The 576,716-nt window shown below is 45.0% G+C and overlaps 2 protein-coding genes across 31 annotated transcripts in view; both read right to left on the bottom strand.

Moving 5' to 3' along the window:
• Positions 1–26,562, bottom strand: part of LOC138283616 (RNA-binding protein 44-like) — a 603,066-nt gene extending 576,504 nt beyond the window's left edge. Inside the window, exon 1 of the mRNA XM_069221553.1 lies at positions 26,460–26,562. The gene's annotated coding sequence lies outside the window, so the exon portion shown is untranslated. The remainder of the gene's footprint in view (positions 1–26,459) is intronic.
• Positions 26,563–129,302: 102,740 nt separating this feature from the next.
• LRRFIP1 (LRR binding FLII interacting protein 1) lies at positions 129,303–551,398 on the bottom strand. 30 transcript variants are annotated; one of them, XM_069225601.1, is made up of 24 exons: positions 551,197–551,371; positions 358,367–358,453; positions 325,598–325,615; positions 316,855–316,902; positions 315,981–316,025; positions 312,884–312,934; positions 302,123–302,185; positions 283,975–284,055; positions 280,188–280,232; positions 275,381–275,446; positions 273,997–274,074; positions 259,999–260,034; positions 256,514–256,639; positions 247,927–247,998; positions 247,262–247,432; positions 222,306–222,398; positions 221,964–222,056; positions 201,255–201,347; positions 200,744–200,888; positions 154,460–154,509; positions 153,813–153,930; positions 138,239–138,318; positions 135,862–135,966; positions 129,303–130,281 (listed from the first exon to the last, which is right to left on the bottom strand). In XM_069225601.1, the coding sequence occupies exons 1-24, from the start codon at positions 551,284–551,286 to the stop codon at positions 130,171–130,173; spliced, it is 1,965 nt and encodes a 654-aa protein (XP_069081702.1). In that variant the 5' UTR covers positions 551,287–551,371; the 3' UTR covers positions 129,303–130,170. The 30 variants fall into 30 exon arrangements, with proteins under 30 accessions (XP_069081702.1, XP_069081703.1, XP_069081704.1 ...); XM_069225602.1 differs by having other exon boundaries at positions 153,843–153,930; XM_069225603.1 differs by lacking the exon at positions 247,927–247,998.
• Positions 551,399–576,716: the final 25,318 nt, after the last annotated feature.

Here is a 576,716-nt window from a genome sequence, read left to right as displayed (position 1 = left end):
AACCTTTTTTATTATATGTAAGTCACCCCTAAAGTAGGCCACGGATAGCCCCAGGGTTCAAGTTTAACATGTCCTGGTAGTGAAAACACATCAAATTTGTTTTTCACTGCTGCAAGGCCTAGGTCTCCTATAGGTTAACACTGGGGTTACCATGAGGCACCCTTTAAATGCAACTTAACAAATATAGAAATATGGATTTTAGTAACTCTGGACTCACAATTTAAAATCACAATTTATGGTGAAGTCGGATTTTACATTTCAAGTCTGAAAATGCCACTTTCAGAAAGTCGTCACATTCTTACTTTACCCATTCCATGCCTCTGCCAGTCTCTGAAAACATGTATGTAAATACATGTATGGGGTGGATGACAGCTCAGCTTTGTGAATTCCCTCTAGACAGTCACACACAAAGGGAACGTGGGTGTGACATTTGCATCCTGATCACCCGGCTGATGGGCCTCCCTGATCTTGGAGGGGAAGAGCTGACACACCTGAATAGGGAAGTGCCTCTCTCCAAAAAATGGGCTGCATAATCCCCTGTAGAGTGTCTGGAGCCAGGGAAAGAAGGGCAGGGACCTTGTGCACTTCAAAAGCCTCTCTCTGAAGCATCAACCACTTCGAAGGCTCAACTGGGTATAAGTACTGGACCCCATACCCCACCAAATCAGAACTCTACTGCAACGAAGGACAGACATTTTGCCACGAAAACGGACTGCTGTCCTGCCAGGAGAGACTGCCCCTCTTCAACTACATTGTTGTGTTGACCTACTGCTTGCTGTGTGCTGTAGTGTGGACTGCCATTTTGCACTTGCTTTGTTGTGTTGGCTGCTGCCTCCTGCTTGTGGCCTGGAGTGAAAAGGACTGGGCCTGTTCTTTACAACCTTGAACACAAGATTCTCCAAGAGCTTGCTGGCATGTCCCCTGTTCTCCTGCAGTCTCGGGGACAAAGACTACCTGCAAGTCTTTTGGTGCTGCTAGACTCTGCCATCTGTGATTACTACCATTGCCTGAGGTGCCTCCTCAAGTCCCGGGCCTCATAAGTAGGAGGGTCAGCGTATTGCTTCCACAACTGAGTCACCCTAGTTTATTTGAGGGATGCAATGTGGGGGACACCGGTGCTTTTGCATCAGTTGCAGAGATCTGTTGACCTGCAAGACCAAAATACAAATCAGTAGATATCCAGGTTATATACGCTAGGAGGATTGCTAAGCAAAGATCCTGCTGTGCTCCCAGATCTGTGACTAACTTGGCAACAAGGTGCTCTTAAACATTTAGACATACAGATTACACATAGCAACCAAGAAACTCAGCGTTTCACAATAGGATGGATAATGGCAGGACTGCGTAGCTCAGACATTTGTAAGTACTGTTCTAGTTCATGCCAACAAGTCAGACTGCGCTAGTTAACACGATTTTGTTAACCAGGTGCCATTGTGTTACAGTGAATGATGTCAATGGTTCTGGGTAAAATATTTAAAGAGCTTGACAGTATCATGTCTTAAGTGATTTGGGATGAATTCCATCTTAGGGATGGACTTGTGGAGATGAAACACACCGATAACCAGGGTTGACTGGCTCTTCCAGATACCATGTAGGTACTCTTGACCTGGAGATTTGCTATCCTGGAGGATTAGCTAATGCTGTAGTCTTTACTGGTGGGCACATGATAGGAGTGAGTACAGACATCCCTACTTTATGTGGAAGCATTCACAGTAGAGTGCGCTATATTTCATCACTCCGAAGAAGCGTCTGTGGGAATACATTCTGAAGCACCCTTGTATAGCGCACCCAGCTAGGCAGTGTAGTATAGCCTGTTGTCTGAAGCTGTATCTAGGGAGTCTACGCAGAATTCCTTGGATTCGAGGAGGCACAGATACAATTTGGTAGAGAGGCCAGTTATTGATTTATTGGAGATTGGTCAAGCAGTATGAATGAAGCAGCCTGGATTCTATGCCAGGAATGGAGTTGAGGATCATGCATTATTCTTTCACTTTTATTAAACAGCAGCAGAGAAACAAAACAAATTAGACTACCCATAAGCACTTGGGAGAAGCTATCGTTTGTAAACATCAATCAAATTGCAACAATGACCAAAAACTTACATGCCAACATTTTAAACTTAGAAAGAGGGAGATTTTGGGGGAAGAAATTGGGAGAATTTATTTCCCCACTGACTTACATTGAGGCAAGGGTGTTTTTAAGAAGGAGAAAGCTAAAATTAAGCAGTTTTGAGAGGTAAAATAAGAAGAAAAAAAAAAGGATCGTAAGTCTCCCACCTGAATTAGGTCAGTTGGCATGTATGCAAAATACCATGTGCGAACATCCTGGAATTCGTTTTTCTCTACTGCTCTAGCAGCAGTTAAATCTCATTGGGATTATTGCCTTCTTAGATTATTAAAGGCTTGTGAAGTATTTTACTGTGAAGCACTTTGAGCATTAACCAATATTTTACACTGCCACAAGCACCACATTTAGGACCTTCTACATGGCTAATTTCACGGCTACGTCAAGGTGAGGTGAGGTCCTCCAAACCGGTGACGGCGCTCAACTTTGCAGTTAATACCGGCTCCACAGAGACCCCATGTCTCAAACAAGGAAGCGGGTATCAATGGGACACAACTTTGCGATGCTCCGATACCAAGTGTTTACTCACACAGAGTTTTATTATTTCACAAATGCAGCACTTTTCACACAAAGTCCTGACTGTAGATTGAAGCCTAATTGGGAGATCTATGTCTAGGTCACCATCATGGCACTGTATATGCAAGCAGGGAGCCCCATCATCTCTTACTTGGGGGTGGGCGGAACTCGTGTCCCTACCAGGTCTGCACTAGTCTCACTGTCTCTTCTACTACGGAACCATGCAGACGTGAGGAAGATTCTCTCTGAAGAAAGAATGGAACAGCCCATTACCAGAGAGGTGGTGTTGGTAATTAAGACAGTAAGCAATGCCCTTGCACCTCTTGCAAAGCAGCCTCTAGAACTGGCTTTTTTGCCATTATTATCTACTCCGTTGATGGGGAGGCTTTGGGTTTCCTATCAAGAACAGTCTGACTCCTTACAAGATCCAGGTCCATGTGTTGAATTCTTTTGACAGGCTCAAATAGGCCTTCTTGGATCTATGAAGCCTACCTCCAGTCACCTCTGTGGGCTGATCCAGCAACTCAGTCGCTCCAATCTTTGCAGCACTTCCGGTGGTCTCTAAGCTATTGGATGCAGAGACAGATGATTCACAAGGGGAATCAGATTATTAGACCAACTCAAGACCTGCAAAATACTTCAAGCGTTAAAGACAGATAGCAAACCAGATCCCAAAGCTAAACCACCATGGAACATGCTAGATCAGAATACCACATACAATCCATGGTCAGCAGAATGGTCCCCGGGGGTGACGACAGCTCAACATGTAGCTGGCCGCCTTGGCAAACTCCTGGACAAAGAAGTCCATGGCAGAGTAAGAACGAAGTACCTTGGTCCAACTGTGGGAAGCAAGCTACCCCTGAAGCCCAAGAATGGCAGACAATTTTCTTTTTACATATCAATATATAACATACTGGATATTGGCAACCCTCTAATGAAGATATTTGACACTGGGGAAGAGGCCAAGGAGTCAAGCATATGGATTTCTGCTGAAATCCTTTTTGGTTGTGCCCAGAGGTCAGCCATTTTCCTGGGTAAATCAAACTGTGCAAACTCCATCAAGAGCCATAGATCTTTACTCATTAAAATAGACGAGTGACAAAGTGATCTCACCTACTCGAACGCAGGTTCAGTGTCTCAAAGGGACCACTTTGGAATGTAGTTTTTTTTTTTTTTTTTTTTTTTAAAGAACTGGTAAGCTTGTGTTAACTTTCACCTCTTTAGACAAGGCCCAGCCATTGATAAAGAAAATTCTGGGACCCACTTTCTTTGCAGTGGCCGGAGGAGGGTGCTTGTCTGGCTGTTCTCAATTCCATGGCCTTTAGAGGGATTAAACATAAAGAAGGAGACAATATAAAGGCCATTCTTGATTTGGTGGATTATTTTCTTCAAGAGAACCCCAAAGGTCGCTCTAATAGAGGTTTTGGTAAGAGGTTCTGGCACCTCCACTTCAGGGTTCTCTTCTATACTTTGCCTTGTAAAAGTAGAAGGGAGGTAGGAGGAGTTCACCACAGCAGATACATGAGTCCTGCAGACTATAGAGGGTTTCCACGTTGAGTTCCATGGTTCACAGATGCAATGATAGGAGCTGACTGCGAAGGGTTCTCCCCCCAACCCCCCCAAAAAAAAAACAAAAACAAAAACTCTTGATTAGGAGATAACGGCGGAAGAGGACGGAGCAATCTCACTCCTATCTAGTAATGATAACCATTACCTTCACACAAAAGGACTCCCTTGTAAATTAGCCATGTTTCTAAGCCTAGTATCCTGTAGGAGTTTCAGGCATCAGAGCTTTAAATATTTTATGGTGCACGTTTATTCCAGATGGGGTTACATTTACTAGGAGGGCTGAAACAAATACTAGCATTACATCCTATCCGTTTGTTTCTGTTTGGGGGACTTAGAGCGCAACAGATCCTCAGAGTGTCCTGGCACTTTAGTAGGCACAAATTCTTGAGGTCGTGGAATTTAAGACGCAGAACTAAAAAGCCAGGTTCTAAGCAATCGACTAAAAACAGACCTCCGCATCCCACCGCAGCTGTGGAAGGATGTTCCAATCTTTGGTGGCAAGGTAAGAATAGTTGCCACCTTCCTATCTTTTCCTTCTAAACTTGGGTATTGCCACTAGAAGCGCATTAGCAGAGCCGAAGAATCTAGCTCGGAGATAGGGAGTGGTACTTTTCAATAGGTATCGGGGGTCAGAGTAGCAAAAGGCTTTACGTATCATATTAGGTCCTTTAAACCTCACCCACTCTTTAACGGGAAGCCAAAGAAGTTCCCTCAGCTTTAAAAGACGCAATTTTCTCACAGGTAGGCCAGCAGACAAAGATAAATGGAATTGGCATAGTCCAGCCTTGAGGCGATCAATGCCCAAATTACTGTTTTCTGCTGTGGGGTACAAAGAATATAAAGGATCTTCTTTAGGCTCTTGAGAAGTCCAAAACCGACACCAACAACACTTGCTACCTTGGAGGCAAAGGTGGCTGAACTGTCAAACTTCACTCCCAGATTGCGTGCCACTGTGTCAGGGGCTGACATTGGGCCAGATGTTATTATCCCAGCTGGGTGGGGCGATACCAAAAAGCAGTATTTCAGTCTTGCTGACACTGCATTGTAGGTTACTAGTGTGCATCCAATGAAACACTGCCAAAATACAACATTTAAAATTGTTCAATGTGTTGGGGGCTTTTAGTCAAGTGTGAGAAGCAGTTTGTCGGCGTAAGAAACTATTTCTACGCCAAACAATTCATCAAAGGACGCCAAAGGAGCCACAATAGACAAAAAAAAGTGTGGGACTCAAAGCTAATCTTTGAGGTATCCCACAGCCCAACAGCTTTGGTTTGGAGGTAAATAGACCCTCTTTCTGAGTAAGAAAGGTAGTCAGCCGGGTCAGTGCTGGGCCTCACACCCCACCCCTTCCCCCCAAGTTGCCAAGGCGCTGCAGAAGTAAGGAGTGCGAGACAGTATCAAAAGCTGCAGATAGATCCAGGAGAATAAGTGCTACCTGACTCCAGTGATCCACCACTGTTGTGTAGCCATTTCAGCTAAAGTTTTAAATACACAATATTTTAGCAAACTAGGCTCGTCACTGTGCACTTTAACAGACTTTTTATTCGTCTTTGTTATTATTTTAACAATAGCCACATTTGCAGTCTTGTTTTATTTTCTCTATCTAGCTGTTCTTTGCCTAGCCAGCACTACGTTCTTAAAACAAGACATTTCTTTCACTCTGTGCTTTTATCAGCGCTGCAGTAAGATAGGTTGCCGGCAAAAGTAGTACGCTTTGTCTCTAATTTTCACGGAAACATAGTATACTTTCTTGGAACATCAGCTGTTTTATTATGAAAACACTACTTTGACCCATGTACGTTAGAGGGAGATTCCAGCCCGATGACCACAACTGTATGCTGATTGCTTTGTTGCAGCTGCTTATGTAGACTACAGGCCTCTTGCTCTGGTATGAGGGATGACTTCTTTCCAGGAGAACCTTAAGGGGAAAAATTAGAGCTTAACATGCTGTGCGCTAACAATCTAGGTAGGGACTATTCTAAAAAAAGAAATGCAGTGACAATATGGTAGCGTTATTTTTATGTTTTACTCTGCTTGTCACAACTCTAATTCTGTCATGCTTCATCGTCCTAGTTATTGCAAAACATGCTTTATTATCTAAGCTGTAGTTGCTTCAATAAAACTTTAGTGAACTATACTCTGCCTCTGATATCCTTGCATATGTGAGACTAATGTAACTGAGGAGTCATCTGTGTCATGCGCCCGGTTGCCCAATCATCCCTGCTCTTGGGTGGAGAGGAGGCACTGCTAGTTAGCAGGAACAAAACCCGGATTAGGCTGACAGGTGTCACCTGGTGTGGGTTCAGACTAAGTTCACTGCAGTACAAGTGATTCTGCCGCCCAAATCTAGTAGTCTCACTAGAATAATGAGAACCTACGTGACATGGCGCCGCCAACGTTTGGTCAGGTACTAATTTTCAGGTCCTCCCAAGTATCTCTGTCTCACTACATACAAAGACACCTCAGTACTATATACGGAGACGTCCGTGGTATTGAGGATTTCCCTTCTCAGCTAAGTAGGGAATACCTAACTATCACTGTAGGTTGTTCAAGCTTGAACCCTAAAAGGATAATCCCCATTTGGTGTGCTCTGAACAAAATTACCATTCATCGTGGCGAACCCGCAACCTCCCCTTATTGCACATTTATTGGCACATGGATTAACGGCCCAGGGGGGTCCTGATACATTTATTGTTGAGGCTCATCCAGCCTAGAGAACAGAAATTTTCTATTCTTGAATCACATTTCCAGCAGCCGATGGGAACACAAATACATTTCACCAATACACACCTGCAAATATACCTGCACAATATTGAGCATATGCATATCTAGAAATACATCTATCTTATAAAGAACATAATAAATGGCTTGATGGCGCCTACCACGTACAAGTCTACACGTTAAGATAGGTCCTCTAAGTAATGATGGTCCTACCTAGCCTTTACTGGCCACATATACACCCTGATGCGGCAACCTTGACGGTAGCTGAAGTCCACTGCTTATATACTGAGCCGATTAGTACAGTTTGTAATGCAAACATTAAATACAAACCCAGGACGTGCTGCCCAGGTGCAACCACATGCAGCAACACCAGGTATTAATCCTGCGACTGTACATTCAATCATGGGCAAAGTATATGCCAAACGAGAAGAGATTCCGTTTTGGTTAGCTAAAAAAATAAATGGACTGGAAGCAGTATTTCCCCATAGGGGACCTCAGGATAAGCATAGAATATTAACTATGTGCTTGCCATTTGGGATGGTTCCAACAGTAGATAACTGCAGTACTTGGGGCACGGTATTTGCCATGCTCTATACAACCGCCAAGGTACACCAATACTTGCCAATATAGCGGAAGTGTTAAAACAAATTCAAGATGAATACGGGGCTGCCCCAGCCCAGGACTTGGGGATGCAACTTATGGCCAACTTCGCCACGGTATCTTCAATTATATTTAGGAACCTTCAAGGGGAAGCAGTTGCACTAGCACTGTGCATGCAGCTCCGGGACATTCCTCCACATGATCAAGAACATAAGCTGCTAAAGATTATCATGGAGACCTACTCTAGCATTGGTCAACATAGTCTGGGGCCAGACCCATTAAACCACAATTTCAGGGTAAATCTAATAAAGATTCTACCAAGCAAGCTCCTGAGGGTTCTAAAAAATGCTGGGATAAAAAAAACAACAAACACCTAAAAAAAGAAAAGGGAGAATATCCACGTACGGAGACCCCAAAGAATAGATATAATCTCAGAAATACAGATAATATAAAAATGCCTGACAGATATTAATATACTGATACACGCCAATCTCGTTCCTTTCAGGACTAATCGGAAAAACGCAGTGAGAGAGGTGAGCGGTCAGAGGAAGAACTGAATACGTGAAACAGACAGGAATTACAATGGTCTTCAGAAGTTTGTTAAAAAAAAAATAAGAGAAATGTCCCCAACAAAAACTCCAATTTAAAAAGAAGAAAGTGGCAGCAGCTGCGATTCGGCATGCCACTCAAGAAGCGGGCTCTAATGAAGAACAAGACGTGGGCACTAGGTCTGCTACACAGCGCAGCAGTGGTCACAATAGTTCGCCGGAATCTTCAAGAGCATCTGGAGGTGAAAGCAACTGATAACTTCTTCCCAATTGAAACTGCGGACATGCGTGTCTCCACGCCTGATAGTGTGTACAAAGTAGCGTTACAGTTAGAAGAAGACATTGAACACAATCAACGCAATCTTTTGGGACCGAGTCATAAACATTTATGCTAGTGTACTGGCGAAAAAGGATTGGCCACCTGAATGTCTGTACTTGCGCATATGGGGAAGATGTTATCGAAACGTCTTTCTCGCCCCTTGTTCCTGATAAGCTCGCAGAATCCTAAGCCATTGATTGGGCATTAGCGCAGGCACCCACGTTAAAATTAACCCCAACCTCAACCACAGTATCCAATAAAACATGATGCTAACGCACGCAAAATGCTCACACAACCAGAGTACCAGGGCGTAACTGAACACTGTGTCTCACCAGTGAATAATCCTTTATTCCCAGTAGCTAAACCAGACCATTTGTACTGAATAGTCTTAGACTACAGACACTTAAACAGTCACACATGCACATATGCTATACAAAACTCACAGCACTTATGAACAACATAGTGCGCAAAAAATACAAAACACTGGAAATTTCCAATGTTTTTTTTTTTGCCAAAATATAGCGCCTGAGAGTGGAGACTTAACAAGTTTCAATGCAGTAGGCGCCCAGAAAAAAGTTTATTACCACAGGGGAGTAAGAACAGTCCAGGACTGTTCGCGTTCTTGTAACTTCAATACTGCATGACACTGACCGTGGAACATTGTCCTATGTAGAGGATATCTACCTTACTGACGACGAACTACTATAACATCTAAGACGTGTAAGCCCGCATTGTTATGGGATTTATTGAATTTGGTTATGGATTACATTTAAAAAAAAACAAAGAGTCTTCCTTAGTGTCCTGTTTTTGGTGATACAAGCTATCAAGTGAAGGAAAGAGCCTAGCGCCACAGTTCTTGTAACTGTGCGCATTTTTCCAACCTCCAAATATCATTAAAAGAACTTCATTCCCTAATGGGATTCCTAAATTTTGGCAGAATTTACATTCCAGATTACGCATAAAACCCTTATATGACTTGATACATCCTGACTTTTCAAGTAAATTTTGGACAGTCGAACACACTCATTCTCAGGGCATTGCAACAAGACATGCTTGCAGCACTACACTTACACAAAAGGGACAATACAAACATCTGGTCATCAGAGTAATTGCTGGTGCCATTGGTTTCACCTATGTAACATTTAATGTAGGTGAGACAGTCCAGATTGCATACGAATCACACCTACATTCGACAGCAGAACAACGCTTTGCACCCACTGACAAAATTCTCACTGCTGCGCAGATGGCTGTCATTAAAGAGAGACCACTAGCCCAGGGGAAATACATTATTGTCGTATCTCCAATCCCAGCCCTCAAGGCTATTCCCAAAGCCAGAGTTCCAAACACTAAAGCATTACATCCACGTTGGATCCAATGGGCAACATCTCTGACAGTCACTGATGTTGACTATATCTTTGACCCAAAACTAAAAACACAAGAATTTTTGCAGCATGAACTAGAATACCCAGTTCCAGCAAATACACTGCTTATTAATCAATATCAAAGAGTCACATACACTGATGGCTCAGCACAACCTGCAATAGGCACAAAGTATCAATACTCCACTGCTTGCGCAGTTGTAAGTGGCTACATGGAGGGTACTAATTTTTTATCCACAAGCAAACCCTAGGGGATTGCACTGCACAACTAGCAGAGCTAAAGGCTCTGGTGATGGCACTGGAACATACGGATCCTGCACAGTTAACACTGATAGTCTGTGATTCGTACTACTGTGTCCAGTCCTTCAATGAATATCTGCATTACTGGTGCCAGAATGGGTTAAGAGATTTCAAAGGTAGCACCATCAAACACAGACTTCTGTGGGTGAAAGTAGCAGATCTGAAAGCGCGCTACCTAATGTCCATGTTGTACATATACTTGGACACCAGTGCGTTGGAATACATGTTGCTGGAAATACACTGGCTGATGAAGCAGTCAAATCAGCAGTAGCTACAGCTTCTGTTGCTGCAGTAACTCGTTCTTGAACAAAACGAGACTATGACATATGGGCTGCCGTGAAAGCCACGTCTGAAGGCACGCACTTACCAAAAGCATTTCCTGCTAAATATTCCTACCGAATTGGAGGCTTCCCAGATTCAGAAGTAAAAATACCAGGCATGGGAGTTCAAGTAATTCCCAATAAAGACCCAAGACCAGAGTTGATTAAAGCAGCGCATGAGGGGGTTGCCTCTGCCCATACTGGTGTGGCAGCTACAATAGCATTATTGCAAGCTTGTTATTGGTGACCAGGTCTATACAAACATACCAAGCAGTATGTTCTTTTTTGTGATATCTGCCAACAAATGAAAGGGTCCACCGATAAACTCCCACCACAGACACCCCTCCTGATTTCAAACAAACCACTACAATGTTTGTACTTGGACCATTGCAGTGTCCTAACATAGGACAGTGCATTCAAATGCATCTTAGTCGCTGTTGACTCCTGCTCCAGATTTCTATGGGTGTGGCCACAACGCTCATACTGTTATTAAAGATTTGCAAGTCTTTATCAGCACATATGCAGTTGAGGCTTTCCACTGTGACCAGGGCCCTGCTTTCACCTCAAGGGCATTCAGGGACGCCATGGCTTTGTTAGGGGTCCAACTCCGTTACTCGTCTACATTTCATCGCAAGGGAAATAGTATTGTGGGGCAACAAAACCGAGATTTAAAGCAATCCTTAACAGCCAGAATATTAGGCACGGATCCTAGTTGGCTTAATCACCTGCATGGAGTCCAGAGAGCACTTAATAATCTGACTAGAAGATCCCAGGGGGAGGTTGTACTTCATACGAGTGCCTGTTTGGAAGTCGAATGTATGTTCCAGATCTTGATGGTCCTGGCGTGGAGCCAACAGAAACACCTTTTGACATAAATGAATGTGTCACTGTCTTGCAGGAATTACAACAGTTCTGTGACAACACTTCTGCCAGTGCTTCCTCCGTAGGAATAAAGGATGTACCAATAACACCTACCAGCTGGATTCTAGTATGTGATAAAGTTGCTGTGAAAAAGGAGTTTGGTCTTTCCTATTTTGCACCGGTCCCAGTCCTGGGAATACACGGTACCAGAACGGTCACTACCACTGCTGCCTGGTTCTAAAGAAAACCGCTTTGTCTCCATCAACAATGTCAAGTTACACCATGTGGCCGATCCTGCACAACAGACCAAGAGAAACAACCAGTAGTATCCGAATCCCTCTCACTACTGGTCAAGATGACCCTCTACAAGTTTTGAGCAGCAATGCTGACATCTCTCCGAGCTTGGGGAGGATGGAAAATGATCTTGCATTAGTTCCACTAACATCTATTACAACAAGCAACACGGAAATTGCTAAATTGATTTGACTCGACTTCTACACAAACTGATGGAGTCATTTACAGTGAACCACCGCAAAAGACCCCTACCTGTTCTCCTCCTTCAACTACAGCTCCAGTCTTAAAACAAACTGCTTCTGGATACTTAGCGAACATCAATGACACATTTTCAGACTCATCTGCCTCTTCTACATCTGAACTGCCAAAAACATGTACGATGATAAATTAGCTTAGAACAAATAACTTTATTCTCCCATGGAACTATCTGTGGCTTTCCTTGACTACGTTAGCTTACCTCCTTTGGACTGGCTCTGTTATTACTTTCTATCAATGCATGGTTATTACCTTCCTGAAAAATCAACACTAACTGGTGGAGGAGGTCCTAAAACCCCATGTTTCTTCTCACAAGGTCCGCAGAGACTTGTCTTTTGTGAACATTCCAGCTAAACCAATTCCTGATAGGTCTGTTTGGGATAAAGTCACATTTGATATATATGGCTCAACGGAGGTCGTTCAAATACCATATGTGTTTAAACTTTCTATGAACGATGTAATAATACCCGGAGTTGTTTCTGATGACTGGGATGTGAAAACAGTTGATTTTATGATGACTGCATTGCAGAATTATACTGTATTTGAAAGTGAGGATGTTTATCGATCCAAAGAAAATTATAGTGACATGTTTTGCTCTAATTATTATGGACACCGTTTCATTTACAGAGCACGTACCCCGAAAACTATTTTTACATTACACACAATGGGAACATTGTCCGACTCCACCACAAGGGAGTTCTAAAACTTAATCTGAAAAATGTGCATATTTTTCTGGGCACAATGTTAAAAATGCTTTGATATTATTTCAAATTGCCATTTATGGAAAACTTACTTATCTTATTGACCGATACAAAATTCATTTATTCGGATTCCTTTGTTTCCCGGTTGGCTGTGGAAGTCTGTGAATATTGGTTGAAGTAGACCGACTTAGTGTGTAGGGAACAAAAAACTGGCAAATAAATGTGAAAGGAAGCTTTATTTACAGCATGTCCGATACCTGTTCAAATGATATTTTTAAATTAAACTGTACAACAGACAAGCTGTTTAGGCTTAGTAAAAGTTAAGGATTTGAAAGCGCCCAGTATTCCTGCCCCTGCAAAATTTTACAAATGGCAAAAGTATATAAATGCAACTGAAGGTCAGCTCGATGAGCGGGTCCAGAATGGCACGTTTAATGCTTCACTTTCACGTCCTGGTGGGTGGTTATTGTGGCCAACAGATACCACTGGGTGTCAAACATTTTATAAACTCCATGTTTTTTTTTATTTATTTATTTTTTAAGAACAAATAGGCTGACCCTTGCTGTGTGTCATAACATGCGGGAAAAGTAACAACATACTGTGTAGGGAAACTATGCCAGCAATGGCTACGGAGTTCCTCACAAGATGCTTTTAGAGAACACCTTAGTTTCCCTTCTAATAACACTGACTTACAGGATTTCCTGTTAGGCCCCATTAAACAACGCAGAAAGCGCTTCTTATATTGTATTGTAATAGTATTTATATAGCGCTTACTACCTCTGACGAGGCGTCGAAGCACTTTTCGGCGAGTAGCACGTTACTCCGGAACCCAGCAAGAATTAGTGATGGATTAGTGTCGGGAAATATGAGTACAGTTTTAGTATTATTATTAGTTAAATTGAGCCGCGGATATAAGAGTTTGTTAGTTAGATTGACTGATGTAATGGAGGGGTGGAGCAGGAAAGAAATCCAGAAGTGTTAATTGGGAGTATATCCCTCATTTACTCATCCCAAAGGCTTGGGAAGGAGGAGGGAAAAGTCTGTGGAAGGGTTAGGGCGATCATAGTAGCTGGGTGAGATAAATGAGGGAGAATTTAGTAGGGTTGCCTGGGAGGTCATGGTAGTAGAGTGAGGTTTGGTGAGTTAGATGTGGAAGAGGAGGGAACAGCTTAGGCAGACTTATTTAGGAGATGAAAGTAGTAGAATGGATTTGGGTGAGTCAGAGTGGGAATGGAGGATAGATTGATAGAGGCATGACATATGATGATGGGTAGATAAGTGTGATAAGATGAGAGCAGGAATTCATAGGTTTCTAGTATAACAACCCACCCAGGAGCCACGCAATGACCCACGAACATGCCAAGCACAGAACATACACACACATATATATATATATATATATATACACATACATATACATACATACATACATACACACACACATATACATACATACACACACCCACGAATACACACACACACATATGTACATACAATACATAATTAGAACCATGGGTAAATAAACGTAGTCAAACAGGTTTAACCCCTTGCCGACACCAGGGAGGGGGTTAATAAATCCTCGGGTGCGCCGCACCCGAGAATTTATTTGTTTGTTTGTTTTTTTGTTCCCCGGAAGACACAGAAGCTCTTCCGTGTCTCCCCCCGCCCCTCAGTGACGTCATAGGCCTTCCCCGCGTTCGGGAAGGCCTCGTAAGAAAGGGGAGACTCTCCCCTTTCTTACGAGGCCTTCCTGAAAGTGTTTCCTGGCCCCCGATCGCAGCACCAGGGATTTCACTTGGGGGGGGGGGGGGGGGGGGGGGGGGGGTCGGCCCCCCACCCCCGGGGGCATATATATATATATATATATATATATATATTTTTTTTATTTTTTTTTTAAAGGTAGGTTCCCCCTGGGGGGGCGCGATCGCCCCCCCCCCCCCCCGGGGCTAAATTTTATTTAAAGGAAATGGACTGGGGTGCGCCCGTGGGCAGGGCGACCCCCTGTGGGGGCAATATTTTTTTGTATATATATATATATATATATATAGAGAGAGAGAGAGAGATTTTTGCCACCAGTTGTCTTGCAGTTGCAGCTTGTGTCTTCAAAGCAATGCACATACTTCAACTGACGCTTTTCAACTGTAGCTTTCAGGCAGCAATAAAAAAGTCAAGTAAGTATTGTGATTATGTTTCTGCTACAAAAGGGTCAGACTTGTCTAGTGGCAGTTTTAGTGCCATAAAGAAGTGCACAAGGTTTATATGCCTACTGCAAAGAGCAAATCTGTATTATATGTAAATAGCTGAGCACATTAGTAAAGTCAGCCATTACCTGCGCTATAATACAAATGAAATGTATGTGCAGGGTGGAGGGCGGCTATGGAGAGATGAAGGGCACTTTTGCTGGGTGGTAATGAGGGAATCCGAGGAGGAGGGAGTGGGAGCACCAATAATGATTGTTGGACTGGGCGCAGGAGGTGCTAAAGACTGACGAATGGTATGTGACAAGGTGTTTTTTGAGTGTCTTGAAAGAACGTGCTGATTGAGGGTAGAAGAGCAGGTAAGGTGGCCTCTACTGTGGCACGTCTCACACACACACACCATAGATTTTGTGACTGTCTACGTAGGCTAGTGTTTTAGAGCAACAGTTTAACCAACAGCAGAGATGGCATCTTGATGGATGACTGCTGCCGTCACTCGGGTTATAGAGGACAGCTCTGACATAGGATCAGAGACAGACAGCAGATACTGAGAGATAGGACAATGGCGCAGACTCTGGGAGTGATTTTTCAGTCGGAGGAGTCCCATTCGATAACTCCTCTTCTAGTAAATTATGAGGGAGGTGATGAGGACAGTCCTTTCGGAGGGAGAGGGAGAGAGATATAGATAGATCTATCTATCTATCTATCTATCTATCTATCTATCTCTTGGAAGCTCCCCAATTTAGTTCAGACCCAAATTCCAATGCCCAAATCGTATTGTGGAGACATCAAAATTATCTATCGCAAAACAAACTGGTTTCGTAAGGCAGGCACCTGCGTTTTTGGTCCTGGGTTGGGTGGCACACACTAAACCCAAACATTTCTGGAAACTAGACATTCAGGGGGAGTCCACAGAGGTGTGACTTGTGTGGAATCCCCAAAGTTTTCTTACCCAGAATACCCTGCAAAGCTGAAATGTTGAATAAAAACTATTTTTCTTGCATTTCTGTCACACAAACTACAGGAATATGCTGGGATCCACATAATTCCTACCACCCAGTGATTCCTCACCTGTCCTGATAAAAACACTACCCCACTTGAGTGCCTACACCTAGTGCCTGAGTCAGGAATGGATCACCCCAGGGTCAACAGCTGCCTCATGTAAGGACCAACATTGACCGTTGTGTGATCTATTCCTGTCGCGGGCACCAGGCCTACCCACACAAGTGAGGTACAATTTTTATCGGGAGACTTGGGGGAACGCTGGGTGGAATGAAATTTGTGACTCCTGTCAGATTCCAGAACTTTCTGTCGCTGAAATGTGAGGAAAATTTGTTTTTGTAGCCAGATTGAGGTTTGCAAAGGATTCTGGGTAACAGAACCTGGTCAGAGCCCCACAAGTCACCCCATCTTGGATTCCCCTAGGTCTCTAGTTTTCAAAAATGCGCTGGTTTGCTAGGTTTACCCAGGTGCCGGCTGAGCTAGAGGCCAAAATCTACAGGTAGGCACTTTCCAAAAAACACCTGTTTTCTGGTAAAAAATGCGGTGTCCACATTGTGTTTTGGGCCATTTCCATTTGTGGGCGCTAGGCCTACCCACGCAACTGAGGTACCATTTTTATCGGGAGACTTGGGGGAACGCTGGGTGGAAGGAAATTTGAGACTCCTGTCAGATTCCAGAACTTTCTGTCACCGAAATGTGAGGAAAATGTGTTTTTTTTGCCAAATGTTGAGGTTTGCAAAGGATTCTGGGTAACAGAACCTGGTCAGAGCCCCACAAGTCACCGCATCTTGGATTCCCCTAGGGCTCTAATTTAAAAAAATGTGCTGGTTTGCTAGGTTTCCCCAGGTGCCGGCTGAGCTAGAGGCCAAAATCTACAGCTAGGCACTTTGAAATCTGACGTGTTTTTTGCAATGTAAAAATGTGATGTGTCCATGTTGTGTTTCCTGTCGCGAGCATTAGGCCTACCCACGCAAGTGAGGTACCATTTTTATTGGGAGACTTGGGGGGAACACAGAATAGCAGAACAAGTGTTATTGCCCCTGGTCTTTCTCTACATTTTTTCCTTCCAAATGTAAGACTGTGTAAAAAAGACATCTATTTGAGAAATGGCCTGTAATTCACATGCTAGTATGGGCACCCCGGAATTCAGAGATGTGCAAATAACCACTGCTTCTCAACACCTTATCTTATGACCATTTTGGAAATACAAAGGTTTGCTTGATACCTATTTTTCACTCTTTATATTTCAGCAAATGAATTGCTGTATACCCGGTATAGAATGAAAACCCATTTCAAGGTGCAGCTCATTTATTGGCTCTGGGTACCTAGGGATCTTGATGAACCTACAAGCCCTATATATCCTCGCAACCGGAAGAGTCCAGCACACGTAACGGTATATTGCTTTTAAAAAAATCTGACACTGCAGGAAAAAGTTACATAGTAAAACGTGGAGAAAAATTGCTGTTTTTTTCAGCTCAATTTCAATATTGTTTTATTTCAGCTGTTATTTTCTGTAGGAAAACCTTGTAGGATCTACACAAATGACCCCTTGCTGAATTCAGAATTTTGTCTACTTTTCAGAAATGTTTAGATTTCCGGGATCGAGCATTGGTTTCACACCCATTTCACTAACTGGAAGGAGGCTGAAAGCACCAAAAATAGTAAACATGGGGTATGTCCCAGTAAAATGTCACAATTGTGTTGACAAACGTGGTTTTCTGATTCAAGTCTGCCCGTTCCTGAAAGGTGGGAAGACGGTGATTTTAGCACGAGAAACCCTTTGTTGATGCCATTTTCAGTGAAAAAAACCACAAGCCTTCTTCGGCAGCCCTTTTGCCCCATTTGTTTTAAAAAAACGAAATTTGAACTGTATTTTGGCCAATTTCTTGGTCTCCTTCAAGGGAAACCACAAACTCTGGGTACCATTAGAATCCCTAGGATGTTGGTAAAAAAGGACGTAAATTTGGCATGGATAGCTTATGTGGACAAAATGATATGAAGGCCTAAGAGCAAACTACCCCAAATAGCCAAAAAAGGGCTCAGCAGCTAAGAGGTTAAAGAGTGTGTGTGTATTTTATTGTTATGATATAGTAGCGAGACATATTTTCTAAAGAACTATACATAACTAGAAATAGACACATAATCAGAAAAAATATTTATCAACATAGGCATATGCAGTCCATAGCTGTTTGAATATGGTGGTTATGAAGGAAAGAGCCAACTCTTGAGCAGTTTTCTGAAGACAAGAAAGTTATCTGTGGCTCTCATAGTTGGGGGTAATGAATTCCATAGATTTGGCTGCCTGAACGGAGAAGGATGTACCACCTATAGTCTTTTTCTTGTATGGTGGTGTTCTAAGGTGGGGTTGCCAATCTTGAGCGGAGGTTTCTTTGTTGGATGCATTTGGTTATTTTGTTTCTGATAAAAAGCAGTCCTGTTCCATGTACAGCTTTGTGGGTGATACAAAGCAGCTTGAAAGTGCATCTTCTGGCAACGGGTAACCAGTGTAGTGCTCTCAAGACAGGGGAGATGTGGACTTGCGGCTTTACATGTAATAGTAGCCTGGCTGCGGAGTTCTGAATACATTGTAGTTTTTTCATAATAGATAGAGATGATCCATGGTAGAGGCCACTGGCATAATACAGTTTGGATAGTACAAGTGAGACAGTAGCTTGCACCTTGTGTGGAAATCCGATGTGGGGGGGGAAGATGCGTCGTAGAGTCTTCAAGGTGATGAAGCTTGTTCGTGCTAATTTATCCAATTGGGCATTCATAGTTAACTTGGAATTCATGGAGATTCCAAGGTTTTTAACTTCCTTGGATAATTGAGGAGGTGGTCTGAGATCGTCAGGCCAGACGCACAGAGGGTCATAACTTTTCCAGTTACCACATATGAGTATTTCTGTTTTGGAGGTATTGAGTTTGAGATGGCTCCAGGTCATCCACTGATCAACGGCTCTGAGGCAACTGACGATTTCTGAGTTTTCAATGTTTTTGGGGCATTCTAATTTAAGTAGTATTTGTGTGTCATCTGCATAGTTGTAGCATGTGAGATGGAAATCATTGATCAGTTCTGGTAATGATATCATGTAGATGTTGAAAAGCAAAGGTGAGATGATGGATCCTTGGGGGACCCCTGATTTTGTGAGGTAGGGTTTGGACGAGAAGGGGGGCAAGTAGATGATATCAGATCTTTTTTGAAGGTAGGAAGTAATCCGGTCGAGAGCAGTCCCTTGTATGCCGGCTTCGTGGAGTCTTTGAATTAGGGTGTCATGGTCAACCGGGCAGCCGAGAGGTCCAAGAGAAGTAGTGCAGCAACTCCATTGCGGTCGACTGTTTTTAAGATCATCCCAGATTGCTATGAGTGCCGATTCAGTGCCTCATCTGGGCGGAATCCAGTTTGGAAGTCTATATGCAGTCTATAATTAAATTTGGAAGCTTTCTTAACAAGAAGCTGCTGCCCGGTTACGGCAAATACATCAGGAACATTTACAGAAAGCATTAGCTGTTGTAGGTAATGGGATTATTACCCTGTTCAGTCGAATATACACTTTAAACAACATTGTATTTTATATATTGCAGAAGAAACAAAGTGACATGTCCTCTTTACACCATGGAAAAATCAACTAGGGTCCATTATGCAGTTAGAATGGACACTACAAACACAGAAGGCAGGTCGCGTTCCATGACAACACGTTAGCGCAAGGGACATATTTTCCACATTTAATTTAACACAACAACAACTACTGGCTAAGAAAGAAACAAATTACGTCATGTTAAATATTGAAAAATTAGAAAAGTTGCCTTTTACCGTGGCTGAAATACCATCGCTGAGTGGCTAATATACGGGGTCGTCAATCTGCCCATTTCAACACTTTAATTCACATCCTGCTTAAAACACATTACAGTGGGCAGATATGAAAGGCTAGGAGATAGTTACATCCATGAGGTGTGGGAGCTACCCTTCTCGTACAAATGTCTTAGTGGCATGAAAGTGTTCTTTCTTAGTGGTTGTAAACGCAAGACTTCTGTCACCCATTCTATGGTTTTTAAACTGCTGTCCATGCACAGGGCGTGCAACGCTTCAGCAGCAAACTTGGCTTATTATCTGGAGGGAGTCTGAATCCACTTGATTAGATCTGCGTTCCAGGTGCTCTGGAACGGCAGCTATGTCCTCCTCAATAGTGAGAGCTGTTGTGGGATGCTAGCCACACAGTTTGTTGTTTCTGTCTTTAAGATTGCTACGTGCTGCGGGAACGTACTTTTCCCTCCTATACGACAGAGGGAAGTAGCTGAGATTTGGCCCCATATCACTAATTCAAATGTGAATTTTGACAGGCTGAGCAGACTCAAGGCTTTATTGTTTCAAAAACATGTGGCGCTCACATCCGCACACGAGACCTAAGCGCTTCAGGTTGCGAGGTCATCCGCAAAGATACAGTCCCTTTTAAGTACTAACTTTCCGAGACACTTTGGCAAACTTGTGGGACGAATATTTAATGCATCCAGTACTACTGGAATCGCAACTTTCTTTAAGGCTGTTGGTTCTGGTTTTGTTCACACCTTCTCTATATTCAGCTTAATACCTTGAGCCATCCACTCAATATTCTCCAGTATTTTCAGGGGATTTCCAATAACTTTGGCTATAATAGGTGGGATTTTGCTATTGCAACTTTTTCTGCGCAATGGCTGTCCCGCTGCAACAAGGAAAACTGAAAGCACTTCCACCAGCGTAGCTGTGTCGTGAACGCATGATGCAGTACTTTGGAACATCACTCCTGGAGCAACTGGGGTGTGACTGGTCTCTGTCATTCAGGCTGGTTTTGCATTGTGTGCAGCCTGCGTTTCGGTGCCTCTGGTGCTTGCTTGAATATGCACTGAATGTTTGTCTTTCTACGCAGCGCTTCCTTTCAATGGATGCTGATCTGTTGATGATCTTGTTGAGGGCTCATTAACAGACATACGCGTTGAGGGTGTGGTTGATACGGGAAGTTGTTTATGAGTTGACCTTTGTGGATTATGCAGCTCTGAACTCATTGTTGGGCACACCACGGAATGCTTTGGAACACAAATGCTTCTTCGTTTTCCTTAGCGGTGAACTTCCTAATTTACCACCTGCTGAAGTGGAAGATTTCCTGCCCTTTTAATACATGTGTCATAACTTGTTATTACTGGTGTGTGTGTGTGTTTATATATATATATATATACACACACACACTCACACACACACACACACATTATATATATATATATATACACATACATATACATACATGCCTTAGGTTGAATTTTAGTAGCTTTTATACATAATTAGGCTTTGAACCGGCACTGGGAGGGTGTTGTGTAGCCATTTTAGCTATAGTTTTATACACTATAGCTTAGGATACTAGGCCTGTCTCTGTGCACTTTAACCTAGATATATTTTATTCAAGTTTGTTTTTATTATTTTAACAATAGCCACATTTGCGGTCTTGTTTCATTTTCTCTATCTAGATGTTCTTTACCTAGGCCGGCACTGCGTTCTTAAACAAGACATTTCTTTCACTCTCTGCTTTTCTCAAGGCTGCAGTAAGATAGGTTGGCGACAAAAGTGGTACGCTTTGTCTCTAATGCTCACAGAAACAGACACTCTTACATGGGGATCCTTTCTTGGAACAGCAGCTGTTTTATTATAAAAACACTACTTTGACCCATGTACTTTAGAGGGAGATTTCAGCCAGATGACCACGACTGTATGCTGATTGCTTTGGTGCAGCTGCTTATGTAAACTACAGGCCTCTTACTCAGGTATGAGGGATGTCTTCTTCCCAGGGGAACCTGAAGGGCAAAATTAGAGCTTAACATGATGTGCTCAAACATAATCTAGGTAGGAACTATTCTAAAACACCGTAGTGACAATATGGTAGCGTTATTTTTATGTTTTACTCTGCTTTTCACAATTTTCATCCTATCATGCTTCATCGTCCTAGTTATTGCAATACATGCTTTATTATCTAAGATGCAGTTGCTTCAATAAAACTTTATTGAACTATACTCCGCCTCTGATTGCCCTTGCATACGTGAGACTAATTTAACTGAGAGAAACGGATGAGATTTGAGTGACCACGATTTCCCTGAGGAGTAATTTGTGTCATGCGCCCGCTTGCCCAATCATCCCTGCTCTTGGGTGGAGATGAGGCACTGCAAGTTAGCCGGAACAAAACCCGGATTAGGCCGACAGGTGTCATCTGGTGTGGGTTCAGGCTCAGTCCCCCACAGTACAAGTGAGTGTGCTACCCAAATCCAGTTGTCCTATAAGAATAATGAGAACCTACGCGGCACCACCAGCTTAGTAGTATAGTAAACCATTTCAAGACAGCCTAAAGTTGTGTGTGGCAGGGTAAGTGAAGGCATACAAGAAGATACTGATTGAGGGCCCAAAGTTGCATAAATAAAGGTGACTCAGGATGTTCTCACAGTTTTCTGGTCTATCTTGATGTTTGGTTGTTTGAAGTTACAGATTTTCCTAAGTTGTAACGGTAAATGTAGTTTAAGTACTATTTTTATTTCCACTGCTAGTTAATACATGCAAAGTAAGTATATATAATCCTCACATCCTGAACTTTCTATAATTGAAACTTTATGTCATGTTAGGTAGGAAATGTTCATGTCTATAGTTTCTTAAAATGTTTTGCGGGATCAATTTACAGTTACCTAGCAGAGGTCTTATCCCATTCTTCTTAAATCTGTCTAGATCACTTGTAATTTCTTCTCATCCTTGCTGTGGGTTTGTGATAGCCACCATCACTCTGCCAACATCTACTTCCCCCATTCCCACTGCTTGCACAACATCAATCATAAAATGATAGCCCACCCTTCAAATGCTTTTTCAGCATCCAGGGGGCTAAGGCCATTTTCCAGTTGCCTGTGCTGCCTATATCTGTGAAGTGATATGCTTTTTTTCTTATCACAAACTTATCTCCCCAAAACAAAGCCACCCTGATCAGGATAGATGATTTCTTTCAAGACCCTTTGTAGAGGGAGTGTGACAGTTCTGGTAAAGAAACAATATACATTAGAATTAAGTAATGGTATAGGCTGTCTTATAAAAACTAGCTCAAAATCCATCAGGCACTGGGACTTTGGAGAACTGCAAGCTGCTCCTAGCCTTCCAGCTTTCCTTTTTCATTAATTTACCCCCAACTATTATTTTGCTTTTACTGTTTTTTTTGGTAAAGCCACTAGACTGGGGTAAGCACCCCTGTCTATCCTATGAACCCTTAGATTATTCATCATCCAGTGCTGAATAATAATCAAGCATCCCACTTGCTCCTCTTCTGCCTTACATATATTCCCTTTATCATTTCTGACCTCTTCAGCATAACTGTGATCCTGCTTCGCTCTTGAAAGATTTGCAAGAAGCTTGCCAGGCTTATTATCCATTCCCTAACATTTCTTATACCAATTCACTATTATGTAATTGGCTCTAGCTATGTATATGGTTCTGATGTGACCTCTAATCATAATACTTTTTACCATGTTTTTGTGGTTGCATTTTTTTTTTTTTTTTAATGTATATCCGCTGCGTTAAGTCCTCTCGCAACTGATACAGGGTGCCCTTCCTAAACGCTTTCAGGTGAACCACCTATGCTATAAATTAGCTGTACTCTACCGCCTTCAAGCAGTACCGCTGCAGGGCTGCATTGGTTTCATTATTATTGTTCCCTTTTAAATATCTGGTGCTTCAATCTTGTATGTTAATTATCACAACTGGATCTCTTAATAGAGAATCTGTTAGTTGCAATGCCCAAGCCCATTTTTGTATAATCTGGCCATTTCCATACACACTATAATGGTCCACGATCTGACAGAGTGATGGGTTCCTGGGTTATATCCTAAACCAGACGTTTCCTGTCTAATAGGATGTAGTCTATCCTGGTACCTCTTGTGTACCGTTGAGTTGTGTGTGTATAGTCTTCTACCAATAGGTGTCTAGCTATTCATCCATCTGGCAAGCCCAATGCAATTTAATAGGACTCGTTGTTGATTTAACTGTTGTAGCTGGGGGGGGGGGGGGGGACTGACAAGCAGTGAAGACCAAGACATATCTCGATTAAGTCGGATTACACCTAAAAAAAAATTACCATATTGACCACAATGTTCTAGATATTCCAGACACGGAGACTTAATATTAACAGAGAATATATTGCACACATACAAACCAAGAGAACGGATTTTATCTGGAAGGAGGAAAGAGCCATATTTAGTAAAGACCAATGCCTGTAACACACTAAGCAAGGAGGTTTGGAAGTCCTTAATCTGCTTGGATATTATCAAGTCTCTCATTTGAGATTAACTTGTAGAATGGATGAGAACAGAGAAAGGAGGCCTGGTGTGTGATAGGCCACACCAGGGAAGGCTATTTGCAGGTAACCCCCTGGAAAACTAAACTACATAAAAATCTGCAACTTCATATAATTCTTCAATCAAGTGCTGCCCCGAGGGTGTGGTGCATTGCAGTTGTTAAATTGGGCTAAACGTAATTTTATTCACTCTCACTGTCGGTGAATAAAGACTTCATATCTGGGACGGACAGACAGACAGACAACAGTTTCAGAACTGGGTAAAAAGAGGTGGGACGGATATAAAGCATTAATGGATAGCCTCAGAAACAAAGCGACTAAGCCTGGAACATTATTGGTATAATCAGGTGCAACACTAGGCCCAATATCTCCAAGTTAAAGGAGGAGCAACAAGAAAATTCCTGCTCTTAGAAAAATACAGCTCAAATTAGGATACTGAGAGAGGTTATAGTGTGTATATATACACACAATAGAGTATTACTAGATTCAAAAAAGTAGGTTAACATAAAGTGACCAATAGCAACAGATGGGTGGGGTACTTTTAAAAGTACTCAATAAACCGTCTGAATTACATACTGAGCTGCAATTCAGGGAGCTCGTTACAAGGTACTAGCAAGCTACTAGTAGCTGCAAAGCTACCCTCTGGAGACCCCATTACACTCCTAACTGGGACAAAATGTTTACCAGGAGACTTGGTTTGTTGGAGAGGATGTAGCAAATTTGTGACAATGAAACACAAATTGTAGTCCTGCACAAAAATTAAAGTTTCGGGAACAGGTAATCATTACCATACGGCATGTGGCAAGTTTTCTTTCAGCAAAATGTCTGGAAGTGATATTACTCATAAGGCCTTCTGAAGAAATATATCCAGTTTACTTCAAAAAGGTAAAAGTATATCCAATATATAGTTGATAGCAAAACAATCCATGTCTGGGATATAGGGAACAATGATGGCTAAATGAAAGATATGGCACAAAACTTAAGGGAAAGAGAGAACTTCTAATAGCAGTGGAGAATGTGTTAGGACAAGTTGACATATGAGAACGAGAGTTTTGCAAATTCAAGAAGAGTTGTGATCGGGCAATCATGAGGAAAGAAAGGAAATTGCTTTTGACACGAATTAACAACTTTCCTTGAAACAAATGGACGTATAATCAATATATTATGCAGTAGATGGTCGTGGGTTTAAAAAAAGAAAAAGTGTGATATACAGCAAGGCAAAAACAGGGGTACCGGTGATCAAGAAAAGAAGCAGAGGATTATGTCAAGGGCCACTGGAATTATGCGGCAGGAGAGGGCCGAATCATGCAGCAGGGTAGAGTAAATTATACAGCAAGAAAAGTCAAATTATAAAGCATAATCAAGCTCCTTTTACAATAGTATTACTTAATTATTTTTCTAATTTTTAAACTTGGTAACACTGTCTGGACATTGACTACACCTCATTGGTGTTTTAATACCCAAACATAGCAATAAGCAACAAAAATGTGACACGTCCAGCTTTGCCAAGAGCCTTTCACTGCGGAGCACCACAACACTGCATATTTAGGAACGTTTGAACTGTCCGAGCTAGAATTGTTTTGTTAAAATCTGTATTTTAGCCGGCAGATAATGGATTATGTGCCAAATCTATAATCATGCCAAACAGCCGCAAAATTGCATAATTCCAGTGGCCTTCATTATGTGGAATGCCCATAGTTGTATGCATACACTAAGCTTAACTAAAATACCCTATTTTAAAAAGTTCTCAGCGTACAGGAACCATGTGACAAAGTTACTCCACAGGCTAAAACTTACCGCACTATAGATATACGTTTCACTGTATTTCACGGCACTACCCAGGGCGCAAATCAATAACACACCAAGACGTCTGCCATCATCTCATTAACCAACATAGCTTTCCCATTAGAACAATTAATTCCCCACAGATTACTTTAACTTGTCTATTAAGGTGTGTGCGTTAAGTTAACAAAATAGTTTACAATAGGACATCCGTTCTTTTTGGCTACGAGTCTCACACCATATCTAATATACTCAGGGTCACATTTTCCGTACATTTTTACGCATTGCGACCGCTGCCAGGAACACAACACAGTAACTACGCCAACAAGTGCATAAGCAACCTCAAAGATTCTACAGACAAGTGGCGCGTTGCATATAGGCTTCGCCGTTTCCTAAACCATGTTGGACAGCTCGCAGTTCACATCCTCGACATCATCCTCCATTTAGCGCACAATTTCTGCACACCCTCCCAACTACATCCTAATCGGCGTTTCCATTTTAAAATAGCGACTATCACGAAGGACTCCGACTAACGGTCATTTCGTGTGAAATCAAAAAAAGGGTGGTCACTTTGTCCCAGCACCTATTAAACAGCACAACCCAGCCCAGTAACTGTAAGCGAACTCACCTGCCTATTTTTCTTGAAGTGATCCACAAACCGCTCAAGCAGCAGCGCACCTCAATCCAAACATTGGCTGAAAATAAATTCAAGCATTAGCAAGAGCCCTGCCCACGCCTTCAAAACTGTTACCACGCCAGAGACGACGTAACGCGAGGGCGGGGCGAACCAGAACTCCTTGCGGCCCGGATGACGTGATTGGTTTGTCGAATTGGATTCTTGATAACGTCCACGTTGACAGGTAAATGGAACAAGAAGCCATAAAGAAAGCGCTATCTAAGCACGACCCGATACACATTTTTTTTTAATTAGTTTATGGCTTTCTGTAATGTGCCTTAAAAGAAACACCAACGGACTGATGATTTGCTTATACATATCCATAACTCATACACTGGTTGTAAACGAGGTAGATGTCACAACTTCTTTCCACAAAGATTATTTGTTGTACACTTTTGTTGTAAAAATACGATTGCCATTTGCACCGTTTCTTTTGCTGTTTTCCTGAACTACTTTTGGGAGAATCAGTCAAATATCCGCACACATGCTGTTGTTTAGTATTTAATTTATTGATTGCTAAAACATTTATTTAAAAAAAAAAACAATGAACCCTGAAGAAGGGAGCAATTTACAAGAACGCTGCTTTTACAGTGTCCGGTTTTCAAATATTTTTCATGATTCTCAACGCAAACGTCTATAATTACTATATTTCTCTTTTTTATAAATGGTCTCATAACACTTCCAAATCCCTGGACTACATCAACCTCTAATAATCTGGAATATTTATAGCTTTCACAACAAGAATTTTCAATTCTATTAAGGGCAAGGATTATGCTTCTCTCTCTCTATATACTACAAGGCACAGCAGGTAATGAAAAAAATAAAACTACATTTCCCACAATCACAGAGCCTCACAATGACCCTACAATCAGGCTCTACTCCCCAATATATAGCACAAAGCAAGCAAAGTATTTCCTCTTTCTTTGCACGTCCATGGCAAGAGAACAAAAAATGAACCAATCTCCATGAAAACTGAATCCAAAAAATGTTATCATCTCGAATCAGCAATAAAACAATTTCTAGCATTCGCGCTAAGAATTTTTCAATTCTATTAAGGACACGGAGGCGAGGATTATGCTTCTCTTTCCATGCTTTATTTTTAACAGCAGCCAATGAAAACCATGGAAAGTAAAAAACTACATGACCCAATATCAGCCATAACACGTGATCAACCATAGAGGAGGAAGCCTATAAAGTGTTGAATCACACCAAGCCACTCCTCTTTCTTTGTCCAAATTCAAGGTTCAAAATCAAAATCCAAAAAATTTGCAACAGAAAAAATCAAAGTCTTAACCAAAACTTGCAAACGAAATCCTGAAAGGCAGACGAACTGGCATCCCACTTGACTGGAAGGAGAACGAAATTGCGGCCGGCTGCCTTACTTTTCATCATTTCCTAGAAAAAATGAAAAATCCAGGCCATAAAAACTGAATAACATAAGAAATACTTATATTACTAAGCAATAGGGTGGGATAGCACTGACGTACAGTAATTTGTACATAATATCAACAAAATACCATGACACTCCAACATCATAAATATACAGTGCGGCGGGATAATCCTCGCCTCCGTGTCCTTAATAGAATTGAAAAATTCTTAGCGCGAATGCTAGAATTTGTTTTATTCTATGTCAGGACCGGAGGCTCAGATTATGCTTGTTCAAAGCTGATTCACAACTACAGAGGCTATATCCACAATGGAGCGACCACTGACCCTCGGGTAGGTCGCTCCCCTGCTCACGCAGCGCCTCCAGTCCCTGACTGCCTTCCTCTCCTGTGAGTGTGCTCCCCCCTTCTTGCCCGTGTACCCCGAGTGCTTGAGCTTGTGCTGGTGCTGACTGAAATCCCTTCTCTCCTTGTATCCCATGCGTGTGCCCCCGAGTGACTGAAATTCCCCTTTTCTCTCCTTGTATCCCGTGCGTGTGCCCCCGAGTGCCGTGCGCCGTCCTCCCCTCTCAGCCCCTCCTTTTTAGTAGATTGTAGTAGGCTCTTGTTCCCTTTTCGCCGTCTTGCCGCTTTTCCCGCCGCTCCTACCGCGCTTTTCCCGCCGTTTTTTTTGCCGCTCTTTTTTGCCGCTCTTTTTTGCCGCTTCCAGCTCCCCTGCACGCCCACCTCCCGCCTCCCAGCTGACCCCGCCTCCCCACCTACCCCTTAAATGGCGGCCGCTGCGAGGCAGAGGTAGCGACCACTGACCCTCGGGTAGGTCGCTCCCCTGCTCACGCAGCGCCTCCAGTCCCTGACTGCCTTCCTCTCCTGTGAGTGTGCTCCCCTCTTCTTGCCCGTGTACCCCGAGTGCTTGAGCTTGTGCTGGTGCTGACTGAAATCCCTTTCTCTCCTTGTATCCCATGCGTGTGCCCCCGAGTGACTGAAATTCCCCTTTTCTCTCCTTGTATCCCGTGCGTGTGCCCCCGAGTGCCGTGCGCCGTCCTCCCCTCTCAGCCCCTCCTTTTTAGTAGATTGTAGTAGGCTCTTGTTCCCTTTTCGCCGTCTTGCCGCTTTTCCCGCCGCTCCTACCGCGCTTTTTCCCGCCGTTTTTTTGCCGCTCTTTTTTGCCGCTCTTTTTTGCCGCTTCCAGCTCCCCTGCCCGCCCACCTCCCGCCTCCCAGCTGACCCCGCCTCCCCACCTACCCCTTAAATGGCGGCCGCTGCGAGGCAGAGGTAGCGACCACTGACCCTCGGGTAGGTCGCTCCCCTGCTCACGCAGCGCCTCCAGTCCCTGACTGCCTTCCTCTCCTGTGAGTGTGCTCCCCCCTGCTTGCCCGTGTACCCCGAGTGCTTGAGCTTGTGCTGACTGAAATCCCTTCTCTCCTTGTATCCCATGCGTGTGCCCCCGAGTGACTGAAATTCCCCTTTTCTCTCCTTATATCCCGTGCGTGTGCCCCCGAGTGCCGTGCGCCGTCCTCCCCTCTCAGCCCCTCCTTTTTAGTAGATTGTAGTAGGCTCTTGTTCCCTTTTCGCCGTCTTGCCGCTTTTCCCGCCGCTCCTACCGCGCTTTTCCCGCCGTTTTTTTGCCGCTCTTTTTTGCCGCTCTTTTTTGCCGCTTCCAGCTCCCCTGCCCGCCCACCTCCCGCCTCCCAGCTGACCCCGCCTCCCCACCTACCCCTTAAATGGCGGCCGCTGCGAGGCAGAGGTAGCGACCACTGACCCTCGGGTAGGTCGCTCCCCTGCTCACGCAGCGCCTCCAGTCCCTGACTGCCTTCCTCTCCTGTGAGTGTGCTCCCCCCTTCTTGCCCGTGTACCCCGAGTGCTTGAGCTTGTGCTGGTGCTGACTGAAATCCCTTTCTCTCCTTGTATCCCATGCGTGTGCCCCCGAGTGACTGAAATTCCCCTTTTCTCTCCTTGTATCCCGTGCGTGTGCCCCCGAGTGCCGTGCGCCGTCCTCCCCTCTCAGCCCCTCCTTTTTAGTAGATTGTAGTAGGCTCTTGTTCCCTTTTCGCCGTCTTGCCGCTTTTCCCGCCGCTCCTACCGCGCTTTTCCCGCCGTTTTTTTGCCGCTCTTTTTTGCCGCTTCCAGCTCCCCTGCCCGCCCACCTCCCGCCTCCCAGCTGACCCCGCCTCCCCACCTACCCCTTAAATGGCGGCCGCTGCGAGGCAGAGGTAGCGACCACTGACCCTCGGGTAGGTCGCTCCCCTGCTCACGCAGCGCCTCCAGTCCCTGACTGCCTTCCTCTCCTGTGAGTGTGCTCCCCCCTGCTTGCCCGTGTACCCCGAGTGCTTGAGCTTGTGCTGGTGCTGACTGAAATCCCTTCTCTCCTTGTATCCCATGCGTGTGCCCCCGAGTGACTGAAATTCCCCTTTTCTCTCCTTGTATCCCGTGCGTGTGCCCCTGAGTGCTGTGCGCCGTCCTCCCCTCTCAGCCCCTCCTTTTTAGTAGATTGTAGTAGGCTCTTGTTCCCTTTTCGCCGTCTTGCCGCTTTCCCCGCCGCTCCTACCGCGCTTTTCCCGCCGTTTTTTTGCCGCTCTTTTTTGCCGCTCTTTTTTGCCGCTTCCAGCTCCCCTGCCCGCCCACCTCCCGCCTCCCAGCTGACCCCGCCTCCCCACCTACCCCTTAAATGGCGGCCGCTGCGAGGCAGAGGTAGCGACCACTGACCCTCGGGTAGGTCGCTCCCCTGCTCACGCAGCGCCTCCAGTCCCTGACTGCCTTCCTCTCCTGTGAGTGTGCTCCCCCCTTCTTGCCCGTGTACCCCGAGTGCTTGAGCTTGTGCTGGTGCTGACTGAAATCCCTTTCTCTCCTTGTATCCCATGCGTGTGCCCCCGAGTGACTGAAATTCCCCTTTTCTCTCCTTGTATCCCGTGCGTGTGCCCCCGAGTGCCGTGCGCCGTCCTCCCCTCTCAGCCCCTCCTTTTTAGTAGATTGTAGTAGGCTCTTGTTCCGTTTTCGCCGTCTGCGCCCGTCCGCGCCTGGACCGCGCCCAGCGCCCGAACCCCTGGCCCCCGCGCCCCCCGCTTGACCTATGACTCCGCCACCCTCGCCAACCTCAACCCCGGCCGCGCGCCGGGCTGCTACCGCGCCACCCCCAAACGAACCCACGGACCCTTCACCTGCAGCAACTGCCGCTTCACCTGCCTACGGACTCACACCGCCACCACCAAGAACGACGCCCCCGGAAGCAACCTCGAATGCATCCTGGTCAACACCCGCTCCGTCCACAGGCACGCCATCGAACTGTGGAACATCATCAACTCAACGAACCCAGACATCGCCTTCCTCACCGAGACCTGGATGAGCCCCTCCTCGGCACCCGACATCGCCATAGCCATCCCCGACGGCTACAAAATCATCCGGAGAGACCGCTTCAACCGCACCGGAGGAGGCATCGCCATCGCACACAAAAGCTCCATCAGCATCTCGACCCACACCGACAACTCACTTCCCGACGCCGAACACCTCCACTTCGCGATCCACATCGACCCCAAGACAACCCTAAGAGGCACCCTCATGTACAGACCACCAGGACCCCGCACCAAGTTCAGCGAAGACATCGCAGACTTCGTCAACCCCCACGCACTCTCATCCACCGACTACATCCTCCTAGGAGACCTCAACTTTCACCTGGAGAACCACACCGACAACAACACCACCGCCGTTCTAGACAACCTCGCCAACCTGGGACTGAAACAACTGGTCAACACCCCCACCCACTACGCCGGACACACGCTCGACCCCATCTTCTCCTCAAGCAAACACATCACCTTCAGCCACACCACCGAACTCACATGGTCGGACCACAGCTGCGTCCACTTCAGCTTCAAGAAAACCACCGTGCATCACCACACCCGGCAACCACCAAAAAGATACTGGAACCGAATCACCACAGAACAACTCGCAGCAACGCTCTCCCTGAACCAACCCACCAGCACCAGCAACCCCAACGAGGCCGCCAACAACCTCACCAACTGGATCTCCGACTGCGCCAACCTCCTGGCCCCTCTGAAGACCCAAACCAACACCAACAACCACAAGAAAAACTCCTGGTTCACCACCGAACTCAAAAACTCCAAGAAAGAATGCCGCCTCCGCGAGAAGACATGGCGCCTCAACCCGACAGAGGAAAACCTGACAGCTCTCAAGGACACCACCCGCCAACACCACCAACGCCTCCGCACCGCACGAAAAACAGCCTACCAGAACAGACTTGACAACAACGCCCACAACAGCAAGGAACTATTTGGCATCGTCAAAGAGCTCTCCAACCCGGACGCAGAAACCAACCCCATCCCTCCCTCACAGGACCTCTGCGACTCCCTCGCGACCTTCTTCCACCGTAAGATTGCCGACATCTACAACAGCTTCACGACCACCAACATGAACCCGCCCCCGGAAGCCGCAAACGACATCTCCACCATCCTCGCCTGGAACCCTACCACCACCGAGGAAACCACCCGCGTCATGAACTCGATCCACTCGGGATCACCCTCCGACCCCTGTCCTCACCACATTTACAACAAGGCCGACAACATCATCGCACCCCACCTCCGAGACGTCATCAACGCCTCCCTCACCACTGCTACCTTCCCTGAAAGCTGGAAACACGCAGAACTCAACGCCCTCTTAAAGAAACCTACAGCAGACCCCACCGAACTCAAAAACTTCCGGCCTATCTCCCTCCTACCGTTCCCCGCCAAAGTGATTGAGAAAATCGTCAACGCTCAACTCACCGCCGCCCTGGAAACCTCCGACTCCCTCGACTCCACTCAGTTCGGATTCAGGGCCAACCACAGGACCGAAACCGCCCTCATCGCAGCCACGGACGACATCCGAGCCCTGACCGACAAGGGTGAAACCGTGGCCCTCATTCTCCTGGATCTCTCTGCAGCCTTCGACACGGTCTGCCACCGCACCCTGATAGACCGCCTTTGCAGCGCCGGCATCAGAGGCAAGGCCCTGGAATGGGTCATCTCCTTCCTCTCCGGAAGGACCCAGAGAGTCCGCCTCCCCCCCTTCAGATCCGCAGCCACGGAGATCATCTGCGGCGTACCCCAAGGATCCTCCCTCAGCCCCACCCTTTTCAACGTCTACATGACCCCCCTGGCAAACATCGCACGCAAACACGGACTCGACATCATATCCTACGCCGACGACACCCAGCTCATCTTATCCCTCACCAACAACCCCACATCAGCAAGGACCAGACTGCACGACGGCATGAAGGAAGTAGCGACCTGGATGACAGACAGCCGACTGAAACTGAACACAGATAAAACGGAGGTCCTCATCCTCGGCCCTACCCCCTCCGCATGGGACGACTCCTGGTGGCCCCCCGCCCTAGGCAGCACTCCCCAACCGACCAACCACGCACGCAACCTCGGCTTCATCCTGGACTCCTCCCTCTCGATGACCAGACAGGTCAACTCGGTGACCTCAGCGTGCTTCAACACCCTCCGCATGCTCCGCAAGATCTTCCGCTGGATCCCCATCAACACCAGGAAGACAGTCACCCACGCCCTCGTCACCAGCCGCCTGGACTACGGGAACACTCTGTACGCCGGCATCACCACCAAGCTGCAGAGGAAACTTCAACGGATCCAGAACGCCGCAGCACGACTCATCCTGGACATACCTCGCCACCACCACATCTCCGGACACCTGAGAAAACTCCATTGGCTCCCGGTCAACAAGAGGATCACCTTCAGACTCCTCACCCACGCACACAAAGCCCTCTACAACCTCGGACCCAAACTCATCAACTCCCGCGTCTCCTTCTACACCCCTCCGCGCACTCTGCGCTCCACCGGTCAGGCCTTGGCAGCCGTTCCCCGCATCCGCAAAACCACCGCCGGAGGAAAATCCTTCTCTTTTCTGGCAGCGAAGACCTGGAACTCCCTGCCCAGTCACCTTCGCGCCATACCCGAACACCTCCCCTTCAGAAGGCAGCTCAAGACCTGGCTCTTCGAGCACTGACCCCCTCCCCCCCAGCGCCTTGAGACCCTTATGGGTGAGTAGCGCGCTTTATTAATGTGATTGATTGATTGACAATAGGTTTATAATAAAAAGTCTTAAACGTAGAAGGCAAAGACCAATCTGCCGCTTTTAAAATGTCCTCTAAACGAGAACCCTATCCCAAGGACTTCGATGCCATCGCTCCTCTGGCAGAATGCGCACCAAACTTAGAAACATCAATACCTGCTTCACTCAGCAACCAACGCATCCACCTAGCGAGAGTGGCTGAGGAAACAGGATGATATGGTTTAACTAATGAAATGAGTAATTGACCCCCCATATCAGAACGAAATTCTTCTGTACTTACCTCGTAAGCTTTAAGACATTGTACTACACAAAGCTTAGGGATAAGGATAAGACACAGACTTCAAATTGCATTTAGTTCTACGTGAAATGGAGAAAGAGACTCCTTCGGGAGAAAAAACTCTCACCGCCAAATCTAGTGCTCTAACATCTGACACCCTCTTACATGATATCAAACACAATAACATGGTGAGTTTAGCTGATAACTGCTTCCTAGACAAAAATCTATTATCAGGCCAGGATTCTAAAAATCTAAGAACTACATTAACATCCCAAAGGGACGAATAACGGGGGCGAGGAGGATTAGCTAACCTGATACCCCTCATTAATTTACACACAATAGGAGACTCACCGATGGGTTTACCCTCTTCAGGTAAATGCCCTGCTGAAATAGCGGACCTATAATTATTAATAGAACGGTATGCGAAACCTGACGCTGCTAAGGAGGAAAGGAAATTCAATACCAGACAGCTACCTGCTGAAGAAGGATCTGCACTCCTAGAACTACACCAAGCACTCCATCGCTTCCACGCCGAAGCGTACCTCTTGTGAGTACTGGAGCACCAGAAACCTGCAATGAAGTCGGAAGACTCTTGCAAAAGTCCTGGGATGACCCATCTTTGCCTGAAAGACGCCATGCCATCAAGGATAGCTTGCCTGACAGGATCAATGGATGTTACAAGCCCTGAAGGTCCTGGAGGAGATTCTCCCGGAAGGGAAGAAGGATCGGATGGTCGCAACTCAGTTCCATTGCTATCGGAAACCAAGCTTGCGACCTCCAAAGGGGCGTCACTAGGACTAACTCCGCTTGTTGACGCCTGATCTGGGCCAAAACCCTGGGAATCATCAAGAAGGGAGGAAATGCATAACTCAGCTCCTGAGACCAGTCCTGAAGAAACGCATCCGTCCTTGATGCCTCCGGATCTGGCCTCCAACTGAAAAAACGTTTCATCTGCCGATTGAGGCGAGATGCAAACAGATCGATTGAAAAGGGGCCCCACTTCGCAGAAAGAGTTCGGAAAACTCTGGGATGTAACCTCCAATCGCTGAAGTCTCTCAGGTGACGAGAGTTCCAATCGGCCACTAAGTTGCTGGCACCAGGGAGGTACTCCGCCACCACAGAAATCCTGTGCTGAAGGCAAAAGTGCCAGAATTCCTTGGCTATCTCCGCCAGAATGCGGGAACGAGTTCCCCCCAACTTGTTGACATATCTCACTGCCGAGATATTGTCCATGCGAAGGAGAATACAACAATTCGCTCTGATGGGAGAAAGACTCTTGATTGCAAAAGAGCCTGCTAGGAGTTCCAAGCAATTTATGTGGAGACTCAACTCTGAGCTCGACCATCTGCCTCCCGTGGACACTGATCCGCACCGGGCTCCCCAGCCCCAACGACTGGCGTCGGACTCTATCACTACATCCGGGAGGGAGCTGAATATGGCTCTGCCGTTCCAGGCTTCCATATGATCGAGCCACCAATGCATCTCTGCACGGGCCTCCTCTGACAGGGGAACTTGATCTGCATAACGGAGGCCCTTCTGAAGATGAGAAATCTTCAAACGTTGACGGGTGTAATGCAAGGGACCTGGGAATATCGCCTGAATCGAAGAAGAAAGCAGGCCCACCATGCGAGCAATCGCTCTCAAGGAAACAGTTTGTTTGGATAATAGACACTTCAATTCTCTCTTGATTGAACGGATCTTCCCGGAAGGAAGAATCAGAAGAGACTGTAACAAGTCTATCTGGAACCCCAGAAAGTCTATCCGATGCGAGGGGATCAGAACGGATTTTTGGGCATTGATTATAAAACCCAGACTCTGAAGAAGAGACACAGACCATTCGAGGTGATCTAACAGAAGGTCCCGATCCTGAGCCATGATTAAGATGTCATCTAGGTACACAATTAGCCTGACCCCTTGGGAACGAAGGAATTCTACTACTGGACGCATAACCTTCGTGAAACACCAAGGGGCGGAGGACAGACCAAAGGGAAGAACCTTGTACTCGTAATATTCGGTCTCCCAACAGAACTGAAGGAACCTCCGATGTGGAGGAAATATAGGAATGTTCAAGTAAGGGTCTTTTAGATCTAAGTGGACTAATCAGTCTCCCTCTTGGAGAACATCTCTCAATAAATGGATACCTTCCATTTTGAAATGACGATATAGCAAGAAACCGTTGAAGTCTTTTAAGTTTAGAACTAGGCGCGAGCCGTCCCCTTTCTTGTCTACCAGAAAAACTGGACTGACAAAACCTGAAGGGTGATGGTGAACTCTGATAACAGCACCCTTCTTGAGCAGAGCCGAAATTTCCGCGGAAATAAGACTGTGTTCTTGATGGGAAAAATATCCCTGCCTGGGAAGACAAGCCTGAAAAGGGGTTTCGTAAAATTCTAGCTTGAACTCCTGCACGGTCTCTAAGACCCAAGCATCTGATGAAATTAGATGCCAATTCTCCAAAAACTTCTGAGTCCTGCCCCCCAAAATTACTTTTGAACTCAAGACCAAGCTCACCTGTGGCTCCCGACTCCTGGGAGAAAGATTGTTGTCCTTTGGTTCTCCCTCTGCGGAATCTGCTTCGACCATACCTAGGTCTTGACGGGTAGAAGGTAGACAAGGAGGAGTCGTAACCCTGATAACCCCCTCTTCCTTGTTGGAAGGATCCACGATGGGGGCCTTGCTGATTGAAACGGCCGAAGGCACGCCCTCTGTAGCGTCTGGCCCCTCGAAAAAGTGGACGTAGCACTCTCCGGATGGATCCTTGTGCCTTGTACAGACTGGCGTAGGTGGATACGGACTTAGAAAGTTCTTTCATGAAGGGTGAATCAAATAGCAAACCTTGGGCCACGGGGCCTGATTCTGAGGCAGCGAGGTCCGCTAGCTTGGGATCTAGTTTCATCAAAACCGATCTGCGTCGTTCAGATAAGATAGCGCAGTTAGCATTGCCCAAGAAACACAGAGCTCTCTGAGCCCAGCCTACCAAGATATCCGGGTTAATGGGGTCACCCGATTCCTTGGCTAGAAAGGCCAATTCCAGGATCTTAGTTAGAGGTCCGGAAATGTCTAAGAGTTTATCTTGACATCCACGCCAGGCCCGATCGATACCCTTCTTAGGATCCTTAGCGGATTTCTTGAGGAACGTAACAAGGGTAGGATCTAACTCTGGAGTCTCGGTCACCTTGGATGGAAAATCCGGTCTGGGGCACTCAGACCTTAATCCAGAATGAATGTCCTTATCAAATCCGTTTCTAATATGAGTTTCTACATAATCGGCCACCTCAGGGGGTGGTAACCACAGAGAGGATCTGGGATGCACAATGTCCTCTGGCTCGAAAGTCAACACCTTAGGGGTAGGGGCCTCCTGGTGGTGGGCTTTCTTCTTGCGTTTACGAGGAGGCGCGTCTTCCCGCTCGGAAGAGTGCTCAGATGAAGAAGAAGAAGAGGCAGGATCATCCCCCCGCTTTCTTTTGCGATTACGCATTGTAATCATGCTCCCTCGCCATATTCCTTAAAAGGAATTGGAAATCTGCCGTATGCGGATTGGAAGGTTGTTTCGCAGGCTGCGGGATTGCCGCAAAGGAAGAATCCCCCATGGTAGGGGCGCTCGTGGGAGCTGCCCAAGCCTGTTGATCTACCAAGCCCAAGAGATGATGCTTGATGGGCTGAATGGCCTGAGCAAAGGCCTGAGTAACTGAGTGACGCATCCCCGCGTCTAGAGCATACACCAAGTCCTGGTCAAAAGAACCAGCAGTATCGTCCATATAATATAAATCCTCGGCTTGGTCATCATAGCCAGCCATACTGATGGAGAGCAGTATAATCAGTAAATAACAAATCAGGGCAGTAAGCAAGCAATTGTAATTTAGGATGTGGAGGGAGCAGCCCTGAAGGGGTTAAAACCCTTAAACCAGGCTCAGCCTGAATCAAAATTATTTCAACCCCAGTGTCCAAGCACTGGGGCGTAACTGGGAGCTTAGCCGGTGTAGGAATCTCCAAGGGACTTACATGTGCTGAAAACGCTTAGATTTTATGAGGCAGAGCCTCTGATAATGTCCCCGTGGTGAGGGGGTAATTAGCGCTGAAGCGCTCGCTTTTCACGAGGCAGAGCCTCCAGAAATTGCCCTCGAGGGAAAAAGAAAAGAAAATTATGCAAGGCAAATGGGCATAGCCGCGCCCCGGTACGAGCGCCGTAATTAGCTCTCCGGGGAAACTGCAGAATTTTTTTAAAAAAGGAAGCGCTCCGGACGAGCGCGAGTCGGAACCAGTATGAACGCTCCGAGCCGAGCGTTGAATACAGGGGGTCCCGGAAAGATAAGGGACGACGGGCAGCTACTCAGAACGAGTTCTACGGAAGGCTTCAGACACGCGTCTGTCCACGCGGAGATAAGGGGGAATTTAGAGGGACGTAGAACCATAAAACGCGCTCACGCTGAGCGCGGGTCATAAAATGGAAATGAAGGAAGAAAATAAAAGAAACCTCACCGGCATAAAAGGATTGCGCGAAAGCGCGCAAGTCCTCGCTCCCTTGCTCTCACTCCACAGTTGACAAAGCGCTCCAAAAGGACGCTTATAAGGAGGGGAAAAGCCCGCTCCAACACCTTAAAATATAACAGTAGGAAAAAATTGAAATCACACTTATCTGGCTGCGAAGAGGAGTGGTTTGGTGTGATTCAACACTTTATAGGCTTCCTCCTCTATGGTTGATCACGTGTTATGGCTGATATTGGGTCATGTAGTTTTTTACTTTCCATGGTTTTCATTGGCTGCTGTTAAAAATAAAGCATGGAAAGAGAAGCATAATCTGAGCCTCCGGTCCTGACATAGAATTTGGGAAACATTGCACAATGGTAAAGGAACGAACCATCCTCTTCCAAATTTGTAGAAGACTGCCCAATCATGTCCATCAAGTCGGTTTTTTCATCTACAAAGAATAATAATAGAGCAGTAACCTCCAAACTTATCACTCTATATAATCAATACTGGGTGGGACAACATACATTGCAAATCAATATAAAGATAACATCTGTCACATAATTCAAATACCCCGGGCAGGATAATCCTCGCCTCTGTGTCCTTAATAGAATTGAAAATTCTTGTCTATAGCTAGAAAATTTTAGATTCTATGTCAGGACCGGAGGCTTCGGATTATGCTAGTTTAAAGCTGAGCGATCACACTAGAAGCAAGATCAACAATTGGTTTATGATAGAAAAATTTAAAAGTAGAATCTGATGACCAGTCAGCTGCTGTCATGATATCTTCCAATCTAGAGCCTGAATTGAAAGCTTTAGAAGCCATAGCCCCACGAACCGAATGAGCTCCAAATATGGAGACATCAATGCCTGCTTCTTGCAACAACCATCTGACCCATCTCGCGAGAGTCGCAGAGGAGATTAATAATTGCCCATTTACGTCCCTTCGCAATTCACTAGTAACATCCTCATAAACGTTTAGACAATTTACCACACACAATTTAGAATTATCCCTAAAAGCTGGATAACTAATACGCTTAGAGTTTGACTTTGTACATTTAGAAATGTGAACAGATACTACCTATAATGTCCAGGGCTTTAACATTAGAAACGCTCTTACATTAAATTAGACAAAGTAACAGTCAATTTTGCTGACAACTGCTTCCTTGACAGACCGTCATTGGCTGGCCAAGCCACCAATTTTTTTTATATAATGTTGACATCCAAAAGAGAAGAATACTTTGGAAGTGGAGGACGAAGCATATGAACGGCCCGCAATAACTTACAAATTAACTGGTGTTCACCCACTGGCTTGCCAAACGATGTGAGGATGCTTAGCAGAGATGGAAGATCTAAAATTATTCACCATCCTGTATGCTAGTACTTGAGCTACAGTATGTGACAAAAAGTTTGCTATCATTTGCACTGATGCCCCCAAGGGATCCACACCCCTTTGACTGCACCAATCCTACCGTCTCCTCCAGGCAGAGGCATATCGTTTATGCATACTAGGTGCCAAGGATTGTGAAAGGAAGACTCTAGTGTCTTCTGAAAAGTCAGAACCCTGAGAAGGTCTCCTGATATTCTCCAGGCCATGAGTAGCAATTGATCCTCCAGAACCAGAGGATGTGATCCCCAATGGGTCCAATAACATGTCCTCTGAAGAGAGGATTTGAATTGGAGCAGCACAACAAAGTGTCAGAGCCACGGGAACCACGACTGCGCTTTCCAACACGGGGTTATCAAGACTAATTCCGCTCTCTGACAAATTACCTGCGAGAGAACCCGATGGATAATGGAGAACGGGGGAAATGCATAGTGCAAGCCCCCCCTCCAGTCTTAGAGAAAAGCATCCGAGCCGAGGGCATTCGGATTCAGTCTCCAACTGAAGAAAAGTGGAAGATGTGTATTCAGCCGAGAGACAAACAGATCTATCACGCACAGACCCCAGAGTTGATTCAGGAATTGAAATATTCTGGGGTGAAGACACCAATCGCTGGTATCCCTCAGATATCTGGAGTTCCAGTCTGTGACTACATTCACTTTCCCCGAAATGTATTCTGCCGAAACGGAAATCTGATGGGCTAGACAAAAATGCCATAAGTCTTTGGCAATCACTGCCAACATCCGGGACTGAGTCCCCCCCCAGTTTGTTGATGTATCGACTTGCTCAAATATTGTCCATTTTCAGGAGAATACAACATTTCGATTTGGAAGGGGACAACGTCTTCACTGCAAAATAACCCACCAGAAGTTATAAGCAATTGATGTGCAGTTGCAGCTCCTCTGTGGACCACCGTCCCCCGTGTCTATCTGACCACATCTGGCTCCCCAGCCCCATCTGCTGGCATCTGATTCTATGACCACTTCCGGAACAGAGGCAAAAATCACCTTGCCATTCCAAGACACCATTGAAGCTACGTCCGGGCTTCTTGAGACAGAACAATCAGTCAGGAATAAGTCAGACCCCTACGAAGGTGAAGAATCTTCAACCTCTGAAGAGTACGATAATGTAGCGGCCCCGGAAATATGGCCTGAATAGATGATGCTAGGAGGCCCACTAATCGGGCAAGTACCCAAAATGAAATCTAGTGAGCAGACAAAGCTTCCTTCAATTACTTCTTTATAGCTAGTCTCCTGGTTAAAGGAAGCTTCAACAGAGTTGAAAAGGAGTCTAGCCAAAAGCCCAAGAATTCTATATTCTGGACTGGTTGGAGCTGAGACTTCTCCACATTGATTATAAACCCCAGATCTTGCAGGAGTTGCATTGTCCATGAAAGATGGAGACGAGCAAGACGCTCCTCCTGAGCCATGATGAGGATGTCATCTAAATAAACTATCAGGCGAACCCCTTTTTCCCTTAACTACAGCATCACTGGTCGCATTACCTTGGTGACGCACCAGAGGGCCGAAGGCAAGAGCGGAAAACTCATAACATTGTTTTCTCCACAGAAATTGAAGGAATCTGCGATGTGGGGCAAATATCGGAATGGTCAAATACACATCTTTGAGGTCCAGACGGACCATCCATTCTTTTTCCTGTAAGAGATCGCTGAGAAGATGGATGCACTCCATCTTGAAGTGTCGGTAAACAATCCATGAACTGAAATGTCTGAGGTTGAGAACTAAACGCGACCCCACTCCCTTCTTCTGGACCAGAAATATCGTACTTATGAAACATCTTGGAGGAGGGTGAGAAGCGACAATCGTGCCTTTTCAGAGAAGGGTCTCTATTTCCTGATCTATGAAAACTGTCTCTCGATGGGAAAAACTGAGAGGAGGAGGGATCTCAGTTTGTTGGGGTTCTGACTCTAGATGATAGCTTGAAATTGTGTCTAACACCCAAGCGTCTTGAGTAATCAAAAGCCAATTTTGAACAAATAGACTGACTCTCCCCCCCAGAACAACATCCCTGGAAGATATGAGATTTACATGTCTGAGAGGCATTTTGGCTGTACTATCCTCCTCTGTAAAGTCTTCCAAATTTGTGGCCTCTGTATCCACAACCTTTGGCTGGATAGAAGTTGGAGTTGGGTTGAAAATTGGAATCTGCATGATTTCTCTGGTATGGGCGAGAGGCCTGGGAAGAGAAACGGCCCGACGAACGACTTCTGAATCGCCCGGCCCTGTGAAAAAGGCCACTGTTGAACACTTTTTTAATTGAAGTTTGGGCCTTGTCCAATGCTGAAAAGGTAGCGACGTATTTGACGAACTTGTCACCAAACAAGAGGCCTTTAGCAGGCGGTCCAGCATCCGCTGAAGCCAATTCTGTGAGTTTTGTGTCAATGCACAATAATGACGACTTCCTGCGATCAGTGGACACTGAGCAGTTAACATCACCTAACAAGCAAATGGCCCTTTGAGCCCATTCCATCAAAACGTCCGGGTCAATGGGGTCTTGCGAGTCTTTGGCCTGGACTGATAGATCAAGAATTTTGGTGAGAGGGCCGGAAATATCCAGCATTTTATCTTGGCATCCACGCCAGGCCCTGTCAATACCCTTCTTCGGATCCTTAGAGAATTTCTTAAGGAAGTTCATCATATGCGGGTCTAACTCGGGTGTCTCCTCTACTTCCCCCTCGAGAGCCTTGGCATGGACATTCTGATCGTAGGGTGCTACGAAAGTCCTGCTCAAAACTTTTCCTGAGTCTGGTTTGCACGTAAGCAGCCACTTCAGGGCAAGGAGTCCACTCAGAGGACCTGGGATGTATGAAATTGTCTGGATCGAATAGGAGACTTTTAGCTGGAGGGGGACAAGGATCAGAGTTATCAGAATGGTGCGTTTTGCATTTGCGATTGCCCTTGCGTTTATCAGAAGATGATTTGTCCTCAGAATCAGAAGTTGAGGATGTGTCTGTGGAATTGCGCACTGATTGTGTCATTGGATAGGCTCCCTGACTAAGAAAAGTGCTATATTCGTGGTCGTTTAATACCGCTTTAATGGTGTGCTCAAAGGGGTCAAAATCTGACCGGCCAGGCTCATTTAAATTGACCTGAATTGAGGTGGGGTTCCCCGAGGCTGCGCCAAATCGGCTGAGGCCAAAATTAAATATAGGTTGCGCAAAAAGGCGTAAGGCCTTTACTAACGCCTTATTCACAGAGTCTTGCACATAAAAATCTAGGGCCTCCACTAGGCGTTCCTCCATGTGCTGGCCAGGCTGTTCTTTTTAGTCCCCATAGTAATCATCTTGATGGACCATGAGGGCAGTGTAGATATTAATCAGAGGTCCCAATATACAATGCTGCAAAAGCAAACCTGGGGTGGGGGGGGAACCCTGGTGTCAAAAGGTCCAAAAGGACCCTTGCCGGTGAATTAGTAAGAAATATAGGGGAATAGGGGGCCTGACACCTCTATCCCCTCGAGCACAGCTCTGCCAGTATTTCCACAGCCCCCAACGGGTGTAGGACGGGGAGTGCGGGAGCAACAGGACCTCAATCGATACTGCCGACGATCGCACGCTTGCAAACTCAAAATACACAAGTTATGCGCGATCACAGCAGCAGAAAGCAGACTGCTCTGCGGAGGCTGCACTTCCCCTGACGCCCCCACCAGCTTTTGTCGAACGGTCGAAAGGGCCGTTTCCCAAGCAACGTGGCAAACGCCGCTGAGTATAAAACAAACCGGGCGCCTGAAGGCAACTCGCTGCGCCTCAATAATTACAGAGAATGAATAATTGTCAAGTACAATAAAGGCGAAAAGATTGTGGCACTTATCTCTTGTGCGAAGCAGCAAAGAAAGAGGACGGACTTTGCTTGCTTTGTGATGTATATTGGGGAGTAGAGCCTGATTGGAGGGTCATTGTGAGGCCTTGTGATTGAGGGAAATGTAGTTTTGTTGGTTACTGCATTTTTATTGGCTGTTGTGTGTTGCAGTAAAGAGAGAGAGATAAGCATAATCCAAAGCTTCCGGTCCTGACATAGAATCACAAACGTGGCTTGGATACTGGCGCTGCCATGGCATATGATACGATTTGACAGATATGGCTATACATGTATGAGTTTGAGAGGTGAGTCTAAGGTGGGAATAAAGAATCTGAATCATTGTCGAATTTTGTCTGGATTAAACTTACGGTACATTATAAAACATTGCATTATGATCTATATGTGTGTGTGAATGACTAAGGTGTAATATGACACTAGTTAATTTTGAATAAAGGATGGGATGTTGAATTCATTATTTGTTAATGGCTGTTCTGATTTCCGAGTACATCTGTTTTCCCCGATGATGACACTTATGTCCTGAAACGCATAGGGATTTGTATGTCGAAAAATATATCAATTTAATGAAAATAAACAATATTATGTATGAATGCTAAAAGAAAACACGAATAATCTGAAAATATATTAGCGAGAGGTACCCGTTTATGGAGTGTGCCTTTTGTTAATGTGAAAGATTATACCAATTGGATAATATTGAGTCACAAGGGCAGGTGCAGTGTACCTTTCCACAACCTTTAACTTTCTGTTCCCCATGTTCATACAGAGCACACACAATAAACTGTCAATTTAGCAAGTCACATCCAGCCTTGGGTGACATTACATCTACCCCCGGCCCTCCCAAACAACAAAATGGGGTTGATCTTTTACTGTGATGGGTCTCTCTGGAAGCATTACTATGAAGAGTCCCTATGGATGCAGCATGTGTCAGCAAGCTTGTGAAGATTCCTAACTGGTTCAGGGATGAGGGATAGGACAGACGTGGGTGGAGGGGTTCTGGAGATAAAAAAAAAAAGCCAGGAATGAAGTTGTCCATAGGAGACATTTTCTAGCACTTTCTTGGTGCCCCGAAGTTTCTCTGGTTTGACACGATTCCCACCTCTTTTTTGTGTATCACAGGATAAAACATCTACTATTACAGTGGAATACAGTTGTGGCTTTACTGGTATTTGCTCTGATACTATGGACTACTACACCTCTGTTTACTGTCAGTTCTTCTGCTTTCTGCTCTTACTGAATGCCTCTGTACATACAGACTTTGTTTTATATTATATTTAAATATATTATATCTAAAAAAATGACAAAACAAATAGTGTTACTTTCCTTACCAACCACAGCCCCTGATGAAGTTCGAAAGAAAGGACAAAACACAGATTAGCTGCTTGCCAGCAGCATCAACATCTTCGTGATTTTACCAAGCAGAGATTATTACTTTAACTTCTTGTGCTGGCTACTGTTTGTAATACAAAGAGTAAAAAAATGTCTAGCTATCGCGACAAGAATTTTCAATTCTATTACGGACACGAGGCTTCAGATTATGCTTTCTCTTTCATTACTGAGAAAAGTACAGCAGCCAATCTACGCTAAACATATAAAAAAAGACTTTTCCAACATTCCCAGTAGTCAATATCATGCCTATCCCAGGCCTGCTCTCCATATAAACATCTCTGTCTCCTTAGTCCTCCTCTTTCTTTGCAATAACAGAACAAGGCAACCTGCACTCCAAGAAGTAGATTCTTCCAGCTCCAATGAAGAAAACAAATCGAAGCCACCAACTGAACACTGGTGCACATCTCATGCCGTTAGCGTCCCTCCGGGTACTCATGCGTGTAGGAAAGTAGCCTCTTTCTAGCATGGTTACTCCCACTTTTGGCCTGTTTGTGTGTGTGTGTGTGTGTCAGTGTATTTTTACTGTGTCACTGGGATCCTGCTAGCCAGGACCCCAGTGCTCATAGATAAAAACATATATGTCAGTATGTTTTGCCTCTCTCACTGGGATCCTGCTAGCCAGGACCCCAGTGCTCATAGTTTGTGGCCTAATGTGTATGGTGGGGTAGTGCCTATCTGTCACTGAGGGTCTGCTAATCAGACCTCAGTGCTTATGCACTCTCTGCTTTTACATTTGTCACTGTAGGCCAGTGACTACATTTACCAATTTCAATTGGCATACTGGACGCCCCCCCCTTATAAGTCCCTAGTATATGGTACCTAAGTACCCAGGGCATTGGTGTTCCAGGAGATCCATATGGGCTGCAGCATTTCTTTTGCCACCCATAGGGAGCTCAGACAAACCCTTGCACATGCCTGCCATTGCAGCCAGCATGGAATAACGCACACATTATTTCACAGCCATTTTCACTGCACTTCAGTAACTTATAAGTCAACTATATGTCTAACCTTCACTTGCTGAAGGTTAGTTGCAAAGTTACTAAGTGTGAGGGCACCCTTGCACTAGCAAAGGTTCACCTACATAGTTCAGGGCCATTTCCCTGGACTTTGTGAGTGCGGGACACCATTACACGCGTGCACTACATATAGGCCAATACCTATATGTAGCTTCACAATGGTAACTCTGAATATGGCCATGTAACATGTCTAAGATCATGTTTTTTTTAACCCCCATTTCAAATCTGGTATGAGGAGCCAATTCCATGCATCCGGGTGGCTTAACCATGGACCCCCAGTGCTGCCAAACCAGCTCTCTGAGGCTTGCACTGCCACCTCACAGACAGGGTTCTGCCCTCCTGGGGTCTGGGCAGCCCAGTCCCAGAAAGGCAGAACAAAGCATTTCCTCTGAGAGCAGGGGGTTACACCCTCTCCCTTTGGAAATAGGTGTTACAGGCTGGGGAGGGGTAGCCTTCCCCAGCCTCTGGAAATGCTTTGAAGGGCACAGATGGTACCCTCCTTTCATAAACCAGTCTACACCGGTTCAGGGACCCCTTCTCCCCTGCTCTGGCGGGAAACTAGACATAGCAAAGGGGAGTGACCACTCCCCTGTCCATCACCACCCTAGAGGTGGTGCCTAGAGCTCCTCCAGTGTGTCCCAGATGTCAGCCATCTTGCTTTGCAAGGTGTGGGGGCACTCTGGAGGCCTGTGAGTGGCCAGTGCCAGCAGGTGACGTCAGAGACCCCTCCTGATAGGTCCTTAGCCGATAAGGTAGCCAATCCCCCCTCTCAGGGCTATGTAGGGTCTCTCCTGTGGGTTCTCTTCAGATTCTGCTTGCAAGTTTCCTTCAGGAATCCTCTGCAACAACTTCAGACTCTTCTTACCTCAGATCAACTGCAGCCTGCTCCAAGAAACGCTGTAACTGCAACAAAGTGTCTACAAGAGGCACTTTTCTTCAGCTACCTCAGCTTCAAGTCAGCAACTACAACAGTTTCCACTGTGTGCATGCTCTGGGGACTCCCTGCACCAGAAGGACCGAAGAAATCTCCTGTGGAGTGCCAGAGTCACTCCCATGCTCCAAGCAGGCACCTTCCAAGGCGACGATCGGTACCCTGGAACTCCTCTCATGGCGACGAGCGTGCTCCTAAGGACACAGAGGGTGGACATCATCGACCTAGACTGCCCTGAGGTCCTGCTGACGCAATTTGGAGGAGGTAAGACCTTACCTTCCCCGAGAACGATGGTACCCTGTGTATTGTGTCTTCTTCGCCTCCTGAGGCCTCTGTGCACTCTTTGCAAAATTCCTTTGTGCACAGCCTGGCCCAGGTCCCCAGCACTCCACCCTGCGACGCTCAGCTCGCTGAGTTGTTCTCCGGCGGCGTGGGACCTTCTTTTGTTGTGCTGCATCAACCGTGTTTTGCACCTCCTTTACATCCGTGTCCTGCGACTTCTGGGGGTGCTGGCTGGCATCCTCCTGAGGGCTCTCTAAAGTTCTGAGAGCCCCTTCTTCCTCCTCGTACAGAGTTGGGGCCCCCAGGTCCCTCCTGGGTCCATCCAGCACCATTTTGATGAAAAACGCCCTTTCCCGGAGCCAAGGCTTGTTGGTGCCTTCCGACACAAAATCTCGCCTGCAACGATCTTCACACCGTGGGACATCTTTTACATCATGCAGGAACCCGCTGGCATCTTCCTAGGGTGCATTTCTGCAGCCTTTGACTAACCAGTGACTCTTATTTTGCACCCTCTTCTGGGTTGGCAGGGGTTCCTGTCTTTCCTGGAACTTCTTTCGACTTCTGGACTTGGTCCCCTTCCTTTGCAGATCTTCAGGTCCAATAATCCAGCAGTTGTTCTTTGCAGACTGGTTTGGCTGCTGCAAAATCCCCAAAACGAGGTGTAGTGTGTCCTAAGGAAACTTGAAGTACTTTACAGCTGCTTTTCTGGACTCTGGGGTGGGGTAATTTACTTACCTTTGCTGTATTCTTACTCTCCCAGCGATTCTGCACACACTACACTTGTCTAGGGGGGAATTCGTGATTCACATTCCACTTTTTTAGTATATGGTTTGTGTTGCCCCTAGACCTATTTTTTCCCATTGCATTCTATAGGATTTCCTACTGTTTGCATTGTTCCATGACTATTTACTTGTCTAATTTGGTGTCTAGTGTATCTATTGTGTATAATACTTACCTCCAGAAGGAGTATTGTCTCTAAGATATTTTTGGTACTGTGTTACCCAAATAAATACCTTTATTTTTGGTAACACTGAGTATTGTCTTTGCTTGTGTAAAAGTACTGTGTAACTATAAGTGGTATTGCATGAGCTTTGCATGTCTCTTAGTACAGCCTAAGCTGCTATGCTATAGCTACCTCTATCAGCCTAAGCTGCTAGAACACTACTACATTCACTAACAAGGGATAACCGTACCTGGTGTAAGTACCCAAGGTACCCACTACAAACCAGGCCAGTCTCTTACAATACGTCCTTGTTATCCGATCCTATTAATGAAAAGAAACAGTGCCAATAATCTGCTATTGACTATTAAGAAAAACATGGGTGGGCATAACAATAATACATGTGAAATCATCATATTTGAATTATAACAGTAAAATCTTAATCATAAAAACCTTTAATTACCATTATCTTCAGTAAGGGTGGGATAATCTTTGCCTCCTTATCCTTAATAGAATTGAAAAATCTTGACACGATAGCTAGAAATGTTTTTATTCTATAGCAGGACCGGAGGCTTCGGATTATGCTAGTTCAAAGTTGATCGACTACAGCAGAAGCTACATCAAAAATAGGCTTATGATAAAAAACCTTAAATGTATTATCAGAAGACCAATCTGCAGCAGCCATAATATCCTCTAAACGAGAACCAGTACCAAAAGACTTGGTAACCATGGCGCCACGCACAGAATGTGCCCCAAAAGTGGCAAACGTCTATACCAGCCTCTCCCAACAAACATCTGACCCATCTGGCCAAAGTGTCTGACGACACTGGAGAAAACAGCTTTTGTAATGAAATGAATAATTGTCCTTGAGCATCTCTCATAAGCCTTCAAACATTTTACAACACACAATTGTTTATGATGGGGAAAAGCCGGGTAAAAAATACATTTAGTAGCAGTCTGGAAATAGTGAAGGAAACTCCCGTAGGAGTAAATACTCTACCTGCTAAATCAAGCGCTCTTACATCAGATACCCGTCTACATGAGATAAGCCATAATAATACTGTAAGTTTGGCTGACAACTGTTTGCAAAATAGATCTTCATCACACGGCCAGTTTCTCAGAAACCTTAGAACAATGTCTACATCCCATAACGTTGCATATGTAGGTTGAGGGGGTTTAACCATTCTAATGACTCTCAAAAGCTTACAAACCAGGGGATGTTCACCTACCGGCTTAGCCTCAATATGTGGATGTCCTGCAGAAATAGAAGATCTAAAAGTATTAATGGTCCTATAAGCCAAAGCCTGAGTTGCCAAGTCCGATAGGAAATTGACGATTCTGCTAATATGGGCCCCCAAGGGATCAATACTCTGCTTACTGCACCAACCCATCCATCGTTTCCAAGAAGCTTCGTATCTGTTATGGGTGGAAGGAGCCAAAGATTGGGATAAGAAGAACATAGCGTCTCTCGCAAAATGCCAGGCACCTGCCAACAACTCCTGAAAGTTTTCAAGCCATGAGAGACAAGAGTCCCTGCATTATCAGAGAATGAGGAAGGTCTCCTGGATCCAGGAGTAAGGATGGAAATGATGGAAGGAGGATCGGGATGCTCATGATATAGACATCGCCACTGGGAACCATGAGGGGTCATCAGAATGATCTCTGCCAACTGTCTCTTCACCTGAGAGAGTACTCTCTGAATCATAGAGAATGATGGAAACACATAAAGGAGATTCATGGACTAGTCCTGGAGAAAAGCATCTGATCCCAGGGGTAGCGGGTCCAATCTCCAGATGTGCAATTGTGGGAATTGAGCATTGAGCCGTGACACAAAAAAGTCTATTGATCATTCGTCCCATTGATTCGTCTGAGTGAGAAAAAATAACTGAAGTCTCCAGTCGCTGCCAAAAGTGAGAGTTCCAATCTGCTACCACATTGGAGCTTCCGAGAATGTATTCTGCTGTCACTGAAATCTGGTGTTGAAGGCAAAAGTGCCAAAAGTCCTTGGCAATCTCTGCCAGGATGCAGGATCTGGTCCTGCCCAGGCGATTTATGTATCTCACTGCTGATATGTAGTCCATACGTAATAGCATGCAACAACTGGCCTTGTGAGGAGAGAGGGAGCGAATAGCAAAAGCGCCCGCCGGAAGCTCCAAGCAATTGATGTGAAGAGTAAGCTCTTCCAGAAACCAACGGCCTCCCATTTCCACTGTTCCGCATCGGGCTCCCCATTCCCACTGACTGGCATCTGACTTATTATCTCCGGAAAGGACGCAAAGATCGCTTTGCTGCGCCAGACATCCATGTGATCCAGCAACCAACGAATCTCTGTCCTGGCCTCGTCTATCAGACAAATCTGTTCTGAGCAAAAAAAACCTTTGCGAAGATGAAGGATCTTTAACCGCTGAAGGGCCCGGTTATGTAGAGGTCCTGGAAATATCACTTGGATACAAGAGGCCAGGAGCTCCACAAGGTGTGCAAGGGTTCTCAATGATGTAGTCGGAGAGGCAAGGGCTCTCCACAACTCTCTCTTGATCAGAGTTCATTTTAGAAGAGGTAATCTTAACTGCGCCCTGATGGAATCTACCTGAAAGCCTAAGAATTCTATACATTGTGAGTGAATTGTGATTGACTTGTCTGAGTTTATCAGAAAACCCAGCTTCTGAAGAAGCTGAATGGTCCACTACAGATGCAATAGAACCATTCCTTGGTTTAAGCCATGATCAGAATGTCATATAGATAAATGATGAAGCGAACGCCTCGTTCTCAAACAAATTGTATTACTGGTTGCAGTAATTTGGTTAAACACTGTGGGGCTGAAGGCAGTCCGAACAGAAAGACTGAGAACTCGAACCATAGATTTCGCCAACAAAATTGGAAGAAGCGACGATGTGGTGCGAAGATTGGCACAGTTAAATAGGTGTCTTTGAGATCTAACCGGACAAGCCAATCTCCTTCCTGCAAGAGATCTCTTAATAGATGTATGCCCTCCATTTTGAAATGGCGGTATACTATACAAGAATTGAACGTTATTAAGTTGAGGACTAGGCGGTAACTCCCCTCTTTTTTCTCTACTAAGAAGATTGTGCTGACAAAACCTGTAGGGTGAGGGGGTCGTCTTTATTTTTGCTTGCTTGTGCAGAAGAAAAGCTATTTTGTATATGAAAGAGCTCTCTGCTTGGGAAAAAATGTAGAGTGGGGGAATAATTTCTTGCCTGGGAGGGGAGTAAAACTCCAGCTTGTACCCTTGAACCATTTGAAGGACCCAATGGTCTTGAGATATTCGTTCCCAAGTCTGGAAATGCCATTTTAGTGTCCCCCCCCAGAACAACCTCTGAAAAGGGAATTATTCTCACCTGCTGTTGCCATGTCTTAGGTGTTGACACCACTTCTGCCACCACCCCTGTAGGCACGTTCTCAGCCTCTCCTGTTCCATGAGGCGTAGAATCCTGATGTGGCCTGGTATGAGCCCGAGCTCTTTGGGAGTAGCTTGCAGAGGCCTGATAGAAACCTCTGCCTTGCGCTCGGCCTCAGTATCGTCCGGCCGTGTGAAAAAGACCTCCGCTGAACATCTCCGTTATTGAGGCTTGAGCCTTGTCAAGGGTGGAAAAGGTGGAAACATATTTCCCTAAGTCTTTGACAAATTTGTCACTGAACAAAAGACTATTAGCCAGAGTTCCAGGGTCTGACAGGGCCATTTTGACCAGTTTAGGGTCACTCCTCATTAGAAAGGGTTTACGCTGTTCTGTGAACATGGCACAATTGGCATTACCAAGGAGACAAATTGTTCTTTGTGCCCATTCCAACACCGCTTCAGGGCCTAGTGGCGTGTTGGCATCTTTCGCTTGAACTGACAATTCTAAAATTTTAGTGATTGGTCCCAATATGTCCAGTAATTTGTCCTGGCAACCTCTCCTGGCTCGATCTAGGCCCTTCTTAGGGTCTTTAGCAAATTCTTTGGGAAAAGTGGCCATGCTACAGTCCAGTTCTGGGGTGTCTGCCACCTTGCCTAGGAAAGAAAGACGTGGGCACTCAGATCGCAGGGTATTACGGGCATCTTTGTCAAAACCTTTACGAATTCGCTCCTGCACATAGTATGCCACCTACATAGAAGGTATCCATTCAGTGGACCTTGGGTGGCTAATATTTTCGAGGTAAAAAAAAACATTCTTCTGAACCACCATCTCCTCAGTGGTATAATGGGCCTTGCGCTTTCGCTTAGTCAGTTGTTTGGGTTCATCCAGTGCCCATTAGGAATCCAAAGATTGGGAAGCAGAGGTTTGGGACACATCCGCGCGTGGTGCTGAGGGGGTAGGAAATATTCTCTGCGTTTCCAAGGAGCCCCCATGCCCATATGCGTAGTCTTTTACGACTGAAGTAGCCATCTGTGCTAAAATTTCCGCTCAGGAAACAGGACCCATTGAAGCTCTCTGGGCAAGGCCCATGTCAAAAGGTTGGATATCTAGGACCCATGTTTCAGAGGGTGGTCTCCCCATCAGTTCTCTTTGTCCAAAACTCACCAGAGATTGAGTCCTGCACATGGTGACCCAGGGCCTGTACTAGTCTTTCCTCCATCTGATTTTTGTATGGAATCTCAGGTTCATACTGATAATACTCGTCCTCTTTGGCGTAGTACGCCATTTTTATCACAAGAGGAGATGGAGGAGTTCAAAAGGGGTGGAAAACAGCCCATGCAGGTTAAATGAGGAGAAACTCCTAATCACAAAGAAAGCGAAAACTCTCCAAAACGACCAAATCAGTGTGGAGGGAGCACCTGCTATTTAAATTCCCCTAAGGCAAATTCCTGAATCGTTTTTGCGCCCTCTGGGCATTCAGGGGCTATTTATTGATGTGAGCACATGACACTCTGCACAATAGACGAACTACAAAGTGGAAAGGAATCTCTGAGTTCATCCCGCACACACATGCACATAGAAATAAGAAGAGAACAAGCCTCTCAGTCCAACGCTTGCCTGGCCTCAGCGAGAGGCCAGTCACACTCTCCTGAAAAACAGAGCGCCCCGCAGGTATGCTGTGATCAAATACAAGTAGGGGAGAACACGTGTTCATGATCGCCGATCCAAGGTAAGAAACATCTTAAGAAAAAGTGCATGCGAACCATGGAGCGAGTGAATAATTGGGGAAAAACAGAGTTCCCAGCAAAGCGCCGCTCAAACCCCACTCCATCGTCGTACAATAAAATCAATTATAATGCAAATATCGGACTACAGTGAAAAGTGTTGGGTACTTATTTCTGGCTGTGAGCAGCAAAGAAAGAGGAAGGACTAAGGAGGCAGAGACATTTATATGGAGAGCAGGCCTGGGATTGGGCATGATATGGACTACTGGGAATGTTGGGAAACATAGTTTTTTGTAAGCTTAACGTTGATTGGGTGCTTTAATTTTCTCAGTAAAGAGGGAGAAAGCATAATCTGAAGCATACGGTCCTGCCATAGAATCTCCTACTCCGTCTATTTGAATACATTGATTGTTCCTCAAATGCACACAAAGCATGATTTTTTGACACACATTTACCTGACTGTTGTAACGTAACATTTTCGTCTCTTTATGTTTACGGCCCAAGTATACATGTGATTTGGGATGCAAATGTGATGTAGCAAGAGGATTCCTTCACCTCCAACTGTTATGATATTACTACTTTTATGTCTTGAGAGGCACTCTTATGGCAGGCAGCATGTCACGGCAATGGAAATTATAGCTATTCAACTTTTTTTTGGTAAATATTTGGAGATGTTTTTACATTTCCACAAAATATTCTAGTACTGTAGTTAGAATAGTAAATTTGCCACTTTAACATCTATAAAACTCTCTGCTACCCTGAGGGTGCAACCAGAGTTCTAGCATGGTGAAAAGCTCCATGTCATTCAATGAATGAAGTTCGTAACTCTGTGCCTTGGTGAGCTGCAGTAAAAGACACCCATGTAGGTGAGCAAATGCATCATGAGAGATAACAGGACACATTTGTCCATCAGAAAAGACAAAATCAATTTTCCTTATTTATTAAAATCTCCATTATGAGTGTTGCAAAATGATTGTTCGTATAGATGCACAGGGCAGTTTCACAAACACTGAATCGTTGTTTATTTATAAAAGAGACCACAGTATTAGGGGTTGTGGTCTGACGCAAGGGGCTTCAATGTCAGAAGCAGAAGCCATGATAAAAGGTCAGGACAAAGTTAACAATTGAGATGAGACAAAAGACTCATGGTATATTTGTTACCAAACAAGACATGGTAGGCCAATCAGGGCATTGATATTGGCAAATCATAAAAGGAGAATCAGGCAAAACACAGTAGTCTTAACAACTAAACTATCTAGAAACACAGGAAGGTGCGATTCTCATTAAGGCATCAGAAAAAGCAATCATTGTGGTTCTTTGTAAAATGTTAATTTTTTGTTCAAACCTCTCTTGTGTGAACTGTTGGACTTTCAGATCTTGAAGATGCAACAGCTGATATATAAGTTGCCATCAGTGGTAAAAAGGCAGATTATTTTAGGCACACAGGTGCACACTAAGGCCCTCATTCTGACCCTGGCGGTTCCCTACCGCCAGGGCCAACGGGGGCGGGAGCACCGCCGACAGGCCGGCGGTGCTCCCTTGGTCATTCTGACCGCGGCGCTTTGGCCGCGGTCAGAACGGGAAAACCGGCGGTCTCCCGCCGGTTTTCCACTGACCCTTAGAATCCTCCAAGGCGGCGCAGCTCGCTGCGCCGCCGAGGGGATTCTGACCCCCCCTACCGCCATCCTGTTCATGGCGGGAAAGCCGCCATGAACAGGATGGCGGTAGGGGGGGTCGCGGGGCCCCTGGGGGCCCCTGCCGTGCCCATGCCCATGGCATGGGCACGGCAGGGGCCCCCTAACAGGGCCCAACTAGGCTTTTCAGTGTCTGCGATGCAGACACTGAAAAGCGCGACGGGTGCTGCTGCACCCGTCGCACGCCTTCCACTCCGCCGGCTCGATTCCGAGCCGGCTTCCTTGTGGAAGGCGCTTTCCCGCTGGGCCGGCGGGCGATCTGAATCAGATCGCCCGCCGGCCCAGCGGGAAAGTCAGAATACCCCTCGCGGTCAATTGACCGCGGGGCGGTATTCAGGCGGATTCCGACGGGCGGGCGGCAACCGCCGCCCGCCTAGGTCGGAATGACCACCTAAGTCTGCAGTTTGTCTGTGTCTTAATTCTGCTTAATTGCAGAGTAAGAATTTTGATCAGATTTGTGATCTATATGATTTTGAGTGTCTACATTTGGGCTGAGATATTTTATGTTTAGGATGTTGTATTTTCTTTTACGCAGTAGAATACTGTTTTCCAGAAGAGACAGTGTATCTGTTATGAGGTCTCAGAATGCTGGGCCTGCCTGAATTAAAGCCTTTTTACTGAAGAGTTGGCAGTGAGGTTTCAGCTGGAATTGGATGACTGAAGGGAGCTGTCACCGGATTCTCCTGAATAGTCTTTATGGAGGTGGTCCCATGGTAGTGTTCTCCTACTAGAAAATGACTCAGGAACAGTCTCAAATTATGATTAGGGCTCCAAGATTTACATGTTTACAGATGAATACAGACAGAAAACAATGTGTTTCTTGACTGTATTTATTTTTAAAAACAGAAAATTGTGCTTCTTGTAAGTGACTCTCTTTGCTGTCCTAGGCAAGTATAGTATCTATTTGTTCTGTAGAAGAAAGGGCTAAAACAGTATTCTCTGTAAAATGTAATAAACATTTCTTAACAGGATAGAGGACGGGGTATCAGAGATGGCTGCTTTGTTGGTGCGTCTCACTTGTATAGAATATTCAGGCTATAGAAACCACATAGGAAGTCTCAGGTAATCACTTGAGGAAGGGACAGAAGAGAGAGAACCAGTGGGGAGGTGCTATGCTCAGCCATATGTTTCAGAAACCATGGTGAGGGTAGTGCAGATAAAGGGGTGGTGTCATGATTCAGAAGAGGCCAGAGCACCAAGGAGGGAGCAACAAGTGTGCGAAGGTGTTGGGCTGATGAGATGAACCTGATGATCAAGGGAATGGCCTTAGTTCAGCACTATAAGGTTTAGTACACATCTTATAGGCTCTTTGTGATGACAGTGGTGAGATTTTGGACCAAGGACAATTGTATAGACCCTCGGTGAGATCCTCCTAATCCAGCAAACACTGTTTTGGAGATCTGGTTGAGCAATGCAGTCTGTGTTAATGATAGACAGTCTAGCAATAAAAGAAATGAAGACAAGAGGATTACTTATAGAGATGATGGCAAAGAAAACATAGAGGGAAATGCAAGACATTTCCTAGCTCAGCCGCATCACCAAAGTGGGGATGGGGAAAGATGGTATGGTGATCACAATCTGGCAGGCGTACAAAAAGTTGATGGTATTGCTCAAACTCATCCTTTAGAAAATGATAGTGTGGGAACCTATCTAAATAATACAAAGATATGATTTACAGAGAGAGACTAACTTTGCAGCTAGGCATATTGAGATGGAAGACACCAAGGCCCTCATTACAACATTGGTGGTAAGTGCTGCTTACCGTCATGCTGACTGCCGCCAACATACTGTGACCGCGGCGGTATACCGCTTCCCGTATTATGACCCACACATAGAAATCCACCACTATACAGACACACACACAAGTCTGCCAGCCCAAAGGTCAGTGATAAAATGGCGGTACCAAAACCCACACTGTTATGCCAACAGAAATACACCCACAGCATAATGACCCACGAATCATCGCGGCGGACATTCAACCACAGTAAACCATTGGCGGTACACACCGCTGCGCTCAAAATACATACACACTAACAAAACTACACCACATTGGACAATTCAAACAACACACACCTGACACATATACACACACAACATCCAACCACTATAAAACACACCACACACCCACTCTATTCACAACCCTTTACGACCCAAAGCCTTTGACAACTGAGAGAGAGACAAGCCAGGAGCACCCACTGAATCTGACCAAAAAACACCATCACCCATACACCATCCAGGCACCTCACAGCACACACCCCAACCCATCACCCCACACACCCTCACACATACCACTCACGCTACACCCATGGCACCAAAAAGACACCCCAGGTTCTCAGAGGAGGAGCGAAGTGTCATGGTGGAGGAAATCCTCCAGATAGAGCCACAGCTATCCGGATCACAGTTACAGAAGACATCTATTGCAAGGAAGATGGAGCTATGGCGGAGAGTCGTGGACAGGGTCAGCGCCATGGGGCAGCACCCAAGAACAAGGGATGACATCAGGAAGAGGTTGAACGACCTATGGGGGAAGGTACGTTCCGTGGTTGCAAGACACCAGATAGCTGTACACAGGACTGCCGGTGGACCCCTACAACTAACAACATGGGAGGAGCAAGTCTTTGCGATTATGCATCCTGAGGGCCTGGCAGGAGTAGCAGGAGGACTGTACTCTGGTAATTCAAATCCTTACTACTTTATCCCCCACCCTACCTGCATGCCATCACAAACAACAACCCCTACCCTCACCCCCATCACCCCACAACCTCACATATACCCCACCATCACAACCCACCCACCCCAATACCAAGCCTTGCTTGCAACAACAATGCATGGACCCCCATCACAGACCTGCATGGACACCCATCCCAACAGCATGCACACTAGTGACCATCACTTAGCCAAACCAATCAATCAATCAATCAATCAATCAGTATATTTATAAAGCGCACTACATACCCGTGAGGGTTTCAAGGTGCTGGGAAACAGAAGGGGGGGGTGCTGCTACTGCTCGAAGAGCCAGGTCTTGAGGTGTCTTCTGAAGGTGAGCAGGTCCTGGATCTGTCTTAGGTCAGACGGGAGGGTATTCCAGGTCTTGGCGGCGAGGTAGGAAAAATATCTGCCGCCGGAGGATTTGCGTCGGATGCGGGGGATGGAGGCGAGGGCGAGGCTGGAGGAGCGGACTTGTCGGGTGGGGGTGTAGAAGCTGAGCCTGCTGTTAAGGTAGGCTGGTCCGGTGTTGTGGAGTGCTTTGTGTGCGTGGGTGAGGAGTTTGAAGGTGATCCTCTTGTCGACGGGAAGCCAGTGCAGGTCTCTCAGGTGGGGGGTGATGTGGCTGCGGCAGGGAATGTTGAGGATGAGTCGGGCGGAGATGTTTTGGATGCGTTGGAGGCGTTTGGACGGGATGCCTGCGTAGAGTATGTTGCCGTAGTCGAGCCTGCTGCTGACGAGGGCCTGAGTTACTGTTTTTCTTGTTTCGGTTGGGATCCATTTGTAGATTCTGCGAAGCATGCGAAGGGTGTTGTAGCAGGAGATGGCATTGACCTGCTTTGACATGGAGTGGGATGAGTCGAGGATGAAACCAAGGTTGCGTGCGTGGTCAGTTGGCGTAGGAGGGGTACCCGGCGAGGCTGGCCACCACGAGTCGTCCCAGGTGGAGGGGGTGGGCCCAAGGATGAGGACCTCCATTATGTCCGAGTTCAGTTTCAGCCGGCTGCCTCTCATCCAGTCGGCGACGGCCTTCATGCCCTCGTGGAGGTTGATTTTGGTGGTGTGTGTGTCCTTGGTGAGGGAGAGGATGAGTTGGGTGTCGTCGGCGTAGGAGATGATTTTGAGGTTGTGTTGGCGGGCCACTTGTGCGAGGGGGGCCATGTAGATGTTGAACAACGTCGGGCTGAGGGATGAGCCCTGTGGTACGCCTCACAACTCACACAAGCCAAAGCTGCCTTGCTAATAACAACCATAGAGGGAAACATACCCATGCACAGGATGGCACGCGCAGAAACAATAACACTGCATTTACATCCCCACAGGACCCCCACTCAACGTCACTGGAGAGGAGGTGCCAGCCACATCCAGTTTCCCCCCAGAAGAGGCCCACAGTGATGACAGCCGCTCTGCACGCCTGGATCACGATGACCAACCTGGCCCATCAGGGACCTCTGGACAGTCTGTTACCCAGGCACAGTCCCAACCCACCACAGAGCCTCCCGCCCTCAGGAAACACCACCACAGCACCCACCCAGCGGGCCCATTCTTCTGTCCCCAGGACATGTCAATCAGCAGTGTGTCCACCACTACAGGGACCCCAGGCAACCCCACAAACACAGGACGATGGGGGACCTGGGGTCAGTGGCAGTGAGCACATTGTTGAGGGGACAGAGGCACAGGACAACAGGGAAGCTGGGAGGACTGCTGTGCGACAGGGGGAGGACAGGCCTAGGGAATCGACTCTCTACAAGGCACTCACCAACATCCTGGGAGCATACCACCATTCCCAAGAGACGATGGGCCAGATACTGGCCAAGTTGCAGGAGACACAGCGGCTACAGGAAGGACAGTACATGGGGATCAGGGAGGACCTGAGGGACATCCACACCACCCTGGTCACCATTGCAGGTGTGCTGGCTGACATGGCCAACACCATGGGGAGGCAGTGCCACACCAACGGGCCCCTGACACTAGCCACACTGAAGAACAGCCCTCCACCTCTGCCGACGTTAGTGGACAGGAGGCCCTGCCACAGGAACAACAGCCCACCAACACCCCACCCCTTGCAGAAGGAGAACCAACCCGCAAACGGTCCCTGAAATCCAGACAGAAGCCAGAGAACATTGCTAAGACCCCCACCAGGAAATAAGACTCTCCTGATTGTCCCCCTTGTGTCCCACTCTGTCACCCTGTCCACCTTGAACTGCCATTGCTCCCCTTCCTATGCCCCCTTTGACAATGCACCTTTGATGCAAATAAACTGGACTCTACCCTGGACTTTCCTCCATCAGCAACCCAGCCCATTGCACCACCCCCTCCACTTATTAGCACCTAAATAAACACCCTTTGAACAAATTTAAGTATGGAGTCTGTCAATTGTTTGACATATGTATTAGTTTCACAAATTGTAAACATTGCAATTCAAATGTACTGTAATATTTACATAGGTATTACCTGTAGTGGGCAGAAGTAAACACACCAGGAGCCAGAGTGGGGCACAGAGATCTGAAAATAGAGATGCCAAAGGGTACAGTAAGTGGCCATGAAAATAGGGAAATCAGGCTGCCATGTTCAATGTCAAACACAAAACTGCAATGGAAGGTGAAGTTACAGTGTCTTACCTGTGTGTCACTGCAAGTACTGCTGTATTAGTGTAGTTCTGTTGTCCACATCTCCTTCCTCTGCCTCCTCTTCGTCACTGTCCACAGGCTCCACTGCTGCCACACGACCATCCCCATGCTCATCCTCCTGCAGAAAAGGCACCTGCCGTCTCAAGGCCAGGTTGTGCAACATGCAACATGCAATGATGATCTGGCAGACCTTCTTGGGTGAGTAGTACAGAGATCCACCTGTCAGAAGGAGGCACCGGAATCTGGCCTTCAGGAGGCAAAAGGTTCGCTCAATGATCCTCCTTGTTCGCCCATGTGCCTCATTGTATCGTTCCTCTGCCCTTCTCCTGGCATTCCTCATTGGGGTCAGTAGCCATGAGAGGTTGGAGTAACCAAAGTCACCTGCAAATATCGAGGGATACCTGTTAGCCACACACTCACCCTTAGGGCCAAACCCACACCCATATACCTACATTAACTGGGTGGGGACCATGGGCTCACCTATTAGCCACACCCACTGCCTCTGGAGTTGAGACATCACATATGGGATGCTGCTAATCCTCAAGATAAAGGCATCATGCACAGAGACAGGATACTTTGCATTGACATGGGATATGTACTGGTCCGCCAAACACACCATCTGCACATTCAGAGAGTGAAAGCTTTTTCTATTTCTGAACACTTATTCATTTCTTCGGAGGGAGATGGGGGGCAAATGCAATATGTGTACCATCAATGGCACCAATGATGTGGAGGATATGTCCCAGTGCATACAAGTCAGCCTTCACTGTGGCCAAATCCTCCACCTGAGGGAATACGATGTAGCTGCACATGTGTTTCAGCAGGGCAGACAACACTCTGGTCAGCACGTTTGAGGACATAGGCTGTGACACCCCTGATGCCATGGCCACTGTCACTTGGAAGAAACCACTTGCCAGGAAATGGAGCACTGACAGGACCTACACTAGAGGGGGGATAGCTGTGGGGTGGCGGATAGCAGATATCAGGTCTGGTTTCAATTGGGCACACAGTTCTTGGATTGTGGCCCTATCAAGTCTGTAGGTCAGGATAATGTGCCTGTCGTCCATTGTCACCAGGTCCACTAGGGGTCTGTACACTAGGGGGGGATGTCTCCATCTCCTATTCATCCTCAGTGGTTGAACTCTAGGGTAAAAAACGGTGAGCAGAAGGTCATATTCACACATATTTTAACATTAATATGCAATTTTTACTTTACAGAAACAGTATGTGAACTCGTAAGTCAGTTGAAGTGCCAATGTCTGCTGTGACGCAGTTAAGTGCCATGACCTGTGCCCACCTAGAATGTCGGCTGTCTGACCTGTGAGGAGGGACAAGTGGAAATGAGGTAATTCCACTGACATTGTGCGCCGTTGCGGTCTGCGACCTCCGTGCAACACTGCATTGGTTATCATTGGGGCGTATGGGTTCCAGGAGCCAATGGCGATGTACGCCAGTGCTGACGGTACGCACCGCTGCAGACGTGACCACCATTTTCTATCTGTTAATTCACTTGCTACCTGACCTTCAACAGGAGAGGACCTACACTGCAAGTGCTGCTGTGACCTGTGTCTGGAAGCGACAGTGGCTCGAGTGTCTGGGGAAGGGGCCACTGCTTTCACTTTGGAGGAGTTGGTGAGACTGGTGGATAGGGTCCAACCCCAGTACCTTTCACTCTATGGTCCTCCAGACAAACAGGTGAGTACTCTGTGAGCATGATGCGTGGGGCATGAATGTATGGATTGGTGTGTGTGTAAGCCTCGTGTGGGGGGGTCGTGGGCAGAGTGCTGCATGTATGGTGGTCAATGTATGTGCGTAAGGGGATGGGGGGATATGGTGGGCAATGAGTATAACAGTCAGGACGGTATGACTAATACCTTTTCTGCTGCTTTTTTTCTGCAGGTCAGCGCCCATCAGAAAAAGGGTATTTGGCGTGCCATCACCAAGGAGGTGTGGACCCTGGGGGCCTTGTGTGCATTAGCATCATCTGGCAGAGGAGCAGAGGCACCGGCGACGGAGGGAGCTGCATGCCACATGGGCCTGGAGGCCGAATCCACCAATGGTGAGGGCACCAGTGGGACGCAGGGCGAGGGGAGCGCCACGACGGAGACAGGAGGGGACAGTACAGACAGCGACATCACCTCCGATGGCAGCTCCCTGGCGGTGGCAGACACCTCTGTGCTCACCCCAACTACAGGTACAGCCGCCACCCCCGTACGAGCACTGCTCTCCCAGAAAACCCTCAGCGTGTTCCCCGTGCCTGCTCACCCAGGAGGGTGGGCATCTCCTTCGCCCCAGGCACCTCAGGCCCTGCCCCAGTCAGCCCTGCTGCCCTCAGTGAGGAGGCTATTGACCTGAGATGCCTCACTGCTGGGCAGTCAACCATACTGAATGCCATCCAGTGTGTAGCAGGGCATTTGCAACAAACAAATGCATACCTGGAGGGCATTCACTCTGGCTTGGCGCCCCAACAGAGAGCATTCCAGGCTCTGGCCAACTCACTGATGGCAGCCATTGTTCCTGTCTCCAGCCTCCCCCCTCCAGCTTCCCCTACCCAGTCTCAATCCCCTCAACCCCAGCCTATCCCAAGCACACCTTCAGACCAGCAATCACCCAAATCAACACACAGAAGTGGCTCAGGCAAACACAAGCACCACACTTCATCTCACAGGCACTCACACAAGCACCATCCACATGCAGACACACCAACATCCACTGGCTCCACTGTGTCCCACTCCTCGTCCACCTCCTTCCCAGTAGCGTCTCCACTCACACCTGCATGCACTACGTCCTCATCCACTATCTCCATCACCAGCACGCCTATCACTACACGCCCCTCACTGGCAGTCACCACCCCCACATCCATGCACACGTCCCCTGTGTCCTCTAGCACTGTGTCTGTGTCCCCTCCTCCCAAAGTACACAAACGCAGGCACTCAGACACCCAACAGCCATCCGCCTCACAACAGCATTCTGCCCATGCACCTGCCCCCAAACACAGCAGACAGACACCTCCTACAACCACTCCCTCTTCCTCTACACCCAAACCTTCACCCTCTTCCCACCCCAATGTCCCTAAGAAGCTTTTCCTCACCAACATTGACCTATTCCCTACCCTTCCCGCCCTCCCCCCGTTCTTCACCTCGGGACAGGGTGGCCAGAACCCAGCCCAGCACCTCAGCCACCCAGTCCATGGCCACTGTGGTTTCTGCAGCAACTGTAGGTGTGAGAGGCTCCAAGGATGCACCCGTCAGCCCTGCCAGTATGCCAGCACCACCTGCCAAGGCCAAGAAGGATCCGCCACTTAGCAAGGGCAAGAAGGGGACACCAGCCAGCAAGGGGAAGGAGGCGTCACCAGCCAGCAAGGGCAAGAAAGCAAGGAGGCACCACCATCTGCCAAGGGTGGGAAGGGGCACACAACACCAGCCATGGCACTTCAGCCTTCTGAGGCTGCAGGTGAAGGCCTGGAGGCTACCACCACCACTGCCAGCACCGCCACCTGCGCCGTGGCCAGCACCGCCACATGCACCGCCGCCAGCAGCACCAATGCCAGCAGCAGCAGCCCCAGTGGGCAGCCGTTCGAGGCTGCAGGTGAAGGCCTGGAGACTACCACCACCAATGCCAGCACGGCCACCTGCACCGCAGGCAGCACGGCCACCTGCACCATGGCGAACAGCACCGCCACATGCACCGCGGGCAGCAGCCCTACTACCAGCAGCAGCCCCAGTGGGCAGCCGTCTGGGGCTGCAGGTGAAGGCCTGGAGGCTACCACCACCACTGACAGCACCGCCACCTGCAGCGCAACTGGCATCCACTGAGCAGCCGTCACCGCCGGCGAGCAGTGTGTAGTGGTGACTACATGGGCTGCAGTGCGTCCTGGCCCCTGCAACACCTGTCGGTGTGACACCCAGGTGAGAGACTGTGCCCTTGCCCCATCCAGGATGAAGCACACTGGGCACAAGGCGCCCTCCAGAACCAGTAGAAGAATGCATCCAGTTAGCCCCTCCTTGCCAGGATGAAGCATACTGGTCACAAGGCCCCCTCCAGAACCAGTGGAAGAAGGCATCCACTAGAGAGACTGTGGCTTTGCACTCCCCAGGACCAAGCAGTGGACAAACCACCCACTTGAGATACTGTGGCCTTGCACTCCCCAGGACCAAGCAGTGGGCATGGAGCCCCCTCCAGGCCAGTGGCATTGTACCATCTTCCGGCTGAGGTGCCCCCCTATTTCCCGTCCCCCTGAGGTGCCTGTATGTTTTCGACCTGATGCCCCTGCAGTGTTCTCTCCGTATTTAGGCAGGCGTCATGTGTGGGCTTGGCCTATGTGTTATGGCCCAGTGGGCCACGGACAATTTGGAGTGGGCATTGTCCCTCCTTTTGTATACATTGTACACACTGTTTATTGTTTAAGGACGTATATATCTAAAACTGTACTATTACACTCATTTTACTCCATTCCTTTTGTCCTTGCTTAATTCCTGAGGGTTACGGGGTGTATATGTAATGTTATTGCATCCGTTTGTGTGTATGGTGTTGGGGGTGGGGGTGTTGTGTGTTGCATGTGTGTGTGTCACTCTCTTTTTCCTCCCCCCTCCCTTGTATGCTAGGTGCAGTACTCACCGTGGTCGTCTTCGCCGGTGTTCGTGTTCCTGGTGTATGAGAAGCATTTGAAAAAGCATTGGAAAAAAGTGCAGCTCGGGCTCCATGGCATTGTGGTTCTTCCTTGAGTGTTGAGAAGTGAGTCGTTTACCTTCAGTGTTCTGTTTCCGCCGTGCTTTTGATGGCGTTGGTACCGCCACGGAAAAGATGGCGGATAGGCGTGTTGTAATGCTGTGGGCGGTACATTGCCTTCCGCCTGGCTGTTGGCGTTACCGCCGCAGTGTTTGTTGCTACTGCCGTGGCGGTCGGTGTGTTAAAGTGTCTGTTTGTGTTGGCGGTCTCCGCCGTGGTCATGATTCCATTTTATTTTTATCGCCGGCCTGTTGGCAGTGTTACCGCTGCTTTATCACCAACCGCCAGGGTTGCAATGAGGGCCCAAGGCTCTTATTGACAAAGTGATGACAGATGAGCAGAACCTGCACATTCTTTACCAGGGTACAGTGAATAGTATTATGCTATTATGCTCTTGCAGCACAGTGGACGTTATGGAAAATATTAGGAGGGCAGCTAATGTGAGAGTATTTTTATTCCCTACATTAAAAAAACAAATATTTATCTTTCCCATGCAAGTGGTTGTAAACAAGGCATAATTCCTCGCATGTAGGTCCCCCAGGGAGGTTAACAAGCAAGGAAAATGAACAATACTAAGCTACTCCAAAAATTTGCTTCAAGATGTGGTCCTTTGAGCAATGCAGCAATATAAACAAGATTATAGATTTGGTCATGTCATGTGCTTGGTATCTGTGCCTAGCTATTTGCCACAGGCTTTTCATCACAGCATGGTATTCAATTGATCATTAGTAAAAAATTGCAATTGCAATATGGACTCAGTGCAGTCTTCAAATCTGTTGTTGTATACACAGGTGGTATTCTGATGGTCCATCTATCTAGATGGAGTAAATTCAAACAGTATATCAAGAAGTTTTCTCCGGAGCACTGTAAATTCTGTTTCAAAGATATGTTCCGTAGAGAAAATCTTCATGTCTGAAAGAAAGTGGCCTGCATGGTGATAGTGACTGGCTGCAGGATGGTGGGGTTTCTTATTCATTATTGTTGAAATGTGATTTTTGAGGTATGTGCAGAGGTAATTTACTGCTAAGCCTCTATCTATTGCTTTTGACAGTTTTGCCATTGACACTAGATCACATAAATGAGAGAAGTTCATTAGTGTGTCAGCTGTCTTATGCCCTACATTTATTTTTATGTTTTATAAAGTGCACGAACACTCATAGGTAGGAGTTTCCTGGTGCTAAGGATTCCTAGTACTAACAACATAAATAGTGTGAAAGAATGGATTGCGCCTCATAGGTCAAACAGCCAAATTTTAAGCAGCTTACAAAGATTGAATAAAACAAACTTAGATCAAATGGACAGCAGCCTTGAATTCACAGAGAAGGACCCAGAACCTAGAGGGAATATTCACCTCATTACAAAATATATATTTTGCATAGACATAAGTAGGGTGGAGTATAATCTCACTTGGCGGAGGATGTATTTACTTTAACGTCAGTGGACTTATTGATAGGTAACCAGTGAAGTTGGTTGTGTTGCCTGGAGATGTGATCAAACTTTTGTAATTTTAATACAAGTATGACTACTACAGTCTGTAGTGTTTGCAGTGGATCCAGGGCCTTCTTAGGCAAACCAGATGGAGTTGCCATAATCCTTCAGTAATGAGACTTGTGACTGACAATGTTTGTAAAAGATAACATGTTATGTGTTGGAGTACCTGGTTTACAGAGAAAGCAGCATAGTAGGGGAAATGATGCTCCCAACGTCCTGTCACCCATTGAAGTATCTCTGAACACCTGTGTTCATAAAGAGGACCCTCAGGAAGGGGATGAGAGTAGATAGGACTTTATACCTGGCCTTTATAAATGCCCTTGTGGAATCTACAGATAACAAGAAAATAAATGTAAAATTTTTGAATTAAAACTGATACAACTATACTTGCATGGTCAATTCAATATGTATCTCACAATATCCTTAGGCAGACCAGAGGGCGCTTTACTCCTCAAACATTGTCCCATAATGCAACCGGAATTTGATATCCTAATACTTTTTCAGGATGAATCAGATTGTGTTGGAACTAGATACATTTCAGGCAGACTTGGAACCTGATACTTCTCAGGCAGATCTGAATTCCTGTTTATCATCTTTATCTTTATAAATGTTCATCTTGGTAATGTTCTCTGATATATGACACTTTTAAATGTGCACTTGAAGTTTCTCAGGAAAACAGTTATTCCTGTAATGGTATCTTTATAGGGTGACATACACTGACCTTTTACTGCAGTATTCTTGAGACTAACATTGCTCAGGAAGGACAATCTCCACAAACTGGCTTCACATCACAAGAACATTTGAGGCAATACTGATAATAACCCAGTACTGACACTATATCCACACATTCCAAAAGCAGATCTAGAAACAAAAACACCAGTACAGAGTAAATGACAACTACGCTCCAAGGGCGGATCAGTACCATGTTAGCAAGGGCTGTCAGGAGGTACAATGTGCTCAGATTCAAACGGAAATGATGCACTTATCCATCTCTTACAACCTCTACCAGTGATAACATGCAAAGGGATATGAGGGCCAGTGGTAGAAACAAGGTAAAGGGAATGAAACAAGAGAAAAAAAACTGACACAGAACTCCACCACTCTTACTAGCCACCTCTACTCATCAAAGTTGTCTGCAGGATGTTGCGGACATATAAAAGGCAAGAGCTATCTTAAGTAACTTCTTATAGAAGGTTCTATGCTTAACTGTCATAAAGAATGTATGTAACTTAGCAATATCTATAGGTAATACATTTTCCTTACTTTGATGTGGAACTTGTGATTCCTGAAAACTAAACAAACACAAGAATGAGTATTTCGGGCCTGAAGGGAACATGGCGACCAGCTAGTTCCGCTGGCCGCGAGTCCCCGCCCTCCTGCAGCCCGCATCGGAAGCCCTCTCACCTCTCCCGCGCGGCTCCTCGCATTTTCGTCCAAGAACGCGCTGGAAACACCCATGCCAGATGGGCGGCCATGGGATCCCTCCTGGTGGGTTGAGGCAGTGCAACGCCTCCTCTCCGCGTCTTCTCCATGCTGTTCCTGGTAGCCAGGTCTATCCACCGATGTAGAGAGGCGGCGCCTAGGATACATTAATGGGGGGGCTGGGGCAGAGCCAGCACAGGCTCTCCACCGGCATTTCCCCAGCTGATGCAGGAGCTGGGCGGAGGGCTACCATTAGAGCCCTTTACCATCAAGGATTCTTTTAGGATCAGCCAGGCCCCCCCAAGGGGGGGTGGAACAAATCTGTATGACCCCCAGACACTCATGAAGACCTGGGACCAGGACACGGCAGCAGGGGCTGAAATTAACCTTTTCCAGGCCTGGATCTGATCACTTGGGCCCCCTGCCAGCTACGTCTAACTCTCAGGTAGTTATTGGGCTTAAGGGCAAGTGCGCGAATAAAGGTAAGCCCCCCAATTTATTATCAATTTCTGCATCTTATGGGGGGGGGGCACCATTTCAAAGTGATAAAACCTTGCTTGCTGGACATAATAGAGAGACAGGAGGTACTGCGAAAATTACCATTAAGAAAACTAAAATGACTCCTTCACTCAGGTCCTTTTAAGGTGCAGGAGCAGATTGATACCCCTATGCAACAGAGTATGTCCACCCCCCTGGCAAATTTGGGCACTGTCACAGCAGAGGAAGCAGAAGAAGCATCTACTCCGTTAGACTCACTACAGAGTTCAGCCACTTTAGAGATAAGACAAAGAGGGGACTCCACAGTATTACAGGAGGTGGAGGCAGCACGGAACAGTATAACACATACAGACTCTTTACTCCAATCTATTTTGCAAGAGATAAGTTTGCTATATCTGAGGCTAATCAGGTTAAAATTCAAGGAGTTTGCGATAGTGTTGATGCTAAAATTACCAATCTGACAGAGAGATTAGAGGCTATGGAGTTCACTGTTTGGGGCCTACAGACTGAGGTGGAGGCTAATAGGCAAGAGCTTCACGCTTTAAAACAACTTGAGAAAAACCTGAGAGATAAAGTGGAATCCTTGGAGAACCACTACAGACGGAACAATCTTAGGTTCTTGAATATCCTGGAGGGAATGGAAGGAGATAATATTAAAGGTTTTATTATAGCCCTAATTAAAGAACATATTCCCATGGTTGCTGCTATTGATTTGGGTTTGGAAATACAGAAGGTCCATCGGGATCCCTTTAGGAGGAACCCCAAAAGACATAAACCCAGGAAATTTCTGGTTAACTTTACCTCTTATCAGATTCTCACAGAGGCTCATGAAGTACAAGGCTTTAAACATGATGGTTGGTCTTTTTCGGTAAGGTCCGACATGTCTAGGGCAACGCAAGATCGACTAGGGAAGCATGTGCAGGAGCTTAAAACCTTAGGTGCCACTCCATAACTGAGGTTTCCAGCTACCTTAAGGGTAATGTGGAGGAATAAAAGGCACAACTTGACACATCCTCAAGAAGTTATGGCACTAATTTAACAAATAAGGAAGGAGGGTTAGCTGGCTCTAGAGTGGGGGGGCTCAGGGGTCTACCTAAATGACCTACCCATTACGGTTTATAGGAAGGTTCCCAAAGGGAGGGCAAGGGAAGGGTAGTGTTGGGGTGTTAAGCATGATTTGATTAATTGTTCACTGGGTGGGGAGCAGATGGGAGAAAAGAGAAAAAAGAAAGAGTCCTCATGTCTTATTAGAATTTTTTAGGTCAGAGAGGAGACAGTTGTCTACACCAGGACAGGATTAAGGAGTCTGATTTTATGCTTAATCTTAAAATTCTAACTTGGAATGTGAACGTTCTCAGAGTGAGTGTCAGGAGAAAAAGAATCCTTGAATTCTTAAGACTATCTGACAACCAGATCTTGCTCCTGCAGGAGACGCATTTAAGACATGAGGAATGGATGAATATTCTGAAGACACAAAAATGGATTTCTCAGTTTGCCTGCACTCAACAATCTTGTAATGTGAAAGGAGTAGCAATTATTGTGAAAAATGGGATCCAAGGTCAGTTGACAGATGTGAGGGCTGAGCATAGAGGGAAATGGGTGTTGGCGAATATTAAGCTAGATGGGGTTGTGCATACTTTGGCTTCCTACTATGGACCTAATGTGGATGACCCTGGTCCACTTATGGATTTATTTGCACAATTGTCAGATAGAGCCATGAATCAGATAATAATTGGAGGGGACTTCAATGTTTTGCTCAATCCTACTGTTGTGTAGCCATTTTAGAAACAGCTCCATGCACGTTAGTTTGACACATTAGGCTGCTATGCACTTTAACCTAGATATATTTTATTCGGCTTCGCATTGTTATTTTTACAATAAACAGTTTTACGGTCTTGTTGTATTTTCATCTATCTAACTGTTTTGCTTAGTTCAGCACTGTGTTCTCAAACAAAACATTCTTGATCACTCTGTGCTTCATTCAAGGCTACAGTTTGGTACATTGCCGGTGAACGTGGTAGAAGTTTAGTCTCCAACATTCATAGAAAATACACATCCTTACGTAGGGACATTCTCTTAGAACATCAGCTGTGTTGTTATAAAAACACTTCCTAGTCCCATTACACGTTAAGAGGGAGATTCCAGCCAGGGAACCACGACTGTATGCCGATTGCTGAATGCTTCGCTACAGATGCTAACGCAGACTACAGGCCTTTGCTCAGGTATGAAGGTTGATGTCCTCCCCTGGGGAACCTGAAAGGCAGAAATAGAGCTTAACATGCTGTGCTCAGATTATGACTTAGATAGGAAATATTCCATCAATCCTAGAGACAATATGATAGCGTTATTCTTATGCTTGACTCTCCTCGTCACCATTTTAATACTGTCATGTTGTGTCGTTCTGGTTATTGCAGCTCACGCTTTGCTATCTAAGATGCAGTCGTTTTATTAAACCAATAATTGAAACATATACTGCCTCTATCTGTCATTTATAAATGAGACTGTATTGTGAATGATAGAACCGGATGTGACCTGAGTGACCACGACTTCCCTGAGAAGCCTAATATGTCATGAGCTTGGCTGCCCAATCATCCCAATCTTCTGGTAGAGATGAAGCACTGCTAGTTAGCTGGAGCAAAAACCCAGATTTTGGAGCGACAGGTGTCACCCACCGAGGGTCAGACTCAGTCTCCCACACCGAGGACAATCTTGCTGCTCAAAATCCAGTAGTCTCATTAGAATAAGGAGAGCCTACGCAACACTACTTTAGACAGATCTACTACTAGACCAACTGTCAACACAGCTAAAATGAGGAACTGTCTCCACAGTATAATCAAAAATGTTGGCTTGGTCGACCCCTGGTGAATTAGAATGGGGCAGATTAAGGAGTTCATGTTTTAAAACAAACAATATGGCCATGCCTCTGGAATACATTTTTTTCTGATAGACCTGAGAATTTGGAATAAATTAGTGGACATCTCCCACCAGCCAGCTCACCTCTCCGACCATTCAGCAGTACAGTTGGTCATATCCCTTACAGGTCTACGAGCACACCACAGATGGACTCTAGATAGATCCATTTTGGGGGGGTGAGATCATACAATGGCTTAAAAGGGATTCTAAGGACTTCTTTGAGACTAATTTAGGTTCGGCATCCATAACTACTGTATGGGACACATATAAGGCTTTTATTCGTGGGAGATTGATTAGTTATGCAGCTTATAAGACCAAGAGAACTAAAGCTATAATAGAGATTTTGAGGGTAACCTCTGCAAATTGAAAGCTCAGACAAATACCGCCAAGGATGCAATTACACAAACTGACTTACAGCATTGCATTCTGGGAGCAAAAAACTCACTTCAGACCTTTTTGGAATCAATTGTGAGAAGTAAATGGGAATCTAGTAAACTGGCACATTTTGAGTACGGAGAAGGATGTGGGAGATTACTGGCTTGGAAAACCAGGTCTGATAATACCATAAATATTATTAAAAGTATAGTAATGAATGGGTCGAGTAGTGTAGGAAGCTGGCTTGGCTTGTAGTGGGTACCAGAGGTATTTACACCTTGTGCCAGGCCCAGTTATCCCTTATTAGTGTAGAAGAGGTGTTTCTAGCAGCTTAGGCTGATAGAAGGTAGCTATGGCAAAGCAGCTTAGGCTGAACTAGGAGACATGTAAAGCTCCTACTATACCATTGGTGTCATATGCACAATATCATAAGAAAACACAATACACAGAAGTACTAAAAATAAAGGTACTTTATTTTTATGACAATATGCCAAAAGTATCTCAGTGAGTACCCTCAGTATGAGGATAAGATATATACACAAGATATATGTACACAAACCAAAATTATGCAGATAATAGCAAAAGGAAGTAATGCAAGCAATGTAAAACTGCAGTAGATTGCAATAGGAGCACATAGGTATAGGGGCAACACAAACCATATACTCCAAAAGTGGAATGCGAACCACAAATGGACCCCAAACCTATGTGAGCTTGTAGAGGGTCACTGGGACTGTAAGAAAACAGTGAGGGTTAGAAAAATAGCCCACCCCAAGACCCTGAAAGGTTGGTGTAAAGTGCACCTACTACCCCCAGAGAGCACAGAAGTCGTGATAGGGGGATTCTGCAAGGAGAACAAACACCAGCAATGCAACAACAGTGGATTTCCGGACCTGAGTACCTGTAAGACAAGGGGACCAAGTCCAAGAGTCGCAACAGTGTCGCGAGTGGGCAGGAGCCCAAGAAATGCCAGTAGAGGGTGCAAGGAAGCTGCCACCTGTTGGAAGAAGCTTAGTGTTCTGCAAGAACGAAGAGGACTAGGAACTTCCCCTTTGGAGGATGGATGTCCCACGTCGTGAAGAAGCTTGCAGAGGTGTTCCCACGCAGAAAGACCGCAAACAAGCCTTGCTAGCTGCAAGGGTCGCGGTTAGGGTTTTTGGGTGCTGCTGTGGCCCAGGAGGGACCAGGATGTCGCCACTTGGATGAGGAGACAGAGGGGGCACCCAGCAACGTAGGGAGCCCTCACAGAAGCAGGCAGCACCCGCAGAAGTACCTGAACAGGCACTTCGAAGAAAAGTGAACCGGAGTCCACCCGAAGTCACAAAAGGAAGTCCCACGACGCCGGAGGACAACTCAGAAGGTTGTGCACTGCAGGTTAGAGTGTCGGGGACCCAGGCTTTGCTGTGCATGAAGGAAATCCCAGAAGAGTGCACAGGAGCCGGAGCAGCTGAAAATTATGCGGTACCCAGCAATGCAGTCTAGCGTGGGGAGGCAAGGACTTACCTCCACCAAACTTGGACTGAAGAGTCATTGGACTGTGGGAGTCACTTGGACAGAGTTGCTGAGTTCCAGGGACCACGCTCGTCGTGCTGAGAGGGGACCCAGAGGACCGGTGATGCAGTCTTTTGTTGCCTGCGGTTGCAGGGGGAAGATTCCGTCGACCCAGGGGAGATTTCTTCAGAGCTCCTGGTGCAGAGAGGAGGCAGGCTACCCCCAGAGCATGCACCACCTGAAAACAGTTGAGAAAGCCGGCAGGATGAAGCGATACAAGGTTGCTAGTAGTCGTCTTGCTACTTTGTTGCGGTTTTTCATGCGTCCTGAGCAGTCAGCGGTCGATCCTTTTGTAGAAGGTGAAGAGGGAGATGCAGAGGAACTCTGATGAGCTCTTGCATTCGTTATCTGGTGAGATCCCCAAAGCAGAGACCCTAAATAGCCAGAAAAGGAGGTTTGGCTACCAAGGAAGGAGGATTGGCTACCAAGAGAGGTTAGAGCCTATCAGAAGGAGCCTCTGACGTCATCTGCTGGCACTGGCCACTCAGAGCAGTCCAGTGTGCCACAAACACCTCTGTTTCCAAGATGACAGAGGTCTGGGACACACTGAAGGAGCTCTGGGCACCTCCAGTTTTGCGCCAGAGCAGGGCTGGGGGATCCCTGAACCGGTGTAGACTGGCTTATGCAGAGATGGGCACCATCTGTGCCCATCAAAGCATTTCCAGAGGCTGGGGGAGGCTACTCCTCCCCAGCCTTCACACCTATTTCCAAAGGGAGAGGGTGTTACACCCTCTCTCAGAGGAAATTCTTTGTTCTGCCTTCCTGGGCAAGGGCTGCCTGGACCCCAGAAGGGCAGAAACCTGTCTGAGGGGTTGGCAGCAGCAGCAGCTGCAGTGGAGACCCCGGAAAGGCAGTTTGGCAGTACCCGGGTTCTGTGCTAGAGACCCGGGGGATCATGGAATTGTCCCCCCAATGCCACAATGGCATTGGGGTGACAATTCCATGATCTTAGACATGTTACATGGCCATGTTCGGAGTTACCATTGTGACGCTGTACATAGGTAGTGACCTATGTACAGTGCACGCGTGTAATGGTGTCCCCGCACTCACAAAGTCTGGGAAATTTGCCCTGAACGATGCTAGTGCCAGGGTGCCCACACACTAAGTAACTTTACACCCAACCTTCACCAGGTGAAGGTTAGACATACAGGTGACTTATAAGTTACTTAAGTGCAGTGGTAAATGGCTGTGAAATAACGTGGACGTTATTTCACTCAGGCTGCACTGGCAGGCCTGTGTAAGAATTGTCAGAGCTCCCTATGGGTGGCAAAAGAAATGCTGCAGCCCATAGGGATCTCCTGGAACCCAATACCCTGGGTACCTCAGTACCATATACTAGGGAATTATATGGGTGTACCAGTATGCCAATGTAAATTGGTAAATTTAGTCACTAGCCTGTTAGTGACAAATTTGGAAAGCAGAGAGAGCATAACTACTGAGGTTCTGGTTAGCAGAGCCTCAGTGAGAGAGTTAGGCATCACACAGGGAACACATACAGGGCACATACTTATGAGCACTGGGGCCCTGCCTGGCAGCGTCCCAGTGACACATATACTAAAACAACATATATACAGTGAAATATGGGGGTAACATGCCAGGCAAGATGGTACTTTCCTACAAGTAGGCAGTCCTCAGAAGAGCATGATATTGCACGAGCATTTGGTAAATTATTTTCAGAACTATATAAAGAAGATACTGTGTCTCCGGTGGATGTGATTGAAAACTGGCTCAGGGAGGATACCTTCCCTAGGTTAGATTCAGAGAAGAGTCAGGCCCTTAGTCAATGTATTCAAGGCGAAGAGATAGAAAATGTTATTGCTGGTTTGAAAAAAGGGAAGGCCTCGGGCCCAGATGGAATCCTGGCCGAATTATATAAACTTCTAAAAAAAAGAGCTTGTTCCAGTTTTAACTCAATTGATAAACTCGATATTTATAGGGTCTACCTTGGTTCCGCTCTCATGGAATGAAGCCATTATAACCTTAATATTAAAACCACAGAAAAATGCTGGGAGATGTGAGTTGTATAGGCCCATCTCACTACTAAATAATGATTATTACATTGTTACAGAAGTACTTGCCAGGAGACTAGATAAGGTGATTGGTGGTCTGGTTCATAACAACCAAAAATGTTTTATGAAAGATCGGTATTTGAATGATTTGGTTCATGATTTGATCTCTGCAATTGACATTTCTATTGCCACTAGTAAGCCTCTTACCATTTTAACAACTGATGCTGGAGAAGCCTTTGACCGGGTGAGTTGCCGTTTTTTGCAGGCAGTGATGGAACATAATAACTTAGGAGACAATTTTCTTAAGACAATTAAAAACCATTTATAAAACACATCTAGCTAGGGTCTTGATCAACGGCTACTTATCCCCGCAGTTTAGAATTGAACGAGGAACATGACAGGGATGCCCCCTGTCCCCCCTTCTTTTCAATCTATACTTTGAACGATTGGCTAGGAGAATCAGATTAGACCATGGAATAATACCCTTTCAGCATCAAGGATGGGTTTTGAAGGAAGCCCTATATGCAGATGATCTATTGATTTACACACAGGACCCTCAGAGTTCATTCCCGATACTTTTTGAATCTTTAGTAAGATTTGGGGAAATCTCTGGTTACCTAGTCAATACTGATAAATCTGAATGTGATGACCTGGAATGGCCCACAAGACGGTAGATTAGAGAAAGATGAAATCCGTTATCTTGGGGTAAAAGCGGTTAACAACCTGGCAAGAAATTGCCCATGTGAATTTTTTTAATCTCTTTAGGGAAACTAAAAGGCTTCTTACCCAGTGGTTGCATCTTCAACTTTCAATTTTAGGCAGAACAAATTTAATAAAAATGGTGATACTCCCAAAATGTACATTTATTTCTAACTCCCTCCCCCTGTTTTTTAAAGCTGATTGGCTACAGAAGCTACGAGGGGGAGGTAGTTAGTTTTATCTGGTCACATAAAAATCCAAGAATAGCCTGGGAAAAATTGAGGAAAAAGAAGTTAGATGGAGGAATCGCACTCCCAGATTTTCGGCTTTACTATTGGGCATTCCAATTGAAAATATCAGACCATTCTTTTCTAAAGAATATATCTCTCCCTGGTTGCGTGCACTAACAGGTAGCTTTCGGGAGCAGGCTACATATTTTCTTTATATTTGGTCACCCCAAATACTACAAAAAAGTAAGATTAAAAGTTCTGAACTCTGCTTGCGGGATATGGTTCGCACTAAAAACTAATTTGGGAATTTCCTATTATAGTGAGTTGGCCCCAATTTGGGACTCCCCGGTACACTGTTATGCTTACAGGATACCTTAGTTAATCCACTAATAGAGGGAGGAATTGTACAATGGGGACAAATAGTTACTAGTGGCTCCATGATTTCATGGGAGCTCTTATCTCATGTGACTAACGCTAAATTGTCCAGATTTAAATATATACAAATTAAATTATGGCTACGAGGAGAGCCCGAGGCTGGGCTTGTAACGGATTGGGAAAGCGAAATCATGGGCACCCAGAGGCTAAAGAAAGAAGTCTCAAGAGAGTCTCTGACCTCGACTGTAGTAAAGGCCAGTCCAGACATCAGAGAATGTGGGATTTTTTTTTGACCTTTTATAGAATCAATTCTCCTGAATAGATAGGTACAGGATCACTTTTTTCTAGTTGATCATGGTCAGAGTCCAATGATTAATTTGACGCAACTGAGAAGAGGAGGGGAGATGGCCCCCCCGCCCCTCCTGTAAATCTTCATTCCATGTTGATGGAGGCAGTGTCTCAGGTGTCTGCTCTCAGGGTTGGGACCTTGTGATGCTATTAATTGTGTTTGACCAATGACTTTGTGTTTCACCACTGCGCATATTAGTTGCTTAATGTTCACCAGTAGCACATTATATGTTTTGTTCAGTTTAGCTGCCTATTGGCTTTGACATGGCGTTACCCATTACATTCTGTATTCATTTTAGCTGCCTATTGGCTTTGACATGGCATTAGCCATCACATTCTGTATTCTGCCTATTGGCTTTGACATGATGTATTCAGTTTAGCTGCCTGTTGGCTTTGACATGACATTAGACATTACATTTGATATTTAGGTTAGCTGCCTATTGGCTTTAACGTGGAGTTAGACATTGCAGTTGAGACATTGCAAATGAGCTGTGTTTTTCCAAGCTGTGTTTTTCCACAAGATGGACCAAGCTGTTTTCTTCACACCAGACCTTAGCTGATAAGAGCACATAGATTTTGTGTTTTCCTCGCAATCCAGTCTGAGAGCGGGGGCTCGGGAGAATTGGCCACTCTCCAAGGTTCTTGGGCTCTCACACTGATTTTGCTTTTAAGGATGACTCTGGGCTACAGAGAGGTAGATTAAATCTGCTTGACTTCAGACAGGAACTAGACGTCAGTTGCCTACCTCCCATTTGGGTAGAGAATCTCTTTCTCGCAGTTGACGAGTCATCAACTTGCAGACCCCAGAAAGATGAAGCTGAGCTATAGGCCATATGGTGATGAATTTTGACTTTTATGCTTTGCTTTGAAGTTATGCTATAATAGAATCACCTATATTTGCTGTGTACATAGCAACTGAGAAGTACTTTGATATATTTAACTTTCATTGCTGCGACTACTTTTGAACGTGTGCTTCCAATCTACTAATTTCGTCTCTCAGGAACTTGTGGGTGGGGAGTTAATAACAATGTCTTCTTTAAACTCAGAAGTGCATTCCAGAGAGGTTCTGTAAGCTCGGTTATGAGATAAGAGGGAAAGCAGAACAGACCTGACAAGGGCAGAGACAAAGCAAGACCTCTCCTGACGTTTGTGGTAATATGAGGGCTAAAAAAAAAAGAATGAGTATTTCAAACATATGTACAGTAGCACTGTGCCCAAGGGTTTGAATAACTACCTCATGCTTCGTCACTATGCACTTCCTTGTGGATGATGAGTTATAGCATGGGTCTCCAACGTTTTCATTAGTGAGAGCTACTTCTGATCAGTGAAAATCATTGTGAGTTACTGAGGGCTAACCAACTTGCACATTGTCACCAGACGTCCCTGCACCCAGCTTAATTCACATTAAGCCTTATTTCCAGAGAGCCGGATACTATGTTTGAACAAACTACTTTGACTAGGGACACTATGATGGGGCTGCCATGTGTGTCAGTGATAGCATGATCCTTGGGGATTCAGGAACATGAGTGACCATGAATGGTATGTATCCTTGGGGATCCATGAACATGAGTGACCGTGAATGGTATTTATGTATGTATATCTGTGTGTGTATATATATATATATATATATATACACCAATGTGTGTACAGGTGACTAAGGGACTATGTCTTATGTCCATTCCTGGGTCGAGGGACATGCCTTTTGTCATATGTGGCATTGTTACTTGTATAACCCAAAGATACAACCATTATTTCAAATGGGGGACATTTAAAGTGCAGAAAAATGTTTTGCAAAAATGTTATGAATATGGAACATTTATCTGCACTTTAAATTTCTCCCACTTGAATAATGTCTGTATTTGTCACTTATAAATATAGCACTGTGTCGAGAAAATTAAACCAAATTTAATTTTATTACATAGATCCCATAAAAATCATCCTTTAAATTTTCTTCCATTTCCAACTGTCATATGTACAGACATGTTGCCATTTTTATAACAGAAAAATACATTTGTTTAAATGGGGTGAATTTTAAGTGAAGAAACATGCTTAAGAAAGATATTAAGACAATGTTTTATGGAGTTTTCTTCATTTCGCCCATTTAAAAAAAAAAGACTATTTTTTTGTCATAAATATGGCACAGGGTCTAGTGGCCACTGGGAGCAAAGGGCTTTCTGCTTGTAAATGTGACACTTTGAAATCGAAAAAACATTAAATTAAGAGCTAATCATAAAGGCAACATTTAATTTGAATTTTCTCCAATTGAAAAGCATTCAGAAATATCATTTTGTTCTCACAATCCAATATTGAGTTGACAAGGACTTTTATTTAAGGATTACATACTTCAGTTCTTCACCTCTGTGCCACAGCCTGGCCCATAAACCTGACTGAGCACTGCATTATCAGGCTCTATTATCTGCAGCCTGATGCTAATACTGTAAACATAGCCTTCCCATAACTTTAAAAGGAAAATGTGACCCTGTGTTTATTTAAAAATGAACTCAAGGGTGCAAACTACTCTGAACGTGTCTGGGAGCAACTGGTAGCTCGTGATCGAATGGTTGGAGACACTTAAGTTATAGTTTCTAATTGAGGTCAGTGAAACTGCAAGATAATCAAAAATGTTAATATTCAATTTTTCATGCGATGAGGGTATTGGTGGGTTTGAAGGGAGGATTGGTGAAGAGTTCTTTCATGTTGTGCAGGGAGGTGTTGATGCGATCACGGAGTGAGGCTTTTTTTTGCATTGTTGATGCGCTGGTGATTGGTGACAGTGGTAGCTCTGAAGGAGGCGAGGTCTTCGCTGGCTTTGCGGTTTCTCTAATTCTTCTCTAGGGGCCAGCAGGTGTTTTGGGATTCTTGGAGTTCGCTGGTGAACCAGGTGGCTTCTTTTGGGATGCACTTGACCAAAGTTGATCAGAGGAGGGCTAAGGAGTCGGCGTATTCGGTGATCCAGGAGTTGAGTTTGCGTGCTGAGGCGTTGGCGTCGTGGTGGCATTGGTGGGCGGGGGTGATTTGGCAAGGGTCGTGGTGAGTTGCTCGTTGGTGATTTCATTCCATTTCCTGTGGGTGGCCCTAGGGGTGCGGAGGCGGCTGTTGGGTGCGGTCATGGCAAAGTGTAGGCAGTGATGGTCGGTGAAGTCCGGGGTGGAGATATTCTTGATGGCAATCCGGTTGCTTGAGGTGAAAATGGGATCTAGTGTGTGTCCTGCGGCGTGCGTGGGTGCGGTGATCAGTTGGCTGAGGGTGGCAAGATCGCCCACAAAGTTTAAGCCTACACTGCTCTTTTACCACATATGTTTTGTATTGGTATCTGATGTAGCGCAGTTTCTCCATATTTCATTTCCTCTCCAACATTCTCCCCTCTAGTTGATACTTCAACTACTGAACATAAAAATTGGTCTGCACTTGGCACTAGGTGATATATATTGCTCTGAGTGTCTATTACTCATGTTGGTGTTCTAACTGGAAACATACCTCCCACACCTTTGTATTACTCCTTCTACAACATGCTGAAATTAATTGAATGCTAAAACATATCATCAGCAGGGACACAAGAGCCCGGCAACAAGGATACCAACAGTTTGACATGCTGGAAGGTAGTAAAGAAAACAACAGACTAAGCCAGTTATCTGGGGCAGCTCCTTCATCTACCATTTTCTTCTGTAGAATATGCAAAGTCTATATGGCCTCTGACAAAGTTCCATTGTCCGCATCATTTGCTGGGACAAAAGTACAACAAGCAGTCCCAATTGTTTCACATACCTCTCCTTCCATGGCAGTCAAAAGATCAAGTACATAACATTGTTGCATTACCATCATCCTCATGGCACGCAACTCTTTTTATATTGCGTTGAATCCACCTTTTGTAGTGTGTATAGACTTCATAAGTTCCCTTCGAGTTATCTGTAGCCATCGAGCAGCTGCCTTTGCCTGAACAAATGCCTGAACAAATGGCAGAATGCTTCCAAAGAACAACTGTGCATCATTAAACAACCAGTACGTTTGGGGGACATCATTACAAGTGGCAGTGCCATAATACTCTACGATTCTTCTTCTTCATGACCATTTGCATCCATTCTGCAGTGTTAGGGCAACCTGTTTTCTTTATTCGTGCTATTTCATCCTTGATGGCCTATTTGAAAGGATGTATAAAACATCTGCTGATGAATCATAAAGTAAAAACTGTACTACCCTAACGTGTTGGCTGCATCGCGCCTTAGTCCTGCACAGGTAGAGATGTAAAAGACATAGAGCTGTTTGTGTGGGGGTACCTCCTTAGTTGAATGTAACCTATCTGATTCTGAGGCATGAGGATTTAAAGAGCAAACAAAACATGATTCATTGGTATTTTCTGAACTTATATCTCAAATGTGCTGATACCACTTATTATCTAATAATCTGGTAGGACTACTGTGGGACATATTATTATTATCTTATATAGATAGTTCTCTTTGCCGGCGTGTCATGTAACTAGTAGAGCTAGAATATACATTCCTATGGAAAAGCAATAGTAGAAGTGATAGTAATAAGAGGCGAAAAAGAAAACAAAAATAAATAACTTTTGTTTCGCTGGTTCAAAAGATTGTCCAAAAGCAAAGAATTGTCCAAAGGACGAGCTGGAGGGTGGGTATCTTTACAATCACAATCTTCTTCCCCCCTCTTGTTCCAGTTTACATTGCCGGTGGTACTTGGCGTGATGCAGGGTTTATCCGGATGTCTGATAGGTGGATCCCTTGCTTACTGCCATTAATTTTGACTGCTTGTGGGAGTAACATTGTTACAAAAAAAGGTTTCTCGAACTTGGGATCCTTTCAGGACATAGTTTTGAATGCAAACTTGTTGGCTAGTCATGATGGGGTGGACCTCCTGGTCATTTTTTGGTACCTTTCTCCGGAACACCTGTTTATGAAAGACATTAGCAGCCTTTGTTAGCTCAATCATATATGCTGTATTATACGCATCTGTGGTACTCTATCTACAAAGGCATTTATGGCACCTGTATCAAGGACATTAGAGAAATTTGTGTATATATTTTGTTTGTGCTCGCCCTCCTGCTGGGTAAAGACTACACGAGCACACCTTTCAGATTCATGAGCAAAGAGGTGAAAATAGATAGACACCAAGTAGGCGGCAGCATCATGTATCATTTGACCTCTGTCTCACCTTCGCTTTGGGGGCATAAATGCGTTGTTTTTCTTCTCTTTTTATTTGTTCTCTTTGAAGAGTGTTAAAGGCAGCTTACCTGACAGTGGATGCCATAGGGTGCAGACAAGGATGCCGGCCCTGCTTGTCTTCAGGAGGTGCTGTGGGACATTGGGTCTCTCGTGTTGCTAAGCTCTTGTGAGGTCAGGTCCCATGTTTGCTTCTGGCGTAGGCAGAGGGAGCGCGTTGCAAGTGGCTCCCGGGCAGGGACGAAGAACCGCTGGGTGCAACAGTTTGTATAGTGATCGGCAATGGTCTCAGGTGTCCTGGGAGGAGGACGGTGATTAGGCCTCGATGACTGGAGCGCAACCCTCGCCCCATGAAGTATTTAAAAATGCTTTCTCGACTGGTAAGGGGCCTGTTGAAATAACTGAGGTAGGAGATCGTGAGATTTCATGTGTAGGCCTCTAGGGTGAAAACCTGCAAGAATAACACAAAACCAGTGGCAAAAAAATGAATGTAATCAGCCAGGACTTGATGACAGAAATTGCTATAGCTACTCTAGTAAAACAGCTGGGAATCTAGAGGGGAGGACAGGAACAGGTATTTACTACTATCTGGCCCCATATGGAGAAACTACAGCAGCCCTATAAACAAAATTAGCAGGCCAGAGATACCAACTGTCAAAGCAGCTCCGTGCTTGCTTAAGCATCGCAGTGCAGGTAGGCCAGAAGGGCTTTTTAATAATAATAAATTAAAAAAAATAGGCTTTTGATTATTTTTTATTTAAAAAATAGATAATATTTTAATTTAAAAAAATATATAGGGACTGAGGGGAAGCCCTTAACGGCTCTTGCGGGGTCCCAGAAAGCTCATAAAAGGCTAAATAAATCATAAAAACCCCTATAGCTCAGTGTCAAGGTCTCAGTCCTTCACACTGAACTATGAGGGTTCAAGACCAGCTGGACTTACTACCATTTCTTTAAATAAAAATATATATATATATACTTAAAAAATATATTAAATTTTTTTGTTAAGTATATAAGATATTAAAGTCTATAATAAAACTCTCGCTTTCTTTCTCTCTTTCAATTATTTTTTCCTACTCACACACCCACTTAGACACTTATGCACCCACTCACAGACCCAGACACTCACGCACCCACTCACAGACCCACTGACACCCTCATGCAGCCACTCACAGACCTGCACACAAACTGACACTGAAACACTGATGTACACACTCTCTCACCCAGACAGTATGACAGCCACTCTACCCCCAAAAACACCCTCTCATACCTATTCTCACACCCAGGGAAGCTGCAGCTAACCTCTGCCACGCATGACTAAAGAGCTGTGCACAGCATGGGTTTGGGTGATTGGGGGTTTTGGCTGTAGGGTCTGGCGGCTGGCCAGGTCTTACGGGCAACCTCCCCTACGCATGGGTGAAGGACTTGCTTATAGGGGGTTGGACTCAGGGCCACACACGGCCTTGGCTGTAATAACGTATAGTAATTCAAGTTACTATATGTTGAAAAAAACTTGAGAAATTCACAAAAAAAACAAAGGTTGCAGGGATGTTATAGTTACAAAAATAGAATTAAAAAAAAGCTTAGAAATTCACCATGCACTGCAAATTATCCCACAAATTATGGCATGATTGTCCTCTTTCATAGCATCATTGATAATATCAATGTAATATTTGCAGTTAATTTTTTGATGAAAAAACTGTGCATGGCAGGGGCACGAGTTATAGTTTTCTTAGGGCACGAGTTATAGTTACTTGAGGTAACTAACTATAATTGGTGAATTTCTATGGTGTTGTACATTTAAAATGTGAGCCTAACTATAAGTTTGTATGTTTGTGTATATATATATATACACACACATATACACACGCGCACACACATTCACACATATATACACATATACATTCATGTGCATATATATATGTACATATATACGTGCATATATACACATATATAAATACACATATATACATACACACGTATATATATATATACATATATATATATATATATATATATATACACATACACACACACACACACACACACACACACACACACACACACATACATATATATTTATTTATGTATAGATACACACCAATATTACCTATTGGCAGTCACCAGTAGATAGTTAAAGTTAGGACCTAGTTTCCAGAGGAAGAGCGTTTTATTCTTTTGCCACTAACTTTGGCACCGCTTGACAAATCTTCACAATATTTTCCAAACTAATAGAACAGTTGGTTAAGTTGCTGTCTTGAAAGTTTTGGGGTGATTAGTCAAGAGTGGGCCGAGAAAAAGTGCAGGTCCCAGCATGTTTTCCCTATTAATTTTTCCAAATGGTGTCTTTAGACATGCATAGAGCCCAAACCGCTGAATGGAATTACATCAGATTTGTCAGGAAGCTAGATCTTGGTGCATAGATTGTGCTTTCTGTGTAAATCTGTTCAGTAGTTCAACAGGGAAGTGTTGGAAGGCATTTAAGCCGAGTACCACCAAAAAAGAAAAAACAAAAAAAAGGCTGAAGTGAGGACATCCTGAGCCCCTAGCCTAACCTTGGTGCAGGGGTACCCCACCAAGGCTATAAAGCATTTTGTATTTTAAATGCTGATGGCTCTGCTGATTTTCCCGGGATAAAAAAAAAAAAAAAAACGGTTTTCCTTTAAATTGTTGCCAAGTGGGCCAGGTCCCGGGGGCATTGGAGGGGTGAAAAAAGGAGGGGCCCCCACCTCCCAGAGGGCAAAAGTTAATAAATTAATGTGGGGGCGCATGATGCCCCCGCAGTCCCAGGGACTGCCACCTCCCTGGGGCACTAAATAATATGTAGGTGAGCGAGATTGCTGGGCCCGCCCACACCCCAGGGAACCCGGGGAAAAACATTTACTAGTAATGCGGGGGAATGACCCAGCATAGAAACAAATTTTTGTGGTTTAATGTAAAGTAATTTTAATTATACATTAATCCATCCACATCTGTGCATGCCCTTTGGCCGACAGGCCCTGTCACCAACCCTCAATAATCACCCAACACTGCGCCATGCACGGCCTTTGGCCATGCCCAGTGTAGGTTGTCTGTAGGGCCTGAGATCAACCCCCTATAACAACAGCAGCCTCTGCGCCATGCACGACCTCTGGCTGTTCGTGGTGGGGGTTGGCCACAGAGCCAGGCCCTACGATCAACCCCTTTTAAGCTCCAAACCTTGCATCACGTAAGGCAGAAGGAGTTTTGGGCTTAAAGGGGGGCAACATTAAATATATATATTTAGGATCAACACCTCCCTGTGGCTACCTAATAAATTTTTTTTGGGGGGGCATGTAAATCCCCCTCGTGCCCCAGGGAGCACCACCTCCCCGGGGCAACATTACATAAATATATGGGGGGCGCACCAACCTTCCCCCAAGCCCTAGGGACCAGCATCTCCCTGGGGTTATATAATGAAAAAAACATATTGGGGTCCTGGAAACTACCACCTCTCGGGAACAACATTAAAGAATATATTGGGGGGCCACACAGACCCTCCTCGGTCCCCAGAGACCACAAGCTCCCACAGCCTACATAATAAAAGAAAATTAGGGGGGCAATGCAGAACCCCCCCTGCCACAGGGAACACCTTCCTTTCGGGAGCTACATGATAAAAAATAATCTTAAAGGGGGCCACACAGACTGCCCCGCGAACCTCCACCTTCTGGTGACAACATGAAAAAATATGGTGGGGCACATGCCCCAGGGACCACCACCTCCCTGGGGCTACATTTTAAAAAGTATGTGTGGGGACATACGGGCCCCATGCACCAGGGACCACCACCTCACGAGGCTATTCTAGAACTATTTAAGGGGGAGTCTGCAAGGACGGCCTCAGGGACCAACACCTCTCCGGGGCCAATTTCTTTTTTATTTTCCCCTCCCCTAGGCCGATTTCTGCCCTGGGGACCGCATCCCCCAGGGCCCAGCCACATGTTACTGGGTGTAAGGTTGTGGGGACTACAGGGAGGACTGAAGGTCCCCGATGTCCTAGATGCCTCCTGTCTCCTTCGGGAGTCAGCACTGCTCCTGCACACAGGGAGTTGCTTCAAATAGCAACTCCCTGCATGCAGGAGCTATGTATTCATCTATTCCCCTGCACGCATGTTAGCATGCAGGGAAAGAGCCGAAAACTCTAATTTTAGCAAGTGGGAGCAGTTTGACAGCTCCTGCTTGTTGAAAGCAGAGTATTTGCTTTCACTTGGAGGGAGCCGTCAGCTCCCTCCAAGCAGTAGCAAAGAAATACCTCCCGGGGTGGGCACCTCAGGAGGTAGCAAGAGCTGGCCCTGCGGGTTGACAGTCCCAAGGTCTATGTATAGCTCCACGAGGGGGAGGCTGTGTGGCCCCCCTCCATCTTTTAAATTTTGCATCGGGGAAGTGGTGGTTCCCAAGGCTGGGGGTCCGCAACGGGCCCCCTTCTTAAATGTATTTGTAGCCCCGGGGAGGTGGCGATCCCCTGGGCGGGGTCTGCAGGCCCCCCTTGTTATTTATTTTTATATGTTGCCCTGGGGAGGTTGTGGTCCCCAGGGGCCGGCGTTGAACCCCCTCCTAATTTCATTTTGCAGCCACAGGAAATTGGTGGTCCCTAGGGCCCGGGGGTGGTTCAGCAGGACCCTCCCTATTATGTTTTTTAAATGTGTTGCCCCGGGGAGGAGGTGGTCTCGGGCCCCGGGGTTCTGCTGGACCCCCCCTATTATTGTGTTTTGAAACTAGCCCCGGTGAGGTGGTGGTCCCTGGGGAGAAGGGCCATGCTGACCTCTGAACACTTCATACATGGAAGGTGGCTGATTCCGGCATGCGGGGCAAGCGCGCCCCGCATTCTTCATCCATTGGGGGGTGGAGATGATCCCTGGGGACTGGAGCATCCGCAGGACCCCCCCCGATCATTTTATTTTGAAACTAGCCCTGGTGTGCAACCCCTCTTCTTCCCCCTGCATTTAATATACATTTTGCCCTGGGGAGCTGGTGGTCCCCCAGGGCTTTAGTAAGCTCTAGGAGAGGGCCCCCGAGTGCCCCCTCCTATTTTGAGCCCACAATCCCCCGGGACCTGGCCCACCCGGGGGCCGAAAGCATTTTTAAACATGGGAGACCATTTGTGTTTCCTAAATCACGCTGCGGATCCAGCGGTAGATTTTTAAGTGGTTTAAGAGAAATGCTTTTAAGCCTTTGGGGGTGGGGGATCGAGGAGGGGCCCTGGACCAAAGCTAGGGAGTAAGGTATATATATACACCCTGCCCCCTTATTATTTTTTTAATGTTTTTCTTTTTTTTTGGCTGACAACACTTCTTTTTTGAAGTATTGGCAGCCAATCAGATCTCAGCAGGACACTTCCCTGGATCTGCGGCTCTAGATATACAAATTTCACTTCTCTTTAATATCTCAAAAACAACTGAACGGATTTACACCAAATAAAAAAAGGGAAATCTACAGACCAAAGGCTAAATTTTGACAAATTTGGTGTAATTCTGTCCAGCAGTTCGGACTGCAGACATGTCTAAAGAGTCTATGGGAATTAACATTGGAAACACACTTTTTTTCTTTTTTTTTTTTTAAATCTTCCACCCCTTTTTTCTCAGTCCCTGCTTGACAGCTCACTCGAAAACTTTGCATCCACAATAAGACCATTGGGCACACTTTTTCGGGAAAAGTTTGTGAAGATTCATCAAATGGCGCTAAATATAGCCAAGTCAAAAAACACTTTTTCTATGGAAACTAGGTCCAGCCTATAACTAACTACTGGTTTATTATTATATAGTGCTGGTATCAGTGCTCTGCTTGGAGTCAGTGTCGTTAGAGAGGGTGGTATTCTATCAGTTATAAAGATGGATAATTAATTCATGGATCTCCTGTGATTAATCACTTGCTGACTGGCTGCCTAGCTCAGTCAGTCTTTACAGTAACTTTTTTTAAATCGAAACAGTGGTACCTTTGCAGACCCAAAGATATCACAGAGATCTTTTCAAAAGTTTCTCTTCAGTCCTTAATGGGTTCTGATACTTGCGCTGATGTCTCCGTTATGTTGGTGTCTAATAGTGATATCACTGTGAATGGTGGTATTCTCTTCAGATGGGATGAGTATATCTGATCCTGATGGTTAGTGAATCTGATGTCTATCTGTGTGGTGAGCAGAATTTGTTCTGGTCCACTGGCCCTTTCTACCTTAAACAAAACACATCCAAGAAGTTTTTTGTGTAGTTTTATCAGAACTGTTTTATTTTGGCACCATCAATTTGATGCCTTGCTATTATTGTTTTTAATTGGACTAATATGATGGTCACTGTTTAGGTTTTCTCAGGAACCCTTAAATTTGAATAGAGAATTATTGAATAAATATTTTCTTTACTTCATTAATAGATCTTCCAGCTCCTGGTGCCGAATGTTCAGATCCTTCTTTATAATTTTCTCTTTCTTGGCAATTCTTCTAACAAGTTTTTATACCGTGGTGTTATTTGGCAGGGCAGTATTCTGCTTGACGTTAAGGCTTACTGGGATGATATGCATTTTCCTACATTGTTTTAGTGTTTGATCCATACTCTGTCATCTATCATAACCCTCATTACTTCCCCAGAGAATCTAGTGTGTCAGTTGATCTAGTAGAATTCTTGAAGGTCTCCCTCTCGAATACAAGATCGGGTTGATTCCTTAGCTATGAGAAATCCATACCTCGTCATTGACAGCTACCATCACAGTGGGTTCCTCATCTGATTTGCGCATCAGTGACATTACTGGACATATGGAACTACTCTGTGGGTACCTTCATTGCGTGTGTCCCTGCCCTCCCCCCCTCGCTGGCCCCCTCCCCCCAACCACCACATAATTTGTCTGGAAAGGATTTCCTTCTCTCACAATCACACTTCTCCCCTGTCCACTTTGAAGTGGAGTTGTCATTTGGAGTGCTACGTAACTTTGCTGTGATGATATCTGTTGCACATGAGGCACTGCTGGTCGCTGCACATTTTGTGGTGGCATCTGAGGTACATATATCATTTTCAAGTTTGAATATGGCTGCACTACTGTATTTCCTGGCTGGTTGTAAACACCTGTCCTTCCAGTTTGTTCATCCGATTTCTTAGTCTTGCAATCTCTAATGAAATGTCCATTGCTGTGATAGTAATGGCATGTTTGATCAATACTTTGGGGAACTTTCCTGTCTCTCCTTTTTCTCCTTGTCCTCCTCTGCTACTTCCTTGTGCCTTTACATTATTCTGCTGTTGTTGGGTGGTCCCCAGGACTGACCCATAGACATCACAGTCATCTGAGTGGTGGCTGCTACTACAGCTCTTCCCACTGCTTCTTTCTTTGCCCACTTTTGCTGCACTAACTTAGCTACTGTTTCCTCAGTCACCTCCTGTTTAATTCTTTCTTTTGCTTACCTCTTTTTAAATAAATGGAGTATACGTGCCTGTATCTGTGTCTAGGACTTGGCTTCCAATACCACTATATTATCAAGGTTTTCTTGTATATCAGAGGGTAAACCCTTTTTCACTACATTGTAGAACAACACAGCATTTCCCCTTGTTACTTCCCAACCCTGACCTACTTCTTGAGTCCATTTTTCTTTTCATTCTACTGAAAAACTGAGTGGGATCCTTATTTGGTGGCATTGATTGAGCCACGAGGGACTCCGTGTCTGATTTGGCAGGATACATTTACCTCAACTGATCCCAAAATTCTGTCAGAACTAATTTTGAATGGGAAATCATCATACCTCAGTGAGGGTAACATTTCTCTCTCCAGTTTTCTGAAAAACAGTAACTGTATCATCTCCTATCAGAGAGATAAGTAAACTATTTATATCAGCTACTGCCAGGGTGATACCTGTGATTTGCTTTTCAAAGGACCTAATCCATTTCCCTGCTTCCTCTGTAAGTGGCGATAACTTTTTAAGAATCTCTTTGTCCATTTGTCGATGACACACAATTGATGTTGCCATGGATAAAACTCTCTGGGTTCTGAACTCAACTTTAATAACTGGCAGGTGGAGATTATCTGGTAGATGCAAATCAACCACCTCAAGTGCAACACCAATAAAACGGAAATTATACACTTCAGGAGATCCAATTCTTTTGACCCATGCTATGATGTCCTAATTCTACGCCATTCCCTCAGCCAACAATCCAGGTAGCCAGAAATCTTGGAGTAAAATGTGATACAGCCCTGTCCTTTCTGTCTCAAGCAACTACTTTGGGAGGCACTAGTTTTGGCCTCATTAAATCAAAAACTAAAGCTCTTTGACTTTCTTCAGCTGGCAGCCAGGAAAACAGTTGCCACAGCTTTAATAACATTATGATTGGACTACTGTAACAGTTTGTAAGCCGGTTCTTCTAAGCTAACCATCTGGAAGTTACAGGTAGTCCAACACTCTGTGACCAGACTTGTCCTGACACTGCCCCACCGTGCTTTGGCATTGGCTGCCTTGAGAAAGCTGCACTGGCTGCCAGTGCATAAAAGGGTGATATTGAAAACCCTTGTATTAGTATTCAGTGCATGCAGATCACTGTGCCCTAAATATTTAACTACCAGAGTTACCCATTATATTTCATCGTGCCCTTCGAGGTCCTTAAAAGCCAGTTTACTTAAGATCCCCACGTTCAGACTTAAAACTAGAGGAGGAAAATCATTTGCAGTCCTGGGAGCAAAGGTGTGGAATCACCTTCCCAAATACCTATGAATCCTTTAATCTGAGGAAACATTTAGAAGGCAACTGAGAACTTGGATTTTCGGGATTCCTGATGTGCTTTGCTATTCATTGATGATCTGATCCCCTAGGACTTCTAATTACGTAGTATGCATCCTCACTAAGGGCCTCATTATGAACATGGCGGTCCAGACCGCCATGGTGGCGGAAATTACCGCCACTGGCATAGCGGTCTGGACCACCATATTATACATAAACACAGGGGGGACTGCAACAGGTGGCCCTTCGCCACCGCCAGGCTACCGTCGCCAGGCAGTCTAACAATGGTGGAGTACTCTATCCGACAGGGTGGCCCTGCAAGCAGCGCTGCCCTCCAGATAAAGAACCTGTGTTCCGCCAGCCATTAAAGGCTGGCGGAAGGGGTGCTCTGGGCCCCCCTGGGGCATGTCTGAACAACACCAGGATGCTCTTTTGGGAATGACAGATCTCTCTATGAAACACTTTCATTAATTTATTTGTGGCCAAGGAACATAATGAGGTGCCCCACGTCTCTTGCGTATCCAGGATGTCGATAAATGGGAGTGACAGAATATTGAGGGTTATGCTGTCAGGCATATTTTTGCCACATGCGCAAACATTTCTGCATGTGGAGGTAATCCCAGTCTGGATCTCCCTCACTATAGAGAATACCATCCTCAGCGTTTGCCATGTCACACTGATGAAAGGACTCTTCTCGTGACCATGGACTCATCTGTGGGCTAAGCCTTCAGTCCATCCTGACAAATATCCACATTAGGTACAACACAGGACAAACTATTTTCCCCTCCAGCAACTATCTCACTAGGGGTGAGATCAGTGCAGCACAAAACTGACTGAACACTCACCTGCTGCATTGGTTTATCATGTTGTGTCAATCCTCCCATAGCTTCACAAGATCCCATCCTGGGGTTGGGCTAGACATACATTCCCTGAAACCACTCAAGCTTAGTCACCTGGGGTTTCCTACTCTAAAAAACATGTCCTGCTCTCTTTTTTTATTATCAGTGTGATTAGGCAATCCCATCACTCTCTTTGCGTGGTCAAGATCAGTAAGGGACCTTTCCTGAATACTAATATCATAAGTAGAGCACCTGGTCTCTGGAGATCAAAGTATTTTACCCATGTTATCTACATCTCTATATATTGCCTCCACTGCATATGCCATCCTCCCAGAACTCCCCTGAAAGATTATCATAATATCCTTCCCTCCTTGTATTATCTCCATCCCTTTTATCTTTACTTTGTGATAAGCATTCCTGAACACCTACTAGCAAAACTATTACATTCCCCTTCTCCTTCTGCCAAGGTGGTAGATTATCTTTGATCCTCCTAAAATCCTCCTCTCTTTCTTGGGATATTGGCCATCGTGCCACACTAACAGCCCTCTCTACATAATAATTCCTTCTGCCAGCGGTCTGGACCGCCACATAATAAAACACAGCGGGGACCGCCACAGGCGGCCCTCCGCCACCGCCAGGCTACCGCCGCCAGGCAGTCTGGCCGCCATAAAAAGGCTGGCAGACAACAGGTGCAGGGGGGCCTCGGCACTGCAATGCATTTGGCATGGGCAGTGTAGGGGTCCCCCTCCCAGTAACCTCCTGGCTACAGCATTTCCGCCGGCTCGATTAAGAGCCGGAGACGACAGTACTGTAGCCTGTTTCCTGCTAGGCTGGCCTGAAGAAACTCAGGTTTCCACCCGCCGGCCTAGCAGGAAACTCATAATGACTACGATGGGGAGGTCCCAACTTAGGTGGTGGCCACTCTGTCGGGAGTTAGGCGGACGCGCATTTCCATCCTCCAAACTCAAAATGAGGCCCTTAATCTATATAATGCTAAGCAGAGAGGTCAAGCTGTTTTGTTCTCTTGATCATGTTTAATGATGGATTCAGTGAAAGCCTGTTTATCTGCATGACTGTAGGCTTTGCATAACCTAACTCCTTCTTCAAAATGCCCTATAATGCCACAGTTTTATTTTGCTCTTTTCTACCTGTCTTCAAAACCACTTAATCACTGGGTCAACATCCATCTAACCCCATAGGAAGTTGTTGTATACGTACCTCTTACTAGTACTATAAGGAACATCACCGTACTGGAAGAATGGATATATTGCCAAGCTGGTACTGTTCTTAATGGGGGCGAGGTCCATCTTATTAAAGTGGAGTAATAAACGCCTCTCTTAGACATTATGTAATGTCCACATATGCAGCAGGCCAAACCATTGGATAAGCATCTGGTGACCTTAACTAATACCATTCCCCTTGCTCATTAAGTATCCTAATTATTCTCTGAAATGCAGTTGAAGTTACTCACACAGATAATAGCTCAGATATCTTCCCACTAATACATCTGTGTTGTAAAAAAAAAATGAAACATAACAGTCTTTGTTGCATATAACAATATTCACATTTTGGTCTACAATACACAGTGCTTACCCCGACCCACCAGAATGCCTCCCATCAGTATCTGGAAAAGCTTTGTTGCAACAAGTTTGCTTCCCCACCTACTGGTGACACAAGTGAATTGACTTCAATACACCAGCGCTGAATGTGAAAGACAGGTTATCGTAGCTCCGTAGAACCCCACCCAATATATTGCTGAAGTAGAGTTATTGGTTTTGGCTTACTAACAATCCTTACAATGAGATCGGGGCACCGCTGTAACAGAAACCAACTTTTTTCTTTATTCACAGTATCACACACACACTGTACTAAGAAGAATAGATATTTATCTAAAAGCATTTATTACAACAGGGCAAACCTGTAGCATCTTCGAAGTGCGCTGGCAGTAGGTGAGACTGTCTGTAGCAGAATCTCATGTAATAATCTGGGAGAAGGAATTCTGACAAGGGGTATCTCTTATGTACTAAATCTGATTAGAGATTGGAAATTCTAACATAATTTAGGAATATCTGACATAGATCATGTGCATCAAGGTGTGCATCCTAGATATTTCCCTATGAACATATAAGGTGAAAGGAAGTCAATTGAGACTACACTATTTTGGTTATATATCTGCATTTACTCCTCCTACCTTCACATGGTGATAAGTAGATACTTGTCCAGGACTAATGCTGCATCAGGTGTTATATCTATGTCACTAGACAAATGATTTGACACTTTCATGGTTCCTAGAAAGATAAGGTCAGACAACATATGCGGCAATAGGAAACATTACAATGATTATGCATAAATCAGGAAAAAATTGTGACTTAGATACAGTACCTTAAATGGATTTGGGGCCTGCTCAAAAATGGAGCCCTGCCATAAGAATTTAGGTCAGTTTTAACAATCTTCATCAGAAAGGATGGGCAATGACAAAGACGAACACATGGCTGAAGAAGAACAGTAGCAATTGACCATCCATTGCCCCACCTCCCATCTACCTTACCAAGTTTCTCTATAGTTAAATGGGTCTCGAACAACTTGTGTATCCCAATACATTTTAATGCGTGATCCAAATCTCAGGTATTTAACCACTCCATTGATGCCCTTCACATTTCATTTTCAGTCTGTATTGCACAATGATATGACAACTTCATACAGTGAAAATATATGTACACAATCTTTTTACAACTGGTGCTGGAGGCCCAGCTATATAATTAGGTAGTTATTGTATCCAAACTTCCCTAAGCACCCCCCACCAACCACCAGGGGTACTTAAGCACTGAAAAGCAATGCCTGAGTCACCCATTTCATTACAACAAAACCTACACCATCAGTGATAAATGTACACACTCAAACCTGCATTTTACTTGTCTAGCAATATGGTCACTGGAGCAGTAAGATATTCATTTGCCATACCAGTCACCTTCAAAAGAGAAATAAAACCAACTCAGTTTTGCTACCATTTATGTAAAAGGACATACATATTTGCAACATTTCACATTAGATCTGATGTAGTTTTGACCCACTGTAGTAAAATATCAAGATGCACTGTATCCTGTCTCACGTATTATGCATTAGATTGTGGAAAACATCAAGGATCAGAAGCTGTCTCAAAGAAATTACATTTGCCATTGCAGTAAATTTGAAGCTTTGTGGGGGTTGAAATCACCCAAGGAAAGCCTTTGACCCTCAGCCGTCTCTTAACGTCCGTTTCTGTTTTCCTGCACCTTTTATTGTCAACGCCATAATCTGGTTTGACTGAGATTACTTTTCCAATTTTCAGCTTTGCCACATTAACAGACCTCATCATAACCCCATTCTTGTACTATTGCTGCAGTTGGATGATATCAGGGATGCAGTTTTGAAACAGCATTCCTGTGTGCCCTATGAATCAACATGGTACAAGGAGGTTCCAGATTCAAAATAATGTATGAATAAATGTTTCTAGAAGCTCTTCGTTGGTTCCTTACTGAGTTCCTTCAAGATGTCCCAGCAATCTCTTGTTATTGATGTGTAATCTATCTTCAAAATGTCCTAGTTCCTATGCCTATTCCTTTAAAGTACCAAGAATGTCAGAGATGACCCTTAAGTAACTTAGTCATGCTAACCTTCACATCTGTCCTTATATCGGCTTTATTGGGGTGGTTCCTTCATTTGTCCATGACTTGGCACACAAATGTAACCCTGCTTGCTGTATCGCCTTTCTGGTTCAGTTGTCTGTAAATATTTAAAATGTAATCCATTAACAAGATAAAAAAAAATTAATTGATTGTCCATTCTACCACTCCTATTAGTCTAGTCTGAACTCTAGTCTTGTGGGGCCAGTGCCAACTTTGCAAGTCTCAATTCTATCAATGGAATATTGCACTGCTTCACCTTGTGTCTTGCTCTATTTCTTCCATTCATAAATCCAAGCTCCACACTATCACAGAGAGGAGGAAAAGCAACTCCATTGGATTTGTCCAGCATACCAATAAATGACAGATACATGCAGCTCTAACCTTGGATAGTTTGCTGACTAACCATAGTGTAAATCATATCTAAATGCTTCCACTCAACACTGCAGACCATGGAAACAGGTGAAAATTAGAAATTCTTTCTGGAGACTCTCAGTGTTAGCTTCTAAACTAGCAGACATATTTGCTTCCTGTGTCATCCATCCGTGATCAGGTTATATCTGGATTTTTAATATCATACTGCCTGGTTACAGCCGGGCTGCTGACTGCAAGAAGAGTCACCCTGGAGCCACTTTTCAACAATGGGTGGGTTGGGGGGAAGAGGGGGCTGATGAGGAAACAATACACCACCAAATTATTTGTTCGCTCCGGGCAAGAGATACTCCAGGGTTTGGGCCACAGGCTATATTTGATTAATTTACATCTCCAGTCCCTGGTAAATCCAGCCAGAACCCTGATCCGGAGCTGCCTGAGAGCTATGCTTAGAGGTGACAGCCTCAGCAAGGTCTGAAAGTTTGCTGATCCAGCTCCGCACCGTAGGTCATTGAATAGGTCTTATCCTCTTTAAAGATCTAGAAAGGAATTGACTGGTTGTGCAGAGAGCCAGGATCACCAGCAGGCCCAGAATTTATGGGGCATGGGTTTGTGGGGGGGGTGGGGGGTATTCACAAAGGTAAACTTACATGCAGTTAAATCTACACATGCAAATTTACTCTTACCCTTTGTAGTAAATTTACTGCTTTAGGCTAGTGTAAGTTTACTACTAAGTGTAGACTTACATGTCTCCATCCACTGAATTTAGGGGTAGAGCCTAATTTAGAATGTCGCCAGAGACCTCCCCGTTGTGAAGTACAGGAAAAAATAATGTAAAATATTCCTTTTAATGTAAAACATTTAAAAAAATGCAACATCATTAAATTAACTTTTATTTAAATGTTTAATTATTATAGTTTATTTAATTAATTTCGCTATATTAAATTACAATTATTTTTCTTAAGATTTAAATTTAAATAATCCTATCTGTAGGAAAGTACTCTCTTTTTGGCATGGTTACCCCCACTTTTTGCCTGGTGTTGTCAGTATGTTTTGACTATGTTCACTGGGATCCTGCTAACCAGGACCCCAGTGACTGTGCTCTCTCCCTCTAAATTTGGTTGTTCCTGTCTTAGTGCGCCCCACAATTGGCATACTGCACCCTTTCACTACAGGTCACTGCACTAGGTCACTGTAAGTCACCCCTATGGCACGCCCTCCTAGCCCAGAGAGGAGGATGCAAGTACCTGTGTGTGAAGGCACTGTTGCATGAGCAGAGGTGACCCCACAAACTCCAGCTCCATTTCCCTAGACTTCGTGAGTGCGGAGAAGCCATTTCACCCATTTTTCTGGACATAGGTCACTACCTATGTTCAGCTACACAGTGGTAACTCTTAATCTGGGCATGTTTGGTATCAAACATGTCGGAATCATACCTCAATACTATTGCCAGTATTGGTTGTCTGATTCCATGCACTCTGGGTGCACCTTAGAGGAACCCCAGCTTTTCTCCTACTAGTTTGCAGGGTTTTACCGGGCAGCACGTGCTGCTGCCACCCTACAGACTGGTTTCTGCCCTCATGCTGCTTAAACAGCTCAAGCCCAAGAAGGCAGAACAAAGGATTTCCTTTGGGAGAGGGAGGGAAAAACCCTCTCCCTTTGGAAATAGGTGTTACATGGCCGGGGAGGGGTTGCCTCCCCATGCCATTGGTATGCTTTGAAGGGCACATTTGTTGCCCTCCTTCCATAAACTGGTTTGCACCAGTCCAGGGACCCCCAGTCCCTGCTCTGGTGTGAAACTGGACAATGAAAAGGGGAGTTACCATTCCCCTGTCCATCACCAACCCAGGGGTGGTGCCCAGAGCTGCTTCAGGTGGCCACTTGATTGTCATCTTGAATCCTGCTCAGTGTCTTCTGCCCTCCCCAGCTCCTCTGGCTGCTGCTTCTGCCTTTGCTGGGATGAACCAGTTCGAGGCCCTCCTCCACCCACAGGCTCGTCCCTGCGCCTCATCCCTGGTGGTCTGCTGGCCATCACAGTAAGTATTTCCTTTTGTTTCTCTCTGTCGCTGTTTTACTCTTGTGTTTTCTACCTTTTTCTTCTATCATCCCTCGTTTTTCTCTATTTCTTTTTCCTTTGTCCCCTTCCTCCTCCTTCCTCCCTCCCGCGCCTTGAGACCCTCACAGGTGAATCGCGCTTCACAAGCATTGATTGATTGAATCCAAGGTGGGCAGAGGCCTCTGGGAGCATCTGAGTGGCCAGGTCATGCAGGTGACATCACAGCCCCCTCCTGATAGGTGGTCATTCTGCTAGGTGACCAGTCCCCTTCTAGGGCTATTTAGGGTCTCCCTCTTCGGTGGGTTCTCAGATTCTACGTGCAGATTCCAGCAGGACTCCTCTGCAACATTTACTTTGACTTCTGGCCACTGGAACCGCAACTGGAGTCACAGGAACCTACAATCTGCAGCTCCAGCAACTACTGCGCTCTGCAACATTGTTTCTACAGCTCCTCCCAGCAACTGCAACATTTCCCTGTCTATGCATTCTCTGAGGGGGGGGGGGGGGGGCAAGTCTTCAGTCTGCACAAAGAAGCAAGAAGGAATATCCCTTGGAGTGAAGAAGTCACTCCCCTGCATCCACTGGCACCAGCTGCATCGATGACCGACCGTGTAGATCCTCTCTCCTCCAACTCTGCATAGATCCTGCAACACAGGTGGTGGTCTGGAGTGGTCCCTTCGGTCCCCTCTACCAGCTGTCCAACTTGGGAGGTGGTGAGTCTTTGCCTTTCCTTGCAGGACACTTCTCCTGTGCACATCGACTTTTGCAGCTACCAAGGCTTGCTGGCTCTTCTTCCAAGAGATCTTCAGGCTCTGGGTAGCCCCAGCCTTCAGGTCTGTCTCCTGCAAATCACAGTCTCCTGCCTGCTGCTCCAGAGACGTAGGACTCCTCTCCAGATGTGCTGTGTGGGCCTCACTGGGACTCCTGTGCCTGTGGGGGGCTGCATCCTCGACTTTGGACTCTCCTCACTGCTGGGGGTCGCCTGGGACTCCCCTCCTTGGGTTGAGTCCCCTCTGACTTTCCTGGTCCCCAGCAGCTTTGCAACTCTTGCCTTTGCCAAGGCTTGTTGGTAGTTTTTCCACACCACTGACTGACTGCAACTCTTCTTCCGATGTAGGACATTGACTGCATCACTTCTGGAACTCTTCTTCTGCTCCTGTGCTGCATAGCAGACTCCTGGTCTTCACCGTCGACCTGGTCCTCATCTCCAGAAGGGTGGGTAGTCGCTCCTGCCCCAAACAGACACTCCAACTGGAATTGGTCCCCTTCATTTGCAGGTCCTCTTCTGTCAGGATCCATCTTCTATTTCTTCCAGTCTTGCACAGTCCTTTTACAAAGTTTACCTGTGGGTTTGGGAAAAACAGGTACTTTTCTCTTCTCTCCTGGTCGCTGGGGGGCACTCTGGGACTTACCTTTTGGGGTTCCTAGTTCCTCCTGCTCCCCTCTACAGATTCCACTTCCTTGGGTGGGGGCCTACTGTTCGCATTCCATTTACTTTATATGTGGTTTGGTCTCTCCCTAGGGTCTCTATTATTTACTGTTATTCCACTGTTTTATATTGCTTTCTATGCCCATTGCTGATTACTATGGTGTATATAATAGTGTGTTTACTCACCTGCTAGCAGAGTATTGCCTGTAAAGGATATTAGTATTTGTGTTACCATAATAAAGTACCTTTATTTTTGTAACACTGTGTGGTTCTTTCATGGTTTTAAGTGATGTGCGTCTATAGTGGGATTGCATAATTTTGCATGTCTCCTAGATAAGTCTTGGCTGCTCATCTCACAGTTACCTCTAGAGAGCCCTTGCTTCCTCAACACTGCCTACACCTCACTAATACGGGATACCTGGTATGAGTTGATAACACCATAATAGGTGCTCACCACACACCAGGCCATCTTTCTAAACTATCTAAAGTACAAAAGGTAAATTTGTGTTATAAACATTATTAAAGGTTATGCATAGAATTACTTTAAATGAATGTATTTAGTTTTTTTTATCAGATTTTTTTAAATTTAAACATAACATTTTATAATAAACTAATATGTGTTTTAATTATATATCATTTTTTCAAAATTAAATGTATTCATATTTTTAAAAATTTAGAGTTAGTGGATTTAATTTAACATTAGCCCCTATGCACTTTAAATTGAAGCCGTTGCCTCTCTTATTTTCTATGGGAGGGTGTTGGCCATGTGTGGTGCTGGGCTTACTCCAGCTCGAGCTGTAGTACATTTATTACTGTTTTGAGTCACTGTTTGGCTGTAGAAACTATAGACGTGAAGTGAATGGCAATGGGCTTATATTTTTTCTGGGTGGATGCCTTTCCCCCCTTAAGCCCTTCCCAAATCCGCTTCTTATTCTTCCTTGAACCCTTCCCATGCAGTAATAAGTGTTTGCCATTTTGCAGCCCCCCACACTTACTGCAAAAATGTATGCCTATGTGTCCAGAGATATCCGCAGGCGAGGCATTCTGCAGTTTGTGCATAGTCCCATATGGTGTGGTGGAGCGATCTTAAGGACTAATAGTTGGCCATCTTTGCTTTTGCTTTCTATCAGTCATACTTTTTGATAGCTTCAGATTTTTAAATGGGACATCTTACTAAAGTTATTAATTATTACATAATTCATATTTTGTGTTTCAGCAAGAGTGGACATCCATTTCGTAAAGTGTCATTCTGAGTGCATAATTTTGCAAGAATGCTGTAAGAAGAAGTGTGGCTGTTCTGAACAAGGGTGGTTGGGCTAAGGACACAGTAACCAAAATAAGAGCGACCTCAAGTGTTCATGAATTGAAGATACTCTTAAATAACCATAGATGAACATCATTTGTGAAAGACCAGAACGGTATGAATTTAGTAATCTGCTGGATGTTACTGGCCATACCTCACATAAGAATAAGTTCAGCAGAGATTAGCAGTCATCCATTAAGTAGGTGATTTTTGTGTCTCTTTATAAAACAAAGCACCTTGTATGTTTGTAAACAAAGTTTATTGCAATTTCGATCAACCAGTGAGCAGGTAAACATAGTATAAGAGAACATACAGTGATCTACATAGACTCTGAGGGCAAGAGCTTTTTCAATCTACACATCTCTGCACTAACAGCAATCTAATGTTGCAACATCTACCCTACCCCCCCATCCCTCAACCTCCCCAAGAGTGCCCCACCCCCCAGTGATGATATTGGTAGCATATCTGGACAGTTGTATTGTATGTAGGTGTGCTATGAAAGAGTCAACCCTCCGCTCACAATGTGAGAGTGTTTCCCGCGTCTAGTCCAACAGTAGAATCCTGCCCCGGGGTCATCCGTAATGGCACCAATGGATTGGGTCTATTGGCAGCTTCACAAAGCATCCAATCATCATTCAATCAGGGGACTGGACCCAATCGACATTCCTCCTTAAAGGAGTCTAATATCGCATCCCAACCTTGCGCCGCCTCCAGGGGCCGCCAACCCCTTCTGGCCTCACCATGTAGAACAGCGCTCTCGCACCCAGCCCACCTAGTTAGTTCTCTAGTCCATTGGGACAGTCTCGGCCCAACTGGATTCTTCCAGGTCATCGCTATTTCCCTCTTGGCCAGTACGTAGGCCAAGTCCCGGAACCTGTTGGTTATTTTGTACTTAGCCGTGCGTGGAAACCAGCCAAGCAGACAATGACCTATTGTGCAGGGGACTTCCCTTCCTATCGCTCCAGCCACCAGTCGGCTCACCTCCGCCCAATACACCTCCGCCGTAGGGCAGCTCCAGAACATATGCCTAAATTCCGCCTTCTCTAGCCCGCATCTCGGGCAATGTACTCCTTCCACTCCAAAGTACCTGCTGATCCGCTCAGGGGTGAGATATGCCCTATGTAGTACATAAAAATTAATCATCTTAAATCTGGCATTGCAGTTTTGGGGAAGCCTCCCAGAATACGCTCCCAGTCCACATCGGATATAGTTGTGCCCAGGTCTACTTCCCAGGACGATTTGAGCTGAGTCAAAGGTATGGTCCTATCCGCCTGAACCCTGCTGTAGAGATTAGAAACTGCCTTAAAGGTGCCAGAAGAAGTCACCAAATATGTACAGGTTGTTTGTGCAGTGAGCTCTCCGGTCCGTCTCAGCCAATGTTTCCTGATACTAGCCACTACTGAGCCATATAATAAAAAGTGCCCTCCCTGTAGACCGAATTGTGTCCGAAGGACTTCAAACGGCATCAGCGTCCCCTCCTTAAATAGTGCTCCTACCGTCTGTATCCCGGCCTCCACCCAGGACTGGAGTCCACCCCAGTCACCCCGATGGGGCAAAGCTCTTAGGGACAAGAGGGGCAGGTCAGGGGAGTAAGGGGCCTTTACTTTAAGTTTACGTAAGAAGCTCCTCCAACAGCGCGCAAGGACTTTAAATTCAAGGGACTCATGCGTCCCAGTACCCGGACACCCCAACAACAGTTCGTATAATCTAGTCTCTAGGGGAGTAAATGCCTTTACCTCCAACCCTGTCGCTGCTCTGTTGGCTATCCATTGCGCCAACCACTGGAGCTGCACTGCCAAGTAGTAGGCCTCAAAGTCCGGGACTGCTAGGCCTCCATCTGGGGACCGCCTCTGAAGTTTGTCCAGAGCCACTCGCTTCCGTCCACCCCCCCAGATAAAGGCTATGACCATGGACTCCAGTTCTGCAAACATGGCCTTAGGAATCCATACTGGCAGGACCGTGAAGTGATATAGGAGGCGAGGCAACACCACCATTTTAAGGATGGCTACCCTCCCCGCTACAGATAGAGGTAAGGTTTGCCAGAAAGCCATGTTGGAACGGAGGGACCGCAATGAGCGTCCGATATTGCTGTCTATTATATCCTGTGGGTCATGGAAAATCCTGACCCCCAAGTATGAGAGGCATCTTGGAACCCACTGGACATTTCCCAACTCCAATGGTGGGGCTACAGTAGCGTTCAAAGGAAACAGGCCGGTCTTGCCCCAATTCACCCGAAGTCCAGAAAGCTCACCAAACTGCGAAAGCATCTGTTGGGTTCGGGGAAGGTCTCTGTGTACATCGTCTAAGAAGATCAACAGGTCATCCGCATACAACGCTATCTGATGTCTCTTGCCCCCCGCCACTATGCCGAGACCCCCACCACCACTGCGCGCTGCGGCTGCCAATGGCTCCATAGCCAGTGCAAACAGCAGCGGTGATAGGGGACACCCCTGTCTGGTACCCCGCTCAACGACATAAGGTCTGGATATAGTCCGTCCTGTCCGTACCCTAGCAGTGGGCTCAGTATACAACAATCTGACCCAGACAATGTATTCAGGTCCGAAACGAAGGCGGGACATCACTGTATAAAGGAAAGCCCACTCCAAGCTATCAAAGGCCTTTTCTATATCGACTGCGAGCACTCCAGGGGCTGGGCTAGTCGAATTCCGATCGTTCATGACCGCTATAAATCTGCGTATGTTATCCGCTGTGTTGCGCCCCGGGATGAACCCTGTCTGGTCAGTATGTATTAGTGTTGCCATGTGGGGGAGCAGCCTAGAGGCCAGTACCTTGCTGAGGATCTTGTAATCCAGGTTCAGCATGGATAAAGGTCTGTATGCCCCGCCTTCCGCAGGATTTTTCCCAGGTTTAAGCAAGGGCACTATTACCGCCTCCCTCGCTGTTGCTGGCAAAATTCCTCGGTCTCTAGCGGATTGATATAGAATCTCGAGCCTAGGAGCTAACAAATCTATATACATGGCATAGAATTCGATAGGGAGACCATCTGTCCCCGGAGTCTTTCCCCTCGATAGTTCACTAATGGCCCTCCGAATCTCTGGTTGTGTAATGGCGCCCTTAAGTTGTGTCGCAGCGTCCGGTGGTAGTGTCTGCAACTGCAGTCCAGATACATAACTATCGGTGGAGTTACCGTCAGGACGAAGAGTGCTTTTATATAATCGTTCGTAAAAGGTCATGAGGTGAGAGTTAATTTGCTCCTGCCCGTGATGGGGATTCCCCCACTCCGATATCATTTCCAGGATAGGTGATGTCTTATGCGTTTGCGATACTACCCATGCTAACATCCGACCCGCTTTGTCTCTCTCCCCGTGTGCTCGTGTGATATAGTTTTGGTAGTCGAAGCATCGAAGACGCTCCACACAGTCAGCGACCGTTGCTCTAAGATAGTAGGTTGAAGGAGCGGATTTTCAGGCCTTTTTTACTCCACCTCTTGCAGCTCACTCTCCGCTTGTTCAGTGTCCCTAAGTAGAGTCCTTCGGACCCCCACCGCTCCCGCAATACAGCGCCCCGCACCACCACTTTAAAAGCGTCCCATTCAATCAAGGGGTTATTGGTAGAAGCCTCGTTATCTACAAAGTAGTGGGTAATATGTTGTCTCAGCTCCTCCCGAAAGGGTGCGTCTTCTAGGGACTCAGTCTTCAGCCGCCAGGTGGGGATGCGGGAAGGGGGTGAACCCCAGCGTAACTCTAGTAACAGAGGGTTATGATCAGAGATTGTGCGGGTCAGGTATTCAACATTATGCACCTGAGGGAAAATGTCTGGGGAGCCGAAAAACACATCTAAGCGGACATGGAGCTCGTGCCAGGGAGAGAAGTAGGAATAGTCTCTGGTCTCAGGGTGTAGCCGTCTCCAGACATCCACCAGCCCCCAACTCGCCTGCCAGGAGGAGAATAGCCCTGCTACTCTCAGAGGGGAATCATGTAACGGAGGGTGGGAGCGATCCCTGGAGGGATTGGCCACACAATTAAAGTCGCCCCCCATCACTAGGGGGAACTGCAAATAGGTGGCTAGGAGGCCCGATAAGCGTGCAAAGAACTCACCCTGGTCCCAGTTCGGGGCATAGACATTGATCAACGCTAGATCTCTTCCCTCCAGTCGACCCCGGATTGCTACAAAACGTCCCTCAGGGTCTATGAGCGTGTCCAATATCTGGAATGGAACCCCGGCTCTGATCCATATCAAGGCACCCCTGGCGAATGCGGAATAAGAGGTATAGTATGCCTGGCCCCTCCACCGTTTCTGCAGTGCTAGCCCTTCAGCCTGGGTTAAATGTGTTTCTTGGAGCAACGCTATCTGAATCCCCCTCCGCTGTAAATGTGAGAATACCTTATATCTCTTAGACATTGTGTGCATGCCCCGTACATTCCATGAGAGAAATTTATAAGTGCCTAACGTCGCCATAACTGTGTTTCAATCCCCATCTGTGACATGCCCCATGCAGGGCTAGCAGATACCACGAAGATCCCTACTCTCACATTATACAACACCAGCAGACCAATGTTAAACATCCACCACTCATCACTCCCCCTAAACAAGCCCCAACAATTAACATCCCAATTCCCCTTCCCCAGGACAAAAGTTTGAACGGCTCTCATCCAAACTTCGTGAAATGTCAACTAGTTTATCGAAAGCGGGGGAACTCCTAGATCACAAAAGGAGTGGGCCATCGCTCTAATCCCCACTACCGGATTGCAAGATATAGTAGTACTTGTGGACCCAGATCTCATCCATCTGGCAGGTACGACCGCCAGAGTGACAGCCAGTGCGCCCACCTCACCGGCCACTACGGTGTCTGCCAGAGGAGGCTCTCATGACCAGGGCAACTGGCGCAAGTGTAGTTCGATGGGAGGACTCTCATATGATACAGTCAGAAGTGCCCGGTGTTATGGCCGGGCCCGATCTGTCGGATACATGGGAAGTCTCGGATTCATGGTCCGAATCAGATGGTTCACAGTCCGCAGCGGTCTGTACTTGGGATCCGCGATCAGAGCCGCTCAATGAAGCTGCTGCCTCCATGGCTTTTCGTCTCTCAGTTTGTATCTCCACAGGGGAAGGACTATTTACTATACGGGCCGTGTTGCGTTTAGTCCCTCTCCTCCGTCCATGCTCAGGGCCCTGTGTCGGAGGACCATTCCCCTCATGTGGAAGCAGATCAAGCCATTGCCATACCTCCTCCGCCGTAGTGAAAAACTGTGTACTGTCTTTGGTCACTACCCTAAGCTTCACCGGGAACAGCATGCCATATTGTAGACCCAATTGGCGCAGTTTCTGTTTTGCATCCCTGAAGTTGGCCCGTTGTTTCTGTACTTCCCGGGAGAAATCTGTGAAGATACGTACCGTGTGATTGTCCATTGTGCGATCCCCTTTGGTCCTGCTTTGATGCAACAGGTAATCCCTATCTCGGTAATGAAGAAGCCTGGCTATTATAGGTCGCGGGGGGCTCCCGGAGGGGGAGGACGCGTCGGAACTCTGTGTGCCCTCTCAATCGCAAAAAAAGGAGAAATTCCATTGTTCGCTAAGTCCTCTCGGAGCCACCGCTCGAGGAACTCCCCCAGGCCAGTTTGTGGAACACTTTCAGGCATACCAATCACCCGTATGTTATTGCGTCGCGATCTATTTTCCACATCTTCAGCCCTTAATTCCAGGGCCCTGATCCGGGTCTCCAGCTGCTGTGTAGACTTAGTGGCATCCTTGACCTCCGGAAGAAGCTCTTTAAGTTGTCTGTCGGTGGTGGACACCTTTTCGGCCAGGCGACGGTGATCATCTCGCAGTACTGTGAGATCCATGGCCAAAGCGTCGATTTTCCCCTCCAGTGCTACACGGGAAGCCGTTATAGCTTGTAGGACATCTTGAAGTGTGGGGTCGTCGCGTCCCTCTCCTGAAGCGCCATTCCTGGGGTCAGGCGGGTCTGCCTGTGCCTCAGCTGAGGATCCACCTTTTTGTTCCATGTCCCTCCGGCGACCGACTTTACCCATTTTCTGGGGTATGGCTCCAACTCCGTCTGGTCGGTGGGCTCTGGACATCGACTCTCGTACCTCAGCGTTGTATACTGCACTGCCAGAGGGATCGCCGAACTGTTATTAGAGAATTGCTGTTTCCGGTGCTCGGTACTCGTGTAAGAGGTTTATCGCCTTCCAGTGCCAGCCGCACTCCGCACTCTAGGCCGCCAAGAACCCCTGGGGACACCACACGCCAGGTAGTCAGGACTCTCTCTCTCCTCCCAGTCAGGGTGTGGACCTGTCGAGCCAAGCAGCCTAGCCGTTCGTGGAGGGCGCCTTCAAGCATGCATGACTCCCATCCAGTGTCTGGGGGCCCCTTGCACTCTCCTGTAGGTAGCACTGCGCAACTAGGCGGACCCCTGTAGAAGAGGGCCGTATGCACCGTGCCTCAGTGCAGGCCAGGTTCGCCCTATCAAGCCACCGACTTCGTCCCCCTCGTTCCAGCTCACCTCAGGAGGTCCATGGAGTCAAGCCTCCCCAGAAGTACCCCCCGGCGTTGCCGTGCAGTCTGCGATCAGTCGCCCTCAGAGGGGAGTTGCCAAAGGAGCTCCGGGGGAACCCCGGAATTATCGCCTCTAACCGTGATCCACTGGATCCTTCCCTCGGGTGCCGGCCGCCATGTTGTGTGTGCTCCGCAGTCCTCAGCCGAGCACAGTCGCAGTGCTGGGCCCCACTGTTCGTCGGCGCTGGGTCCCCAGAGGGAACCGCCAGGTCTCCTTGTAATTCTTGTCTCACAGAGGGGTGAGCTGGATAGGATCAGTGAGTTGCTGTAGTGGATCGTCTGCCGCCGGGAACGCCAGTCAGATCGTGGCCGCCATCTTTTTTTTTTTTTTTTTTTGCGCGGCACTCCGTCGGCCGCAAATTCGGCCCCAAAACTCTCTTCCCTTCGGGATCGGGCCCCTCAAAATGAACCTCGGGACCCCCTCGCACTTTCAGCCAGGCAATGGGGCGGGTTGGGGGTCCACTGCATTTCAGGCTGGACCGGAGTGGGGATCGCTAGCAGGAGCCTCACGGAGAGGCTTCCTCTGCCATCGGCGTCAGGCCACGCCCCCCCAAAGCACCTTGTATGTTAGCCAAAGTTACCACTAGTTAGTCTATATCACCTCAATCATAAATTCAATACTACCACCTACAGTCTAAATCTTTCATATAAACCTTACACCACCTACAAGATATGTTAATTCCTATAATTTAACCTAACCTCTGACACTGTCACTAATGCCCTTCATGAAAATGTGTACAATACCTATATTACAGAACTATTGTGACTATACCCCACCTACATTGTTCACAACCCATATCCTATTCTTTTATCTACACGCAAAAGGCATTCTTAATCACCGCCTAAACCTATACCCTACACCACACGCCAACAACGGTACCTTCATCCTGCAGCATGTTACTTCCTTACATTCTCCAAATTACGCCCCCTGTTGGGACCAAAAGTCCTCAGTGCTTTCCTGCGATCTACCGGCTAACTTCCCAGTGCATTATCTTTTTTTCCTCTTCACTCCCACAAACCACCACCTACAAACCTATTCCTCACACTACCATAACCACATGCTATAAACTATACTTCACATAGTTCATTGTTCAATACCTATATCACCGATTGCATGCTAGCACTTAGATCACTACCTAAACTACCTGGACAACGACATACACCATCACCACGATCTAGATGGAACTGTGCCATCTACATTTACAACACTTACACCCTGTAATGGCCTGCTACCGTTACTTCACAAACCATGCACTGTGAGTCATTTAGGGTTTGGTAGTTTTTATGGGTGGTGTGGAGGTATTGGAGTTTAGGGATGGATAGTGTTTTTTTAGGTGTTAGGCATGTGAGTGCCCGTTCTTTAACTAAATCGGTTTATTCTGTGTGTTTTTACCATCAGATACTGTATTTGTTTTATAGGTCCTTGCCTATGCTCTTTATTGGGTCGGGGGCAAGTTTAGGGGGGAGCATTTATTTTTAGGCGCTTCTCGCATTTTGATGTTCCCGTTCCTCAGCACATTGTTAAAAATAAAAAACATAAAAAATAATGAAAAATGGAGAGTGGGCCTGTTAGAGCCCTCCCCTTTGGAATAAAGGCAGCAACCATTTTGAAGGAATTCAGGTCAGCGGTCTAGCTGCTGACCTGGGATCACATGGTTATTGAGCCTGCAGCTCTTATACAGGGAAAGATGCGGCTGCACTGATGGCGTGCCTAATACAAGCCCGTCTGCACCCGTCCACGGCCGCTCGGCCCGGGGGCCGAAGGTTATGTCCATTTTCAGCCTACTCTGACCCGTTATTCTTAGTCCTCTCACGCCCTCCTGGCATTTGCAGGAGGATAGGGTTGTGAACATAGGTTTGGGATCTTTAGAAGGGTGGAGCTGTGAATTTTGCAACTGGTCACCCTGGACACCACGTAATACCACTTCTCCCCATACTATACCACTGGTGGAACGAGAAGACCATAAAAATAACGAGGTGGTCACTACTAATTCTTTGATTTGTGGCCTGGTCAACGCACGCTCTTTGGTCAAACATAAAACAGAAATAGAAAATTTGATCATCTATTATAATTTAGATGGACTCTTCATTACCGAAACCTGGGCTAGAGAAGATTCTGATCTGATTTTATAACAGCAACTCCGTTTGGATATTCATTCGTAAGACTGGACAGAATAACAGGTAGAGGAGGTAGGCTGGCTTTCATTTTTAAGACCACTTTCTGCTCTCAGTGGGAAGCCATAATTGCTGCTTCGGAGATCTGTGAGGGTGTTTACTTTAAAATTTGTCAGAAAAATTCTATGCTCTTTGAGGGATTGTTAATCTATAGACCTCCAGGATCCTACTCTACATTTTTGCATCACTGGCCATCCATAATTGAGCCAATAACTATGACTTCCAAATATATTGTTTTGGGGGACTTTAACATGCACTTTGATGATAGCAACGACCCCCATATTAATGAATTTCTGAACCTTATGGCAGTCTTTGACTGGAATTTAAAAGCTACATCAGCCACTCATAGGGCAGGCCACTTGCTTGATGGGATTTTTGCCTGTCACAATGATCTAGTTCTTCTACTAAATAGGGCTCTGGACTGGACAGACTACCATCTCCTCATTTTTAGACTGACTAATCTATCATCCCCCAGGATGTGAGTCCGTCTTCGAAACCAGTTAGACGTTGGAGCAGTATTAAGGATCAACAATTAAGACCAGCATTGATTGCAGGTTGAGAAGCAGCAAAGAAACTCCCTTCGTCGGCTTCAGACGAGTTCAATCAGGGGGTCAAAACAGCTAATGATCAGTTGGCCCCGCTTAGTACTCCCCGATTTGTACGGAAGAAAAAGGTCAAGTAACATTTTACTTCAGTCACAGTGGTGAGCACGATTGTGTGCTGTATTTTCACAATTATCCATGTGATAATGTGGTATGGACTGGTCCATATTCATGACTACAACCTACAAAAGGTGTTCCACATCCTTCTAGTCCTGATGAGACCCTCATTTCCTACAGAGGTTTGAAACGTAGTTGACAGAATTGCACAAACAAACTGATGTTTTTCCTAAATTAAATTTAGGATTAGGCATGAATGCAGTCGTTTTTATTAAATGTTTTTTTACAGTCTTAAAAAAAACACACAATTCCAGTTGTCCGACATCCCTCACTTCTCTTTCTCCTTGTGCTTTTTCCTCACCTGGGACGCACTTCCCAGTGTTTTGAAATGGTCTCATTAATTTCAAGGACATATTATATAAATTATGTGACACTACATACTCAATGACTTTGTAAAATGAGTCCAGTGAGTTTGACTGTCATGAAAAAAAAATAACACTGTGTAGAGTGCCCTAAGAACTTTTACGCCATTGGGTAGGGAGTGGCCATGAGTTTTCCACACCCACAGGCTGGTGCCACGCATCAGTGTAGCACTCACAGAACCCTCCTCAGAACACTTTCTGGACCTGTGGAGTAACAGATGATGACTAGGCCTGAAGTGAGAGTCCAGAGAAGGGACCTGCTCTCCCTCTTGTACTCAGGACAAAGAAATGGACTACAAGGGTTATACGGCTGACTTTCAGTTCAAGCTGCAGGGACACCACTAGGTACAAAATGCCTTTTCAGCAACTCTCCACCTGACCACTTCCAACGGGATCGCCCCTGGACCCTGCTCTGATGCAGAGGGTCTTGACCTCGCAGTGCTGTCCTGAAGGTCCTGGTCTCTTGGTTAGTGTCAGACTATACTCCTACTAACATTTACTGAAATGTGAAACTTAGAAACCTTTTGACTCCAAGATCCTCTGAAGGACCAGGTTCAACCTGCCAAGCCGATCTGACGAAGATACCACTGGGCGAAAGATTGAAGTTGTTCCTGCTCATAGCTTTTCGGCAGCAGCAAATCCAATTCATCTGGAGCTCGCAGAGAAGGTATCCAACCTCATGGAGCTCGCTGAAGCTCCAGCCTTCAGTCTTGCTGTAGAGGAAGAATCTGAGCTCCAAAAAAGTGACTAAGTCTGAAAGTAGAAAACTGCCAGTGGCTATCTGATGACATCGAGCCCTCTTCGGCCACAGCCTTCTGTCTTGCCACGCAGAGGATTTGTTGACTTCCATTTCAAAGTTCGAAGTTAAAATTTCCAACTGGGTCATACCTGGTGTCTTTATCCAATCCGTGGTCTGTCACGGTCAGCCTTAACTTGCGCCTAAGTATTGGTCAGGCGCAACCAGACGACTGCAATACTTCCTGCTTTTTGGCACTATTTTCACATTTAAATTTTAAAAAATCTTGCTGGGTTTTTGCTGTTTTACTTATTAAAATGTACTCTAATTTTCTAAATTGATTTAGGATTTTTCATGTGTTGTGAATGGACAATTGTTGTTTTGGTACTGATAAATTCCACACATTGCATCCCAGTTAAACCTGTGTGCTATGTGTCATGGCTATTGTAGGTTAGACTCAGGTTAGTGACTCTAGGGGGTTCATCCTAATAAAGGTTGTGGTTATTACTTCAGTTGCATACTCACCTCAACATATTACATTACCTTCTTAGAGACAGTGGTTATGGATATCTCTTTCCGACCTCCTATGACAATAATCTAACTTTCTTTGCTTGAAGCAGAATTGAAATCTCCTCTTTTCTAAAGCAAAGGCAATGCTGTTCTATACAGATGTATTTCCACTAACCTAACTTTAACTACTTGATCCATCACCATTGACACCCAATGCACCACTCATCCACCTACAATCTGCACCACATACTCCACCTGCATAAATAGAAAAGGTTACTTCACTGACTCAATGACCTTCTCTGCATTTATTGACACATTTGCCTTTTTTGCTCTCTGAATATCCTTCCTGCGTTGTGTTTGGCACATCTACTAGTCATAAATACACACTGACCTGTGTGAAAGAAGTGTTTTTTCTCTTCTGTTCATCAATATTTTCCTACGTTCATGGATTTTGTGTTTATTAGCGAGATTGCCTGATAGCAGACAGTAGCTTTTTTGCTTTATGAATGGCCACAATCATGGCTTGCCTTAGGAGATAAGCATCTTCTGCTCTTACACTTCTGAAATACTTCAAGCATTGACTTACTTATTTTCACTTTATCTTTCATCTTTTGTGAGCATTCTACAAGGATGCCATTGGGCAACATTGTCCAGCATGCCCTCACCTGGTTTATCACATGCCTCATCTTTTGGCTAGCTCACATTTCTGTTTCAAAGATACATTTTGTACAGGCATATTTCTAAAAATTAATCAAAACCATGTCTTCCAGGTGATTCTCCAGAAGTATGTACTATCTCGTAATATTCAGTAAATGTTTACCCTCCCAAATTTCCCACTACTTTTGTTTCTTCTTTTCTCAAAATAAACCTTGTAAGCAGTTTCCCTTTTTTGTTTTCATATTCCGTTATTCTCCTCTATGATGTCCTATTTAGATCACTTGTTGGAAGCAGACTACTTAGGGTCTGATTACAAATGCCCAGAATACAAGAAATTGCTTAGAGTTGTAATCCCTACACAAACCCCGTTTTGCGCAGATTTCTGAATGTTAAGTGACTTTTTTTTTTTTAAATCGCACTCAGTAATTGTTGGGAGCAATAAACCAACTGCTAGATTATGGCAGATTACATGACCTACCGTAATTTAATGGGTGAAAATGGTCACAAAAATCCAGTACCTGTGCAGCAAGCACCAAATTCTACCTGTTATGTACCTTTGCAGGTCAACACTCAAACTAGGCAATCATTACTGCACTCAATATATTCCAAGAACCTTGGTGGTGGATTTTACCATGGGAAATTATTATCATATTCGACAACTAAGCACTCGTAATCGAGCCCCAGAGTGAGGGAGGTTGAACTGATGAAAATAATTCAGGCACTCCACCGCTTGCATCTTTTGTCCTTCTCTCTTACCTGGGGTTGGTCATAAATCGCCCTAGTCAAAATTCCACATCTCTCACTTTGCTTACATCCTGTCTTTTAAGGACGACATGAACTAGTCTAGGGAAGGATTGGTATACTCAGGAATGATATACTAAGCCATCTATGACCAGGGTATTCACACCCTTCACATGAGAGTAAGCATTACAATATGTAAACAATTTGAGATTTGGACAGTCACCCTCACCCTTCAATCCAGTCCTTCAGTGCTTTAATTATATCATGAAATGTCTCCCCAAATCTATTATGACACTCTGGGTCCCCAACAGTTGATGTTGAACCTCTTCTAGTAAATCATAAAATGAGGTAATGAGGCAAGGAAAACATTAAAGTGACACTTAATAATCCAATATTTTTCATTCCCTTTTAGAAGCTTACCCATCTGTCTCATCTCATCCTCTTTATAACTGTCGAAAAGGACTTTAAAAATAGATTTGCCACCCCCACTAGAGCTCATTATGAATCTGGCATTGAATAAATGGTTACATGGATGTAGATTAGCAAAGACTGCTTTAATAATCTGCATCACAGTGCCCTCACGTATTGTAGTAACAGAATACATTCAGATTTCATATCATAAGAGTATATGTATGTTCGTTCTCCTAAAGCAAACCATATTCCTTAAATTTGCAAATCGCCCCTCAACATTATGCACCTGTGTCCTTTCCTATATCTTCGGCTCCTTCTCAAAAACACTTTAACTTTTCCATAAATCTTATTCTACAGACACAAACTTGTGAACTCTTAATCTAGTTAAGCACCTACGACCCACCAGAATAACATCTTCCTACCACTCTTCATTTCCCTTTAGTCCTTAATATAGCAGTATCCCATACCACTCCTTCCACTTTGCCCTCCCTCTTGGCAATGGGTATCTTCAAAACCTGAAGCCCTCTTTTTAAATCCATAAATGACTTCTTCTCACCCCCTACTGGCTCAGTAGGGTCCTGTCTTTTTCCTCCCTCTTCCAAGCCTCTAAGCTTTTCCCACGCTTCTTGCAGACTCATAAAGAACTACACTCTGCGGTTTGTCCAGGTTTTGCCAGGAACATCTTTATTTGTAGTTACATTAGCACAGTCGTGTCGCTGCATGTCTGTAAAAGTCCAGGAACAGGCAGAACATCACTATCTCAAATCCTATTGTCCCTTTCATCTTGTCACATGCATCACAGCATATCAGGCTCTGGAGAACGTGGTCTGACCTTTACAGAAGAGGATGGAGCTACCTAGCAGAGTTTTGATCACAAGAACCACCCACACTGGTCTGAACCGCATGGAAGACTGGACATCCTTACTGTGAATTACACGGAGGACTAGACATTCTTTCTATGAATGCTGTACTAGCCTCTACCACAAAGAAGATGGGATAGTACTGATGTTACTGTTATAAAGCTTGGTGTACGAATGCTACATTAATGTTACATTCATGCTATAGTATGGAAGGGCTTTGGAACAACATACATTGTCTATTTGACTACTGCATAATCTTTTCAGGATTGCACAGTAATTATTTACTGTATTTGATATACGGAATTTGGTTATTGTAATTATTTTTAAAATGTTATCCCAATTGTTCACTTTTTTCCTTACTGTTTGGGCTTCGCTGTTGCTTGCTTTTGTGCCCGTGCGAACTAGTTTTATATTTATTTTATTCTTACATTCAAGATAATTCCCTCTGCATTTTTGAAATTCGAGTGCTGGGTAATTTAGCTCTACTTTTGTCTTTCCTCTTGCTTCCCCAGCATACTACATTTGATATTCAATATGGCGCTGCCTCAGTATTACTGTCCTTGCGGACTCCGGTCTAGTTATTTCTCACGTGCAGGAATTTTCCCACTACAATGCTGGCCTGACATGATTCAAGCTATCTCAGCACTGTCCTCTGAACGACACCGTTGTCAGCATTTGTCTTGGATTTTAATACGTTTGGGTTCACTTTTTAAGTTCTTCATTCATATTCCACATGGTCACCACTGTTCTCGGTCCAGTTAGTTTATTGTGTGGGTGTTAAATTCACTGGTGCGCTCCCCCTTGCAGCTGGACATCGTGTGAGTAGCTACTGCCTTGACATTTGGGTGATTGAACACTTGAATTGTTTTCGGTAAGCGCCTGATTTGCACATCACTTAACTGGGTGCCTATTTTTTGTTTTCACCCTCTCATGGTCTCCTCGCATTTTACATTTCAGTGACATCCTATGCTGTAGGAAAGTACCATCTTGCCTGGCATGTTACCCCCATATTTCACTGTATGTATGTTGTTTTAGTCTATGTGTCACTGGGACCCTGCCAGGCAGGGCCCCAGTGCTCATAAGTATGTGCCCTGTATGTGTTCCCTGTGTGATGCCTAACTGTCTCACTGAGGATCTACTAACCAGAACCTCAGTGGTTATGCTCCCTCTACTTTCCAAATTTGTGATCAGGCTAGTGACTAAATTTACCAATTCACATTGGCATACTAGTACACCCATATAATTCCCTAGTATATGGTACTGAGGTACCCAGGGTATTGGGGTTCCAGGAGATCCCTATGGGCTGCAGCATTTCTTTTACCACCCATAGGGAGCTCTGACAATTCTTACACAGGCCTGCCAGTGTAGCCTGAGTGAAATAACCTCCACGTTATTTCACAGCCATTTACCACTGCACTTAAGTAACTTATAAGTCACCTATATGTGTAACCTTCACCTGGTGAAGGTTGGGTGCAAAGTTACTTAGTGTGTAGGCACCCTGGCACTAGCCAAGGTACCCCCACATCGTTCAGGGCAAATTCCCCGGACTTTGTGAGTGCGGGGACACAATTACACGCGTGCACTGTACATAGGTCACTACCTATGTACAGTGTCACAATGGTAACTCCGAACATAGCCATGTAACATGTCTAAGATCATGGAATTGTCACCCCAATGCCATTCTGGCATTGGGGTGACAATTCCATGATCCCCGGGGTCTCTAGCACAGAACCCGTGTACTGCCAAACTGCCTTTCCGGGGTCTCCACTGCAGCTGCTGCCAACCCCTCAGACAGGTTTCTGCCCACCTGGGGTCCAGGCAGCCCTGGCCCAGGAAAGCAGAACAAAGGACTTCCTCTGAGAGAGGGTGTAACACCCTCTCCCTTTGGAAATAGGTGTGACGACTAGGGAGGAGTAGCCTCCCCCAGCCTCTGGAAATGATTTGATGGGCACAGATGGTGCCCATCTCTGCATAAGCCAGTCTACACCGGTTCAGGGATCCCACAGCCCTGCTCTGGTGCGAAAACTGGACAAAGGAAAGGGGAGGTACCACTCCCCTGACCTGCACCTCCCAGGGGAGGTGCCCAGAGCTCCTCCAGTGTGTCCCAGACCTCTGCCATCTTGGAAACAGAGGTGTTTGTGGCACACTGGACTGCTCTGAGTGGCCAGTGCCAGCAGGTGACGTCAGAGGCTCCTCCTGATAGGCTCTTACCTCTCTTGGTAGCCAATCCTCCTTTCTAGGTAGCCAAACCACCTTTTCTGGCTATTTAGGGTCTCTGCTTTGGGGATCTCACCAGATAACGAATGCAAGAGCTCACCAGAGTTCCTCTGCATCTCTCTCTTCACCTTCTGCCAAAGGATCGACCACTGACTGCTCAGGACACCTGCAAAACCGCAACAAAGTAGCAAGACGACTACTAGCAACCTTGTATCGCTTTATCCTGCCGGCTTTCTCAACTGTTTCCAGGTGGCGCATGCTCTGGGGGTAGCCTGCCTCCTCTCTGCACCAGGAGCTCTGAAGAAATCTCCAGTGGGTCGACGGAATCTTCCCCCTGCAACCGCAGGCAACAAAAGACTGCATCACCGGTCCACTAGGTCCCTTCTCAGCACGACGAGCGTGGTCCCTGGAACTCAGCAACTCTGTCCAAGTGACTCCCACAGTCCAGTGACTCTTCAATCCAAGTTAGGTGGAGGTAAGTCCTTGCCTCCCCACGCTAGACTGCATTGCTGAGTACCGCGTGATTTGCAGCTGCTGCGGCTCCTGTGCACTCTTCCAGGATTTCCTTCGTGCACAGCCAAGCCAGGGGCCCGACACTCTAACCTGCAGTGCACAACCTTCTGAGTTGTCCTCCGGCGTCGTGGGACTCCCTTTTGTGACTTCGGGTGGACTCCGGTTCACTTTTCTTCTAAGTGCCTGTTCAGGTACTTCTGCGGGTGCTGCCTGCTTCTGTGAGGGCTCCCTACGTTGCTGGGCGCCCCCTCTGTCTCCTCATCCAAGTGGCGACATCCTGGTCCCTTCTGGGCCACAGCAGCACCCAAAAACCCTAACCGCGACCCTTGCAGCTAGCAAGGCTTGTTTGCGGTCTTTCTGCGTGGGAACACCTCTGCAAGCTTCTTCACGGCGTGGAACATCCATCCTCCAAAGGGGAAGTTCCTAGTCGTCTTCTTTCTTGCCGAACTCCAAGCTTCTTCCAACAGGTGGCAGCTTCCTTGCACCCTCAGCTGGCATTTCCTGGGCTCCTGCCCACTCTCGACACTGTTGCGACTATTGGACTTGGTCCCCTTGTCTACCAGGTACTCAGGTCCGGAAATCCACTGTTTGCATTGCTGGTGTTTGTTCTTCCTGCAGAATCCCCCATCACGACTTCTGTGCTCTCTGGGGGTAGTAGGTGCACTTTACACCTACTTTTCAGGGTCTTGGGGTGGGCTATTTTTCTAACCCTCACTGTTTTCTTAGTCCCAGCTACCCTCTACAAGTTCACATAGGTTTGGGGTCCATTCGTGGTTCGCATTTCACTTTTGGAGTATATGGTTTGTGTTGCCCCTATACCTATGTGCTCCTATTGCAATCTACTGTAACTTTTACATTGCTTGCATTACTTCCTTTTGCTATTACCTGCAAAATTTTGGTTTGTGTACATATATCTTGTGTACATATCTTATCCTCATACTGAGGGTACTCACTGAGATACTTTTGGCATATTGTCATAAAAATAAAGTACCTTTATTTTTAGTACTTCGGTGTATTGTGTTTTCTTATGATATTGTGCATATGACACCAGTGGTATAGTAGGAGACTTACATGTCTCCTAGTTCAGCCTAAGCTGCTTTGCCATAGCTACATTTTATCAGCCTAAGCTGCTAGAAACACCTCTTCTACACTAATAAGGGATAACTGGACCTGGCACAAGGTGTAAGTACCTCTGGTACCCACTACAAGCTAGGCCAGCCTCCTACATATGCCATTAGTGGCTAATCATGCTTTGAGCAGCTAACGCATTGGCAGTCACGTAATTTCATCTAGGACCTGTTATCGGTAAGCGCCTGATTTACAGCCTAACGCAACCTGTCTTCATTTAAACATTCTTCGGTTTTATTCCTCAGTGGTTCCACAAGGTGGCGTTTACGCTTGTGGCAATTTTACCTTGGCAATATCAATTTATAAGCGTCTGTGTTGTATGCACGGGCAATTGTTTACCTGCACTTCATGGCTAACCTTGGTATGAGCAGCTAAAGCACTGGCATTTACGTATTTTCATCTAGGAACTGTTAACGGTAAGCACCTGATTTGCAATCTAATAAAATCTGTCTTCATTTAAACGTTCTCCTCTTATGCACCTTTCAGTGGTTCCGCGAGGTGGTGTTTACGTTTGTGGTGATTCTACCTACATTGGGAATATCAATTGGTAAGCGTGTGCACTGTATGCTCGGGCAATTGTGCTTTCGCTTTTCACTTGGTGTTTACCTGCAATTCAAGTTAGGTAAATTTCCCTTTACTATGGAGTACTGTTCACTGGTTTCCCTGTTTTTTCGTGAGCTTCTGGTTCTTTTTCAAGACATTATTTACAGCCTTTTATTATGTGTGCATGGGTAAATTAACATTTTTTCCCCTTTTTTTCTCTTTTTTCCCTTTCCTTCCTCTATCTCTTTCTTCCCTTCTCTTTACTGTGTCACAATTTTCACAGCGTGAATGTCATCAACCTCAGTACCCTGACTTTGGTTTTGTCTATGACTGATATTGTAATTGTGAGCAGAGGTACTGCATAAATTGTCACTTTATGTGTAAAGTGAAATTTGTGGTACTCAGATGTCTGAGTCTCTGTAATTACGATTTGCTTCTCTTTAGGTTTGTTGGTGTTATAGCCCACACAAACAAGTTCTGTGGATTTAATTTTGAATAAATTGTTTAGATGTGGTCTATTGGCAGATTGAAGGTTCACTGTGATCTTCATTGAAATTGATGTTTATATGTGTGAGAGAGGATCCGGAAACATTATTATTCAGTCGTGACCACAATTTTGTGGAGTTTAGCTGCAGGTGATCTGGAAAAGTTCACTAAAATGTTTGATGAATATTTATAGTTTGATTCTGCCCCCAGTCTTCAGTCCTCTATGTTCTGCAACTTTGCTCCATCTATATGACTGATTGCAGATGTCAAGCACAAGTTCCTATTAGGCTCGTTTTGCAGTGATGGGTTCTATATGTATTGTGGACACTTGTCACAGTAAGCTCTTTGGGGGCATAGCATTTTGAAATCTTTTAAATCTTGCATTCATTGGAAGCTGATGGATTAAGTTCAGGATTAATTTTATGTAATCAATTTTTTTTTTTAAGAAAAAGGCACATTGTTGCCGCTAAACTTTGAAGCTGAGGTTTGCAAAGCAGGGATATTGCATTAACTTGGGTGAACAAAGGAGAAATTAGAGATGAATAGGAATATCACTATCATTAATCTGAGGGTGGACTAGAGCTGCTTCAAGGTTGAGGGCCCAATCATAGATAAGTAAGTCAGGATATGCTGCCATCTTAACTTCATTCACACATAGTAAGCTTGATGTCAAACAATGGAACATGTCATTCGAGCATGTGGCAAGGTTGGCCTAGATTTCTACTCTCTTTTTCAGCTCCTAGCGGATCTGGATATCAGTAGCTTACATTTAGGTTTGGTTGGTCCACACAGTACTGATCTCAAAGCTGAGCAAGAGGGTGCACCTATATGTTTAAGAACATACAGGACTCAGATGACCATTGTCCACTCAACATGTCACCATGCAGGATGAGGAGTTTAAAGTCCCAATCCTGTCTTGTTGGATTTAGTTGCAGTTGAAGGATTGGATCAGTTTAAAATGCAGATACTGTGACAGCATAGTCTTCATATGTTCCCAGCAGTGTTATGAGGTTCACGGTCTGGTAGAATGCTGAGAGCTCAAAGAGTATGGGTGCGGGTTACTTGTTCTTGTGCAAGGATAGTTGGAACTCCTTTCTGACTAGCCAAGGCTGATTAACTAACTCCGGCAGGCCTGTACATGGACTGATGGCCACTACAGGATGCAAATGACTTCCACATAGTCTTAGAGTTGTCTTGCAACTGCCTATTTCAGAATCTTCCTAGGGTAAGGAAGGCTGAACATCGATCTTGGGTAGACCTTTGGGTTAGCTCTGTTTTAATGAATCAGACTGGATTCCTTTGCAGATGAAGGCATGCATTAATTATTGATATGAGGTCTACTTTAAGAATAAAGGTCAATTCTTACATCAGTGTGGCTAGCTTATGGTAACATAATTGTGACGGACACGCAATCACAACAACATCCAGGAATCAGTCTTAATTGACTTCAGTTGATGCAAACAGAATACGGATATCCCTAAGTCTCAAGCAATTGTTAGACAGTGGCTCCACTATCTTTTGCCAAGGGTTTTAGTTTGCTTATTGCCAGGATGCTCGACCATTGTCTTCTGGGAAGATACTAGCCCCTGAAAAAAGACAGAACAAGTACTAAGTTCCTGGCATGAGTAAGGATCTCCACCTCTCACCAAGTGCCACCTTCACCTCCAAGTGTATTTCACATGTGGGAATAGAGCCAACCCTTCACCTCGGCCTGACTCAACTTCTTTGGATCTTCAATCCTGTGTCCCTGTTATGGAGAAACTACTGGGGACCTATTTTATCATTGAGTTACCCCCGTCTCCATCCATATAGCCTGCAAGAACTGAAAATGTCACTTATCTGCGGCCACGGCCCTGTCCTAGGGTTGTGGCATCCAGGACCACAGCGCCTCTCTCCCTTAGGTCGCTGGGCGTTAGCACATTAACACCTGGAGCCAGGTGGTTCTCTGCTGCGCTCCTGTTTCCGCATAGCACGCCTGGGTACCACCTTCCAGGTCACTAGTCTGCCGTTCCTCCCCCTTGTGAACTCTGAGGAACCTGGCTCGTTCTGCCTCTGCGCAGTGATCGTTCTCCATCTCCGCACTGATTTACTCCGACACCGCTTCTCCCTCCCCAAACTGTTTCATGTCGATCCTCTCCTTCCTGGTGTGCTTCACTTTCCTCCTTCTTCCATTTACTCACCTGTTTGACCACTAGGGGACTCACCCCAGATCTATTCAGGTTCTCTTTAGCGGCCATTTTGGGCCACTCATAACTCCTTTCTTGATGCTCTCTACGGTGATATAATCCATCTCGCAATGTCGGCCTTAGCAACTTCTCAACTCACATAATTGTCTCCAAATGAATAGTTAGTCTGTGGGTGTGAAGTGGCAGGGTCTGTCCAGGTAAACCATATGGTGTGCATGACATGGAGACTGATAACTGTCTTCTTAGAAGCCATCATCAATAACAAAAATGTAACAAGAAACAAATGGTAAAGAATGCAATGTTCTGAGACACAAAGGACTTGCAATTCACTTATGTGCCTGGTGAATGGTATAACCATCAAGAAATAAGTTTTGCAAGCAAACCTTTACAACATATAAGGCTAATGGGTAAAACTTTATGTTTCGGTTTTCAAAGACCATGATAACCTCCCAGGAGACAGTGGAGCATCTCTAGAGGGGCAAGAGGTGCATTAGGCCGGTTAGATGTATTTTGTTTATTTTTGTTTACCATGGAAAAGGATTCCCAAGACTTGAGCCAAGCCATGAGGTAATCTTAACCGCTTTCTCCACCAGGAGACACAAGAAAGATATTAGTGGATGAGTGGGTTGTACTTTGCTGAATGGTAGCAACTCAGCCATTTACTCTTGTATTGTGTCCAAGTGAAGAAGTGCCAGGAAGCCACCAGGGCCTCCCACGTCCCTGAGAAAACACGTATGTAAGAAATGAGGTTACTGGCTGAGGGGGTGAAACCATACTCGGGTAGCAACCACAATCCTTGCCAGGGTAAAGTCACAAGCAAACCCTAAACCTGTACTCAGTCCTCTAGTAGCTTGGCACAGAGCAGTCAGGCTTAACTTAAAGGCAATGTGTAAAGTATTTATGCAACACACAAACAGTAAGAAGGTGAACACACCAAAATCCCACACCAGTTTAGAAAAATAGAGTACATTTTAATAAATAATTTAAGACCCAGGCGACAAAAATCCAATCCGTTGTTTTAAACGTTTAAGTGAACTAAGCACCAATAATCACAAAGCTCCAACTGTGGTTATCTGGTTGCCCAAGACTGGGACAAAGCCACAAGTTCAAGCCAACCATGATGGATCGCAGGCCAGCTACAGGGACCTAGTTAGACCCACTGATCAAAGTACCTTAAACCCTGGTTGCAAAACGATGTGGAGGCCCACATCGATCCTCAATGCGCAGCTGAGGCAACGCAAGGTCCTAGTGTGGAGATGCAAGGTCCTGGTATGGACATGTGTCAAACAGTGGCGGGTTCTGGGAAGCTGAGAGGTCCTGCATCATCGTTTAGGATGCCCTCAACGAGGGGCTTGCAATGCAAAGTCCTGAGTCCAAGATGCATTGCACAGTGGCTGATTCTAAAGGAGTTGTGGGGCTTACGGTGTGGAGTCCTGTGTTGTCACTGAGGAAGGCATTGACGAGGGGGTTTGAAAATGCGAATGCCTGCATTGAGGATGAGTCATATAGCGGCACTTCTGATGAGTTGTGGAGCTGTAAAGCAAAGTCCTGCATCGGGAATGCATTGTGCTGCATTTCTGGTACAGATTTTTGTAATGCGATGTGTCACACTGCCTGGTTCTGCTGGGACCACAGCTGGGCTGGCAAAGCACCTTCAGGCCCACCTTCAAGGATCCAGGGCTGGATGGCACCACTTGCGAGGGCAGGAGCCACAGGTGGCAGGTGTCAGGTCCTGCAGTCAAGGTGGCGGAAGCCTGTTCACTCCCTCAGGCTCTGACCAGGAGGCCAGACAATTATCCTTTGGAGTCACTCTGGTGGCCCTGGGTTCAATATGCAAGGTCAGTCCTTCTTAATCAGGTAGGAGGTGGCAAGGTAGCAGTGTCAGTCCTTCTTGCACCAAAGCAGCATAGCAGCCCTTCTTCTGAGTCATCCACAAGTCCAAATGTGTACTGAGGAGCTGGGTCTGAGAAGGCCCACTATTTATAGCGGCCAGGACATAAGAGAAACAAAACTGACACTTGTTACTCATATACTGACATTCACCAATATAAAGGAAAGCACATACACTACACAGATTCAAATTATTTTAAAAAGTAAAATGAAAGCAAATGTTTTACTAATTTTCCAATTACTTTCATTTTAATTGTGTGTTGAAAGAAACTTTAGTTTCATAAAAAGTTTGCTGAATTTTCCTTGGATAATGATCGTTCCAAAATGGCCCACTGATTTGTGCCACAGAGAAAAGTGTTAATAAAGTGTTTCTGCCATTGCACCTCGTTTCCAGTCTCAGCCATCTGTTCAAGATTTTTGTAATTAGTATCATGCATTAAGCCAACAAGTCACTGCTTATGATGAATCATGCACCTACTTGGGGACATGGTATTGGCATGTTTTTCCTGAGGCTTTCGTTTATGGGACAAATATTTTCTGAATGAAAATGAACAGCTCGCTTATTGAGTTCCTGTTTGCAGGAAAGGTGCCCCTTACAAGTATCTTCCACTGCAAGCCATTGATTCTTGGAAAGACAAGGTTCCTTCTGCTGCATCACAGTCATTGCCACTTCACTGGAAACATTCAACCCTATGCTGCTGTCAGTGGTCTCTCTTACTTTCTCACACTGGCAGGCTGGTGAAATCCCTATTTTTCACCCATCAGTGCGGGTACTCCATGCTTCCTCCTCCCCATGTTCAACCTGTTTTGTGAATGAAGAAAGCTTGCACTGTTGCTGTTCAACTCTACCTTTTCTGAGTGGATAGTGAACTTATTAAAACCTTTGCTTTATAGAAAACGCCAAAACAATTTGCTTTCGCAGTGATTTGTTCAGAACTATTTGTGCAGAGACCTTTTGTCTCAGTACTGTAACAAACAGCATGTATTGCAGTCATCAAGAGCAGTGCCAAAAGCATTGTGATTAAAAAGTAGTAGCTTCACAGAAGAAGCAGGGACCCAAATAAAGCAATGTACTACTCCGTCATAAAATTAAAAGCGGCACTAGAAAGTATGTTTCATATGTCATATGACATTCTTCTTATCATCAAATTTGTATATCTTCAAACTTCATGAGAACATAGAATACAGTGGGATCATAACATTATCAGCAACAACAAAAGCGGTGTTGTGTAATAATCTCTTCTTTAGGCAAGCAACATTTGCATTTTAAACCATCTTAGTGCACTTTAGAGACCCATTTACTGCGCTTTTATTGACTGACATAGTAGCAGCTGGATCACTTGTGGCATCCGGTCTAGATGTCTCAGGAGAACGATGAACATTGAGTAGAGTGGCACATGTGGAACAACTTCACAATGGTCAGGTTAACACTGCCCTCGACAAAACCCCATCCTCATACACACACACGAGCACCTCAACTCCTCTCAAATCTCATACACCACCTAAATCACACACTGGACTTTAAAAAGCCTCATGGTCATCGACAATTCCTCCCAGTCATGCATGTTCTTGAAACCCACTGTCCTCTTCATGCCTCCCTCATAATTCATTTTTCTTTTCCCTTCTTTCAGTCTGCCACCTTTCGTATGAACAGCAGTGTTTTAGCAACAGCACAACTTTTATCAAAGAAACCACAGATTTTGTCAATAAACACCTCAATCAACCCTTCTAACAACATTTTTGAGGGCAACTTTTATCTTCCAGTTGGCAATACCACCAAGAAGATCAAATCATTCCTTGATTACCACATCGTTCTGATCCTGAGTTTATTTGCAATAAAGACAACAACCATGGCTTGGCCCTCATCACTATGCCATAGTCTCCATGCCTCCCCACGCTGTTGGTCAGATCACATCACTTTGTCATTCAGATACACATCACGCACAGCCTATGAGAACTTTCCAAATAACTATACAGTTTCTACAAAGACCATCCTGTCAGCTCACATGAGCAAGACTTCAAGACTAGTGCAATCATGCCAGAATTCTAAAAGTACTTCTAGACTTAACACCGTAAGCTATGCTCAAGCATCCAAATCCATGCCCCACTGAAGAAAGACCCATAGATCCCGAGCCCTTTGTACCTTGGTACATCAGATAACTCAAATGACACACTATCAACATGTAAGATAAAATGTGCAATAAAACAACTTGTTCCTGACTCTCGTTTAACTAAAAGATTTCCACTCGACACAAACAAGAGCTGTTGTTAAAGCCATGGTTAACAAACCACCTCTATCTGAAGCAGACACCAAAAGCAAAACTTTATTCAAAGTCATCAGGCATTGCCTCACCACACTTGTAGACCTTCTCACACTTCTCTAGCATCCTTGCTACTCTCAAAGGCACCAGAAAAGAAGAGATCCTGTCATCAGCTTTCAGGACTTCTACAGAGAGGCAGTCAAACCCTTAATTGACTTCGTGGATGTATCCTGTTACAGAAGACATTTTCCCTGATGCACTCAAAATAGACCTCATCCATACGCTCCTGGAAAGTCACCATGTTTGTCGACAACCTCACCAATTACAGACCCACCACTCATCTCTAATTTTTGGTAAAATTATTTAGAAATCATCCATTTGCAATGATAAATAGACAAGCATTGTGTCCCCCTCCTAAGTGATTGTCAGACTACTTTCAAGTCAACAAAGCCCTGAAACAGCAACTGACTACATTGCACATTAAAGAGAAAAGAGGGTAGTAAGGGTGAGAGGCGCCGCACCTCTAGGTAGTAAACAAAAAGTTTTACAGAATACAGAAGTATAAGCGAAGTTTGGTGCAAAGCGGCCCGGTGCCTTACTACCCGGTAGGCACCAAACGGGTGCTAGAAGTACCCTAGAACAAAGTGGGACAAGATGGCCACAGCACACAGAGAGTAATGTCCAACAGTAAAACGAGAATAGGTAATCCTGGTGTCGTAATGAGTTGGGAGAAGTATGAAGTTGAAGCGAGTCTCAAATCCTGTTTGCAGATGGTATCTTTATTTGTAAGTGTTAGAAATCATTGAGTCATCATGGAGATACAGCCAACACGTGTTTCGTCACACAGGTGACTTCATCAAGGCTGGGGCAGTTAGCCAATATGGGTGATGGTAGTACTTGGTAGAGAAGTTGCTCAATGATTGATTGAGTGGGCTTAGTATAGTCATAAAACATTGCACATTACACTAACCCAGAGGTCGTTTTATGCCCCAAGGTCTGATCAGCAGGTTAAGCAGTTTGATATGCTGAAACCACACATTCTTGTGTACTGTTTATTTGGAAATCTGTTTTGTTTAATGATAATTGCCAGTGAAAGTGAGAAAAAGGCATATCTTGTATGGACGCACTTTTCTTCTTCCGAGAACACTGTGTACACATAAAGCTTGGCCGCGCCATCTGCCTAGCTATTTGAATTGCATTGTTTGCTGCTGCATTGTGTTTTTTCATCTCCTTTCCAGGTTACTAAAACAACTGACTTGTCTATTTCTCTCCGAAGCAGTCTGTAATTCACTTTTCCTCCTGATCAACTGTATTCCTCCATAAACTAGGCAGTATCTTATCGCCGTTGTAGTGGAGTCTCATGCCTTCCTTTAGGATTGCTATGTCACTTGCCTGCACCTTCTGCCTGGGCTGCATCCACCCGCCACTTTCACATGATTCAGCACCTCCTTTTCTGCATATTTAATCCGTCCTTCAAGGGTATCCAAACCACTCATCCAGGTGAAGGATAGAAGGTTAAAGGAGTCTTCCTGTTGCATCTTCCTTCTTTGGGCTTATTAAGGCCTGGAAGGGATCGAGGGCCAGAAACTCTGCACCTCTCAGCTATACAGTTCACCTTTCTAGGGAGTGTACTTCATCTACAGGATTACTTTTTAAGCCTATCTACTTCTTAAGGTCTAGTGTCTAGGCAGCAAGATTATGCAAAGACTTCCTCACATCATTCCTAGCCAGGATGTCCTGCAACTTCACCTGCCATCTTCTTTCAATAAGTAGCTGAGAGATATCCCATCCATGAGTCTCCTCTGGACGCTCATTTTCTTCATTTATAAAAACAGTGCTATTAACAGTAGACACATATGGGGTCATTACAACCCTGGCGGTCCAGTGCATGGGCCCCCTGACAGGGCCCGTGCAGCTTTTCACTGTCTGCTATGCAGACAGTGAAAAGCGCGACGGGTGCAACTGCACCCGTCGCACGGCCGCAACACCGCCGGTTCCATTTGGAGCCACCCCCTGTGTTGCGGCCGAGACCCCCGCTGCACCGGCGGCAATCTCCAAATGGCCGCGGCGGGGGTGCGGCCGCATTGGCGGCCGCCTGGTGGTCCGATCTTGGCGGCTGAGGGCCATAATTTCCTTGGCAATCGGAGCCCTGAGGTAAAGCTATACCCTTTCTAATGCACAGTGATTAGGTGCACTGTGCTCTTAATATGACATACTAACCTTATGAATCTCACCCAGCTTGTTCCATACAGGCCAAACTACGAACAACACCCTTTTGACCATGCACTCCAAAGAGCGCCCAGGAACCCACTACTGATCAGAGCACTTCAAAGTGCGTAGGTCCTCACAAGCGGTATGGAAAATACTATAGAAGTGCTAATACAATTCCAAGCCAAGAATGATGCCCTTCAGAACACGGACAATAGTAACCTCATTTGCTGGTTTTGCTAGATCACAGGAGCTTTCCACAACCGCTGACCACATTAACCTCATGAATATTCTCGAAACCTATTGCATTGTACTCTGTTGTCCGGAGCTGTACATATTAAGATGCTGTCAGCATATCCAAATGGGTAGTGCCAGACATCAGTAGATGTACCCCAAAACATATTTCTCTCCCCTGTTATGCTCAAGCGCTTCAGAGATTCCTTCACCGTCCCCCCACTTATATTGAAAAGTCTTCTGAGGCAACGGACAGCCCCTGCCTGATAGGCCTCACCCTTATACAAACACATATGTAGACCATTTAACTGAAGCTCAATCCTGTTTTTTCTCATCGCCATAGCCACACAAACGCTCCAATCGAAGATTGGCTCAACATGAATGTGGTTAGCTTCACACCTCAACTCTTCAAAAATGCTAAATCTCTCTACTTCATTATCAACAGTGACCTGTGTTAAACCCCATTTTGTAATGAAAAAACACAACAGCCAGGTGGCACTTAAATTTCTGATAAAACAAAACCAAACCATATGTTAAACTTCAAAATAACTGTCCAAGCCTTAGTTCTCACCCACTTCAAAAGTAGTAATGCCCCACTCACCGTCAACACATGCTCATCAATAGAGTCCTCATGCCATTGTTGATCCCAGAGGATTAATGAACTTTTGTCATTATTTTCAAGAACAATACTACCTGCAAAGCATTAGCAAGCAATTTCCCTCTCTACCTGGCTAAAAGGCAAACCACATCAGCAGGAGTAATTTACAATGCAGCTGTGAAACAGCAACTATCCATCTCTAACGGTCAGAGGTTAGCAATTACACCAGTTTTACCTGAACGGTTTTTGCACTTCTGTAACACATTTAAAAAAAAACACCTCTCTAAAGAGCACCACATCCATCACTGTTAATGTATATAACTTCTTGATTCAAAAGGCATAAATACAAAGAGGCTCCCCTTTTCACATCCCCTTTTCTTCTACAGATACACACATACCTGGATAAATTGTTATACTCTCTAAAACGTTCTGATGCTTCCCGGCTATATTTGTATGATATACATACCTTTATGTAGGACGTGACAACTCATTGCCACCTTATAACCTACTACTCCCAAATGATCCAGTAAACAAATACTTCACGTGATAAAAGCTGAAGAAGTGACATTTCTTCCTCTTCTATGTGGCATGAATTTATTTTAACACAAAATCCTTAAAAAACAAGGAAGCCATTTCATTTTGAAAATATAAAGATTAAATAATACAAGTATACAGCTGCATTTCCTTTTTATCAGTTCCATGAAGCAATTTGCCCCGAAATAAAATAATTATACGATCGAAACTGTGGAAACATCTCACCTGTTGAAAAATACTAACATGAAAAATTCTTAACCACCTGCCTTCATCGGTCACAGACCTGCATTGTCCCATAAGGTCACTTTTACATCTAGGACCATTGTATTACAGTGAATTTTCATCACAAACAGTTTGTCTCAGACAGCGGTCTATTGCAATGGCTTGTGTTCCACAATGTTTTTGAATCACAAAGAGCCTACCGCAAACAAGTCAGTCTTCAAGTATTGGTAGCTGGCGTCATTTTCACTCTTCCAATTTTCAGCAAGTCAAACGAAAACAAAAATGAGGGTTCAAGCTAGAGAACACCAAGTCTATATCATCTTTTAACAGATGGTGTGTTTTGGTGAGACATTCAGCTGCAGCCAAGTGCACCGCAGGGTTAACTGCCCACATTGGCCTTGGTGGATGGAACACATTGACTGAGGTTTGACTGTCTGGGAACAATGAAGGCTCTTGAGAAAATCAGCTGTTCCCACATACACATTGCACTGGCAGTGCTGACGATTCCAGCTTTCCTCAAATTTGCTTTGTTTCATGCGTCTGAGTAATACAACAATACTGGCTTTGTTGAATTTCTCAGTAGGCTTGATATGATGAGGCATTCAAAACTGTCACAGATAGAAAAACGTAGCATGTTTTCCTTCTGTGAGGTATTGTCAATGATATTTGTGGTCTGATTCTTTCCTTCGTTACTGCTGAGACAGCAAAGCACTGCGGTTGGCTTTCATCTTCTCAAGGCGCTTGGATAAGTGGCTGTTGCTGACTTCCAGTTCTTCTATTTTATCCAAGTATGTGCGGAGCTGGATATGTTATACAAGGAGGGTGAACAGGAAACACAGTAGAAGTAAAGTTAATAACGCAATTTGGAAAGGAATGGAGACATTAAGGCAAATCATTGGAAGAGACAAAAATAACTAATGAAAAATATAAAGGAGAAACAAGAAGTATGTGAAAATAGAACAGGATGGATAAAAGAAGGGTAAATAAAAACGAAACTGCAGAAAAGAGGATAGAGATGATGAAAGTCATTGAGATGAAGAAATGATGTAAAGAAGAAAAGGTGAATTGACAAAATATTGAAGCAAGGAAGAAAAGGATTAAATGGACAATGGGTAACTTAAATACAAATAGAAAAGTGCAGAACAAGCATAGAGGTCCAGCGAGAAAAAAAAATGTGTATAAACAGAGAAAGAACCACATACTAGAGGAATATAAAGAGATAAAGTAATATTTAAGATACCTATACCCTTGCCCTCACAAACATCATGTCTTGTCACCCAGCTCCTTGCATTACTCCCTCTCTGGAGACCCCTGTCTTCCACACACATTAGGCAGTCAACCCCACTTTGTTGCTTCCACTGTAGATAAGATTCCAGTCTACCGCAAACACCAAACAATGTTCTAAGTCCTGGTTCATTGCTGCAAAGATTGCAGATTTCCCAAAACATCCGTTTCATCAAGCACGCTCACCTCTGTACTAGAAGACATTTCCCTTTAACAAAAAGCACAAAGCAGTGTCACCAACCATGGTGAATCTGATCTGGAGACGTGCATCTGCCAAAATCAGGAAGCTTGTCTCAACCTGGTATTCACGGCATACGGAAACCTTCTGTTAGAAGACATAAAAACTTTTCAGCTAATAAGAGCTTTCTTTTAGAAAGTGATCACATCCCAGTTTTATTGTGGGTGAGCAGGGTAGCCAGTAAAACGACCACTGTATGAATTGTACTTGGGTAATTGCAGGCAAGCAGCCAAAACAGCTCCATGTGATAACAAAACGTAAAGAACCTTTTCAATAAGAGAGCTGCAGTAATCAAATTTGCTGGACTCAGCATGGACCTAAATCACTGCTAATATAATTACAGAAGCTGGTGTGATATAGGGGGATTAGCGGTTAAGAGACTTAAAAAAAATGAGCTATAAGATATTTGAAGCATGCCAGAGTTCTTCCTCTTTTGAAGAAGCATTCTGCGTATACAGCAGTTATGTCAAACTACCGTCCCATCTTCTTACTGCCCTTACCAGAACATCTTTTGGAGAAGACTATCATTAGATAATCTGCAGATTATACTGGAACCGGGGCAGCACTGCAGGCCTGGTCCTCTTAAATGTAACCATTGCTTTTGAATCTGTCGGTCACCCAGTCTTTTCTTTATCTGAAAGAATGCAGTCAGTATCTCTTACTTCATCCTCGTCAGTTGCTGTTCCAGTGATGCCATGTGTGCCCCTGGGATCTTCTTTGAGTCCTACCCTATTTAACATCTACATGTCCCCTTTACTGGACATGATGTGTTCATTTTCCTTTGAGATTATAACATAAGCCCATTAGACACCGATTATTTTTAGCATCTCCAAGGAATACAGTGGTATAGAAGCCAACTTGTATGAGAGCGGTGGCCACCTGGATGCGCTCAACCTGCCTTCAAATTAACTCAGGCCAAATGGAGGTTCTTCTGCTGGGCAGAAAACACTCTTTGGACTAAGCAGTAGTGGCCATCTCAACTTGGAGCTGCATCAGCATTAGTGCATCAGGTCACAAACTTGGGTGTGATTTTAGACCAGTTGCTATCTTTGATGAAACAACTTGGCAAAGTGGAATTGACTTATGTTATCACCCTAAGAATGTTGTGTAAAGGTTTTCAGGTTCTACTGTTGGAAGTTTGCAAATTGGTCAAACATACCCATATTGTTTTGAGACCAGATTATAGAAATGCTCTCGATCTTTGCATCACAGAGTGTTTGTTAGGGTGGTGCAAAATTCTGATGCGATGCTTTCTTAATCTTCCTAGAACATGGTATAAGTTCCTTTTCTTAAAGACGTTTAATTGGCTCACAGGTCTGTAAGAGTGCCGCTTTTAAGGCACTTTTGCCTTGCTTATCGGACATTACACAGCAGGGGCCCAGGATACTTGACTGGGCTGGTCCTGTCATATCTTCAGAGGAGGAGTCTACGTTCTGAGAATCCTTCATTGGTGACCATTCCACATATTTTCCCATCATTTTCAGGCAGTAAAGCCTTTAAATTTGTGATCTCTAAGATCTGGAACAAACTCCCCACCCCCATCAGACTGGGAATTAACTTTCCAGTGTTTAAGAAGAAATTAAAGACCTGGTGTAGGAAAATGCCACTGTTGGCATGGTTACCCCCTAACCTTTTGCCTTTTGTTGATGCCAGCTTTGATGGAAAGTGTGCTGGGACCCTGCTAACCAGGCCCCAGCACCAGTGTTTTCCCTAAAACTGTACCTTTGTCTCCACAATTGGCACAGCCCTGGCACACAGATAAGTCCCTTGTAAATGGTACCCCTGGTACCAAGGGCCCTGTGGCCAGGGAAGGACTCTAAGGGCTGCAGCATGTATTATGCCACCCTGGGGACCCTCACTCAGCACATGCAACTGCCTCACAGCTTGTGTGTGCTGGTGGGGAGAAAAAGACTAAGTCGACATGGCACTTCCCTCAGGGTGCCATGCCCACAACCCACTTCCTGTGGCATAGGTAAGTCACCCCTCTAGCATGCTGCATGAGCACTATGCCCCTACAGTGTCTAAGCCAATTCTTAGACATTGTAAGTGCACAGTAGCCATAAATAGTATATGGTCTGGGGGTTTTTCAAACACAAACTCCAGAGTTCCATAATGGCTACACTGAAATAAATGCACACTGATGCCAGTGTGAGCTTTATTGAGAAATGCGCTCAGAGGGCATCTTAGAGATGCCCCCTGAATGCCAGCCCAACTGCTAGTGCTAGGCTGACTGGTCTCTGCCACCCTGCCACTTCCAGATTAGTTTCTGGCCACATGGGGTGAGTGCCTTTGTGCATTCTGTGACCAGAACAAAGCCTGCCTGGGTGGAGGTGCCTCACACCTCCCCCTGCAGGAACTGTAACACCTGGCGGTGAGCCTTAAAGGCTCAAGCCTGGTGCTACAATACCCCAGGGCACTCCACCTAGTGGAGATTCCCGCCCCTCCCAGACACAGCCCCCACTTTTGGCGACAAGTCCGGAGGAGATAATGAGAAAAACAAGGAGGAGTCACCCTCCAACCAGGACAGCCCCTAAGGTGTCCAGAGCTGAGCTGACCCCTTCCTTAGAAAATCCTCCATCTTGGTTTGGAGGATTTAGCCCAATAGGATTAGGGATGTGCCCCCCTCCCCAAAAGGAGGAGGCACAAGGAGGGTGTAGCCACCCTCAGGGACAGTAGCCATTGGCTACTGCCCTCCAGCCCTAAACACACCCCTAAAACCAGTATTTAGGAGCAACCCTGAACCCAGGAAATCAGATTCCTGATGACCTAACAAGGAGGAGGACTGACCTGAAAACCCAGCAGAGGAGGAGGAGACAACAACTGCTTCGGCCAGCCCTACTGGCCTGTCTCTAGATTCAAAGAATCTGCAAAAGAGATGCATCCAGCGGGACCAGTGACCTCTTCCGTCTCAGAGGACTGCCCTGCAAACCCAAAGGACCAAGAAACTCCAGTGGACAGCGGCTCTGTCCAAAGCAACAAGAATCTTTAAAGGGACTCTCACCTCACTCCTGAAGTGCGAGTCCTCAACACTCTGCACCTGACGGCCCCAGCCCGTGCCCAGAGAAACCAACACTGCAGCGAGGACCCCCAGACGACTCCCACGGCGTGTCCACCCTGAGACGACCTCCCTGCACCTCCACGGCGACGCACGCAGAGAGAATCCAGAGGCTCCCCCTGACTGCGACTGCCCAGTAACAAAGAACCTGATGCCTGAACGAAGCAGTGCACCCACAGCCCCCAGACCCTAGAGGAACCAACTACCGGTGCAGGAGTGACCAGCAGGCTGTCCTCATCTTTGTCCAGTTGGTGGCTGGCCCAAGAAGCCCCCCTGTGCCCTGCCTGCATCGCCAGAGTGACCCCCGGGTGCCTCCATTGATTTCAATGTAATCCAGACACCTTCTTTGCACACTGCACCCGGTCGTCCCTGTGTCACTGGGGGTGTATTTTGTGTGCCTGTTTGGGACCCCCCCTGTGCTCTACAAGCCCCACCAGGTCTGCTCCCCGAGGACACAGGTACTTACCTACTAGCAGACTGGAACCGGAGCACCCCTAGTCTCCATAGGCGTCTATGCTATTTGGGCACCTCTTTGACTTCTGCACCTGACCGGCCCTGTGTTGCTGGTGCTGGGTGTTTGGGGTTGACTTGAACCCCCAACGGTGGGCTGCCTATGCCCCAGAGACTGAACTTGTAAGTGCTTTACTTACCTGACAAACTAACCTTGACTTACCTCCCCCAGGAACTGTTGAATTTTGCAGTGTCCACTTTTAAAATAGCTTATTGCCATTTTATGCTAAACTGTGCACATTACTGTTTTACTTCAATGTTCTATATTTACCTACGCCAAGTACCTTACAATTTATGTACTTATTTTAATTCTGAATCTTGTGGTTCTAAAATAAATTAGGAAAAGGATATTTTTCTATATAAAAACATATTGGCCTGGAGTTGTCTTTGAGTTTGTGTTCACCTTTATTGCTTCTGTGTGTACAACAAATGCTTAACACTACCCTCTGATAAGCCTAACTGCTCGACCATACTACCACAAATAGAGCATTAGTATTATCTATTATTGCCACTATCAACCTCTAAGGGGAACCCCTGGACTCTGTGCACACTATCTCTCACTTTGAGATAGTATATACAGAGCCAGCTTCCTACACCTGGCTTTTCCAATAGTTTTAGTAGTATTTGGTATATGTTAGTTTGGCATGTCAATGCCAGGACACGCTTTGCAGGGTAGCAGAGCATTTTATAAATGTTATATAATAATATTATCATGATGAGAGCCTTGCTGGCTGCTCACAAATTACCTCAGTGGCTTGGCTTTGTGCATGATGAGTTTCCACAATGACTTCTAGAAGCTACAATAGATACACAAATTGACATAGGGTACCGGCGGTTGTGGTAATTCTCCTACAATCTTCCTCACACGAGGCAGCGTTATTGCACTTGGTGCTTTTGCTTCAGGCTAGAAGACAGTTTTCCATAAGCATCACTAACAAACACACATTCTCTCTCTCTTGCCATCAAGACACACAGCTGAACATAAACCAGGAACGGTCTTGCACTATGGCACCACTCCTCCTCATCCTCATCCTCCAAACATTAAGCAGTGACATTTACTGTGTCATCTTCACTCCACATGGGACACCCTTGTCCCAAGAGCATTGGGCACTACCAACTTATTCAGGCATGGCTATTTCCAAGCAGCATCTATCGCCCTCAAAATTCAGGTACTGCTTTCCCTGTCTCTAGTGCCCTTACTCTGAATGAGACTCCATTCTTTCAATAGCATTTTGCAGGGCACCCACTTGCCCTTCCTGCTCTAGAGGTGCCCATCTCCCACGACCCCCTCACCTCTCTTTGGAGCTTCCGTTTCTCTGCTTTTAGTTCATCTTCCACTTTCTCTGCATTTTCTGCTGCACTTCTGTAGCGCGTCACCTGGGCCTCAAGCCGCATCACCTTGAAAAGGAAGAAAAATATGCACCGTCATCCACACCATGCCCTATAAGCTGTTTCTCAGGTACTGTTAACAGTATGATGTCTTACCACTACCATTCTCTAAAACATAGCTGAGCGCACAAAAAAGTGCTTTAGATCATAATTTTTGTAAGATTCTTTTTGTTAAATGTTCTTATTTTACATGTTACAGGACATTGGTGTGCTCATTACAAACTTTTTCACACACACGCCTTCTACAGATACAGTGATACATTCACTGCCTTACACGGATCCTGATACCACACAGTTTCTTACACAGACTTTCATTAGCAGTGCTATCAGATCCTGTTGGAGGCAATACACTGGGCAGCCAGGAGCTTCAGGGCACCTACTGTGATGGATATGAATATTTGTCTCTGATGTTCTGGAATCTGACCTTCTAGGATTCCTCAAACTGGGCCAAGTACAACTATTTCTGTACTTGACTTTCAGGGCAGTGAGGGAGCGCAGTCACAGGCTTGTGGTGGAGGCAGTGTGGTAGTGAGGATCTAGGGAGGATACTAGAGATTAGAGCTCAAGGTAGTGTAGCTGAATGGGTATAGGGAGGAGGCTTGTGCTCAACAATCAGTCAACACCCCAGTAGGGTATGTCTCCAACCTAGTGTTTATGTTTTCAACAAAGAAAATACTTTATTTTCCCAAAACTACACACTACTACTAATAGCAAGATCAGTCAGATGTCTCCATCCTAGACCACCCAAAATAAAGGCACAAACAGTTGTGACATTTCTGCACCTAGATGTTAACAACCCAAATAAAGGAGTAATTAGAAAAAAGAAAAAAGGTCGGACCTCACATAAAAATGTCCCCTCCTTTCACACAAGAGTCTGCAGTCCCACTCCTCACCATTACCATCCAACAAATAGCATTGTTCAGGAAGACTAATCAGCAGCTCCTTGCTAACGAAATGTCTGTCTAATAGACTAGCTAACAAATCTCAGTCTCCTCCCCGCCCTTTAGTGTCTAGAGCTCATCGTTCAAGCAATAGGAATGTGAGCAGTACACTTTCACTGTTAGGGAGCACAGTAACCACCACCATCTTGAGCAAGGTCAGTTCGACCTTGACCCAAAGAATACTAGAATTATTTTTGCACATGGTTACCCAAACCTAGCCCTGCACAGGCTTTCACAAGGATCATCAACCATACTGTGTAGTGGAGTAGGGCCATGTTCGAACATACAGATATGCAAAAAAGGACAATCTGAAAGAGACACTCACATTTAAACCCTTGTATTGTGCCAATTACTTAATTCCTGTTACTCTTTCTAAATTAGCCCTCTTGTACGCTTCACAGTTTACCACCCTGAAGCAATCATTGATAGGATCTAGATACTAGCCAGTTCCGGTGCTTCAGTGTCTGTTAAACCTTGCATAATGTACCATCTTATAATGAGACCAGAAATAACTATTTGACAGGCGTTGCATGACAGTCTGGGGTGCCCAGAAGCAAACATATTAACTGTATGCAAAACTCCAATAAAAATAATCGAGTTACTGCTCGACAGCCATTGCTTGACATGAGGTGGCCAGAAACAAGCAACTGTAAGAAAAACCTCAAATAAAGGTAATCAGTAAACATGAGATTTTTGAGCTGTATGAGGGATAGTCATGGATATGTTACTAATAGGTGACCAAGCGTACACAAATGCTAATAAATGTGCATAATAAACACTGTCAAATGAATATCAGTGAAAACATTTAGTAAATGTCATCACTTCAAACTAACTCCAAAGAAGGTTTACAGACTTAAGAGTAATCAAGAGTTGAGAGAAAAATTATTCTCCTATACCAGTATCTCTGACAATCACCAACAAAAGTATTCTAGAATGTTGCTGTGTATAAGGACGGAAGTTGGAGTTGTGTGGCTTCATTCACCGGATGGCCCTTTACATTTTATAGGCAGTTTTGGGGCACAGTAAAACACTAATGTACCAAGGAAAATCATATTCATGAAGTGTGTTAAGAAAGGTTAATAATTAGGCATATCAAATAATGTTGACCCACCATGAATAAATATTCATAAACAAGGAATTTGGATTTGACACAATATCCTCAGTTAGTCAGGCAGAAATCTTATACATATTGAAAATATCCCTAGTTTAAATGTATTCGACACTGGGAGCATCCTACTAAAGAAAACATAAATAAGGTTACTGAAGAAGCACTTAAATATGTACCAGATAAAGCATTTATAATTTAGTTACTTGGCCACTGACATTATGCCCATACTTACATTCTGCTCCAGTGCTGTTATTTCTTGCTCGGATTTTGCAAGTTTGAATTTTAAGTCACTGATTTGTCTGTTGGCGTCTCCTGTAAAATAAGGAGTCTGTTGAAAAGCAGTTTCCTCAGTCCACCAGTCCTCCCAACGCCATGAGACTGCACGGCAAACACATAATTAGAATTTAAAATCTTAAATCACACTGGTCCGTGCTGGTTAGTTTCCTTCTGAAACCATGCTCCAACATCAAATTCTCTTCAGGAGGAATGGCCTAGAGGTCAAAAATTATGTTCCCAATATGTAACACTAGGTTTGCAGCTTGGAAATTGTTGCAGGATTACATATAGTGTTGCTGGCTGCTGTTTTATATAGAATATTTTTAAACGTTAGAAGAACAGTATGTAATAGCTTGTGACCACACCTTGATCATATGAACAAGATCCTTAGCTTCATCTTTATTTCACTTTGGCAAGCTGTTGCATTGACAGCACCTTACTTTTCACCACACTCTGTGCGTCATTGGGTGAATGAATTGTACAAAGATAAATTTTACACAAATGCCAAGCTGACAAAACAGTATTACAGGCAGTGACATTTTCTTTTGCTACATGGGGCGGATAAAGGAACCCCTCACTTGCATGGATTAGTTGAGGCACATACACCAAGGTAAACACACCCAGCACCAGTATGTTTCTAAATGTTATGTTCGCATCTCAATATCTTTATGAGCATCAGAAAGCAAGCAGTAGTGCTTTCGGACAGTGTATACTTGGTGCCATGCAGAGGCCTTGCAGGCAGCACGTAAGAAACTTATTCCAGAAGTGCAACCATTGGATTTTCAGGGAACATTTGTCACGTAAGTGGTAGCAAATGTGAGACATGATATACTCCAGAATGCTAAACGAGTTAAAAACAGCCTTACAACCATACAGCTGGCCTAACATTTATGAACCCTTACTAAGGGACTGATTTTTAAATTTTGATGTTTTAGTTCTTCAGTGCAGCTATCCAGAAACTATCTTTCTAGAAATGGACCATAAGGCTAGAAGTAGCAGATAGATTCATCACACATTTTCTGTTCCATCGCAATCACTCTAGATCTAAACTGCTTCCACTGCAGTGCATGATGAGCCCACTTGATGCACTGAAGGCCCAATGATCCCCTCAATGCAAATGTTTTCTACATCAAGTTGTAATGGGAAGTAGTAATCAAGGGGTAGCAACTGTCCCATTGAAGACCTCCTTTTCATGTAAGTGACGAATGGTGCACAACTGAAAGAGACACTGCAAAGACTACTACAAGCTTCAGGAGTGAAACTTCTGGGGTGCTGTCATGGAATTCTCCCACTGAAACAAACAGGAGTCTATCTGACGAATGACCGAGTCCAGCGAGCCACAAAACGTCCTTTATGTCAAGTGGCCTTAAAGTGGGGCCTTGCGAGTCCTGCAATACCCCAACCCCTCCTTTCCCCCCACTTCAGGAGCAAGGACGTCATGCCACTGCACTAGATCCTGATGGTCCTGTCAATCTACGATGCTGGCCAAACAAGGCTTGTAGCAGTCGCTTCCTGCACAGCAGCTATGTTTTTCTGCTGTCCCTGATCTGCCCGACATGTGCGAACAGCAGTACACCAGCAGTAAATCAGGCCCTGTGAGTACTGTAGTGCTGCAGCCACACTGCAGGATAAAGGGCAAGTATCCTGCTGTCAGAGTCCCGCATGCCCCTGTCAAGAAGCATGAGGAAAGCAGCTGTGTAAAGGACCAGGCACACCAAGCAGTACAGGTCCCACAGAATCCCTGCCAGAATGTAAATCTGTTGCTACAACCAAGCAAAAGCTTGCCAGCTGTAAGCCTGGAGAGCTCTACGGTGCTTCTCCCTACTGCAAGAGTAACGGTGGCCTTGCCACTGCAGTCCCTGATGCCCCTACCAATCCTTGAGACAACATATCCTTCCCAGCAAGAGCAAGGGCGGCTCTGCAGTCCCTCGTTCCCATGACAAGTATAAGCAGCAACGGACCCACTGCACGCATGTCTCAGCACTGCAGTGGAAACTTGCCGACTGTAGTATGGGTAAGGCAAATCGTTCAGACTCTGTTCCTTTGCTCTTGGGGGGGCTAACAAGAATCCTGCTACTGCACAGGTGTTTGATGCCACTACCAAGTAGAAAAGGCAGTTCATTGGCTGCAAGGTAGGTGGCACCGACAGAGGTGATGTGTAGCAAACTGCTGATACATCTCCATTTTCTGCTGACTGTATTACCTTGCCTTTGGCACTCAACCCTTTTGCACACACCTCAGCCTTACCACCTTGTGGACACAAGGCTGGCTCCAAATGATCTGCAACTGCCAGAAGCAGCAACTTTCCTTTGCTCACCTGGTTAACATCAAGATTGTGAACCCCAAGGAGCAAAACCAATTTACCTGAGTCGCAATTCCCCTTCTTTAACCACATGCCTTGTAATGCCCAAACAAAGCAGCTGGTGATACATGATCAGGTCCTCATTTAACTTAATTGTATTTATTAACTAGCAGAGCTTAACAAGGCCTCACTTACACCTACATCCTAATGGCAGTTAGGGCTGTGCATAATTTTATTACACTAATGTAATCTTGCATTGAACTCCTTTTAGGGTTCCCTGTAGTTCACAGTTTAAGGCAGTCCTGTGATTTATTTTGCGCGATTAAATTTTGACTGCCCTATTCTATTATATGTATTTGTCACAGAGTAGAGAAGCAATACTTGTACCATCCTTGCAAAAGAGTTTTGAATTTGAATGGTCAGTTCTGCCCACAGATGGTTGAAAGCCACACTTTGCACTTAAAAATGTTTCAAATCGATTTTAACTTAATGACACTATTTATGTGAAATACACATAATTCTCCTAGTTCTTCTGCATTTGATTTTTCATATATTCACATGCTTAAATCATTGCCCAGTGTCAGACTGGGAATCCCCGGTAAACCTAAATACCAGCAAACAGTCTTAAAATGGCCAAAGGCCTCAAAAACTGTTTGTGTTTAGTAGCACATTCACGTCATTTGAAACAATCCAAACTTCAGTCAATTAGGTGAAATTGCTGAGCTTTCCTACTCCCTCCATAGGCCGCAATACTTTCAAGTGTGAGAAATTCCAGAGAAGAGCTTGGCTCTAAACTGTGTTTAGCGTTTATACAGTTACTTCTCAACCTTTACTCTGGACTTCAGCCAGCCCTATCTTTACCTTTCATCTAACTGTAATCAGTTTTTAGGGAATATTTAGATATTCACCTCATCACTGCTCCAAGGGGACACTCACCTGTTACTATGACTCAAAATAAGAAGAGAAAAAAGAGGTGTCTCCTCAAATCCTGTTGTGACTGTGACTAAAAATAACCTTACACCAAAAATCCGCTTTGCCAGTGTACTTATTGTTTGAGCTTTGCACTCAAAGCAGAAGTGACATTTATAAAACATTTCCATCAAGAACTTTTCGAAACAATGTGAGGAAGTTGGAGCGTTATCTGGCAGTAAACCAGAAAAATCCCCCTTCTATGGGGCATGCTCCCTTCTGTGGAGATGATCCCATGAAAAGTGCCCCACCAGGTACTTTTAGGAAGGCGGTGCAAAAACAAACTTCAGAACTTCATTTGGAGCAGACTAAGAAAAGCACCAGCAGCCACCCCCTCCAAGGAAATGGCTGGGTTCTCTTCAATGGCATGAAAAAAAAGAAGAAAAAAAAGGAAAAGCTTACCCGCTTTTACAAATTTAGTGAAAACCCAGCTCTCAAGTAGCCATGTCAGACTTACCTGTCTCACTATTGACAACAAAGTTTCTGTTGATGAAAAAGAGTCCATTATTGTTGATTATATGCACTCCACTGGTACTTCTCCAGCAAAAGCACTGTTGACGACTAGGCTCTTGTCAACGACAACATTGACAACCAGACTGTCAACGACAACAACGGCACCATGGATGTCCATCATTTCCCAGTTGACAGTTATCCTGTCAAGTGACAACCTCGTTTATGGCTAACACGCTACCGTTACCGTCAACGGCAGTCACCATTATTACCACTTTATCAACAACTACATGTAGACATTGGATGGCTTATGAGGAAATGGGCTACTAAAAGCCTGAGTACCAGCCTTAAACGTTTGCGGCTGAAATACCTGGAGTTAAGTCGCTAATTCTTTTCGGATTTTGAGACACCTTCTTTGGCTCCCTTCACTAACAGAAGAAGATTTTTCTGCTGTAGCTCTTGAAGTTGTAGTAAATAATGTTCTTTTCTTGCTAGATGACTAGGTGCTTTCTGCATAGATTCCAGCATGTGTCCATTTTGCACCAACTGAAGGACGCATCTGTCTAGTTATGGATTCCCATGCGGGAGCAAAAAATAAAATTCTGCCCCCAACTAGATAAACTCTAGGGGCCAATACTGGATCTCAGAGACCTGAACAAATTCTTCAAAAAGCAATCGTTTTAAATGGTGACTGCCTAGAGAGTCCTTCTGATATTCCAGGTAGGTGCTGCAATGTACATACTTTCATATCCCTATCTACTGGAATTACGAGCAAAACCTCTGCATTGCAGTGGTGGGTAGAAGAATCAATGCAAGGTGTTCCCCTTCAGACTGAAGGCCGAGCCTCATATCTTTACAAAGTGGCTAGTCCCAATGGCTGCCTTCCTGAGACATCAGGTTCACCAAGTGTCCACATACTTGGACTGGCTCCTCAAAGCTCCATAAAAGGAAAAGGCAAAGGACTTTACAACTGCCTGCATCAGCATTTTTAAAAGATTGAGCCTGACACTGAACACTGAAAATCTTCAATCAACCCTGTAACAAGGCTACAGTTTTTGGGGCAATCCTCGATACACAGCTAGGAAACAAATTCCCCTCTTCAAAAAGGATGAAAAAAGTCCAGGCCGTGGCAAAAACCTTTTGCTCCAAACTAACAGTTTCTATCAGATGATGTAAGTCTCTTCTGGGCCTAAGGTCATACAGTATAGGGCGCATTCCCTTCTTCAGGCTCAGGGTGATGCCCATTCAGGATGACCTAGATGAACAATGGTTACAAATGACTGGATATTGGGATGAGACAGCCCAAGCAACAAGACCGCTCACACAGGCTCTGGTGTAAAGCTACTTTTAGTCACAGTTACAACAAGACTTGTGACAGTAACAGGCGACTGTCCCTGTGCAGCAGTGATGAGGTGAATATCTAAATATTCTCTAAAAAATGATTGCAGTTAGATGAAAGGTGAAGATAGGGCTGGCTGAAGTCAAGGGGAAAGGCCAAGAAGTAACTGTATAAAGACCAAAGACAGTTTAGGGTAATTCCTCCTAATTGAGGTCCGCTGGAAATTTTAAATATTGTGGCCTATTGAGGCAGTAGGAAAGCTCAGCAATTCCTCATCATTGACTGACGTTTGGATTGTTTCAAATGACGTGGATGTGCTACTAAACAAACACAGTTGTTAAGGCCTTTGGCGATTTCAACACGGTTATTGAGGTTTCCTGGGGATTCCCAGTCTGACAATGGGTAATATATATATATATATATATATATATATATATATATAGAGAGAGAGAGGGTGGGGTCATCACTGGAGGGCTGAGGAGCCCACATGTCAGTTCTAACAACCAGAAGCCTCTGGTCAGATATGGAAAATATGCTCAACATCAGCATCACGGAGTTACAAGCAATAAAGCTGGGTCTGCAATCTTTCCCCCAGATAGAGCGAGCTCTGTTCCGCAGTCTCTTGCCCTGATGACCTTTAATAATTCTAACAGATTGTTCTAAATACAGTTTTCCTTATATTTATTTTAATGTGGGTAATGTTTGAGAGTCTATTACAGATATTTTGTAGAGAAATGTTGAGTTTATTTTTTATGCAACACCGATAAATAAGTTCCTTTTACATCAAAAAAGGACCTTACATTTGAGAAATGGGAGAGTCTTACAGAGATTGTTTGTAGTAATATTAGTGAGTTGCTGCTCCGTTACAATATTGAAAACAAACGTCACTATCCCTGAATATTAGATGTAAACTAGGGTTGGGCAAAATATTATGTTTCAACGGCGGAGTTGACTAAATGATGCTGATTCCGTGTTATGCTTGTAACTGGAGTTCTGGAAAAATTCCACCAGTCGCCTGCCCATGGTTATTTTTATTTTTTGCACAAGGTTCCACAAGAGTAAGGTGAAAAGTTAAAGTGAGAATTGCCCGTCAATGCAGGTGGTTGTGACCGTTCAGGGTCAGAAGGCTGCTGCTTGAGTAGAAAATCTACTTGAGCAGCAGCAAAATCAACTTGAGTAGTTGCTTCCTCTCGTGTGCCACAAGTGCTGTTCGCGCTGATTTGTCAGAGTGGAATGTGCTCCTGGCACCAAATCACTGTGTGAGCCGCGCCACCTGCCTTTTTACACCCATTTGCAGAATTCTGCGGATTCTCGCTGAGTTTTTATGTAACTCTGCAGAATTCTGCAGCGTTAAATTCCCCAAGTTACGCTCTCCCCTAATGTAAAAACAATTAGAATTTGGGCGAGTGTGCCTGTGCACTGTCAGTGACCTGGCTGAAGAGGGCATAAAAGAGCTTAAACTGGATCATAAATTGAGAGTTGTTTTGAACTGGAGCCCCCAAAATATGTTTGGCCCACGACTCCTAAATTCTTAAGATGTCCCTGTTCTATGGAGTTCCATACTTACTGCACCTGCAAAGAAATGGCCTTCAGTACTTCTCAGTAAGGATCTATCAAGCGGCGTTCTCAAGATTAAAAAGAACCAAGGACAATTCATTATCCTTGTTCTCACAAACATTTTAAAACAATTTAGTAAAGAACTGCTTACAGTTTCCACCCCATATGGTGCCCTCCAGTGCATTAGAAGTTGAACACGGGGGTGTGGCTAGGCGCCAAGCAAAATGGGCGCATAGTCGAGCGGCTCTGCATTGGCACATCAAAGGGATGTAAATCCGTTGTATAAATCCGGACCAGAGGCCGGGGGAAAGCATTGGCTAGAGTCCGGGGTCCCCCGAGGCCACAAACGAGCGACAATGATAAACAACAGAAGAAAACAACAGAAGAAGGCACAGGGCTGGTAAGACGGCGCAGCCCGCAGGCAGGAGAAAGTAACGGGACAAAATGGCAGGCGGCAAGAGTGTACGAGGCCTGGAGCAGTGTCACTGAAGAGCGTGCCCCCACCCCCCCAACAAGGAGAAGCGCTAGGAGAGCCAAGTAAGCACCAGAGGGTGTGCCTCAGACCCAGGAGGCGTCGGCAGAGGAGGACAATGGCACAACACCTCCACGGGGCCGGCAAGACCGCGGCACGTAGAGAGGAGCACATGAGGGCAAAGAGGGCACCAGGGGTGTAGGACGGGCAAGCGGGGAGGAGACGCACCCCTGGGGGCCAGAGCAACCAAAGTGGCCTGAATCGGACAGATGTGGAGGTGACAACATCGGATGGCTGGAGCAGGGAGCGGCCCGGCTCCCAGGTTCAAGGGAAGCATGCCGGTAGATAGGAGCGGCAGCAGGGGCATAGACAGACAGCTACAGCTGGAGGGGGCACACATGATATATGGCAAGAGAGAGAACTGAGAGATAAGTTGCCCAACCAGATAGCTTCTGGAAGGGAGCGTAGATGCCTAAAACGCTACAGAGCCCTTCATGAGGATAGGAGAGGTCCATGAGGATAAAGCGGGAAGAACCAGTGACGGCAGGGACAGGAGGGTGCCCCCATGAACAGGGGGGTCTGCAGTGAAGAGGGGACAGCGATCCCCACAGAAAGTGCCCCGTCCCAGTTAGAGACAACCTGAGGCACGGTGGCAGAATTTAGACCACTGCGCGCAACTGCACTGCGTGCAACTGCCCTAGGCCGGAGACAACCGGAGAAGCTGGGACTGGGCCGGGAGATGGTTTGAGAGGGGCGAAGCGGCTTATACACCAGAGAGGAGACACCCCAAGAGGGACCCAAAAGACACTGATCAGTGAAGCGACCCACCGCAGTAGGCCCAAGAGAGCACCCCAGCAGTGGGCTTGATAAGATGGGGCGTAACCGAAGCCCACAGGCAATGCAGACTAATAACTTTGTCAAGTACACATTTCAGCTAAAGACAGCCGGATCTTAGAGGGACGCACAAGATTCTATGGGGGGAGGCCCAGGGAGTGGAGACCCTTCGCTGCGCAAAATCATGGATACCATACAGGCGCTACAGAACAATATCGAGCCGAAAATTGATTCAGTGACAGTATATGTCAACTTATTGTGTTCAAACCTTTGCAAAGCTGCGGACAAGGTCACCATGGCAGAAGGTCAGATCAACAGGCTCCAGGCTGTCAGCAAACGACTACAAAAGCAAGTACAATACCTGACAAAGAAGCAGGCAGAGATGGAGGCAAAGCTGAAGGATCAGGAGGGTAGAGCCTGTCTCAACAACATCAGGATCATAGGAGTTCCGGAAGGGGCAGAAGGGCACTGTACAGAACTGTTTGCAGAAGACCTCATCCTGAACAAAATTGAGTCCCAAATGTTTGTCTAACTACTTTACCATTGAAAGAGTGCATAGAGTGCTGACACAACCGCCACCAATGAGCGCCCCGCCCCCTGAACAATAATCGCTAGAGTATTTAACTTCAGGGACTGGGACGCAATCCTCCAGACAGCCAGAGTGAAGGGAGATCTGAAAAGGGAAAATGCATTGTTCTGTTTCTTTCCGGACTTCACCCTTCAGGTCCAGAGGCAGAGCTGCCACTTTGAGGAGGTCAAACGGGCCCTTCGGGCCAAGGACATAAAATATATGATGATATTCCTGACCAAACTAAAGATAGTGCAAGATAGCAGGTCCTGGCTCTTCCAGTCTCCGGAGGAAACATGGGACTCGTTGGAGGGCTGGCACAAGATGGAACGGAGAGGGTCTGGGGCCCGAGAGCAGCAAGAGAGATCGAGATAGAAGGGTGCTCCACGACAGGTCCTGATGAGTACTGCCCGGACAAATAGAGACCAACATGGCAGCCCGATTGCAGGTGCAGGACAGAGGGACCGATCTGCGCTCGACCCGGAGGGAGAATCAGACCGGGAGGGACTAGACTCGAGCCAAGCATCAAGAGGAGAGTTTAGTTGAGCCTGCGGCAGGAGTCAGGGCAATGGCCCGGGGGCCCAGGGCAAAATTAAAGGCGGACCCTGCTGCCAGACTGGTTATACAGTAATGAACTAACAGGGTCAGAAGAGAGCTGGAGACGAATGGCAGACCATCTGCTATGGTTTGCCTACCACACCCATGAATTGGTTTGAATGTTTTGGGGCGACAGGTACTCTACCAAGTTGTGAAGTGGGTGGTTGGGGTCCTGCGGGGCAGGGTAGCAGAGAGGGAGGTGGGGTTAGTTTTGGGATGGTAAATTTCAACTGAGGCAGTCACTGAGTTTAACTGTTTGACGCGTGCATACAATAGTTGGGATCGGTGGGATGAGGATTCTAGAAGGAACCCAACCACACAAGCTGGGGACCGACGGCCCGGGAGAATTCGATATAGAGATCAACCCAATCAAATACAATGGCTAGTAGTTCACATAAGGGTCTGAGTATCTTGTCCTGGAACGTAAATGGGCTAGGGAGCAAAATTAAGAGAACGACCCACTTTAGAGGGAACAAATACAAGGCCCTAAACAGATTCGGATACACTTCGGTGGCACACGCAGGATACTCCTCGTATGCCCAGGGGACAGGCATTCTGCTTAGGAGGATGCTACAATTTACACTGGCACGCTCCTGGGCGGATCCCATGGGCAGATTCGCTGATATTACGGGGCAGTGGGAATGGCTCACGCTAAACATATGTTCAGTATACATCCCACCGAACCTGCATGTGGCGACACTGCCGGAAGTTGGGACCCTGACGCTGGAGTTGCTGGCTGGGATACTTATCATGGGGGGAGATATGAATGCGGTGTCAGACACAGAGGCGGACAGACAGACCAGATCTCCCACCCCTGGCGAGGGAGGACTAATGAGATTGTTTGTGTAGACAGTGGGACTGGTGGACATTTAGAGGGCACTACACCCACACGAGAGGGCAGACACATATTACTCTGCCCCACATGCCAGTTTTTCCAGGATAGAACACATATACACTCACAGTTTACACATAGGTCACTTTGGGGAGGCCCGACATGGGGCCAAGGGATCTCTGATCACTCACCAGTGATGACAACACTAAAGTGACTGGAACGAGAATATGCCACCATTCCGAGAATAGCCACATGGTACTTGAAAGATCCGGTCACTGTAGAAAGGTTACGGGAGGGGATGAACCTCTACTTCAAAGAAAACTTGGCACCAGTGTCCTCCAGTTGTGTATTATGGGAGGCCTTTAAGGCGGTCCTCCGTGGACAGGCTCAGGAGCAGATAGGGGGTACAAAAAAGGAGAAAAAGCTACAAATAGAAGCGCTGGAGAGGGAAGTCGGAGCGCTAGAGGCTCAGCTGCCTAGGAATAGTTCCGAAGAGCTCCGCCGGCGATTCCTAGCAAAGCAAACAGAGCTACGCAATCTGGCTGAGGATGAGGCCAGGATATATGCCCAGGCGACACAGAGAAGGCTATATGATATCGGTGATAAGGCGAGCAAACTGTTAGCGTGGTTAGACAAAACAGACCAAAAGCAAAAGGGGGTATGTGAGATAGTGGATGAGCTGGGAGAGTCAGGACGTTCGAGCCCAGAAAAAGCAGAGGCTTTTGTTTCCTACTATGAGAGGCTATACACTACTAAGACCATTATGACAGACTAAGACTGTGATGATTTGCTCGAAGACGTGCCCTTGGTGTCCCTTACAGAAGTTTAAAGAGAGTCACTGGAAGGGGAGCGGATGGTAGAGGAGATCGGACAGACAATCTGAGCCTTACAATCTGGAAAGGCAGCAGGCCCAAATGGGCTCCCAGTGGAGCTCTACAATAGGCTGAAAAGTAGGGTGTCCCCACATCTTACCAAAATTTATCACGAGGAACTGAATACCCACTAACTGCCAGAAGATCAGAGGACAGCAACTATAGTAGTCATCCCTAAGGAAGGGAAGCCGACAACACCAGGCGCGTCATATAGGCCTATATCCCTAATGAACGTGGAGGCAAAGGTACTAGCCAAGTTGTCGGCCACCTGGCTGCAAACGGTTATCACCTCTATAGTTCACCCAGATCAATCAGGTTTTGTGCCCCATAGAAGCACCCGGCTTAACATTTGTCAACTGTACTGAATGTTCCACCTGACACAGTCACATGGGGACACCCAGGCAGCATTGTTGGCCCTAGATGCCAAGAAGTCATTTGACAGTCTGGAGTGGGGATACATGTTTGCCACACTTCGCAGACTGGGATTTGGCCTGCGGTATTGTGCCTGGGTTAAGCTGCTCTATCAGAATCCACTGGCGAGGGTGAGAGTAAATAGAGTTACTTCCCGCACCTTCAAACTGCAGAGGGGAACAAGACAGGGATGCCTGCTTTCCCCTATGCTATTTGCACTGGCCCTAGAACCGCTTGCAGCCTGGATACGACAGGACCCACTGGTTCTGGAATTTCCAGAGGGGGAGGGCAGAGGAGCGTATTTCGCTATACGCTGAAGATGTACTACTATATGTCACAGATACAGTTCTCTCCATAGACAGGCTACTGCAAATCTTCCCCATCTTCAGAGAATACTTCGGGTACAATATTAACTGGGATAAATCCCTGCTATACCCCTTAGCGGGGGAACCCTACTCTGCTTCCCCGCATTCCTGTGGCACCCGATGGTTTTAAATACCTGGGGATATCCATTACCAGAGACCCGCAAAAATTCCTCTGGAAAAACTTGACCTCACAGGTGGAAAGACTAGAGAGAGACGTAGAACACTTGCGACAACTACCATTGACATTGATGGGCAGGGCAGCTCTGTACAAGATGATAACACTTCCCCGCCTACTATACATGTTCCAGAACACCCCGGTGGCGATTCCCTAAGGGCTCTTTCAGAAAATAGACCAGACCCTCAGATCCCTGTTATGGGCATCGGGATCCCCCGAATAGCGCTGAGGAAGCTTCAGAGGGGGATTTATGAGGGAGGGCTGGCCATTCCAGATGCTGGGCGACCCAGCTGGTGGTAATCAATGAGTGGGCCTTTGCAGGACCCGCAAAGCCAGCCTATAGGGTTGATAGGGAAGCGATGGGCACCTCCAGCTATGAGAAAGTTGTGTACAGCCAGTCGGGAGCCCTGGACTTACCAACTCACTCCCTGACTGTAGTGCGAGCATGGAGAGAAGCAAATCATTACCTGGGGGAGGGGGAGGTGTTGGCTGCACGTGCCCCACTCTGGACCGGTGACTGCCTGAAGGAAGTGAGTATAATGAAAGAGTTCTCTAGATGGTCCTTGATCGGGATAGAGCAACTGGGAGACGTGTGGAGGAAAAATGCTATGATGCCCCTTAGAGAACCTACAGACTAGGTTTGCCTTCAAGACACAAAAGATATAGATATTTGCGACTGCGCCACGCGCTTCGTAGTCACATGCACATGGGGGAGCAAATCAAAGACATGACGCTGCTGGAGGACAGGGTCCTCACAGAGCTGCTGCCAGAGCAGGCAATCTCAACAATTTATAGGAAACTGACCAACAACTCCCCTAATCCAAATGAGCAGCTGAGGGTAGCATGGGAGGAGGGCGTAGGTCCAATGGATGACTAGACCGAAGTCTTAAAAAGTGCTGGAGAAATTGCAATTCGGACCTGCTTTCGATTAGTGCAGCTTCGGATACTATACAGGTCTTATCTTTCCGGGGTGTGATTGTAGCGGATGAGGTGCATCCAGTCGGATATATGTGTGGGAGGGTGTGAGATGCCGGGGACATTCTACCACATACTATGGTCCTCCTCACAGATATAGTTGTTCTGGAGGGAAGTGGTGGACGTGATGTCACGTGTGATAGGAGGCCCGGTCCGATGGACCCCAGATGGCTGATCCTATCGATTCCCAGGGAAAATGCGTGGAAAAACCCCCCAACCTAAAAGGCTGAGGTTGGCAGCGGGAGTGGCAAAGAGGAATGTGGCCAGGGCATGGAGAGCTCCCCTTAGACCAAATAGGGTGGATTGAGTGGCAGATATGGACTGGCGCTGTGGGTCCGAAAGAGTGGTCTACCAAAGTAGGGGGTGCCAAGCGAAATGGGACAAGATAAGGGGACAATGGAACGCAACCTAGGGCATGTGAGGAGGAGGAGGGCGTCTGAGGAAGTGGTTTGCTGTAAGGAATTCAAGACGACTTAGCCTTGGAGGGAGGGTGGAATTCAGAAGTGTGCTAAGTGGGATTCCTTGGCCAAAGTTCCTGAAAAGACTTAGTACTCAGTTGTACCCGTTCACCAACTGTAATGTCGAATCTCCAATGTTTATATGTATTGTATGCCACGTGGTGTTAAATAAAAAGATTTATTTGAAAAAAAAAGTTGAACACAGTATTAAGACAACTCATGCTACTTCTCTTGGAACTGATCCACAAACCTCAATGAAAGTTAATTTCCTGGAAGGCAGGTATTTTGCTTGGTCTCACAACAGCAAGGAGGGCTGGTGAGCTGCAAGCTTTTACAATAAAAAGAGCCCCTTCTCAAATATGATAATGACAATGTCTTCCTTCGCAACAGTTAATGCAAAAGTGCCAGCATACTTTCATGTTAATGAGTCTGCTATTCTGCACTTATTGTTTCCTAATCCTACAACCCCAACAAAAAAAATCACTGCACTTCCTAGATGAATACAAAGGTGCATCAGATTTTACATTAACAAAACAAAACATGTTCTCACATGTGACAGGTGTTTGTATCCTATGGCCACCCAGGAAGAGGATGACCACTGTTGAAACAAGGAACAGCAGATTGGTTGTCCCTCTGCACCGCCCTCTACCATAACTAAGCAAAGCGTCCATTCTAGGGCAGAGTGAGGACATGTTCCCCCAGAGGCATAGCAATGGGCACTGTGTTGTATGCTGGAGTGCTTTGCAGGACATTCACATGTGACAATCACTCATCTCCCACCAGAGCCTCAATTTCTATAATAACCTTCTCTCACACTTGTTCTTTGAAATATAAGCATAGGTGGCCTCTAGCGGGAGTAAGAGAGCTGAGCTCTTCTACCTCATTGGCTGAAGTTTGTGTTGTTTCAAATGCTACTAAACAAAGACTCTTGTTGAGTGAGTCCTACAGACATTTTAACACTATTTACTGCTATTTAAGTTTACTGGAGATTCCAACCTGACGACGGGGACTGATTCAAGCATATGAATATTTGATAGAGTTACAATAATGAATTAATTTCTTCTTACAAAATAGGTGTTCTCTTTGTGAATAAAAGTAAGTGAATTTGCAAGGAAATAATGGCAGGTGGACCAGACTACGCTTAATCAGCCCCTGCTTTTTCCAATTTAAATTATTTTGCAGCACACCAGAGTTGACTGATTCTTAGATTGGTAATGCACACAGAAACCAATAAAAACTGTATTTAAGTGTTATACCTGCCAGTTTCTTGTCTCTCTAGATGTGTACCTGCCATTTGGTCTTACCTAGAGACAGCTGTATGTGCTTTGCCAGCGTCACATTTTCCAAAATGCACGCACATACATACATACGGGGTGTTTTTAGTCAGTCTTCCTCATCCTTTGGTCTATTCAAGTGTCAGTCATATTTTGTTTTAGCCCATAAATCACATAACATGGGGAAACAGGTCGGTCGATTTCATCCACTCCATATTTTGTACTGTGAGAGATGGCTTTTTGCCTCATCATATGTGCACAGCAGCCTGAAACGGAGTATGCAAAAAGGTAGTATGTCTAAGCTGCTGGGCTACTCCATTATCTATTTATGTTTACATTATCTATTTTTGTGAAAATCGCAGGTTTGCCATAAAACAGATGCTCGTTTTAAAATTGTTGTCAGTTGACATTATATTATAAATTTTATATATATGAATACTATGCTCTGTGATTATGCCAATTATCACTATGTTTTTAACCTGTTCACCATTCGCCTACATCTGGAAGGGGTATAAATAGCCCCTTGCGCTATTGGCATTTGTAACACCACAAGATATGCATACGAAATTTCAAAAAGGCAAACATAATGGAAATTTTGCACACAAACGAGGAAACGAGATTAGTGTGAATATATTTTAGTTTGGTCCAACTAATGACTAGGAGGGGTTTTGGTTACTGCATATGTCATATGCAACATTGTTTTAGGACAGGTGGGATCAACAGAAGATGGGCAGCAAGAACACAGTGATCAAAGTTGAGAGGCAGGTATAAGGGGAGCCGGGGAGAAAAGATAGGTTGGGTGTGGGACAGTAGAAAGAAACATTGACAGGAAAGTGAGCTACTGGAGGACGAAATGGACCACAGTGGACAGAGAGCGCCTTTACACTAGTATACATGTTACATTAAACAAGCTTTCACGCAGAAACACTAACCCACGCCGTAAAAAGCTCTTTCTTAAGATTGGTCAGCACTCCATGCCTGTGCAAGGTGCAGGCTGTGTATTCGAGAACAGGAGCCCCAAAACACCACAGAATGTTAAACAAGATGTAAAGAAACAAGTAGGAAGACAAAGGTCATTACTTTGTGAGTCCAACACATGCACATCGGTACCATTCTCCAAGACCTCCTCGTTACAGTCGGGGCTCTCTGTCCGTGTGTTCTTGGGTTTTCCTTCAATTTGTGCTTTCAAGCGTTTTATCTGTAAAAATGACGAAGACAGTGATATTTGCATGAGGTCACAAACTGTATAGAAACTGCTAAGCATGCTCTGACAACATCCAATAATGTCAAATGATACAAGGTGCATTGCAACTATGCGGCACTCAATATTAATTCACAAAAAGGCTGAACGAATGCAAATTACGTTACAGGGTGTGAATTAAGTGGTGGTAGGGGTCAACACCATATGCTAACCGCTGGGTAATCAGAAAATCCCTCAGTAAAGTCTATCTGTAAGATTAGTGGCATAGGGAAAAAATCTGCTTTAGGTCAGCCTCATTATCCACTTTACGGGCCCAGAAGACCACAAATTTAAGGGATATATAAAGTTAATGAAGGCATAAAAGGGTTGTTTAATTTTCTTGCAAGAGACATTTTACAGAGGTGCCTAAAATATGACAGATGCCTAGTGATAGTTCATCAAACGCTCTGGTGGCCATGGCCGGTCTCTTTAACATGGTAGAAAACTGCAGTCAAATAAAGTGAAAGTTGTAGGTGATGAACTTTACCTGTTCTAGAAACAATTCCCGTTCTTCCACCAGCTTCTTCAGCCTTATGTCTGGTGACGGAGAAACAAGAGCGAAAGAACTTCAGTCAGCTGCCTGGGCAGGCCTTCTCTACAGTTAGCCAATGGAATGATGAGGAAGGCGAGGCACATACCACATCCGGTGAGGTCATGGACAGGACTAGGAAGGGATGTCAGCCAAGGAGACAACTGCCAAACAGCTCCACAGCACATGCTGGTCACTTCTGTGGCATGCAAATGGGCTAAGTTGTCTACTCTGGGGGTAACATGCAGGGGAGCTAGTGGGAACTCAAAACAAAACTGCAAGAAAAAACCTCAAAAGTGACTTTCACGAGGTTAGAAGGCACAAATATACAGGAGATTATTGGACGACATAGGAGAAACTCACAACACAGTCACTAAGACCCAGCAATAACATCACAGGCCCATTTAGGAAGTTATACATTTGTTTTTGAACACACAAAACTTCCTAGATGCACATGCCCTATCTTTCTGATAAATCTACTTGCCTATAGAAACAGTGGAGGAGAGTGAAAAGGTGGCATGGTATCTTCATTCGTGGACTGGAAACCTATTCGTTCAGATAAACTGCAATAATTAGCTGTTTGCCTCAGCTGAGACATGCTATGCTCTGGTCCTATACATGGACTACAGAATGGAGATTAACCCATATGGACCGAACTCATAACATCAAAATGTATTGTAATTCTAAATCTACTGAATTAACTGCCTTTGGCTGCCTGTATGTTATTATGTACAAGAATGCACGTCCTCACAGACGTGCATGCTCAGACCAAATCACGTCCCTTGATCTAAATAGGTAGTGATTGTATCTGATCTGAACTAAGAGTTACATACAAGAAAAAAGAAACTGTCATGTTTGGACTCACTGTTTCTTTTAATGACTGACAAGAACATGTCACAGAATCTTTATAACAAACCTTTTTTTCCCTGCATTACTCAGTTTTGTACTTGCCCCGGTACTAGTATCAATCATTAAGCAAGCAGTTTGGCTCAGTATTGACTCCAAGCTGTCCAGGTGTTCGAACAGTGTTTGGAAACGTATACGAGTAAACCAGAGGGTTGTGTAACATACAACAATGTCCTAATTTGAAGGGCATTAGTTATTAATTAACATGATTTAGTTCATAGTCACACAATACATGTGACAGATTATGGAACCTCTCACAAGCAGGAAGTTTCCGAAAATGAGATACTACCATATAACAGATGAGGATCTTGAGGTCATCTTGTTCATTGACCTCAATGTTTTAAATCCATGTAAAAGGTCAGTCGAGAAAGCCAGAGGAATTTTAGGGTGCAACCAGCAGCAAACAAGATCTTACTGAGACGTATCATCGTTTAAGTATAGTTAAGGCTCTGTATAAGAAGGCTTTTGAAAGGAGACCAAGAAGTAACAAAAAAATTGCCATTTCTGAACAAAAATTGGCAAATCTATCGAACTTCTTTACCACCAGAGCAGTGAGGACAAAATCTGCAGTAGCTAAAAACAATGAGATGAGTCGTGGTTCAAGTTAAGTATGTGAGTTATCTAACAAATAACAAGTAATCCCCTACGACTAATTAAGCAGAAGGCAAATTGCTACTATGTGTGCCAAAATCAAGATGAACTTCACAACGACCATGGTTAAAATAAAGTCACAGATTAGGCGTAAAATCAGAGACTAAATGAACAGGTTTGGCAAATGCTCACTCTTAAGGAAGGAATGATCAGTACATAGAGACGTGTTTTTAGTTATGCAGGTCAGCAGGTAGATACTCCACCACTATACCCAGAATTGTAGACACATACTGGTAGCAGTTGACACTACTGATATTGTGGCCTATCCTTGCAGAATTTGATATTACACATGTAAACATTAGTACTGAGTTGTTTTGGAATTAATGGTTTTGCATCTGGAATTGTAACTGGTGTGGCGTGCTAAGAACGACTGATTGCCAGGTGAACATTATATAAAAAATAAAAAAAATCATACCTGTAACTCGTTACGTGTAAAAGGATATATTTAGTTGGGTTATGATAACTGCAAACCTTCTGTGATTTGGCTGAAGGTGAATTACATATTGTCTTAAAATGGACATAAACACCTGTGCTTGTCATTTCAGGCAATATAAGTTCCGGATTCCAGTGGTAAAAAATGAGGTATAATCATAGCTAAAAGATTGCCATTAGTAATGTAGCTATTTACCTCCAGGGTTCTGTATGTGTTTATCCTTGGCCAGCCTACAAGGCAACGTGCTAACTTGGCAATGTCTAACAATGAAATAGCTAATGCCACGGATGATTCGTTAAGCACACCTTTTTAGATCGACCCTACTAGAGAGTCTGTTGTGAGTTCTACTGTGGCTTACCAAGTACATAGAGGGGCTTGGAGACCACCCATTACGTACGTTAGTTGGCTTTCACTCTTATTTGCCCGCTAATTATTCATGTCCCAGCTTGTCTATATTGTGTTTGTCTCTCCGACAGAGAATTGTCTCGGTCATTGATTTCAACTGACTGCTTCCACTGCTTGCTTTTGATACACTACTTTGTTAAGGTCTCACCCGCGTCAAGAGTGTATGGGCTGTATCTTGCGATGATCTACTGTTTAAAAAAAAAAGAAAATCTAAAAAGGTGCTTTTAGCCAACCTTCACTTCCATTGGTTGGCTTAATTGTCACTCTTATTTTATTCCTTATCATTGGTGAGCGCGTGTCAACACCTGTCATCTTCACCATGGCTCTATATCCTTTTCTTCTTTCCTGGAGCATGAACTGGTTGATTTCTTGATTAGGATTCTCTTCCGTATGTTTGTGCTGGGATTATGGTACTTTTTTTTTTGTTGCTTTTGGTTGCAATACAACTTGAAAACATTAGAGATGAAGCTCGAGCTTCCTGGTATTTTCAAGAGCTGAACGGACACAGCTAGCAATAACGGAACTTTGTGGTGTGTTACCATTTTTTTTGTTTAAGACTACTGACGGACAGTATGTGTTTTTCTGAATTTATGTTTGCAGCTGTCACTTTTACTCTTTTGGGAGTAACTTCTTTAATAACTTAGAGGATGTTGTATTTATCGTTAAACATGGGGTGGTTTCAAAAGGTCTAGGCTTCACCTTTACTTCTACCCATCCCTTAAATCACCCTTACCTACATATATTCTACCCATTTCTAAACTCTAAAATCACACTTACCTCCCTGTACTTGACCCTTACCAGTCGCCCTCACCTGCCTTTAACTCTGCCCACTCCTGAACCCTTATGTCATCTTTATCTCAAGTCACCCTCACTTCCATTTATCTCTGCCCCCTGAGCACCCAATTTACCCTCACCTCCCTTCACCTCTACCCACCCCATAACCTTCAAGTCAGCCTCATCTACCTTTACCTGTAGCCACCCCTGAACCCTCATGACCATGGGGGGAGGGAAGTCACTCTCACTTCCATTGACTTTACCCACCCCTGAACCCTCATGACCATTACCTCTCCTTACCTCTACCCAACACTGAATCCTCAAGTTACTTTATCACTCCCCAACCCTCAGGTCACCTTCGCCTTCCTTTACTTCTACCTACTCCTGGGCCCTCAAGTCACTCCACTTCCCTTTACCTCTACCCACCTCCGAACCCTCAAGTGATCTGCACCTCCCTTTACCTTTTACCAACCCTAAACCCTTAATTCATTTTTTTTAAATAACCAATAAAGAACTTTATTATAAAAAATACTTACTGGTGTGGTAAAGTAATGCATGGTAAATGTACAAATACTTACCTGTGTGGTAAACACTGTGTGCTAAAACTCCTGCATGGTAAAGGCTGCTTTCCCTCAGACAGGATACATCCCTACTCCTTCGTTTTTTGGTATTTTTTTATACAAACAATTTGTATTGGATTTTCACAAAAGGGCATACAGATACCATAACATTTCTCCATGTAACCCATCGTGGCTGCCCCTACTTTAGCGCCTGCGATCCCTCAGGGGAGCAGGAGAGGGGCCATGGAATGGACTGGTGGTGTAGCAGACAGCCTGTCATATTCTCTGTAATCAAAGGGCAAGCCAGTGAGAGTGCCAGCCAGCTGCAAGGCCGGGGTGGTGTGGAGCAAGCTAAACAGGGGCATATTGAGGAGCAATAACCTGCGGCTGAAGGGACGCGAGATGGAGACTGGTAAGGTGATCAGTGTTGGAGGGAGATTCAGAGGGAAAGGGGAAAGGCAGGGATGGCGCCCCCACCATGACATGAGGAGGAGGCAGTGAGCTACATGTTCTCAGTCGACCCCTGGAGGTGGCACCTCTCTGTGTCTGGGTTTAGAGGGGACCTGGGGGATCTCCCCTGGCAAAGATGGCTCACTGGGTGTCTGTCAGTCACGATATCAATCCCTCCCAAATGTGTGCAATGGATAGGTGACGGGGACCCCTGGTCTGCTCCGGTGGAGGGCCCCTGTCTCCACCCCCACCCACCCAAGATCCTGTTCCCAGGCCTCTGTGGACAGGGGCTTCTGTAGTTTTCAGCACAACGTGATGGAGCGCTTGGTTATGATTAATGCATGGTCTAGAAAATGGATTTCTGTCTAGTGGTGTTTGGTGCTTCTGAAGATCCCCGTCCCTTCATTAACCAATCTCCTGCCTTCACCCTAGCATCCCCAGATGTTTTTGGATGCACTGTTGTTTGTTTTCTGCTCCTCTGTGACGACCCATTGAGGGCTATGTTTACTATCTCAAATGGCTAAACATCAGTGTATGGGTTTCCTACAGGACCACATTAAAGTATGGTGATGCTTCTTAGGTCCTATATGTCTGACAGTTATACAAGCACTATTGGAGGGCATGTAGCTGTGCTGGCTGTCTTGGAGAAGGCTTATATTGCCACACTTTTTAACACTGGAAAAAAAATCTAAGTAATGTAGATTTATCACTAATCTAAATTTTGGTGCCCAGCGTTATGGTAAGCTGTTCCTCTCAAATGAATTCCGCAGTCATAAGCCCACAGCAACATGGATTTATTTCGGGATGGGACATCACTGCATACTCTGTGACTCTTGGCCTGATCGATGCAGCTGCAACACTAATTTTATTCATACTCTTCTTATTATGCGTGCCAGCCAACACGTGTTTCGTCAATAACTGACTTCTTCAGGGCCAATTCATTTGTACAATACATGCAATGTATTGCAGTCCAGCTGCTATTAAATGTACCAGGTCAAATATCAAGATCCGTAGCAATAAATCTGTACGTATGTATTGTATGTGCTAATCCGACTTTTCCGCTAAGTACAGCTGTGAGATCTTCAGTTACTTGTTCGGCGTTACTCCGTTATGGGATTCCTTGTGTTTAGTTACCGGGCTAAAAGGTACTTACTTTATGTATCTCCATATGTACGTGGTCATAATGGTACTGCAACCAGACGGATGTGTTTTACCGGTGTTAAACTCCTGATACTTTTGCAAATCACCGTTGTATGCAAATTTGTGGTGCGACTTTATAACAAATATCTCCATGGGGCTGGCTCTCCTGAACCTATGTTGGGCACCTACCACGGCCACAGTATTTTCTCTCCCAGTTAGTACCCTACAATAATAGGCATTGTATATGGCCCTCGGCATTCACGGTGCCCATGAACATAGTTAAATATCATCAGTGACTGGGCCACTGTAATAAAAACAAAAGAGGATACATGCTTTGTTTTGCAAGCGAGTTTGTTTTTTAAAAAGCACTTAATCATAAGAAACAAAGGGCAGCAGAGGCTGCCGCTTAATCTCTGTGGGTGATACCCGGTCCAGACAACATCGCCGTCAGGCCATCTGCAGACTTTTCCCAATTCTCACTGGCAGGTGGCATGGACAGGCCACAACCATCTGACCATGCTAGGCAGTTGGGAGGAGCAGTGGCAGGTCCGTGGAACATCATGGGCAAAAAGGATGGAGCAGGAGAATGCACACGGAGGGCAGGAGGAAGGAGGGTACAGGCTGCAATCTAAGCACAGAGGCTAAGCAGGAGGGTAGAGATGGGACATAGAATTGGGCAGGAGGCGTGGACAGGGATATCAAGCAAAATGGAGGGCAGTGGCAGTCCATAGCATCATGCAGGACAGGAGAGAAGGGGGTGGTGCATGGACTTGGACAACACAGAGTAGGGAGGAGGTGGATGGGGCAGCAAGACAAACTGTTCAGGGCAGGAGGGAAGGACAGTGGCAGAACAACAGCCACACAAGACTAATAAGGGACCAAGGGCATGGACTTGGCAAAGCATGGCGGGGGGGGGGGGGCAGGAGCTGCAATCTTGGTGGGGGGGAGATGGAGGAGGCAGAACAATGTCAGGCCAGGCCCTGCATCCAACCCACCGTGCATTGTGAAAAGCCAAAGGTTACATGGACGTTAAAGTTAGCAATCAGAATTTGAAAAAAAAAACCTTAGAAATTTAACTAACAAAAACAAAGGTTACAGGGACATTTCGTTAGGTTCAGATTTTACTCACACAAGACCATAGAAATTCAGCAGTTACAGTTAGAGGTATTTCAAGTAACTATAACTTGCGGACTAAGGTAACTATAACTTGAACCCATGCCACGCACAGTTTTTTCTTCAATAAATTGACTGCTAATGTTTCATTTATATTTTTATGATATTATAAAAGTTGTCATGAGTGCTGTAATATCAGCTGTAATATCTGGAGTAATTAGCAGTGTATGGCGAGGGTGCAAGTTATAATTACCTTAGTCCACGAGTTATAGTAACTCTAACTATAACTGCTAAATTTCTCTGGTTTTGTTTGAGTAAATTCTGAACGTAACTATAACGTCCCTGTAACCTTTGGTTCTTTAAGTAAATTTCTGTGTGTTTAAAAAAAAAAAAGTAAAGTACCTGGCCCACTCCCTGCAGCCAACCCCCCTAATCACTATGTGAGTGACTCTGCCACAAAGGAACGTCACCTGCCCTTTTATCCAACAAAAGTCCACAGCTTTGCATGAAATATGTACCCAAGTGGAGTTCTTTCTGCCTCCCTGCATAAGTATGTATTCTACAATACAGCTAATTAATGGAGCACAAGAAAATGTCATTATTGACCATGTGTGTATTTTGGCAACATGATTCTGTTGCTTGTTTCTCTAGAATACTGTGATAAGATGAATCCTCCTATAGAGAGGGCAACAAGACTAGTAAAGACTTAAATCTCCACCAAACCAGGGTCCTACCTCTCATCTATATGAACTAAGTGAATCTTTGTTTTGTGGAGACGTCCTCATACTGCTCGGCATCAAGAATGCACCATCAAAATCAGCGGGAAACGCACTATGGGGGCAATTTAGGAAGCTCACCATAATACTGGGAAAGAGGGGGAAGACATGCATGCAATTAAAGTGGACGGAGCGTGACCAAGCGGGCGAAGCTTCCAGGTGATTGGCACATTTGCATACTCTTAGCAATTTAAAAGGAGGCCCATGGGCTCTAGGGGAGCAGGGACGTGCGGCCCCTCCTGCCCCCATCAATTTTGGCCCTGTGGACCGTATCTCCCGGTGCCCACCTCTATTCACTGGGGGAGGGGGCACGTTGACCCCTGCCCTAGGCCCATCTCAGCCCCGGGGACCCATCCCCTTGGGCGCAGCCTTAATGGAATGGAGGAGGGGGGCCACGCCATCTCTGGTGGATGCCCTTCAGGGCACCCAGTGTGCAAAGGGACCATGGGGGGAGCTTCAAGGCTCTGGCAGTCGCAGCCAGCTCCCCGCCTCCTGTGGGAGCTGGTATTGCTGTCACAGACAGGGAGCAGTCATTTCCTCAGTTTCTGTACCCTCATGTCTGCGAGCAGAAAAACAGAGAAAACCTCTGCTCCCAGAAAGCAAAAGCTGTTTGACAGCCCTCGCTTACTGGGAGTGGAGCTGTGTTTGCTCTGATTTGGCGGGAACGGTCAACGCTCCCAGCAAGTCAGAGCAAACAGCAATGTCCCGGAGTGGGCACCCAGGGACTTAGCAGAAGCTGGCCCTGGGGGGGTGGTGGTCCCCAGGGCCAATATTTGCTCCATGACGAGGGTGTGCGGCTCCCATCTGTGTATATTTAGCCCCTGGTAGGCGGTAGTCCCGGGTCTTGGGTTCCGCAATGGATCCCCTTCATTATTTTTTCAGCCCTGGGGAATTGGCGGTCCCTGGGGCTGCAGGGGCACGTGAGCGGGCCTTCCATGTTAATTTCATCATTTGCCCTGGAAAGGTGGCAGTCTCTGGGGCTACGCGAGGGGAGATGCGTGAACGCCCGGTGTTAATTTAATCTTTTGCGCAGGGGAGGTGGCGGTCCTTGGGGGAGTGGGGGTGGGGTCGCGCAGGCCCCCTGCATTCATTTAATCTTTTGCCCCGGGGAGGTGGCATTCCCCAGAGCTGCGGGGGTTACCGGGCCCCCTTCTTTAATTGAATGATTTGCCCCAGGGAGGTGGCGGTCCCAGGGCCGCTGGACCCACCCACATACATATAATTATGAGCCCAGGGAGGTGGTGGGCCCGAGGCATAAAAACGCCCTATGAGGGGGGGCCCCATGCACCCCCTCCTTTATTTTTAAAATATATTCACATGCCCCCGGGACCTGATCCATCTGGGGGCTTTAGTATAAACAACCTTGGGATTACATGCTTGTTTTTTTCTTTTAATTAGTTTTATTTTTGCCACAAATCTGTGGCAAAAACTTTTGGGACCCCATCACCAGAGCTAACGGGTCAGGTTTTCTATTTTGTTTGTTTTACTTTTTCTGGGACTTGGCTTCAGTTGAGTCCCAAGATGGCTGCCAGCACTTCCTTGTCGAAGTCTTGACAGGCAATAAAATCTCAGCACAATATCAGGAGTATTTGCGAAGCCTTCGTGTCTCTATATATCTATATTTTCTTTTCTTTTAATAGCGCAAAAACCTTTGAATGGATTTACACCAAAGAGCACTTTCTGGACCAAAAGCTACCTTTCTGGCAAATTTGGTGTAATTCTCTCCAGCAGTTCGGGCAGTACTAGTGTTCAAAATCCCTACTGGAATTATAATGGGAAATGCACATATATATATATATATATATATATATACACACATATACATGTATCCTATTGGCAGTGGCCAGTAGGTAGTATAAGTTAGGACCTAGTTTCCATGGAAAAAGCTTTTTTTTGCCAATAACTTAGGCGCCATTGGGCGAATTCACACAATTTAAGTTTGCCACTCACTTCTGCTGCTGTTTGGAAAATTTTGGGGTGATCCGTCAAGTGGGGGCTGAGAAAAAGGAGGAGCCCCAGAAAGTGTTTTCCCCATTCATTTTCCCATAGGGATTTTGAACACAACTACAGCCCGAACACCTGGACGGAATTACACCAAATTTGGCAGAAAGCTAGCGCTTGGTCAATAAAGCACACTATCTGTGATTTGGTGTAATTCTGTTCAGTGGTTTAGGAGAAATTAGAGTAAAAAAAAAAATAGATATCCAGGGACGCGGATCCAACTGTCCCCTTGCTGATATCTGATTGGCTGTCAGCACTTCAAAACGGAAGTGTTGGTAGCCATCTTGGGACTCGGCTTCAGTTGAGTCCCAGAAAGAAAAGTAAAAAAAAAAAAAGGGGTATAGTCACCCTGACCCCTTAGCTCTGGTGCGGACCATGACCTCCCTGGGGTGATTTATGTTATAGGTGCGGGTACCGTGCGGCCACCCCAACCCCGGGGCCACCACCTCCATGGGGCAAAATGCTTTATCTGTGTGGGGGAGGCCCGAAAGCCTCCCCCACAGCCCCAGGGGGCACCACCTCCCCAGGGCAATTCAAAAAATATGTGTGGCCACCCATGTCCCGTGGACCACCATCTCCCTGGGGCTTGAATTTAATGTGATACAGGGGGCGCCCAGCCTACCCGCAGCCCTGGGGACCACCACCTCCCCAGTGCTTTAAGAAAAGAATGAAGAAGGTCAGTTGCTGACCCCTGGTCCTCCCCGGGGCTATTTCCTTGTTGGAAGGGCCCCCCCCCCCCCTTAAGGAGCCATTAATGGCCCTGGGGACCACCAACCTCCAGGGCTGGCTCCTGCTATGTCCCGGGGTGCCTACCCCCATGACATAGCTATTTGCTGTGACTTGGCATCAGCTATGACAGCTGCTGCCAAGTCACTGCAAACACTCTGCTTTGAGTAAGCAAGAGCAGTCAAACAGCTCTCACTTGCTCAGAGCGGAGGTTTCCTCTGCATGTTTTCCAGCTCCCTGTGTGCAAAAGCAGTGCCAGCTTCCGCAGTAGGCGAGGAGCCAGCTGGGACTGTAGGGGCCTTGAGGCTTCCTCCGTGGTCCAGAGAGCACCCAGGATTAATGGCTGCACCCCAGGGGATGGGGTCCCCACGGCCGAAATCAGGCAGGGGAGAGGGGCCTCCATTCCCCCAAAATAATTAATTATTTAGGCCGTGCCCTGGGGGATGGGGTCCCCCAGGCTGAGATCAGCCTGGGAAGGGGGTCCACATGCCCATACCCCCTCAAAATATTTAGCACGCACCCTGGGGCATGGGGTCCACGGGGCAGAGATCGGCCAAGGGAGGGAGGCATGCCAACCTGCAGCCAACTATCGCTGTGCATGGCCAAAAGTTGTGTGTATGCAGGTTGGGGTTGGGTAGTTGGGGGTGTTGGCCTCAGGGATAAGCCAAAAGTTACAGGCACGTTATAGTTAGGTTCTGAAGTCCGCCATCCCCTCGCTACATACGGCCATTCACAGCGTGCGGTTGGGTGGTTATAGAGGTTGGCTGCAAAGCCTGGCTGCAGGCCAGGCCCTGCAGCCAACATCCACTGCACATGGCTGAAGGCCATGCGCATTGGTGGTTGGAATAACGTATAGTAACGAAAATAAATTTACGTTAAGAAAACAAAGAAATTAATGTAAAAAAAAAAAAAGTTACAGGGACGTTATAGTTAGGAAACAGATTTTGAAAAACCATAGACAGTCAATGAAAAACAAAGGTTGCATGGACATTATAGTTAGGAAATAGAATTTTTTTTAAACATAGAAATTAACTTAAAAAACACTGAAATTCACTTATAAAACAAAGGTTACAGGCACCTTACAGTTAGGTTCTGAATTTACTCAAACATAACCACAGAAATTCACCTGCCATAGTTAGAGTTATTTCAAGTAACTATAACTCGTGCTCATACCCTAGCCATGTACTGCTAATAACCCTAAAAAATTACAGCACTCATTATTCTTTGATAACATCTGTGAAAATGTTCTGTAACATTTGCAGTAAAACTATTGAGGAGTGAACTGTGCATGGCAGGAGCACGAATTATAGTTACCCTAGGGCACGAGTTATAGTTAATTGAAATACCTAATTATAACAGGTGAATTGTTATGGTTTTGTACGTTTAAAATGTGAACCTAACAATAACGCCCCTGTAACCTTTGGTTTTTAAATTGAAATTCGTTTTTTTAAATTCTGTTTCCTAACTATAACGTCCCTGTAACATTTGTTTTTTTCAGACAAGAGATATATAAACATGCATTGCAAGAGATATATATATATATATATATATGTGTATGTATATATATTTATATATATATATGGAAAATGTCACTTACCCAGTGTACATCTGTTCGTGGCATGAGACGCTGCAGATTCACATGCTGTGCACATCCCGCCATCTAGTGTTGGGCTCAGAGTGTTACAAGTTGTTTTTCTTCGAAGAAGTCTTTTCGAGTTACGAGATCGAGGGACTCCTCCCCTTTCGGTTCCATTGCGCATGGGCGTCGACTCCATCTTAGATTGTTTTCCCCGCAGAGGGTGAGGTAGGAGTTGTGTATATAGTAATAGTGCCCATGCAATGGAGTAAGTATGTATGTACATAATGTGGTTAAAGTGATATATTTACAAATTTACAAATGTACAAGTTTAATTTTTGTCAACTTAAAAATGGCTACAGGCTCCCGGGGAGGTGGGAGGGCGCATGTGAATCTGCAGCGTCTCATGCCACGAACAGATGTACACTGGGTAAGTGACATTTTCCCTTCAATGGCATGTGTAGCTGCAGATACACATGCTGTGCATAGACTAGTAAGCAGTTATCTCCCCAAAAGCGGTGGTTCAGCCTGTAGGAGTTGAAGTTGTTTGAAATAATGTCCGTAATACTGCTTGTCCTACTGTGGCTTGCTGTGTTAACACATCCACGCAGTAATGCTTGGTAAATGTATGAGGCGTACACCATGTGGCTGCCTTACAGATTTCAGTCATTGGTATGTTTCCTAGAAAGGCCATGGTAGCACCTTTCTTTCTAGTGGAGTGTGCCTTTGGTGTAAAAGGCAGTTCTCTTTTTGCTTTTATATAACAGGTTTGAATACATTTAACTATCCATCTGGCAATGCCTTGTTTGGATATTGGATTCCCTGTATGAGGCTTTTGGAAAGCAACAAACAATTGTTTTGTTTTGGAAATTTGTTTGGTTCTATCAATGTAGTACATTAGTGCCCTTTTGATGTCTAATGTATGTAATGCTCTCTCAGCTACAGAATCTGGTTCTGGAAAGAACACTGGGAGTTCCACTGTTTGATTTAAGTGGAACGGTGATATGACTTTAGGTAAGAATTTAGGATTTGTGCGTAGAACTACTTTATGTTTGTGTATTTGTATAAAGGGTTCTTGTATGGTAAAGGCTTGTATTTCACTTACTATTCTGAGAGATGTGATAGCTATTAGAAAGGCTACTTTCCATGTTAAGTACTGTATCTCACATGAGTGCATGGGTTCAAATGGTAGACCCAGGAGTCGTGTTAATACGATGTTGAGGTTCCACAAAGGAACTGGTGGTGTTCTTGGTGGGATAATCCTTTTCAGACTCTCCATAAATGCTTTTATGACTGGGATTCTGAATAATGAAGTTGAGTGCGTAATTTGCAGATAAGCTGAAATTGCAGTCAGATGTATTTTAATGGATGAAAAAGCTAACTTGGACTTTTGTAAGTGTAGTAGGTAGCTTATGATGTTTTTAGCAGATGCGTGTAATGGTTGAATTTGATTATTATGGCAGTAATAAACAAATCTTTTCCACTTATTTGCATAGCAATGTCTTGTGGTTGGTTTCCTAGCTTGTTTTATGACCTCCATGCATTCTTGTGTAAGGTCTAGGTGTCTGAATTCTATGATTCCAGGAGCCAAATTGCTAGATTGAGCGATGCTGCATTCGGGTGTCTGATCTGTTGTTTGTGTTGAGTTAACAGATCTGGTCTGTTTGGCAGTTTGATATGAGGCACTACTGAGAGGTCTAGTAGTGTTGTGTACCAAGGTTGATACTAGATACGGAAGGAGTGGGAGAGGGGGAAAAGCGTATGCAAATATCCCTGACCAACTCATCCATAACGCATTGCCTTGAGAGTGAGCCTGTGGGTACCTGGAGGCGAAGTTTCGGCATTTTGCGTTTTCTTTTGTTGCAAATAGGTCTATTTGCGGTGTTCCCCATCTTTGGAAGTAAGTTTTTAGTATTTGGGGATGAATTTCCCATTCGTGGATCTGTTGGTGATCCCGAGAGATTGTCGGCTAACTGATTTTGAATTCCTGGTATGAACTGCGCTATTAGGCGAATGTGGTTGTGAATCGCCCAATGCCATATCTTTTGAGCTAAGAGACACAAGTGTGTTGAGTGTGTCCCTCCTTGTTTGTTCAGATAATAAATACATTGTTGTCATGTTGTCTGTTTTGACAAGAATGTGTTTGTGTGTTATTATAGGTTGAAATGCTTTCAACGCTCGAAATACTGCTAGTAGTTCTAAGTGATTTATATGAAGCTGTCTCTGCTGAGTGTCCCATTGTCCTTGGATGCTGTGTTGGTTGAGGTGTGCTCCCCACCCTACCATGGAAGCATCCGTTGTGATTACGTATTGAGGCACTGGGTCTTGGAAAGGCCACCCTTTGTTTAAATTTATAGTGTTCCACCATTGAAGCGAGGTGTATGTTTGGCGGTTGTATCAACACTAGATCTTTAAGTTGACCCTGTGCTTGTGACCATTGTGATGCTAGGCACTGTTGTAAGGGCCGCATGTGTAATCTTGCGTTTGGGACAATGGCTATGCATGAGGACATCATGCCTAGTAGTTTCATTACTAATTTTACCTGGAACCTTTCGTTTGGGTGCATGGCCTGTATTACGTTTTGAAATGCCTGTACCCTTTGTGGACTTAGAGTGGCAATCCCTTTTTTTGTGTTGATTGTTGCTCCTAAGTACTGTTGTATTTGACACGGCTGTAGGTGTGATTTGTTGTAGTTGAGTGAGAACCCTAGCTTGTGAAGGGTTTCTATTACATACTTTGTGTGTTGTGAACACCGTTCTTGCGTATTCGTTTTGATTAACCAATCGTCTAGGTACGGGAACACATGTATTTGCTGCCTTCTGATATGGGCTGCCACTACGGCAAGGCATTTTGTAAAAACTCTTGGCGCTGTTGTTATTCCGAATGGCAACACTTTGAACTGGTAATGTACTCCTTGGATTACAAACCTTAAGTCCTTTCTGTGGTTAGGATGTATGGGTATATGGAAATCCGCATCCTTGAGGTCTAGTGTTGTCATGTAGTCTTGTTGTTTGAGCAATGGGATCACGTCTTGCAGTATCACCATGTGAAAGTGATCTGATTTGATGTAAATGTTTAATGTTCTGAGATCTAGGATGGGTCTTAGAGTTTTGTCTTTTTTGGGTATGAGAAAGTACAGGGAGTAAACCCCTGTTCCTTTCTGATGAATTGGTACTAGTTCTATTGCATCTTTTTGCAACAACGCTTGGACCTCCAGTTGTAATAGATCCATGTGTTGTTTGGACATGTTGTGTGTTTTCGGTGGGACATTTGGAGGGAATTGTAGGAATTCTATGCAATAACCATGTTGGATAATGGCTAGGACCCACGTGTCTGTTGTTATTTCCTCCCAGTTTTTGTAAAAATTGGTTAGTCTCCCCCCCACTGGTGTTATGTGTTGGGGATTTGTGACACTGAAGTCACTGTTTATTTTGCAGTGTCTTGGGACTTTGGAACTTCCCTCTAGTTTTAGGGAACTGTCCCCCTCTGTATTGTCCCAAAAAACTTCCCCTCTGATACTGACTCTGGTATGTGGGCCTTGTTTGTGAGGTTGAGGGTTCTGTGCTCTGTCCTCGAAACCCCCCTCTAAGCTGTGTTTTACGAAATGTGCCTCTGCTCTGTGGGGAGTAGAGTGCGCCCATGTCTTTGGCCGTATCTGTGTCCTTTTTAAGTTTCTAGATAGCAGTGTCCACCTCCGGCCCAAACAACTGCTGTCTGTTAAAAGGCATATTCAGCACCACTTGTTGAATTTCCGGCTTGAATCCTGAGGTGCGTAGCCATGCGTGTCTCCGTATGGTGACCGCTGTATTTACAGTCCTAGCAGCTGTGTCTGCTGCATCCATTGTCGACCGTATCTGGTTGTTAGAGATACTTTGGCCTTCTTCCACCACTTGTTGTGCCCTCTTTTGGAACTCTTTGGGTAGATGTTCTATGAAATGTTGCATTTCGTCCCAATGAGCCCTATCATATCTAGCCAGCAAGGCCTGTGAATTTGCAATGTGCCATTGGTTGGCTGCTTGTGCCGCGACCCTTTTCCCAGCTGCGTCGAACTTGCGACTTCCCTTGTCGGGTGGTGGTGCATCTCCCGAGGTGTGTGAGTTCGCCCTTTTGCGAGTATTAAACAAAAAGTCATCTTCAATTGGTTCTGCGTGCAGGGTGACATTGTGAAACGCGGCTGCTCTTGACACCACCTGTGTGTGGGCAGTACTGTCCTCAGGTGGTGACGGTCTCGCTGGATAACAGTCAGGACTGTTATCTGACACTGGCGCATCATAAAGATCCCATGCATCAGGATCATCTTGACTCCTTCCTGTATGAGTTGGAGACTGCATCATTGGTGGAGTGGCTACCGGTGATGGTTGTGGTGAGCGTTGTGGTGATGGTGGCGGAGTTATTTGTTTTGCCACCTTTGCTTGTGGTTGCTTGTCTTTCTCTTGGAAGGCAAGTTTCCTTTTAATTCGGATTGGAGGGAGAGTACAGATTTTTCCTGTGTCCTTCTGAATGTGGAACCTTCTTTGAGTGTAATCTGGCTCCCCTGCCTCTAGCTCCTATCCAAATCTGTGTCCTTGCATCTGTGAGGACAGGCCATGTTCCTCGGTGTAGGAACTTGGTTTCGGCTGCGAGGCCAGATGTTTCGGTATCGAAACCTTTTCGACCGTCTTTTTCGGCTCCGAAGACACTTTTTTGCCTTTCGGTGTTCCGATATCTCGGTGCCGACTTGTTTCGGTGCTGCTCTCTCGATGTCGAGATTGCTCTGACCCGGTGTCTCGGGGTCGAGTCTGTTCTGTGCCGGTATCTCGACCGGAGTCGGATGACTTCGACACATGTGTGCCCTTTTTCGGGGCCGATGGCCGGTCACCTAATTTTCGGGTTAAGCCATGGCCTGTTGGCGGTGGCGTCCCCTGGGCTTTAGTGAACTTTCCGTGAGTCTTGGGCAGGGGCGTCTTACTCACGGTTCTCGGCGTCTGTTCGGTTTCGACCTCGTCCGAGTCCGAATCTGAATCCGCGATGGAGAAGGTTTCTTCTTCCTCCAAGTGTTGGTGTCCTGCCGGCGCCGACGCCATTTGAAGTCTTCTTGCTCTCCGGTCTCTTAGCGTTTTCCTCGACCGAAACGCTCGACAGGCCTCGCAGGTATCCTCTTTGTGTTCGGGAGACAAACACAAATTACAGACCAGATGTTGATCAGTGTAAGGATACTTGTTGTGACATTCGGGGCAGAAGCGGAATGGGGTCCCTTCCATTAGCCTTGAAGACGCACAAGGTCGGGCCGACCAGGCCCCGCCGGGGAATCGAAAAACCCCGAAGGGCCACCGGAGCTCTTCAAAATTCGGTGTTGATCTGTTTTAACTAACCCGATACCGAACGCAAACAATACCGTCGAATTTTCCGAGATTTAACTAACTTTCTGAACTGAAACACGGAGCGAAGAGGAACACGTCCGAACCCGATGGCGGAAAGAAAACAATCTAAGATGGAGTCGACGCCCATGTGCAATAGAGCCGAAAGGGGAGGAGTCCCTCGATCTCGTGACTCGAAAAGACTTCTTCGAAGAAAAACAACTTGTAACACTCCGAGCCCAACACTAGATGGCGGGATGTGCACAGCATGTGTATTTGCAGCTACACATGCCATCAAACATATATATATACACACATATATATATATATATATATATATATACACACACACACACACACACGCATTGCAAGAGTTGTGCCTGGCACTGTAGGGAACTACTCATTGTACAGATAAGCACATTTTACAAAGTCAGAATGCTGTCAGTAACAGTCAGGTCAGCTAACAGCTGAGGTGAGCTGACCGTGCTCCCTGTGTTGTATGATGTCTTGGGCAGAAGCAAAATGTGAATGATACTAGAGCAGAGCAGTACATGAAGAGGGCTAGCTCACAGCTCCAGGAAGTAATTATGTATAATATATTTATTTTTATTTGAAAATCATTTCCCAGCTAACTCCAGACTTAACAACCAGCACTCTAGGATAGAGAAAACACTCACAAAAGAAGGCTTTCTGTAGCTACCCTAAGGCCTGAAGAGAGGCTGCTGCGCAAATTACAACACAACAGGTGAAGAAACGAAAGGAGCACCCAACCTGAGAGGAAAGAGTGATGGCGTTAAGGAAGGACATTGGTATGATGGAACAAGGAATCAAGAAAAGGCTGGATAGGCAAAAAAGATAAGAATAGTGAAGGACAGACAAGAAGGATACATAAAAATAAGAGGAATAAAACGTCATGTTAATAAGCATGATAAATGAACAGGAGTGCAAAAATAACCAAGAGTGTCAAACAGGATTGAGGGATGAGGGGCATGATAGGGAAAGGGCCTACAGGGGAATGAACAAAAAACACGTGGGAGAACATGTTAGTGGAAAGGGACTCCTAAAGAACGTTACATAATTTTAACACCAATATCAGATAAATCAGACAATCACCCCTGTAACCTTTAGGCTCTATAACTAGACAGATCAAAATGAAAAGCAAGTAAAGTGGAGAACAGAATTAAAAAAAAAAACTGGAAATTTTGAACATAGAGCCCACAAACACAGGGTGATCTATTAATGTTTGTGTTTTTTTAATCGTCTGCTCAGGGATGTAAGGACATTCCAAACAATATGAGGCATCAGGTTGCCTTCAGTTACATTTTTCTGATCAGAAATGTGGCTGCAACAGACTTCTAAAATGTGCAATTGGCACAATTAATGACAGTGTATGTATTAATATTTATACATTTGACAAAGTATACAGGAAATTATTAAATGTGTCGGTATTTTGATCTTAAAGCTGTGTCAAATATAAATAAATGCAAATCAAAAGATCAATAATTTCGGAAGCAAATGTTTATTAAATCTGGTGCCAAAATTAGTACTGATTTCTTGATTACATGCGTAAGGTACTAAGATACCATCCTGTTACCTTTCTCTGGTTGGTGGTACTTGTGGCATCGGACCTGCCAATTTTGTTGCCACCATTGTCTTTTTGCTGTTGTTTGCTTTGAATAGAGGGCTATTACTGCTTCTGAACGTTGTGTTTCGCATTTACCTTTTGGTAGTCCCAAGTACTTGATATTAAAGGATTCATCTGAACCCTGAAATTCATAGGTGAGGTGCCTTCTACAGTAATATCTGTGGCCATTTAGTATATAAGCAGGTATGACCTACTGAATAATTACTTATAATTCCTAGATTTTCACTTTGGACTTAATGTCTTAATTGTAGCAGCTTTCCCCTTACACGTTTTTGTAAAGAGCTATTAGTGCTTATGCTTGATATACATTGCCATCCTTTCAAAAGCATTAATCTTCTGGCCAGCCCAAACAGGCAGGACCTAGGTGGATGTTTGGCATATGTGCAATGCCCTTGAGTCCTATCCTAGACTTCTGTTATCTGAAGTTTAATATCATGGTTGAATGTCCTGTGTCATTTGGGGACAGCTCAACTGTGTCACAAATCCTGCTGGGGCAGTAAATCTATGGGCATGAACAGAACCAGCAACCTCCTTGAAGAATGAAGTTTATAGTCAATACTTGCCTGCCTCTAATGCCTCAGTAACAGTGCCACCACACTTCTTTGAAATGGCAACGAGTGAAAACACAGTTGAAAAAAGAACCAGAAAAACACTGGTAAAGACTGAAATTTGTCTATGGTTTATCAACAGAAGCAAAATTTAAACACGCAAGTTCCTAAGAAGACTTTGCTGCACCAGACGTCAGCAGCGCTACCAGAAATGAAGAAGGATCTGCATGAGAGTGGCGCAGGCAGAAAGAGCCAGAGAAGCTATCCAAGGACATTGCTTCAGGACTCCAAATCTGTCAATCAAGTGCCAGTCGAGCATCTGTCTTCAGGCAGTGATGGGGAGACAGGAGAGTTTATTCAAGGAAAGTGGCAGTTGTACTGTAAAGTTGTTATCCAGTCTAGTTCTTTAGCCTGGGTTTGTGCCAAAAAACGAGTACTCGAGATGGAAAACATTTCTCCCACTAGAGTGAAAGGCAGGGCCAGGGGAAAGGGTCTAAAAGTCCTGTCTTTAGTGCCACATGTATATTGTTGGGCCATGAGTGGCTGCACAAGGCACTGAATCCCTACGCCCTGGATGAACTTGTGAAAGTACTGCTACCACAATGATTGCTCTAGTTCTTTGTATTGTGGGGACTGGATACTCCATGGGCAGTTTATTGGTTGGTATTTCTTTTCCATTTTTCATTGTAACGCTGTTTGATGAGGGACAGTTGTATTTGGGATCATCTACGACAGTGTGTGCATGTTGTAAGAAGACTACTCTGGTCTATAACAAACAGGACTATTTGGTTTACTAGGCACTACTAGGATGCACTCCATGGCAATAGACGCTTCTTTATCTCCGCTGGAGATCTTCTAACTTACACTACTCCTGCTCTGCTCATAAGGTGGAGAGTCTTCTCTTAACAAAACATTTTCAAGATCCTTAGGCAGGGATTGCCACCACGTTACTTACCCACCCTATCAATGACCAGGACACAGCCACCGCAATGGGTAGCCTTTGAGGAAGGCTCAGTCACATAAACTACACATACTCAAGATTGTCTACAGTCATTCTTATTATTACTGATGCTCTCTTTGTATAACCCTGGCTACGCACTGCTTTACCCATTCGTTTGTCAGATCTTTTGTGCTATTGGTTATTTTAGGCCAGCCCCTCCTTCAGCCATTGCTTTCAGACAGTGTCAATTATAAACTAGATCAGCCCAGAGAAGTAATTCTCTTTCATGGTCATGCTATTTGTGTCCTAACAGGCGCTTCTATTGTATTGTATTTGTATTGTTTTGAGCACCAGCTGGCAGCAAACACTTGGTAAATGCAGAAGTCACCTTGAAAAGGTTTCCCCCACTCGAAGCAACAGATTGTGGCTTTTAACCAAATGCTTACTTAAACTATAATCCTGATACATATGTCAATGCACTGTAATACCTATTAGGTGGTATGTATTCTGCAGGAAAATACATTTGTGCAAGAAAATGATGCAAAACATATTTGATGTGGTTTTACAGAAAAATGATGTCACACAAATAGTATTGACTTATTTAGATGGTTCTTCAAATAAGTATTTTGTTTGAATATGCAGCTTGTGTTGGTGTTACTGTTGTTTTTGTCGACTTTCTTTTCTATTATTTTTTGTTTGTGCCATCAAGCATGAGATCATCGCCACCAAACACCGAGGCAGATCTTGCTCCCTTAAGAGTCACCAGCGCTGCACATCCACGCAATACATAGGTGCTCAGATAAGCATGACAACTGCTAGTTCTCCCACCAAGAGGGCTCCTGCGATGTCCACAAGCACCAGTACTACAACAAATAAGGGCCACCACATTAGACAGCTGTTAGACAGCCTTCCGAAGCTTCCTAGTCATAGGAATATATTGTTGGGAAATAATACAGCCTTCAGCATCTGTGGACAGAGGTCAGGCAAGCAAGCAGAAAGCACTGTGTAGCCCTCACTCATTTTAAGGTATCGGCTCTAGATGGCGCGCAAGTGCTGTCTTGAACCGAGACATGCTTTATCCAGTTTGAGGGCGACAGCCCACCCACTGGCTTGCAATTGGCTGGCTCCACTGTCACTCACCCATTCTTTTTACCATTTGTCCTGGGTGTGTATTTGTCATGGGTTTGCTTTCTTGAGCTCTCCCTGAGTGCACCGACCAACTACCGTATAAATCCACTGGTCACCATTTATCTCCTCTGTTCAGAAACTACTTTAGATTTTCATCTGGAGCACTCAAGAGGAGTGCTTGTGGTTCACCAAGTGCTCGCGGTTCACTGAGTGTTAACTGGTCACATTTGCATGCATTAAAAGACCGAGAATAAATGTCAGACACTTTTCTGGGAGCGCCTTTTTTCTTGTCTGACTTGAAAGTGATTGCTTAAATGTTATTGTGACCAGCGGTAGGGATGCATGGCTGCTTAGTTTACATTCTTCCAGCAGCTGGAAAATATCCTCCCTTCCTTCTCATCTAAACTCATCTATGTTTTCATGAAGTGCTTTGTTGCTGGATTAACTACTTCTCGGCGATTTCAATTTCTTTGCGCATTTAAAGATTTCTGCGCACCGAAAGCTGCATTGGTATTGTTATATTCCCACCCCACCAAATGTTGCTTCCATGGATTTCTACAGGGATGCACTGCAAGTACTGAAATCCAGAACTGGGGACTAGGCAAGGCGGGCTAATCTGGCCGTGCTAATCACATTATCTGTTCACTCACTGCAGAGCTATGTACATGATGCTGTTCCATAGATTCGATTACGTATTAAGTGGCCTGGTATTGTAGTAAATCCTCACAGCGATCGGATTACTTAATTCCTTCTTTAGTTGTACAAGATATATATACAGAGCTGTAACTGCCTTTATGTACCTCTAGAAGAAAGAATAATAACATTTTCCTCCACCCTTCTCATCCCCCACATCACTACATTCTAGATTCCACATTGCTACTACATTCCGTTACATGCTAGTCACTACAGGTATGTTTTTTTCGGTTGCTTTCTTGAAGCACAAACTTGGAGACGGCCCAAAGAGAAGCCGCCTTGCATATAAATGAACCAATTAGCCACCAAGGCTCTCTGTCTTAACAGCAAACAGCACATCTTCCTCCCCAACTAAGTGACACAATGCCTCCCGTTTGCACCCTCTTCCTTCATTGTTTACCTCTCTTCCACTCCCCTCCAAACGCCTGGCGCTGTTTCCTGCAGGCCCTTCTTTGTCTCTCCCACACCAAGAAGTAACTTTGTCTGTGCCGCTGTGCACATGGTTCTGCTTTTTAACAGCATGCAATCCTTGTTAGGGTCGAGCCTGCGTTGCATGCGCTCGCGCATGCGTATCGCAGCAAGACGCTTTTGTATTTAGAAAAGGGCTCGGAGCCCTGTCAACTTCACGTCCGTGTTTTTTATTGGTTTGTGGGCTTGCCTAATAAAATCCGCTTGCTTTCATTAGTCGAAGGCATGCATACGTCATACCTTTTCCGGTGGCTAGCCCTCCTCGAGCGCAGCGACCAAGTACAGAAAACATGCGAGGCTTGCTGTTTTCAATCAGGCTTGTGGACTTCTTTTTCTCTAATTTACGAGCGCGATCTCGCTTGGCAGAAGTCGAGCGCTTTACATAGTTAATTTCACTTTTTCGGGTTATGTACATAAATGCACTTTTGCCCGATAGGTGAAAAGTCGGGTTAGGAGTTTACAACGCGATCAGCTCTAACATGAGCAAACGAGAGACCCGTTGCATTGTAAATGCTTGTTTTTTAATGTAACCAGGATGTGCAGAGCGGAGCCGAGGGCAGATGTGTTTATGAGATGTAGCTAATAAGCTATCTCTGCTGGAGGATCGGTGCGAGGCGGCAGGCTGTTTGCTCAAGAACTGAGGCCACCATGTATAATGCTGTAATGATTTATTACCCACAGCGAAAACACAGGCTGACCTCCACTTTTTCTCAATCAGTGAAAAGTGTGAGACAATGCTTCTTAATAGTTAATTATTCATTGAGAGTTTTTGTCAAGTGCGCAAAAAGCAAAAGAGCGCTAGAAAGCTTTCAGTTAAACTACACGATTGTGATGCATGACAATTATTTTAGTCAATGAATGTTTTATGCAAACTACAGTATTTTGTTTCACAATTGCTTGTGCTACCGGGAATTTATGCTGTGGTTTGTTGATTTGCACTCAAATTATTTTTCACTGCGCATCTGCACGCACTTTTCGCTTCTTAATGGCTAAGGGTGGGTGGTCATATGGCAAATCATTTTGTTTGGACCCCTCCTTTATCGCTGCTTCACCCCTCCGTCTGTCATTACTTCTTTCCTTTGAAATGGATGCTTATTTGGACAACAGATCTCATTTACTTCCAAATTTATTTCCTGACAGGGAACCTTAATGTGTGCATCAGAGCATGACCTGGAGCCCGGCTACCCCTTTCTCCTTTCTCCTGCCCTGTTGAAATCTCAGAGTGCGGATACTGTGACTTGTACTGATTCCAATTCCTCTAAAAGCACTTTAGCACACATGCACACTTTATTTTACTATATTTATGGCACACACACACAACTGCACTCCATGCAAATGCACTCAATGCAACTGCACTCCACTCTATGCCACTCCACTCTATGCCGCACCACTCCAATCTATACAATGCCACTCCGCTCTAAGCAGCGCAACTCCACACAACGCCACCCTGCTCTATGCAACCACACTTGGCTCTAATGCCAATCTATGCTATGCCTCTCAGCTCGCACATGGCCACTCAGGGTACACAGCACCACTCCACTCTACGCAATGCAAATCCACACTACTCAACACCACTCTACACTACGCAACCCGTTCCATGCTACTGCACTCTACCGTACACAGCACCACTCCATTCTACTCTACTCAATGCAACTGGTCTCCACTCTGCATCACTCCACTCACCACCACTTCACACCACTCTACGTATAGTCACTCTGCGCATCGCCACTCTACGCACGCACCACCACTATATGCCACGCCACTCCATGTAATGCCACTCCGCTGCACGCAACACCACTCTGCTCCATCCAGTTCCAATCCATTCTATGCAATGCCACTCCACACAACTGCACTCCACTCTATGCCACGCCACTCATTTCCACACAACGCCACTCAGCATTATGCGGGGCCACTTCACGCAACTGCACTCCACTTTATGGCACTCCAATCTACACCACGCAATGCCATGCAAAGCCAAATAACACCACTCCACGCCACGCCATTCTACACTAAGCTTTGCTAAAACATATTGACAACGGCAAAAGCTCGGAACTCGGCCATTGCCGAGACCTATTGGCTTTGCCAATGCTTGTTATTCTTATTTCTATTTTCACACATTTGTGAACTATTGTTTTAGAAGCAGGTCACAACCTTTTCACATGCGCACCAATTAAAGGAAATTCACACTAGAAGTTGCTCTTTTCCGCCACTGTCGCCTATAATGCTAGAAGAAATTCAGAGGTGCAGCTCTGAAAGATAGCCGCCAACTCACAGAACCACCTTAAAACCTTTTCTTTTGTCACAAGATATTATCACAAAACAATATAAAATGTTGCTATTAACACCTCCTACCTTTTCTAATTTTAGTATGCACCGTATTTGACGCTACCAAAGCGAGACATGAGTACTCGGGTACCCTCTTGACGTGTGTAACACAATTACATGAGGCTTTGCACATGTTTGAGGTGCCTTTTTTCCTAGCACAAATCCCTTACATCAGGGCCTTAGAGGAAACTAACTAAGTTACTGTGTAGCCTGAAACCAAAACAACAGCAATATAAACAGAGGAACGCTAAAATAGCTTGCAGAGGCACCTACTCCCAAGATATATATGACTTCAGACAAAGAAGTAGCAACGTTGAAAGACGTCTGTGGCTATTAGTATCAAGTTCTGGAAACGTAATTAGGGCTTCCAGTTCTACAGTAGTTTTTTTTTTTTTACATTTCCATCTATATTTATTTGTGTTTATTTGTTGCTAGTTCTATCTGTGATTATCCATATTTAATTTAGGTTATGAGAAAAAATGTATTTAACCGACATGCATAACAGGTTTCAATGATATGATATGAATACCCACAGATGACAAAATAATGCACTCAAATGAAAACATGCACATTTTAGTTTCAACTTTGTGCACATCTACACCTGTTTGTGCCTCATTAGGAAACTGTCTCTTTTTGGTTTTAACTCCTTCCCTGTCAATACGCACAGCCTACCTGGCAGTCTTGCCTGATACCATTTAGTCACTCAAAAAACAACTTAATTTTTGTTTTTATCCAAATGTAAAAAGTAAATCCACACAGGGAACAGATGTTTTTCTGTCTGTATTGGTATGGATATGATATGTAAATTAGTAAAAACGGAAAACAGACTTTACATATAATGCCCTTTTGCAACCTTATAATGACTGCAGAAACATCTGCGAGGTGGCACTAAAATGCAAATTCAGAAATCCATGAATGATACATTCAGCCATAATCTCCTTAAATGTAACTGTTTTTATTGTGTTTTTTCAACGTAACACGTAACTTCGCCAACATACCTCCAGTCGGCAAGCAGTTCATTATATAGAAATAATAGCGCTTTTCATCTATGAACTCACTAACCTATCAAATGCCCATCCCCATGGTCGTCTTATTGATAATACATCAGGTGTTGAGTGTTGCCTTTTCTTGGTATATATTTTATGCTAGATGGCCTGCAGCTCTCTTGTAGGATCTGGGGTATCTCATCTAGGATGAGTCTAACTGCTATAAGATAAAAATGACACAAAAGCTCTTGGAATTCGTGGGCTAGGGGTCGTATAACATTACAGGGCTGTCTTTCCGATGGCCAGAGTGGATCAGTCTAGATAACTAGGTGGATAGAGTGGGGGCAGTAGTCTTTTCCCAGGATAAGAATAAACATTCTATCCCATCCATTATTGTGTTTGCCAGCTGTTTTGGGAAGGATACTGGCATCCTAATAGTATTACACTGGGATATCTAGGGATCCAACCCTCTATTTAATTCAACTGTGATCTTATCTCATTAGATCCCTAGCTTGGGACAATGCCAAAGAAAGTTTAAGATGGAACCTGTAGACCCATACCACCACCAACGCTTATCACTGGTTGAAGGTTTTCACTTGACATTTTTTTCTAGGGTTCGATACCAATAGGTCAATATTTTATACTGTGTTTCACATTGGCACACATGTGAGGGAAAGGTTAGGGCTCTGTCAAACAGCTCTTCTTATTTCCTGTGTCAGTTCTCGCCCGCGTTCTTGCTCCCATCTTTTTAGACCTGGCATTTTGAAATCTTGGACAGATTTGAGGATGAATTTACATAAAGTGGAGATCAGGAATGTATCTCGTGGGCCATTCTTGAGTCGCTTCTCCACCCTAGTTATTGGTCCCCCCTTCATTGATGGGTAAAGCACCAAGTGGCAATGTTGAGTGTATGTGAACCTTTTGGATTCTGGGAGGGCGAATTTTAGTCTGAGGTCTTCAAAGGAGAGCGTTAAGCGAAGAGTGAGCCCTCAATGAGATAATCTCTTCTTGTGCCAGATAAATTGTGGGGGGGATACGTAACAAAGTAAAATCACGATTATATGAGATTGGGATGAAGGGTCTGGAAAAAGTGGTCAAACCTGGCCTTGATGATTTCAAGTGCAATCCTAGTTATAGGTGAAGAGTACAGTCCCAACTACAGTGTACCTTTTGTAGCAAGGGAGCCTGCCTGATGGATGTGCCTGCTATAAGATGCTCCATAAAACACCAATGTTTTGACTTCTCTTTTCCCCCCTATTCTATGAGGAATCTCAGCACGAACACCTGGAAGCAGGACACAATGTGCTGCACCGCAAGACCTGCCTGTTATACTGCCCTACAGAGACTCTTACTTGCTATGCGCAGGGTGTGTTTTTTCAAATGAAGGTGTTGACTACATTTTAAAGCTGTTTGAGAATTGAGAGCGGGGTTGGCATTGGTATTGTTTGAAAATCAGGAGGAGTCTTGGTACACTATTGTTGGAGGTCTCTCCTTATGTCCCCGATTAGCACAGCATAATTCATGGCAATAACCTGTGAAGTGGTGCAGATGAGTATCCCAAGATATCTAATCCTGCCCCACAACCAGGAGATGGGGATAAGTGTCTGAAGCTGTTCTATTTGATGGGATCAAGGGTGCAAGGCGAGCACCTCTGATTTGGTGATATTTACCTTGAAGGCTGAAACATTGTGGAATTCTCTAAGATCAACCAAGAGGTGTCATGCCGATTAAAGTGGGTCTGTTAATGATAGCTGATATCGTTAGCAAACATCCATACTCTCTATAGTTAGTATTCGTGGATTGTGCTGCTGTGGGAATGTCTGTGTAATACTGTACAAATTTAAAGATGCATCTCCAGTTATTGTCTGTGTACTTGTATGCATAAAGTTTTTCATCTTCAAGTGTTGGTTTGCCTGTTTCAAAAAAATCAGATTCAGCATAATCCACTTTAATACTTAGAGGTCTCTGCATGCCCATTAAGAAGTAACCAAGCAAAGGAATAGGTCTATGTACAGGTCACTAAAGCAATAACCAAGCCAAGGAAAAGGTCTATCTGCATGCCCTTCAAGCAACAACCAAGCCAAGGAACCTATCTATGAGTGTAGCTTTCTGAAAGGGTAATCTTGAGTCTTCATCACAGACCACTTTTAGGATGAAAAAATTGGAGGGCGGGTGCAGCTTCTGTGGACGTCCACTATGAGCGATAAGTAATTATTTGAAGTTACTCAACTCACTGTTATCAGATAGGGGAGCAACTCTCAAGTTCCTTGCACACCCTCTGCCACAATACCCTCCTGCACCATTGCAAACATCAAAAACAGAGACAGGAATTTTAAAGTATAAAATATTTATTTCAGTATATACAGCTCAGGACATTTGCGATATACATATTCTCAATTTCTAAACATCTCACCCATTTGCCACAGAATGACCTTGTAAAACCTCTCTGTGAGTGTATCATTTTGCAGGAATCCTATTTTCTTCTGGCAGTAAAATCTCGCTTTTGGGGGCGCAAAGCTGATAAAAGCAGGAAGCCACTATGACAAGGGCAACCTGTGTTCTTAGTGACTGTTACAATGAGTACATAAGTTAATGTGATTTTTACTAATGCACTGGAACTGGTCACAGCAAAGCGTCCAGCTTTAACCAGCACCTTTACAATTCACTCAGTACAGGATTTACATTTTTGTTGTATTTTTAAAAGTTAAATCTACTTCCCTTTTCCCCAGTGAGGATATAGCCATGGGAAAGCAGGCACCCCTTACATGCTCAAACAATTTTCGCAATAAAGTGGGTACCATATACCATCCAAATAGAAAAATCTAGAAATGTGAAAAGTAAACCAAAGAAAACAAATCCCAGACAGCAAATTATTACTTAAAAATTGTTTCTACAGTTTCTTCATGAAATAGTCCTGGTTTGTCCTCCTCAGACTATACAATAACAGAACATTTATTTTAAACACACGTATTTGAAAAGCAAAATTAAAAGTGCCCCGAAAGCCACCGGTGAGTTGTCCAAAGTACCACAGTGTATCTGAAGTAAACTAGGCTAGGTTAACCATGACTAATTGTTGATCAAAGCACATGCCAGGTTTGCCTAGGCCCAGGTTCTTCAAAATGTGGCACAAGTGGCGTGCATCCACCTCAGCTTCAGTAGTCCCTTGGGACTGTTTCCATAATGTGCGTTTGAAGCTTCATTTGGGTTATACTGAACTATAAATAAAACTGACAACAGAAAAGGCTGACCGCTTTCAATCAAGCTAACATTCCTACACGAAGCTTGAGCAATATATAAGTGTCTCTGAAACCCCTTCGTGGGATCCAAGGGAATAGGATGGTGCCTTAATTTGAGTGACTATGTAAAATATAAACTCAAAGTGTATACAGTGTATATGAAAGTTTAGAACTGTAAAGACAGGCACAGCTTTTTCCTTCAATTCTTTCTTGCAAAAGTTATCAAACCTCACCCACACAACAGATACTCAAACTTCATAATTATCCTTTCAGTAGTATTTTTTTTTTTTTTTTACCACCAAGCTGCCTCAGAATGTCATCATCTCATTCTTCATACAGGCATGGTTTTGATCACGCTAGAAAAAGGCTAAACTATGTATCGTCAAACCTCTGACCTAAGAGGCATGCAAACCACAATCGCTTGGGATACAGGGGAACCTCAGTCAACCTAAATACAGTTTCTGTCATCACTCTGGAGGCAGTGTCACGCTCGATACTGTCAAACCTTTGTCACCGCTCATGTAATCAAAGATCTATCATTCTATATACGGATAAAGTTCTGCCGTCCTGGACACAGGTAAACCTCCCTCACACTTGACAGTGTCACATCTTTATCACCTAGATAGTCAAACCTCACCCACCCTATATGCAGTCAAACCACCAAACAATTTGGATAGAGTTAAACCTCCCACACCTTAGGTTTTGACACAAATACCCCATCGTGAATCCAATCAAACCCTCTTCACTATGAATGAGAGCACAATTTGCTCAAACTAGATATAGTCAAACCTCTCTAACCTTCGAGGCAATCAAACCTACAATACCTTGGATAAAGTCAAGCCTCTGTCATACTGGAAATAGCCAAACCAACATTAGCCTAAATACAGTCAAAGGTTCTGCACGGTCGATGGATACAGCAAAACGTCCAAGAGTTCCGTTAGTCTAGCGACCAGTCCTATTACTGTGAATATGGTCCCTACCACTCAACATAGTAATAGTCTGCTAATGGTCATACAACTGCAATCAAACTTTGCTTCAAGATCAAATATCACAACCAGTATAGCAACAACAATTTTAACAAAAAAGAAAAACATACACCATCAGTATATTCCATCACCAGATAAATCAATTAGCAGCACATTTGTAATTCCCATGTTTAGACATCGTAATGCATTTTGGTTTTTGTGAAAGTTTGGAGAGTATTTTTAACTCATCTTATCGAGTTATCCCAGACTAACATCTGAGACTAGTAACAGGGCGCAGAGGAGTTGCAGTTTAGACCATACTGCATATTTTTTAGTTTGTATGAAAACCTGACCGATCATCAACAATCCAGCAATAAGATTACATTTCTTGGTTATCTGCTGGCATTAGCTGGTGGTGTGGGTGCCACCTGTAGCAGGAGTGACACAAAAGCCTTCTTAAAGCTAGCCTCACTGTGCAAAGTGCAAATTATTTTTCGGAATCCATGGTCAAGTGGAACTGCAGTAGACACCCTCAGGATAGCAAGCAATCTTCCTTGTTCTTACCTTTACCCCTCTTGATTCCCCTGTCCAGGGTGTCTTCCTTGATATATGCTTGCTTGTTATCCAAATCCTGGGGTTCAAATGGATCAGCAGATACATTTCCAGTATCTGTGCTCTTGGTCGATTGCTCTATGGCCTCCTGTTCCTCACTAACTGATGTGTCTGCAGAAGTAGAGTGAGATGCTACCTCAGTTTCTTGATCAGCAGCTTCATATGATCCTTCTTGTTTATGGTGATCATCCCTGACTGGGGCCAGAATGTCTTGATCCTGTAAATTCTGGAATTCACTACATTCGGTTGTCTTGGTCACACTGATCTCTGTGGAGTCATGAATATGTACTTCCTTTCCTATAGTAAATTCTCCTTCCATCACTGGTTTTGGGTATAAATTGTTACTATTTGCTGGCATGTCACTCTCTTCATCATCATCAAACTCAAATGAGCCCTCATCCTCGTTTTGTGTTTCTCCAGTCGGATCATCTTCCTTTAGCTCTGGCTCACGTGACTTCTCATGAATAACTGTTTCCTGATCATCGGGTATTAGGCACCCAGTCTTCTCCTCCTTTGCATCAGTCTTGAGCTTCAGACTCTCAAGTCCACACTTAACCCCAACCTCTGGTGGAGTTTCAGTCTCTTCACTGACGGTCATAAAATTCCCTTCAACTCTCTGTTTTTCATCTTCTTTCTCATCATCTGCTTTTCTTTGTGATGAACATACTTCCAGATCACATTCATTGAGTTGGCTGGAGTCTTCAGTTGCTTGCTGCCAGTTTTCAGCTAACATCGAGCTTGTAAGGTTTGACGCACCATGCCTGCTTTGATCAAGTGAGGGCACTACTTTGTCCCCAGCTAGGATAATCCCATCACCAACATGAACAGGCCTGCCTGGCTCATCTTCAGTCTGCTGACAGGGGATGGAAGGAACTCCTTCCTCCTTCGAATGACTGGAATGTTCAGGGGCTGCACAGGTACCTTCGTGGTGAGGTGCGCTCAACATGTGCTCACTGCTGTTGGCCTGTTCCTCCCCAAGATGGTCATCCAATGCTGCACCATCTTCATTTGAAAATTCAAAAAATTCTCCCTCATCAGAATGTGCTTTACTGCCCACCTCTTCCACATCTACAACTTCAACATGCCTCTTTACTTCTTTATTCCCCTGATCATCACATACTTCAGTCTTGGTTATATTAGTTTTAAATGCTTGGTCTCCTTCAACAGCTGTCTCTTTGCCTACACACGTAACAATAGCCTCTTCAGTAACCATTTTGTTTAGATGGTACTCCACATTTCCTGAATCATCTCCTTCTTTAATTTGGTTTGTCTCTACTAGCTCACTTACATCGCTTCTACTTGGGGGTGGGCTATTCCTTTTAGCTTCCTGTGTTTCAGCAACTACTTCATCTACATCCTCCCCCTGGTCATATTGGTTGCTTGCTTCTGCATTCTCATCTCTCACACTTATGCTGCCCTCCACATCTTCACTCACTGCATCAAAGAATCCATCTAAGTGTTTGCCCAAGTTATGAAGTATTCCCTGTACATGGGACCCTTCTTCCTGGCTTTCTATGAGAGGCCCTGCAAATGACTCTTCATCTGCAGGAGGTGAAAGTGTCTCATGAACATCCAATATTTCTTTGCTTGCTGCTACTGGACATACAATTTTCTGTTCAACGACAAACTCCACTGCATCCTGAAAATCATCACTGCAGCTCTCTCTTTCTCTAACTAATTCACCCTCATGATCCCCACCCTCCTGCAGCTGTCCTACACCACTTTCAGTTTCTAAACTTCCCAGGCCAGTATTTTCCACATTCACAATATTCTGATCCTCAGTTGCATCGGAATTGGTACATTCAACCACCTTTGAAACAGTACTTATGTCATTTTTCATACATGACCCATCTGTACTGTCTTCATTAAAAGACATGTCCCTCTTTGAAGTTTGGTCTTTAATAATTGGCATATTTTCATCAAGCCCATCTCTAAACAGGGATGGTGGGTCATCAGAGCATCCCCTGGCATGTCCAGCCTCCCCATCGTTGTCTTTATGCAATGTCCTTTCCGCCATGAGTGCCTTCTCAGTGTCCTGCACTGTCGCCTTCTTTGAGGGCTCCTCCTCGGAACTCTGCATGCTTTGTCCTTTCTCAACTTTCTCCACATTCTCACTTTTGATCTTCATCTGATTGGCTCGGCCTAAAAGACCATGGAAAAAATTGAAGGGACCCACACCACCTGGCCACAAATCTGCCAAAATATTACCACCCCTACACCCTCCCCATCAAATAATACCCAGAAGAGAGAAGAAATCAGTAGAGTGGCAGAAAAACAAAGATAAGCATCGGCCAACAATGTGAGGCAAAGCAGTAACTGAATCAGAGTGAACCATCACCCATGTAGGACATCTTCTGCAAACCTTGGGTGTGTCTATGTGTGCATCTGTGCCCATTTCAGCCAGGCAACGGGCTGCAGACAGCCTATATCCATCATGCTATCCAAATGGGTGCACACACATGTTTTGTTGCACTAGACAATCTACTAGGTCTTTAATTCTTCTGATCTCTTCCAAGCTACTGGGGACAGTCATGGACAGTTCACTTAACTGCAACATTTGTTTTGCTGCTTACTACCTGCTTTGATTTAACAAGCTTTGCATACCTTTGACTTCTGGTTGCTGGTCAATAAATAATTTCTAAAAGTTTGAATAACCACCGTCTTGGTATTGACCCCTTAGTGTGTCTGTAATATGATGGTTATGACTTCAAGCAGAACCTCGGAATACTTTGAGATATCATTTCAACAGAATTTTCAGATTGTAATTGCATTGTAATTTGTAAAGATCAACTTAATGATCTTTACTGTCATCCGTCTCATGAGAAAAATGGGTAGTTCACACAGTAACAAACGAACTAGTCTTACAGATATGTATGTTTTAATTTTTCATCATAAATCAGATTATTTTTACATAGATTAGCAAGTAGTGCTGTGTTGCATATGCAATAAGATTTTTGAAAAGTTACCCAATGCTAATTAGCCAATCTGTGCATCTTGTCCTTTATGAGTTACAACTGTATTGTTGTATAAAGCATGCAGGAAGCGGCACAGAGAAGCTTTACATACTATGTACCACAAGCAGCTGTATGTTACTGATGACTGCTGCCATGAAAAGGGTCTAGCTGTTAAAAAGTGAGCCTGGAGTACATTTTAGTTACGCCTATCATACTAATTATTACACTCCAAGATTCATCATTGATTAAATGCCTCTTAGCCTGCATAGTAAGTCATAGTGGTTTATGTGGTTGCTCAATGCTATGGTAAACAAACTCTGAAGTACAATTCTGTAAGGTTGGTGCACACTAACTCACCGCCAATTGCATTCTGTGAAAGACACAGGAACTGATTGTCACAAGTGGATGGTAAGTGATTATTGCAATACATGACATCAACCGAAAGGTATTTTAGATCACATATGCACTCAGGCTCAAAGTGAGTTTACGTAAATCTAGAGAATATATTATTAGGTACCCAGAGTGGAGCTGGTTGTCTTTTTGGACATGGAGTGGCATTGAATTTTCTTTCCAAGCTCTCAAAAATGTATTCACAACTCAAAGGGTATCCAACTCCAGCCTTCAAGGAGTGGAAACAGATCAGACTTACAAGGTAAAGATTCTGAGTCTAACTGAGTCTCATTCTCAATCCTTTTATACAAATGTATCTGAATGAAAATGTCACTTACCCAGTGTACATCTGTTCGTGGCATCAGTCGCAGTAGATTCGCATGTTCTGCAATAGCTCGCCATCTGGTGTTGGGCCGGAGTGTTACAAGTTGTTTTTCTTCGAAGAAGTCTTTCGAGTCACGGGACCGAGTGACTCCTCCTTTTGTCTCCATTGCGCATGGGCGTCGACTCCATCTTCGATTGTTTTTCCCCGCAGAGGGTGAGGTAGGAGTTGAATTGTAGTAATAGTGCCCATGCAATGGAGTGACTAAGTATGCACTTATTTAAGGTTGAGATGATACATATATAAATAATTGAAGGTAACTTCCAAACTGCTACAGGCTCCCGGGGAGGCGGGTGGGCACATGCGAATCTACTGCGACTGATGCCACGAACAGATGTACACTGGGTAAGTGACATTTTCAGTTCGATGGCATCTGTCGCTGTAGATACGCATGTTCTGCAATAGACTAGTAAGCAGTTATTTCCCCAAAAGCGGTGGATCAGCCTGTAGGAGTGGAAGTAGTCTGAAATAATGTCCTTAATACAGCTTGACCTACTGTGGCTTGTTGTGCGGATAACACGTCTACACAGTAATGCTTGGTGAATGTGTGAGGCGTAGACCATGTGGCTGCCTTACATATTTCTTGCATTGGGATGTTTCCTAGAAAGGCCATGGTAGCACCTTTCTTTCTGGTTGAGTGTGCCCTTGGTGTAATGGGCAGCTGTCGTTTAGCTTTAAGGTAGCAGATTTGGATGCATTTAACTATCCATCTGGCTATACCTTGTTTTGAAATTGGGTTTCCTGCATGAGGTTTTTGAAATGCAATAAAGAGTTGTTTAGTCTTTCTGATGTTCTTTGTTCTGTCAATGTAATACATTAATGCTCTTTTGACATCTAATGTATGTAGTGCCCTTTCAGCTACGGTATCTGGCTGTGGAAAGAACACCGGAAGTTCCACTGTTTGATTTAGATGGAACGGTGAAATAACCTTTGGCAAAAATTTAGGATTGGTCCTTAGGACGACTTTATTTTTGTGTAGTTGTATAAAAGGTTCCTGTATAGTAAACGCCTGAATCTCGCTTACTCTTCTCAGGGAAGTAATGGCGATGAGAAATGCCACCTTCCAGGTTAGGAACTGTATGTCGCAGGAGTGCATGGGTTCAAAAGGTGGACCCATAAGTCTAGTTAGGACAACATTTAGGTTCCATGAAGGAACAGGTAGTGTTCTTGGTGGTATAATTCTCCTAAGGCCCTCCATGAATGCTTTAATGACTGGTATTTTATATAGGGAAGTTGAATAGGTAGTCTGCAGGTATGCAGATATTGCTGCAAGGTGAATCTTAATGGAAGAGAAAGCTAGGTTAGATTTTTGTAAGTGAAGCAAGTAACCCACTACATGTTCTGGAGTTGTGTGTAATGGTTGTATTTGATTAATATGGCAGTAGCAAACAAACCTCTTCCATTTACTTGCATAGCAGTGCCTGGTGGATGGCCTTCTTGCTTGTTTTATGACTTCCATACATTCTTGGGTAAGTTGTAAGTGCCCGAATTCTAGGATTTCAGGAGCCAGATTGCTAGATTCAGCGATGCTGGATCTGGGTGTCTGATCTTTTGGTTGTGCTGTGTCAACAGATCTGGCCTGTTGGGCAATTTGATGCAGGGTACCACTGATAGGTCTAGCAGCGTTGTGTACCAGGGTTGCCTTGCCCAAGTTGGTGCTATCAATATGAGTTTGAGTTTGCTTTGACTGAGTTTGTTTACCAGGTAAGGAAGGAGAGGGAGAGGAGGAAAAGCGTAAGCAAATATCCCTGACCAGTTCATCCATAGGGCATTGCCTTGGGATTGTTTGTGTGGGTATCTGGATGCGAAGTTTTGGCATTTTGCGTTCTCCCTTGTCGCAAACAAGTCTATCTGAGGTGTTCCCCAGAGTTTGAAATAAGTGTTCAGTATTTGGGGGTGAATTTCCCATTCGTGGACCTGTTGGTGATCTCGAGAGAGATTGTCTGCGAGTTGATTTTGTATCCCTGGTATAAACTGTGCAATTAGGCGAATTTGGTTGTGAATTGCCCAATGCCAAATTTTTTGTGCTAACAGGCTTAACTGCGTGGAGTGCGTCCCTCCCTGCTTGTTTAGATAATACATTGTTGTCATGTTGTCTGTTTTGACGAGAATGTATTTGTGAACTATTATTGGTTGGAAAGCTTTTAGTGCTTGAAAAACTGCAAGAAGTTCTAGGTGATTGATATGCAGTTTTGTTTGATGTACGTTCCATTGTCCTTGTATGCTGTGTTGATCGAGGTGTGCTCCCCACCCTGTCATGGAAGCATCTGTTGTTATTACGTATTGTGGCACTGGGTCTTGGAAAGGCCGCCCCTTGTTTAAATTTATGTTGTTCCACCACAGAAGCGAGAGGTAAGTTTGGCGGTCTATTAACACCAGATCTAGAAGGTGACCCTGTGCTTGAGACCACTGTGATGCTAGGCATTGTTGTAAGGGCCTCATGTGCAGTCTTGCGTTTGGGACAATGGCTATGCATGATGACATCATGCCTAGGAGTTGTAATACCATCTTTGCTTGTATCTTTTGTGTTGGATACATGCGTTGTATGATGGTGTTGAAATTTTGAATTCTTTGTGGACTTGGAGTGGCTACTCCTTTTGATGTGTCTATTATGGCTCCCAGGTATTGTTGTACCTTGCGTGGCAGAATTTTGGATTTTGTGAAATTGACGGTGAACCCTAGTTTGAAGAGGGTTTGTATGATATGATTTGTGTGATTTGAGCACTCTATTAACGAATGGGCCTTGATTAGCCAGTCGTCTAGATATGGGAACACATGTATTTGCTGTCTTCTGATGTGTGCAGCGACTACCGCTAGACATTTGGTAAAGACTCTTGGTGCGGTTGTTAATCCGAAAGGCAGTACCTTGAATTGGTAATGTATTCCTTTGAATACAAACCTTAGGTATTTCCTGTGCGATGGGTGTATTGGTATATGGAAATAAGCATCCTTGAGGTCTAAAGTTGCCATGTAGTCGTGCAGCTTTAGCAATGGCAATACTTCTTGTAGTGTGACCATGTGGAAGTGGTCTGATTTGATGAAAGTGTTGACTACTCTGAGGTCTAGGATTGGTCTCAGTGTTTTGTCCTTCTTTGGTATCAGAAAGTACAGTGAGTAAACTCCTGTGTTTATTTGTGTGTTTGGCACTAATTCGATTGCATTCTTTTGCAATAGTGCCTGCACTTCTATCTCTAGGAGATTGGAATGGTGTGTTGTTAAATTTTGTGCTTTTGGTGGTATGTTTGGAGGGAACTGTAGAAATTCTATGCAGTAACCATGTTGGATAATTGCTAGAACCCAAGTGTCTGTAGTGATTTTCTCCCATGCTCTGTAATAATGACCTATTCGTCCCCCCACTGGTGTTGTGTGGAGGGGGTGAGTGACATGTGAGTCACTGTTTAGTAGTAGGGGTTTTGGGGCTTTGGAATCTTCCTCTATTTCTAGGGAATTGCCCTCCTCTATATTGTCCCCGAAAACCTCCTCTATACTGTCCTTGGTAACTGGACGGTGTGGCTTGTGAGGTGCTGGCTTGTGTGCTTTGACCCCGAAACCCCCCTCGAAAGGGCGTTTTACGGAATGAGCTGTAATTCCCTCTGCTCTGCGGGGAGTAGAGTGCGCCCATGGCTTTGGCAGTGTCCGTATCTTTTTTGAGTTTCTCAATCGCTGTGTCCACTTCTGGACCGAACAGTTCTTTTTCATTAAAAGGCATATTGAGAACTGCTTGTTGAATCTCTGGTTTAAATCCAGACGTTCGGAGCCATGCATGCCTTCTGATAGTTATAGATGTATTAATTGTCCGTGCAGCTGTATCTGCAGCGTCCATGGAGGAGCGGATCTGGTTGTTGGAGATGGCCTGTCCCTCCTCAACCACTTGTTTTGCCCTATTTTGGAAGTCTTTGGGCAGATGTTCAATGAGATGTTGCATCTCGTCCCAGTGGGCTCTGTCATAGCGCGCAAGTAGTGCCTGGGAGTTCGCGATGCGCCACTGGTTTGCAGCTTGTGCTGCGACTCTCTTACCAGCTGCATCAAACTTGCGGCTTTCTTTATCTGGGGGTGGTGCATCTCCAGATGTGTGAGAGTTGGCCCTTTTTCTAGCTGCTCCTACAACAACAGAGTCTGGTGGCAGCTGTGTTGTGATGAAAGCCGGGTCCGTAGGAGGCGGCTTATACTTTTTTTCCACCCTTGGTGTGATTGCCCTACTTTTGACCGGGTCCTTAAATATGTCTTTTGCGTGCCGGAGCATACCAGGGAGCATAGGCAGGCTTTGGTAGGAGCTGTGGGTGGAGGAGAGTGTGTTGAACAAGAAATCATCCTCGACCTGTTCTGAGTGGAGGCTTACGTTGTGAAATTGTGCTGCTCTAGCCACCACCTGAGAGTACGCGGTGCTGTCTTCTGGTGGAGATGGTTTTGTAGGGTATGCCTCTGGGCTGTTATCTGACACTGGGGCGTCGTATAGGTCCCATGTGTCCTGGTCTTGGTCACCCTGGCTCATGGTGGTGTGAGCTGGGGAGTGTGATGGCGTTTGTGCTGGTGAAACGTTAATCACGGGCGGAGGAGAGGGTGGTGGTGTAACTCTTTTCACCACTTTTGGTTGTGGTGCTTGTTCCGTCTGGAACTCCAACCTTCTCTTTCTCCTAATGGGGGGAAGGGTGCTTATTTTTCCTGTCCCCTGCTGAATGAAGATACGCTTTTGCGTATGGTCCGCATCAGTTGCTTGTAGCTCTTCCTCAAACCTATGCTTCTGCATTTGGGAGGTTAGCGAGTGCTCTTCTGTATAAGAGCCTGAAGCTGGGTCGCTTGCAGTTTGTTTCGGCATCGAAACTTTGTCTGCGTGTTTTTTCGGCTCCGAGGTGACTTTTTTCCTTTTCGGGGCCGAAACCTCTCGGCGTCGATCTGTTTCGGTGCCGCTGTCTCGGCGTCGAGCCGTGTCCACACCGGCATCTCGGTGTCGAGGCTTGTCTCCAGCACTTTCTCGGTCCCGAGAAGGCTGCGTGCCGGTGTCTCGACCGGAGTCGGACGATCTCGGCACCGTTTGGGCCTTTTTCGGTGCCGACGGTCGGTCACCGATTTTATGGGTTGAGCCATGGCCTGGTGGCAGTGGCGTCCCCTGGGCCTTGTAAATGTTTCTTTGTGTGGTTTTCGACGTCTTACTCACGGTTTGTGTATCGTCGAATCCTTCGGAGTCTGAGTCTTGGATCGAGAAGGTACCTTCCTCTTCCTGTTCCTCGAACTCCCGTCGGGCTGTCGGTGCGGACGCCATTTGAAGTCTTCTGGCTCGACGGTCTCGGAGTGTTTTTCGGGACCGGAACGCACGACAGGCCTCGCAGGTGTCTTCGCTGTGCTCAGGTGACAGGCACAGGTTGCAGACCAAGTGTTGGTCTGTGTAGGGGTATTTATTGTGGCATTTGGGGCAGAAACGGAAAGGGGTCCGTTCCATCGGCGTTCCTCAGCACGCGGTCGGGCCGACCAGGCCCCGACGGAGGATCGAAAAACTACCCCGAAGGGCACCGGAGCTCTTCGATCTTCGATGCGGTGTTGAATGTAAGTACGCCGATCCCGAACGCAACAATACCGACGAAAATCTTCCGAAATTAACTATTTTTTCTGTTCCGAAACTCGGAGCGACAGGAACACGTCCGAACCCGATGGCGGAAAAAAAACAATCGAAGATGGAGTCGACGCCCATGCGCAATGGAGACAAAAGGAGGAGTCACTCGGTCCCGTGACTCGAAAGATTTCTTCGAAGAAAAACAACTTGTAACACTCCGGCCCAACACCAGATGGCGAGCTATTGCAGAACATGCGTATCTACAGCGACAGATGCCATCGAACCAATATTTATGATTGATATTATATGCACTGTAAAGGATGTCATTTTGACATTCTTGTATGAGTAATGGCACACCGTAAACAGCTTCTTTTTGCATGCAGTGTTTCCAGCTTGGATTACGCTACAAGAAAGGAACACCAGTCCATCATTTGCAAAGGCACCTAAGAAAAACAAAAAATGTAAAAAATATTGCAATCTGCAAAAGGTGATGTGCCTCCCTCTTACTACAGCCAGGGTCTATTACCTTTTATTTTTTACAGGTGGACTAGTTATAGTTTGTCCAACTAATAGAGAACTGCTGGACATTCTTTGTGTGAAGGCAGTGCTAATAACCCTTTCTCTTATAAAGCTCAAATAGGTGTGGAGTGTAAATATTAACCTTTATCTTTTACAACCCATTATTCACAGGTCCCAAAGAGCTGAAAGACATACTTGTATCTCAGACCTTAATCCTAAAAATCTCAGCCACAATTAATTTTCTCAGGTAGCACCAGTGGAAACCTACCTACTTTTTCAGAGCGACACTTAGGGCTGCTATAATTGTACTGTGGCACACATATTTTCCTCTTCAGTGAAGGCACCCATTTCTTCTGGTTTATCCTCTGGTAGAATTTTAGCTAAAGCCAACATTTTATCCCATTGATTCTTGCCATACTGTAGCATTAAGTAGGCCTGGCTGTGTTACATTAATGCTAATGATATTAGAAGGTGTTCCTATGTATCTAGGTATTAGTAACCTTGGAGGACAGAAAGCTAGTAGACCTTGGATTAATGGACGCTGTTTTTTAGCTTTCGTGACAATACCGGGATCTAGTTAGTTCTGTTCTCACACTGTGAATCATTTAGTGCAGATGTATATTTCTAGTCTGATGCTAACCAGTGCAATGGAAATACCCTTCTTTGGGTTTGTGAAGTCAACCAAAACTGGCAGGTAGAGCAATGGAGGAAAGCAACCTGATTCAAGTGTGTCTACTAGTAAAATTCCATAAAGAGGTCCACACATAATGCAATCATTTTATGTTGCTGCTGTAAGCTATATCATGGCATTATATGCGAGGAGATCAGTAGGTATGAGCTTTGGAGGCATTGTCTCCTCTACTGGTCTCCTTCCTGTAACACTTCTGTTACATCTACACCAGGATCCCACAAGTATCTTCTGCTTGTAAAATTTCCTGGAGCAAGAACACCTAATTTAACCACATGAAACCCTTATCAGATGTTTAGGTTGTAATAAAAGAAATTAAGCAAAATATTGTCATTGCACAAGACTGGAAGAGTGTATAGGTGAAGGGAAAATAATATAAGACTGGCTATGTCTTAAGCAACTTAATGAACTGGTTATCATCTCACTGGCTGTAACACTAAGCAAACAAGTGGTTTCATAACTGATGGACAAGCACACAGAAGGGCCTGCCACCTAAAATCGACTGGCCTGGATTAAGCATCAGTTAGATTTTTGGCGTCAAACATTTTTCAAGAGTGCCAACTGCGATTTAGAGTCACACCCTTGAGCAATTAGGCCCTGAATACAAGTATATGTGATATTTATTGCATCTGATAAATAAGAACACCAGAGGGTACGTTATCTATCGGGTGCAATAAATAGCACCTATTACTAGTTTCTCGGGAACAACATGGGGATTTTGTGTTTTAAACGCACCAAAATCAGCACAATACGGTAAATACAATATGCTTTCCCCCGGCTAAATTTTGGTAGATTTGACCAGCCGTAATTTAACAAAGATTGAGGTATTTAACAGCCAATAATTATCAGATTGCTTTATATACAACCAATCTCATAATTCCGACCCCTGCGCAAACAGGGGTCAGAAAACAATAACCCACTTGTAATCAGGCCCTTGGTGTAGGTTTACTTTGTAGTGCGATTTACTTTTTGTTTATTAAACTAATATTCATTTCACCTGCATCCTTATCATTGTTACCACAAGAATCATCATTCTGAGCTTGCTTCGACTGGCAGTAAACTCCACATTGCAATGAGAAGTGAGCACCGATTAATTTCTAAACTGACTGCAAAGATTCCGCAAGTTGTGGATTAACTACAGAAGGGGGCATCATCTCCGTGGATCAGTGGGTAGAGCCACAGATACAGGAGCGAAAGGAGTGGAGAATGCAGGCACTGGAATGCATCTGCGTTGTACAACTGTGCGTGACATTTTATGGAGAACTAGATGTGGAAACACAGCTGATTCAGAGAAAAGATGCCAATGTCAACTGAGGAAGTCAGAGCATTGATGCATGACTAGAGGTTGTGGTTCGAATGTTTGTGGCATTCTCAAAGAGCTAGGACCTAGCTGCGCCAAGACCCCAAAAACATGTAGCAGCAAACTTTCTGAGTTAGGACCTCCCTTATATCTGGTTTATTCAACGCAATTAAGGTACTTTTGTTATGTACACTATGATAGCCTTTTTACATGCTTTGCTCGTTTTGTCTGCTTTTGATATCAAGTTCCATTTTAATTATATCTATTTACCAATCATATTTGTTGTTAAGTAGAAAGAATTAGGAACAGAGAAACCCATGCTACAGTTAAGTCTGTACCTAAGTCTGTTTCCAAATGCCTACCTGGGCCATTTTTTCATCTTTTCATGTTTGTTGCTTAGTAATAGTATTTTCTTTTCATTGTAATAAACAGAAAACGTGGTTTGGGACTGTAAGCAAACGAATTTTGAACAGTAATGGAAAATGTGCTTGTGGGATTTGGCTCTGAAAGCCATAATTTTGGCGGTTTTTGATATGCACTGCATAAGATATTATGCTATTTTGAAACAAGTACTGGTTCTATAATGTTATGCCTGAGCAGCTCTTGGTGTCTGTAGCAAAAGAAGAAAGACGCCGTTGGTTTGATAAAAACAGAAACTATGTACTAATTAAAAAATAAAGCCAGCAGACTTTTACTAACAAACCAGCGGTTTCCCACCACAAGAAGTGGGTACTGACAAACCCATAGATGAAGACCAAAACTCAGATGCAAAGTGCCTAATTGTTCCCCTCAACAAATGCCACAATCACCAGTTGCAGGCATTTAGTAGAGGCCGATTCTCTTGCATCTACCAGTTTACCATATCCAAATATATCCTTAACCCAGATTATGTGTACTGATTGTAAGGGTGATATCAACATCGGTGTAAAGGACCAAGTTAATGGAATCAGTAAGAGCAGTCAGTGGACCAACAAGGAGAAGGAAGAGACTCTGGGGTGCAGCAAAAAAGGCTGACCAAATAAAATGTGAAGAGTAAGGAAACTGGAGACTCAAGTTCCATGAAAACAGGATAATTGACTAGGAATAAACAGCAAACTGTATGAAGACAGCAGGGCCAAATAGTGAGACCAAGCTAGACTCAGTCCACCCAACCCGGCAAAACCATGCATGCTCAGTATTAAAAGCTGTTTTGCCATCAAAACTATTGGATTTGATCCAAGACTGATTGCTCTAAGACATTCTTCTCCAACGAGTATCTTGCGAGCGACTGGCAGCTCACCAGCCACCAGTAACTAACTCTTCTGTGTGCAGCCCAGTGAACTAAATTAGAAGCTTTTGCTTGGTTGAGCTAATATATAGATAACGAAACAGAATGGACAAATGTTTCAATTTGCTAAATATTTTCAAAGCTTATAACTGAGTGATAAATATCAAATAGTGTTGGTGAGATTTATTACTAATATTAACTTGGTGCAAGAGGCATTATAGCTGTTATGTGATACCCATTATACAGGCATTCCCCATAGACAAATCATTTTTTACATTACTGCTGCAACTATATCTGATGTCCTGGTGTGATCATTGCTGATAATATTGCATAGTGTCGTCACTAATGTAATAGTATCTTGTGTGGTTACTATTACATCTCTAATAATAACAGTAGCTCTGGAGGAATTTCATTGAACATAAGTAGCTCGTTTTAGAGAAAAGCACCCCTGCTCTAAGAGTTTGGCCAAAAATAATAGATTTTGTTTGGCTTACACTAGATCTGTGGAATCAAGTGACAAACTTCCAAGTACAGATGACGCTACTTCATATTTAATTTTTTTCACCACCATATTAGGAATGGTTGCCTCCAACAGCTCTTTTAGAATCTCTGGTCGGTGTGTGCCTTTTGGGCATTCAGTACGTCAACCATTCCCAAGAATATCTACTATAATTGAAGCAGAGGATACAAGATACCAACTCTATACCCAGCTGAGGAAGAGAATGCAATCATGTTGCGGAATTTAACTTTTTGAGAATTTGTGAGATCAATATGTGCATGACTCAAAGGACTGAGGATCTTATGGGTGAGACTTAGAGAATGCTTCAAAGACCCTAACTAGAAGCTAAGGATTGAAAATAAGAGGACCTGGAGATAGGCTGGACAGATGGGCCTTTAGAGTTTTACAGTGAAATTTATGTCTCTGTAGCTAAAAGGCAATAATTCCATTGTCATGACATCTCTACTGTGTACCAGTTTTAGTTCATTAGTTAACTATTATCTTCACATTGGTGTAAAGTTCAAAATGTGTATTCAGATCCTAGTCATTTGTAACCCAGGCGGTAAAGTCATTAAGGACAGCAGTTGGTTCTAATGAATCAAAGTTCTATAGGGCTGTTGATGATTCCTTGCCTATCATCAAATATAGTTCAAGCTGCTAACTTGCATACAAGACCTATGCTTGTGAAAGGTCCTCTGGACTGTGGCTGAGCGTAGTCATACATCTAAAATACCTGCATTTGTTCTACTCTGCCCTAATCTGAAGGTGTTTCAGACACATAATGCTATTTTCCAGCATGTCAGTACCACTATGACCACTAGTATCATCCAGTATCACATATAAGGACACATCTGGTGCACGTTCACTAGAGGAATGTTCTACTCAGTAAAGAAGCTGTGCTGCAGGCACCTTTAGGATGTTTTATAGCTGTATTGAAATACTATCACAATCATGGACTGTAAATAGAAGCAGGCTACCAATATGATGAGAGAAATAATTGTATTCCTGCATTTTATAGTGTGTGGCTCAGCATGAATTGTACACGTACCATAAGTCACTGTACAATACTGGCAGAGCACAGACAGTGAGCTGGCTCTCCCCAAATCGTGTGCTTTAGTGCTAATGAAAAGTTAATTAGGGTACTGGAGGTTTAAGTCCTTTGGGGCAATAGGAGCTCCTTGTGCATATACACCTAGTGAATGGAAACGGTTCAAAAGTTACCAGAGAAGTGGGGGCTATCCACTACTTTGCACCCAAGTTCCATATGCATCACACTTGAGAAGGTCTGAAGATACATGCATGTGAAGCTGGATCTCCCTTTGCAGATGAAAAGCAACCACAATGATTTTAATATTCCAACCAATACATCACTCATGGGTTGGTGGTAAGTTAGGATTCATTGCGAACCATCTCCGCAACTACACTCTAACTTAATATCATTTATATATATTTTCAACAGCGATGTGCTGATATTTTTGTAGTGCATTGTCTTACAACCTCGGAAGCCATTGACATTTACTACTCCAGTGCTAATATTCTGCTGTTTTCTGGGGACATTTAATTCTCCAACTGCCACAAAACCGTATGTTGGAATTTGCATTTAAGACAGCGGCTTACAGTAGAAGTACTGAAAGATGTAGGAGTCATCAAGCAACCAGCTTTTACAAACAGTGCCCTGGAGGTATTGTACTTCCAAAGTGATATGGTTAGAAACGCTGGCAGATTTAATTTGCCTAATAGTTAAGTGTTTACCCTTCACTAAATATGGAGTAAAAAAGGGGCATCCTTTACTTTTCGAGGTGGCACTTTGAACTGCTATTAGACAGATGTTTAGCTCCTTTTTGAGGGGTGGTCCTCAAGCTTCAGTTATATTCCTATGCTATGTAAATCAGTAATAAGCCTTTACCTTGGCTTACCCATGTGCTGCACCCAGATGTTGACTGTTTGAGTCATTTACTTTCCCACTTCATCTCAAACAAACCTCCACTCCTGAAGAATCAGATCAACGCCCCACCGGCACTTTATTGCATTGTGCAATGCCCTCTGATTCTTTTCTGGTACATATCAGAAATTTTTTCCAAGGAGGCTATTAATCTGCAGCTACAGAATACACCTAAGGGTGCCTGTTCAAAGAGAAGAAACTTTAAAGCAGAGACATTACAAGAGGAGACTGAAAATAAAGCATGCAGCATGCAGCTAAACAAAAAGAGTTCTGAAGGTTTTAGACATTCAAAGACCAGTGTGCAAGATGATTAAAGCATTGATTAGACAGACAGAGTTGCAGTGATCAGGAGCTTCTTACCTAGTGGTCCATCCCCTGTGGTCTTCAGAACTGGAGTAACGTCTCCGTCACCCTTTGTGGAAGAATCTACTAGCCTTTCATGGTAAGGACCATCCAAAATTCCCCCATTGGGCGATAAGTCGGAGCTCAGGACGATGCCATGTCTCTAAATTGGCAATAAAAGCAATTGGTGACATTAAGAAAATCAAGGCCAGCTTAAGCTGGATGGGAATCAATATTTTCATAGATAAGCAATGCTGCATGGTAACATACTTTTTTCAAACGAAGATTGTAAAAATCTTAGGAGAAGTGTAACTCAATATTTGTGAATCATGATGGATGCGTTTTGTGAAAACATTACTCTGCTACCTAAAGAACTACACTTGCCACACAATAGACCAGTCAGTTTTGTACCCTGTATACTAATTGTGAGCATAACGCCCATCAGAACTCAAGCTGTGAGTCATGTAATGAGATCTGATGTCGGTAAGGACCTCCCTCCTGTCCCAGGATGACCCGCAAGACATCATACCTTCAACTCTTCTTTCAGCACAGCAACTTCGTCCCTCAGCTCGTCACGTTCACTCCTGATGGAATCAAAGAAATCTTTCTGCCTCTCTAACGCCTGAGTGTGCATCCAGAGGAATGAGAGAGAGAGGATGCAGCAGAGACAAGAGGAGGATGAGGAGGTAGCAGGAAAGAAAAGGAAACACGCTGTGATACAAGTGACAAAGTTGTTAAGAGATTCAGAAAAGCCCAGATAGTCAGAAGATAAAATCAGAACAACCCTTTGTCAAAGGAAAGAGCTTGGAACGCGCATCTAGCTTTTAATGAAAATTGGAGCAACATTTTTGTTTTCCGTCCCATGACACGGACCAACAGCTTCTGAACTTAACCCTATTCTGCTGATCCCTGTGTGACTGTATCTCCATTTTCTGTCAACAGCAGTCTCTGAGCACCAAGAGGTAATTTTGTGACCTGCCCTTTGGGACATATCACTCTTTTTTGCACCCATTCAAGCTTACATCTGAGTCCTATTGTACATGTATGCTTTACTAAAAGTGGATCAAAAAGCTGTTGGGTTACAAAAACATACCACCCACCTGTCTGACTACAGTGAGGAGAATAAACTAAAGATTAATGGAAGGAACACTCCGGTTATGCCCTTTGGTGGGAGAACCCCAAAATGTGTCTTGAAAGTAAAAGAAGAACTTTTAGAGGACGTCTCTTACTACAGATATGTTTTTATAACAATTTGACATGGAAGGCTTATCATCATTTAACTCACACAAATAAGCTGTGCACCTTAGTAGCCATACAAAAGTTTAATGTACAAAATGGCTGACTGCCCTTGGTTCCCATTGTGTATGCCTATAAAAGAATAAATGCATAAACATTGATATTTGTAAGGCACCGTAGGAAGCTGGCCTGCTACATAGTGCACTAAAATGTCCTGTGCAGCGAGTTCAGTGGATCGCCAATTAGAACTGCAGATCCCAAAGTAGATATGACTAATGCTGTATTTGTTGTAGTGTGGGCGAGCAGTTAGGCTTATCAGAGGGTAGTGCTATGCATTTGTTGTAATCACCAGAGGCAATAAATGAGACACACAAATAATAAATCTAAGACCAATTTAAAAAAATAACATTTCTTTTTATATATGTTTCAACCCCAAGAACTTCGTAATCAAGTAAGTAGATTTACAAGCAGAAATACTTTTCTGTTTAAAAAGTCAACACTTGGAGCAGCTTTTCAGTTCAGCAATGTTAACCTATGGGAGGAAAAAAATGCTGTTTTGCAGGTAAGTACACGACTTACAAATCTAGTCTTCGGTGTTGTAGGTCAACCCCAGGCAAGGTTCAAATCAGTACCAAGAGTGAACCCACAGCGGCAAAAGGGAGGCCAGGTGCAGAGGTCAAATTCGGAGTCGGGTGCCCAATGGAGACTGCGGGTGAACGCAGATGTGCTGCTCACAGGTCAGTAAAGTGGTGTCAGGGGTTGATCTCCTGGGTTGAGATAAGCATGGGGGATCACAAGGCAGCACCAAACTTAAAACCATCAGCGGCACAGGTGCGGCCGGGTGCAGAGAGCCAACACAGCGTGGGGCACCCAATGCAAGTCAATGGGGAGATCTGTTTTAGAAAAAGGCTGCAGACTCGGGCCAGGAGGCTGAACGAAGAAAACCCTCAACTACCCAGGTAAGTTCTGATGCTACGGAACGTAGGGACATCAATAGTCCAGCTCCCCAAGGCCCATGGGGTGTCCTATGGTGTCAAGAACAGCTAAACAATCAGTCGCAATTGTCTTCAGTTTGAGGATACAGGCTTTGAGGCAGAGTCCGGCAGGGGTCCGCCCATGGTGGACTCGGACTCAGAAACACTGGGGAACCTACATGGGACCGGTGGGCCATTTGGACTCGGGCCATGGAGGTCGAGTACAGAGGTAAGGGAGGCAGTTTCTGAATCCTCAGGGCAGAGTTCTTTTCTTTTCAAGTCGGTTTCTTCTTGAACAGGTCTGCTGTTCTCGGGTGATCTTGATCTTTGTCGAAGGCAGGCAGTCCTCCTAAAGCTTTGGAGGTCGCTGGGCTGCAGGACAGGTTGTCTGTTGGCGCAGGATCGTCGAAGGCTGCAGACAGGCCTGTAGGTCCATGGCCAAGTCAGTTGATGTCTGCAGTTTTCTCTGCTGGTGCGACTCTGTAATTTCCGGCTCTTCTTAGGTCGTCAGAAATTTGAGTTCTAGGGTTCAGGGGTGCCACCTAAATACTCAATTTAGGGGCGCTACAGGGATTGCCAGACGGTAGCCAATGGGCTGATTACCTTCACAGTGACTACACCTTTCTTATGACCACTTCCGCTGGGAAGTGGGCATAATTCAAACTCTAGTGACCTAATTCATTAAAAAAAGTTGGAAAAATTTTAAAAGTAGTTTCCAATTCAGCTCACCTGCCCTAGGGGTGGGACTGGCATGAAGTGGTCACTCCTCCTAATTTAAAGCATTTTCCCGTCTCTGCTGCTCCCAGAAGTGGGGCAGGACAGGGGGGTTGGTCATTTCCACCACCTGGAGAGACCTAGGTTGCATTACAAAGGCGGCAAGGCCTTTGAAGCTCCCCACCCTAGAATGTTCGTCCTGCCTGGAAGAGGAGGTAACACCTCTGCCCAGTGCATGCTTTTGTCTCTGGGCCTTGAGGGCACCGGCTCTCACCATGGGGGTCCAGAAACATGTCTGTGGTTGCTGAACTGGTCAGGACCAATCAGGCAACACCCTAGTAGCTGGCAGGTTTTCAGGGGACACCTCTAAGTTGCCCTCTGTGTGCATTTCTTATTAAATCAATCAGTGGAATCAGTGAGGGTTTACTATTCTGAGATGTTTCATACTAAACATCCCAGGGTTCAGAGAAGCCTTCATGCAGCTGGGGAACTCGTAGTGACCAGTGATCAGCACATGCATTTAAAATGGCTTTCCTGTGCTCTTACTATGTCTCAGAATCAGCAGAGGCATGGCAGGGACATATCTGCTCATGCATATATGCCCTCACATGTAATATAATGCACACTGCCTTAGGGCTGTAAGGCCTGCTAGAGGAGTGGCTTCCATATATTGTACGGAGTGTTAGGGGACATGGTACACAGGCTGTGTGCCATGTCATATTTTCAATTTTGGGAGCACCATGCAGACTGCAATGGCGTTCTCCAAAAGGTTAATGCTGGGTCCCTCAGAGTTGTGCTGCAGCTCTGAGGGGTCCTCTTCAGTACCCATGCCCTAGGTACCAGGGGTATCATTTACTAAGGGCTAATAGGGGACTGAAGGGCCGGTCACTTGGGGATCAAGTGACCAGGTGTCTTTGTTTTAGGGAAGGAACACTGGCACTGGGGACCTGGTTAGCAGGAACCCAGTGCACTTCAATTGAAGTTGCATCTGCAAACCAGGCAAAAAGTGGGGGGTTACTGCAACTAGAACCCAGCTCCCTACAGGCACCTAACACTTTTGTTTTATATGAGTGTTCTAATACTTAAGTAGGGTCAAAATACAGATATAATATGCAAGAAGATAAATGCTGGAGGCCAGCTTTGGCGATCCTCTGGATGTATTATTGAAGTTTTGCCTATTGAATTCTGTTCCAAGAGTGCCTCCTGGGGAGTATATCAGTGAAATACTTTATGAAACTTAATATGGTCTCTCCGTCGGTAAATTATTTCACAACCCAAATAAAGAAGTTATGGACAAATTGATTATATTATTTAAATAAATAATCAAATAAACAAATGAACAGAGTTGACGATCAGCAGAGTTTACTGCCTCCAGCTGCATACTTTTCTCATACCCAAAATTAAGAACCAGACTTTGCAAAATCTTTTGAAGCTGGTTGCACTTAAGAAAACCCGTAGCTGAATACATTAGATAATCACAATTTCTCTTTCACTATGTCTTTGATATAATTAATATTCCCAATCCCCTCTTAAACTGACTGCTTTTATAGATGGAGAGTGCGCTTAATACTCAAAAAGAGCCAGTCACTGAGGCTCAGAAGGCAATTGGCCCAGCAAGTGCAAGTGTTGCCTGAAGTTTACAGTCTGTTAGGTACTCCTGTTGTTAAATCATTCACACTGTTTTTCTCTCTAGAAAATCCTCAATGTCCTTTACAGTCAGAAAGAATTTGAGGGATCCTTTACGGTGTAATGTGTAAAATTAATTGGTTGTTTCTAGCGTTGTTCTTTTTATATCATGTAAACTACTTAAGAATAAGCTGTGTTCGCTCTTCTTAGTACACTTGGTTGCACTGCAATGTTTCATGTGATCTGTTTATAGGGATGCTAGTTCTGAAAAACTATTATTAATAATAGCAGCTTCACTCATTTATTTCTTCTTAAACACCCAACATTGTTCTTTTCCAATCACCCGACAGGTTATCATCTCGATAGTGAAAATGAATTGTTTTTCAATGGCTACTGTAATTTTAATGCTTTTTAATATTTACTTTCAGTAATGGAAGGACTAGGTATTTGCCTTGGCTGGCCATATAACTTCCACGTGTTAACTGTGTGTAGTACTAAAAGGTGAAAACTTAGTTTAAGAGAAGCAAAATCATCTGGCTTCTATGCTACATCAAGATGTCGCTGCCACTCAAGATCCTCCCCAAAAGAAGGACTTTTATTCCAATGAGTAACCTTTTGGTGCCCCCTCACAGTTATGAATGTTCTTCTTTCATTTGCTCACTGTTTGAATCTACACCCATATGCCTTGCTCTGAAACTGACGTTACTACCATTAAGATACATTTACTTTTCTGGTGGGGTGGCCCTCTTACTAATAGTCTCGAAGGTTTCTCTAATCTTTAGCCATCCTGTCTCCTATTGGTGGGAACTAAAATCGCATGGCTAATGAATTAACAGCTTTGCAAAGTCAGTTCTGCACTTGTGTTCTGGAGCACATGCTTACTTCCCCGGGAAGGTATGCACCCTAGATGTATATTCTGACGTGCAATCCATCAGATTTATTTACGTATTTACAATTTTTGCAGACTACAGAGGAGTAGGAAGTAGCGTGTTTGGAAGTGGAGACACCCTACAGAGTACGAGTAGCAGAGGTACCATAAAGATAACTGGGTTTTATTCACAGGTCAGGGTTTCTCCTCTTCCTAGTCTGAGGATATATTTTACAGCAAGAGAAGAAATAGTAGGAAAAGGAAAAGCAGCATAGGTCACAGAGAAGATAAAAGCAAAAAAGTTAATAAACTCCTCTTGGCAACACTTTACACAGGCCCTGCATGAATTGCTTGCTGAATGTGTGCAGAGTGGGCCATGTTGCCCCGGGCAATATACCTGGCAAGAAAATGCCTTGGCTTTGTATAGCTGAGGAGATTTTCCGTGCAGAGCATAGCAATAGGCGATGCAGTGGGATGATCTATCTAGTACTCTTGGTGTTAAATGTAAGCCTGCATCTACATGTACCACCACAACTAACAAGCAGAGTTTACTGGACTACTGTTCACTTGTTTGGCACAGTTAAAATCAGACAGCATGGCTGACATCAAAGCCCTGCAGCAAAAACCAGCGGATATTTGGAAGGCACGTAAAAAATGAGAAAAATCTCTTGCTTAATTGAAAGTCACAACTAAGGATGAATACATCATAAGCTCTATTTGTGCTGTTAAATAATGTTGTAAGTTACATAGGGCCTCGAGCTTGCTGCTACATCTTGTAGAAGTAAAGAATCATAAACAAGCATTTGCAATGCAATATTGGCGAAAGTTAGAGCTGTTTGTGTTGTAAATGATAATGACAACCTCACATTAGGGACCTTCTAAATACTTTGCCATGCAGCACAGTAAACCTTTATAAAAAATAAACTGTATTATGCATTCCTTCATACAATTGGCATTAGACTGTAATGGTCTGGACAGCCCCTACTGAGCACCACAGTAAAAATAGCATTTAGAGGAAACATGGTCATATAAACATATATTCAGCCCCTAGAGGGCATAATCACATAAAGTGATAAAGAATATTGCAGTGTAATCATATAATCAGCCCCTTGAGGGCATAGTGTATTACAGATTTTCAGGCCAAGCAGACCTTTTAAGTATCATTTAACTGTGGAGTCAGTGGCACGAGGGTGCAGTGCCACAGATCATTACTAGATGTCCCTGTAGAGTCAACAGCAGAATGTGCAGTACCACTGGTAAATAGCAGAAGGTCCAATACCACTGGTCGTGGCTAGATGTCCCTGCAGAGCCAACAACAGATGATGCATTACCACTGGTTATGGTTAAATGTCTCTGTAGAGTTAACAGCAGAAGGTGCAGTACTACTGGCAGCGACTAGATGTCCCTGTTAAGCCAACTGAATGAGGAGTGCCTTGGAATAATAATCATTCTTCAGCCCACGCACACCAACAAAAGCACAGGCTAAGCAAGACTATCAATATACTATTACAAACAATGCTCTTATAACACAAATTCCTCTCAACTGTAAAAACAAACGTTTCAGCTATGGTTGTGAAGACCCAGCAGGAATAGATCAGGTGTATACAGTAGAGGAAATCCCAAACCCTCTTTAAGCCGTCTCTTTACAGAATTGCTGTATACAGAAGTATTCACACCAAATATTAAACTTTTAGTCCATCTGCTTACAATGCATAGAGTTTGCAGTTGGGAGCATTTTATGCACTTTAGCCGGATGGTGCTGGCACCCTATAAGGAATTTCTTTTGTTTTCATGGAGAATGTGCAATTATTGATGTCGCCCATAATATTTCCAATTTTTTGTGTGTGATCTCTTTGCGTAGTGCCTTGTGCAACATATTTTAGAAGGCCCATTTAGGATTAGTTTTAACATGCATTTCAGATAATGTCTTTTTAGTATAATAAGCTGGCATTTTAATGACACTGATTTGTCTTTTCCAAGACTGCAATACAGGGGCCCATTTGTTCCAATCTCAGATTGCTTCAGTAAGCGAGGAGGTATAATTTGTTTTACAAAGATCCTGTATGTATGGTATGATTTTAATCCCTAATTTATTTAGTAGGGTATTTTCTTTTCTGAGGGCAGAGTTAAATTCACATTTTCTGATCTTGTATTCATTTTGTACCCCACCAATTTTTCATAGTTTTTGACTTGAGTAATTCTTCAAGGGAAAGAAATAGATCCCTCGAAGAATGATATCAGCGAAAGGGCTAATTTATGTGATTCTGCTCCAATTTGGATTCCCTGTATAGCCTCTGATCGACTAATATGAAAGGCTAAGGTCTTGATGCTTAGTGCAAAGAAAAAGGCCCACCCCTCCAAAAGTAGCTGCATGATGTGCCAGCCCAAAGGGTCAAAATCTTTTTCTGCATCTAAAGAGACTAAGAAAGCTGATTTCTGATGGATACAACTACCTGTGGATTCCTCACCTAATGAATACTCCCATGGCGCCAGCATTCGCCGGAAATCTTCTTACTAGTCTCTGCACGTCGACGAGGACGTCACTCTAGCCCATGCGACGCCGTCTGACGTCATACAGGCAATAAGAGGTCCTCGCCGACGTGCCGATGACAGTTCCCTTTTTTCCGTGCATTCGAAACGGTTATCTTCTAGGGAGCTACTGTTACCTTCGTGGTTACAGTGTATTGTCTGCTGCGTAGTCTTCTCTGCGGTAATAATGTCTCAGAGGAAGTCGGGTTTCAAGCCCTGTCGAGAGTGTGGGGGCAAGATGTCAGTTACAGATCCTCACTCCGACTGTCTATGGTGTTTGAGCTCCGACCACGACGTCTCGACTTGCGATTCATGTCAACACATGAATCCGAAGGCCCTCAAAGAGCGTGAGGCCAAGTTATTCATGGCAAAGTCAAAGAAGAAGGAGAAACATCATAAGAAGTCTTCTTCGCCAAGGTCTCACCGGCGTCAGAGACTCCCGGCGCCGTAGAGACTCACGACGTCATTCCAGCAAGGAGTCTCGTTCGAGGTCACCTTCGGCTCGGCGTCGGAGGACTTGGGAGGTCAGCCCCACGGTCACGCCGCATCCATCGACGCCGTTGCCCTCTCCGGCGTCACCGACTTCGCCTGGTCAGGCGTCGGTGATTGAGGTGGTGCAGCCTCTTGTGTTTTCTCCGGCGTCGCAGACGTCGAGGCCAGCGTCGGGGTCGCCCTCGATCCAGGCACCCCAGTATCCGGCTTTTCCCACTCCTGGAGCCGATAGTACCGCGTTTCTTAATGCGATGTATACCATCTTTCAGCAGATGGCTCCAGGAGCTGCTCCGGCTGGTCCTTCGGGGCCCTTGGCCTTTTCGTTGGGTGATCCTGCGCCTCTTCGGCCGGCACCCTTTATGCCCTTTCTCCCTTTTGGGAATGTGGGCTCGGTGCCGGCGTCGGTGGCCGCTCCGGTGGCTTCGGATGTTTCGGCCCCGGAGGTTGTCCTTCCGTCGAAGTCAGGATTTTGCCCTGTGACTCCGGTTGGTCCATTGGCTCCAAGACCTCGTCCTCCGGCTCCTACCTCGGCGCCGAAGCTGCCTGTGGCGCCGGACGCGGCGTCAGATGCTTCTGGAGATCGGCGCCGTTCTTCGACGTCGGCGGAGGCCATGTCGACTCCGCGTATCGAGGAGAGACTTCATTCGAGGAGGCGTGCTCTCCGTCTTTTAGAAGAACAGGAGTACCAGCGAGTCTTAGAGGAGGGAGAGATTGAGGACTCTGGAGACGGACTACATGGTCTGGATACAGCCAGTGGGCTGGACACTTCCCCTGAGTGGGACCTTTCATCTCCAGGGGAATATACGGAGGAGGCTGCTTCCTTTCATGCTGTGGTGAGGAAGGCAGCGAGCTTTTTGGACCTGCCTTTGCCGGTGGCAGAGGCGAAGCAGAATTTGCTGACAGAGGTATTGCATCCGGCCTCTGCTGCAGCTGAGCCTCTCTTGCCATTTAATGAGGCTTTGCTGGATCCGGTGTTGGAGGTGTGGAAGAAGCCGGTGTCTTCCTCGGCCGTTCATAGGGCTGTGGCCAGGAGGTATCGAGCTGCACCATCTGACCCTGGCTTTCTCTCTAGACACCCTACGCCGGAGAGCTTGGTGGTGCAAGCCTCCTGTTCCTCAAAGTCAGCGCCTGGTTCCTTCCCGACGGTGCCTGGAGACAGAGACTCCAAGAAACTGGATGTGCAGTCCAAGAAAATATTTTCGTCATGCAGTTTGGCGTTGAAGGCCACCAACGCAACGTGCATTCTGGGGAGGTACATCCATGCTCTGATGGATGATATTTCGTCTTCATTTACGGAGCTCCCCCAGGGTCTCTTGGATGTGGTCTCGGACGCCCAGGCTGCCGCGACCCAGATTATCCAGTCTGGGCTGGACACGACCGACTCGGTGGCCAGGGCGATGGGCACGGCTGTGGTGGCAAGAAGACAGGCCTGGCTCCGAAACTCAGGGTTTTCTGCGGATGTGCAGTCGACCCTGCTGGACCTCCCGTTTGATGGGGACAGACTGTTTGGAGCCAAGGCAGATTCGGCCTTGGAACGATTTAAGGAGAGCAGAGCCACAGCCAAATCGTTAGGACTGCAAGCTCCTTCTTCCTCTGCCTCTTCTAGATTTTTCAGGAGGTTTCGGGGATTTGGGCGTGGCTCTTCTTCCTCTTCCTTTCGGGGGAGGTTCCAGCAACCCGCCTCTTCCCTCCCCTATAGGTCATTTAGAGGGAGGGGGAGGGGCGGGGCCCGTACCAGAGGAGCCTCTCAACAGCACTCTGCCTCTTCCTCGTCCTCTGGAGGGGTGCAGCAGGGGAAGCAGCCTTAGGCTTCCACTGTTTCCCACTCACTCCTCTCCTGTAGGGGGAAGATTACAGCATTTTCTCCACAAGTGGAAGTCTATCACAACGGACACTTGGGTTCTCGGCATTGTGGGGAAAGGCTACGCCCTTCCCTTTCGGGAGTTCCCGCCCCTCATCCCGCCCCGCCCATCTTATTGTTCAGAAGAACACCTCCTGTTGCTAGAACAGGAGGTTCAAGTCCTCCTTTCAAAGGGCGCGGTAGAGTTGGTCCCAGAGCAGGAAAAGGGTCGAGGTTGTTACTCAAGATACTTCCTGATTCCCAAAAAGGATGGTCAGTTGAGACCAATCCTGGATCTGAGGATCTTGAATTGGTTCCTCAAACAGGAAAAGTTCAAGATGCTGACCCTAGCACAGGTGCTTTTGGCGTTGAACAAGGAAGATTGGATGGTGTCTGTCGACTTGCAGGATGCTTACTTTCATATCCCGATACTCAAGTCGCACAGGAAGTATCTCGGGTTTGTGGTAGGGTCGCAGCACTATCCAGTTTGCGGTCCTCCCGTTTGGTCTTACTTCAGCACCTCGAGTCTTCACAAAGGTGATGTCAGTGGTTGCGGCGGAACTCAGAAGGAAGGGGATAGCAGTATTCCCTTACTTAGACGACTGGTTGATCAAAGCCAAGTCCCCGGAGCTTGTGTCGCATCATCTGCAGTCAACAACCCAGTTGTTGTTCGACCTGGGCTTTTCGGTGAACGTGCCCAAATCTCACCTGGAGCCCTCTCAGCGCCTCCTGTTCATAGGGGCAGTACTGGATACAACATTGGGTCGAGCCTTTCCTCCGCCTCAGCGGATTCAAGATATTCAGGAATTGGTTCCAATGTTTCGAAATGGAGCGGTAGTTCCAGTCCTCAAGGTCCTTCGTCTGCTCGGTGTGTTCGCCTCCTGCATTCTGTTGGTCACGCATGCTCGCTGGCACATGAGGGCTCTTCAGTGGTGCCTCCGAAGGCAGTGGTCTCAACACAAGGGAGATTTAGAAGGTACTGTCAAGATCTCCAGAGATGCTGCTGTGGAATTGAAGTGGTGGATTGCGGGCAACAATCTTTCACAGGGAAAGCCGTTCGCGCAGTCGCCACCAGTGGCCACGGTCATAACGGATGCTTCCACCCTAGGATGGGGAGCTCATCTGGGGGATCTGGAGATCAAAGGGCTTTGGTCTCCAGAGGAACAGGTGTTTCATATCAATCTGTTGGAGTTACGGGCTGTACGTCTGGCTCTCAAGGCCTTCCTCCCATCCCTTCGTGGTCAGTCGGTACAGGTCCTGACTGACAATACTACCACGATGTGGTACATAAACAAACAGGGAGGAGTAGGGTCGTACCTTCTCTGCAGAGAAGCTCTTCGGCTATGGTCCTGGGCAAAGGACCATCAGATTTGCTTGGTGGCAAATCATCTGGCCGGGGTCTTGAATGTACGTGCGGACAGTCTCAGTCGCCAATTCTCGGCAGACCACGAGTGGCGTCTCCATCCAGATCAGGTCTGTCTAATCTTCCAGATATGGGGGTTTCCTCGGATAGATCTGTTTGCCACTCTAGAGAACGCGCATTGCCCGTTATTCTGCAGCCTCCAGTATCCGATGCAGGGAGCGTTGGGGGACGCGTTTCAGATAACCTGGTGCGACCAGTTGCTTTACGCGTTTCCCCCCATACCCTTGATTCCTCGAGTGTTGAGGAAAATTCGCCAAGACTGGGCCCAAGTCATCTTAATAGCTCCGGATTGGCCAAGGAGGGTATGGTACTCTGACCTTCTCCAACTCTCACTGTGCCCTCCGCTCCGTCTCCCTCTCAGGGCAGACCTCCTCTCGCAGTCGCAGGGGCAGGTTTTACACCCCAACCTCCAGAGTCTGCACCTACATGCTTGGAGATTGAACGGGGCAACCTGAGTTCCTTCTCTCTCCCGCCTGATGTAGTGGATGTTATCTTAGCGGCCAGGCGACACTCCACTAAATCTATCTACGCTAATAGGTGGTCTAAATTTGTTATGTGGTGTGGAGAGAGACAGATTGATCCCTTACATGCTCATCTGTCACATGTTTTGTCTTTTGCACTGTCTCTAGCGCAGAAAGGTTGTGCAGTGGCTACCATTAAGGGTTATTTGTCGGCCTTGTCAGCCTTCATTTGTCTTCCAGACCAACCATTGTTATTTAAATCCCCTATTGTTCTCAGATTCTTGAAAGGTCTTCTGAATCAATATCCTCCAAAACCATTCGTTATGCCTCAATGGGATTTGTCCTTGGTCCTGACTTTCCTTATGGGGTCCCCTTTTGAGCCTATGCATTCTTGCCCCTTAAGGTATTTGGTTATTAAAACAGTATTCCTGGTAGCTATAACATCTGCAAGGAGAGTGAGTGAGTTGCAGGCCTTATCGGTTAAACCCCCTTATATAACGTTTTATGGGGATAAGGTGGTGTTGAGGACCAAGGCTGCTTTCCTTCCGAAGGTTGTTTCACCCTTCCATTTGGCTCAGACAATCACTTTGTCCACGTTTTATCCTCCGCCTCATCCTTCAAAGGAGGAAGAAAGACTACATCGCCTGGACCCAAAAAGGGCGTTGAGCTTCTATATCGACAGAATGAAGGATATCAGGCTGGAGGATCAGCTGTTTGTCGGATACGTGGGCAAGAGGAGAGGAAAGGCAGTCCACAAGAGAACACTCTCCAGGTGGGTTGTACTTTGCATTAAAATCTGTTACTCTTTGGCAAAGAAGGATCCGCCTGAGGGCATTAGAGCTCACTCCACCAGAGCTAAGTCGGCCTCTTCGGCCTTGGCCAGGGGTGTTCCTGTGGTCGACATCTGCAAGGCCGCAACTTGGTCGTCCCTTCACACTTTTGTGAAACATTACTGTTTGGACTCTGAGGTCAGAAGGGACGGTCATTTTGCACGGTCAGTGCTGCAGGATTTCTTGGTTTGACCATTTAGGCACCCACCGCCGGGCGTGGTACTGCTTTGGGACTCTATTCATTAGGTGAGGAATCCACAGGTAGTTGTATCCATCAGAAGAACGAGTTACTTACCTTCGGTAACGATTTTTCTGGTGGATACATTAGCTACCTGTGGATTCCTCACGGTCCCACCCGCCTCCCCGTTGCCTTTTTGGTCTCTCTAAGCAATCCTTGAGTGTGCTCCTTTTGGTCTTCAAAGTTGCAATACATTTTGCATATATGATATTTGTATATATGTGTATATTTATATATAAATCTATATATATTGTGTATATACATGATTCGTATGTATAAATATATTTATTTGTTTAAAAAAAAAAAAAAAAAAAAGAAGGTTATATTAAATCTACAGCTATTTTATTGCAATGTTGTGTGATTTACAATATTAAGAGATGTTGCTTTGCTCTTTCATTACATTGGGTTATTATTATTCTCATGCACGTAAAAAATGTTGGTACTGTCATCGGCACGTCGGCGAGGACCTCTTATTGCCTGTATGACGTCAGACGGCGTTGCATGGGCTAGAGTGACGTCCTCGTCGACGTGCAGAGACTAGTAAGAAGATTTCCGTCGAATGCTGGCGCCATGGGAGTATTCATTAGGTGAGGAATCCACAGGTAGCTAATGTATCCACCAGAATGAAAATGTCACTTACCCAGTGTACATCTGTTCGTGGCATTAGTCGCTGCAGATTCACATGTTTAGCACAGTCCGCTGCCTGGTGTTGGGCTCGGAGTATTACAAGTTGTTTTTCTTCGAAGAAGTCTTTTTTGGTCACGGGACCGAAGGACTCCTCCCTCTTCGGCTCCATTGCGCATGGGCGTCGACTCCATCTTAGATTGTTTTCCCCGCAGAGGGTGAGGATGGAGTTGTTTGCTATAAATAGTGCCCATGCAATGGAGTGAATACGTATGTACATAAAAAGTTTATAATAATTATTTACAAATGTTTAAGATTTAAGATCTACTTCTAAACGGCTACAGGCTTCTCGGGGAGGCGGGAGGGCACATGTGAATCTGCAGCGACTAATGCCACGAACAGATGTACACTGGGTAAGTGACATTTTCAGTTCGATGGCATATGTTGCTGCAGATACACATGTTTAGCATAGACTATAAAGCAGTTACCTCCCCTAAAAGCGGTGGTTTAGCCTGTAGGAGTTGAAGTAGTTTGGAATAATGTTCTTAGTACAGCTTGGCCCACTGTAGCTTGTTGTGCATTTAGTACGTCTACACAGTAGTGTTTAGTAAATGTATGAGGCGTAGACCAGGTTGCAGCCTTACATATTTCGCTCATAGGAATGTTTCCTAGAAAGGCCATTGTAGCACCTTTCTTTCTGGTTGAGTGTGCCTTTGGTGTAATAGGCAATTCTCTCTTGGCTTTAAGATAGCATGTTTGAATACATCTGACTATCCATCTAGCAATGACTTGTTTAGAGATTGGATTTCCTATGTGTGGTTTTTGAAAAGCTATGAACAGTTGTTTTGTTTTCCTGATTAGCTTTGTTCTGTCAATGTAGTACATTAGTGCTCTTTTGATGTCTAATGTATGTAGTGCCCTTTCAGCCACGGAATCTGGTTGTGGGAAGAACACTGGCAATTCTACTGTTTGATTTAAATGGAATGGTGAGATTACTTTTGGTAGAAATTGTGGATTTGTTCTTAGAACTATTTTATTTTTGTGTATTTGAATAAATGGTTCTTGTATGGTAAATGCCTGTATTTCACTTACTCTTCTGAGGGATGTGATTGCAATGAGAAATGCGACTTTCCACGTTAGATATTGCATTTCACAGGAATGCATGGGTTCGAAAGGTGGACCCATGAGTCTTGTTAAGACGATGTTAAGGTTCCATGAAGGAACTGGTGGTGTTCTTGGTGGTATAATTCTTTTTAGCCCTTCCATGAATGCTTTAATAACTGGTATTCTAAATAGAGACGATGAATGAGTAGTTTGTAGGTAAGCAGATATTGCTGCGAGGTGTATTTTTATAGATGAAAAAGCGAGATTCGCTTTTTGCAAATGTAGTAAGTATCCCACTATGTCCTTCGTAGAGGCATGCAATGGTTGGATTTGATTGGTATGGCAGTAGCAAACAAATCTTTTCCACTTAGATGCATAGCAGTGTCTAGTGGAAGCTTTTCTAGCTTGTTTTATGACCTCCATACATTCTTGTGTGAGGTCTAAGTGTCCGAATTCTAGGATTTCAGGAGCCAAATTGCTAGATTCAATGATGCTGGGTTTGGATGCCTGATCTGTTGTTTGTGTTGTGTTAACAGATCTGGTCTGTTGGGTAGTTTGACATGCGGTACTAGTGAAAGGTCTAGTAGAGTTGTATACCAAGGTTGTCTTGCCCATGTGGGTGCTATCAGTATGAGTTTGAGTTGGTTTTGACTCAATTTGTTTACTAGATATGGAAGGAGAGGGAGAGGGGGAAAAGCGTATGCAAATATCCCTGACCAACTCATCCATAGAGCATTGCCTTGTGATTCGCGGTGTGGGTACCTGGATGCGAAGTTTTGGCATTTTGCGTTTTCTTTTGTTGCGAACAAATCTATCTGGGGTGTTCCCCAAATTTGAAAGTATTTGTTCAGAACTTGTGGGTGAATTTCCCATTCGTGGACTTGTTGGTGGTCTCGCGAAAGGTTGTCTGCTAGTTGGTTTTGGATCCCTGGAATAAATTGTGCTATTAGGCGAATGTGGTTGTGAATCGCCCACTGCCATATTTTTTGTGTTAGGAGACACAATTGTGTTGAGTGTGTTCCTCCTTGTTTGTTTAAATAATACATTGTTGTCATGTTGTCTGTTTTGACAAGAATGTATTTGTGTGTTATTATGGGTTGAAAGGCTTTTAACGCTAGAAATACTGCTAACAGTTCTAGGTAATTTATATGAAATTTTGTTTGGTGTACATCCCATTGTCCTTGAATGCTGTGGTGATTGAGGTGTGCTCCCCACCCTGTCATGGAAGCATCTGTTGTTATAACGTATTGAGGCACTGGGTCCTGAAATGTCCGCCCTTTGTTTAAATTGTTGCTGTTCCACCATAGAAGCGAGAGGTATGTTTGGCGGTCTACCAACACCAGATCTTGAAGTTGACCCTGTGCCTGTGACCATTGTGATGCTAGGCACTGTTGTAAGGGTCGCATGTGTAGTCTTGCGTTTGGGACAATGGCTATGCATGATGACATCATGCCTAGAAGTTTTAGCACAAATTTTGCTTGTATCTTTTGGTTTGGAAACATAGCACTTATTACCTTGTGGAATGCTTGCACTCTTTGTGGACTTGGAGTGGCAATTCCTTTTGATGTGTTGATGGTTGCCCCTAGATATTGTTGTGTCTGACACGGTTCGAGGTGTGACTTTGTATAGTTGATGGAGAAACCCAGTTTGTGAAGGGTTTGTATGACATATGTGGTGTCGTTTGTGCACTTTTTTACTGTGTTGGTCTTGATTAGCCAATCGTCTAGGTAAGGAAACACATGTATCTGTTGTCTCCTGATATGTGCTGCTACTACTGCTAGACATTTTGTGAATACTCTTGGTGCAGTTGTTATTCCGAATGGCAACACCTTGAATTGGTAATGTATTCCTTTGAATACGAACCTTAGGTACTTTCTGTGAGAAGGGTGTATCGGTATATGAAAGTACGCATCTTTTAGGTCTAATGTGGTCATGTAATCTTGCTGTTTGAGCACTGGAATGATGTCTTGTAGTGTGACCATGTGAAAGTGGTCCGATATGATGTAGGTATTTAGTGTCCTGAGATCTAATATTGGTCTTAATGTTTTGTCTTTTTTTGGAATTAGAAAGTACAGGGAGTAAACTCCTGTGTTTTTTTTGTTGTACTGGTACTAACTCTATTGCATCCTTTTGCAGTAGTGCTTGTACTTCTAGTCCTAAAAGTTCTAAATGTTGTGGTGACATTTTGCGTGTTTTTGGAGGGATGTTTGGTGGGAATTTGTGGAATTCTATGCAATAGCCATGTTGGATTATTGCTAATACCCAATTGTCTGTTGTAATCTGCTGCCAAGATTGGTAGAATTGGCTTAGTCTTCCCCCCACTGGTGTTGAGTGAAGGGGTTGTGTGACTTGAAAGTCACTGTTTAGGAGGAGGTGTTTTTGGAGTCTGGAATCTTCCCCTACTCCTTGGGAATTGACCCCCTCTATATCCCCTGAAACCTCCCCTTTGGAATGAACCCTGATATGGTGTGGTTCTTGTTTGTTGGCTGGTGGTGTCTGTGGGTTGGCCACGAAACCCCCCTCTAAATGGAGTTTTTCTAAAAGAGCCTCTGCTCTGCGGGGAGTAGAGTGCGCCCATGGCTTTGGCCGTGTCTGCGTCCTTTTTAAGTTTTTCAATGGCTGTGTCCACTTCAGGGCCAAAAAGTTGTTTCTCATTGAAGGGCATATTAAGGACAGCCTGCTGGATTTCAGGTTTGAAGCCTGAAGTGCGGAGCCAAGCGTGTCTCCTTATGGTGACAGCAGTGTTGACTGTTCTCGCTGCAGTATCGGCTGCGTCCAGTGAAGAGCGGATTTGATTGTTTGAGATTGTTTGTCCCTCTTCAACTATTTGCTGCGCCCTTTTTTGGTATTCCTGGGGAAGATGGTCTACGAGAAGTTGCATCTCATCCCAGTGTGCGCGGTCATATCTGGCCAGCAGCACTTGAGAATTAGCGATGCGCCACTGGTTGGCTGCCTGTGATGCCACTCTTTTTCCTGCCGCATCAAATTTTCTGCTTTCTTTGTCCGGAGGTGGGGCGTCGCCAGATGTATGGGAATTTGCTCTCTTGCGAGCTGCCCCTACTACTACGGAGTCAGGTGGTAACTGCGAAGTAATAAACACTGGGTCTGTGGGTGGTGGTTTGTATTTCTTATCCACCCTTGGGGTGATGGCTCTTGATTTTACGGGCTCTTCAAAAATTTGTTTTGCGTGCCGTAACATCCCTGGTAGCATTGGGAGACATTGATATTGGCTATGTGTAGCCGAGAGGGTGTTAAATAAAAAATCATCCTCTATAGGATCGGAATGCAGTTGGACATTGTGGAATTCTGCAGCCCTAGCCACCAGTTGCGAGTATGAGGTACTGTCCTCTGGCGGTGACGGCTTTGTGGGGTATGAATCGGGATCATTGTCCGGCACTGGGGTGTCATATAGGTCCCAAGCGTCTTGATCCTGATTATCTTGACTTATGGTAGTTTGCGCTGGTGAGTGCATTTGTGGCGGTGTTTGTGCCGGCGATGCCTGTTGTGGTGGAGAGGGCGGAGGCGTGACTTTTTTAACCACTTTGGCTTGTGGTTGTGTGTCATCCTTAAGAAGTCCGATCCTTCTTTTCCTTATTATTGGGGGAAGTGTTGATATCTTCCCTGTGTCTTGCTGGATGTACAGTCTCTTTTGTGTGTAGTCTGATTCTACACTTTGGAGCTCTTGTCCAAATCTGTGCATTTGGCCACTTATTCCTTGTTCCTCTGTGTAGGATGAAGGTGTGGAACTTTTCGGCGCCGAGAGAGAATCTTTTTTCGGCTTCGGCACCGACAGAATTTTTGTGGATTTCGGCAGTGTGTCTCGGTGCCGAGGTTTTTCGGTGCCGGCATCTTGTTTTTGCCTCTCGGAGCCGCTATCTCGGCTCCGAGGTTGCTCCATGGCGGTCCCTCGACCGGAGTCGGGTGTCTTCGCTATGGGCGTGCCCTTTTTCGGCGCCTTCGACGGGTCGCCGGTCTTATGGGTCGAGCCATGGCCTGTTGGCAGTGGCGTCCCCTGGGCTTTTGTCTTCTCGATGGTTTTAATTTTCGACGTCTTACTCACTGTTTGTTGCTGTTGTTCGACGTCGGAGTCTCCGGATTCTGATTCCGGAACCGAGAAAGTTTCCTCTTCGTCGTCGAAACGTTGTTTTGTTGGCGTGGACGCCATTTGTAGACGCCTGGCTCTTCGGTCCCGGAGTGTTTTTCTGGACCGGAAGGCTCGACAGGCCTCACAGGTATCCTCCTTGTGCTCGGGGGACAAGCACAAGTTACAGACCAAGTGCTGATCTGTATAAGGATACTTACTGTGACATTTTGGGCAGAAACGAAACGGGGTCCGTTCCATCGGCTTCGATGTCGCACGCGGTCGGGCCGACCAGGCCCCGATGGGGGAATCGAAGCTACCCCAAAGTCTTCCGATGATCGGTGTCGATGTACCTAACTATCCCGATACCGAACGGAACAATACCGACGCTTTCTTCCGAGATTCTGACTAACTTTCCGAACCGAAACACGGAGCGAAAAGGAATACGTCCGAACCCGACAGCGGAAAAAAACAATCTAAGATGGAGTCGACGCCCATGCGCAATGGAGCCGAAGAGGGAGGAGTCCTTCGGTCCCGTGACCAAAAAAGACTTCTTCGAAGAAAAACAACTTGTAATACTCCGAGCCCAACACCAGGCAGCGGACTGTGCTAAACATGTGTATCTGCAGCAACATATGCCATCGAACAAATCGTTACCGAAGGTAAGTAACTCGTTCTTCTATACCTTTTCCACCAGGTGGACTACTCTTAAAATGATGTCATGCATCTGTCTTTCCTTAATAAAGCCTAACTGGTCTGAGTGAATTATCCCAGGGAGGAATGTTCCAACCTGCTTTTGGGGATTCTCAAATTTAATTATAGTCAAGAATAAGTAAAGCGAATGGCCTACATGTGGGTATTTCTGTGGGTCTTTACCCAGTTTCAGGATCACAGTTACGACCACTTCTGTTATGGAGGGCTTCACTGTTCTCATTAGTGCAAATGTTTTGAATAAAGAAGCAATTCTGAACACCAACTTACACAAGAATGTTTTTTTTTATAAAATGCCCCTGTGAGACTGTCTTGGCCCAGAGCTTTCCCACTTCGGATTGGGCTATAGCAGTTTTAACTTTGAAGTCTGATATGTGTGTGTTTATTTTTTTTTCCTGATGCAGATTTAGTAAGATGAACATTCTTTATATAGTCTCTCTGAGAGGGAGAATGGATGTTTTCCGATTTATAAAGGTTATATTAAGAAATTGTAAATTTTTCTAATTTGTCATGTTTTGTTCTTAGATATGGGATTTTTAAATGTTCTCCCTCAGTAAACAGGCAAGATGGGAATCTATCTTGTTTTTTTGTTTTGCACAACAGTTGTTCACGGTGGGGCAGGGTATGTTCAGCTTTGTTAGTTATTATGGCCTTAAGTCTTCCTCTTAGAGTTGTGATCTTCCATAAGAGAGACAGAGAAGAGGTATGGTTGTATTGTCTTGTTAAGATTTGTAACTCTGTACCTAGGGTTTGAATTTCTAGGTACTTAAGTCGCCTGACATTCGTCACAATGGAAATAAGCTAGTGACAGATCTAGTAGGATGAGTCCCGGGGAGGAATTCCTGGCATTTATAACTTAAATTTACTAGTGGGATACTATACCCGATATAAAATCAACAATACATAATGTTGGCACTTGGCAACTACAATACAGATCGTGTAGATGCCACCTAGTAGTTATAACTTAGACTTTTTGAACCTTACTTAGACTATCTATGTTTGACCTTTCAGACAAAACATTTCCACCTCTATATTTAGCACGATTAGCAAAAACCTGGATGTCTTAAGGTGACCACAGTAAAGCGAGGGACAGACAAGGTTATAGGACACAACACATTAACTAGTATACGTCCTGCATCTTATCAGCCATTATAAACTATTTCTAGAGCAGTAACAAAGTGTACCTGATTTGGCCATTTGTGGCTACTCCTCAACTATAACTGAATGCCAATCTACCAAAACAGAGTTGTGTTGACCTATGCATCCAAGTTTCTCAGCGACAAAACAATGTCTTTAGACAGGAGACCTGCTAAAGACAGCACTAGTAATACATCATGGAACTTGTAATTTAAGCTTAAGCATAGAAAAGGGGCATTATAGGCATAGTTCTTTCTGCCATTGTGGTCACTAGGTCATGCAAAATACGTTACGCAACACAAAGCAAACAATGCTTGCTGCATAATATCGGAACCATAAGTAACGCCTACCCCTATCTTTTTGTCTTTCCATTCTATTGTCTCCTGGAGGTCAGAGATCTCCCTGATATTATTCTCTTGCTTCTGCTGCAGCTTATGGATTTCCTAAGGAGAGTAGAAAAAAAGAAAACGACATTTGGAAGGGAAAAACAGAGGGTTATACAGAGAAAAGACTCAAAAAGGCAAGTGCCACAAGATCAAGGAATCGGAAAAAAAGGGTAAGAGCTTTCAGAGGTGAAGTTTTCCCATCCTCTTCCAAGATTCCATGTTGCCGCCATTAATCTCCCAGGGCTACCTTCAAAGGACCTCTGTACCTGATGAAAGGTGGGGGTGATGGCAGGGAAATCATCTCACCGTAAGCATCTCTTCCTTCTGCTGCAAGGACTCCTTCATCGCATTGTACTGGATCTGTAGTACCTGGTGAGCATGCTTCTCTCTTTCAAATTCCTACAAAAAAAAGACAGATGGGTTTTTATTCTGAAGGGGAAGTGGATTTTGGGGGGGTTGGAGGGGATTTGAAGGCACTCTAAAACCTTAGCCATGTGAATGCATATCTACAGATTTATTTTTTATTTTTTTTAAAGCTCTTGTTGGCACTGCCTAATCATTTTGTACGCGCACACATCATGAACGCACATCCTAATAAATGATGCTGGATTTTTTTTTCCTCTTTCATTACCGATCAAAGTTGGATCTATAATAAAAAAGAAATAAACTTTTGAAAGCTTTCTCTGTTTTTTTTAGTGGTGTGGTGGAAGCAACACATGAGCAGGGGGAGTGGATGAAACAACACAGGGGTGCGTGTGAGGGAGGGAGAAGCAACGGTCTTGAGTTTAAGATGGAGTGGCTGGGAGAAGAATACTGGAGAGAAGTCAACAGGGGGAGTATGGGTGTGGATGAGAAGCACAAGGAAAAAGGAGGCCGGTGGAGCGGGTGGCAGTAACAGAGGGCGGGATTGAGGAGGAGAAGCCATAGGCAAGAGAGTAACATACAGCAGGAGGGGAAGAAACACATGGGTGACAAAATAACGGGAAGTACACAAGGGTAAGCACATCATGGACAGGGTGGGGAGAAGCACACAGACAGAGAGCAATACTGAGGGGAGAGAAGTACAAAAGGAAGCCAGCTGGAAAAAAACATACACTCTCATGGAGTGCGTAAATGAAAAGAAAACAGAAGTTCTTGAAAGGCAACCAGTGGAAGCATAGAAGCCAGCCAATTAAAGATGACGGTGAGAAGACGATGCTTCATGGGAGGGACAAACTCAAAATTGACATGCTGGGACATGACTAAGGAGTGGGCAAATTCAAGTGACAGTAAAGCCAACCAAAGGTAAGCAATGTGCATGCTTCAAGCCCTTGTATGTTCCTGGTAAGTCCACAGTATATTTTGTAACAAACCGCAAATCTGCTATCTAGTAGGTGACACCTAATGAAGATATTCTGATCATTGTCAACTATCTGCACACCTATGCCATTATAAAAACGTAACATCCATGAAAGAAGAACTTGCATTAAAAAAGTTAAAGAGATACTTCTAACATGAACAATATTCCTGCAAGGCTAAGAAAGAGGGAAAACATTTCCAGGTTACTTTTAATTACACATAATTAATGCACTACTGATACAAAGGAAAACGTGGTGCGAGCCTAACCTCTGTTACTTGCATATCTTGGTACACTTGTGTTTTTTTTAAAACACATTTTATTGCTTTTAATGATATAGGTGTCACAATACAACACTCAAATAGTGCAACAGGGTGCTGTGCTTTCCCGATCCCACTCCGCAACACCCCTGCCCTTGATTCCTATCCCCGCAAATTTTTTATAGGGTGCTTCAACCCTCCTACGTCAGTGCCCCTGACCGACATAAATATGGAGTTGTCTCTAAAGTAGTAAAGCAAGAATCTCTCTTTGTGATCCCTCTATAATCCGCCCAACTCTGTCAGATTTTTATGCATTTGTGTGGGCAACCCATAGCCTCATAAACCAGTTGCTCACTGGTCATGCACCCAATCAAGACCTTTCTTCCTCTTCTTGATCTTCTTTAGACTCCAAGAACAAGTAGTATCTGTTGCAGGACACATCAATCCTGATGCCAACAGGACATCAGTGCTGCTGTGTCCCAAGTGTATCCTCACGTACAAAGCTAGTTCCAATGTCATCCATCTGACACAAGTGTTCAAGTGTTTTCTGATGGGGAGAGTTTAGAACTGGGGTTGGGGTGTAGCCGCCTATCCCATAGTGTCTGAATTTTATGACCCCCCTGGGTACAGGCCATCAACCAGGACTCTCCAGCCACCTCTGTCCCAGGCTTTTCTTTCAATCTGACTCCAGCTGTAACCCATCTCCTTGCAGTCAGCCTCGAGGCCTAGGCGCCAGGTGTTTCTTGGCCTTTCTCTTTTCTTTTTCCCTTGAGGGTTCCCTGTCAGGGTTTGCCTGGTGATGTTTGATGCAGGCTTGTGGAGGGTGTGACCTATCCAGCCCCAGCGTCTTAATGATTTCTTCATGAGCAGGGAGTTGGAAAGTCTGCTGCCATAGGTCATTGTTGCTGATGGTGTTTGGCCAGTGGATTTGGAGGATTTGCTCAGGCAGGTGTTGATGAAGGTCTGGACTTTGTTGGTGGTGGTCACTGTTGCCCTCCAAGTTTCTGATCCATATGCAGAAAGACTGATTTTACTTTGGTGTCAAAAAGCCTGATCTTGGTTTGCAGTGTTAAGTCCTTGGAGCTCCAAATCTTCTTTTGCTGAATGAAGGCAGCCTTTGTTTTGCTTACCTTGACGTCAACATCTGTGCTGCCCTGCTTGCCCATGACACTGCCCAGGCAGTTGAAGGCTTCAACCACTTTCAGTGCATCACCTGCAAGAGTGATTGCAGTTGTGCTGCCTGCGTTAGCCTTCAGGATCTTGGTTTTCCCCCCTGTGAATGTTAAGGCCGTGTTGTGCTAATCTGGCTGCAACCTTGTTGGTCTTCTCTTGCATCTGCAGATGGGTTTGGGACAGTACGGCCAGGTGGTTTGCAAAGTCCAGGTCAACAAGCTGCATCCAAGATGTCCACCTGATCCCATTTCTTCTCTTTGCTCATGTCTCTTCATGAGTCGATGTACAGCCTCTTAATGTTTAGCATTTGTTTAATCTGCAGCGCATGACTACAGAGATGGCGGGGTGCCACCCGGTCCAAACGTGATCCTGTATGTCCAATGTCCTCTCTCTCCTACTCAACTCTTACATCAGATGGGATGATTGTCTCTTCCCGGGCCATCTGTGGCCCTTCCTGAAGTTCAGGACCCATCTCATCATGACAAGTGCAATCGGTTCCTGTTGCACACCGGATTCCTGGTCTGCTCCAGGGAGGACTGAAATTGATCTTTGTGTGGGAGAATGCATTAAAAAGAGGCGGAGTGTGCAGCCGAGGCTGAAATCATTTGTCGGTCCATTGGAACACCTCTTCAGGGGTGTCAAACAAGAGGGTCTTGGACTGAAAGATCACTAGGTTTAGTGGCGTATAGCAACATATAGCGAACCTTTCAGCTGCATAGTCTCTTTTTTGCATCTATTAAGGGTTTCTGTTGTTCTTGATCTTTCCTGGTGTAACCCAATATTATAGGATTGGAACATTATAAATTCTTCAGAGCTGGCATGTCGGAGAATAGCATATCTGGCCAAACAGTTGAATATGCAAGCAATCATGGGTCTGGCTGTGGCCCCCCGGGGCAGCCTTTGGGCCAGAGCCCTATGGGCCCATTCAATGACTAAACAGGAGGACAGGGATGTAGCAAGCAATATAGAGCCAAGCCACTGATTCAAGAATATCTCAGACGAGGGCCATTCACAGCCTTTGTGGAACCCTGCAAACTGGAGTTTGTCCCATCAGACTTTCTCCTCACTACTGTGGCCAGATCGCTGGAGAAGGAGAGCCTCAGAATGTCCCGCTACATCTCTGCCACCTTGTCCTCCACTTCAGAAACCCTGACCCCGGCTTCAGCTATCCTGTCCACCACCTGACCCAAATCCTGGCACAGCTGCTTAACACCTGTGCCAACCGCCCCTATTTTAGTTTCAAGGGCAACAAGCGATTGGCAAATGGCCACCAAAATCATGGTATTGTCAGTGGCAGCATTGTGGTGTCCATCACTGTGGCTTGAGCAAACCCTGCTTATTTTGCAGTGGAACTTTGTCTTTGATCATAGTTAAGTGTGTTGCATCCTGTAGCCGCTGGCGGAACCGGCGCAGTTTGTTTTTGACCTGCCAGTCCTAGCCCTCGAGGAGTCCTATGAGGTGGCGCAAGCGGTTAGGCCCCGGACCCACACTCAGGCATCCCACAGCCAGGGTGAGCAATCCGCCTCGAAGACCTGGTGCCAAGGTAGGGAGATCCTTCCCCAGGAAAGAGCCACAGTACACCGTCCCAGCAGTGTATTTAAAGTGTTCAGGTTCAGGGCCCAGGCTCACATCAGGCCCTTGGAATTTGCTCGCCCAAGCCAGTTGTGATCAAAATCAGGCAATAGTATGGTGCTTCTGAGATGCCCCTCTGTTGTTCTACTCCCAGGGTAGTGGCGCTGGGCTTAGTCCCCCTTTGGACATCCACACCACCACAAGTCCCAGCCAGCTGAAGCCCTCTTTACTTGAGGGCTGTGGAGTAGCCGGTACCAAGGGCCCCGGATGGCAGAGCAGCCTTTTCCTCTGACCGATGTCAGGTTCTAATACGCTGCAGAAGGTCATCCGGGACAGGCCTGCTGCAATCTGCTGGATCAGTAAGTCAGAGATTCCTGCTCCACAGGTCCAGGAGCAGCACCATTGCGGCCCTGGCGACTCAGCTGTGCACGAACCCCACACCAGCTGGTTCCTTCCTCACCTCAAGACGTTTGGAGTCAGCAGGCAGAGGGGGTGCGGGAGGCAGAGAAGTCCCCTCGGAGCCAGCTTATTGTTCCAACACCGGGCCCCACCACGACTCAGGTGTACGGGCTGGCGGTGCTCCTGTACTGAACTTGACTGCCACAGCCAAAATTCCCTAGTACTGAAGGATCAGCCCTGCCAGAGCCTTTTAGGCCAACATCACTCGGTCATCTAACCAGCACTCTGCTACTGCATGGTGGTGGGGGGTCTCCATGATGGCTCAGGTCCCATGTGAAACTTCAGAGCCTTCCTCTTACATGGCAAAAGTTACCTTGTCTTCCATGTAGGTGGAGGAGGCAGCATGACAAACAATACTAGGCAGGCAACGCGGAGCTATTCTAGCCTGCTGCCACCATCTTCAGCATCCAGGCCATGCCCCCCTTAGTACACCTATATTAAATAATTCCAAATGGATGCAGCATTACATGCAATAGCACTATGGACCATATTTTAAGCATCTCAACATCGTTCTTTTCCACGTTTTGCCTTACTGTTGGCGTAGGTGAAAGGCCACTTTATTTGTTTTTAAAAGGGCTTCTGGAAGAAGTAATTTTGAAGATCAATCTGAAGCAGGCTCCATGAATCAGGTTATTTAGAAAATGAATAATTAGTGCTCTTATCATATAGTAAAACTTAAACTGTGGCATTAAGTGGGTGTGCAGCTGGTGTGTTCTACCTGCTTATACTGGAAAACATTTTTGCAATCATTCTTAAATTTTTTGCCCTGCTTCATTTAAACATGGAGGCATCCGAAATATTTGCAAACATTCCAAGGGTATTTTGTATTATTGTTGCAAAATCAGTACCACTTGAAGACAACTGGTATGATCTGAGACTATTTAGCGAAGCGGAATCATTTTTGTGTTTTTTCATCCTCAGTCCTGCACTGGGCAAAGGTCGCTTTTTTGTCCCTTTCTAAATTGAAGGGAGTTTGCAAGCACCCTCACCTTAAAGTCTGAAACTGTTCATTAGCTCTGCAATCCTGTGACTCTCCTTCCTGTCATTTTTAGGTCAGGCTTGACAATGCAGCTGTTGCTAACCTTATTTGATCAACCTAATAAAATAACTTTCAGGAGTACAACACAGAAAGGCTTTGACCACACCCTCCAGTTGGTGGACAGGAGTACATGTTTTGATTGGGTTGAATTTGTGTGCTTCCACACAAAAGGGCTCCTTTTCACACACACCTGTGATTATATTGTTTATATGCCAAGCTTAACCCCTTTGCTGCTAGGCCTTTCCCCCCTCCTGTGCCAAGCCTTTTTTTGGCAATTTGGGGCAGTTCGCGCTTAGGCCCTCATAACGTTTTGTCCACATAAGCTACCCACGCCACATTTGTGTGCTTTTTGTTTTCTAACATCCTAGGGATTCTAGAGGTACCCAAAGTTTGTGGGTACCCCTGGAGGAGTCCAAGAAATTAGCCAAAAGACAGCTAAAATGTTGTTTAAAAAAACAAAAATATGGGGAAAAAGAGCTGCAGAAGAAAGCTTGTGGCTTTATCACTGAAAATAGCATCAACAAAGGGTTTGCAGTGCTAAAATCAACATCTTCCCAGCTGTCAGGAACAAGCATACTTGAAGAAAAGCACATTTTTCAACACAATTTTGACATTTTACTGGGACATACCCCATTTTTACTATTTAATATGCTTTCAGCCTCCTTCCAGTTAGTGACAGAAATGGGTGTGAAACCAATACTGGATCCTGGACAGACCGCTAAACATTTCTGAAAAGTATACAAAATTTTGAATTCAGCAAGGGGTCATTTGCGTAGATCCTTCAAGGTTTTCCTACAGAAAGTAACAGCTAAAATAAAAAAAGATATTGAAATTGAGGTAAAAAAAGAGCCATTTCTGTCCACGTTTTCTTCTTTAACTTTTTCCAGCTATGGCAGATTTTTTAAAGCAATATACTGTCACGTCTGCTGGACTCTTCTGGTTGTGGGGATATATAGGGCTTGAAGGTTCATCAAGAACCCTAGGTACCCAAAGCCAATAACGGAGCTGCACCTTGCAAAGGGTTTTCAATGTATACCGTGTATACAGCAATTCATTTGGTGAAATAGAGAGTGAAAAATAACTATGAAGGAAACATTTGTATTTCCAAAATGGCCACAAGATAAGGTGTTGAGAAGCAGGGGTTATTTGCACATCTCTGAATTCCGGGGTCCCCATACTAGCATGTGAATTACAGGGCATTTCTCAAATAAACGTCTTTTTTTTTACCCACTCTTACATTTGGAAGGAAAAAATGTAGAGAAAGACAAGGGACAATAACACTTGTTCTTCTATTCTGTGTTCCCCCAAGTCTCCCGAAAAAAAATGGCACCTCACTTACATGGGTAGGCCTAATGCCCGCGACAGGAAATGCAACATGGACACATCACATTTTTACATTGAAATCTGACGTGTTTTTTGGAAAGTGCCTAGCTGTGGATTTTGGCCTCTAGCTCAGCCGGCACCTAGGGAAACCTACTAAACCTGTGCATTTTTTTAAACTAGACCCCTAGGGGAATCCAGGATGGGGTGACTTGTGGGGGACTCACCAGGTTCTGTTACCCAGAATTCTTTGCAAACCTCAATATTTGGCCCAAAAAAAACACTTTTTCTTCACATTTTGGTGATAGAAAGGTGTACAATCTGAGAGGAGCCACAAATTTCCTTCCACCCAGCATTCCCCCAAGTCTCCCGATACAAATGGTATCTTACTTGTGTTGGTAGGCCTAGTGACCGTGACAGGAAGCGCCCCAAAACGCAACATAGACATCAAATTTTTACAGTGACAACTGACGTGTTTTTGGGAAAGTGCCTAGCTGTGGATTTTGGCCTCTAGCTCATCCACACCTAGGAAAACCTATCAAACCTGGGCATTTTTTTTTAAACTAGACACCTAGGGTAACCCAGGATGGAGTAACTTGTGGTGCTCTCACCAGGTTCTGTTACCCAGAATCCCTAGCATAGCTCAAAATTTGGCAAAAAAACACTTTTTCCTCACATTTTGGTGCTGCAAAGTACTGGAATTTGAGGGGAGCCGCAAACTTCCTTATACCCAGCGTTCCCCCAGGTCTCTCAATAGAAATGGTACCTTACTTGTGTGGGTAGGCCTAGTGCCCGCAACAGGAAATGCCCCCAAAACACTATGAGGACACATCAAAATTATCAAATACAAAACTACCTGTTTTTGTGGGGGCTGGGGGCACCTGCGTTTTTGGTCCTGGGCTCAGCAGCCATCTAAGGGAACCTACCAAACCCAGATATTTCTGAGAACTAGACACCCGAGGGAATCCAGGGAGGTGTGACTTGCGTGGATCCCACAGTGTTTCCTAACCCACTGCACCGTCACAAAGTTCCTACCACACACAGTTCCCCTCAGTCTCCAGATAAAATGTATACCTCACTTGTGTAGGTGGGTCAAGTGCCTGTGACAAGGAAGAGCCAAAAACAAGTCAGAATTGAGGGGGAACCAAAGCAGGGCTAAAAGGGCAGTTTGGAAAAAAAAAAAAAAAAAAACTTTTTAGGCTGACAAGTGGGGCAGAATTTTAATTGGTATAGATGCAACAATGCTGGGTGGTAGGAATGTGTGATTTCAATCACAGTTGGAGGTTTGCAGGGCATTGTGGGTACGTAAGAAAATGGTGCAGGGTGCATGTGAAGCACCCCATCCTGGACTCACCCAGATGTTTCGGTTTCAGATGTGTCTAGGTCTCGTAGATTTTTCTACATGGCAGCGACCCAAAGTCCAAAAAGTGCAGCTCTCACCATTCCAAGTGGGACGATTTTGAGAGTTAGACAAGCTCTCATGGCCCAAAGGTAAAACCAAAACCCAAAATAATCAAATGTCCTCTTGCTTGTCGCTGGGATAGGATCTTTTAGTGTGCGGGGGAAGAGCTGAATTTCGTGGCATCTAGTAGGCTTTCTGCCCCTTCGGGCAGTGGATTGGGGGTAGCTGCCCCATCTGCCCACCGGTGGGCAGAACAACTTTGTCCCCGTTTATTTGGGGTGGGGGTATGGTCATACCACCACCCTCTTTTAGAAGAAAAATAAAATCTTCCCATTGGGGCCAGATGGGCCTTACAAAAATAGGCTGATCTGCCTACAAGGGGGGCAGAAATGGCCATTAGTAATGTGCCCTGATGGGGAGCGACCCTTGCCCAAGGGGCTGCCCCCCCCTAACAAAACACACACATCTATCCCTGGTGCCTAAGGGGTTTCTGCCCCACCTGGGGGCAGATCGGACTAATAGAAGTAGGCCGATCTGCCCCCAAGGGGGTCAGAAATGGCCTAAAATAAATTTGCCCCCCAGGGGAGCGACCCTTGCCTAAGGGGTTGCTCACCATCTGTAAAAAAAAAAAAAAAAAAAACTTTAAAAAAATACATCCCTGGTGCCTAGTGGTTTCTGCCCCCCTTGGAGGCAGATAGGCCTAAATAAAATAGGCCGATCTGCCCCCAAGGGAGGCACAGAAATGGCCTAAAATAAATGTGCCCCCGAGGGGAGCGACCCTTGCCTAAGGGGGTCGCTCACCTTTAGTGAAATTGGAGCAACAAAAAAAAAAGATCCCTGGTGTCTAGTGGTTTCTGCTCCCCTTGGGGCAGATTGGCCTAATAAACATAGGCCGATCTGCCACAAAGGGGGACAGAAATGGCCTAAAACAATTTGCCCCCCCAGGGGAGCAACCCTTGCCTAAAGGGTCGTTTCCCCTTTAGTGAAATTGGAGCAAAAAAAATAAAAATCCCTGGTGTCTAGGTCTAGTGGTTTCTGCCCCCTTGCCTAAGGAGTCACTCCCCACGTCTAATAAATAAAAAAATTATGCCTGGTGGCTTCTGCAACACCCCCAACCCAGCGGGCAGATGGGCCTAATTAAAATAGACCAATCTGCCCCCTGGGAGGGGGGGCAGAAATGGTCTTCAAAAAAATTGCCCCCCAGGGGAGCAACCTTTGACCAAGGGGTCGCTCCCCTTCATTGTAAACATTAAAAAAACTCCCTTGCGTCTAGTGGGCATTTCTGCAGCCTGATCGCTTTACGATCTCTGATGAGTTAAGCGCGCAATCACGTTCTGACTTCATCAGACCTCAATGGGGGCGGGAGGCAGGGTGTAAGGGGAAGCAATTCCCCCTTCCATCCCTGCCCTGGAGGTGAGAGGGGGGTGGGAGGCCCATGGGGGGAGCGCTAGAAGAAAAAGAACAAAGAAGTAGGTGTAGTTTAAGCAGCTCTCTCAGTAGTACTTTGAAAGCTCTTTTTTTGTTGACCTCTGCAAGGCAGACCAAATGGTGTAAACTATCTTTAGACACTAACAGCATTGCAGTGTATGCCCCTGAAAGTTTAAGCACCGTGCCATTGTAAGCTTCGTACTTTATGAATATTAGTGCGCCTTCATTAGGCAGCCATACCACTGCTGGCTCATTAACACCTTGATCGCCAAGGACATAATGGTTACATCCGTGGCGCCTAGCGCTCCCTCTCTGGGTTAGTCTCAGGATGTAATGGTTACGTCCGTGGCGCCTCAGCGCTATGCCACCAGACGCAACCATTACGTCCTTGGCGATCAAGGGGTTAATGAGCCAGCAGTGGTATGGCTTCCTAGAGAAGTTGAACTTTTCTTGCCACATAATTCCAGATTATGAATGTGCGGCAAATAATAATGTACAGGTCACCTGAAAGAGCAATGTACTTGTACTGTTAGGTTAATATAGCATCGCAGGTGTGTAAAGATGAGGGCGCTCCTGTTATTAGAGGTACAGTAGGGTTCCTGCAAAAACGCTGGCCGCCTCAGATGTGTCGGGGTGGATGGGCTTCCTATGATAATTACTCTTCCCTGGAAATGCTACAGGGGAAAGAGAAATACAACAATTACCAGGGTTAGCAGGACACATTCTTTCAAGTGGTTACCTTATTTTTAGGTATTTGTTGAAGGAAGCTCGGTATGGGGGTGTAGACCACATACACTCCTTATCTGACGATGCAGCAGAAGCAGTGCCCCCGCAGGCTGTCGACAGTAGAGAGCATGCATGCCCCTGGCAGGCACAGGCTGCTGAATTCCTCACCAGCCCCCATCAAGTGATATGCGCCAAGGAGGGCCCCCATCAAGTGGAATGCGCCAAGGAGGGCCCCCTCCCCGGCAAGAAACAAAATAGATCCACAAAACAAATTTGTGAAAAGGGTGTGCAAAGATTAGGGTGCTTCTGTTACTCGAGTTACAGTAGTACAGTAGTGTTCCTGCAAACACGCCAGCAGCCTCAGATTCTGGAGGGGAGTGACTGGAATGTGGAGGGACTCTGGGGAGGTGGGGGGCGGGGAACAAACTGAAGGATTTCAGCTCTCCCGCCGCCATGGAGTACGAAGGGGAGAGACAAAAGAAAGAATGTGACGTAACTGGTGGTCATGCAAAGGGCTCCAATACTGCTGGAGTTTGCAGTCTATGAAACTTCAAAGCGCCAGAGCCCATGGAGCGCAAAAGGGGCAGACAAAAGAAACAAGTCATTAAATAAACAAGTGGGCCTCTGCCCTCCCTCCCATCACCTTGGACCGCATGCAGGCACACTCGGCTGATGAAGAGCAAATGTGCTCAAGATAACAGCCTTGTTACAGCAAAGCTCAGCTGAGAAGCTTACCCGAACATGAGCAGAAACGAAAAAAGAAAAAGTCACCAAAAGAAGAGATAAACAGGGCAAAACCTAATTATACTGTACTTGGTCCCTGATCCCAAAGAGAACAAGCCTTTGCTCGAGTTAGAACTATTAACGTTGAAAAGTCTTAACTAGACATTTCTTGCCTCATAAATTGAAAATTAAAATTAAACAGTTGACATAAGTGAGCTGATTCAAAGCGCCATGGCCACCATAAGCATGAGCGGGAAGGAGAGACACAAAAGGAAAACAAAGTTTGCTCGCAGTCAAACCTATCGGTAAATGTGCAATTATCCATGTAGCAGGGTCGATGTCCAAGGCGGTAACAAAACCGCCCCAAGGAGGGACAAACGTAAAGTTTTTACCAATGATAACAAAGGATTTTTGAAAGGCATGCCCATGAACGAGTGAAAGTGATGGGTGTGCTGTGGGCGTGGTTGAAAGCCCATAGATAGATTACAACAGGCCAGAGCACTTACTCACTCGACCTAAAAAAGGAGGGACAAAGAGGTGTGACTGACCACTAGCAAGGAAGGATTTTTAAATGACACTGAAACAAGCAAATTCAATAGCTTTAAGCCACAGAAGTATGCAAGAGGCCGTACACATACGCTCAACCTAAAAATGAAAATTGAGCATTGATGCGGGCAGCTCAGGCTGCCTAATTTCACTTTTAATTGTGGGGGAGACAGTAACATAAAGGAAGGTGATATGGGTAACAGTGCTGGCCATGTCAGAGTACTTTTATTTGTTTATTGTTGGTTGGGGGCTGGTGGTTACAAGGAAGAAGGGGGTGGAGAAAGACAGAGGGCAACAAGATGGACACCGAGTGAGGCAGAGGGAGAGCAACAATACAGACAGTGGATGGGGTCACAGGAAGCATGAGGGACAGCAACAACACAGATTGAGTGAGGGTAACCAATAATATGGACAAGTGCGTGGGGGACAATGGAACACATACAGAGGGAGGGGCATCAAATAACAGACAGCAGGTGGGAGGGGGCTGGCGAGCAACAACAAGAACAGCAGAAGGGGCAAGCATTAACAAGGATAGCGGTAGGGACAGCAACAACACGTAGAGCAGGACAGGCAAATAACAACAAGAACAGCAGGGGCAGGTAAATTGGAGGGCGAAGCAAAATGGATAGAGGGGCATGGGGACCCGAAGTAACATAAATGACGAGTGCACGAGGGAGACTGCAGGAAAAGAGATGCACTCTAGCCGAGTGTTTAGACAAAAAAGAAGAAAGAAAAAAAAGAGTCCAATTAAGGGAGCAGTGGAAGGACAGAAGTTCTTGGACCATGCTCATTGGGAATGGCCTACCACAAGAAGCAGAACTGAATGCCACATGCACCAACCTATAAAAAGCAAGCAAATGAGAGTAACAATTTAACAAACTAATGCTAAGCAATGGATGACCTCTAAACCCCTTAAATAAAGAAAATGTCTTTAAAGAAACAGCGCATGCGTGGTCTCAGACAAGACCTTAAAAGCAGATAGGATATAATGTTGGAAGCGATAGAGAAGGGTATTAAAATGCTTTTACTGGAGAAACGATCTGAAGTAATGGATTCAAGAAGGAAGGCGGAAAAGGAGGAGAGCACTCAGGGTGATTGAAGAGTGAAGGAAATTAGAAACTATAAAAAGGAAGAGAGGTTGCAGGGGTCAAGGGGCAGTAAGCTTGTGGAAATACTAAGGTGGCCAGTAAGCTAGAATAAAGGCAGTGAGAGGACATGAAGCTGGACTAATTAAAGCAGTATGCATAAAAGGACATGAGAAAAGGGGGAGTGAGCTGGAAAAAAGGCAAGAGGTGAGATCACCCCGATTGAAGAAGTGAGTGAAGTGCTGGAAGAATGAAACAGGGGAGGAGAATGGAAAATAAGTGAACATAAGTGAGGTTAGAAGAAGGTAGACAGTGTCGACAAGAGGTTGGAGGCCTTCAAGAAAGGAAAGACGGAAGAAGAAGCACAAAGGATGGAAGAGATGAGAAAAAAGCTTTGAAGGCTGGGATAAAGAAGGAGAAAGTGCAGGAAGTTTTTTTTTTTTTTTAAAGCAGGAACGAGTTCAGGATCCTGGAAGAAAGGCAGAGATAAGACAGGAGGCGGAAAAAGGTGAAGAGAGAAAAGTAAGGCGAGCACAGGAGGGTTGAAGAAAAGATCAAAGAGGACAGACGGTTTAAAGAAAGGAAAATAGTGCAGGACGCTGGGGAAAAAAATTGATAAAGCATGGCAGGTTGGAAGAAAGGAGAGAGCTTACTATTTCTGGAGGACTGGAGAAGAGAATGCAGGAGAGTAGAAGAAAGGTAAAAATGGCAGGAGGCTAGAATGAACGAGGAGGAGGGAAGTTAAAAGAAAGGCGGAGAGAGGCCTGAAAAGTAGAAGACAGGGCAGAAGGCATCAGAAAAGAACGTAGGATTCTGGGGAATGAAGAAGTTGAGAAGGACAAGACCGAAGGTTGAAAAAAGGGGAAAGTCGATCAAAGGCTGGATGACCAAAGGTGACGCGGCTTGAGGCCAATAGCAAATGCAAGAGCCAGAAGATTTTCCGACGTCTGGAAGACACAACAGGAGAATACAGTTATGAAGCTGATATAAAGTAAGGAGACTGTCCTGGAGATAGAAAGAAGTGACGGTCGTGAGCTTGTAGAAAGGAGGAGAGGGAAAGGGGTGCAAGAAATGCCTGGGGGCTGTGGAAGATGTTGGAGGAGTTTTGCAAGTAATCCAGTGACCAGTGGTTGCAGTCCGCCCTTTGTCTGTGGTCACAAATGGACACCATGTCCGTAAGCTGTGTTCACTGGCACCCCCAAGTTGTGGAGGTCATGGCACAGGAGGAGCCGCTGCTTGCACCCCTGACTGTGTAGTCACCCGTGCAGAGACAAGACCGGCTGAGGAAGCAGATCTGATTGAGCTTGCCGTGGCCAGTAGGGCCAAGTCAGAGGTTTATTTTGAGGAAAACACCCCTTCAGATCTCATCTACTGACAAGATATGCAGGTGACCCAGATGTAGAATGCTTCTGAGTTCTCACTTGCTCTTTTCTGGTGAAGACAGATGGTGTGTTGTGAGAGAAAAACATAGAATTAAAAACGTACCTATTTGGAAGACCTTTGACAGATCAACATGGGTTTTCTGCTCTTCATAGGCCTTGAGGATCATATCTTGGTTTAACATTGAAAGGTTGGTAGCTGTTACATTTGTGTTGCTACTGAAGGTTAAATATGGCACTAGACCCTCACCCACTGTCCCGCTTACTCAATCCAGAGATTTGTAACCACTGTTATGCTCTGTGTTAACCTCCCATGACAAGTATGTGTGCACCTTCTAAAGGCAGAGGGGGAATTAACCAAGACAGTCCTCACCCTATACTAGACACCCCTCCCATCCTACCTTGTCCTCCCCACGTCAGGGGCAGCACGCCTCGTTCTCGGTGCCCCTTTCCTGGCCTCTCACACGCAATCCAGGCCTCCAGACGTCCCGCTCTAATCACGTCACAGCTGCGTGCACCAATATGCGTGATGAGCCTGGCGAGTAGCATGGTAAAGTGTTTTGTCTTGTAGCTTCCTCCCATGGTCAATACTGAAAGATGATAGGCCTGCGCACATATAACGGCCATGTTGTAATGGGTGCCTGCCACTCCGAGGTGATAAGTGCCCCTCACGACACAAGACCATGACTTTACAGGTCATTAATTACAGATTTATTGTTTAAAACAAATATGAGAAATGTAGCACATGTTAAGTATGAATGTTTTATAATTAGTAATGAAAATGTCACTTACCCAGTGTACATCTGTTCGTGGCATCAGTCGCTGGAGATTCACATGTTCTGCATAGCTCGCCATCTGGTGTTGGGTCGGAGTGTTACAAGTTGTTTTTCTTCGAAGAAGTCTTTCGAGTCACGGGACCGAGTGACTCCTCCTTCTGTCTCCATTGCGCATGGGCGTCGACTCCATCTTCGATTGTTTTCCCCGCAGAGGGTGAGGTAGGAGTTGTGTTGTAGTAATAGTGCCCATGCAATGGAGTGACTAAGTATGTACCTATTTAAGGTTAAAATAATATATATATATACAAATGTACAAAATTGAAGCTAACTTCCAAACTGCTACAGGCTCCCGGGGAGGTGGATGGGCACATGTGAATCTCCAGCGACTGATGCCACGAACAGATGTACACTGGGTAAGTGACATTTTCAGTTCGATGGCATCTGTCGCTGTAGATACACATGTTCTGCATAGACTAGTAAGCAGTTATCTCCCCAAAAGCGGTGGCTCAGCCTGTAGGAATGGAAGTGGTTTGAAATAATGTTCTTAACACGGCTTGACCTACTGTGGCTTGCTGTGCGGATAACACGTCTACACAGTAGTGCTTGGTGAACGTGTGTGGCGTAGACCATGTGGCTGCCTTACATATTTCTTGCATTGGGATGTTTCCTAGAAAGGCCATGGTAGCACCTTTTTTTCTGGTTGAGTGTGCCCTTGGTGTAATGGGCAGTTGTCGTTTTGCTTTAAGGTAGCAGATTTGGATGCATTTAACTATCCATCTGGCTATACCTTGTTTTGATATTGGGTTTCCTGCATGAGGTTTTTGGAATGCAATAAATAGTTGTTTAGTCTTTCTGATGTTTTTCGTTCTGTCAATGTAGTACATTAATGCTCTTTTGACATCTAATGTATGTAGTGCCCTCTCAGCTACGGAATCTGGCTGTGGGAAGAACACTGGAAGTTCCACTGTTTGATTTAGGTGGAACGGTGAAACAACCTTTGGTAAAAATTTTGGATTAGTCCTTAGGACGACTTTATTTTTGTGTAGTTGTATAAAAGGTTCTTGTATTGTAAACGCCTGAATTTCGCTTACTCTTCTTAGAGATGTAATGGCGATGAGAAATGCAACCTTCCAGGTTAGGAACTGTATTTCGCAAGAGTGCATGGGTTCAAAAGGTGGACCCATGAGTCTTGTTAAGACAACATTTAAGTTCCATGAAGGAACAGGTGGTGTTCTTGGTGGTATAATTCTTTTAAGGCCTTCCATGAATGCTTTAATGACTGGTATCCTATATAGGGAAGTTGAATAGGTAGTCTGCAGGTATGCAGATATTGCCGCAAGGTGTATTTTAATGGAAGAGAAGGCTAGGTTAGATTTTTGTAAGTGAAGCAAGTAACCCACTACGTCCTTTGGAGTTGCGTGTAAAGGTTGGATCTGATTATGATGGCAGTAGCAGACAAACCTCTTCCATTTACTTGCATAGCAGTGCCTAGTGGACGGCCTTCTGGCTTGCTTTATGACGTCCATAGATTCTTGAGTAAGTTGTAAGTGTCCGAATTCTAGGATTTCAGGAGCCAGATTGCTAGATTCAGCGATGCTGGATCTGATGTCTGATCTGTTGGTTGTGTTGTGTTAACAGATCCGGCCTGTTGGGCAATTTGATGTGGGGTACTACTGATAGGTCTAGCAGTGTTGTGTACCAGGGTTGCCTTGCCCAAGTTGGTGCTATTAAAATGAGTTTGAGTTTGTTTTGACTCAATTTGTTTACCAGATAAGGAAGGAGAGGGAGAGGAGGAAAAGCGTAGGCAAATATCCCTGACCAGTTCATCCATAGGGCATTGCCTTGGGACTGCCTGTGTGGGTATCTGGATGCGAAGTTTTGGCATTTTGCGTTCTCTCTTGTTGCAAACAAGTCTATTTGAGGTGTTCCCCAGAGTCTGAAGTAAGTGTTTAGAATTTGGGGGTGAATTTCCCATTCGTGGACCTGTTGGTGATCTCGAGAGAGATTGTCTGCAAGTTGATTCTGGATCCCTGGAATAAACTGCGCTAGTAGGCGAATGTGGTTGTGAATTGCCCATCGCCATATCTTCTGTGCTAGAAGGCTCAACTGCGTTGAGTGTGTCCCCCCCTGTTTGTTTAGATAATACATTGTTGTCATGTTGTCTGTTTTGACAAGAATGTATTTGTGAGTTATAATTGGTTGGAAAGCCCTTAATGCTTGAAAAACTGCTAGCATTTCTAGGTGATTTATATGCAGTTTTGTTTGATGTACGTTCCATTGTCCTTGTATGCTGTGTTGATCAAGGTGTGCTCCCCACCCTGTCATGGAAGCATCTGTTGTTATTACGCATTGTGGCACTGGGTCTTGGAATGGCCGCCCTTTGTTTAAATTTATACTGTTCCACCATAGAAGCGAGAGGTAAGTTTGGCGGTCTAATAACACCAGATCTAGAAGGTGACCCTGTGCTTGTGACCATTGTGATGCTAGGCACTGTTGTAAGGGCCTCATGTGTAGTCTTGCGTTCGGGACAATGGCTATGCATGAAGACATCATGCCTAGGAGTTGTAATATCATCTTTGCTTGTATTGTTTGTGTTGGATACATGCGTTGTATGATCTTGTTGAAATTTTGAATTCTTTGTGGACTTGGAGTGGCTACTCCTTTTGTTGTGTCTATTATGGCTCCCAGGTATTGTTGTACTTTGCAAGGCAAAATGTTGGATTTTGCAAAGTTGACGGTGAACCCTAGTTTGTAAAGGGTTTGTATGATTTGATTTGTGTGTTGTAAGCACTTTGTTAGTGAATTGGTTTTGATTAGCCAGTCGTCTAGATACGGGAATACATGTATTTGCTGCCTTCTGATGTGTGCAGCCACTACTGCTAGACATTTTGTAAAGACTCTTGGTGCGGTTGTTAAACCAAAAGGCAATACTTTGAATTGGTAATGTATTCCTTTGAATACGAACCGTAGGTATTTCCTGTGCGACGGATGTATTGGTATATGGAAATACGCGTCTTTGAGGTCTAAGGTTGTCATGTAGTCCTGTAGTTTTAGCAATGGTAACACTTCTTGTAGCGTGACCATGTGAAAGTGGTCTGATTTGATGTAGGTGTTTAGTATTCTGAGGTCTAGGATTGGTCTCAGTGTTTTGTCCTTTTTTGGTATTAAGAAGTACAGTGAATAGACTCCTGCGTTTGTTTGTGTGTTTGGTACTAATTCGATTGCATTCTTTTGCAATAGTGCTTGAACTTCTATTTCCAGGAGTTCGGAATGTTGTTTTGATAAATTCTGTGCTTTTGGTGGTATGTTTGGAGGGAATTGTAGGAATTCTATGCAATAACCATGTTGGATAATTGCTAAGACCCAAGTGTCTGTAGTTATTTCCTCCCATGCTTTGTAATAATGACCTATTCTTCTCCCCACTGGTGTTGTGTGGAGGGGGTGAGTGACATCTGAGTCACTGCTTGGTTGTAGGGGTTTTTGGGCTTTGAAATTTTCCTCTATTCCTAGGGAATTGCCCTCCTCTGTATTGGCCCCGAAAGCCTCCCCTGTACTGTCCCTGGTAGCTGGACGGTGTTGCCTGCGAGGTGCTGGCTTGTGTGGCCTGACCCCGAAACCCCCCTCTTAAGGGTGTCTTGCGGAAGGTGCTGTAGGTTCCTCTGCTCTGCGGGGAGTAGAGTGCGCCCATGGCTTTAGCAGTGTCAGTGTCTTTTTTAAGTTTTTCGATTGCCGTGTCCACTTCTGGTCCGAACAGTTGTTTTTCGTTGAATGGCATATTGAGCACTGCCTGCTGTATCTCTGGTTTGAACCCAGACGTTCTTAGCCATGCGTGCCTTCTAATGGTCACAGATGTATTAATTGTTCTTGCAGCTGTGTCTGTTGCGTCCATAGAAGAACGTATCTGGTTATTTGATATGTTCTGCCCTTCCTCAACCACCTGCTTTGCCCTCTTTTGTAGTTCCTTGGGAAGATGCTCGATGAGGTGTTGCATCTCATCCCAATGGGCTCTGTCATAGCGCGCAAGTAGTGCTTGAGAGTTAGCGATGCGCCACTGGTTTGCAGCTTGTACTGCGACTCTTTTCCCAGCTGCATCGAACTTGCGGCTCTCTTTATCTGGGGGTGGTGCATCCCCAGATGTGTGGGAGTTGGCTCTTTTCCGAGCTGCTCCTACTACGACGGAATCTGGTGGCAGCTGTGTGGTGATGAAAACAGGGTCCGTAGGAGGTGCCTTATACTTCTTTTCCATCCTTGGCGTTATTGCCCTACTTTTGACCGACTCCTTGAATATTTCCTTTGCGTGCCGAAGCATACCTGGCAGCATAGGCAGGCTTTGGTAGGAGCTGTGGGTGGAGGAGAGGGTGTTGAATAAAAAGTCATCCTCGACTTGTTCTGAGTGGAGGTTTACGTTGTGGAATTGTGCTGCTCTAGCCACCACTTGAGAGTATGCTGAGCTGTCTTCTGGTGGTGAGGGCTTTGTTGGATATGCCTCCGGACTGTTCTCCGACACCGGGGCGTCATATAAGTCCCAAGCGTCTTGATCCTGGTCACCTTGGCTCATGGTGGTGTGAGCCGGGGAATGTGACGGAGTTTGCGCTGGTGAGACGTTAATTACAGGTGGAGGAGAGGGTGGCGGAGTCACCTTTTTCACCATTTTTGTTTGTGGCACCTGGTCTGTTTGAAACTCCAGTCTCCTTTTTCTCCTAATAGGGGGAAGGGTGCTTATTCTTCCCGTTCCCTGCTGTATGAAAATACGTTTTTGCGTATGGTCCACTTGGGTGATTGCAGCTCTTCCTCAAACCTATGCTTTCGCATCTGAGAGGACAGTGATTGTTCCTCTGTATAAGAGCCTGGACCTGGGTCGGTTACGGGTTGTTTCGGCACCAAAACCCTGCCTGTATCTCTTTTCGGCTCCGAGGTGGCTTTTTTCTTTTTTGGCGTCGAAACCTCTCGGCGTCGATCTTCGTCGGTGCCGCTGTCTCGGCGTCGAGCCGCTTCTACACCGCTATCTCGGTGTCGTTGCTTTTCTCCAGCACTTTCTCGATCCCGAGAAGGCTGCGTGCCGGTGTCTCGACCGGAGTCGGACGATCTCGGCACTGTTTTGGCCTTTTTCGGTGCCGATGGTCGGTCACCGAATTTATGGGTGGAGCCATGGCCTGGTGGCAGTGGCGTCCCCTGGGCCTTTTCACTTTTCTTCTGTGTTGTTTTCAACGTCTTACTCACGGTTCTTTGATTGTCGAATTCCTCGAAGTCCGATTCGTGGATCGAAAAGGTTTCTTCTTCCTCTTGTTCCTCGAACTCTCGGTGCGCTGTCGGCGTGGACGCCATCTGAAGTCTCCTGGCTCGACGGTCACGGAGTGTCTTTCGGGACCGGAACGCACGACAGGCCTCCCAAGTCTCTTCACTGTGCTCAGACGACAGGCACAGGTTACAGACCAAATGTTGGTCTGAATACGGGTATTTGTTGTGGCATTTGGGACAAAAACGGAACGAGGTCCGTTCCATCGACGTTGTTCGACACGCGGTCGGGCCGACCAGGCCTCGACGGGGGATCGAAAACTACCCCGAAGGGCACCGGAGCGCGTCGATCTTCGATGCGGTGTTGACTCTAACTACGCCGATCCCGAACGCAACAATACCGACGAAAATCTTCCGATATTAACTAACTTTCCGTTCCGAAACTCGGAGCGACAGGAACACGTCCGAACCCGATGGCGGAAAGAAAACAATCGAAGATGGAGTCGACGCCCATGCGCAATGGAGACAGAAGGAGGAGTCACTCGGTCCCGTGACTCGAAAGACTTCTTCGAAGAAAAACAACTTGTAACACTCCGACCCAACACCAGATGGCGAGCTATGCAGAACATGTGTATCTACAGCGACAGATGCCATCGAACATGATGTTTTAAATTAATGTAATTATCAATTTTGGGAATATAATGAAGCTAACCCCTTAAGAGGATTAGATAGCTAAAAATTACAAGCAATGGCAAAAGAAAAGAGGGGGCCTTGTCATGACGTTAATGAAGTCATCACGCACGACATGCAGCTGCCATCTTAAAGTGGGGCAATATACATTAAAACTTGTAACTGTAGTGATTTTCACTGCGCATCAGCAGCGCATAAGGAAATCAATGTAGACATAGTTGTGGTCACGATTGTCTCTGCGTGGCGGCGGAAAGGGGTGGAAACAGATGCCCTCAGAAAACAGCCTCTTTTGACATCGGACATAGAGTGCACAGCACATGTAACAAGAGAAGAAAATGATTCACAGCTGTGTTAACGGAATCGGACTGGAGCAAATGAAAACATCAAGTGCTCTGGTCAAATGCTCTTAGACTAAGAAAAAAGTAGTCCCTAAGCACATGCTAGAGGGGCACAAGTGGAACGGTACAAGTACTGGGGCCAAGCTGCAGGGGAGTGTACAACTGAGGAAAAGGTGGGACAAAGAGGAAGGATGGACTGCTAGCAAGCAAGGATTTTTTAAGGACAGTGAAACAAACAAATGAAAAACCAGAGGGGCCACACAGAAGTATATACTAAGGTATATACGAGAGGTCTTGAATACTCAATCTAAAAACAGGTATCCCCAGCACTCAAGCTAAAGTGACGAAGCACCTCCCAGGTGAAGGCCCGAGACTCAAGTTCTTTGTAAGAAAGTTAAATACTCCAGATCTGTTTCAAAGTGTCCTAATGCAGACTGTATTCTATTAACTACTTATTAAGTGGTCATTTTGTCATGATCTCATTTTTTCAGAGCTTAACATGTGAGCCATTTCTGCCATACTTTGAGTAACTGTGTGGATGGGATATACAGAAATTATTTTTCTTGTTGTAATTAGTATCTACCTATCAAGAGGACAGGCATGGAGGCTTCATCCAGCTTGTTTTTTCATATTTGTGACAAGGCAGCCCTTAAATTCAATGCCACTCTCAAACAAGGACTGTCAAGAGGCACTCATTTAGTGACAACATTAAAAACGTTCTGAGTCACTCAGCTTTGGTCCTCACCCATAGCATTATCAACTTTTTGCAACAAGAGCGCTGACCCACAGAGTGCTCAATGTATTTACACACTTTGCCTAGCCCAGATGTACAACCTTCTGCTTTTATCCAGTGCTCCCCGCAGTGCTGTACCCGCAGTGCTGTACTCACAGCTGAAAAATGTAAACAAATACTATTTATCCACCCCCACACACAAAACCCCTCTCACCTCCTTGCCCCCCAACCGCTGATTGCTCTCCACTGAGTTGGGCCTCCACGGTGTCTGGGGAGAGGGGGAGGAGAGGTTCCAGGGGGGGATCAAATATAGCAGCTCAATTAATTTAGGCATGTCAATTAATTGAACTCTAAGAAAAATAGATGTAAGAAGGAGGCCTACAGCTTCTGGTAAATATCTAGTTTATTTTCTACGGGGAGTGTCAGTCATTCCATACCAAAGAGGTCCAATGGCAAGTGGAGCCCTGTCCATATCCAAACTTTTTAAGCTGTGTTCCAGCCTTGTCTAGGGTGATCCAGATCCAGAAGGGTCCCATTTCTTTATGCATAGTTTCCAATTCTATGAAATCGTTCATCAATTGTTTAACTCTAAGGAGCCAATAATCCTTTGCAGACATTGCAAGCAGCTCCCGCTTTATCATGGTCTTTAGCACCTCTCACAGGGTTGCCACCCCTACCATCCCCCAGTGTCATTATTTTGTAGGTATTTCACAAGGGCTGCATTGAGTGCCTGGACATGAGTAGGGCGTTGAATAATCTTGTCATGTAACCTCCAGAAGCCTATGAACGTTCTCCATAAGTGTAAGGGATAATGTGGAGTGGCTTCCCAGCGCCATAAAGTCAGTATGTACACATTGGACCAGCCACTGCAGAAGTGATATGCCTAGGAACAAATCTGTGTGTGCATACGTTTTATGAGCCACTGAGTAAAATGTGTAGTCTCTCCTTACAGGGTGGATGAGCATCCACAGATCCACCAACTCACAGTCCGAAAGCTATATCTGACCCGTTAGAAAACGCCCCATCTGCCCATATTGTTGGCCCGATCTGCCCATGTCGTTATTCATAACTAGATTAAAATAGCCACTCACCAGTATGACTACTTCTGGGGCCTAGAGTATCTCAGGCAGGGCATCAAGGAGGAACATTTCTTGGTGCTTATTGGGGGCCTAGACTTTTGCACTAACAAGGGACTGGTCACCCAACCTAATATGGTATATGCTGGCTGGTGCCTCTTTCGCTCAGCGACTTTGCCTGAAGTATCTCTGAACTTCTGAGAGATATGGTTTGCCACGCACTCATGTTTTTCAGGTCCTGCTGACCAATATTGTAGGGGGAATCACTGGGACCTCATTCTGTGGTTGTCTCTTGATAAGAGATGTGTCTCTTGCAATAAACAGATGTCTCCATCAGTTTGCTAAAGCAACGACAGAACCACCACCCTATTAGTCAAGTGAATTAGGCCTCTCACGTTGAGGTGGATCATTTTAATACTGGTGAAATTGGTGAATATATTGATGCCGGACTCCTTGCAAGGGGGCAATAATCTGTATTTGGTGGTGTGTCGGACACTACAATCAGTAGAGTGATATTACCTTGCTTGGCTGACGTTAAAGTGTTGAGAAAGGCCAAGGAGATGGTGTCAAACAACGTATTCCTCACAAATAACTAACAATAATCACAACAACAAACCTCTTGTTAAAAAGTCCATACATTATGGTGGTAATAAGTATGAGTCTGTTGCGCCATGCCTGGACTGAGGAGTGGCCTTATCTCCACATATTTGTGTGTTACTCATCCACCCCCTGCTCGCACCAGTCTTACTTTGTCAATGTAGGCGTCCCGGTCATTATCCCTGCGACTGACAGCCCCTTGCGGTTCCCTCGATCAGAGGCCAGTCTCTTCCACTACTTTATCCAGGGCACCCCATCTTTCCTGCTGTATTGTACCTAGATCCGGATGTGATCTTTTAGGAGTGCATTGCACTCTCTCTCACTGGTCTTTGCAAATCTGATTCCATAACGTCCAGAGTCTGGCATGCCTCTGACAGTGCCTTGATCTGGTGCAGGCGACTCTCCCATTGAAAGATTAGGCAGAATGGATGGCCCCATCCACAGGAGATTCCTTTGTACCGGAGGAAGCTGGTGATGGGACAGAAGTCCCTTTGTCGCTGTAGGGTAATCACGGAGAGGTCCTGCAACAGCTCCAACTTAATTGGTGATTGACCCTTGCCCTATTGAAGAACTCTTCTTTCAGTTGAAAGTTGTGGACATACGCCAATGTCTGGGCCCCTATTTTTGTTTCTTCCAGAGAGGTCCACTAAGTAAACTCTATTCATTTGGATGTTCTTTTCCTTCACTGGCCCCAAGATATGTTGAAACAGAGCACCCACGTAGGCCGTGATTTCAGAGTCTTCAGCGCCTGTGGGAACCCCATGGATTCTGATGTTTTTCCATTTTAGTCGTAACGTGGCCTGCACGCTGCTGGTTCACGTTTCCAGAGGGTGCTGAGATCTCTCGCACCCAAAAGGCAGAGGGTCTCTCAAGTTTCTACCCACATTCGCTGGGGCTATTGTTGTGATCCAGGCCCCGCATTTTCAAATAATAACTAGCAAGTGTAGGAGGGCAAAGAGCGTCTTACCAGTCTGCCATCTTGGCCACGCCCCACTGAGCTTTTTTTTGTTAAACTGAGATATCTCCCACTTCTTTAAATGGCAGTACTTTTTTTTTAAAGATAAAATGTTTTCACCATCGTCAATATGGTACATTTCCTTTTGTCAATGTTTGTGCGCCTTTCTTAATTAAAATGATAGCATTTCCTAATACAATAAGTCCTATGTACATTAATACTTAACTGTCACACCCACATTTTGCTGCACCCACGATCTTACTGCGTTCCTGTAAACATGATGCATGCCCTGTGTACCTACAAATTATTCTCCACACATGCTTGTACTTAATTGTGTGCTTCAAGATTCACTCCTAATCACACACTATTGTTCTTACACAGCTCTTCCACCCCCTCACTGCTACCTTTGCTCACCTTGTTTTTGTCTTCATATTGCCGCTGGGTCTCAGCCAGTTGTTCCTCAAGCTCCAAAAGAACATCCTTAAGAGTATCCACCTGGTACATGAAGTTGGTCTTTTCGTTATCCAGCTGGGCATTAGACACCATTGCCTTCTTATATTTCTCCTCCAATTCTGCCAGTGAGTCCTGTGGGCACGGAAGGGAGAAAATAACGATGGACAATGCAAACAGTGATAGTGACCAGTGGCAAAGATGTACGGCAGTTGTTGGCCATCACATAAGGGCCATTACCAGACCTTCTCTAGATACCACCCTCAACAACCAAAGCACCCCAGAATTACCCAGAACTAAGCATGCAGCTATTCAGTGTTGCAAACCACACAGTGAATGACAAAGCAATCTGACATTTACAGTCTCCCCCTTCTGAGTGCCACTGTCACGGCACATGCATGTTATCTATAATATCTGCCTGCAAAACCAAACACTATTATTTCCACACCAACTGAATACCATGCTAAATATCAGGAGTTCCTAGTGAAATCCTAGTGATCCAGACAGTGGTTACACAGCTGCTTAGGGCACAGCTGTTAAGATTTATTAATATGATCGTGCACTTTAATGTGATGCCTTCTAGTTGGTGCAACATGTCCAAGGTTAGTAGCACAGGCAGTCCTATGTACCTTCATCTCCTTGAGTCCTTGCATGTATCTGCCTTCTACATCCTGAATCTGGTCCTTTAACTCACTGATGTCCTGGTTGGGAAAGGTTAAGAGTCATAGTGAGTAGGAAGTCAGTTGGACCACTGACCTCACAGCTAGCTTCAGTGCATTAGGACTGAAGATGTCCCATGCAAATCTCACAACACTAAAGTGCAACTTCTCAACCTCACAGACCATCTTCTTTACAAGTGCTGCAAAGCACTCTCACTGCTCTTTTGCACATCCTCATCACCCCTATATGTGCTCTCCTCCTGCCAGGCCTTGTCTGCCTGTCTGAACCATATTTGCTGTTTCTGCCTGGAGACCTCATACTGTTCTGACAACTGCTTCCTACCACCGGCCGCCAACACTACCAACCTTTTCCCACCCATGTACTGCTTATCTGTTAATTTCACATCGTTTTCATGCCTATTGGTCTTACAGCCTCACTTCCTATAGACACTTTGGCATGGGCCAGTTTTTTCCACCTGGCCAATGCTAACTTACTGACCTCCTATCCGGGCCTCCATGTACACCCTATTTCAACCTTCCCAATGTGCACACTCTTCTCCCCAGCTTACCTCCACACACACTCAACACCTGACCATCCACCACACTTGCACTTCCTGCCTGACTCACTTGTGGGCCCTCTTCCCACTTGATCGCCAAGTGCTGTTGTCTCTTTCTGCCCTACGTAGGAGGACTTTTGTTACTGCCTCTCTGCAAGTCCTTTCTTCTCACTCAAGTGTCTTTTGTTCCCAATGTGTCTAAATGTGGGAATTATTCCTCCCTGTCCCAGCTTTCAATGTTCCTGCCAGACATAGGGCACACTGTTCCTGCCTGTTAAGATGTGAACTTCCCACAAGGCCAAGCATGTGTTCGTCCTGCTAGTCCAAATATACGTTGTTACCTTCCTGCCCAAGTGTGTATTCTGTCCCTTGGTATGCAATGGTGTGGGCTGTTCTGACTAAGGACGAGCACCATTGTATTATAATATTCACACAAAACACTTAGTTAGATCAAATGGGAGGGAAAGTCACCTGTAAAACTAAATTTTTGCTAGGAAACTTATAGATCCAAGTATCGTGACTAAGTGGTTTTAAAACATGGGCTCTAATTTGTATGTCAAAACTGGGGAACGTTTCAGTGGGCGACCACATTAAATCCTACAAACAACTCATACGTGACTTTACCTTTCACATATCAAATTTTTTCAGATATTTACAATTAAGACACGCTTTAGAACCACACATAACTGGCCGAAAACCTAGCCCCAAGTTTAACCCGTTGGAACCTCAAGTTATAATGGAACACATACCCACATAGTGCTATGTACAATTTTACATCACTAATGGTAAACAATCACACCCGTTAACAGACCTACAAGCCAAAAGGGTAGCTCATGTAGTATGGCTGATGGAGGAGAATTAGACTGAGATTAAATGGTTCCCTGGACATCTCATTACATCTGTGTCTGATACAAATCAAATACTTTCACAGTGTTTATTCCTAACTACAAAATCTACAGAAAATTAACTGTAATACCGACCCCCTTGCATCAGGTGTAAACCAAGACAGAAACATGCATTCATGAGAATCATAAGACCCCCACTCCCCTCCAATCACATTCAACCCTAACATTGCTACACTGGGGGTTATTGATTAACTTTGGGAGCCTCAGGGTTCACACACATTTTTGTGGTAGAACTTTATTTAGTAGTTTTTTCATACCATACAAGTATATAATCATGACATTATAGCCCCAAGGGTGGGGAGTGTACAGTGCAGCAATTGACATTGTTGCTAGATATGGAAAGAGGTCAAGACTAGCATAGTATCACATGTATTTGGTGGCAAAGAGGACGGCAAACACAACTACGCCAGGCTTGGAGATCATTTGTGAGCACGTTGTGGGTAGTGGAATGTGTTTAGAATACCTCAAAAAGAGTCAGAGGCTCTATGTTAAGGTGTGAGTGTCGTCCAGGGTGAGCAAGTAGTGCCTCAGCGGTTGGCAAATGTCCTTAGGCCTGGAGATAAAGGTGTTTGTAAGTTCCACCCAGCTCGTCAATATCCCACACCATCTCCTCTGTGGTGAAGGGCTCACTAAGGAATTGCTGTTGGGCTGTGGACAGCCAGACCATTGCTATTTCTGTAAGGTAGCTTCCAGCTCGGCAGAAGGTGGGGTAGGGTGTGCCAAGTAGAGCTTAGTATAGTGGTTGAAAATTTCTATCTGTAACCTCTGCCATGCCCACTGCATGAGTGCCATTCTGCTTGTGCAGTTCAAGTATATATGCAGAGGATCTGGGCAGGCGTAGTAGGCTCCCCACCAATACCTGCAGGCTGTGGCATATTTCCCCCAGATAGTTTCCCTTGCATTCTGCGAGTTTGCGAAATGAGTCCAGCAGCGCTGTGCGCTGATGGAGTTGGGAGCCAGTGACCTGGTGCACTGTGGCTTTTTCAAGTTCCAACAGCTGTGCCTCCACATGGGCCAAGTTGCGTCGTATATTGTGCCCTACCCCGGAGTGCTTAGCTAAGCAAACACTCCTAGTGTAGGCTTTGAAAGCCTCCCACAAGTTCAACTTGGTGTTGACTGATCCATCATTTAAAGTAAAATATTCTGTAATTGCATCATGGAGTTCTTTGCGGCAGAACGCATCATGCAGAGCCATGTCTGGGGAAGCGACACGATCTCTTCAGACCGACTCACGCGGCAATGCAGAGGGCCAGTAGTACCAGGGAGTGATCAGATAATATGCGGGAAAGATGGGAAATGAAGGCAAGCCATTGGGAGATTGTGTTGGAGAGCAACCAGTTGTCAATATGTGCCCAGGAGCCATGGGGTGCAGAATGAAAAGTATAGGCCAGGGCGTCTGCATTATGGAGGCACCAAGGGTCTAATAAGGTATAGGTGTCACTGTGAGAAAGTGCCTCTTTTGACATGGTTAGCCCCCCGCTTTTTGCCTGTTAGATAATGTGGTTTCAAAGTTGTGAGTGCCCTGGGCCCCTGCTAAACAGGTTCCCAGGGCCAGATCTCTTTCCCAAACTCTGCTGTGATGCAGTGGCCACTATAAGTCCCTAATAAATGGTACTTAGGTAACCAGGGAAGTGGGTACAAAGGGTAAGCCCCTGAGAGCAGCAACACAGATTGTGCCACCATCAGGGACCCACGCATCCAAGAGAACGCAGCACTTACATTGCAGGCTGCGTGTCCTGGTACATTCATAAAATGCACACATGACATGGCAAACAGCCTGTGTGACCTATCCACTATACACTGCATGCAACATAGGTAAGCCACCCCTTTGGCAGGCCTTACAGCCTAAGGCAGGGTGCACTATAATGCATGTCTGGGCATAGGTGGATGAGCAATATGCCCCTACTGAGACCTTGCAAAACCTGGGATATAGTAAGTGTACAGAGCGGCCATATTAAATGCATGTGCTGGACACTGGTCAGTATGAGTTTCACAGATAAATGAAGGACACTCGTAACCCTAGGTTGTTTGGTTTTAAACAACTCAGAACAACAAATCCAAACTGTTAACAGTATTGGATTTATTGCAAAATGTACCCAGGGGCTACCTTAGAGGTGACCCATGCAAAGCTAACTAGCAATTGCATGGTTGCTGGTCGGTGCCAACCAGCCTGCCACCACCAGACAAACTTTTCAATCCCTGGGGTGAGGGCTTTTTCTCTCCAGGACCAGAAAACAAATCCTTTCCTGGGAGCTTCAAAGGGCTTGCCGTGCTTGAAATTCGACCCCAGCCATGCCGCTAGTAGCAGATAGCTGCCTCTGTTGCAAATTTCCACTTTTGGTGGTAGCAACGGTGGGAACATGCACAAAGATTAGGAGTAGCAGCCACCCTCTGCCTGCATCACCCCTCAGGTACAGCAGGCAAGGTGACCTCTCCATTTCATTTTCCTCCATCTTGCATGGTAGGAAAATAGCCAGTCAGGGTTGGGATGTGACCTCTCCCCTCAGGAAATGGTCAAATAGTGGGTGTAGCCACTTAAAGGTAGATGGCCATTGGCCACTACCATACCATAAACACCCCATAAATGCAGTATTTAGTGGGCATCCCTAGGCCTGCAGATCAGATTAGACGGACGCAAGAAGACCAGCAACAAAGAAGACCTAAGGCTCCATCAATGTATGTAGGGCATGGTTGGAATGGGAGGCTCTTGTAGATCAGTAAACAGACACCACCGGAGTATGTGCTGTAGTTAGAAAAATAACGGTGTAGTCCCCATGCAGTGGCAAAAGAGAGTGCAGTGTCCGCAGGGAGGTGCATCTCCAGCACAAAAAAAACACCTGGACGCTATGTCTGGGCAGGTACTGCAGGACCTGTTTACCTTTACGGAGGTTGTTTATGCCACGCATATCCATGACAAAGAATATATTTGCAGTTTGCTTCCTATCGTGTATGTTGCTTGTCATCTGGATATGAGTGTAATCAATAGTAGTCTATGGTATGAAAGTGTAGCTAGCACTGGATTGGATTAGAAAAACGAAAACAAACATCACAATTGGTGATTACACACACAGCAAAAAACTGTCTGGTGGATCACATAGAGCCCACTACAACAACAACATAAACCCAATTGTTGACGGTTTGATATCACCATGTGACTGTAGCAATGAAGCAGTAGCAAAACCCCTCTATAAATAGGGCATATGTAACAAGTAAAAAGAGAATGGACAACTTGCATGATCAAACAGTTAAACAGGCGGTGTAAGGCAACACAGTGATGCCTTCTTCTGAAGTTTATGAGAGTTAAGTCCGAAGTAAGGCAATGTACTTTCCCAGAGGAGGAGCAATCGTGTCAGTCTGGGGAAAACAGATTCATGCGGCAGGAGTATCTGGGAGCATGCGCTCTGGGGTGGCCCGTCTGGATGCTGTACAGTTCTTGGCATTTTGCTTACAGAACGCCAGGGCACGCGCTTGGTTGTCAAAGTAGCGAGCCTGCCATTCACATCAACCCGCAGCCTGGCAGAATAAAGTATGCCATAGCGGAGACCCGTTTTAGGTAAGACATTCTTAGCATCCAGGAATTTGCGTCTGGCCTCCTGCACGCTGGCGTTTAATCTGGAAACAGCAAGACCACTGTTCCCTGGTAGTGGAGAGGACCCAGATATCTGGCAAGGTGGAGTGCAGTGTCATGGTCCCCATAGTTAAGCAGCCTCATTATAATAGAGTGAGCAGGGGCTCCAGGCGCAGAGTGGTGTCCCCCACGAAAGTCCATGCAGCCAGTGTTGGTAGTTTCTGCAATGCCTGTAATATGCAAGCTGTTACATCTTCCAAGTCTTCATTCTCAATTGTGACCGTCTTTAGCCTGGATTCCAATTTCTCCATTCGCCTAGCCACCCTGGCAGAGCCGTCTTCTAGTCCAGATATACGCTCCTCCACGCCATCTGCATGGGTTTGTTGCTGGTCCAAGCGCTCTCCTATTTTGTCAATTCTGGTTGTGAGGGTATCAAATTGGGCGTTGATGGCGAGGACGCTCGCACAAAGTTCTGCCATAATTGCATTCTCGCCAGCCAGTTTTCCAGGCGCAGCACCTCCCACTGCGCCCTTCTTTATAGCACACACAGAGGCATCTGTATCTATAGCTTTGTGGTTGTTGAAAAGGATCTTGCGTTGTTTTGGGTCACCACGTTCCATGTCTGCACCAGAAGCCCGTGTTCCATACCCACACAGGCTCCCCCTTATGGCATCGGCACTGAAGGCAGAGGTTCCCTATGGCTCTGCAGCTTATGCAGCACATACAATTGGGGTGGGGTGCAGATCACCGTCCCCAAGTAATCAGACAGTCAGGGGTTAGCAATGCGGGAATCGGTGAGGATGGTTTCCCAATGAGCCAGGGGCGAGGTTGGGGACCCTGAGGGGGGACCTCCAATGTTCCCAGTTAATAATCCAGGGGTTAGTATTCCCTTTTTTGGGGGGCAGAGTAGACGAATAGTGCTCCCAGTGTGGGGGAGTTGTAGTTGCAGGGTGCCCCCCACCCGCAGTAGTGCTTCCATTCAGCAGTGGAGGCCTTCAAATGTAAATTGTATCCTGGAGAGTTCCAGGGGGCTGAGAGGGCTGAGAGTGTCCCTGTGAGAACTGCAGTCGATGGAGTAATGCACAGAAGGAAGAGGAAACCTCCTCTTAGCTCAGACGTCAGGAGGAGGCCACCCATTACCTCATCGCGGGCAGCATCAGGTGTTGGAGTCAGGACCAGCCACGCTCAAGAGTCTCCGGGTCGTACGTAAAGTGGAGCGAGTAGGCCTAGTCAGGCCGCACGCATACAGTTGAGTCGTTACCATCCGTCCTCCACCCTTTGTTGGGCCCCACCACAGGGGCTAGTAGGAGGTAGGAGGCATGTAGGGAACAGTCACGAGACCTACGGGCAGCACTGCGCCACCCTAGCTGCCACGCGCCTCACACTTGCCCGTGGCCCCTGTCACCCTGTGGCCACCGAGGCACGTTGGCTGGCATGGAGTCAGCCGCACCTCAGTTGCTACGTGACCAACCGCTGGAAAATGAGCAATCATGTCCTTCGCCTCCCCCGCAGATGTCAGGCACCCCTCCACTGCTCTTCTCCCACCGCTGCTCCCTGATGGATGCCCACTAAGAAGGTTTTTGGGGGCATTACTACCAGAACTTCAAAGCAGCACAGCCATTACTGTCATCGGTGTGGCCAGGCCCCCTCGTACAAGCACATTAATTAAAAGAATGCTGATTACCAAACAAGACCTTGCAAGACACTGGCATGCAGCCACTTTACCCTTATTCACAGAATGATTAAGGGGAATGGACTAATCTGCTAAGGCGGAAGAAATTATGTACCAAAACAGAGGGTACAAAAGTAAGTACGAGAAGGTATGGTGACTTTAACTTCAGTAGTGTAATGACATCTTTGCTCAATGAACTCTTCATTAAGAGACTTACGTAATTTCATGACTTACATTTCTTTGTGCTCTGGCTTTGAAGCACCACTGCTATGGTTTAAGGTTGAATATAATAAAAAAGAAAGAAAGAATAAATAAATAAAATAAATAAATACAAATAAAAAAGGATGCACACCATTCATGCATGACTGAATGTGTGTGCCATTCACTCTTGACCAATGATGGGCACCATAAATGCACAACTAAGGAAGTGCACCATATAAACACTATTAAATGTGTGCATGTATCACTCATACCAGACCATCGGCACAACCTTTAACACCAGATTATGCACCATTCATGACCATGCAAGGGAGCACACTATTACATGTGCCAGCGTGTGCATTGTTGTTTCCTGTCCCAGTGAACACCATTCTCACTTTCCTCAGTGTGCAGTACCTCTCACTGCCTATGTGCAACCCCAGAAACAGGCTGCTGCTCTACTGATGAAGGCCTAACACAGAAACACGTGTCTAGAGCCATACAGCTCTAGCTGTGAAAAACGACATACTACAGATTTAATAAGCACGAATTTGTACTGCATTAACCATAATGAAATGGGGCAAACTGCATGCTGGAGTGTGAGGGAGTGTGCTCCGAACTGTTTCCTGTTTAAAAAAGCTGCCTTGAACCAGCAAGCTGACGAGCTTTGGTTGATGCACCTGTGTGCCACTGAGTGGTACTGAGACGTGAGAGGACTTTTGCAGCACTTCCAGAAACCCCAGAAAAAGCCAGTTGCTCTCTTCTGATGAAGGGCTAAACGCGTGTCTAGAGACACACAGCACTAGCTGCACCCACTGAGGTGAAAAACTACAGATTACAGATGAAGTAAGCACAAATTTGTACTTCATTTACCATAATGCAATGGGGAAAATTGCATGGTGGAGTGTGAGGCAGTGTGCTCTCAACTGCTTCCTGTTTAAAAGGCTCCCTTGAGGCAGCAGGCTGACAAGCTTTGGTTGATGCTCCTGTGTGCCAGTGAGTGGTACTAAGACCAGAGGGGACTTTGGCAGTGTTTCCAGCAACCCCAGAAAAAAGCCTGCCGCTCTCTACTGATGAAGGGCTAAAACCAGAAACACGTGACTAGAGACATACATCACTAGCTTTTTAGGTTTGTGTTTGTAGCCATTTATGACCTGCCGGAATTCCTTGGTTGGCATGTCACCAAACTGGTTCATCCCCACACGGAATGTGATTCTCAGCAGAATCATGAAGTCTCGGTTTTGAACTTCTGCACACAAACTATGTCCTTGAATCCTTTTTAATCTGCAATTGCAGACCACCCCATCTGAGGCACCTACAGGGATGTTTTCTGCACAGAGAACTATAGAGTAGAGAATCTCTACGTCTACTTTCAGTTGGGTGAGACATGATTTGAACTAAGTAAATTCAAGCAGTCTTTCTAAATAAGCAGAAACACAGCTAAAGGAACATCTTAGTGGTGCAGTTTGGAAAACATTTAGACTTCCAATGGTTAGGTTCTTCCCAAGCTCCTGAATATGGGACCCCTGTAAAATGTCTGCTGTGCATTAGTACATTTTCATCACTTGAAAGGTCCACAGATTAATGAGAGGAATAATAACTTCCAAATAATTTTCTGTGCAGGGATCCTCCCATCACCCAATAAGCTTTCACTTACTTTAATCTCCCGAATGGAAGCCTCTGTGTCAACAGAGATGGAGGTATCCCCACTACCTCGGCGGGAGGAAGTCCCACCCAGTGAGGCGAGTGTAGCAGCTGAAAGGCTCGAGGCAGTGCGTGACCCCTGGAGAAAGCAAACGAGAAAGACATTAATTTAGGAACAAGAAATATGACAAGCGCATGGCAAAAATGAACACCCAGAGAAAACAAGCAAGCTGACACTGTGTTGTGCTTTGGTCTTTATTACTCTGGAGGCCATCATACATTTACTCTTTGGTGCACTGTTACGTAATATGGATCTGTGATTTGGTCATTACTGGAGGAACCATTGTTGATCGCAGCCTGGCACTAGTGTTCTCAGATGCGTACCAGGGCTGTAATAAAGATAGTAAAGGAGTTACCAGCATGTTTTGATATATGCTACAATTTGGCAATGAGGATGAGATGTTGAACTGTTCAAGGGGGTAAAAATGTCATTGTTTTCAAGAGGACAACCTTGTGTGGAAATGGCAAGGTAGAATCTTGATGCTAATCTGAAGCAGGTACTCCCAGCCTTAAAGAATGAGGGGTTATGGCTGACTACAGTGTGTAAATTCACAAGAAATAACCTACAAAACTTAGGTCATGAGTTTGGTACTGAAAGCATCAAACCTAAGAATGAATTTTTAGACGGAATCAAGAGTGTCCCCTCCCCCATAAGGAAGGATGATGTGAGAGAGGCTTTTTTTGGACTTGGAATATTTTATTTTAAATTTGTCAATACTTTTTTAAGTAAGACATTTTCTATCACACAACTTTTGAAGTGTAAAAACAAATTTTAATGGTCCTTGGGATGTCAGGAATTGTTATGCAAATGAAAGGAGAACATTAGCCGAGGTCCACCTTTGCAAGGATTTGACTCCGCATGTGGCAGCATTGTCAGTACCGATGTCAATGTAAAAGGATTGGGAACTGTTTTAACACAAATAGGTAAAGGTGCCAGCAGGTGACTATTGCCTTTGTCATGCACATGTGATTTTTCACGCTCTTTAATGCCTGCAGAGGAAATGTATTCTGTGATCAAACGGGAGACGTCAGCGTGTGTCTGGGGTACTTTCGTCAGTACATCTGGGGTTCACATGTTTTACCTTATGACCACGAGCCACACACAAAAAGACCTATAACTACATAGTGCTTCCCCATGTTTATCTCGGGTAAGCTTTTCTGATTATATCTATGATGTTCAATGTATGCCTTGTGTGAAAACAAGGTGTCCGATTTCCTTAGTTGCATGTCTTTAACCTGTGAAGAAAGTGGTGAGATACGAATGGAAAGATGTACTGTCAGAGAGCGTGGAAAAAAGGAAGTAAACATATCTGGTAAAGAATGGTGTAGTTGTGAATGAAATGTGCAAGTTGGTTAAGGGGGGGCTGGCATTTAAAGTAAGATGTAGATGAGAATCTGCAAGCTTCTCCCTTGATTACTGTTTTGAAGCATTCCACAATGCCTTTCCATTTAAGGTGAACTGAGGTAGTTATGCCTCGGATATTATTATTATTATTTTTTTAAACCTGTGACACTAATTGTGAACCATTAGCACTGGTTATGCATTTGATGGTATCTTCCCTCACAAATATCTTGTCTAGGAGCCTGATCACAACATCAGAATCTGCATTTGGGTCGAATTCATTTTCGGGATAATTAGAAAAATTATCCAGTACAATAATTATAAAGTGCCCTCACCATTTTCAACCAAATCTGGTCCAATTATATCTATGCCTAATCCTTCTCATGGCACGTTGGACTATTAATGCACATCTGACTGGTAAACTTACATCTTCTTCCATGGGGTTAGGTTAACAACAGAAAATAAATGTTTTACAAATATTCTTTTTCAGGTGTTGTGCAGTACCATTATAGTTACCTAAAACTGTTCAAAATTCATTTCTTGCATTATTTGAAAAAAACAGTCATTTCTAGAAGGACTTTCTTGATAAGACAGGTAAACAAAATCCGTATGTCGATTTACAACATATTTACCAAACAGCTTACCAATAGCTACATACCCAAGTATTGCCAAATGATCTCAAATGTTAGGAGACCAAGTAATGAAAACTATGGATCAGTTGGCTGTATGGTGCAAAGTGTAATACTAACATTTAGATTAAGTACTTATTGCTATGTATACGAACGTAACACAAGAAAATTATCTGCAAAATAATATTTCGTTATACATAAATATAAGTATATATTTGCATGAACATCAACAATTCTGAAATAAAGCTTTATATACGTGTTTTTCAGTGCCAATAACGAGCTCGGCTTTAACTACTAATCTTAGTAAGGCATTTGACTCATTAGCTTTACTATTGCATGAAATTGGGAAGATGCACAAAGAGTAAACAATATATCTTACACTGAGTTTTAAAGTCATCTTTCTGCATGTTTCGGTCCCATAGTCGATGCATAATTAAGCAGTGACATGTTAAAATTATTTTATCATGTATTTTTGTGCTTTTTTGAAGGAGCTGATTATTGCAATTTAAATGGTACGCTTTACATTTAAATTGCAGCTTTTAAACTAAATAATAAAAAGCAAATTGAACTAGAAGTCCTGTATGCAGGTGGTGACAGCATCTGGGATAATGCCCCAATGCCAGCCCCTTCCTGAGCAGCTGTTCCCACACATGGCACGAAAAAGCCAGATGTCAGCTAATCTTCCTGAGGGATCAGCCCTCTCTCTGCTCTTCTTTAACAAGCATGCCAAATTACCAGGAGGATGAATCGGGCCTATTCATTGGGCCAAAGCTACATGCGAAAAATGCTTCACAACTGCTTCCAAATAAAAGATCTGAACATAAATAGCTTTGTGGTCACTGAAGTAACATAAGAAATTTAATTAATTGGACCACATCTTTCTATTATTTGAATTGGGACTATTTACCTGCCAAAGGAATGGTGGCGAAAGTTACTGTGTGCCACAGTGACTGGACAAGTCATAGAGAAAAGATCTCGCTGGTCATGTGACCTTATAGTGACAGACAAAATAAGAGTACAGGTTTTGTGTTTTTTTCTGGTCACATGGCTCAGTAGCGGCAAATGTGCTATATTTGCACACAACCCACTTCTCATTTGGGGAGGATTATCAGCAGGTTATTTGTCAGAATCGATAATCTGCAGAGGACTTGGGCCCACAGCCACACAACCACCACCATAAGGGTGGCACATTGGCTGTACTTTTACTAGAGGAAAATAGAACCTACAGTATCTGATGTTAGTACAGATATTTCGCATATTTGCATAGGTATGACTATTTGTGGAATGCCACTTCTACTTTTTCCTCAAATTGAAAGCAAGTCGAGGTAGGCACCAAAGGCTCACTTTCCTGAATTCAGTCCCTGTGTACCCCCTTCTAACGTTAGAAATACACCACTCTCACCCTCTCTCCCACCATTTGTGCAATTATTTTGATAGTTGTGAGAAGATTTAATATAAAATGCTTACCTTTTCATTGAACTCTTTATCTGGCCTTTCTTCAACCTACAGAAGAGAACAAAACAATAACTGACCAACGAGAACACAACACACTCTCAAGCAGAGGATTTCAGAAACTACGATATACTTCTCAACTATAGTAAATTTCCAAAGCAGCATAAGCACTCTTCAGAATAGGCCTCAAGTGCTGATGGTTAGTCACTGTCAATGTTTTAGGCTAAGCCACAACCAATGAAATGCCAATGAACTCTCCAACAGTGTAGAAGTACAGCTGAAACTCTAAACAGTGATGAACGCTGGGTACATGATCCACGTCAAAGAATGGATTTTATATTGAGAAAGATAGAATCCTGGGAGCAAAGAAAAGAACTAGAGAAAGAACCCCATGCGTAGACGACTCTTCTAGTATTTCAGGCGACATGTTCTATGCCAATGTTCTTCAGGTGGCAACATGTAGCTGAGTTCCGTCAATAGTGAAAAACCTGACAGATAAAATCATGAAAGAAAAGATGGAAAGAGCTTCTAGCTACAAGATCACAGAACCCAGCTGTTACTGTGGATGTCTATATAAATTGGGTACTGACAGCACCTAATATTATGGGTATAACAACCTTTATTATTATACTGAAGCATTATAATACATCTGGTACTATTAATGATTTCGTCCAATCCAAGTGCACTTTCATCCTGCATTTACATACATCAAAGTTGAATGTTGCAGTATAGTACAATTTCCAACTTAATGTTGAAAATCTAATGTTTAGCTTACTGTTGTAGATACCACTGCTTAACCAAACGTTTTCAATCCCTGTACTCTATGGTGTGTGTGGGGCTTTTTCAGGGTTAAAATTAAACAAAATATAAGTAGGACTACTGATCTAACAGGTTTTTTGGTAGTATGTGACTTGTGTTCCGCTGCAAGAGGGAAAGCTTGTTTCTGCTAAGAGAACAATAATGCACAGCAACCGTGACTGTAAAACACGTACGAACGTTTAATAATGCCCTATAGGACACTTTTTTTAAATTATTATTTTGAGCGCTACATCTGCACCAAGAGATGAAGCAGATCACCCTACCAAGGGACACGTCAGGAAGCCAAGATATCTTCCAGGGGCATAATGCAAGATTCTGCAGTTATGTGGTGCAGGCCATCTCCCAGTCCTGAAGAGCTTCCACCACAACTTGACTGCAGAGTGTGCAAACGTGTCTCCATTTCATATTCTTTCATTTCTCCTAGGATGCTCTCCTGACCCAGGCCTGACGAGAAATGAAATGACAACTTTTTACTTTCTCTTTCTTGCCGAGCCTGTGTGCGCCAGTTGAAGAAGGCCCCTGTGGAGAGTGGGCCCTTAGATGAGACTCGCCCAGGACAGCCATTGGTTCAGGATTTGCAAACATTTTCCTGAGAGCAGGTCGGGATATAAACAGGACATGTAATGTTCTTTTAGGCTTGAGCCTGCTTCACAGTTGTTCTTTTTAATGAGGTAAGGAGGGACCCTTCTTGTGTAAACTGGCTATTTCCATTTTTCTTGATTGCTGCCCAACAAGGCAGGAAAGTTCTCAGATTTGGGAATGCACAGAAAGAGGCCTTTCTCTCGGGTGCATTTCCTGTTTCTCCTGTTCAAGTAGGTCAAAGGAACAAGTTAAGTACCTTCTGTAACGCTTTTTCTGGTGGATACAGTATCTCACCTTTTGAATATTCACAATGCGCCAGCATTCGATGGAAATCTTATTTTGTTTCAACTCTCCATGCTGATGAGGACGTCATAATGAAACGGATCTGCTTGTTACTCTGACTGACTTCATCGGAGCCATAAGAATTCCTCGCCGGCGTGCTGTTTTCAGTTTCACCCACTTTTTTTTACCGTGCCTTCGAGGCAAACGGGTGAACACCAACATCACAAGCACAACATGTGCAAACTCCATACTAATATATATATACACACACACATTTATATACACCTGCAAAAGTGTTGAAGGAAGTCCAAGATGCTGCCTTGCAAATGTCAACAGGTACGCCTCAAGCCAATGCAAAAGTAGCAGACTTAGCTCTGGTCAAATGAGCTATAATGCCCTCAGGAGGATCCTTCTTTGCTAGCGAATATCACATTTTTATGCAAAGGGTGCCCCACCTTGAGAGAGAGCTCTTGTGGACGGCTTTGGCCTTCATCTTGCCCACGTAGCCAATGAAGAGCTGATCATTTGTCCTGAAGTCTTTTGTCCTGTCCACATAGAAGCTTAGTGCTCTCTTCGGATCCAGACAATGCAGCCTTCTTAGAGGGATGGGGAGAAGGGTAAAAGGGCGGAAGGGTAATAGAGTGTCCTAAATGGAAAGGTATCACTACCTTAGGTAGGAAAGCCGCCCTGGTTCTCAAAACCATCTTGTTAGGCGACATGACAGCTGTTAGAAAAATAGTCTTAAACGTAAAAAGTCTCAACAGGCAACTATGCAATGGTTCAAACGATGTTAGAAATAAATTAAAACCCACTGAGGCATACAAAATGGAGTGGGAGGAAATGTATTAATCAAACCCTTAAGAAACCTTAATAATATAGGGGACTTAAACAAAAAGGGTTGATCAGGTAAACAAATAAAAGCTGACAGCGCAGGTAGGTAACGCACGACTTACGCAACCGTGCAACCTTGCTGCGCTATGGAAAGAGCAAATTGTAAAACATTAAATAGATGGGCCTTTAAAGAATCAGTGTGTCTCTCCCTCACACCATTTAACAATTGCTGCCCATCTACCACCATAGACCGTCTTGGTGGAGTGCCGCCTGGCTGATAAAATAACATCAACCACTTCAGAAGGGAGAGAAGAAGAACTCAGATTGCCCTGTTCACAATCTCCAGGCATGAAGGTGCAGTCTCTGTAGGTAGGGGTGTAGAACCTTCCCCTGCAACTGCAAGAGGAGGTCTGCCTGTGAGAGAGAGGGAGTGGAGGGCACAGTGAGAATTGAAGGTCTGTGTACCACACCCTTCTTGGCCAATCTGGGGCCATTAATAAGACTTGGGTCCGTTCTTGGCGATTCTTCCTCAGAACCCGTGGAATCAAGTGTATGAGAGGAAACACAAAGCAGGTGGTCACTCCAGCTCAACTGAAACATGTCCCCCAATGCTCCTTGCATCGGATACTGGAGGCTGCAGAACGATGGGTAGTGCGCGTTCTCATGAGTGGCAAACAGGTCTATGTGAGGTATCCCCCACAAAGGGAGATGCCATTCATGATCGGCTGAAAAGTGCCGACTGAGACTGTCTGCATGTACGTTGAGAACTCCGGCCAAATGCTTTGCTACTATGCAAATCAGATGGCCTAGAGCCTCCCTGCAGAGAAGGTACGACCCTACTCCTCTCTGTTTATTGATGTACCACATCGCAGTAGTGTTGTCTGTCAAGACTTGTACTGACTGACCGCAAAGGGATGGGAGGAAGGCCTGGAGAGCCAGGCGTATCACCGTAACTTCAACAGATTGCTGTGAAACATCTGTTCTACTGGAGACCAAAGACCTTTGATCTCCAGATCCCCCAGATGCACTCCCCACCCTAGAGTGGAAGCATCCTTTATGACTGTGGTCACCGAAGGTGGAAGACAAAATGGCCTTCCTTGTGATAGGCTGCCGTCCATACTCCACTTTCAAAGATCTTCTGCAGTGTCTCTGGAGATTGTTATTGGCTCCGTGATATCACCTTTGTGTCAAAACCACTGCTTGAGGAGGCACCACTGGAGAGCCCTCGTGTGCCAATGTGCATGAGTGACCAGCAGAATACAGGAAGCGAACAGACCTTTAGGACCGGAACAACCGCTTCATACTGAAACACTGGAATCATAGCCTGAACGTCCAGAATTCTCTGAGGAGGAGGAAAGGCACGATTCAGTGGTGTGTGTAGTACTGCCCCTACGAAAAGGAGGTGCTGAGAGGGCTCCAGGTGAGATTTGGGCATGTTCAACGAAAAGCTCAAGTTGAACAAGAACTGAGTTGTCACCTGCCAATGGTGCAGCACTAACTTTGGGGACTTGGCCTTGATCAGCCAATTGTCCAGGTAAGGAAATACAAAAATTCCCTTCCTTCGAAGAAGCGCTGCAACCACTGCCATCACCTTCGTGAAGACACAAAAGGAAGGACCGCAAACTGGTAGGACTGCGACCCTACCATGAAACGGAGATACTTCCTGTGTGACTTCAGAATGGGGATGTGAAAATACGCATCCCGTAAGTCAATAGACACCATCCAGTCTTCCTTGTACAGCGCCAACAGCACCTGTGCCAGGGTCAGCATTTTGAATTTTTCCTGATTGAGGAACCAATTCAAAATCCTCAGGTCCAGAATGGGCCTCAAACGACCATCTTTCTTGGGGATCAGGAAATATCTTGAGTAATATCCCTGACCTCTTTACTGCTCTGGAACCAACTCCACTGCGCCCTTTAACAGTAGAATTTGAACCTCCTGCTGAAGCAATAGCAGGTGCACTTCTGAGCAAAACAATTGTTGGGGATGGGAGGGAAGGTGGGGGAAACTCCTAAAAGGCCCCCACAAGTTTGAGGTTATCAATTCCCACTCTTGAAGAAAATTAATCAACCTTCCCCCTACAGGCAACTCATGCTGCTGAAAGAGGAGAACTAGGGCTGATTCCTTGGCAGGTTCCCAGTGGAAGAGGAAGGCTGCTGGGTGGCACCACGTGATCTAAGTCTTCCATGACCTCTGTAGGATCTGTAGAGGGGGTTGACAGGTTGACGACGCTGGAACTGTTGCCTCCCTCGAAAGGAGGAGCTACGGCCAAACCCCCTGAACCTACGGAATGGTCTTAAGGCTGTCTGAGGACCCAAAGATTTAGCGGTGGCTTTACTGTTGTTAAGTCTTTGTAGAGCAGTCAGCCTTGCCATCAAAAAGTCTAGATCCATCAAATGGAAGATCCATTAAAGTGGACTGAACATCAGAAGAAAACCCCGATCCTCCAAGCCATGCATGCGTTTTGGTCGCAATTGAAGACCCCATGGCTCTTGCAACAAAGTCTGCAGTGTCCAGGCCTGATTGTATAACCTGTTTCACCGACAACTGGTTATCTTGTTAAAGTTCCCCAACGTGGCCCTGTACATCCTGTGGCAATTTAGGGATGACCTCTTTCACTGAATCCATCAACGCATGAATGTACCTGCCAAGCAAACAAGTTGCATTGACTGACTTTAGTGCCATGCTTCCTGAAGAGATCTTTCTGCCGATTGCTCCACAGGCTTGGATTCTCTATCAGCAGGAGTTGTAGGAAACGAACTAGGCACTGATTTGGAGGAACAAGAAGCTTGCACCGCCAAGCTTTCAGGAGTTGGATGTTGACTCAAGAACTGTAGGTCACTTGGTGCAACTCTGTACCATCTGGCGATAGATTTTGAAACTGCAGGAGTAGTAACCGGCTTCTTCCATATATCTAATATTGACTCTGACAATGCGTCATTAAATGGAAGAAGAGGTTCTGATGATGAGATAGAAGAATGGAGAACCCCAGTCAAAATGATAACTCTGTAGTAAGCAGAGGCAAGTCTAAAAGTTCTGCTGCCTTTCTAATTACTCCACAGTAAGAAGTAACCTCTGGAAGAAATATACCCCCCGGGGGATAACAATTCCCACTCAGAGGGTGTATCAAACCCACTCGCTACTTCAATCCCTTGACATCAAGAGGCAATGGTATCTCTCCTTCTTTCAATTCCTGTTGTTCCTCCAAATACTGATGTTCCTCTAACAGCCTCAAAGCCTCCCTTCCTTGATCTGAGCCTGGATTCCAGGCGTGGCGTCAATAAAGAATTCACAGACATCGATGAAGCCTGTTGTGGCAAAGACAAAGCCGGAGGAGGCGCCGGATCCCTACTCCACGCCAGAGTAGATTGACTCAACGTCAGTCGAGGTCTATCCGATGTCAGTATAGGAGCCACCAGTGCTGTCATCTCCGACTGAATGGTGTCTTCTTCGGTGCCAACCCAGTCCACTCAAAGGCAGAAAGGGCATGAATGGAGCCTGCCTATTCGGCGCTGGTACTCCCAGATTAAATGCCAAAGAACCCACGGGACCAGCAGGTGCACCAGAGAGGACCATTGCCCAATTGAAAATGCTAAACATAGCATTTAAGAAACTAGATGGATCCGTTCGAACCGGATACTCTTGTTACTTTTGTGGAGGTTGAACTTGACTAGACACCTGATCTTCCAACTCCTGACCTTGTGTGGATGCAGGAGAAAATTGAGCCACAGGACTCGAAGGAGACACCTATGTCTCCACCAAAGACTGCGCTAGAGACGCCTCAGGGGACTTCTGTTGAGGCAAGAGAGTGGGACTCACCTCCCAAGTTGTGCAATGCCGAGATATCAAAGTCAGAGATACTGACCAAGGACTGTCATCTCGAGACTAGCAACGCCTTGAACCATGACGACGACGTTTATTATGCGATCCCGAAGATCTATGCGACGAAGACTCCTCCCAAGGCCTGGAGCTTCGTCAGCCTCTCTTCTTCTTCGCCTTTATAGAAAGAGCTTTGCCTCTCTTTCTTTAAGAGCCTTTGGATTCATGCTCTGACAAGACGAGCATCCTCCGACATCGTTGTCCGAACTCAAACACCAAAGACAGTTCTCATGCGGGTCAGTCACCGACATATGATCCCCGCACTCACTACAAGACTTAAAGCCAGATTTTCTAGGTGGAGACATTGTAGCAAGAAAAATAATTCTCTCGAAACAGTTGTAACAACGGAGAGGTAGGAAAAAAAAAAAACATTAGCGTCAAAGGCACGGAAAAAAAGAGACACACCGGCGAGGACTTCTTATGGCTTCGATGACGTCAGACGGAGTCGCGTGCGAAGCGGTTTCATTATGACATCCTGATCGAAGTGAAGAGCTAGAAAGAAAAGATTTCTGTTAGATGCTGGTGCATTAGAAATATTCAAGAGGTGAGGAATCCACAGGTTGATGTATCCATTCGAATATTAGGTACTAAAGAGGTGAGGGGTGCCAGTAGGTATCCTCTTTAAATGGTACCAACGGCAATAATTACTATACTGTTTTGTTCTTGTTTTGCTATTGATGATACATTTTTTAATCTTTTGCTGTTTAACATCTGGGACGATGGGTTTTGGTTTGGCCAAAGGCGAAACTCTTGGTGGCATGCTAGGTTTTGCAGTTCACGCATCAAGTGCTGAATAGGCCATTCAACTCTAAAACCATAAATCGCCATTTAGTTGTGTTTTTACATTCAGCTACAAGAGGAAATATGAAGAGAATAAGCTGTGAAAGAAAACGAGAGTGGACCGAGTCCCATTGACAGAGCTGTTTGCAATGGTCCTAGAATGACATGGTAGTGAATCATTATTTATGCACATTGGAAGAGCAGCTTGTAAGTGCCATGCTCAAGGAAAACCAGGCTAATGATGCTTCAGCTCAGGAATGAGGAACATTAGCAGAGCTACTTGTAAAGAACCTGAGGCTAGATATACGAAACCACTGGTTGCAAATTGCGACCAGTAGTTCTGCAACTAGTGTGGAATTTTGCAAACCATTCTATGTACTAATAAGCTGGTTTATAAATGTCTGCGTTGTAAAGAATTGCAACTAGACCTAACCTATCGATATTCATAAAGTAGGTCACAGATTGCAAGTAGGCCTGGGTGAAATTTAAGTTATGCCAGTGTGATTTGTGCAGTTTTGGAAATTTTGGGTTACACTTCTTACACAAAGTTTTCGATAGTATGCCATCATGCCACTCTGCATAGTTACGTACCATTTACAGTAAAACTTTACCACAAATGGCGTAATTCACAGTAAATATTTACAGCAAAGGGCACAATTGCTTAATTATGCAGAAGCAAATTACACAAACTGTGTGCAACCCTAAATGCAACTCGCTACAACTGTTTGCCACTACACTGAACACTGAAAGTGATCTAATCCTTTGATGTTGCAAATCACTGGCATTGCCACCGCTAAATAGCTTCGGCCCATTTTCATCCATTTTAAACATGACATTACTCACGAGGAGAAAATAACACTGAATTGAAAGGAAACCAATGCAGGTCGTTTTCATAACTAGGATTGATGCTACGAAAGATATTACTACATAAGGAAAGGTGAAACTTACGTCAGCCTTGAAATTCCTCATTTGGGTCTGACAAAAAGCAGAAGTGACCTTCAAACCTCTGCCTAGTATACAAGTCATCCTGGGTGATCACACAACTATCTTATAAACATGTTGGTGCCAGATGTAGTAACTGATCGCAAACTGTGCACCAATGTTTTGCATATCTATTCTTATTTTGTGAGCCGATTTATGTACAATTAATTAAGTTCGCAAAATCACCATTAGGAGTGGGTCACAATTCAACATTCTTCATACCTATTTAGGAGGAATGTTGTAAATTGCAACTCACTCTGACTGGATGCCATCAAAGGGGCTGGGGCCAGCTGGTGCAAGCAGATAATCATACCTGTGTCAGCAGTTCAATATAGTAATATTTTTTTAATAAATGTAGACCTTTTTCATTAAAGGCAATGGTTCTGCATTAAGGAACAAAATACTTTATTATAAAATCTGTTTATTTAGGAGCCTCAGTGGTCCCCTGGACCATTGCACGCTCCCAAACAGTGCACACTCCAAACCAGGACCCCTTCCCCTTTGTGAGTGGGTTACCACCTCTTTTGAGGACTCCGAAACCTATGAAAGGTTTCCAATTTAAACTACATTTGCAAACCGCTGACATGTAGCATTCTGATGTTAGAGGTGGAAGGACTTCCCTAAACACGTCCCTTCCAAATTGCAATTTGTTATGCAATTCTAAGCCCATTTTACAATTTAGTAGGCCCTTACTGAATCACAAAATAGGATCAGTACATTTAAAAATGTAAGCCCTGTGATTTAGCAAAATGTGGCCTATGGAACTGCTAAATGGCTTTATACGGCTTTATACATCTGACCCCTGGATCTAGGACAATGGCAGTGGTGCTATGGCAGGCACTCGCGTGCATTGGCAGACCTGCTCATTAGGACAATAGTTCATAAACAAGCATTTGCAATGCAATAGGTCTCACATTTGCTTGAATTAGAGCTATTGGCATTGTAAATTCTTAACTGGACTTTTCTTGCCACATACATTGGTCAACCCTGCCTCTTTTCCTGCCATATAATTCCAGTGCCCCTGCATATAACTAAAGCACTTCCATTTACCTTCTTCCTCTGTCTGCAACAAAAAATAAAATGTTGCCATTTAGCATCCTAATTTAAATCTGCCATGCTAAGTCCAATAGAATACCACTTTCACAACCTCACCATCAGAGTTGCTGGCTGGCTAACACAATTCCCCAAAAGAGACACAAGACAGCCACAAAGGAGAAATAAACTAGAAGGGTCACCAAAACATATCAAGAGAGTTCAAACAGTCAAAGTGTAATAAGGATGTTAAGTTGGCCTGAATCACTGTCATACTTGTAATAAGGAGAGATTATTGAAGCATATACAATTATCATATAAACCTTTATCAGAAATAAACTTTTGGCATTAGACTGTAATGCTCAAAACAGCCCCTACAGAGGCCCGTAACAAAAATATAATTTGTAATAAAACATGGTCACGTAACCGTATTGTTAGCCCCTAGAGGGCATAACCCCATAAAAAAAAAGTGGAGAAAGTAATGCACTCTAACTATATTTTTTAGGGCAAGCAGGCCTACTGCAATGATATTACAAACAAGTCCTTTAAAACAAAACTTCTCCTAGCTGTAAAACAAATGTTCTAGCCATGATAAAACTTAAGACACTGAATGGTGGGAGTGAGTTATCATTTTGGGGTCCCCACTAACATAGTGTGGGACCCAGAGATGATGTAGACAGAAAGAACGTTTTGTAGGTGGTCCCATTGTCCTAGGATCACCACAGGCTGAGATATGAGTGAAATTATTTTGTGAAAGTAATGCCCTGCAATGCATTATTGGGCGAGTTTTCATGCTGCAAATATTATAGTATGTTAAATGCAATGCTCAGAACAACCCCTAGAGGACACCACAATAAAAATAGCATTTGGAAGAAACATGGTAATGTAACCATCCAGTCAGCACTTAGCGATCATAACCACATGAAAAAAGAATGGGAGAAAGTAATACAGTGTAATCATATATGTAACCCCTAGAGGGCGAAGTGCATTACATATTTCTAGACTAGCAGGCCTATTGCAATTATATTACAAACAAGGCCCATAAAACAACTTCTTAGCTGTAAAACAAAAGTTCCAACCATGAGAGAGCTAAAAAAAGATAAAGAATAGTGGTAGGGGTTATTATTTGGAGTCCCCACTAACCTAGTGTGGGGACCCAGAGATGACCTAGACAGAAAAAGTGTTGTGATGAGCGTTTTGGTGGTGGTCCCACTGTCCTAGGACCACCATAGGCTGCGTTGTGAGCAAAAATGTTTTGTGAAAGTAATGCCCTGCAAAGCATTCTGGGGCAAGTTTGCCAAGTGCAGTGAATATTGTAGAATCAGCTCTCCCGCTGTGCCAGGGAGCCGCTTTCGATTTGAGGATTTCTGTCTTATGCAAAGTATTTATCAACTTCATGTGCTTTGAGGGGAGAGCCACAAGAAATTACTCTGATTAGGTAACTGTGAACAATGTGACCAGCGTTCCAATACCACAGATTGAGTTCACGCTGTTGTGCCTGTTCGAGTTGTGTGGCACCAGGGCCGCCATGCTGCACGAAGGGGATAGACACAAGATAAAATACTTCGCAGACGCTAAAGTATTTCAGCAATCGTGCAATAATCCATGTAATGGGGCAGTATGCAAGGCGTGACAAAAACAGCCTCAAGGCGGGACAGATGTAAAGCATTTACCAATGACATCAAGTGATTTTTGAAAGGCAAGCCCAGGAACAAATGAAAGTGAAGGGCGTGAGATGAGAGTGGTTAAAAGCCCACAATACTTACAACAGGTCAACGAGCTTGCACGCTCGACCTAAAAACTGAGTGATGGTGTGGCAGATTCAGATTCTAGCACTTTGGAAGAGTTGATAGTAAGCGCTCAGATTCTGGAATGACAGGGTTAATGGCACTGCAAGTTAGGGTTGAAATGCATTGGCAGATCTGCTCATAAGAGCACTTGTTTTTTGAAAAGCTGGATGACTGCAGCAGGCCAGGATGGAGGAGCACTGACAGAGTTGCTTATAGCACTGATTCTGGTGCTGCAGGTCAGAAATGAGGTTAATTAGTAGAGCTTCTTGTGAAGGTTGAATTATAAGCATGGTACCAACTGGGGCTATGTATTTCAGTCACTGACTTTTTATTTAATAACTTAATACATTCAAGAATCTGTACCTCTGATCCACTTCAACTAGACTAACCACCCTGCAAACAATATCTATAAAAGCACATAACCTGAATTGGCTGTCCCTACTGACATGGAACATCTGGCAATGCTTCCAAGGCTGTAGGTCAGGCTTGTGGTGCATTGGCTTAGCTGCTTGTGACGACCAAAGATTATTATTAATTTGCATGTGAGCCCCTAGGTTGTGTGTGATGCCATGTGTGGAGGTGTGCAAGCACAGCCTACGTATGTTGAAGGGCCTGGGTGCCTCTGAATGCATATGTTACTAAGCGTGCCGGGATTTTAAGTGGGGTGCTCCCTCCTGAAAGATAAGATACGTACATTCCTGATAACAACAGAGGAGCAAATGTCATATAATGCGGTTTACATTGTTTTATTATACTTATTAGTAATTCTAAAACCTGAAAAATTCGACTTTTTGAGTACAGAGTGTTGATATGTAGACCATCCTAGCAAGATTAATCTTTAAAGAGCATGCTACAATTGTATGGAACACGTTATCAGAAATTCGGAAAAGGAATACAGAACTGATCAGATCACTGTTGGAGGGGGGATGGTGAGAAACTGTTGATCCCTTCCTTTAGAACCAGTAATAATATGTCTGCAAGAAAACAATGACCTAGATTATGACAGGGTCGGAACAGCAATAGAAAACGGTCCGACATTTATCTGGGTGGTGATGGAGAGGAGGGAAGAGACCGGACCTTGTGCAATGAAGTGCTTATAGTGAGCACAGGGTAAGAAAGCGGGTCTTCCTCTGTCACTGTCTGCTGCAGATGTGCCTTGCTTGCGGAGCTGTGTTTTGTTATACGTCTGAAGGAAAAGCACTGTTGTAGCTTTATCTGTTTAGTAAGTGAGGCGTACACAACCGCTTCCTATTTGTACATATTTTGTGACAGCATTGCTGCTACCTTCTTCATTACTTCTTTAATGTGATGAAGGCGTGTACACCTACTGGCTGATCCGGTACAGCTTTGTGAGGGAGGCCTGCACAGCTCGCGGAAAAGTTCACAATTAGCCAGTGGCAGCTCCGCAGGTATATTACCACATGCATGTTTTTCAAAGACACAGCCCAATGTCCATGATGCACTGGGAATTTTCTCTTCTTATGTCTGGGATAGTTGGATTTTCTTTTTCTAGCCAGGGTTGCTCTAGTTCTCAAGGAGGACAGCAACAATAAAGATGCGAAGTAATGATATTCTCTCCAGTGACAAATCTGCCCCGAGGATTTTCCCAATTGTGGAGTCCAGCAACTACAGTTTATCAAAAACTCCCTTAAATCTTTCAGATTGAATCCGCCCAGGCGGGACCATCTTACCCGGGTGGACTGAGGAAGCCTATGACGAAGCATGCCACATTATAAAGCGCAGGCTTCCTCAGCCAGAAAATCTGGATCTTGGAGGTATTGCCTTGCCAGGGGTTACAGTATACAGAATATTCTTGTGTTCTGTATATGTTTGTGTCCTGTACCTTCTGGGGTTCAGATGTGTTGTCTCTTGGACAGTGTACGTTGTGCATTTCTCTCTCCTTATCTCCTGTTCGGCATGTATGGAGCTTCATCACTTCCTTCACAATGCCCCAACCAAGCTACACTCCCTTTTGAGCAGCTATTCATTAACCGTGGCTTGGCCTTGCGGTGCCTTCCTTGCCCCCCTCAAGAGGCTGGATCTTTGCCCCCTCATCCAGTGGCGTTATTAAACTGGAGGGGTGCCCCTGCAAATAACATGGAGGAGCCTTCCCTCTGGGCTCACTCAGGAGCTCTCAGGTCATGGTGCTGTGCTCAGGGGGGACTGTAGGGGCTTTTGTTACGTCACTGCCCTCGTCAGGGTGATTCCCAGCTCCTCACTTCACCATACCCTTTAGAATGGTGAGAGCATTCAAAGTATGCACAAAGGTTATGTTAGTAAGCAAACTGTAGTTGACTTGTGCTTTCTTGTGTTATGAACTGTTTGCCTAGTCTATGCATTACCAGAATTGTTTTTTCCCCCCATGGCTGAGAGTGAAGCTTGGTCGGGGGATCGGATTGTGGTTTGCTCATTGGGTATGTACTGGTTGAGAGCTTGGTAGGCACTACGGTCGTCACAGATACCCAATCAAGGATGCAATGTTTACGTTGTGGCTAGTATTGTGTTTTCTTTTAGTAGTTTAGATCATGGAAATGTATTGTTGCAAAAATTATTGCTTGCATCATCATTTAAAAGGAAATTAAATGTTTTATCAATTCTCAAGATCTATTGATACTGGCTTTAAGATAAATAAATAAATGCTACCTTTAAACCTGCATCTTTTGCCGCTAATGCACACCATATATCAGTGCCCCATTTAGAAAAAGTTATTCATCTGGAAAATTAACTCTCCAGCAAGAACATCTTCAGATCCCACACACACATTCAAAAACATGGAAAAGGGGTTCACACTGCCACCATTATCTGCCAGCTATTACTAGATTTTCTTTTTACTTTTTCTCCTAATGAAGCTAAAGGGCAGAAAGGTGAAACAGCATCTGTGAAATGGTTCCGAGTTCTCTCAGTGCGATGTCTGTGACTTAGAAACGATGAAGAGCTCACGCTGGAGTACTGAATACACTCGGATACACTCCACACCAAGTTATGTAAACCCCGACTTCGCGTTGAGAAAGAAAGAAGGGAACAAAGGTCTCCTCACCACTGGACTTGCACGGGCTGAGCTGGTTCTAGATGAAGCGCGGGATCCGGATCCAAGGTAACAGCTGTACTCCGAAGGCTGCTCAGAGAGTTCCCAGCAACAACCCCGGACCACCCACCAAACCCAGAACGCAGCATAAAGGAGAGAAAGAAAGAGAAGCATTAGCATGGCAGAAAAAGGAAACAGCACAAAGACAACACCGAAGAAAGTATAGGTGGGTGGAAATAGCAGGAAATGTGGGCTGCACTGCAGAGAGGCATGCACAAAGACTTGGGGGCGGGGAGAAATACGTCAACACCCACCAAAAATAAATACATAAAAAAAGAACGTCAAGCAAACGTGACCATTTCAGGCAGGAGAGTAACAGTACAGAGTTTCATTTTTCGTTGTGAAGGTAATTTCAGCTTCTACATGCCTCCTCTTGAAGGGTCAGATGGACTTCTGAAAAAGTGAGTTCCAGCTCCATAGAACTTCTCAAAGTCCCACAGACAATTAGGCATTTCCCACTATCTCTGTGGTGAGGGCTGTGTTGCATAATGCACGACTTCCACTATCAACAGGCCTGAAACAAAGACCGATATTCCCACCAACAGCAGTAGGTGTGAAGATGCTAATTTCTACACCACTGAGATGCCAGGATGTGCAACACCAAACACCGAAACTCATGTGTTAGCATGCGTTCTTAAGTCATTTGTTTAGCCTATGTGTTCACTTACTGGTTTGTTTTGTTACTCGTCTAACCCAACACTCTTTCACAGAGTCTGTGGATCACAGATCCAACTGTCCAAATCTGGAACAGTTTTCTAATTAAGGTGATTAAGGATTTCCCCATGTCAGACTAAAGCTGGCACACACAGACGTACAATAATAATGAATAGGTTGTATTATCTGTAGTTGTTTTTCTGTAATTCAAACTGAGAACTTTGTAAACACTTCTTAAGTAGGTCAACTTGTCACTCCTGGCTTTAGTGAATAACATTCATACTATCAGAACCCCTTTGAGCCTTGTGATCTGTGCAATAAGGGTGTGAGTGAGGGTGGAGTATTTGCCTAGAGTACATGTGATCTGTTTTATGAGTGGGACTCTCTTAGAAGACATTCAAGTAGTTCCTGCTTACAGACGTCTGGCTAGCACAGCACCAGCTTTGGCATATAGATGCATTGATGCATGTGTGATACATATGGGCGAGGGTGTGTCTGAAGAAGCATGACTAGATTCCAGGCAAGTAACACCATCATAGGTAAAACTGGAGAAGACAGACAGACACTCCTGCAAAACTTGGAATACAAAAAGCAGACGAGACAGGGCATGTGGACTAAGGTGGCCACAGGACTCTGGACACAAAGAACAGAACCAGCATTCAAAATGCAGAAAACATCTTACGCCACGAGAGCTGGAGGCACTGTACCGACGGCTCCCGCTGTAAAGGCTATCATCATATAAAGGTGCCTGTGAGCAAAAGACACAGCCACAGTAAGATGCTGCGGTTCTGTCAATAATTTAAGGAAGTTGGGGTGGAAAAACATGATCAGTGGTAGGAGTGCAAAGACAGTGTAACACACCATGGCTGACCTTCGGCCAAGAATAAGCCGGCATGCAGACAAACTGCCTTGCAAGGTAATACCACGATGCATTATAGGAAAAAACGTGGAATGCCACTCAAACATCAAAGTGGCAAGACAGCAAATTCTTTCAATACTGTGTTGACATTAGGGGTGCATAAAAGTAGTAGACACTCGGAGCAACATGCATTCAAATACTTGTGAGTTGCGACACATGCAGCGAGCTCGGAAAGGGGAGGTTTATAGGCAGACACACAAAGGTGTCATCCATGTAGACACAAGATGGTGGCAAGCATGTTGACCCTTCTGGTGCCATGCATGCAGACCCATGTACTGCTACAAACATGGAAATGCCAGTGCCACACATGCAGACAGACCAGTGGCACACTACAAAAATTCAGGATGACCCTCAGACAGACACCTGGGTGCCACATATGCAGACACTTTTGCGCAACACATTTTGATTCGAGATATACTGACGCTGGGTTCACACAAGATGGCTGACTGGACCCATGTCTTCAGGTATTCGATTTAATGGAGATCAAGTCTCTCAGTCATCCAGTACATGAGACAGGAAGCACAAAATCGCGTTGGAATAGAAACTGATCAAGTTAAGGATGGGCAGCATGAGCATGCCTAACTTTCAGCAACCACTAGGTACTTGCAGATGTAAAATAACCAGTTGAAATCAGAAGAGATTTGCAGTGTTTTTTTGTTTTTGTTTTTACCGGGATTTTTGGATCACTCCATATTTCTGCTGCGGCTTTGAGATTATCAATGGACACCACACCCTGGAATCACACAGCTACCACTGAATTCACCAAGAGACTGAAAGGAAAGTATTGGCCCAAGGCCCTTCAAATGTAGGTGCCCCACCAGCCCATAATCCCCCTTCCTACTTCACCCGGTTTCACATATCCAAGCAAGGATGAGGCGTGTGCTCCGGGTTCTAAGTGGCAATGCTGAAACTACATGACAGGTTTCCTCTATAGATGTGAATATATAAATGGGAGTTTTAAGGCATAGAATTGTTTTGAAGTGACTCGGAGAGTACTGTGCAGTTCCGTATCAAATCAAATTCAACAAGTAAATCTAGAGTGTGTGCCTGTGGCATAAATCAAGGCTTTCTTGTGGGGTGCCTCTGGGTTCATCCAAGGGCCCCAATCTTTATTTCCTGCTCTAAGGCTCTGATCAACTTTAGTGCGAGTTATGGCCTACTGTTCCAAAATGTGCGAGGGCAACACATATATTCTTCGGTTTCGGCAAAGAGGTCTCAAGATTCCTTCTACAAGAGTGTCACCCAAATTTGAACCTACTGGCTCTGCATAAACCAAGAGCAGAAAACAATCGGAAAAAACAGGGTTTTCATTCCTGCATCTTAGTCCTACTGCAACTGCAGCCTGTATACTGAACCTCACTCAGTCAAGACTGAAGAGAATCTGGAAACGACAGTCTGTGATTCCCTTTCCAGATTAACCAACTACTTTGTGTTAAGGTGGCAGCCTGCAGAAGTTCCAAAGTTCTACAGGATTCTTAACCACGTGGTATTAATTCACTGTTAAAGAAGTTTACCTTAACTAAACTTGTATTTCCTCTGAGTGCTTGCAGTTATTTTTCCTCAAACCGAATTCAATCACGTCACATGATTTCTGGTTTAAGAATTGAGGCAGAAGTGACTTCTCGAAAACAGCGCCAGCTATGTTTTCATATCTTCTTTTCAGTTGGGACAAAGGCAGAATTATTGTTATGTGTAAAAAACACGAATGTCCATCCCTCTTGGTGACTAAAACTGACTGATCAGGGCATCAATGCAATTTGCTAGAAAGATACAATCCTTTTGACATCTTACTAACGGTAGGTCTCTAAATGTTCTTACTACCACCATCACCAAAATGAAAGAATGGGTCAAAGTAGTAGTGCACAAGCTGTGAGTAGGAATATCTATCCGCCTATAATGCATCCTAAAAAGCTGCTTTTCGACCAGAACCACCCAGACAACTGAATTTAGGGTTGGAAAAACCACTGCGAGGCCAAACTAGGGCTGAAAAGACTTCACTGACCTATCGCCAAACAAAGTGTTTGCAATGTACATTTTGCCAATATATTGTCCGTGAAACAGAGCAAAAAGTACACTCAGTATAAATATCTCCAGCGACTAGATGATGTGAGGATGAAAGTGTGAATCTGTGTGTCCTTGCGTTTTCAATTTTCCCTGAAAAACATTCCTGGTTGTATTTTCATCTGGTTGTTTCTGACCAGAAACATCACCCTTGTGTCAGCCATAGGCTCTAGTTGGCAATGGGCAGCTGCCAACATCCCATGTGACCATATAAGGAGTTACTGAGATACCTGCTCTGCAGTTGGAACACACAGCCAATTAGATCAAAGCAATGTGCTGTAAGGCAGGGAGCTTGGGAAAAATCCCCATCCATGGAATTACATGTGTTGCTGATTGGGAGCTGAATGACAATTTCTTAAGTAGAATACATACATGGCTCCTAGACCGGTGGTCCAAAGAGCTACAACTGGAAGACCTGATAATTAGAGAAGTATGTTATGCATACTGGCACACAATATTGTCTATTCTCAGCACCACCTCTAGCTAAGACCACGCTGTAAGTAGTTCCTGCTCGACCATAACCTCAAATACCTCTTCTGTTCCCCGAACTTCTTCTGGCCAGAGGCACCCTATAGCACCTGGGGACATCAGCATCGATCGGTGGACCAACCTGCTGCTAAACTGATCCATGATTACAAGACCAGCTGTGCCACATTGGACAACTGGCCAGGATAACCTGAAGGTGACTAGAGCATATGAGCGGGCCAGTGCAGTGACCCCGTCTTGGCAGGCAATGAATTCTGATATTTATGAGGTCCGAGTATAGCAAGGAGCCAGGTCCTGAAATCCCATATGGGTTGCATCTACTTAGCATGGCCCTGCAGTCGACTAACCTTTATCAAAGTCCAAAGTCCTTTGTTTTCCCTGAAGCCCCTACACTAGTCCATAATGGAATGCAAAGCTCACTGAAAAAATACATGTGCAGCTACTACTAGAATGAGCTATCCTCATAGCATATTCCCTGGTACCTAAATAGTATGTCTTAGGGACTCAAGGCACCTTCTCTGCACCAGGATATTCCAAACAGTGACTGGTTGAGATCCGTCCTCTAACTACTGCAGCAACAAAATGTGGACAGCAACATTCCAGGGTCCCGCACCCCGGTACATTAAAGAGCCTCAACTGTGAACATTAGGTGCAGAGATTCCAGTTCGTTTTGTACTGCTTTTGGTTCCACAAGAACAGTTAGTCAAAGGAGATTCAGGGGCGCCAATGAGCTCAGAAAAAAACTAACATAAAACTAAACCAAAGTACTATCAAGAAGACTCTTTATCGGAAAAACATAGGTGTAGGTTTCCACCGCAGGACTCCTCACTGGTAAGAAATCCTTACAAGGGTCTTCAGACTGCGCAGCTGGTGTTACATTCTGCAAGGCTGCTTGTCCCCTCTTCATACTTTGAGCTGCACCTTAGTAACTCCACCCTATTGCAGTCGAGCATTAGTGAACTGTAGAGGGGATTTAACCAAAGACTTTAGGTAGACATATGGATTTGAGTAATTCTGAGCCTCTGTGAAGCCCGGCACATAGATTAAACTTTCATCAGTCAACTAATAAGTCGTAGCCACCGTTTGTGGTATTTTCTTGTACTAAATTTAAGATTAATAGAAATCTGCTGCAATAGAATATTTGTATTATGTCCCGATATAAGCTTCCTTTGGAATACAGGTTTTGCTGAGCTGGCCTCCAGGGAACACTGCAGAGGTCCTGACTTGTGACTAAAGCTCTGAAAAGAAGAACCGCATCCTTCTTTTAGTATAACAGTTTATGCATTGAACAAGTGTCAAACTTAGGAACCGCAAGAGTTAGCGGTAGATAGCGTTAATCGAGATTTAACATACATATCATCGATATTTCACAGACATATTATTAACAGTAAAACCTCGGGAGGGGACACCGACATTTTGTTGTGATAACACTTGCTGTGATGTATTCTGCACCAAACTACACTGCTCCTTCACAGCTATCGCTAGAGTAATGGGAACTACAGTCTACTGTAACTACCTGCAAACCCTGCCCACCACTGAGAACACGTAATATAACATTTGAAAATCCATACGAACCCTCTGAGGAGGAGATCGGATGCAGAAGTCGTGGCCTTCCTCAAATTAAGAAACTGCAAAGGCTGATGCATGAAAGCAAGAGGTAAACAATATTCTGCATACCTTCACTCTTAACCTTTGACTCGGGAGGAAGCGTCTTAAAGCGCCTGGAAAGCACTGTTTTCAGAGGAGCTCAGCGCAACCCCATCATCCTCATCCAAATAAATGTGTGTACCCGACTGGTTACCGTATACTTTTTCAACACTATTATTTCCGCAAATTCCTCCCTCAACCCTCCTCCACCTCAGTCCGCAGTAGCAAAATATACAATACATGAAATTAAATATGATCATAAAAATAGTGGAAAGTGTACGTGCAATGAGGATGCACTTGCAGATTGGGGGAAGAGTGATAGTGATGGGAAGAAGGCGACAGGGTGACTGAAGTGGTTTCTAAGACAGGCACAAACCCTGTAACTTCTGGACGGCACTGCATCGAAGGTCAGCAAGGACGGCTGCAAGAATTAAAGAGACTCCTTCAGGTGTTTAGAGTCAGGCAGGAGAAACAGGAAGTCCAATGATTCATCGAACTTACCTGCACATTATTCACAAATACCGAGGACCAAACCTGCTCTGAATCATACAAGTTTCGAAGACTAGAGCAGCAAGCTTAACGTTGCGCCGCTTTCTAGAGATGGGCAGTGTCCCACCTTCCCCCGGGCCTAATTGTAGACATGGTCAGTCCCAATCCCCCAAGAATCTCAGCTTTAGCTGTTGTGGGAGCACGGGATTTCAATGAAGCCCCGACATCTGCACCTGCAGTACCTTAGCCGATGCCATTCTCTGTCTGACCACTGGGTGTCGCTACTACACTGAGAATACATTTTTACGGGGCCAGTGGTGTGATCTGGGTGGGCGTGTGGACGGTGCATCAGTGACATTTGCTTCCCCATCACCGGAGTTACTGTCCCAGCCTTGTAGAAAAGGGGATGCGACGGACTCTACTCAAAAACAGCCACAGAACATCACAGAGCAGTGTACAATACGGAGCACACAGCTGGCCTGGGAAAATCACTCGGCTAACGAGAAGGAATACATGTGCTGACAGTAGAAAACTAAAAATAGCCCAGTGTTTAGTGCTGAGCACCAGACAGGTACTAGGGCTCGGGAGTGTCTACAAATCTGACCTTATACACAAACAGAGCTAGACGTGGCACGACGTGGTCCGAGCGAGGGTCAAGCGTGGCCTACGGTGCGAGTCTGACCAACAGCTAGCCAAAGCTCAGAATCCCATCCACGGATGCCCAAACTAGATAGTCAATAAATAAGTGTCACGAGCGAACTGCGTCACCAGTGTGCGACGCAGAGGCATAGCTGGGAAGGGTACCAGACTCTGAGGCAGAGCCAGTTGGGACACCATAGTTCTGGTACTACCGCCAAAAAAAAGTTGGCCATCGCACCAGAGTCCGTGCTAGCCAAAACACCAGCGTTCAAGGCAGCGCTAGTTGTCGCACTAGGGCCCAACAGAGAGCCAGGAATGGCACCGTGCTATGAACAGAGCTGGCGCAGGCACCTCAAATTGACCAAGAGCTTGATGTGCCACTAGAATCAAAGCGAGAACTCGCCAGTCTGAGTCGGAGGAAACAAGGCTCCAGCGTCCAAGAGCTGGCAAAGGTGTCAAAGTCTGTGTCAGAGTCAGTGCCACATAAACTTGTGGCTTGGAAGCTAGCTGATGACTAGCAGAGACGTTGAGTTTCTGGCTATGATGTGCCGGCAATTATTGCTCAGGGTCCAGTGAGACATATAGGCCTAGAACAGAGTCTGTGCCTTAGCAACCGGTCTGTAGAAATGAAGTCTGGCATTCACCTAGACACAGCCATAGATTCTGAACTACTGCTAGCCAGGGCACGAGAGTCCAAGCCAGAATTTAGCATGGCACCACTCAGGGCTAGGGCCAAAAGTGAAGAGACAGTGTAACCAATTGCTTGATGTGAAACAAGAGTTGAAGCCTGAGCTAGCCATGGTACAGAAGTCTGAGCTAAAGTTGGCTGTGACACAAGGTTCTACGCAACAGTTAGTTACAACCAGGTAAACTTCGCCATCTTGGCACAGAAGGACAGGCCAACTACTGATCTAGTGGCAATGCACCCATCTGGTCAACCTAGCAACTAAAGTCGGCCCTTAACCATGTGGGCAGGAAAATGTTACAGCTAGGTTAGCCACTGCACTAGGGGTCCTTCACCAGGGACCTCAGTGCATCTTGTTTGTGGATTTGCTATAAAGAAACATGGAGGAGGAACTCGGGGTCACTAACACATGCACTAAGAGGGGTGGAGTAACTAGTCGAAACGCAATAAAAGCACAGCTCCTTCAGACAGTACAGACATGCTCGTAGTGAGGCTCTGAAATGCAAACACCTACCGAGGAGGCTCCCTGAGCAGAAGAGCATCAGATAACTGTAAGTGGCCAGCTTAGGACAGGCAGAACATACACTGCAATGCACCACTCATTTATTCATATAGCAATATATTTATACCTCATGCCAGAACTATAAAAGCCACAAGCAAGTGCTATTTATTTGCTTTCCACTAGGACAAAAGATTGTCAAACGAATGCTGGTACGTCTCTTCAAATCATCAGCATTCCATGTATGGCTGATGAATTCGCTGAGGATGCATGTTCCACTCGGGACCTGGCCCAACAGTCCGGGTAAGACTGCTCCCTCTAGATTGTGCATATTGATTTATATATGATTGGTCCTCTCTGGTAGTTTGTCTACAGTATGTATTGGACATCAACTCCACACTAAAGAAAGCAGCTAATGTTGTTGGTACATTGTAGTTTATAATTGGGATCCCTGGACCGATCTGATCAATGCACCTTTCACATCAGGACATTAAAAATGTGTGGTGTGTTTTGTCCCCAGTGTGTGGCTGTGGAGAGGGTGTGTAGGTGGGTGGAGTGCTTTACATGGATTGTGCTGTAAAAGTTATGAACCCAACTTTCATACAATCACTAAAGATGAAATGTAAACTGATGAGGCACATATGCCAATACTCATTACTAAATACCTGCCACCAACCTTTTGATCTCCTACATACGCCAGTGAGAGTGATTACCTCATCACAGACAGAGCACTAACACACTTCTTAGTCTCCCGTGGACAGCAGCAGCATAGGGTTCTGATAGTGTGCCCCAAATGTTGATTTCCCAGTAGAACCACAGGAAGACAAAAGCTGAAAAAGGGGTCTTCTGGGGAAAAGCAAAAGATGCTTGGAGGGACAACAGTGTCTCACAGTTCTTGGATTTTATCTTTAAAGATGGGAAATAAACACATACATTGTTCTCCTATTTGTGTGTTAGTGCAAAGATTAGAAGCATTTTTTAGGTCTGGGTTTTGACGGTGCAGTTAACAATATACATAAGTGGGTTTTGGGCCTGTTACCTTCAATCACTGGCTTCCTTCGACCAGCCTCTTTCAGCCATACTTTATTTACGTCTTAGCTCAGCCCAGTATTGTAATCATCCCTCGCCTAATGCTAATGGCTGTTTGGGTGTATCCTCCTGACCCTAGTACAGTGCTTGCACAGAAGTGCTTGAGGGACTACTTTATCCTCACTGTGTGTTACATTGCAACTAATCATCTTGAGATCTGACTGGACAAAGCAGAAGGAACGACATCAGTGGCCTGTTGCATGCTAACATTCTATGGGATAATGCAGATTGTGAGAAATGCCCCCACCCTGGCTTTACAGTGGCTGAAGTTCAACTATCAAAAAGTGCCAGACTTCTCACCGCCTCCCCTGGAGATAGGGTGAGACAGATCAACCACAGTTTCAACTAGAAAGTGAAGGAATTTTGGGAGTCGTGTTGAATCGATGCTTTCTTAAACACACACTTTTGTGGCGGTATGGGAACGGGCAGGGTCACCCCTGAAAGTGTGGGGAGCTGCCTCAAAAGAGCTGAATCTGACAATGAATACAGTGTTAAAAAAAAGCTTTCTCGAGGACCGCACCCTGCTAGGGTCTGACTCACACTACTTTAGTATTTGAGTTAAGTCCAATACATGCTTCACCTTTTCTGCGTCATTCCTATGCTGAAGGCGTTTCCCTTGCCTGTGCGCTTTATTAGGCCGCCAATGCTCGCAGTCAGGCAGAATGCTCTTGGGGTAGGTGACAAAGGCAGGCTATATTTTATGGAGTGCTAACAAAGGGTCCCACTGGATGACACACACAAACGAAAAGTAGAGACACAGACCCGACTGCCGTTCTGAGCTGTTGCCTGGGATTTGGAGTTGGAACCACAGCCCGGAAGGCCCAAGTCCGAGTGGTAGGTTCCCTGCAGAGAAAATGGGTGAGAGGTAGAGAGAGGAGGTAGAGAGAGGGGGTAGGTAGGGAGAGAGGGAAGGTAGAGAGAGAAGAACGCGTTATAAACTCAAGCTCCCAAGCGATATATAAGGGAACGTGTTAATTGTGAACACACGGCACACACGGGTTAAGTCACCAACATCGTGCAGCGAACGTGCTGCTCCTACATGATCGATGGGCTTCTTCCCACGAGAGGTCTCTCAGCTCTAGAGTCCATCCGGGCCTGAACGCTCATGGCAAGGCCTCACACACGTTCCTTAACCTATGCATCATTTCTTGCAGGGAACCCAGAAGCCACACAAAGTCAACATCCCCCAGTACTGGACCTACTGGCAGGGAAAGGGGACGTAAGCTGAGAAGTACGTGTCCTCGGGAGGTTATTGAGGCTGGGACGGTGCAAGTCACATGCCAGACTATTAGGGCTGGGTTGGAGTCAGTCACATGGCAGGAGCAGCATTCACTGGTTACCCCAACGAGAATGCGCACGCAGGATAGGTATAAGGAATAACTCACCTGTAGTACTAGTTCTTCCCCAAGGGAAATGTATTATAGTCATTGCACTGAACTGTCCTCCTCCGATGTATTCCTTACAAAGCAAATGTAAACAGGCATCGGCAAAGCCACTAGGTCTCACCAGCATTTGCAAAGCCATTAGGTCTTGCTTTGGGAGCTGTTGGCTTTGTCAATGTCTTTGTAACCAGCATCAGTGAGATGTTGTGCAGCATGGTCAAAAGAAGAAAATAGCAACAAAAAAAACGGTGTGATGATGCGGCCGCATCATTTGTTGCATGCCTTTGCATGATAAACATGCATGTGCATGCATCATTAGACATGTCTGCACCTGCAAAATTATGCAGGTTCCTTTTTTACATTTAGCTATTTGAGATCGATCTGCGAAAAAACAAAAACAAAATCAAAGTATCACAAAAGAGCTTTTTTGTAAGACTGAGGGGCCAGCAGCCATTTGCTGCAAAAAGAAAAATAATAAATTATATATATATATATACACACATATGGAAAATGTCACTTACCCAGTGTACATCTGTTTGTGGTATGTTCTGCTGCAGATTCACATGCTGTGCATATGGATTCCGACATCTAGTGTTAGGCTCGGAGTGTTACAAGTTGTTTTTCTTCGAAGTCTTTTCGAGTCACGTGATCGAGTGACTCCTCCTCTTCGGTTCCATTGTGCATGGGCATCGACTCCATTGTTAAGACTGTTTTCCCGCAGAGGGTAAAGGAAGGAGTCATAGAGTATATAGGTATAAAGTAAGAAATGTCCATGCAAATGTAAATGTATATACAAATGTGTTATTTTAAACACCTACAGGCTTCCGGGGAGGAGGGAGGGTACATGTGAACCTGCAGCAGAACATGCCACAAACATATGTACACTGGGTAAGTGACATTTTCGTTTCGATGGCCTGTGTAGCTGCAGATAAACATGCTGTGCATAGACTACAAAGCAGTTTGTCCTCCCAAAAAATAGCGATGGCTAGCCTGTAGGAGTTGAAGTTGATTGAAATAATGTTCTTAGGACAGCTTGACCTACTGTGGCTTGTTGTTGTGATAACACATCTACACAGTAGTGTTTAGTGAATGTATGTGGTGTTGACCATGTAGCTGCTTTACATATATTCTCTAAAAAAAAAAAAAAAAAAAAAAAAACATTGTTGCACCTTTCTTTCTTGTAGAATGTGCTTTGGGAGTAATTAAAAGTTGTCTTTTTGCTTTGATATTTCATGTTTGGATGCACCTTACAATCCATCTAGCTCAACCTTGTTTTGACATAGGATCGCCTGTATGTGGTTGTTGGAAAGCTACAAATAGTGGTTTAGTCTTTCTAAATGGTTTAATTCTGTCTATATAGTACATTAAAGCTCTTTTGATATCCAACGTATGTAGAGCTCTTTCTGCCACAGAATCTGGCTGTGGAAAGAAGACTGGCAGTTCCACTGTTTGATTAATATTAAATGGTGATACAACTTTTGGTAGAAACTTTGGATTTGTTCTTAGCACAACTTTATGTTTGTGTACTTAGAAGAAAGATTCCTCAAGAGTAAAGGCTTGGATTTCACTTACTCTTCTTAAAGAAGTAATTGCCACTAGGAAGGCAACTTTCCATGTTAGAAATTGAAGTTGACACAAGTGCATTGGCTCAAATGGTGGACCCATAAGTCTTGTAAGCACTATATTTAGATTCCAAGATGGAACTGGTGGCGTTCTAGGTGGAATGATGCGTTTTAAGCCTTCCATTAAAGCTTTAATGACAGGGACTCTATATAAAGAGCTATGTTGTATATTTTGTAAATATGCAGAAATTGCAGTAAGATGTATTTTTATTGAAGAAAATGCTAAATCTGATTTTTTGTAAATGAAGTAAATAACATACAATATTTTGTATTGATGCTGTAAGAGGGTCTATATTTTTAGATTGACAGTAATATACAAATCTTTCCCATTTGATTGCGTAGCACTGTCTAGTACTGTTTTTTTTGCTTGTTATATAACTTCCATACATTCTGATGGGAGTTGTAAATATCCAAACTCTATGACTTCAGTAGCCAAATTGCTAGATTGAGAGCTTTGGGATTTGGATGTCTGATCTGACTGCTGTTTTGTGTCAACAGATCTGGTCTGCATGAGAGTTTGGAGTGTGGTACTACCGATAGATCTAGTAATGTTGTGTACCACGGCTGAAGTGCCCATGTTGGTGGTATGAGTATCATGTTGAGTGAAGTTTGAAGCAACTTGTTGACTAGAAATGGAAGGAGTGGGAGAGGGGGATAAGCGTATGCAAATATCTCTGACCAATTGATCCATAGAGCATTGCCCTTGGATAGGGGATGTGGGTGTCTGGAAGCAAAGTTTTGGCATTTTGTGTTTTCGCTTGTTGCAAACAGGTCTATGCTTGGTGTTCCCCACTTTTGAAAGTACTTTTGAAGTACTTGAGATTGAATCTTCCATTTGTGAGTTTGTTGAGGATATCTGCCAACTGATTGTCTATCCCTGGGATGTGCTGTGCTAATAGATTAATTTAGTTGTGAATTGCCCATTTCCAAATTTTTTGGGCTAGAAGGGACAGTTGGGATGAATGCATCCCTGTTTGTTGAGATAATACATCATTGTCATGTTGTCTGTTTTGATAAGAACATTCTTCTGTGTGAGAAGAGGTTGAAAAGCTTTCAGTGCTAGAAAGACAGCTAATAACTCCAAGTGGTTTATGTGTAGCTGTTTCTGTTTGACATCCCATTGTCCTTGAATGTTGTGATTGTTTAGGTGAGCTCCCAAACCAATCATTAATGCATCTGTTGTAATTATGGTCTGAGGCACAGGGTCCTGAAATGACCGCCCTTTGATTAGATTGATAGAATTTCACCACTGAAGGGACATATAAGTTTGGCGGTCTATCAACACTAGATCTTGGAGTTGACCGTGTGCCTGTGACCATTGTTGCGCAAGGCACTGTTGTAAGGGCCGCATGTTTAATCTTGCGTGTGGAACAATTGCAATGCAGGATGCCATCATTCCTAGAATTTTCATGACAAATCTTACAGTGTATTGTTGATTTGGTTGTATTTGTGGAATTAGGTTTTGGAAAGGTTGTATCCTTTTTGTGTTTGGATATGCTAGAGCTTGTTGAGTATTTAGTATCGCACCTAAATACAGTTGTATTTGTGCTGGATAGAGGTGTGATTATTGGTAGTTTATTGAGAAACCTAGTGTGTGTGTGTGTAAGGTTTGTATTACATAACGTGTATGATTTTGGCATTGTGTAAGACTTCTTGACTTTCTTAGCCAATCGTCTAGATATGGAAAGACATGTATATGTTTCTTCTTAGGTAAGCTGCCACTACTGCCAAGCACTTTGTGAACACCCTTGGCACTGTTGTGATTCCAAAGGGTAACACTTTAAATTGGTAGTGTTTTCCCTGAATGACAAACCTGAGGTATTTTCTGTGGGCAGGATGGATGGGTATGTGAAAATACACGGTCTTCAGGTCTAAGGCTGTCATAAAATCTCGTTTTTGTAGCAGTGGGATGACATCCTGTAAAGTTACCATGTGAAAATGTTCTGACAGGATGTAAAGATTAAGGGTCCAGAGGTCTAACATTGGCCTGAGAGTGCCATCTTATTTTGGAATTAGAAAGTATAGTGAATAAACTCCTGTTCCTATCTGAGATTGTGGAACTAACTGTATTGCTTGTTTGAGTAGTAGAGATTGGACCTCTTCTTGTAACAGAATTGTGTGTTCGGTGGTTAGTTTGTGAAACCTTGGTGGAATAGTTGGAGGAGTGTTTATCAATTCTAGGCAATAACCATTGCGGATAATTGATAGCACACAGTTGTCTGTTCCTCTATTTCTGGAGTAGTGTCCTCTATATGTGCCTCCAAAACCACCTCGTTGGTACTGTGTTTGGTAGGTTGGTTGTGTTTGGGAGGTTGATGTCTCAGAAATGTGGTCTGAAACCACCTCAAAACTGAGGTTTACAAAATGACCCTCTATATTGTGTAGAATATAGTGCACCCATTGCTTTAGCTGTGTCAGAGTCTTTTTTATAGCTTTTCTATTACTGAGTCTACCTCTGACCCAAAAAGATGCTTTTTATTGAAGGGCATGTTTAACACAGCTTGTTGTATTTCTGGCTTTAATCCAGAAAATCGGAGCCATGCATGTCTTCGGATAGTGACTGCTGTGTTGACATTCCCTGCAGCGGTATCTGCTGCATCGAGGGCAGATCTTATTTGGTTATTTGTGATAGCTTGCCCTTCTTCCACTACCTGTTGAGCCCTTTTCTTGTGTTCTTTGGGGAGATGCTGTATTATATCTTGCATCTCGTCCCAGTGGGGTCTACCATAACAAGCTAGTAGTGCTTGTGAGTTCGCTGTTCTCCATTGGTGTGTCACTTGGGACGCAAGCCTTTTCCCTGCAGCATCAAATTTCCCGCTTTCTTTATCAGGAGGGTGTGCATCTCCTGAGGACTGACTATTCGCTCTCTTCCTGGCAGCACTAACTACAATGGAATCAGGTGGTACCTAATGGGAGATATAATCAGGGTCAGAAGGTGCAGGTTTGTATTTCTTTTCTATTCTAGGTGTTTAATGCATGCTTTTACTGGCTCATTAAACATTTGATCTGAATGTTTTACCATGCATGGGGGTATCAGGAGGCATTGGTACCTAGAATGAGTTGAGGATAATGTGTTGAATAAAAAATCCTCTTCTAGTGGTTCTGTATGCATGGTAACCCCACGATAGGCTGCAACCCTAGCTATGACCTGGTTATATACAGTAGTATCCTCAGGTGGTGATGGTTTAGAGGGGGTAGCTGTCTGGATCATTGCTTGGGATGGGAACAGGGTCATAAAGATCCCATGGATCAACAGTGTCCTGTTGTGAGTCATATGAATGAGTTGGCAAATGCATTGGTGTAGGGCTGGTGTGAGGAGAGGTAGGTAAGTGCAGAGAATGAGGAGGAGAAGACTGAGGAGGTACTGTCTTATCTTCTGTTTTGGCACTTTAGCTGGGGGCTGCATAGTGTCCAATTCCTCCTGAAATGCTAGCTTCCTCTTTGTTTTTAAAGGAGGCGCTGTGAGAATTCTCCCTGTTTCTTTATGGATGTAGATCATGGATTATCTCTTATCCATAATTTGAAGTATTGGTTCAACCTCTGACTGTTCCTCAGAGGTTTTGTGGCTTTCTTTAAGTCTTTTAGAAAGTCCGTGTTCCTCTGTATATGCCGTTTTTTTCGGCTCCGAAGTGTGTTTTTTGGGGATCGAAAAGGATGAGGAGGGTCTCGGCTCCGAATCAGGTTTTCTTATTTTCGACTCCGAAGATTGGTGTTTACTGGAGTCTGAAACTGAGCTTTTTGTCGACTCCGAGGTTTTTGTAGGGGTGGCTTTTTTCGGGCCGAGCCATGGCCTTCCGGCAGTGGCGTACCCAAGGCCTTTTATTTTTTCTTATTTGAGGGTGCAGGGGCAGACGTACTCACATGCTGGCCGTCTGTGACGGGTCTGTCTTTCTCAGATTCCTGCTCCGACTCCGAATCGTGGACTGTGACCGCTGCCTGCAGCAGTTGTTCTTCTTCTATGTCGAAATGTGCTCCACTCTTTGACGCCATTTTGAGCCTTCTTGCTCTTCGAGTCTTTTTTGATCGGAAGGATCGACAGGCTTCGCGGTTTTCCTCCCGAAGGTCTGGAGAAAGGCAGAGGTTGCAAACCAGATGCTGGTCTGTGTATGGGTACTTTGCTTGGCACCGAGGGCAGAATCTTAATGGAGTCCGATCCATGAGGCTCTCCACGCGGTCGTCCCGACTAGGCCCGAGTTGGGCGCGCGCGCCCCAAAGGGCGAACAAAGTTGTTTCCAGACGGTACTGCTGTGTCGATGGAAGATTATTAACCTGATTGAAACAATACCGACAAAATAAAAGTTCTCCAAAGTTTTCCGAATCGAAATATCAGAGCAAGAAGGAAACACGTCCGAACCAGACGGCGGAAAGAAAACAATCTAACAATGGAGTCGATGCCCATGCGCAATGGAATCAAAGAGGAGGAGTCACTCGATCCTGTGACTCGAAAAGACTTCTTCGAAGAAAAACAACTTGTAACACTCCGAGCCCAACACTAGATGTCAGAATCCATATGCACAGCATGTGTATCTGCCGCTACACATGCCATTGAATATATATATATATATATATAGATATATATATATATATGGAAAATGTCACTTACCCAGTGCATATCTGTTCGTGGCATTAGTCGCTGCAGATTCACATGCTGTGCACATCCCGCCATCTGGTGTTGGGCTCGGAGTGTTACAAGTTGTTTTTCTTCGAAGAAGTCTTTTTTCGAGTCACGAGACCGAGGGACTCCTCCCATTTCGACTCCATTGTGCATGGGCGTCGACTCCATCTTAGATTGTTTTCCCCGCAGAGGGTGAGGTAGGAGTTGTGTATGCTAGTAATAGTGCCCATGCAATGGAGTGAATACGTATGTACATAATGAAGTTTAAAGTAATATATTTACAAATTAACATATGTTCAAGATCAACTTCTAAACGGCTACAGGCTCCCGGGGAGGCGGGTGGGCGCATGTGAATCTGCAGCGACTAATGCCACGAACAGATGTACACTGGGTAAGTGACATTTTCCGTTCGATGGCATGTGTAGCTGCAGATACACATGCTGTGCATAGACTAGTAAGCAGTTATCTCCCCAAAAGCGGTGGTTCAGCCTGTAGGAGTTGAAGTTGTTTGAAATAATGTTCGTAGTACAGCTTGACCTACTGTGGCTTGTTGTGCCGTTAACACATCTACACAGTAGTGTTTGGTAAATGTATGAGGCGTAGACCATGTTGCTGCCTTACATATTTCGTTCATTGGAATATTTCCTAGAAAGGCCATGGTAGCACCTTTTTTTCTGGTTGAGTGTGCCTTTGGTGTAATAGGCAGCTCTCTCTTTGCTTTAAGATAGCAGGTTTGAATACACTTAACTATCCATCTAGCAATGCCTTGTTTAGAAATTGGATTCCCTGTATGAGGTTTTTGGAAAGCAATAAATAGTTGTTTTGTTTTTCGAATTAGTTTTGTTCTGTCAATGTAGTACATTAGTGCTCTTTTGATGTCTAATGTATGCAGTGCTCTTTCAGCTACAGAATCTGGCTGTGGGAAGAACACTGGTAATTCTACCGTTTGATTCAAGTGGAACGGTGAGGTCACTTTTGGTAAAAGTTTTGGATTTGTCCGTAGAACTACTTTATGCTTGTGTATTTAAATAAATGGTTCTTGTATGGTAAATGCTTGAATTTCACTCACTCTTCTTAGAGATGTGATGGCAATAAAAAATGCAACTTTCCATGCTAAATATTGCATTTCACAAGAGTGCATGGGCTCAAAAGGTGGACCCATGAGTCGTGTTAAGACAATGTTGAGGTTCCATGAAGGAACTGGTGGTGTTCGTGGTGGTATAATTCTCTTTAGGCCTTCCATAAATGCTTTTATGACTGGTATCCTAAATAATGAAGTTGAGTGCGTAATTTGCAGGTAGGCTGAAATTGCGGTCAGATGTATCTTTATTGAAGAGAAAGCTAGCTTTGACTTTTGCAATTGTAGTAAGTATCCTACTATATCTTTGGCAGATGCGTGTAAGGGTTGAATTTGATTATTATGGCAGTAATAAACAAATCTTTTCCACTTATTTGCATAGCAGTGTCTAGTGGTAGGTTTCCTAGCTTGTCTTATGACCTCCATACATTCTTGTGTGAGGTCTAAGTGTCCGAATTCTAGGATTTCAGGAGCCAAATTGCTAGATTCAGCGATGCTGGATTTGTATGTCTGATCTGTTGTTTGTGTTGTGTTAACAGATCTGGTCTGTTTGGTAGTTTGACATGAGGTACTACTGAGAGGTCTAGTAGTGTTGTGTACCAAGGTTGTCTTGCCCATGTGGGTGCTATAAGTATGAGTTTGAGTTTGTTTTGACTCAATTTGTTTACTAGATATGGAAGGAGTGGGAGAGGGGGAAAAGCGTAAGCAAATATCCCTGACCAGCTCATCCATAACGCATTGCCCTGAGACTGATCTTGTGGGTACCTGGATGCGAAGTTTTGGCATTTTGAGTTTTCTTTTGTTGCAAATAGATCTATTTGTGGTGTTCCCCACATTTGGAAGTAAGTGTTTAGTATTTGGGGGTGAATCCCCCATTCGTGGATCTGTTGGTGATCCTGAGAGAGATTGTCTGCTAACTGGTTCTGAATTCCTGGAATAAATTGTGCTATTAGGCGAATGTGTTTGTGAATCGCCCAATGCCATATTTTCTGTGTTAGGAGACACAACTGTGTCGAGTGTGTGCCTCCCTGTTTGTTTAGGTAATACATTGTTGTCATGTTGTCTGTTTTGACAAGAATGTGTTTGTGTCTTATTATGGGTTGAAATGATTTGAGCGCTAGAAATACCGCTAACAGTTCTAAGTGATTTATGTGAAACTGTTTTTGCTGTATGTCCCATTGTCCTTGGATGCTGTGTTGATTGAGGTGTGCTCCCCACCCTATCATGGAAGCATCTGTTGTTATTACGTATTGTGGCACTGGGTCTTGGAAAGGCCGCCCTTGGTTTAAATTTATACTGTTCCACCATTGAAGCGAGATGTATGTTTGGCGGTCTATCAACACCAGATCTAGAAGCTGACCCTGTGCTTGTGACCATTGTGATGCTAGGCACTGTTGTAAGGGCCGCATGTGCAACCTTGCGTTTGGGACAATGACTATGCATGAAGACATCATGCCTAGTAGTTTCATCACCAGTTTGACTTGTATCTTTTGATTTGGATACATGGTCTGTATTACATTGTGAAATGTGAACTCTTTGTGGACTTGGAGTGGCAATCCCTTTTGCTGTGTTGATTGTTGCTCCTAAGTATTGCTGTGTTTGACACGGCAGAAGGTGTGACTTTGTGTAATTGATTGAGAAACCTAGTTTGTGGAGGATTTCTATGACATTTTGTGTGTTGTGAACACCGTCTTAGCGTGTTGGTTTTGATTAACCAATCGTCTAGGTACGGGAACACATGTATTTGCTGCCTTCTGATATGTGCAGCTACTACTGCTAGGCATTTTGTAAAAACTCTTGGTGCAGTTGTTATTTCGAATGGCAACACTTTGAATTGGTAATGTATCCCTTGGAATACAAACCTTAGGTACTTTCTGTGTGAAGGATGTATTGGTATATGGAAATATGCATCCTTTAGGTCTAGTGTTGTCATGTAGTCTTGTTGTTTGAGCAGTGGGATTACGTCTTGTAATGTAATCATGTGAAAGTGATCTGATTTGATCAGGGTATTTAATGTTCTGAGATCTAGTATAGGTCTCAGAGTTTTGTCTTTTTGGGGTATTAGAAAGTACAGGGAGTAAACTCCTGTGTTTATTTGTTGTTTTGGTACTAACTCTATTGCTTCTTTTTGTAGCAATGCCTGAACTTCTAGTCCTAGAAGATCTATATGTTGTTTTGACATATTGTGTGTTTTCGGTGGGATGTTTGGAGGGAATTTGAGAAATTCTATGCAATAACCATGCTGGATAATTGCTAAGACCCAAGTGTCTGTTGTTATTTCCTCCCAATGTTTGTAAAACTTGGTTAGTCTCCCCCCCACAGGTGTTATGTGTTGGGGATTTGTGACCTTGAAGTCACTGCTTGTTTGGAGGAGTTTTGGGACTTTGGAACTTTCCTCTATTCCTTTGAAATTGTCCCCCTCTATATTGTCCCCGAAAACCTCCCCGCTGATACTGGCTCTGGTAAGTGGGCTTTGTTTGTGAGGTTGTGGCTTCTGTGGTTTGCCCTCGAAACCCCCCTCGAAATTGTGTCTTTCGAAAAGTGCCTCTGCTCTGTGGGGAGTAGAGTGCACCCATGGCTTTGGCCGTGTCAGTGTCTTTCTTAAGTTTTTCAATCGCAGTGTCCACCTCCGTCCCAAACAACTGCTGTCCGTTGAATGGCATATTCAGCACAGCTTGCTGTATTTCTGGTTTAAATCCTGATGTACGCAGCCATGCATGTCTCCTTATTGTTACAGCTGTGTTGACAGTTCTAGCAGCTGTGTCTGCAGCATCCATTGCTGACCGTATCTGATTATTGGAGATACCCTGTCCTCCTTCTACTACTTGCTGCGGTCTTTTTTGGAACTCCTTGGGTTAATGTTCAATAAGGTGTTGCATTTCATCCCATTGGCCCTATCATATCTGGCTAGCAAAGCTTGCGAATTTGCAATACGCCACTGGTTTGCTGCCTGTGCCGCCACCCTTTTGCCTGCAGCATCGAATTTTCAACTTTCTTTATCTGGAGGTGGTGCATCTCCTGAAGTATGAGAGTTGGCTCTTTTGCGCGCTGCTCCCACTACAACAGAGTCTGGGGTTAGCTGTTGTGTAATGTACACTGGGTCTGTTGGTGGCGGTTTATATTTTTTATCTACTCTTGGAGTAATGGCTCTCCCTTTAACAGGCTCTTCAAACACTTGTTTGGAGTGTTTTAGCATTCCGGGTAGCATAGGAAGACTCTGATATTGGCTGTGTGTGGATGACAGTGTATTAAAAAGAAAGTCGTCTTCAATGGGCTCTGAATGAAGGCTGACATTATGAAATGCAGCTGCTCTTGACACCACCTGTGCGTAGCCTGTACTATCCTCTGGTGGCGATGGTTTAGCTGGATAGCATTCTGGACTATTATCTGACACTGGTGCGTCATAAAGGTCCCATGCGTCAGGGTCATCTTGACTCATTCCTGTATGAGTTGGGGATTGCATCATTGGTGGAGTGGCTATCGGTGATGGTTGCGGAGAGTGATGTGGGGATGGTGGCGGTGTTACTTGTTTAGCCACCTTTGTGTGTGGCTGTTTGTCTTTGTCTTGGAAGGCAAGCTTGCGTTTCATTTTGACTGGAGGAAGAGTGCTGATCTTCCCTGTATCTTTTTGAATAAAGAGCCGTCTTTGTGTGTGATCTGGCTCTATTGCCTGTAATTCCTGTCCAAATCTATGTGTCTTCATTTGTGTGGACAGTCCTTGTTCCTCAGTGTAGGAACTTGTTTTCGGTTCCGATGCCGGATATTTCAGTACCGAAACCTTTTCGGCTGCTTTTTTCGGCTCCGACGAAACCTTTTTTACTTTCGGCGTCGTGCTCTCTCGGTGCCGACCCGTTTCGGTGCCGCTGTCTCGGTGCCGAATCTTCTCTGAGCCACTATCTCGGGCCCGAGATTGCTGTGTGCCGGTATCTCGACCCGAGTCGGATGACTTCGACACCAGCTCACCCTTTTTCGGTGCCGATGAACGGTCACCTACTTTTCGGGTTAAGCCATGGCCTGTTGGCGGTGGCGTCCCCTGGGCTTTAGCGCTTTTCTCGTGAGTTCTTGGTTTCGACGTCTTACTCACGGTTTTCGGCGTTTCCTCGGGATCGATCTCCTCAGAGTCCGAGAATGTTTCTTCCTCCTCCTCGAAACGCTCTTGTCCTGTCGGCGCCGACGCCATTTGCAGTCTTCTTGCTCTTCGGTCCCTGAGTGTCTTCCTGGACCGAAACACTCGACAGGCCTCACAAGTATCCTCCTTGTGTTCTGGTGACAAACACAAATACAGACCAGATGTTGATCTGTATATGGATACTTGTTATGGCATTTTGGACAGAAGCGGAATGGGGTCCGTTCCATCAGCCTTGAAGAGACACGTGGCCGGGCCGACCAGGCCCCGACAGGGATGGAAGAAAACCCCAAAGGGCCACCGGAGCTCTTCTTAATTCGGTGTCGATCTGTTGTAACCGAACGCAAACAATACTGACGATTTTTCCGAGATTCTAACTAACTTTCCGACCCGAAACACGGAGCGAAAAGGAACACGTCCGAACCTGATGGCGGAAAAAAAACAATCTAAGATGGAGTCGACGCCCATGCGCAATGGAGTTGAAATGGGAGGAGTCCCTCGGTCTCGTGACTCGAAAAAAAGACTTCTTCGAAGAAAAACAACTTGTAACACTCCGAGCCCAACACCAGATGGCGGGATGTGCACAGCATGTGTATCTGCAGCTACACATGCCATCGAACATATATATATATAGACTGAGGGGGTGTGGGGAAGCAACAAGGAGTGTGCAGGTGAGGGGAAAATGAGCACGAGAAAGAGCAACATCAGACTCAGGGGAGAAGCATGTGCGTGCATGGGAGGAGTTTGGCAGGGACATGCACATGAGAAAGAGCTTTCAACAAGAGGAAGTCAGCAACACAGAGCATGGTTGTGGATATTTGGTGAGGAGGAGAACCATACGAGGGGGAGATCTGGAAAAAAAACATCCTCTCATGGAGTGCTTAAGCAAAACATAAGTAATTTTCAAAAAGTGAGCAGTGAAAGAATACAAGACAGCCAAGCTAAAGGATAGCAAACATGCTATGCTCAAGGTGAGGGACAAACACAAGATAGTACAAGACAGAGAAGAAAAGCCATTAAATAAGAGTCGATACAATGATAGTGATAAGAAAGCCAGCTTATGGTAAGCAATAGGTCATTGCAATCAGACAGCTTGTACTGTGTGGTAGGCGAGACCTAAAAAAACAGTATGTACTATTATTTTGAGAAACAAAAGACATATTTCAGAACAGCCTATGAGAGGTTTTATTAGGTGATTTTTGGGTAGTTACTTAAAAAAGGAATTATTTTTAAAACAGACAGAAAGTCAGTTGAAAAAACACAACTTGAAAAACACTAACAAACCATTTTAAAGGAAGCATAAGATAAATTAGGGACTATGCTGCTTAATAAGAGAAAGCCAGAAGGACTGAGTAAATTATGCTACTCCTTTAAAGCACAGCATACCATGAGAATCCCATAATGTCATGTAGATGGCAGCTGAGACAGTTCTATTTTTATGTTGAGGAAGGATCATATTAGAATTGTGGGAACTCACCATTGCCTCTTCTTCGAAGAGGAGGGGGGTTGGTTATGATTGTAACAAAGATGTCCCTAGAGGAGAACTAGAATTACAGATAAGTAACTATTCCGTCTCCTCCAGGGGACTCTCATAATAAGAAACAGCACATCAAGCCTATCTCCTTAAAGGACTGAGAAAAAAGGCAAGATAAAAGATCAACAATGCATTATCTCAAAGGATACCGGAGAGAGGCTTGTGCCACTTGGGCATCTGCTCTTGAGTCTGTGTCTAAGCAATATATTTGCAGGTGACAGTATGTATGTATGGACCTTCAAATGGCCATCTTACATATGCCTAGGATAGAAATCATTCGAAATAGTCTCACAGTAGCAGCTCTATCGCTTGTGGAGTCTACCAGACAAGGACTTGCTGCATTACAATAACATAGTAATATACAGGATACCATCCGCCTAGAAATTGATTGTTTTGAAGTGGCCAATCCAATTCATACAGAACTTAATTAATAAACAGATGGTTAGTTTGTTTAGTTTGTTTGATGACTCTAGTTTTAGTTAGAGAACGTTTTAGAACTATCTCTACATCAAGCAATGCAAAGCTGTTTCAGAATTAGTATTAATTTTTTAATGTCTGTCACCACCAGGCAAACCCTAGTGGTGAGGGACAGTAAAATGTAAATAATGCTCCCCTCACAATGGGAGTTGACTTCAAAGGCAAGGGGGCATTATTTTTTTTATTCTGAAAGAGAAAATCCCATTTGGGCTTTTGGGCAATTGTCGGTGTTATCTACTTTTTTCTTTCCTGGTCTTTTGAGGTTTCAAAGATTTCTAATGCTGTTGCTGCTGATGGAACTGCTGTGACAACTGAGGGGTTTGAGCCCTCTGATAATGGTAACATCTATTGTAAGATTTGTTCGAATGCTTCCTGTATTCTGTCCTCAACTTAGCATTCATGTGCTGTGTTGTGGTGCCTCCAAACAAACTATTGCCACAGAATAATAGGTTTAAGATTCTTTGTTGAGTCTGTGATTTTAAACCTCTCTGAGGAATCCATGAAGGGTGACGAAGAGCCAGGTCACAACAGTGGCCATGGGCAGCTAAGACAGAAAAATCAGAAACAGTACTAATCACCAGTTTGGAGGCTAACATAACCTCCCGGAGAACTTCTGAAAAGTCCTGCCTAACTTTTGAAAGGTGTTTTTAGTGAAACCTCACAAAAGTCTACCAGAGAAACCAGTTATACTGCCCAAGGAAGACAGCTGCACTCACTGTTTTCATGGCAGTCACTGATGTTCCATAAAACTTTCTACCAACTGCTTTCATTTTCTTGCACTTTTTCAGAGGAGGCACTGTAGAGGATGTCTAAGTGAAGTGATGTTTTCTTGCCGAAGCCACTATAACTCAAATCAGGTGGAGGATCAGCACATAGGAAGTTAGGGTCCTGCTCAGGAGACTTGTATTTCTTTTGTAGGCATGATGGAGCAGGTGTAGCTGAAGGTGGAGGTAGAAACAACTCAATCACTATTTCAAGAAACCTTGGACCCAAGGTAGCAAAGGATGAGCTGAGACATGGTTATACAGAATTTTGAAAGAGACTGAAGATTTAGGTAGGACCACTGGTATTGTGATGTTGACTTTATTTGCCCCTCACACGAATGCCTCGTTGAAGGTGTTAATGTCATCAGTAAAGCAAAGCCTTGCTGATGGGGAATCCAAAAGAGTTGAATGTTGTTGACAAAGAATGAAGAAGAACTGTAGGTGCAATCACTGCTTAATTTGTAACAAATTAAGTGTCAGGGCTGTCATCAGGTGGCTACCGCAGCACTGCCCCTGTCAGTTCTGCCACTGAGAGTACCAAAACACACCTACAAGTGTGACAATCCAGACCAAAGCTATAAGAATGGCTTGGGGGAAGGAATTAGTCTTTTTTAATGTATATTGAATTAATAAACAACTGTTGATGTGCTCATCTTAAAATTATACAAACAGCGGCACCATGTGGCAGACTCACATAAGTGCAGATGTTGACAATTAAGTGCTAGTGCTGAGCACCAGAATTCACTGGCTCGAATTAGGCACTGGGTGCAATGATAAGATCTGGATCTTTTTGTTGATCTTGACTGATGTGGTGATCTTCAATTGTGAGGATGTCTGTCATGCTGATCAGAGTAATGACGTGAATTGTGGCGCCTAATCTGACATCCAGAGTGCTTGCTTGATGGTCAGGCCAGAGTCTTGAATAGCTCAGTCTTCTAATTTGTGTTACTGAAGCATCAGTAGGCGGCTGAAGCAGAGAAGGTGGATATGGTGCCAGTGGAGGAGCTACAGGTGCAATATGAAGGGTGGTTGTGAAAATCTCCATTGCACTGGGGATGCCCATGCTACTGGAGAGGACTCAGGCTCTAATGTATAGAAAGGGTTACCTTTAGTGATACTTCCCTAGACAGCATCCTGGAGTAACTAGAGTCTTGTGTTCCTTGACACTGGTATTCTTTTGCTTACGACCCACTCAGAAGAAAGATGAAAGGATTTGTTTGGGGAGAAATCCCCCACTGATGAAAGTCTTCTCAATGTCAAACAAAAGTATTCAACATCAAGCCACCCTTTGTAGGCAAGCAAGTTGTGAATGACCATGGGCCTCAACATCAGCCACATCGTACTGCATCTTTTTCTTTTGTGGGACCGCTCCCTGGATCTTTGAGGTCAGAGGAAAGAGGAGTAGAGGTACAGGGAAGTCCCTCTCCATATCAAGACCATGTAGCCTTCTATGGGGTGGATACAGAGGACTGTAAGGGGAATGCCTAGGGCGAACAAAGGGAGAAGTGGCAGGAGGAGGTGTTACCACAAGGGTTCTTGTTTCCTGAAGGGCCACAGTGCATGAGATGAATAGAAGGTTTGACAATTGATTTGATATCCTATGCAGACATGATTGTTCCAATGAAAATTGATATCTCTGACCAAGGTGTATTTGTTGACTATATTCGCTAGTAATGTTCTGAACTTAGCTATGATTTAATAAAAATGTTTTTTTTTTTTTTTTTAAAGACCATGTAGCCTTGCCTTCTCACTATTCTTCAAAGTTCTTCTTGATGTCTTCTTACAAATGTCACAAGAGTCTGGACAATGAGAAGATAGGCAGACAATACAGACGGCATGAGGGTATGTTTAGGTCTGTTTCCTCCCCCATTCAGGACACCTCACAAAACCAGAGTGCAGTTTGTGAAGTAAATAAATATTTTTGTCAGTCTGAAAACTGAAATAAAATGCAGTTAGACACCAAATAAGTCAAGCCAAGTGGGCGTTTTAAGGTTTTCAAAGGTTCCCAAAAACTAAAGCCTTAAAAAATGTTGAATGCTACAGAATTCTGTTAGCAGGAGCCAGAAAAAACTTCCACCAACGGGCTATGATGTGATACTGTTGATATGCTTTCCCTAAAAGAAGCAGCGTAATTCACCCAGCCTTTCAGGCTTCAGTTTATAAGGTACACAGTTGGTCCCTATTTTCTTTCATTCTTCCTTTCACTGTTTTTTTCTAGTTACTCTGCTTCCATTTCACAAATAGTTGCTTTTTAAATTGGATACTCGAAAATTGTCCAACATATCCTGTCTTAGGTGGTTTTAAATCTTATTTTTGTTCATAAAATATGGTCTGTTTTTTTCAAAATAAAAGTGTATTTTTTATACAGACTTTGTAAGAAGTGCTCTCGGATCCCACATGTGGGCAGAACAATTCAGTGCTAATGACTAGTAATCAAGTTTCAATGGATGAGAAACAGAATAGTTGGGAATGGCATAAAAGCGCTACAGCAACTCCATTTACATTCCAAGAATGTTGTTTCCATTACAAGCACTCAGAATGTTCTAGTGTCTTTTGATTGACAATGGGAGCATCAAGGTGTTTTTTTAAAATTAACAAATGGTGTGCGAGAGGGGTTTGGGGGATAAACTGAGCATGGTGTACCACATCGTAGCTAACTAGATACTACTGGAGACTTTCTTAATGATATGGTTTTCTGTAGCGTGGACGAGTCCTTAAGGGCATTGAAGCGCTGTATTAAATCAGCATTTACAAAGTAGAAATTTGGAGACAAAGAGGCTTGAATAACGGCCCACTGCAGGCTTGAGCACACCCACTAACCAGCCAAGAAATAAAATTCAGGACCAGAACGCATCTGAATTGTATTCTGTTGACTTGCTGGACAATCAGGGATCCATGAACAGTGATTTGGAGTCAGGCCAGCAACGCTTACGGATGGGGACATTCATTCTTTTGAAGTCCATTACTTTAGGTACCAAAGTTACATTGCCACGGCATAACTGCCAAGGACCCTATGTCATGTGCAACATCGCAAACCTGATTTTATGACCAGCAACACTTACATGCAGGGATTATGGAGTCCACGCAGACTATGTTAAAAACAAAACTACCAGTCTCCTATCGTGACATTGTTTTTGATGAAAATGTCACAGTGTCCTGGTGACTGCTAATACAGGGTCCCTTGGCAGCTACATCACAGAAGAGACTGGCTTGGGGGTGAATAAGGCAAGGCGGAAACGCAAAATAATAAAGTCAACACTTTCACAGCCAATGTCACTGAAATCAAGCCCATGCCACCAAGGCAACCCCTACCTGGCTGGACACAGCAACATCCTGTGTTTGGGATCGGAGGGGAAGTGAGATACTGGCTGGATACTGAAAGGAACGGAGGAACAGCAGATTAAAAAAAAAAAAAAAAAAACACTGAACTCTGCTGTTTATAGGTGGACAAGGTACCTTTCGCCTCTGCAGCGGTTGCAACCACTATGTGAGCTTTACCTCATTGTTAAAGGTGTATTGAGTCTCCACAGCTTAAGAACATTCAGCACATGGATATAAAAGTTACAAAAGTTCTGAGAAGTGACTAAAATAGTATGATGCTGATCTGTTCACCCTCCCGATTACCAATGAATGCAAAACCACCAGATCCTATGGAGCGGAGCTAAGGACACTTCTCCTGTCATAATTCCAGACATAAGATAATAGAGGAAGACAGTAAATAAGCATAATTGCAGTCAAGATTCTTCTGTTTCAAACCTTGAAAGAAAATTAACATGCCCTTCTCGGGAGAAAACCTTCCAATAACATTAACTTGAAAAACTTGGAGAAGAGTAGAGGTCAGCATTAATGAAAGCCCTAGTGTGAAGTGAGCTAAAGACTATGGCTATGAACACAGTCAGGAATAACAGGGATAAACTAGGGGAGACGGAAAGAAAAGGTTCAGACAATGGCTGGGATAGGGGTAACATTTAGGGGTAGTCTTAGGGATACAATTCAGTGGGATTTCCAGTATAATCATTTCAAGTTTGGGTGACGTTAGCATTAACACACAAACAACATTGGTCCATTCATGGATTCAGTTTCGAGGAGAATATAGGCATAATTGACCGTGAAGTGTTAAAACTTCACCGCACTATTTTGGAGTGGTCTTGCTTCCAAAATGAAGAGGTGCAGAAGACTGTATAAGAATGAAGCCTTGCACTGTCTGCAGTGTGCCCTGTGCCTTTCATAACTGAACAACTTGGACTGACAACTTGAAATGAGAGCCCAGTAGAAGGCCTTCTCAGTGCCATAAAGCAAATGATGCAGCTTTGTGTCAAATGGATATAATAGCAGACTGCATCCGCACTGCTTGGTGCAGTACAGTATGTTCCAAAGGGCTCTCATAATTTGGCAACCAGATCAGAGAATGTTTGCAAGCCACTGAAATTTGGTTTTAAAAGTTTGTACATGGCCACACCTATAGCGAAAAATATTTAAAATCGATAAATGTAATTATTCTCACTCTCATTGAAGGACCCAGATGTAGCCAATCTATTGATCGAATGAACGAACATGCAGCAACTCCAGCTTGATTTTCTGATGTGTCCTGGAACTGAATTTGTTGTGGGCTGGCCAGTACTGACTGCGTGCTCCCTCTATACTGGCTTTAAAGAGACCATGCCAGGCATTCTGCTGGGGTACGATTAGCTTAAAAAACTGATAAGCAGAAAGGTAACATTTGTAACTGGGTCCAAATTCCTGTTTAAGCCTGCCGAGGTTCACTTGAGATTCAGCTTAATTAGATGTCCTGGTCTACCTCGAAAAACAGACTTCTTCCATAGACTTTGCAAGACATAGTCCATAGACTTTCTCTCAACTCAACAGACTTTAATGTTACACTGTCTTCAACAATGACTACTTAAAATGGTGAAACCAATTTGTTGCTATTTTCCTTCATCATAGGTTTCTGGTGGTCTTTATTAATATCAGACCTAATTCAACAGGTATTCGGGCTGAACTTTACCATATGTTACCTTTTATTTAGACAATAATTATACCTGTTCATTTCAGCTTGAGTTACTTCGATTAGCTATAGGGGTACTTCAAAAAAAGTTCTCTCTCCTGAAGTTCTATGTAAATCTCCGGATTTGTGTGCTCAGATAAAGTTGGTTAAACTTCTACCTTGTTCTCATTTTAGCCCTGCTGGCTAGTTTCTTAGAAGCCTCACTGCCAAAAGGTACCGCCAAGACAGACAGAGAATACAACAAGGAAACATGTTAGAATAAGGAGTAGGTGGTCTGCTTTTAATGTCAGAGCCATTTGAAGCATTTGACAAGGTAAATTTATCACATCCTTCAGGAGCTACTGTCTCTCGTGGCTGTGCGAAGTTCAATATTATCCTCTGTTCATATCCTTTTTGTCCCTAAATTCGTAGCAGGTCTTGCTTGCTCCATGTTGAATGAGATGACCTTCATAGGGGGCTTACTGCAATCCGTTCTATTACCTAGCAGCTCTTTTGTCATCTTTAATGAACAAGATGACCAAACAATCATGTTCGTGCATGGGCCCAGGAGATATCAGGTAAAGACTACCTTCATTAACTAGAGACAAACGTTTTGGGATTATACTAGAGAACCAAACCTTCTAAGTTTGAGGACCCAATTGTTGATTTGGCATGGCTCTTAGCCAAACACAGATTGCAATAACTAAAAGCTGTCACAGAGTCCCCAGTTGAATGTATGGTCCTGCGAGTTAATGGGCTGAGGCGGAAAGAGATATTTTGCATGATGTAAAGCATGCCGGTGGGAGGCATAGAGGGATTACACTGTGGGATGCCATGATACCAAAGCTAAAAGCCAAAGAGGACACTAGACCACCCTAGATGTCCTCAGTAATGCAGGCATACAGTAGGTACCTACTACAATTGTACTTAGTGGTGGCACAATTTGTAGGAAGCAATCCCTCTTGACTGGAAGTATCTTAGGCATTCCCGATTAATAACTTACTGGTCCTCCTGCAGTGTATGTTCAAGCTGAAAGAATTGTCATGTCCAAAAATGTTTGCGCTTTCACTGCATTGTTCCTATTGTCACCTCTTAGTGTGTATGTGTATGTTTCTTATGATGTAACCATTACTGTTGCCCAGTCATGGGGAAATGTGAATGTAACAGTTGTGAACCATGCTTGATTTTTTAGTACTTTGTTGTTGTTATGTTTGTGGTATTATTTCTTTTGACGTCTCCTTTTTATTCCCTGTACGGACAATTTGTTACATGTTTTGCAAGGTTCTGTCTCATAGGTACAGATTAGTACAGCATGTTTATACTGGAATGGAACCACAGTTTAAACTGGAGGCATCATGTATTTAATGCATGAATAATGTTCATTTGTATATCCGGATGTGATGTACCTATCCATTTGCATTTTAAAATAATAAAACAGATTTACCAAAAGGGATGACCAAACAACCTTTTAGAGATTTTATGCAGACGATATACAAAGGCATTTGAAATTCACCCAAGGCCTGTCCATAAAAGTAGTCTTCAGAATATGTTCCATACAATTTTAAGGTGAAGGCCGGTCAAAAGCCAGCAACTAATTAGTTTTAAGACTAAGCTCATATTTACCATGAAAGGAAGTTAAGGCTATATCCAAGTCCATTCCAGAGCTCTTTAAAGAAAACTTCAGGTTGTCAACTAATGTAAAAAAATCTAGTAATGCTCTGATTAAATTACCTCGCTGAATTCCCAGGTTGGACCAGTAGAAGTGCTTCCACTGACTCAATTTGAGATCTCATTCCACTTTTTTTCTACTAAGTTTCATGCATATATGGGCCCAGAATGCAACAATTCTCCTCATTGTGGACTTGCATCAAAAAGATAACGTGTGCAGCCAGAAAATGTCTGCACTGGCTTCCAGTATACACTTTGAAATGGGTTGTGTGATACATAAATGTCTGAAATCTTGCACCTGGGTTCCTGGCAAAGAGACTTGAAGGTTGAACCCCCCCTTTGAACCTTCGTAACCTAGATTGATGTTACTGGTGACCTCTGTCTACTGCTGTGGCTAGAGCTGGCTGATCTTTTTGTGCTCCAGGTCCCTCATTCTGAAGTTCACTTTTGCTTGAGCTTCATCAATCCCTGTGACAAATCATCAGAAACTGTCTAAGGCAGACTAAGACTGCATTAAGAGACATACTTGCTCTTATGAAGCAACTACCCCCTACAATCAGACATGGACTGTGTCATTTAGTCAGACCTTGTACAGCACCCTGCTGCCTTTTGGCTTGGTTTGCGCTGCACAGATATCATAGACATACAGTGTGCATGTATTAAGTGTAGCAAATGAGTCAGGAAGGCATGTGTAACAGCCAGTCCTGTCTTGCAGCCAACAGGGCTTTACATTCTGGGTCTCTATATTCTGCTTTGCCCATTAAAAGCCTGCAAGTCCCATGATCTGAAAGCTGCTGCCTAAAAAGCCTGCACTTACTGAATGGACCACAAACTGAATTAGCAGCTATAACTTGGCCCAGCTAAGCTTCTGAGCTTAAACAGTACAGGCCGGGTCTGGCAATAGCACTTCAGCACACTGCATTTATGTGATAACTTATTATATAAGTTAGTGGTTCCCAAACTTTTGACGTTTGTGGACCCCCACTTGATCATTACTGGAACCTGCGGACCGCCACTGAATCATAATTGGATTATGGGGACCCCCCACTAAGTCATTATTGAAAGCTGGGGACCTAATCTGTTAATATTATTTCATTTTCTAAGCAATCACGGACCCCCTCAAGAGGTTTCGCGGCCCCCCGGGGTCACCGGACCACAGATTGAGAACCACTGGTATAAGTGACCCAGATCTGCATAGAAAATTGAGAGGTCAGACAGACATACGTTGATATTTTGGCTTATGTTCTTCAGGCATACTTTTGGGTTTCTCAGCTCCTTTATTTTCTATATTTAAGCCTTTTTAGACAGCATGTCTGACTTTATGGTACCTTTGGTCTAAACTGACTTTCAGATAATGATCACATTACCCCAGAGCATAGGTGAGATCAAAGAAAGACTTGAGAAGAAACTGGGTATAATGTGTGTCAGATATGCGCAGAGAGCTCGTTGTGTCCCAAATCAGTATTTTTCCTTTGAACTCAGACAGTTATACTGGGCATTTGCGCAATACATGGCATTTTAAAAGTTCAGAGAATGTCAAACTCTTGCCTCTTGGATTGAAGGGCTACCCCTTGGAGTGTGGTGTCCGGCCTGGGCATCTTTATTGTGCTGATGTGTTTATTTCACGTTTGTGCTTGTGTGACAGGATTCATTTTGTAATGCCAGGTGCTGCTGTGTCAGGATCTGATTTTTTAAAGTGCTTAAGCTGTATGTATTAGCACATTAATCCCAGACCTACTATACCTGTCAATGCTTGTTTACACTTGCACTTATAGATCATTGGAAAAGAACGTTTCTGCTACTAATGCAGAAAAACAGTTTCTGTGAAAGGTAGCCAGTTTTGTTTTCTCCAAATCACAACCACGCAGGATGGCACTCTGGCAGCTAGTGAGTAGGCTGTTAACCAAAATCTGAGGTGGTCCTAAGAGACCCAAATCTTGGAGCATTTTGTTAACCGATCCAAATTAATCAAAGAAAGGACAACAGAATAAATTAGCAAAGGCAGTAGACTTAGTCGACCAAATCCACAGTGCACATCTACTGTAGTGCCTGAAATAATGATCCGATACTCCCACAACTCCCCCTGCCCTTAGCCAATTCACCACTTTTTATATTCTGCCTCTTTTCTGGTGCCAACTGGATGTTGCCTTCTGACCCTTGCCAGGACTTTGGTCTCAATTTCCAGGATAGGGCATTGGAATGGGATATCTCACAAACCCACCTTTTCCCAGATAATCTCACACTGTGTCCTTTGCTCGTTGTGTTTACACAGAGCAAATATGAGGGTGTGGTAAAGGATGACACTCTGTCCAAGGTTCAGGGCCAAACTGGCTTTCTCCTGACCAGCAGTGTATCATCACCAGTCCCCTTCCATGCCCACAATCATTAATGTTCCCTGTAACCAATACAAAATATCTGCTAGCAGTCACATTCTCACCTCATGCAAAAACGTAGTCACACTTGTGACGAGCAACACATAGCTCTCCAGAGATAACACAAGTCAGTGTCTAGCAGAAATACAGAGACTCGTTTGCTCTCACAAGCATCATTAGATAAAAGAGGACAGATGCGCCAAGAGAAAATATCCATCTTCCGGATGTCCCACCAACGAGGAGCTCCGTTTTAATCCGGATTGAGCTTCAAGATCAGCTTCAAGTGATTCAGCCGCCCAGACCTCCTGCGTGTTGACGCGCAAGACAAAAATTTAGGAAAAGGAAGTGAAAGGAAATTCTCTCAATAAGGATATCGCTGTTCTCGCCACAAATTCTGCCAAAAATGTATTAGGAAACAAGAGATCAATAAAGTCACGGTGCCAATTACTTCTTAGACATTTTACAGTCCCCGAACTGCATTAAGTGTGTTGGACGGAGGAGGATGAGAAAACGAGAGAGAAGGTTTGAGGAAAGAGTGTGATAACTGATAACCCATCACTAGCTAGGTATCCTCTGTGCCCACCACCATTTCCCTTCCTCCCGCATCTTGACACCGTACCTTTCTCCCAGGCCAGCCGTAGTCACCACAACAAAGGGCGGAAGTGCTTCCCTCCCAACGCCAGGTCTGTGAGGTCACACGACACTGGGGCTGAGGGGAGGGTTACATTCTGTGGCAACCCCTGCACACTGATTCCACTCTGCCAGAGTCTTAGTTTGGGGCAGTTATTGTGTGGTAATTGTTCCCAGGAAAATACCAATACCTTAGGAGTTACATTTCTGTCGCGTATGGTCTTGCTTTTAAATTCAGAGTTCGCAGCTGGAGATGGCAGGTGGCGTGGTATTATTGCACGTTCCCTGTTCATACTCTTAGTGTTGACGTATTTTTCTCTGCAAAAAGTTTGCCGACTTTACTATACCAACTACGTGCCAGGCATAACTGATGGCTCTGGGCGAAATTGTAATCCCAAATTAGTTCGTCGTATGGTAATATGTATTACTGTCCCGTCTGTATGTAATGAGAGCGTCTATAGGCACATGCGGAGAACCCCCTGCAAAAGGGAAAGGTTTGGCAAAAACAGACACAGAAACCAGTCAGGAGTGACAGAAAGGACGGAACCAGCCCAACGTCCTGCTCCCAAGGCGTATTAGACATTGGCTAAGCGCTTAATGAGTTGCATGTTGACATCTCTGACAAGGATGAACCTGGATGAGAATAAGAGGATTACTGGGGGCTTTAGATTGGGATACAATAAACTGGTCTGCCCCTCAGCCCGCACATGGGACTGAACCACACTCCCCTCGATGTCCCCCGTGTTCCTACTCCCCAGCGTGTGCCCCTTTTAATTCAAAAGAGAGACATTCTCGAAATAAGAAGTCAGAAGCCATACTTGATTGTAAGCTGCAGAACAACGCGTCACCGACTGAAACGTCAACTACGTCTATATGCAGTTCTGCTGCAGTTTGCCTCTTGCGGGATTACGGAAATGGCAAATAACCTCTAATCACCGCACGATCTCTATGTGGGAATAAAAAAATGCGAACCCGAGCAAATGCTAATCGTAGGTACTGCGGAAGACTGGGTTACCAAAGGGAGAGTGAAGGGTCAGAAACATAGTGAAGTATGAACACATAAACCTAATTCTCAAGTTTCCTTCAGGAATTTCTGGAGCCACGCACGTTTTCACGCATTCTTTGTGCGTTCCCAAAATTCACAGTTAGCATTGTTTTGTAAAACGCCGAATATATAATTTAACTAGCTAAGTCGCAAGAAGCTCAGAAGGCACCAGAAATATCAACAAATGTGTAACATTTACTCCTGTACTGCACACCACACCGTGCTACGGAGGACCACGCTTCAGATGCCCTTGTTAGTTGTAGCGCCCTGGGCACCGGTGGCAGACCAAAAGCCAGTGTCCTGAAAACTGAGGGGTGGCCTTACGGATGAGCAGTTAGGTCACGATCAGCATGAATTGTGTATTAGAGGGGAACATTTGTCATTTCAAGGTTACAACTGTTTGAAGAAAATTCTTTAAAAAAATTGCCACTGCAAAATTTGCGCCCTCCCAGCGATCCATACCAACTTCACAGGTAACCCACCACTAAGATAAAAGTAAATGGCATTTAAAATTAAGCACTGGCAAAGCCAACATTTCTGACTTTTTTTGGGGCTTTGCCAATGCGTGCTTTGTTGGGGTCATGTTTTTGTAAATCGTAGTTGTCAGGGAGCGGATATATATATATATATATAAAGGAAACGGCGCAGTCACTGTCATACGGACATCAGGTTCGCACTCCAAGAATGGATTTCATAAGAAGCGTTTCTTGCAGCAACGCGTTTCGATAACCAAGATCTTGGTCACGGCCATAATGGAAACTATGCACAACTTCCTTTAAAGACGTGTCAACAAACCATTTAACAAACACAGAAAACACACTAACTGGTTTCTTTAGTGTAAAGAGAAAACAGACATAGTTTCTCAGAAACATCCATGTCAATAACCGATAAATGTAATTGGAAACACAATACGTGCATGTCCCATAAAGAAAAGTGTGTGAGTGTGTGTGTGAAAACCACGATTAGTCCGTGAAAATTGATTAGCTCAGTGGTACTTAATATATAATTCATTTGCATGTGAACACACACAAACTCATCACAAAAATCACACATTTCCAGGTATACAAACATACTAAGTGTTTCATATTGATCATAACAGTTCATGATTGTGGCCAAGTCACCTTAATACACTTCAGAGAACATGTCTTTACACAGCAAAACAAAAAGAAAACACCTCACATACAGATTCTGCATCCCACCCATTTTTTTTTTTTTAAGTAGTGCAGTTCATGCCAAAAACATGTATATTGAGACTAATCCTGACTTCCACTGCCAGAACATTTCAAAAGGTACAAAAAATATATTTCACAGTTAAAAAAACTAATTAAAAGTCAACCAATATGAACAAAAAGCTCCTCGTCCGAATTCAAACCTCCAGGTGTACAGCTTTTAAAATGGATTATGTATTCCGATTCCATGATCCCGAGTCTCTGGACAGTAGTCGAAGGGGCATGATCAGAATGCTGATGTTTTATCTTTTTATGGTATTGACAGGGTCGCCCTCAATAACAGAGGAGGAGACAGGGATAAGAGCGTACAGTGGAGTGCCGTAGACTGGCGTGCGATAGAACGGAGTTATACTGAGTGTAATAAAGTAGAGTGGAGTGGTGTACAGAGAAGTGGCATGTAGTGGAGTGACTTCAAGTGTAGTGGCATACAGTGGAGTGACGTAGAGTGGAGTGGCAGTGTAAAATAGCATAGAGTGGAGTGGCCTAGAGTAGAGAGTGGCAACTGAAGTAGAAGTAGCTTGAAAGTAGGTGAAAAGATGTAGATGTAATGTGGCAGGAATTTACATTATGATGCGTAAATAGTAATTTTTGGTAGTATGTGTGAATAGTGGAAGTACTGTTTAAGTTATACGATTTAAAATATTTAGGTATTTATTGTGCTGTGATAAACCATGGTAAGTTTTCAGTATACCGCAGTACATGTGGCTGTGAAGGTATTATGTGATTGGTTAAAGGCTGTGTTTAACAAACATAAAAGGCAGCCATGTCGTTTTCCGCACTGTTTGGCTGCATTCAGCGTTTTGCTACATTTGTGGGCTAGGGTCTTTGATATAGGTAAATAGTAGGTTTTGTTGTTGTTCCCTACCCATTACCACTCTATTAAAGAGGTAATAGGTAGAGAATTGAGACATGTGTTTATAATTTTCAATATTTTTACAGCAGTTTAGGGAAAATTGCATATTTTAAAAATATTTTTTTAAGTAACACATTAATTTGTAGGTATCACTGCGGTACTCTGTAAACTTTTTATAACTATGTTTTTTTAAAGTTATTTTAAGTACCACAGTGCTTCAAAGGAAGTACTGTGGTACTCTGTATATTTTTTTAACAAGTATATAGAAACTTAAATAATTTTCCCAACCTATTACCACTAATAAAGTGGTAAGAGGGAAAAAATATTAAACCAAATACATACCTTTATCTATGGGCGTAATGCAGAACACAGCCAAAGTATACCTAAAAACAACATGGCTGCATTTAACTTTTGTAAAGACTGTCCTTAGCCAATCACATAATGCCTCATATTTATTTTTGTAAAAGTTAAAGGTCTTGGCTATCACCAGATCTAACAATCATCGGCAAAGCAAATGAGTCCGGCCATGGCAAGTCTATTTGTTTGCCCAACATATGCAATAAACATTGAAAAGTTGAAGGCAATTAAAAATAATAAAAAGTAAAAATGCCAAAGGTGGCATATACATGTGTGCAAACAAGTAAATAAAAAAATGACCCATCACAAAAATGATGCATTGGAAAATAAATGTAAAAAAATAATAAAATGAAAGCAGAGATTGGACTCCCAAACCTGGCACTGAAATGGACCACTTTCTAGGTGGCTGTGCACAAATACAAAATCAAAATGCTATTACTCACAGTGAAAACAGCCAAATGGGTTGACTCACTGCCCCATGCCGTAGTCTGTGGTGGGTATAGGTAAACTGTAAATGACACTTGAACAGACCAGTGGATAATGAGGGTTGGCTGTATTTTTATTAAAAATTGTTTTTAAAAATGAAACTGTTAAAAGAACTAAAAGGGTCTCTATTACAACCATAAAAGGCACCATGGGCCACTATTTCTTGAAAAGCGGTGCTTCAAATTGACAAAATCACAGCATGCCGATGGCCTTAACAGTTCCTACAGGTTACCTTCTTCGCCCCAAACCCTCCTGAGATAACAGGAGTCTTCCCCTGAAATGTAATTCATTGTCAAAACCTACGGTAACATGATCTGGATCATCCACTTCTCCCCCCTCCAGGAAGGGACCAGGCGCCCATCAACAATACTCCAGGCAAGTTTTACCTTTAATATTCATGATGAGTTATCATTAACAAGGAGCTTTTATCTCCATAAGCACTTACTGACCCTCAGGCTGCCACGGCTCCCCACAGACATACGCTCATCTTCATCTGAAACCTGAAGATAGAGGGCAGAAATGGGGAGGAAGAAAAGAGTAAAGACGAAAATATGAAACAAAGTCAAAGGGATGATGATGGGACAGATCATATGAAGGGAAACAACAACATTTTAGAGGGAAGAAATAGACAGAAAAGGCACCCTGAAATCTTAGTTGGACCTAAGTCAATGTTATTAAAAGTAGAAAAAAAACAGGTGTAAGGAATCTCGATTGGCTTAGTGCGCCCCACTTCGTGCAGTCTCCCTCTGAATGCATTCTACTCAAGCTGATTTTCATCCAACCAGGGTGCCCCACGCTCAGGCTGCAATCGAGATCTGTCTCGTTGAAGCTGCCTGCTGCACACCTCACACATGAGACACCAATGTACTAGTCTAGGGTATGGTGGCCACAGCATCTGTGCAAGCTACACTCGCACAGGCTGCAATCGAGATCTGTCTCGTTGAAGCTGCCTGCTGCACACCTCACACATGAGACACCAATGTACTAGTCTAGGGTATGCTGGCCACAGCATCTGTGCAAGCTACACTCGCACAGGCTGCAATCGAGATCTGTCTCGTTGAAGCTGCCTGCTGCACACCTCACACATGAGACACCAATGTACTAGTCTAGGGTATGCTGGCCACAGCATCTGTGCAAGCTACACTCGCACAGGCTGCAATCGAGATCTGTCTCGTTGAAGCTGCCTGCTGCACACCTCACACATGAGACACCAATGTACTAGTCTAGGGTATGCTGGCCACAGCATCTGTGCAAGCTACACTCGCACAGGCTGCAATCGAGATCTGTCTCGTTGAAGTTGCCTGCTGCACACCTCACACATGAGACACCAATGTACTCGTCTAGGGTATGCTGGCCACAGCATCTGTGCAAGCTACACTCGCACAGGCTGCAATCGAGATCTGTCTCGTTGAAGCTGCCTGCTGCACACCTCACACATGAGACACCAATGTACTAGTCTAGGGTATGCTGGCCACAGCATCTGTGCAAGCTACACTCGCACAGGCTGCAATCGAGATCTGTCTCGTTGAAGCTGCCTGCTGCACACCTCACACATGAGACACCAATGTACTAGTCTAGGGTATGCTGGCCACAGCATCTGTGCAAGCTACACTCGCACAGGCTGCAATCGAGATCTGTCTCGTTGAAGTTGCCTGCTGCACACCTCACACATGAGACACCAATGTACTCGTCTAGGGTATGCTGGCCACAGCATCTGTGCAAGCTACACTCGCACAGGCTGCAATCGAGATCTGTCTCGTTGAAGCTGCCTGCTGCACACCTCACACATGAGACACCAATGTACTCGTCTAGGGTATGCTGGCCACAGCATCTGTGCAAGCTACACTCGCACAGGCTGCAATCGAGATCGGTCTCGTTGAAGTTGCCTGCTGCACACCTCACACATGAGACACCAATGTACTAGTCTAGGGTATGCTGGCCACAGCATCTGTGCAAGCTACACTCGCACAGGCTGCAATCGAGATCTGTCTCGTTGAAGCTGCCTGCTGCACACCTCACACATGAGACACCAATGTACTAGTCTAGGGTATGCTGGCCACAGCATCTGTGCAAGCTACACTCGCACAGGCTGCAATCGAGATCTGTCTCGTTGAAGCTGCCTGCTGCACACCTCACACATGAGACACCAATGTACTAGTCTAGGGTATGCTGGCCACAGCATCTGTGCAAGCTACACTCGCACAGGCTGCAATCGAGATCTGTCTCGTTGAAGCTGCCTGCTGCACACCTCACACATGAGACACCAATGTACTAGTCTAGGGTATGCTGGCCACAGCATCTGTGCAAGCTACACTCGCACAGGCTGCAATCGAGATCTGTCTCGTTGAAGCTGCCTGCTGCACACCTCACACATGAGACACCAATGTACTAGTCTAGGGTATGCTGGCCACAGCATCTGTGCAAGCTACACTCGCACAGGCTGCAATCGAGATCTGTCTCGTTGAAGCTGCCTGCTGCACACCTCACACATGAGACACCAATGTACTAGTCTAGGGTATGCTGGCCACAGCATCTGTGCAAGCTACACTCGCACAGGCTGCAATCGAGATCTGTCTCGTTGAAGCTGCCTGCTGCACACCTCACACATGAGACACCAATGTACTAGTCTAGGGTATGCTGGCCACAGCATCTGTGCAAGCTACACTCGCACAGGCTGCAATCGAGATCTGTCTCGTTGAAGCTGCCTGCTGCACACCTCACACATGAGACACCAATGTACTCGTCTAGGGTATGCTGGCCACAGCATCTGTGCAAGCTACACTCTGCTACAGGACCAAGTATGTTACTCACCGGGTCCAGCTCACTCTGCACATCCAGCTGAGACCACTCACTGCATATGCCTGCCTCTCTGCGTACACTTGGGATGGTCTGCTGTGAGACTTGCATAGGCTGCCTTCTGCTTTTGCTCTCTTGTGTGGGCATCCCATTAGTGACTGACCGCCTACATAGCATCCAAGGTAAACTGTCCTTCAAGAGTGTTCTTCTTGAGCGGTCCTCTAAAGATACCCTACGCTCATCGAGGGTCTGTGTAAGTTGCCCTCTACAAAGATCCCACCTTCCCGAGTGTCCAATGAAGATACCCCTCTGCGTTAAGACCAGTCCATTCTGTACAAAAGTCAATTGTGGCCGATCACTGCAAGTGTTCTACTGAGTCCACTTTATGCACGGATACATGGTCCAAAAACTGCTAACTGTAGTGCGTGTGGAGTAGGCTGCCCTCGCTAAGAATCCTACCCTCTCTGGGCATGCTACTCGATGTGTGTGTCCCACAGAAGAGGCCATCTTCCACTCTCCTACTTTCCATGAGCACTGTGGACAGGAAACCATCTAAGATTACAGTCAGCTGTCAATTACTAATCTAAATACATTGCGCTTACAAACATTGCATTTATTGTATGAAATATCACAAAATGCAAATTTAACATTACTCATAGAAGAGCAAAGGGTGGAGGGAAAGTATAGTTAAGGGAAGAGAGGAGAAGCAGGGATGGAGAAGATGGAGTAAAGACATAATCACACACTCACCGAGGTGTTCCTCCGGGCCCTGTGAGAATAGCGCTCGCTGTCTTCCTACCGAGGCCAGGCAGGAAAGGAGAAGCAAAAGAGAGACAGTCAAAGAGCTGGAGAAGTAGGAAAGAGAAAGCTTATCCCTGATCAATGATGTGTCAAATGTAAGATCATATGCATCCCCCTTTATCTGACTTTATGAATTTCCTTATTTTTATGTACACGATAAAAACAACACCATCTGCACCACCCCGCCTCTCCCAGTCTAAAACCTTCCTCTTAAAGCATGGAGTAGCAGAAATGACAGTCTTTCGTGAAACACTAAAGCCTAAAAATGGAAGAAGTGGCAATAACCATGTTCTTCACCAAGAAAACGGATAGAAAAACATCATGTAGCAGTGCCTAACTGAATCCGGGTAATGAAAATGCGACAGTGCCTGCTAATATCAAACACTGAGCTCTAGAAAGGCCAAGTAATGTGGCTAGATAAGCTCATGGAAAACGCCCAAAGTCAATAACAGGATTTTACCTCCTTGCTACATATAGCAAAATGACCAAAAAGAGGGCCAATGACTAAGTAAAAGGGAGCTCTGAAGAGCAAACCATCCAAACAATACCGCAGCATTACAACGAACATAAGATGCTTTGCGGATGACGCTCTGCAAAACTCGTAAATAAATAAAGGTTCTCAATTAACTACAGACGTTGTCTAAACAAAAAGTATGTATGAAGAACACAAAACTACGGAAGGAAAATGTGTGCAACTAAATGCAGAAATTGCTAAACCATAATTTTGAGAAATGGAGATAACATCTGACCAACTTCTGCAAACCGACCAGAACAAATATAAAACTAAACACCACTTGCGGACAGTTAGGACGATTAGGCCTACCATCCACTGTTCGATGTCGCCCCACTTCGTATCCAGACCATAATATTTCTGAAGAGAGGGGAGAAAAGGAAAGTACATGTGAGAAAAGAGTTAACATGAAGAAGTAGTAGAAAGGTGAGGTGGCAAAGCCACAGGACCCTTGCACTTGTCTGTAGAGCATCAACGAACTAAGCCAGGCTAAAAAATAAACGCTCTTAGCAAGACATGCATTTGGGACAAAAATGTGACATACTCAAGGTACACAAGAAGCTAGACTTGGAAGGAGTTGCTGCTGCCCCTCAAGTCCTTGTGCCACTAGATTACTGATGCACCACTAGTTGAACATAGCATATGGAAGACCAGTGAATGGATCAAAGCAAGTAAACATATCCCCAGAACCTCAGAGCACTAAAACCGACCTTAGGTTACTGCCCATGAAGCAGAAGACCATCAAGGACCGTTTGTGCTTCGTGGTGATTGACCAAAACTGGCCAGAATTAGGTTTGAGGTTTTACTGAAGCCGGTGTACAGCATGCACGTGGCAGAACTTCTATCTAAGTCTACATGCACTAATGCAAAACATGCACACACAAACGCACCTGAAATAATGCAGTCATCGAAAATATCTGCACATGCCAAATGGTATCAAAACAGAGATCCTTGCACCAATGGTTTGCACAAGATCAAAAACGTGTTTGTTGAAGAGGGTTTGGATTTAACTTGCAACTCTAAAAAGTGTTTTCCAAAATACGCATTGCACATGCTCTTGAAAAGTAGGGATTAGTAAGGGATTGAGACAGAATTTCTCCGTCATATGTTTTGGCAACGGAGTCTTGGTAACCCAGCAGCATGGCTCGGGGCTCAAGCAGCAGCCCTGGGCAAAAAAACATGATTCCCAGAGAATGCCATGATTCCCAGAGCTGAACTGGGAAGACCAAACTGGGACATGAATAGGGAGGCGCCTTAACACCCATACTACGAAGGGGCAGCATTGAAGCACTTGAAAATAAAACATACTTAGTGTCAACAGCGAGACAACAAAGGTACAAGAAAAAAAAGGCTAGAAAAGTGCAGAGGAACAACTAGTAAACAAAAGTCAGCTCGAGGCATGCAAAGACGTACGGCAGTTGAGACAGAAGGTATAAAAGAACAATAGAAAAAAGTGTGAGGAAAAAAGATATTAGAAAACTAAAGGGTAGTTGAAACAGATGAAAGTGATGAAGATACAAAAAAAAGTGGAAAGGGAATATAGGGAAAGCAGAATGAATACGAGAAAGAAATACTGAAATACCGAGTAAGAAAGAGAACGAGAAAGAGGACGAGAAATAAAACGGAGGAAAGGGTGTAAGGGAACACATATTTTTGCTTTCGTCTGACCGGAATGTTAAAAGTGCGAATTTTAAGTGGTCCAGATAGCACGATTCCAGATCGAAGAATGTGGAAGCGTGGTGCGCTCCAGCACAAGATAAACGAATGCATTCACCTTACAGCCCACAACAAAGGTACCACCAGCCCTTACTGTGGCCTTTCTAGCAGAAAGGGTATCCCTTTCCAGCCTTTTGCTTACTTTGGCCCTAGCCACTAGGCTTTTCAGTGCTGGAAGGGTTAGGAAGGGGATGCGGCTTGTATTAAGAGCAGGGCAGTGAGTGTAGGATTGGTCGTTAGCCAAGGTACCACCATGTCGGGGTGCTTACGTTTGAAAAATAATGTGCCCTTGCAGCCTCTTACGAGAAGTTGGCTGGAACAGTTATGTTAGACTAGCAAGTTATGTTCCTTATTTTACGTACTTTGTGATGCTTGAATGCCACGTCATGCAATAAAGTAATTTTATGTTGCTCTGTTTCACACTGACCCATGCTATGGGCCTGGGACAGGTAATCTAATCCGATGCCTTACACAACAGACGTATGCATGTGCCATCTTGGGAAGAATATGCCCAGACGTGGGTCCCGTGCTCACTATGCCACCAGATTCAAGCTAGCCTGGCTGAAGAGGGGTGATACCCCGAAACCGGTCCCCGGATGCCTCTTTCTGGTCCAGGGAGGACATGGCCTGGCAGTTCGGGCCGGACTGTTTCCATGGGGAACAGGGTCAAGAATGATTTGCATATGGCTGGGTCCCAACTGGAATGGCATGGTGAGCAAAAAAACTGATGGATTAAACCCAGATCTGTGACTGGGGGTGAATGTTTGATTTGATCTACATTCCGTCCATCAACTGTTCTTTTTGCATGTGCCATCTTGACCAGCAGCTGCTCTTAATGGCCATGCATTGTGACCACGCACCTCCCTAGGTCTAAAGGAAGCGTTTGGTCAGCAATCAATCAGCAAGCCGAGCCTGGAGGCGTTATCTCAATGCTAGGTGGTGGCCTTTATGGGATAATGGCACTATAGGGCAGCTTCCCCTGGGTCAGCCAGGCAACAGAGCCACACAGGCTAGTCTCACTTTTGACACGCACTGGGCCTCCAGAAGAAAGACTGGTAGAGGGAGCAGCAACAATATGCAAAGACTAGAAGATTGAGAGCCATTTAGCCAAAAGTCGAGAGAAACTCATCAAAACACACTGAAATAACCCAGCTTGGGCCACTGAGAAGCATCAGCCTGCCTACAAAGGAGGGAGGTACTGAGGATGCAACACAGGTGCGGTGCTGATAGTGAGGCTTGCGCACCCTACGTATCTGCAAACTGGTTCCTGGCTCCGTTGCTAGTAGTTGTAGAATCAGGAGTGGAATGGAAGGAATGGTTGTGGTTACTTAATGTAATTATCAGAGCAGTGTTGTAGCACAGAGTACCCGCCTGTTTTATCCTCTGTGCAGCAGTACACAGGACAAGATTAATGGTTCTGTGCAGTACCTAGTTAACTGGGGTTTCCTCCCTGTGCAGCACTTAGAATACTTGTGTTATGCTGTTCCTCTGTGCTGCACCAAACATACTGCTGCGTGGCTCAATAGGAAGAGAAGCAGTGCTCTGAGTGGGCCAGGTTTTGCCAGAGCATATAAATGGACATTGAACAAGGGCCCTATGGGACCCTCTATTTCTGTCACTCACCAGCTGAAGAAATAAAAACCACTCTCCTGCCTGTCACATGCTAGTGCTGCAACGCAACGTCACCAGGAGGCGCTTTCGTGACATTGGGACTAAGTGACAGGTGACTAGTTTTGTTTACCATTGATGTTCCAGTGCCTAAAGAACAAGTTACTTACCTACAGTAACACTCTTTCTGGTAGATAACGGCTCTTGCACGCCAGTAAGTGGCTTTGTGTGGCTCAGTCTTTGCTTCGTTCCACTCCAGAAGTGACATGGCAGAGCCGATATGGATGCCACCCAAGCACGCAGACATCAGTTCCCTCAGATGCGGAGCCCAAAACAACAGAAGCAGCTTTGGCCATGGTGGAATGAGCCTTCAATCCTTCTGGGGGCTACGTCTTGGCCAATTTGTAGCAAATTGAAAACTTCCCTCCTGGAGCCAAGGCCTTTTCCGCACCATCTTGCCTTGCTTTGCCCCAGAGAACCCCAGAAAGAGCTAATTATCCACCAAATGGTTTTTGGTGTGACTGAAGTTAAAGCACCAAGTTCTCCTGGGGTCCAGTTGATGGAGTCTCTCCTTTTTGGAGGAGTGAAGCGGAGCAAAGAATGTTGGGAGGGTGGTGAATCGCCCAAAGTAAAAAGGAGTTACTATGTGTCAAAAAAAGCTATTGCCTGCAACACAAGATTGTCTGGAAAAAAAGGCAGTTGAACTGAAAGGGCCTGAAGCTCACTCATGTGACGGTCTGTAGGAACCACAATGAGGAAAATGGTTTCCAGCATAATAAGTCACAACAAACAGGTGTGCATCAGCTCGAATGGATAACACATGAGGAAATAAGGACCAGACTGAGATCCCGCTGAGCATCATTAAGTGTTTTGGGGAAAAAGATATGCTTCAACCCTTTCAAAAACATCTTCACAGCATGTGATTGGAGCAAACACATCTGATTCAGAAAATGCAAAAAAGTCCGACAGATAACCTTTAATGGTGCCTACTGCAAGTCCTCGCTAGGCCAAAGAAAAAACTAATAATAAAACATCAGAAAGTTTGCAAGATTGTTTTACAGGCTTCACAGCAGGTCACAAACTTTCCCCAGCACACTCTATAAATCGATTTTGTAGAAAATAGTCATGCAGCGAGGATAACATCCATGACATCAGGAGGTGGATGAAATGCAGTACACTGTCGGCGCTTAAACTCTACGCATGGAGATGAAGATTGTGCATTACTTGGTGCAGAGCCCTGCTCTGCTGCTGCAACAGAAGTTCTCCCCAAAGCGGAAGCCTGATCGCGGGCCATATGCTCCTGCCCAGACGTTGCAAGTATCGCACCAGCAGGATGGCTTCAGTCTTGTTTGCTCTTGATCTCCTTCAGAACTCGGGCCAGGAGACGTATTTGCAGAAAAGCATACAGGAGTCCTATGCTCCACTCCAGTCTGAATGCATTTCTTAGACAGCCTTCTTGGGACCTCCAGTGTGCAAAAGTTGTGACACTTTGTAATCTTGACAAAGCCAAAATATCTAATAAGGGTTCTCCCTTTTGTTAAGATGATTCCATGCACACCCTGGGAAGTACCCACTGTTTGTGATCTGACTGTTGGCTGCGTTTGTCCACCCTGGATGTTTCAACACCAGGGATATGCTAGGATGGTCCAGCCAGCTCCAGAGATAAAGAGCCTCTTGGCTCAGGACCACACCTCGTCCCGCTTGTTGCAGTATTACATGGCTGTTGTGCTGTCCATGAAAACCTGTTCCACAGTCCCCTTGATGGATGGCAGAATCGACTTCAATGCCAGGAGGATGACCGAACATCCAACAGACTGATGGGAGTTGGGTTTCTGCCAGTGACTAGTCATCTGATCCCCACCTCTCTCAGATGGCCTACACAACCAAGCAGTGATGCATCCATCATCACCTTCAACTATGGGTGGGAAAGGGAGAAGAGTCTACTGCTGGAAATCCAGTCAAGCAGTAACCACTGTAGATCTTTTGCAGTCTCTGACAAAAGCTGTATGGAATCCAACAGTTTTGCCTGACGCTGGGCCCACCGAAACGTCACTTACTACTGTTGGAGAAACCGCATGTGCCACCTGGCACAATCAATGAGCAGGATGTAGGATGCAAACAGTCCAAGAAGCCTCACTTACACTCAGAACCAGGACTGCAGATGAAACATCGGGATCATAGCCCAAATGTCCTGGACTCCTGCAATGGAGGGAAGGCCCTGATGCATAAAGTCGCTGTTGTCCAGAGGCGGTCTACAAATGACTTGGGTGAGTCCGCCTTCAACAGCCTGTCATTGAGGTAGGGGAAAACATGCCTTTCTGACCTTTGAAGATGTGCTGTGACGACCAATATCACTTTCATAAACATCTAAAGAGCACGGTTATAGCCATAGCGGAGCACTGCAATGTGGAACGGCTCATGGCCTACCTGAATCGCAGGTAATATCTGAGACAGCAGGATGCATATATGAAAATATGCATTCTACTGGTGCAGTGCTACAATCCAGTTGTTCAGATCCATGGCAGAAATAACGGGGGCCAATAAGAGCATCTTGAATTTGTTCATCCACAGGATGACGTTCAGAAGGTGAAGGTCTAAAATAAGACGAAGACATCTGTCATTCTTTGGCACCAGGAAATGGGGGAATGACACACAGTCCCCATTTCCGAGGCAGGCATCCTCTCTCTGGCTCCTTTGGACAGGCACTTCCTGCAGTAAGATGGCTAGGTGGTCCTCTGTATGCCGCTGTGATGTAGGAGAAGTGTGGTGATTTGAAAAAGAATGGAAGGGCCCACTGTTCAATTTGGAGGACCAACCTATCAGATGTATTCTGTCGACACCCTCGGAAAAAGTTTTGGAACTGGCCTCCTAAAGGATTGTCATGAGTCACTAGGAGTAAGCTAAAGCAGCCTGGGGGCTGCTGTCACAAGGCTAGGGGACAGAGAGGATTGGTGTTCATGCTGACCAACATGTTGTGTCTGCCTGATCATTTCCTCAACCCTGAAAGCACTGGGGTACTTGCTGTGTTGTAGCAGGGGCCTGATGTTGCCTGCATGCCAAGCCTTTAAAGAATTGACAAAAGGACGGATTCGTTGAGGGAACTGTCTGGGAGGGTCAAAAAATGACCAAATATTTTGCTTCATCTGGCCTTCCTGAAAGGACATTCCCCAAAGGCCTTCAAGACTGCTGGCAGGATCGCTGACTAGGTCTCAAAAGGCATGTGTAGATCAGCCAAGCAAACAATGGCACTGACAAAACGTAAGGTTAGGCTGGCTGATGAGAATATGAGAATGGCTCAATCCTTTTCAACCCTCTGTCCAGGAGTTCATAGGGAAGGAGATGGGATTCACATTGCTGACAGAGGCTTGAACCACAAAACTCTCCAGAGTGGGATGCTGAGCCAAGAAATCAGGGTCGCCGGTCACAAGCTTGTGGCATCTGGAAACCACTAGGCATGAACACCACCAATGGGGGCACGAATAAGGGCTTGCCCATGCGCCCATCAAAGTATCAGTCAGGGCTTCATTAAAGGACAGCAAACACTCAGAAGAAGCCTTCTTAGAAATAAAGGAACAATCTTCAGACTGCAGGGGAGGTATTTATATCTGCCCCACTTCATCCCTTCCAGGGCTATATAAAGTTAAGGTGGAGTCACACAAGATCATCGGACTCAGCCTGCTGCCAGGGGATTATTCTAAAAGTGAGAAATCTATAGTTAGCCCTACCCATTTGATGCATTAATTCTGGTTTACATCAAAATTACCTTGTCAAGTTTTTTTTTTAATTGCTTTTGACTCAGGAAGAAGGTGCTGTATAAATTGATAAATAAAAACTACTGGCTCGACCGGTCCTGCTCTGGCTATCAATTTGGTATCAATTTGGAAAAATCCAGAGACTATCTTGACCAAGGAAATAATATTGGACTGTCTCTCCCTTGATAAGGGTCCCTTGGATTCGCTACTTTAACTCTGTATATCAACACATGGGGATGAAATTATCCTTTCTGACCCTTCTTCCTGCGCCTCTTTAAGTAAAAGGTCTGTGGCTGATGTATTTCACCACCTTATGGAATCCCATAAGGCTAGCAGGTCTTACAGGGAGACAGACTATAGCCAGGTACCTGGACTTATGGGAGCTCAACTGCTCCACTAATTACATTTGGATTGCTTGCAGTAGGTGGGAACATTCCTTATTATTTCGTTTTAGATCAGACACTGTCAAATACATGCTTTATTTTCCATTGGGCCACATACATCGTCATGAATATGTACCTTGTCCGTGTGATAGCGTATCTGAACAGACAATGCTTCATTTTACATTTTTTTGGTAAATTTTACATATATTAGTCAAGATTTTTTCTAATCCCAATTTTAGAAAAGTACAGTTACGACCTTAGCCAATGCAGACCTGCTTTTCGATTTGTATTACTTTTACATAATGAGGAAGTAATTTTTAATGGTGATTCGCTTTTAAAAGCTGCTATACGCGCGCAGGTCGATGCTCTGATACTCTTGCTATTACCTTGCATTGTACTTCAATGTACCTTAACATTTCTGTACATTTATCTTAATTAATGCACTCTGAATTACTATTTATTTATTTGCACTATGATTGACTTTTATGGTTGCTATTATGCTACCGAATAAAGTTTGTGAAATTTAAATTGATAAAATATCCTGGTCATTATTATTCTGCCTTGTTCAGTGAGACTCCATTTATGAATTTTTGAAACATAGGACACCTTTTCACATGTATTATGCACACAGGGCACACCTCGAGTAAAGAATTCTTAAAACGCTTCTCAAGTCATACACGTTTTAGGGACCTGCCACTTTGTAAATCCCATCTAAAGCACTGAAGAGAAGGGATCCCTGGGTTTGGAGTGGGGAAGATGTGCGAGGTAATGGGAGTCTCCATCAAGGTATTTACGCACAGCGTGGCGTAAGAAAGACAAGGAGAAATGGATTGGGAGAAGGGTATATCAGAGCCACTTCTGGTTATTGTTTTAGATTGTAACTATTAACACAGCCCTTTAAACCTGTAATATAAGGATGTAAGCATAGGGTTGTTTGTCATAGTTGTTACACCCTCTTTCTTTTCATGTTTACCCTGAAAGTAATCGCTACTACACTATCTGCCCCATGATGCTGTACCATCCCCCTTCTTGTAGAGCGACAATCTACTCTGCCCTATAAAGTCAATGTAGGCACCCGTCAAAAGACTTAACTGAGGCAAATGTGGCATTGGACAAAGGAGTATTTGGTAAAAGCTAAGTGACAAGGCATGGCATACGGTGGTGACGAACGAGGATGGTCGGGGTGGGTGGCAAAATATGTTGTCGCCTAAGCAGCAAAAATCATTTCACTGGCCTGGATGGGGTTTTAAAGTTAAGTAAGCGTCAGGAGGTAACTGAGAAGGCATATTTACCACGAAATACACCCAGACCGTGCAACCTCGTCTTTCCTGAACTGAGTTGGGAAAATCTGGGTGTTGGAGAAATGTATGACACTACAGGTGGGACGTAACATAGAATAAGTCAGTGGGAACAAAGCAAGTAGAGGCCTAAGCTTAATTGAGAATGACATTATTTAGCCCCTCCTTATTTGGATCTAATCAGCCATCCTACTGCCTCAGCACATCTGGAAGGAAGCAGAAGAATGGATGCGGAGAAGCAGAACCGCAGGTGAGGAGGAAAGGAAACTGGGACTGCATGCCGCAAGCTCAAGCCTACCTTCTGCACTTGATAGATCTGCAAGAGAGAAAAGAGAAGAGAGAGGAGAGAAACAGAAGCACATTGAGTCAAGAGACTACGAAGGCAACAAGAATAGACTTTGCAAGGTAAAGGTGTTTCAACCATAGCACTTAAATGCTGGATCAGAAGGGTTGCATACATGCTTACCACTTCTAGTGATCGAATCAGATTGCAACCATTAACACTGCCCTTTAAACCTGTGATATAAGGATTAAAGTGTGGGGTCGTTTGTCATAGCTGTTACACCCTCTTTCTTTTCATGTTTCCTCTGAAAGCAATCGCATTGTCCTCTTTACCTGGTAGTCTCTAACCCCAAAGACCACCCAGCAGCCATCTGTAAGTGCTTTCTAGCAGAGCTCTAGTGCCCTTGAGCCACAAAACCACTTTTTGATTTTGAGTTGATGGCAGTCTAACTGACTCCCTACATCCTTACATCCTTTTGATTGAATCCTTGGGGAAAGAAAGACTACCATCCATTTAAATTTAAAATTCACATAGTTCCTCCTAAAAGGAAGATTCTCCTTGTCTCCTAATGTGTGTAAGCATGTGATAACAAATGACTGAAATCCTTGTTTGAGTGATGCCTCAGTGTTGTATGACGCTTGAAAATGCCATGAGCAAATAAGAGTTTGTTCTACTTGTCTTCCTTTTAGCTGGTATAAGCTTTCTTTTGGGTGAAGTCCACACCCCCACTTGTTTTTTTTAGGGTTGCAGGCTGCCTAAAATGTTAATAAAGCTCCTTACTGATTGGAAGGTGGACTCTTGCCTAGCTACCCTTGGGTGTGCAAGCTCTGGTCCTCTCCAGGAAATACTTTGTACAGTCACACCATGAAGAACTCTATGGAAGAGAAGAAAAGATCTTGGATGTTGGGACTAGGTTCTAACCACATTTCTCGAAACAGGACCATGCCACAAAAAGGTTTGGCCTCAGGATCATGCAAATAGGAAGCAACTTAGTACGAGGAGGCCATCAGCTCCCTGTCCACGACTGCAATCAGATCATAGTGCAGGCGTACCATACCAAGGCTGTACATCTGTACCGAATGGGCAGTCACTCCTTAAACAGGCAAAGACCTTTACTCACTGGCCAAGAAAAGAGAAACATGTTCCTGGCTTCTCATTCAGAGGTCGGTCAGAACGTTTCTTGTTCCCTGTTACAAAGCTGGCACCTCGATGGTCTGTGGGATTCAGAGACCACCAGGTAAAAAAACACCTGGGACCGTATTATGGAACGTGCTCAAAGGGCGCAACTGACATATGCACCCGCTCTGCGTACCACAGGAGCACTTTGGTATTACAGAAAGGGTGGCAGATGCTTGTGCAGCCCTTTCTGTAATACAGATACGCTGGGGCACGTATAGCGCCAGCACTTTCACCAGAGGGTGTTCCCTCATTTGCATGGGGGTGTGGCCATATGCAAATGAGTAGATCCCTCTACCTCTGCGCCTGCACCATATTACAGATGCAGGGGCAGAGGCAATGAAGTTGCTTCAAAGCCGCTCTGTTTTTTACTTGAATGCACTGCCCTCTGGGCAGAGCAAGCTTGCAGCTTTCCTGGAGGCAGCACATTCAGTGTAATAGTGCGCACTTTCTTCATTTGTACCTGGCGCACTGTTTAAGATGCACCGTGGCACAAACAGAAAAAGTGCACCCTAAGAGAAAAAACACTAAGGTTGAAAAGATGCAATTAATAATTCTGGACTGTCAGTCTTTACACTGTGTTATACTGCATTTGGTAGTACATTTTGCCCACGAGTCAGGCCAGCTTGCTCATAGCAACAAATGGAGTCAATGGAGTTACCACTGCAGACTTACTACCTAGAATACTGGGCAAATTGGGGGTACATGGAGTACCACTTTGAAGTTATTAGGTGTTTCCTGTTAACATGGGAAACTACAAAAAGGTTGGGTGCCTATGAAGGAAACTATCAAAAATCCCAGAAGAAGAAACCAAGAATCCCAGCCTTCCCATTTTCCAATCTTCTGTGCCACCTCACTGAAGGTACCTGTAAGCACAGAGCTAAAAAAAACATAAGTACCAGTGATTCCACATTTGCAAAACAGAAAGCACCTTGCACCCATATCCACATCCCTCCCTCTAAACCAGATGTGGTAATGAAAGATAAACAAGCTGCTCGAACTGCTAGAGGAATTTAAACCATTTTTGTTTGGCAGCTTGTTTTGAATTCGATCATGTGGAAATTAGATCACCAACCTGTTCTACGATAAGAGCTACTGATGGTGAAAATCATCCCCGGCTACTAACAGAAATTATCAGTGTTACAACGGCGGCCACTTCAGACAAGATTCAGTTAGTGCCCATTGAATGCAGGAATACGAACACTGACCATCTCATTGCATCAGGCAAGGTCATCAGCAATGACGGGAAAAGAAAAAGCTTGATCAGTTTTAATTCTGAATGCCATTACGCACACAAAGATCACAGCACACAGTATGCAAAGTAAGACAAAAAAGGATCAGAGCATCTAGTCATTGTGAGGTAGAGATGAATGAAGAAATCGAGCACACCGGTGTTCAAATCTTGTCTCCAGAGAAGAGTTCATTTATTCTGAACGAAGTGATATTCCATAGAACAGAGAACAATTTTTCCAAAGCAAACAGCCAACACGTGTTTCGTCACACCAGTGACTTTTTCAAGGCCGAGATTGACGGGAAGGTTCCAAGCAAGTAAAGTCAGATACGTCTCAGAGATAATAAACAGTCCAAACAATACTTCGTAATCTCTTAATTAACATCGTCAATGTGTAACATAGATAGTCCAAAAGGCGTGCAAAGCTGTCCATCAAAAAGAACCCCGGTAGGTCCAAACGTATGTCTCGTAAGTAAGTATGCTGCAGTCCGTCCGTGTGTCGGCGTCTTCTCCTCAGAGATCTTCTCTGGAGACAAGATTTGAACACTGATGTGCTCGATTTCTTCATTCATCTCTACCTCACAATGACTAGATGCTCTGATCCTTTTTTGTCTTACTTTGCATACTGTGTGCTGTGATCTTTGTTTGCGTAATACTATTTGTGTATTTATATTACACATTACTGTTGCCTAAGGGTAGTAGGGCATATGATCACGTGCACCATTTCTTGCTCATCAGATTATACAACATTTATGTACTAATCCCTTTGAGTGCGGCCAACTCTCACCCTTGCTACCCGCTATTAATTCGGAATGCCGCTACATTGAATAGCAGTCATATACAAAAAGCTGCCGGACACCTGGAAAAGAACATTAGGAATAAGACTCGCCACTGCTACACGAGTTACCATTACACATAAATATATTTTGTCTCCAGAAAACATCTTTTCTTTTCTGACAATACACACATTTTACTTGTAAGTACATTCTTTTCAATTTTGGAAATATTCCCAGGTCAACTAAACAAACGTTTTTCACGTACTTGCTCGGGCCGCAGACAGGGGAGCTACTCACAGCTAACCGGAGAGCTACCAGAAGCTCCCGAGCTACTCGCTGGAAAACCCTGTACTAGATAGTCTGTCAAGGATGAGGCAAATGATATCACCCCACCTCCGCCCAGCTCAACATAGACCCTACTCAGTCAGAGTAGGCACACCCCATTATCAGGCCAAAGTGGTACTGGTAAAACAACATGGCCAAACTTCACGTGACCAGTCGATGCCTTGTACAAAGTCAAACTGACAAGTGCTAGGGAAGAGGAAATGAAAGAGTGAAAAGAGAGGACCCAGGTGCTACATTTATTCAATGCATTTGTCATATAAACAAAAACAAAAAAAAGTATGACATTTTGCATTTACACTATTTACCATATGTATCTGATACTAGAAACATATTTAAATGTTCACAGTTTTTTGCAAACAACATTAAATTGACTTCACCTTTGTAATGAAATTTATAATATGTACACATTGAGTGTCGGCCTTCTAGTTTTGCAGCCAAGTACTGAAAATGCTTGTGGGGAGCACAAATACAGACATCGCATGGGGCTTCAAAGCGAACAGACTAAAGGATCCGTGGAATGAACTACAATATTGTTTCTGCCCTCCCCAGCCCACTACCAACTTTCACCCCACAATTCATGTCAACAACACAAACAAGCCGTGCTTAAAAGATACACAGCATTTTTGTTTTGCCACAGGCCCTTTTAAGATCATGTTATTAAGATCATGCTCTCGCGAGTAAGCCTTTCACTTTAAGAGCACTTTAATTGGTCTTTTAGTTGAACTCAACGTTTTACTGTGTGTAGTCTCAACTTTTCAGCGTTTATGGTCTTCGACGGGATTATGGATATGAAATATGCTGCAGTGATGTGCACAGCTTTGGTTTACAAACGGGCTGGGGCAGCCTGCTTCCAGTTTTGACCTGTGCAGATAAGTTTCGTATATGGGGTCAGGCCACATTGTAGCTCAAGCCCATGAGGTCTAGCCATATCTCCACAAGGGACAAAACTGAAAACAGCCTGTCCAAGCCGAGCAACATAACCACGACACAACCGAAGACCTGCACATCAACAACTCATGTTCAGATTTTGTGGTCAAAGAGAAAAGTTAAGGACTAAATAAGGCCATGAGTAAGCCATTCCTCTGCTTGACACAACCTCTGCCCAAACTTGTCCTCCAATGTTCCCTGCGCGCGAGTACCCCCCTCCCCCCAAATATGCTGGTTGTTGAAATTAACTAAATCGACAAGTTATGTGACTAAAATCCTTGGAATGCCGCTGCAGTACCTGCTAAGATAGTTCGGACCTAGTTGCTATAGAAAGATCGTTTTTTGTTTTCCCAATAACTTTGGCCCCGCTTGGTGAATCTTCACAACATTTTCAAAACTTAAACTTCCGTGGGTTCAGCTGATGTCTTGAGAGAGTCAGGGTGATCAGCGGGGCTGAGAAAATGGGTGGTCCCAAAACATGTTTTCCGCATGCATTTTCCCAATAGGGATTTTGAACACGACTATAGCCCGAATTGCTGGACAGAGTTACACCAAATTGGCAGAAAGCTAGCTCTTGGTCCACAAAGCACGCTTTTTGTGATTTGGTGTAAATCCATTCAGTGGTTTTGGAGATATTAATGGGCAAAAAAAATGTAGATATCTAGGGTTGCAGATCAGCTATGGATCCAAATGCACCTGTGCTGATATGTGATTGACTGCCATCACTTCAACAAGGAATTGTTGACAACCATCTTACGACTCGACTTCAAAAATAATAGGGGCCAGGGTAGGGTCACCCTGAGCCACTAGCATTGGTTTAGGGGTCCCTCATGGACTATGCCAGGGCTAAAAATCATTTAAAAAAAACAAATCTCAGAAAAAAACAGCTGATTCATGGCTTTTCCCAAGATTAAAAGCACAGTCCCCCCCCCCCAGGACTTGTATTAGTCCCAGGGACCACCACCTCCTTAGGGGCAATTATGTAGAAATATCAGGGGCGCGTGGCCCCCCTGCAACCCAGTGACCACCACCATATTGGGGTAAAATCTTTATTTAAAATGGGGGAAGCCCATACATCCTCACCCACAGCCCCAGGGACCTCCACCTCCCCAGGGCAATTTGCTCTAATGAAGGGGAGGGACATATCTGCACCACCTGCCCCCGCAGCCCCAGGCACCGCCACCTCCCCCTCCCCCTCCCCAGGGCTGAAAAAAGATAATGAGAAGGGTATGTTGCGGACACCCAGCCCCGGGGACCACCACCTCCCTGTGGCTTAATTGAAACGTTGGAGCGGAGCTGCTCGTGGAGCCATACATGGTCTATGGGACCACCACCCGCCAGGGTGTGCTCCTACTAAGTCACGGGGTGCCCACCCCAGGACATAGTTGTTTGCTATGACTTTGTGAGAGCTTTGACAGTTCCCACTTAGAGCAAACACTCTGCTTCCTGCGGGCGAGAGCGGTCAAAGTGCTCTTGCCCGCTGGAAGCAGAGGTTTCATCTCTATCCCTACCCAGAGAGATGCAGGCAGGGAAAGAGATGAAACAACTGCTCTGGCACATGGGAAGCTTCTTGTTTAGCATCTCCCTGTGTGCCAAAGCAATGCCGAATCCCGCAGGAGGCGGGAAGCTGGTTGGGACCACGGGAGCCTTGAGGCTCCCCCCATAGTCCCCACCATGCACACAGGTGACATTGCCAGGCTCTGGGGGATGGGGTCCGGCCCGGGGAGGAAGGCCACATTGCCCCCCTCCACCATTGAAAAATATGGGCCCCAGGGGATGGAGTCCTTGGGGCCAACATCAGGTGGTGGGCTAAGGGGGTCCCTGCGGTGCATATGGATTCCGACATGTAGTGTTGGGCTCGGAGTGTTACAAGTTGTTTTTCTTTTATAGTCACAGGATCGAGTGACTCCTCCTCTTCAGTTCCATTGAGCATGGGCATCAACTCCATTGTTAAATTGTTTTTCCGCAGAGGGTAAAGGAAGGAGTGATAGAGTATATAGGTATAAAGTAAGGGAAGTCCATGCAAATGTAAATGTATATACAAATGTGTTAACTTAAACGACTACAGGCTTCCGGGGAGGAGGGAGGGTGCATGTGAATCTGCAGCAGAACATTCCACGAACAGATGTACACTGGTAAGTGACATTTTCCGTTCGATGGCATGTGTAGCTGCAGATTGGCATGTGTAGCTGCAGATACACATGCTGTGCAGACTACAAAGCAGTTTGTCCTCCCAGAAAATAGCGGTGGCTAGCCTGTAGGAGTTGAAAGTTGTTTGAAATAATGTTCTTAGAACAGCTTGACCTACTGTGGCTTGTTGTTGTGATCATACGTCTGTACATCATCAGTAGTGTTTAGTAAATGTATGGGGTGTTGACCATGTAGCTGCTTTACATATTCCAGCCATTGGTATATTCCCGAAAAAGGCCATTGTTGCACCTTTCTTTCATGTAGAATGTGCTTTGGGAGTAATCAAAAGCTGTCTTTTTGCTTTGATATAGCATGTTTGGATGCACCTTACAATCCATCTTGCTAAACCTTGTTTTGATATAGCATTGCCTGAATGTGGTTTTTGGAAAGCCACAACGAGTTGTTTAGTCTTTCTAAATGGTTTAGTTCTGTCTATATAGCACATTAAAGCTCTTTTGATGTCTAATGTATGTAGAGCTCTTTCTGCCATAGAATCTGGCTGTGGAAAGAAGACTGGCAGTTCCACTGTTTGATTTATATGAAATGGTGATACAACTTTTGGTAGAAACTTTGGATTTGTTCTTAGTTCAACTTTATGTTTGTGTACTTGGAAGAAAGGTCCTTCTAGAGTAAAGGCTTGGATTTCACTTACACTTCTTAAGGAAGGAATTGCCACTAGGACGGCAACTTTCCACGTTAGATATTGAATTTGACACAAGTGCATTAGCTCAAATGGTGGACCCATAAGTCTTGTAAGCACTATATTTAGATTCCAAGATGGAACTGGTGGGTTCTGGGTGGAATGATGCGTTTTAAGCCTTCCATGAAAGCTTTAATGACAGGAACTCTAAATAAAGAGCTATGTTGTATATTTTGTAAATATGCAGAAATAGCAGGAAGATGTATTTTTATTTAAGAAAATGCTAAATTTAATTTTTGTAAATGAAGTAAATAGCATACAGTATTTTGTATTGATGCTGTAACAGGGTCTATATTTTTAGATTGACAGTAATATACAAATCATTTCCATTTGTTTGCATAGCACTGTCTAGTAGTGTTTTTTTGCTTGTTTAATAACTTCCATACATTCTGATGGGAGTTGTAAATATCCAAACTCTATGACCTCAGGAGCCAAATTGCTATATTGAGAGCTTTGGGATTTGGATGTCTGATTTGACCTCTGTTTTGTGTCAACAGATCTGGTCTGCATGGGAGTTTGGATTGTGGTACTACAGATAGATCTAGTAATGTTGTGTATCACTGTTGACGTGCCCATGTTGGTGCTATGAGTATCATGTTGAGTGAAGTTTGAAGCAACTAGAAACGGAAGGAGTAGGAGAGGGGGAAAAGCGTACACAAATATCCCTGACCAATTGATCCATAGAGCATTGCCCTTGGATGGGGGATGTGGGTGTCTGGATGTGTTTTTTTGTGTTTTCGCTTGTTGCGAACAGGTCTATGTTTGGTGTTCCCCACTTTTGAAAGTACTTTTGAAGTACATGAGGATGAATCTCCAACTTGTGCGTTTGTTGGTGATTTCTGCTGAGGATGTCTGCCAACTGATTGTCTACCCCTGGGCTGTACTGTGCTAATAGATTAATTTGGTTGTGGATTGCCCATTTCCACATTTTTTGGGCCAGAAGGGACAGTTGGGATGAATGTGTCCCTCCCTGTTTGTTGAGATAATACATGGTTGTCATGTTGTCTGTTTTGAACATTATTCCGTGTGAGAAGAGGTTGAAAAGCTTTGAGGGCTAGAAAGACAGCTAATAACTCCAAGTGGTTTATGTGTAACTGTTTCTGTTTGACATCCCATTGTCCTTGAATGTTGTGACTGTTTAGGTGAGCTCCCCAACCAATCATTGATGCATCTGTTGTAATTATGGTTTGAGGCACAGGGTCTTGAAATGACCGCCCCCTGATTAGATTGGTAGAATTCCACCACTGAAGGGACATATATGTTTGGGGGTCTATCAACACTAGATCTTGGAGTTGACCATGTACCTGTGACCACTGTTGTGCAAGGCACTGTTGTAAGGGCCACATGTTTAATCTTGCATGTGGAACAATTGCAATGCAGGATGCCATAATTCCTAGAATTTTCATGACAAATCTTACAGTGTTTTGTTGATTTGGCTGTATTTGTGGAATTAGATTTTGGAAGCTTGTATCCTTTGTGTGTTTGGATACGCTAGAGCTTGTTGAGTATTTAGTACTGCACCTAAATACGGTTGTAGTTGTGCTGGTTGGAGGTGTGATTTTTGGTAGTTTATTGAGAAACCTAGTGTGTGTGTAAGGTTTGTATTACTTAACGTGTATAATTATGGCATTGTGTACGGCTGCTTGATTTTATTAGCCAATCGTCTAGATATGGAAAGACATATATGTATGTTTCTTCTTAGGTAAGCTGCCACTACTGCCAAGCACTTTTTGAACACCCTTGGCACTGTTGTTATTCCAAAGGGTAACACTTTGAATTGGTAGTGTTTTCCCTGAATGACAAATCTGAGGTATTTTCTGGGGGCAGGATGGATGGGTATGTGGAAATAAGCATCCTTGAGGTCTAAAGCTGTCATAAAATCTTGTTTTTGTAGCAGTGGGATAACATCCTGTAAAGTTACCATGTGAAAATGTTCTGACAGGATATAAAGATTGAGGGGCCCGAGGTCTAATACTGGCCTGAGGGTGCCATCTTTTTTGGGAATTAGAAAGTATAGTGAATAAACTCCTGTTCCTATTTGAGACTGTGGAACTAACTCTATTGCTTGTTTGAGTAGTAGAGATTGGACCTCTTCTTGTAACAGAATTGTGTGTTCTGTGGTTAGTTTGTGAATCATTGGTGGAATAGTTGGAGGAGTACCCAGTTGTCTGTGGTGATATTTTGCCAATGTGTGGAACTGTGGTAGTCTTCCCCCCACAGGAGAGGTGTGGAGTGGAAGGGAGTGAGGGAAGTCACTGTTTTGGGTGTGTTGCAGGCTGCTTAGAGGTCTGGAATTTTACTCTATTCCTGGAGTATTGTCCTCTATATGTGCCTCTAAATCCACCTCGTTGGTACTGTGTTTGGTAGGCTGGTTTTGTTTGGGAGGTTGATGCCTCTGAGAGCTGTGGTCTGAAACTACTTCGAAATTGAGGTTTACAAAATGGCCCTCTATATGGTGTAGAATAGAGTGCACCTATTGCTTTAGCTGTGTCAGAGTCTTTTCGTAGCTTTTCTATTGCTGTGTCTACCTCTGGTCCAAAAATGTTTTTTTTTAAATCGAAGGGCATGTTTAACACAGCCTGTTGCATTTCTGACTTAATCAGGAAGATCGGAGCCATGCATGTCCACGAATAGTAACTGCTGTGTTGACACTCCTTGCAGCGGGATCTGCTGCATCTAGGGCATATCTTATTTGATTATTAGTGATAGCTTGCCCTTCTTCCACTACCTGTTGAGCCTTTTTTGGTGTTCTTTGGGGAGATGCTGTATTATATCTTGCATCTCATCCCAATGGGCTCTATAATGACGAGCTAGTAGTGCTTGTAAGTTTGCTATTCTCCATTTGTTTGCTGCTTGGGACGCAACCCTTTTCCCAGCAGCATCAAATTTCCTGCTTTCCTTATCAGGAGGGGGTGCATCTCCTGAGGATTGACTATTTGCTCTCTTCCTGGCAGCACTAACCACAATAGGATCAGGTGGTACCTGATGGGTGATATAATCAGGGTCAGAAGGTGCAGGTGTGTACTTCTTTTCTATTCTAGGTGTTATAATGCGTGCTTTTACTGGCTCGTTAAAAATTTGATCTGCATGTTTTACACATGCCTGGGAGCATCTGGAGGAACTGGTATCTAGAATGAGTTGAGGATAATGTGTTGAATAAAAATCCTCTTCTAGTGGTTCTGTATACATTGTAACCCCATGATAGGCTGCAGCCCTAGTTATGACCTGGTTAAATACAGTAGTATTCTCAGGTTTCGATGGTTTAGAGGGGTAGCTGTCTGGATCGTTGCTTGGGATGGGATCCGGGCCATAAAGATCTCATGGATCAACAGTGTCCTGTTGAGTCATAGGAATGAGTTGGCGAATGCATTGGTGTAGGGCTGGTGTGAGGAGAGGTAGATAAGTATGAGGAGGAGAAGACTGAGGAGGTACTGTCTTATCTTCTGTTTTGGCACTTTAGCTGGGGGCTGCATAGTGTCCAATTCCTCCTGAAATGCTACCTTCCTCTTTGTTTTTAAAGGAGGTGCTGTGAGAATTCTCCGTTTCTTTATGGATGTGGATCCTTGACTTCCTCTCATCCATAATTTGAAGTATTGGTTCGACCTCTGCCTCCTCCTCCTCAAAGGTTCTGTGGCTTTCTTTAAGTCTTTTAGAAAGTCCTTGTTCCTCTGTATATGCAGTTTTTTTCGGCTCCGAAGTGTGTTTTTTCGGGATCGAAAAGGATGAGGAAGGTCTCGGCTCCAAAACAGGTTTTCTTATTTTCGACTCTGAAAATTGTTGTTTACTGGAGTCTGAAATGAAGCTTTTTGTCGACTCACGAGGATTTTGTAGGGTTGGTGCCGAACTGGGGGGTCGGTTACCGACAGTCTTTTTTCGGGCCGAGCCATGGCCTTCTGTTTTTTCTTATGTGAGGGTGCAGGGGCAAACGTACACACATGCTGGCCAGTTGTGACGGGTCTGCCTTCCTCAGATTCTTGCTCTGACTCCGAATCTCGGACTGAGACCGCTGTCTGCAGTAGTTCTTCTACGTCGAAATTTCTTGCTCTTCTGTCTCTTAGAGTCTTTTTCGATAGAAAGGATCGACAGGCCTCGCAGTTTTCCTCCTGATTGTCTGGAGAAAGGTAGAGGTTGCAAACCAGATGCTGGTCGGTGTATGGGTACTTCGCGTGGCACCGAGGGCAGAATCGAAATGGAGTCCGATCCATGAGGCTCTCCACGCGGTCGGCCCGAGTTGGGCATGCGCACCCCGAAAGGCGAACAAAGTTGCTTCCCGACGGTACTGCTGTGTCGATGGAAGATTATTAACGCGATCGATACCATATCGACGAAAAGAAAGTTTTGCAAAGTTTTCCGAATCAAAATCTCGGAGCGAGAGGAAGCACGTCCGAACCCGACGGCGGAAAGGAAACAATCTAACAATGGAGTTGATGCCCATGCGCAATGGCACCGAAGAGGAGGAGTCACCCTTCATTCCGTGACTCTAAAAGACTTCTTCGAAGAAAAACAACTTGTAACACTCCGAGCCCAACACTAGATGTCGGAATCCATATGCACAGCATGTGTATCTGCAGCTACACATGCCATTGAACATATATATATATAGCTTTAAATGGGCCGGAACTCATAGGTACTGAGTACCGGCACTTTTTCATTTTCTCCCCTTGAGTACCGGAACTTTTCTTGTGAGAAGAAGTATACTGGTACTCGTGGGGGTCCTGGCTTTGACGCAAGTGGTGCTGCTCATGAATTCCTGCCTCAGCAGCAGTTTGTTTCAAATTCCTTTCAAAGGATGGAAGCCTGGGCTGAGCTGGTGTAAAAGCGCCAGAGCAGCAGCTCTTGTTTGTAGGACTCAGTGATCTACCTGAGCTGCTGTGAAAGTTACAAAGAAAAACTACATAAGAGGCAAAATTCATGATTTTTTTTTTAGGGTTCTGCAAGTGACAACCTCTTGCTCTAGATGGAAAACCAAATCTAAATCAATTGTTACAGGATGTTACATGGAAGATGTGACATTTTCATACAGTTTTGAATTTTAGAGGCCAAACCTTTGCATTCTGAGATTTGTAGTTTCCTTTTTTTTCATTCTACGCAAGAGATTACAAAAATCTCAGCATATAAAGCATGTATTGTAAAAATCATGGATGGATTTAAAATGCTACATATCAAGCCACTTGGAACTACCAGCCCCTGCTCACATATTTTGTGGGAGTCCACACACATTATGCACAGAACAAAGATCAACAATTACCATTTTTGGGCATTTTTTTATGGTGAATACTGAATCCTTCAGGGTGCTGCTTCTGGTACAGGCTCTACGACATTTTTGAGAGTTGCCACTGTCCAGCAGTGCATGTGAAATACAACATGTGAGCAGTGCTTAATTTGAGCTGGTGGTTTCTTCTAAGGTATGGGGGACCAGCACTTATTTTTGAGGGTCGCCACTTATTTTTCTGCCTCAAGCATTTACTGCGAGCAAAAGACACATATGGGAAAGACTGAGGAAGAGAAAAACGAAAATGCTTCACAATGGGAGAAAGCAGAAAGCTGCATGAGTGAGCTGAAGGGGCAAGGAGTGGTTGTAAATGGATTAAAGAGGCCCGAGATGGCTTCAGGATTATGCTGCCTCAGTATTCCGTGCGCGCACATTTAATTGCAGCAGCCGTGTGTTTCAGAGGAGAACTTTGGGACTTAGCACGCTTATATTTACAAATTGAGCACTGCATGTGAGAGATGGAAATTAAAGGCAAAAGTGTGCAAGTTTGCAAGCACAGTTATGCCTGTGAGAATGAAATGTGGAACTTGTGTTTGTGTGAAACTGAAGGTGATTCAGGAGTATGAAATGCATAAGTCAGGGACATCTTAAGGTTTTTGGGGCCCCGGGCCAAACATATTTAGGGGGGCCCTGTTTGGAACAGCTTTGAATTTATGATCCAGTTTCAGCTCTTTTGTGCCCTCTTTGGCCAGGTCACTGACCGCGCACAGACACTTGGCCAAATTCTAAATGTGTTTACATCTAATATTCTGGGAAAGTGATGTGTTTTTAAGTTTGAAACACAGCATCAGCTCACTATTACTATAAATATTCTCTGTGACACCCTCCCTTTTCTCATATGTGAGGTACTGTTTTGATGTAATATAAACTTTTTTATGACGGTTGCATTAAACATAAACACAACATTTGCCTGTAAAATGTCAAACATCACCCACATTAAAAATATATTAAAAGGAAAACACTATTTGAAACAATCTGTTTAAGAATTATTCAAGGTCATCAGGGCGGGAGTCTCTCTAGGACAGAGCTGGCTCTATTAGAGGCCCACCTGGAAGGCTGGATCAATGCGCCTGCCATGATCCACAGAATGAAACATGCAGATCACAGATTTGTTTATGAAGGCAGCTCAGCTGGTTATTGTTTTTGCTGCAGAGATCCTTGTGTTACCTGTAGTTAAAATCCCTGGGGTATAGCTTAATGATTCATGAACCTGCATCAAGAAAATACACGAAAACAGCAATGCATACATTGAGAACATTGATGTTTTTTCCTCAATACGTTGTTATTCTAAGATTAATAAAGAAGGATTACTTTCATTAATAAACAGCACTTCTATAAGTACTATATGAATGGCTATTAGTATAATAACTCATGGACAGATGCATCATTCATTCTTAAAGTGCATGCAGATTTCTGGCATACAAAGCTTAGAATGTCCAAAAACCTAGCCCCGCCCCTTGTCCTGCTCTTAGCACCACCCTTATGCTCGCCCCAAACTCCACCCCAGTCCACCACACTTTTTGGTGAGTACTTGCACTTACTTTTTCCCATTTAAAGCACTGTGTGTGTGTGTGTATATATATATATATATATATATATATATATATATAAATAAATAAAGGTTATAGGGACGTTATAGTTAAGCTCACACTTTAAGTGTACAAAACCATAGAAATGAATCTTTTTATAGTTAGAGTTATCTCAAGTAACTGTAACTCGGGCCCTAAGGTAACTATAACTCTTGCCGGCTATGCACAGTTTTTCCGTCACAAATTTTACTGCAACTATTACACTGATATTATCGATGATGTAATTAAAGATGTCATGAGTGCCGTAATTTGTGGGGTTATAGCAGTGCATGGCGAGGGTGAAAGTTACAGTTACCTTAGGGCACGAGTTATAGTTACTTGAGATAGCTCTAACTATAACAGGTGAATTTCTATTGTTTTGCTCGTTTAAAATGTGAGCCTAACTATAACGTTACCGTAACCTTAGTTTTTTCTGTGAATTTCTATGGTTTGGGGTGCACGAGGGTCTGAGTGGGTCTGTGACTGGGTGCAGAAGGGTCTGAGTAGGTGTATGAGAAGAAGAAAGATTGAGGGAGAGAAATTGAGAGAGCAAGAGAAAAAGAGTGACAGAGAGAGAGCCAGAGAGTTTTTTAGACTTTGAGGAATGGTATACTTAGAATGAGTTATTTCCGGACAAATTGAAAATAAAATATATTTGTCAATTAAAAAGAGTGAGATCACCTTCAGTATGAACCTTAAACTTTTGAAGTTTAAAGGAAATTAAAGAAGGAAAATGACCACGGGCTCACCTGGAGTAGAACCCTCAACTTTCAGTGTGAGGGTCTGTGAGCTTAACCATTAGGCCATAGGTGACTCTTTATTGTGATGCTTCCAGACATACCTATGACAGTCAACCCACTCATGTGACTGGAATAAACATAAATATTTCATCACTAGGAAGGTTTAACAGCCAAAACACTAGTAAATAAACAAGCACACTGCCAAGCAATACGAGGATTTGAACCTTCAGCCTACTGAGTGTGACAGCACAAGACCTCGACCATTAGGCCAGAAATAACTGTTCCGCTCTGCATCCAACCATTACTATAACATTTGTACCAAACTCCTTGCTACTCTGAATCTTTTAAGTAAATGTATGGAGAGACCATTGCAATAACAATCTCTCTCTCCCACCCATCTATCTATGGGATGGAAGAAAGAGAGAGAGAGAGAGAATATGACGGGACCGCATGGGGAGCCTCAAGTCCCCCACAGTCCTAGCCAGCTCCCCATGTCCTGCGGGAGCTGGCATTGCTCTTGCAAGCAGGGAGCTGCTTTAAATAGCAGCTCCTGGGGCGTGGCCAAGATGGAGCACATGTAGAAGCGTTTTCACAGAGCTCTGCTGTTGGCATTTTGGCAGAGAAGGCAGAAGGCCACCTAATTGCTGCCCTGCATCGGAGCTGGGGGCGGCATAGCGGGGAGAGAAGCAAGAGCCCGCAAAGGGTCCCTGACAGGGTGGAACTGCAAAGACGATGACGAAAGGTGAGGTTGGGCCTGGGCAGCTGAAGAGCACCGGCAACATGGCAGCATAGCGCCCGAGAGTGACGGCTGAAGAGCACCTGTGACATGGTGGCTTCTGGCCAAGTGGGATCCTGAGGTGGGGAGGCCCAGAGTGAGACCTGCACCATGGACTGGAGCGGGGGCAGCGACAAGAGTCGAGGTGAGCAAGGGGCAGGCGGGAGAGCTCGTCTCTCGGCTGTAAGGGATCTGGTACGCAGACACGGAGAAGAAGTGAAGGCCGCAGGCTGCCCACACCAGTCAGGGATGCCCAATGGAGACGGAGCCTTGCGCATGCCGAGGTAGGCCATGCTGGTGGTCCCAGATAAAAAGGAGCAGCCAGAGCCACAAGGCAGCGGTCTTGTGCTGAAGCTGGCCCCACATCCCTGGACTGGCCAGGCAGAGGGAGCGGAGAGCAGTGACGTGGGGCAATGGTGGATGCCCCCCGCCCCCCTCAGGCAGTAGTGGCGCTGCGGGGCGCAAGAGGAGCGACCCAAGATGCTCCATCAGCCCTGACCCTCAATGAAGGAGAAGCAGGGCGAGAAGGCCAAAGAGCGCCTGAAGGCTCGCCATTTTGAAGAGGGGTACACCAGGCCGGGCTCAAAGACTGAGGGGCTGAACGGGGTGCCCCAACGTGAGTGCTGCAGTGGAAATGTGGAGAGGGTGCAGTGTCACTGCTGTGCTCTGCGGGCCCCGCTCCTGGTGGCTGGCAGATCCAGAGTGGTAGCCCGATGTGGCGGTGAGAAGCAATTTGAATTGCTGCAGAGTGCTTTGATTCAGCGCTGTGAGACGCCCTCAGGACTGTAGGCATGACCTTGCAGCGCCAAAATAATAAAGAAGCATCCCTCAAAGACCTGTTTAGCAAGACTCTGTCAAAGAAATTAGCGCCCCAGTAGTGGAAGGCAATGACAGCTGAGGGGGCTGAATGGGGAGCAAGCCCAGAAGATGATGCTTCCCCTATAATAAAGGCCTTCCTGGAACGGCTGTTGCCTGGTCACCTCTGTGCATGGAGCCATTTGCCGAGCAAGTGCACCAAAACGCGCTCATATTTGGGATTCCAATGGGCTGTAGATCCCATAAAACAGCACTCTATGTGGACGACGTGCTGCTCTGTGTCACAACCACAAAACTCCCTACAGGTAATTATGGAGGCATTAACATAATTTGGAGTGTCAGGGTTTAAAGTCAATTTAACCAAGTCCTCTATCCTAAACCTCACAGTCCCGTGAGCGAATGTGGCACAGTTGCAGAAAGATCTGCCCTTCACATGGGCGATGCAGGGGGGTGAGGTACCTGGGATTGCAGGTACACCCTACGCTGCTGGTTATGGTTGAGAGCAACTACTCCGTGTTATTAAGTGGCGCACACATGGAGCTGACTAGATGGAAAGGATATGGGCTCTCTTGGCTGGGTCGAGTGGCAGCAATCAATATTATGCTGTTGACTAAAGCGCTTTTTATTATGCAAAACCTCCCACTGCAACCACCACCTGAAATTCTAGATAAACTTCAGAACCTCTTCTGGGAGGTCATATGGGCAGGTAAAAAGATGAGAATGGCAAAGGCACTGGCCTATTTACCGGTGTCTGAGTGTGGGCTGGGAGTGCCTCACCTGCTGAGCTACTATCAGGCGGCACAGCTGCGATATATGGCGGAGTGGTTGCGGGTGAGCACGGAGAAGCACTGGTGCTTCATCGATCAGGCAGTGGCAGGGCAACACATTTGGAAGTTCCCGTGGCTTCAAAAGGCATCACGACCCCCTGGGGTTTACATATCCCCCATTCTGCATGCCACAATAGAGGTGTGGGCTAAGGTGTATGTGAAAAAGGGACGGTCCACTCCCATAGCTCTACATACACAGTTCACTGGCAACCCTGACTTTCCGCCGGCACTCACTGGATCCTCGTTCCAGATCTGGCAGGACTCAAACTGTAAGAGGGTGGGGGATTTTTTTTTATGCTGATGGTGTCATGGAGTTGTCGTGACTTCAGGAGGATTTTGGAATATCATCAATGGCATACTGGCAATATCTGGCAGTGCACAATAGGGTGATCTCCCCAGCGATTCACGGGGAAGTGGGCAGACCCCTTGCCCCCTTTGAACAATGGCTGCTTATCTGCACAACCAATCAAAAACTTACTTCAGATCTCTATGCTTTTTTGGTGAGGCCTCTACTTTTGGTGAAAACCAAGGCGAGATGCAGATGGGAGAAGGAATGTGACCGATCCTTCTCGGATGAGGAGTGGGGAGATGTCCTGCATAGGGTGAGGGTCTTGGGATGTAACATGAATACCAACGAACTCTTCCTAAAAATAGCCCACTTCTGGTACTACACACCAGAGTGATTTGCTGGATGGAAGTTGGGTGGCACTGATTGGTGCTGGTACCAATGTCGTCAACTGGGTACGCTGACGCATATCCTGTGGCAATGCCCAAAATAGCCTCATTCTGGGACTCTGTACTATAGGCTATAGATAGCATCTATGATACTACCATCCCGAGATTCTCAAGCTATGTCCTGTTGGAGCTTTCGAATCTCCAGACTTATCCCCTGAAATCCCTGAAAGGAAGGGCTATCACACTGGCGATAGGGGCTGCTAAACACTTAGTAACATCACAGTGGCACTCAACTGACATCCCTCCACACACGGACTGGCTCCACAAATATGGGATATTTTGGGCATGGAAAAGATCACAGAGATGGCGATGCTGTAGTTTGGTAAGACATGGGGCCAATGCATCAACTACCTCTCTGATGAGTTTAAGGAGCTGACCTGCCCACATTACCTTTGCATGCTACATTTGACCACACATAATGACATGTGCCCTAACTGGCACTCACCCACATAGAAATTCACAGATAGCCCATATTCATCCTATGGACCTGTTTGGCTGGACCCAGAGTAGATATAGACACCATATGCTGTTAGGTTTAGCTCCCCCCTGTTTCTTCCCTTCCTTTAGAAGTTGGTGGCCACCAAATGAAACTGATTTGTGATGTTATTGTATCTGGACTATGATATAAACTCAATAAAAAGATCTTAACTCTAAAGAGCAGCTCCTCACTTGTGGGAGCAATGTTTTCATCTGTTTCCCTACACACATTTTTGCGTGTAGGGAAACAAATGAAAACTACGCTTTCTGCCAGTGGGAGCTGTTTGACAGCTCCCACTTTTAGAAAGAAAGACTTGGTTTGATTTTGCTTGGTGGGAGCCATTAGCTCCCACCAAGCAAAAGCAAACAGCTATGTCCTGGGGGTAGGCACCCTGGGACATAGCAGGAATTGGCCCGGGGGGGAGAGGGGGAGGGTGGTCCCCAGGACTATCACTGGCTCCTCGAAGAGGGCCACGCTGCCCCCTCCAAAGAGTATTACCCCACGGAGGTGGTCCAGGGGTCTGAAATGGACCACTCTCATTATTGTATTTTAGCCCTTGGGAGGTGGTGGTCGTCAGGGGGGTTGTGCGCCCCCAGCTCCCCTGCATATTTGACTTGGGAGGTGGTGGTCCCCGGGGCTGCAGGCAGGGCTGCACACCCCACTCATCCCCCCAACATCGATTACAAATTGTGCCCCAGAGAGGTGGCAGTCCCCAGGGCTGCAGGGAGGGTGGGTAGCGTCCCTCATTTCATTTGTGATTGTGCCCCCGGGGAGGTGGTGGTCCCTGGAGCTGCAGGGGACCAGGTTGCTCCATGCAGAACATAAGCAGGGGCAGTACACTCTAAAATCTGTTCATCTTTTATGCCGACCTCTCTGCTATGTTTGAAAGATAGCATAGAGTACAATCTTGAGGTTCATATAGTCTGTGTGGTGGGAAAAGCACTTTCTGAAGTGAATCGGACACCACAGGACAACAGTGAAATATTTGCATTTACCATTTTGCTGAATGCTATAAACTATTTAGTGGTTCATATCTGTATCTAGGCATGTATGTAAACACCTCCCATCAACTCATGGAGTATAATAAAGGTTGTTTCCGTCGTTCAAATGAATTAAATGATCTCTTTCATCAAAACGGATCTGAAATGTGCCTTGAGAACTGGGCTTTCTTTATATTGGTTGTGGAAAATACACTTCGTAGAATATGCTGCATTAATGAAGGCGATGTATTGAAGAATACTCTAGAACCAATAGAACTGTAATATCTAAGCTTGGATCCCAGATTACATGCACATGATCATATTGTGTGATTCTTCCCCTACCCCCTCCCCCCATCCCATCTGTTCCCAATTTCCACTGTCTGACAAATAAAGGAGCCAAACTCATGCAATAAACCCTGTATAAAAAATGGTCCTTTACCACTGCTGTTACACAACGATCTGCCTCTGCAGGAACCCAACCTTTTTTTATTTTAGGTACGTTTAGCTACAGTTATAAGATGATTTCATACAAAGAGGGACACAATGCTCCAGTCTTGGACTTTATTTTACAAGCCGATGTAACCACATATGTCATGCCAAATGAAGAGACCAAATACTACAATTCCCAGAATCATTTCAGTCGGTCAATGAAGCTCAGTGATGTGGATGCGGTGTCCCCGACGGCTTGAGGGACTCAGGAAACCCTTCTTGGAATACAGTTTGGGTTCAGAGGGCACAATTGCTTTGCAAATTAGCTTCAGGTGAAACTAAAAACGATTACTAAATTAAAAAAACTTTTTTCAGTTCCTACAAGAGACACATGAATTACCATGACCTTACTAAATCCTGAATAAGTACGAAGCAATATACTGCTTCTTGTTCAGTGAGCATTGGGCAAGGGGTCTTCATTAGATCAGGTGTGCTTTAAATATGCACTGCTGGCTCTGCTGAATTCTTATGATTACCTGCAGATGTCTACAAATTACTCTTTGGAAAAAACAAAAGCAAGTCTTTTTTACCAGTTGTGTAGCCATATCACAGGTAATTGCTTAATTAAATGTTTTTTTCTAATGAAATGAACTGCTTTAAGAGTTTCATAATCCGCAACAAAAAATGTTGACTGACAGCTTGGAAATTAGGAAACTGCTTAGGGGTTGGTAGCATATGTCGAGCACACATTTACCAGACCAGGGGGCAGGTTCTCATCTACTCTTGCAGTGAAGATTCTCACCTTTCTAAGGTCCAACCACAGTAGTTAAAAGAGGGAGGCCTCAAGTGCACAGCTACCAGTGTCCTTTAATTAACACCGATTGACGATGGATAGGTAACAAGAACTCTAGGAAGCCGCAGAGCATCAGAGCTGAAATAAACCATGTGGAGGTGCCTCGGCAGTCGAAATTTCGGGTACACCCCCTCCCCCGCAAACTGTCTCTTAGTACGTTTTTAATTTTTTTAAATTTTACTGACCAACAATTTCAATAAACCAATTTTGTTACACAAAACTAAATATTAAACATACGCAGTTTGCACTTTTTTTTTAATTACAAGCTGACAGAATAGTTTTTAAGAGACAATCTGTTAGGTGAATCTGATGTCTATGGTTTATGTACTTTAGGTTGTTAATTTGCACAATACATTACATTTAATACTCCATAGAGAAAATACTGTATTAAAGTTCTTGTTTCTTTCAGTTGATTTTTTTTTTATCGTTTGGAAACAATTTAAGAAAGCTTGATTGTAATTTTCTTTCAAGATCAAATCAATGTTATTTTGATCCATTGTCGTGGGCCCCTAAAAAGGAGTGGAGCGCAAAGGCCAGTGTCTACTTTGCCTATTTAGCAATCTGGCACTGGTTTTGCTACAGCTTGCAGGAGTCCTAAGTTGCCAATAGTTGCTGCTCCTGATGCTAAGCATGGGGTGAAGCTGCTACCCTAACGCCTCATACTGAAAGGTTTTCCTGGATCCCACAGAAACGTTGCTTCTGCATTGCTGGGTTCTTGAGTTTCACTCAACCTATAAGTGTGTTCCTGTACATTCATAGTGACGCACACAGAGATATTGGCTCTCGTCAGGTCTACATTGGCCTTTTGGAACGCTACTGTGACATCAAAGCACCTCATAGGCCCTCTAGAGTAAGAATGCACTTAGAAGTCCCACGGGGACCAGCAGAAAACACTCACTCACCTGCCTTTACTGCTCCAGTTACGCCCTCAAAAAGGCCAAGAGTTCTTACAGCTACTCGCGAGTCTCGCAGAAAATTCCTGTTCACTCATGGGTCTCGTGCCCCTCTAAAATGTTCCCCTATCCTGAAGGCCTTTGTGGGCCTTCCTGGACGTCCCGTACTCTCCGTGCCGCCTCAGTCACTTTCTGGAACGGTGTGCTTCTCTCCCGGCTCCTCCCGCGTTCTTTAAAACACTGACGCTTTCTCGCAACTCCTGGCTTGGCATACACAATATCACTGATCCTTTCCAGCGCCTCAGTGGCCCGACAGCCCTTCTTGGTTAGTCTATGCCCCCACGCAGATCCTCAAAGGCTTTCGGGATGGCACGTGTGCCCCTATAATTACCCACGAACTTTCCAGATGGATTTTACCCCGGGGGGCTCTTCACACGCCTCTCCACAACACTAACACGAGAAGACCGACACCGACCAGGCACCCAGGCCAGTGTCAGAATTAGGTCAGCGGGTCACATGGGATTGCAAGGCCTGTGGATCACTGGAGATTAACTGCAGAGATCCCTGCCTGCTCCAGGAAAAATGCCCAGCTAATAATAGTCTGGGAAGATGGGCCAGGAGAGGAGAAGCCCTCAAAGCAGCACTGTGCAGACACTAGACCACCAAGCAATGCGCAGGAAGGCACAGTAATTGACAGAAGGCATCAGAGTAGCGACCAAGGTGTTTTCTTTCTGGGACAGAAAATAGACCCGCACACCAAAATAAAAGTGACCCCACATTAGTGAGACAGATAGCTAAAAAACTGGACTTCGTTGTCGAAACTGGACAGTTTTGAATATGTAAAGGCGTGCTTTATAAGCGATTTGGAAGGTACGAGGGACGGAGTGCAATTGTACCTGTTGCAGGCAACAGTTGTAGTAATGGCAGGGAAATCAACAGAAATGACCACCAGACCAGACAGCAGGGCCACAAAACAGACAAAAAAACAGCCCACACTTTGCCGTAGCAGATCTGTCCTATTCGCACTGCCAGATTACCCTTTTTGCCAGTCTCATTCCTTTAGAGACCAACAGGTAGTCCAGGGACATCAGTGAGATATTTGAACCACCAAGTTACCCGCAGGCACGAGCTGGCAGCCATACCGCAAAATAAACAAGCAGTCTTAGAACAGCAACAACAGGAAGCAAATCATTCAGCTACAGGCCAGCAACCCAACAAAGCCCACAGAACAGACACAGCATAAAGCCTCGGAGCAGCTAGAACCATCTGTCAGTACACACAGAAGTCCACACTGACCACCAGGGAGCAGCTGTACGCAGACTACAACAGTGCAGTAGCACAAGGCCCATACAGAGAGAGTCACTGCATGCAAAGCAATGTTTCACGACAAACACACAGCAAAATGCATGCAAGAGAAACAAAGCAGCCGGACAAACAGTAGCACAGCAACTATGAAACTAGCTGCCATTCAACAGCTACCCAGTAGTCACACACTGCCCACCAGAGAGCTGTCATCACAGAGCAGTCCAACAGAAACGGGGGAGGTACACACAAACCACCACAGACCACTGGTCACCAACAACATCTCAAGGATATGTGGGGCCCTGGGCAAGATATATTTTTGGGGGCATCCTGCCTGGAGCAACTCTGAATTCATGACCCCTTTTTGACTCAATCAATCCTTAGTGATGCCAAACAATACGGACTTATGTGTTAAGCCTTCAGAAAGAGGGACACAAAAACAGTAAAAAACTCAAGCTACCTGGTGTTTGCCAGCACAACAGACTCAACAGAAAAATAAATACCTTTAACAATGCCTCTTTAAGTTTTGAGTTTGGATCTATATTTTTTTTTACTTGCAAGAACATTTTATGTAGATTTCAATGTCTATGCTAATGGTGACTTGTTAGATAAGATTAAAGTAGGGCATAAGCACATACCACTTGAAATTGTAATCTCTCTCTCTCTCTCTCTCTCTCTCTCTCTCTCTCTCTCTCTCTCTCTCTCTCTCTCTCTCTCTCTCTCTATATATATATCCACCTTCAGTAGTGATATTTTTGCTGCAACAGTAAAAATCAAAGCACTGCTCTGAGGATTCGAACCATTCAATTGGTAAAAGTCGAATAACTTTTTACTCGTTTTTTGTTCCCTTTCTTGGCCCCCCTTTTCTTCTTTCTTTGTGCACACTTCTCTAGTTATACTATATTCCAAGGAGGGAATGAGAACTGATACAGGGTTCGCTCACCCTCCCAAACATTTAGCCATGCAAAAACAACAGGAGGGAACCCCTACAGTGCTCAGTCTATCACTCCATAACAGCCCAAGGGGATCACCCCATGGTATTAAAATGGTATATCAGTGACATGCTTCCACATACACCAGGTACCTGGACTGGCTCAACCTTGTTTACCGGGTGGGATCCTAGATTTAAAATGGTCTAAGGTGTCCTGAGGGTTAATTTTATTTTCAAAGGGCACCATGATGGAGATAAAAACAGGCAAGGATGCACTCTGTATCCCTGGCTTCAGCCCTCATACCAATGCCTCACCGGGCTAGTTGGCATTCATCAGGGCCTCACAAAGATCCCATAGGTATCCTCTTTGTATGAATATAGTTGTGAAAGTTCCATTCAGCATACTTATACATGCCATACATACTAAATCATTTGGTCTCTATGTTCACATTTCTTTGAAGGTATTGGAGAGACAGAGATAATGAATCAAGCACAACATCATTACATATGTCTGTGTATATCATTTTATAGGTCTCCAAGGGATCCCTGTGGTTACTTCACATCAACCAGGGCCAATGTGTAAGCAGTACAAAGTATGAATCTCCATTACTCAAAACCGTGCACATATTCTACATGCATTAGGATGGTATACAATGTTCAAGTGTTATCCTTGAGCGTACCAAGATATTGTATATGCTACACTCATGGATATAAAATGTGATTTTTGCTCATTCCTCTTACACTGCAGCGTCATATTCAGAGCTCCGTGAGGGTAAAGGGCAGGTAGATCTTATAGTCAAATACTGTAAACAAACATGTAAAAGAACATCCATACAAGTGCCTGGGTCTAGGTTCTCCAAGTCAGAGGACCCATCAAACCCTCCCTTTATGCCCCACTTACTTCATCAAAGGTCTCGTATCGGTTGTGAACCTTTTTGATTTTACCTTCCCTTGCAACTTAGGATGGGGATATTTTCCTGGCCTTAAATACCCCCTTTCTCTGAGTCATGTGACCCACGTGAACCATCAGATGATGACATGCTGCTGTCTCATTAGACGAGTGCCACCGGAGGCTGTTCTGCTGGCAATTTGCCTGTTTTATTTATTGAAAAACACCTAAACATTCTCAATTGTGAGATGCTCTTTTACTGCCTAATCATTTCACTATAGGTCGAAAGAGGCCCACATTTTCTAAATGTGCTATATGGAGACTCCCATTACTTACACTTCCTAGGATTATCACTTATATAATTGAGAGTCTAGTATTAATTCCCTCCAGGGCTCTATCATTCTTGCATTGTCTGTGTACATATGTGATTATGTAGACAGATTCAAGATTTTTAAGGGCTATCATTCTCACGTGGTGAAAATATAAAAACATAAAAAAGGGGGAGGAACCTTGTGACGCGGTTACTCACATTCTACACTCTTGTACTCTTATCATATGTTATCCCGAATCTGGGTCCCCAAGAATGAGCTCTAATCTCCAATTTCCATAAGTAAGAGTGAATCAGGATTCGTCGTCTTTAGTGACATCCTTAGGATCTCAACATTTAATCCTGTTCATGAGTTGATAAAGAATAGATCCATCTTTGTTCGTTCCCATATCGGACTCTCTGGGTTTTTTATATTCTCTTCTTGTAGTTCTTGTATTCCTGCCCATCTCAGGTCCTCAGATATAGGTCCCGCTGTCAAAAGTGCTGTGATATTGTTGTTGCACTTCGGCCACACCTTAGATTACTCTGGTGTTAGAAAATTCGAGTCTTTACCTTTCTCGTCATCCTGCCTATACCTAAGGTACAGTTAGACAGTTACCTGTGGCACTGCTGAGTAAGAGAAAAGGGACAGGACAGGATACAAGAGATAAACAGATGCACATTGAATAGTACAGCGAGAGATGTGAAGGATATGGAGTTAGCAATAGATCGTGTGTAAAGATATGCGAGGGAAGGAGAGAACTAATGTAATAGAACAGTGAGGTAGCCAGAAGGACATATAAGGATATGTAGAAATTGAAAGAAGAAGGTGCAGAAAGAGAGGCAGAGAAATAGGTACAGTTTTAAAGTGTGGTCGAGAGGTAGAAACAGATAAGGAGATTGAAAGGTAGAGAAAGGCAGAGGAGTACAGTATCACAAAGGCATATTAGGGAGGTAATATAGAAAAAGTGGTGAAATAGACGTAGGAAAAGGCAGCAAGAGTTAGACGTACACAGAGACCGGAGGAAAAACAAAGATGCAAGGAAGAGAGCAAAATGAGAAGAGGTATAGAAAAATTTGTCAGGTAAAAGGAGGAGTAGTGACGTTTGAAAGGTAGTGAGCGGGGAGAAGGGTAGAAAGAAATATGTTGTACAGAGAAAAGAGGAAGTTGAGAGGCATACATGACAGGCAAAGAAAGGTGGGGTTATACAGGGGAAGTTATATTGTGACACAGAAAAAGAGTAAGAGATGGTGAGGTAGAAAGAGCAATAAAGAAAGGAGGTTGAGAGAGACAGTTAAGATGAAAGGGGTGAGGTGAAATGAAGAAGGAGGTCCAGAGAGAGCTCTGTGTTTGCATGTAAGAGAGACAGGCAGAGAGAGAAAGCAAGAGAAGAGCAAAGGAACTGATGACAGAGAAAGAGAAATAGAGGCAGCTAGAATGGAGCATATGGAGGCTATGTAGAGAGGTGAAGGGAGCGGAACAGAAACATAAGGAGATAAAGAGGAGGTGGAGACGGGCGGTAGTGAACTAATGGTGAGGTAAACCTAAGAGGTTACAGTGACACAGAGAGGTAAGGAGGGAAATGAGAGCTACAGAGGGAACTGAGATTGAGAGGTAAGGGGGAGTGGAGAGGTAGAGAAAGGGCTGAGATGTAAGATGGTGAGAGAGAGGTGATGCAGACAGATGAGGTTGTGTGAAAAATGAAGTAGATGGAGGAGAGATACAGGGATGTCGTATGGAAAAAGTGCAGTGAGGTGATGAGAGAGAGATGAGTTAGAGAGAGGGGATCGAGAGTAATGATTAAAGAAACAGGCACAGACAGTGACAGAAAGAGAGGCAAGGTCATGAAAGAAAAGCAGATTGAGACTAAGTGAGGGATAAAGGTCTACCGAGATAGAGGTGATGAAGACAAGATGAGGTAGAGTGGGTTGCAAAAGCGAGATGACGAAGTACATAGAGAGGCAGAGATAGAGAGGTTATGAGAGGCATAAAGTAGAGGAGGCGAGGAAGTGAAATAAGGAGAGAGAAATTACACAGAAAGATTATTTCTCAATTTAATTGCCACCAGCTGTCAGAGAGTTCAAGGGTTAACAGTGAGCAGGCCAGACATGCTCACTATGGGAAAATGTATTTTTAGCACAACGCAAGGCAGCAACCAAAGCAGCTACCCTGAGCTGCTCAAGGGGGTGAAAGCAACGCATATTTTTAAAGCAAAGTCATGTTTAATATAAAGGGCCTGACGCTGCTTATTACCACTGAGCTAGCATACAACCTTTACACCATGGTGCAAAGATGCGAGTGTCCTATGTAACATAGCATTTGTACTGGCTACACACCTTTGTAGTTCAAAATCCCATGCCTAGACAAATTCCTAATCATTCTACACTCTGTATATGTGCTGTAAATGCAATGTATGAAATGTTTGCAAAAACGAAAACATTTCTCCATGTTAGCGCCTTCTTCAAGGCAGAGTTATTTTTTGATGCAAAGCCTAGTCGGGCTATCTTGGAAAATTGGGCTCTGCACCAAAAACTATGGGTCCTTGCTCGAATCAGCCAAAATTTCAGACAAGTAATACTCTCTTGTTGCAAAGTGGTGCAATGCAGCGACTTACACTAAGAAAAGGGAACCTTTCAGCACAAAACAACTTTTGTGCTGAAATGTAAATGCCTGTCCAAGGGTTTGCACTGCTTTTCATCACTTTATGTGACTTTGTAACAGAGCAAACACTTAGTGAATCTGGCCCTGAGTTTCTGTTAAACATGCTCAGCTGTCAAATTAGCAAAAAAGCATTTTTTATGAACAGTTCCCCACTCACTTTACCAGGGGGCACACTGGAAGGTGGAGGTAGGGCAACAGTGTTGGCTCACGGGTGGGAAAAGGGGCAGGGTGGCGTGTGGCGAGGGAACTAGAAAAAAAATATATATATTTTTTTAAACCTTACCTTTTGAGCTGCGCCTCGCCGCTCCCATTCGCTCCTCGACTGGACTGCAGAAAAAGGCTGCCAGCCTTACCTGTGTCCAATCCTAACGCTGCTTTCATGCCGCTGGTAGAATGAAAGCAGCGTTAGGATTGGATGGAGATGAAAGCAGTGTTTGGATTGGATGGAGCGCCTAGCCAGGGCCCTCTGAGGCAGAGTGAAGTCTCGGTCTGCTTTCTCCAACCCAGCAAAGCAGTGCCTGCGTTGCTGGGGTGGAGAGAGAGCACAGTGTGCATGTGTTTTTGACCGGCCCCAGATGGCTGGCCAAACATACATGCACATTGAGGGGGAGTGCTGTGCACTCCCCTTTGTCCTCGTCACAGCCCCATGGCCTGACCCTTATACTATAAAACAATAATAAATATAGTCCATTATTAAAAGTTTAGCAGTTACTGCTGCTGGCAGAAGGGGATGGGGGCATAGCGGAGGAGCTGCCCCTGCAGAGCAATGTCACAGTTTGACTATCCATTAAAACGTCTCTGATGGCCTCATAATAGGAGCCACTGAACAGCTATAGCCCAGCTGTTGGAATTAAACAGCAAATGTGCCACAAGTCCAAATGCAGGCATGGAAATGCCACCAATAACACCTGCTGGGTAGTAAAATAACCAGGACTTGTTTGGAATGGACCCTCGCTACACTGGGGTTGGTACCACTGCACCTGCAGACCGTTTATAGGTACATCGCTGACTGTCAGGGAGTAGTTACAGACTAGCGACACACAGACCAACCACGGAGCAGTCAAGCACATACCGTTACGGAGGAGCCATGCACAGAACACCAGAGAAGTTGTCCACTAACTGCCATACAGGGGCTGCGCACAGACCACCACACAAACACCACCTGTACAACTACAACCACAGACCAGCTGCATGTTGAATGGACACATATCGGCACTTATAGACCAGCCTTAACCTGGTTGACTGCTACAAACCACGCTTGCAGGACGTCGGAGTATCCACGTACAGGCAGACAGAGAAAAAAAACTGTGGGGGTCACAGAACACCATCACATATGCATTATACAGAGAACACAGCAGGCATTCAAACAACTACCAGAATTATAAAGCCACGGATCAACCACATAGAAGAGCAGCTAGAGAGAAAGAGCACGTGCAGTAAAAAAGAATGCAGACATACAACGAGTCATAGAACTGTCACAGAGCATCAGCTCACCAGCAGTCACAACAGGTTGGCACACAAGCATTCACAGAACACTGGCAGACACTCGGAGCAGCCATCCCCCGTTTTTAACCTTCAAGTAACCCATTTAAGCAGTCACATGAAAATCTTCCGCTGTCCCTACAGTGAATTACCTCTGACATTTTCTATCATCCGCTTCGTTTCACCTCATTTGCTGCCTGATCTTCCGTCATTTTGACACAAAAGGACAACTCTTGTTCTTGGCTTCTCTTCAACCCCCCACACTGAACAAGAGATGAGAAGTTATGGCATCCTGGCCATCACAGGGTCCGCTTCGAACACCCGGCTGAGCACGCGGTGGCCAGACAGCGTCCTCTCAATTTACAAAGGATTTCAGCAAGACTGTCAGGGTAAGCCGATCAGACGGGGCTCGGCACAGCAGGGGGAAGCAGCATGAAAGCACAGTAGAGCAGACTAGAGTAGGGAGAAGAGGACGAACCGTACCCCGCCAGGATCACGGGACGTACTGCTTAGGATCATGACGAGCAACAACAGGGAGCAAAGCATGCCCAGCAAGATGTCATCTATCAACAGGGACCAGGGCACATCAGAACAGCAACATCTGCAGCACAAACTGGGAACAGAGCACACCCAGGCCAAGAAAGGCAGGGGCACGAACAGGGATCAGAATACATCACCTCGACGAAGATTTCAAAGGTTAGTAATGGCTTAGGCACATCCAACTCACCTTTAAATGTCTCAAAACAAGCAAGAAGCAGAGCTTTTAATCTCTAGGAGCATCAGAGTCCAGGAGACATTTACCACAGGTATGCTATCAACACCAGAGCTCATCCAACAACTGTAAACATGTCCAGCACTATTAGGGACGACAGGCCCTTCAGCGCTTACTGGGCCCTGCACAAATTTAGCCCACGAAACTAAAATGCCCACAGTAAATCTAAGCTAGGACCATGTCATAATCAAAACAAGAGTACTGCTGGCCCTTGGCCACCACCAGCTTAAGTTAAAACAAAAGCACAGCCAACACAGGAAGAAACCCATTACCAAGGGAGACCGGCACATACCCATCCCATGCACACACCATGCACCTACAGAAACTATAGCGCAACTAGCCAGGGATCGGACCACATCCGGCCCAGGGACTTCTCCAGTACCATTACACAAAAACAGCACATCCAGCTCAGGAAGACCCCCAGCACCAACACGGACTGGATACCATCCAACCCAACACGACCTCTAGTACTACAACATATCATAGCACATCTAGACCAAACCAGAGTAACCTTTAGCTCCACCACGGATCTGACAACTAATTGAGGAACAACTGCAGCACCAAAAAAGGCCACAGCTCTAGAATTCAGCCTAAATAGGCTACTGAAACACAACTGTTAAAGGAAGACCTACAAGCTCAATCAGGACCAAAGTAAATCTAAACACTACAAAGCCTCCAGCCCCAGCAGGGTGACAGAACAGAACTAGTTCAACATGTCAACATCAACAGGAAACAGGATAACATGGACACTCAAGGGTATACTTTGCCATTAAAAGGTGAGCATAATACATAATAACACTAATACAGGCAGATTAGTAACTCAGAACCTATTCAGTCTGTAGCGTGTGTCTAACAAATGGCAAAAGGGGTAGCCAAATAAACTGAAGTAAAAAAAAAAAAAAAAAATGCTTTTATTTCGAATGAACCGTAGTTGCTTTGGGGTACTTAATACCACTAGCCTAAAAACATCTCGAACATCTACAAAAGATACACAGAAAAATACAATATTGGCATCTAGAAAGCTAAAAGGCAATGAAAGGTTAAAAAAGAAAAACAAACCAATCTTGAACAGACTGTGTGGGACTGCTACATTGTAGCCAAGTAAGCTGTAAGGTGCGGACAAGAAAAACGGAGAACCGTCATGGTATATAGCAGGCAAGATAGTTTATGGGCACAGTTGACAGTCACAAGGTACAACTCAATACCAGTCAAGCCTTTGCGGCACAAATGGTATGAACAAGGAACATCATGCAATCAAAGATAGCTGCACAACATAGACATCAACTCCTGGGCCAGATCTCCACGACTTATGAAATCCTTTTAACAAATACTGCCTGTTGCTTCTGGAACCTCAGAACGCAGATATTAGAGAGCTACGTGAAGTACAGAGAATCTCCTCCTTTTAGCTGTTACTTTCAGGGGTTGTGATGCAAAAAATTCTAGGCTTGCTCTTTTAGGGTGATGTAGGTAGCACATAAATGGCACTCAATCTATTATCCATTAAATGTTAAGTCTTGGTCAATGAACTTTAAATTACCTTTTAAACTAAGTTTAGCATCATATTTATATACAAACGTAAACCAGTTCACAATAAAGCTAGATTCAGATGTGTACAGGTCTGTAGAATGAATGTTAGACCTTGTTTCAATCCACATTAAACACCTACAAAATGATGAAATTAAAACTACTTGAGGGATATATTGTGAAATGCCAAAGAGGGGTTGGACACTAGATTGACGTGCACGTTTTCTGCGATAAGGTTCACACTTTCTGGAAGGTAATATTTGAGAAACTGACTAATAACTGGCAAAGAGATCACCAAAAGTAACAAAGAAAATATTGTGAATAGACTGCAAAAAAATAGGTACATTCAATATCTCATGGTGTTAAGGATGTGCAAAGACTTAAAACATCGAAATGCATTCTTCAAAGATAAAGAATCTGCAGAGGAAAGAATATCCATTAGAATCAACATGACTAAGTGTACTTATAAGCATGTCTAAGAAGCTAAGTTTAAGTGGATGGGTTTTCTCATCATAGAAAGCAGTTGGCCTCCTAAAACTTTCAATGATTTTAGCAAGGGTGGCTCCTTCACTATGGTGAAGGAGCGTCGCCCCACTGGCTGAGCCAGAAGCAGAAAAATAAAACAATAGATTACTATTGTTTTATTTTTCTGCTTCTGGCACAGCCAGCAGTGCACGGAGTGGTGGGGCTAGACCACGGGAGGTGGGAGGAGAGTGCACCTTCAAGCGCATGTGTGTTTGGCCAGACATCTGAGGCCAGCCAAACACACATGCACACTTAGGTTTCTTAAGCCCGGCGGAGTTTAATAGTCGGGCTGGAGAAACTGCACAGATGCCAGGGCCGTGTCTGAGCATCAGTCCGAGCCGCTCAGACCAATCCTGGTGCTGCTTTCAGGATAGGGTTAGCATGAAAGCAATGCTAGGATTGCTGGGGAGCCTGTGCTGGTGTCCCAGCAGTGAATGCTGGGACACCACAAGAGGAGTGACGAGCGAGGCAACAGGAACGGAGGCAAGGTAAATGCGTTATTTTTTTATTTATTTTTTTAATTTTCACCTCGTCTCTGTCTCCCCGTCAGCACCTCCCCTTTAGTTATGCAGCGGCCACTGCTGGATTTTAGCCTGTTCTCCAAGCACCATCAAAGCAACCCATGCTTCTTCATGGCGCTCCCAGATCCAGAATACGGCAGTCAAGGATGCTCACATACCTCTTTCTGTTGCCGCTCTAGCTCCTTCATACGGATCTCTCGAGCTTCGGCACGTGCAGCACGCTTTGCAGCAAGTCGAGCCTCCGCCTGCAAAAAGACAAAAAGAAGAAAAAAAAGAGTTCATATGTGAAAAGATAACTGCGAGCAGCAAGAACATGCAACACTACTTAAAATTCACAGTGGGCACTAAAATGTAGAAAAATCACAGAGCTGAAAGTCATCTATAGCAAAGTCTTGCAAGCCACAAAGATCCACAGTCCTGAGTGCAGATCCATTCCTAAAGTTCAAACACTGATCGCCCTTTTAGGTCTGACAAAGCGAAAACAGCTGTAGCTCTCGTGCACGTTTTATCTAATAAAAAAATCATGAATAACAAATACGTACATACATACACGGAGTTCCTTTAGGCCAGACGCTTTCTTTCTTTGGGTTGTTTAACAGTTATTCAACATATTGCTTCTGCCCATCACAGCATAGAGCATCGGGCCCTAGGTAAGACCTTTACCAATTCGCTCTCTTGCACTACTAGCCATGGAATTTTACCTGCTCACATGCCCATATTTGTAACAATAAAAAAAAATAAAAAAATAAAAAAAAAGCTCTTCGGCGCCAAAGCTGATAGATCAATACTTTATTCTGCCAATGCCTTTTCTTTCCATTTTCTATCTTTTTAGGTCTCAACTGCAACGAGTATTAACTGTCGGTTTGAAACCTTTTATTTCTAGTACAGAACATATACTTAAAAGTGGGCTTTTGGCCAGCCATTTGCTCATGACTGAATGCCTTTTCTGGGTGTATCATTTGCCTGCTCCTAACTTATTGGCTTTCTATCTGCGTTTGTGCATTCCCTAGAGCAATTTGGTCCCAGTGTTCTAATTGGAAAGGTTGTTTTCTTCTACCGCATACCAGGAAGGACTTTGATTTTAAATGGAACACTTCATGAGAGTTCATACGTTTCTTAGTTCTCTTCTCCCCACTCATTCACACTCTTAATTCCTTTCCCTGCGCCCTCGCTTCCAAGTACAACCCCACCCTCTTCCATCCTACTTCCTGTGTTATAAATATACATATTTGTATCCAAAGTGCTGTTGGGCCTCGCGCTCTCTTTTTCACGCTACTTGATTTCACTTGTTTAATATATTAATTTAAAGATCCATAATGGCCATCTACCATGTTAGATCATTAAATTAAAAATGGCTGCCTGAGTCACAACACGTGCATACCCACACGTCACAATACATGCGTATGCATGAGCCATGATGCATGCATATCTGCAGTCATCTTGGAATTAGTTCTCTGTTGTAGAAACCCCACTTCAAGATCATCAGCTATGCAGTCCCATGTCTTGATGCCTGCACACTCATGCAGCAGAGAAAACAATGGGCAAAGCCAATAGGTCAGTCTTTTAGTGGCGACATTGGCACCTTTTTTTGCAACAAAAAGAAACATACTTTTCTGTATTAAAACTAAAAAGTTTTTATACCAGTACTAAGTCCACATGCCTGATAAGAATCACCCATGCAGGTCTATATATGCAATGGACACTTTTTTAAGTTCATATTTTTACGGTTAGCATATGGCCACCACCTTTAGTTGGGAGCAAGCTTTTTTTTGTCTTTATTTTTGTGATTCATGCTTGAAATAAAAAGAAATGCCACAACTTGCAAAGAAAAGATCCATTAGCTTTGCCAATGCTTGTCTTGACAGTGCCCACTAAAAAAGTTTGTTTTTAAAAGTTACTAAAACACAATGAAAAATTGAAAATTCAGGTTAGGATCAATGCAGATACCAAACTACGGATCAGTGAATGCTGAGTAATTGTCAGTAATGAGTAAAGATACAAAGGAATTCATTTTAATTAAATATTTGCATCTTTGTTTTAAAGCATCATCAAAACGAGGCCACACTGCAATCGCTGGTAGGGTTCCTCACTCAGACCTTTCATATTCTTTCCCTGCCAGTGGTAAGTGTGTGCCATTGAGCAGGCCCGGCTTTAGTGCTGGTGACGCCCGGTGCGACAATGTTTGTTGGTGCTCCCACCCCCCAATGACTACCTCCGCCACAGATTCCCTCATTAACACCTTTTACCAGTCTCATCAAGTCTCCATAAGCACTCTCTCTCTCTCTCCTGCACTTAAATAGTTTAATAGTGATACTCATACTAGTGTAGCATGTCAGGGCACTTTACATCACAAGCACATTATACCTAGGCAAATCAATCGTGTGTAAGAGTATAGGAAAAGTTACATAAGACAGAGGACTACAAGGTGTAGGAGTCACGTCATCCATACGGGTAGGCAGTATAGTTTGAGTGCTTAACCTGGAGAAGCACAAACTCCAAATTTAAAAGTACCATCATAGATAGGGGTTGTCTTTCTAATAAGAATTGATTTATATCCAGATGAACGCTTTTTGTAAAATTAGGATAATTAAAAAAGACACAGGAAAAATCATAACGCTCTAATCTATATATACCTTGCGGTTTCCTTCCAGCTTTTTGATGACAGTTAGTAGCCACTGTTCTATGTGAGGATTTTAATGTATAAACTGCAAGTAACTAAATGACATATCCAACAAAGCAGTAACCCACTGACCTACTTACATTATATGCACTTTGTAATCTGCATGGTACACGTTCTTTGCGGCAGGCACATTAACACTCTGTGCTTCTTTATGAGGAGTTAAAACTCACACTAGACAAAACTCGATCTCTCTCAGATGGTCCATTAATCACTGGAGTTAACATGACATTTTAATTGTTCAGAATTGCTGTATGTAAGGAACTCAACAGCATGTGCTTTTAATACCATAAAATACTTGCAAACAGGGTGCCACCATGCTGTCAACACCTGGTGCGGGTGGCACCGGTCGCATCGCCCTACAGCAGTGGTCTTCAAACTTGCTAATGACGCCGCCCCCCCCCCCCCCCAGTGGGAAAAAAAAAATCGCCCCCCCCTCAGAATTTTTCAAAACTATTCTATTAAGTTGGCAATGTTTAAATAAGTCTAGACTTATTTAAACATTGCAGTTAAGTTCTGTTACATTTTTACAAGTGCAAAAAACATGTTTCTTCTTTAAACAAAGCACTATTATCTGCATAATCTTTCTTTTGGCCAGAGCCTAGCAGCCCCCCTGGGGTCATTTGAGGCCCACCAGTTTGAAGACCCTGCCCTAGAGCCAGCCCTCCCAGTGAGCAGTACCAGCAGGTATATCAGGAATCTGGAAGTCTTTGCCACCTCTTTGTCCTGTTCCCTGTATGAACAGCAGGGACAGATGAATCATTCTTCTATTTTCAATGGCACAGAAACAGAAGAAAATCAATAAGTGACCCATCAGTATTCCTGTGTGGACAGTCCTATGTCCATGAAGGACAAAAGAAACAAAAAGAGGACTACTACACACTCTCCCCCAGCTGGTGTTGCATGCTGCTGCTCACCAACCAGACTGACTGTACAGCCAAAGGGCTAGCACAGTGGTCTTCAAACTTTTTAATGCTGCCAATCCCCCACCCCACCCACAAGTGGGGTAAAAAGTCATGACCCCCCCCCCCAAGTTTTTCAAAATGATTTTATTAAGGACTTACTAACGTGTAAAGGTGTCCACAGTGTGAATACTAGAAGTAGGGGTGGGGGTTTTGAAGTGTATTCGGAGTCCCTTCCATTTTGACACATACTCCCAGCTTGGATATAAGTGACAAACAATGTTAGTGAAGGCCCATTACAGAGATGTTTACTGCTGCTTATTTGTTTCTGCTTAAAACTAATCACTGTTATCAGCATAAGGCTTCTCTGGCCAGAGCCTGGCACCGCCAAACAGTCCCCCTCACCGCATCGTATGAGCCCCCTCCGTTTGAAGACCCCTGGGTTAGCAGGAGGAAGGGTGACTGGGTCATAGTGGCCGTGAAAGTAAGGCCTTCTTCTGAGGCAACAAACACCGCCTCCTCAGCAAAATTACTTATCTTTTTAACAGATTAAGCAACGTTCTCCATCACATGCGTGGGCGTTGGTAAGAGTCTGGGACGTCCAGTCCTTCCATGAAGGTTCACATGATATTCACTTGCTTTGAGGTGACTGCTACTCATTCGACGAACGGATCCTTTTTTAATTAAAATCAAAACATCGGGTGATAGCTATTCCATAAAAGGCGTCTCTAGCAGAGCACCCCAGCTCGGACTTAAATGACATCAAACTGTACCAAGGAATGTAGCGGTGGATGGAAACAGAAAGCTTGTGTTTGGGAGAGAGGGTGCGAGTGAGACATTATGAGACATTTCCAGCAGTTACATCAAACACTGAACAGCGACTGTATACAGGGAAATGTAGCAGACAAGGGCGCAGCTACAAATAGAGAAGCAAGTGCAGTAGCACCGGGTCCCTGGTGAAACCCCAGATATGAACTCTTTTCACCACAAAACCGGGATCTATCTCCCTTTCATGAATTACGACATCTGCCACCCTTGCTGCCTTTTGAAACCGGCGAAAGAAGGGACAGAAAGACGTCACCCACAATCACTTGTGTTGTCACCTTTCACTATTCCTTACACCTCTCCTCCCTCCCCTTAGACTGCTTATGAGCCACTTTGCTCTCTTCCACCGGTCTTTCTCATTCTGATCACACGTCTCCTAACCCGAAGATGCACACCGTGGTATGTAGCTGTGGTTTATAGGCCGGCTACATCACCAGTTATTCCAGGCATACCGATGGTCTACTGCGATATTTTTAACTTTGATGAAAACAGCTACTACTCAAGGCCAAACAATGGAGGAATGATGCACAGCATGTGAATCTATAACATCAATGCAGTATAAGGTCTCTCCTGGACACTAGCATATCCACGCTTTCCTTTCACCCTTCTATTCCATCTACTCTTTCCCTCCATCCCGCATGCACACAAACACACCTTTCCTACTGGGTACCCCGGGCATTTTCCTGGGAGGCTAGAATGGTGGGAGCTGGTATATGAACTGGGGGCCGAGGAACCTGCTAGCTTTCGAAAGCGGATTAAAACCAGATGCAAAAACACAAGGTTTTAAAGCGTGTGTACCAGTCAGTGATCAGTATCTGCCTGTACAAACTTTAAAAAGCATTTGTTTTTGCAATTGGTTTTTAGTCTATAAGGCCGACATAGAGAGTAGGAATTGCCACTGTCCAATAAGCAACGCTGCCAAGCCTTACTACATAATGCATCTGAGACTTAAATAAAGTTCGTTTTACAGACCGCTGAATGAAATGTGAAATGCTCTCATAGTAGAGTGGAAAGGGCGTATATTCTCTAGACACATAGTGCTTGCCTGAGCCGGGGTTTATGCTGTCCTATGTAGAGGTGGGTGAGCCACTCAAAGCTCAAGACAGACTCGAGCTTGAAGGTTGGCTCTGGCTCAGCTCAAGGTCCTGTTGAAACTTCGAGCCCATAACGAGACAAGCTTTCATGTGGGTACTGCCTCCCTCTACCTGGGATGTAGTATTACTGCGAGAGCTGCCGACTACGGAATTCAAGGACTAAATTCTAGCCTCCGCGAAAGCTCAACATCCTGCGATTCTGGGCAAAGTCCTAAATCTCTCCATGCCTATAAACAATGCATGTGATCTTGCATAATGTAACTGGCACTCATCTAAAGAAGTACTAAAATATCTTTGGACTGAGTTTGTACTATATTTTATAAACTACAGAAGAATGCACTCAGATGTAAAAACAAAGCCTTAACATATGGAAAGAAAAATATGTATTCATTTACTGTCGGATTTGTACAGAGTAAAACCAGAAAACTTGGTTAAATCGTTGCTTTCCTGCTTAAATTGTGTGATCTTAGGCAATTATATTTTTTCACCAAAACTCTTTTTTCTTCATTATCACATATGAAAGCATTTTCGAGTAAAAGTTTAGACTATCAGTTGTACAACACTAACACTTATCAGTGCAGTGCTATATTGTGCCCTGCTGATGTCAGAGCATCCAATTGTTAAAGAAATACACGTTTTTGAATTTTGAAGAGAGATTTTCATAATTTACAAGGTTTGTTGTATGATTTACATATCACATATTTTGAGGGCTTTTACATGGACTCTAAGAACCGAGCCAGGCCCCTTGGCTTGGCTGGACTCTTCCTTTCAAATTGTTAGCTTGCCATCCCCTAGTCCTGATAGTGTGCCACCCCATGGCTCCCCCAAGCCCGAGCTCTTTGTTAGATGCATAGTTATCTGTGGTGCAGCAGGAGCAGTGCCACTGGGGCCCTGAGGGGACAACTGAACATTGATTATTCCAAAAGGCCAAGTTTCCTTACTTGCACTAGGGCCTATCACCTCATTGCTATACTAATGCCTTTAGTATGTACCTGGGACTAGAGAGGCTCCCCTATAGTGCAATGATGTTCTATCTATTAATTCATTTATATTCTAATATATGGAACTGGCTTGCAGTGGGTGGTCCTGCTTGCTACAATTGCTAGCTAAATGCAGCATGGGAGCTGGCCTGACAAAATATGACAGGGCTGCTTTAGGTTCCTCGTCTGGCCCTGCAAATGCAGTACTTCACAAAATCATATATGCACCCTACCTCCTGCATGGAAATGGTGGGAATCTTATAGATTTCACAGGGAAGAAATATGTGAACTGTGAACAATATAAATCCCAAGGTCCTCTGCAACAGCACCACAACACAGCCAGGAGTGAACAGAGACCTCTGACAGATGTTGGAGGCATCTTTAAGTACTCCTTCCCAAGTTTGGTGAGTTCAGGGACATTACGACTAGCTTCCCTTGAAGGCTAGAAAATACACCAATCTTAAAAGCCCATTTGCGTATATATGTGCGAGTGAGTGAAACACATTAAATCCTCTAAAGGTCGGGACTCCGTTTCCAGCATGAATTCCACAAAACAGTCCTTTTAAGGTCAAGAAGATTCTGTGGCACATGTATAGGCTTCCAAACCAGGGGGGCTGAGTCACTTTATTCTACCAACAGTGTCATAAAAATCCTGGGTCCACTGTCTCTGCTCAGTTCACCAAGGACCATAATTTTGGGAGAAGTGATTTTCTCCTCCACGAGTCTCGCCATCAGTATAGTGAAGATGAGCCACTAGGTACACTAGCTAAAATAGTCATTAGAAAACCATTCTGCAGCTCTTCGCAGTGTTAGTGCTAGCAGTTTGAAGTGTTTGGCAACTTCAAGAGGGGCAACCATCCTGTGCCAACTGATGTTGCGCTAGGTCAACTCCAAATCATTACTATTTTTTAGGCAACAGAGTCTGACATCGAGCAGTTGGGTGAATGCTGTTCTGATCATAAACTTGAATCATCCCAAACAGGTGTATAACTCATCCCCCCTCAAAATAATGCAACTACTAATCCGCCCCCCCCCTTGCCCTGGAGAGACAGGCAAAAAGATCTCACCTCATGCTAAAAAAAACGAAGGGTGGATGGCAAAACTTAAAGAGGACTCTTCCGTACAAGTCAGCTGGTGCTGATGGGTGGCATCCTGGAAGGGAGAGCTGCAATGCCACTAAAAGTGTCTTTCAAACTTGCTCCTGCCACTACGCCACCCAGCATTGCCATGTGCCACTACCTTACATCAAACCGATCTAAAATACTGTTGAAGCGTCATGGGACATTACACAGCAAGGGAACAAGACATAGAAGAGCAGCGACAAAGAACAATGAAATGCTTCAAAATAAAGACTCCTTTTCCTGTCACAAATTGGCCAATGGGAGGGCATCCTTTAACAGAGCACACTCTGAGATGCCAAAAGGCAGGGCCATCTAGAAAGGTCGGGCTACCCCTCTGAAGCAGGCATGGCACTCGCAGTCCACATCAGCCTGAATGATGGCGAACAGAGATAAGTTGATGGTGTGATATTTAAGTCTAAAATCTGTAAGGGGAGGGTTACCCCAAGATTATCAAAGGCAAAGACGCTCACAGCAGGTGGTCCTAAACAGAAGGTGATTTTTTGTAATTAATAAATGTTGCAACATCATACTATTTACACTGCTTACTACACTCAGTAACCACCTCTAAAACATCTAAGGCCATTCACCTCCACAACTGTGCTTAGCGATTGTGTTGGTTGATGAAATGGAGTTCTTAGTCAAGAGTAACCGGAGTGCGCAGGTTAAATTGAAAAATACTCCGACAGCAGCAGTCTTTGGTAGGCCACAGCACCCGACTTTCCTGAAAAGCCTGTGTTGAACCGGGAAAAAGAGCACCAGTACAACAAATCACGCCGTTGACTCTTTGCTTCTGCTGCAGACATCACGGGGGTTTGGGGCTGAAGGGAGTTCATATCCTACGACTGGTGGGGGCTTTCATTGCGTGGGGCAATACGCTTGTTGATTACAGTTAGTCCAAGGGGTGCGGTATTGCTCGGTAGGTACTCTGTCGTTATTGCATTGTGTAAGCCTGTTTGACTTGTAGCTTTTTAAGAGGTGTTAACATTTCCCATTCGTTAGTTTGTGCTAATGCTTGAGTAATGTTGAGAGTCCAAAGGGCAATGGGTTGTCGGAATGCTTTTAACTATGGTGTTGTCAAAACCCAACCCTGGGTTTTCAGTCATTTTCGAACTCCATTTGGCGCGATAATGAGCTGATGTGAAAAGTCCTGAACCTGCCTAAAGGTTATCTTATACTAGGACTGCTATGCAAGTCCCCGTCATGACATTTGAGCCCAACGAGTACCATATAGGACCTGCTGTGCTTAAACCATGTTAACAAGCCACTCTGCTCCAGATGCGTGCAAATGTTTGGCCAATAGCGTTTTGATGTGAACATCTGCACTTGAAAAGCCATACCTGCCATCTTCCTCCACCACTCTAATTTACATGTGATTACTTCCAAGAAAAAGTCTATTTCAAACACAGACCACTTCTTTTGCAGGCCAAATAAAGCTACAGGAAAACGCCATGTGATGTGCGACACTTTAATCCAGGTCTTGTTTTTTTCTACCAGCTCCTTGCATTCCAGGGATTAGTAGGTTTTTTTTTTTGCTTTGTTTTAGATATCAATAAGTAAAAACTTAGGCTCACGGCTCTCTACAGCTACGCTGCCAATGCTGATCCACCCATGTTGTGCTTCGCCTCGAAACCCATAAAGATTGGAGTCCTACATCACGGTTACCATCTTGTTTTCCAAAAACCAGCCTTCAGCCCTCTCCTTTTTCTTCTCCACACCTCAGCCTGCTCTCACGTCCATTAATGTCACCATACTCTAACAACATCATCTTGAAACCACACACTTGTCCATCAGATTGACTCATTTGCTATGATTGGCTTCCACATGAACTCCCCATTGTTTACACCAGATTCTAAACCTGGTAACTCACGGCTGTGACGAGCAACATTCGATTTAAAAAAAACTTGTTTAGGAAGCCAGTGAAGGTGGTTTGGCAGGTCAAATATTTGTTTTCATCTTGGGCCAGGAGGAGAGGCCTTTACATATACCCCTCCCCTCCTCTCCTCTCCTCTCCTCTCGCACCCCACCCTCCCACACACACCTTACTTCCTCAGTATAACAGTTGACAGCAGGGGCAGATTTGGGAGGGCCATACATTACATAAAATTATAGATGGTTAAAAACTGAATTGAAGATTAGTTTTAGGTATGTATTTGCCCTATATGTGTGAGCTGTATGAGTAGGAGAAAGTCACGCTGTGGCAGGCTGATTAAAGCTCCAGATTAAATCTCCTCTATCCCGTTTGGTACATGATTTACAACAGCCTTCCTAAATTCTGGTAAATTAGGTCACTTACAAAACACATATTCGATTGTTTATATGTGAAGGTGGCAGAGTTGACATGATTGTTCCTTGTGAACTATGAGCCAGGCACCTTCTGATTGATAGAGAGGAATGTAGGGAACCCTGTATCTTAGGAATTCCTTCTGTGTAAGAATATTTATTGTTCCGTGTTTGTCTTTTAGAGTTATTCTACTTAGCTGCCTGCACCAGATCAGAAACGTTCTTGATATTTCATTAATAGCTTGCACTTTAGTGACTGCGTATTTCCTAGTTCTTTTAATTGTGGGTAATATGTAATCAGGTAAAAAAAAAAAAAAAAAAATCACCCTTGTTTATCACTGTCGGTGAATAATTCCATTAGGATCAAAGTTTTTATGGCATTTTCGTTGGCCAAGATCCATTCGCAAGCATAGCTGGTAAATGCTTGTTGTTACTGCGATTAAAGGTTAAAGTCGCAATTCTACCCTTAGTCAGCTATAAGGTGTTCCTACTCTTAGGGTCAAAAATGCTTCTGATGTTTTTATAAATATGTTTTCCAGTTTGCAAGTTGTTTGCATGCTCATGGCAAAATCACCGCTGTGCTGGCCGTGACTGTCGCTCTAGCTACCCGAACTCCGCAATTGTCTATCTAGTCGCCACATTTTGTCTCTCCCGTTTATTGTTTCTCGGTTACTCCCTCATTCTAGCTGCAGCTACTGTGCTAATGGGAAACAAAATGCGGATCAGTCCCAGCGTGCCTTTCCTGAGGCAGAGTAAGCACGAGCTGCTGAAGCACGCTTCCTGGGCACGTCGCCTTGCAGCGCTGTCGCTAGGCCACGCCCTTGTAGATGCATCTGAAGCGCGAGCTATCAGTGATACCTGATGGCTCAGCGACCACACCGCGCGCAGCTGCTTTGCGACTGCCCTGAGTGTCCAACGAATCGGCGATTCCCTACAATTACCGCTGTATAGTACCACTGTTGAGTGTAGCGCTAACCTGCGAGCAGGAAGCTCAGTAACGACACAGCGTAGAGCTGCCGTGTGGTTACTTTGTTTATACTGCTCCTTGGGGGGTGGGGGTGCACCTGCTGCTCCTCGGGGGGTGCGGCTGCTCTGTAAATACTGCTCTCCAAATCCGTCCTGTTATTACTCTGTGTGCTGCTCTCTGTCCTCAGATAATCCTGGGTGTAAAACGAGCTGTGATTACTGGGTGTGCGAGTTTCAATCACTTCACCGCGGACACCTGTTCTGTAGTTGTGTGTACCTTTACAATATAACCGGTTTCTTTACTCTGGTGTTGTGTGGGCGTAGCTGCTTGTAACAGTTCTCCGATTATTCAGTGTGCATGGCTGTTGGCTATCACTGTTCGTTGAGTGAATACTGCGTGCACGACTGCTCAGGGACTACTGTGTTATCATGGCTGGTATGGGATTCTCGTCTGCTGAGCTCTATAGTGGTTACTTTGTGTACATCGGAGATGATAGTGTTTGTGGCGCCTCAGTAACCCCTGCACGCCCTGCTCAGTGATACACCGCGTGTTGTTTACAGACCCTTTCTGATAATAGGCATTGCTCTTTTGCGGTTTCAGTGCCATTGTTATGTGAATGGCGGCTCTGTGATGAATAAGCATACGCCTCTAACTGTGCACACTGCCCTTTGCCTCAGTACCCACATTTTTCCGTCACTGCACTTCCCATACCTTTCTGGTGCTGTGGTCCTCTCAGACATGCCCGGATGCCCCTTTATGTGGGGAGGTGGGGTGGATAGCTGGTTCAGTGGCTCACCCTTCATTCCCTACATTCTGAAGGCTGCAGCCGCCACTGATGTGGAAGGTCGGCCCAAGTGTGGCCAGTACTCCTCTTTACACTCTACTCACCCGGGATGCCCATCTCTATAGGGAACAGCTTGTAATCGGTCTTCAAATTTACCCGACTCGCTTTGCTGCAGAGAACACGTAGGCAGTGCTTTAAATGGAAATATAGGGTGCTCGCTATTTAGAGTACCGGTTTGCCCCGGAGAAGTGTCGGTACTCATCCGGTGTAATGTATTGCAAAAGCGCTTTGAAGTGAAGGACCGTTCAACCTTCAAATTACAGAAGTGCATTTACTCGGTACCGGACAGTATCTAACCACTGAAGCACTGTACATAGGCATATTGGATGTCTGCAGGGCTAGGGAACACTGGAAAGCCGAGATGTCGTAATTGAAAATAGGGAACAATATAACATATTCCCCAAACTAAAACAGCACTGACAAATTAGGAGTAGGGCAGTACATGACCATATTCAATTGTACCAGTGGGCACTGGCAGAGGGCATCAAACCCAAGTGTCACTGAGAAGATGAAGTTTTTCATTCTAGAAGGAGTATGCCACTTCTTGGTAATGCCTTTTGAACTATAGAAAGTACCTACCTATTTCAGAGGCTGACAGACCACATTGTCATTGACATTCACAAACATCTGTTACCTATATGTATAACAGGACATTAAAGATGACCACCTGATCCACCCCACAATGGTGTTGATGGCACTTCATCCAGCAAAGCTCACCACTAGGTAATTGAAGTGCCAGTCAGGCGGGGCAAATCTGTATACTCTACTTGGGGCATCATGTAGGAGTTGTGAAAGTACAGTCTCTCTAGAAAAGGTCTATAGGCAGGGGTGGCCCCTCCACTAGGACGTAGGAGCATCACCACCCCTCTTCCCCCCCCAGCAGCTGCAAAACCTTTAAAAGAAAAGGATAATACACCTCATTTATTATCCTTTTCTTTTAAGGGGGGGGGCACGGGGGTGAAGAGCAGCGAGGGGGAGTGCTCAGCACTCCCCCTCAGAGTGCATGCAGCTTAACCTACATGCACAGTAGGCTCTCGCAAACCCCGCAACACAGTTTCGGGGCTTGAGAGAGCTTGCACAGACTCCCAGTCTGCCTGGGAGTGCCCTTCTTTGAGCAGCGTCAGGATTGGCCGCAGGGCAGGCTGGAAGCCTGTGCCTACCTGCCACGTTTCAAGCGATGTTGGACGGAGGAACGGTGCACGGCAGAGAAGGTAAGTGTTTTTATTTTTTTTAATTTAATTTTTATTTATAACCCCCCCCCCCCCCCCCCACGCGCCGCCCACCCCTTCATGGTATCAGGAGCCACAACTGTCTATAGGATCCTAGACTTGAAGCCTCCTACCACTCATACCCACAGACAGCCATTCTTGGTCCTCAATGGTTATCACACCAGCTTAAAATTCAAATTTGCGCACACAGTCACAACAGTGACAGTCACGAAATTCATTCAAGAAGCAACCCATAACAGTCTATAGGGTCTGGTTCACCCGGCAGGGGAGAGAAACAGGAATAGGAAGAACACCCATCATGCTTCCACTGTAATCTTGAGGGACTACTCTCTCTTGATTGGCTAAGAGAAATTGCTTGGTTTGTGGAAGTGTATTATATGTGGAAAAACAACCTTTTTACTGTACACAGGAGAGGTCTGCCACCTCTCTCCTGTAAAATCCAATCCACATTGTTGCCCTTAAGCCCCTTTCCTTTAAACACCGAGTCTGCAGTAAGATTTTTTAATAACAAATGTCTGAGATCCGTGCTTGAAGGCTACATGCAAATTGTGTTTTCTCACAAGAGGGCCAGAATGTGGTCACGAGTTTCCCCACTCATCAAGCTGAAGACATTTGTAGATGTCCAGCTTTGATCTCCAATGCAAATTCCTGCCACCCCGACTTTGCCTAGGAAAGTGCCATAGAAACAACTGTTTGTTGATTGCCTAGCCACCTAAAAGCTTTGCATTTCTGTAGGACTCCTCAAGATAAACGTATGGCCTCAGCAGACAGCCTAAAAACCTATTAAGATCCGAAGAATACTTTCCTCTCCAAGTGGAACCTTGTCGGAATGAAGATGTGCTCTTGAACCTTGATCTGAAGTGTCCTTTTGAACATGCTACCTTTTAGACCAAAAGTAATCAGTCAAAGGTAGACACAAATTCCCAGCTCAAGACTAACCTGCCTGCCTTACAGTGGCGGTTTCTCTTCAAGGGCGTCAGGGCTCCGCCCCCTTTACATTCTCGGTGAAAAATAATGCATGGAAGCAAAGCTGAAACTGCTTCCTTAAAACAACTTGTGAACACAGTGTATATACATGTTGAATTATCTTTCTGAGGCTGCTCTACACTACGAACTGTACTCCTTGCAGTGATGACAGTGGAGTGACGCTTTCCTGGGCAGGCACAAAGTCTAGAGAATTTTGCTGGGCTGACAATCTCACATCCCTGAGGCCTGTGAGGTCACAACTCGGCAAAGACACTGCATCAAGGTTCAGTCTCCACCCCCTGATGACGTGGAGGTAGAGTTAGCTCTGGGCGTTTCAGATTCAAGCCCTGCAGCTCTCGGCCTCCACGTCAATCAGTGAGAGGAGACCATTGTCACCACACCCTTTTCCAACTCGTCACAGGGTGGGGTGGTACCAGATCCTGTGACGAGTGGGGTAGAGACTACAAGCAGGAAGCCACGAAATCGAGTGTGCGCAGTGTGTGAGCTGGACTTTTGAAGTCACACTGCGCAGACTCGAGGTGCTGCTTCCCATGCTGCATTTCATGCTGGATGCCTTTTGAGCTCCGGTATGCCTTAGATTTACTGCCAGCAAGCAGACTTGTGGGGACAGTGAAGCAAAGAGCAAGGTGTTGCACATTGCATGTGCGTGTGTTTATTTTAATTAGTCAGTCCCGACTCGCCTGGCCTGAAGCTTCCCTCCATGTCACCAGGTGAGGCAACAAAAATGTCAGCTGGGGGTCGTAAATAACGTGAAAGGGTGAATGGGTGTATGTGTGAGTGAATGGATGGATGGCTGATGGATGGATGTGTGAGTGAAAGGGTGGATGGATGTATGAGTGAAAGGGTGGATAGATGGGTGAGTAAACAGTTGGAGGGTAAAAGTGAAAGGATGTATGTAGGATGGATGAGTAAAAGAATGGATGGATGAGTGAAAGAGAGGATGGATGGGTAAAAGGGCAAATGGATGATTAAGTTCAAGAATGGATGATGGATGGATGAATGAAAGAGGTTGAAAGGGTAGGAGGATGGATGAGTGAAAGTGTGGATTGATGATGAGAGAAATTATGGATGCTTGAGTGAGTGAAAGTATGGATGGTTGAGTGAAAAGTCAGATGGATGGATGTGTGAGTGAAAGGGAGGATGGATGGATGTGTGAGTGAAAGGGAGGATGGATGGATGTGTGAGTGAAAGGGAGGATGGATGGATGTGTGAGTGAAAGGGAGGATGGATGTATGAATGAAAGGGTGGATGGATGGGTGAGTAAAAGGGTGGGTGGGTATATGAGTGAAATGATGGATGTCGGATGGGTGAGTAAAAGAATGGATTGGTAAGTAAAGAAAGGGTGAAAGATGGTGAAAGGGTAAATGTGTGGATGAGTGAAAGGGTGGATGGATGATGAGAGAAGGTATGGATGGTTGAGTGATGGTATGGATGGATGGAGTGAAAGTGTGGATAGATGGATGAACGAAGGAATGCACAGATGAGTGAAAGGATGGATGAGTAGAAGAATGAATTGATGAGTGAAAGTGGGTTGATGCATAGATTAAAGGGTGGATGAGTGAAAAAATGGATAGATGAGTGAAAGGGAGGGTAGATAGATGGATTAAAGAGTGAATTGTTGGGTGAGTGAAAGGTGGATGGATAGGTGGATAATGGATGGATGGAAAGATTATGAGAGATAAAATGATGGATGGATGAGTGAAAGGATGGCTGAGTGAAAGTATGGATGGATGAGTGAAAGGGAAGGTGGATTGATAAATGGATTAAAGGGTGGATAGATGGATGAGGGAAATAACGGATGGATGAGTGAAAGGTAAGGTCGATGGATGGATGAATGAGTGAGTGACTGAAAAGATGGATGTGTGAAAGGATGGATGAATGATAGGTGCATAGATGGATAGGTTTGATGGCTATATATTGAGATGAATGGATAGACTGGAAATGTATGGGTGTTCGGACAGAATGGTGAAAGACTGAATGATGGATGAAAGAATGAATGAATGACAGAATGAAATGGTGGATATCAGCAGGCGAATGGAAGGAGGAAATGGGGAATGGATACAATTAAAACAGTAGCGCTCTTTTGGGAAGGGATGTGATGACTTACTTTGTTTGGTTGGTGCCATATAGTAAGAGCTTATGTTTGAAGTGTGTGGTGTTTCAATTTTCTGGCTTCTCCCTTGAACCAGCCACAGAGCAGATATAGTGAACGCTGGGCCAGAAGTCCCCAAAGGGCATGCAAACCCATTAAAACTCCTGTAGTAGGCCACCACCACAAGTTGCCAATATATGAAAGCACCAGAAAAACTCAATGATAACTGGTAGTTTGTCAGCCTCCATTAGCCACAATAGCCAAGGAAAGCTAAAAAGCACCAATGGACATTAAAAAGTCTAAAAATCTAAAAAATTAAAATTACCTCAAGAAGACTCTATTTCAGGGGCTTTCAGACCCCCTCGTCCCCAATACCACAGATGTCACTGCAGACGTAAAGAAAGTGTAATTCTGCTAGTGCTATTCTTAAGTGAAACTGTATGTCCCACTGTACCACAACATATCTGTAAGAAATTGGAATATTATTTGGGATGGTTGACTACTCACCTCAAGAATAATCACAACCCTTGTCAGGGTGAACCCTCAAAGTCACAAAAGTAACTTGAGCTCAACCTCCTGATAGCTGTGACATAGAACAGACAGGCTGAACTTAAGGAAATGTGTAGAATATTTAATCTGTACATAACAGTAATAACACCAGAATAAAAAAACAATTAAAAACACTAAACCAAATTAGAAAAATAGAATAACATTTAAAAAACAATACAGGACCAACATTTCAAATTCCATAAAGAGGGACCATAGATATGAATTTTTAGAACGTTTTAAGTAGAAATAGAGCCAAAAACACAAAGCACCACTATTAGTCAATGGTTGTGGTAGGTTGGGCCTAAGCAAAATTTGAGGCTGACCGCACTGGAGCTCAGGTTAGATAGACCAACAACGTTTGTTGCGGTGAAAGATTTTACCTTCTGGCTTAGTCTTTTCATTCCCAGTCCACCACAGAGTACGTTTTTACAGAACCCCAAGGACCTCAGAGGAGGCACTTAGAGACACACAGTGAGTCCTGAGAAGTCAACAGCTGGGACCAGTCCAGGTTTCTTGCAGCTTATTGTCTCCCTGTTGCCTCACAGGAGGTCAGCCAACTGATCCCAGGAGTCCAATTCTTTGTCTCGGGTACAAAAGAGAGCATGTCCAGTCCTTCAGGGCTTCTCGCAGTCAAAGACAGACAGTCCAGGCCTCTTCTGCAGGTCCAGAAATTGTTCTGGAGATGCCACATTTATGCTAGACACTCACAAGTGGGCCCTCCCTAACCAATGGGGGAAAAAGTTCCCAGAGCCAACTTTACCCAGTTTTTACAGACGTTTCGGTTTGCCTTACTGCAAGCAGGGGCAAAATGCAACATGTCAGGGTATATTCAAGCTAGTGAAAGTCTTCATAAACGTGGGCTTTGAGGTCTGGGGATTTGGTGTGTAAAGTGTAATACAGTAATCCTAATGTCCTCCACATTAAACACTAAAATCCAGTTTGGGGTAGGTACTGTACGAAAAAACAAACCCAGAGACAGAAGTCAGGTAAGACAAAAGCTGGGTCCTTCAACAACCAAACAGCAGATACACAAGAATTGTTTTGGCACTCAGTTCCCTCCCTTTTAATTGCTCCCCAAGTGTTAAATGTGAACCCAGGAAACCTGTCAAGCGGGATTTTAAACTCAAGCAGGATTTGACACCATAGTGTTAAAAAAAGATGCCCACAGTCTCTAGCATGTATATTCTGTGGATTTCAGAGAAGTCATCTCTGCCCATCCAGGTAAGCCTATTGTTTGTTCCATTGCGGCATCTCCCTTTTCACCTCTATTTAAGGTGAATCGATGCCTTGGAGAAGCTGGAGAACCAATGCAAATTAGCCTCAAGGAACTTCAGACAAGTGAAAGGTAACTTTCTAGAAGCTACTTTTCCTTATATTTGTTAAAATCCAACTTCACAATTGAATTGGATTGTTAAATATTAAAATATTTGTTTATTTTTCTAGCTAGTGCCATTCTGTTGATACAGTATACATATTTAACATTGCTTCCTCTTGTTTCTCTATGGGCCAGCCAGACTCCATACAGTGAAACAGTTTTTTGGTGCCTGTCACTGTAAGCATGTTATTATATTTCTACATGCCTTACTTCAAAATACCATGCACTCTGCCTTGTGGGAGACGAGGCCTATGTAGGAGTGACCTATTACTAAAAGAGAGGCTTTGAGCTATAGAAGGGGTTTACTTTGACAGTTCGCAGTGCAATTTTGTACACTGCTACAGTCAGGCTACAATCGTAAGCTTGAAGCTATATTTGCACTGCCACTGTAGTGGATGGCACAATAGGTGCTGCAGTCCACTAGTAGCATGTATATTTAAGGCATTAGGTACACTCTGTACCATGTTATTGGGATTTACAGGCAAGTGAAATATGCCAAATCAACCATGCTTGAATGGCACATGCACTTTACTACTAGCTGCAGGGGTAAAGCGAACAGAGTTCTAAAGCCAGCACAAATACAGGGTCCAGGTTGGGTGACCATGCAGAAAAGGTAGATTTCCTACACTACCTCTCTACTGTAGCCCTTGCCAATTAATAGTAACTAGTAATGACTTCCCAGAAGACCCGAGGACCAAAACTACTGCAGACATTGACAGCCCATGAAGTTTGCAAAAGAACAACAACAACCCAGCTCCCAAGGATGCTTAATCAAGAGTCATTTCATAAGTATAGCCAAACAGTACTGTGTATTATAGTAAATATATTATTCTTTTCTTTATTTAGAACTGGTGTATTCAACTCAAATATAATAAAGATATACTCATCTGAAAATGTAGTACCGCAATGGACACTAGCCTTTATTGAATTTTGATAACCGTTGGTACACAGCTCCCCACTTTCCATGAAGTATACTATGAATGCACATTAGTCCCACAAAGTAAATACACTAAGGATTCTTTTCTTATACGGGTCTAGGATCCAGAAATCTAGGCACGTGGGAGAACACGTAGGATCCCTTTGAAACTACTAGGTATTACCACTCTCAGACTGACCTTTGTAAGGTACGAGATAAACCATACAGCCAGACAGAAAGAGAGACCTACACACACACACACCCTCCCCCTTAAGTTCATCTTGACATTTAAGAACAATTGTTGTCAAGATTAATAAAGCAGAGGCATTATTCTTTATTTGTAGCTGACATTATAAAGCGGCACAACCTGTCCTGCTCAGGATACAGAACGCTGGCATTCCTGGGTGTGTGCAGGAGAACCGCACATAGCATTCGTGCCACAGCAGTGATTGAGGGTGATTCCCAGCACACGGTGTTCCTCCTCCCTGCAAGCCTAGGGTCATGCACTGCGAAGGAATTGAAGGTAATAAAGTTTCTATGGTCCGCCTTATGGAAGGATACATTTGGTGTCTTTTTTTTTTTACCTTGCAGAACCTTCGAACGTGGATATCCCAATGGAGGTCACTAAACAGTGAAACACTTGAGTAAGTGGGTTGAGCATGAGGGTCAACCACTTAACCACCACAGACACTACCAGATGGGTTTGATATTTGTGGTCTGCCATCAAACCGGCCTGGGATTACTGCAAATTTTTTTTTTTTGGGTGGGGTACTATACCACTACATTACCAAAATGCCAAGATGTAGTAGGTTCTAGTCCCTGTAGGGCTGCTCAGCACAAGTGATGTCGTACTATCACACCACTTAAAGACTGTACTACAGTATACCAATTAATATACCAATTAATCCAACCAATTAATATACCAATTAATCCGATACCCTCTTGTGCAAGCCAATGCAAAGTATGTCAATTCCAATCATCTTCACAGTCGACCTCGGCAACAGATACTGCTAAGCCACAGAAAAAGCTTAACCCCTACACTGAGATAGGGACAATAACAGACAACCCCATGGATCAGAAGTACCGAATCCCGTAGCCCACGTGGACAGTGGCCATTTGTGACAACATCCCAGTTGGTCACTGGGGCAAGGGTTGGGACAAGTGTGGAGGCATAAGGAAAAGCATCCAACATTTTATGGTAAGACAAGAAGACACGTGAGTGAGAATGCTAGAGAACACCCTTTATGTTCCCGAAGTGGGAATAGAGCCCAACAGCTTCCAAAGAACACTGAGCAGTGACAGAATTGTGGGCTGTGGTATCAGAATACCATAGTCAGAATATTGTTGGAGATCATGAACATTTTACCCTAAATCTCATTCACAAAAAGATCACACTATTGTAGTTCATAATGATTTTCACTAAATGAGACGATAATTTTGTAAAGAAATCTTAGGACATGACATTTAAGTCACATGATATTTTTGTCTTTGATAATCTGTCATATTGGTACACATAGGAATGACCTGTTCTAGTATTCTGATCTGCAACAGTGCTAAATTCTCGATTTTACCAATGTAGTAAAAGAAGAGCGGACTGACTGAAGAAAAAAAAAACAAAAAAAAAAACAATCAGCAGTTCCCTTAGGCTCATCGCCAAAGCTCTCAATTGTGGTTCATTTTAAACAGTGTTTATAATAGGCCACGATTGAGAGCTCTGGAGTTGAGGCTGGAGCCACTGTAATTTTCTCACAGTGCCTGTCAGTCAGTGAGTTAAATTAAAATAAAGAAATAAAGATTTACTTACCTACTGCTCCTCTTCATGTCGGCACTCTGTGGCTCCTCCAGCACAGGCAGCAAACTCCCAGAACCTCATCCAACTCCCCTCTTCCATTCCGTCTACCATTCTTAGCGCTATTCAGCTGCAGTATTGACTGAAGTGCCCTCGTCCGATGCTCCTTCAGGCCCTGGAGGCCTGTGCATTCTCGCTACCCAGTTGTCTAAGACAGCTCTGGTTGGAGTGTCTAAAGTGCACACGTCAGACTGGACATTGCAAGACAGCTGGCCAACGTGACATGCTCACTTTAAACTGAAGTGCACTGCCCTCTGTTCCTCTCTGCTGCCGGCCCCGCCCTCTCAGACTTCACTGCTGCCAAAATGAAAAATAAAATGGTTTTATTACAATTTTATTTTTCATGTTTCCCTTCACTTTCAGCAGTGGAATGACGCTCCTTTACCCTCATGGAGGCACTGACGTTGATTACAATGCAGTGTGCACTTGACAGCAGGAAAGAAGAAACTACTGGGTAGGGAAGCACATAAGTACCCACCCCACCAATTCAGGGCTATCTAACGAAGAGCCCATGGCCCCTGTAGCAAAAAAATGACATTAAATATCAAATTGGCTGGGAATACATCAGTTGCTGTTGCATATTATGGTGAGTGAACGGACTAAGTTGAGACGTTGACCTAAAGGAAGAAGATGCTATCCTAGAAAGCGTCTAGAATGAGACCATTTTTGTTGCAAGGATTTTCAGAAAGGCGAAGCCAGAGTAAAAGTCAAGCAATGGGCATTCTCCTTTAGTGGTGCAGCCATATTGGGGGAGGGATGGCATTTATGAGGACCATGCCTGAGATTGCTGTGGGTTAAATCACAGGTGAGAGTTAAAGTACCACAAGCAATATCTAACAGTCAAAGGGTGCCATGCTATGAGCAACCAATCTTCAAACTTCTGTTTTTAACTTTGACATCACCATCAACTACTACATGTGCTACAATGTGATTCAACTAGAGGACATACCCTAAAGGTTCCTCCTTTACAAAAATGTCTCTCCAAGTTTTACTTGCGAAGATATGTTATAGATTTTGGCAAATGTTAAATCGAAAACTGTGATTTCTCCTGCATAAGTACAGGTTATTGCCTCAACCCTCTCAAAAGACCATGCACAGGGATACCACATATTACCAACATGTTAGTCTGCTGTGCTGCCAGTGATGGGTAAGGAGACCACCTGTTTAGACAGAAGAATTCTTGCAGAACCCCACAAGAACTTTTTTTAATGTGGTGTTGTATCGAAAAACTTTAATTGTTATTTATCACACGTTATCAAATAAGGTATGCTCCTAATGAATGCCATTGCATCTTGCCAAAAAGGCAAAATTCAGGCAGAAACATGGTGACCACTCTCGTTGGGCGAATTTATCCTCCCTGATGCCTTTTAATCCTGCCCTGTAGGGTTAACAATAAAATTTTAGGCCACCCAGAGGTGACTTTAACCTCACCTCCTTCCGCATATATTTCCCATCTGCACTTTTGTTATACCTCACTCAATCTACTTTTATAGAGATGCCTCCCACTAAATCCTAATAAGAGTTGACCTCCTAGGAGGGATGTAGCCCATGCCGGCATCTTTTCCTTCATGCCAGCGTGAGGAGGACCTGATGGTGACGCATGTCATCTTTGATGGTTTTGAATAGCTTCTGTCCTAAACAAGCATTTGTAATGCAATGGGTCTCGCTTTTGCTCAAGTTAGAGCTACTAGCGTTGTAAATTCCTAACTGGACTTTTCTTGCCACATAAATTGAAAATGAAAAGTAAAACAGTTGACATAAGCATGCTGATTCAAAGCGCCACGGCAGCCATAAGTGCAAAGGAGGAACACAAAAGGAAAAAGAAGATTGCCCACAGTCAAACAAGCAATTATCCATGTAACAGGGTCGATGGCCAACGTGGTAACAAAACTGCCCCAGAGAGGGACAAACATAAAGCATTTAGCAATAATAAGAAAGGATTTTTTAAAAGCAAGCCCATAAACGAGTGATAGTGATGGGCGTGTGGAGGGCATGGTTAAAAGACCACAGATAGATTACAACAGGTCACAGCGCTTGCACGCGCAACCTAAAAAGAAGGATTTCTGTCTTTCATTGATGCAGCCACACACACAGTTCCAGCAGACGTTGACCATGGGTATCTACATGCTAATAGCACTTAAAAGACATACACAGCAAAATATAGCATACAAGATACTTTTGGCAAAGGGCCAGTATTGTTGTTGCATCTTTACGAAAGCCTATGTGCAAACAAATTACTTTGAAAGCAAAATAGCTGGAAGTCCAACTTTACAATAATATAAAGTGAAATAACGACCACAGGAGAGCAATAACTGTAGAATACTCTCTTTACAAGAGGCTAAAGCATCACAGCAGCAAACACATAAACAAAAGTCATAAATGAGCAATTAAAATGCTGTAACAATAGCAATATAAATACATCGAAAAGTATACACTGTCTACTCTAAAGAATGACTTCGGACCAACATCAAAATCATATGGGAACACAAAGGGGACAAATCAACCATAAACGAAAACCCATGGCCTTGGTGGGCAGCTCACTGAATAAGTGGAAAACCATGAAAAATATGAAAACCAGTGGCTGAAGGAAACTGACCCACATTTCTTATTGTACTTTTATTTAAAAAGTTGACAACATGAGGTTTTCTAAAAATATAAAACTATCAAAAGTGGGCCACGGTAAACAGCCATAGCAATCAGCAGATCATGGATCCGAGGAGAAACATCTAGGGCATTTCTAGAGGGAATACTGCTTCCTTACAACTGGGTGTGCTGGGGTACTACTGGTGGTGGAGGATAGTGGCTGGAAAGGTGCGATCAGGTTAGGTACAATCTGGCCCTACTGAATGTTTACCCGCGGTCCAGACTGTGATACACATACTACTATGCAAGCAAAGAGATGCTGAAGAAAAAGAAGAATCGTCAAAAAATACTCCGGGACACAAAAGGATGCCTCAGGAGAAGCCACTACTGCTTGGAACAATACATAATAGAACCTGTAAAAAAAAAAAACATGATGATATGGGCCACTGAAAAGTTTAAAATGTTTCACTGTGCCGCTGAGTCCTTCTGAGGCGCAAAAAGAATGCATTTGATCTGCGAAAAAAAGAGGTAAAGATCTCATCGAGCAGAACTAAAAGGAATTCTTTAAATTTATGAATGGAAAACTATTATCTCACTGTAGTATTTCATTTTATTACTGGGGCATTCAAACATCACAATGCACCTGCAACACGACAATGAGGCAACTAGCCGCACTAAAAATGCATTACTTGTGACTAGTGATGTCACAATGTTCCATCCGGGCAATAATATAACAGTCACCTACAATCAGACAGAGTGAAGAGAGGTGTGTGGCAGACTGGAGCCCAATACTATGTTTTTTCGTGCTAGCAGCAACCTATTAAACACACTGTCGATGAAAGAGTGCCATACACCATCTTCTCTGTGAGTCTCTCACCAAAGCAAGGTCTGGTACGCAACCTGTACAGAACCTATGCTGCATAAAACCTCAAAGTAGCAACAACCTTAGATGAGGGAAGAGTGGAGAGAGGTGAGAAATAAAGAACAGATCACTTTTACACAGAACTATTGTGTTAAACCCACCCTTACCAAAAACTGAAAAATATACACAAGCATTCGCACAGATAGTTCTGGCGTTGGATGCAAGCATTTTGGTGTTGTCAATGCATATATTTTATTGTCATTCTTTTTGTAAAACTTTCTTGTTGGGGAAGCTCCTGGCCCCACATTTAAAAAAAAAAAAAAAAAAAAAAAACAGCGGCTAAAAGCAACAAAAAAAACTAGTTTGTGTGTGTATGTTTTCCCATTGAAATGAAAGACTGCTGTCACTCAGAGAAATTGGCCAATGACCTAAGTCTGGCCCTCTTGTCCCATGCTGCAGCGGGCAAAAGAAAAATGTAACTGACAATAACAGACCAATGGATAAAAAGCACTGGCTGAAAGTTTATTGTACGGATAATTTTGTGAAAAAGTAGAATTGGGTCACAATTAGGGCAAAAAAGTGTGTAAAGAATCAACAGAAAAATGTATAAATAATGGTTCAGTAAAAGCTGAAAGCCTCAAATATTATCAAATATACAGAATAACATGTCCTCCAGCTTTGAAGTAATAAGTATACTACGCTCACCTTGAATGCGTCTATATGGTCAAGAAGTCCGCAGTAACTTGCAATATCCTTATAATGTACAAGGCGTGGAAGACAGGTTAAAATTCTACAATGTCATGTTGTATTAAGGTTCCTTTGAGTTCTGTGAAAACGCACAAAACTAACTTGGCCTGCGATTAATTCTTTGGTAGATTGAGGCTACTTATACATAAGTGTTGAGTACTTTATCGCAACCAGTGCTTCAATCGCTCAATTCCACAATGTAACCCCACGGATCTATTTCAATATTGCCCTCTGACCTCAGGTTCCCCTGCCATAAACATTCAGTCAGTTTTAAGTTTGTGCCTTAAAACATAACAGGTTTGATAATGCTTTCTCTCGATAGCCTATCAATTAAGTCTCTTACTGAGGGTGAATGATGTTCATTCGAAGCATATATTTGAGTGCAAAATCCACTAGTCGGAGGCACAAAAACAATGAAGATAAGGAGAGAGGTTTTATGGAAAGGTTACAAGCTTACAAGTTGTGCTTATACTTTCAGGCAAAGGCCAACAAGTAATGGGTTTTATTTAGTTTAATTTAACTATCGGCTTCGTTTTTAGGTCACAGCCTACCACACAGCGCGGCTTGCTAAAGACATCCTGGGGCCATTAAGAAAGCTGATCTAGGAGTACATTCTGCTCATTACTTGCCATTGGCTTTGTGGATTGTAACTCACATTTTCTTGTTTTCCATTTTCTGGCTTTGTTTTAGGCTGTCAAACTCGAGTTTGTACCTTCCCATTACCCAAACCTTATTACAGTATCCTTCCCTTTCTGCAAACTGGCCTGTAAATCTTGTTCTTATATCATCACATTTGCTGTGCATTCAGAGACCGAGGTCAAATGTCAGGTGCTGTCTTCCTGAGGGCCGTTTACTTTTTTGCTCTGACCTCAAAGTGACAGGATTTATGTGACAATCTTGCTGGATACTGGGGTGGGTAAGAAAGAGTTCTTTTCTAGCACACAACATTTAAATGAACTGTGTAAGTATTTCAGAATATATTAGAATTAGGAACACAAATTAAGCACATTTTTTGTTATTTCTGAAGTGTGTTGGAAGCAAATACTTTAATATAATGAAAACAACTCATTACACTAGGTCATGCATGTCCACACATTTTCATGTGTACACTGTATAGTTTATGTCTGTGCAAACGTATTGGTCATTTCAATTGAAAATGTGTTGTCTGTAATCAGTGAGCTACCATACCGTGAATATTCCACTCTATCCTACTCCACTCTGTACCACTGCACTGCACTGCACTGCCGGAGCCCACTAAACCCCGGATGAAGGTGCAAAAGGGCTGCCTCCGGGTGGAAGAAGCTGAAGATTCTGCAACAACGGAAGGTGCCAGGAACTTCTCCTTTGGTCAGAAGATGTCCCACGGCGTGCTTGAGGACGCAGAGTTGTTTTCACGCAGAAATACTGCAAACAAGCCTTGCTAGCTGCAGGAGTCGCGGTTGAGGATTTTGGGTGATGCCAGGGCCCAGGAAGGACCAGGAGGTCACCCCTTGGAGGAGGGGACAGAGGGGGCAGTCAGCAACACAGAGAGCCCACGCAGAAGGAGGCAGCACCCGCAGAAGCACCTGAACGGGCGTTCTGAAGATCTAAGGATGGCGGTCGACTCAGAACAACAAAAGAGGGTCCCACGACGTCTGAGTCCAACTCAGCGAGTTGGGCAATGCAGGACGGAGTGCTCGGGACCTGGGCTAGGCTGTGCACAAAGGAAGTCTTGCAGAAGTGCACAGAAGCCCAAGCAGCTGCAGTTCACGCAGTACACAGGATTACTGTCTGGCGTGGGGAGGCAAGGACTTACCTCCACCAAATTTAGACAGAAGGGCCACAGGACTATCGGGGACACTTGGATCCAGCTCCTGTGTTCCAGGGACCATGCTCGTCAAGATGAGAGAGGACCCAGAGGACCAATGATGCAGAAGTTTGGTGCCTGCGTTGGCAGGGGGAAGATTCCGTCGACCCACAGGAGATTTCTTGGCTTCCAGTGCAGGGTCAAGGCAGACAGCCCTCGGAGCATGCACCACCAGGAAACAGTCGAGAAAGCCGGCAGGATGAGGTGCTACAATGTTGCTGGTAGTCTTCTTGCTACTTTGTTGCGGTTTTGCAGGCGTCCTGGAGCAGTCAGCAGTCGAACCTTGGCGGAAGTCGAAGAGGGAAGTGCAGAGGAACTCTGATGAGCTCTTGCATTCGTTATCTGGTGAGATACCCACAGGAGAGACCCTAAATAGCCCTCAGAGGAGGATTGGCTACAGAGAAAGGTAAGCACCTATCAGGAGGGGTCTCTGACGTCACCTGCTGGCACTGGCCACTCAGAGCTGTCCATTGTGCCCTCACACCTCTGCATCCAAGATGGCAGAGGTCTGGGACACACTGGAGGAGCTCTGGGCACCTCCCCTGGGAGGTACTGGTCAGGGGAGTGGTCACTCCCCTTTCCTTTGTCCAGCTTTGCACCAGAGAAGGGCTGGGGGGGATCCCTGAACCGGTGTAGACTGGCTTATGCAAAGAGGGCACCATCTGTGTCCTTCAAAGCATTTCCAGAGGCTACTCCTCCCAGGCCCTTCATACCTATTTCCAAAGGGAGAGGGTGTAACACCCTCTCTCAGAGGAAATCCTTTGTTCTGCCTTCCTGGGACTGGGCTGCCCAGGCCCCAGGGGGGCAGAAACCTGTCTGAGGATTGGCAGCAGCGGTAGCTGCAGAGAAAACCCTGGAAAGTTAGTTTGGCAGTACCCGGGCTATATGCTGGAGACCCGGGGATGCATGGAATTGTCCCCCCAATACCAGAATGGAATTGGGGTGACAATTCCATAATCTTAGACATGTTACATGGCCATGTTCGGAGTTACCATGGTGATGCTACATATAGGTATTGACCTATATGTAGTGCACGCGTGTAATGGTGTCCCCGCACTCACAAAGTCTGGGGAAACTGCCCTGAACAATGTGGGGGCACCTTGGCTCGTGCCAGGGTGCCCTCACACTTAGTAACTTTGCACCTAACCTTCACTAAGTGAGGGTTAGACATATAGGTGACTTATAAGTTACTTAAGTGCAGTGTAAAATGGCTGTGAAATAACGTGGACGTTATTTCACTCATGCTGCAGTGGTAGTCCTGTGTAAGAATTGCCTGAGCTCCCTATCGGTGGCAAAAGAAATGCTGCACCCCATAGGGATCTCCTGGAACCCCAATACCCTGGGTACCTAGGTACCATATACTAGGGAATTCTAAGGATGTTCCAGTGGCTAATCAGAATTCATAAAATTAGTCACTAGCCTGCAGTGACAAATTTAAAAGCAGAGAGACCATAAACACTGAGGTTCTGGTTAGCAGAGCCTCAGTGAAAGAGTTAGGCACCACACAGGGAACACATACAGGGCATACTTTATGAGCGCTGGGGTCCTAGCTAGCAGGATCCCAGTGACACATAGGCAAAAACAAACACACATACAGTAAAAATGGGAGTAACATGCCAGGCAAGATGGTACTTTCCTACAATGAGTCTTCACACTATGTCACTCCAATACACAACATTCTCTGCCACTCCACTCTGACACTCCCCGCTAATCTCCTACTTTTTGCTATGCTGAACAGCAGCCTCGAGGCTGTACAATATGGCTAAAACACATTGGCAAAGCCAATAGCTCCTGCATAGGCAAAACCTATTGGCTTTGCCAATGCTTGTTAATGCATTTATTTGGACCAATATAATATAATATAATATCATATAATATAATCATTATACCTAGGTAGGAGTTGGACGAACGGTATTTTTGTTTTGTGTTTTACGCTACACTCGGTATACTTCCATTCCTAATTAACAATGTACTTCTATTTCAGTACAATAACTCCAAGACGATCCCCAAGTAACAGCTGTTAGTTACTTTTAATGCCATCAGAGAGGTGTGACTCGGCCTCGGTGTGACTTAAGTTACACCTAAAAAATCTTGCGAAATCATGTTGTTCTGAGATATTTGAGAGTAATTCATTCAGTCGGGAATCGTTCCTTTCGTTCTGGCACTTGCAGCACAGTTTTTATGGTGGTCGGTGTAGGAGAAGGAAGAAATCCACTAAAGCAAGACAAAGAAAATTCCGTCCAGTGAGGCCCTCACCCACATACGGCAACCGGAGTTCCTTAGGTCCCACGTGTTTACACCCAGACCTTTATAACAGGCTTATTAACGCAGCGAGCTGTTTCACCAGATACACGGCACGAGGTCACCGGGTGGTGCCTGGAGCAGCAGAACAGAGGGCATCACGGGGGCGCCCAGGAGGGGGAGGCTCTCTACACACTGTGCATTCCAGCAAGGCGTCCATTAAAGGAACCACGCCCCCTTGCACTTCAGACGTTCCGGGAACCCAGCAAATAACCCGTTTCTCCTGCGGGTGCCCTGCGCGAGCACACGCTCCTTACAGACACTTGCACAAATGGATGGGTGGCCAGACGTCCCGGATTTGCCCGGGCAGTCCCGGTTTTCAGAGTACTCTCCCAGTGTCCCGACGCCTTTGTTCATTTCAATAAGTGTCCCAGTTTTTGGGGGCAAAGGTCAGGTCAACTTGTGATTGCTATGTTAATTTTAAATAAATGTCCTAATTTTTGGGACAAATGTCAGGTCAACCTGTGAGGCAGAAGTGAAAGGTGTGCTCGCCTTTCACATGCAGCACTAGAGTCTTAACTAATTGAGAAGTAATTTATTGGTTTCTGCGCACGCGCTTGTGTGTGAGAGAGAGAGAGAGACACACATTTACCGGACAGGTCAGATATTAAAGTGAGACTAAGAGCTTCAGTCCTACTTTTATGTATGACCTGTCCCAGTTTTTTCTTTTCAAAATCTGATCACCCTACATATGGGGCACATGACAGAAGGGCGCTGCCAGGTCAGCACCTACTTCTGGGAGGCCTCCACAGTACCCTGGTGTGAAGGAGGGGTGTGGGACCTCTGCATAAACAATATGGAGAAGTAGAGATCTTTTGGGTTTATGCGCCATGCAGGAGTATGCACCACCTGCATCCAGGGGGCGGGTGAGGGTTATACATCACCTGTTTCCGGGTGAGGGTTATACATCACCTGTTTCCAGGCGAGGTGAAGAAGTGTGGGGCGCAGGTGCCCAGGAGTTGTAGAAGGGTATATGCCATCTGGAAAGTTAACTGACTGGGGCATGGAACCAGGGCAGGGCTATTCACCTCTATAGATGACACCATGCCACACTAAATCCGCTGTGGCCAATGTACAGAGCACGCAGAGGCCTGGGGCGAAGAGGTATGTCGGGGAAGGGTCTTTATTGCTAGCCCCGGGGAGGCTCTAATTTCTGTGGCCAGACCATGGCCAAATCGGCAAGCCTCAGGGGCTGAAGACCTGCGGGCTGGGTAATCACGTAATCAGGTTTGGCTACATGCTGGAATGCTTGAGGCCGGAAGGAAACACCTAGGAATGACTGAGAGGGCCCGAGGTGGGAAGAGAAAGCCTTGCATTTGGCATTGACCTTATGGAAAAGCTGGATGGCTTGACATTAGACGACAGACCTGGGGCTTGGTAGATCAGCGTGTTGCCAGGTACTCAGTTCCTGCATGACTCATGGCTGCTGGTTCACTGATGTAGTATAAGTGAGCATCTAGGAAGTTTAGAGGGGCTGGGGGAATACATTTCACTCCCAGGGGTGAGTGAATGGAATATCCACATAGTGCAGGTCGGGCAATATTGTTCCTCGCAATTCCATAGAAGACCACATTCAGTAGTACAGTACAGCTGGTCCCGGATCTATTTTCCACTGTTCTTGTACCCATTTTTCAAGAGGTTTTGACCTCAGGGTGTTCCCTTCCTCTTGGAAGGAGGCAACGTGATTTCCTTGAAAAAGAAAGCAGATGGTAAATCTAACGACCTCAAGAATCTAAGGCCCATTGCCTTACTGCCTTTCCAATCTAAGATCTTCGAAAAACATATCAATGAAGAATTAGCCAAGTTTCTTCAAGACTCTGGTAGTCTAGATCCCACTCAACATGGCTTTAGAAAGAACCATAGCACTGAATCTGCTCTCATTTCCACTTCAGATACGATTCGGAAACTAGTCGATGAGGGAGTTGGCACTATTTTTGTACTTTTAGATTTATCAGCAGCATTTGATACCATCTCTCCTCAAATTTTGACGCATCGCCTACATCAGGCAAGCATTAGAGGCACAGCTCTAGACATTCTGAAGACTTTTCTTGAAAACAGATCTACTATAGTAACATGCGGGGATTTTAAAGCTTCTGCATACCAGTTACCATGCGGGGTACCTCAGGGTTCTTCACTCAGTCCCACCTTGTTTAATTTGTACATGGCTCCATTAGCCAGATTGATTCGCTCATTTGGCTTTCTGACCTCTTCTTACGCGAATTATACCTAATTGATCATCCTTATTCATGGGAATTGGGGAAAGTCGCTGACCGCTTCCAGCAATGTATGTGTGAGGTTAATAGATGGATGGGCATGAACTGGCTCAAAATTAATGGGGACAAAACGAAAATTCTTCTTTTTGGGCCTAGTAGAAATCTATGTAGCGCCCGCTGGTGGCCATCAGTGTGTGGAGAGCTAACAGTTCCGATTGATTCTCCTAAGAATCTGGAGGTCATCTTCAACACTGCCCTATCCTTTAAACCACAGGTTAACTCCATCACTAAAACCTGTTTTTGGATACTGAAAACTTTGAGAGAAATATTTCCCTATTTACAAGAGAAGCTCCGAATTATGGTATCTCTTGCTCTAGTTTTCTTGAAAATAGATTACTGCAATGCCCTATTGTTTAATATTGACAAGCTGTCACTTAGCAAACTTCAACTGATCTAGAACACTGCTGCTCATTTAACACAACCTCCCATGCTCCACGTTGGCCAGCGCTACTTTGAAGCAACTACATTGGTTGCCTGTGAAGAAACGTACTGCCTTTAAGACAATTTGTTTAACACATAAAGCTCTCTATACCAGCAGCCTGGATTGTGTGAACTCAGGGCTTCGCTGGTATATTCCTAGCCGCCAGCTCAGATCTGCTGATGCCAATTTGGCCTTCGTACCACGGACTCGAAAGGCCAGATGGGGTGATAAGGCATTTTCAGTGGCTGCAGCTAAATATTGGAATATGCTCCCTCCTATGTTGAGGAAAGAATACTATCTTTTGACTTTCAGAATGAAGTTAAAAACTTGGCTCTTTCCGCAGTAACTTGGACTCGTCCATCCTTGTGGCCCGCTCACCTTTGTTCCTAGCTCTTCGATGCTTATGCTGGAATGCGCCTTATAAATACAAAAAAAAATACAAATACAACTATGCTTGTACCGCTGCCTTCACACTGGGCGTCAGTAATATTTTACATGTTCTCCAGTGTCACCCCGGAGGGAGCTATGATGTGATCTGGCCAGACATCCAGTATGGAGGACTGCACTGGGTGAACCATTTATATTATTTTAACTGCGCATATTTCAGGTCAGTTTAGCAGGTCTATCGGTAGAATAAAGATGGAAAATGTAAATCCGGAAGAAAAAAAAAACGAAGGTCGGGGCAAATCAGACAGCTTTTCTCATGGTTTCATAGAAGTGCTACTTCAAAGCCAACATGTCAGTGCTAGCTTACCAGTCGAAATTGTCTCATGTGGTCTCAATCTGAACCAAACGAATCTGTAACTCTGATCATCCAGCATGTTTTTGCAATGTATGCTGCCTTTCATTTATGTAAACAATCCTAGCATCTGGCTGTAAATAAACCAAGAACTTTGAAATTGAAGTTGGCAGCATTTATTGCGTATGTTGAAGGATTAAAGTCTGCAGCAAGGAACGCGTCTTCTGTACCAATATTTCAGGCTTTTTCTCCAGATCCCGGGTTTTCAGGGAGCACATTCAGTGCCTGTTCTCTCCACAAACAAAGGATACTAGACACTACTGCTTACAAAGTCAAAACGAGGCTGCCTCGACTCCTAAGTGCCAACTGTGGTTATGAGTTATGGGTTACCCGTGGACGAAAATAATATGAACACCAAAGACTGCTGTCAGAAAACTACGTCAACACCAGGCACCACGTTTAACAAAAGTTAATATCCATCAGTAAGTGTTTCTATGCAAGTGGATGTGTCATATATACAATTAGATTCCAATAACATTTAAAATAAAACAGCTGTGAAAACCAGAAGTGCCTAGCTTGATCTCAACAAGTTGTTAAGCACTACAAACATAACTAAATGATGCTCGTACATTCTTCGTATGTGGCAGTAACTCTGTGGCACCAACTTTGCAATCACCCTAGTCTCCGGGAATCACTATTTGATTTACCAAAAGGCAGACAGTCAACGAAATGACATGATGTATCCGAGTGCCAAAAGGTGCCTTTACAGAAAGCAGCCCAGCAGGTTTCGCCCAGTTAAATGTCGGATCAGAACCGGCTGAAACCATTTGAAGTGCAATCACACAACGTTTGTCAATTGATATTTTTGGAAATTTGAGGTTAGATGAAGTTCTCTGTCGACTTGTGCCCAGAGTCTTCCTTAGCTAACAACTGGCAGGTGGGGCCACCAAATAGACATGAAATGCATTAAAACTGGCCCATCAGAGTCAACTTTTTACCGGTGCCACTGGGATCTTAGGGTCAGATTTGGGGTACCAGACTAACTTTAAAGCCCCTTCTTTCAGAAGTGGAAAGTCAGTGTGCACATGTTTTGATGTCCCTTTCGTCCTGGAGTCTTGAGGATAGGGTCAGGGCTGTAACAGAACTCCAAACTGTGAAATCGCTGGATCTTCCAATAATGGAGCACAGTTACAGGCTACGGGCTCTGTCTGGTCAAGGGCCCTACACAGCCGATATAATGATTCTGGTATTGGAGCTGCCAGTTGCTGGGCTTCAACGCCATGCCCGGCAGACGGCAAAGTGTCCTGAGACACTAGATGCCAGCAGACGTCATGGCTACCATCTAAACATCAGAAAGGCGTTAAGTTTATACTATGTGACACAGCCACAGAGAGGGCTCAAAAAATCTTATATTGGCACTTGCTCGGTGGCAATATGTAAGCTCACCAGCCGTGATAAACATTTCACTCTGTCAACGTGCACTTCTTTTTGTCATTATCACAGTACAGATCACTGGATTAGCTCCTTCACCGCAATTTCTGCTGCTCCTCACTGGGCCTGCCATCATAGTCTTTAGGTCAGTATAATAATGTGGTCCAGAGGTTAGTCATAGTGTCTTGCTGGAGGTGTTAATGATCAGCAGACAAGTTCTTAGGGGGGAGGTAAGTCCAGTAGGTTGAGACAGAAGTCTCGAACTTGGTCAATCTATGGATAAAAGAGAAAAGTCAACAGGTACCACCACCAATGTCCTGAAAGCGCCAACCAGGTCCACATAGTTCTGCTGGGTTGTGGCTCTTTAAACTACTGGCCTCTTTGGTACAGTATATATTCAGTTACAGAAACGAGCTGGTTAGGAATACTGCTCGCCAGTACAGCCCCTTTCCAATGTTCGATGGAGTGCCAACCAAGGACACCGGCTGATTCCTGAGATTTTTCCTTCACGGCTACCGGGAATCATGGTGATGTGACAGGTCATGTACACTAGCTGGTGCTGGAGCAGGGGTCACAACGTGCCTACTTTCAACATGGGTCTCAGGTGTCAGTTACACAACTTCACCACAGATTCTCAAATGACAAGGAAGGGCCCTTTTAGGGGGGCTACATATGTTTTAACCTGGGCTATTACAGCCAAATAAACAGGATGACTCCTAGTAAAAATACTTCCATTGCCCATGCAGTCCCATCACAGCCATACCAATTACTTACTACCTGTGGATAGAAGGAGGAGCATGTTTGGGGATTCCGTGCCAAGCTGTGTTAAGCACTCTGCCAGGTTTAATTTATTCAGCAGTGGAAATATTGGTGATCGCTCGAAAACTACCATGGAAAAATTATCAGGGGTAGACAAAATACAGAGTGGTAGAGCTGAAACAGATAATTCCATACATTTGTCTGTACCCCAAAGAAGCAGCTAAATCTGACAAGGTCCATCATAGTTATAAAGCTTTATCTGTGAATAGTTATATCTTACTCCAGACTTAGATTTAAATTACGCCTGAAATTCTAGGAAATACTCATACTTACTTGGGGAAAGCATCTTTCTACTTTGGGGTAATAGTTTATAGACTTCCATTGGCTTTAAAAACTGGCAAATTGGAAGAGTGCTCAATGAATAAACTGGTCATCAAGATTAGTAAAACCACAAGACTTGTAAGAGGAGTGGAAGCGTTCTCTATCATGCAACAAACAAACTTGTACAAACTGAGTTCAACAAAGTTATGATTTTTAAATTGTATAGTGAAACAGAAGGAGTTAAAAACCACACCAATAACGAGGGTGTGAGAACAACATGTAGCAAAGCAACCAAATAATCCACAAAGTCTTCTACGCAGTTCAGTATGCATAGCAGGTAGGTAGGTATCACAGTGAAAGGCACACAAGCAAAAGTCTTGTGCAGGCGAGTTGGAAAATATGTCTGGTGCTTGGATCAAAGGTGCCTTCCGGAATAAAGAGGTAGAAAAGTGCATATCTCCAGTCTCGATGCCGAAATTTCTGGGTCACTTAGAAAAATCCCTGTTTTTAGCTGTTTGGTATTGCTATTTTTTTCTTTTTTAACTATGCACACTAGGGCAATGCTGTCCGGTCCCCAGTATATGCACTGGTGTATTTAATTTAATTATAAACAGTGACTTTGGATTGGCTCTTTACTTTTTCTTGACACTTTTTGTACTAAATCTTTTTTTAAAAAAATCATATCTCAGTTCCCCTAATTAAATTGTAATCATTTTTGAGTATTTTCTTTAATTAAAAAGTCTTTATTTTTAGAATGTGGTTGTGTTATTTTATTGTGTTGTGTTCTGACGTTTTCATTGCTTTGGTACTGCTAAATACTTTATAGACTTCTCCTTAAATTAAGCCTGTTTACTCTGTGTCTTAGTAAACACGGATTGAGCCCAGATTTATTGAACTTGTGAGTTGCAGCTGACAAGATTTTGGATTTATCACTCCCATCCTTCCCAAATAATAAACCATTTTGATACAGTTTAAGCAAGAACAGGTGAGATGTGTCCAAAAATGGAGCAGATGGCATGTAATGAGAATGCACAGAACATCTAAGTGCTCATTGCAGAGGAACTGGATCGGAATGGGACAGATGGACCTTATGGCTATAGACGCACCATGTGTTAAAGCACAAGACGTAAGGAACCTACTAAATACCTTTGAAACTGGCACAAGAAACTGTGGAAAACACAAAGGTGGAATTCGTAGCCCAGTCTCAACCACTGGCAATCACTTGCAGCTGCATTCCAGTCCATTGTTTTTCACCCGCTACCTCAAACAGAGGCAAGGCTAGTCAAAGCAACCTTGGTCCTGTATCACTGCAGCAGCTCACTCCAAACTGCCATTAACCTGTTTCATAGTGCCTCTCCTCAACATTTTCTAACATTCCTCGAGTTTATCTCCAAGTGATTCTGACAATCACTGAGGTGCTCTGTAAATTTTGTGAGGTTCGCTCGCAGAGCATTAGGGTCAGCTGGCTTGAAAGAGAACACAAAATGTGCTTTCATCCATAGTTGAGGGTGGCGTGTGATCCTCATACCAAGCTACGTGGTGAATGATCTTGTTTCAGGGGCAAATGCCATATTACCTGTACACATAATGCCTGCAGGCCTCTACCCTGTAAACTATGTGCAGCCCTCCCAAAATGGGGGTCCTTCCTTTACCCCTGGGTTGTAATGTTATCTGCTGTAAAGGCCATGTTGCATGTGTGGTGTACAACCGAGCAGGAGCAGAGGTGTCCGATAGAGGTAACTGTGAGTGCCTGCTCCACACTGTGATTACTCTCCAGGTTGCCTTTCTCCTTTCTCTGTGTGATCCTTTGCATGCCTATAGTGGTGGGGACATTGACATAAAACACTCTAGGTGTGTGCTGGGCTGGGAGAATACAAACATTCGTGTCACCCAGTTTTTGTATTCCAGAGTGTTTCCTTACTATTTTGTGTTGGATGGCACCTAACCACCTAAGGCCAACAGCAGATAATTGTTTCTCTGCGTCTAAAAAAAAAAAAACATAGGAAGCTGCACTGTGCCTCGATTGGCAATCACATTTTAAATGAATTATGTGCTGCCTCCTGTCTATAAGCAGGGGAAATAGTGGCCGTATCCAATGCTTTTACTTGTTATAGACTTCAGAAAGACTATGCCTCAGTCCGGAGAGGTGTATAACAGGTCCTGCTTACTCCCTTTTCCCTCAAATGAAGGAAAGACCCAGGGATTTAGAGATGCTTCTTGCAATCTTGGTAAAATAAGGTGCACTGCCTAGTGTGGAGAGAAACACAGTACGGCATGGAAGTCAAAGAGCAAGGCCAGCTGTCTAGAGCCTCCTTATATAAAGAGGTGAACAACAACCAAGAAGCCACATGGACCTTGCATTTCAGTTAGCAAGGACTGGGCCAAAAAGGAGCTGTGTCTGCCAGTGTCGAGGAGTAGAGAAACTCTACTGGATTATGAGTGTGGCGAGACTGCATTATCCCCGATACACCTGGCACCATTCACAGCTTTTGGGGTGTTTTTTTTTTTTTTCTCTTGACCGCAAGCCTGTAGTAGTATGTCATGGCATGCAGCCATCAACTGGTTTCTGGGGAAGTCTTAGTGATAGCTCTGGCCTAAACAGTTTAAGATATACAAGTATTTTAAGCTGCAGTGGGATTCTACCCTATACCCCATAACCGCCAAGAGATTCAGTTGTTGCTCCGGTCCCAGGGGTGTGCCTGCTAACCAAATATCTTGATCACAACTGAACTGTTTCTATACACGAGCCTGGAGTCTGGTACTCCCTTTGGATATACTTTGGGTTTTCAGTCATTATAGAGTGGGTGTCCCATACATTGACTTGAAACCACATGAACATCATCACTGATCTTGAACTTTATCACAATAAGGATACTGACCATAACACGCCTCATACTCCTAATAACTGGATACCAAGACTTGTTTTAATTTGCCATTGGCTCAGTTCACAACATATTGGACTTGGGTGGGATGACATTCATGTGTGTTTGGTGGGTGTCTGCATTTTCCTGGGTGTGTTGGTTGGATAAATCACCCACAGGTACCATATCCACCAAGTTGCCCAACCTTGTCCTGAGAACTGGGTCAACTAGGACATTTTTGCTTAGTCAATTTGATACATCATAGCATTGTCATTGGTACTTCTACCAGAATAGAAATAATAGTAAACCCCAGAACTGAACAAGTTCACCAAGTCCACCTATACCGCTTTGTATAAACATTAGCTGCAACATCCTATTTTAATGTATATATGCTTATTCTATAAGTGGTGTAATGGCATTTAAAGGTCTGGTTTTGCTCAGGAGGTACCAAGAGCTTCTGTTGTTTTGTGCACCATTATTTTAACTGTCCTGCATTTGCTAGCAATAACCTAGAGTCTGACAGGACATGGAGTTTGTAGAGATAATTGCGTTCTATATTATCTGAGTTCCAAACCCTCTATAATCTTGACTACACCAGGACTGCTCAACTTCTTAAACTTAAGAGTGTCTAGTGTTCAAATTGGGTATCTGGGTTTTTCTGTGAAAGTGCAGTTTTACTTGAGGTAAGGAGACCCAAGAGAAATCACAGTAATCTCTCCGGATTCTGACGAGAAACCAGTGAATGTCTCAGAGAAAAGGCCTCACTGTTTCCAATGAACTTAGAGTGAATCCATATTTAAGTTAGGGCAAAAGCATGATGCCCCCATCCCATACCAAACTAGAGAAAAACACTCCACAACTGAGGAAAACTTTTAGGTGGTGTTTTAATAAACTGAAGTGCTTCTGTATTCTAAGAACACTGGGGCCCATTTACAAACTGTGTTATGCAGTTCACTTAATAGTACTACAGTATTACTACTAACGTGCTACAAAATGCTACTCATACGCCTATGTGAGGATGGCTGTCTCCATCTCTCCTGTCTTATGAGCAGAGATCCCTACCTCAACAGCAAAATTCTCTGGAAACGTACCTGTACATTTTAGTAGTAAATGTGAGCGGGACAATGGGGAATGGCTGGAAAATACTTATTACTAATGTGGAGGGAGTAAAGGGAGGAGTAAGGAGGTGTTTAGGGAGAGTTAGGGAGGGTTATCCACCCCCCTAGAAAAGAGTAAGCCCATTGCTGTTCCCAAACTGTCCTTCTGTAGTTGCCACTGCCAAAAAGGAAGCAAGACCGTCATAAGTGTTCTCCAGCTCAGAGCCGGAGTAAGCACTCCGCAACTAAGTTAATGTACTTAAGTGCTTAGGTTTTCAAAGTAATTTATACTTAATAGTATTACAATATTACTACTAACGTATTCCACAATGCAATTCACATACCTACATTTAGAGGTCTACACCTCTGTCTCACCTTTATTTCATGTGTGGTGATCCCTGCCCTGAGTGCAGATATGTCTGCAAACGTAACTATACATTTGAATGGATGGACAATGGGGACCATTTACTACCAAAGGGTGGAGGTAAAGGGGGAGTAAAAGGGGGTGTTAGGACAGGGCTTCCACCCACCCACAAAACAGTAATCCCACTGCTATTCACAAACTTCCCTTCTATAGTTACTACAGCCAAAAAGGACTGAAAACAGTTGTAAGTGTACTCCAGCTCAGAGCTGGAATACGCACTCCACAACTGAGGAAGGCTTTTAGGTGGTGTTTATTGAACTGAAGTGCTTCTGTTTCCAAAGTACTTTGGGTCCCATTCACAAACTGCATTATGCAAAACACTTAACAGTACTAGAATATTACTACCAATATACTACAAAATGTCATTCACATACATATGTGTGGAGGCATATGATCCCGCCTCTCCTTGTATGTGCAGAGATCTCTGCAAACATAAATATACATTTTAGTAGTAAATGTGGGAGAGACAGAGGGGAGTGGTTGGAAAACAAAGAATACTTACTACTAAAGGGGAGGGGATAAGGGAGGAGTAATGAGGGGTTTAGGTAAGCACATACACCCATCCACAAAATAGTAAGCCGACCGCTATTCCCATACTGTCCTTCTATTGTTACTACAGCCAAAAATGGCCGAAAACGAATGTAAGTGTACTCCGGGTCAGATCTAGAGTAAGTCTATCATCACTTGTAGCCAACTACTAGTAATGCAAATCCTTCCCCTAGAAAATCATGGAGGTAGGGACTTAAAATAAAACCCCATAGGGAATAATGGTAAAAATAAATGAAAGTATTCAAACAAATTGAAAATACAAATACATGTAATTTAATATCATAAATAAGACAATTATTTAAAATAAAATAAAGCCAGTTTTCAATTTAAAACTTCAGCTAAAATTAAATTACAAAAATAACTAAATCACTATTAATTAGTTATATACATCACTTAATTCTAGTACTTTTGGTGCAATTTATTTTCCTAAACTTCAGAAAAATGTTATTTTAATTTAATACAAAGTAATTTTTAACTTAGATGTGTTATTAATGCTGTAGCATTTTTACATTGTATATTTAAAATACATATATGTGAGTTAATATTTATATTTAAGATTTAAAAATATTTTTCCCAATTTGGTGTTTTTACTGACTCTACCCACTATTTCAAGGGGTGGGGACATGTAAGTCTACATTTTGGAGTCATTTACACTAATAAGTGTTCAACAGCCAAAAGTAGTAAAGCTACTCAAAAGTATGAGTGTAAATGTACATATGTAGAATTACCTTTGTGAATATATATATATATATATATATATATATATATAAATATATATATATAAAAAATATACACAGCCACTGTGAAGCCCAGGTTTTCAGGGATCAAAGGCTTCCCTGCCAACTGGAATGCAACCAGCAGAACTTCATCATGATAGCTGAGCTGCAAAGAGGAAAGACTTGCAAGACCTCTTAAGCTAAACAAAGCTTACCTGTCATCCGGCTGAGAACTGTGTGGGTACTTTTCTAGGGTGTGTGCTTTGTTTCAGTTTATATAAATATCCAGACTGCCAGCACATATACTACACGTTCTGTAGCTGAAGCAGACAGACCAGCGGCCTACTTTTAAGTGGAGTGTTTACACCAGTGGAGCCTGCTTTTAATTGTGTTGCTGGTGCTCTGAGGCGGAAGTCTTGGGGAAGAGATCACGTTGTAGCCAGATATACAAAAGGGCTACATTGAAGGGCCCTCTACTTTCTAGTTAGTGAAATTGAAATGCCCTTACCATTAATATCTAAACGAAACAATTATACCACAAAATAAGTCTGAAAACAGACCCAGAGGCAGGCACTTTTCTGTCACACCATAGTTCAATAACACTTAGTATATAATCACATGACAGTCAAGAAAGGGGTTGGGTAATAAGCAGCGAGAGAGGAGGGAGAGAATACAGAGATGCACATGAAAAAGGAGTCCGAGCAAACCACACAGAGACAAGTAGCAAGGTGTGAATATAATAATCAGAAAGGCCTCATATACATAGAAGGCTTTAAGTGGGAGGTTTCAAAAGAGGCGTGGCCTATGTAAAAATGGAATGAATTAAACACCGTAACTTAATTTCTGTGATTAACATAGTGTGCCACTCAACCGGTATTTTCATACCCCTATAAGCGTTCTGTTATTGCATTACGAGATATATATATATATATATATATATATATATATATATATATATATATATATGTAACACATAAACTGGCATACAACTAGAACCAGCCAGGAGTATTGGCTCCGTCAATGAGTGTTAGCTGTTTAAGATAAAGCACTAAACAATACTAATATGCTACACAGAAAAGAAAAAAAAAATACAAAAAACAACTTCCTGGCAATAGCTAACACTCTTAGAGAATGCACCATTAAACGAAATCTGGTGAAATATAAATTGGAACTACCTCGCTGACACGGATTACCTTAACGTTTATTTATATTCTATGTTCAATAAGCAATAAGGCTAAAGACAATGGTATACGACCCGACAGGGATCTAATAGGGACCTAACTCAATGTCCGTTTTTAATTACTACCGGGTCTGGGACCCGGGTGGACCCAGCCCTCTTAAAGCCCTAATTACACAACTCGATGTCATGAAATAATGTCTGAAAAACCTCACGGCATATCATTATCAGGCCCATGAAACCCTCCTATGTAGGAAACGCTAAGCCCGACAGGGGCATTCCCTCAAAGGTACTGTGGCCAGTTTGAAAATGGCGAAAAGCAAACATGTTTTAGTAAATATTAACAGATCGTCCTGTCGCCAAAGTGAGTGGAAGTCAAAATGGTGAAATGATGGATCGCCCAAACCAGGATTCCAGCAAGACCTACAACAAGAGACAGTTGTTTCCAGCAGGCTGCTGCTACACGTGCCTTAACCCACCCAGCTATCGTACCAGTGAGGTAGGATTTCACAGACTGGCACCCCTTGAACAAACAGAAGGAAGACACCATAAGAGGCTCTCCCAGTGCTGCAAAAGAGGCATCCCAGCATGACTGTCAAGTGGCACTTTGTCATGAAGGTGACTTTGACTCAGTTTTTTTTTTTCAGGCAACAACATGAACAGTGCTGGGACATAAAGTGCCACTGTTCACACAGCCTGCGGGCTCCATGTACTGGTTGAAAATACAGGGCTGACTGAAACAGTCACATTCAAGAAGAGCTGAGCAACACCAATTGACTCATACAGTCCAACAGAAATACGACGGCACTGCAAAGTTCCTTCGACAGAAGCCGTCGAGAGGCCCCAAGTGGCTCATGACACCCTCAGCTTGTGATCCCAGCTTTTCAGCCTGTAAACTTTTTTAACGCTGGAATAATAGGGGGAACTAAACTACAAGTGACAGGAAGCAAACACTACTATAAAAGCAAGGACAGTCTGGAAGTGGCAGATGAAGCGAGGCACTTGACCGCCTTGCTCCGTAACTACAAGAAAATCTCCGTCCGACCATCCCTAAGTAACAACCCTCAGCCTCCGGTATAACAGGAAAATCACCCTAACCACCACAAGAGAGAACTCTTAGTACAGTAAGAATAACGTACTTGGCATCATGGGAGAGACACCCGCAGCACTAGAAGGCTGCCCACAGCAACACTAGGAGAGAGAGCCTCGGCAGCAACAAAAGGATACCCTTAGCACTGCAGGAAATCCGTCCTCAGCAAGCAGAAGCAGCCCCAGCACTACAAGAGAGACGGCATCGGCAAAACTACAGCAGAAGCATGAGGCACAATGAGGGCCTCTCGGGACACTACAGGACAGCGGCCACACTTAAGAAGAGACACACAGGCCCAAAAAGAGACAGTCTCTGCAATACTACAGATGAGACTGCCGCTGCATCACAACAGGAGAGACAGACTCAGTACCAAAACAGGAATGCTACCCTTAGCCCTGCAAGACTAGAGCCTTGGCACTACAGGAAGTGCACACTCGTCGCTACACACTGTCACGCTATTAGATGAACAGCCACAGAAACGCTTCAAGGGAGACTACCTGCAGTTAGGGAGCCTCAACACCACGAACGAGAGCACCCCCAGCAGTACAGAAGAGACGCCGTCTCCTCTACAAGGGACACCCTTGCATTAAGAAGAAGACAGCGTCACCACTACAAGGGACACCCTTGACATTAAGACACACAACACTAAAAAGGGACACCATTGGTGTTACAGAAGGGGTGACGGTGGTCTCTTCGCAGAGAAGCCCTAGACACACTTGATAATGTAAGAGAGCCGTCTCCTCGCAAGCCCCTTGCATTCTCCCGGACGACAGCAGATGTGGCCCCCTTCCTTCCTTACCAGGCTCTGGGCCTCGGGGCTCAGGCAGTTCTCCATTTCCTCCATGGTGGCCTCCACTAATGCTCCAAGTTAAGCCTCCCGTGGCTGCGTCCCAGTGCCGGGCAGGCAAGTTTCCGCTGTCTCGCCGCCGCCTCTGTCACCGGCGATCCAGGGCCTACGGCCCGTCTTGACCCGGGCGACCTTCGGGGCAGCCCCAGCGCCTCCCTGGACGTAGAACCGGTTGCACAGGTGCGGCCCTGCAAGGCCCTCGGCGCGGCGGCGGAGCACCTGCTTGGAGTCGGAAGGTACACACAGCGTGGCGCGCTTCCCCCAGCGGCGGGAGGTCTGCAGGGGGAGACCGCGCTCCTCAGAGCCCGGGGCCGCGGATGGCCTAGGGGGCTGCGCCGCACACCGAGCTCGCTGTCGTCATGGGGACGCCCCGTCACCTTCCTGCGGGCTCCTCAGACCGGGGCAGCGCCCGACTCGAGCACTCCAGAGCCGGCCGGTGTGTGCCAGGACGCCTGACTCACCGGGAGGGCGCGGCTCTGCCCGGCTCCACCTCTCTCTCCCTCTCCCTCTCAAGCTCTCTCACCGCTCGGGCACTAACTAATCGGTATAACAAGTTGGACAAGTGGAGCCAAATTTAGATAACATGTGAACGAGAAAAAAAACACAACACATAACTTGCTGTGGCTCCCTTTATATATTGGGTGGAGACAGCTCTACATAGGAATACGTAGGTTTGTATATATCAATGTTATACTACGTTTGTGGCAAAGTGGACAGGCGTGACATATTTAGTGTAGTTCCAGATGGCTACAGTTAAGTTGTTTGGAAAATGTTTCCCTAATAAATGAACCTGGGACAGAGAAGCAGCTCAATAATCATCTAGGTAAAGGGCGCACCTCATTTGTGCCAGTTTAATGCTTGAATACAGCGAACAGTAACTGAAAAGTGACTAACTGATCGTTGTGAAGTCTCTACAACGGTCCCATGTAGTTGTACTTTTTGTAACTCTTCATCTCTTTAAGCTAAAAACAATCGTTTACCTTAAATATGCAATTTATGGAAAGGATGATGGTTTGTGTGGCAAGTGTGTTAGGTCCATAATTAGGCAGAAAACATCATGGTTGCATAACTGAATACTTCCAGTAGCTTCCATTATACTCCCAATGGGTGGTAAGCTGCATTACCTATACGAACGTGTTTAATTTCCTTATTACGCATATTTGTGCTATCTCTCCTGTTCTTAATTTATTACAGTTTATGTATTATGTGCCAATCACTTCTGTTAAAGCAAGAGAGTTAAAATCAGCTCTCACAGGACTATCTTTTCAGATCCCGTTTTCCAGAATAGTCTCTTGCGGCACATTCAGTCATTAGCTGATAGTGGGATACGTATGCTAGAATGTTTATTTATTGCACTGTTAGACTTCTGCACAAGTCAGCAGGAATCTATTATCATGTTAATTACAATGTCTTAATTCAAACTGTTTCAAATGTGTTGGAACTAAGGGCCAGATGTAGCAAAGGTTTTTACCCATTCTGTATCTATGGGAAAAAGTCTTCGTACATATGGCCCTAAATTACGAGGTGAAATTGAATCTTAAGTAATTCCAGTTATTTTGCATCTCAGTGCAAACTAACTCTTACACCAAAGACAGTAAGTGACCATTTGGGTCATGAGACCCTGTGGTAGGGATGAAATTGGTGCAAACTTTATTTGTACTGTTTTTGAACTAGTACCTCCTAGGAACTGAAAATAAATTACATTTGTCTCAATTTTTCCCCAAGCGCTTATGACCAAATATTATCTAATGGAAACTACCCAGATGAGTTACAGATGAGATAACAACAAGTACAAAACGGGCACAAAAACAATTAACACTATTTGTTAACATGTTTGTGATACATAGGCAGGGCCACCTCGAATTATGTGCTTTTGTAGCAGCAGTGCTTTCCACATAATTCTGAATTTGCCACATAATCAATGTTCTGCTGCAGATTTTAAGAAAAAATGTTTCTAACTCAAAAGGATCGAAAGTTACTAAAGCATGGCGTCATGTTGCTCCTAAGTGGAAGACCGTTTGCAAAGTGCAAAGGTTGACTGGTCCTCTCTCTGTTGCTTATAGCTGTATTTCAGTGTAAAACTGCTACTAATGGGGTGAATCTCTGTAAAAATCTCAAAAATAAGGAAATATTATCACAAAATGTGGCGCATTTCACTGCATAATTTGCCTTTTTTTGCTACATAATTTAGTCAACCCTGCTGCACAATTTGGTTCACTCCTGACGCATAATTCTAGTGGCCCTGAATATAGGTCATAAAAATGCACCAGGGGCCTATTGCATTTTTTATGATGCAGAATCTTGTACCCAATAATACTCAGATCAAATGACTGCCAGTAATGTAAAGTAGTTATCATCATTGTAAGAAAATAAGTATTCCTTAAAGCAGGAGCACAAACATCCTTCATGCATACAACAGGTACTCCACGGGCAGCAGCAATCAAGTTACCTTCCTCAAGAGAACAAGAACAGCAAAGCAGAAGTAGTGCATGCTTCCGTCAAACACATATCTGGTACACCTTGAGCAGTAGCAAGAAATCCTCTTCCACAAACCATGCAATGGCACTGCAAAGTGGCCTTATCGCAACAAATCAGCTACAGAGCAATAGCAATGCACAGTTCCCCTACCCACAGAAAAGACACAGTCAGCATCAGCAGTACCAACATCTGTCCCTCACAGAATGCATGGCATAGGAATCAGCTTTCAAAGCTTCTTTCCTTTCACAACATTCAGCAGCACGAGCTTCCTTCCCTCACAGAAAAAGTACAGCATAGGAATCTGCAACACAAGCTCTCTTCCTTCTTATAAAAGGTACAGCATGCATATCAGCAGTGTGGGAGTCTCTCCCTCACAGAACTGGTGCAACATTGTAACAACAAGCATATGCTAAGTGCTAATATGTACTGGGTGCAAGGTTTGTCTAATGCTATGTCTTCCCTATTGTGTCCAGTCCAGGAAATGAGAGTAACCGCCTGGAGCTCAGATCAAGCAGCAATTATTGATCAGGGATCCAGCTGGCCCCAGTAAAACATGCTGAATTTGTCCCAGTGTTATGTGCCAACACTGGGACACATTCTACAGTGCCCATATGTTGTCTGCTTCTGATTCAGTTGAGCAACCTGCAGGCGGGGAAGGGACTTTGTTATTTTCACTTCAAGCTAGGCTCAAAACAACGGCCTGCTTTGAAGGGCCATCAGCACTCTTTTTCTTCAAGTATCATCCTGGCTGGGCGCTATCTTGAGCCTAACACCTAGATGCCAATGCAATGAATGGAAAGAAAGACACACAACCTGTAATCACTTCAACTGCTTAGCCCCTTCGCTGCCAGGCCTTTTCCCCCTCAGGTGCCAGGCCTGTTTTCACTATTTGGGGCAGTTCTTGCTTAGGCCCGCATAACCTTTTGTCCACATAAGCTACCCACACCAAATGTGTGCCCTTTTTTCCACCATCCTATGGATTCTAGAGGTACCCAGAGTTTGTGGGTTCCCCTGGAGGAAACCAAGAAATTAGCCAAAATACAGCAAAAATGTAGTTTTTTTTTAATGGGGAAAAAAGGGCTGCAGAAGGAAGCTTGTGGTTTTTCCCTGAAAATGGCATCAACAAAAAGTTTGCAGTGCTAAAATCACAATTTCCCAGCTTTCAGGAACAGACAGACTTGAATCAGAAAATCCAATTGTTCAACACAATTCTGGCATTTTACTGGTACATACCCCATTTTTACTATTTTTTGTGCTTTCAGCCTCCTTCCAGTTTGTGAAAGAAACCAATGTAACACCAATGCAGCACCCTGGACAGCTAAACATTTCTGAAAAGTAGACAAAATTCTAAATTCAGCAAGGGGTCATTAGTGTAGATATTTCAAGGTTTTCCTACAGAAAGTAACAGCTAAAATACAAAAATATTGAAATTGAGGTGAAAAAAAGAGCTATTTCTGTCCACATTTTCTTCTGTAATTTCCAACTATGGCAGATTTTTTAAAGCAATATACTGTTACGTCTGCTGGACTCTTCTGGTTGCGGGGATATATATGGTTTGAAGGTTCATCAAGAACCCTACGTACCCAGAGTCAATAAAGGAGCTACACCTTGCAATGGGTTTTCATTGTATACCGGGTTTACAGCAATTCATTTGGTGAAATATAAAGAGTGAAAAACAGGGATCAAGGAAATCTTTGTATTTCCAAAATGGGCACAAGATAAGGTGTTGAGAGGCAGTGGTTATTTGCACATCTCTGAGTGCCGGGGTCCCCATATTAGCATGTGAATTTCAGGGCATTTCTCAAATAGACATCTTTTTTACACACTGTCTTACATTTGGAAGGAATAAATGTAGAGAAACACAAGGGGCAATAACACTTGTTGCACTATTCTGTGTTTCCCCAAGTCTCCTGATAACACTTGTGTGGGTAGGCCTAGTGCCTGCGACAGGAAACGCAACATGGACACATCACATTTTTACATTGAAATCTGACATGTTTTTTGGAAACTGCCTAGCTCTAAATTTTGGCCTCTAGCTCAGCTGGCACCTAGGGAAACCTACCAAACCTGTATATTGTTTAAACCTAGACACCTAGGGGAATTCAGAATGGGGTGACTTGTGGGGCTCTCAGCAGCTTCTGTTACCAGAATCCTTTGCAAACCTCAAAATTTGGCCCAAAAAAACATTTTTTCCTCACATTTTGGTGATAGAAAGTTTAGGAATTTGAGAGGAGCCACAACTTTCCTTACACCCAGCATTCCCCCAAGTCTCCCGATAAAAATGGTACCTCACTGGTGGGGGTAGGCCTTGTGCCCGCGACAGGAAATGCCCCAAACCGCAACATAGATACATCACATTTTTACATTGACAACTGACATGTTTTTTGGAAAGTGCCTAGCTGTGGATTTTGGTCTCTACTTCAGCCGGCACCTAGGAAAACCTACCAAACCTGTGTATTTTTTTTAAACGAGACACCAAGGGGCACCCAGGATGGGGTAACTTGTGGCTCTCTCACCAGGTTCTGTTACCCAGAATCCTTTGCAAACCTCAAAATTTGTCCAAAATAAACACCCTTTCCTCACATTTCAGTGCTAGAAAGTTCTGGAATCTGAGAGGAGCCACAAATTTGCTTCCACCCAGCATTTCCCTATGTCGCCTGATAAAAATGGTACCTCACTTGTGTGGGTAGGCCTAGTGCCCGTGACAGGAAATGACCAAAACACAACATGTACACATCACATTTTCCCAAAGAAAACTGACCTGTTTTTTGCAAAGTGGCTAGCTGCGGATTTTGGTCTCTAGCTCATCCAGCACCTAGGAAAACCTAGCAAATCTGGACATTTCCAAAACTAGACACCTAGGGGAATCCAGAACGGGGTAACTTGTGGCGCTCTCACCAGGTTCTATTACCCAGAATCCTTAGCAAACCTCAAAATTTGGCAAACAAACACTTTTTCCTCACATTTCGGTGCTGTAAAGTTCTGGAATCTGAGGTGAGCCACAAACTTTCTTCCACCTAGCTTTCCCCCAGGTCTCCCGATAAAAATGGTACCTTACTTGTGTGGGCAGGCCTAGAGCCCGCAACAGGAAATGCCCCAAAACACTAGGTGGACACATCAAAATTATCAAACACAAAACCACCTGTTTTTGCAGGGGATTGGGGGGGGGGAGGGTTGGAGGGGACAGTTCTATGCACCTGCATTTTTGGTTCTGGGCTCAGCAGCCATCTAGGGAAACCTATCAAACCCAGACATTTCTAAAAACTAGACACCCGAGGGAGTCCAGGGAGATGTGACTTGCGTGGTTCCCCCAGTGTTTTCTTACCCAGAATCCTCAGAAAACCTCATATTTAGCTAAATAAATCAAATTTTCCCCACATTTCTGTGTGGTATCACCACATCGGCACAAATTCCCTATCACCCAACATTCCCCTCAGTCTCCCGATAAAAATGATACCTTACTTGTGTAGGTGGGCCAAGTGCCTGTGACAGGGAAGAGCCAAAAACATGTCAAAATTGAGGGGGAACCAAAGCGGGTCCGAAAGGGCAGTTTGGGGAAAAAAAAATTGTTTTTAGGCTGACAAGTGGGGCAGAATTTTTATCTGTATAGATGCAACAATGCTGGGTGGTAGGAATTTTGTGGATTCCTGCAGATTCCGGAAGGTTCCATCACAAATATGTGGGGAAAATGTGTGATTTCAAGCAAAGTGGGAGGTTTGCAGGGCATTGTGGGTAAGAAAATGTTGCGGGTACATATGAAGCACACCACCCTGGACTCACCCAGATGTTTAGTTTTCAGATGTGTCTAGGTCTCGTAGATTTTTCTACATGGCAGCGTCCCAAAATCCAAAAAGTGCAGCCCTCACCATTCCAAGTGGGACGATTTTGAGAGTTAGACAAGCTCTCATGGCCCAAATGTAAAACCAAAACCCCAAATAATCAAATGTCCTCTTGCTTGCCGTTGGGATAAGATTTTTTTAGTGTGCGGGGGGAGAGCCGAAAGACTGTTACCCCCTTCAGTTGGGGTGGGGGCATAACCATGCCCATACTGGTTGGTAGCCACCACCCCACTATTTTTTTTTCTTATTTCCCTGGCATCTTGTAGGCTTTTTGCTCCCCTCCTCCCCCTCTGGGGGAGTGGATTGGGGGCAATTGCCCCATCTGTCCACCGGTGGGCATAACAACCTTGTCTACATTTATTTGTGGTGGGGGTATTGACCTAATAAAAACTGGCCGATCTGCCCCCAAGGGGGGCGGAAATGGCCTAAAAACAATTCCCCCCGCCAGGGGAGCGACCCTTGCCTAAGGGATCGCTCCCCACACATAAACAATAAAGAACATTAAAAAAAAACATCCCTGGTGTCTAGAGGTTTCTGCCCCCCCGGGGGCAGACCGGCCTAATTACAATAGGCCGATCTGCTCCCGGGGGGAGGAGAAGGCCAGAAAAGGCCTTAAAAAAATGCCCCCCAGGGGAGCGACCTGTGCTCAAGGGGTTGCTCCCTTTTTTTGTTTGTAATAAAATAACAAACTCCCTGGTGTCTACTGGGCATGTCTGCAGCCAGATCGTTCACGATCGGGCTGCAGAAATGCTCAAAGAGACATGAAAGGAAAGGAAAGGCCTTTCCTTTCATGCCTCTGCCTGTCCCCTCTTCCAGCTTTACATTTCTCTTCTGATTGCTTCCAGCGCGATAGGGGCGGGTCATGCGAAGTCACTTGGGGGGGGGGGGGATCTAGGGGTGGAAGGGTAAGCGATTTCCCATCCATCTCTGTCCATGGAAGGGGGGTGGGAGGCTCATGGGGGAGCGCTAGCCCCATGAGCCAGTCCCTGGACGTAACGGTTACGGTGCCTCAGTGCTGCAGCCAAGGACGTAACCGTTACATCCATGGCTGGGAAGGGGTTAAGAGAAACCATGGTTTGGAGGCAGGTTTTTGACTTAGTTCAACCAGCTACATAAGAGGTATGCAAGCACTGTAAGAATGTCAGATCGGTCTGGTTTGTAGCTGTAATTATCCCAAAAAACAGTTAAATAGCACTTACTAATATTTTTTCTTATAGCACAACTCATCCCAATATAGGCTGTCAAAGGGCTTTACATCACAATATATCATAGAAGTGTGTAAATCAATGTACAGGAAAAGTTACATAAAGCAATGAGAGTTAAAAAGTATAGAAGCAGAGCCACTGGAATTATGCGATTGTGCGACTGCAGCAATTTTCGCATAATTATAGATTTGCCAAATAATCCATCTTCATATTTTTTTTTGCTATTGTTTCTGGCTCAAATGGATCAAAAGTTACTTAAAATGCAACACGCATCTTGCTCCGAGCTGGAAGGCTGTTTGCAAAGCTGAACTGCTCACCTTTCTGTTGCTTATTGCTATATTTGGGTGTTAAGTTGGTACTTATGAGGTGCAACCAATGCACAGAGAGTTAAAAAACAGTGCAATAATGAAGTAATACTATTACAAAATGTGCCACATAATTTTCCTTTTTGATGCATAATTTACTCAACCCTGCCACATAATTTAGCCCTCTCCTGACTCCACTCCCTTTCCGCTGCTACATCCGGCCCCCTAATTTATGGGGGTAATATTTTCGAGTTCCAGCACTGGCTGCATGTGTTTGTGCTTTTACTTCTACTTTTCATTAATTCCTTTTCCTTCGCTCCCTCTTGCTTTCTCACTCTCTCCATCAGAGTCTGTCTCTCTCTCAACACGCATGTCGTTGTACTCTCTTCCCTAATCTGTTGCTTCTCCATTCGCCATTGGCAGAGACTTTTAGAAACACCTTTTGGGCCAGGTGAATCCATCTCACGGCCACATCACCACTGAGTGTCGTGAGTTAACTCCGGACTACATCTAGTCAGTCCATTCACCGGTCCAGTTGCCAGCCTGTGCTGCTGTGCTCCACCCAGATGTCCACCCTCCTCCGCCATGATGCATGGACTCGTCTAGATCTGTCAACCATCGCCTAATTCTCGCAGCGTGTTCTTTTAGAGAAGTGGATGGAGTCAAAGGCACAGCAACCCTCTCGCTCTTCTCTCTCACCTGCTCCTCCCACCTTCTGTGTGCCTCAGTGCAGGCCAACATCTACTTTATTGGAATGACTCAGTATTCAATGCCTCCAAACCACCGCTTTAAACAAGGTGTTCATATACTGTCTCGCCTTCTCCCACTCCTCCCCTCGGGTTCTTCCCCGTCCCTCCAGTATCTCTCTCTGAGTCGGTTTCATATTCGTCACCTTGTTTGTGCATCTCGCTCTCCAGCTATAGATATCACCTCAGGCCTCCACCCTCTTCCCCTGTCAGGCACGCACGCACGCACCACTGCCCGAGGAACTTGAACATCCTGCGGAAACCAGCGCTGAGATGTGGAGAGCGAAGAGGCCGCGCGAAGCTGAGAGCCTGGAATGGGCCGGACATGCGTGGGGCGAACGGCTTCCTGGAGGCTAATGCTCTGAACGGAGACTAGAGCATCCCTAGCCCGCCCTCAGCCAGGAAGAGATGGCAGCGGGTAGGCCTCAAGCGAGTCAGAAAGTTCTGTGAATCCAAAGAGGATTCTGATTGGTCTGAAACTGGTTTTTAGTAGGCAACATGCAAAAGTATGTTCGATAGCACGACCATTATCTTAGAGGAACTGTAACATTTGTTGTGTAGTTCAAATACGGCGCATAGAAAAGGCAGGAGCGCGGTAAAAAGCGCTGTATAAAAATGTTATTTTTTAGAAATAAAAAAATACTGCTGCACTTTACAACACAACAAAAATAATCTAAAAAACAAACAGGTGCGTGAGGGGTAAAAAAATAACCTACTGTGCTTCTCATGCGGTCTCTACTAGTTCAAGACTGATAGGACACAGTGAAGGGTCTACGACCCGAGGGGCTTGCTGCAGGCAAGGAAGGAAACGCCTCCGACCTGCCTCCTATTCTGGGTAACTGGCTCAGCCCATGACTGCTATCAGTCACCAACAACACCCTTTGAAAGAAAACCGCAAGTTACTGATCACACAGTGTGTATGCAGTGACGGGAGCCACTGAGCCGGAGGCCAGTGACACCATGGCTAAAGGCCGATTCGAGTTAATAAAAGGGTGTGGGGGCGGTTGAGGAAAAGTTAAAAGGCAGAACGAGGCCGAACCGAGGTAAGTGGACCGAACACAGAAAGAAGCACACCGTGCAGATGACAACATAAAAAATGCACACTCGTTAGTGGTAAAAGTGGAAAGCAATTCCGAAAACAAGGTGGAGGGGCATGGTAGATGTATTAACGACATAAATTATTAATGGGACATACGTCATAGATGCATCTCCATTGAGGCTTGACGTCTGTTTGGCCGCGGATACCCTGCTTCACGGAAAACACATGCCCTCAGACTGCTTTATCCATTGTGTATAGCATCAACTACCCAACGCAGGGCACCCAAGCTTCTGGACATGTAAAGCAGGAAAACGAGCACTAGCAGGGCCAAAAGGTCTGGCATTAGCTGCCAACCTTTTTGACTTGGTCAAATTTTGTTTTGTTGTTGTTTTTTTTTTTTTTTTTTTTTTTGCAAAACCTTATTGCTGAGGGAGCTCACAGGGCCAATCAATCTGAAAAAAAACACTGGCTGAAATCATAAATATTTTTTTGGTTTAAAAAAATCACACATTGCTGTAATACTCCCTGGCATATATACAACCACTTTGTTTGCAGATGTGCTCTTTGTGGAAGGGAAGAATGCTATCACTCAGGGAAGTTCGCCAATAGCTAAAGTGGACTGACCACTGTCCCCTGCTGTTGGGGCTGGGTGGAAAAATGTGCATGCAATAATAACAGAGGAATGGATGAAGACGCCTTACTGAAAGCTCCAATAAATAAGTAGACTAACCATTGAATTTATTTTAATAAAATCAAAAACGTCTTGTCTAAAACCAGACTTAAAAAGAAGTGTGAGGCTTTTAGCAAAGGATGTCATTTTGCCCCAGGAAGCCATGTTACAGTATTTTATGGCAGAATGTGATGAGTCTGTACTAACTATGTATATTATAGAAAAAACTATTTTGTCTTGTTCCTCTCCTTTCTGTCCTTCACTCCTCACCCATTATAACCTGTTTCATGCACAGGCCCCATATTCAGGCTGAGATGCCCTCAAACGAAGCAACCCAACTGAAGCAGCATGAGGTGCCTGAGGGCAAAAGTGGCAACAGCTCTAGTGAAACTTTCCGTGTTTCATCACTAAACGCTATTCAGGACGTTTTTTCACAAATGCAGGCTTGAGAGATTTTTTTTGAGCTCCTCATCTCCCAAAAATTAATGTAATTATTGATTGAATGTATTATTTACTTTTGAAAAATGACACTACCAATAATATAATTAATGTACTTATTTAATTTAAATTACCCTTCTCATAATCCTAAACACCATTACTACCCCTTAACACTACCCTTCCCTGACACCAACAAACTCCTTGCCTGGCTACCCTTTAATGCTACCCTTCCATGAACCGTAACCTCTGTGGGGGATGTGGGCCTCCTTTTAACAGCAGTGTCAACTCCTGCTTGACAGGTCTGTTAAGACACATATAGCACTTGGACACACTTGAAAGGGAACGCAGGATGCCAAGACAATTCTTGTGGATACCCTGTCTGGTTGCTGAAGGATCCTGCTTTTGTCCTACCAAATGTCTGTCTCTGGATTTGTTGTGGGTACAGTGACTGCCTCAAACTGGCTTTTAGGATTAGGCAATATTAACAAAGTACACTCTCCACAAAAACAGCCAGCCTAAGAGCCCAAGTTTAAGTGTGAAGACTTTCACAATCTTGAAAATGCCCTTACACATTTTTTGGCTTGTTTGCAATAAAGCAAACAGGAACTACTGAAAAAAATGAGTAGTGTTGGACTCTGGGAACTTTTAGTTAGGGTGTGCTCAGGAGTCGCCACACCCCCTAGCTGGCTTCAAGCATACATGTAGGATGTTCAGGTATCCATTACAGAACACCTTTTGAACCTGCAGAAGATCAGGGGTAGACTGGATCTGGTGTAGGTGACCTTAAAGGAGCCCAGACGGTAATGGACATGCTCACTCAAAATGTGGACTCCAAAGTTCAGGTGGCTAGTCCCCTTTGTGGCTACAGGGACACAACAAGCTACAAGAGGCCTTTTATAGGAAGTGCCCAGCTGACCAGTGGACCTGAACCGTACCCTGATGCTGGCCACTGCCTGACACATTTGCAGTCTCTAAGTGCAAGAACTACACTCCTGTGATGGACTGGGACTTAAAAGACTAACTCAGAAGGTAAAACCTTTGACTGTGCAAACCTCTTTGATGTATCCGACCCGAGCTCCAATGTTGTTAGCCTGAAATAGCGCCTAGGTCCTGGTCTTGTGCGACCATTGACCATCATGTATGCCTACCACTTTTTGAGACTGTTCTTAATTTAAAACTTTCAAAATTAATATCTGGTTCACCTTAAATGATTTTTGCCATTTTGGTGTTAATACACTTGTTATTTTTGACTCTGTTTCTAATTCGGTTTGGGGTTTTTATTGTTTGCCATTTTGACTTTATTACTGCTGTGGTACTGCATAAATATTTACACATGGCCCTAAGTTAAGCCTGTCTGCTCTGTGCCATACCTACCAGGGGGTTGGGCTCAGGGTAATTTAGTGACTTTGAGGGTTCACTCTGACAAGAATTTTGCTCATTACTTTTTTAGGCCTTTTAGTGCCCAAAACGAGTCTAGGACTAGAACTCCTTCATTTTTCTCCCCTTCTTAACCATGTTCTTTTCAACTTGTCCCTATCCAACTCTTCTGGTAACTATTTTCCTTTCACAGGACTACCGATTTCCATATATACATATATATATATATATATATATTGTACCTTCACTGCTTCTGGGTGAACTCCATGTACCCTCTACAGAGGTGGCTTGTGCCTGTAGATGTCCTTGGGTTGTGCTTTCATTGTTTCTGTCTGGACTCCACAGATCCTCTACTGAGGCTTTTGTGGTGTCTGTACATTTCCTGGTGTGGCTCTTTCACAGTATTTGGTTGAACTTCACATAACTCCACTCTGAGGTGTCCGTGGTGTCTGTAGATTTCCTTGGGTTGTGTTCTCAATGTAGCTGTTTGAACTCCAAAGTCCCTCTACTGAGTGCCTGTACAATTTCTAGAGCAGTGCTCTCTCCATATCTGGTTCAGTGCCACAGCCCCTTCACTGAAGTGTCTGTGGTGTCAGTAGAGTTCCTAGGGTGGCATACTCACCACATCTTGTTGAACACCACAGACCAGCCACATAATTTCCATGTGTCTGTAGATTTGCTTGCGTTGTGCTTTCAACATAACTGGTTGAACTCCAAAAACCCATTACTGAGGTGTCAGTGTGTCTCTCCATTTCCTGGTGTTGCCCTCCCACCATATTTGGTTGAACGTCACAGACACCCCACTTAGGTGTCTGCACATTTCCTGGGACTAAGCTCCCACCATATCTGAATTAATTCCACTGACCCCTTACTGAGGTGTCTTGTGGTTTTTGTACATTTCCTGAGGCGGCATTCTCTCCATATGTTATGAACTCCACATACCTTCTACTGAGGTGTCTTGTGGTGTATATAGATCTCCTGAAGTCATTGCCTACACCGATTATACTCTACACCCATAACAGTGGCATAGCTTACTTCCTCAGATCGTTTTAACACACAATGAGGAGCAGGAAATGTACCAGCCATGCAACTACTTTTGCACTGCGGCTGTGGAACAAATCCTGGATGAAACATGCTCTTTGTCTCTCATGCACTTCTTTAAACTTTGGCACTTCCACCAGTAGCGACAACACAACCAGACCACATCAAGACAGCTCTCGCCACGTAGAGCATGGTCCAAACACTCACAGTTAGAGTGCTAATTCGCAACACCAGAAGCAGTAGATCGCTGTGTAAATGTGACCCCTGACCTGCTTTGGCCAGGTGAACACTCCCCGCGTGCACAGCACCACCTAGCCGTGCCTGTGTCTCCCCACCCGCCCTCGCTGCTGCCAAGAGATCGAGGCCCTCCTGGACCTGATCCTCCCTGGTGTCTAGTGGTAAGCGTTAGTGTGTTCTCTTTTTATTTTTCACTTGTTCCTGTATTGTTCCTGTACTTCCACTTTTTTTGCGCCTCGTTTTTATTTTTTTGACCCGTTTTCTCCTCGTTTTTCTCCGTCTCCCCTTCCCGCCCCAGCTTCCCTGCGGCCTCGCCCCCCTCGCGCCCCCATTTGCCCACGCCTCCCGCCTCCCAGCTGCTCCCCTTCTTAATGGCTGGACAGCGCCAGAAGCCCTGGACCCCGCAACAGCCATGCTGCCAGACTCCATTACGACGCCAGCACCCTCCTCGCACTCAACACCGGTCGAGGCACCACCTGCTTCCAGGCCACCCAGAAACGCACCCACGGACCCTTCTCCTGCCGCACCTGTAGCTTCACCTGCGACAGAGCCACTAAACCTCCCAGGACTGGAATCAACCACCTCCACTGCATACTCCTCAACACCCGCTCCGCACGCAAGCACGCCATCGAGCTCTGGGACCTGCTCAACACCACCACTCCTGACGTAGCCTTTCTGACCGAAACCTGGTGGAACGACTCCTCAGCGCCCGACATCGCCATAGCCATGCCGGACGGCTACAAGATCTCCCGCAGGGATCGCGTCAACGGTATCAGAGGAGGCATAGCCATCGTCCACAAGGCCACCCTCAAAGTCCACACCCACATGGACGACACCCTCAAGTCCGCCGTTCACCTGCACTTCCGAATCCACACCGACCCCAACACCCCCCTCAGAGGGACGCTCGTCTACAGAACCCCAGGACCCAGTGCACCGTTCAGCAACACCATCGCTGACCTCGCCAGCACCCACGCACTCACCTCCACAGATTACATCAGACCTAAACTTCCACCTTGAGAACGACGCCAACTCCACCACTCTGATCGCCCACCTCGCCAACCTCGGTCTCAGACAACTTGTCACCGCACCAACCCACGCCGCCGGCCACACACTCGACCCCATCTTCTCCACAAGCGCATACGTCACCTTCAACCACACCACCGAACTCCACTGGACCGACCACCACTGCATCCACTTCACCTTAAAGAAACAAACCAAACACCACCACACCGATCGGCCACCCCGTCGATGTTGGAGCAAAGTCACTGAAGACCAACTGACCAACGCCCTAGCCCAGAGACCGCCTACCAACCCAACCGACCCTGACAACGAAGCCCACAACCTCAGGGAATGGATCAACGACTGCGCCAACCACCTCGCACCACTCAAGAAGCCCTCCAGCAACCAAACCAGCAAAAAAGCCACCTGGTTCACCAACAACCTCCAAGCCTCCAAGCGCAACTGCCGGAAACTCAAGAAGAAATGTCTCCACGAATGCACACCCGACAGCCACAAAGCACTCTGGGACGCCACACGCAGACATCACTAACTCGTCAGGCTGGCCAAGAGATCCTCCTTCAAAGCCCGCCTGGATAACAACGCACGCGACAGCAAAGAGCTCTTCAACATCGTGAAGGAACTCTCCAACCCCATCGCCAACGTCAACAACATCCCACCTTCCCAAAAGCTGTGCGACGCACTGGCCACCTCTTTCCACCGGAAGATCACTGACATCCACGACAGCTTCAACACCTCGACCACCCCACCACGCCAGTCTTCTCCTCCACGAACACCACCCGCACCAACCGCCTGACCTCATGGACAAACGTCAACGAGACACACAAGACCATGAACTCCATCCACTCAGGATCACCATCAGACCCGTGCCCACACCACATATACAACAAAGCAGACACAACCACCGCACCCCACATACAGAAGGTCATCAACATCTCCTTCGAAACTGCGAGATTCCTGGAAAGCTGGAAGCACGCCGAAATCAACGCCCTTCTCAAAAAGCCAAAGGCGGACCCCAAGGATCTCAAGAACTTCCGGCCCATGTCCCTGCTCCTGTTCCCGACGAAGGTCTTCGAGAAAATCATTAACACACAACTGACCCGCCACCTCGAAGACAACAACATCCTTGACCCTTCCCAGTCCGGATTCAGACGGAACCACAGCACCGAGACCGCCCTTCTCGCCGCCACAGACGACATCAGAAGCCAACTCGACAATGGCGAAACATCAGCCCTCATCCTCCTAGACCTTTCAGCCGCCTTCGGTCTGCCACCACACTCTGAAAATCCGCCTCCATGAAGCTGGGATCCAAGAGAAAGCCCTCGACTGGACCTCATCCTTCCTCTCCGGCAGAACACAGAGAGTCCGCCTCCCTCCCTTCCAATCCGAAGCCACCAACATCATCTGCGGCGTACCCCAGGGCTCATCCCTCAGGCCGACGCTGTTCAATATCTACATGGCTCCCCTCGCACAAGTGACCCGCCAACACAACCTCAACATCATCTCCTACGCCGACGACACTCAACTCATCCTCTCCCTCACCAAGGACCCGCACACCACCAAAACCAACCTTCACGTGGATATGAAGGACATCGCCGACTGGATGAGAGGCAGCCGTTTGAAACTGAACTCGGACAAGACGGAGGTCCTCATCCTAGGGCCCACCCCCTCCGCCTGGGACGACTCGTGGTGGCCAACATCGCTGGGTACCCCACTGACACCGACCACGCACACAACCTTGGTTTCATCCTCGACTCATCCCTCTCCATGTTAAAACAGGTCAACGCCATCTCCTCCTCCTGCTACAACACCCTCTGCATGCTCGGCAGGATCTACAAGTGGATCCCGACCGAAACAAGAAAAACAGTGACACAGGCCCTCGTCAGCAGCAGGCTTGACTACGGCAACGTACTCTACGCAGGTATCCCGTCCAAGCACCTGCAAAGCCTCCAACGCATCCAAAACGCCTCCGCCCAACTAATCCTCAACGTACCCCGCCGCACCACATCACCCCCGACCTGAGAAACCTTCACTGGCTCCCCGTCGACACGAGGATCACCTTCAAACTCCTCACCCACGCACACAAAGCACTCCACAACACTGGGCCAGCCTACCTGAACAACAGACTCATCTTCTACACCCCCACCCGACAGCTCAGCTCCGCCAACCTCGCCCTCGCCGCCGTCTCCCGCATCCAACGAAAATCCTCCGGCGGCAGATCCTTCTCCTACCTCGCCGCCAAGACCTGGAACACCCTCCCGACCAACCTAAGAAAGATCCAAGACCTGCTCACCTTCAGAAGACACCTCAAGACCTGGCTCTTTGAGCAGTAGCAGCACCCCTCCCTCCCGCCCCATCCCACCCCCACCCCAGCGCCTTGAGACCCTCGCGGGTATGTAGTGCGCTCTACAAGTATAATGATTGATTGATTGAACTAACATATATGACGTACTTGTACATGTATAACCTACACATTCAGATCTATCTCCCTGTTTGGCTTGTCACTGCCTGACATTTGATCTTACACATGAACCTACATAAAAAAAAATACCCAGGAGAAGGCACATTGTAACAAGATCTCATAACAAGATCTATGCAACATTAAAGGAAATAATGCCCTTGTAATTCGGCAGACTAAATATTAGTCATGTTTGTGGCTAAGTAACCTGTCTGCCAAACTCTAAATGAGGCTCTTAGTATGGTAAAAACGTATTTGAAACAAAGGTAGCAGGCACAATACTGCACTGAGTAATTGTTACAATGTTTGATGGTTGTTGATGAATTCTGCTGCTAGTTGACATCTGCCCACAGTACCATGCAATATGTTCCTCTACAAGCCATGGCAGGGGTACCAAGGGCTATAGACCTTACCAAATATCCTTGGGCACCCCTGCCAGTTTCCATGGTCCTCTCTGCCATCATGCACCAAACCAAGCCGCAGCACCAACTTGCATAACTCTGGGTTAGGAGACCAACTCAAAGACTATCAATGTAATGTCTAGCTACCATTAAGATGACATCACAAACGACCTTGCAGTATGTGGTGTCTTTTCATTCCAAATATCCAGTGGAGCTGATTTTGGTGCCAAGTTAACAACTGTCCCCGAAGGTGTGAAGAGATAGTCTTGCATGCAAACCCAGCTGCTCTGATTCTGAGGGCAGTGCCATTTCTAATGAATTAACGGCAAGAGGCCTCAGACGTGATCCAAAAAAAGTACCATCCGTGTGTGAGTATTACAGAGCTTGTTTAAGGTATTTTACAGTACAGAAAGACACTAGGCACATATAGCTACTCTAAGCAGCGCTTGCATTTCATAGCGTCAGTGTTACATCCATATCAAACCATAACGAAAGGCATAAGTCCCCTGAGAGTGTGAGAAGCAGTGCTGCACAGTCTTCAACATCAAAGCATGGAGGTGGAACCCTAAGATGTTGTGGTGATGCATTTAGGACCATGCGGCTGAGGTTTCACACAAAACATTACATTCAATGGCCAGTAGGGGCACACTTGTCTACTAGTTTATGAAATTAGAAGAGACCAGACGTCCAACCGGTACTGGAGTACAATAACTCCTGTAGCCATGCATAATGTGCTGGCAGTGGGCTCTCTGTATCATGACACTGTTACTCTTATCTTAGCAACACAAACATGGCTCCATACTGCTTGGAGGACCAGAAATGTTTATCCACATAACACGGTCAGGACTGCCATTCAAGGTATTCTGTATTGAGATGTTTGATGTTACCACACATTACATGGACCTTTACCATGCATTTTTGTGATGTGATATACATATACACACACACAATCACACATATACATACACTTATATACTTGTATACATGTATATATACATACACATTATTATACACACAACATACATTTATGTGTAGAAAACGAGACGTTTAATAGCAATTCAATCTTGTGGAGATAAGGACCTCACCAACCCCTGCAGGGATGGACACACCAAAGAGCAACTAAATCTCATGAAGGACAGCGGGGTACCAACCCCTGCAGGAACAAATACACCCAACAGCACTGAGATGTAACTGAGGAAAAAGAGCTCACTGACCTCTGCAGGAACATATACACCAATCAGCAATGCAAAGAAGAGGAGTTCAGGACTTCATAGATCTCTGCAAGGATGTATGCAAGCAATGAGATTTAGAGGAAGTTAGGACCTCACAGACCCCCTGTAGGAATAGATACCCCAAACAGCATTGAGAACTAGAAGAGGTCAGGCTCTCACAGACCCCTGCAGAAACTGCTAACCCAAACATCAAGAGGAACTAATGGAGAACCACTAACAACAGAACCTCACAGGATCACTGGACGAATGGGCACACGGACCACAGACCTGCAGATCACGCATGAGTGGGGTAACATGGATTGCAGGAAAAGCACGAGGACAAAGAAATTGTGGTGCTGTAATGCGCAAGCTCCACTGTCGGTACAACATAATGGGGTGACATCTTGGCATTCCAGGAGGCACTTCTCAACTTCAAGCTGGGGTTTTTCAAATAAATTATACTTGACCTTTGACAGTGGTTTGTGTCTTCTGTACAGTACTGTGCTCATATTGCATAAGCATTTGATGAAGTGGGTAGGTTTATGTAAAATTATGGCGTTCTATCCTGATGCAAAACATAATGTCAGAATGTATTGCCCAAGTCTGCGCTATAGCTATGCTCCAGTCATGCAATCTTCAACTCTGCTCCAGTCCTGACTGTTTTTGTCCAGTCCTGGTCTTACCCAGATCCGAGCCATCAGCCTTGCAAGAGCCGTCCTTTAGTTGGGACCCAGCACTTTGGAAGGTTGTTTGGTGTGGTCAGGCTTTCCTGTGAGCATTTTGTATGTAACCTGTGTTATTCCTTGGTCTTTGCGACTTCAAGAAGGGATCTCCCATTCTTCAAAACCCTGGAGAATGAGCTGAAGGACTGACCCCGGTATCTAACTGTTGACAGGGAAAAGTGAAGATGTTGGTCGATCATGAAACCACAGTTTATTAATCTAGGAGAGATGGCTACACAACCCTCTTTCCCTGCCAGGAGATGGACCCCTAGGAACCATTGTTGCTGCCAAGTACAAACACCTACATCTTGTATGGGTTAAGTATGCATCTACAGAAATCCACTTAGTCATTGGAAGTAGCCAGACAATCCTTAAACCTCAGGCAAGAGATGGTACATGATCCTGGCCCAGTTGGAACAGGCCCCAGGTGTCATCTGTACTGGAACGTAACTGGAGATCAAGGGTCAGGTATATGATTCAAGGTGATAAACAAGATCACCAACAGCGGAAAACCCTGAGAGACACTGCAAGTGGTCACGTAAAACTCTGATAATCATCTCCACAGGTGATTGCAATCAACACAGTGTTACGGCATGCGATCAAATGGCAAGTAGCATGAACCAAGTCAGGGGATCTGTTAACCAACCTTTTCTGACAAATAAGAAGTATAATGCATGAATAATAAGAAGCAAGCATTTGAAAAGATAATAGTCCTATACTGTGTGCTGCAGTAGGTGGAAGAAAAGGAAGCTTGCTGGCTGCAAGCTCCTGCAAGTAAACATATTATACAAATAATTTTAGTAAAATCAAAAGGTCTTGGATAAGGCCAGACCTAAAGATTTAAATGGATTCTTTATTGCAGATTGGGACATTAACTTGCATTATTTGCATACGCGGTTACAGAGCAGAAGTTGGGGGTACACACGAAGAGATGGCGTCCACCCACCATTTTCACTGGGTGGATGCTGTACACCCTGCCAAGAAGTTGGGCCCTACTAAAATATGCTGAATTCGGCCCAGTGTAGGTTTCACACACTGGCACACATTCAGCAGCTCCTGCACGTTGTCTGCTTTTGTTTCTAGCAGCAGCGTGCACGCGTGGAAGAAGCTTTGTTTTCTTAAAGTCTAGCTGGCCCAAAACAAAGGCTGAAGTTAAGGGGCCGTGAGACCTTTTTTTGTTTGAATCTCCTTACTGCGAGCTATCTGGATCTCCACACCTAAATGCAATGGAGGGGAAACAAAGGCACACATCTTATCACTTTACAGGAACTTGAGAGGCATGCGTTTGACTTTGTTCAGTAATTGTATATAGGAGTTATCTGTGCAAAGTGAGAATGTCAGATGTGTTGGTCTGTCCCATTATTTACACAAATAACAATTTAAATACCATTAAAATGTATTATCTAGAAGTAACAAAATGATCTTTGTGTTAAAAGCAGTAACCCACTTACATAGCTACATAAACAAAACCATGTTATTTGTATGTTTACATGATGTATTTTGCAGGAAACATATTAACCCTCAGTGCTACTTTGATTCAAAACTGGAACTAGACAAAACACAGATTTCTCCAGCAAATGTGTTAACCTTGAGAGTTATCTTATGTGAGGAAATGCCTTCCTTGGCATGGTTACCCCCTGACATTTTGCCTTTTGTTGACGCCAGTTATGATTGAAAGTGTGCTGGGACCCTGCTAAGCAGCCCCCAGCACCAGTGTTCTTTCCCTAAACTGTACCTTTGTTCCCACAATTGGCACAGCCCTGGCACACAGATAAGTCCCTTGTAAATGGTACCCCTGGTACCAAGGGCCATGTTGCCAGGGAAGGTCTCTAAGGGCTGCAGCATGTCTTATGCATGTCTTATGCCACCCTGGGGACCCCTCACTCAGCACATGAACACTGCCTCACAGCTTGTGTGTGCTGGTGGGGAGAAAATGACTAAGTCAACATGGCACTCCCCTCAGAGTGCCATGCCCACCTCACACTGCCTGTGGCATAGGTAAGTCACCCCTCTAGCAGGCCTTACAGCCCTAAGGCAGGGTGCACTTTACCACAGGTGAGGGCATAAGTGCATGAGCACTATGCCCCTTCAGTGTCTAAGCAAAACTTTAGACATTGTAAGTGCAGGGTAGCCATAAAGAGTATATGGTCTGGGAGTTTGTCAAAAACGAACTCCACAGTTCCAAAATGGCTACACTGAAATCTGGGAAGTTTGGTATCAAACTTCTCAGCACAATAAATGCACACTGATGTCAGCGTGGGATTGATTGTAAAATACACCCAGAGGGCATCTTAGAGATGCCCCCTGAATACCAGTCCGACTCCTAGTGCTAGGCTGACCAGTTTCTGCCAGCCTGCCACAACCAGAAGAGTTTCTGGCCACCTGGGGTAAGTGCCTTTGTCACTCTGTGGCCAGGAACAAAGCCTGTACTGGGCGGAGGTCCTTGTCACCTCCCCCTGCAGGAACTGTAACACCTGGCGGTGAGCCTCAAAGGCTCATGCCTTTTGTTACAGCACACCAGGGCATCCCAGCTAGTGGAGATGCCCGCCCCTCCGGCCACTGCCCCCACTTCTGGTGGCAAGGCAGGGGAGGATAATGAGAAAAACAAGGAGGAGTCACCAACCAGTTAGGACAGCCCCTAAGGTGTCCTGAGCTGAGGTGACCCCTGCCTTTAGAAATCCTCCACCTTGAGTTCGGAGGATTCCCCCAGTAGGATTAGGGATGTGCCCCCCTCCCCTCAGGGAGGGGCAGCCACCCTCCAGGACAGTAGCCATTGGCTACTGCCCCCCAGACCTAAACCCCCCCTAAATTTAGTATTTAGGGGCGACCCAGAACCCAGGAAATCAGATTCCTGCAACCTACACAAAGAAGAAGGACTGCTGACCTGAAAGCCCTGCAGAGATGATGGAGACAACAACTGACTTGGCCCCAGCCCTACCGGCCTGCCTCCAGAATCAAAGAACCTGCAGAGCGACGCATCCGACAGGGACCAGCAACCTCTGAGGATTGTCCTGAAACCGAAGGACCAAGAAACTCCAGAGAACAGTAGCACTGTTCACCAACTGCAACATTTTTGCAACTTTGAAACAACTAATAAACTCTCCCTTCCCAGCGGAAGAGTGAGACTTCTCACTCTGCACCCGACGCCCCCGGCTCGAGCTCCAGAGAACAAACACTGCAGAGAGGTCTCCCAGGCGACTGCGACAACGTGAGTAACCTGAGTCGACCCCCCTGCACCCCCACAGCGACGCCTGCAGAGAGGAGCCAGAGGCACCCCTGACCGCGACTGCCTGGTAACAAGGAACCAGACGCCTGGACCAAGCACTGCACCCGCAGCCCCCAGGACCGAGAGGAACCAACCTCCAGTGCAGGAGTGACCAGCAGGCGGCCCTCTTCCTAGCCCAGTCGGTGACTGGCTCGAGAAGCCCCCCTGTGCCCTGCCTGCATCGCCTAAGTGACCCTCGGGTCCTTCCATTGTTTCATATAGCAAACCCGACGCCAAATTTGCACACTGCACCCGGCCTCCCCTGTGCCGCTGAGGGTGTGTTTTGTGTGCCTGTTTGTGTCCCCTCCAGTGATCTACAGAACCCCCCTGGTCTGCTCCCCGAGGACGCAGGTACTTACCTGCCAGCAGACCGGAACCAGAGCACCCCTGTTCTTCATAGGCGCCTATGTGTTTTGGGCCCTCCTTCGACCTCTGCACCTGACTGGCCCTGTATTGCTGGTGCAGTGAATTTGGGGTTGCCCTGAACCCCAACGGTGGGCTGCCTATGCCCATGAGACTGACTGTGTAAGTGCTTTACTTACCTGAGAAACTTAACCATACTTACCTCCCCCAGGAACTGTTGATTTTTGCAGTGTGTCCACTTTTGAAATAGCTTATTGCCATTTTAACCTATACTGTGTGTACTACTGCTTTAATTCAAATTTCCCTACTTACCTGTGTGGAGTACCTTGCATTTTATGTATTTACTTCAAATCTTAAATCTTGTGGTTCTAAAATAAATTAAGAAAATATATTTTTCTATATAAAAACTATTGGCCTGGAGTTAAGTCTTTGAGTGTGTGTCCCTCATTTATTGGCGGTGTGTGTACAACAAATGCTTAACACTACCCTCTGATAAGCCTACTGCCCGACCACACTACCATAAAATAGAGCATTAGAATTATCTAATTTCGCCACTATCAACCTCTAAGGGGAACCCTTGGACTCTGTGCACACTATATCTCACTTTGAGATAGTATATACAGAGCCAATTTCCTACATCTTACAACTATTTTTCCCTGATATTTACTGGGCACATGGAGATCTCTGCAGCAGGTGCCTTAACCTCATAAGACATTTTAAAATTAAGAGTTTGCACCCAATTAAGCAGGGCAGATTTAATGCCACATTTCTCATTGCTGCCAATTTTTTTGTGGCAGTGTTTCTAAAAAATAAATGTTTCAAGTTGAGGCCCAGATTTTGTGTCATGCTGGAGTCACTTTTTGGCACGACCAGATGCAAAATTTCACTTGTGAAATGTTTTAATGTGCTCAGGTATACTCATGATAGAACTGCTAAACATGTCTGAGGTGTTAAGACCTGATGTCACTTCTTTTGATGCCACTTACTGTTAAGTCATAGGTTGTGATGCCATTTCCTGTGATGTCACTTCCTGTGATGCCAGGTATGGTCACACAGTGTGATGTCATGTACCATGATGTCACTTTCATGCTGCCTAACGTGGTTAGTCCCCCCACTTATTTTTTTTTTATGTCTTGTGCCATGCTTGGTTGGTGGCTTTAGGGAGAATGCTGGCCCTGATAGAATGAAGAACCCGTGGCCACTGGACAGAGACCAAGCAGTAGCTTCTAGCCAGGCATATCAAGCTGCAGTGCAGATTTTTGGCGACACGTGTTATGATAACAGGGAGGACTCAGGCAGAGCCACTGCCAACAGGAGGAGACAATGAAGTCACTGTACTCTAACAGGAAGCCCTCCTTCGGAGATTCACGACTGCACCGAAACTGGCACCTGTGCCAACCTTTTTCCTGCAGACACACAGCCTTCTCCACACTACCCAGTTGGGAGCCTGCGACGGGGCACCTACATAGTGCTTGTAATAACGGGCTAGCGCAGACTTCTCAGTGTAACCTACAGGTCCTAGGTTCGAAGCTCAGCAGAGTCAAGTCAGTCCTTCAACTTTCTGGAGTCGGAAAAAACGGGCAAATAGAGAGCTGGGTAATATCAAACATTCGCAGGCACTAAAAAACGATACAGTTTGCGTTCGTAAAACATGAATAGGCGATTTAATCGTTGTATATTGGAGATGGGCCAGGCGATCTGAATCCTTCCCCTCTAGCCCAACTGGAATCCCCATCAGGCGCCTCCCTCTGCTGTTAACACAGCTCCTCACATGAAATGGAGCCCGCCCATTCCGGCCGGCATTCCTGCATTAAATAACTAGTATTCCAAATTATTCCACCGAGACTGGAGAATAACACGTGGGCCCAGGAATATCATGTCGTTAACATTAACCAGAAGTCATTTCCGGGTCAAGAAACAGGCCAATTTTTTCTGACATTTACTATGTGTTTTGAGCGTTTATCCTAGGTTAGCTAGGCTTGGGGAAGACGTTTTGACCATAAAACGGCCATTTATTAATTTTAATTCTGGTTTTACGCTGAAGTAGGAAGGAGGCACTGTCAAAATTCATCCAACCATCCTGCTTCACTGTGCTCACAGCTGTCAACAACCCACGTTGCCCAGAAGAGGTCACAACGTATCTGGGACTGAGGCAAATTCAAATTGACACATTGCTTAACCGGAGCCCGTTGCTGCATGTGTTGGGCACGCGGACATATTTGTCACCGTCAGACTTTGACCCAGAGAAAGGGAGAGAAAGGTAAAAAGGGGACACATTAAGAGGAAGAGAAAATAGGAAAGTATTGGCACTCTGCATTTATGGTTTTATTTTTTACAACTAAAGCAGTGAATTGACACCGTACTGAGTTTTGTTTGGAATCATGGAAGCTGAAGCGCTACCTATCCCTGATGACACGTGAGAACGTGAATAGCTATAATCTCCTGTGCCTCGAGTAAGAGGCAAGATATCTCACTACTACCTGCTTGGTCTATGGAGGGTCTGTCCATATTCGGGAGTCTCCTCTGTCGCACAGTGTAATGGAATGCGTTTCTACTCGCTATAACACTGAGATGGTTTAGTATTTTTTATTCGGAATACCACATACGGGCAAAGCGCACCCAAACATGCTACGATGACACAGTGCCACTGGGCCAAGCAGCAGGGGAGGGCAGGTTTGGCTAATTTGTGTGGCAAGGAAAGGCAATTTATGGGGCATAAAAGGGCACTTTTTGTGGCAGTATTGCTTCACCGCTTTGTCATTTTTACACGTTAACACTGGCAAAGGTTTCACCTAATTAGCATCAGTTTAACACCTAAATAAAGCAACCATCAACTGAGAGGTATCCCGCTGCGGGTCAAATCGTGTAGTTTTGATCTAGAAAACAATTTTAATTCAAATCTGAAATGTATGCAGAAGGTGATGGATTATGTGGTAAATTCGGCAAACCCATAATTGCGTGGAAACCGCCACGGCAGCAGAATCACATAATTCCATTGGCTTTGGGCTGAAATTATCCCATTGATCCGTGGGCCAGGGTACAGATATGAAGTTGCATCCTCAGAGCTGCTTCCTCCTAGTTCAACCCTCTCCCGCTACAGCCGGTGCGATATTCATAAACACTGCACAGTTCCAACAATAAACAATTTTGCCCCAAAAACATCGGCACACATTGCCAACTGATTCGTGCACAACGGATGCAGAATGCTATAACATTCTGTAGACGCTCACAAGTCTAGTAGTTTTCTGCAGCAGTGCCATATTTTTACACTGGAAGACATTATGTGCAAACGGTCAATACCGCATAAGCTCCTCGTGGTTCAGGAGTACTCCTTGTGCATTACCTTGAACGAATCAGTGTGGGACACAGCAGGTGCTAATGTACAAGGCTAAGCCTAATGGAAAGCCAGTTCCAAGAGCCAAGCAGATGTAAAGCCTGTGCCCGAAGTGATAACATATACATATTCTATTGAATTAACCCTGCCAGATACAAGCCTTGTGAAGGAGTCTCTGGCAATGCTAAACATGACTGGCGGGCTGGGTGATGGAAACAGCCTAAAGAACGTTCTGGAAGACAAGACAAGCATTGGCAAAGCCAACAGGCTTCAACTATGCTAAATCTATTGGTTTTGTCAATGTTTTTACACGTTCCACAGCAGCTGCTGTGCAACATGACTGAAAGAAAAATGAAAAGAAAAAAAAAGCGCTATGATACAGCAAGCGTTGACTGTGTTATAGTATTTTTATTTTTAGGTCGTGCATGAAAGGACTCTAGCCTGTTGTAATCTATCTTTGGGCTTTTAACCACGCCCACAGGACGCCTATCACTATCACTTATTCATTGGCTTGCCTTTCAAAAATCCTTTGTTATCATTGGAAAATGCTTTACATTTGTCCCTCCTTGGGGCAATTTTGTTACCGCCTTGGCCATCGACCCTGTTACTTTTGGTGATACGTTTGACTCCAAGCGAACTTCTTTTTTTTGTGTGTGTCTCTCCTTCGTGCTCATGCTCATGGCAGCAGTGATGCTTTGAATCCGCTCGCTTATGTCAACAGTTTCAATTTTCACTTTCAATTTATGTGGTAAGAAATGTCCAGTTATGAATTTACAACACTAATAGCTGTAAATCGAGCAAACGCGAGACCCATTGCATTGCAAATGCTTGTTAAATCTTGAAGCCATGTTGCATAGCAGCCTGCGCTGCTGTGCAACATGTAAAAAAAAAAACTGTGCTGGAGTGTTTGGGTTGGGGGGGGTCAACCCATGAGACAGTGGGAGGACAGTGGGGGCTTTGTGAAGAACAATGGATGGTGGGAGCGGTGGGGGAAACAAGAGTGGGAAGAAGAAGAGTTACTTTTAGACATGTACTCAATAAAAGTGCATGTCCAAAAGTAACAAAAGAGTACTTGCAGGAGCCTGGGGTCAGTAGAAGGACACTCTCCACCGGAAGCTGTACTTGGTCCATGCTCTACAGCACCAACAAGGACTCAAAGCCCAGGAGGAAGCTGAAGGTGAAAAGAAGGTGCTGACCAATGGTAAGTAAAGAAACAACAGTGACGTGGGAGCCAACCAGTAGTAAGTAAATGTAAATAATGCATAGGGTCTTTCTAAGAATAGCATTCGCTGAGAATGCATGCGTGCTGTAGGCAAATCCTAATAAACGAAGGCCTATATCCTTACATTGATTCCAGGCTTTTGGTCTCTTTATCTCAATCTTGTACGTTTTTCTCTCTGTTTTCTGCCTTTGTGACAGTTTGTGAGGCTTCTGTGATCTTTCTTTTCCTCCTCTTCTACCAATTAACTCTCGGGCACCGAAAAATGAATGCTCAAGACCACCAACTGCAATCACAGGCACAAATTAAGCAGTGGGCCATGGCAAATATGTATCGTATGTAATGAACTCTGTCAGATGTAAACACTGTGCTCTGAGCCATGTAAGATTTAAACATATAGAGTGTGTATTTATTGTAAATGGTATGTATTACGCCCTGCTGCCTGTAAATCTTGTAACACAGGCCCTGGTAGTTGTAAACACTATATTTTGTGCCCTGAGTGTCATAAACCCTGTGCCCTATGCCGGGATTGCGAACTGGGTCGTCAGCAAGACATTTTTAAGTCCATAATTCTCAATTCTCTTGTTCACACCAGATAGGCAGTGCAATTACCGCTTTTACGACCCTGATTTCAGGACGCCAGTAGGACCGCAGACAATAGTATAATCTGACTGAGTGCATCAAAGTCCATCTGGGGATCAATGTGGAGGATTTATTTGGCCTTTTTTATTTTTGACATTGTATAAGTTCCGTTTCTTCCCTTGCTAGTCACCTCCTTTTCCACAGCTCTCACTTCCAAGCTCAGGCAACACGCTTAGTTGTTTCTACTATGGTGTTTCATGGATGAGCTTATGAGGTGTTCTGAATATAGCCATGGTGCCACAACCTAGTGCAGCCCGGCTGCAATGCCTTCCTGCAGACATATACGAAGCGCTCCAAACAGATCCTAGGACTTTGCTGTGACGGAGCGGAGCTGTGGAAGGAATGCAGAGGAAAATCTGCTGGTATAACAGAGGGCTATATCCAATTAGAAAAGACCCTGTCCTCGAGCTCTTCCCAGGAAGCTAGTCGTCAGACCCTCCATTTCTAACAACAGGACCGCCACCACATATTGTGTCTTTAGGAGACTGCACCTGGTGGGAGCTTTGAAAAAAAAATAAAGCAGTCTGCTTTACAAAGCCAGGTTCTGTGGTGGGTAGAGGATGCTTCTGCTCAACAACAGCAGCATGTTGGCCCAGTTCTGTCATTAGGGTAATTAAGTGTTGTCCCTGTATGTCTATGAGCATGCAGACGTGGTAATTGGTGATTTTTCCTTCATCTGATTAACTCAACGACCTTAGCACCTTTTCTTTTACAGTCCCGGCACTTTGCCATTTTAAGCACATTTGCAAATATTCTTAACAACATTGCCACTTCAAGTACAAATCAAACTTTAATCTAATCTTGTTTTATAACGCAATTTTGACTTTCCAGAACCCCGCTTTTAAAGCATGTTTTAAATCTGTCATGTGAAAACTTTTAAATTTAGTGTATGTTGCTTTTGCAAAGGTTTTACTTAACTATGCATAAAAATACGTGTGACATTTGGCTTAAAGAGCTTTTAAAATACATCTACACTTGATACATTTGCAAAGTCTGTAGCTATTGGTTATTAGAGCATAACTTTGAGCGCAGTGGACCGTGTCAATAGAAGGCCATAGCATGTGGGGCCACATGATATATGGATAGGGTGACCAGGCGTCCTGGATTTGCTGGGACAGTTCTGTTTTTTGGCAGCTATCCCTGCAGATTTCAGCAAATTTGGCTTAAGTCCCAGGTTTTAGAGGGGGTCGACTGAAAGTATTGAGAGGCACTTTTTAAGGTGTTCCAAAGCAGGGCTAGTTAGCAGTTATTGTAAGTAAGCAATTTAATTCACAGGTATGATGCTGGTTTTAAAAAAAAAAAATGTTATTTATTTTCTTAGTGCCTCTTCTGCATTCCGGTGTTGATGAGGGCTATCATTCTCCGACGCTCCGTTGATGTAAATATATAGTCCTTCTTCTATTTTTGAAAAATATATCAGTTTTTTGTGCTCGAGATCTGGTCACCCTTTATATGGATGCCATTTCTGGCAAGAAGAGAAATACCTGTGTACGATGCTGGCAATGTCTGGTGTTTTGGGGCATTGTTAGCATAATGAGCATAACTGTCGCAATTCTTCGCCTATTGTGGGCATCAGTGGCATGATGATGATAATTCTTGGCGTAATGTGGGCATCTATAGCATGATAGCTCACACCTCTGACATAATTTTGGCCCTGTCATAATGGTGGTATATCTTGGCGTTGTGCAGGCAACTGTGACATGATGGATGCATCCTGTATCTGGCATAGCACTGGTGATGCATATTAAAGATAATTCTTGGCATAATGTAGATATCCAGTGCACGATGGTGCCCAAATGTGGCTTGATTATGGTGTTTTTGTTGTTGTCCGCATCTCCAACTCGTCATCCTTAGAAAATTGAGGGGATCTTTGGCATCATGAAGCAGATTCCTAGTATAATGATTGAGCTGGCATACCGGTACCCGTATTTGTCACACTGGCATGATGGTGGAAATATGTGTCATAGGATTGAAGTGATTATTATCGGTAGGTGATACACTGATGCACAGACACACAGAACGTGTTGATGTGTGTGTATTGGTTGAAAATGATATAATGATATTTAGGTGCAGAACATGTAGATAATAAACATGAATAGCTGATATTTAAAGACAGAAATTTTTTTTTTTAATATAAAATGACATGACAAGAAAGGAAACAGAATGCAGCAGTGAAGAAAGATGCTATACAAAGTAAGAAAGATGATAGGGCATGTGAATTTGCATGCCTAGATTTTTAACTGCTTCTAAAACAAATGACATTTTAATCAATATTTATGAAAAAGGTATTTCACCGCTATTTTCCTGTTTTTTGGGATGAAAAAACACACAACATCCCAGCGAAGGACAGACTTGCTTGGCGCACAGCGCATCATAAAAATATAGGAGTATTTTATGAGTGTCCCTTCGGAACCACCAGCATGGTAAACAAAAAAGTGGCGTTAGGGGCGCTATTTGACCCGAAGTCCCTTGGGCGAACAGACGCTGAGTGAAAACTGAGGCAGGTATTCACGTTCAAAGTTCACCAGCTGCAGCTGGTCATGGTGTACCTCATCTCACTGTATCTCTGTTCCCTCATTCGCCAATTGTGGACGTCTTTAGGCACTATACAAAAACACCAATCCTTTTTAGGATTGAGTGCGAGCAAGCGCTCTGGACCATGTTGTAATCTCTCTGTGGGCTTCTAACCATGCCCATGTCACGCCCGTCACTTTCATTAGTTCGTGGGCTTGCCTTTTAAAAATCAATTGATTCCATTTGTGAAAGGCATGCATACGTCATGACTTTTCTGGTGTTTAGCCCTCCTCAAGCGCACCGGTAAAGTACTGAAAACATACGAGGCTCCGTGTTTTCAGCTGGTTTCTGGGATACTTTATCTTTTCATTTCGTGTGCAGCGCAATCTCCTGGGCAGAATTTGAGCACTTTGCCTGATATCGACCCTGTTACATGGATAATTGCACTTTTGCTGGTTACAGGGATAATTGCACTTGTGCTGTTTACATGGATAATTCCACTTTTGCCGATAACATGGATAATTACACTTTTGCTGGTAACGTGGATAATTACACTTTTGCCGATAAGTTTCACTGCAAGCAAAATTCTGTTTCCTTTTCTGTCTCATTCACGCTAATTGCGGCCTTCGCTCGCATTTGTGAAACTGTTTTACTTTTCATTATTAGTTTATGTGACAAGAAAAGTCCGGTTAGGAGTTTATAACGCTAATAGCTCTAACACGAGCAAACGCGAGACCCCTTGCATTGCAAATGCTTGTTTTCTACTCTGTACGGGAAACGACTCTGTCGCTGATTTCGGCGTCCTCTGCAAAGAGGCACAAAAATTTGGAAACAGAACAAAAAATAAATCAAAAATATCAAAGTATTTATAGCAAACATTTCTCAGTGCACGAAGTGGTCTTTATAAGGAAATGGTTGGGTCTGAGAGCAGGCAGCTCTCTACCTTTCTTCGCTGTGAGAAACGATAGCAGAGGTGACTGAGGAGTGATGGCGTAACTGACATCATCCCGTTTAGCGCCTAGGGTGCGTACTTCTACCACAGAATAGGGCGGCGCTACGTGAAATACCTGTCAGCGCCATTCTGAGTTTTGTATTGGAGTGTTCCTCTACATTACAGGATTTGCCACCCTGTCCAAGGCAACGGTTAACTTTCGCCCAAGTTTGTTTGTAAATGAGGAAATACAAAGTTCCTTCCTGTCTGGAGCTCTTATAGGCGGAGAAATGCTACAAGTTAATTATTTTATGCCAGCAACACAGAGGCTCGAATGCTACAAAAATCACGGGTCAGGGGCAAGAAATAGTCAAAACATTGTGAGTGAACAAATTTAAGCTGAGGCAGGACATACATACACACTTTTGGTGTGAAATATTCATATACTGCAGTACCCAAATTATAGAATCAGCTAGCACTGCAAAATGTTAGCAGCTGTTGGCAGACAGATATTTAGTCAACAAATATAATACTGAACGTAAAAGTTGCATGTTATACTCTTAAATACCTTTTTGTCTGTCTTCTCTGCTGGTGAACGCTGTGGATTCAGCTCTTCTGTGTCGCTCAGTCGATGAAAATATTGCTGTCCTATGTGTATGTTTGTGGAAAGTCCCTTTTTTGTTATCAAAATGTAGTCACCCTAATCACAGGGCCTCTTGTAAGCACCTCTTTTGTTTCAAAACAGGCTTGCTGAACAGAATGGTATATTATGTATGTGTCTCAGCAGAAGTTCATTTATGATTCAAGACACTGGGCCTTAAAATGAGATGCAACATTTCTGGGATTCTTCTAGAGTCTGAAATAACTGCTGCGCTGGGAACGGTGTCTGTGATGCGAACATGAATGCCTGATTAGAGCAACCAAGAGCTGAGGGTAAGCAGTCAACTTTTCGAAAGGTGTCCGCGTGGCTTGCACCCCAAGCGCAAGCATCTAATAACTTATGATCAGTTTGAGCAAGTTAGAAACATTTCTCTTAATATATGCACATTATGCAGCAGATGATGGAGTGTGTGGCAAATTCAGATTTATGCAGGAAACACTGCTGCAGCACAGTGGAGGCTTCCCAGCGGTCTTGTTCATATTCGCAGCTGTGAATGGTCCCAAGGCAAGCCTTTTTGTCAAAAAAAGCAACATAATACCAGCATCAGAACTCTTGTCCCAGGCAGTCGGGATATTCTGATTATAGCCTCTGGTATTGACTTGCATGGTCTCTATTTGAGATGACAGATGTGTAGTAACAGATCTCCGGTTTTACCCTGTTGAACTGTCCAGTGGGCTAGAAGGGATGCGCTGTGCTCTGGACAGCTGCTGAGAAGGAGCTGAGTACGTTATAATACTCCTATCAGGATGGCACCTTTTAGAAACTTAATGAAATACTGTCTTCAAAAGTGCATTGGTGAGTATCAGTGCTCGTAAAAAACTCTAGGGACAGTGTGATGAGAGCCACCTTATCTAAATTAATGGAAAGTATGTGAGAAGAAGGTAAGAGGGGTATGTATGCTGAGGAGCAGGCAAAAAACAAACTCACACTTCTTATCTGTCCCTCCTTTCCAGACAATGCATGTCAGTCAGTGGTCCTTCTATTTCTGTTCAGGCAGCTAAACTCTGGAGATCACTGGCTGCAAACATTTGTACAATTCAGGATCCCCTGCAATGCAGGAAGGTAGTAATGGTCTGGCTTCTCACCAAAACCAGTTCCACAGAGTCACTGCTAGATCTTAAATACCCCGACAAATGAAGAATTAGTCACCAGCACTATGATGGTATTCATTAGTATATTATGCAAACACATCTGTTATTTCACTTTGCTTCTTGCCATGCTAAAGAGCATATCCATCTTTGCACAGCACAGTAGAAGCATCTTTCTAGTCCTCAGGCATGACACCAAAACTCTTCCCTCCCACGCCACATTGCAAATCCTCACTCCACCTACCAAGAACAACTTACAGAGTACTCCCATACCCATCTATCGAGACACTGTATAAATGCTACTTTAACAGAATACAATGTCTATACACTTGGCTGGGAGACTTTCATACTTTAAAAAAACAGAACACAAGCTGCTTTTGTTTAAAAGGCAAGAAGTGTCAACAGAGAACCTGGGCACTGCTTCCTCATGAGTGGTGGAATGGGAATCTTATATGGTGGTGACATGAGGTTTGTGTATTTACACAATAGCATGGATGTGCAAAATGCTCAAATGGAGCATTGTGGATGTGCAACAGTTCGTGTCTCGTCTGGAAAAAGGCTTGATGCGGGAGGCCACGGGGGTTGCCGCGCTAACAACTACCCACGCTGACCACATGCCTTAATGGAAACTCTGCACTGCCTGAACTATATTGTATATACCTCTAAGGCGCATCCAGAGGGAGATAGGGGTGTCAAATTGTTGCCTGGCTCATATGCCAGAATACCCAAGCAGGCACAATTGTATCCATACAGTTTCGACCTGGCATGATGCAGTATGCCAAAAAATTATATATTGGATGATTTCTGCAAATACCACTCAAAGTTATATGACAGAACTCACAGGCACTGCTGCCTAGTTTTTAGCATCACTCATGCTTCATCGCATAGCTTGTAGACTGCCACAAGAACTTGACCCCCGCTCAATAACCGGAAAAAAAAATCAAATTAAGCACTCACAGTCTGGCAATGGGGAAAACCCCAGGCCTAGGTAGGCTCCCTCTCTAATGTTACAAAATGTTTGATACACACCTGCTTGGCAGCGAAATACACTGAAACCCTCCAGATGGGTAAAAGTCTCCGTCTCTCCATGTATCAATCTTCAATCTTCAAACTAGACTGAGGCCTGACTGACCTGTCTTCTTTCAGACCATTAGCAATTTTAGGCACTGAATACAAAATCTTAAGCAAAATCCTAGTGGGCAGATACTTACAAATACAACCAGACCTTATTCACCCTGGCCAAAATGACTTTGTACCTGAGTGCAATAACTCTCTCATTATCCGTAGGCTTCTTCATGTTATGGACATAGTTCCCCCTCAATTACCCTTCTCAGCCTGCTTGGTGGAGGAACTGGAATAGGCTTTCAGTACACTAGATTGGGATTACCTCTTCCAGGTCCTCAGCAAAATAGGGTCTGGAAAGCTATTACTCTCCCTTACTCTGCTGTTGTACACCGCTCCCTCTTTGTGTGTTCGTATGGGCAAAATTATATTGGCTTAATTTCTTGTCTACAGAGGTACAGGCAGAGTTGCACCCTCTCTCCTTTGCTTTTTACAATAGCATTGAAGCCCTTTGCAGTACAAATCTGGGTTGAGGCCGCTGCAGCATAGGTATCCCATAACGCATGCCATCTCATTACATGCGGACGACATGCTGCTTTATCTAAAAAAGGTTTCACATTCGGCAAAGCTGCTGGCATGCAGGTTAAATGGAAAAATAATTAATTTCCCTGTTTAGGAAAGACAACACCCCTATCAACACACAAATCTTGGTCGGCCCTGTTCCCCTGGGAAGAGAAAACATATATAGATACCTGAGGATCAGAGATTTACCATACTGAGACCGACTTTATATGACAACAACCTGGTTGGCACCCAATCAGAGACGTGTCCCAAAATTTAATTTTGGAGGGGCCTCCCTTTGGCTACCACAGGCAAAGTAAGCATAGCTGAAATGGAAATGCTTCTGCACTTACTATATTATTTCGTTAATGTGCCAGTCATTCCTCCAAGGAAGTTCTTCTGAGAGCTTGACTGCATAGTCAGTGATTTACTTTAGGGATCTGGGCATCGCCGAATAGCACTAAATAAAATTCAGTTGCCTAAGGGCCAGCGTGAACTAGGTTCTCCCTCCTTTGAGTAGTATTATCTAGCAGCTCAACTCCAATGGCTATCTCGCAGGCTCACCAGTTGCAACCTTGGAGACACCAAATCAGGTCCTGCTGAAAATCAGAAGACTTGCTCCAACAAATCCTTCCCTAGACTAAAGTACAAAACACATCACATAGATCAATGACAATTATATGACGATGTGTCAAATGAGTTTTCCTCCTCATGTGGCATGTCACTCCGTTTGCCCCTGAGATGCCACTCTGGGTTGCCCTGATACTCAGGATTTCTTGCATCCAAGGACTTACATTATTGGCACGGCAAAAACATACATACCCTAGGGGACCTTTTCCTGGACTGTCACTTTTTCTCTTTTGAGCAACACATGGCACAGCTTGGCATCCCACTGGGGCAATTTTAAATGCCTAGGCAACTTCAGCAGACCTGTTGTATGCTATGGGGAATCACTAGTGAGGAGCCGCAAACCCACACATTTGTACAAAAATTACTTGTACTTGTTGTAGGCTAGCACTCAGTCACCTGGCTTTAAAAAGCCTATGGGGAACACACCTCAATCCTCTTTTAACAGCTCCGCAAGTGCTGGGAAATGGACTTTGGTAGGGGATTTTACGATTTAGAGTGGGCGCTTGCATTAGAATACCCTCACCTAGTCTCCAGTATACCCATTTTAAGAGTATCTTGTCCTATCTACACAGAGCATACCTGACCCCTATTAAACTGAATCAGATCTTCCTAGGCACAAAACTCTGCTGCCTCTGATGCCAACCTGATAATGCTGACCTCCGTCACATGCTAGGTACTGTCCATCCGTAGCACACTATTGGCGAGGTGTTCTTGCTAGTATAAATGACGCTATCCATTGTGAAGGATTTGATTCCGTGGAGGCGGTGCTCTCAGCATCTACAAGCACTCTTAATATAACAAGCTGGCTAGTAGGTCTGCTGATCTCGGACCTTTACTGGCTAAACGGACTACAACTCTGAAATGGCCACTGCACCTGCTGGAGGTTTCCTGGTGATGCGCACTGGCTTGCTGGGCCGAAGCTAAAAGTAAGGCACTTTGCATCAAAGTAGGGTGACTCTACACACCTTGAGATCACAGTCCGACACATTCACTGGAAGTAACTGATGTTTCTGCCTGCAAAAATCACTTATCGGTCTTTAGCACCTCAGTATCCAATCATGGCTCATAGATAACACATACCCCTGGCTTTCTCCATTTGCAAGGGCCCTATTGCTTCTCTATGCCTAACCTGCCCCCTCACCTACCCAGGTTGCAGCAGATTCGTACTTGTCTATCTGCTAGTGCCTACGTCTTTCCACACTGTTAACCTGTTTTCTTTGTTACCTACTTTCTCAGGGATATCCCACATAGCATCCATGTGATGGGAGTTTAGAGCAATGACTATTTCCATGTTTTCTACAATCTGCAGCTTTTTAATTTGTAAATTGCTCAGAATGCTATATCGATATTGCATGTAATATTCTTGCTTGAAAATGTTTAGTAAAAACATTTCCTAAAGAAGAGGCAAAAATAGAAGAGGAGGCTAACGTTAATCTTGGCTCCATCTTTGTCACAATGGTCTATGCCAGTGGTTCCCAACCTTTTGACTTCTGTGGACCCCCACTTTATCATTACTGGAACCCAGGGACCCCCATTGAATCATTATTGGAATCCGGGGGCCCCCTACCCTGACTGCTGGGACCTAATCTGTTAATATTATTTAATTTTCTAAGCAGTTGCGGACCCCTTTAGGAGGCTTCGCGGACCCCCAGGGGTCCCCGGACCACAGGTTGGGAACCATTTGTCTATACTTCTGAGACCACGTCTGCACATAGACATCTCCATCTCTTCTTTCGGCCCTACATGCGCTGTTATGCTGGCCTAGTTTGCACCAAGCCATTGCTTACTGATAGATCGGGAGGGAGAAGCTGGGCGCAGGAGGGGCCCTGCACAACCCATCTTCAGGAACACATTTGCCTCTAGAGATGCTAATAAGGAATTTACGGTTAAACAACACTGGAAGTGTGAATGAAAACCATCCTGAAGCCTGTTCTGGGAATAAACCCTTGGTGTTCATTTCTTCCATTCAGCCTGTCTCAAAGAACACACATTTGGTCAAAATAGGACACAAAGACTGCATGATTAATGGAAAATCACATATGTTGATAAAATAGAGACCAGACACTGCAACATAGTACTTTTTACTGGAAAGGATATATTACATTTTGGTGAATTTTGGTGAACTGACCATAAAACTCTGTGCCGTTTAGCCCACAAGCCCCTCCACCAACTCACTACAAGGTAACATTCAGTCCAGTTTCGTCTTGTAACACACACCTAAAAGAAGTGCTTTGATTAATTCTAAAGATGACAAATGTAGGAAGCTAGCTCTGTATATACTATATCAAAATGAGATTTAGTGTGCACAGAGTCCAGGGGTTCCCCAAGAGGCTTGAAAGAGGCAATAATAGATAATACTAATGCTCTATTTGTGGTAGTGTGGTCGAGCATTTAGGCTTATCAGAGGGTAGTTTAAGCATTTGTTGTGCACACACAGACAATAAGAGAAACACACACTCAGTTACTTAACTCCAGAACAGTAGCATTTTTATATATCGAAAAATATTATTTCTTAATTTATTTCTAGAACCACAAGATTCAATTATCAGGTAAGTACATTAAATGAAAGGCACTTTGCATAGATATATTCAGGACTTTGAATGGAATCAACAATGTACACACGTTTTCTTAAGTTGGCAAAAACCTATTTTAAAAGTGGACACTGCAATTTTCAGCAGTTCCTGGGGGAAGAAAGTACAGTACAGTTTTGGAGGTAAGTAATCGACTTACAGGTGCAGTCTATGGGGCATAGGTAGCCCACCATTGGGGTCTCAAGATAACCCCAAACACCCAGCACCAGCAACACAGGACCGGTTAGGTGCAGAGGTCAAACAGGGGCCAAAATAACATGGGCCCCTATGGAGGCAGGGGGTGCTCCGGTTCCGGTCTGCTTACAGGTAAGTACCTGCGTTGTCGGAGGGCAGACCAGGGGGGTTTAGAGGAGCACTGGGGAGGCCCAACTAAGCACCAAACACGCACCCTCAGCGGCATGGGGGCGGCCAGGTGCAGGGTGGAAACAGAGCGCCGGGTTCCCAATGGAACTCAATGGGTGGACCCTGGGGGTCACTTAGGTGCTGCAGACAAGGCACGGGGGCTTCTCGTGCAAGCCATCGACTGGACAGGGAGGAGGGCTGGCTGCTGGTCACTGCTGCACCAGTGGTCAGTTTCTCTCGAGTCTGGGGGCTGCAGGTGCAGTGTTTCTCCAGGTGTCGGATATCTTTGTCCTGGGCAGTCGCAGTCAGGGGTGTCCTTGGGATTCCCTCTGCAGGTGTCGTAGTGGAGGGGTCAGCCCAGGGTGGACACTTCGTCGGGATCGCCTGGGGATCCTCTCTTGATAGTTGAGCCACCTGAACACGGGGGTGCAGAGTGGGTTTGGACTCACACTTCTGGAGTGAGGTGGGAGTCCCTTGGAAGGAGTTTCCTTTTCTTCTTGTTGGACAAGTCCACTGTCCGGGAAGTTTCTTGGTCATCGGTGATGCAGGCAGTCCACTGGAGGCTTTTCAGGGGTTGTTGGTCCTGTAGACTGCGTTGCTTTTCTTTTGCAGGGTCTTTGAAGCAGGAGACGGGCCGGTAGGGCTGAGGCCTAGTCAGTTGTTGTCTCCTTTTCTGCTCTGTGGGGTTTTCAGCTCCTCAGTCCTCCTTCTTTTCTTGATGTCATCAGGAATCTAAATGTCTTGGTTCAGGGAGCCCTTAAATACAAGATTTAGGGGCATTTTTAGGGTCAGAGGGCAGTAGCCGATGGCTACTGTCCCGGAGGGTGGCTACACCCTCCTTGTGCCCACTCCCTTTGGGGAGGGGGCACATTCATTTCCCTATTGGTCCTAATCCTTCAAAACAAGATGAAGGATTTCTCAAGGAGAGGGTCACCTCAGCAATGGACACCTTAGGGGTGGTCCTGGCTGAGGGGGTGACTCCTCCTTATTTTTCCTAATTACCCCTCTGGACTTGCCGCAAAAAGTGGGGGCTTGTCCGGAGGGCAGGCATCTCCACTAGCTGGAGTGCCCTGGGGCACTGTAACACGAGGCCTGAGCCTTCGAGCCTCACCGCCAAGTGTTACAGTTCCTGCAGGGGGAGGTGTGAAGCACCGCCACCCAGGATAGGCTTTGTTTCTGACCACAGAGTGCACACAGGCACCCACCCCATGTGGTCAGAAACTCGTCTGAAAGTGGCAGGCTGGCACAGACAGGTCAGTCTTCCACTAGCAGTTGGGCTAACATACAGGGGGCGTCATTAAGATGCCCTCTGTGTGCATTTTTCAATAAATCCCACACTGGCATCAGTGTGGGTTTATTGTGCAGAGAAGTTTGATACCAAACTTGCCAGTATTCAGAGAAAACCATTATGGTGCTGTGGAGTTTGTAATGACAAACTCCCAGACCATATATTTAATATGGCTACTCTGCACTTGCAATGTCTAAGAATGGACTTAGACACTGTAGGGCATATTGCTCATGCAGCTATGCCCTCATCTGTAGTATAGTGACCCTGCCTTAGGGCTGTAAGGCCTGCTAGAGGGGTGTCTTACCTATGCCACAGGTAGTGGTTTGTGGGCATGGCACCTTGAGAGGAGTGCCATGTCGACTTAGCCTTTTTTCTCCCCGCCAGCACACACAAACTGCAAGGCAGTGAGCATCTGCTGAGTGAGAGGTCCACAGAGTGGCATAATACATGCTGCAGCCCTTAGAGACCTTCCCTGGCCACAGGGCCCTTGTTACCATGGGTACCTTTTACAAGGGACTTAACTGTGGGCCAGGGCTGTGCCAATTCTGGGAACAAAGTTACAGTTTTAGGGAAAGAACACTGGTGCTGGGGCCTGGTTAGCAGGGTCCCAGCACACTTTCAATCAAAGTTGCCATCAACACTAGGCAAAACGTAAGGGATAACCATGCCAATAGTGGCATTTTTCTACACCAAAGCTTAGTAAAAATGAGAGCAGGAGAATTAGTTGGAAAGTTGATTTCACAAATACACAAACTAGCCAAAGAGGAAAGCCAGGATTAAAGCTGTGTCTCTTTGTTTGACAGTTTCCAATTAACCTACTATTGGGGGCACTGATGCTGATGGAAAGTCTAAGGGATTACCCTGCCAGGGAAATGACACTGTGTTTTGGGCCCTGCCTAGGTTTATAATATAGTGCTTATTTGCAGCATATTTAGGTGAAGCTGGGATTAGACGTCAAGTCAAGTCTATGGCTAAAATGTACCTACTGGACCATACGTAGCGGTGGTGTCTGACCCCTCTCTGTGAAATGCAACACCTTAAGAGTCCTACCAAGGAGTGCTTATGGTACTTGCTATCTGTATCAAGCCTACTTCATATCTAAACCCTCCCAATATTTTCATGTAATGGGAAAAAGGCAGAAGTAGATTGTGAATGCTTATCTTTATGTCCTGGGACAGTAGCTGGTTCCTGACAAGTATCCTTGGAGGATACTTTTGTTTACCAGGAGTATTTTAGAGCCAAAGACTGTTTCACCCCATGTGCATAACTGAGTTATTCATTTTTTTAAACTTGCGTTGTCAAAAGGGTTAATAGCGAGCAGTTCAACTTACACCAGGAGGCGGTAAAGGGATTGGAACGTTAAGGCAGCGCAACACTATAATTGCATTCAGTAAGCTCAACATCCAGCTAAGTAATATATTTTTTAAAGGTCTGATTTAGAGGAAGTGGTTATGGAAGGAAATCCCAAAAATGTGCTGCGTGACTCAGTCACCCTTGCACCCTAACAGACATATTTCGGTGTATCTGCATGTACAAAGTGTCCCACATATGCAAAGTTTCCTATGGAGCGATATGGAATCTATTAATGACACCTCTCCCAGAATAGGTGGATGAGCAGTCTCTCTCACCCCATCCAACACTGTGACGAGGCAGTAGTCTGAACTCTCCTGGCATCTCCAAGGCTTTCCTTTCTGAGAGCTGCAGCAGGCAAGTGTTGTGTTTTAATTGACTGGTGTTTGTGTCTATGTGTGTGTATTTGTGAGGGTTGTGAATGGGTGTGTTTGCACATGTCTGCATGTGAATGCATGGGTGTAAGTGAATGTGCGTGTGTGTGTGTGTGCTCCGCTGCCCCCTCTAAGCTGTACTTATAGGCTGCCACTGTTCCTCTCATGTGTGCACAAAAACAAACAAAAAATACGCTTGAAAAATCTTTAGGTAGGTTTTTTTGTTTGGGTATTCTTAGACGTTTAGCTTTCTTGATATGTTGGAAAGTATGGACCTTCCTTACTGTTCTTTCATTGTAGTCACTTGTACAGCATATGTGTACAATGTACACAGTTCAAAGGGTGGGTGGTGGCTGAAATGTGGGCATGGCACAAGTATGTATTAAAGAAGTGTGGGCCACATTTTTGCATCCTTGTGCATGAATACTTTAACAAGATTCACCAAAGACTGGCTGGAGGCCATATAAAGAGCTGAGTTGACACAATGCAGAGCTGCACAGCTGCTTTTTATAGTCTGGCTTGATAGTGCAGCTGTCGCCAGACAATTATGTGAGCATCACTAGAGAGAGGCTTTTGCTCCACCCACACAATGGAGTCCATGAGTACATACTTTGATTCAGCAGTTGTGTGCTTCCACAAAAAAGTGCTCACCCCCCCACACAGCTGTGATCATTTTGTTTATTTATTCAGCTGCCCATGCTAGAACTTTCAGGGGCACACACAGCACTCTAATGCTTTTAGAGGGTCTTAGATAACTAGACAACTATTGTGTTTTTCTTTGGCAGCAGCACAGATGGGAGGGAGGGAGGAAGGAAGGAAGGAAGTTAGTACTTAGATATTTAGGTCTGGATTGAAAGGTAATTTTAATTTTAACCTGCTCCAATACCATTCTACATTTTCTGCTTCCTCACAAATACATATCCATTCCCATTCTATTTTTTAATGCTTTGCATTACCATACAACATTTCTCTAAAACCAGACCTATTGGCATTGCCAATGCTAGCCTTGTTTGAGTGTCTAAAGTTTATTCACAGAACTCAGAAATTCTCTGAATTAATGCATTCACTTTAGGCAGCAGAAATCAGAAACTGAGGCAAACCTGCTGAATGTTTGTGACTTGTCATGTATGCATTAACTCGAAGAAATTCTGAGTTTTATGTGTTAACTTTAGACATCTTAAACGTACAAAAACAGGCGCTCTGCCCTAAGCTGAATCAGTACAACTATTCATGATACTTGGCGCTTGCAAAGCTTGCAGATGATCATCCCTGATTTACCAGAAATCTGAAGTTAAACCGGACATGCATGCACACGTGTTTCATGAAGACACAACTTTCACAAACTCGCGCATACGAAAAAACAAAACAAGCTAGGTGGACCAGATGCCGCGGATTTGCCCCAATAGCCCTGCTTGCTCACCATTTGTTCTGGCAAATTTCAGTAATTATCTCTTTTCAGGGAGAGTACACTGAACACATTGGGAAGCACGTTTCCATGTCTTCTAGTACAGAATAGTTAGCAGTACTTTGAGGAAAGCAATGAATTACCCAGATGATGCTGTGTGTAAAAGCTGCATCTAGTTTTATAATCGTGCTTTCTACGTTGGTGAACGCTGTCAAAGAAGTATTTTTTTAGCCGTCGTTGGATGCAAAATTGCAGTCCAGCTTCTACGTTTGTTGAATGTCCCTGTTTTTAGTTTTAAAAATCTGTTCACTCTAAACCATGCATACGAGAATGCAAAAACTCTGGTGTGTACACCTAAGCGCGGACCAAGTGCCTCCATGCACATGCGCACAGAGGTCGCACAGGGAAGGAGGCATATGTACACCGAGAGAGACATTGGTCCGAAGCCCATCAGTTAGAGCAGCTCTAAATATAGCCGGTTTTTGGCGCACATGTCGTGGTTCCAGCCTATTTCTGAACAAACATTCCAGCTGCTGCGCTGACATCAGGCAGCTGTGAAAGCCGCGTCGGGCCACTCAGCTTGTCCAAGAGTGGCTGGGCGCAGGGAGTCAGGCTCGCCGCGTCTCTCTACAGGAAATCGGAGTTGGCTACTGACTTTAACGTTTACAAGGAAGCCAGGGCTGCTGTGACGAGGGGGGGGGGGGGGGGGGGGGGGAGGGTATAAGGGGTGGCTGCAACTGTAGCCTGTACTCTGAACTGAAAAGCCAACACCGGCTCTATCTGTAATGAAAATGAAGGTGGACTGTAACTGTCCAGGGAATGTAAGGCTCGCTAACACTGTGCACCGAAGCCACGATTGTCTCTGACTATATAAAAAAGTTAAAGGTGGCTGTCACTTCACAGTGAAACAAGGGATAGCTGCTATTGCGCAGGAAAGCTAGCCTCTCTGTAATCGGACGGGAGAGTCGAGGATGGCTGTAACTGTAAAGGGAAGTCAGGGACGGCTGATATCGTACTGAGAAGTAGAGGTTGGTTTTAACCATATATGGAAGTCAGGGACGGCCAAGCACAAGGAAGACAGAACTGGCCCTGCGACAGTGTACAAGGAAGATAGGGCTGGTCCCGCTACAGCATACAAGGAAGACAGCACTTCCCCTGTGAGAGTGTACAAGGATGTCAGGAATGGCCCTGTGAGAGTGTACAAGGATGTCAGGACTGGTCCCGCTACAGTGTACAAGGATGTCCGCACTGGCCCTGTGAGAGTGTACAAGGATGTCAGGACTGGTCCCGCTACAGTGTACAAGGATGTCAGCACTGGCCCTGTGAGAGTGTACAAGGATGTCAGGAATGGTCCCGCTACAGTGTACAAGGATGTCAGGACTGGTCAACCTACAGTATACAGGGATGTCAGGAATGGTCCTGTGAGAGTGTACAAGGATGTCAGCACTGGCCCCGTGAGAGTGTACAAGGATGTCAGCCCTGTGAGAGTGTACAAGGATGTCAGCACTGGCCCTGTGAGAGTGTACAAGGATGTCAGCCCTGGCCCCGTGAGAGTGTACAAGGAAGACAGCACTGGCCCCGTGAGAGTGTACAAGGAAGACAGCACTGGCCCCGTGAGAGTGTACAAGGATGTCAGGACTGGCCCTGTGAGAGTGTACAAGGATGTCAGGGCTGGCCCTATGAGAGTGTACAAGGAAGACAGCACTGGCCCCGTGAGAGTGTACAAGGATGTCAGCACTGGCCCCGTGAGAGTGTACGAGGATGTCAGCACTGGCCCCGTGAGAGTGTACGAGGATGTCCGCACCGGCCCCGTGAGAGTGTACAAGGATGTCAGGACTGGCCCCGTGAGAGTGTACAAGGAAGACAGCACTGGCCCTGTGAGAGTGTACGAGGATGTCAGCACTGGCCCTGTGAGAGTGTACGAGGATGTCAGCACTGGCCCTGTGAGAGTGTACAAGGAAGACAGCACTGGCCCTGTGAGAGTGTACGAGGATGTCAGGACTGGTACCGCTACAGTGTACAAGGATGTCAGGAATGGCCCTGTGAGAGTGTACAAGGATGTCAGCACTGGCCCCGTGAGAGTGTACAAGGATGTCAGGACTGGCCCTGTGAGAGTGTACAAGGAAGACAGCACTAGCCCTGTGAGAGTGTACGAGGATGTCAGGAATGGTCCCGCTACAGTGTACAAGGATGTCAGGAATGGCCCTGTGAGAGTGTACAAGGATGTCAGCACTGGCCCCGTGAGAGTGTACAAGGATGTCAGGACTGGCCCTGTGAGAGTGTACAAGGAAGACAGCACTGGCCCTGTGAGAGTGTACGAGGATGTCAGGACTGGTCCTGCTACAGTGTACAAGGAAGACAGCACTGGCCCTGTGAGAGTGTACAAGGATGTCAGCACTGGCCCTGTGAGAGTGTACAAGGATGTCAGGAATGGCCCTGTGAGAGTGTACAAGGAAAACAGCACTGGCCCTGTGAGAGTGTACGAGGATGTCAGGACTGGTCCCGCTACAATGTAGGACTGGGGTTTGCAGTGTACAAAGGTGAAGGCGCAGCTCCTGTCCAAAGAGGTCAGGGCTGGTAATGGCTAGGCACAAGAAGCTAGGCCAGTTGAAGCTGGAAAGTCTGGACCTGCCAGGACAGGGGTGTGAGTTCTGGCCTCAGTTGTATAGAGGAGTCATTCAATGTTATATTGAAAATGAAGGTCTGGGCTGGCTGTACCCGTGTACACAGGCCTAGCTGAAAGTATGTAGGAGGGTAGGACTGGCCGTAACAGTGCAATGTAGACAGGGCAAGGTGAAAGTATGGAAGAGGTTAGGGGTGGCTGTAACAGGGCATTGAAGGAAGGGCTTGCTGACGCTATGTAGGAGGTCGGGGTGGCTGTAACAATACATTGCAGACAGGGCTAGCTGAAATTGTGCACGAGGTTAGGGGTGGCTGTAACCGTGCATGGGTGACTGAGATGGTTGAAAGTATGGAGAAGGCTAGGGCTGGCTGTAACGGTAGAATGTAGACAGGGGTGGCTGTAAAATTGCATTGTAGACAAGGCAAGCTGAAGCTGTGAAGAGGTCAGGGTAGCTGTAACAGTGTATTGTATACAGGGCTAGCTGAAGCTGTGCAGGAAGTAGGGGTCGCTCTAACAGTCTATTGCAGACAAGGCAAGCTAAACGTATGGAGGAAGTCAGGGATGGCTGTACAAGTGCTTTGTAGACAGGGCAAGCTGAAACTGTGCCGAAGGTCAACGGTGGCAGTGCACGGTTGACTGGGACAGATGAAACTGTGCAGGGAGCCAGAGCTGGCTCTAACAGTGCAGGGTAACCATGACTGGCTAAAAATGCAGGAAGGCAGGGCTATCAGTAACAGTGCAGGGTTCGCAGGGTTAGCTGACATTTAGAAAGAAGTGAGGGCAGGTTATAACAGCACATTTTAACAATGACTGTCATGATTCACTCCCTGCACCCTCATGCCCGTCACCAGTGGCCAAATTGTGGGGCTTTCCAATGCTCTAATAAGCTTCCAGACCTTCCCCTGCATGCATATCCTGACTTCCAGCCATTTGGACACTATTTGCATACAGGTTTTGTGGAAGCCAGTTTGCTCATGTTTGTAACTTCAATACCTATAATCCCCTGCTCACTGCTTCGTGTCCACCCCTGGAGGCCAAGGATGGGTGGAGGAACTGAACACAGCCACGTCTGGCTGCTGCTAGTCTGCTCACACCTGATGCATGTGATTACTGTGAGCCCTTTTAAGTCTCAGCTCCCTTCAGCCCAGTGTTGTTCACTGTAGCTGTTTTCCGGTGAGACCGACCCTTGTTTCCTGAAGTTTCTGAGCCATAATTATTCTTTGGTCCTGTGCCTTAGTTATTCCTCCCTTATTTCCCGAGCTTTTGTTATCCTTAGTTGCTGAGTTCCCAGTGCTTAATCTGTAAATAAAGAGGTGCTGGTTCTCAAAGCCCTTCTCTTAAACACGAGGCTGCTGTAACTAAATCTGCCAGCACTGAATACTGAGGCAGTGTAATCCTGAAGCTACCTCGGGCCTCTTCAGTCCATTTACGGTCCCTCCCTGCCCCATTAGCTTATCCTGCAACTTTCTACTTTCTCCCTTTATGACGCTTTTTAGTTTTTCCTTCTTCTGTCTTTTTCATATGTGTCTTTTGCTTGCAGCAAATGCTTGAGGCAGAAGAGTAAGCCGCGGCCCTCACAAATAAGTGCCGGTGCTCAGCACCGGAAAAAACAAGAACAAATTAAGCACTGTGAGTTCCTAAGCCATAATTATTCCTTGTACCTCTTCCTGAGCTGTATCTATCCTTGTTCCTGAGCTGTAGCAATCCTAGTTCCTGAGCTGCAGTTATTCCTTGTTCCTGTTCCTGACCTGTAGCTATCCTTGTTCTTGTTCCTGAGCTGTAGCAAATCCTTCTTCCTGAACTAGCGCTCCAGGCAGTGCTACTTTACTCCTGAGCCTCAAAGTTTATCCCAGTATTAGGCAGTTTGATGTGGACTTTAAATTTGTCGACATTATGCTTATGAGGGCCAATGTTTGCTGGAATCGGACTTTGGCAATAGGGACGTTGGTTGCATTTGTTTGTAACTGACGAACATAGGATGTAACTGTCCAACATAGGATTTAAATCATGTTCTTTTTTGTCCCTGGTCATTACTATTAGAAATGTATATGTAGGGCCAACTTTTGAAATGCCTAAGATGTAATCACTCGCACAAACAACTACTGTACTTCCCTGATTCTAACATTTCTCTTCAATGCCTTAATTAAAGTTGTTCATCTTTGTGATACGTGTTTCATGCATGGAGTACTTCTGTGACAATAACAGTTTTTAAAATATAATACAGTGAAGGCTACCATAATGAAACACTCTGTCAGGATCAGAGGCAGCACAGGCCTGCCCTCTTATATTTTGTGGGTCAGGGGTCATCCTAGGACCCGCTTTAGGGGGCCCCACGACAATATTAACACTAATAGACAAAACGTGTAAAATAGCACGTTATGCTGTACTCCTGTGTTTCTTAGCATCGCAAACAATAGATAATACAATGACGCAAATTAAATGCCTCTTTAAAATAGAAGCAAAAATAACAGATGATGGATGGAAAGCTGAACATGTCAAACATTCACCCCCAGTCTTAGATCTGGACCTAAATCCCTTGTTTTTTTTGCTTGCCACACCATTTCAATTTGGGCCCAGACATATGCAAATCATTCTTGACCCCGCTCCCCATGGGAACAGTCCAGCCCGAACTGCCAGGTCAGGTCCTCCCTGGACTGGGAAACAAGCATCCTGGGGCCGTTTTCAATATTAATACTAATAGACAAAGCGTGTGAAATAGCACTTCATGCTGTACTCCTGGCATTTCTTAGTGTTGCAAACAACAGATGCTACAATGACACAATTTAATGGCATTAAATGTTTCGGCCCCTTGAAGATAGAAGGCTTACTCAGTTATGCAGGCATTCAGAATTAAGATATGCAAACTTCTGCAAATTCCAGCAGTGAGTGTTTAACACTCCAATCTCCAGGTTTGCTAGCACACTCTAACTTTCAAGGGAGATCAGGACAGCACGCGTCAGCCTTAATAGATTCGGTGTGTACAGAGTACTGGTGGAGGAGTGACCGAGGTCAGGGACTGTACTAGGGCTTGAAATTTGTTGCAGCATGTTAACCTTGCCACACATATTTCAAATAGTTTAAAGATGTTACACAATATAATATCCGGTCTGTGCAATCAGCTACTGAAAGACTCTCCATTACCACCTCTAACAGGCCTAACTCTTTGATGAAAGCCTATTCACACAATGCAAAGCACAACCGTTTGCCATTAATTTATCTAAAGAATTATATCTGAGTGTGGGACAGTGCTTGTACAGTTATGATCTGCCTATTCACTTATTCTCACTGAGAGAAGTCTACCCACATGTGACAGTGCCTGTATAGTTATGATTTGACCACTTACTTAGCCAGGATCAACAGGTCCCTGAGTCACTTATGGATGGATGCCTGGAAAGTGGTCTGCAATTGCTGGCAAAACAAGGCGGCCACTTATATGTCCACTTTCGAGGCCCACTCTGTCAAGGAGCTATGTTTTCCCACCGGTGCTCTGCGAAAGAAGTTCACCCTCAGTTAAAAGGACCCTCCCCATGAAATTGGAGTTTCAAAACAAAGATTGTTTTCCAGTCCTTCACATTCACTCCGGATGGACAAAAGTAGCAGACAAACACTTGAATTCAAGGCTTTTCAGGGGTTTTGATAACAAACGTACAGTGGGCTATCCAACCATTCCAGCCGGCGACCTTGCTTTAGACCTATAAGCTCACCAAAGGCACCTCTTGCAGGCTTTGGATGCAGTTCCATAGCATTTAGTTTTTTTTGGTATATATCAACTGAAATGATTCTTCAACACACTAGAAGTCCTTACCCTGGTTCTACTTTTTAGTGCAGTCAGTGTTTCGTGGTGAGTAGTACTAGTTTCTTTCTCATTTTTTCAATTTTTTTGGTTCTCACTGACTTGATACTGCCTGGAACGCCCTCCGATAACCGGTCTCCACACAGTTCTGTTACCACTTTATAGTACAATTGTAGTCTTAAGCAATGAGTAGATAATAGAGTACTCTTGTAACTGTGTTATCCACTGTGTTTATGGCGACTTGATTGGACGGTAGGAGAAACTTGATGTCAGTCACTCCCCTCTTTTTCCAAAAGGGTTTATGTAGGAAAGTACCATCTTGCCTGGCAGGTTACCCCCATATTTCACTGTATGTATGTTGTTTTAGTCCATGTGTCACTGGGACCCTGCCGGGCAGGGCCCCAGTGCTCATAGTATGTGCCCTGTATGTGTTCCCTGTGTGATGCCCAACTGTCTCACTGAGGCTCTGCTAACCAGAACCTCAGTGGTTATGCTCTCTCTGCTTTCCCAATTTGTCACTAACAGGCTAGTGACTAAATTTACCAATTCACATTGGCATACTGGTACACCCATATAATTCCCTTGTAAATGGTACAGAGGTATCCAGGGTATTGGGGTTTCAGGAGATCCCTATGGGCTGCAGCATTTCTTTTGCCACCTATAGGGAGCTCTGACAATTCTTACACAGGCCTGCCACTGCAGCCTGCGTGAAATAACGTCCACGTTATTTCACAGCCATTTACCACTGCACATAAGTAACTTATAAGTCACCTATATGTCTAACCTTCACCTGGTGAAGGTTGGGTGCAACGTTACTTAGTGTGTGGGCACCCTGGCACTAGCCAAGGTGCCCCCCCATCGTTCAGGGCAAATTCCCCGGACTTTGTGAGTGCGGGGACACCATTACACGTGTGCACTATACATAGGTCACTACCTATGTATAGCGTCACAATGGTACCTCCGAACATGGCCATGTAACATGTCTAAGATCATGGAATTGTCACCCCAATACCATTGGGGTGACAATTCCATGATCCCCCGGGTCTCTAGCACAGAACCCGGGTACTGCCAAACTGCCTTTCTGGGGTGTCCACTGCAGCTGCAGATGCTGCCAACCCCTCAGACAGGTTTCTGTCCCCCTGGGGTCCAGCCAGGCCTGGCCCAGGAAGGCAGAACAAAGGATTTCCTCTCCCTTTGGAAACAGGTGTGAAGGGCTGGGGAGGAGTAGCCTCCCCCAGCCTCTGGAAATGCTTTGATGGGCACAGACGGTGCCCATCTCTGCATAAGCCAGTCTACACCAGTTCAGGAATCCCCCAGCCCTGCTCTGGCGCGAAACTGGACAAAGGAAAGGGGAGTGACCACTCCCCTAACCAGTACCTCCCAGGGGAGGTGCCCAGAGCTCCTCCAGTGTGTCCCAGACCTCTGCCATCTTGGAAACAGAGGTGTTGGGGGCACACTGGACTGCTCTGAGTGGCCAGTGCCAGCAGGTGACGTCAGAGGCTCCTTCTGATAGGCTCTTACCTCTCCTGGTAGCCAATCCTCCTAACTTGGTAGCCAAACCTCCTTTTCTGGCTATTTAGGGTCTCTGTTTTGGGGAATTCTTCAGATAACGAATGCAAGAGCTCACCAGAGTTCCTCTGCATCCCCCTCTTCACCTTCTACCAAAGGATCGACCGCTGACTGCTCCAGGACGCCTGCAAAACCACAACAAAGTGGCAAGACGACTACCAGCAACATTGTAGTGCCTAATCCTGCTGGCTTTCTCGGCTGTTTCCGGGTGGTGCATGCTCTGGGGGTAGCCTGCCTTCACCCTGCACCAGAAGCTCCAAAGAAATCTCCCGAGGGTCGACGGAATCTTCCCACTGCTAACGCAGGCACCAAAAGACTGCAACACTGGTCCTCTGGGTCCCCTCTCATCCCGATGAGCATGGTCCCTGGAACACAGCAACTCTGTCCAAGTGACTTCCACAGTCCAGTGACTCTTCAGTCCAAGTTTGGTGGAGGTAAGTCCTTGCCTCCCCACACTAGACTGCAAAGCTGTGTACCGCATGATTTGCAGCTGCTCCGGCTCCTGTGCACTCTTCCAGGATTTCCTTTGTGCACAGCCTAGCCTGGGTCCCCAGCACTCTTCCTGCAGTGCACAACCTTCTGAGTTGTCCTCCGATGTCGTGACCCCCTTTTGTGACTTTGTATGGACTCCGGTTCACTCTTCTTCTAAATGCCTGTTGGGCTACTTCTGTGGGTGCTGCCTGCTTTTGTGAGGGCTCTCTGCTTCTGTGAGGGCTCTCTGAGTTGCTGAGTGCCCCCTCTGTCTCCTCCTCCAAAAGGCGACATCCTGGTCCTTCCTGGTCCTCAGCAGCACCCAAAAACCTCTATCGCGACCCTTGCAGCTAGCAAGGCTTGTTTGCGGTATTTCTGCGTGGGAACACCTCTGCAAGCTTCATCGCGACGGGGGACATCCGTCTTCCAAAGGAGAAGTTCCTAGTCCTCTTCTTTCTTGCAGAACTCCAAGCTTCTTCCAACCGAAGGCAGCTTCCTTGCACCTTCATCCGGGGTTTCCTTTCCTGGGCTCCTGCCCCCCTGGACACTGTTGTGACTACTGGACTTGGTCCCCTTGTCTTACAGGTACTCAATCCGTTGTCAGTGCACTGCTGGTGTTTGTTCTTCCTGCAGAATTCCCCTATCACGACTATTGTGCTCTCTGGGGGTAGTAGGTGTACTTTACCCCTACTTTTCAGGGTCTTGGGGTGGGGTATTTTTCTAACCCTCACTGTTTTCTTACAGTCCCAGCGACCCTCTACAAGCTCACATAGGTCTGGAGTCCAGTCGTGGTTCGCATTCCACTTTTAAAGTATATGGTTTGTGTTGCCCCTATACCTATGCTTGCCTATTGCAGCCTATTGTAATTCTACACTGTTTGCATTACTTTTCTTGCTCTTACTTACCTAATTTTGGTTTGTGTACATATAACTTGTGTATAGTACTTACCCTCTTACTGACGGAGATACTTTTGGCATATTGTCATAAAAATAAAGTACCTTTATTTTTAGTAACTCTGTGTATTGTGTTTTCTTATGATATTGTGCATATGATGTTAGTGATATAATAGGAGCTTTGAATGTCTCCTAGTTCAGCCTAAGCTGCTTTGCCATAGCTACCTTCTATCAGCCTAAGCTGCTAGAAACACCTCTTCTACACTAATAAGGGATAACTGGACCTGGCACAAGGTGTAAGTACCTCTGGTACCCACTACAAGCCAGGCCAGCCTCCTACATTGTTGGCAACGGTGGGATAAGTACTTGTAACTACTTACCACTTTGTCATTTTGTACTTTTCATAAGAGAATCATATACCAAACAGTTCAGTGTATGTACACCTAACCAAAAAAGTTTGCTTTTCTTCTCTAAAACGTTTTACAAAGTTCTGAAAAGTTTCTTAAAACTTCTAAAAGTTTTTTAAAAGTTAGAAAAAGGTTTTTTTCTCTGTGCTTTAAAAAGTTCTGAAACTTTTTCTTTCTTCTCACTATCTCTAAACCTTTTGCTATCATGTCAGTGGTAGATTCAGCTCCCAAAACTGTCAATGAGTTTGAATTACAAGATCTTAAGGAGTCTCTGCTTAGATAGAGGTTTAGTTATAGGAAAGAACCCTACAAAAGAGTTTCTGTTCAACATGCTTATTTAGATGATGAGACCCAAGCTGGCCCATCAAATGAGAGGTTAGAACATGTAGAAACTTCCCAGTCTGATTGAGGAGAGTTCCCTGAGAAGGGTGGGGAGGGTTCTGAACAGGGTCTGCCCCCTAGCAGGACACCTACTAATGTTTGTAGTAATGGAGGGTCCCATCACAGTAGGGCATCCTTTATTCCTAGAGGCCAAGTTACCAGGGTCCAGACAGATAGGGACAGATCCCCCTCTGAAGTTTCCAATTTGTCATCTGTGTCAAAGCATTCCCAACCCACCCACCCTGAGGATAACTTGTTAGAAAGGGAACTCAAAAAGTTGAGGGTTGAAGAGACCAGACTGAAGTTTTAACAGCAACAGCTGGCCTTAGATAGGGAATCCCTAGACATTGAGAAGGAAAGAAAGAGGTTGGGGTTAGGACCCCATGGTGGCAGCAGCAGTATTCCTGATAGTAATCCTGTTAGAGAGCATGATTCAAGGAATCTGCACAAGATAGTCCACCCCCTTACAAGGAGGGGGATGACATCAACAAGTGGTTTGCTACACTTGAGAGGGCCTGTATGGTACAGTTGGTCCCTCAAAGGCAGTGTGCTGCTATTTTGTGGCTATCTTTCACTGAAAAGGGTAGGGATAGGCCCCTTACTGTTAGAGAAAGTGAAGCTAACAACTACACAGTATTGAAGGATGCACTCTTGGATGAATTTGGCTTAACCACTGAACAATACAGGATTAAGTTCAGAGACACCAGAAAAGAGTCCTCTCAAGACTGGACAGATTTTGTGGACTGTTCAGTGAAGGCCTTGGAAGGGTGGTTACATGGTAGTAAGGTATCTGACTATGAAAGCCTGTATAATCTTATTCTGAGAGAGCATATTCTGAATAACTGTGTGTCTGACTTGTTGCACCAATACCTAGTGGACTCGGATCTGACCTCTCCCCAAGAATTGGGAAAGAAGGCAGACAAGTGGGTCAGAACATGGGTGAACAGAAAAGTTCATACAGGGGGTGACAAGGATGGCAAGAAGAAGGATGGTAAGTCTTCTGACAAGGGTGGGGACAAAGGTAAAAATACGGAGTCTTCATCAGGCCCACAAAAATCCTCTGGTGGGGGTGGTGGGTCCAAATCCTCTTCTAATAATCAACCTTAAAAGCCTTGGTGTTATTTGTGTAAAGTCAAAAGCCATTGGGCAACTGATTCCAGTTGTCCAAAGAAAAACACCAAAACTCCCACTACCACAACCCCTGCTGCAAATTCTAGTGCCCCTAGTAATAGCAGTGGTGGTGGGAAACCTACAAATAGCCAATCCAAGGGTGTAGCTGGGCTCACTATTGGCAATGTAGTTGGGGTTGGTCTTGTTAGGGAGACCACAGAGGCTGTTTTAGTCTCTGAAGGTGCCATTGATTTGGCAACCTTGCTTGCTTGTCCCCTTAATATGGATAAGTACAAGCAACTTCGCCTAATAAATGGTGTTAAGGTTCAGGCCTACAGGGACACAGGAGCCAGTGTAAATGTGGTGATAGACAAACTGGTCCACCCTGAACAACACCTACTTGGTCAGCAGTACCAAGTGACAGACGCTCATAACAACATTCTTAGCCACCCCATGGCTGTTGTGAATCTCAACTAGGGAGGAGGGGGGGGGTTACTGGTCCAAAGAAAGTTGTGGTTGCCTCAGATTTACCTGTAGACTGTCTACTAGGGAATGATTTAGAGACATCAGCTTGGGCAGAAGTGGAGTTGGAGGCTCATGCAGCAATGCTGGGCATTCCTGGGCATATTTTTGCTTTAACCAGGGCTCAGGCCAAAAAGCAAAAACAACAGGGTAACTTGGATCCTGGAACAATGGACCAAGTGCTCCCTAAAGCTAGGGGTAGCAAGGGCAAGGGTAAATCCCTACCCACTATCCCTCCCTCTACAGATGATTCTCCTTCTGAGGAAGAAGAATTTCCTCCCTGTGCAGAACCTTCACCAGATGAGCTAGCAGCAGACACCGCTGAGCTTTTGGGTGGAGGGGGGCCTGCCAGGGAAGAGCTAAGTGTGGCATAGCAAACCTGTCCCACATTAGAGGGTCTCAGACAGCAAGCTGTCAAGCAGCAAAATGGGGATGTCAGTGACTCACATAGAGTTTACTGGGAGGACAACCTCTTGTACACAGAGGCAAGGGACCCAAAACCTGGAGCAGCCAGGAGATTGGTCATTCCCCTAGAGTGAGTTCTTCTCACTCTAGCACATGACATTCCTTTGGCGGGGCATTTAGGCCAGATCAAAACATGGGAAAGACTTGTCCCCTTGTTTCACTTGCCTAGGATGTCAGAAGGACACTAAAGAATTTTGCAAGTCTTGTGTGACCTGCCAAGCCAGTGGCAAGACTGGTGGCACTCCAAAGGCCCCTCTAATCCCACTTCCAGTGGTTGGGGTGCCCTTTGAAAGGGTAGGGGTTGACATAGTTGGCCCCCTTGACCCTCCTACTGCTTCAGGCAATAGGTTTATCTTGGTGGTTGTGGACCATGCCACAAGATATCCTGAAGCAATTCCTCTAAGGACCACTACAGCTCCTGCAGTGGCAAAGGCCCTCCTGGGAATCTTTTCCAGGGTGGGGTTCCCTAAAGAGGTATCAGACAGAGGTAGCAACTTCATGTCTGCATACTTGAAAGCAATGTGGAAGGAGTGCGGCGTTACCCACAAGTTCACCACTCCTTACCATCCACAGACTAATGGACTGGTAGAGAGGTTTAATAAAACTCTCAAAGGTATGATAATGGGACTCCCTGAAAAACTTAGGAGATGGGATGTCCTGTTACCTTGCCTCCTTTTTGCTTACAGGGAGGTACCCCAGAAAGGAGTGGGCTTCAGCCCCTTTGAACTCCTCTCTGGACACCCTGTAAGAGGTCCACTCACTCTTATGAAGGAGGGTTGGGAACAACCTTTAAAAGCTCCTAAACAGGACATAGTGGATTATGTACTTGGCCTAAGATCCAGAATGGCTGAGTACATGAAAAAGGCCAATAAAAACCTTCACGCCAGCCAGGAGCTGCAAAAGCAATGGCATGACCAGAAGGCTGTTCTGATCCAGTACCAACCAGGACAGAAGGTGTGGGTATTGGAGCCTGTGGCCCCAAGAGCACTCCAGGACAAATGGAGTGGACCCCATCTAATTGTTGAGAAAATGGGTGAGGTTACCTATTTGGTAGACCTGGGCACTGCCAGGAGTCCCCTTAGGGTGATTCATGTCAACCACCTAAAACCCTACTATGACAGGGCTGATCTCACCCTGCTCATGGCAATAGATGAGGGACAGGAAGAAGAGAGTGACCCTCTCCCTGATCTCTTTTCCACCACTGAAGCAGATGCCCTAGTAGAGGGAGTAGTTTTGGCAGATTGTCTGACTGCACAACAGAAAGACAACTGCATCAATCTCCTTGGACAATTTTCTGACCTCTTTTCAATTGTGCCAGGTACAACCTCCTGGTGTGAACACACAATTGATACTGGAGACAGCTTGCCTGTCAAAAGTAAGATTTATAGGCAGCCTGACCATGTCAGGGACTGCATTAAACAAGAGGTGCAGAAAATGTTGGATCTGGGAGTGATTGAGCCTTCTGAAAGCCCATGGGCTAGCCCAGTGGTGCTTGTACCAAAACTTCACACAAAAGATGGAAAGCGGGATATGAGGTTTTGTGTAGACTACAGAGGTCTCAATCAGGTAACAAAAACTGATGCTCACCCTATACCCAGGTCAGATGAGCTCATTGATACACTGGCATCTGCCAAGTATCTTAGCACTTTTGATTTGACTGCAGGGTATTGGCAGATCAAATTGGCAGAAGATGCTAAACCTAAGACTGCATTTTCAACTATAGGAGGGCACTACCAATTTACAGTGATGCCCTTTTGTTTGAAAAGTGCACCTGCCACTTTTCAGAGGTTGGTGAACACAGTCCTGCAAGGGATGGAGGCTTTCAGTGCAGCACATCTTGATGATATTGCTGTCTTTAGCTCCACCTGGGATGAGCACCTGGTCCTCCTTTGGACAGTTTTGGAGGCACTGCAAAAGGCAGGCCTCACTATCAAGGCCTCAACGTGCCAGATAGGGCAGGGTAAGGTGGTTTATCTGGGACACCTGTTAGGTGGAGAACAGATTGCACCACTGCAGGGGAAAATCCAGACAATCATGGATTGGGTTCCTCCTACAACTCAAACCCAGGTGAGAGCCTTTTTAGGCCTCACAGGGTATTACAGGAGATTCATTAAAAACTATGGCTCCATAGCAGCCCCTCTTAATGATCTCACAAGTAAGAAAATGCCTAAAAAGGTATTATGGACAGCTAGCTATCAGAAAGCTTTTGAGGAGCTAAAACAGGCCATGTGCTCTGCACCTGTCCTAAAACGCCCATGTTACTCCAAGAAATTCATTGTTCAAACTGATGCATCTGAATTAGGGGTAGGGGCAGTCTTATAACAACTGAATTCTGAGGGCCAATATCAACCAGTTGCTTTGATCAGCAGAAGGTTGACCCCTAGAGAAAAGTGTTGGTCTGCCATAGAGAGGGAGGCCTTTGCTGTGGTCTGGGCACTGAAAAAGCTGAGACCATACCTGTTTGGCACTCACTTTATTGTTCAGACAGACCACAAACCTCTACTTTGGCTAAAACAAATGAAAGGTGAAAACCCTAAATTGTTGAGGTGGTCCATATCTCTACAGGGAATGGACTATACAGTGGAACATAGACCTGGGAGTACCCACTGCAATGCAAATGGACTCTCCACATATTTCCACTTAGACAATGAAGACTCATCAGGTCATGGCTAGTCTTATTGTCCTTCCTTTGGGGGGGGGGGGGGGTTGTGTAGGAAAGTACCATCTTGCCTGGCATGTTACCCCCATATTTCACTGTATGTATGTTGTTTTAGTCCATGTGTCACTGGGACCCTGCCAGGCAGGGCCCCAGTGCTCATAGTATGTGCCCTGTATGTGTTCCCTGTGTGATGCCTAACTGTCTCACTGAGGCTCTGCTAACCAGAACCTCAGTGGTTATGCTCTCTCTGCTTTCCAAATTTGTCACTAACAGGCTAGTGACTAAATTTACCAATTCACATTGGCATACTGGTACACCCATATAATTCCCTTGTATTTGCTACTGAGGTACCCAGGGTATTTGGGTTCCAGGAGATCCCTATGGGCTGAAGCATTTCTTTTGCCACCCATAGGGAGCTCTGACAATTCTTACACAGGCCTGCCACTGCAGCCTGCGTGAAATAACGTCCACGTTATTTCACAGCCATTTACCACTGCACATAAGTAACTTATAATTCACCTATATGTCTAACCTTCACCTGGTGAAGGTTAGGTGCAAAGTTACTTAGTGTGTGGGCACCCTGGCACTAGCCAAGGTGCCCCCACATCATTCAGGGCAAATTCTCCAGACTTTGTGAGTGCGGGGACACCATTACACGTGTGCACTATACATAGGTCACTACCTCTGTATAGCGTCACAATGGTAACTCCGAACATGGCCACGTAACATGTCTAAGATCATGGAATTGTCATCCCATTCTGGTATTGGGGGGACAATTCCATGATCCCCCGGGTCTCTAGCACAGAACCTGGGTACTGCAAAACTGCCTTTCCGGGGTCTCCACTGCAGCTGCTGCCAACCCCTCAGACAGGTTTCTGCCCTCCTGGGGTTCAGGCAGCCCTGGCCCAGGAAGGCAGAACAAAGGATTTACTCTGAGAGAGGGTGTTGCACCCTCTCCCTTTGGAAATAGGTGTGAAGGGCTGGGGAGGAGTAGCCTCCCCCAGCCTCTGGAAATGCTTTGATGGGCACAGACGGTGCCCATCTCTGCATAAGCCAGTCTACACCGGTTCAGGGATCCCCCAGACCAGTACCTACCAGGGGAGGTGCCCAGAGCTCCTCCAGTGTGTCCCAGACCTCTGTCATCTTGGAAACCAAGGTGTTGGGGGCACACTGGACTGCTCTGAGTGGCCAGTGCCAGCAGGTGACGTCAGAGGCTCCTTCTGATAGGCTCTTACCTCTCTTGGTAGCCAATCCTCCTAACTTGGTGGCCAAACCTCCTTTTCTGGCTATTTAGGGTCTCTTCTTTGGGGAATTCTTCAGATAACGAATGCAAGAGCTCACCAGAGTTCCTCTGCATCTCCCTCTTCACCTTCTACCAAAGGATCGACCGCTGACTGCTCCAGGACACCTGCAAAACTGCAACAAAGTAGCACGACGACTACCAGCAACGTTGTAGCACCTAATCCTGCCGGCTTTCTCGACTGTTTCCTGGAGGTGCATGCTCTGGGGGTAGGCTGCCTGTACCCTGCACCAGAAGCTCCGAAGAAATCTCCTGTGGGTCGACGGAATCTTCCCCCTGCTAACGCAGGCACGAAAAGACTGCAACACTGGTCCTCTGGGTCCCCTCTCATCTCATCTCATCCTTACGAGCGTGGTCCCTAGAACACAGCAACTTTGTCCAAGTGACTGCCACAGTCCAGTGACTCTTCAGTCCGTGGGTCGACGGAATCTTCCCCCTACTAACGCAGGCACCAAAAGACTGCAACACTGGTCCTCTGGGTCCCCTCTCATCCTGACGAGGGTGGTCCCTGGAACACAGCAACTCTGTCCAAGTGACTGCCACAGTCCATTGACTCTTCAGTCCATGTTTGGTGGAGGTAAGTCCTTGCCTCCCCACGCTAGACTGCAAAACTGTGTACAGCATGATTTGCAGCTGCTCCGGCTCCTGTGCACTCTTCCAGGATTTCCTTCGTGCACAGCCTAGCCTGGGTCCCCAGCACTCCGTCCTGCAGTGCACAACCTTCTGAGTTGTCCTCCGACGTCGTGGGACCCCCTTTTGTGACTTTGCGTGGACTCTGGTTCACTCTTCTTCTAAGTGCCTGTTGGGGTACTTCTGCGGGTGCTGCCTGCTTCTGTGAGGGCTCTCTGAGTTGCTGAGCACCCCCTCTGTCTCCTCCTCCAAAAGGCGACATCCTGGTCCTTCCTGGTCCTCAGCAGCACCCAAAAACCTCTATCGCGACCCTTGCAGCTAGCAAGGCTTGTTTGCGGTATTTCTGCATGGGAATACCTCTGCAAGCTTCATCATGACGTGGGATATCCGTCTTCCAAAGCAGAAGTTCCTAGTCCTCTTCTTTCTTGCAGAACTCCAAGCTTCTCCCAACCGGAGGCAGCTTCCTTGCACCTTCATCCAGGGCTTCCTGGTCTCCTGCCCCCCCGGACACTGTTGCGACTATTGGACTTGGTCCCCTTGTCTTACAGGTACTCAGGTCCGGAAATCCGTTGTCAGTGCACTGCTGGTGTTTGTTCTTCCTGCAGAATTCCCCTATCACGACTATTGTGCTCTCTGGGGGTAGTAGGTGTACTGTACTCCTACTTTTCAGGGTCTTGGGGTGGGGTATTTTTCTAACCCTCACTGTTTTCTTACAGTCTCAGCGACCCTCTACAAGCTCACATAGGTCTGGGGTACAGTCATGGTTCGCATTCCACTTTTGGAGTATATGGTTTGTGTTGCCCCTATACCTATGCTTGCCTATTGCAACCTATTGTAATTCTACACTGTTTGCATTACTTTTCTTGCTCTTACTTACCTAATTTTGGTTTGTGTACATATAACTTGTGAATAGTACTTACCTTCTTACTGAGGGTACTCACTGAGATACTTTTGTCATATTGTCATAAAAATAAAGTACCTTTATTTTTAGTAACTCTGTGTATTGTGTTTTCTTATGATAATGTGCATATGATATAAGTGGTATAGTAGAAGCTATGCATGTCTCCTAGTTCAGCCTAAGCTGCTTTGCCATAGCTACCTTCTATCACCCTAAGCTGCTAGAAACACATCTTCTACACTAATAAGGGATAACTGGACCTGGCACAAGGTGTAAGTGCCTCTGGTACCCACTACAAGCCAGGCCAGCCTCCTACAGTTAGGGATGCAATAATGTGTGTACTTGGGAGACTGTACTCCCTAGGTGGCTGAAGCACAGTCCCCACCCCTGCCAGCTCTGGAGTGCATGGCAGAATACAGCACTCCAGCAATGTAGGAAGCTAGCTCTCTATATAGTTCACTAAAATGAAGTATACTCTGCAGAGAGTCCAGTGGATCCCCAATTGGTATTGCAGTGGCAAAAGTAGATCAGACTAATGCTCTATTTGTGGTACTGTGGGCAAGCAGTTAGGCCTATCAGATGGCAGTGCTAAGCAATTGGTGTACTCCCTATGGCAATAAATGAGACACATACTCAAAGAATAAGTCCAAGACCAATTTAGAAAAATAACAATTCTTTCTATATATGTTTCAAACCCAAGAACTTCGTAATTGGGTAAGTAGAATTTTAAGCATAAATACTTTGCAGTTTCAGAAAGAGACTGCCATTTTTAGAGTTCTTCTCAATGCTAACCTATGGAGGAAAACAATGTTCAGCAAACACAGGGTTAACGACAACTTACAAAGCCAATCTCAGGGAGTAAAGGTAAGTACTGGTCACTGATCGGAACCAAACCAACAGGTCACACTGGGCGGCACTGGGGTGGCTATGTGCAGAGGTGCAGTAAGGCCAGTACCAAATGGTTTCCTGTGGGAGTTTGACCCCGTGACAAACAGGCTGCAGGCTCTGGCTGGAAAGCTAGTCGGGGACAACAAACAGGTAGGTAGTAGACTTGGTTTGCTCAGGAACGTAGGTGCACCTTTGGTCCTCTTCTCCTGAAATGTCCATCCTGCCTAGGAGAGGAGGTCACACCTCTGCCCCGTGCAGGCCTTTGTCTCAGGCCCTTGAGAGTGCTGGCTCTCAGCTTGGGGGCCAGAAACGCATCTGTGGTGGCTGAACTGGCCAGGACCAGTCAGTTAGCACACTAGTAGCTGGTAGGTTTTCAGGCAACATCTCAAAGGTGTCCTCTGTGTGCATTTTCCATCACTGGGGTGAGTGAGGGTTTATTATTCTGAGATGTTTGATACCAAACATCCCAGGATTCAGAGAAGCCATCCTGTAGCTGGGGAACTCGTAATGACCAGTGTCCAGAACATGCATTTAAAATGGCTTCCCTGTGCACTTACTATGTCTCAGAATCAACAGAGACATAGCAGGGGCATATCTGCTCATACATTTATGCCCTCACATGTGCCTGGATGCACCCTCCTTTAGGGGGGACTTACACCTGGCACATGCAGTGATAGGGGACCGGGCACACAGGGGTGTGTGAGAGGTTGTGTCTTCAATTTCGCCTGCACCAACACACGCAGCCTGCAAAGACAGCACTTGTGTGAGTTTGGTGAGAGGTCGCTGGGGGTGGCATAGCTGGTGCTGCAGCCCTCAGAGGCCTTCCTTAGTACCCCAGGGCCTAGGTACCAGGGGTACCATTTAGTAGGGACTTAGTGGTACCCAAGAGTTTGCCAATTGAGCAAAACAGCTGTGCAGTTTTGGGTAAACAGATCTGGCACTGGGGACCTGTTTAGTAGGGATCCAGTGCACTAACAGTCAAAGCCATAACAGAAACCAGGCAAAAAGTGGGGGCTAATCATGTCAAAAAGGGTGCTTTCCTACAAGCATCAACATGCCACTTTTGTGAACTTGCCCCATGTCATGAGAGCAACTTTAGAGCAACTTTTAGCAAGTCCTCATTTTTCTACATAGAGCAACAAGCATTCTTGGAATTGTTTCACTTTTGCAGGCTGCAAGATGTAGTATGCCAGCTTGAAAGAGGGCTACAAAGATGGCGGGTTAAGAGTAAGAAGGGAGAGGAAGTGGGGAGGGTGCCTGCCCTCTGTTCTAATGAACTACGTGCATCACCAATGCATTCCTTAATAGCGCAGGCAATCAGGCGGCAGCCCACACAAACCAAAGTCACGAAATACAAACAAAATTCCTCTCTCTGCAGCAACAGAGTTCTCTCCCGCATTCTTCGATTTGTTTTGGAAAAACAAATGAAGTTTGCAAATGATTTTTGAAACACAGTCAAAAGGTCTAAAAACTATAATTTTGCTGTATTCTGTTTCAGCATATTAAATAAAACAACCTAAAGATCTTTTTCACTTATTTTCCTGAAAATAAAAGTTGCAAATCAACATTTTGCATAAGACTTTTTTCTGGAAAGGGAATTTTTGTGGGAAAATTGACGAGAGATGTAAATAGGAAAATATCGTTGATAACTCTACAAGAAATAGAAGTGCAAACATGATAAAGTTTGTATAATTTCCTTTAGATATTAAAATGTTTGTCAACCCCCTTACAGTATACAATTACCAAATTAAGCTAATGCCGGGTTTGAAAGGAATTGCATTAAACAAAAGGAAACACTTGTAAACTGTCTAACCTAAGACAAAAGGGCACCGGAAAGCATGAGTTATATTAAATATTTCAGAACACCTAATAAAAATCAGGAATACAAAAAAAAATGTGAAAGTACATGACACATGGATGAACACAGAAGCCGCAACTGACAGACGCTCCTCGAAACTGTGAGGGGAAACTTTCAATAAATAAGGTCTCAGTCCCTACCCTTTTGGAATGGTCACCTAGAAAGAGACAACATTAGGACTTTATACAAAAGATATCCATTGAAATCTTCATAGAGGGCCAAAAAATATCTTGAAAAACTGAATCCCCTGAAAAAATCGTTTAAGAGCAGTGAAATAACACCTATGAGCAAATGTGACAATAGATGAATCTAAAAGCAAAACATATTGTGCCTCCGTAAAATACTTACAGGACTAGAGCATCCAAAAGGTTAGGTAAGGTATCAGTATTAGGGCATCACCGAGTGGTGGTGCCAAATTACTGCAAAAGGTCCAATAAACTGCCTTATATAAAGTATCTGGGCCACTCCAGTAGACAAAATGATATTTTGCCTGAAGTGCTAAACATTCTTGATCTGGTTCTGTAAACAAGAAGTTCAAAGACAGCTCATACCAAATTCAAATACCACAGATAAAACTTTTCAACATCGTACTACAATCTGTGCACTTTCCAGACTGAAGTGCCAATCCCCAGCAATCTACAAAACTAGTGGACTGACCAAAATAAAGGAGAATCTGTGTAAACAGAAACCCAAGCACACTTTTTGAAGCCTTATGAACAAAAACAAGCTTAAATTCAATTCTTAGTTGGTAATTCGTTTTTACACAGGGTAGGTGTCCTACCCAAACGCCACATCACAGACTATAATTTCACTTTGCACACTCTTGTCAGCAAATACAGGGGGGGAACATTGCTTGCTTTGCAGACTTCTTAAAACCATGTAACTCTATCAGGCACCCAGAACTAAAGGTTAAACTACTGTAGGGTTCAATTGGTTAGAAGGAACAACAAAACATAATACAATTTATGCACGACTCAATCAGCTTTGAAATGAAGACAAACAGCATACAAAATGGAACATTCAAGCGCGAACAGGAAGGAAATCAAAGGGGCATCTTCAGCCCAGCCTTGTTCATCCTCTGTATCAATGGCTTCCTGTCACTGCTAGAAGAAGCCTAGACACAGGCCTCATGCTCCAAGGCTCAGAAATGAAATGTTTGTAACAAGGAAATAATTTAGCCAATCTGACAGTCGCTAAAGGTCAGCAGTACAGTTTGAATTTGCAGGAAGAGTACAGCAAAACATAGGCTGCGACGGACGACGTAAAAAATATCATGGTTCTTCAGAAGTAAAAAAACAAATAAAAATAAAAATTCTTTCTTAGTAACACAGAGGTCGGACACACAGTACACTTGCCTAGGGATCAGAACAAGTGCACATGGCAGCTTTACACGGCAATAAAAACACTTAAAATCACAGTGTGCATTGTATGTCGAGCCAACCTAGCTCTACAAACGGAACCTGCCTAACCCATGGGAACGGAACCGCAGCGGGGAGCGCTCCCCCTGCTGTTTAACTTTAATGGCCTGAAATGCAACTTCAAATGCTGCTGCCGTATAAAATTGAGCGGCATAAATAGCTGTCACTACTAGACACTGACAGACCAAACAGCTAAAGACTTTAGCTTATCCTTATCTTGTAGCCCCTGGAATGCCCTTTCAGGATCAACCAGCAGAAAAGGAGAAACAGAAAATGTCTGCCCAGCCTCTTAAGGAAGCACTGCGCCCTCTACAGGATGCACGTGGAGATACACCTACAAACACAACAAGCTCGAATATTTCACTGTAGTCAAAGGCACAAGCAGACGCCAATAAAAATCTGAGACATCATGGGCTGGAAACAGAGACCAACAGTCACAGAGCATAGCACAAACATCGAGAGGAGGGAATCTGCCTGCTCCTAGGCGAGGGAGACAGAGAGAAATTGTCTCCTGTGCCGCCTGTTTATGAAGACACTAGGGACACTTTCTTTCTCACATTGCCTGGGAAAATGCGTTGTTCCTGTTACTAAGAAGAAACACTTTGCACTAATGCATAACGGAGGATAACCTAGAATGAGCTGTTACATGGCACGAACACTGTAATCGCCACTGCTGGAGAGACTTATGCCATAGATTCCCTTTGGTCTTCCTTTTTTACCTTCCATCATTCCACTCAAAGAGAGGGGTGGGGGATCTTTGGTCTTCCTTGTCTGATTTTCCATGCTAAGGAGGCACCGAGTAGCGTATTGTTTTATTGCTCTGTAAGTGGAAGGGATGAGTGGAGGAGAACTAGTTTTAGTGAGGTAGGTGTCGAGGGGTGCCCATTACTGCAGATATATTAAGGGAAGCCTTTGATGTAAGTCAGCAGCACATGGGGAGGAGATGGGGGTCAGACAACTAGGGAGCGAGATAATTCGAGCAAAAGAAAAATGTGAAAGCGTGTGAAAGTGCTGTGGGAAGCTGTTCTCAAAACAACTTATACTGCAAGGCAAAGCACAGGCTCCTGATAATGAAGCCCACAGGGTTTAGAATGAAGGCGAATGCCTCCAAAGGCCAATGGATAGAGGCCAGGAAAATGAGGGCTGCAAAAAAGCAAAACGTGAGATCGGAGGAGAGGACTGAACATGAGAGGAGTAGACATTATTTTTGGCAATTCTTATCTCCAGGTCAGAGGATGAAGGAATGGTTTGGTTGACTCAGAGTGAGATGACACAAGAACGAGATGACCCAGATGTTGCAAGAACTTATTGAAAGGCATAAGGGATTACCTAGCTTTTGGAGGTTGTGCTCACAGGAGGCAGGACTGACTCGGTTGTTCATGAACCAGCTTGCAAGAGGAAGGGATAATCCAGCCATATGAGAATAATAGAGGCTATTTGGAAGAGGGCTTGATGCAACTGTATTTGAGCACTTGCTCAAAGAAAGAAGTTGTTCAGCTCACTGATGACATGCTTACTTAAGGAAGGAATGGTCTAGCCATTCGGGAACTTGCTCACAGTAGGAAGAGGTGGCTCAGACATTTCTGTATGCATATCTGAATTTTGAAAGATCAGAAAATTCAAGTGCACAAAACATCAGCTTAAAGAATGTATAGATGACCTAGACATTTCTGTGCCTGCTTACAGGAGGAAATAATGGATTGGCCAATAATGATTATAGAAGCTGCTTACAGGAGGAAGGGATCGCTCAAAGGTTAGGCTCAGAGAGGTCATGGACGATTTAACTGCCACTGATGAAAGGACCTTCTCACACAGAAAGTGATGCATGAATTGTTAGAGACTGCCCACAATGGCAATGGAAGACCCAACATTCAAGATCTTGATCAAATGAAAAAGCAGTGACTGAGCCAAACAAGAAGCTGATGACAGCTAGAAGGTATCACAGCCGTTTGACAATGCTTCATAGAAGGAAAAAATGGCTGAGCCATTTGAGATCTTGTTCACAAAGGTGAGTGAGACGGATGGTTCATCCATTAATGGTTAAAATAATTCTGTCACAGTGGGAAGGGAAAGTCGAAGTTCAGCTGTTAATGGATCCATTTGGGAGGATTTAAGGTGGCCCAACCCTATCTGAAAAAGAAAACGTCAAGAGGAAGGGGTGTCTAAAGAGTGACAGATAAAGAGACAACACAGGGATGACCCAGCCAGTCTTTGACTAGAACCCACCTACGGGAAAGAATGGTCTAGCAGTAACTTCTTTCGGAACCCACGACTATGAGGGAAGGACTTCTCAGCCTCTGAGAACTCACTCATGGGAGAAGGGGTGCCTGAGGTGTTAAAGAACCCATTACAGACACTAATAAAGCTCTGTCTGTTATTTGCAAAAACGTGCAATAGTTACCCTTACCAAACATTTCTGAGATTAATCCGTATTTTGATTGGTGGGGCACAAGATGATATTACCATGTCACGTTGCACAAAGTCTGTGAAAGGTTACTTCCAGCAAATGGCAGGTAGTAACAATAAAATAAAACATATGAGAACTCTATGTTACCACATGTTATCTCAATTGTTTTCTATCTTAAAACTAAGGGCCAGATGTATGAATTAATGGTTGCACAAAAACTGGTTGCAATTTGCAACCAGTGTTTTGTGCCCAGTGAAGAATTGCATGAACCAACCTATGTACTAAGTCCATTTGTAGAACTCCCATTTGGAATGGGTTACAATCCAACCTACCTCATTAATATTCATGAGATAGGTTGCAAATTACAATTACTCAGATTGGTTTGGAGCACAGGGATGGTGGCCTGCGGGGGCCAGAAGACTACAGTGTCTGTGACTGCATTAAATTAAGTCAAACATTTTCTAAAAACAAAATGCAGCCAGTTAGCTTCAAAGAAAAAGTAGATGCGTTTAAAAAAAAATGTAATTCTTTTCAAAAGTTTGTTTGAGTGTTGCTAGTGGTCCCCAGGACCGTTGCATACTGCTCAAAAATGTTTTTTTTATTCATAAAGGGGGAGAGGATCCCAGAGGGAATCTTTTGCACATGGCTTACCACCCCAACTTCGGAGTTGGTAAATGTTCAGGCCTGGACTCGGCCTTTAACTTTAGAGGAGAACCCCAGAAAGATGGGTCTAAATCAATTCTGAAATGAAGGGGGGATCAAGCCAGATTCTGCAGCTATTTTTGAGCCAGATCAAGGATTCATCTGGCCCCAGTGGGGCAGAAACATTGTTCAGAGTGTGGATTCTGCTATCAATTTTACATTACTAAAGTCACAGTGATTGTGGAAAATTGAACCATCACACAAAGAACAAGTGTGGCAAACGTATTAAGCAGCAGAGTGTAAAGGTGTAGTTGGTAGTGATTAGGGTGCACAATGCCACAAAGATACAGACAGCACATTTTCCATTGACCTGGTGACTAAATACGCACAGACATTTAGTTTCACTGATGAAAAGATAATGTGGGAAAATCAGGTTTTAGCGAATATTTATCGTTTGCGACCACCACTAAGTAAAGTGTCTTGATTTGTTTGATCCTATTAAGATCTTTGTTTCCATCAGTGAGATTGTCACACAGTTCACTTTACAAAACCCTCTCTCTTTGGAGCCAGAGACAGAGAATAAACACAAATCTCCAGGTTAAAAGAAGAAAGGCCTAATTACAAATGTATATGCTATTTATTGCACCTGATAAATAACAATGCCATGGGGTGTGTTATTTAAAGGGTGCAATAAATAACACCTATTATGAGCAGGGAATAACAAGTAGATTTTGGTGTTCAATACACCAAAATTCACATGATATGGCAAATACTGTATTACTTTCTCCTCTTAAATTTTGGCAGGTTTGACCTGCTGAAATGTAATGAAGCAGGAGTTATTTACTGCATTCGATAATTATTGGATGTGTTAAATACCTTTGAACTCACAACTCCAAGCCATGGGTAAACAGGGTTTACACACAGGTTGGAATTAACCAACCCCCTTGTAATCAGGCCCTAAGCAGCAATTTGTCAGAAGACATAGCCTGACATTTGACATCTGTCTTTGAAGCACAGCAAATGTGGCTAGATAAACACACAATTTAAAGGAATATTTATTGCTTATTCATCTTCTAAACTCCAGCATGGTTATTCTGAGGGTGCTGCAGCACTCCTACTTCCAGCACCTGTGCCTAGTCCCATTGAAATATACTCCATTTGTCCTATGTCATTTGGCAACACCATACAGAAGCAGCAATGTCCAGGCGGCACAAGGGCTTTCTTATTTTAGAGTCCTTCTAGGCTCAAAACCAAAACCAGATGTAATGGGCCATCAGCCCTCCATTTGTTTGAGTATAAATTTGGCAGACGCTATCTGGAGTCTAACACCTGGGTGCAAAAGCAATCAAGGGGAAACAAGCAAACACAACTTATTGTCATTTTACAAGTACCTCAGAAAAACTACGATTTGGAGGTAAGCTTTTCACTTTGTTCAATCCCTGTATAAAAGAGATACAAATGGACTGTAAGAATGTCAGATGTACTGGTCTCTGCAAGAATGTACACAAATAATTTAAATAGCCCTTACTATTTTTTTTATTTAATTCTTTATTAGCATTACTTATTCTAATGTAGGGTGTCAGAGAGTTTTAAATCACATGCGCACATCATTTGTTGACAATAATAAGCCAAACAAGCGTCTAAATCAATGTCCAGGACATTACATAAGACAATGACTTAACCACCACAGTTATTGGACCAATATTAGTGTTTCCTAAGATTTATTGAGCACACAGAGCTCTCTATTCTACAGCTAGGGTTTCCACCTTTTCAAGATAAAATTATTGCTATTTTTTGTTGTTTTAAGAGTCTGCAAAGGTCTGGATGTGATACTGTCTTTAGAACCAATTAAGCTAAAACAGATTTCAAGTTACTCCTTGTTGCCAATTTCTTTGTGGCAGAGTTTTTTTTCCGTCTCTTGTGATCACACCCCTTTTTTGTTGCCACACTTTCACCCCAATTTATGTATTCTTCGAGGAAAGTTTTTTTTAAAACTCCAGCACGGGTCTAACCTTTTCAAAACTAACTTAAATAACTAATCGACGCCCATTGATAAACAAATCGTCAGGAAGCAAAACAATCTGCCGTTTACATTTGTACAACCCACGCCTCGCGGAAGAGACGGCTGAGCCGTTGATGAACTCAGTCGAAGCAGGAAGGAACGGCTCACCGTTAATGGCCCAGCTCACAGAAGGAAGCTACGGCTCTGCCATTTGGCACAGGATTGCAGAACCCTTCAAGGAAAGGGTAGGCCGATTCTCCTTTCGGTGCTGCCCACCCCTCCTGAGTCAGCCATGAGAGAATGAACCGCCCAAAAACCCTCCCCGGTGCCCGCAGCCTCGGAGCAGGCAGAGGCGGTGGATGCCAACGCCCTGACACCACCACCCAGTTCAGCCGTTGCACGCAGGTGACGACAGCGACAAAACCCCACCTGGCCTTTCAGGCTTGCCCTTTATTCAATCCCACCCCCAGCTATCAGGGACAGTTGTCCCTCACGCCCCCGCCCCCTCCCTCTGTGCATGCAGGGCCGTGATAACAGCTGTCCTTGCAGAGAAAGCGCTATTTAAAGCTCGGTTACCGTGCTCCTGGCAGCGTAGCACCCTGGCTCCCAACCCTTCCCAAAAATCGAACAGCCCATCTAAGTGAACCGAGGGGAAATGGAACTTGTTCGGTTGCATGTTTCGACAGCCCTAGGCTAGTGCTTTTCTCCAAGGCTGCAGTAAAGGCCTGGGTCTTTCGGTCTGAAGTGTTTCCGGGGTGGTGGTGGGGGGAGCTTGTGCTGGAGGGTGGAATGTATGAGGTACCTATTATACGAACAGTTATAGGAAGGTGGCTGGGCGAGCTTTGCCCGGGGAGGTGGTTGGACCAAGTACTCATTGAACATCAGGAGTTAGTGGTGTGGGTGGCGTTCTTATAAGGCACTGTTGTAGATTTACCACCAAAATAATTGGGGGCGTGGAAGTGACATCACTTGACCTTTAACCTAAAAATGTTGTGAGTAGTTACATCCCTGAAAACAACGATATTCAATGCGAGTCACAGAAATACTATAAAAATCTCACTATATCAAATTCAAACACCCACCAATACGTACTTCTACATTCAATTGAAATTGTTCATTTATTTAGTGGCAGCAATAGGAACTGGGGGAGCAGGATGGCCCCCAAGAAGTTTTGTAAAATATAAGGTGACAAGATGTTAAAAACCAAAAACTGGGACATTTCCCAAGAATAGAAGAAGGGCTACCAATTTACATCTCTCGAGCTCCTCAGCATAGAAACACAAAATAGATACTAATAAAAAACAAAATGCTTTTTTTAAACCCAGTATCATACCTGTTAATAAACTGCTTCCTTATAACGCCCACTAACTAACCCTGCTTTGGAACATAGAATAAAAATGTGCTTCACACCTTCAGTTGACTCTTTCTAAACAAGCATTTGCAATGCAATGGGTCTCCCGTTTGCTCGAATTAGCAATAAAAGCTTGTTTCTGCTGCAGCATAAGTGAGGAGCATCAACCTTTTATGCCTTAATCTTGGGATAGGAGTCTACTAACCACTATCCTTGTAAAATCGATTCAGTCTGGCTAAAGTGGAGTCCTTCAGATTCCTTAACATTCATACAGGGACTGGGGCCATTTGACATGTGTGGCAGATGTGTTTGTGTGTGCATGAGTACATGTAGTACATAACTGGGTGCAAAATGTCCTTTGCAGATGTTGTCCTCCAGGAGGAACCAGTGATTTTAGATCCACATTGGATGCACATGTGACATTGTCAATAAGCTTACCATTACAGAGGGCTGTGTTCAGCCACTTTACACCCTATCTTTGTAAATGAACAAAGGATTGCCAAAGCAGTTTTTGACACATTGGCTGTTATGCATGCTTGAGATATGGTTTGGCCTTCTGTGGCCTCACTCTTTGTCCTGTACGGCAAGTGGTCTTAAATCATCGAGACCAGTCTTGGAAGTCTACACGTCTTCTGTGGCAACATACAATCTTCTGACTAGTTGATGCCTCCATGCACCCCTCCTTTGAGGAGACAGCGTTGGAAGAAATGCCCAAGTGGAACAGCGTTAAACTGGCCCAAGAATCCCATCTGTGCCCCATTACCCTCCAAACTGGAAAAGACCTGCCTGTTCAAGAGCAGTTCCTTCTGTTCAATTGCTGCATCAGCTGAGATGGTATCTGACTAATTACATGACTTTGGAATTTGCAGTGAGACAAATTTGTCCATGCTCACCCAGCTAAAGCAAACATTCTCTGTTGGGAGACCTGGCCTTTGACCCAGGAAGAAGAAGGATATGACTGCGCGAGTAGAGAAGCAGGGACTTGACCAAAAGGAACAGAACAAGGCCAAGCAAACTAAAGTCTGTTTGGAGGTCGACTGAAGAAAGTGACTTGAACTACAAGCAGCACTTTACATGAAATGCAAAATTACCAAATTTCACACACATAAGTGGTCCCTAGTCACCCCCCGAAGTCTTCAAAGTGCAACTCTCCGCTTTCCCCATCATGCTGAAAAATCTCCATCAACAGTGCAGAATGAATGTGGAAGAGAAGAATGAACTGAATTTAACCTGGCATCTCTAGGCTAAGCACACCAAGAACAATACAATACCTTTTCGATTTATTGGCATGACCATAGTATTCACAGAGATTGCCCAGGTTTAAAAACTCATAAGGGTTACTAATGTTTGATGAAAGATTTTTGTGTCTATGATTATATTTTAGGCTGACAGGTACTATGCAGATTTTTCTGCCAGCTACGGGAACATCCCCGGCAGAACAGGCAACTTGTTTTTATCTCCATCCTTGTGAAATCAGGGATTCTGCAAACAACCCTAAAATAGTAGAAGAACCGCGTCCCCACAAGTTTATGGCAGACCCAGGTCAAAGTGTTGGAAAATGTCCTCTGAGCCATCTCCAGTCTATAGTCATTTATCTTTTACTTGGTCATCAGTTATGCTTCTGTTCTCCAATGTAATATGTATTTCTGGAGTTTAGATCTAATCTGACATTATTTAGTACTTCATTTCGCTTTGTGGCTGTAGCCCTGTTTTTCTGGGTATCAAGATGTGCTGACAACTTCTTTTGCTAATAGGCTGTGTAAATGTGTGTTCACTTACATGCTATAGAGGTGTGTAATCTAGCCTCTAGTATGCTCGAAACTCAGTCACCAGGCTGCAAGACATTGAACAGGAAAGACGTTGTGTTTTTGGATCACTATCTGGAATTTTAAAGTCCCTTTTTAGATCTGGCGTAGAGGCAGCCTAAACCATCCTTTTAGCCTCATTTAATGAAACATATTCACAAATAAAGTGCATTGGCTAATCCAATATGTATGGATTTCTCAAACTTGCGATGTTTTGATTTTTTTTTGCAGAGTATACACAATAGACATTAAGTATTTTTAAAGTAGCTGAAGGTAAAATGCTGCTGTCCAAAGGTGGCGTGTATATGTCTTAAAAAATAATCAATACAACTGCAATCACAACAATAAATGAAAAAAAAAATGAAATTAAATTTTTTATTTCAATGTAGATGTCGCCACGTTTCATTTTTTATTTGTGTGGCATTTATATGCACTAAATAATAATTAGTCTGCCAAAATCATGTGGCAGTTGGCAGATGCGCGGACATGCACAGCTTGCATCACCACAGGTTTTCTGATCTAGCATTATGATCACTGCCAACAGAAATATTTACTCTAATTAATGAAGACTTTTTAACACAGTAATACATCCACGAGGACTTCTGAGGCAGTTCACCGGTTATAACAGCTATTGTAAATAGCCTCTCTTCCACTTGTATTATCCTTCAGACAGTGCTTAATTTGAGCCGGTGGTTCTCAGTTCCTAGCATCAGCACTTTACTGTCAACGTTGCCACTTACAACCTTCTGTCACATGGTGGCACTGTATGTGTAATTTATAAATTAGCACATTTATTTATTAATTCAGTATACATTCAAATGAATAAAACCTGCCACACAAGCCACTGTCACACTTGTAGGTGTGTGATGGTTAGTAGTTGTGTTGGTACTGTCATTGGTAGTACTGGTAGGAGCAATGGGGGATGCAAGCTGCAGTGGCCTCCTGACAAGAGCCCTGGTGCTTATTATACAAATTAAGCACTGCCTTAAGGTAAAATCACCACTATCTATATTCTCGTATCAGGTCCATTTTATCGATTTTAAAATAACTGCAACTGCTATGAATGAACACAGTATCATTAGAAGGTGACCTTTGAACTTCTCGCAATATTTATTTATTGTCAGCTTTGTACAGTCCTGCCTGTTACCTTCTAGTTACTTCAGAAGAGTTGTGAATAAACAGTTTTATAAGGAGAAACCAGGCAAGAGCAGATGGAGCCTTTAGAGCAGGGATCTCCAACCCTATCTGTAATAAGAGCTACTTTTGATCAATGAAAATAATCCTGAGCTATTAATATTATTAGTGTTGTAAGGGTGACCACATCAAACAAGATTATATTAGTGGCCACCCTGTGCACGTTTACCACCAGTGCATCATATATAGTTGCAAGCAGTGATATTAAAAAAAGGCTGTCAATTTCGATTGCTTTTACATATTTATTTCTATTCATAGCTTGAAAGCACCTGTCATCAAAGTAATAATATTAGTAATGTCTCTCTAGTGCCACATGATTTATCTCCCAAATATATTTTTGAAATTCAGACATTTTTCTCCAAACACCAGCTTATGAGTTCTGCAAATACACATCAATTTGTCTCCAATAAACACTTGCCAATTTTGGTCGACCTATGTTAATTCAGCCAAACAAAAGCATCTAATTTAGTAGGCTGGGCTGAACGCAGGAGAGGAACTTACATATATCTGGAGAGCTAGCAGTAGCTCGTTAGCTACTCATTGGAGAAGCCTGCTTTAGAGGTTTCTTTAGTCGAAGATAGCTTGTTTCATCTCTTATGGAGAGGTTGGAGGCCTACAGTCTGGGGCCTAGGACTCCTGCCTTCTTATTACCACCTTCTGAAAGATCGTTTTTGGGTCAAATGGAGGGACGATAATTGAAGGTTTCTGTCTGGATTACACATTTCAGCCTTTTCCCCACACGGACTTGAGGACATTGCACAGAACCCAGAGTTTGGCCCTGGCTTCAACCGAAAGTCAGTGGAACGTTTCTGCAGAGATGTAGACAAATTCTGTCTGTTTGTAGTGTTCAGTTTCATGTTTTCATAAGAGAGAGGACATTGAATTAATTGTATTAGGCAGAAGCTGAGCACGATTTGTTTCAAATGTGATGCTGATTTCATGCATGTGCATTCTTATCCGAGATGTTTATGCAGGACATCGCGGATACCATTATGGAAATGTAGGAGTTAACAAGTTTGCCTAATTAATCTGCACTAATTAGCTACTGTCAGTAACTCACCCAGTGTAAAAAAAAAAAAGTGAAGTTCACAAGATACGACATAATACCGAGATTTGTATTATTGTACCACGAGGCGGGGCAACATTTCATTTTTTAATCGATCACCAGATGTGTGAATGAGCGCTAATGTTTAACAACAGCTGCCATTACACGGGGATTGACACGCATTCATATAATTACTGATCATATTTTTAAAGTCATTGATTGTTTCCTGTATAGATCGTTAGCGAACTGAATTGTAGGAGAACGGGAGAACCTTAGTTTCTGGTAAGGAAGACATATGGGCTTCTAAAAAAAGGCTGCAAAGGCTCCCTTGACAATAAATCCTCTCCTATTTTTAAAGTGAAAGCTGCATTTCCCATGCACATGAAGGCGGATTCCCAGGTCTGGGTATTTTGAAATGGTATGCTTGTCCCTAGCAATTTTTAATGTAATAAGTTCTTATACTATCCTTTGGATTTAACCAGCTGATTCTTGAAACAATAGAGCAAGGTGGTCTTTTCCCCACAGTAGCTACATATTTCCCACACAATGCTTCCATAGTATTGTAGCATTTGTATAACACTTACTTCCAACGTGGGGTACTGAAGCTCTTACCCACACGGATAGCAAGCTACACAGTGTAGGGTGTGCGGGTGGGGGAGTGGTGTTTTTGTTTTGAGCCTATATAAGAAGTGTCATGTCATGCATGATGACCACCGACGGGCAGTTACCCTGGTATGGGACGCCACACTTGGCAATATGATGGGTGTGGGTATGTGAGAGACTGATGCACTAATTATAATAAGGACCAACCAGTTTAGCCTCAGGGCCAATGGGATGCTGTGCCAGTACACTAAAAAAGGGGTGTAATCAGAGAAGCCCATTAATTCATACATCAATGTGCGCCACGCAGAGATGCTGTTGACTGAGTAGAAGGATAACAAAAAGGCAAGACCGAGAATAGTTTTTTTGTAGATTGAGTCCTCATGTTCTGTAATGTCAGCGGTAACATTTTCATCACATTTATGGCCAGCCAATCAGATTGCTCTGTGCCTCAGGATCTTTACTGGTCCTGAGCCCAGAGTGGCAGATGGGAGCAAAAGGTTTATCAGCCAACCAGAAGGCCCTATATTAAAAAACAAATCAGTTCTGTGGGACTCCTGTGGTACCCACCATCCAGATGTATATAACTTTTTAACCCCTTCATGCCCACCTGAGCACTTCTTTCAATGTTCATTTCCGAAAACCAGCTGCACGGATTTACACCAAATCACAAAAAAATTACTTTATGAGTGAAGTTCTTTTTGCTAAATTTTTACCCTTTGGCTGTGCTCGGTAGGGGGTTGGTCAGAGGGCTTGGCCTGCCAACCAGCTCTGTGGGCAAAACCCAGCAGGCTGCCAACTCCACACTGCGCACAGCCTTTGGCCTGTGTGGCGTAGGGTTGGCCATCAGGGCCCACTCACCCCAAGGCCAAAATATATATATTAAGGGGAGGCGGGCATGTAGCCCCCCTCCTTGATTCTTAATTGGCCCCAAGGACCTCATACCCAGGGCCAGTTCCAATGAAAAGGGGAAGGTGTAACGTGGATCCCTCCCCAAGCCTTGAAAGACTCCAGGGATCCCATCCCTCGGAGCTAAATACAATAAAACAGGGGAGGCCGGATGTGGACCCCCACACCCAAGCCATCTTGGATCCCGGGGACCCCACTTCCCAGGGCCAAAATCTATGGGGAGGGGGAGTGCGGCCCCCTCTCAGAAACTTATTAGGTCCCTTGGCTTTACATTTTTACTTTTTTAAATGAAAAGGAGGTGCACAGCCCTCCTCCTCTCTGAGCCTTCTCAGACACCAGGGACCCCACCTCTTAGTGTCATCTCTTTTTTAAAAGGGGAAAGGAGCTGTGTGTCCCTCCTCGCCGAGCCTCTGTTTGCCCCAGGGACCCCATCCACTGGGGCAGTCTATTTTTTGTAAGGGGAATTGGTCACACTTCCCTCCTCCCCAAACCTCTTTTGGCCCTGGGGACTCCATCTCAGGGGCTGTTTTTTAAAGGTGGAGGGGCTGCAAGGCCCCCTACCGAAGACTTATTAGGCCCCATGGACCCCATCCCCTGGAGCCATATTTCAATAAAAGGAGGGGCTTGTGGTCCCCACCCCCAAGCCTTTTTTTGCCCTGGGGACCCTCTCCCCTGGAGTGGTCTGTTTTTTCAAAAGGGAAGGGGGGCCTGCGCAACCCCCTCTCTGGGCCTTCATAGGTCTTGGGGACCCCGTCTCCCGGCGCCATACCTTATGAAAAAGAGATGGGGACAGTGCAGTTTCCCCTCCTTGAGCCTATTATGGCCCTGGGGACCACATCCCCTGGGACCCTTCTGCAATATGGGTGGGTACTGGGGTGCCCACCAGGAGCACCCAAAAACAACACTTTAGGGGCCACGTGGTAGCCCCAGGCCCTCTGAGCCCCCAGCCGGCTCCTTGCATGGTGCAGGAGCTGGCTTTGCTCGCACCTGGAGGGAGCAGCTGCTTTTTGCATTCTTCCTCCCGTCGGGAGCAATATCTGTTCTGTTTCCCTGCTGAAACCGAACATAAGCCTGATCCCAGCCGGTGGGAGCATTTTTAATTCTACCACCAGAAGAGAACAGACTTAGGGCCTGGTTTAGATCTTGACGATAATGGTCCCACAGTTGATATTTTGACTGAAAACCTGTCCGCCACCTTGGTGGTCCGCCTGCCCGATTTAGATGTTGGCAGTCCCATAGGCGAAAGAGCGCCCAAGTCCCACCAACTCCGCAAAGAATCTTCAGCAACCTTGACAGCGGCATTGGGAAAAGGGGCTGATGGTAGGAGACCTTTACCAGCGAGCAGATTTGGATGTGCCGTACCGCCATTTCAACTGTGGCAGTCTGACCTCCACACCCAAGTTGGTGAATTGGAGGGGGAATGGGGTACAAACCTGGCCCTTTCCCCCATCCCACTTCCGTTTTCAACTGGACATGACCTTCTGGCGCTGCTGCCACTGGGTCACAGAGAAAACACAATCTCCCCCTGTCACCCAAACTTAAAGGTAGGGAACCCGAATTGGCTGTGTACATTGTGTGGTCACCACAAAAGAGCTTGGGACAATTGCAATCATATAAACGTCAAAGTAATTTTTTGAATTACTGTGCCATACATATGTCGGGAGCACATATGTGTTGGACATAGATGGGGAAACACTGGTACATGACACATATCGCACACATACACAACTGTCATTTTAGTGTCAGTATTCATTGCCAAATGAATGCTGGCACCACAGTCACTTTAGATTCACATTTGTCAACTATGTCCATTTATGCAAATTGCAAGAGGACCTGTACCTGTGATGTTGTGCTCCCAGTGGTGTATCTGAGCCAGTACATCTATGTGTGTGTGGAATTCGATTTGGCTGGTTGGGGCAGAGAGAGCTGGAGTGGGTGACGTGGTTGTGTCTGTATGTGTGCCTCTTACATGTGAGTTTGATGTTGTGTATGTTTGGGTGTGTATTGTGTGGTGTGTACAACATTCAGGTGAGTGTCTGCTGTGTGGTTGTCTTTGTTTTGATGTGTGTAGTTGTGCATGTGTGTGAGTCTGTGTAGCTGAGTGTGTAGTTGTGTTGTGTGTGGGTTCAGTGTCAATAATGTGTGGTTGTTGTGTCATGGATGTATTGAAATGGGTTTTTTCAGCATGTACGTGTTGAGTGATGCTGGAATGGCAATGGATTATTGTGTGTATGTGGTGTGTTCTGTAGTGTGGTGTGCAGGGGGACACATATGGCTGAGGTACAGTGTGTGTGTGACTTACTTCTATTCCTTTGCAATGTCACTGAATGCACTGGGTCCAGCTGCCGTATTCCTCCATCAGAAAACGTCCGCCAGTACACCGCCTGCAGGACTGTAACATCTAAATATGGGCGATGGGAACCTGCGAGCCTGACGGTTAGGAAGAGCACTCTGTTGTGGCAGTTTGATCTCAGCCGCAATACATCAGGTGAAACACCATCGACTTGACGGTGTTTTCGGGTCGGCCGCTGTGGCGGATTGGCGGTAACACCGCCAAGATCTAAATCGGGCCTTTAGCGTTTGTTCCCATTTGGTGCAAACTTAAAATAGCTCCCGCTAGAAGGGAGCAAACACGTTTCCGTGTCTGCGCTAGTGTGGGAAGGGAAACTACTGTGCCCCGGGGGTTGTTTTGCCGGGACAGTGTTAGTAAACTGGCCCTGGAAGATGGGGTTCCGGGGGCCATTAAAGTCGTATGGCACCCCTCCCTTTTAATTTAAATTACAGTCCTGAGGGATGTGGTCCCCAGGGCATTGATAAGGCTCATGGAGAGGGGCAATGCGGCCCCCCCTCCCTGTTAAAAAATAAATCATCCCCAGGGTATGGGGTCCCTGGGGCCCTCACTGGCTCAAAGAAGGGGGTGCATCGACCCCTCCCTTTTTTGTACGAAATTGTCTCCAGGGAATGAGATTCTCAGGGGCTTGGGGAAGGGGCTGTGCGCACCCATCCCCTTAAATACACCCAGCCCTAGGCAATGGGGTCCCCGAGGCCCTGAATGGGCTGGGGAGGGGGGCCCTACTGATGTCGCCCTCCCTATACATATATATATATATATATATGCAGGACTGTGACAAAAGCAAAAAAATGGTGGCTGAGATATATGTATATGTATATGTAGGCCCTCTTGGAGCCTAGAGGAGCAGCTTATCCCTACCCTGCCCCTTTATATTGTTTTTTTTTTAAACTTCAGTACAGGGGACTAAGTCCCCGAGTCTTGTAATGGCTGCTAGCAACATTGTTTTCATGTTGCTGGCAGCCAATCAGAGAGCTAGCTCATGCGGTGGAGAGATGGCCCAATGGAAAAAAGCTCACAGGGCCAATGAGAATGCTCTATTTTTAAACTGGCGTTCTCACAAGATTCTCGTGGGAGTTCCTCGGACCCAACCGCCTAGATTTACAAATATTTTTAAACCGTAATTTCTCATAAACTACTGAACAGAATGATACTATATCACAAAAGCTCAATCTGCAAACCAAGATTTATGCTCCTGCCAAATTTAGTGTAATTCCGTTCAACATTTTTGTGAAAACGCTTCTGATAAAAGATTAAGAAAAATGCTTGGGGTTTTTGCATTTGACTACTTCCCTTTTTCCTTGGCCCCTACTTGACGGTCACCCCGAAACTTTCCATGTACAAACTAAGCAAAAATGGAGCACATTTTTGGAAAGTTTTGTGAAGATTCGTCAAACAGTGACAAGGTTATACGCAAAGCAAAAAAGGCATTTGTTAGGAAAATTGAAAAAGCTTTTTTTGACTTGTCTATATCTTTGGCACCGTTTCACAAATCTTCACGAAGTTTTCAAAAAAGAAGTGTGCCAGTGATTCTTGTTGTGCATGGGAGGTTTCAGGGTGATCTGTCAAGCGGGGGCCGAGAAAAAGAGCGGAGGTCATAAAGTGTGCATTTCCCATGTTAACTCCCTTTGGAGTTTTGAGCATGACTACAGCCCAAACTACTGGACAGAATTACAGCAAACTTGGCAGCAAGGTAGCTTTTGGTATGCAGATTACGCTTTTAGTTATTTGGTGTAAATCTGGTCAGTAGCTGTTGACAAATTAAAGGAAATCCAAATTTGTATATCTGAGGTCACAATGTCTTCGCGAATAATGTAGAGCTCATGCACAGCTCTGATTGGCTGCCAACATTTCAACCAGGAAGAGTTGGCAGCCATCTTGGGACTTCGCTCCAACCGATACCCACAAAAAAAGTAAAAAAATAAGACAAGAGGCCAAGGTAGAATCACCATGACCACTTAATTCTGGTGCTGGAGTCCCAGACGGATCCCGTCAGGGCTAAAAAATAAATAAAAAAGAAATGTTGCTGTGATTTCACAATGATGTCTCGAATTTGTGAAAAAAAAAAAAAAAAAAAAAAAAAAAAAGAAACACAGGCTGCAACGCTTGTTTTTAAGAAGCCCCCGAGTGGGCCAGGCCCCGGGAGCACTGACATTTTGAATTTTGAATGTGAGGTTGGGGGGGGGGGGGCAGCCGGGTCCCCCATGCAGCCCTGGGGGCTGCCACCTCCCCGGGACACAATTTTTAAACAAATGTGGGAGCACCCAGCCCCCCATAACCCTGGGGACCGCCACCTCCCTGGGAGACAATGTTTAAACAAATGCAGGTGGGCCACCTGGCTCCCACTGCAGCCCTGAGGAACGCCACCTCCAGAGGGCACAATTTTTAAACAAATGCAAGGGGGGCTCTTGGGCCCCTTTGCAGCCCTGGGGACTACCACTTTTCCGGGCCATAAATTGTCAACAGATGTGGGGGGAGGGGTGACTGCCACCCCCCACCCCCCAACGTAGCCCTGGGGGTCCGCCACCTCCCCGGGACACAAATTGCAAACAAATGGGGAGTGGTGCCAGGCCACCATGCAACGCAGGAGACTGCCATCTCCCCAGGGCACAATTTAAATAATGAAGGGGGTCCGTTACAGATCCCCGGCCCCAGGCACCACCACCTTCCGGGGCTATTTAAGTTGTAGTGGGCTGCGCAGCCCGTCATATAGCCCCGGGGTCTGCCACCCCGAGGGCCGGCTGCTGCTATATCTTGGGATGTCCACCCATGGAACATAGCTGTTTGCTCTGACTTGACAGGAGCTTTGACAGCTGTCGCCAAGTCAGAGCAAACACTTCACTTTATGCAAGAGAGAACTGCCAAAGTGCTCTCACTTGCAGAAAGTGATGTTTTCATCTGTTTCCCTGCATGCAAATATGCTTGCAGGGAAATAGATAAAAACATTGCTGCTGCAAGCAGGGAGCTGCTATTTCAAGCAGCTCCCTGCTTGTGGGAGCAATGCTTGATCCTGCAGAACATGGGGAGACGGCTAGGACCACAGGGGCCTTCAGAGGCCCCCACAGTCTTGTCACTCTCTCTGCGTCTCTTCCATCTCATAATGGGATGGAAAAGAGAGCAATTATAACTCGTGCCCTAAGGTAACTATAAATCTCACCCTCGCCATGTATTGCTAATGATCCGACAAATTACGGCACTCATGACTTCTTTGATAACATTATTGATAATATCAATGTAATATTTGCAGTAAAATATTCAACAAAAAACTGTACATGGTAGGGGCGTGAGTTGTAGTTACCTTAGGGCATGAGTTCTAGTTACTTGAGATAACTCTAACAGGTGAGTTTCTATGGATTTGTACGTTTAAAATGTGAGCCTAACTATAACGTCCCTGTAACCTTTGTTTTTTTAAGTGAATTTCTAGGTTTGTTTTAATCCTATTTCCTAACTATAACATCCCTGTAACCTTTGTTTGAATTGAATAGATATCTAACTGGTGGTGATAATGCCAATGTAGTAATGGTTAGGTCACAGTTTCCTTAGGAAAGGTTTTTTATGTTGTAATGAATGTGGCACCATTTGACTATTCTGCTCAAAACATTGAAACAAAAAAGTACATCCAATTTGGGTTGTTTATGGCAAGTGCTGTGCAGATCCATAAAACAGGGCCAAGAAACAAGCGGTAGAGGGGGTGGTCCAAAAGTGCAAATTACCGTTTTAATTTGCTCTTTGATACAGAGAAAACACCATGAATGTAGAAATGTACTGAAGAATATTCGAGTGTTCTTTTGTTGTTTTGGTGGAAATCCATTCAGCAGTTTTTACTAATTTGAGTTTAAAAAGGTGCTTGGGTTGAGTATGAAGGAGTTTCATTTTGGATGGCGATACCTGGACACCTAATTTGCAGATCCTCTATGAATTTATGACTATCTCAAAACATAAATGCACCCCACTGCCTAGAGACCTTCTCCCTTCATACATTACGGATTCACATATTCATATCCGGATTTACAAATCCACTGTACTCTGACTGGCTACCGTTGCCCAATAGGATACTCAGAGCAGCATGCTGGGAAAACTCAAAGCAAATGTGGATTAGGGGGCAAGAGGAACCTACCCTGAACCCCAAATATATTTTTGTGGGGCCCAAAGAGAGTCCCCCAGATTTAAAATAAAATATACTGTACTAACACTGATTTAGTCAACATCCACACGTGGGGGTGGGCATGGAGGAGGATGAGACATTCCTGGAGGATGAGACATTCCTGGCCTCAGTCAAAGCCCAGCAGTGAGTACAGGGCCAGGCCTTCCTGTTGTCGTCAGCTAAAGCTCATGGACAGCTGGGGATGGCCGTCTACCGAGGATTAAGCACGGGGCATTCTTGCACTTTGCATAGGAAAAAAAGGAAAAACTTTCACTGGAAAAAACAAAGCTTAAAGTGAAGTTATGTTTAGCATTGATTAAACCCCTCAATGTATGCTTAAAAAGCCAGAGGAGGAACTCGCCTAAAAGCTCACAGTTAAAGTGCAGTTATGGAAAGAAACACGGAATTTCGCAAGCTATGGTTAGGAGCACAATATATAATTCATCCAACAGACATGCCAAGCATAACTCCCACACAAATGCAATGCTTATGACCTCATAACAATAATAATACCAGTAAATAACAACACCCAAAAGCAAAACATAAAATCAAAACAGCTAATGATAACACATCCATAGTCATCTCTGTCATACTGGTAAGGGTATGTAATCCTGTAAAATGATTTGCAACATTTGTAAATGCATTTGTTTGATTAAGGGTGAGTTTAAGAACACTGCATTTGGTATGAACTTTGAGTATCACCAAAACCGAGAAAAGAACGCTAACCAGCAATCAGCTAGAATTCAGAAAATCATAGAGACATGGATATTCCCAAATATTTGACTCAGCTAAATCTAATCCCATAAGAACTCTCACCGATCTATTGAATAAAGCGATCTTACCTCTTGTGGAGATGGTCCTGTCTGTCCTGTGTGTACACCATGAAGTACTCTCTGGTGGCCCAGCAGTGTCTGCAGTGGTTTAGGTGCCATTGCTCCTGGGTAGACTTCAGATTGTGCCCCCTTTCTGGTTTTCAACAGTGCCTTCAAGGGGTTAGGCTTTTCTGTCACTACAGGGTGAACTCCCCATAGTGGAACACTGTATGCTTGCTATGGGGCAGGATCTTTATATGCCTTGTCAACACCACTGATATTCCACAATAACGGTTTCTACTTATGACACAATCAACCGTAGAGACGGTAAGTACCTTTATATGTGGCTGCATCTAGTCTCACCCTCTACGTAACACTTATGCTTGTGTGCAGTAAACGTTGTTGCTCCATGCTCACACTGCACTTTCAAACCTCACAGATGGAGCCCAACTATTCCAATTTTGCAACCTCGCACCCCTATGATGCACAGGGATCAGATGCAGATCAGAGTGCTTCACAATATCATCAGGTGTATGAATTGCTATATAAATGACATTGAACAAGTAACTACTTAGACAAAAAACAGAGAAGTGCGCTCGGTCTCAAATGGTGTAGGAAGGTGCTATACAAATACCAAATAAATCCAAATCCATGGGTACTCAATTTACCAACGTCTAAGAAGGAAAGGCTGAATTGACCTTGCTGGAATTCAAACGGGTCAGCCTCAGATTACCACCTTTTCTTCGTGAAGCAGCTTCTCTTTTTCAGACGTATGTGTTATTTTTGTCAACAAGAGGCTCCTTATTAGTTATTGGTGTGTAGGCTTCTTCAATCTGAGACACCTCTTTTGCTTTTAATATGCATGTGTTTCTACTGCCAATTAAAGGTATGTCTCTTGCAGATAGGGTGACTCTTAAAGATGGTTTCCAGTCATTTAGTTTTACAAATAATATGCTTAGCACACAATACAAACAGTGTAACAACTAAAAGTAAGAATCTAAAATCGAAATATTTTTACCCTTGATCTTCCAAAGTTATTACCCCAAAGAAGTTGGGGACCTAAAAAGGTCTAATCCAAACATAGGAAACGAAGAGACCAATGTTATCCTGTACGTCAACGCCTTACACTGATAAAGAGATTTCTGATGGATACAACTACCTGTGGATTCTTCACCTTATGAATTCGATCCTTGTGCCAGCATCCGACGGAAAGTCTTCTTCTTAGCTATCTACGTCGACGAGGACGTCATAATGGCACAGCTCCTCGTGACTCCGTCTGACTTCAACGTGCCAATAAGAGGTCCCCGTCGGCGTACTAACGTCAGTTTTCCTTTTTCCGTGCATTCGACTCCAACGGTTTTTTCTTCCTGGCCCGTTGGTAACTGTAGCGATCTCTTGAAGTTACAATGTCGCCTCCGAAGAAGTCAGGGTTTAAGCCGTGTAGGGAATGCTGGGGTTGGATGTCAGTGACCGACCCCCATGCGGATTGTATTTGGTGTTTAAGCTCTGAACCTGATGTGGAAGGTTGTTCTTCGTGCCAGAGCATGAATCCGAAAGCTCTGAAGGAACGCGAAGCGAAGCTCTTCTTGGCCAAGCCAAAGAAGAAGCAACACAACAAGGTTTCTTCCCATGCTTTTCCGAAAAAACATAAGAAGCGGCGTCATCATGACTCTCGGCGCCGCCATGACTCTCGGCGCCGTTCGGAGCGGAGCCGATCGAGGAGCCGTTCGAGGTCGAGATCTCGTTCGTCACGGCGCCAGAAGACGTGGGAGATGAGTCCTACGGTCACGCCTCAGCCGGAGAGTCCGGGGTTGTCACTGGCCCCTTCAGTCTATGAGGTCACTCAAGGTAGTCCTCGCTTCTCACCGGAGCCGAGGGATCCTGATGTTCCCCAGACGTCTACACAGCAGTACCCGGCTTTCCCGACTCCAGGGACGGATCCGGCCGCATTCTTGAATGCGATGTATGCTGTTTTTCAATCCATGGCCCCTGCTGGTGCACCGGCGGGTCCCACGGGGCCATTGGCATTCAATTTGGGCTCGCCGGCATCGTACAGGGCTGCTCCATTCATGCCCTTCTGCCCTACAGAGCCTGGTGGTCCGGCGCCGGGGGTTTCCCCTGGCAGGAGTCCTTCGCCCGGGACCGTGGATCTGTCGGCTTCTCATCCGACTCCTTCTCCGCGCCATCCGGCGTCATTGAGGGCCTCATCCAGACCGGCTCCATCTCCTTCTGTACATTCGGCATCGAGGAGGTCACCTGCTGACTTCAGGCCGGCACCGACTCCGGCGCCGGTTGAATCCGGGAGCCTTCCGGAACCAGTTCAAGGTCTGAGATCGTCGGCGTCGATGGAGTCCTTGTCGACGCCGGCTCTGGAGACGCATTTAAGATCTCGAAGGAAGGCGTTGAGGCTTCTGGAGGAAGAGGAATACAGAAGGCTTGAGGAAGGTGAGATAGAGCCTTCTGATGATTTCCAGGGACTTGCCACTGCAAGTGGTTTGGATACTTCCCCGGAGTGGGACATTGCTTCTCCGGGGGAGTTTACTGAGGAGGCCACCTCCTTCCATGCTGTGGTGAGGAAGGCAGCTGATTACCTGGATTTGCCTTTGTCCACGGCAGAAGTTAAGACCAACCTGCTCACAGAGGTTCTTCATCCCTCTTCCTCCAGTGCTGACCCTTTGTTGCCTTTTAATGAGGCTTTGACTGAGCCTATTATGGACCTATGGAAAAAGCCGGTGACATCTCCTGCGGTGAACAGGTCAGTGGCGAGAAGGCATAGAAGTGCCCCAGGAGATCCAGTTTTTTTTTTCTCGTCACCCGACTCCGGAGAGTTTGGTAGTTCAGGCATCATGTTCTGCAAAGTCTGCCCCCGGTACATTCCCTGGTGTTCCGACAGACAAAGAATCCAAGAGGATGGAGCAATCCACAAAGAAAATTTTCTCCTCCTGCAGCATGGCCCTGAAAGCTACCAATTCCACCTGTGTGCTAGGCAGATACATTCATGCCCTAATGGACTCTGCTAAGGAGATGGCAAAACATCTGCCACAGGAAGTGCAAAAATCTTTTGGGGCCCTTTTCTTGGATGCGCAAGCTGCTGCACAGCAGATTATTCAATCTGGCTTGGATACTACGGATTCTATTGCCAGGGCCATGGGAACATCGGTGGCTACGACAAGGCATGCCTGGCTAAGGTCTTCGGGCTTCTCGTCAGATGTACAATCCACTTTAATGGACCTTCCATTTGATGGGGAAAAGCTGTTTGGGGACAAGGCAGACTCTGCCCTTGAACGGTTTAAGGACTGTCGGGCTACAGCTAAGTCCCTGGGTTTGCAGACCCCTTCGGCTACATTGTACAGGCCTTTTCGTAGGTTTCGAGGGTTTTCTAGAGGTTCTGCCTTTCGTAGGTCTCAATCTTATGCCCAACAACCTGCCAACCCGCCCTATCGTGCCTTCAGAGGGCGAGGTAGGGGTTGGGCTAGAGGTCCAGCCCAGCAGCTCTCTTCTTCTTCATCCTCCTCTGGTGGACAACAGCAGAAGCAGCCCTAGTTTTCCCCACTTTATCAGTCACACTTCTCCTGTAGGGGGAAGATTGAGTCTTTTCCTGCAGCAATGGAGGTCAATTACAACAGACTCGTGGGTGCTAGGAATTGTGGAAAAGGGCTATGCTCTCCCCTTTCAGGAGTTTCCTCCTCCCTTCCCTCCCCGTCCCTCCTTTTGTTCAGAAGAACATCTTCTGTTGTTGCAACAGGAGGTTGTAGTCAGGGTGCTATAGAGTTGGTACCATTGCAGGAAAGGGGTCAGGGGTGTTATTCAAGATATTTCCTGATTCCCAAAGTGGACGGTAGTCTAAGGCCGATCCTAGACTTGAGGATTTTGAATTTGTTCCTCAAGCAGGAAAAATTCAAAATGCTGACCCTAGTGCAGGTGCTATTGGCGTTGAACGAAGGAGACTGGATGGTGTCTGTCGACTTGCAGGACGCGTACTTTCATGTTCCCATAATCAAGTCGCACAGGAAGTATCTCCGTTTTGTGGTCGGATCGCAACATTACCAGTTTGCGGTTCTCCCGTTTGGTCTTACTTCAGCACCCCGGGTCTTCACAAAGGTGATGGCAGTTGTTGCAGCACATCTCAGAAAGAGGGAGGTAGCGGTTTTTCCCTACCTGGACGATTGGTTGATCAAAGCCAAGTCTCCAGAGATTGTGTTGTCTCATCTGCGAATGACAACGTAGTTGTTGTTCGATCTGGGTTTTTCGGTGAACGTACCCAAATCTCACCTGGAGCCCTCTCAACGCCTCCTGTTCATAGGGGCAGTATTGGACACAACAAGGTTTCGGGGCTACCCCCCCTCAGCGGGTACGGGACATTCAGGCGCTGATTCCTTTGTTTCAAAGAGGAGCGGCAGTTCCAGTCCTCAAAGTCTTACGCCTGCTAGGTCTGTTTGCTTCTTGCATTCTGTTGGTCACTCATGCTCGCTGGCATATGAGGGCTCTTCAGTGGTGTCTCCGCAGACAGTGGTTCCAGCACAAGGGGGATCTCAAGATCTCCAGGGATGCTGTAGCGGATCTTCATTGGTGGACAGTGGACGGCAACCTTTCCCAAGGAAAACCGTTTTCACTACCACTTCCGGTGGCCACAGTGATATCGGATGCTTCCACTCTAGGGTGGGGAGCTCATCTGGGGGTACTGGAGATCAAGGGTCGTTGGTCTCCAGCGGAACAGATGTTGCATATCAATCTGTTGGAATTGCGGACTGTACGTTTGGCGCTCAAGGCCTTCCTCCCTTCCCTTCGCGGTCAGTCAGTTCAGATCCTGACGGACAACACTACCGCGATGTGGTACATACACAAGCAGGGAGGAGTGGGGTCGTATCTTCTTTGCCGAGAAGCCCTACGACTCTGGTCCTGGGCTCAGGACCATCAGATTTGCTTGATGGCAAACCATTTGGCCGGAGTGTGGAATGTACGTGCGGACGTTCTCAGTCGTCACTTCTCATTAGATCACTAGTGGCGTCTCCATCCGGATCTAGTCCTCCACATCTTCGAGATGTGGGGTACTCCTCAGGTGGATTTATTTGCCACTCGGGAGAATGCGCATTGCCCGTTGTTCGGCAGCCTCCAGTATCCGATGCAAGGGGCGTTGGGGGACGCGTTTCAGATGTCCTGGAACGGCCACTTCCTTTATGCGTTTCCACCCATACCTTTGATTCCTCTGGTTTTGAGGAAGGTCGTCAAGACCGGGCCCAAGTCATATTGGTAGCACCGGACTGGCCGAGAAGGGTATGGAAAACAGACCTACTTCAACTCTCTCAGTGCCCTCCGCTCCGTCTCCCGCTCAGGGCAGATCTCCTCTCTCAATCGCAGGGGCAGGTTCTACACCCCCACCTCCAGAGCCTGCACCTTCATGCCTGGAGATTGAACGGGGCAACCTGAGTTCTTTTTCTTTCCCACCGGATGTAGTGGATGTTATTCTATCGCCCAGGCGACACTCCACTAAGTCTATTTATGCCGGAAGGTGGGCAAAATTTGTGTTGTGGTGTGGAGAGAACCAAAAAGATCCCTTAAAAGCCCACCTTTCAGATGTACTTTTGTTTGCTCTTAGTTTGGCGAAGAAAGGCTGTGCTATAGCTACAGTTAAGGGTTATTTGGCAGCTCTGTCGGCGTTTCTTTGCCTTCCGGATCAGCCGTCTTTATTCAAGTCTCCCATTGTACATAGGTTCCTTGAGGGTTTGGTGAATAGCTTTCCTCTTACTCCTTTTCACATGCCTCAGACGGGCTTAAATATTGTTTTAACATTCTTAATGGGTTCGCCTTTCGAGCCCATGCATTCATGTCCATTAAGATATTTAGCCTTCAAGACTGTTTTCTTGATCGCAATTACTTCTGCTAGGAGGATTGGAGAGCTTCAGGTACTCTCTGTTAAGCCCCCTTTCACTATGTTTTTCCCTGATAAAGTGGTTCTAAAAACCAGGGCTGCTTTTCTGCCGAAAGTTGTCACCCCTTTTCATTTAGGGCAGAATATCACTCTTCCTGCTTTTTACCCTCCTCCCCACCCGTCTAAAGAAGAAGAGAGACTCCATAGGTTGGACCCTAGGAGGGCCCTGAGTTTTTATCTCGAAAGAACTAAAGACTTTCGTTTGGATGAGCAACTGTTTGTTGGATATGCTGGTCAGCAAAAGGGCAGAGCTGTACAGAAAAGGACACTCTCCAGGTGGGCCATCTTGTGTATCAAGATCTGTTACTCTTTGGCAAAAAAGGTCCCTCCTGAAGGTATCAGGGCCCACTCTACTATGGCTAAATCCGCATCCTCGGCTTTGGCGAGGGGAGTTCCATTGATAGATATATGTAAAGCGCAACTTGGGCGTCCCTCCATACTTTTGTGAAACATTACTGTTTAGACTCTGAGATGAGGAGGGACGGTCACTTTGCTCGCTCGGTATTGCAAGATTTCTTAGTGTAATCAGGTGGGCACCCACCACCGAGTGCGGTACTGCTTGGGACTCTATTCATAAGGTGAGGAATCCACAGGTAGTTGTATCCATCAGAAGAACAAGTTACTTACCTTCGGTAACGCTTTTTCTGGTTGATACACTGACTACCTGTGGATTCCTCACGGTCCCTCCCGCCTCCCCGTTGCCTGCCTGGTTACACTCTTATCTTGCAGTATTTAGATTAATATTTATTATTATATTTTTATATTTATATATATGAAAGCGCATTTATATGTATATTTATTTATATGTATATAGTGATATTTCTCTATTTATTTTGTATATTTATGTATTTCAGCTCTCAATAAGATTGGATTGTTTAACCTCTTCGTTGCGGGCGTCGGCCACTGGCCGACTCCCACACACCCTCCCTGGTGCGGGTCACGACCAGTGGCCGACACCAGGAAGGGTATCAATAAATCCTCGGGTGCGTCGCATCTGAGGATTTTATTTTTTTTTAAACCCCCCCCTGGGAGACACGGAAGCTTCCGTGTCTCCCCCCGCCACCCCACCCGCCCCTTTGTGACGTCAGCGCTGACGTTGCAAAGGTGTTTTCCCCATCAAAGCAGGAAGCAGCCTTGCGGCCGCTTCCTGCTTTGATGGGGAAAACGGCCTTTCCCACGTTCGGGAAGGCCTCGTAAGAAAGGGGAGTGTCTCCCCTTTCTTACGAGGCCTTCCTGAAACTGTTTCTGGCCCCCGATCGCAGCTGTGCTGCGATCGGGGGCCAGAAACAGTTTGAGAAGGCCTCGTAAGAAAGGGGAGAGTCTCCCCTTTCTTACAAGGCCTTCTCAAACTGTTTCCTGGCCCCCCGATCGCAGCACAGCTGCGATCGGGGGCCAGGAAACACCACTAGACGCCAGGGATTTCACTTTGGGGGGGCGGCCCCCTCGGAAAACGGGCCGCCCCCCCCGGGGGCATAATTAATTTAAAAAAAAAAGGTAGGTGCCCCCTGGGGGGGGAGGGGGGGGGGCGCTATTGCGCCCCCCCCCCCCAGGGGATTGTTTTTTTTCCATAAAAATAAAAAATAAATAAAATGACAGGGGGTCGCCCGTGGGCAGGGTGACCCCCTGTGGGGGCAATTTTTTTTTTAGATGTTGTAGGGTTTCCCTGGGGGCCATTTTGGCCCCCAAGGAAACCATACAACAACTAAAAAAAATAGATCTATATATAGATCTATATTTATATATCTATGTAGATAGATATATCTATGTACATGGATAGATCTATAGATATATCTATGTACATAGATATATATATATATATATAGAGGTAGATCTATATATACCAAAGAGATTTATAAAGTGTGCTACTCACCTGTGAGGGTCTCAAGGCGCTTGGGGGGAGGGGGGCGGGGGGAGGGAAAGGGGCTGGGAGGTTCACTGTTCGAAAAGCCAGGTTTTGAGGCCCTTCCTGAAAAGAAGTAGGTTTTGGGTCTTGCGAAGGTGGGTTGTGAGGGCGTTCCAGGTTTTGGGTGCAAGGCAGGAGAAGGATCTGCCCCCGGTGGTGGTGTGTTTGATGCGGGGGACAGAGGCGAGAGAGAGGTCAGCTGAGCGGACGTTTCGTGTGGGGGTGTGGAAGGTGACTCTCGTTGAGGTAGGCAGGGCCTGTGTTGTGGAGTGATTTGTGTGCGAGGATGAAGATCTTGAAGGTGATCCTTTTGTCAATGGGGAGCCAGTGGAGGGATTTGAGGTGTGGAGAGATGTGTTTGTGTCGGCGGAGGTCGAGGATGAGTCGTGCTGCTGAGTTCTAGATGCGTGTAGTTTGCGCTTGAGTTTTAGAGTGGTGCCGGCGTAGACGGCGTTTCCGTAATCAAGCCTGCTGCTGATGTGTGCGTGAGTGACAGTTTTTCTGGTCTCTGTGGGGATCCATTTGAATGTTTTTCAGTATACGGAGTGTGTTGAAGCATGAGGAGGTGAGAGCGTTGATTTGTTGGGTCATCGAGAGGGAGGAGTCTAGGATGATGCTGAGGTTGCATGCGTGGTTGGCGGGGTGGGTGCAGGGCCTAGCGTGGTGGGCCACCATGAGGGGTCCCAGGTGTTTTTGTGTGGGCCAAAGAGGATTATTTCGGTTTTGCTTGAGTTGAGTTTCAGGTGATTGGCTGTCATATATATATCACTTTTGTCAATATGTGTGTGGTTTCCCTGGGGGGAAAAGGGTCCGACTTGTCTAGTGGCAGTTTTAGTGCCATAAAGAAGCGCAGAAGGTTTATATGCCTACTGCAAAGAGCAAATCTGTATTTTATGTAAATAGCTGAGTACATTAGCAAAGTCTATGGAGAGATGAAGGGCACTTTTGCTGGGTGGTAATGAGGGAATCCGAGGAGGAGGGAGTGGGAGCACCAATAATGATTGTTGGACTGGGCGCAGGAGGTGCTAAAGACTGTGACGAATGGTATGTGACAAGGTGTTTTTTGAGTGTCTTGAAAGTACGTGCTGATTGAGGGAAGAAGCGCAGGTAAGGTGGCCTCTACTGTTGCACGTATCTCACACACCATCGATTTTGTGACTGTCTACGTAGGCTAGTGTTTTAGAGCAACAGTTTAGCCAATAGCAGAGATGGCATCTTGATGGATGACTGCTGCCTGCACTCGGGTTATAGAGGACCGCTCTGACATAGGATCAGAGACTGAGACATCAGATACTGAGACAGCATCTGAGGGATAGGACAATGGCGCAGACTCTGGGAGTGATTTTTCAGTCAGAGGAGTCCCATTCGATAACTCCTCTTCCAGTACATTATGAGGGAGGTGATGAGGACAGTCCTGCTGTCCCTTCGCAAGCTGTTTGTGCAACTGGGTAAAAGTGGGTTAGGCCAACCCAGAGAGCAGGTGAATGCGGCGGCAAGCAGAGAGGGAGTGCTCTCTTGGGAGCTCCCCAATTTAGTTCAGCCCCAAATTCCACCACCCAAATCATATTGTGGAGACATCAAAATTATCCATGGCAAAACAAACTGGTTTTGTAAGGCAGGCACCTGTGTTTTTGGTCCTGGATTCGGCGGCCATATCGAGAAACACACTAAACCCAAACATTTCTGGAAACTAGACATTCGGGGGAGCCTACAGAGGTGTGACTTGTGTGGCTTTCCCAAAGTTTTCTTACCCAGAATACCCTGCAAAGCTGAAATGTTGAAAAAAAACTCAATTTTTCTCGCATTTCTGTCACACAAACTACAGGAATATGCTGGGATCCACAATATTCCTACCACCCAGTGACTCCTCACCTGTCCTGATAAAAACACTACCCCACTTGAGTGCCTACACCTAGTGTCTGTGTCAGGAATGGATCACCCCAGGGTCAACAGCTGCCTCACGTAAGGACCAACATTGACCGTTGTGTGATCTATTCCTGTCGCAGGCACCAGGCCTAACCACACAAGTGAGGTATCATTTTTATCGGGAGGCTTGGGGGAACGCTGGGTGGAAGGAAATTTGTGTCTCCTCTCAGATTCCAGAACTTTCTGTCACCGAAATGTGAGGAAAACTTGTTTTTTTAGCCACTTTTTGAGGTTTGCAAAGGATTCTGGGTAACAGAACCTGGTCCGAGCCCCGCAAGTCACCCCTCCTTGGATTCCCCTAGGTCTCTAGTTTTCAGAAATGCACAGGTTTGGTAGGTTTCCCTAGGTGCCGGCTGAGCTAGAGGCCAAAATCTACAGGTAGGCACTTTGCAAAAAACAGCTCTGTTTTCTGTGATGTGTCCACGTTGTGTTTTGGGGCATTTCCTGTCGCGGGCGCTAGGCCTACCCACACAAGTGAGGTATCATTTTTATCGGGAGACTTGGGGGGACGCTGGGTGGAAGGAAATTTGAGGCTCCTCTCAGATTCCAGAACTTTCTGTCACCGAAATGTGAGGAAAACTTGTTTTTTTAGCCACTTTTTGAGGTTTGCAAAGGATTCTGGGTAACAGAACCTGGTCAGAGCCCCGCGAGTCACCCCATCTTGGATTCCCCTAGGTCTCTAGTTTTCAAAAATGTACAGGTTTGGTAGGTTTCCCTAGGTGCCGGCTGAGCTAGAGGCCAAAATCTACAGGTAGGCACTTTGCAAAAAAAGCTCTGTTTTCTGTGATGTGTCCACGTTGTGTTTTGGGGCATTTCCTGTCGCGGCCGCTAGGCCTACCCACACAAGTGAGGTATCATTTTTATCGGGAGACTTGGGGGGACGCTGGGTGGAAGGAAATTTGAGGCTCCTCTCAGATTCCAGAACTTTCTGTCACCGAAATGTGAGGAAAACTTGTTTTTTTAGCCACTTTTTGAGGTTTGCAAAGGATTCTGGGTAACAGAACCTGGTCAGAGCCCCGCGAGTCACCCCATCTTGGATTCCCCTAGGTCTCTAGTTTTCAAAAATGTACAGGTTTGGTAGGTTTCCCTAGGTTCCGGCTGAGCTAGAGGCCAAAATCTACAGGTAGGCACTTTGCACAAAACAGCTCTGTTTTCTGTGATGTGTCCACGTTGTGTTTTGGGGCATTTCCTGTCGCGGGCGCTAGGCCTACCCACACAAGTGAGGTATCATTTTTATCGGGAGACTTGGGGGGACGCTGGGTGGAAGGAAATTTGAGGCTCCTCTCAGATTCCAGAACTTTCTGTCACCGAAATGTGAGGAAAACTTGTTTTTTTAGCCACTTTTTGAGGTTTGCAAAGGATTCTGGGTAACAGAACCTGGTCAGAGCCCCGCGAGTCACCCCATCTTGGATTCCCCTAGGTCTCTAGTTTTCAAAAATGTACAGGTTTGGTAGGTTTCCCTATGTGCCGGCTGAGCTAGAGGCCATAATCTACAGGTAGGCACTTTGCAAAAAAACAGCTCTGTATTTTGTGAAAAAATGGGATGTGTCCACGTTGTGTTTTGGGGCATTTCCTGTCGCGGGCGCTAGGCCTACCCACACAAGTGAGGTATCATTTTTATCGGGAGACTTGGGGGAACATAGAATAGCAAAACAAGTGTTATTGCCCCTTATCTTTCTCTACATTTTTTCCTTCCAAATATAAGAGAGTGTGTAAAAAAGACGTCTATTTGAGAAATGCCCAGCAATTCACATGCTAGTATGGGCACCTCGGAATTCAAAGATGTGCAAATAACCACTGCTCCTCAAAACCTTATCTTGATCCCATTTTGGAAATGCAAAGGTTTTCTTGATACCTCTTTTTCACTCCTCATATTTCAGCAAATGAATTGCTGTATACCCAGTATAGAATGAAAACCAACTGCAGGGTGCACCTCATTTATTGGCTCTGGGTACCTAGGGTTCTTGATGAACCTATAAGCCCTTTATATCCCCGCAACCAGAAGAGTCCAGCAGACAAAACGGTATATTGCTTTCAGAAATCTGACATCGCAGGAAAAAGTTACAGAGTAAAACATAAAGAAAAATGGCTGTTGTTTTCAGCTCAATTTCAATATTTTTTTATTTCAGCTGTTATTTTCTGTAGGAAAACCTTGTAGGATCTACACAAATGACCCCTTGCTGAATTCAGAATTTTGTCTAGTTTTCAGAAATGTTTAGCTTTCCGGGATCCAGCATTGGTTTCACACCCATTCCTGTCACTAACTGGAAGGAGGTTGAAAGCACCAAAAATAGTAAAAATGGGGTATGTCCCAGTAAAATGCCAAATTTGTGTTGGAAAATGTGGTTTTCTGATTCAAGTCTGCCCGTTCCTGAAAGGTGGGAAGATAGTGATTTCAGCACCAGAAACCCTTTGTTGATGGCATTTTCAGGGAAAAAACCACAAGCCTTCTTCGGCGGCCCTTTTTTCCCATTTTTTTGGAAAAAACTAAATTTTCACTGTATTTTGGCTATTTTCTTGGTCTCCTCCAGGGTAAACCACAAACTCTGGGTACCATTAGAATCCCTAGGATGTTGGAAAAAAAGGACGCAAATTTGGCGTGGTTAGCTTATGTGGACAAAAAGTTATGAAGCCCTAAGCGCGAACTACCCCAAATAGCCAAAAAAGGGCTCAGCACTGGGGGGGAAAAGGCCCAGCAGCTAAGGGGTTAAATGGTCAAGGTTTGTGTGTGTATATCTTTCTAAATTATTTATCAATTTTCATGGTCGGTTTACTCCTATTTGCTTTAAGGGCACGAAAAAAGTGAGGTGAAACTGACGTTAGTACGCCGACGGGGACCTCTTATTGGCACGCTGACGTCAGACGGAGCCACGCGGAGCCGTGCCATTATGACGTCGACGTAGATAGCTAGGAAGAAGACTTTCCGTCGGATGCTGGCGCAAGGATCGAATTCATAAGGTGAGGAATCCACAGGTAGTCAGTGTATCCACCAGAAAAAGCGTTACCGAAGGTAAGCAACTTGTTCTTCCTGCACCTAAGTATGCGTTCCTCAGGGCAGACAAGGCGGAACCGCTATCGAGTTTCTGGAGTTTAGAGGAATGGCAGGTCGACATCATCTGGTACAGCAGGCACTACTTACACCCAGACCTTGTCATTAACAGTGCGACACTCAAGCAGCCAGTAGGGTGAGAATAGTGGCCTTAACACACACTTTTGGGAACACCCAGCCACCGGAGTTTGAATGCGGTTTACGAATTGTCACCCTGTCGGCTTTAAGGGAAGTGGAGCCTGCAGGGTGAGGATCCAACATGGTGGAAGGAAAAATAATTTTAAAAGGGCAGGGTCTCTTTAAGATACTCACACAAATAACTGAGTCTCAGTTCAAAGAGGCTTACACTGCTGCTCACTCTGTCCCTGCTCGGTGGCGAGGGAAACTAATGTTAGTATCTGTGTAGATGAGGGAAACTTGTATTGCTGATACTCTAACTGATCTGTGAAGGAGGGGAGCATGCACCGCTGAAGGCTGCACTACAACTGCTCTGTATGTGTAGGAGAAGCATGCACTGCTGCTGTCGTTGACCGCGTACTCTGTGTGTTGGAGAAGCTTGCACTGCTATTACTCGTGATGTACCTATTGTGAGTGTATAAGGAAAACATGGACTACCTGTGTAGTGTATACTTGTCTATAAAGGAAGAGTGGAATTGTGCCCTCCCAATGATGTACGTCATTTGTATATACAAATGAAGCATGCACTTCTGTTATCTGTGCTGTAGCTTTGCTAAATATGCAAGAAGTCGGTAGAGTTGCTTTCTGTACTGAACGTTTTGTGTTCTGTTTGCATGATAATGATTGTGTTTTGTTACCGGCGACTGCCTGTTTTGTGTATCTTTTTGTGTAAATAATGTTAGATATGTATGTACAGGAGAGTAGTTTGCTCAGTAGGATTGAGGGGATGTGAGCTTCAGATTTTCCATCAATCATACTGGCATATGTTAAAATACACAATATGACAAGTAGGATCCAGGAGAGGGCCGGAAGGGACAGTGAAAAAGGACACAGGGGTGTGGAATTTATTAAAATATCTACTTGTCCAGGGGACAGGTTGCTTCTCAAATCTACTTGTCCTGTAAAAAGATCTACTTGTCCCTTTGGTGCCATGTAGTGTGGCGACAAATTATGGCAGCAATTAATAGCCTCTCTGATTATGCCAGGGCTACTACCATAGTAGGGCTTGAATACTTGGAGTTTCAATCCCTACTGTAGCAATTTCCTTATTTTGCCACCTTTCTGCAGATCTGCATACTGGGGCTGGAGGAAGCAGTAAGCAATAGTTCCAGGGCTGGAATGCCTTTGAGTCTGCAAACCTACTAACCTGCATGTTTTAAAGATTTTTACCAGCTTCTCTCTAATATTTTCCCATAATAAGAAAGGTTGGACATTTACTCCTCACAATGGCAGAATTAGAACTTCTTCCAGGGTTGGGAAGAAAGTGGCTGGAGGGAAAATGAACTTGCAAATGCTCAATAGATTTTCACATGAGCAAATCTACACATCGTATTTACCCACGCTAAAATACAGTTCACAAATATTTTATAGGGGTACGACATATACCATGGGTGCACTTTTGTGACTTTCTTTAAGAATTTGGGGCCACAAGTAGGTAGGTTCAGATTTGTGACCTGCAAATTGCGAGTCGCAAATCCGAATGTAGGATGGTGTCCTTGACACCATCTGTGATTCGCAAGGGCTTCGCAAATGCCCACATCATGAATAATCATGAGGTGGGTCGCAATTTGCGACCCCCTCACGAATGGTGGCCTGCTGGAGACAGCAGACCACCATGTCTGTGACTGCTTTTCAATAAAGCATTTTTTTTTGTAATGCAGCCCGTTTTCCTTAAAGGAAAACGAGATGCATAACAAAAACGAAAATTGAAATGTTTTTGTTTCATTTTTTCAGAGCAGGCAGTGGTCCACAGGACCACTGCTTGCTCTGAAAAAATGTTTACAGTGACATTCACAATGGGAAAGGGGTCCCATGGGGATCCCTTCCCTTTTGCGAAAGTGTTAGCACCCATTTGAAATGGGTGCAAACTGCGATTGGTTTGCGCCCGCGTTCGCGGTCACAAAACAATCCTACATTGCACTGCGAGTTGCAATTAGGAAGGGAACACCCCTTACTAATTGCGAGTCGCAAACCCGTTTTGTGATTCGGTAACCAGGTTACTGAATCGCAAAACTGGGTTTGTGCATCGCAATGTGCTTTTTGCACGTCGCAAACAGCGAAAGTCGCTGTTTGCGACATGCAAAAAGCTACCTACATGTGGGTCTTGGTCCCTAATTAGGTCTGGTGTTAACAAAGACATTTTGTTTTTATTAAACTTCTATTTCTCTCTCTTTCGGCTGGCTTTACTGTGAGTGATCGCATTCTGCTCTTCCACAAGGAGCATATTGCCACACAAAGTAGTTTTGTTCAGTGTCAGGAACTACAGTGGCAATCAGTGACGTAACGAAACTGGAGGGTGCCCCTTCGCAAAGAACATGGAGGAGCCCCCTCTCCAGACTCACTCAGGGCAGGTGCTGTGCTGACGGGCCCCCTGGAGGGCGGCTGCAGGGCCTTTGTTATGCCGCTGGTGGCAACGTGTGCTTTAAGAGTTCAAAAACTTTTTGGGGGGGTTTTGCCAATGTTTGTTACAATGTTGAGGGCCTGGTAGCTCCCACAACAATAAAGTGTTACAAAAGCCATGTCAAAACAAGACACGCATTGATGAAACTAAAAGACTTATAAAAATATGTCAGATCAGTTGGCTTTGTCAGTGTTTGTTTATTTTCATGCTTCCCATAATCGTGTTGAAAATGGTTACACTGATTTTCCATTAGAAATATTTTTGGGAAATACTAGCATGCATCAACACATTTTACTAAATGACACTTCATTTGCATATAATCAGAGAGCATTCTGGGAGCATTATACTTAGCCTCTTAGCCTAAACTTTTCAAACATGTGTGTACATGTTTTTTTGTTTTGTACTGGAACAACGTCAGTAGTGAAGTGTGACCTTAAAACATTTATTTACAGCACGCACCCTAATAATGAAGGCTTTCAAATAATGAACCATAAATACAAGTTCGAACAGCATTATCTTTTGGAAACACATTACCTCAACTGCAGAGAGTTCAACTCTCTGTAAACAGGCAGCCAGGATTTGTGCTGCAGGGGCTTGGGCCTACTTGTCCCAAGGACAAAGTAAACATAAAAACTTGTTGCCCTTGACCCCAAACAAGATGTCCCGGATAGGAATTCCACATCCCTGGGACAGAAATAGAGATTGGTTAGAGTACAAATTGAGAGAAAACATAATATTTTGTAAAATAGCCAACATCTGTGAGGAGTTTCAAAGCAGATTGTCGGTGTGTTTTTGTCTGTGTATTTGTAAGAATTCCTGGTGAAATCCAACAGACACCTCACCATACTAGACTGAAAGCACCTGTACCCAACTATATTTCAGAAAATACATTTATTAGGAGGTATAACACTCTCAAACCCCCCATAAGCTACAGCCCTGTGTATGTCTCAGCATAGCAGTACCTTTCCCTGTCGATTAAGTCTGCCTGGTTGGGTCACCGTTATTCGGATCATGCCAAACCCAAACTCCCTTTAAGTAAGATGAAATGGCAAATAGACTTGATGGTAAGTATACAATTATTTAGGCTTAGTCCATAAGTGATAAAAGACCAACTGGTGTTATAAATGTACAGAAAACATCTCAGAAATTGTGTAGGTGTAACATAACTCTGAAATGAATACCCGTGCCCCCAACATTCCTGAAATAAATACACATATGCAATGGCCAAGTTAAAAGTCTTGCCTATAAAAAGTGAGTGCTGAGATACTGGCTTTACCAAAAAGAAAAAAATCAAAATGGGCACTCGTGTGTTACCACTCATGTGCACTCCTGGGCTGCCATCTTGTAATGCTTTTACTTTAAGAGAAAAAACATTCCAAGATGGCCATTAATGTATCACAAAGCATATGCCCTCATGGGTGGCCATCTTTAAATGTGATTTCTCATAAAATTGAATACCAACGAGGGCCACCCATGTATGTGAGTGCATGACATGCATGGCGACACGCTAGTGGCCAATTTTATTTAAAGTTCAGTTAACTGTTTCAGTATAGCCAGCGGCCATTTCAGGACAGTACATTTTTTCCAAAAATAATTATGCTTAGGATAATGAAAGAAGTGAACATCTTGAAAGCAGAGTGCAGCTGCTGGGACCTCACAAAAATAGTTAAATAAATACATAAAGCAAGATGGAGGTGAAGAAAGACAAGGGACCCAATAACAGTGTGCAGCTGCTGAGCCATCACAAAAGCCAATACAGTAGGGGTGAGAGGACAATGGATGATCAGGGCAGGCCATTGGAGGTGTGAGCAGAAAAAGAAAGAGCAAGGTAGGCCACGCCCTCCCATGGAGTGCTAAAGAACAAATGAAATAATAGTGACCTGATGTCAACAGTGGAAGTATACAAGTCATCCAATCAACATTCTGGTAAAGAATCTAAACTCCAGGGGCAGAATAAAAACAAGAATAGGGAAAAAGACATAGAAGCATGAGCACCCAACCGAGTTAGAATACAAAGCCATTCAATCGTGAGAAAATGGCTGACCAAAAGCCCACTTTACGCATTACTGTATTGTAGACAGTAAGGGCCTGATTTCGAAGTAGGCTGAGGGGAATTCTCAGTCACAAACATGACAGATATCCCATCCGCCGTATTACAATTCCATTCTATCCTATTGGGATCGTAACATGGCAGACAGGGCATCCGTCACGTTTTTGATGGAGTATTCCCTTCGCCAACTTCTAAATCAGGCTCCAAGACTTGTGACACCAGACAGCTAAGGGAGTTTGTAGGTGACAAGAGGCTGAAAAAGAAACAATCCACCTAGGACCACTGAAATCGAAATAAGTACTCAATGCCCATGGATTGATTAAAGTACCTCAATTGACCCTGGCTGGAAACAAGTATTCGGAATGCCACAAAATGTACAGAAATATCTGAAATGTTCCTGTAACAAATCCAATTGCCCCTAATTTCACAGGAATTGGGAGAAGAAGCAGGTATCCTACATGTCCTTGAAATGTATATGTGACCCCCAACTGTTACTGAAATTGGCCACTGTTGTGATAGAAAACTCCCTTGCATGATGATAGATGTGTACCCCTGTCCTAAGTGCCCCTTCTGAAGTGATATCTGGACCTTTGGTAACAATTTTTGGTAATGTGCAAACATGCATCATGCGTGTGCGCTATGACATAGGCCTGTCTCATTGACTGCGGTCTGCTTAGATCAGGAGGGGTGCCAAAAGCGCTACCCTCAAGTGGTGGAAGGCTACTGCCTTCACATGGAGTTAAGTACCACAAGCACAGTGGTGGCAGCATATTGTACTTTTAGTTATTAGCACACTGACCAGGCCTTTTTACCTGTACCATTAGAGTGGCGCTTCCTGGCCTACTCTGGTAAAGTTCTGCTGCTGTGTGCCTAACTCACAGTTGGCCTGCACTGGATTCTGTACAGCGATGGGATGTATGTGTACCTGTGGATTACAATAACGTGTGTGGCTATATGTGGGCCTGTGAGCTGGTACCACATAGAGGAGCAAGCATGTGGTGGTGCATGAGCATACTGGGATGTATGGATGCCAGTGCAAGGGTACAGTACATTGGAGCCAGCACATGTGTATGTGTGTACGTAGTGGGGTGTGTGTGTGTGTGCTTGCAATGGACACAATACATGGAAGACCTGGGCTTCCATTTTGGGAGGCACAGTGCTTGCTGAGCAGCAGGGAGAGGTTGAGGTTTTCCACTGAGAGATTTGTGGATTGCTACATTCCTGAGAACTGGGTTGGGACACACACTGGAGGAAAGAAGAGCCACGCTGTTTGATGCACATCAATAGAGGCTCTTTGATTCTGAAAAGAGGTCACTGGTCAAAAGGGGCCAGAGCACGTTTCAGGGAAGATATGGGGCTGATAAGTGAATCATAAAGAGTAGGGCTGGGGCCCTTTGGAAACCTTTTGACGCACATATTTCTGAGACCGACATCCAGGTGTGAACCTCTAGTCACTTCCATGACATGTGTCTGGGGCTATCAGGATTGGAGACTGTTCTGCTCCTGCTGTGAGATACTGCTCTCTAGAGGGAAAGTGCAACAAAGCAGTGGGCACTTCAAAGTGGGCAACCCCCAGGGCAGGCACTTCAAAGACAGAGATATTAAATCACAAGTGTGTCTGGAAATGGATTATAAAAAAAGGGGAAAATGAGTCTCTCAAATTGTCAAAATGATGCTGTTCATCAGCGTGGAGAAGCTCGGCACAAGATCTGCCTATTGTGACCAGGACTGGGGTCTAGGGGTCTGCAAGTCTCCCATGCTGGGCGAGGGGATATCACCCAGGGGACTCAAGAACACTCTCCTGGAACAACATCTTCTACCTCACCCAAGATCAGTGGGTCCTATGAGACGAAGGAGGTAGCCTGGAAAGAGTGAGGTCCAAGGATTTGAGTCACAGAGTGTGAGATTCTGTTCCACTGAGAACACTGTGCCAATCGGGTCATCACCCATGTGCGCTGTGGTGCCCCCGTATGCCTGGAGGGGGCTGCTGCGGAAAGGAAGGGTTGTCACTCTGATGCCATACTGCCACAAAGTGAAAGCCAGTGCCTTTGGTAGTGCTAGGAGCTGAAGAAGGCTGTCAACTTATCAATGCTGCTCAGTGATCCCTTTATGTCTGGAAAGGATCGAAGAGAAGACTAAGGGCTATTGCCCTATCCACGCTGTGAAGTCTCCCTGAATGTTAGGAGGAAGCCAGAGTCAAAGAAGGGGGCTGTCACCCTAGGACAGCATGCAGCTATAATAACCAGTGGATTGTGACCCATGGCGTTTGAACCAGGTTTCACCCTCCTGAGCCCAGAAGCATTGAAGACCCAACCCCCAGATGAACAAGAAGACATATCGTCTGATCGGAGGAGTGCCATTGACATTTGCCATCACAGATTCCAGAGTCCTACTCACCATTGGGCCAGGAATGCACACTGGGGACTCTAGACTGCCAACCAGGCAACGTGGGTAAGGCTGATACCAGGCAATTGGGCCCTGGGGAAACTTGTTCTGACTGATATGCCCAGGCTCAGGGACATGTGGATTTTTGCTAAAAGCCCTTTTCAAACTTTTAAGATTTGACCTCACTACCAGAGGCTAGCTTGGATGTCGCCACATGTGAATGGGGAATAACTAGCATCGATAGCCAGGGAAGTAGGACAGGAGCTGACCAGGGTAATGCTAGTGGGCCTGCCTTAAGGGCACTGTGAATATTATTTGCAGTGTGGTGTGTTTTACCTTGTGTTAGTAGATGAATACATATTTTTACATTAAAGCAAGTATTTCACTGGAAAATCTTTTATTGGGATTGCTGGAAGTATCTTGAGTTGAGAGTCTGTGCTCGCCTTACACCTACCTGCTTCTTTAGAATCCTTGGCCTGCTTGTCCTGACCTACTGTAGTGGATCCTATTTGGTTTTATTGGGAATCATGGGATAGCTTAGCCTTCTGGCTTGCAGGCCTGTGCCCCCGTCATCCAGTGGCTTTTAACCTACTTAGCCTGCTCTGTTTTAGTGCATTTGTTTAGTTATTTCTTCCAAGATGACTGCTATGTTTATAGTTAGGAAGATGTTTTGATTTCACGTTATCAGTGCCATTGTGTGAAGGCATCACTATCAGTGTCAAAGACAAGTGATATACGTAGGTATTCACATCATGTGCGACAGTAAACATAATGTACTTTTCAGGGAATTGTTTATATAATTGCCTCCCCAGGCATGCCTTCTCATCTATTGTTTGGGAACATACTTGCAACAGGGGTCCTACCAGATCTATATAAATACATCTCCCACAGACAAGGCTATCAGAGGGATTCCTACCAGATGCCATCAACACTACCTATGCTACAAGTCGCTTTGATGCAGACCCAGCCTTCGTGTCCCCACAGAGTCTGATCTAGAGACCTCATTCCAAAGTAACAAGGGTTGAGGGGCTCTTCTAATGGACATGGTACTGGCAGATTAGGTGTAACACACCTAGCTCTCTTTAGCTTAGAGATTAGGTTCATCATGCTAGGGATTTAGGGATATCTCACATCTTATGTTATTGCAAGATTCTGGGGGTCCTTGTATTCACAACTCTAGATTTTACAATTCTGTTTCTTGCATTGTTCATTATCCTAATCATTGCAGCAAATTCATTTTACAATAGATTGCAGTCTTATTAATAAAACCTATTTAAAATTTTACTGCATCTCCTTCATTGCCTGTGTGTCCCTGAAACTTGTTGCTCATGTGACAAAAGGGTAATTTCTGTTTAACCACGACTCCCCTGAAATGTCGCACTCTTGAGTCCATGCTTTAAGGCTGCCACAAATCACCTTTTACTATTTGGGTTTCTGGTGAGGTACTGTTTAAGATCCAGGAGGGTTGGGACGACAGCTGCGACTCGTTGTAGGATTGGCCTAGTCACCTACAAACAAAAGTGCTGCCATCCCTAAACCAGCAGTCTTGCCTAGAGTATGAGTCCAAATACGACATGGCGCCACCATCAATGATGTTTTGGCACTAATTTCAAATGCCCTGAGTATCACTGTCTCACACACAACAGGTACGCTAAGTACCAATATATTGAGACGTCCGTGGTCTTGGGGATAATCCTCCTCAGCTGAACAGGGAACATCAAGATAGGCTGTAGGTTGTTCGAGCTCGAACTCTTAAAACCACTTTCTCCCCATTTGGTGTTCCATCTCTTTACCCATTTCATAATATGGCTATTGCCATAAACATCCCCGAGAATGTCAGACATACATTAACACTCCACCTAATAGGGCATGGCATATCAGATGAGGGCACGGATGTCACACTCCTTGTAGAAGCTAATGAAGCTTGCCAAATAGAAACATTCTATTCCTGGGTTACCTTTCCTGAGGAAGATAACACTACATTCACATTCCACACATACAGAATTGCAAACATACCACATTGGTACCGAGCATACCAGTATCTGGAAATACCGATTACTTATGAAGAACATCAGAACTGGTTTAATGGTGCCCTACCACATGTAATACAACCTGTGAGATTAGGTCCCTTAGGTAATGACGGACCAACGTGGCCAATGTTTGCCACATATACACCACACCCTGGTGTACAAAACATGCAGACAGCTGATCTGTGCAATACGTACAATGAGCTGGTAACACTACATAGACGACTCGTTCAGTTCGTAATGCAAACTCTGAACACAACATTAGCGCGTCCAGCACTACCAGCGCCTGCTGGATATCATTTTTTTACTACTGGGATTAATCAACAGACAGGACATTCTATCATGGGCAAAGTGCCCACAGAACAAGAGAAAATAGCGTTCTGGATAGCCCAGAAAACTAATTTGCTGGAAGCTGTGTTTCCCCTTACGGGGACCACAGGAAAATCATAGAATTCTCACAATGTGCTTGCCCTTCGTGCATGTGAGCCAGTTGGGTTGAGACGACAGTTGTGACTTGTTGTAGGATTTGCCTAGTCACCTACAAACAAAAGTGCTGTCATTCCTATACCAGAAGTCTTGCCCTAGAGCAAGAGTCCAACTATGACACTACCACTGAGAGTCAGGTGCTGAAGGGGTGCTTGGCCCAGTTGCTTGGAGCTGGTAGTAAGTCGGGCCCAATGACATAGGGAGTAAACGCCTTAAATCATCAGGGTTAGGCTAATAGCTCCTGCTTGCCCTGTGGCCTTCTGAAAGGGGTTATGACAACCACAAATATCCAAGAACTAGCCAAATATAACAGAACTCAAAACATGTTGCGCAATAGTCACAAAAAATATGCCAGTGTCCATATTTCAGAAAAGGAATAGAAATGTAACAAATATTTATGATATGACTACAATAAAACTTTATCTCACAGAAAAGGACACTGAAAATTCCCCTTAAATGCTTACAATGACCGCAAATGTCTGTGAAATTGATACAGTAGCTCCAATTGGTAGAAAATAATACAAGTATCTATAGCGTTCCTGAAGTTGATACAAGTATCCAAAATGTTACTGAAGCAGCTGAAATATGGTAGTCCACAAAAATCTCCCTACAAGATTAAGGTGGCTGAGAAAGAGATGTCATCTGGGGAGAAAACCATTGACCAACGCTCAACCAGTTTTCGGCCTTCGTTACAAACGTCATGGTGATCTGCCACCAGGGAGTAAACAAGTATTTGTGCCACTATCAGAGTTATTATTTATGCACGAGTTAAGCACAATTCCAGCAATTTCTACCAGCACAAATATTGCTAGGTAAAACATGGCAGACTTTGTGCAGGGAAAAGCTGCAGTGCAGGGCTAGACTGGCCGTAGCGGGCATCAAGTGTTTCCCCAGGAGGCTGGAAGGGTGGGGTCCAGTTTTGCAGCATTGGGGTCTGGTTTTGTTAGTGGGGGCCAGTATTGCAGCAGTAGCAAAAGCAGCTGAACTACCCCTTTTGCCCCCAGGGGCCTGGTCTGACAAAATTGCTAGGGCTGCTTTGGGTTTGCAGTCTGGCCCTGCTGCAGTATAGTCAGTTTTGCAGCAGGGAGTAGTGGAAAGTTACAGTATTACCATATTATTCCCCTTTCTGGTCTGTGAAACCCAAATTGGGTAAGTTTTGCTCGTCTGGTGAAAAACAAGCATTGTGGTATCGTCTCTGGGCAAGATTACTGCAGCTACTGTAATGAGAGCCTATGGGTTGGAGGTGCCAAAGCTCACCAGAGATGAGGAGTCCGCTATGTATGTTGGAATAGCCATTATCTATCTATAAACAAATATGTGGTGACTGAATATTTTTCTTTCGAAAATATTCAGTTTGTCCACTTGATGTGGAAGGCTGGTGTCCACTTGCTCAACGTTGTAGACTGTGGCATACACTTGTTTAAAAAACAGAGAACCAACATATATACAAAAATGCTTTCTCTGCCATACTTCCCTGGAGTGGGGCATCTTCACACAGTCGATCATCATCTCTTAAGGATCGGGTCACAATACAGAAGTTGGGGCCCGTGCGACCCATGAAGATATAGATCTACTTAAAAATTACAAGACATTATACCCACAATAGAGAGATCATGAGTCAACATGGAAATGCCCAAGATGAAGTACAACAGTTGCACCGGGTCAGTGCAACTGTGGGTGTTAATTGGAACACAGAGTGCACACACAAAAATCAAAGGCAATGCAGTTGCACCGTTCAGAGACGCAAGTTCGCAAATCTCAGAAGCTCTAAGGATTTTTGGATTTAAAAAAAAAAAAAGTCCTAATCATTCTGCTGTCCAGACACAGCCTGGAATCTTGGAGACATGAATATAAGATCACAAATCACTGAATCCCCCATGTGGAATCACTTGCTTCCAAAATAACTTATGATCTATAATGACACTTGAGAATCAGTGTTTATTTCTTTACAGTATTTGAAGGATCAGTTGCTTATATCCTTTAAATGGGTTTCCTCCATAAATGTATTCTCAAAATCCAACAAAATTCACATAAGATGATTTCTTAACAATCAAATATGTTCCTTCCACCTTTACCTCAATAGATGTTCATAACAAACCAATTGCAGGTACCAATGAGTCTTTTCTATGCCTTAATATCCATGAATATAACTCTTAAAAATTGAGAACTTAGCTTTAGACTTTGCAATAAATTATATATAAATTCGTGCAAAAGCATGTAATGGAGTTGACAAAGTGTGGGCACCGCTAACAGCACAACGTTTTATTTCTCTTTCCGTGAATTTCAATATCAATAATAAAGCAAAAATAAATGTCAAAATGGTGCTCCGATTGTAGAATAGTTTCTTTAAAATTCATCTTTACTTACTCTTAATATTAATGTTTTTCTTTTTAATATGATAGCAAATTATGAACTGTATTATATCCTTTTATGCATTTGTGGAATAATAAGTATATATGTTCTGTTATGTACCATAATTCTGCATAACCCACATTTAAAGTCCTACTAACGCAACTTTTATGAAACAAATGTTGACTCTTTCCTCGACAAACAAACAATTTTAGAAAATTCGAAAGTATCCAATGTGGATTTTGTTGGCTTTCGAAAATAAGTTTACGAAAGCATTCCGTTTGAAGAATATTTATTATTGAGTACTCTGGTACTTTTTCAAATATTGGAATGAAATTGTGACGTGCCCCACAAACCCCGATTTTCAAGTACTGTCTGAAAGGGCGCTAGCGAGACGGATTAAGCTTGAAAAGTAGGGAGTACACAAATGTGCTTGGCAACTCGTTTTTCACCTCTTGCATAAAACAATGATCCTTAATGGAAATAGTGATACACAAAGCTTCAGTTTTTCTGGTAGATGTTGATTCAAAATTGCAGGCTGAGCTCCTGATTGGCTAGTACATCTGCTAAAGCAGCTCCCCAGAAGGAAGCCAAGAGCTGTTCGTGAGTCCACAAAAAGGCATATGCTAGTATAGTAAGGTATATGCTTGGACTGACCGCTGATTGGCTGAAGCCTAAGAAGGAGCCCCCTAATTGGTCTTCATTTCCACATGTAGACATAAAGAATGCTGGGACATTTTTCCTGTGGGAAAACTTGGAATGATTTTCCTCTTCTGAGATAAAAGGACTATCTCGCCCCAAGACAGAAGCAATTCTTGATGTTCTGGATTTATTGTGACAAACACAAAACTAGAACCTGAGACATGAGAATCTCAAAAGTCCACATATGGTGAATGCCCATTGCCCAAGTACCTGGAACTAATGTAATGACCTGGGCCTCCATAACCAGTGAACCTACTTTCACCACACCAAAATCAACCATTGGGTCATCCTGGAGACCTTCCTGCAGCTAGAAAGACCTTGAAAGTCTGGCGATTTGGTTGTGACTCATTGGACCTGAGGAAGCCACAATACATTTTTTTTTCATTGACAAGCTGAGGAAGATCTAGAGCTCACCCTGTCAATTTTAACAAATAACTCTCTTGTTAGATTCTCTCAGGCCTGATGTAGTTATTGTTGGACACCCTAAAGCAGCTTCCAGAGGTTAAGTTATTGGAAAATCTGTGACTAGATCAGCAGAAAGGAAATGTCTGTGGTTAGCTATAAGCTCTTGATGTCAAATAAAGAAAACAACAAAGAAAGAGGGTGTGCTCAGGAGGGAGACCGCAAAAAGGACACATATTATTAACCCGGTCCTCGAAAAAGGTGCACACCTGTGCTTTCAGGTTTAAAGTTGGACCCTAAAACCCACATTCACATGGGCAATGTGACTCCGAAATATAGCAAACATACACGTTTGTTTGTATGTTTTGGCCAAAGTCAAAACACATGCACACATGAAACCCTTGTTGGGAGTGGCTGGTAGACAGATCGATTCCTAAAATCTGCCTACGGAGGAATCAAAACAAAATTGTAGCGCTGCATACCGAAGAAATCCCACATTGAGTAAAAAACAAGAAACGTACACACTAATTCGGATTGGGGCTAACAAAAAACAAAAAAACGACTTCCTTCAGAAATTACTAGACCGTGGAGCTGTGGAAGATAGGCTGCTTATTAGGTGAATAATGTTCAATTAGAAATCTGTATAAACAACCATTTCCTGTATTAAAGAGTTGGAGATATAAATCGGTTTGCCAGTATTTTGAATTGTTTAGGCGGTAGTTGCATTTTTCAAGCTTTGGATACGTATTTATGTTGTATATAATTTATTTTATGAGCTTGAATGTAGTCACGAGTTTAATGTGGCACGTTTAATTAAAGAAGAATAGAATGGAAAGACGCCCGTGCACGCAGAATCCACAAAGTGATTAAGATTTCTTTTCTAGTGTGAACTGAATCCCCTATAGGTATCTTTCAGAATTTTTACTGGTGCAAATAACGCGGAATAGTAAACAGTGAATCCCGAACTTCTCCTCGGCCGTGCAATCCCCTCACACTTCCCAACAGTGGACAAAAAACAGCTTATATGCATGAAAGGAGTTCAGTCCCCGTGACCATCCAGTGCTTGGCTTCTCTGCTTGAGACGGTTAACCGAACCTGCAATTTCGTGAGGGTTGGTTAATGTGAGGCGGGCACGGTTAGACAGGCTTAGACACGTGTTCCAGAGCGCTAGGCAGCGATGGGTACATAAAACCAGGAACTCCTCGGCTTCAAGGGGATTTTTACACAGTCAAAATCCCGCAGGAGAAACAGGCTGCGTGCCAAAGCCACTCTGCGAAATTATGTGAAAATAGGCATTTTTCCAGCACCTGACACTAGACGCCCCCGGGGGACCGCTGCAAAACTCATGAGAAGACAAACAAATCGAGCACTGCCCGACAGAAAACTCACCAGTCGGGAAAATGTTTACAAGCCGTTTAAAATGAGATGTCTGGTCAAATATCATTACATCCAGTGCTCAGCGAAGCCGTTTAAAATGAGATGTCTGATCAAATGTCATTAAATCCAGTGCTCAGTGTGCCAGTGCATCCATCGCAATGAAGGGGGCGCTAAGACACAGACGTGAATAAAGGACAGCACATACGATGACCGGATCCGCGGCTCTCGCCTTCACGAGCCCCCACAAATTAATTTATCGATTAGGGATCGGCAGAGTGGAAGTCCTGGTGGCAGACACCGTACCAGGAGGGACGGGGAGGTCTTCTGCTGCTATCTAGGATAACAGAAACCCTCCAACCTGCTACCCCGACTTCTAACAATCTAGCAGGACCAAGCTTCTTTCAGTGGTATCCCCACTGGCCTGCTTATTTCCTTACGCCTCCTGCAGGATAACAAAAGGCCAAGGCAAGCAACTACGGGAACATGGTACAAGGGATAGACAGGGTAAAACTGGGACAAAAAATATACAGGGCACAGAAATAAAAGTGGCCCCACTGGCGAACAAGATAGCTAAAAACAAGTGGCGCACGTTTGCACACCAGTCCAGTTTTGAACTTGTGAAGACACGCAGTATAGGTATTTTGCAAGGTATGGGAGACTGCATACAATAGGCTGTACCTGTGGCAACATCCGGGAAATAAATAGTAAAATCCAGCCCACGTGGCCATAAAACAGTCCAACAAACTGGTAAAATAAGATCCACACACTGACCTGTCAGACCAGCGCTTCCGGCAATGCCAGGTCTCCCCACAGGCCCATCCTACCTTGGGGATAGATCACAACAACAGCAGTGTGATACTAGGCATGCAGGATCTTAAATAAGCAGGGAAGCGGGTGGCAACCAAATATAAAGCACCAGTCAACATAAGTAGGCGCTGAGCCATCACCAGGAGCCTCACTTCCCACTTTGAAACAGCTAGTAGAAGTATTATCTCTCACTCTAGCCACACAGCCGTCCAAGATTACGACACCCACACAAAGCTTGTTAGAACCGAACCTGTGTGTTAAGTGAACAATAACTGACTTGGGTTAGAAGTTAAGTCCAAAGACCGGAAACCCCACTGTGAACTACTGCACCTCGGCAGCACTCTACAAGTGAGAAATTCACATGGGTTAGGTAGAAAGGTTACAAGACTACATAGTAAAGTGCAATAATATGGGGATTCAGCATACTGTGGCAGACGCTGGGCTCAGGGAGATTGGCAAACCTCAGGTGGGCGCAATATCTGGGCAACCAAAAGGTACACAAGTCATGGCATTGCTGCTGATCACAAAGCATCCAGTTCAGCCTGTGACAATATTCAGCACTACCTGAAGGCTCCTCAGTATCACACGTTGAAGGTCTGCAACAAGGAGGTTTCCACATTTCAGATGAGTTAACCCAAAGGGTAGATCAAAGTTTCCAGGTTGAGGACAGATATATACAGGAGACATTCACCGAGCAACCTTTCAGCTTCAAATAACAGAACCCAGCCAGGAAAACAACTACAAGCTGCCTTTGCACAATGAATCTGACGTTGAGCGGAACCTTGAGAATCTAGGGCCAGATGTAGCAAAGGTTTTTACCCATTCTGTGTCTATGGGAAAAAGTGTTTGTACATATGGCCTCTAGTTTCTCAATGCACATATTCAATGCTTCCCAGTACCCTTTCTGCTTATGCCTTATTGAAGCTTTGGCCAGTTTCATTCAGCCATGGGATGGGCGCTTGGTGGTCACAATCCCGAGGAAGGAAGTACTCCAAGCAAGAAGGTAGCTTCTAACACTTAGGAGATGTGTTAGGAGCAACACCCCATTATGAATGGTAATGTAGACTGCAGATCAATGAATATTTAATGTGCTCAGCAAAGTGCTCTAGGGCTATGAGTGCAGAGTTGTAACCTGCTCTAGCAGGGCGTGGGGGAGGACATGGGAGGGAGTCGCTGAGTCGGAAACAGACTTAGACGTTCCAAGGGCAAGTTACATACAATAATAAGAAAAAAAAACACAAGTACCCAATTTTAGGACACTTTTCAAAAGGCACAATCCTGTGCTAAATCCCTTTATCCAGCGTCAACATGGAAATGCCTTGATTTGGGACTTAGCACATCCGGTTCAGTATACCTCAGGAGAATTCCCCATTCATAACATTAGAGCAGCTTTCTGATGTACACACTAAACACACGGCACTCATCTTCGCTGCCCGAAGCCCAGGGGCTTTCCGGGATAAAAGCTCCTACGGCATTAATAAGTAAAAGCAACATTAAAGCTGGTGGACAGATCCCTGTAATAAACACTGTTTACAAGCCTAGGAGCAGATAAGTACAACATCCTTTTGGTACTGGCAGAGATTTGTAGCCAGAGCTCCAGATGAGAGGCACACCACATCAACTAAAGCCACCTTAAAGGAAGATTGAAGAGAAGTACATAAGGAACATGGTACGTTGGTGGCCTGCAGGAAAACATCTAAAAGCAGATCTTGTCACCTGAAGTCTTACACTTCTTTAGCAACAGACTCTCATATGGAGCCGTCAAGAGGTCAGGCTCAATGTAACATATGACAGACATGTCTTTGGCAGGATCTTGTCACTGCCATATAGGTATCACTCACACCACCTGGAGACACAAGGCATCCCTGGGCAAACGCTTTCCAATAGACAGCAGGGGCTCATGAACATGTTCCCACGAGGCACTGCCCCTCTCCAAAGACAGACTACTGGCCTGAGAGTAACACCCTCGACAAAGGCGTGTTATGGGTCCCAGGCAACCGTTCCTCTGAGAGACAGTAGGGCCCATAAGCAATCCCTCCTGTAAGAGATGCCACGGTCATTAACTATCCCCCTCTAAGAGACACCAGCGGCCACTATTGTACAAAGAGCCCAAGAGTGCAACTTGCATGCAAGTCTGTTGTTTGCACCCCCGGGTCACTTTGGTATTGCAGAAGGGCTCACAGAAGCTTGTGCGACAGCTTCTGTAATATGGAACATGCAGTCACAAGATGTGCGCAAGTGCGATCACAAGGAAGCAGTCCCTCATTTGCTTGAGGAGCATGGCCCCATGCAAATGAAGGAAAACTTTGCCATTGACCTGTGCTATATTACAGATACGGGTGCGATGTCAAGGATGCTTTTTGATTGCACACTGACCCTGCCATGTAGATGGTGGCACACAGCCATTGGGCCCCCGCAACCTAAGGTTGCTACTCGGAAGAAGATTGCGGAATTCTCGAGGGCCTCCCCTGCACCCACACTGCAGGAAGTGCATTAACACACTAGCCCACTTGCTGAGGATCTCTACCCTGAATGCATTAAGCCTGTCCGGGTCCAATGAAAGAGGCACTTGCGGCGGTCCCTGGCTTTCAATAATGCACTCTCCTCGAATTGCCAGAGTTTGTGGCCGCACTGAGGGCAGCACATTTTTAGTGTAAATGGGCACACTGTCCAGGTCCGCGCTGGGTGCAAAAAGATAGGGGTGTGTCGACCAGCAAACAGAGACAGTGCACCAAATGTATAGTTCAATAAGATCAGTTAATCAAATGGCAGTCAGGAAACAATCTTCCACAGTCTTAAATTATTCGCAAAGTGGAAGGAGCGCTTGCATGAGGATAGGATGCAGCAAGAGGGTACGGACTGAAAGGCTCATCCTCATCATTTGTTATAGAAACAAAGGATGTCTTGCTGCAGATGTAAAGCACTGAATTGAACAAACGCTTTTAATGGGTCCACTTGTTCACACCACAATGTGATGCCACCTGTAAAGGAGAGAGTTGGGTGATGGCTCTGCAAATCTCACCAGTGATTTCCTATCCAGCTGAAACGGCTTTTGAGATTCCCCATGATCAAGAGTCTTGTGCTGCCTGTGATGCAGTATCAACAGGATCAAAAGGACTTGTCAAGAATGTATTAATCAAAACCACCGGGGGCAGACTTGGGCGAGCTAAGGATGGACCAAAGTCACTATTGTTCCTCTTCCTGGACTAATTAGTTGTATATCACAATATCAAGGCCAATGTTATCTTCTTTCCTTTCTTCTTCTTTTGCAGTTTTATATAGCGCGAACTCTCCCAAAAGGTATTGGAGCGATTTACATGAGCACTGGTTACATTACACAAGGACCCATTCATTTTGTTTTTTTAGGCACCGGAAAGTTAAGTGATCTGCCCAGAATCACAGGATATCGAGTGGACACAGAGGCTCGATCCTGGTTCCCAATTCCAAATTAGGCAGCTCTAGCAGTTACCCCAGATCCTCTCCCTCTCCAATACTGATCGATTACCACTATGTTCTCGGAGGCAAGCTTCTATAGGGAAGTATACATGTAATTTTCCACATCTGCATACATTGAGGACATAGTGCAAGTGGATTTCATATATGCGAAAACTTCCATATTGCGCTTAATAGCACCCACCAAAAATAAGTATGTGTTAATTAAGGAAAAAAAAGCAAATGATGACAAATATAAATTTGAGGAGCGGATAAAAAGCAGATTTTACAATTTGCATCATTCAATTTTGGATAATAATTTAAGAATTTTTCAAATATAATTAGCAAACTCATACCCACATCTATATACCTATGCTGGAAAAGTTAAGCCTAACATACTCTGTTTATTGACGCCTCATTACCTGTGAGTATGTATGATATTACATTTGATTTTAAAAATGGGCCTCGGCCATGTACTGCAGTGGTGGTCTGCATGTTTTTCAACACAATGCTAGATGTGTATAACACTAAGCCACAGCCCCTCCATGACTGAATGTTCATGCCCACCTCACATGGTAGGAAAACACCCACAATAAGCAAACACGCATTTACAATGCAATAGGTCTAGCATTTTCTTAAGTTAGCGCTTCTGGCACTGTAAATTCATACCTGGACTTTTCTTGCCACATAAATTGGTCAACCCTCCCTCATAATTTCATCTTTTCCTGCCATATAATTCCAGTGGCTTAGCATTTAACTAAAGCACTTCCATTTACCTTCTTCCTCTATCTTAAAACATATAAAATTATCATATAAACTTTTATCAGAAATAAACTTTTGGCTTTAGAGTGTAATGCTCAAAACACCATAACAAAAATATCATTTGGGACAGATTGGATGGTGAAAGGAAAGAGGGAGTAATTTGAGTTGAGTAAGGTTTATAGGTCTCTTGGCCCCGGTGCCACTGCACTTGTTGCTCCATTGATAACTAGGCCTCAGGAGACAAAGCGGATGGGGCAGAAAAAGAGAAGCAAAACAAATACAACAGGCAAAAGGAAGAAAGAGATGGGGCTGTAACAAAATAAAAGAAAGAAAGGAAAGAATGAAAGAGAAAATGAAAACACAACTAAGGCAAGAAATAGAGCAAATGTGTGAGGCACACGAAAAAAGGGAAGGAAGCTAGCAGACGGAAGATAAAGAGGAAAAAATAATGTAAGAAGTGTGAAAAGAAAGAGAAAAATTAACATTAGGTAAAAAAGAGAGATAGTGAGAGAAACAAGCAGCGAAAGAATCACGGCATGTATGTACTGACAGATTTCCCACAGACACAGAATGGGAAAACCACTTTGACCCTTCGGTCCCGAAAAGTAACTTGTGGCTTCCACATACAGAAGGGAAAAAGAAAGAGTCATAGTAAAATGTGAATTGACAGACAAAGATAAGAAAGACACCTAAGAAAAGAAGAAAGATCTAAAACAAATGCATACCAAGTCAAAGGAATAAAATAAAAAAGAAAGAAAGAATGAAGCGAAGGGAAAAAAATAGTTAAAGAATGAACGCCTGATGAAGATAAAAGAGAAAAACAAAACAAGGAAAGAAATAACCAAGTTTTTGTGAGTTTGAAAAAGGAGGTAGCAAGAGGAAGAGGGCAATTAAAAAAGGGAGAGGAGTAGAAATAAACAGTTGAAAGAAACACCGAAACTGTTAAGATGCGATTGTAAGAGCTGGAAAGAGAAAAGCGGGGGAGAAAGAAAACATTGAGAGTAAACAAAGTAAAGGAAAGAACAGAGTGAGGTAGGTGAAACAGATCCCCCTCATAAAGATAGCAGCTGATAATAGATTTAATTGGCTCCCCACACCCTCAAACAGAAGTCAGAGTGTGGAACAGCAGGGGGCACTGCAGAACAGCAGGAAGTGCATCAGCAGAGTTCTATGTGAACCCAAATTCAGCAATATTGAGGAGCTTCACATCAGGATTGGGGTATGGATAGAGCTGTATCCCGGCCCAGTGCTGGAATAAGAGAAAGGCAATGGATGAGGAATGAGAAATGGAGTGCTGAGTAATTCCTGGTATTGGAATAACAGGGCGCTGCAGGTTAGGGTTGGGGTGCACTGACAGAGCTATATGTGGGCTGCAGTACTGGAATGGGAACGGGCACACAAGGTCAGAAATGAGTTATGTTAATGGAGCTATGTGAGGAACATACTATTGGTGTGCCAGGGTTGCCAAGTGTTAGCCTTGAGGTGCCCTGGTGAAACTGCGAGTGGGGCCCCATATGGGAGTGGCATTGCCTCTGAACCACAGAAGTGAAGAGTCCTGAAGAACGTGTATGTGAGCATTAGTACTGAGAAGAAATGTGCGCTGAATGCTAGAATTGACGGATTCTGGGGGAGCTGTGGTGACTCCTATCAACAGTGATGTTAGATGTTAGACTTGAGGTGCACTGGCTGAGCTGTGTTTTGCTCTTTTGGGTCCAGTATTGGCTTGGCAGTGGGACTGAATACTAGAACTGAGCTACTGTAATGGAACTGTATGTGAGCGGGGTCCCAGTATAGGAAAGAATGTGACTTCCCCATGGTAGAACCGTGGTGCACTGATGGAGTTGCACCTGAGGTCCTAGTACTGGACGCAGGGTATACTGACTGCAAGAACTGAGGTGCTCTGGCGACAGCGCGTGTGGGGTTCTGGCATGGGCATGGATGAGGGGCTTCAATGTGTGAACTGAGGAGCACTGATGGAGCTGCGCCCGAGGTCCCAGTAATGGAACGGCAATGTGTACTGGCTGTAAGAACGAAGGTGGTCTGGCAGGCAGTGTGTGGGGTTCCTTGCACGGGTACAGCTGAGGGGCTTTGAGTGTGTGAACTGTGGTGCACTGATGGAGCTGCGCCCGAGGTCCCAGCCCTGGAGCAGCAGAGATTACTGACTGGAAGAACTGAGGTGCTCTGGCAGACAGCTCATGTGTGGGATTCCTGGCACAGCTGAGGGCTTGGAGTGTGTGAACTACAGTGCACCGATGGAACTAAACCCGAGGTCCCAGTACTAGAGCAGCAGAGAGTAGTGACTGGAAGAAATAAGGTGCTCTGGCAGACAGCGCGCGTGGGGTTCCTGGCACTGGCACGGCTGAGGGCTTGGAGAGTATGAACTGCAGTGCACTGATGGAGCTGTGCCCAAGGTCCCAGTACTGAAGCAGCACATTGTACTGACTGCGAGAACTGAGGTGCTTTGGCAGACAGCGTGTTTGTGATTCTGGCACAGGCACAGCGGCTGAGGGGCTTGGAGAGGGTGAACTGAGGTGCACTGATGCAGCTGTGCCCTAGGTCCCACTATTGGAACAGCATTGTGTACTGACTGTAAGAAGTGAGGTGCTCTGCCAGACAGCGTGTGTTTTGGTTCCGGCATGGGCACATCTGCGGGGCTTCAATGTGTGAACTGAGGTGCACTGATGGAGCTGTGCCTGAGGCCCCAGTACTGGAACAGCAGTGTGTACGGACTGTAAGAACTGAGATGCTCTGCCAGACAGTGTGTATGGGGTTCCTGGCACAGGTACGGCTGAGGGGCTTGGAGTGTGTGAACTGCGATGCACTAATTGAGCTGCGCCTGAGGTCCCAGTACCGGAGCAGCAGAGTGTACTGACTGCAAGAACTGGGGTGCTCTGGCAAACAGCGTGTGTGGGGTTCCTGGCCTTGGTAGGGCTGAGGGCTTTGAGTGTGTGAGCTGCGGTGCACTGATGAAGCTGCACTCTGAGGTTGCAGTGCTACAGCAGCAGAGTGTACTGGCTGCAAGAACTGAGGTGCTTTGGCAGACAGCGTGTGTAGGGTTACTGGGCTTGGCACGACTAAGGGCTTGTACTGTGTTAACTGCGGTGCACCGATGGAACTGCGCCCAAGATCACAATACTGGAGCAGCAGAATGTATTAACTGCAAGAACGGAGGTGCTCGGGCAGACAGCATGTATGGGGTTCCTGGCACAGCTGAGGGCTTGGAATGTGTGAACTGCGGTGCACTGATGGAGCTGCAGCCGAGGTCCCAGTACTGGAGCAGCAGAGTGTACTGACTGCAAGAACTTCGGTGCTCTGGCAGACAGCGTGTGTGCGGTTCCTGGCACTGGAATGGCTGAGGGCTTAGAGTGTGTGAACTGCGGTGCACTGATGGAGCTACGAGTGGGATCCCAGTATGGAGCAGAAGTGGGCACTGTCTCTAAGGATTGCAGAGCCCTGGTAGAGCTGTGTGCCTAGGCTATAAGCAATTACAAGCAATCCTCTGCCCTTGCTCTTAGCACACAGGCAGGCAGACTTGGTAAAGAAAATCCAAGTCAAGGAAGGGCGGGAGCCAGGCAGCTGATAGAGGGTGCATAGAGACCTCAAAGACCAAATGTTACCAAGATAACAGCCTGATTTATAGCAAGGTTTACAGATAAGCTCAGAGGATGAATGCTCTGCAAAGGAAAAAGGGAAGCTTCCCTGGACAGGAGCAGGAAACAAAGTAAAAAAAAAAAGTCCCCTACAGACCAGATAAACATGACAAAGCGTAACTATACATTAGTTGGTCCCCGCTCCCACACAGAAGAAGGCGGGACAAAGAGGCATGACTGACCACTAGCAAGCAAGGATTTTTAAATGACACAAACTAACAAATGAAATAGCTAGAAGCCCACAGAAGAAGTACATTTAAAAGTATACATTAGGTTTTATAATTATGCTCAACCTAAAAAGCAGCTCATGGATGCCTGCCAGGATCTTCTATAGAAACACAATTCCCCCACCTCAGTGACATCGCCAAAGAGGCCCTGAAAGAGTTAGAACTGGATCACTGGATCAAAGCAGTTTCGAACATGGGCCCCCAAAATACATTTGGCCCATGGCCCCCAAAATCCTTAAGCTGCCCCTGTTGTCCCCATCCCTAAGACATGTTCCAACAAGGGAAATTAAAACTTCTTCACTTGCACACAAAGAATTCCAAACACTTGTGCTTGTAAACACTTCAGCATAAAAAGAGGCAACAAACTACCATGATCACATACTCAACAATCTATCCAAAGGACAAACAATCACATTGATATCTGTACATGGCATAGGACTGTGTTGCTTGATAATCTCATTCCTGTGATCATAGTGCCACTGAAATCTCCGAACAGGACTGTGTTGCTTGGTAATCTTATTCCTGTGATATAGTGCCACTGAAATCTCCATCATTGTCACAAAATCTACCATTGAAGATTGCTCCTAACACAAAGAACGATCAGCAATAGTTCATGACATCGAATTATCAGACAGCATACTAGAGTATAAACCAAATGTCCACATAATGAAGGAACTGTTCAACTTCATATCCTAAATGATCTTGGACCCCACTCTATCAGATGGGTCCTGCATTATAAATCTAGACAAAACCTGTAACTGAGTAGCCATGACATTTAAATGGTTTCATAATCGCAAATAATATTTTCCTCACACATTCTCCATATTGAATGCCTTTTAGTAGAAGTACAGGCATCCCATGCTAAACATAATCTACTACCAACTCTGACAAATCAAAATCTTTAAGAAGAACACCAATCTAGAGGACTGAAGCCTTAAAAATCATCTTTCTGGATTATCTAAATTTACATTTGGGAAGCACCACATAGCCATTAAACTCCACTTTTACCCTATTCCTAAACAACAATGACCTAACACAGCAATGCACTAAACTCACATATAGCAAGGTATCCATACTAGATATAATTATCCATAATAATGGAAATCTACAAATCCAAAACTTAATTTTATTGAAGTTGTAAACTCACCCCCAAATTGCCTTCTGGTACCCTTTTGCGAAGATGAAGCACCATAAATAACTCGCATCGAAAATAAAACCTGAGTAAAATATATATCTAAATTCAACAACCTCATGACTGCACAACCAGCCATGAACTAGGTCATTATAGGCATCCACACCCTCATGAGCATGTATGAAAGACCATCACAGTGATTTTAATAGACCTGGCCGGGATAGCATGAATAAGCGTGAAAACAGATCTCTGGTTCTCTTCCGAGAGAAATTAAGAAATAAACCCTTATGAGCAATGAAAGGAAACTTTCCCTCGACCGTCTCACCATTCTGCAAGGAGTAAGGAAGCAGAACACAGCGAACATACTTATCTTCCATGCTCCACATGTTAAGGCCCAAACTGTAGTAGTCAGAAACAGTTAAAACAAACTCTCTAAAGTTGTAGGATATAACTTCAATCCAACAACCCTCACAGCAGAATGGTGTCACGAGTTGCTGAACAAGATCCACAAAATTAGAAAATAGATCTCCACTTCCCTCAACAACTACAAATAACCCAGATGGTAACACCCAAAACCGCCAGCAGGACTTCACTCCACTATCATTTAGCAGTTATAATCTACTTGGAAGACCATTTCCAACTGCTCTCGTTAAAACGACTTTCCAAAAACTAGGCTATGTTAGCTGAATATGGTAAAATTATTTTCGTAAGGCAAGAGTATTTTTGCAATTCCAGAGTATCTAAAAACTAGTCTGGTTAATCCACTAATGTAGAATACTACAACAGACCCAGAAGAGTTTAAAATCTGTCGATCACCAGCCTCTCATCCTGGAAAACACAACAGAGGGTTGCTCGGTAATACAGCCTAGCAAACAAAGTACAGATAAAAAGCTTGCTAGGAGAACACCAGCAAGGGATGAGCTCAGGGATTGGTACTAACCATGCCGCTCTACAATTCTTATACACAACCTATGGATAAGGTAAAAGCCTGCCTATATATCTTCTCAGTTTCTCTGTGCTTCTGATGAAGTGCATCTCTGGGCATGTATCAACATTATAAAACACTTCAGTGGGAAAGATGGGAATGTACTCAAATGGGTCGCCTGGTTTCTGGAAAACAAGATGCATTATCAACAAAACAGGGCTTGATATTCCCACATATAAAGTGTGCTATCATTCAAGGAGTCAACAGTCAATTCTTGCTCCCACGCCGTTCAGCATTAACATTCACCCCAAGGAAAATTTATTGGAAACACAGGGCTAACTACTCAATTTCTAACAGCATCGACGAGTGTTTGAAGTTATACGCAATTAGGGTGATCACCCGTCCGTAAATTTCACGGACTGTCCGTAATCCGTTGTCCGTGATGAAATGCTTAACGGACGGCATTTGTCCGTAATTTTAGCCTTTCACCAAATGGACAAGGGAAGGTAAAGCGAAATTACGGGCCGATTAGTTTCCCCAGCAGGTTTCAAAGGCAGGGAATCTCTTGTGCTCTGAGGGAGGGAGGGGCAGACAGATAAGAATCAGACCCTCTTGCTAGGGTGTCACCTTCCCTAAAGACATGCAAATGTGTGCAACTGGTAAATCTGCAAATACAAAGGGGCTTGAAAACCTGCATTGACTTTGCTAAAAGGAGTCACTGGAAGTTTTCTGGTGGCAAAGATATTTCTTTTAGAGAGGGATTTTAATGGTGTTCCAAGGTGAGCTGTGGAGTGTGTGGTTTTAATGGAGTGTTATAACATTTTTTAGTAGTAGGTATAAACTGTATATTATTCAAATCTGTATTTGAGAAGCGCTTTTTTTTATTTAACCGAAATGTATTTGCGCATTTTGTAGCAGCTTTTATTATGATGTAATTGTATGTTTCACAGTTCTTTCAGCGACCTCTGTACCTCATAGTACTAACAAACATTGGCAAAGCCAACAGGTCTCGTCTACGAAAGAGTTATTGTCTTTGCTAATGTGTTTTAGCCATTAGCCATGTTATACACCAGAGTAGCTGCTGTTAAGCATGGCTTAAGGTTAGTGGCATAGTTGTGTGGAGTGGAGTAGAGTGGCCTAGGAGCAGTGGCGTAGAGCACAGTGGTGCAAAGTACAGTGCAGTGGGGTACAGTGCAGTTGTTTAGAGTGCGTTAGCGTAGAGTGCAGTGGTTTAGAGTGCAGTGGCATGGAGTGGCGTGGGACAGAGTAGAGTGCAGTGGAGTAAAGTGGCATACAATAGAGTGGCAGAGAGAGCAGTAGTGTAGAGTGGGACAGTGGCATAGATTGCAGAGTAGACTTGCATTGCAGGGAGTGCAGTGGCGTAGTGTAGAATGGTGCAGAGTAGAGTATAGTGCTGTAGAGTGGAGTGATGCAGAGTAGAGTGGAATAGAGTGCAGTGGCATAGAGTGCACTGGCATAGAATGCAGTTGTACATAGTAGATTGGTGTATAGTACAGTGGTGGAGAGTGCAACGCTGTAGAGTAGAGTGTCAGTGCAGTGATGTAGAGTGGCACATTGTGGCGTAGAGTACAGTGGTACAGAGTAGAGGGCAGTGGAGTACAGTGCAATTGTTTAGAGTACATTGGCGCAGAGTGCAGTGGCATAGAGTGGCATGGGGTAGAATTACATAGAGTGCAGTGGAGTAGCAGAGACTGCAGTAATGCAGAGTGGTGCAGTGTCAGAGTGCAGAGTAGACTCATGTGGCATAGAGTGCAGTGGTGTAGAGTGGTACAGAGAGGATTATTGTAGAGTAGAGTATAGTGCCTAGCGTTCAGTGGCATAGAGTAGAGTGGTGTAGAGTGCAGAGTTGCAGAGTAGAGTGTCAGTGCAGTGGTGTAGAGTGGTACAGAGAACAGTGGCATAGAGTACAGTGGTTCAGAGTAAAGGGCAGTGGCACACAGTGCAGTTGTTTAGAGTGCACTGGTGTAGAGTGCAGTTGCATAGAGTGGCATTGGGCAGGGTAGAGTGGCATAGAGTGTAGTAGAATAGAGTGTATTGGTGCAGAATGCACTAGTACAGAGCAGAGTGGTGTAGAGTACAGTGGCGACCAGTGCAGTGTGCAGGTGGGAAGGCTTAGCAAAGGTAGTGCAGGAGCATAGGGTTTCTTCAGGTCAGTGAGTTTATAGGTTCTGGCAGGGCAAGAGAAAGCTGTGCATGAAAACCCCAGATGGTGATCCATAGAATGGCCAGTAGGAAACAATGAGCAGTGCATTAAGCCTTCCTTAAAAGTATTTACTGGTAACCCCATCTAATGCAGGGAGGTGGGCAGAAAGCCAGCGAGCCACCCATTGGACCTGTGCAGCTGAATAATAGCATTCTAAGTCCAGAAGACCTAATCCACCCACAGTCACAGGTAACTTTAGAGTGGAAAGAGCTACCCAATGGCAACGCAGCAACCAAATCAGATGTGTGGCCTGTCTGAAGAAGGAATGAAGGATGAGCAGGGGAAGGTTTGCAAAATAATACTATCATTGGGGTAGCACACCATCTTCACTAGTGCCACATGGCCCACTAAAGAAAGCAGAAGAGAAGACCAAAAAGCAAACTGGGCTTGGAGGGACCATTCGCTCTGCCGAGATTTTCATCCTGGAAATCAGTGTAAGAATGGTAGATCTTAATCACTAGATATCAAAAGGTAACTGGTTCCTAGTTCAATCTGAGATCTAATTGTATATAAAGGGGAAAACAGTGCCATATGTTTAAGAAACACTAATTACATTTTAAAATTTGTACATTTTGTTTGTAAAATTTACATCCCAAATATTTTGAAGATTCTATGTGTACTTGACACTTAAGGATAACCCAGATCTCTAGTTTGGCTTTTGCTCAATTTTAAAACCATTTAAAGACATGGACAAAGCAGGCAATTGCCTTGCACAACCTTGAAAGGGGTCTGCCCCCTGCTCATCCTTCACAAGCACTAACAGCGGACCATTGCACCAGAAGAGTTTGCCAAGGTGGATGGGTGTTGCTTGTTCGACCACTTGATTGTGCCTCTTCTGTTTCGCTCCTGTGTGCAGAGACATTTCCCCAGGTACCCAGTACCTTCGAATAGTCTTGGTGGACCAATCTTGTCTGATTTAAGGAATTGTCCCACCTTGTTCTTCTCTTCTTTATTTATCCAGTTATTAGCAACAACGCTTTGAATTACTTGCTGAGGATCTCCCATTTGATCTCAATTTCATCCTCCTCTTTTATTATCTTTGATTTGTAGTCCAGGCTCCCATTTCTGAGATAAATGTAGAGTCCCAGACATACACTCTAGTGCAGTGAGACTACAGACAAGTTAAGGGTGCCTCTTATCCTGACATTAGGTGTGAGACTGTCGCCCACACCATCTGCCCAGCCTCTTTAAAAAAAAATTAGGTTGAAAGTCCATGGGCGGTTGGGGTAAGCCAGGTGTTTTTGTTCAATTTGTTTAAATTAGCATAAGGTTAATTACCTTAATGTTTCCCATACTGTTTGCCAGGGGTTTTAAAATGTTCAGAAACATAATCAAAATGTTGCTGTTACTTTCTCTTCAAGAAATCGGGTAGGTTTGGGTAGGGGGGATGGGCTTTCCACAGTACAGAAAGGGCATTAATTTACTACTGAACAAGAATGTAATGTGACACCTGAATGTAGCATACCAGGAGGCAATCACAAAATGACCACAGTGACTAAATATTGCTATGTTAAAAAAGAGTAAATAAATGCGCTGACAACATAGTGAGGCATGGCCTCTCTTGCGTGTGTCTGTAAAACTGATGTTTGTTCTTGAATTTCTGTCCTGAATTTTGACCCTTTGTCCTGAATTTTTGTCCTGAATTTTGACCCTTTGTCCTGATTTTTTTACAGTCCTGTCCAGAATTTGCCTCAATCCCAGGTGGTCACCCTATACGCAATACAGACCAATGTGCACCTGGATGTTGTTGAAGAGCTTAATTGTCAATAAATAGAATCAATATTGTTTTCCACACCACCCCCCAATCTTCTGATACATAAATTAATGTTGGGTCTTGCAAATGTGGGGGTGACAAGGATAGCCTCCCAAGATAAAAACTGATTTGCATCCTGTTTGTAACAACTTGAGTATCAGAACCGCTCTGCCAGATGTGCTTTCCCAGCCATGTTTCCTCTGTTCCTGAATTTTCTGTAGTTTTTTTTTTTAAAGACCAATTTGGAGAAGGCCCTAATCCCATGTGACCCCAAGCTGCATATCTAACACACTTTAGTCTCAAGGAGGTACCTCCCTTGAATCCTCTGCAAAGGTTCTGGTGACAGCATTCTGGTGGATTTTGGGGGGAAGTGAAAGCACCCGGAGATAATGCCTGTAGGCCTCCATGTTTAAACAATTCCAAAGAGCCCTGGTAAGCCAATTTCTTTGTACTATTTTTTATTGAATGGGAATGTTAATTAATATTATTTTGGATTGTTTATGCAATAATGATGGCCAATATTGAGGATACAAGGCTGAAGTTGATAACCTTCAGACACACATATTGTTAGAGTTATCCACAGATGAACATCTTTTTGTATGAAAGTTAAAGGTAAGCTGGAGGATGGCTGCTGCCCTCAAATAAGCAACAGGAACAGTACGTCATTCCCTGCGTCCTCCCTCTTGCATGTTTGTCCCCGATGATGCCTGAGTGGAATACACATAGCTTCCCATCAGATCTGACACCTGTAGAATGTACCTACTTGGGGCCCTATTACAGAAAGTGCATCCTGAGGCGCAACAGGCCTGTGCACCAGCTTTGTGCACCTCCTGGGCACGTTGGTATTACAGAAGGGGCCACAAACGTTTATGCAGTGCTTCTGTAATACTGATGGCACTGGCGCACATGTAGTGCCAGCACTTAACAAGAGGGCATTCCCTCATTTGCATGGGGGTGTGGCTCCCTGCAAATGAGGGAATCTCTTTGTTTTTGTGTCTGTGGCGTACTATGAACGTGGGCAAAGAAGCTGTCAGGAGGCGCACTGAAAGTGTGCCACAAAAAAGTGGTGCGCTGTCAGCGCGTCACCTGAGGGCAACTTCTGGAAATCACTCACTGCGCCTGCCTGTAACAGTAGCTCTAATCCCTTTTCAAAGTGTAGGTGGGTTTCCTCCTGTATGGTGAAACAGAGTGGCTTTGAAGCAGCTACTCCGTATTTCACTTGAATGTGCCCTAAGGGCAGTGCAAGCTCTGTAATAGTGTGCACTTTCCCTGTTAATGCATGGCGAACCTAGTTAAAGGTGCGCCGTGGAGCAAACAGGGAAAGTGCGCCCTAAGTGTAATGAGGGCCTTCGTGTCACATAAGCATCAAACTTCAGAATGCACACAAAGAGGAAGGCAAAGTCTGCTACAGCCAGCGTCCTCTCAGAGGAGGGGAAATCTGACCCAATCTGGCTCACTGAATTTTCGAAATTAATTAATGCACTTAATCTGCCTGGTAGTGAGCTACTTCTCAACTTCAAAAGGACAGAGTTGATAAGCTTGAGCCCCGCCTGACTGACACATTCCTGTATTGACCCTGCTCTTGTGGGTTCATAATTTGGAGTTGCATACTGCCCATTTTTCCATAACTAATGTTGAGCCAAATTCCCTGCTGAGGTTCTGCTAGCCTGTCATGGTGATGCTGATCTTGCCTGCATGAATGTTCCAGCTCGCCCAGTGAGTTAAGAGATGCGGGCACAACGCAACAAAAAATCCCTTCCAACCCCTCACAAGAGACAAGGGAAGGGCTGACCCAAGTCTGCGCACAACTGCATGTCAGATGAGTGGCGGCTCCATTGGGTGATCACAGTCTCTTCCTGAACCAACATGTTGCTTGCTTTTTCACCTGGTGGGACCGCCCCCCCCTCCTCTGGTCCCTCTCACAGTACTGATTTTCCTTTATTCAGTCACTGGGTGAACAAAAGTCCATCATCCCTCTCAATGAACTGGGTGCTGGCTCCTGAGCCACATATCGGGGTGCCATGGCTTTGCCATGTTTAACCATGGTCCATTTCCTGACTGGCATGCCAACTAGCTGGAACCCAAAGTCAAGGAGCTGCCTGTGTCTGTGTTGTTTGTGCCTAAAGGCCAATACCCTCCCAATATCCCCATGAGCGTCTGGCCCAAATGTGCTTCATTTCAATACCAACATTTGCCCCGGCGCATCATGTGATATCCAACTAGGTACTCTCCAAATCTAACTCTAAAAGTCAAATAACTCTTCCACTCAACATTAAGATACACATAATTTAACTGTATTACCATCTGTTTCTCTTTCCCTAAACGTTGCTTCAATTTTAGCATCTTTTTAATGTGAGGTTAGTACAATTTTCCCTATCGCAATGTTAGTTCCTTTTTTAATTAATATTTATTGCCGTTTTCATAATACAAAGTTAAGCCCCCATAAATAGCAGTTCCGCACTAGTAGGCGCATATGACATACAGAATTAGCATGTAGAGTTAACATAGCAACAGTCATCCTGACACACTTAGGGCCAGATGTATCAAAGGGTTTTTCCCATTCTGTGTCAATGGGAAAATGTGTTCGTACATATGGCCCTTAGTTCACTGCGCTCTGTAGGAGGTTAGTTATTGCTTTGGCAGGAGAATTGCATTACGTAACTCAATTATAAACATTGCAACGTTAATGAACACTTAAGGACTGATAATTTTATATTTATTGTGTAATGTGGATTCGCAGTGTTGATAAAGCATTTTATTGGATATATGTTACTGCTTTATTGATTTTTGTAGTTTCTACTGATGTGTTTACTATTTTTACTCCACATATCGCTCTGTATCTAAAATGTAATTAAATCAATGTTCTTTTTTATACAAAACGAACTCTCGGACTTGTATTTTTGTGTTATAGTGTTTCTAGTCTCAACCAGGGGCATAGCTACCATCGGTGCATCAGGTGTGGTGGCACAGGGGCACAGAGCACTGAGGGGCCCGTCGAACCCTGACAAAGTTGTATGTTATTACTCCAACAGCAGTCCAAGAGGCCCTTTTCCTTGCCTGCTCCAGGGCCATGACATCACTGCAAAATTGCTATCTCAAGCTTCACACTCCCCACTTTCAGCTATGCTTTGAATGCTCAGCCAAGCTATTCCAGAGTCAAGCACACCTGGGACGTCAGCTTTCCATCTGAAACTGAGTACCTATGTCCCAATTTATGAGAGCATTTGGAATCGCCTCTGTTTTTCCTGTTTAGTTTACACTTGGCTGCCACCAATAGCCACCTGACACTATAGACACCCACTGGACAACTGTGAATGTCTTGTTCGAAATGAGTAGCTGAAATAGCATGGATGGGTCTTCAAGAGACGTCAGAAGGTCAGATGACCTCCTGTAAATCTAAGCCAAAACGGGAAACTGTACGCAGGCTTGTGCTTCCAGCTTTGGATCTCCGGATCTATGCATTGGGGTTACATACAGGAAGCTTACCCAGGGACAACTGAACCATTCAAGGTACACTCTCCTCTGCTATCCAACAGAGGGGGCATGCATCGGTGCTATAAATGGGCAGGTGCTGACAGGTCCAAAATATCTCCACTTCTCAGCTGACATGCAGTGCACTTAATGGGAAGCTACTGGTACTGCTCGATTGAGAATAGATGCTCTGATAGACAGCATTTACACTTTTATATTTCCATTGCAAGCACTGGCAAGGACGGCAACCTTTCAAAGATGGCCAACATGTTTTTCACAAGGAAAGGCTCGAGCCAGTAAATAACGGGCTAATGGGAAAAAATAAAGTAAGGTTGTGCTAATATGTGAACCTTCACCTTTCCTCTCACTCTGAATCCCCTAGGAGAGACAGATTTCTCTACCCAGGAAGAGAGAGCCTGGGATACCAATTCCAAAGAAGCCGCCAGTGCTTAATTTGTGCTTCTTGTTTCCGGTGCGGAGCACCGGCACTTATCTTTGAGGGCAGGCACTAATTTTTCTGCCTCAAGCATTTACTGCGAGCAAAAGACACATATGGGAAACACGGGAGAAGAGAAAAACGAAAAAGCGTCAGAATGGGAGAAAGCAGAAAGGTGCAAAAGTGAGCTGAAGGGATAGGGAGTGGCTGAAAATGGATTGAAGAGGCCCGAGATGGTTTCAGGATTACGCCGGCTCAGTATTCGCACATTTAATAGCAGCAGCCGCGTTTTTAAGAGTGCTTTGAGCACCGGCACGTTTTTATTTACAAATTAAGCGCTGGAAGCCGCAGACATATTTGAGATGTTCACCTAGCACCCACTACGCCAGTCTTCATCAGCAAATAATTTGCAGCAAAATTTAAACATGGGGGCTCGAGACCACTGTAATCTGTAATTTATTATCCTATCTTTATCCTACCCAGCGGGGCTGAAGACGTTAACCAGTCAATCTGTGTCTCTGTGTCTCCTACAGATGCTGAGGATTCATGAGCCTGGCAATAAGGCAAACTGCCCCACTGCAGTGTAACCAGTGTGGCTTGGCCCTAGTGCAAACAGAAAAATGCCCCCGGCTGCTGTCTGAATTATATAATACAGCAATAATCAGGGATCAATGTGCTCCTCAGGCCTCTAGGCCCCGGTGCCACAGAACCTGCTGCACCATTTGAAGCAACGCTCCTACTATCCCACAGGACAACATGGCCCATGAAACTGACATTAACAAATGTGTCTACAGCACGCTGCGTTCTTCAGAGGCTCAAGTGGACTATAAGCCGTGCAATAACAATCCACCGAAGAGGAAAATGTAGTGTTAGCGTGACATTAAAACTCACATGCACATCATTTTTGAGCAAGTACAAGGGGTCCAGTTTACTTTGGGGCCAATACCTACAGGTATCACATTATGGAGTTAATAGACCAAGTTACATACATTACAGAGCTTAATCACCACAGGGCTGGTAATCAATGCCCCATCAGTTCAAAACTGAAATACATGAGGATCTGCATTATTCATTAATTTAATATTTTATTAATGCATTTCTTAAGAGTTAACCAAACTCGAGGGTATGTGCAAATTTAACACAAGAACACTTGTTTCTAGCACTGATGAACAGGGCACCTTTTTACACACATAGTACACAAGGCCTGTGGGCGATATTATTATCAGGCTCCTTACATGGGACCTGCATTGTAAAGCCAATAGACCCAGTGCGCTCCATTATAGTGCTCACAAGCCTGCCCCCATTCTTAGAGAGTTGCTACTCACAGAAGCTTCAATCATAGAGCTAATGCACAAGGGAGCCTCCGGAGAACAGCTAATGCATATGCCAGCTTCCGTCATACAGCTAATGCACATGGGAGTCTCCGAAATAGAAGCTTCCATCATAGACCTAACACACTAATAGTGCGCTCACAACGTGCCAATCGCTATGATCCCAAATAGAAGAAGAGAAGATACACCCCAGAACACCACCCTTCCCTTCATTTCAATCCACTCCAAACGAGAAACAGTCAGACACCAAGAGTGTGTTCTCTACCAAGACATAGTTATGTGGTTATTCACGTACATGAAACATCAGCCAAGGAATAGAAGGGCAGCTATGAAAATCAGGAAGGCATCGCACGGATTAGATAGCACGCCAAGTGACACTGGAATATATAAAACAACATACACTTTGGTATACATCAGCAGTTATAAACAGTTCCACACTGAGGAACAACACATCCAGTTGCATGTTCCGAACACCGGTCACATTGCAGACCGGAAGCTATCGCCTGTTCAGATCCTCTGTAGGAGCAGGCACCTGGTGCCACCAAAGTACGCTCCCCACCAAGGGTTCATTAGCAAATGACGCCATCAACATCCTTTTATGCAACCTTCATTTAGTGTAGTTGATGGATGCAAAATACAAAGTTTAATACAAAAGCACCCAACCTGGGAACCATGTAATTCGCCGTCCCTGACAGGACCCCTGTGCCAGACCAGTCTCCATGCGAAGCCCTGTCAATAGTCAATCACAGGCAACCCAGGGCAGGGCTGGAAGGCCCAGAACCTCCAGCGGAGGAAAGGGGGCAGCGAGACTTGCCTAGGCACCGAGAAAGATGGCCGCCTAACACCGCGGCTCCAGCGACCTATGGAATAAGCCCCCCCTAAAATTGTACTTAATCGGCACCCTGGAGAGGATCAACTGACGCAGTTGACGGCGGAGGGCAGTAGTCGGCTGGGGGTGAAACTGCCAGAGCCTGCAAGGCCGAGAAGGGCACACAGTTAGTTGAGGCCTGTGCACAGCTCTGGGCTCCCTGTGTGCGGGCGCCTGCCTGGAGGGCTTCCATAGCTGCATGGCACGACACAATGACCACTGTGGGGTTACAGGAGGAGACGGGGGACCCAGAGGCTAGTGTGCAGTGATCCGGGTGTGAGTGAGTGCCAGGAGGGAGGGAGGGAAGGAACCCCTCCTTTCCTCCCTTTGGGTGGAGTAACGGAGGTGGCATTGGGGAGCGGCCGGGACATTGAGGGAGAGACAGCCAGATGACCCGGGGAACGGCCAGCATCAAACCTTTGGCCTGCCCCTGGTTTTCCACTATGTAGCCTGAAGGGCCTTGTTGACTTGGCAAAGCAGTGGTCCACAGCAGAGCCCTATGGAGTAGTGTGGTGCCTCGTGGCCAGCAACTAAGGGCTTTCGCATGGATGGGAGGACTGGTCAGCAGATGGGAAACCCGCCCCCGGCCCGAACAGGAGTGTGATCAGTGTGGCAGCATTGCTGGACACCAGAATCACAGCCTTAGGACCACAGGGTACCTGCAGGATAATCAGTAAGTGAACACGCTGTGACCCGAATCTGGCCCTGTCTACCCATATGGGACGCTGTTGGTCGGTATTGTCCTGAGTGAAGCAGGGGTAGCTAACCCCAGTGTGATTGTGGGGCCTTCACCCATCTGGACCCAAAATAGTGGGGGGTAAAGGGCACGGAGGTATTCAGCATAATATAGATAAATTCACTATTCTGCTGTTGACACCTGCAGCGAGCAGTGAAAAGACTTCGGCCTTTGTGGCAGAGCCCTACTTGGCAGACATCATGATGGCAGTGAGGGAAGTGAAGGAGACGATAAAGCCCAAACTAGACACACTAACACTGGAGGTCTCCATCCTGCAAGCAGATCTCCAGAAAATTAGCGCATGTGTCACCCATGCAGAGCAATCAATGACTGCCCTGCAGGCCACCACTAAAGCCCTGAAAGAGACTGTCACCCAGCTCACCCAGACAATGAATTCATAATGGGCAACCTTGTGAATTATGAAGGGGGTGGGCAAGAAGAAACAACATCAAGACGGTAGGGGTCCCAGAGAAAGCGGAGGCGCCTAGTGCAGAACTTTTCCTGGAAGAACTTATCACTCAAACGTTGAAACCCAAGAGACTGTCCAATTTCTTTATGGTTGAGCATGTGCACTGGTCCCCGGTCCCACTCCCCTATTCCAGGTTCCCCTCCCCAGATGAATATTGCCTGCACATTTTTTTTTTTTTTTTTTTTTTATAAATAATTTTTTTATTGGTTTTGCAATAGAGTAAGGTAATACAAAACAAACAAAGCAATTATATACATAAATAACAAGGCGCCAATGGGCACCAAACAGTGGTCAAATCCAATGCCCCAGACAACACCCTGAATGAATAGATTGTACACGTCAATGTCGGTGTGTCACGTATGTGCTTCATTTCCCTCCAGAGGGGTTGGAGGAATGTGTATGGATTCTTCCTCTCATTGTGTCGGTCTGCGGCATAGGGGGTTAAGTTGTCGTGCCCTCCCACTTCCCCCAGATCTTGTTATATTTATTCGGGCACCCTTTAGCCTCATATACGAGTTTTTCACATTGGGCACACCAATCCATCCCCCCTCTCCATTTGGTCAGGACCGGTGCCTTAGTGGCTTTCCAGTCCGCCACGATATCTCTTTTGGCCACTAGGCATGCCACCCCTAGAAAGGTTCGTTCTGCTCTGCGTAATCCCGAATCTCCCATAACCCCTAATAGGGATGTCAATGGTGTCAGCTCCATGTCCACTTGCAGGGTCAACGAGATCTCTCGCAAGATCATCCTCCAGTAAGTATTAATAATCGAGCATGACCACACCATGTGGAAAAAATCAGCGTCTGGTCTCATACATCGGGGACAGTCAGCTGTAGGTCGGAGACCCGCCCTGTGCATTTTAGAGGGTGTAAGGTAGGCAGTATGGAGATAATAAGTCTGTATTAGTCGGAGACGTGTCGCCATGGTCAGGGCGTGGGGAGCTGCCAATGCCTCAGTCCAGTCCTCCTCTTCCACAGGGCCCACCCATCCCTCCCATTTCCGATGAAGTTCCTCTAGGGAACAGGCAGTGGTAGTGATTAATGTGCGATATACCTGGGAAACGCCTCTCCTACCCAGATTCCCCATCAGAGCCCTCCTCTCCATAGGGCTGCTTTCAGGTATGCTGTCCCCTGTTTGGACCTGCGTCAGTAGGGCATGTCGTACTTGGAGATACTTGTGGAATTGTGTCTTATTTAGTGCAAAGGTTTCTTGGAGATCCTCGAAGGAACGCATATGCGTGCCCTCCCATATATCCCCCAGTGTAGAGATACCTATATAATCCCATTTCTGGAATCCCTCAAGACCCGCCACCTCTCCCAAGCGTGTCCCGTGCCACAGTGGGGTCTGCTGAGTAGGGCGCCCCCACCATCCTGAAATCTTTTGAGCCGTCCGCCATCCCTGCAGCACCACCCCTGGAGTCCCACGTGTGATCGGGCCGCCATACAGGGCGTCGAAGATCTTGGGGTAGCTCAGTGTCTGGAGTTCCAGTCGGTACGCCGGGTCTGTCCATCCCCCCCCCCAACCAGTCGTTGATCACAAGTAGTTGCATCGCCAGGTGGTAGTAAAAGACGTTAGACATTCCTAGGCCCCCTTCGTAGATGTCTCTCTGGCAGGTTTTAAGCGCTAGCCGGGGACGGGTGCCACTCCACAGAAATTGGCGTGCTAGCGAGTCCATTTCTCTAAACCATTTCATGGGGATAGGGTTTGGATAATTTTGGAGGAGGTAGAGAAGCCTGGGAAGGACCATCATCTTATAGAGTGCGATTCTTCCAAGCAAGTTAAGGGGGAGGTCCTTCCACCGTTGAAGATCGTCCTTGATTCTTCTGGTTAAATTCGTGAAGTTGAGCTCCCATGTTAATTCAGGGAGCGTTGCGACATGCACCCCCAGGTATTTAAAGCTATTCCTCCGCACTGGTATGCTTTGTTGCCAATCTATACAGTCTCTAGATTGATGGAGCGGAACCAACAGGGATTTTTTGGGGTTTAGGGCGAGACCCGAAGCTTCCGAGAAGATGTCTAGAATTTGCATGATACGGGGGCCGCTCCTGGCCAGGTTAGCTATGTATAGTAGGACATCGTCCGCGTATAGTGCCACACGGTCTTCTGGACACACGGGCCAAGACCAGCCCTCCATCAGAGGGTCCTCTCGAAATAACTTCGCCAGGGGTTCTATTATTAATGCAAAGAGTAAGGGGGATAGCGGGCATCCTTGTCGGGTGCCACAACCAATCGGGAACACACCCGAGACCACTCCGTTTACTTGGACCTGAGCCGTTGGATTAGAGTAGAGTAGTCCCACAAGGCCTCGGAACTTGGGTCCAAGTCTGTTTTTTTTTAATACTTGTTTGAGATAGGACCAATCCACTGTATCAAAGGCCTTCTCAAAATCAAGTAAAAGCAGCGCCAGAGGGGTGTGTGACAGGATTTTATGGTGTGCTAAGGCAAGATGCAGTCGCCTAATGCAGTGCCTGGTGCTCCGCGTAGGCATGAAGCCGCATTGGTCAGGGTGCACCGAGGCAGGCATTGCCTCTTTTAATCTAGTGGCGAGGATTGAAGCTAACACCTTGATCTCAATGTTGAGGAGGGAGATAGGTCGGTAAGCCGAGCAGTTTGGTGATGGGGATTGGGTCTTCGGGATTACTACAATTGTAGCTAGGTCAATCCCTGAAGGGAAGTGACCTTTCTGCTCAGCTTCTTTATACATCTCAAGTAAGTGCGGGGCCAAAATGTCACTACATTTCCTATACAATTCCGCAGGAAAACCATCTGGTCCTGGTGTCTTGCCTGAAGCCAGACTGGCGATCGCATTCGTTACTTCTGTGAGATCAAGTGCCTCGTCTAGCCTGTCCTTGGTCGCCTGAGAAACTCTGGCGAGTGTTATGTCATTCAAGAGGGGGGATGTTTTTTCAACAGTAGGCCGGGGGTGCTCAGCATACAGGTGTGCATAATAGGAAGCAAAACTCTGTGCAATCTCGATGGGTGTCTTAAGAAGGGTGCCTGTATCATCTCTAATTTCGGGAATGATTCTGTTAGCTAAGGGCCGGGTGGCCAACCAGTGCAAGAGCTTCCCATTTTTATCCCCCCAGCCATATATTCGGGCGGACGATGCCCTCCACATATGCTTCGCTGACTCAAGTGCTAAGTGTTTGATTTCTTCTCGGACCCTGGTGAGCTGCCTCAATGTGGAGGCTTCGGATAAGGACGTTTGTTGGCGTTCCAATTTTAACGCTTCAGCTTCTAACTCGGACACTTGTGAGTCACGGGTGCGTTCACGTGCGTGTAGGAGGCACTTAGCATGTCCTCTTAAGGTAGCCTTGTAGGCAGCCCATAGTGTGCCTGACGACTGGACCGTTCCCACGTTCAGTTCAAAGTACTGCGTGAGACGATCCCTAATCTCGAGGGTATAGTCATCATCCTGTAAGAGCCATGCATTCAGGCGCCATACCGGGCGTCTAGTGAGATCTACTCCGCCCACCCGGACTCGCACCGGTGCGTGGTCCGACACCCCTCGAGGCAGTATCTCTGCCCCCGTGACACCGGTGAAGTCCATGGCCGGCATAAATACTAGGTCAATTCTAGAGTGTGTCCGGTGGGCAGCAGACGTGTGCGTATATTGACGCTCCATAGGGTGCCAGGTTCTCCATACTTCACATAGGCCAAGGCTATCAGCCCAGCCCTTGAGGCCTGCGGCTCGGGTGGACCTGCCCGCAGTGACATCCCCTGACACATCTAATCTGGGGTCTAGAACCGCGTTGAAGTCCCTTCCTACTATTGTGATTCCTTGGGGGAGTCCCGCTACCACCTGCCAAAGTGAAAGTAGAAAGGCGTCAAATCCCGCTGGGGGGGCATACACGCACACAAGATTCAGTGTCGCGCCTCGGAGTAACCCTGAGACTACTACAAATCTGCCTTGCGGATCGGATCTCGTAGATGTAACCACCATGGGTAGTGAGCTGTGGAGCAGGATAGCTACCCCCCTGGATCCCCTAGAGAAGCCTGCGTGGTAGACCCTATCAAATCCTCCTCATGCCAGCATAGGGCATTTAGTTCCCAGAAGGTGGGTTTCCTGCAGTAGGGCCACCAATGGGGAATATCTACAGAGAGTGTTAATTACTGCGGATCTTTTGATCTTATCTAGCAGCCCGTTCACATTCCATGAGATGATTTGTGTCAATGGGGACCAGGCGTGAGCTGCGTAGGAGTCTTACAGTGTCGGGTGTCAGTCAGTGGACAAAGGAATGACCAGTTAAAACTTAACAGTGCAATACTCAAAATATATCTATCTAACCCTAACTTAACCTTCTTCCCCCAGAACCCCCCCCTCCCCATACTCCCACCCAGGAAGCATCTGTCGCCCTAACAATCAACCAGAACACAACAGCCAAAGGGGCTGCCATAGGAGTGGAGTGGTGGACCCCTCCATTAGGTCGGATCATTTACAACTGTTCACAAAAAGTCAAGCCATACTTTACAAGTCTTAGGGAGAGCCCATGTCCCTGATGCAGCCCAACACGGATTTCCTCGAGATGGACCGGGCTCTCCGGCCCTTCCCACGCGCTCCGTTCGGGGCTCTGTGTAGCATGTCAACCAAGCGCCGGGGATTGACTCAGGCGGTCATCGTCTCCGGTATGCGTCTGGATCCGCCCCTCTGGAGACTCAACGGGCAACCCTCCTTTCTGTGGGCCAGCCTCTCCCACCGTCTCTCCACCCATGGGAGCATCCAAGTTTCTTTGTCTTCCTCTCTGAGATCTAGTGCGTTTACGGCCCCTCCAGGGCCCCCCAGCGGGGGGGGGGGATCTGACCGGGAGGGCTCCCCCCTCCGTGCCGCGGGCCCTTTTCGAGCCCCGATGCCCTCCTCAGTTAGCCAGTCCCATGCCTCTTCCGGGGAATCGAAGAAGTACGCCTTGCCCGCCATAATGACTTTAAGTCTCGCAGGAAAGAGGAGCATGTACGAAAGTTGCATAGCCCTAAGTTTTTGTTTAACTTGCTCATATGAGCGGCGACGGGCCTGGACTTCCCGGGTGTAGTCCGGGAATACTAAGATTTTGTGATTTTCCCACTGAAGATTTTCGGAGCGCCTTGCCTCTTTGAGGATATTGTCACGGTCTCTAAAGTTGAGGATTCGGGCAATCATCGGGCGTTTTGGACCGCCCGGAGGGGGGCGCGGGGCAAGGGCCCTGTGAGCACGCTCCACTGCAAACCAGGGTGAAAGGGTTTGGTCCGGCATCCAAGTTTTGATCCACTGCTCCAAGAATTCTGTGGCTTTATCTTCCTCCGAGCCTTCCGGGAATCCTACAAAACGTAGGTTGTTTAGTCTCGATCGGTTTTCTGCATCTTCCGCCCGGCGGTGTAGTTCGGATGTTCGAGTCTGTAACTGGGCCACTTTGGTCCTAAGGTCAGCTAGTTCGTCCTCGTTGTGGGAGACTCGGCCCTCCACTTCAGTGATACGATTCACCGCGTTTCTGAGGTCCTGCCTGATGAGGCCCATGTCCTCACGCACTTCCCCGATTTTAGTCTCCACAGCTGCTTGCGATGACTGAATTGCCAGGAGGATGGCATTTACTCCGTCTGATGCTGGGCCCCCCCTCGGCTGTCTCTCCATCTCCTCTAGGGCCTGTTGATGTTGTAAATTTATCAATCTTTTGTTGAGAGGGTGGGGGAAGTTTACTCGCTCTATCCTTCCCCATTTTGTCTCGGAGGGGGGGATGGGGTGTCTTATTCGAATTATGCGGCTCTTCCGTCTAAATTCAACAACCTAGGCGCACCTACAGGGAAGGTCCCAGAGGCGGACCATCAGTAGGGTCTCATCAGGGCGCGTCGGCGATAGATGTCGCAGTCCCTTCCCCGGGACTCGGTGGCTACCGGTCAGCCACGTGTTGCTGGTCTGCCAAGTGGCTGGTTTCTCCCCGTTCCAGGTCCTGTCAGACGACTTTGAGAAGTCGCGAAGCGCCTTGATCCTCTGGAGGCTTCAGCACATCTTTAGTAGGTTCCCATCACCAGGGTCTGTTGGCGTGCGTTATCAGCGTTATGGCCGTGGGATGGGAACAGGTCTCCGGGGAGTCTCTTCAAAATTGAAGATTGGGGATCGCGGGGGCACAGCCCTGTCGCCCAAATCTGCTGCGCCCTTTTGGGCTCATATTGCGTTGTTTATTTGGGTGGGGGGCAGGTCTCTCTTCTCCCTTCTTCCTCTCTCTCTCTTTCTTCCAGGAGGGGGCAGCTTCGTTCTTGGTTGGCCGGACCCGGGGGCCGAGGGCCACTCACCTCACCCCGGTGGTCCGGGATCAGCAGACAGGAGTGCAGTCGCACCGCTCAGCTGCGCCCTACCTGGCTCAAGCGAGGTAGCCCCCACCGTACGGCTCACCTCTTCGGCGCCAGCTTCGTTACGTTCATTTCGCCGGGGCGGGGTACACCAAGCCAGTCGTGTCGCCTCTTCTCTTGCGGGGGGCTCCAGATTACAGGGCCAAGTCCAGGCGCCCCCTGTATCACGCGCAGCTCGCTCGCCCGTAGCGGTGTCCTTAGCAGGTGGGCCCCTGTCCCGGGGCCCGGCCGCACCTGTCCGAATCAGGCGGGGGAGCCCCCGTCCCAGGGCTCACCCTCTCCGGGCTTCTCCTCTGTCCCCCGAGCCCGGCGCCACGGAGCCCCAGTCTCCAAGGACCAACGATGTTGGCCGCGTTGCTCCTCTACCCGCCGGGGGCCCCAGGTCACAGCCCGCTCCAGGCACTTCACGCGCCGCACACGGCACTCGCATCGGAGGCGGCCCATTCAGCGGGCGGGCCCCGATCCCCGGGCCCGCCGAGACGCCGCTAGCCCGGCCACCATCTTTGGAAACCTATCGATCCGGTCACGGCCAGCGTTCACGGCTCGGGCTGTGTCGACACCGGTACCGGAGGTCTCTCCGAGGTCCGGGGGCTCGCGGGAACGGTTAGGGCAGCATAGTAAACCTCCTGGTAGCAGCTTCTTAGGGCGGATGACGGAGGGGTCCAGAGCACTCTCAGAGTGCGACCACCATCTTGACACCCGAAGCCACGCCTTATTGCCTGCACATTTAACTACCAAGACTGTGACGCAATACTTCAGGCAGCTCAAGCCAAGCGTGATATCCAATTTGAGAACTCCTCTCTTGGATTCTTTTCAGATCTCACACTGAAAATCAAGGACCACGAGCAGGTCAATTCTCCCTCCAGCCAGCCCTGTGCTCAGAAAGTTATTACCCTGTCATTACGCTGTCAAGGTGTCAAACCATCAAAGTAGCCAAATTTTGGGGATTATCCCGTTCTCTTTTACAAAACTTTCTGCTCCATTTGCCAGAGTGAGAGAACAAAGAGGCAGCTGTTTACTCCCTGCCGCATTTTAAACCCTCGCCTAAGCATCACCGGATAATATCACCATTTGGTTGGGGGCACTTGACCTCATGCTCCATACCTGGCCATCAATCCGCTCTTGCCCATTGAGCAACTAATGCCAACCATCTGCCATGTGCAGGGGTTGCTGCCTTAGAAGCTTCCGTCAGAGAGCATATACACCTAAGAGCCTCCATCCTGGAACTAAAACATATGATAGCTTCTGTCAGGGAGCTAATACGCAGAGGAACCTTCGTCATAGAACCAATATACACGTAGGTGGTTCAGTCACAGAGCTAATATTCATGGCAGTTAGGACCTGAAGAACCCAGTCCGGACTGCAACCTCTCAAACCCAAACGAGTCAATGAGATGTCAACTAAGTGTTTTTGAAAGACAGGTTGTGTTAATTACAGTACAATAAACACAAAACAAGATGTATTCACAATATTACATTGCCAGTAAGTCATATATCAAAACACAGCAAGCATGGATAACCACTGTGTCAAAATTCTAGGATATGTAAAAGGTAAGTGAATGGATAAGTAATTCAGCAGCATGATATATACAGTTATTTATAATTTGGGCCACTATGGACAACACTCAGGTCTAGGCAACCCTTCATCCCAGAAGGACCTGACAGGTGAAACCAACTGCATTGCTGAGGGGCGGTCTCCACTCACTGTGACCTTGTCTGCGTCCCTGGTCTTGCCCATTGAACACCAGGCTGTCTTAGAAGCTAGAAAAAGTGTGACCAGGGGCCACAGCCCCCTTTCCTACACTGATGAAACGTGTGCCCATGCCCCAAGCTGCTGTGAACATCTGCGGTAACTACCCAGTGTAGGTAATGCATCTCGTCATAGTATAACTATGGCATGATTAAGTTCTGTGTGGAATGTGCAATGTGTGAGTCTCCTGGTTGGGTGCTGAGTAGGATGGCTGAGATGTTTCCATCTCTCTGCTTTAACGCATGATTTTAGAATAAATCACTTCTTCGTAACAAAGTCTCTTGACCTTGCTTAAAGAGAACTCAACACTGGCGACAAGCGAAAACAATGGGCAAAGAGGAGAGGTTTTCAAGAAACATCTCAATATCACTGTTATTACAGAATAGCCTTTCGTTGGAGTTTCCGGCCACGTTTACAAGTGGTGGTGGCCACATTTCCAAGCGGCGGTGGTATGTACTTCCATTTTATTAGTTCTGCGCTCCAGTGTAGCAGATAACTATACCTCAGTGCGCTGCCATTAACATTGTTTTTTTTTTTTTTTTTTTTTAAAGGGCCACGTGAAAGCTTGCGCCTCGCCCCTTGCCGCTTCCTGCCGCGTGGATGGTAATTACCTTGTGCCCTTACTCCTTGGCTTCTCACGGTTCTACTGCAGTGTGGATGTTGATTACTCTGAGCCTCATCCTGTAGCCCCGGGAAATCAGTAGGTACAGGGCGTGCGTGCCTCTGTATGCTACTGTTCAGTCCCCTATTGCCTTCAGAAATAAAGAAGACACTAGAACACGCTGTGGTCGACGTTGTGGTGGCCATATGGTCAGTTTGGGATACTTACCATCTTATTCAATGACAGTATGACATCTGCTTCATTTATTAATTGGTGGCAGGCACACCTTCATCCCCCTGTTTACCTTGACGCGGCGACAGGCATGCCTTAATTACAACTCCATTATTCAGTGACATTCCTTAAGTTTTGACAGCTGTAGTTAATTAAGGTGGCTGTCAGCCTGATAACTTATTACTTGGCGACAAGCACGCCTTCTCGTTAAAGCCTGTTACCCTGCTAACCATGCAGTCGATGACAGGCACATCCTTTGAAACATGATAATATCTGTTTTTGGACACAGAGACATTTTAAACCAATCGTTTAGCTCCATTCATTCAGTTTACATTTTGTTTTACTTTCATCACCAACATGAAAAATGTCACGGCACCTACAATTTTTTTGGCAAACCCTGAATATCCACCTATTAGGTGGGGAAAATTGAAAAAAAAATTGAAAGGTACTTTAGTGTATGTGGTACGTCTCTGAGTGCGGATAGGACAAAAGCACTTCTGCTTCACTGTCTTGGAGCAGAAGGGCAGGCAGTAATTGATCATCTTCCTGATGTCCCAGATAGTGAAGCAGTTGATCTCAATGAATATGAGGCATATAAAAGGAAATTAGACCTACACTACGTACCAAAGATAAGCACCATTCTTGAAAGGTATTACTTTGGGAAGAGGGTGCAGTATGAGGAAGAGTCTATAGAGAACTATGCCACTGATCTTAGACGTTTAGTATCCTCATGTAAGTTTGGTATCCTTCTTGATGAAAGGATTAGAGACCAATTTATGCTGGGGTGTAACATTGAGAAGGTGCGTGATGAGCTTTGGTTGCAAGATTAACCTACTATAGATGAAGAATTATCTCTGTCCAAGAAAATTTTACATTCTTTAAAATGCGTTGAGGTGATGAAGAAGGCTACTGACAAGGAAAAGAGGGATACTAACCAGGAGGTACAAGTTGACAAAGAAGAAAAGTAAAAGAAAGATCAAAATTCTACATGGACGACAAACAAAAAAAAATGACTAAGAAGTGTTTTAGGTGTGATAACGAAGTACATTTTGCCAACGACAAGAACTGTCCTGCACTTAAAGGGTTTTGTTCATATTGTTAAAAAAAGGGACACCTTATTTCAGCCTGCAGATTAAGAAACGTTAAACAAAAAGTGAATGAAGTGGATGTAAGTGATTTTGAGAATGAAGGAAACCCTGGAATAAAATGTGGCCAAATAATCTTGCAAGTCAGAAACAATAGTGGGGCAGGTCCTATAGTTACCATTAAAGTCAAAGGAAAGAAAACCAAGGTGCTGTTAGACTTTGGGGATAAAATTGCTATTGTAGCAAACAAATTCTATGAAGACAAACTAAAGGGGAAGGTAAGACTATTTAAACCTGATTAAGTTTAATTCATAATGGGAAAGGTATGGATGTGACTCTTCAGGATAAGCTGAGGAGTGAATTCCCACAAGTCTTTAGAAATGAGTTGGGTTGTATGGGTGAGAGGTTACACACACACACAAGAGTCAGATGTTTACTGAGGCACAACCTTTTTGCAGTTGAGTGAGCAATCTCCCCTTAGCAATAAGGCAAGAAATATGCGCTGAACTATAAAGTAAATAATTGAGGAAGTAAAAGGTATTGAATTATTAGCGCCTGTGGTGGTGGCCAGGAAGTCCAATAGTAGTGTGAGATTATGTGTGGATCTCAGGAAACTGAACAAAGGTGTTGTAGTTGATAGATAGCCACTACCAAACATTTCAGAATTATTGGTAATTTTGGGTGGAGCAAAGGTTACCACCATAGACCTCACCTCCGACTACCACCAGATCGAATTGAAGGAGTCATCTAAGAATCTCACTGCTTTTATTGCACCATTTGGAACATTCAGATATGTCAGACTACCATTTGGGCTAGTCTCTGCAACCTTGGTCTTCGAATGAACGATGGAGAAACTGTTACGTGAGATTGAGGCTGTATGCATTTATCAAAATGACATACTTGTCTATGGAAAGAATTAAATTGAGCTTAATGATAGGGTAAGGAAAGTCCTCAGCACACTAAGGGCCAGATGTAGGAAGGAAGCAATTTGCGAGTTGCAAATTGCGAGTCCTTCCGACTCGCAATTTGCAACTCGCAAATTGCTATGCTATGAATATTCATGAGGTGGGTCGCAAATTGCGGCCCCATAGCGAGTATAGGCACTCGCTAACATGGAGGCCTGCTGTAGTCAGCAGGCCTCCATGTTAGCGACCTGCTTTTCAATAAAGCAGTTTTTTTTTTTTTTTTTAAATGTAGCCCGTTTTCCCTAAGGGAAAACGAGCTGCATTTCAAAAAATCCGAAACCTTTTGTTTCGTTTTTTTCAGGGCAGGGAGTGGTCCCTTGGACCACTCCCTGCCCTGAAAAAATATTTTGGGGTCCATTCACAAAGGGGAAGGGGTCCCATGGGGACCCCTTCCCGTTTGCGAATGGGTTACCATCCACTTCAAGTGGATGGTAACTGCGACTCCATTTGCGACCGCATAAGCGGTCACAAATGGAATTGCATACCATTGCGAATCGCAAATAGGAAGGGATCACCCCTTCCTATTTGCGATTCGGAAATGCATTTTGCGAGTCGGTAACGACTCGCAAAATGCATTTCTGCATAGGAAACACGCATTTGCGAGTCGCAAACGGCAAATTTTGCCGTTTGCGACTCGCAAAGTGCTTCCTACATGAATATAACCTAGATGAATATAACCTCACTATATATAACCTCACTATCACAATGGAGAAATGCAGATTTGGGATTACTTTGGTCACATGATAACAGGTGACAGGTTAGTTCCCAAGGGAGATTTAGTGAGTACCATTCAAAACATGGTTTCTCCTACGACCAAAGAGGAACTCATGAGGTTTTTAAGAATGACAGAAAATTATAATAAATTTATTAAGAATTTTGCAGAAATCAGTTCAAACATGAGACTTTTGTTAAACAAAGTGGTCAGTTTTGTATGGAGTTCAGAATGCGAAAGAGAGTTTAGGGAACTAAAAAACAAACTAGCACTCACGCCCAAATGTAAAACTTTTGACCTAAAAATAAGCTTGAAATTTAACACAGAGGCTAGTCTTAAGGGACTGGGAGCAGTGCTTTAACAGGGAGGTTGTTGAGCTGAGAACACCATCATGGTTATTTAAAGAAGTTTAAAAGGTGCAGAAAGATGGTACGGTCATAGAAAGGGAAGCCTTGGCAGTACAGTGGTCCACCAAAAAGCTGATTTTTTTTTTATGGGTAAGCTCATTTGTCAGGTCTAAAGGCATTTGGTGCTGTCTCTATTAGGATCACAAAATGGGTTGTGAGTCTATAAGAATATGATTTTCAGATGAAATATATCCCTGGAGCGGAAAATATTTTGGCTGATACGCTGTCCAGATTGGTGCTAGACATGAGCAACTGTCCAACGGAGGACCCCATAGATTCAGATGAAGCTGAGAGCATTTGAGAGATTGATTATGAAATGATATCTGAACAGAGGTGGCTAAAGGAAGTTAAGACAGACAAGGTGTTGAATGCAGTTATTACAGGTGGGTTGAAAGGACAAATACCAAGGAGGTTTGGAGTGTAGAGAATTCTGGTGGGTTAAGGACCAATTGGCAAAAGAGAAAGGCCTATTGTTCAGAGGCACTAGACTAGATCCATTGAGTAATTAAGAAGAGAATTGTTAGATCAAGCACACAAATGTCACTTGGGAATCTATAAAACTAAAGAATGGCTGCATTACTCATACTGGTGGCCAGGAATGGACATCCAAACAGAGATATTGGTAAGAGACTGCATGCAATGTGCTGTAAGTGATAAAGTCTTGAAACCCAAAGTACAACCTATGTTTATTGGGAATTGTCCTTTAGGTCCACCTCAAGATATTGCCCTGGATATTGTAGGACCTATTTATGGAGACAGTTCTCAGGATTACATCATAGTGGTGGTGGATGTATATTCCAAGTTGCCAGAAATATGTTTTACCAGAGGCACGGAGAATAAAGTGGTCAACAACTTTTTTAAAGAACTGAACTCAGAGGAGGGAATTCCAGAAACATTGTTAACAGATAATGGAGTACAACCAGTGTCTAGAGAGATGGAGGGGTTCTTGGATGGTTGTGGCATTAAACATAAAAAGTGTGCTCTCTATCATCCCAAAACTAATGGGATGGTAGAAAAGTTTAATTGAGTATTGAAAGAAACAATTTCTCTGGCAAAGAGCAATCATTTGTGCTGGAAGGAAGAAGTGTTGAATAAAGTAAGTGTATATAGATTCACACCTCACTCACTCCCACGGGAATCTCAATTTGCCCTGTTTCGTGGAAGGCAACCCAATACAATTTTAGAACCAGCATGGGTGAACAGGTTTTTGGGTAGCAGGGGAAAGAAAATAATTTCTGATGATTGGAGACTTAAGGAAAAAGAAAACATAGAGGGTAGTAAACAACACTTCGACAGGAAGATTAAGGTCAAGAAGACTGAGGTCAGAGTAGGTGACTGGGTCATTATAAGAAAACCTGGATGCAGAAATGAGTGCAGCAAGCGGTCAAAACCCATGAGAGTATTAAACGTTTTTCACTAATGCGAACAAAACTGAAGACCACCAGATGTGGAATTTAAATAAAATGGTAATTTATAAAGGAAAAGAAGGTCAATGTAATGCAAATACGGACCAAGGGAAGGTATGAGTGACGGTAAGCATGGACTCAAGCAGAGTGATGATGTTACAAGTGAGTATATGTCCAAGTGGAGTTGTAGTAGAAAAGTCAAAACTCCATCATACTTAAAAGATTTTGTTGTAAAATAGATGTTTCTATTGTATAAGAGTTGTTTCCTCATTTGTAAATAGACTATTTTTTTTTTTTATCTGATAATGGTTGTCTTGTTTCATAATTTTTGTTATATGTGAGGGAGGTGTGTGATAACTACCGAGTGTAGGTAATGCATCATGTCATGGTTAATATAAGTATGACATGATGAAGTTCTGTTCTAGAATGTGCAGTGTTGTGAGTCTCCTAGGTAATGCATCATGTCATGGTTAATATAAGTATGACATGATGAAGTTCTGTTCTAGAATGTGCAGTGTTGTGAGTCTCCTGGTTGGGTGCTGAGTAGGATGGCCAAGATGTTTCTCTCTCTCCGCTTTAATGCATTATTTCAGAATAAATTGCTTCCTCATCTGAACATCTCTTGACCTTGCTTAAAGAGAACTCAACAAAATCCTCTCTTGGGATCCAGTTTGCTATCTTCACCCTTAGTGCTGCTCTAATAAGAATGAGATTGAGGACCCCCATCACTGTTGAAAAACAATCTTAGGGGAAACCTTTCTGCCACGAGGGTGACCAGGGACGCCAGGTCTTTCATCCTCCCCCGATAACCTCCACCAAAAAGAAGGCGGCCCGGCCCAGTTGGCCCTAAATAGGCCCTGCCATCGCAGCCGTGGAAGTGATGCGCTAATCTGCATGCCACTTCCTGTTCCTGGTCCCACAAGTCACAGGATCAGCGACAGGAAGCCTCCTCCGTGACCCCAGAAGTAGTCGTGTGTGCAGAAGAGGGAACAGCTCTAAGGGCCATGGGTCATAACGCCGCCCCCTCCATGAGAGGTGGCGCTCTGGGGATTCTGTCTCAGAGCTTACACACATGGGAATCTCTGTCATGGAGATGATACACACAGGAGTTCCGTCAGGAACTTCTGATAGCAAATACACATGGGAGCTTCTGTCATGAAGCTTATACACACTGGAGCTTCTGTCATAGAGCTAATACACATGGGAGTTTCTGGTTTGGAGCTACTACACATGGGAGCTTCTGTCAATGAGCTAATACTCATGAGAGCCTCCATCATAGAGCAGTATACAGTGAAGTTTCCGTTATAGAGCTAAAAACGTAGGTGTTTCTGTCACAGAGCCAATACACATGGCAGTTTCCGTCATAGAACTAATAACCACAGGAACCTCCGTCTTAGAAACAGTGCACAGGGGCCCATCGACGGTAGAGCGAATATAGATATCGGAATGGAGCTTTGATGATAGAATAAATACACATAGAAATCTCCGCCGAAGAGCTATTACACATCTGAGTCTACTTCAGATAACTAATATACAACACTGCTGCGAAGGAATCTAAGACCATTGAAGGGGCAACAAGCAGAATATTGGCCATTACTAAAGCCTAAAAGGCATAACAAACACCCTTCATTTTAGCCTTGATACACATGACATGTTTTTATTACACCGCTCCTGCAATTCGAAAGGTGCCATCACTCATAACAGAAGATACATACGGGCGACTTCCTACATAGCGCCTGTACACACAGAAGGCCTCATAACAGAACTGAGGCGAATGCCCCCCTTTATTAAAGCGCTGACGCACACGCGACACCGGAGATTATTCCTGTCTGACACCTTCAGCTAGACCTGTCTTGTACCAAACATCGTTTTGCATTCTGGGTCTTATAGTTTATTTTTGCCTACCATATGTATGGTCGTACAACTCCCAGCATGCAACGTGCTGCAGGAAAAAAGCCAAGGCATGCTGAAGGTGTCACAGGACATGTGGCTGCTTGGCAGATATGCAGAAGAGGTCTGTGGGGATGAGGAGGAGACATAAGAGGCTGTAGGGGTGCACAGGGGCACGGAGCAGGCTAGTAAGAATAGGCTGACAGTCTACAGTACCGCAAATATATTGGCACGGGATTTACATGGGGATCTTCGCTATACCGCGTGGTGTGCAGGGGATCGAGTGAGCTTACGTTTCCAGCAGCCCCTTGGGTCGGAGGAGGTTGGGCTAAAAGTGACAGCTGGGTTAAGCCAGCGCAAGGACAGAATCAGCCCCTCAGCGCCCACCCCGTACTGTATACAAAGGGTGTCCTACAAACAGCACAGCCACTACCCCCATCTCATGCATATGAACAACAGCCCTCAACCACCGACTCCGTCTAAGGACCTTTCCCTTATTAAGCAGAATCCCTTCATGCAGACCACCCTTCATGCAGCCCCTTGCACCCAGCACTCGCCTCCCGTGCTATCTGGTTCAAGGCCTCGTCCTCGGCGCCCAGCAACCGCTGCGGGAGCCGCTTCCTGCCGCCGGGGCCCGGGACCTCCATGGGGACGGGTGAAGCGACGCCTGAAGGTCCGAGGAGCAAAATCTGTAGCCGGCCGCACTGTCACTGTGATCCCAGGGAGGAGAGGCCGAAAGGGGGAGGGACGAGCCTGTGTGCCGCCCCAAGACCGCCTCTTCTCCGAGACCACCCATCCCTGTGTGCAGCTCCCAGACCGCCCCCTGCTAAGGTACCCACCTCCGCCGTGAAGAGCGGCTCATTGACAGCTCTACGCACGTTCTTCTCTTGCACGGTAACAGAGAGCAGCTTAAAACCACATGCCACCCTTACACCGACCAAAGAACACCGAAGATGTCACGATGAAGAGCATCGCTTTGATAATTATATGGCTTTTGTGTTTTTTCAGTTTAATATAGCGCCAACTCGACCCGAAAGTATTGGGGCGCTTCACATGAGCACCAGATGCATGCATTTCAGAGGCACGTGAAGATTCAGTGGCCTGCCGAGAATCATATAATGTGGAGTCGACGCTGACGCTGGAACCTGCTGCTCCAGTTCCAAAGTCGGCAGCTCTGAGTATAACCCCATATCCTCTTTAGAGGTGTAGGAAAACACTAGGGGCCAGATGTAGGAAGAGAGCAATTTGCGACTTGCAAATTGCGAGTCCCTGCGACTCGCAATTTGCAAGTCGCAAATTGCTATGCAGTACGGTGTCTCAGACACCGTCTGCAACTCGCAATGGGGTCGCAATGACCCACCTCATGAATATTCATGAGGTGGGTCGCAAATTGCGGCCCCATTGCGAGTATAGGCACTCGCTAACATGGAGGCCTGCTGACGTCAGACCTGCCTTTTCAATAAAGCATTTTTTTTTTTTTTAAATGTAGCCCGTTTTCCCTAAGGGAAAACGAGCTGCATTTCAAAAAAATCCGAAACCTTTTGTTTCGTTTTTTTCAGGGCAGGGAGTGGTCCCTTGGACCACTCCCTGCCCTGAAAAAATGTTTTGGGGTCCAGTCTCAAACTGGAAGGGGTCCCATGGGGACCCCTTCCAATTTGCGACTGGGTTACCATCCACTTGAAGTGGATGGTAACTGCGACTCCATTTGCGACCGCGTACGCGGTCGCAAATGGAGTTGCATACCACTGCGACTCGCAAATAGGAAGGGAACACCCCTTCCTATTTGCGATTCGGAAATGCATTTTGCGAGTCGGTAACGACTCGCAAAATGCATTTCTGCATAGGAAACACGCATTTGCGAGTCGCAAACGGCAGATTTTGCCGTTTGCGACTCGCAAAGTGTTTCCTACATCTGACCCTAGGATCGGACTGGGACCAAAACGGACCAGGGCACTAAAAAAACAAAACAAAAAACAAACAAGCATTGGCAAAGCCAGTAGGTCTCGCTTATACAAGATCTATTGGCTTTGGCAATGTGTTTTACCGTTTTGTACATCAGTGTGACTACTGTTCAGCGTGGCTAAAAGCCAGTTGTTTTAGGCTGGCCCTCTATGCAGTGTGCAAAACTACGCACACTATGCAGAGGGTTCAGGCAACCACACGTTGGTTTCCAGAGGTAAAAATTAGACCACCTAGTGCTCCAATTGTTAATGTAGCTGGCCAAGCAGTTAGGCTAATCCAGGAGATGTACTAAGTATTTGCTGTACTCACAAATCCAATCATGCACCACACACACTCAGTGAATAACTCGAGACCAGAATTTACAAAAATACTTCAGACTTTTATATAACTTTTAAGACCAAGATCTTTAGAATACGTAAGTACTTTTCAAGTTATGACTTTTAAAAGTTTTAGCAAAGTTAGTCTTTCTGTGCTTAATTACACACCATTGGAATCAATAGGCAGTCACTGTTAGAAATGCATTAAAAATCGCACGGTTGAGTTACAAGTCTCTTCTTTTGCAGGGTGGTCGCAACAGTCGTGGGCACACTGTGCCAGCTGGAGAGTCTCAGGCAGCTCCCGGTTCCGGCGGGAACAGCGTTGGAGAGGTTCTTGGCACAGGGCCACCTGGAGGGGCCACTTGGAGAAGGAGCTGCTTTGCAGATTTAAAGATGGTGCCTTGGGGTCCCCTTGGACTGCTGAGGTCGCAAGGGGTTGAGGACCGGGGCAAACAGGAAATCCCACGATGCAAGGCCCAGGGCGGCCAGATGCAGGGTGTTTTTGAGGTCTTGGATGCTGTGCATAACGGAGTCCATTGGAGCTGGAGGTGAGTCTCTTTGTGGGTGACTTACAGGACAACGGGGGCACTCTGGTTGGAGGTCCGGGGTGTCCTCAAGTGCCTCGACTAGGGCTTCCTCCTGACCCTTTTTCAGCTCTGGGGAAGCTGGTTTTCCACTGATCCGATGTCAGCTGACCAGTACCCAGGGTATTGCTGTATCTCGGCTACTAGGGGGCACAGCACCACCAAACTTGGCACAGTTGTGGGGCACTTCGGGGTGGTCATTGGTGTGTTGTCAGGTCTGGCTGTGACTTCCAGTCGCGGAGATATCCACGATTTAGTGAAGTGACCCTCACTGGTTTGTTGGTCCTTTGGAGATTTCTTGCATTTCTTGAGTGGTGCCTCCACTTAGGAGGGAGATCTGGGGTGATTCATGAAGCCTGGAGGTCCTCTGGGTTTCTTGGGCTCGGTCCAGTGTTCAGCTCTCCTGCAGTCACGATTGTCGGCACTCTGGTGCAGCAAGCATGGGTCTTGGTGCCACTTCTGGTGCAGCAGGTCCTCTGTTATCGTCCTGGCGGGTTCTTTGGTGCTAATCGTCCTTTCTTCTTGGGATCCTTTTCAAATCTAAAATCTTGGTCTAGGGGAGCCCACTAAATACTGAATTTAGTGGGCGTTTTAGGGGGAACCTAGTAGTGTCCAATGGGACGCTTACCCTTGGGTGGCTACACCCACTACAGTGACCACTTCCTGGGGCAAGGGTCACTTCCCTAAACCTGATTGGCTATTTTCCTCCATTCCAAGATGGAGAAAAATGAAATGAACGGTCCATTTCGCCTGCAAGCCCCTTAGGGGTGGTGCAGGCTAGGTGAGGCCACTTCTCCTACCCTTTGTATGGTTTCCCGCATTTGCTTCCTCCAAGAGTAGGGGCTTGCAAAGGGGGAGGCCATGTGCTATTAGCAGCAGGCCTGGGGGTCAAGTTTCAAGGGCGGTAGCCCTTTGAAGCTCACTGCCAGGGCAGTGCACGTTCCTGAGGGAGGGTGAGTTAGCTCCTCCACAGAGGAAGGGCTTTGTTTCACAAACCAGAGAGGCAGGTCTCTCCCCCCGGGTTTGTGTATTGGCTGTCTAGATGTGGCAGGCTTGCTGGAACCAGTCAGCAGCCATGCCAGGATAGTTGGTTTTTGCAGGGGGCACCTCTAGGGTGACCCCTGGGTACATTTTATAATAAATCCAGTACTGGTACCAGTTTGAATGTATTATTCTGAGTTGTTTGATACCAAACAACCCAGGGTTCAGAGTAGCTATTATTTAGCTGGGAAACTCATATTGACCAGTGTCCAGCACATATATTAAAATGGCTGCTCTGTTCACTCACTATGTTCCAGGTTTGGCAAGGATACAGTAGGGCATATTGCCCATGCAGGTATGCCCTCACATATAGCATGGTGCACCCTGCTTTAGGGCTGGAAGGCCTGCTAGAGGGGTGACTTACCCATAACAAATGCAGTGTAGGGTGGACAGGGCACACAGAGAGTGTACCATGTTGAGTTTGTATTTTAGGTTTGCACCAGGACACTCCTGGGTTACTCAGCCTGCTATGGCAAGGCTGAGTGCACCTGGATGCATAGCTCTTGAGGGTTGCATAATCAGTGCTGATTCCTTCAGGGGCTTACCCATAGTACCCCATGCCCTGGCTACCTGAGTACCCTTTACCAGGGACTTATAATGGTAGCTAAAGGTGTATCCAATTACTTTTATGTTTTAGAGAAAGAAAACTGGCACTGGGAACCTGGTTAGCAGGATCCCAGTGCCCTCCAGCCAAGTTGCATTTAGAAACCGTGGAGTGTCAGAGTGGAGTGCAGAAGTAGAGTATCTTAAAATGTCGTTAAGTGGATTTGTTTGTCATGGAGTGGAGTAGAGTGTTGTAGAGTTGAGTAGAGGGGAATAGAGTTTAGTGGTTCAGTGACAGAGTGTGTTTTAGAGTAGAGTGGAATAGGGTGGGTGGGTTAGAGTAAAATGATATAGTGGGGTGGAATGGATTGGAGTAGAAGGGAGTAGACTGGATTGGGGTAGAGTGGGGTGGCTTAAGTAGAATGGGGTGGATTGGTGTGGGGTGTATTGGAATGAAGTGAGGTGGGGTGTATTGAAATGGGGTGAGATGGATGGGATTGGGGTGGATTCAATTGGGGTTGATTAGATTGGATTGGGGTTGGTGGTTTGTATTGGACTGATAGGGCTTGGGTAGGGTGGATTGGCGTGGGGTGGATTAGATTGGGTTGGAGTGGGATAATAAGGATTGGACTGGGGTGAATTGGATTGGGTTGGGATGGATTGGAGTGGGGTAGGCTGCATGAATGGAGTGGGCTGAACTGGAGTGGGGTAGATTTGATTGGAATAGAGTGGGTGGATTGGAGTGAATGTGGTGGAGTGGGTGGGGGTTGATTAGAGTGAAGTGGATTGGATTGGAGGTGGGTGGATTGTAATGCAGTGTGGTGGATTGGAGTGGGGGTGGTTTGCTGCAGTGGGAAGGATTGGATTGGATTGGAGTGGGGTGTTGGATTGGGGTGTATTGGATTGGGTGGATTAGAGTGGATTGGATTGGGGTGAATTGCATGGAGGTAGGATAGATTGGAGTGCAGTGGGGTGGATGGATTGGATTGGATTGGAGTGGGGTGGACAGAACTGGGAGAGGGTAGGCTGGATTAAATTGGGCTATGGTGGATTGTAGTGGGGTTGATTGGAGTGGAGTTGAATGGATTGAAGTGGGGTGGATTTGAGTGGGGTAGGCTAGATGGATTGGAGTATGCTGGAAAGAACTGGGATGGGCTGGATTGGAGTAGAGTGGGGTGGATTGGAGTGTGGTGAATTGGAGTGGAATGCTATGGATTGAGTGGGGTTAATTGGAATGGGGTGGCGTGGATTGGAATGGGGTGGAGTGGGGTTGGAGTGGAGTGGAGGGGGTGGGTTGGACTGGAGTGGATTGAAGTGGGTGGATTGCATTGAGGTGAGTTGGATTGTATTGGCATGGGGTGAATTGGACTGCAGTGGGGTGGATCGGATTGGGGTGGAGTGGATTGGAGTGAGGTGGATTGGATTAAGTGGGGTGGATTGGATTATGCAGGGTGGATTGATTGTGGTGGGTTGGATTAGGGTGGATTCGATAGGGATGGAGTGAACTGGATTGGGTGGGGTGGATTGGGTTGAGTCGGGTGGACTGGAGTGGGGTGGGGTGCATTGTATTAGAGTGGGGTGGATTGGATTAGAGTGTGGTAGATTGGAATGGACTGGATTCATGTAGCTTGGATTAGTGGGCATTGATGGATTGGTAGGGGGTGGACTGGATTGTAGTGGGGTAGATTGTGGTGGATTAGAGTGGGATGGATTGGATTGGGGTGAGGCTGGATTGTTTTGGATTGGAGTGGGTTGTTTGAGATTGGAGTGGGGCAGGCTGAAGTGGGGCAGGTTGCAGTGGGGCAGGTTGTTTTGCATTAAGGTGGGGCAGATTAGAGGGGGTCAGATTGAAGTGGTTTGGAGTGGGGCAGGTTGTTTTGGATTGAAGTGGGGCAGACTGGAGTGGGGCAGATTGTTTTGGATTGGAATAGGGCAGATTGTATTGGGACCGATTGTTTTGGATTGGGGCAGACTGGAGTGGGTAAATTGTGTTTTGGAATGGAGTGAGGCAGATTAATGTGGGGTATATTTAAGTGGGGCAGATTGTATTAGGGTGGACTTGAGTGGGAGTGGGGATGTTGTAAAGTGCCCTTCTTGGATGGTCAGCCCCTCACTTTTTGCTGCTTGATGCTTTTGTTTCTGACCGGTTAGGGTGCTGAGGCCTGCTAACCAGACCTCAATACTTATGCCCTTTCCCTTAAACTGTATGTCAAATTGGATAGGCCAATTGGCAAGGACTTTACCACCACTCCAAGTCCCTAGTAATTGGTACCATTGGTACCCAGGGCAAGGATTCTAAATGGGTTAACAGGACTGCAGCACTGATTGTGCCACCCTGTGTGACCAGAGTAAAAGTGAGTCTGCACAGCTGCCATATCAGCCTGCACAAGCAGCCTGTTGCTTGAGTATGACTCTGCCCGCACCAGGTGCAGGCTGAGTCCCTTTACTGCCCATACTACAGGTCAGTCATCCTTAAGGCAGTCCTCCTAAAGCCTACAAGGTATGGTGCGCTGTACTATGAATGAGGACAGATATGCATGAACATATATGACTCTTTGATAGCATTTAAAATGTAATGCTACCACGTGTAACTGGCGATCCTTAGGATAACATGGACTGGCATCTGGGCAGTTACCAGATGACCAGCTCCGTGATGGCCCAGCTGACCACCCCCTTCTGTGTTTGGTATCAAACAGCTTGCTTTTTAACCCTGAGCATGATGCCCTTACTCAGTATTAACTAGCATGTGCCCAGGTGGCACCCTTAGAGGATGCTCAAGTTACTAAGCTCTCTGTTGATTTGGCGAGCTCTCTTGAGCCTCTGCCACCACAGACAAGAGCCTGCTCTACTGCTTGTTGTACTAGCATTCCCCAGGACCTGGGCAGGCAGGAGGTCTCACTACCTCCCTCCAGACTGGCTATTGTGAAAAGGTAATCAAAGCGGTATATCTCAAAGGCTTCACCTGCCCTTGAAATGTAAATGTAATTACTTGTTCCCCAGTGGAGGACAAATCCCTTACTGCCCTGTCTAGCCCAACAGGTGGGAAAATCAGCTATACGGGAGGCGTACACCTCCAAAAGGCTAGCCACACCCTTAGGGGCAGCTAGGAGGTCTGTACAGCCAAGAGAGGGTTCTACCACCTTGGTAACCCTTATGTTTAGTGGATTCCGGGTAGGAAAGTGACCCACAGGAAGTGTTCACTACAGGGGTGGGCTAACCATGGGGATCAGTAGCCTATTGGCCACTGTCCCTTGTTACCCTTAAAGCCCCCTAAACCAATATTTAAGGGGCTCCCCTGGCACCACAACCTTAGTTTTAACTACAAATAAGAAGAGGCACAAAGAAGAAGTTGTCACCGACAACAGGACGTGGACTCCAGCTGCAGTGAAAAGAAAGGCCACAGAAGTGACCCACAGAGACCACCACTGGAACTGAGTGACCGACGTGTGCCCGAGGTGAAAGCTCATTGGTCCCAGCAAGAGGGACCCCAGTGGACACCGAGAAGCCAAGAAAGATTTTCCTGACTTGTGGTATCAGTCCCCTGTAAACTGCAGGAGTAAACTCTGTGCTGAAGTCAAAGAACTGCAACTCAATAGCCTCTGTGTGAGTAAGCCTAATCAAACTCGGTTTCCAGCATCCAAAGAGTGGGAGTGAGGTCTCTGAAAAGTTTCAAGCCTCTTCTCCCTGCCAGACGACCTCCAGCTGATTCAGTACCAGAGGACCACCTTTGCAGCTACCAAGGCCTGTTTGTCACCAATCTGGAAACTGACGGCCACTTGGACATCACCAACTCCAGAGTAGACCACCAGCATAGAGACCAACACCAGCAACGATCCATCTCCTGTGGTTCAGCATCCTGAAGAGAGTAACCTTGAGAGAAGCAGCAAAGCAGCTTTGTCATGACCAGCTCATGTGATTGACAGTTGGACGCCACCTCTGCACCCAAAGTCACCAGATGTGGTGTAGAAGTTCCAACTGTTGATTCCTTGTCCTGACCTCCCAAATACCTCTACATCCAAAGGGTAGAGTGTGTGTTCACCCCAAGTACGTGTTTGCCAAATGGTACAAACGCACCAGCAGCACCAAGGATAACCAAAGCACCTCTGCACCTGGACTTCCTGGGCAAGGTAATAAGAAACTGACTGTTGACTCATGGTCTAGCGCCCTGCAGAACCTTAAATCCAGGTTGGTTTTCTGGAACTCACCCTGCAAGTGCCCGAGTGCACACTTTGATTTTCTCCATTGACTTCAATGGGTGCCATTTAAACAGTGAAAATACCATATCTTCCAAAGCTTCTAAAATTCATAACTCAAGTGGTGTGTAACTTAAAAAGTTTGTTTTGATGTCTAAATTTATATCAAAATCTGCTTTATTTTCCTAAATTGGTTTTGGACTTCTTTCAAGTCATGCCATTTACTTATCGTCTATGTTGGTATTGTGAAATGCTTTGTACATGTTCCTCTAAGTAGCCTGACTGCTCTTTGCCACACTACCAGGACTGAGCTAAGGTTTACTAGTGTGAACCCGAAGTCCACTACTGGGTAATGTGCTAAAATTACATGGCAAAAATCCCCAGTCATACCACCTAATACTGCCACCTTGCTACAGGGGTGGATTGGAGTTGGGTGAGTGGGGTGAATTGGGATAGAGTGGGGTGGATTGGATTGGGGTTAGGTGGATTGGAGTGGGGTGTATTGTTTCAAATTAGAGTGTGACAGGCTGTTTTGGATAGGAGTGGGGCAGACTGGAGCGTGGCGGATTGAAGTGAGGTAGATTGTTTTGGATTAAAGTGGGACAGATTGGAGTGAGGTGGACTGGAGTGGGGGAGATTGTTTTGGATTGCAGATGGACAGATTGTTTTGGATTGCAGATGGACAGATTGTTTTGGATTGGAGTGCAGCAGATGGCTTAGGGGCAGATTGTTTTGAATTTGGGCTGATTGGAGTGGGGCAGATTGTTTTGGATTGGAGTGGAACAGATTGTTTTGGACTAGAGTGGGGCAGATTGTTTTGGATTGGAGTATTGCAGATTGGTTTTGATTAGGGTGGGGTGAATTGGAGTGAGGTAGATTAGATTAGAGTGGGGTGGGAGGATTGGGGTGGGCTGGAGTGGAGTAGATTGGGGTGAGTGGTTTGGACTGGAGTGGGCTGGATTTGTGTGGGGTTAAGTGGGGTCGATTGGAGATCAATTGCAGTGGGGCTGATTGGAGTGGGGTTTTATGAGGTGTACTGCATGATTATGTATTCAAGCATCATTTCAGAAATTACACATAATAAAGAACCAATGTTGCTTTACAATATTTTGAAAAAGTTAATTGCCATATTTGGAGAAGTGTGCACACGAGCAAAAACAACAGAAAACATGAGTGGAAAGTGAGAAAAGACGACTTGCTAAAATTAAAGAAAGTTAGTTTAAAAAAATAAAACTTTGTAATTTTGTTTGTCCTGCTGGGCATGTTTTTACCAGTCACAAGCCTTCTGTTCGCAGGGCACCAGAAGTTAAAAAGAGCAAACTAGTACATCGATTACATCGAGGGCAGCAGACGGGCACTAATTCAGTTGTATCAATTAGTGCTTAGTCACTGCTCCACACAGAGGAACAGAAATGATGCCAGGCCTGCCTTGATGAATTATGAAGCTGTAAAGAAGAGTGTAACGCAAATCAACAAATGGTGAGTGACAGGTGATCTCCCAGCCCTTTGCTGTACACAACAGAGTCTCACAAGTGAGATGCATGTGCTGGCGCATGCACTCACAGTCGCAACCCTAAAAATAGCCCACTTTTGCAAATGTCTCCTGTTTGCACACATTGTATGGCTATCATGGAGAGGAAGGAGCCATAAGGGTGCAAAAAGCAGCCAAAGAGGGCACCACTGTGACCACAATGGATGTGCAGCACGCATGAGAGTGCAGAGAATATGGGTGAGGGTATGAAGCATATGCGTGATGGAAGGGAGAGTAAATGAGATTAATAATGTGACTCCATTTTCATAACCATACATGGATGAATGTTGTGTCTGCTTGAAATATTTTCTATTTAAAATGATCTTATGATATAGTTGAAATGAGCAAAGTAACATGGAAACATACAGCACCATGAAAAGGTTAATAGGCAATTAACAATAGTATGCTTGGCAGGTATATAGACAAACTTACAGCCTTTAAGGAAACATAGTTCCGAAAGAAGGAGAATCTGCCACTACCATGGTCCTGGGCCAATCCCACCAGCTAGGCATTACAACTCTGATCAGCGTCCCTACTGCCATCTACCTGCCACATCACTCTCAACCTTTTAAAGTTTTAATGAGGGCTATCGTCTCACAGCACTGGTGTTACTTGAACTTTCATTAAGTTTCTTTAGATTGGAGGGGGTAACTTTCTCTGTTTTACCATTTTTTTTTTAAAATCAGGGTATAATATTTTATGCTCAGATTTAATTGGGAATGGAGTGTTTAAAGGTGTGACCCTCTGGACCAGGAGTCTCCAACTGGAGCTCAGGAATTACTGATATCTCCCAGTACCCTAGAAGTAGCTTCCTGAAATGCAGCCCAACACAGTACATAATTCAGAGGGTCCATCCATTTTCAAGATGGCAGCAATACACATTCTTCATATCCATGGAGTCGTTGGCAGCCAAATCAATGACAGAGCCACACACCCACACTGTGTGACAGCCTGTGGTATCTGCAGCATGACTACCTGTCTCCAATCTCAACTTAGCAGTCATTTTGCAAGGTCCACTCTATCGCCCACACAGTCCTTTTGAAACCTGGGCCAAAAATGACATGCCAGCCTAAGCAAGAGCGGAATCGCTAGAGTGTGGACTGCCAAAGAGAAAGTATATGATTACTATTTGTTAGCAGGGCTGTAGACAAGTACAGCAGAGGATGGAGTGAGAGTGGAGACAGGTAATAACCTTGTTTGTTTTTAGACTGTGGGACTAGTGCATGCATGTATGCATGTGTGTTTGTTTAAATGTTTCTCTGCGCAAAAATAGACGTATGTGCCCTATTATGTATGTGTTGTGCATGTGACTGATATTGTGCCTCTCCATGAAAGTCCCTGAAAGCCATTTCTTGTGTCAGAGAATATCAAATTTATGTGATGTCCTCACGATATAGCAATCAGAATATGACTATTCCTGACATTATGTTGCCAGAGGCATAATAATGCTAAATCTAAACATGTGTTGGGCATCCTTGTACTAATCATGCGCAAAGGCAGCTATCCTTGCCTTATACTGAGTATGCTTGGCCTAACTGGGCCATCTATCACATAATTGCGGCCATCTTTGGAATAATAAGGTAAATGACTTACATGGTGTGCTGGTTCTGAGCATTATGGTGGGCAGCTATGGTGCACTTGGGGGCCATCACATATCCTTGACATGTAATTTTTGCCATTAACGTCAGCATTCCGGAAGACAGGTATCTTTGCTATTATTGTGGGCGTTCTTGGAGATGTTAATATGATTATATGATGGTGTCACATGATGGTGTTACCTGGGGAGGTGGAGAAGAATCTGTGAAAGTGATGCATTTGCACTAGAGCAATCTAAAGCTGACATTTAGGGATCATGCAGAATTTAATTTTTTTTCAAAAACAATATTTTTTGACTGTGGTAACCCGACATGAAAAGTACATGCTTAAAAGAAAAACATGCATTTTGAGAAACTGAAATGTTGATGTTTGAAACGAAATTATAAAAATTAAAAAAAAACTTAAAGCGGCTCTTTGAAGGATAGCTCAAATTGACTTGAAATTTATAGATGTTAGTATTCTCTTTGTGTCTGTCTGCACGGTTTGCTGTGACTGGCATTCCATAAGTCGTGTGGAGGCATTTTATGTTAATAATGCTTTCCCTGACATTCCAAGTAGTAACGTTGTCTTATGGGTTGGGGTGGATGTGTTATTCTATAATATTGCATTTTAAGTATAGGGCAGTCGAAATATTGTATATTGAATGTCGACTACCACAGTATCATGAAGATAAGTATTTATAAGTACGTTTAATTATATTTAAATTTCTAACCGTATCTATTTGTATGCATCTTCAAGGTACGTAGAAGAATAATAATCTATGCTTACCTATTAGGAAGCTTTTCTTAAATGTGCAATTTTGGGTGACAATATTAAACTGGATGCTGTTTTGAAAATCTGTTCATTTCGCTCCTGCTCATTACCCCTCCTAATCAATTTTCGCCTGCTTGTCTTCTCTTCTCACAGTCTTAGCAATGCAAAGGACACCGTGCCATAATTGGTTATTTTCTTTTGAGTGCATGTATTGTGAATAGACTTTTCTTTGTTGACTGAAAGAATCGACTTTACAAGGACTTTCCACTGGAATTTCCAATGTGGACCTACTAACATCCACTGGTTGAAAATGTTTCATTTTGTGTTGTGCACCTCCGGAATATGCTGCAGTTGCTGCAGAAGCCAATGGAGTTTCCCTTTGCCTTAGAAACGGGTCAGTGTTATATTTTTCTTGGTGCCAGTCTTTATTATGATTTGCTCAATATATGTTAACCCTAGTCACGCCATGCTGAATTTGCAGTTGTTTTGTGCATTACCTCTTCATAAAACGTGTATAAAAACTCTTGGTTTTGGGGGTGAGCCAGGGACTTTTTGTTTTCTTCACAGAACTCTGTCCAATTATTTGTTGACTTTCTAATTTCACCTGGGACTCTGTCGATTCCATTTATGATTTTGCTGCTTATTGGGGCTTAGTATTAGAATGCATAAGTAGAACATCTGAGGAAATAACGTTTATAACTGAAAAGCATATCAAGGGAGACTCTAGGCATTGTAAAAAGAGCAACTCCTTTTGATATGTGTTAAAAATCCTGTAGCATAAAATAGGCATAGGAAGTGAAATGTTAAAGAAGAATACAATGTACAACAAGCATTTGCAATGCACTATGCTCTCGTATTTCTCCGAGTTACAGCTATTAGCAGTAGTAAACTCACAACCGGATTTTTCTTTCCACATTGAAAGAAAAAAACAGCGCTGCTACAGTTCACTCGTAATGAAACCTATCGGCAAAAGTGCAATTATCTAGGTAACCGGCAAAAGTGCAATTACCTATGTAACAGGGTCGATGTTATGCAAAGTGCTCAACTTCTGCCAAGCGAGATTGCGCTGCGAACAAAAGATAAAAAGTAGTCCACAAACCTGATGGGAAACAGCGAGCCTCACATGTTTTCAGTACTTGGACAACTGACGTGACGTGAACGGGGCTCTGAGCCCTTTTCTCACTCCTAAAGCACCTCGCAAGTGAAACGCATGCGCAAGCGCATGCGACGCAGGCTCGACCCTAAAAAAGCATAAAGTACTTATCAATTGAGGAGAGACTCCATCAAATGGACAGCACGGCAATGAAGCAAACCACGTGCCTGTCATAGGAAAGGCCACTAAAATGTGTATTGTATGAATTCTTAAACGCATAAAGTAACACCTTAGCTCAGGGTCTTCTATCTGAACGAGGTATGATTCTATGCCAGAAATAGCTGAAATTGGCACATATTGTTGGATAGAGACCATGTAGAGTAATTTTATTATTATGGCTTCCTCCTAATGTGTGCTAAACCTTTGCTTAACCAGATCCTTAGCATAAGGGCCGTTGCTGTCTGGCGTATCAAAAAAACGGTTCAGACCCAGGTCTCGGAGGTTATTTTTTACATACTTTAGCTAGGGGATGGCTAACATATTGCTTAATTTTAGGCATTCCTCTACTGCTTTGCATGAAAAACTTGGTAATTAATGGTTACATTAAGCCATAGTCGAATAGGACTTAAACCTAAAACATCCTCCAGATAGCCTAAAACCAGTTCCTGATGTAAAATAAAACTGGGTGTGGAATTATGGATGGCTAGCATGCTAAAGAAAATATGTTTTTGACTACCTGTAGAGTGCCCATGCCCGCATACCCCCAAACCCCAGCCCCATATGTACCAATTACAAGGCATTTACACCTATAAAGCTTGTGCATTTCTTTGGGAGGCTCATGGCCTAGCTTTTTGGCAAACCTGAAAATAGATTCACATGATGCCACCATCTTCTGGGATTTCTGGGTTATCAGCCTTTCCCAGCTCATGTTTGCATTAGAAAGAATAGTGAAGTAATTAAAATGTATATCTTTATAATACCTGTCTCCCCTATAAAAAGACATTTGGAGCAGGTATTTTTTGGGCTGCAAGTCAGGATAGAGAATTTTTTATGATTGATATTGAAATTCAAATCCTTCATGAGATTGTTAAAATCATTCAAAAGGTCCTATAGACCTTTAGCTGTGCATGTAATAAAGGACTGCGTCGTCCAAGTACAAAAGTACGGGGACCAAATGGGAGACTGTTTTAGGAACATCATTGGCACAAGAAGTTAAAATGAATCTAGAGCGTTGATATAAAATAATAATAAAAAGGGTGCCAGTATACAACCCTGTCTTACCCCTTGTGTAACCTGTAAAGGGTGAGTACAATCACCAGATTGAGTATAACCTACTTTCATGCTTATATCCCAGTGGAGGTGCAATAAGAGGTCCAATAAGGGGGGACCGTCCACTAGGTCAAAGACACAAGAGAGCTCCATAAAGGCCATATGAATCCTCACTTGGCCTTGACAAATTTTTACAAAATCAAGTACAGTTTCAGCGCTTGTTGGGTCTTGCCAAACCCAGGCCGGAACCCAAACTGAACTTTAAAAAAAATATTTTTCCTCAGCCCAGGCTTCCAAGTTAGCCAAGATCACCCTCCCTATTTTTACAGACGAATCTAGTAACAAAATAGGGTAATACTTTGCCAGAGCTTTCCTGCTGCCTTTCTTAAAAATGGGTAGAGTTACTGTTTCACTCCATGAGTCAACTGGGCCCTCGCTTATAGTGGCTCTAAAGACATTGGTATAGTTAAATAGGTCAACGGGAACTCTGCTGGAGCCTGGCATCTTCCTGGCTGCAGAACTAAAAATGGCTTGTGACACATCTGCAACTGTGATGTCTTGCTGAACATTAAGGGCCACATGTACGAAGATTCGTTTTGCAACTCGCAAACTGCGAGTGTTAGTGACTCGCAATTTGTGAGTCGCAAAATCGGATGTACAACAGTGTCAATGACACTGTCTGCGATTCGCAATGGGGTTGCAAATGACCTACCTCATGAATATTCATGAGGTAGGTCGCAATTTGCGACCCCATTGGGAATGGCGGCACTCACAGGGATGGTGGCCTGCTGGTGTCAATAGAAGGGCAATAGAAGAAACTTAAAGGGAGGGCACGTGTTTTAGATTGTTGATATACTGGATGGGCCAGTCAAGACAGCAAAAATTGAACAAGGTCACGTTTTTTAAAGTTCAGGACCAAGCAGCCCCTCCTCGAATATCTCGGGGAGTGACCCACCCATCTCACCCTGCGAGCCATGATGAGTTTATTTGCCTTGTAGTTTGTTTAAACCAATGAGCCGCTTTGACTGTCTTCTTGGGTGTCACCCTCTAATGAGGGGACCCCTCCAGGAAGATCACATACTGTGTACATTCCAGAGACAAATGGAGTTCGACCAAATGACTCTTTGTTGGTGCTGATGGAGAAGAAACATGCTGGGCCTTCGAATGAAGCTCTGTGGTCACTAGTGAAAGGAGACGACTAGCTCCCTGTGGATGGAGTGAAGAAGCTCTTGAAGGCTGCTCCTCAGGGATGGTCAACTGACCTGTGAGAACATTTCCTTCTATGCATTGAACTGCTTGGAGCTGTGCAATAACAACGCCAACTAGCCTCTCTAACACCTTGTGATGCCTTATTGGGAGACTCTGTCAAGGATTTGATCTTAACAGACAGAGATATAAATTGGCCCACCAAAACCTGCTTAAAAAACTCCAGAAAGGCTTCCACTCCCGCTACCAGCAGTGGGCATCAGACTTGAAAGGCTTTGAGCATATTATTCATAATCATTGAATCCGTACAATTAGTCGTTTTTGGCTGATTTCGGCCAAAGGTGGCAGTGGCAACATTCAGTGAGCCAGGATCTATAATTCTTATATCATTGTCAGCAATACAAGTATTTTTTTTTGCTCCTGTTCCTTTTGCACTTTTGTTGATGTAATAACTTTTTGTGTGTTAATATCCCAGGTTTTATTGGAATCTGCAGAAGGCACCGCAATTTGAGCTTCAGATGATAATGGGGGAGGATCAGTAATCAGCTTCTGCACCTCCTCTATTCAACTTTTGATCATGTTATGTTCAGAAGAGATAGCACCCACTGCTGTTGTGAGATAACTGGTGATAGAGGAGGAGGAGCCCAAGCCCTTTTCTCCCCTTGTTAGCTGGCAGGATCTTTTTCCCCATAGATCTAAAGTGTCTTGAGTGATCTACCAGGTGTGGAGAGGTAAACCACTTCTTGCTTTATAGAAACCAGGATAGCACCTTACACCTTGTAAGCAAGGCAAAAAAAGAACAGGAACAAGACGTAGATAGAAACAAACACCCACCTTAATGAATGGCCTTGTCAGGTCCTGATGGCCCGATACAGAGCTGATCAATCATGCAACTTCACGAAAAGACAAAGCCAAGAGCCCTGGCCTGGCCTTGTCCCGCTGCAATTGGGGGCAGACAGGCACTTTTGAAGTGCTTGTTGGTCTGGCCCCTCCTATGCCCACGGGAATGCTGGGGCACAAAGTCTCACCCCAGCCAGGGCCGTCACTACAGAAAGTCAATGTGGGCAGGGAATCCTGCTTCTGAGCGTCCTGCGCTGCGAGAGGTCACTAGCACTTTTAAAGCGCATGTTGGTCTGGCCCCTTCTATGCTCAGGGGAAGGCTGCGGGATGAAGTCCTACTCCAGCCTGGGCCGTCACTGCCAGAAAGTCGATGTGGAAACCTGCTTCTTTTGTATTTCTTCTGGTAAGGGGTGCAGTGGAGTATGTTGGTCCATGATGTCATGAGATGTAGTAAGTATTCTTAGGCTTTGGCACACAAACACAGTGGTAGATCGTGAGCTTATTAGCTTTAGCTGATTGCCTCTGTTTGGAAGATTCCCTCCCTTAGACCCAAAAACACATTCACACCACAACTGATTCACCCACTGGGCACTACCTTTCCTTTGGCATAGAATGAACAAGGGAAGCATTATGACGAAGAAAGGTGACTGACTTTCTAGGAAGGCTGGGGTTCTCTCACCAGGCCCTGCTCCAGTGTGGCATTTCTGTTCACTACCCCATTCCTTTGTCAGTGACAAAGAGTAAGCTCAACCAAAAGTGGCGACTGTATTTCTGGGGTGGCTTCTGGTAGAATTACCATCTCTGTGTAAAAAAAAGTCCAGGAAGCGTCCTTAACCACGTGTTGTAAAAACATGGACATTTCCCACGCAAGCGTAACCACGCTTGCCGGAACAACACATGGCTTTTTCTGTGCCTTAACCACGCGTGTGCTAAACTACGCATATGCGTGGTTAAGGCACCGGAAAAGCTATGCATTGTTCAGGAGAGGACGTGGAGGACTCGGTGAGGTAAGTGGGGCGGCGATGGGTGGGGAGTCGGGTGGGCTATATTTTTTTAAGGGGCGGGTGGTGTTTTTTTTTTTTTTTTTAGGGCTCAGGGTGGGGGACAGGCTCTTTTTTTAGTGGCATTAGTGATGGGGCTTGGGTATTTTTCTTATTTAGGGCTTAGGGTGTGGGCGGATAGTTTATTTTTCAAAGGGGTGGTGAAGGTTTAAGGAAGGGTGGGAGAAGACAAGATGAGAAAGGATCAGGAGAGGACGCAGTGAGGTAAGTGGTTTTGGGGCAGAGTTGGTGGGTAGTTTTTAGCAGTGGGGTGGATTTAGGGCTTATGGTTGGTGGGGGGTGTTGAGGTATTTCAGTTTTTAGGGGCAGGCGTGGGGGGGTTAGGTTAGTACTTTTTAGGACTCAGGATGGGTGGGATGGTCAGGGTAATTTAGTTTTTAGGGGTGAGATGGGGGAATCAGGATAGTTTTTTTTAGGGCTTAGGGTGAGTGGGGGGTCGGGGTAGTTTTCTTATTGGGGTAAGGTTCTATGGCTCAGGGAAGGTGAGGGATGTCAGGGTAGTTTAGTTTTTAGGGGCAAAGGTGGCGGGGTCAGAGTAAGTTTTTTAGGGCTCTTTGGGTAGTTTCGTTTTTAGAGGCGGGGTGGGGGTCGGGATTATATTTTTTAGGGCTCAGGGTGGGTTGGGGTGACAGGGTAGTTTTTTTATGGTGCAGGGGTGGGGCGATCGGGTTAGGTTTTTTTTTTAGGGTTCAGAGTGGGTAGGGGTTTGGGGTAGTTTAGGTATTAGGGGTGGGGATAGTTTTGGGCCTCAGGGCGGATGGGGGGGTTGAATGAAAGAACCACACATACCGTGTCACATGCCGTTTCCACACATGCCTTTACTAGGCATGCCTTTACAACGAAGTTCATTGAAAAGGCATGTGTGGTTAAGGCATGTGTGAAAACAACGCGGCCGTGGTTCCGACCGCGTTGTTAAGGCATGTGTTGTTCCGGCATGCGTGGTTCCATCACATGACAGAAAAGTCCGAGCTTTAAGCATCACCCATGTGAAAAAATACTCCACTGTTTTTCGATGGCTGAAAAGCTGAGGTGGCCATAATGAAATATGAACTTGTGACCTTTAAGTTGCCCATATATTTCCACAGTAGAAATCACATAATTGAAAAATCTAAGTGCCGACATCGGATGGCCAAATGTATCAGCTGGTAACGTGGTTAGTGAGCTATGTCAACCTCCACGGAGTTCTGTCTATATCTAGCAGGTGCAACTTTCCTACACTTGTACAATTGCTCAGGAATTTTAAGTGTACCCTGCAGAGTACTGTGTGTTATCTGCAGATACCGGGTCTGAATTCCAAGAGGCTGTTGTGCGAGTTCATTCATGGGTTGCAGAGATTCAATAATAATGTGCAAGTCACAAGATCCAAACATGAAAAAACATGTAAATTGCTAAGTAATGTTATTCACCCACTTTCACAACCTGCATGTGTTGCCAGGGGTGTAAGACTGAATTCTCGCAGGACTAATGCAATTTGTTATGCTCCTGATGGTGTTAAATTGAGTACATTGGATTTGAGTAATAATTGACATGTATTGTTAAGTGCTACAAAACATTTTTGTTGTATGCTACATGCATTGTTGTTTTTGAATAATTATTTACCTTTAAACTACAGAGCATTACAAATTTTGCTTTCAGGGAAAATTTTATTTTACTTGCCTCCCTGTAAGAAAGAACGCATCAATTTCTGGTGTCTTTTGTTGTGTTTTACACCTTTGTTTACTTGTCTGTGGAAAACAGATTATCTTGTCAGACACATTGGAAATATGTACCAATTTTAAATCTTTCATCTCTTAAATTAAAGGAGAAAAAGTTGGAAGGATGAGACTGCTGGTCTGACCAGCCATGCCCATGACCCTAAACTACCCAATGTAATACCATCATGGTATTAACATATATTCATGAGGTTTGTAAATATAGAGTGGACTCAGAGATATCTCTCCTTTGTTTCCCAGCAGAAGAAGGCTTACATTCAAGGGCCTCGTTGCCTAATTAAAGGCCCTGCAGTGCACCCCACGTCTACGAGGGGCTCCTTAGGTGCAATGGGTACACCCTAGCATTGGACCCTGCTTACTGTGCTTCTGGACCCAAGCTGCACCTCGCTGCGCCCAAATATCCCGAAACGTAGCTGCTCGTTTTCCTTCTGGAGCGAAAATGTCCTGGCAGTTCAAGCTGGCCTGTTCGTGTGGGAGCAGGATCAAGTCTGATTGGCATATGGCAGTTCCCTGTCTACAGTGGACAAGTGGGCAAAAAACGACGGAGTGGAATGCACCCCCAAGTAATAACCAGTCACTGAGGTTAATTAAAGCATTTCGCCCAACACTTTTTCTAACTGAGATGTTTATGCCACAACCTTCCCTCAGAAAACATTAAGGATGCCAAGGCCAATCCCCACTCCTTTCTTATAGTGCCACTCACGTCTGTAGTTAACACAAGGTCTCTGAAGAGCACCCAAATATGAGGTGAAAAAGGGATGACACGAGAGAGTGAGAAGTGCTCCGGCATGTTCGATGATGGACAACCCAGACTGGCAAATTAAGACAGCGTCTTTGACCAAGATGCACTGGGTTGGCAGTTCTCCACATTGGAAAGAGATAGTACAATCACTGGTGGAAAACAAGGCAAAAGTATATAAAACTATGTATTACAGAAATTGTTTTGAAACATACCCAGTGCAGAGTGCGCGGACAGACCTTAACTAGCCTCCAAATGTGTCTGGAGTCCTGCTCTAGAGTCAAAGTACAAGGGAATTACACTGCTGCATCGGTAAGGGGGAAGCCTGACACTAGGAGATAAAACTAACAAACATAGAACACCAGCAAGTCATAGGAGCAATACGGTGTGGAGTATCCTTGGGAAACGAGAAGAGCAAAAAACAAATGTGAGAGGATAGGTAGGCTAAGTGTGAAATGAAGTATAAGTGAATTAGTAGTAATAGTTGTTGTTACGAGACAGCTTGCTTCTGCACAAGGTAGATCTTTATATTTGCTCGGCCTCTACTGACCCGGATGGGTTACAACTAGGATTGGTTAACGTGGCTGCTGAAGCACAAAAAATCTGCCTGATTCAGAAACAATGTGTCCTTTCCATGTATGTCTGAATTTTCTATTGGCCTTTTCTCCACTTTTCCAAGTTAGAAGTCTTTGGGGTCTTTTCTGAGCAATTTTCTATGCTAACCTGACACCAGATCCCAGGTCTTGTGCTTACTGTGCTGAAGGACTAAAGCTGCATTCTCAGGTGAGACCCAACTAGGTGAAACAAGACTATGGCTGCCTGTATTCTCTTCTGGAGGGAATATCATCTGGAAGTTCAAGCTGCACAGTTCCTAGTGGAGTAGTGTCAACCAATTTTTGTTCATTGCAGGTCCCTGCTGTTGGTGGCATTGCGAGCAAAAAACTGATCGACTACAAAGCAGGCAGAGTAAATGACAGTGGCTCAGATTAACTCATGCCTTCCACCCATCACTTTTTTGCTTTTCTAAATAACAGATTGGGCCCTGTCCATAGCAGCTTGTTATCACATGTTACATGACAATGAGAAGAAGCCCTGCAACCCAATGAAACTACATTGTAGGAAAGCACCCTCTTTCTGGAATGGCTACTCCCACTTTTTGCCTGTTGGCAGTATGGTTTTGACTGTGTTCACTGGGATCCTGCTAACCAGGACCCCAGTGACTGTGCTCTCTCCCTTTGGCACTTGGCATACTGGTGCCCACTTGTAAGTCCCTAGTATAGGAAACCCAGGGCCCAGGGGTTCCCCATGGGCTGCAGCATCTATTATGCCACCCATGGAAAAAAGAAGTCACTGAAAATAGGAGGTTTGAAGTCTAAAAGTTAAGCGGAAACTATGCCTATGATGCCAGGTCAAATGCAAATCATATTTTTGCCTTCTGTAATTAATTCTTAATCTTTTAATAAACCTTCATGGTTTCTAGGTTATAGCCTTTCTCAAGAAGGCTTATTTGGCTGTTTATGCTACCTATTTATTTGGCATTTTTGATTCTGTAATGGGCACATTATCTCATTTATTTTTGAAGATAACAATGTCCCAGATCCTGTGAAGGTGCTTTATCTTCTGTCATATCAGGTCATCAAAGATAGCATTAACCACATTGATACTATATTTTCAATCTAGGATTCTCAAAGCCATCAACAATCCTTCCGGAATACCTATAATTTCAACAGTTGGCTGTCAGGCTTCAGTATTGCAAACCTGCTGAAAGCTATGGCCATCCCAAAATATCTGGGCAGGTAATCAAGATATATCAACAAGATGTAAAAGGTATCACCAGGCACAGAAACTTGGGGAGAAACAGGGAAGGGAATGAAAAAGAGAAGTCTTAACTGGAGCCCTCCATCTGAGGTTTTGTTTATTTCAATAGATGGCACTACTTTGTCTGGATGTTATGATGGGAAGTGGATCTGACTAGAAGAAAGAGGGAATACAGTGAACATAATATACCAGCTTGACAGCAAGAACAAATAACAACTGAAACTGGTTTCAGCAACCAATGTTGCTATGACGAGCTGCCCTTGAGTCAAATCTACCCACTGTACATTGCTGAACACATTTCTGAATAAGAAATAGGACAGAGGCAAAACAGCCACCGATTCTAGAAGGGGTAGAGAATAAAGGGAACTAAGGGAACCACAAAAGGAAAGACAACAAGCCGTGAAGGACGCAATGGGTGCATACTAAAGTGAGTTTTGGAAAGTCACTGCAACCACGAAACACGTTGCAAGGCACTTGACTATGGGCCAGATGTAGGAAACACTTTGCGAGTCGCAAACGGCAAAATCTGCCGTTTGCGACTCGCAAATGCGTGTTTCCTATGCAGAAATGCATTTTGCGAGTCGTTACCGACTCGCAAAATGCATTTCCGAATTGCAAATAGGAAGGGGTGTTCCCTTCCTATTTGCGAGTCGCAGTGGTATGCAACTCCATTTGCGACCGCGTACGCGGTCGCAAATGGAGTCGCAGTTACCATCCACTTCAAGTGGATGGTAACCCACTCGCAAATTGGAAGGGGTCCCCATGGGACCCCTTCCAGTTTGAGACTGGACCCCAAAACATTTTTTCAGGGCAGGGAGTGGTCCAAGGGACCACTCCCTGCCCTGAAAAAACCGAAACAAAAGGTTTCGGATTTTTTTTAAATGCAGCTCGTTTTCCCTTAGGGAAAACGGGCTACATTTAAAAAAAAAAAAACTGCTTTATTTAAAAGCAGGTCGCTAACATGGAGGTCTGCTGACGTCAGCAGGCCTCCATGTTAGCGAGTGCCTATACTCGCAATGGGGCCGCAATTTGCGACCCACCTCATGAATATTCATGAGGTGGGTCATTGCGACCCCATTACGAGTTGCAGTCGGTGTCTGAGACACCGTACTGCATAGCAATTTGCGACTTGCAAATTGTGAGTCGCAGGGACTCGCAATTTGCAAGTCGCAAATTGCTTTTTTGCTACATCTGGCCCTATGTTCCTAAGGGCCATATGTACGAACACTTTTTCCCATAGACACAGAATGGGTAAAAACCTTTGCTACATCTGGCCCTAAGAGGGCTAAATGTGGCGCTAACAATCATGAACTAGAAATGACCCCAACCCAGGAAATGAGTACGTGACAGTCACTAATAGTTACTTATCTAGTGTTCCCATCTCAGCCTCCATTGAATCGTTGTCCAGCACCTCCAGCACCCATGGGCTTGTCTTATATTTGGTAATTACATTGACACTTTCCTATAAGATGTATCCCAGGGAGCAGAAACATACAAAACACACCACACATTTCCTTAACAGTTTGAGTGAAATTTCCTTTGATAACTACGTAGACCTATAGTTGTACACAATGGATGTGACAGCATTCTATACATCTATGTCTCACCAGGAGGAGTTAGAAGCCATGGAGTAATACATGTTGAAAACAGAAAACTTAAAAGCAAATTAAATATCTTTTGTAATGGAATTTCGAGTCAAATGTATTAAGCATTTTAAAGATCATAAATGCTGCGATTCTGTATTTGTGACCATTAAAATCATTTTAACTACGTGCAAATGCTTCTTAAGGAGTTGAAAAAAAGTTTTCTGGCTCCTAAAATTGGATTCTAAATGTATAATGATTTGGTATCTAAAAGGGACGTCTTGTAAGGATCTTTTCCAAATACCTAATCAGTATCATAAATACCAATATCAGCCCTTGAAAAATCAGAAAAATTTTACCAGACCATCATGTCAAGTGACTTGAATAATCTTTTTGACCCATAAACTTGTCTCAAATTGTGTGATCCTAGGCAAATATTTCAGTTCACAGAGTCATCTTTTCCATAATTAACAGATATGAGAGCACTATTAAATATATGGGTTCAATGTGTCTGCTGTACAAAAAAAACTATTTTGTTTGATTTCATAAACATTTGCATATAATGAAAACCAAGGCTGCATAGACAGTACACATGACCCCTCATTTGCCTCTTGGTTGACTAATAGCATTGTCATCAGGGTTGGGGAGGGGCAAGAATATTTCTCAATTTATATTTAGAAATTCTCACTTATAATAAATAGATAAGTAAAGCATGATGATGTGGCAGCACATTGTCATTTACAGACAGACATTTTAAATTGAAATGGCCACAAATTTCACCCTTTACAAGCAGTTTTACTGATAAACTGTAAAGCGTACAAACAATTGTTCTGATTTGTTTTGATCCTTTTTAAATCTTTGTTTGCATCTCATTTCAGAATTACAGAAAAGGTGTTTTCCTAGCTACTAAAATGTAGTTTAAAATATTTGCACATTTTATTTACAAGCTGTTTAAATTTTGTGTGCCCAGCACGATTATCAGACAGCTCACTTTAAAAAATCTTTAGCATTGCAGTCAGAGAAAAAAAGTAAACACCAATCAGCAGGATAAAATAAGCAGCACTTTCTAAGAAGACAAAAGGTTGACCCCTGTCTTTGAACATACAGCAAATGTGACAAGATAAAAACAAGATTTCACACATCCTTATTTATTATTTGCTTTCTGAATAAACAGAACACCTATTCTTTTCAAACTCGAGTTCTCATGCCTTATGGGGCCAGTACACCCTAAAAATAGCTCGTCATCATGAAATAAGACACGTAATAGCGAGTACATTTCTTAAGGCTTCAATATTTAGTGACCAAAATCCACTTACAAAACATTGAAATTTTACTGACCACCACATTAGGGTGGTAACCCAATCTTAAAAATGAAGGGGTCCCTTACGGACTCTTTCACATATGAGAACTAAAACAAAGACAATTTTGTTGGATGAGTAGGTAGTGGTCCATGGGACCACTGGCAACTCTTAAACAAAAATCTCAAAGTGGTCTGCTGACCCAAACAGACCACATTCCCTGCGATAGCCTCTAATCATCTGAGTCGCAGTTTGTGACCTACCTCATGAATATTATTGAGGTATTAATGAGGTTGCAACTCCATCCATATCTGAATTTATTGGACGGACCTATTTGTACATATGTTGGTTCTGAAAACTGGTTCCACAATTGGTGCAACCAGTTATTTTTCAACCAGCAAATAGTGCAGCTAGCCCTGCAGCCTGTATTTAATTACTTCCAACCATTAGGCAACTTTTACCTATATGTAACAGCTCCAGCTTCTGAAATTCATGCAGATACCTTTATGTAATGATTTAAAGCACAACACAGACTAAACAAGAAACGCTGGCAACGAGGATTAGGTGTTCTCTCAAGATTCACTGATTACGTATTTGCTCTGTGGCATTACCCAAAAAACTACTTGTAGAAAACATCAACTAATTGATTTAAAATCATATCGAATCAAGTTTCCGTTCCAGGCAACTAAAAATATGATACACTTTCCAGATGTTAAGGTATCCATTAAACAGAATCGATGGAGTACAATATTATTTTCCAGAGAAACAGACAGGAATAACTTGCTATGGGGCACAGAGTTTCCATCCACCAGCTCCTAAAGAACATCTCCTATGCTCCCAGTTGGTTAAGATCAAACAGTGTCAGACCCACATGAACACGCCATACAATATAATAAACTCAATGAGAAATTTAGAGAAGGGGGTAACACTGAATAGGG

Source organism: Pleurodeles waltl, chromosome 3_1, assembly GCF_031143425.1.
Source record: "Pleurodeles waltl isolate 20211129_DDA chromosome 3_1, aPleWal1.hap1.20221129, whole genome shotgun sequence".
Taxonomy (NCBI): domain Eukaryota; kingdom Metazoa; phylum Chordata; class Amphibia; order Caudata; family Salamandridae; genus Pleurodeles; species Pleurodeles waltl.
This window is presented reverse-complemented; position numbering and strand designations above follow the sequence as displayed.

Excerpts from the sequence above, each read along its gene's own strand:
- LRRFIP1 (XM_069225578.1), bottom strand. The coding sequence starts at position 551,286 with ATGGAGGTCCCGGGCCCCGGCGGCAGGAAGCGGCTCCCGCAGCGGTTG. Across the intron at positions 284,056-302,122 it reads ATGTTGCTGTGTCCAGCCAG|GGAACCTACCACTCGGACTT; the intron begins GTAGGGGTTGCC and ends TTTTCTCTGCAG. Across the intron at positions 201,348-221,963 it reads GGAAAGACAAAAAGATAGGG|GCGTTAGAGAGGCAGAAAGA; the intron begins GTAGGCGTTACT and ends ATGCACACTCAG.